General features: G+C 39.5%; 4 protein-coding genes across 4 annotated transcripts; 2 read left to right on the top strand and 2 right to left on the bottom strand.

Annotated features, from left to right (window-relative positions):
* The first annotated feature begins 14,362 nt into the window (after positions 1-14,362).
* LOC109400335 (lutropin-choriogonadotropic hormone receptor) lies at positions 14,363-52,859 on the top strand. Its single transcript, XM_062850974.1, has 11 exons — positions 14,363-14,424; positions 14,487-14,558; positions 15,379-15,447; positions 31,205-31,342; positions 31,406-31,546; positions 31,641-31,706; positions 31,800-31,943; positions 32,136-32,207; positions 39,033-39,331; positions 40,092-41,777; positions 49,396-52,859. Exons 3-11 carry the CDS (start codon positions 15,434-15,436, stop codon positions 49,785-49,787), a joined length of 2,952 nt encoding a protein of 983 aa, XP_062706958.1. The 5' UTR covers positions 14,363-14,424; positions 14,487-14,558; positions 15,379-15,433; the 3' UTR covers positions 49,788-52,859.
* A 12,914-nt stretch (positions 52,860-65,773) lies between these two features.
* On the bottom strand, positions 65,774-82,258 carry LOC109400279 (uncharacterized). The gene is made up of 7 exons (XM_019672764.3): positions 82,250-82,258; positions 81,797-82,161; positions 81,048-81,737; positions 80,902-80,991; positions 67,991-68,080; positions 66,175-67,932; positions 65,774-66,043 (listed from the first exon to the last, which is right to left on the bottom strand). The coding sequence occupies exons 1-7, from the start codon at positions 82,256-82,258 to the stop codon at positions 65,854-65,856; spliced, it is 3,192 nt and encodes a 1,063-aa protein (XP_019528309.3). The 3' UTR covers positions 65,774-65,853.
* Positions 82,259-98,178: 15,920 nt separating this feature from the next.
* On the bottom strand, positions 98,179-422,472 carry LOC109400308 (metallo-beta-lactamase domain-containing protein 1). Its single transcript, XM_019672803.3, has 3 exons — positions 421,450-422,472; positions 338,243-338,407; positions 98,179-99,586 (listed from the first exon to the last, which is right to left on the bottom strand). The coding sequence occupies exons 1-3, from the start codon at positions 421,625-421,627 to the stop codon at positions 99,195-99,197; spliced, it is 735 nt and encodes a 244-aa protein (XP_019528348.3). The 5' UTR covers positions 421,628-422,472; the 3' UTR covers positions 98,179-99,194.
* Positions 422,473-466,113: 43,641 nt separating this feature from the next.
* Positions 466,114-474,201, top strand: LOC109400327 (very long-chain specific acyl-CoA dehydrogenase, mitochondrial). Its single transcript, XM_062850973.1, has 5 exons — positions 466,114-466,400; positions 471,479-471,683; positions 471,756-471,974; positions 472,093-473,142; positions 473,457-474,201. The coding sequence occupies exons 1-5, from the start codon at positions 466,336-466,338 to the stop codon at positions 473,808-473,810; spliced, it is 1,893 nt and encodes a 630-aa protein (XP_062706957.1). The 5' UTR covers positions 466,114-466,335; the 3' UTR covers positions 473,811-474,201.
* Positions 474,202-491,452: the final 17,251 nt, after the last annotated feature.

The following is a 491,452-nucleotide window of genomic DNA, read 5'->3' as shown; positions in this document are numbered from 1 at the left end:
TTAAAATGATTCTTTCTTAGAAAAAATCACTCCTGGAAAACTATTCCGATAAAACTTCATCATCGTAGAAGGGTTCTGGAATCATTTTAGTTAGGTTCCAGATCTATCTCGTGACTTTTCCAGAAATTTTCAAAAACCAACCCGTTTTCATTGGCGAAGCTTCTGAAGGAATTCGCGACGAATTCGTAATATAATCCAAAGGAGAATTCCTGAGAGAACGGAGGAATTCCCGATAATACTCCTGAGGGGTTCTTTGAAAAAGTCTTTCAGACATTTTCGAAAGAACTTCTGAAAAAATCCCAAAGTAATTTTTGGAAAAAATCTTGAAGGAACTCATGAAGAAACTCTTGAGGGATTTTATGAATTTCTTAAGGGAATTTCCGAAATATTTTTGTGTAAGAAACTTCTGGAATGATTTTTGATGAAACTCTTGGAAGCCATTCGAAGAAAACTAAAAATGGTAGTGCAACTTACAAAAAATATTAAAATAGTTTTCAAAAGAATTCGTCGAGAAATTCTCAAGAGAACTCCTGAAAAAAAAATTCCAAAAAAATCTTCCGTAGGAATTTCACATTAATCCCCTGGAGTAATTCGTAATGGAACTCCTGGAGAAACTCCTGAAGCATCTCCCAAAAGAATTCTTGAGAAAATTCGATGGAACAATTGAAAGAATTCCCTACTAAAGAAATTCCCCACACGAACTCTTGGGAGAATCTTCGAAGAAACTCCTGTGGGTTTTTCTAAGGCATTGAGGACGCTTCTAAAGAAATACCCGAAACAAAACATGGAATCTACTGGAAGAAATTGAAATGGAACTCCTGGTTGATCGACAGATAACAGGAAACTGGAGGAATTTCCGAATAAACTGCTAAAAGAATTTCTAGTGGCAATCCTTGATAAAAAAAAATCAGACTTCAGGAGAAAATCACAAAAAATAAAACCTTGAAAAAAGTAAAAAAGAAAGAAATTTATTTGGGAACGATGAAAGAAATTCCCGAAAGAACTCTTATACATTGTCCAAGAAACTGCTGATAAAAGCCGCGAAGCAACCCATGCGGGATTTCCCAATGAAACTTCTGGAGGAATTCCTGAAGGAACACTAGTGGAAATTCCCAATGGAACAACTGGAGGAATTTCCGAAGAAGCTCTTGGAGAAATTACAGATGGACATTTTTGAGAAACTCTCGATGGAATTCCCGATTAAGCATCGGAAGAAATCCTCAATGGAATTCCTTGTAAGATTCCAAAAGAAACTCTTGAAAAATATTTAAGGGACTTCTGGAATAATTGTCGCAGGAACTCCTTCTAAAGAAAATCTTGAGGGCCCTCAAAAAATAATCCAAAAATTCACTTCTAAGAAAAACTTTTGAAGGATATACATCCCAATAAAACTGCTGGAGGTATCCCCAGATATTATAACTTCTGGGGGATTTTAAACGAAGTTTTTAAAGTAATTCTTGAGGGAACTCCTGAAGATATTTTCGAAGTAAGTGAAAAAAATAAAACGAAAGATCTCCTGGAGAAATTTTCGATGGATTTCTTGGAAGATTTCCCTATGGATCTCCTGGAAGAATCTGCGATGAAACGCTTGAGAGAATTTCTAGTGGATCTCCTGAAAAGACTACCAAAAAAAAAACTCGTTGGGTTTTTGCCTTTCTCGTATACTAAGTGTACTGGAAAGGCTATATGTTCACTCCAAAAATGACTTTTTGATAGGAGGCCCGGAGATTCGAGTCACATATACCAATCAACTCAGCTCGACGAATTGAGGTGATGTCTGTGTGTGTGTATGTGTGTGTGTGTATGTGTGTGTGTATGTGTACAAACGAACTCACGTCACTTTTCGGCAGTAAATCTCAACCGATTTTAATGACCGACGGTTCATTCGACGCGGAATCTGGTCCCATTATTTGCTATTGAAAATGGTTCGGATCGGTCCAGCCGTTCCGGAATTATGGCCATTTAGGCGTTCCGGATCGGTACCCCAGGAAGCGGCTAGGTATGAAAATGCAACAAACCCACGCATGCGACACATCAAACCACGGCATTTCCGATAATATGATGAACGGTAAGCAAGAAAATAGTCTCAGACCGTATCTGAACCGGCAATGTTCCGGAACCGGTTCCGAAGGTCCCACCAGAAGTGGCCAAATATAAAAGTGAACCAAACCCATACATGCGACTCATCAAATCGCAGCTTTTTCAATAACCTGATGAATGGTTAACAGGAAAATAGTCTCAGATAATATCTGAACCGGTAGTATTCCTGAACCGGTTTCGGGCGTCCCGCCGGAAGTGGACAAATATAAAAATGAAACAAACCCATGCAAGCGACACGTCAAATCGCGCCCTTTGCGATAACCTGATGAACGGTTAGCAAGAAAATGGTCTCAGATCACATAAGAAACTACCGGTGTTCCATAACCGGTTCCGGAGGTCCCGCCGGAAGTGGCCAAATATAACAGTGAAGCAAACCCAGGCATGCGACATATCAAGTCGCGGCTTTTTCAATAACTTGATGAATGATAAGCAAGAAAATAGTCTCAGACAACCTAAGATTCTACCGGTAGTGTTCCGGAACTGGTTCCGTATGTCCCGCCAGATGTGGCCAAATATAAAAGTGAACCGAACCCATGCATGCGACACTTAAAATCGCGGCTCCTTAGGCGACCTGATGAATGGTTAGTAAAGAATAGTTTTAGACCATATTTGAGACAACCGGTGGTGTTCCGGAACCGGTTCCGGGTTCCCTCCGGAAGTGGCCAAATATTATTTGTTTTGCCTTTATTAACGAGATGTTTATCTCGAAGCTAGTTCATCTCGGGACCCTTCCCTTCACTTCCGAAGGAAGTACCTACGTTTTGTGAATATGTCGGGAGTGGGATTCGATCCCACACACTAAGATCAGCTCGGTATTTTTCCCATCTTTTTACTGAGTTCTCTACAGCAGATTTAACTCGGTACGCTCGGTTGTTTCTTTTGCGGATATCCTATAAATGAGTTACCGAGCTCAGATAATAAACTGTCAAAAGTTACTGATACACGGTAAAAATCGTTACTGGTGAACGGTAAATACGATTACCGAGTGTACCGAGATAAATCTGCTGTTGAAAACTCAGTAAAAAGATGGAAAAAATACTGAACTCAATGAAAAAAATACTGAGCTGGAACATCTGAATCGTAGTGTGCAGGCCCTTGGCATGATAGTCTAGTGTTCTAACCATCAAACCAGGCCCGCTCCACCGCCAAATATTTAAGTGAACCAAACACATGCATGCGACACATCAAATCGCGGCTTCTTAGGTAACCTGATGAACGGTTAGCAAGAAAATAGTTTCAGACCATATTTGGGACAACCGATGGTGTTCCGAAACCGGTTCCGAGTATTCCGTGAGCCGTAAAGTGGCCAAATATAAAAGCGAACCATACCCATGCATGCGACACGTCATATCGCGGATTTTCCGATAACCTGATGAACGGTAAGCAGTTAAGCAAGAAAATAGTCTCAGACCACATAAGAAACTACCGGTAGTATTCCAAAACTAGCGTTGGGTGCTTCGTCGGAATTCAAAAATGAGAAAAATTAAAGCAAGTGATAGATATCTTGACAAAACTAAGACGATCTCATCCAATCACACCATTTCAGATTCCTGAGGTGTAATAATGCAGAAAGATGGGATAACGTTGCATGGAAAAATTAAAATTTAATCGTAATAACTCCGAACAAACTTTTTCAATTCTCTTTCGCGTCTTAAATGACTGCGTAAAATGTAATGTGGTTGAAAGTTGAATGGGATTCAGTATGAAAAATTTCAGTTACTTGCATGTTTTCGTCAAATTTTACATGCATCTTGTAGCCAATGATAATAAAATGTAGCGTGTGTAGAAGTGTGTAGAAAATACTTTGTCGAAAATCGTTAAGGTAGGGTCTGGGACCATTTGGGCAGGAGCACCTATTTTGGGCACTTGCTTCTATAACTCAGTCAATTTTGAACCGATTTACTTGATTTTTGAGACACGATCAGATACGCACAGAATCTAGCCATGTTCAAAAATTCAAGTCAATCGGTTTGAAATTGACCGAGTTATATCAGCAAGTGCCCAAAATAGGTGCTCCTGCCCAAATGGTCCCAGACCCTATCTGTGTTTGTGAAAAGGTTGTATCGTCTTGGTGCTGATCGGCCTCCAGTGATAGTGAAGGAGGTCAAGCTGTCAACTGAGAGGTCTCATATTTTTCAGCTCTGCCTATACGTTGAACATAACGTCGGAATATGTGCCATCAAAGTCAATTCAATGATGGCTCTGATAAAATTCTAAGTATTCTCATGATTCAGGAACATTTCAGCTCACGTCAACGGAAACGTCATGAGTACATATTCGACGAGAAAGGCACTATCACCACTAGGTGGATCAATCCGGTTTTTTAATAAATATCTGGGGCAAGTGCTGAAGGTACTTCACACGAAACCATTGAAAAAAATCTGGAAGAATCTTCTGAAACAGCTTTCACAAGAACTCCTGGAAGAACACCCGATGAAACTCCAAAAAAATCTCAATGGAACTTTTGCAAGACATCCCGATGAAACTACTCAGGGATTTTCAAAGATCTTCTGAAATCATTGTTGAGGAAGCTTCTAGAGAAAGAAAATTCCCGAAGAAACTTAAAACACCCTGAAAGTTTCTTGAAGAAACCTCGGAAGTAGTGACTTCAGAAGTTTTTTTTTTGCAGAATTCCCTAAGGAACGCCCTGAGTAATTTTTTAATGAATTCCATTGTGAACTACCGAAAAAATAAATATTCTGATAAACTTGCTTGTGGAAATCTTGCAGCAATTTCGAAGCTACTCCTGGAGAGGTCTTAAATGGTATCTCTGACGGAATCTACGAATACAAAACATTGAATTCCTGTTAAAAAAATCCAGAAGGGGTTCCTGTTATGAGATCCTCAGAAGAAATTTCTACTGAATGAATCTCAGAGTGAATTCATTCTTAAACTCATTGCGGAAGCGCACAATTCAATGGAATGTTTGTAGATGCATAACACCAGCACTACCAATGATCGAATTTCAGATGAAATTTCAAGCTTAACTTTACCAATCGTATGTAACATATGTACAGTGAAATTTTCACATGAGGCGCTGAATTTCGATAAGGACTACTTGTACTACTCACCTTTGGGGATGATTTGTGAAAAAATTACCGGATTTTTAACGTTTCTGAAATGCTCAATGTATGAGTTGCTATGGAAACAGCGAGCTTCCCCTTCGATTTTCTCCGTTTGTGGATTTTGTTGGATACGGTGTCTGGTAAAGTTAGGCTTGTTTTAAGTTTCTGAAAATAATTCATGAATATGTTGAATGTATCAGCGGCAACTGCAAATACTGACGGCTGCAGAAATCCGATTCCGATCCGACTCGAATAGGGATCTACTTCGTCATATGCGTTAATTCCCGTCATATAAGACTGAATATATAAAAAAATGACAGATATTTCAATTTACCTTTGATCAGAGGGAAGCAAAAAAATGTGTAGATTATCTATAACCAGCCACTATAGCACTGGAAATCGAAAAATTTTTCTCCACCTACGGGTTATTTTTTTTTTCTCGTTTTGCGACGAAGACAACTGCACCAAAGCAGCAGCTAGCCGAATTGTTTAATTTTCACTTCAATTCACACCCTACAAAAACTTCAAAGTTGGTTTTCACTGCTGCAGAATGCAAGAAGAATACCTGAAGAGCTACAGGCTGTTGAAATGGTGTCAACGCGGATTGCTCTTCTGAATCAACAGCCTATGGGACAGCTACTGGCCAGTCGTGTTCGTCTTGGACGACCATTCTTGATAACCGGTGTTGATTATTGTGGGCCATTGTATTTGAGACCATCACGTCGAAATGCAGCACCTCAAAAAGTTTACATCGCAGTATTCGTTTGTTTCACAACAAAAGCGATGGACCTTGAGATCGCGGACGACCTGTCTACCGCTCCCTTTCTCTCTGTGTTAAGAAGGTCCATTGGCTATAGAGGAGTTTCTATCGAAATATTCTAAGATAATGCCAAAATTGTAACACGTTGACTCGAACAGTCAGCCACCATTAGCAACGAGCTGGCCGAGCAAGAAAAGTTGATTCACCAACGGGCTTCTAATTTTGGAGAAATAGGGAAAGCCGACGATCGCTCTGTGAAAACCTCGCTCAAAAAGAGATCGGCCTTAATCAGTTGAGTTACGACAACTTCGCCACGCTTTTGGTTCAAATCACTGCCGTATATTTTTCAGTTAAATATACTAGAAGAAGTTCTAAGAACCACCATAAAACCAAAATAAAAGGTACAACGTTTTAGTACTGTTCTCAAAACTTCTACAAGAATCTCTCCATTGTCAGACGATCCCACTAAATTTGAAGCGTTAATCCCCGCACGTTTTTTGATTGGCTTAGTTATGAAAGCAATTTCTTAGCCCAATCTAATATCAATTCCCACAAACCGCCTTGACCACTACCAGCAAATACAGCAAATGTTCTAGTATTATTGGTAACGGTGGAGCAAACAGTATCTGACACAGCTGCTAACAACTAAGAGGCTTCCAGTGAATCTTTTTGAAATTGGCAGCATCGTCGTGCTACAGGAGGATAATATGCCTCCACCATGCTGGCCATTGGCACGAATCACTGGCTTACGCCCAAATGGAGTCGTACGTGTTGTAACTACTACTAATTACTACTGAAATGTACAAGAGGGCGGTGAATCGTATGACCTGGATCACCAAGTCACGAGATCTACAACGCCAGATGGTGGCTCCAGAGAGGAGTGACGATCAACACTCGATTACTTATATTTTTAAGTATTCCATTCAACGCTAGAATTTATTATTATTTTTAGTACGGTCTTGCTGAACACGAGCGCGTTCAACTCGGGAGCGGTCGCGTCGTGTACTGAATATACGCACCATGAAAAATGCACGCTTGTGGTACACAGCGTGAGCGCGGCGTCGCTGCAGGTAGTCAGAGACGCGACTGGTCGAGGGTTAACACTTCGACTACATGGGCTTTCAATCTAGTTTATAAAATACATTGTTTGATGGGATTCCAAAGGCAAGAAAAGTTTTCTTTGGGTGGTGTCTCCAAATATTTTGCCATACTACGAATCCTTTTTCGATCGCAATAGAGTAAGATTTATATTATTCTTTTTATTTGTTCTCTAGCCATTCTATTTTTGTAAATATACAAATGTCACGAATATATTCCGTTTTGTGTCCCTAAAACAACAACTTGTTAAAGTTGTTCGCTGAGTTTCTGAGCAGTTTTTGAATATCCAACTTCGAACCAAGGACGATAGCTTCAAGCAAAACGACGACGATGGCCGCTCCCAACAACCCAAACACCGATAACGTCCCCCATAATGACCCCACAATTTTGCCCCTTCTCTTTCCAGAATCCTTTCCCACAACAGGATAGAACACATCGACAGCGAGGCCTTCTTCGGGCTGTCAAGCTTGAAGAAGCTGGTGCTCCAAAATTGCGGCCTCGTGCGGATACCGGCGGAAGCGCTGCGTCGAGTTCGCACCATTGCCACCCTGTAAGTATGCGAGGGGGGGAGTGGGTTAGAATATCGATTACGCACCTTTTGCCACAAAACCGGGTCCCCGTCGGGTAGCACAACCGCAAATTCGATTCAATTTTGATTCGACCTCGGGTTTGTTTTGGATTTAAACTGTGTGTGCCTATCTGTCTTTCTCTGTTTCACAGGCAGCTGGACAGCAACCTGATTGCCGGGGTGGAAAACGTAACCTTTCGTGGGTTCAACTATCTGAAGAGTTTGAGACTGGAAGGCAATCTGCTGCAACGAGTCCCGACGGAGGCGTTGATCGGATTGAGATCATTAGAAGCTTTGTAAGTATCTGTTGACGTTGGACTACGATAGATTACACATTTATTTATTACAACGTCTTCAACTATGTGTTGTACAGACTGCTTAAAATTACTTATAACTATATTTTCGACACGTATAATTCTACACATTTTTACTTATCCACAGCATACAATTTACCATTACAAACTAACAATCATTATTTCACAAAACTACAACGATCAACAAAAAAGCATCTTTGCGGCAAACATAACACAACAATCTTTAGGGCTTCCAAGTGTCAATCGAGCGTTTGTGAAATTCACGGAATTTAATCTTGTCGGGCCATGTCGACACACACATTGCTAGGTCTTTCCATCTTGACTTTAAAACAACTCTAAAGGAAACATAGTCTAATAAGCTGCAGTCCATCTGTTTCGGTACTAGTTTCGTAATCGTACATCGGGGAGTGTTGGGGATTTTATTTTTAATTATCGTACAAATTGAAACAAATGAAAATCTCAGATTTTCATGAAACTTTTTCCACAGGCGAGGCTCCTGGATACATGACATGAACATAAAAAAAATGAGGCAAATTCGGGGATGTCTATTTTTCCGGAAAACTCAGGTGGATTTTTTTTTTGTTTTCCCCTGACACTACTTTGAAAAATCATAACCCAAGAACGAAGCTTCGTAGAAACATAGTTTTTTTTAGAAAATGAAAGCAACTTTTCTCAGAAACCAGAAAAAAATGAACTGGAAAAAGTTTTCCACAGTTGAGAAAATTCGTAAAAAAAAACGGAAAAACTGTGCCTGCACTCGTGAAAAATTTTCAAAAACATATTCTTGAAAAAGTTATTTTATTATTTCAGCGATTAAAATTGTTTGAATGCACTTTTTTTTTGGTTTTTAAGTTATGGCCAATTTTGTTGAAAAATGTCCAAATGTGCCATATAAGCATTTTCTTTGAAAAATCATTACTCAAGAACGAAGCATCGTAGAAACAAAGTTTTTTTTTAGAAAATAAAAACAAATTCACTTAGGAATCAAAAAAAAAATATGAGGTGGAAAAAGTTTTCCACAAAATTTTCCATTGTTGAGAAAAGTCATAAAGAAAAGCCGGGAAAACTATGCCCGAATTCGCGAAAAATTTTCAAAAAAATATTCTTGAGAAGGTGATTTCATAAGCTTTAAGCGCTGAAAGTTTTGGAATGCACTTTTTTTTCTTTTCTTAGTTATGGCCAATTTAGTGAAAAATGACCATGTAAGTAGAAATTCTTCTTAAAATTTCTGCTATTCTAAGGAATCCTCGTAAGTCTAAGGATTCTTCAAAAAAATTTCAAAAAAAAAAAAAAGTTCCACAAATTCCTCATCAGATTTATAAGAATACTTCCACGTATTTCAACAGAAATTATTATTTTAACTCCCACAGAAATTCTTTTAAGAACTTCTTCAAGATTTCTTCAGGTAATATTTCAAGGTTTCTTCTAGGGAATTACCCTCTAAACATCTCCAACAACTTTCACAAGGAATTCCTGTCAATTTTGCTGCTGTGAATATTTCTTCTTAAGGATCTCTTGAAACATTATTTAAAACAAATCTGGATTTGTTTTCGAACATCCTCCACGATTTTTCCTTCGGACTCCTCCAAGGACTTATTCAGGTATTCGTTTTACGATTCCTCTTGGCATAATTTCATGGATTCCTTTTTGGGGTTAGTCTAGTAAATCAACCATGAATTCTTCAAACAATCATTCCAGGAACTTCTGAAATAATATTTGTTTTTTTTGTTTTTATTAACAACAAGCACAACAAAAAACCTTCAGGATTCCTCCTAAGAATAATTCCACGAATTCTTCCAATAGTACAATGGTAAAAATCCTCCAAGACTTTTTTCCGAGAATTCCATGGAAAATTATTTCAAAAATCCTTCATAGAATTCTTTCAAGGGATCTTCCTGAAATTCTCCAAAGATTCTTTGGATTCGTTTTTGTTTAGAGATACTTCAACGGTTTCCTTCAGGAATTATTGTGAGGGCTCCCCTAGGAATTCTTTTAAATATTCCTTCAAGAACTCATTTTAAGATTAGTCCGGCATTATTCGAAGTATTTTTAGGCGAGTAATGCTTGCTGAACACAGCATCAGCATGGTTCTGACGGTGGTAGCCACTGTATGATGGTTAATCCAATAGTCCCTTCAAGCATTCTTTTAAAAAATTATCTACACATTTTTCAAAAGATCTTCCCAAGAATCTTTGAAGAATTTCTCCAGATTATCTTTAAACAATCTTTTGAGAATTGCTTCACATAAATCCTGAAAAAAATACTATAGATTCCTCCAGTTATTCTTGGAAGGCCTAGTTCGGAATTTTCATTGCAGGATTTCTCGAGAAATCCTCTCCACATATCTATCGCTAGTAGATCTTCCAAAAATCGCTCCATAATTCCAGTAATCATCAAAAAAAATATCTGTAAATTTTTCCAATTCTTCTTCCAAGAATTTCTCTAGGAATGCTTCTGAGAATTTGTCGAGTTCCTAGAAGCAGGAACTGGAAAGATTTGTTCATCAAGATTTTTTTTTCAAAAAAAAACTGCTGTAATTCTTGTGATGTTTTTTCAGCCATTCTTACGATTGAATGTTCGATAATTCTTTAAAGAATTTGTCCAAAAATACTTGCAAGGACTCATCCAACAATTGCCAGGATTTTTTTTTCAAGAGTTTTTTTTTGCAATTCTCCTAAAACTCTTTTAGAAATTCCTACAGAAATTCTTCTTGTGGTTTCTAAAAAAAAATAGTCCGTAGTTCTTTCAAGCATTCGTTCAGATATTTATTCAAAAATTAATTTGTAAATTATTCCAAGAATATCTTTAAAATCCTGGCAACGTTTTCTCCAGGAAATCTTTTAGGCCTTCGTCCTTGAATTTTTCTCCAGAAATTCTTCCAAAAATGTTTCCAGGAAATCGTTTAAGGGCTGGCCTAGTAATTCACCTAAGAATTCATCTCAATTACTAAAACGATTGTTCCAGAAATTTCTCTTCTAATTTTTGTAATTTATTTGAAAACTATTTTACAAATTCCTGCGAAAAAAAAATTTCAAAAATTTCTCCAAATATTCTTTTAAGGTACACTCCAAAAAAAAAGAATTCCTTTTGTTTTTCTCCATTCTCCCAAGGATTGCTCCAGAAATCCTTCTAGAATTTCCCACAGAAGTTACTAGAAAATTCTTTGTAAGTATTCCCAGAATTTTTCTTGGGTGCACTTTTGGAGGACTCTTTTGAAGTATTCCTGTACTGATTTTTGAAGTAATCCTTGAAGAAATCGTGTGCAAGAATTAGTGGAGGGTTTGCAGGGTAAATATTATTTATGTTATTAAATCTAGAATTCTAGAAGAAACTTCTGGAAGATCCCCCTGAAAAAATTCTTGAACCGATGCATAGGAGAACTTATGAAGAAAAAGCAACAATTGGAGCAATTCCTGGAGTAATTCTGATTACAGTTTTAGGAGAAATTAATGAAAATACATCTTGGAACAATTTCAAGAGAAATACTGCTAGAATTCCCAGATGAAAAAAATCCCGAAGTATATATTTGTGTAATCTTTGGAAAAGTTTCTGAAGATATTTTTATTTTTTATTATTGTATTTTTTAACTTTTAATGTTAGTCCAACACACAAAATTTCTGAAGAAGTTTCTCTTTCATTTTGAAAGAATTGTAATTCCTTGAAGAAGTGGTTAAGAACTTCTGGATGTATCTCATCAATAACACTAGGAGGAATTCTTGAAAGTCTTTCTGGAGGATTGTATGAAGGAATCCTTTAAAATACCCGGATAAACCATTCAAAGAAGTCTTGGAAGAATTACTGAAGAAGTGTTTAAAGGTTGCCCAGAAGAATTTCCTGAACGCGTCTTTGAAGTTTTCTAGAGGAATCCTGGAAGAGTTCGAAAAATTTCTAGAAGGATACTTGAGGTATTTCCAGTAATATTCTTACACCATTTGATGATATTGTAAGCAATTTATTGTGCAGTCCTTGATTAATAAATTATTGATGAATAACTAAGGTTAATCGTTGAAAAAATAATTAAGAAATACCTAAAAAAATATTGGAAAAAATGCTGAGCAAAGCCCTGTAGAAATGCATGAGTGAAACCTTGGATAAATTATTTAAAGAATTCCTGAAGATGTCATTAATGCAGAAATTCTGCACAGAATTTTTAGGAATGCTGATATTTTGGAAAAAAAATCTGATCAATCCGATTCGTTTTAAGAATTTCTGAGAAATCCTGGAATATTTTGAAAATATCCTTGAGAAATCCTTGGTAGACCGTCTAGATGATTGCATGGAGAAAACCCTAAAGGGTTTTTTGAAGAAATTCGTACAGCAGTCCTAAGAGAACTAAAAAAAATCTCGGTGGAGCTCATAGGAGAATTTCTAAAACAACTCTAAAATTAGCTCGAAAAACTCTTACAAAAAATCTGGAGGAACTCTGGCATAAATTCCTGGCAATACTGCTGAATGAGTTTTTTGAGAACGCCTGAAAAAGAATTTCTAGGCAAATCCAGGAAGACTGGAGGAATTACTGTTTGAACTGCCCAGGGAACAATTTTTGGAGAAATCTCTGGAAAGGTTTCCGTAAGAATGCCTGCGAACGTTTCCCAAACGAGCTTCTGAAAGACTTTCTAGAGCAATTCCTGTAAAAATTACTAGAGGAAAAGTCGGAAAAACTATTTTCGAAGTCCGGAAAAATTCCCAAGAAATTGATTTATAAGCTTATATTGTGTAAACCTTTCACGATGTGGTTTTTCTCCGTTTTTGAATTATGACCAATTTTGTGGATATTGTCCAGATGTTGGTTGATTTTCGACCGTCCCTCTTATTAATTTGCATAAAATGGGTCACTACTCAGGAACGGAGAAAAACTTGGAGAAAATCACATCGTGAAAATTTTATAGAATATTGCTTATAAAATTTATTTTAAAAATATTTTGTGGGGATTTTTCCGGACTTTGAAAATAGGAAATATTTCCGACTTTTCCAACAGTGGAACATTTTGTGGAAAACAATTTTTATTTTTTCTTTTTTAATTTCTGAGAAAATTTGCTTATGATTTCACAAAAAAATGTGTCTACGATGCTTCGTTCTTGAGTTATGGTTTTTTAAAGTAGTTGGTGTCTATGGAAAATGTTAGTTTTCCACTAGAGGAAAATCAGGCGATCCTCATTTTTTAAAATTTAGTTTTTGCTATATATATATAGTACGAATCCTACCTATGAAAAAAAATCTTTTAATTCTGAGATCCTTCGTTTCAATTTGTACGATAATTAAAGAAAATCTCCATTTACGAGCACCAACATTTCTTACACAAGAAAAAATTTTGTCGTATATTTTAAGAAATAAAGTGAAATCATGATCAACATATTGTGAATCGTCGCTGACATTGTTTAAGATTTAATATTAAGACAATCCACTTTAGAGGAACAAATCTGTAATATATTATACAATCAACGAAAGAACCAGCTTCCAATAACATTTCCGGTTCGATGCTTTCGATCGTGCCCGAATGTTGATAATGTTTTCGCCGAAATGGGACACATGTCACCGCCACACTTAGGCAGTATACATCAGGCCCCGGCGGAACGTTTGTTTCTTTGTGCTTTGTTTTATACACACACTTGCCTTTTGTGCCCAAAGTGTCCAACTGAATGACAAATGTAGAACGTGAGTGTCACAAATTTTTTCCTCCGGAAACTAGTCACTGAACGGAGCAGTGTATCCCGTGTGTATCGGATTTGGAGCCTGGCGAGACGCCAGCAAGGCGGCTTCTTTGTGGGTTGGCCTTTCTCGTTCGTTGGGTAAAGAATTATGAAATCGGCACGTTTCCTATTAGTGGTGGGCATCACACCCGAACAGAAGAAAATAACAAGAGAATAACATATCATGGTATTTATCTTAAATACTACCATACCTTGATATGCCCTTCATTAGGTGGTAATAAGAGGCAAAATAACAAAAACGAATACCAAAATTTTGTATAAATAATACCTAGGAAATAACAAGTCTTGTTATTTCAATAATGAATGCAGACCTAAAATTTCAAGTGCTGTATTTGTTATGCCAAAGTTATTGAATAACAAACTAATAACATTTCTTGTTATTAAATGTTCCATTTGTTCGATGATTTCATAATGTAATAGCAAATCTTGTTCTTCGGTTATTTTCACTGCTAAATCAACAAATACTTCATCAATACCAAGCTCTGCTCAAATACCTCCAACTGTTATTGTGATATTCTCATAACATTTCGTAGAATAACGCAGCAATAACAATTTTAGGTATTAGAGCACATGTTGCTCTTCGCATGGTATTTGTAAGGTATGCCCTTCTGCTCGGGCAGTTTATGGAATCGAGTGACCGGTTTGCTGACTTTTGCATTGATTTTGTTGGGTTTAAGTTTGACATGCGTTTTTTTTTGCCTTTTCAATTCAATATCATTTCGCTTTCTCTTTTCAGAAACTTAGGAAATAATTTATTAACTACAATTAAGGCAGGAGATTTTCCGCTTTTGGAAAGTTTACACATTTTGTAAGTATTGTACATTGATCTTTTCTGCCAAGTTATTACGTCAATCTTTTTTCTACTTCCAGATTAGTTAAAAGGAATCAAATAAGTGAAATTACTTCCGGTGCTTTATCAAATTTAACTCGTTTAAAAGTTTTGTAAGTATCGATCATTGTTCAGCTGTGCAATTGAGAAAACAAAGTTTCTATACTGTTTTAAAAGGTTTCACCTTTTCACACTCAGCTAGCCACACTATCTCGAGTTAACGTGTAGTTAATAATAAAAAGCATTCCACGAAGAAATAGCGGTGCTTGAATGCATGGATGTTTATCTGCGCCATGCTCAAGCATTACAACGCACAGTGGGCTAAATTAAACGAAGAATCGGATATCCTAGTACCGTCGTTTTTATTCTAAATAGCAAAAGAATTATTTTTTTTCATTGATGCACCGAAATCAAGCGTTGTTGTCTAAGGTCGTGCATGCATACATATACCTTTATTAAAAGACGAATCATTGCTACCACTTAATACTTCAATCGGTTTGAGAGTCAAGCAAAAAATAAGCAATTTGTAGTGTTGACTATTGTTTGGAAGAACAGGATAAATTTGGACAAACTCACATTCGTCCCATACTTAAGACAAACCAAGTAAATTGATTTAATTGTTACGTTTTTCTTAATAAAAGTTTTTTTTTATTTCATATACCTATCCTATAAGGTAAAAAGTCTTTTTTCATAACACAATTCGTCCACTGTGCAACCTGACGGCATGCGGTTACGCTTCCCGGTACCTAATGCGATTATAACTTTGTTTTCTCGACCTTCGGCACACGTAACTTCCTGTTGAGAGGGACGGACTTTTTTCCTTACCTTTTGGCACCTTACCATCCTAACTAAACAGCTTTTTTCTTCTTTCTCTCTGTCTCTCCCCCCGGCACGCTTTTGTTATTCATCTCGTTTCCGGTTCACCACCCGCAGAGAATTAGATGATAATGTGTTAAGTTCAGTGCCTGTTGGCTTGGAGAATCTCGTGATGCTGCAGGAACTGTGAGTATATAAGCTTATTTATGATGGGTGATTGATTTATGGTGGGTACTGCGGGATGGGATATCTTCATTCATGTATACTTATATTTGTGGTGACTCAAACAATTATGCTTTTTTGAGTTTCATAAAACAAGGACCTAAGTCGACTCAAGAAACATTGTGTTCGCAGTATATTCGATTTATTGTGTCACGTTGTTTTCATATCGCAAGTAACATACCCGGGTAGAGGTGAAGCTGGCGATGAAAACGTGATATTGGTTTGATTGATATAAGAGATAAAAGATCTGCAAATAATATCTGAAAAAAAAATGTACCTGGGTCATCTGCATAATATAAAAACTTTGATATTTCAAGATCAAACGAATAGCTGTTGGTTACAAGATCTAAATATGATCTGATGATGATGTTCCAGAGGTAATTTCAAGATATTAAATTTAGATCTTTTATCTCTTATATCAATCAAACCAATATCAAATTTTGATTTCAGTATCCAAATATGCTGTTATTGATCTCTTTTTCTCTACTCGGGAAATTGATATAGTTTAGATTGATTTAGAAGCTTTTCAATTCGTAAGAGGTGGCGCAAACAATAAGAATTTCAATAGTATCGGGGCTCTAATTTTTGTAAATGGCAAAACCGTTGATGTAGAACTAAATGACAAAAAGCTTTGTCAAAGATTACAAAGTAAAGCCTGTATCCGCAATAGATACAATAAATTTGCTCAAATTTGGCCTAATAAAATCTTAAGATGTGTTAATTTTACCTACAAAATTTCATGTGATTCGGAGCAGTACTTTTTATTATGCAATAAAAGAGTAGAATGTGTGCCATTGAATTTTGTACTGCCCCCAGTTTTGCTTGTCAGCCCTGTAACTTTTGAATTTGGTAAAGAAAATGGCTGAAATTTTGTACACAAACCTCTCAATCTACATTTATTGTATAAGCAAAATTTCAAAAAATCAATGAACTATCAGCAATTTCATAGTCGAAACATGTATTGGGACTGAACGTGATTTCAGCCCTTCAGACAACAATTGGTCAGCACCTTTATTGTTTCGATTGTACTATTCAAAGTACTATTATGATGGTGATTTTTTTTTTGTTTGTATTAATGTGTATTTTAACTTAGGAGCTAATTCTACACTTTCTGATGATGATGATGATGATGATGATTATTGATCAAGAAAGCACGTGAAAATCCATTTTATTATGGTCAATATCGTATTTTACAGATCATCGTGTTGAAGCAAATTGTGGTAATTCGCGTGCAGACAGAGTGGAACATGTGTCTCTAAGAAAAATAGTTGAAATTTCCTTATTCTTCGTAATCCTTTCCAAATCAAAATATGTTTGTTTAGTAGTTGTTGGGCGTCATATTGAAATGTACCAATGCCCGTTTCAAGAAGAAATTGATTTTACCGGTTATTTGAGAATTGTGTACTTGGTTCACTCTGTCTGAAGGAATTTTTGAAAAACGCCAGTTCTCTGAAAAAAAAATTATGAACTGTGTAACTACAATATTTCAAAAACGTACCGAACTATGAAAATACGTTCGAAAGTTGTTAGCTATCAAATGTTCAAGTTAAGAATTCTTAAATAGCTCATTAATTGACTACCTTTTATGTGATATTGAACTGTTGTACTTGGTCCACTCTGATTGAACATACAAATTGAAAATGGTAATCAACAGTGTAATAACAAAAATATCAAATTTCAAACTTCCTGCTCATATTATACATCAATCCTATTAACTGTTGTCCTATTTGTGCATTATTTTTTCATCAAATATGTACAAACATGAGTATGAACCGTAGTTGGTTGTAGATTTTCCAAAAATCGTTCAGTCAGAGTGGACTAAGTGCAATCAATTAGGGTATTGGTTCCCTTATTAAGCATGTGGCTCCCATTTTCATCGCACGAAAGACAAAGGATTGCAGCGATGTTTGTTTTGTTTCTTATTTTTGTATTTTTTGTTAGAAGTGAGCACCCATGAAAACAAAAAGAACGGAATTAATCGGTGCCGTAATCGCTTGTTTTCGAATAGGATGAATATGGGAGCGTGAGATTACTGATGGCACACATACCCTACTTAGCAATTTCTCGGTTTTAAGCTTTTTTTACGTTTTTTCGCGATCAATACAGAGCGATGCTTTGATGAATAGTTATTTTAATTTGTGGCAAAAATTCAAGAATATTTGTTGAAAAACTTAGTTGTTGAAAAAATAGATTTGCAAACTTTAAAGTCTCTCTGACTTAACGCCGACCAGTTTAAAGTAATACATCGATTTTTATTAAATTTGGCACAAATGATAAACATAAACCAAAGAGTTCTCAGTCATTTTTTGACCAAATTTTCCAATTTATTACAGAGCTACAGCCGTACTTCTATGTCCCACAGAGTTCCAATTTTGAGAAAAGCTGGCAGAAACTCAATTTTTGAACATGTCTTATGTGGGATACAGTGTATTGAGCATTCATCCATAATACCAGGAGCACAAATTGGCATTTAAAAAATTTGGAAATATTGATTTTGTATCTTGATACAGCACTGCATAGCTGCTGATGGAAAAAGTGCTGATTTTTTGATAAAGAACACAAACAAGCTCAACCACTACAAAAGTCTATTTATATAAGTAATACAATTGACTTCAAAAGTTTATTTGTAAGTTCTTGTGTATATCAGACATCTGCAATGGAGCAAGAGACCAAAATAACACTTTTGGCTTCAAAATTGACATTACATGTCATAAGTACGAGATCAACTTACAGTTCAACTTCAAAGTGTCTTACAAATCGCTCCCCGCTACTCCCCGCGGGGAGATTCCGTTCAAATGCTCGTTTATGTGTGTATAATCGGTTAAAGAAAAAGGCAACTGCCAAGATCTGCCAAAAAAATAGCGCCATGATGATATGTATATAGTAAAATTGTGTGAAAAACATAAATTTTGTTCGAAAAATCGACAAAAAATGAAAATTCCTTTAAAATCAAATTGAGCGATAAATCATGTTCCAATACATTCATATCGGCTAAAATTAGCAGACTACCATGATTTGGGAATTTTTGCCAGGTATTTTCAAATCTGGACCACTGTGTGTCCCGATTATTGCAGATACAGGCTTTAATCAGACGCTTGTATACCGTGCGCCTTGAAAAATTAAGCAAACGTGTTGAATACCACGCACTACTAGGATCGCCACCCCCTGCGACAACGGCAGCTTTTTTTTCTGTTTGATCGTTTTGATCGTGTAGAAAGCTTGATCGTTTTGATCGTGTAGAAAGCTGACTTTTAACCTCAAAATTTGGCAAGAATACCAAGATGATCAAATATTCTAACTTTTTTTCTATCTCGAATTTGATTTTCATCGATTTTTATAATGTTTTTATAAAATAATTTGAATTTTCTAGTATCAGAAATAGATTCAATGAAAAAAGTGCGCATAATCGGCTCCTTCATCTTACCATACTTAAATTACAGCGACTTTTAAAACATAAAAAATAAAATAAAAATAAGAAAAATGCTTGAGATCCTGTGAAACGTTATTCGAGATTTTTCTATTGTTTTTATCAAAAAAAGGGTCAGTTATATCTCAGATATGTGATATCCAATCCGTCTCGAATAACATATTACAAGATCATTTTTTTCTTATTTTTTGCATCTTTGCTGCTTTTTAAATATGGATGAAAATAAAAAAAAGATAATTTTTTCATTGGAATTTGTACGAGGCAAGGTTGGTAACCATTAGTGTCGTCATCGCCCAACAATGAAAAACAAAAAAAAAACATCGTCGGCAAATAAAACTTCGTTGGCAAATAAAACTTGCATTGTCATCAGCGACCGACAGAGGAACCACGACGAGGCTGAGCCGAAAATAAAACAGGGAGCAGTAATTTTCATCATCTCCTTTGTCTCCTTTTGCACTGATGAAACCCGAGCATTAGGGTGGGGCTAATTTTAAAAAATCTCTCTGGGATGGGATTTTCCAAGTGGAAAGTGATCTACTTGTCGAAATAAGTGAGCTGTACAAAAATGAGCGATTTCGGTTGATATTTATGGGTGGCGCAAAGGGTTAAAGTAGAACAAACTTTCAAAAAAACATTTCAAATTTCATTGTCAAACATTTTTTTCTAGACTAAATCGGTGATTCTAGAGCCCATTCGGTCAAACTCGTGCTCAAAATTGCGATATCCCTACTGGTTCTGAGATTTCATTTTATGTTAGTTTGTAAACTTGCATGCAACTTTTGGAGGGTGACTTGTATGAGAAATATCGTACCTAACATAAATCACTTAAAACTATCAAATTCGATTTTGCATGAGTCTTTAATTTAGTCAGTGCTTCCCAAACTTGTCGGAGGTATCGCCCCCTTGGAGCTGATGAAATAATTGTTCGCCCCCCTAGGCAAGATTTTTTTTAAGAAGACTGAAATTGCAAAATTTTATATGTAATGTGTTCATGCACATATGCATTTCTGTCTCTTTTGTTTGTTTGATTTTTAAATGCAATTACACCTGATTATTTTTTAAGCATGAGTCGTTTTTTCCTTTAACTTAGTCAATTTTGAACCGATTCTTACGAAATTTTGTCCACACAGACATTTAGTATTACCCGTGTACAAAAAACCATCAATTGGTTCGAAATTGACCAAGATATAGCAAAAAAAACGCCCCGTACAAAAATAAATCGGGTGTAATAAGTTCATTTACCAATTTCCTCTTGTTAATGAAATTTTACTACGTCCAAGAGCCAACAATTAATCACAAAAAATCAGCTCTTGCGCGTTATAAATCGGTTAACGGCTGCGGAAAAGTGACTAAAATATGACTCCCTTGGTTTCGTTTGGTAAGATGGTAAATTTCAATATCATTATGCAGATTGACCTAATCACATGAATAAAAACCCAGGTTAATCCACCTAGTGGTGCTAGTGCCTTTCTCGTCGAATATGTACTCAACATTTTTTTCCGGCCATAAGCCGAAGTGTTCCTGAATCCTGAGAATACTCTAGAACGGAATAAATCTCATTTTCTTCTTTTGTCACAGCCCAAGAAACAATTTTTGCTTTAAGAAATGTTTCTCAAAGCAACGTTATTAAACTAAAAGTCGTATTATATTTGAATAATTTTGAAATAAAACTGTTCTTCAACTCTTGTTCGCCCAAAAATGAGAATCTATTCAACGTCAACCGTTCTATAAGCACGATGAAATGAATGTTTATCCAATGAGCGTACATCGGTTGTGAAACTCTTGTTCAACGTTAGAACCATCAGCAATTTACACAAACATCATAAACATTACTTCAACGTTTATTAAACAATGCTGTATGACGCTATTTGTTTAATCATTTAAGAATAGTTTTAGAAACCGTTATTGTGCACTAGCAGCATAGCGCATAATAACAAGCTTTCTTCGATATTTATTCCACCATAATACAATCAAAACATGCTGGAGCCGTGATACAACTTACGAAAATTATTTCTATTTATAGATATGATTTTATAATTGCTACAAAAACGATTCTTAAACGTTTCTTCAACATCATGCAACAATAAAATGAGAAAATGATTTAACTTTCAACATTTCTGCATTTGTGTCTGGAATAGCTCTCTCTGATTATGTACCCCCAACATTTTTATTTTATTACATTTTATGGGACAAATCACATCAATGGAAAGACTCGAACTCTGGATCTTTGGGTTCACACTCGTCTACATCCGCTCTGCTTCAATCGAATTACATGAATCGGTAGATTTAAAGCATTATATAAATATTCAATTCTTGAGTCGAATACATTACCGTACATATGCTGCTTAAACATTGCTTACGTATTTTATTTAACTAATTGTCTTTATAAACATTGAAGTTGATCAATGATTGAATAATTGTAACCGCAACGTTTAATCATAAGGCATGCATGTTAATTATTTTGACAGTCTGTCAGTAATTCACGGTGTTGTGTTGTAAGATTGGGATCGCTTCGAACTTTTTTTTATTTGAACGTCCAAATAAGTGAACTTTATTTATTTTCACTGCTCCTGTTTTGTGTCGGGAGGAAAGTGTGTAAAACTTGTGTATATCTCCAGGCAGCTATAAGATATGGACATAAGGAAGATAAGCCCGGTTTGACCGGTGGCAACAAAGTGAATAGAGTAGATTGTCAATACCAAACAGAGGAGCCGCCCAGGAGCCGCCCGGGATCCACTTCAGCTGTTTTTTCTGGTATTTTTGTTACCGATTTTTGCTGCCGTTGGAGCGTGTAGTGTAAAAGGTAAGTCAGAATGTTTTTCAAAGTGTGAAAAGTGTGATATTTAGAGCTGCTGCAAGAAGTTTGTTTGGTCTTCAAGCTTGTAGCCGCGGTTGCTCTTTTTAGGCTCCTAATCAGCAATTGTGTTTACAAAAAGGGGCAGGGCGAACAACGATAATTAAGTGACACAGTACCACTGCTAATCAACATTGCTTGAATAAAAGTGTAAAATTTGTATTAAAGAAACATGGTAATATCTTGTTGTTAAGCTATATCAGTGTAGTTGAATAAAATGATCAAGCAAAAGTTGTTAAACTTTAAATAGGCTACTTGTTCCATTGAAGATCTTATGTGGAATAACGGCATCTAATACGTTGGAAGCAGATTGTATTCTATCATTATTAGAGCACTATTGAACAGATGATGTGAATACTTAAGCAACTGTTTTTCAACTTTTATACCATTGGTTATTCAATGAGCAGAAATATGTTTAACTAACGTGCAGTTTCCATTGCATGAAACATTTATTCGCCATTTTGTTCAACATAAACTCTTGTACAACTGTTGGCGCCTTTGTAGCACATTTAATCAACTGACATGCTTATTAATGATTTTCAATTGTTACTTGGGAGTGCCCGTTGACTCGTCAATGAGGGGTGGAGTTGATAAATAATAAATGTATTTGATGTAAAAATTCTTAAAAAATTAAGCAAAACCGCTTAAGGCGAAACTGGAAGCATTTCCTAATTTTTTTGGTTTTTGATTATTTTATAAAATAACGAAGCAATATTTTCAAAATCGGTTTTCGTGTTGAGTATGGATCAGGGTATATTCTGATTTTGTTACGCGGCATAAAATGTTTTTCGTTTTTGCAGAAACCATTTTTTGTGAAATTTTGTTCAAACATGGTTTCTGCAAAAACGAAAAACATTTTATACCGCGTAAAAAAATCAGAAGATACCCTGATCCACACTCTGCATGTGCACGAAAACCGATTTTGAAAATATTGCTTCGCTATTTAATAGTACATCAAAAACCAAAAAATGAGGAAAGGCTTCCAGTTTCGCCTTAACTCATCGGTTTTGATAAAAAACTTCTGGAAGACTCTAATTTCACTTTAAAATTGATAAATCTATTGGTTTATTTATTTGTGCACTTCTTGAAGATGTTGAATTCCGACCAAAATTTCCAAGGGGGAACTTAAGAGAAAATCAAAATTTGTGTCAGCCTTATTCAGAAAAGCAAGAATTTTATCAAAGCCATAATTGAATTTGGAAACTTATTGATGGCTCATATTCCGATGCTATGTTAAACGTATAGGCCGATTTGAAAAATATCAAATCTCTCAGTTGACTGCTTGATCACCTTCACTAGCACTGGATGCCGATCATTATCAAGACATTTCGGCAATTATTTTTTCTGCGCACTTTAGCCTATATTTTATTATCATTAGTTATAAGATTCATGTAAAATTTGACAAACAAAAAAGTGCAAGCAATCGAAATTTCCCCTATTAAAGCCCATTCAAATTTCTACCGTGTTACAGAGCGCGAGGACTCAACCAGTTGCATCAAAATTGTTCGCAGTAATTTTAGACGCAGAAGGGGATTGGTGATATAAAATTTAATTTTTTCCATACAACGTTGATCCATCCTACTGGAAAATAATGCCTCAGGAATCTAAATGATGTAATTTGACAAGATCGCTTAAATTTTTATCAAGATTTTCGCTTGCATCGATTTTGTTCACCTGCGTAATTTCTGATTCTGCAATACTGCCGGTAATCTTAAGTGTGATCAGAGACTATTTTCTGCTGCCCGTGTAACTGGTTAACGAACATTTTTGATAATTTGATGTTTCGCATGCATGGGTTTGGTTTTGTTTTTTAATTGAACACTTCCGACGGGACACCTGGAACCGGTTCCGGAACACAACCGGTTTAGATACGGTAGGAAACTGTTTTCTTGCTTACCGTTCATCTGGTTATCGAAAAACCCCGCTCTTCCATGTGTCACATGCATAGGCTTGGTTCACTTTTTTAATTGACCATTTCCAGCGGGACAGCTGGAACCGGTTCCGGAACACAACCGGTTCAGATATAGTCTGAAACTATTTTCCTGTTGAACTGTTGTGGCTTTCTCAGTCTAAGAGTCGAAAATGCCGTGGTTTGATGGGTCGCATGCATGGGTTTGTTGCATTTTCATATCTGGCCCCTTCCTGGGGTACCGGTCCGGAACACCTAAATGGCCATAACTCCGGGACGGCTGGACCGATCTGAACCATTTTCAATAGGAAACAATGGGACAATGTACCCCGTCGAATAAACCATCGGTCGCTGAAATCGATTCATATTTACTATCTAAAAATGAGGTGACCTTTTTGTACACACACACACATACACACGCACACACATACATACACACACACATACATACACACAGACATCATCTCAACTCGTCGAGCTGAGTCGATTGGTATATAACACTTGACCCCTCCGGGGGCTCTATCATATTCTCGTTTTTGGAGTGAACATATAGCCTTTCGGTACACCTTGGTGTACGAGAAAGGCAAAACGCTACTTGGTGGCGGTACTGAAAAAAAATGAAGATTCTTGCGACGAACTTGAAATATTTGAGGTTATTTTACATCAAGTTTCTGAAAATAATTAATCAAAATTTTAAAAATTCATCAAAAGGCAGATATTGTATGACGATATACATTAGTTTCAAAATTTCAAAAGTTTTCACAATTTTCTTTAGGAAACATGAATTTCACCAAAAATCCTATCAGAAACTTCATCACCAATATTACCCACAATATGTTTATAAAAATTGCCTAAAACTTCTTCATGACTGTAAATCTCTGCAGAAATCCGACAATGCATTCAAAACATTTTTTTATGGGACAACACTATCTTCTTTACATGACTTTGGTAAAACCTCTTACGAATGATTGCCAAAAAGTGTGTTACAAATTTTCTCATAGTTAGAAGCTTATGAATATGATTCCCACTGAATTCTTTCGTAAATTCTTGTAGCAGTCTGACGAGAATTAATTTGTAGGAATCCTCCTACCATTTCCCAAAAAAAAACATTAAAAAACTACTACAGTTACTTTGGAATTCTGTATAACTTAGGTCATTAGCACGTTTTGACTCAGGATTTTTTCAAAGATTTGAACTTATTTGTTCATATTATAGATGGATTTCTATTATTAAAAAATCGCCCCCCTTTTCAGTAATTTCGCCCCCCAATTTTCATTTCAGTAATTTTCGCCCCCTTGGACTTGATTTTCGCCCACCAGGGGGCGATTTCGCCCACTTTGGGAATCACTGATTTAGATGTTGATTGACCAATTTACCTTTTGATTGCGTAAAAAAATATGTCCATGCTTAATGGCTTGCAGTCAAAAAAGCTCAAAATCGCATATTTTACCCTATAAATTGGGGTATAGCTTAAAATTGTGACGTGCTACAGCAAATCTGAGCCCGGATTCGAATTCAGTGACCCAAAATCTGTTAGAGACACAGAAGTTTGCTCTAGAGACAGACCAAAAGTTAATTTTTGTTACGCTGTGATATCAACCGAAATCGCTCATTTTTGTGCAGTTCGCTTATTTCGACTAAGGACTGTTCAATTTATAAAACGGACAACTTTACAAGGCTATGAAAAGTAGAAAGTTCAAATTTAACCACCCTTGCTTCGTTGTTCAGTACATCATCTTTCATTATAGTAATCATTTTTTAATCGAATAAAAATTGTTTTATTTTATAGAAAATCGGCCAGGTGTTAAATGAGGTGAATTTTTCGATTGCTGAAAATTGGAAATATATATAAAATCACTGTTCACATATGGTATATCGTTTTTAATACCAGAAAAGTATGTGCCATGCTGCACCAGCATGAGTAATAAACATTCTGGCAAAATTTAAACTCAATTGAAAAATTAAGTTTTGAGTTATCAAAGTCTCAAGTGAGATTCGATTTGTTGAATAAAATTTAATTATATAATATTTTTTCTATGCATCCTGTCGAAAGTGGGAATGATGTGGTTTTAAATGCAGAAAACTGCTTCTTAATAGCATTGCTGCTTTGGTTACTGTGCGCCATAACAGACACAGTAATCAAAACAGTTTCATTCTTTGAAGGTCCTTCCAAATAACAATGCAACCTAATGCAAATTTTGCATAACAATGATGTTGGAAATAAAAACTTTGCATTCGATTATTATTAAATAACAACAATAACAATAACAATAACAATGTACAATAACATAGGACCAACTATGTTGAAAATAAATAATAACAAGCTTCGCTAGAGTCGAAAATCTGCATCAATGGAGCAAAAAGTATGATTTTTTTTTAATATGACCATCTTTATGGATTAATTTTTTGATGAAAAATGCAATTAAAAGTAATTTTTTCTTCTGTATTATTCAGCTAGCGATATTCTACTACTCTGGACAAGTTTTTAGCCGAATCCGTGATGCTATTGCAACACAGGACTAAAATGAACATTTTTTAATAATTTCTATGAAAACAAGGCACTAGGCAGAAGCTGGAGACTGCTTGGTGCATTATTACTGACCAACTATTGAGCTTTACATTCAGTAGGATAGTATAAAATTCCAATAAATTAAAAACTTCATGAAAATATACATGTTAAGTATGTGGAAAGTTATGTCGAATTTTGAGAAATGAGATTTTATTGATTTTTTACGAAAACCACTTTAGTTACACAATTAAGAACATTTTGCTTAATGTTATATTTTTCCTACATTTGAGAATAGCTATAGAAAATTATGCAAAAAACTGATAATGATTTTATTGAAAAATAAAAAAGATATGGCACAAGAAAGTTGTCCGTTTTATAAATTGAACAGTCCTTAGTAGAATACTTTCCACTCGGGAAATCATATCCAGGAGAATTTTTTTCAAATAAGCCCCACCCTATCGAGCATGTAATCGTCACATGGCACTTCACTGCTGACGAAACGCAAATAAGTCAAGCTTTTTTTTTGCTGTGCTGCTGATTCGAAGGTTTTTGGTTCCATTCCAAACGTAGGCATGTTTTCTTTTTGCATTTTTTTTTTCTGGATCAGTCGATTTCGTAACGCTGATCAGACGTTCGTCTGCCCTGTTTAGTGCAAGCAACTCAACGAAAATGCCGATAAAGAGAAAAAGCAAAGCTTTTTCGTCGCAACTAGCAAACTGACTGACGATGTTCGATCGGAAATATAAAAAAAAATCCAAAAATGGCTTCCTTTTGATTCTTCTGAACAAATTCTTATTTCGATTGGAAAATATCGAGTCAAAGTTGTCTTGTTTTGTGATGGAAATGCTCTCTGAAAGATGTTTAGAATGGTACTCTGCCGGGAGCCGTGGACACACGTTCGTTTCATAAGCGGATGGTCATGGGGTCGATCCCAGCTCCGGCACTTTCGTCAGGCCCGTATAATTGGATATTGGTGAAACGCAGCTCGAAATGGACTCTCAATCGGACTGGTAAAGAAACATCAACATCCTCGTACTCATTATTCTACCACGGACAGAGTAGAAAAGTTCTAGCAGCACATAGGCAACCAGTTCGATGTACCCAAACAACAATGAATGCGGAACAGTAAGAGTATTGGCTGAACATTGGCTGGTTAATGGTGTCAGCGGCTGAACACAATGACAGATGAATAGTGTTCTAAAGTATGGTTTATTCAATTGGATTTCAAGTTGAATGGAATATAATTATATAGCTTTAAAACATACACCAACATGCAGAAATAATCATTTGTTGTTCACCATTTGATCAAATATTTTTTTAAAGCTGGCCAGGGCAATGTTTTCGTAAAGTTCGCATAGCTTCTTTAGCCTCAATACAAGCTTAGTTCAACCTTTGTTTTTTGATTATTCAGACACAAGAAGTAATACTCTCTTTATCGAAGATGTGTATACAATTATCCCAAGTAACATTTTAAGTTTTGTTCGACTCTATAAAAGATCTTCATGACCAATTTTATAAAACTTGCAATAAAACTGATTTATACATCAAAACCTCTTGATAACCTAAGTGGACCACTCTCGGAGAGGTTTTGCAAACCGCATTAGGAGTAGCAATAAAACCGTTTTAAAACCTAGTTGAATTATTTTCCATTCTCGATTGTTGTTGTTTTTTTTACATAAATTATGACAGCTCAAGATGCAGAGAAGCTTCTTCGATGGCATGTAAAGTTCAGGACGATACATCATTCGTAAGTAGAAGCGAACATTTCAAAGTAATATTTTAGTAGTTATTGCGTTGGTGGGCTTATGCGCATTTAATTTTACCGTGAATATTGGGGTTGCAGGATCATAAAATTAATGCGCTTCAAAAATAGTGAATATTATCACCTTGGAATGAAATAAACCAATTTGTTTATTTAGTAAAACTATCTCGAATCACAAGAAAACTCAGCTGGGAGAATTTATTCATGTAGGCATGTTATGGAAATGGCGGCAAACTATCAATTCATTGCTTATTTGAGCAAAATAAACTATTTTCAATTCACGTCAGCTAATTATTCAATATGGCGACGACCATAATTAGCGAAAATAAAATAAAAGCAATTTTACTATTATGATGACCACAATAAACCTAGCAGTGTCGTAGTTTCTGCTTTTCCACCAACAGATGCCGTTACTAATCGAACGGATCGTCATCTGTTGAGAGTTTGGATAGTTTTATTGCGGTAATTTATTTATTTATTTATGTTTACTCTTGAAATCTGGATTTAAGGATATCTTCAAGTATACTATAAAACATTTCATCAATGGTTTTCATAAAAGTGGTCATAAAACTATGAGTTTTAACTATTGCTGTAATAAACCCCTAATAAAAATCAAACAAAACCATTCAGCAATGGAATTGTTACTTGGGATGTGTGGTGTAGGGGCTAAGATGAGTAACTCTCGCTATAAGTCAGGTAGTTCTCACTTTCCCCATAGATTAATTTATACATTCCCAAACACCTCTTCTGGAAATAGAAAGTCGTAATTGGTAAAGAACCAGCTTGCGAGAGCGTTTTATTTTTATGACTACTTTTATGAAAACCATTGATTAAATGTTTTATAGTATACTTGAAGATATCCATAAAGCCAGATTTTAAAAGTAAACAAAACTCTCCGATATGTAAACCTTCTGGCATTTATTATTACCACAATAAAACTGTTCAAACTGCGGTGATCATAAAGGTAAACTTGCTTTCGTTTTATTTTCGCTAATAATGGTCGTCGCCATATTGAAAAATTAGCTGACGTGAATGGAAAATAGTTAATTTTGCTCAAATAAGCAATGAATTGAAAGTTTGCAGCCATTTTCATAACATGCCCACATAAATAGAGTTTACTCAGCCTTTTTTGTGATTCAAGTTAGTTTTACTAAATTAGCAAATTGATTAATTTTATTTAAAGATGATAATATTAATTATTTTCGGAGCGCATTAATTTCATGTTTCTGCAACCCCAATATTCACGGTAAAATTGAATGCGCATAAGCCTACCAACACAATAACTAATAAAATATTACTTTGAAATGATCGCTTTCTACTTTCGAATGATATATCCTCCTGAACTTTACGTGCCATTGAAGAAGCTTCTCTGCATTTTTAGCTGTCATAGTTTTTGTTGAAAAAAAAACAACAACAATCATCATAACCTCTTTTCGAGAATAGAAAATTTTACAACTAGGTTTTAAAACAGTTTTATTGCTACTCTTATTGTGGTTTGCAAAACCTCTCCGAGAGTGGTCCACTTAGCCGGAAGATGCTCTTAAAGAGGTTATCAAGAGGTTTTGATTTGGTCGGCGTTCAGTCAGAGTGGACTACGCGATTTTTCGGGCACGTAAAGATAAGCTGAGGAACACGTTAAACCTGAACTTTTCGCTGTTATTTTGATGCAGATGTGTCATTGCATAAAAGAATAATATTATATCTGATTATAATGCCACAGATTTGAAAATTCAAGTGCTTGCGGGGGATTTTTTTTAAATCATTGAAGAACAGATGGTCCAGTCTGACTTAACGCCGACCATATATAACTCAGTTTTATTGCAAGTTTTATGAAATTGGTCATGAAGATCTCTTATAGAGCTGAACAAAAGTTAAAATGTTACTTGGGATGGTTCATTACAGATTAAGCGCATTGTTAGCCTTAAAGCAGCCTTTCAATGAGCCTGAAATCAGCTAAAGGTTGAATAAAATTACCAAAATTTGATGGTTAGGAGCTGTATAAAGGATTGTACCTCTTATGCTCAGCCTTTCTCAAATGGAAGCTGCTTTAAAATAGCTGGAAAAACATTTGTACGGCATCAAATTTATACCTGGATAGTAGAATAGAATACATTTAGGTGTCGTATAAAACGTAGTGCAGCTGTCACTTGAAATCGCTTTTGTAGTGCCCAAGTGGACAAAAGAGCTGTAAATTAGGCGGTTAAGAATAATAATAAAAAAAATCGTACTCTAAGAAGAAAAATGACTAAATTTCGCAAAAAAAAAACTTCCTCGTGAATACAATATGAAATTGCATCATGATTTTAGAGTAGACATTGACCACCGATAATCATATCCACTGTCATTTTGTGAACGAGGTTTGTATTGCAGAATCTGGTAGTTTTCCAAAACATCTTGCAGAAACGGGTAGTCAAATCATCTTAGATTTCCGGAAATAATCACACACTTGCATGGACAAATGCAAACGAGGTTCCACTTTCGCATTTACACAATTTTAAAGCCATTCACTTAGGCCGCAGACTCCACCGCCTCATTAAAATGGAAACATTGTTGCTTCATTTCATCTCGGCACGGGCAGCAGCAGTGCCGGTCGCCCGTAACTTGTGGCCTTCTTTTGTCTCCGCTCTGATCCCAGGAAAGAGTTGTTCTTCCAGCCAGGAAGCAACTCCTTTGTCGAAAGATGTTTCACGACGTTTTTCTCGAGACGTCGACGACGTTGTCCTTTCTCGCCATCCAGCCAACCAGCCAGCGTGGTACAATTAAACTTAATTTATGTGAAATTTATGCTGCCAACCCTATGGCAAACAGCACGGTCAGGGGTACAATTTTCCACGGCTGGCCCCATTTCCGCTCGGAGGCAAACTCCCGTTCGAATCTTAACAACGAAATCTTTTCTCTACTATTGGCCAAGAATGCGAGAGAATTTACTGCCGGAACCTGAGTTAGAGATGCTTCGTTGGCTGACCGTCCGTTCAACTGCCGTCGAATGGTCGGGTTTGGGCCGAGTGCTACCGGATAGTTTAAACGCGAAACTACTCATTCATTATTCATAAGCTTTCTTCTCCACTGGATGATTTATCTCGGGCTTGGGGCCTTTGTTGGGGTATCTCGAGGAAAATTGCTGTTTCCACAGGGAAATACAAAACTGCTTCATCAGCTATTTTGAAATCGTCCGTTGATCCTTTCATAACTTTTTTATTTGTTTCTTTCGCCACATTTAACCGAATCGACTGATATCATCACCATCATTACCGAACCAGGTCAGCATCCGGTAACCGTATCCGATGGATCTCAAAGGATGATTTCCCGAAAAGTCTAGTCACACTTGAGCTCAAATCTAATCCGCTAGTTGGCATCAAACCCGGTGCACTGCAGAACATGCCACGACTACGAAAGCTGTAAGTGAACTCCTTTTGACAAATCCGAACATCCGTGAAACTAATAAGGATTTTCCCTTTCAGAATACTTTCCGATGTTCGAGGCCTCCAAGAACTACCTCCACTAGATGGCTGCACTTCGCTGGAAGTGCTGCGGATCGACAGAGCCAACCTTACCAAACTACCTGATCATATTTGTAAGACTTCACCACGCTTAAGGAGTTTGTAAGTATTAAAGTATTTGAATATACGTCATTCAATTAAAATTACCTCACAAATTAGCTCACAATTTCCCTTCCATTCTTGTTCCCCCCCACAGAGACTTGAAATCCAATAGATTGCGAATCATTCCAAATGTGACAAACTGTCGTGATTTAAGAGTTTTGTAAGTAGAACCAGTGACAAAAGAACTCCTACGCCATATCGCACCACCCATCCGGCCGATGATAACCGTCATTTCTGTCTGTCCCACTTTCAGAGATTTAGCGGGTAATAGCATAAGCTCACTCCACGGAGCCCCCTTCTCTAGTCTCAGCCAGCTGCACGATCTGCTGCTGTCGCACAACGAAATCGAATCGATTCCGCACGATGCATTCGTTGGCCTCTTTCGATTGCAAGTCCTGTAAGTATAAGCAAATAAATCACACCCAGGAGCAAAAAGAAGGAAAACTATGGCGGGCGCGAGCGCGCTAGTGCCACAGGACCAAGCGACCAGATTAAATTGAATTTCTTCTTGTTTGTTGCTCTTTCGTTCCATGACAACCCACGCCAATTTCCGTCTTTCTCTCTGGGGACCATTGGTGGGCAACAACAGCGACATGGAAGCAAACCATATCTACTTCATCCACCAGGACGCCTTCAGGCCGCTAATCAAACTGGAAGATTTGTATGTATCTTGGTGTATGATCTCTGCTTTGTGTTGTTTTTTTTATTATCGGATAGTTTAACACCGAAGGGCCTCACTATGATTGTGCATTTTGTTTTTTTTCTTTTATTTATTTTTTAAAAAAGTTCTAGCAAATTCGAATCCTCAAGATGCAATTCCAATAAAACTCTTTCTACACAAAATGTATACGTTTCTTATTTGCTGCAGGTATCAGTGGTCAGTTCCAGAGGCACGTTCTTTGTTTGTTCAGGTTTTTTTTTTTATTATTGTACAAAATGGGCCGACGGGGTTTCAGATTTTCATGAAACTTTTTTCACAGGCAGGGCTGTGAGAAAAATTCAGGGTCGCCTATTTCCCCGGAAAATTCAGGTGGATTTTTTTTTGTTTTCCACTGACACTTTCCACCGTTGAGAAAATTTATGTAAGCCTATATTATATGGTAATGTTTCACAAAGTTTGCCATAATTCAGGAACGAAAAAAAAAGCATTCCAAAAATTTCAGCAATCAAAGCTTATGAAATTACCTTCTTAAATTTTTTTTTATTTTCCGCTAGTTCGGGCATAGTTTTTTCGGCTTTTCTCTATGAATTTTCTCAACGATGGAAAATTTTGTAGAAAACTTTTTTCACTTCATATTTTTTGGATTCCTGAGAAAATTTGCTTCCATTTTCATCAAATAACTTTGTGTCCACGATGCTTCGTACTTGAGCTATGATTTTTTCAAAGAAAAGGGTTGTGCCATGGACGTTTTTTGACAAAATTGGCCATAACTCAAAAACGAAAATAGGGCCATGAAAAGGGCATTCAAAAAATTTCAGCGATTGAAGCTTATAAAATAACCTTCTCAAAATTATGTTTTTATAAAATATTCAACGAGTTCGGGCATAGTTTTTTCCGGCTTTTCTTTACGAACTTTCTCAACTGTGGCCAGTTTTGTAAAAAACTTTCCAGTTCTTTTTTTTTTGATTTATGAGAAAATTTTCTTTTATTTTCAAAAAAAAACCTTGTTTCTACGATACTTCCTTCTTGAGTTATGATTTTTCAAAGTAAGTAGTGTCAGGAAAAAATATAAAAAAATCACCTGAATTTCCTGAAAAATAGGCAACCCTGTTTTTTTTCTCATTTTTTTTTGTTTATATATCCATGACCCCTGCCTGTGGAAAAAGTTTCATGAAAATCTGAGACCCTTCGGCCCAAACCCGTACGGTAACAAAAATAAATCCGTTCAGCAACTGTAAGGTGACCAGAGCTTCAAGGTACGGTGTGCGGGCATGTTGCAAGAATGTTGGATAAAAACTTTACAAATAATATTTGCCAAAGATCCAGTAGTCGAAAGAAGGTGGAACAGCATTGGGGCACCAAGGGAGGAGCGCGTCGATCGTCAAAACCGTACATTGTTGATGACGGAGAGTTTTGGGCTTGCTTGATAACCACAAGGTAGTGGTTAGAAGAGTCGATGTTAGCGACAGGGATGCCAATTGATTTTTTTAATCTGTTTCACACTTTTCAAAAATCTGTATCCTATACAATATTCTGAAAAAAAATCTGTACACTGGAACCTCTTTTTATGCACATGGCTGGGACTGCAGAAATTAAAAATGTGCATAAATTAAAAAAAGGCATAAAAAGAGGGAAATTCATGTATAAATGCAGCTTTGATTAGGGAATCTAGTTCGCGAGAACAGGTGTTGCTCCTGGGCAGTTGGGGGAGCTAAGGGGGTTTCCAGAAAGTTCTCAGAGAGCCCAAAAAGGGGGTTCGAAGGGGCTTCAGGGGCGTTTTAAGGGGTTGTTTCGGGGGATTTGAGCAGCCATTGAAGGGCGTTCTGTCAAGATTTTTTCGTGTTTTCATGGGATTACGGGGAATTCAGCGGTATTTCAATAGTATTAAATAGGTTTCAAGGGGCTTTAGGGTCAATTCAAGAGGTCTCAGGAGCCTTTGAAGGACGTTGCAAGAGGTTTGAGGAGCGTTTTAAGAAATTTCAGAGAGTTTCAGGGTGTTTCAGGAACATTTTAAGAGCGTTTTAAGGAAATACGATGGCATTTCAGGGGCGTTTCAAGGGGTTTTTAGGTTCGTTTCAAGGGGTTTATGGACCCTAGTAAAGGTGTCCAAAGGGGTTTTAGAAGCATATCAAATTGATTATGATGATTTCAAGGGCGTTTCAATGGGATTACGGAGGTCTCAGGGGCGTTTCAAGACATAGGTCAGGGTCGTATCAGGGGGTTTCGAGACAATCTTTAAATCAAAGGGGTTTTCAGGGGTGTTTTAAAAAATATTGTGTTGGGATCTCTAAAAATCATATGGAACTTCCTGAAATGCCTACAAAATCCCCCTGAAATCCCCACGACCCCATGGATCGCACCTAAGTTGGTCCGAAACCCGCGAAAACTCATCGTAACGCTTCCGTAACGCCTCTAAATCCCGCCGAAAATGGTCTGAAACATTCTAAAATGCTTACAAAATCTCCCTTAAACCCCCTCGGACTCCATGTAACGCACCTGAGAGGCTCCGAACCCCCCGAAAACTAATCGTAACGCTTAAATAACGCCTCTGAATCCCGCCGAAAATGCTCTGAAACGTCCGGAAATGCCTCCAAAATCCCCCTTAACCCTTCAGCGCGCGCGCTGTTGTAAAAAGTACAACACTACCAAAAAACCTCGCACTTCGTATACAGCGCGAGCGCGGTGCAGTTTCGGTTGCTTGATGGCGCGCGTCCTGAAAGGTTAAACCTCCTCGGACCCCATGTAACGAACATGAGAAGCTCCGAACCTCCCGAACACTCCTCTTTAACGCTACCGTAACGCCTCTGAACCTCGCCGAAAATGCTCAGAAACTTCCAAAAATGTCTCCAAAAATCTCCCTAAGACAAAGCCTCTACAAACGCCTCCGCATCGCTTCTGAAACCAGCCTAAAATCAAGCCTTTACAAAACACCGTATGTCGCAAATGTAAACAAATCGGCATTTCGATGATTTTGAATATAGTGGTATAGATTCTATGTGCAGAGCTTCTTTTTGTCGTCAAACAGCATTCCAGAAAAACACCGTATGTAACAGTATCAACATCGCAATCAAGGTTGCGACCATTCATTTGCAAAGATTTACATTCATTTGCTATTATCTCAGTTCAGAAGCATGCTATCGAAAAACAATGTATGGGTGAATTTAACCTTGTAGTTTTATCTAAAAGTTTGCCGAATAACATTGGGGTCGCAAACGTATACCAAAGTCGTGAGCGAGCTGTGAAGGTAACTCTCCACGCGGTGAATGTAAATTTCATTCACGCTGTGGAAAGTTGCCTTCACAGCTCGCTCACGACTTTGGTATACGTTTGCGACCCCAATGTTATTCGGCAAACTTTCAGATAAAACTACAAGGTTAAATTCATCCATATATTGTTTTTCGATAGCATGCTTCTGAACTGAGATATTAACAAATGAATGTAAATCTTTGCAAATGAATGGTTGCAACCTTGCGCAATACCCTATTTATCATTTTGATGGTATCATAGCAAACTTCGACATACGGTGTTTTGGTGTCACTTTTTTGGAGCTTGAAAAAAAAGAAACCACAGTTATAAGCGCTTTTCCGGCACGGCGTAATCCTAGCTATTGTATGATGGTTGAGTGTTTGTTCAAGTGTATGTTCAAGTGTTAGCAGCACAACGCAGAAGCGGATATCGATACAATCCTCAGAGTCAACAATGTATCCACATATACCGTATGTACAAAACGAAAGAGAAAATACCCTATCTAACATTTTCACTTAATAAAACGAATCTCTACCGATATTTAATATCTCATCCTTCATTTGAGTTTCATATCACACAATTAAGTAGTCTAGCTATCTAGAGATGGGAAAACCAATTACGATTTTTTGTAAACTCCAAAATTTTGGAGGCGATTTTCTCTGTTCAATGCAATTGTTACATATGGTGTTTTGTAGAGTTAGGCTTGAAATGCTCGTGGCTTCCTGAAATGACTCCGAAACCCCCTCAAGACCCACTTGGACCCCATGTAACGCACATGAGCATGAGACGGAGACCTTCGGAAACACCCAAAAACGTACCTGTAACCTTCTTTTGCTCTCCCCTGTAAACACCTCTTGGCCGCCGTTGCAATAATTCCCGTTATTATTGAACATTCTTATGCACAATATTGGTTCTGAGTAGCTTTCCCTCTTTTTATGCAGGGCATAAAAAAAGATGAATAAATTAAAAGTGCATAAAAATAACATGCTTATAAGAGGTTTTAGTGTATCCCATACAAAAATAAAGTAGCCCCTCTAACTTAAAAATCTGTATTTCATATAATACGAAATCTGTACGATAGTGCCGTGGTGGCTGCGCCCAGCCAAAACTTTCCATCGTCAACAATGTACGGTACCGACGACCGCCACGGTACAACCTAAAGCGACTAAAACAACCGGATATCACCTCAGCATATGCGCATTAGTATGGGACAAACATCAAATTCTCGCTCCAGTCGACTTTTTCGATTCCATTTAGGTCCCATATGAACTGTACAAAATTTCAGCGCAATCGATGAAACTATAATTTAGCGCAAGCCGTTCAAAGTTTTCATAGGATTTACTATGGGAAAAGTTACACTTTCAGATAAAAAATCCCAGAGGTCGCACTTTGTCCCCTTAATTCAAATCGATCAATGTTCCTTGTAGAAAAATCATTTTTGAAACTTTCCTTCGAAGACTGCAAAACGATTGGATGCATGTGGAAAAAGTTATTGATTTATTACCGATTAGTGATCCAACGAACGACTTTTTGTTTTGGTTTATTAGCAGCACTGTAGCTGCTGCTTTGGATGCTGCTGTTTCTGGGGGTGGTGATGCCTCCCGCCACCCCATGCAACAACATCAGCAGCAGTGCTGCTAATAAAACAAAGCAAAAAGCCGTTCGTTGGATCACTAAACGGTAATAAATCAATAACTATTTCCACAGGCATCCAATCGTTTTGCGGTCTTCGAAGAAAAGTTTCATAAATGTTATTTCTACAGGAAACGTTGATCGATTTGAATTAAGGAGACAAAGGGCGACCTCTGGGATTTTTTGTTTGGAAGTGTAACTTTTCCCATAGCAAATCCTATACAAACTTTGAACCGCTTGCGCTAAATTATAGTTTCACCGATTGCGCTGAAATTTTGTACAGTTCATATGGGACCTAAATGGGATCTAAAAAGTCGACTGGAGCGAGGATTTATTTTTTTCATACAAGCGTGTCCCATACTAATGCGCATAATCTCGAGGCCGCGTTGCTAGACGAGGGCGAGCTCGATAAGGCCCCTCTAGAGGACTGCTGGAGTACTGTGAAAGCAGCCATTGACGACGTGGCCGAGAGCACCATCGAGTACGTGGATCGGAATCAACGAATGGCTCGATGGAGAGTGCAGAACGGTTTTATATGAGAAGAACGCAGCGCGGGCGGTAATGCTGCAGCAAGGGACCCGACAGAACGGAAACAAACGTTCAAACAAAAGCAGAAACAGCAGACCCGTCTCTTTGTGCGAAAAAGCGCCGGATAGAAACAGCGGAGTGTGAAGAAATGGGACAGCTGTGTCGTTCCCAAGGAACACGGAAGTTCTACCAGAAGCTCAACGCATCCCGCAACGGCTTCGTGCCACGAGCCGAAATATGCAGGGATAAGGACAAAGGCCTCTTGACGAACGGACGTGAGGTGATCGAAAGATGGAAGCAGCACTTCGATCAGCACCTGAACGGCGTGGAGAACGTGGGCACGGGAGACCACCGCAACGGAGGAAACGATTACACCAGTGCATCGGAGGACGGAAATAAACCAACTCCCACGCTGAGGGAAGTTAAGGACGCTGAGGGAAGTTAACAGCTGGTAAGGATGGTATCGTAGCTGAACTCATCAAGATGGGCCCTGAAAAGTTAGCCACCTGTCTGCACCGGCTGATAGTCAGGATCTGGAAAACCGAACAGCTACCGAAGGAGTGGAAGGAAGGGGTTATCTGCCCCATTTAAAAGAAAGGCGACCAATTGGAATGTGAGAACTTCAGAGCGATAATTATTTTGAATGCTGCCTACAAAGTGCTATCCCAGATCATCTTCCGTCGCACAATGGGAAAAAATAGGTAAAAAAGGCGAATAAATTCAATATCTCTGCTCGGAGTGGATGGATTTGAATAAAATTTTGGCACAAACTGCAAAAACCTCTACAGTTTCAGATGAGGAGTGTGTCGTTCGCCACACGATGCTGGAAATCCACGTATCGGCCCCGTTTTGCCCCACTCTCTCTCTCTTTTTCATCTTTTTGGAAAAATCTTGAAGTGTGAAATTAATGTTTTAGTTAATTCGTGTTTGTGTAAAAAACCACCACCACAAACAGACCTAACAATAGGAAAGTTAAAAAAATGCCTCAATTGACGTTGATCAGTGTAACCGTTAAGAAGCACTGAAATCTTGTTCCATTGTGAAGTCCTCGATGTAAGGGAGGAAACCGTCAAAACATTGCTTCTGAGATAAGTAGATTTTTGGCATGATAACTGAAAGTTTCAAGTCTCTGAAATAGTAGAGAGTGTTCTCACGCGACATATACGATTTTATTAGCTTATTCAATACATTATTTGAATGCTTTTTTAGGTTTGCGTTAAAAATAGCATTTTTTGGGATTTAGATTCTAATAGGTGATATTTTACTTTTGGTTTGATCCTAATTCAGTTGACTATTTAGTGACCCTTCGGTAAAGTTCGATCGCTACTATAAACCAACCCCAACAGCAAATACTTTTATTGACCGGGGTACCACAAATCACTCGACCAATATTCTTTCTTTTCGCTATCTCCGTCACAGAAACCTGGGAAACAATATGTTTCCCAATCTTCCCACGGCAGGCCTGGCACGTCTGCTACACCTGAAAACGTTCAACAATCCAAACCTAAGGGAATTCCCACCACCGTTGTCCTTTCCCCGCATTCAAACGCTGGTGCTCTCCTACGCCTACCATTGCTGTTCGTTCCTGCCGCTGGTGGCCAGTGCCCCGAAAGTTCCTAAACATCATCCCATCAAGGAGGAGGTCCTCTTCCCGACTGACAACGAGTTCGATATGAGCTTGTGGAACAACAGCTACAACGACATCTGGCCACAACTACGTGAGTAATTTATAGTTATGGATGTGAGTTTAGCAACTGTGAGATAATGGGCCGCATAAATAAAGAGTAGTATCCTTAATTGCTTGCGTATATAAGTCTACAAAGTAATCTGCATTGCCGGTAGGAATAAATAAGTTTGAAACGTGCAGCAAGCACCCACTTACTGATATTTTCAAACATGTGCTTTTTATCTCCTTTCTGGTATTACCTTGGGTATTACATTCCAAACGTGGCAACGCCCATTTCTCAGCTTTGTGTTCTTTAGAACTCTCATATTTAGAACGGAAAGCATTCTATACTATTTGACCTTATAGTCAATTGGCGTTTTGGAGAACCATTATTCTACAACTCTTAGTGAGACAGCTCCAGATTTTAAAGACGTAGGGTAGTGGAACCATCTCGGCAGGGATCCTATTTTGGGTACTTTTCAGCTATAACTCAGCCAATTCTGAACCAATTGACACAATTTTTGGAACGCGATGAGATACGTATAGTATTAGTTAAATGTACCGTGTACAAACTTTCAAGTAAAATGGTTTTGAATTGACTGAGTTATAGCGAAGAGTGCCCAAAATACCGGCTGCTGCTCAAGTGGTTCACTACCCTAGTGTTTCAAATATGCGCCCTGATTTTTACAATCGAGACCCATTACCAATATTTTATGTTTACCGCTAAACATATATAAATAATCCCACAGCACTAAAGTTTATTAACTCTTCCAAATATCCCATTGACTTTGTGTTTCCTTTCCTCCCAACAGACAATCTGAGCAAAAAGTTCGGAACGCAGATAAACGAGCTGCTGCACGCCTACGGCCCCGAATACTACCCAGGAGGGATGCCCACTTATCCGGAGGAGTACTTTGAAGAGGAAGGCGGCGCCAGCCATCCGATTCCCACGGCCCAACCGGGTACGATCCAATGCGTACCGGAGCCGGGACCTTTCATGCCCTGTCAGGACCTCTTCGACTGGTGGACGCTTCGTTGCGGCGTATGGGTCGTGTTCCTACTGGCGATGCTTGGCAACGGAACGGTTGTGTTCGTGCTGATCTTCTCCAGATCGAAAATGGACGTGCCACGGTTCTTGGTGTGCAACTTGGCAGCTGCAGATTTCTTCATGGGGATTTACTTGGGGTTTTTGGCGGTGGTTGATGCTTCCACCCTAGGAGAATTCCGAATGTATGCTATACCGTGGCAGATGAGTGCCGGATGCAAGCTGTCCGGATTTCTGGCGGTATTATCATCGGAGCTGTCAGTTTACACTTTAGCTGTGATTACACTGGAAAGAAACTACGCCATTACCCATGCCATGCATTTGAACAAGAGACTATCATTGAGGCATGCCGGCTACATCATGACCATAGGATGGACATTCGCCATAACTATGGCAATTCTTCCCTTGTTTGGAGTTTCAGACTACCGGGTGTTTGCCGTATGTCTTCCATTCGAAGTCACCAACGGAACCGGTAGCTTAGCCTACGTCGTGTTTCTAATGTTTATCAACGGAGTAGCTTTTCTCATATTGATGGGGTGCTACTTGAAGATGTATTGCGCTATCCGAGGTTCCCAAGCATGGAACTCCAACGATTCGCGAATAGCAAAGCGAATGGCGCTGCTAGTCTTTACCGACTTTATCTGTTGGTCTCCCATAGCGTTCTTCTCGTTGACAGCCGTTTTCGGGCTGCACCTAATCTCTCTAGAGCAAGCCAAAGTATTCACAGTTTTCATTCTACCTCTCAACTCCTGTTGCAACCCGTTCCTCTATGCCATCCTTACTAAACAGTTCAAGAAAGACTGCGTCCTCATCTGCAAGGCAATTGAGGAATCTCGCGTAACGCGAGGCATCGGTCGCTGTCGGCACAGTTCCAACTTCAGCAACCGTCACACACCTGCCAACACCAATTCGCTGGTGGAAAGATCCTCTCGCGAGCTTCCGCCACTACTGCCAGGTCAGACGTGTAACTGTTCGGCGAAACTCATGGAACAAGAAAATCTGCGCCGACGCCTCCAACAGCAGAGTACATTCTCCAAAACGTGGCGCAGGTTACTGTGCAATCTCGGTCAGCGAAACGATGGTCGCCGTGGCAGACGGAACGGTGACCAGTATGCGTACCAAATCGCAGAAATCCAACAGAAGCAGCACAAACGTGCCGGATCCGTATCGTCCAGCGAAAACTTCAGTTCGTCTCGGTCGGATTCGTGGCGGCACGCTCAGCACCACTGTGGTATTCCTCTTCGACTTCTGGATCCTCGGCGGAGGCACACTTCATGGTTGATCACAAGGAAAACCTCCCAGGATTCGAATCTGTCCAGTTCGCGGAATGATTCCTCCGGGTCTACTGCCACGCAGAGTACGGGAACGTGGCGGATATCGCGGTCCAGTGCCAGCAATTCGGTGGTGCTGCCCGGGGTGAAGATTGATGGCGTTCCACATCCACATCATACAAGTGAGTATTTATGCTATTCGATTGTACATTAAAGCCTGTATCCGCAATAATCGGGACACAGAAGTACGGCTGTAGCTCTGTAATGAATCGGTATAACTGACCAAATAAATGACTGAACTCTTTGGTGTATGTTTATTGTATGTGCAAAATTTCATAAAAGTCGATGCATTACTTTTAACTGTATATGTAAAACAAACAGATGCGGTTTTAAGCATTTTGTACAATCATGACCAATTTTCATTCGCATAATAGATGGTTATTTTACGCTATAATTCAAAGTTCTATTAAGATAATTATGAAATTTTGTTAGTAGTTATGATACTTACCCAAGTAACACACTTGTCACCGAAGAGTCACGACGGCGCAGGTTTTTGTTGTGCAGAAGTCACTGTGACTTACTTCTAGCAAGTAAGTGTTTATTTGTTAGAAGTAAGTCACAGTGACTTCTGCGTAACAAAAACCTGCGCCGCCGTGACTCTTCGGTGACAAGTGTGTTACTTGGGTATAGAGACACCTTTTGCAAAATTTCATCAACTTTGATCGATTGGTTTGAAAGTTGCTGGTGTTGATAGGGCTGAGTGTTAGTAAAATTTTTTCGTGTATTTCATGTGCGCTGTTTGCCTATTTATAAAATTTTGAATTTCTCTGCCAATTTTCATGAAATTTCCACGTAAGGTAGCTGATTATGTGTTTTTTATGTCTGCAAAATTTGATGATTATTTGTATAGTACTTTCAATAGTACAATAGGAACAGTCAGCACCCTTTATGCTGACTAATTGCTGTCTGAGGGGCTAAAATCACGTTCAGTCCCAATACATGTTTCGACTATAAAATTCTTGATAGTGCATCGATTTTCTTGAAATTTTGCCTATGCAACAAATGTAAATTGAGAGGATTGTGTTCAAAATTTCAGCCATTTCCTTTGCCAAATTTAAAAGTAACAGCGCTGACAAGCAAAACTAGGGGCTGTACAAAATTCAAGCGCTCATTCTGCTCTTTAATTGCTACAACAAAAAGTACTGCACCGATTCACATGAAATTTTGTAGGTGAAATCAACACATCTTATGATGTTATTATGCCAAATTTGAACAATTTTAATGTATCTATTGCAGAGTTACAGCTGTATTTCTGTGTACCGATTATTGCGGATACAGGCTTTAGACGCACTTTTTGTGGATTGACGAAATTTCTCTGTAAATACGATACATATCGTTATCTAGGCAGTTTTATGTTTGTAAAGCATTGAGGCAGTTTTATATTTATAATGCAGTTGAATATCAATCACATTAACTTTTTTTCCTGATCAGCTTGAAAAAAGAGCTTGAGCTTGATTGACCGCCCGTAGATACTACTCCAGTATCGCCAGACCAGCTACACTCACACAAGGAACCAATGAGATTATTTGCCGGGGACAAGCAGGCATCTTCAGTGTATGAGCGTTGACGATCTTCTATTTTTAGGCGACAATGGCGTCTGCGACGTCAGGTTGCATGTTAAAGGGTGATACGGTCAAAATTTGGTCACACAATTTTTTTCATAACTTTAGACTGCGTACACCAAAACAGCTTATTTTTGGGCCAGTAATGGTACATTATATGTAGCTTATACCATAAAATTTTCATCAAAATCGATTAAGTATTGGTTGATATATAGATGAAACCAACGACCTACCTTTTTAAAATTTTGTACAAAGGCGCTCCATAGTGAATTGTCGAAAATTTAAGGTCAGTAAAGCACAATTTTGATTATAGAACAACCAATACTGCTCCGATTTATATCAAAATTTTACAGTATAATACTATTATGAAAATACGTTCGCAGTAAAATTTTGAGCTATTTTGTATGAATACTTTCAAAGTTGTAGCAGTTTGAAGATGAAAAAAACTGACCGGGTGCCACTTAAGCAAATATAACTTTGTAACGGCTCGATCAAACTGAATGAAATTTTTACACAACATTTTGATATGCATACTTCACATACAGAAAAATTTTCATTGAAATCGGTTAAGTATTTCTGGCTCTATAAATAAAACAGTAAAAATGTGTTCTTATTTGTGAAAAAAAAAATTAAAATTGCAGATCTCAGGGTTCAACAATATCTCCGCAAATACTGGACCGATTTTGATGGAAATTTTATGGTACAAGCTACATATAATGGACCATTACTGATCCAAAAATCAGCTGATTTGGTGTACGCAGTCTAAAGTTATGAAAAAAATGTGTGACCAAAATTTGGCTTGACTTGACAAAATTTGACAAAATTTGACCACCTAAACAAATATAACTTTGTAATGGCTGGATCAAATTGAATGAAATTTTTACACAACATTTTGATATGTATACTTTACATACAGAAAAATTTTCATTGAAATTGGTTCAGTATTTCTGGCTCTATAAATAAAAGAGTAAAAATGTGTTCTTATTTTTTAATCCTCCTTGTACAACATTTTAAAATTGCAGTTTTCAGGATTCACAATATCTCCGCACATACTAAACCGATTTTGATGAAAATTTTATGGTATAAGCTACATATAATGTACCATTACTGGTTCAAAAATCAGCAGTTTTGGTGTATGCAGTATCAAGTTATGAAACCAATTGTGTGACCAAATTTTGACCGTATCACCCTTTAATGTGGGGAAGGGGAATGAAATGATGACTGCAATCGTTTGTATCCACATTAGACCAATATGCCTCTGCGTCTGCACAAATTCATGCGGATGTGGGAGTGTTGGTGGGATATGGTTGGCAGAAGGCTCACACATTGGTGCGTGGATGCCAGTCGTAAGATGATAGATTAGAGAGATTATTACTATGAAGCTAAAGCGGCACAGTTCGCTTGATTGCATAACTTGTAGGTGTTATCTGAGATCAGCTATGTATAAACGGGGCTTTCATGGCTCAATCGTTGACTGGATCACTGCAGCGCTGAGAAATCGATGTATTGTCTCTAGACTGGGCGAATCAACCATTAAAGTAAGTACGTCTAAGGGCTGTCCCCAAGGAGGTGTACTTTCACCATTGCTGTGGTCTTTAGTTGTTGATGACTTGCTAAATAGTTTAGTGGCAATGGGATTCGAAGTCATTGGTTATGCAGATGATATCGTGATAGTGGTAAGAGGGAAGCATGATGAAACGCTATCAAACAGAATGCAAATAGCGTTAAACTACACTCTTGCCTGGTGTAAAGGAGAGGGATTAAACGTAAATCCCTCAAAAACTACTCTTGTAATTTTTACAAGAAAAAGAAATGTCAATATAAAGGCACCGTCCTTGGATGGGGTACAGTTGACATTCTCCTCCAGGGTGAAATATTTAGGAGTCATACTAGATAAAAAACTGAACTGGAGTGAACATCTAGAGCATGTAGTAAATAAGGCAACAACTGCTCTTTGGGCCTGTCGGAGAGTGATCGGGGGAAAGTGGGGGCTAAAACCCAGGATAGTTCATTGGATCTACCTGGCAGTTGTTAGACCCAAAGTCTCTTATGCCTCTCTAGTCTGGTGGCCTAAAACCAAAACCAAAACAGCCCAACGAGTGCTGGCTAAACTTCAACGTTTAGCAACAGTGTCAATAACAGGAGCTATTCGAAGTACTCCTGGTTCAACACTAGATGCCTTAATGCATCTGCTACCCTTGCACCAATTTGTGCAACTAGAGGCGAAGAAAAGTGCCTTGAAGTTAAAAAGATATAAGAACGTCTTAGAAGGCGATCTAACAGGACATTTGAAAATCTTAACCAATGTTACTGTAAATCCACTAGTAATACAAAATGAAGACTGGATGGAACCAAAATTCATCTTAGATACACCATACAAAGTTTCGATTGATGATCGGAGCGTATGGGAATCAGGAGGACCAACGGTTCGACCAGGATCTATTGTATTCTATACGGATGGATCGAAAATGAGTGATAGAACTGGGGCTGGAGTATATGGACCCAGGACTAAACTCGCCATACCAATGGGTAAATGGCCAACGGTGTTCCAAGCTGAAATTCAAGCTATTTTGGAATGCGCTGCCATCTGTCTTAAAAGAAAATATAGACATGCGAATATCTATATCTTTTCAGACAGTCAGGCAGCTTTAAAGGCAGTCTGCACATTTGAATGTTATTCTAAGCTAGTATGGGAGTGCATTACACTACTGAAGGAACTGGCTGGAAGGAATACTGTAAAATTATTCTGGGTACCAGGTCATTGTGGAATTGCAGGCAACGAAATTGCGGACCAGCTAGCTAGGGAGGGATCTCTGGGTGCCTTGTATGGACCGGAACCCTTCTGTGGAGTATCATCAAGTGCTCTATCGATGGAGCTAAAAAAATGGGAGAAACAGAGCGTAGGAGCAAACTGGCATACTGCACCTGGAATATCCCAGTCAAAGAGATTCATCGTGCCAAGCGTGAAAAACACGAACACACTACTGAAACTTAGTAAACGCGAATTAAGTGTGTACACAGGATTGTTAACTGGGCACTGCCCATCTCGACACTTTCTATTGAAGCTCAAGAAGATTGAATCAGAAGAATGTCGGTTCTGTGGTTTCAACTCTGAAACCTCGGAACATCTACTTTGTGAGTGTAGTTTTCTCTTTAAGAAGAGAGAACGTTATTTCGGTGGATGTATCATGCATCCCCGAGATATCTGGTGGAATATAAATCCCAAGAAGGTAGTGGCTTTCATTTTGGAAGCTATTCCAGACTGGGGTATAATGCAGGCCTAAAAAAAAAACAATCGCTAGTTCTTAATACTAGTGAGTGTACTAATGTACTGCATAAAGCAACTGGGTCTTACCACAATAGATCAATTAATGGTCGCAGTGGTTGTGTACCCCTACAGGGAAAAAAAGGTGTTATCTGATAAATTGACACTGTGCTGTGAAAGCTGGAAGGAAGGGAAACGGCTTTTCAACCGTTTCTGGTTCTAGCGATGGCTATGAACATATGAATAAACATGTATATATAGAGAGGAGAGTATAGAGAAAGTGGATAGAAAGATACAAAGTAGAAGGAAACCTTCTGCATATCAATCAGAAGCGGTAGCTTCACACATCAAGCCCGTCATTATTGATCAGAAGATAAAAAGTTAAAAAAAACTTTAGACTTGATCTAGCCTTTTTTCTAAAGTTTACCAAAGTTTACATCACATCCAAAAATATAAAAAAAAAATGTTAAGCTGAAACTTGAGTCAACATAATTTTAAGATGAGAGCGGTAGTAGGGTAATTCACCAACTGTTGATCGGTTAGTACTGAACTTTATGCTTTATCTGTTTTTTTTTTCTGTACACATGGAAACAACATCTAGATCCATTTGTTACTTATATCCAATATCATATTTTCAAGGTTTCTCTGAAAACAAATGTGATAATAACATATGTTTTCTTTAATTTTATTGGCAGCTTGTAACAAACAAGATAATCTTCCAATTGAGAATCAGACAAAATTTTAAAAATTGAGCAGGCCTTAAGACAGGCCTACTAAATAGCTTTCCTTCTTTCAAGGAAAGGATTCCACTATTTCAAGCATGTTTTGAAAAAACTATTTGATTGCAGCTTTGCTACAGAGTATATTCCCAAATCTTGGCGGGATTTTACTGTAAAGTTTAATCCGAAAGGTGGTCGTGCATCGTATGAATAAGCGATCTATCAATTTAATCTCTTTTCTTCTGACATGCTTAGAACGCATTGTGGATCATCACATTCGTGATGTTCATCTGGCCAACGTGCCTCTTCATGTGAACCAACATGCCTACCAATCTAGTAAGTCCACTGTTACTCTTTTACACAAGGTTTTACACGATATCGAGAAAGCATTCGCTGAAAGATATCTTGTTTGGGTGTTTTCTTAGATATCGAGGGTGCCTTTGACAACGTGCCTTTCGATGCCACATTGGAAACCGCACCGCAATGATTTACAGTTTGAATCACCAAATGCTCATAAACCGATATCTCTTCTCGACATTGCATCTAGCAGCCAACAGCCAATAAAAAATAGTATTCGTGTATGCCCCCGAGGAGAAGTCTTGTCACCGCTTTTGTGGAATCTTGTAGTAAAAACGCTATTGAGCCGACTCAATAAAAGCGGTTTTCCTACTTATGGTTTTGCTGACGACTACTTATTAATTGGTATGTGTATCATCACCCTGATGCAAAGCGCTCTTCAGGTGGTTCAGAGTTGGTGTCGCCAATATGGCCTTTCTGTCATTCCGAGTAAAATTAGCTATTATTCTTTTCACGGAAAGGCGAAACCGTAATGAATCTTTGCGTCTCTTTCTGAAATTAATGTGACTGAGTAGGTTAAGTACGTTGGAGTTATTCATGACTCCAAGCTATCCTGGACATCTTACATTGAGTTCAGAATCAAGAAAGCTTGTTTGGCCTTCGAGAAATGCTGGTGAACCTTTAGTACAACTAGGGGTCTAAAAATCCAAATATGTCAAATGGATTTACACAACTGTTGTTCGACCAATATTGACCTATGGATGTCTTGTGTTGTGACAGAAGGGCGAAGTGTGAACGATCCAATCAAAATTAGGCCACCTCCAAAGGGTGTGCTTAATGGCGACATCTGGAGCGTTCTCTTCAACTCCCACGGCGGCACTCGAAGTTTGCTTTGATGTTGCCCCACTACCTACACAGTCATCTCAAACAAGAAACACTTTCTCGCACTTACCGTCTACAAGTAGTCGGTTTACTAAATGAATATCCTGTGAACCGCGGATCAACACACACCTCGTTGTTTTCACTTTTGGTGAATTGGAACAAAGTGGACCTTGCTCCAAGTCCTATAACAATTGCTTCTAATTTTCCATATAGAACATTTCCACAAAATTCCTTTCCTGTGAAGAGTGGACATCTGGTAACCTGGAGAGAAGTATTTCAGACGACATCGTTTGTTACACTGATGGCTCCCTTCTCGAAAGTTGAGCCGTGGCTGGTGTCTTCTCTCGTGAGCTAAGACTTCATCGGTTTTGCTCACTCGGTAGACACTGTTCCGTTGTTCATGCCGAAATCTTTGCTCTTATGTGTGGAGTCCAATCGACACTTCAGCAGCACGTAATGGGCAAAGTATATACTTCTGATCAAATAGCCAACCTACTATTAAAGCACTTGCTTCGGCCTAATCTAGGTGGAAGATAGTTATCGCTTGTCGAACTCAAATCAAGGAGCTGGATTCACCTTGTTTGGGTGAACAACAGTTTGCAATTTGTTCAAACGTTTGGGAAAACTTTTCGAAAGTAAATTTATGTGAGTATGAGATGCAGAATTTCCTGAATACATCTCAGGAGAACACTTTTAAAGAAAATTGGAAAATTTCCAGAACATATCATTTAATAAATTTTCAGAGAATAGCGCCCAACCTCAAGTTATTCCGCATATCATTGCATACTACGTTCCCTCGAGTCGAAGATGTATCGAGTAATTTCATAATTATCAGTTTTTGGATGAAAACTCAACATAACCTGAATTCTATTTTTCATCAAGAATACATTAGTTAAAGCTAATGTTCAATTAGCGATCCATTTCGTAAATTAGCAGAGATCGATCAATCCTTGTGCCTCCAGAATATATAAATCACCTAATCAAGTATTCTTCTCCCCCATTCCTTCCCCCTTAGGTGGCGCCCGTCAATCAATCCCCGGTGGAAAGCCTCGCCTCGTGCGCCAGTCAGCCGTTCAGGACGACACACAGGAACTGTCCTGTTCGCCGCCACGGCTCGGTGTGCGTTTCCTGCCCACAATCCCGTCGGCAGCCGACAGCAGTATTCAGCTGGATGACGACACCGCCGAAGCCCATTCGAGCCCCTCGTCATGCCACAGTGAGCCCGCCATTTGCGATGCGGATGTGGAGGCGGCTGCTGGCGCGGCCGGTTCCGGTCCCAGCGGTGGTGGCCAACAACAGCAGCCACAACAGCAAAGCATGTCCCCTGCTCCTTTCTACGCCATCCTTCACGCGGGAAATCCTCAGGCAACTGTCTCTAGTCTCAAAGATAAAACAAAGCCACCGTGAGCGGCCGGGGAGCTGCTTTAGAGTTAAGGATACCGCGCTAGAACAAGTATTGATCTTCTCGCTTCCTCTCTTTCCTCTTGTTTTATGTTTCGGTTTCTAAAGTGCTTACTCAGAGATGTTTAATTAGTCAAAAAGGCCCCATTAATTGGATTTCTATCGGTGATGGGGAAGCGCTCAAAGTGAACATCATTTTCGACACGATTATCCGGCGGTCGATATGAATTTTATCTACTTACATACTATCTAGCGATAATGAAAATCCGAACCAGTGTGATACTTGAAAGAATACTTTTTACTTGTAGGATATATATTGGTAATAATTTATTGTAAAAAAATAGGTTAGATTAATCATATGACAAATCGGGCATTCATAGAAAAGGAACAAAGATGAGTGATGAAAGTTCGACAATTTAGGTATTTTTATTATTTTTCTTTATTATCGAGATTTTCAGCCCTCGGCTGGTTCATCTCAATTTAGGTAATTTTTGTAATTTGAAGGTTGAACAAAATAATAATTTTCATATGCTTTTTAACTTCAGTATTTTATAGTTCTTTATGTGACTAGTTTCAAAAAGTTGATTTTTTCAGCACGAGTCGTACATTGATCAAACAAGCTTGCCGAAGAGTGCTGCAAAAATTGAGTTTTGAAACGAATTACATTTAATATTTTTTGCGGAGACTTCACTGGATATTCACTGGAATATCATGATTTGATTCAGTATTATCGTGTTTTCCGAGGATTTAATAGGAACACCCACGTGTTGTATCATAAGCAAGCCGTGCAGATTTTTAAGCTAATACCGTGGAAACACAGGTTGTTTCCAAATCCAAACATTTACATTATGGTATGCAAATGAAATAAGTTGCATTATGAATCATAATGCAACTCATTCGAATAGTGAGGAAAAGTAGGCCGGTAAGATACCAAAACGGCAAGTGTAAAATTAAATTTAAAGTGCCTACACTGAAAGACGGCTTGCGGTAATGACCATCATAAAAATATTTTCAAATTTACCATGGCAGAACATGATAATCGACCAACAAACGCTTCTTGTGTGTATTTTGTTTGCTGCCATATCAACCGGTTCGACAGCCTAGTGGTGGCGTGCGAGCCTGGTGATCTCAAGGTTTTTGGTTCGAATCCGGTTGTCAACTAAAACTTGTTTCAATTGTTGAAATGAAACAAAAATCAGTCTGCAAAAATTTAGTGGCGTTATGTATATTAAATTGTGACCCTCAGGGCCTCAGAATAGTAATTTCAACCGCAAGTCGTCTTTCAGTCTAGTTGCAAAAACTGATTTTATTGCATTTGTTCTATAGGGGGTTTGCTTTTGAAGTTCCCTTAGGGAGTTCCGTAAGGAAGTTCCCTTAGGATTCCCTAAGTGCCCAGATAGCCATAGCGATAAGCGCACGGGTATTCAGCATGATCATGCTGAAGATGACCGATTAAAATTTCCGATTGATCTAGGAACTTTTTGTTTACTAAGTAATGGGTTTCAATGCAAACTATCCTCAAAAGAAATTTTTCTATATTGATATTTGAGAGATTCCATGAAGACGTTCTGAGGGATTTTTTTTTCATAAATTCCTGCGCCCCATTTGGATCGTTTTTGCTGATCATGACGATATATTTTAGTGATTAGGTAAAATATCAGTCCAAGGACCAGCATTATGTCCGTACCGGGAAATTTTCTAAAATTCATGATTGTAAAATAGAGTCTACCTTTAGGAGTTGCTTAGAGATTTCTTCTAAAATTTCTTAAAGAATTTCGTTATTATTGCAAGAACCCATTTCATGACTTCAGCAAAAATTCTCCAAAGCTACCTCCAGGAATTCCTTTTTTATTTTTCTAGGAGTTTCACCAAAGATTGTTGCACAAAATTCTCAAGAGGTTCCTTTGAAAATTGATCCTAAAATTTTTCCAGCGATCCCTTCAGAAATTCCAACTTTTAATTTGCAGGGATGATTTCAGAAATTGCTTGAGCTTCAAGAGATTCTTTTCTGGAATTCCATCTGAGATTCTCTCAAATATAACTTTAAAAACTTCTCCAGAAAACTATCACTTGATTCGTCTTATAAGTTCGTCATACTTTCCTCCACGAATTGCACCACAATTGGTACCTTTCCAATAGATTCTTTCAGATTTGTTGCAGGAATAACTTTAGAGATTCTTTCAGAAATTCTTCCAAAAATCAGTACCGGGTTTATTTTTTGTCGTTTCTCCAGGAATATGTCAAGAAATTAATTATGGCAGAGCATTCTCCACATTTCTAGGCCTTCCTTTGTGGATTCCTTCGAAAAATTTAATTTCCTTAGAAGCATAGTATAGTGATTTCTTCAAGAATTCTTCCAGATTTGTTTCAAATTTATACTGGGCTGCCTCCAGAAATTTCTCTAGCGATTATTTAAGAATATGTTTCATAATGTCTACAGTTCCTGCTCAGATTCCTGCAGAAATTATTTCAAGGATTTTTTAAGGCTTACTACTGAAATTCCTTAAGAATGTTCTTTTCAGAGACTTCTTCAGGATTTTTTTTCTTGAGATCCTCCAAAAGTTTTACATAAAATTGTTCTAAGAATTCCTCCAGAATCATCACAAGATGTTCCCCAGGTATTAACCAGAAATTCTTGCAGAAATTTCTTCATAAAATTTTATTTAGTAATCTCTTATGGAATTTTTCAAAAAAAAAAATCAATCTTGGAATATCCAGTGCACAGTGGTCCACGAACCATATTTACGAGGAAAGATGCATTCAACGCCTTCGAACGAGTTTTTAGACAAATATGGTCTTCTACAAAGTTGTCCCTAATAATAAGGCCCTCTTTCCAATGTGAATGAAAATTAGGGTGGTCCATGTTTTCAAAGAAACTGGGAATCAAACTTTTTTATTTGCAAGTATAACGTTGTACATTCTTCGGGAAAGTTGTAGATCTATCAATTTTGAGCAAGTTTGCTGAAGACACTATTTATGTGGCTCTAAAATTGACCGATCTAGAGGATTTTTTTCCGAATTAGCTTAGGGTGGTTCATGAAAAACCGGTTTTCTGGCGTTAACTTTTTCAGTTTCGATTTTTCATCAAAGTCGCCCAAGAAACACTTGTAGAGCAGCGTGGCGTTAACTTGGTTTTTCATCAAAGTCGCCTAAGAAACACTTGTAAAGCATTTGAAGACGCGTCGTTTCGTGCGCTGAGATGGTCGTTATCTCTTTTGGTTCAAAAGTTACAGACATTTTTGTTAAAAAATCATAGTTTTTTTTAAAAAGGTGTTATGACGGGTTAGGGCAAACATAAAAAATATCTTTTGCTCGCATTCAAAAGAAGAAATGTTGTTATAAAACATATCAAAAACTTAGAGGGGTGTTATTTTTGTAACTCAAGTGAAAAATACTTTAATAGTGCCTATTTTCTCTAGAAAATCATCAATATCTTTTGAACGGAATGACGTAGCAACATTCCCAACGCACGAAAATGTCCGTTTTTTAAAGCTCTGAAAATGGTTCTTAGACAACTTTGATGAGAAATTTGAAACAAAAAAGAAAAAGCGTTTTAACTGTTTTGACCAAATTTCGAACATTTTTCCATAGTTTTCATAGGGTGACGCTAGAAGAAATCGTTTTATTGCCTCATCTTTTTCGTTTCAAATTTCTCATTAAAGTCGCCTAAGAACCACTCTAAGAGCTTCCAAAAACGCGCATTTTCGTGCGCTGAGAATGTTGCAACGTCATTCTGTTAAAAAACTATTGATGATTTTCTAGAAAAAATAGGCACTTTTCAAGTATTTATCACTGGAGTTACTAAAATAACACCCCTCTAATTTTTTGATATGTTTTATAACTACATTTTTTCTTCTGAATTCAGGCAAAAGATGTTTTTTATGTTTGCCCCAACCCATCATAAACCCTTTTTTTTAAAAAAAAACTATGATTTTTTCAGAAAAAAAGCCTGTAACTTTTGAACCAAAAGAGATAACGACCATCTCAGCGCACGAAACGACGCGTCTTCAAATGCTTTATAAGTGTTTCTTAGGCGACTTTGATGAAAAACCAAGTTAACGCCAGAAAACCGGATTTTCTTGAACCACCCTAAGCTTATTCAGAAAAAAATACCTCTAGATCGGTCAATTTTAAAGCTACATAAAAACTGTCTTTAGCAAACTTGCTTAAAATTGATAGATCTACAACTTTCCCGAAGAATGTATACAGTTATTCTTGCAAATAAAAAAGTTTGGTTCCCAATTTCTTTGAAAATATGGACCACCCTAATTTTCATGCACATTTTAAAGAGTGCCTTATTATTAGGGACGACTTTGTAGAAAGCCATATTTGCCTAAAAACTCATTTGAAGGCGTTGAATGCATCTTTCCTCGTAAATATGGTTCGTGGACCACTGTGCACTGCGCAGTGGTATTTACAGGAATCCGTTCAGAAATTCCTTTCGGGAACCCTTGAAAAATTTCTCCAGTTTTTTAGTGTAATTTTTCAGTTTAATAGTAAAATTTTAGTGTGATTTTAGTAAAAATAACTGTAGAAATCTTTGAAGTAATCCTAGGAAATATTTCTGAAGGAACCGAAGGAGCAGAACCAAAAAAAATCCTTTTAGAAATGCCTTCAGTAATCCTTGACAAAATTTTGCAAGGGATTCCTGGAGGAGAATTTCTGAAAGAATCACTGAAGAATTTTTGAAAAAGCTCAAGATGAGTTTCTGAAAAAAAATCAATGGAAGAATTTCTAATTAAATACTTAGTGGACATTTATAAAATAATCCCCTAACTACTGAAGAAGTTCCTAGAAATATTCCTGGAGGAATTCCTGAAGAAGTTTTAGAAAGGATCCTTTAAGGATTTATTTAATGAATCTTCTGTCCAATTTATGTTGAAATCTCTGGAAATCAATTTAATACAATGAAATACAATTTTATAATATGGTAATAATCCCTCACGCTGGATTAAAAATCACTGAGCTTTACAAATCAATTATATTTGAAGTAGTGTCCCAAAGGTGCTTTCAGCCCTCTGCACCAATATGGGCGCTCAGAACTGAAAGTAAGTATTGGAAACCATTGAACTTTGCAACACCAGTATAGTGTAATGAGTGCTCCTTACGACGTCCAGTTTTAATACATTATTATTTTGTGCTCCCTTCAAGGCTCTTGAGAAATTATCATATCCCGTGACCTCTACCCGAGAGCCACTGAGCTTTGCAACACTAATTTATTGTAATATGTGATTATTGAGACGCAAACTCCAAGAGACATTTGCACCTTCTCCTAGGACTTTCGGTTCTTGCAAAATAAGCTTAGATCGCGACACCAGCTTAGGAACCACAGGGCTTTGCATCGCTTAGGTACACCGGGGCAAGTTGAAACGGGTGGGATAAGATGAAAAAGCATGCTAACATGATGTTGTTTACTTATGATAAATAATTTGACTATCATAACACATAGTTTTTGATTGAAACAAACTTGAAATAAAGGATATTTTTGTATTGTATTGCATTGAAATCTGTTTCAAAATTTCGCATTTCATCCTACCACACTCGTTTCAACTTGCCCCAGAGTATCAGAGTACTCATTGAGACGCAGAATTTTGAAGCAGAATCCTGATCGCCAAAATCCATTGTGATCTGTTAAGGATCGTTAAATATTATCGCTTTAAACTAGCACAAATCGTTAATTTCAATTAGCTTTCATGTAGAAACAAAACTATTTAAGTTTTCTTAATAGACTAGACAAATTCAAATGTTCATCTTAAGGGGAAACTTTAGAGAATACAAACATGGCTGCCACAATGGCCGACTTGGACCCCTACTCACGTTTTCAAGAGCACCAATCTTGAAAATTCGTAATCAAATACGCTCGATTTGTAAAAGCAGCTTCTTTTTGCAAGTGAGCAAAGCTAGGATAAACAAGTGCGGTTTGGTTCGATGCTTCGTTCGTTAGATTTGTGCCCCAAAAGTTTGTATGAAAAATTACAATGGGATTTGTTGATGTTTCACCTTAAAATGTTTGATTGGCTACCTCCCCAGTAGTTAGGATAAAATTCATTGATTACATCGATTGCATTTTGCTTATTTTTAGTTTGTTCTACAGCAAGCGGAACTATTTTATTGCAAGTTCATTTTATCTTCATATGGAGAAGCAGAAAAGCTTTCAAGCTATCTACCGCATAAAGTTTCCCCCTTCAGATCCTTGTGCAAGCGGTAGAATCTAGTCAAATTTATCACGAAATCCAGTATGGCTGCACGCGGTCCGTCTTGCGTGCAACCACTTGCACACAACATCTCAGGGAAAGCTTTTGGTTCGGCTTGAAAGAAAACGTTTTTCCCGCTGGGGAAATTCAGATCACCTGAATTGCCGAACTTTCCTCCGTCATTAGATTTTTTCAGCAATCCAACAAGCAACCAGTGTGCGATAAAGCTCAACATTCAGTTCAAAGTAATGGAAATAAAACGGAAAAATCTCTGAAAAAAAAAACAAATCACCGTCCACAGACAATAACTCAACAAATGATGGAACAGTGACGAATGCTTTCTCGCGTTTGTCACACAAAACATTGGAAAACTCACTACCGTATGGCATTTAGAGTGTGAAGCAGCCCCTCAACAATTGTACATTGTATTTTATATGTAAGTCTGAAGGAAAACAAGGATGCTGCCAAATACCACAAAAATAAGACAAACGGAATTAAACAACTAAAACACGGAAACCAATCTCTATGATGAACACTGCCATTCGAATCAAAATTAGCATTTTCTACTAGATAAGCAAAATATAGATTTCTTAAATAAATGATAAATAAAATGTGTTCGTGATACCAAAAGATGAACAATATTATTTTTCGGAGCGGGTTCGGAATGTATGAGGAATAAGTAAAGAACAAAGTTATAAAAGATTGTACAGCAGTATTATTTTGTCAGAGATTGAAGAAAAAAAACAAACTATATATGGTCGCAAAACTGATGGATCAACGTTGCGTAGGAAGATTTGAGCCAACAAAAATCCATGTCAAACAGAAGCAGAAATCAAACAGATTGTGTATCCTATGGTGTAAAACGACTTCTAACACAGTTTATACTCGTTGCATGTTTTTATTGTCCGAGGGAGACGGTTAAGAAAAAAAAGGGAAACCAGGTCAAGCATGTAGGACCCGATTCGAGCGCTGCTGGGAGCTCTGCGGAAAGCGTAAAGTCCAGCGCATGATGACGGTGAAGATAACGATGCATGCGAAAGAAAAGATAGATATTATATATTTATTCCAAATACTAACTTTACAGGTCTACCCCGTAACTTTGAGAAAGTTATTGGAACAAATTTACATACAAGTGAATAAAGAACCGTAACAATATTGAAACACTGTTTGTCCACAAAGTGACTTAGAAGCGCATGGCAATGATGACCTTCCTTGTTCCACTGATTAAGTGATTATAGGAACTACATGTACGATTTGTGCATTCCAATGTAGAACGCATAGAAAATCAGATATGTTTTTTTTTTGCTTATTCGTTTATTTGGAAGGCTCAGGCGCCTCATAGGCATAATTGAGTTAAAATCATTTGTTGTTTTTTTTTTACAAAAATAAAATACATTTTACAATATTAACTGCCCTAATGCTATATTAGTTTGGGAAGCCGAAGTACTTGCGGCTGTTTCGAGGTGCGGAATAAAAAAAAATAAATTGGGAAGGAGGGATTTAGGGGTCTTAAACTAAATTATTTGCTAACTTATACTAAAAACATTGATGGCACAAAATATCCTTATCTGAAACGGGACAAAAAAGAAAAGGCTTTATCCGTAGACAACAACAAGAAGAGAAGAAACGAAAGCGCGGGGGGGGGGGGGGTGGTGACAGACAGGGACGACAACAAAACGAATGGCGGACAACGAATGGGACGCAAGCTAGGGTGATGGTGTATGACCGTTTAGATTAAGCACTCAAGACCTGGCGTATTCCATTCAGGAAGTAGGCTGAGTGCAGTTTCATTGACCGAACAGCCTACAGAGAACTTAGACTGTCGGTAAAAATGAAGTAGTGCTCAGGTGGAAGAGTGCGAATGTACTCTAAGGTGTAGTATATAGCCACTAGCTCAGCTACGGTTTTTGAAGCATGAAGGTGGCGCTATGTAATTCGTTGTAGACACCGAATCCAGTCGAATCATTGGTTTTTGAACCATCTGTGAAGAACTGCCTGTCCTCGCTAACATGCCCGACTTACTTACCGATCAGGCTAAGGCCGGGGTTGCTCATGGTCCATGGCTGTTTGTCTCCAGTTCCGCACTTTGCGTAGGATCCGCAGATCGTCCTCCACTTGGTCGACCTACCTAGCTCGCTGCGCTCCACGTCGTCTTGTACCGGTCGGATGACTCTCGAGAACTGTTTTAGTCGGGTTGCTATCCGACATCCTGATGACGTAACCGCCCACCGTAGCCTCCCGGTTTTCGCGGTATGGACGATGGTTGGTTCTCTCAGCAGCTAATACAGCTCGTGGTTCATTCGCCTTCTCCAAGTCCCGTCTCCCATCTGCACTCCGCTGTAGATGGTACGCAACACCTTCCGTTCGAAAATTACTAGGGCACGTTGGTCCTCTGTACGTAGGGTCCATGTTTCGTGCCCATAGAGAACGACCGGTCTAATCAGCGTTTCGTAAATAGTTAACTTCGTGTTACGGCGAACTTTATTCGATCGTAGAGTTCTGCGGAGTCCAAAGTAAGCACGATTTCCTGCCATAATGCGCCTCTGAATTTCTCTGCTGGTGTCGTTGTCGGCGGTCACCAGTGAGCCCAAGTATACGAATTCTTCATCCGCCTCGATTTCATCACCGACGATATAAATTCGGGGTGGCGGGCGCGGTGATTCCTCCTTGGAGCTTTTTGCCATCATGTACTTTGTCTTTGAAACATTAATGACTAATCCGATTCGCCTGGCTTCACTCTTTAATCGGATGTACGTTTCCGCTATCGTCTCAAATTTACGAGCTATAATATCAATATCATCAGCGAAACCAAGCAGTTGAACGGACTTTGTGAAAATCGTTCCACTCGTGTTTATCCCCGCTCTCCTTATTACACCCTCTAACGCAATTTTGAACAGCAAGCACGAAAGACCATCACCTTGCCGTAACCCTCTGCGAGATTCGAAGGGACTCGAGAGTGTCCCTGATACTCGAACTACGCACATCACTCGATCCATCGTCGCCTTGATTAATCGTATCAGTTTATCCGGGAATCCGTATTCGTGCATAATCTGCCATAGCTGTTCTCATTCGATTGTATCATACGCCGATTTGAAATCGATGTACAAGTGATATGTGGGCACGTTGTATTCGCGGCATTTCTGCAACACCTGGCGGATGGCGAACATATGGTCCGTTGTAGCGCGTTGCAATCGGTGATAGACGGCGGCGTAAAATTTGACAGAGTATCTTGTAGGCAGTGCTCAGTAATGTGATCGTGCGATAGTTCCCGCAATCCAACTTGTCGCCCTTTTTTGTAGATGGAACACACGATACCTTCCATTCACTCCTCCGATAATACTTCCTCCTCCCAAATCTTGGTAATGACCTAGTGTAGTGCTCTCACCAGTGCTTCTCCACCGTATTTTAGTAGTTCGCTTGGTAGTTGATCTGCTCCAGCGGCTATGTTGTTTTCTCAACCGGCCAACCTCCTCTTCAATCTCTTGGAGGTTAGGGGCTGGAAATCTTTTTTCCTGCGCACGTACTCCTAGATCTGTTACCACGCCACCCTCGGTGCTTGCGTCGCCATTGAGGTGCTCATCGTAATGCTGCAGCTACCTCTCGACCACCTCACGCTCGCTCGTAAGAATATTCCCGTGATTATCTCGGCACATGTCGGCTTGTGGCACAAAGCCTCTGCGCGAGCGGTTCAGCTTCTCGTAGAACTTTCGTGTGTCCTTAGCGCGGTACAGCTCTTCCATCGCTTCGCGATCTCGTTCTTCCTGCTGGCGCTTCTTCATCCGGAAGACTGAGTTCTGCCTGTTCCGCGCCTGTTTGTAACGTGCCTCATTCGCTCTCGTACGGTGTTGCAGCATTCTCGCCCATGCTGCATTCTTCTCGTTTTTCAACTGTTCACATTCGCCGTCGTACCAGTCGTTTCTGTGATTCGGAGTCGTGAAGCCTAGTGCTGTAGCCGAGGTATTACTTATGGCGGATCAGATGTCCCTCCAGCCATCTTCAAGTGTAGCTGCGCCAAGCTGCTCTTCCGTTGGTAGGGCCACTGCTAACTGTTGCGCGTAGTCTTGAGCCACTTCTACGTTACGCAGCTGCTCGATGTTGAGTCGCGGCGTTCGACTTCGACGCGTGGTAATGACTGTCGAAAGTTTTGAGCGCATGCATACAGCGACTAAGTAGTGATCCGAATCTATATTCACATTGCGGTATGTGCGGACATTAGTTATATCCGAGAAGAATTTACCGTCGATTAGAACGTGGTCGATTTGGTTTTCTGTTTGATTGTCGGGTGATCTCCATGTGTCTTTGTGGATATCTTTGCGAGGGAAGAAGGGATACGAAGGCCGGCTCCAGAGGCACGTTATCTTCCATTTGGGACATTTGTGCCATTGCCGACAACGATTTTCATGTCACGCGGCGAGCAACCATCGTATGTTTGCTCTAACTGCGCGTAGAACGCTTCTTTCTCGTCATCGGGTCTCCCTTCGTGTGGGCAGTGGACGTTCATGATGATGTAGTTGAAGAAACGGCCCTTCACTCTCAACATGCACATCCTTGCGTTGATCGGCTGCCACCCGATCACACGTTGTCGCATCTTGCCCAACACTATAAATCCTGTTCCCAGTTCATTGGTGGTGCCACAGCTTTGGTAGAAGGTAGCCGCTCGATGCCCGCTTTTCCACACTTTCTGTCCAGTCCAACAAAGTTCCTGCAACGCCACGATGTCGAAGTTGCGGGGATGTAGTTCGTCGTAGATTGTCCAGTCACATCCTGCGAAACCAATTGACTTGCAATTCCACGTTCCAAGTTTCCAATCGTAGCCCTTATTTCGTCGCGTGGGTCTTTGCCGATTGTATCGAGTCGTATTTTCTCCTATGTTATTCGCAAAGGGGATTAGGGCTTGGTGCAGCGTTTCTTACTCAGCCGCTGGATGCCAGAACAGATGCTGTTTGAACCGCACCTCAATCTAGCTGAAGTCAGAAGGACAACAGTGCCCAGGCTGCACTACCAGCTAAGCACACAATTCTTAGCTGGCGGTCTTTGTCATCGCTTGACCCGTGGAAGCATGAGGTAGGAACTTGTGAGGACCAGAGCTATGTTGAACGCTCTCCTTATCGACTCACCGTTTTGCAGCCCAATAAAAAAAAACAAGCAGCTCCATAAACACTCGAACAACAACTACCAATATTTTATGAATCAACTATGAAAACAAAAATATCCTCCACATCGGAACAGAATAACCAAGTGCACGTTCTATGGGTTCATGTAAAGAGCAACTTGACACACATTTTCTTAAGTGTTTATACTTCCTGCACGATGTAAAACTCGAGTGGGGGGGAAACAAAACAAACTGTCGCAGTGCTGCCCAACCATTACAATCTCAAGGAAACAAAACAAATCACCATAGCTAGGAATGATTCTCTTTCTAATCTACCGCACCATATTGAGCAAATCTCCGCCGGCATCACTGCATCTGAAGAACGGTTTAAGTACCACAACGCACTCAAGCATCCAGCACTTAATTTCTCGGGGCTCATAAAATGTTTTCTGGGGCATTTTGAGACTCAGACAGAGGAAGAGACGCCCACATATCCACTCAACCATCAACATGACATTCATTATTTATTTAACAACGAGCGTGGAGCTTGCTGAAAGTGCATCCAGCACCAGAAACGGGTGCTGCTTGCGCGAAGCGCTAGCAAAAAGAAAAGGGGAAAAATAGCGAGTCCTCTTCAGATTCTAGAGGTCGCAAAAAATAACGAATCCTTGCTACACACATCCATCCATCCGGATGTCTACAAAACGTGGCGTTCACTGTGTCATATCATATGACGACGAGAGGACCTTGTGAGCACGGTGGGACGATCTGGAAAAAAAAAATTCACGGCTGGAATTTTGGAGCGATCTCAAACTTTCGTTCGATAACATCAATATTTTAGTAATCTATATATATAAAAATGAGTTTGAAGTTCCTTTGAGGCAACAAAACTCAAGAACGGGTGAACCGATCAGCATGACTCTCGCACGGTTCGGTTCGTATTCGTGGTGGCTGTGTTTATATGTACAAAAAGTTATGAATATCAACTAGAAAAGTAACAAAATTGATAAAGAACTGATTTTCCATGAGCTGGGAAGGAAATCAACACGACCGAAATGAAATCAATCTAGAGTGCGGTGCTATTTAGAACTTAACAGTTGTCAAACCACCACAACCGGGCAAGACAAAGTTTGCCGGGACAGCTAGTAGGAAATATTTCAAGCCCAACTTTACCAAACACCGTATCCAACAAAATCCACGAACGGAGAAAATCGAAGGGGAGGTTCGTTATTCCCATAGCAACTCATACATTGAGCATTTCGGAAATCTGGAAAATCCGGGTATTTTTTCATAAATCATCCCCAAATACCTAACAAATTATTTGTTTTTTTTTTTGTTTTGTTTATTTTCAAACTAGTCCGTTGGTTGAACGGCAGTTGAGAATTTTGATTTTCAATTAATCCCATTGTCCAACATGCGACCGTATCCTTTGACGTAGTTAGACATCTTTTCGCATCATTCCACAAAGAACAACGGTCGCAGCACTTCCGTTGGGTGAGTGGAACAACTTTGCCGGGGGTATTTTAAATTAATCATTGATGGTTGTGGTAAGTGTTTGTATGTGTCTGCATCTTACCGTTTTGTCTTTTCCGACACGACATAGGCATATTTTCTGGCTTCTCCCGGGGTGCCCATCTTGTTGCATTCCTGATTTTTTTCATCGGTCGAGCAAAGGTCATCGGGGAGGCAAGAAAACAATAAGCAGGATAAGCGTGATTCCGGTCCATCATGAAGCGATATTTAGTCTATATTGACTATCGTATTTTTATGGGACTTATTGGTTTTACAGAGCTGCTCTGCACTTTTTTACTTGTCAATTACCATGGGTGCCCTAATTTCGCGCGCATCCATATTTCGCTCACTGATCATATTTAGAGATTATAATCATGAAACTAATTGTGCAATTGTCCATATTTAACTTTAGTTTCACTATCTAAAGTGAAATTTGGACAATTCAACAACTAGTTCTACGGTTATGATCTTTAAATATTATTTATCAGTGAGCGAAATTTGGACCCGCGCGAAATTAAGGCACCCCACGGTAATGAAAAGTGAAACCCAAGCAGAGGAGAATATCAAAGTAATAACAACGGAATCTCAATACCTGTTATTATATCTTGGTTTGGTATTATTAACTCATTGAAGCATTACCGTTCCATAACATGTTTCGTTGGACAATCTTATTTTGTTATGATCATGATATTAGAATATTTTCTTTAAATTTCAATAACATGTTTTGTTGTAGCACAAGTCCAGTTATTATAATGGGTTATTGAGACTAAACGAATATTTAGCATTTTCGCAATTCTTAAGTTTTTCTTCGCTATTATTAAGTTGTTATTGAACTAACAAAACGTGTTATTTAACTGGTCTTCCAGGATCATTTTTTGTTATGATTTTTGTTAAATTGCCGCTTATGACAGACAAGTTTATAACATGATATGTTATGTCAATAACATGAAAATTACTTTTATGCAATCCAGTATCATAATTTACATTTTATATAACTCATTTTGGTATCATAATGGCCATTTTTTCCGAACTGGTTTATTATGCAACTGAAATGAGTTGGTTGGATGGCCTCATATGCCCAATCTACAAGAAAGGGCACAGACTGGAGTGTGCCAATTACAGAGGGATTACCCTTTTAAATTCGGCGTATAAGATACTGTCGCGTGTCCTGTTCAACAGACTGCGACCTCTTGAGGAGTCCTTCGTCGGCGAATACCAGGCTGGTTTTCGTGAGGGCCGATCAACGACGGATCAAATGTTTATCCTGCGGATGATCCTAGATAAATTTCGGGAATATAACTTGCAGACTCACCATCTGTTCATTGATTTTAAAGCAGCGTACGATTCAGTGAAAAGAAATGAGCTTTGGCAGATAATGTCAGAACATGGTTTTCCGGCGAAACTAATTAGGCTGATACGCGCAACGCTGGATGGATCAAAATCAAGTATTCGGATCGCGGACGAAGTGTCTACGTCGTTTGTGACCTTGGACGGATTGAAGCAGGGAGATGCTCTTTCAAATTTATTGTTCAACATTGCACTCGAAGGAGCGATTAGGAGGTCAGGCGTGCAGAGGAATGGCTCTATCATCACACGGTCGCACATGCTCCTCGGTTTTGCGGACGATATTGATCTCATCGGCATCGATCGTAGGGCAGTGGAGGAAGCTTATGCTCCTCTGAAGAGAGAGACAGCGAGGATAGGCTTGACGATTAACTCTACCAAGACGAAGTACATGATAGCGGGTAGAGACAGAAGCAGGCCTAGTGGTGTTAGTGCTGAGGTAGTGATTGATGGGGAAGTGTTTGAAGTTGTTGAAGAATTTGTTTATCTTGGAACACTTGTGACATGTGACAATGACGTTTCCCGTGAAGTGAAAAGGCGTATTGCAGCTGCGAATAGGGCCTTTTACGGATTGCGTAGCCAGCTTAGGCCCCGTAACTTGCAAACGCAAACAAAATTCGCTCTGTATAAGACGCTGATTCTTCCGGTTGCCCTCTACGGTCACGAAGCGTGGACGTTAAAGGAGGTAGACCGAAAAGCTTTTGGAGTTTTTGAGCGCAAAGTGCTGCGGACAATTCTCGGTGGGAAACAAGAATATGGAGTGTGGCGCAGACGCATGAATCACGAGTTGTACCAAGTGTACGAAGATGCGAATATTGTGAAACGTATAAAATACGGCAGACTTCAGTGGGCTGGACACGTAGTGCGAATGTCGGAAGAAAGAATAGCGAAAACAATATTCAGCAGAGAACCCAGTAGAGGTAGGCGACTTCGTGGGCGGCCGCGAACTCGCTGGCTGCACGCGGTTGAAGAAGATCTACGATCCCTACACGTTCGGGGAAACTGGAGGAACATCGCCCAAGACCGACGAAGATGGTGCTCTACTATACGCTCGGCATTGGAGTAAAGTTACTTTGTAGCCAACAAGGTAAGGTACCATTTTTGACAACTTTAGGCCCCTTGAGGCCTTGAGATACGGACTTCAAATTTTGTATTTATTAACAGACACTACACCGTCTTCAGCCAGAGGCTGCATTACACATACACGTGACAACGGACAACACACATGACACCCAGTGACCCTGTGACCCAATGGAGAATTTTCCGTTCGACGAAAAATTTTCCCCGACTGGAGCGGGAATCGAACCCGCACTCCGAGGATTACGAAACGCCCAGACGACTGACACCGCTAACCGCACGGCCACGGAGCCCACAACGATCATTCTCCACTAACGAAGTTATAACATTTCTAATTTTTGCAAAATAAGGGACGGCCTACTGTACATTTGCGCAGTATTTAGTCTAATAAGCTGTAAAATACACAATATTCATCAACCTAGTAAATATAAATATTCGTGACGGAATGAGTGTAATCAGTTTTGTACCTACCATTTAACTCTGCCCTATTTTGCTTATCCTTTGACAGTACGCATATTTCGACTAGCATAGCACTTGTAATCTTCCTCAGTGTCAGATATCCAGTGGAAAGCAAAGAGGGCGGAATTAAAAGTTACAAAATTGATTACACTCATTCGTATTCTGCTTAGAGTGTTCGAAAAGTCGATACAGATTCGTGACAGAGTTTCATCAATTCCAATAACGAAGAAACAAAAGACCTCATTTCCATGACAAATATTTGGCTGAATAAGTAATTTTTTTCTCAACACAAAGTGAAACATACAAGGATCGCGCAAATGTTTGTCAATGTCTTATGAGCTTTTAGTGTGTTCAATCAAATAATTTATAACGAAAAATGCAATCACAACTCAGATTAAGTGTAACAGGAATTATAACAACCAACAGGAGCGCATTGGGTTGCATAGCAAGCGTTGCTCGGCTGGTATCCGCAAACAGCGGCAACCGGTGAACAAATTTGACTGGGAGCACAAGGACCTGGTCTTCTGCAAAGTTCTTTCATAATCACAACTTGACCTCCTTCCGGACGGTGGATGTTTTGGGCCCTAAAATTTAAAAGAAGGTCATTCGTATATCAAATCAAACTGTTTCTTTGGTCTGTGTAGTTTTCTGCTATAATATATTCATAACATTTTTGTTCTAAGTAATAAAAATATACTAATTCAATAATAATCACTTGTTTCTTCCTGCGGTCCCTGCTTTTGCGCCAGCTCCAGCTTTGGAGTCAGCACCAGCTTTAGCTTTTCCTCCCGCACCCGTTTTCGAACCAGCTCCTGCACCGCCTTTTCCAAGTCCTTTACCATCCTTTCCTCCTTTGCCATCCTTCCCTTTACCATCTTTGCCACTTTTGTCCACGCCTCGTCCTCCTCGCCCTGCTTTGTTCTTGCCAACATCGTTAGGATCTTCCCGACCAGGTTTGCATTTCAACTTATCTGCTGGCACCTGAACCTTGTAGTCATCTACCGAGTATTGAGTCTCCGTACAAACGACGTCCGGTTTGCGCTGCCCCGATTTCAGCATGGCAGATGGAGGTGTGAACTCCAGGTCCAGCTCAGATTCGCTGTCAATGGGCACATCCTTGAGCTCGGTAGTCTTCGGAAGGCCCAAGCACTTGGACAACTTTCGTAGTTCTTTTTTGACCAATTTCTTTTCCTTTTCGCTTCTGTGTTCACAAGATTCGAGCTCTTGGCAACCGCACATTGTGAAACCTTTCACTTTGAGAGCGCCGCGAAGTTGGTACAGTTTACCAACGTCAGGATCCTTGGCAAGTTTGAATCGTATCGGCTCGCAATCCAAGTACGGATCCTGAGCAGTTTTTAACGAAGCCGAGTCCTTCAAAGGGTTCATGACGATGCAGTATTCGCCATTCTTCTTTACAATCTGAAGAGTTGGCTTTTGCTTCGAAGGCGATGAAGCGTCAGCGGGTATTTTGAGATTACGACCGCCTTTCTTGCTGACGGGAATATTGTCCAACGGATAGCTAACCAAAAAGTGTTGCATCAGTTCTTTGATCGGTTTCTTCACGGCACCAGGCCGCCATCCTTTTCGGACTTTGTTGATTCCTAGCGTCTTGACGTTCCACATCCATCCCATGTGAGGGGGCACTTGTCGTCCCTGTTGGATACATTCTCGATGGCCGATGACAATCCCTGGATAACGCTGCCCATAGCGGTAGGAATATTTTCCACGGTTTTGCTTCTTTATTCGTTGCAACAAACTTCGTTGATTTTTTCGAATCTGCGCATGAGTGGGGGAGTCACACTTCTCCGACGCCTTGCCATTTCGTGAGGTATCTTGCTTGGAGTTCATTTTGCGAAGTTCAACGCTATGAACGCCACCCGAGACGATTTTTCTTTTATGGGTGTCCGTCTTTTTCAATATTTCTTCAACGTTGAGCGACAGAATGGAACTTCGCGTTGTACGTCGCTGCGAAACATCAGGCTGAGTAGTATCCTTATCTCCGTAGGCTTTGAACAATTCAGACAGTCGAGTAGCTTTGTCTACTTTCTTCGGGAACACATTGAATCTATCCCGTAGGGACGGTCTAGTTTTAGGTCTCTCCATGACGCGCCGAGGAAGCATTTCAGAGTCGGAAGTGGATGATTGAGTGGTAGAGTTTTGATCGCGTGGATTTTGTGCCGTAGATGCCCGCTTTTTACAGTCCGGACAGTATCCACCACGAAGTCGGCAGATGGGGCATGGCTTCATCATTTCATTCACTGACATGGATCGAAGGGTGCCTGACGAGGGGCGCCGTGGTTGACATTCTGGCAGCTCCAGACTGCCCATCCAAGAGTTAAGGCGGTTTGGAGTGGTTTCGTGATATGTTGGGGGTGCCTCGTTAGGGAATGTTTCGGGGCCCCTGAAACCACATTTGGGGCAACCACTGTGCAGAGGTAGCCAGTCCATGTTGAGACCGCAATGGTAACAAAACCTGATGAATAGATATCAGTTAATGTACGAGCTGGACGTATAGATCACATTATACCAACCGATGACCAACGGATTTTGGACAAAAAATCCTGGGTGACTGCTGTTGAATAGGATGCAATGGGAAGCTTTCCGATCGACCATGGTTGAACCTGATACGTAAAGATTGTTATAATTTACTTTATATCTGTATTATATAAACGTCACATGATGAAATACCCACTTAATTTAGAGATTCCCACAGCCAAGTAACCAGTAAGCTAAGATTTCTGATATTTTGGAATTTTATTGCTGAGAGTTAGAAAAGGTATCTATCTATATATGGTAAGTGGGGGCAGGATGGGTCACCTAAGAAATGGATCCCTATAACTTTCTGAATATAAATCGCATTTCTCTGTATTCTACCACGACTCTCAGATACACTAGTCAGCTATGATATAAGAGTATAAAAAGGTAATTAAATTTGAAACCTGCTTCTTGACAAACAATTTTCAAAACATGACCCATCTTGCCCCACCTCATTTTAACGGGGGCAAGATGGGTCAGCTATAAGAAAACTCGATTTTCCTCCAACAAAAAATACTATATCTTCTAGTTTTTCTCTATACATCTATGCTTCATAGACGTACAGATTACATGAAGAAAGTGTTGAAACATATCGGTAGATTATTCTCAGAACTAGAAGATTTTTGTACGGGTAGCCATAAACGGACTTTGAAAACCTATATTTTTTGAAGAAAAATTTAAAAAATGTGTACTCAAATTTTCAGTGCTTTCATCGCTTCGATAATGTAGGTCACAGAATAGCCTTTCCATGAAAAATAAAACATTTTCAAAAACTATGCAAACATACCGAAAAATTAGGGTGACCCATCTTGCCCCGTCTACACAATACACGTAGTTATATGGAATGTATAGCATAAGGAGTATAACATGGGGTGGGACACTCGATCTCGCATTACAAATATTACTAATATTAGCTGATATTAATGCTGATATTAGAAATATTATCAAGTGCTCATTGGTTTGTTGGCGTTGTTTGTAAATGTCAAAACACCATTGTTAAATTTGGGCACTTGAACCGGTTCAGCATTTTTGGTTTTCTTCTGCTTTAAGATAGTCCTTTTTTATGTGGGCCAGAACCTCCAGATCATTTTCAATAATAGTTATATTCTTGTATTACAATGGTGTTCTATACGTGGTAGGCAAAGCTAGGGCCGCAGAATGGGACCAAAAACACGACTGAATTTTGTTTTACAGAGGGGTTTCAGTTTCGGTTGGACACCGAGGCCACTTCCGCTTGGGGGTTGATTGGGAGAGCCCCGTAGGGCGGAGACCTGACCTGACATGCTTCAAATCATAAGAAACTAGCTGTCCCGGCAAACTTTGTCTTGCCAAGCTGTGGTGGTTTGACAACTGTTGAGGTCATCACAGCAACGCACTCTAGATTGATTTAATTTTGATCACGCTGAATCTGTTCCCGGCTCATGGAAAATCAGTTTTTTCACAATTTTCATACTTTTTTAAATGATTTTCGTAACTTTTTCTGCATATAAACACAGCCACCATGAATACGAATCAAACCCTGCATAAATCATCCTGATCGGTTCACCCGTTCGTGATTTTTGTTGCCTCAAAGGAACTTCAAACTCATTTTTATATATATATATAGATATAGATATATAGATTAGTATTCCGGATGATGCCACTAATTTTTGGTTGTTGTGGTCCATCTATGGTCGGAAACTGCTCGGAGAATCCATACAATGAATAAACATTAAAATGAAACAAAATTAAAACTAATTAAATTATACCAAACTGTGGGATTTATTGCTGGTAGTATTGAACAAAGTTTTTATGTCCAAGTAGATCAGTCTATCCATTTAGCGGGTCAGTTTAAACTGTGTGCCGCCTGGATGTGTTCCCAGAAATAGGTTAATCTGATATTGAAAAATAATCTTAACTGAAAGTTTAATTATTAAGATAATGATAATAACTTACCGTATTGTTTACCATCATATGTCAGTAGTGTTTGAAGGACTTTGTGTATAAGAATATCACAGCCACCTTGATGTGCACCATCGATATTACTGAACTAATATAATATTAATCGATATTAATAAATATTACTACCAATATTAGTGAGTGTCCCACCCCATGGAGTATAACGAAAAAATATTTTTTGCAACTTCTCATCGTAATAGGCCATTTTACCTCACGGAAATCTGACAGGAAAAGGCCTACTTTCCCACACCAAATTAACAGTGCTGTAATGGTTCATTACAGCACTGATTTGCGTTGCGTAATGAACTTTACAGCACTGTTTTCAGTTTTGATCAATTTATTGATGCTTTCTCGACGCAGGTTTGAAAAATTGTGGCAACTGCACAGTATAACCTGCTATGATCAGACTTCCTTAATCATGACTATGAACATCAGTGTGCAGTCTGATGAAAAAGTTTTGTTAAAAACTATCCGCAAGTGGTAATTTATGAAGTTGCAAAAAACGTTGTACGCAACTCGGTGCAGAACTCGATTTTTACAGCACTCGTCGTAATTATCCAACTCGGCAAGCCTCGTTGGATAAATGTACAGCTCGTGCTGTAAAAATCATCATTCTGCACCTTGTTGCGTAAACTACTATTATTTTTTTTCTGTGCGAGGAACGTATATAATTTTCAAAACGATATACCACTTTTTTGTGTATCCCAGTCGTTCATCTGGGAAAATTATTGATAGATTCAAAACATATATTGTGCGATTGAAAACGGTACTGACCCATCTTGCCCCCTGACCCATCTTGCCCCCACATACCATATATAAAAATGCAGTGGTATACGTGGGACCGCGCATAACTTGCGAACGGATGGGCCGATTCGGGTTGTCTGAGTTTTGTTCTGTTTGTTTTCACCTGTGGTATTCGGTTAGCAGAGTTAAAGAAATACTTCTGTTTACTTCAGACACCAATTTTATTCTGACAATTCAATCTACAGATAACGCAAAGCCTACTTGTCTATTTGATAGCATCACATCACCCAAGGAAGATTTATGAGACAAAAAACATGCAAAAATTGAGAGTTTTTGAAAATCGGGTTTTCATACATTTTGAACAGGGACTTGGACTTGGCATGGGACTTGAAACGTCAAAAAATGCAGTAGGCAAGGCAAAGTTTGCCGGGTACAGCTAGTTTCTTATAGATCAGCGCTTCCCAAACTCGGTTTTTGCGGCGCCCCAACGTGTCGTAGGCTCGCCTTCTCTACTCCTTTTAGCGAGCCTGCAAGAGGCTGGTGCGCCACGAAAACGGAGTTTGGGAAGCGCGGTACTAGATTATAGTGTTGCTGAGCAAACATTTGTGTGTGTTTTTGCAGAGTCAGCAAGTCTGTTTAGAGTTTGTCAGGTACACCGAGGCAAGTTGATACGATCGGGGTAAAATGAAGCATGCTCTAACATCTCTGTTTTCGAAGAGAGCAACGCAGTGAGGGGGGGCATGCTGCAGCATGGAACTTAGCAGAACGTGAAACGATGTACATACAAGTATGCGGAAATAGCTGACCGAAATGTGCAGAGAAAAGAACGGGAGCATATTGACGGACGGGTGTGAGGTGATCCAAAGGTGAAAGCAGCACTACCTGAAACATGCTGGGAGCGTAGACATGGACCAAGGCAGCGGAAGAAACGGTTAAGTCAGTGCAGGAGGAAGCAATGAGCCAATTCCCACGATGAGGAAAATTAAGGAAGCTATCCAGCAGCTCAAGAACAATAAGTCAGATAGTAAAGATGGTATTGGAGCTGAACCCATCAAGATGGGCCCGGAAAAGTTGGCCACCTGCCTGCACCGGCTATCAGCCCGGAGGAGCGGAAAGAAGGGGTCAATTGTTCCATCTACAAGAAGTAGATAAGATGGAGTGTGAGAACTTCCGAGCGATCACAACTCGTGCTGCCTGCAAAGTGATATCCCAGATCATCTTCCATTTTCTTTCATCAATATTGCTAATTTAGAGAAAAATTTCCGTTTTACGGAAGATTGAGAAAGCTACCGCAGCTGTCAAACTACTGATTTTCACCGAGTTATCATCAATCGCGTCAAGGATGCCTTGGATACGACGCCGATGATCATTGTTTGTTGTTGCTTTCCAGAGCAATTCACATTGCAAGCATACTTTGATTAGGCCGTCTGTTTCAATGATGTGATGATTTTCATGGCTGCGGTAGGACTTTGACAGCTGCGGTAGAACTTGGCGGCTACCGCAGAGTGGAATTTTTTCAAAAAATCCGCAATAGCAAATGAGTTTGTGGTAACTTATCAAGCCGGCTTCGTTAACGATTACGCGACAACGGAACAGATCGTCACCGTGTGGCAAATCCTTCAAAATACCAGGTCCTAAAGACGAAAACGGCTTTCCTAAGAAGCTGTCCAAACTGATTAAAGCAACAATGGACGGTGTGCAAAACTGTGTAAGGGTTTCGGGTGAACTATTCCGTTCATTGGAAACTCACCGGAGACTACGACACGCAACACCTGTTCATCGAATTCAAGGCGGCGTACGACAGTATCGACCGCACATAGATATGGAAAATCATGGACGAGAACGGCTTCTCCGGGAAGCTCATTTAATTGATCAAAGCGACGATGGATGATGTAAGAAACTGCGTAAGGGTGCCATTATAGTTACGTGTGAGAGTGGGAGTGCGCGTGTGCGAAGCCGCAAAACAGAATATCAACAACAGCAAATCCACGAAAATCCTTTGGACGCGCACTCTCACTCTCACTTTGAAGCGGCACTATGTCAGCGCCGTAAAGGTTTCGGGAAAATCGTCTAGTTTGTTCGAATCTGGCCGGGAACTACGACAAGGTGATAAACTCTAATGTCTGCTATTCAATATCGCCCTAGAAATGTGTGTGCTTTACGGAAGACATGGACATTATCGTCCGAACATTTGAAACGGTGGCAGAACTGTAAACTCGCCTGAAACGTGCAGCATCGGACCAAGGGGCAGATCACTCTTTGAATATACATGCATCTAATGCATGAAAATGCATTTTTATGTTTTTTCATCAACTTAGCATTGAAATACGCGGATGTCAAACCAAGTGTTCAAAACATAAAAACCCCGTTGTGATGGATTTTTGGATCTTTATTTTGTCAATTCAAATTTGTTTACAGTTGAAATGGAGAATTTGGACCGAAATCGTGAGTGAAGTGCTATGATGTAATCATAGTTCGACAAACTCATATCATAATAATCTTTTTGCAATTTCTCATCGTAATAGGCTGTTTTACCTCACGCAAATCTGTCAGGAAAAAGCCTACTTTCCCACACCAAATTAGCAGTGCGGTAATGGTTTATTACAGCACTGATTTGCGTTGCGTAATGAACCATCACAGCACTGTTTTCAGATTTGATCAACTACTTGATGTTTTCTGGACGCAGGTTTTTTGTGACAACTGCACAGTGTAACCAGCTATGATCAGATTTTCTTAAACATGGCTATGAACATCAGTGTACAGTTTGATGAACAAGTTTTGCTAAAAACTATCCTCAATTGGTAATTTATGAAATTGCAAAAAACGTTGTACGCATCTTGGTGCAGAACTCGATTTTTACAGCACTCGTCGTAATTATCCAACTCGGCAAGCCTCGTTGGATAAATGTACGACTCGTGCTGAAAAAATCAACTTTTTGCAACTCGTTACGTAAATAACTATTATGCAATGATTTTTTCATAATGCAACCCATTTGAGTTGCATAATTTTCATAATGCAACTCAAATGAGTTGCATTATGAACATTATACAACTATTTTTCATTATGCAACTCATTTTAGTTGCATAATGAACCAGTTCGAAAAAATTGGCCACTATAATACCAAAATGAGTTATATAAAACATAAATTTTGATACTGAATTGCATAAAATATAGTAAAAACACTGATGTATTAATATTAAGTGAACGTCAGGCTAGTTCTTCACACAATAAGAAAGGACTGTTTTATTACATCGGAAAACTTAATACCACTTCGGCACTTTACTAGCCATTCGATTGCCTCTTGATAATTAGAATTCTTTATCTTAACAGGCATACTTGCCGAGCACACGATTCGACCTAAAAATGGGAATTTGTTACACCTGATGCATGAGACCTGTGATCAGAATCATCAACAAGGTCTGCGATTTGCACGAAAAATGCTGGGTAACGTCTATCTGAAAAAAATTAAATATAATACCCCGTTGAAAGCTCGTTACCCATTTCCTCATCCCTGTATTTCTTCTTTCTAGAGGAATCAGCCCAGCAACCCAAACCTGAAGGTTTTTGTTCCAATTTTCGTATCGCTTTCAGTACACAACTGCCCATATTCGCATAGGTGACGTAAACGCCACATAGGCCAAAATCCACTTTTTTGGCTTAACATATCCTACACCATGTATAGCATATGCTCCAATTATTTAAAAAAATGTGTTTGTTCTAAAACATGTGAGTATATTGAAAAGAACGTTTTGACGTAACCACCATGTGGTCGCAATACTGACGTCTGTGTACAAGAAAACTAAAATCTCCCCATAAAACGTGATTGAACATAATTAATTGAGATAATTTATTGACATAAACAAAATTTATATTTGAGATATCTTATTATTTGTTTTCAGATGCCCGAAAATCATTTTCAATATCAACAACTTTCATAGTGAATATTATCAATTATGTTGAATACTTATTATGGATGCAATGTAGATACTGAAACATTTATGATGCTTTAACAACAACATGCAAATAATTTAACATATTGATACTTGATAGCCTACAACTCGTAATGGTGAGTCTATGCCGATTGAAGTAATCGTTTCCACTGGGTCTTAGTCCTGGATCAATCGCTTCCAGTCGCCTTGAGATTTTGGAGCCCCTTAAGGCCGCAAAATGCAGTTAAAGAAGACCTAAAAGGCCAACGTACGCGCCCTACCACGAAGCCAACGGCTCCTTCCTGGTTCTCTGCTAATATGGTATAAGTTTGTCATTTCTCTGGCATACGAGCTACGTACCCAGCCCACCAGAGTATCTGTATGCACAAATCGCAATATGAGATTGATAAAAGTTGACTGTGAGCACATGAAAATTCCTTGAGCTTGAGACTCGCGATGTTGGTGCACATCACATTAGCATTGCGAGTCTCAATGAGACGTCTCAATGAGCCAAGGTACAGGACCCCGAGCAGAGGAAAACATCAAAATAATAACAACGGAATCACAAAACCTGTTTTTATATCTCGGTTTGTTATTATTAACTTATTAAGTCATCACCGTTCCATAACATGTTCTGTTGGGCAATCTTATTTTGTTATAATGGTGCTCTTGGTATATCTTCTATCTATATATATAAAAATGCAGTGGCATACGTGGGACCGCGCCTAACTTGCAAACGGATGGTCCGATTTGGGTCGTCTAAGTTTTGTTCTATTAGTTTTCACCCAAGGAAGGTTTATGAGGCAAAAAACATGGGAAAATTGAGAGTTTTTGAAAATCGGGGTTTCGTACATTTTGAGCGGGGACTTGGGCTTGGCTAGGGATTTGAAACGTCAAAAAACGCAGTAGGCAAGACAAAGTTTGCCGGGGACAGCTAGTTTTCTTTAAATTACATTTCAATAACATGTTTTGTTGTAGCACAAGTTCAGTTATTATTGTGTCTTTGAGACTGTACAAACATTTGACCATTAATATTACAACATAACTAGCTTTGCAATCAAAACTACACCATTCGAGATTTTTGTTGTTCACATCATTCCGTGAGGAACTGTAAGAGAAAATATTATTTTGTCATCAGTTCCTCTTCTTTCTGACATTACGTTTTAACTGTGACAGAGCCAACTTATCAGCCTTTTGTTTTATAAGCACTTTGAAAAGTATACCTGTTTTTTATTTGTCCCAATTTCAGTTAAGTATGAATATGAATATAGAGAGTGTAAAAGAGTGTTAGACATTTTATGAAACATTTTGGATCAACTGGTGGAATTCAAGTACGAACAACACTTTTTCGACAAAAATGAAAAAAAAAGTCATCAAGAAGAAGAACTCTATTGATTATTATTTTTAGACATTTTACTTTTATTGATTTCACTGCATTGATCCCACTTAGATTCACTTGGATAAATGTGTCAATCAATGAGGTAATAATGTAAATTAATCTTATAAACAACTAGCTGTACCCGGCAAACTTTGTCTTGCCTACTGCGTTTTTTGACGTTTAAAGTTTCTAGCCAAGACCAAGTCCCCGGTCAAAATGTATTGATGATCGATTTACAAAAACTTACAATTATTTCATGTTTTTTGCCTCATAAACCTTCCTTGGGTGAAAACTAACAGAACAAACCCAAGACGACCAAAATCCGACCTTCCGTTCGCAAGTTATGCGCGGTCCCACGTATGCCACTGCATTTTTATATATATAGATGAACCACCTAATAAAGGGCTTCTAAACGTCGGTAGTTTTTCATCTTAAGTTGTTTGGAAAATAAAAGAAAACTATTGTTTCTCTCTGTTTTCGATAATAAATCGCTTGCGACAACAATAGCGTCCCAATTATGAATGAAATATTTAACAATAGATGCTATTGTTGCGTATCCCATTGAATTCATATGGGACTTTGGAGGAGTTCCTATCTACAACAGAAAAAAAGCAAATTTTGTTTTCAGATTGTTATCAATAACTTATTCATATCAAAATTTGTTATAGAAATATTTTAAAAAATCGCTGTTATTAAGTTGTTATTGAAACTAACAAAACATGTTATTAAACAGGTCTCCAGGAACATTTTTTTGTTATAATTTTTGTTATTTTGCCGCTTATGACAGACAAGTTTAGAACAGGATATGTTATGTAAATAACATGAAAATAACTCTTTCCGTTACTCAGTTATTTTTCCAAAATAACACATTATATTATGCTGTTGCTATTCCCTTCTGCTCGGGACCGACTTAATACACTCTCGAATCCTTCACTAGGATTTCATTTACAGATAATGTTCAAGGTTAATGTTTACAGGTAATGTTGTGAGTATGTCTAACGTCCATAGTCTTTTGGGAGACTGCGTAAGCGTGTTGTTGATATTCGTTAGATCAGTTCATGTGCTTCCGATTGGTGATTTTTGGGCGTATTTTGTTTGACCAATGAAGAGCTATGAATGGTCATTTGATTTGGAGGGAAATTGATCCCCAACGTTCATCAATCAATTATTTATCGGCAAAAACGGAAATTTCTACTATTCTTTCTATTTCCACCTTACAAAAATCATCATCGGTTTGGGAAGTAGAGTCTGGAGCGACTAGATATGAGAATATTTAGTTTTTATGCGTCCTCTGTGACTAATGAAGTAATCACCACACCCAGTAGTGTCGAAAAATAGGGTTGTAAGGAGTTTTAAATAGTTGGGGTCGAGGCAAGTTGAACGCACTACACGTTCCAGAGCTGTGTACCTTTCATGGCTTCTGTAGAAGCTGAGATACGATGTGTGCTAGTGATAATGCCATCTCATTCGATACAACCAAAACCAATATTAATTTCATCACCAATACGCTCCAAGTTTATCCACTTATTATTATTAGCAACTGATTGGCACCACCTAACGATCTGCGGAAGAATGGGTACAGAGTGGTGTACAGACAGAACCGCTTCGATTTCCCCCATGAAACGTCAAAATCTGAATCGCCCGCTTATACCCACCACCGCCATTACCGCTCGTGGCTATGAATCGAGTCCCCGAATAATTATCGGTCTCGCTATATCTGCCTTAATGCTGGGGTAGGGCCAGGTTCATTAGATCTAATCTGGGTCACTAAAATAATGTGTCGCGGCTGAACGGCATCGCACGATCATGCAACAACGATAGCATTTTGTCGTCAAGCATCGTAACAAACTATGGTCCGAGCAGAATGATTCGCTCGGCGTGTGTGGGCGCGATGCGATCGCTATCATGAAGTCGAAATGATAAATTTGCGATTTCATCCACTTTTTGAGCATTCTTACTTCTTTAACTTCCAGATTTGCTTATGAATGCATTATTTCTAATAATGAATGCGTTTTACGGGTGCATAAGAGGCCTAAATTGTGATGAATAAATTTTATCACGACTTGTAACATGATCCGATAACGGGTCATCACGCGATAAAGCGTGCATCAGATGCTTTGATTGCTCTGTGATACGAGCACGGTGTGAGACGCCGACATCATGCTACTGCAAGAACAAGGCTATCTTGGATTATTCGTATCCTCGATCATTTATCGCTTGAAGTGATTTTCTTCCATCCTTGGAGACGTCTCATTGAGGTACGTACACAAGATTTTTAATGAGCATGCTATGATCTCAAATCTCACAAATTTTCTTGAGACGCATTTCAAACCAGCGCATGGCACGCTGTCTCATTCATGTATGGTCCACTGCACGAATTTATGCTGGCCTGCTTAGGCCAGTAGTACACAGGGTCAAATATTTGACAAGGAAAGAACTCAAGAAACAACATCAGTTTGACACTAATGAAAATTCGATCGAGTCAAACAAGATGTTTGAGCATTGGTTTCTTTTTGGACAAATATTTTACCCTGTGTACTAGCAGCTTTACTCTCGCAGAAAATTTGACATTTGAGCGGTGCCGACACCTCTCAAACATCAAAATTCGTGTGATAGTAAGCAGCAGACACTCTGCAGCCCACCGCAGCCTGCCGTGTTTTATCCGCTTCATTATATTAGGGGTACTCACTAAACAGATTAAATTGCTGCGTAAGCCATGATTTTCTGCTTATTTGAAATGTTTCATGATTTTGCGAATGAAATTATCATAGATTGCCTTGGTGATCGCGACGTTTAATCAGTTTAATCAGTTTACGCTGTTAGGTGAATCCCCCTTGTTGCCGCTGGGAACACTGTATTCACTCTGATGACAGTCAAATGTTACTGCGACTGACATGGGAGAATTGTGTTTAAGAGAAAAGAAGAACCGAAGCTTTGAGGCAGCAAGTGACTTGCAAATCCGTGCATCCTTAATGCATTTTCGTTAATTAGTGCGTCTCACTAACTATATCTATATCTATATCTAAACAGGTTACAGTGAGTGAAATAGTTGAATTGGTTCTGACTCTATTTACTTATATAAATTTAACTGGCTTACAGCACCCAACTGAAATGTGGGCACTATCTGGATTACGATGCCAACTGCAATTTATTAATTCCTAAAAGTAACTATTTAAATCCATGCAACATAATGCTAGCTTATCTAAACATGCATTCAATTACAGAAAGAACTAAATGTTATGTGTGGTTGGAAAGCAATTGGACATTTACGCGGTGAAAACACTGATAGTTTAAGTTTCAGTTTATATATATATATATTTATACCTAACCTAACCTATGCATTACCCTACCCAATGAAATATATTTACAGTTTAAAGCTGTACTCAACCAAAGCCAGATATTGAGCCTGCTAAAAATCCAGTGTCCGAAAACCCAATTTGCCTGCCGCCATAACACCTCTATTATAGGGCACTGCATGAAATTATCTCGGTCTCTTTCACTCCTACAGGAATTTTGTAAACAACAAGGCCAAGAAACGTCAAAATCCCATATAAAATCAAAGCAATGCAGTGCCCTATATTAGTTAACCGATTTTGTCAGCCAGTTTCGGTAACACATTTTTTGTTCTCCTTAAATACCTAAATAGATTTTCAAGCAGTAGTTTAGTGATGAACATGATTGAATTAGTTAAAGTTTGACCGTAAGTTAATGAGAGGACACAGTTTGTGGGGCTGACAAAATTGGGTTCACACTGTATCGATTTATTTACATACTTGGTACAATTCGTAGTTCATGCAACGCCGTCATATGCCGTGATCCTGGTTAGCAGCGAGTATTGTTCGCAGTTAACGTGCTTACTTTAAATTACTCTAAAATGGGTGTTTGTCAAATCTCCTAAGTAAAGAATCCAAACACCTCATGTATGAAAAGTTATATTTTTTTGCATGGATGATTATGGTAGATCTCTATCGCTTCCTCTGAATTACGACGTAAACTTCTCAAACCCCCTTTCAGCTACTTACTAAGTGCTTGAAGCAAACTCATTGAAACCCGAAACGTGAGTTTTTGTGGCACCTCATTGATTAATGAAATAGTAAACTCATGGTTAGCCACGAGTAAAATCATCCCACAGCAAAACTATTATAAGTTTTACGTTTTGTTTGAAAACCATCATTGAAACAATACTACTGAACTGTTGTGGCTTTTCAGTCTAACAAAAGTGAAACGGTCAGGAGTTTGGCATTGCCGTTTTAATCCTGTTAGACTGAGAAAACCACAACAGTTCAACATTTCTTCCCAGTCGTATATATCCTCCAAATCTTCGGCTCCTAACGGTGCCGACATAGTGCCGCTTCAAAGTGAGAGTGAGAGTGCGCGTCCAAAGGATTTTCGTGGATTTGCTGTTGTTGATATTCTTTTTTGCGGCTTCGCTCACGCGCTCTCTCACTCTCACGCGTAACTATAATGGCACCCTAAGGCTGCAAAGAGCAACCGTAACGGTTGCGGCAAATTAGAAGAAGTTTTTTTTTTATAGATAATCGTTATAGGGTCTAGTACCATTTGGGCAGATGTACCTATTTTGGGCACTTGCCGCTATAACTAAGTCAATTTCAAACCGATTGATTCGAATTTTTGTATAGAGTTGAAATCAATCGGTTTGAAATTAACTTAGTTATAGCGGCAAGTGCCCAAAATAGGTACACCTGCCCAAATGGTACAAGACCCTACTTTTACTACTTTTGAAACGTTGTTGAATTCGAGAAAATTTTGGTTTACAATTTAAAATTTTATACCAAGATCTGACTATGCTAAAAGTGTACTCTCACTGTATGTGTGGTGTCTCGCTCACTGCCCGGTCTGATAGTCCCTTCAGTATCGAATGAAAGGGACCCCGATCTTATGCACTAGTTTAACTTACCTATCTTCTGCGATCCTGGAAGATGCAAAATTAGGCTCTGAAACGGGTGCAACGCTTTCCGATATTTCTCTAGCACCGGTTGTACTGAAACTAATTCATCGGACATTAAATATCGCTCATAAATCCTAGTAAAATATTCTTCTCACCGCTTAGCAGATCCCTCCGGATACCGCAATCCAGCTTCCATCATAGGGGCATTTGGTGCTGGCATCCGCTCAGAACAGGTTGCGCCCGTTATTGAATAACCTCCACAATTGTTACAAAAACAATGATCTTCGCGTTCTTTTGGCACTTCCTGCTCCTTACCAACCGGATATAACTTAGCTTCACGTTCTATCTGCTCGATCTTCCGCTTCATGGTTTCCAAATCAGGATCTTTCTTCGGATATTCTTTATTCACCAGAATTCCGTTGACCAGCTCGTACTTGTAGCTTACTTCACTGGGGCTTTTAAGTGCGTTGCACTTCTTGCACGTCAGCAATTGTCGCATGATGTCTTCCTGGTATCCATCGGACTGACGAGGTGAAGTATCGTTAACAATATACAACATGCTGTCGTCCTCTTCCGGTTCCGATCCATCCGGATCAGCTGGTGATTTGGTGCGATCGGTTTTCAGAGCGAGTTCAATTTTTCCAATTGCTAAGGACTCTTGGACAATCGGAAAGGTATCGTTGATGATGGTTGGCTCAAATTCAGGCGGATCGAATGAGGCTAGGTTGGTTTTTGCCAGTGGAACTTCACATCGACCCAGCTCTTCCGAATCGATTCCAACTGTGATGAGCAAATCACGATTCGTTAAAAACCGCTTGAATTCTTCAGGGCTTGAAGCGGGGACGCTGAATAGCGGAGAAATTTGTTAGAAACTGTGTCCTCTAGAAAAGAAGAATTCAAGTACCTTATAGCCGTTCCCTGACGTTGATCGTTGAGAAACTCCAGATTTCCATTGAGCTTCGCCTCAGTTTCTCCCAGCACCAGGCCAATGTCCACCATCCGAGGGTCATCGTTACTAACGGTGGTTAACACTAGAGATTTGAGCACTATTACCAGAGAATAGGTTTCCTTCTCGGACGAGCTTTTTCGATCGCGTCCCTCAGGTTCGACGACATCGCTAATTTCGGTCATACTGACGACAGTCATGGTCGGAACCGGCTCCACTTCAAAAGAAAGCAGGACCACGAAACAGGAGCTTGATCGAATCGAAAGGCTACCCAAGGAATGACTTTGACGTCGCGGAATGTGATAGTTGAGGGTTGCTACGATCTAGGTCATGATTGAATGTTAGGGTGTTTAGGTTTCAAGGAGTCGTGACTAGTCGTTTTCCTGAATTTACTCCGCACTGCGTATTTACTTGATTCATAACTTAAATCTAAATAAAAGTTGTTCATTTTGTGGTTGAAAACAAATCGCTAATAATATCTAAAAATCTTATGAGCTTTATAGCGAACTTGGTTTTTGTTTACCTACTCTGTACATAGACTCCCCTGGACTTAAGAAAAAAAATCTGATTACGCCATATAAATGTTTCAAACATTCACTAAAATGTTCTCAATAACATTTTTAACTAATTTTAGCGACGCATTACCGAACTACATCCATATTTCTCTTTCAAGATTATTGCAGATACAGAAAAGATTCGGAGCTTGTTAACAAAGTATACATATGTAACTAATGGATCTGAGACCGAAGACTGTCCTTGAAAAAAGTCTTAAACATGATGCCTCAGACACACGCGTTCTAGTGATATCAAAAATTTATAGTCATATCACTACCCAAGCCATAACTGCCAAACACCATTCATGAACCAACTAATAAAAGCAGTTATCATTCGCAACATCTGATGGATGACGTCAACGGGAAGGCGAAAAACATTCAACCAACCCAATTCTCAAATTAGCCCTATATCTTAGTTCCCTATGCGCCCATAAATTTACCCTTAGGCACTGTCCATAAACTACGTAGACTCAATTTTGGCCATCTCAGAACCCCCCCTCCCCCCTCGTAGACTTTCGTTCATACAAAATTTTCGAAAATTGTATGGAGCGTAGACTTTGGCCAGACCCCCCCGTCTCCCCTAAAAGTCTACGTAGTTTATGGACAGGCCCTTATCGACTTCATTGTCTGCTAGAATCTTCTGTAGCCCTCCTACTAATGCCGGTGCTCATCTTCGGCCGCACTAATTATGTAAACAGTATATTTCCCATCAGAATTAAACCACATGTGCGTGCTTATTCAAGGATTAAGAGTTCGTTCATGCATGGACTTGAACATACCCAAGTAATTCAGAAATAAATATTAAAAAACCAGATTAATTCACCTAGTGGCGATAATGCCTTTCTCGTCGTATATGTACTCATGATGTTTCTGTCGACATCAGTCGAAGTACTCCTGAACCCTGAGAATACTTTATATAGAAAAGTAACAATTTTAGCAACGTCATCATCCAATTGGAAAACTTATTGATGGCACATACTCAGACGTTTTGTTCAACGACAAAAAAGAGCTGAAAAACGTCACTGACAGTAATTACATGCTAGGATATAACTTTATTCACAATCACAGATCTTTTTGCGGGTTTCGATAAAATCTTGGATAAAATTTATCCTGCACATTTTGGGCTATATTTTATTTTTCTTGATCACATGATTCATCTAAAATTTGACCTTTTCATGAGAAAAATGCAAAAAAGGGAAATTTTTCATTTTGTCTACAATGTTGTCTGAGCCCATTTTCTCGAAAGTCGTTCATCAGGTTATCAAAAAGCCATAATTTGATGTGTCGCTTCCATGGGTTTGATTAACTTTTCTTTTTGCGCCCTTCTTTCAGGATACCCTGAACCGATTCTGGAGCACTATCGGCAGTCTTAAATGTGGGCTGGGACAATTTTTATTATGTTATCAGCCACCATTGGTGTGCTGCATGCATTGGGCTACGTTTTAACTGGGCATCCGATAGGTGGGCTTTAGCGTGGTTCAAAAAATCGTTTTTGCTCCACACTGCTTTTTCGATTCCTAATCAGATTATATGCCTTCTCCAAAAATTTGAGCTCATTTGGTTGAAAATTGAGACTGCACAGCCCATCAAAATTTGTTAAGGAATTATTATGGGAAAAGGATGTTTTTCATTCAATCGACCGTAGCATTTCCCCAAGTGCCCTAGCGGGTTAATTAGGTAACTAATTAATGAGGCGTCCGATTTGAATGCGGTCTTCTGCAAAGTTGTAGCTGATAGAGTAGCCTAGGATTACCAAGGGTCAACTAACCCAGTAGGGCACTAAGGAAAATGTTACGGTGGATTGAATGAAAAACTTCGTTTTCCCATAGCACAGCGCAACATTTTTTGTCTCAAGAGCAAACTTATGTGTCTCCGAAGGAATTTGGGCCTCTGAATCCGAATCCGGGCTCAGATTTGCTCCAACACGTCACAATTTTGAGCTATACCTCAATTTATAGGGCAAAATATGCGATTTTGGGCTTCTTTGACTGCAAGCCATTAAGCTTGGAAATATTTTTTTAAGCAATCAAAAGGTTAATTGATCAATTAACATCTTAATTAACGACTCATGCAAAATATTTCCTTTTACCTTATCAAATTTGATAGATTTAAGCATTTTATGTTAGTATGAAAACTTGCGTGCAACTTTTGGAGGGTGACTTGTGTGAGAATTCGGCTGATGGTTCTCGGCGAGAATCGCCCAGCGCAGCGACCCAGCACACTGCAGTGCGTCCGGCGTGGTCGAACGCTGATCGAAGAAAGAGGAAGAGTCGTGGCCTGCTATGATCTCGTCAGCAGCTGTCAAGCGAAAGGAGAAGCGTTACTCCGGGTGGGAAATGTGCGTGCGTTATATATTGTCTATTGACATGTTGAGGGGCAAGACTCTAAACACACTGAGAAATGCTCATTGTCAGACTCATACCACACATTCCCCTTCTTCCCTTAACAAAAACAAGAAAAAAATGCTTTTACCGAGGGATTTAACAAGTACAGAATATTATTGCTTTCTCATTGAAAATTTTCACTACTTCGCTGATTTACATGACGTATTCTTCTAGCAAAGGCATACGTGGTACAGGAAATTTTAAAATTCCACACTAACACAGTAATAAATCTGTCAACATTAACTTACAGCACATTCATTGCCAATGAAATGCTCAATTTCCATGATAATAATCCGCTTACACAAGTAACGGGTAGCACAGCTCTCACATACGCAACCAACCAAATATGAATCAACCAGGGCTATAAATCATCCAACTTTGTGCTTAGTGGAAAAATGAAAATAGTCACTTGCACACTGTTATAGTTAACACACATGACTAAGCCACTAGGCCGTTATATCGAATAGAATCTATTATTCGTATCTTATTAATAGCTGAACGTTCCGTTCAGTCCAATTTTAATTTGGAAAACCATTACTTTGGTTCTTTTTGTCTCGTACACCGATACTTTTCCCGAAAAAAAATGCTTTCAGCTTGACCACTCGGTCTTGCAAATTGAACACGGACATCCTTAATGTGGACTAAATTTTAAGGAATGTCTACCAATTGTTCAGATTTTTCCTATACACCAATTAATTTGATGGTCTTCCTTATTTTTATTATTCCAAAATGAAGTCAACCAAAAAAACGGCCTCCGGAGTACGATGTAAACACATAACGATCTTCAAGGCATGACTTCCGGTTCTTCAAAATACGACTTTCTCCGAGACGTGTCCCTCATTCTTACTCTAATACTCTTACCGAAAGGCTCGCGTTTTGCAACTCAACCGAACCCAGAAAAAGGTTAATTTTCACGCGTTTTGAAAAATCAGACCACCCGGCCGATTATCGGATTGAGTTCTCCTCTTCCGATGTCGAAGAACAATTTAATTCAACGGTCTTCAAGACACATCTTCCATTCCTCAAATATCCACACATTCAAATGCAATGACCTTCAAGGCGCATCTTTTTGCTCCGAAAATTATACACATTTCAATACGATGGTCTTCGTGGCAGTCCCTCCTTTTCATTCTTGACGGCCTTCAAGGCGCGCCCTTTTTTCCATTCTCGACGGCCTTCGAGGCGCGCCCTTTTTTCCATTCTTGGCGGCCTTCGAGGCGCGTCCCTTTTTCTATTCTCGACGGCCTTCGAGGCGCGTCCCTCTTTTCCTTTTCGACGGCCTTCGAGGCGCGTTCCTTTTTCCTTCTCGACGGCCTTCGAGGCGCGTCCCTTTTTTTCCTTCTCGACGGCCTTCGAGGCGCGCCCTTTTTTCATTCTCGACGGCCTTCGAGGCGCGCCCTTTTTCTATTCTCGACGGCCTTCGAGGCGCGTCCCTCTTTTCCTTTTCGACGGCCTTCGAGGCGCGTCCTTCTTTTCCTTCTCGACGGCCTTCGAGGCGCGTCCCTTTTTTTCCTTCTCGACGGCCTTCGAGGCGCGCCCTTTTTTCATTCTCGACGGCCTTCGAGGCGCGCTCTTTTTTCCATTCTCGACGGCCTTCGAGGCGCGTCCCTCTTTTCCATTCACGACGGCCTTCGAGGCGCGTCCCTAATTTTCATTCCTTGACGGCCTTCGAGGCGCGTCCCTAATTTTCATTCCTTGACGGCCTTCGAGGCGCGTCTTTCGATTCCAAGAATTGAACTTCACCAATACGACGGTCTTCGAGACACGTTTCCTGTTTTTGCATTTAGGTAAAACCAGGCCATCCAGACGGTCCTCGGGACACGTATTTTACATATTCTTACCAAACCATTGAACGAGAACAAAAAACTCCTAACTTTCGCACTTTTCGCTTTTCACACAACACTGCACTCTTCAAGATTTTCACTTACCTGGCTGAGCGATTCTCACCTGTTTAAAATTTATTGCCAAAATCGCAATAAAGCCTGGCAGGAACGCCAATGTGAGAATTCGGCTGATGGTTCTCGGCGAGAATCGCCCAGCGCAGCGACCCAGCACACTGCAGTGCGTCCGGCGTGGTCGAACGCTGACCGAAGAAAGAGGAAGAGTCGTGGCCTGCTATGATCTCGTCAGCAGCTGTCAAGCGAAAGGAGAAGCGTTACTCCGGGTGGGAAATGTGCGTGCGTTATATATTGTCTATTGACATGTTGAGGGGCAAGACTCTAAACACACTGAGAAATGTTCATTGTCAGACTCATACCACACAACTTGTATGGGAAATATCGTACCTAACATAAATCGCTTAAAACTATCAAATTCGATTTGGTAAAACAACATATTTTGCATGAGTCGTTGATTTAGATGTTGATTGACCAATTAACCTTTTGATTGCTTAAAAAAAATATTTGCTTGCTTAATGGCTTGCAGTCAAAAAAGCCCAAAATCGCATATTTTGCCCTATAAATTGCGGTATAGCTCAAAATTGTGACTCGTGCAGTCTCAATTTTCAACCAAATGAGCTCAAATTTTGAGAGGAGGCATAGAATCTGGTTAGGAATCGAATAAGCGGTGTGGAGCAAAAACGATTTTTTGAACCACGCTAGTGGGCTATAGCCCCACTAAAACGAAGGTAAACGTCGCTTTTTTGACGGAAAGCACGATTTGTCGAGGTTGGTAGCCCTATATTTCTATTGTTAGGGATTATTTGACAGCTGAAAACTCAGCCCAGCTAGTGAAAGTCTTTCGCTAACTGGGCTAAGAGATTAGTGCGACGAGCGAAAGTTAACTGTAGTTCATTTTCATGTTTCATCACTTCCAGCGGGACACCCGGAATCGATTCCAATACACTACCGGTTGTCCCAAATATGAGGTCTGAGGTTATTTTCTTGTTAATTGATAAGCAAGTTATTTAAAAAGACCTGAATTTAGGTGTCGCATGCATAGGTTGACATTTATAGACCAACATTTGAAAAGGGCGTAACAACAATTTCGAAATTCTGCTTCTCCTATTTCTTCTGTATTTATTCCCTATTATTTATGTAATCTTTTACCAGTAACAGGTAGAGCTAACTCCCCTATATCTGTTAACGAAATAAATATTTCGTAAATATATTATAATGCATAGTAGACTGTCCAAAAAAAAAATCGATGTTCGAAAAGTGAAGGTTCTCAACCCTTAAATGAAAGATATGCATATTTGAAGCATTTTTGTAGAACATTTCGATTTTCTAAAAAAATCATTTAGAGGTTCCGCTAGGGCGATTTTTGAAAAATGGTCCATTTTCATGAAAAGTCTCAAAAAAATCATTTTTTTCGTAATATTTTTTCAACTTCTGATTTTTTTTTAAATATTTTTGTATTTTTCTATGGACCTCTAGGCATTCTTGAAGGAGATAAGTTTTTGAAATGTTGTATGTATTTATATTGACGGCAGAACCGTTTTTATGTTGATAAAAGGACTATTTTCTAAAAATTTTTCTTCTAAAATTTGAGAAAAAAATACATAAACGATTTTTTATTTTCAATTTTGAAAGTTTTATCTGATAGTACTATTTGTATGCGTCATTTCTCTAAAAAATATTCAAAATATCTTGTCTAAAAGCTAAGATATTTGGATTTTAGTAAATAGACAATATTTTTTTTTGCAAAACTTTGTATATTTGGAATATTGTAAGGTCTTTGTGACACTCCAATGTTTGTATATTAAAAGAAGTTAAAAAAAAAATGTTGAATGGTCAAGCTAGTTTAAACATGGATCTTTTATTTTGGGCTGGTTGGCAGTAGATTCACTAAAAGCTTTTTTCTGAATAATTACAACTATGACGGGTATCGTGGTAACTGGTAGCAACTTATTTAGTTCGAGATTACGCCGTGAAATCCCCGACTACTGCGCTCCTTTTTTTCTGAAATTGGAACGACCATTACAGAGATTATATAACATTGATAAAATCAATAAAAAAAACATAGTTAAGTTATGATTTTTACTGAAGACTTGAACTTGAAATGTAATAGACAAAATTAAGCTTTTGTAGAAAAACGCGAATTTCTGATTCTCATAAATTGCAGAAACAATATATATTTATTTTTCTTAACATCTGTATAATTTTTCAATTAAATATATTCGCAAATAATTTGGATAGAATATGTACATATGCATATATTTTACAAAAAAATGTCGCTTTCAAAAATAAAATAAAAATAGACTTGCAAATAGCAAGCATAGCGACAAAGCAAATCCAGAACTTTCCACATTTTTGTAAATTCAACTTTTTAGCTCTAGCAAAACACAAAACTACAGATGAATCACGATGAAAAATTTTGCGTATAAGAAATACAAAACATTTCTGATCACATGTGTGGGCGTAAGTGCAAAACTGATCGAACAGCAACACACGTGTAAATCAAAAGACTGCCGTTGTCCGATCACTTTGACACATTTTGGTTGCCCTATCGTGCCCAAGCTTGTAATCAGACACGATTTGTATTTCGTATATGCAAAATTCAACATATTTGCAATTTCGTGTCAAAATATTAGCTCAATTCATCAAAAAAATAAACGTTTAGGAATCATAAGATCGTGTATTTCCTCAAAAGCCTATTATTGTCTATAATTTTCAAGTTTTTTAAAATCAGTCTTGACTTAACTTAGTTATTTTTTATTAAGGTGTCATAATGCATCACGAAGCTTTCAAGCGAATCATTGACTTTTTGTTTATCAATGATTGTTTGCCTCGCGTTTTTGAAGTGATAAAAAATTGTCAATTCTGCAGTAGCGCAGCAGAAAAAGTATCATCGTAATCACTGCGAGTGAGCAAATAGAGTGATACTTTTCCATACGAATATTCGCTATGGTTGCAGAGAATCATCACTTTGAAATTTCGAGCCGCATATCCAACATGGCTGCCGATGCTGATGATGCCGTAAGAAGCCTTAATTTCATCACTATTTTGTTATCTCTGCATGGAATGGTTTTTGCTACTTCAGAAAAGGGGTGTAATAGTCGAGAATTCCACGATATAATATCGAAATTAATGCGCTTTTCATGCTCTTCAAAGCTCTTCATGAATCTACTGCCAATCAGCCCAAAATAAAAGATCCATGTTTAAACTAGCTTGACCATCCAATAAGGAAAGCTGTATTTTAAACCTAACTTCTTTTAGTATACGTACATTACTTACTTACTTTCAATATACGTCCATTGGAGTGTCACAAAGACCTTAGAATATTCCAAATAAACAAAGTTTTGTATATAAAGCGCAGTTTCGAGTTCAAAAGGAATTGCTCAAGAAACTTCTTGAGCGATTCCTGGCAGAAACTTTCTACGGTGACTGCCATTTAAATTGTCATTTCTTCGCAACTGCGTACTGCGATGGAAGAAAATCCGGTTTCTTGAGCAATTCAGGCAAGGAATTTCCCATGCATCAAGATAGGCTGAGAAATTCCTTCTGATCTGCAAACAGCGCTTAAGTTAAAAAAATATTCCGAAAAAATGTTTTTTTTTGTGACTTTTCGTAAAAAAGCGCATTTTTTTAAAAATCGCCCTAGCGGAGCCTCTAAATGATTTTTTAGAAAATCGAAATGTTCTGCAAAAATGAATGCTTCAAATATGCATATCTTTCATTTAAGGGTTGAGCACCTTGACTTTTTGAACATCGATTTTTTTGGGACAGCCTAATGCATAGGAGAGACGGAAGAAGCTGACGTTTGCAATGGTTGCTCCGTCCATTTCAAATGTTGGTTTGGATTCGACTAATTGTAGCGGGATGTTCAGAACTAGTTCCGAATCACAGTCGGTTGTTTATTATGCGATCTGAGGCTATTTTCGTGCAAACCTTTCAGCAGGTTATTGAAAAAAAAACGATTTGATGTGTCTAGTACATGAGTTAGGTTCACTTTAAGATTTGACCGCTTTCGGAGACTATTTTGTTGTTGATCGTTCATCAGACTATCAAACAACCGCTATTCAATGTGCCGCATGGTATGGTTCGCTTCTACATTTTACCACTTCTGACGGGACACCATAACCACTTCCGGAACACTACCAGATCTCCCAAGTATGGTCTGAGGCTAATTGTTCATCAGGTTACTTATGCATGGGTTCGGTGTTATATTCGACCATTTTATCAGGATAATCGGAATCGGGTCCGGAACACAACCGGTTATCCCAAATATGGTCTGAGACTTTTTTCTTGCTAACTGTTCAACGCGTTACTTAAAAAGCCGTGATTTGATGTGTCATATGCATGGGCTTGGTTCACTTTTAGGGGTCGTCCATAAATGACGTAGCTTTTTGGGGGGGAGGGGGGTGTTTGTGATTTTGTGACGAAGTGTGACGATAGGGGGGTAGGGGTTTGTGATATGCTACGTAGCTTTCTACTAGGTCTATAGAAAAAAATATTTCATAATTAATAAACTTTTTACTTGCATTAAGTATTATTATCCAGTAAATAAAAAAATGCATGTTTTTTTTTCATTCACATTATTGTTAATAACAAATAATGGAAATAAATGCCGGCTTTATTTCATAAAACATGCAGCTATCGGACGCAACAACTGTATCTGAGAAAGTGGTTTTGAAATCCTGCGTAAAGAATAATATATTGTGTTTGCAGACAAAAACCAATTTCGCTGAAATGCTTCTCAAGACCAATAGCTTGCTGCTTGATATAGAGGGCACTGCACGCCGCTAAGGTTACAAAGGAAAATTTTTCTAAACTTTTGGCGTTACGGCAAGATTCTAAGAGTTCCTTATATAGTTTCTACAGGACTTCCTCGGAGAATTCATCCAACAATTTGTTAAGGAACTCCTCTAGCAACTTTGTAAGGAATTTATCATTGTGTTCTTCATAGGTTTCCCAAACAGGAGAAGGATAACATTTCCACAGGAATTCCTACTGGGAATCCCAGAAAAAAATCTGAAAACATTTCAAAAGGGTCTGGAGGAATCTCAGAAGGAATCCTTGAAGGAACTTCCAGAAGAATTTAAAAAGGAACTCCTGAACCAATCATGAAAGGAAATAGAGAAATTTCAAAAGAAATTCCGTGAGGAGTACCTGGAGCAATTTAGATGAAGCTTTCGAAGAAACATTGAATAAACTTCTGGAAGAATCTTAGATGGAGATATTTGTAGATTGTCAGAAGGAACTCCTTGTTTAATTTCTGAAGAAAGCACGGAAGAAGTAATTGAAAGAATCCCGTAAGGAATTTCTAAAGCAATCCCGAAAATAACTTTTAAGGAATCACAAAAGATTATCTGGATATAACTCCTGGTGAAATCTAAGAAAGAAAATCCTGGAGGAATTCCAGAAGCAACTATGGGAGGAATCCGGAAAGGGATTCCTCGCCGAATTCTAAGATATCCTGTAGGAATCCTGGATGGAGTGAATGGAGGGATGCTGGAAAAAGTTACTGAAGGAGTCCCGGGAAAAAAATCTTGGATAAATCCTAGAAGGAAGTCCTCGAGGAGTCGCACAAAAATCCAGGAAGGAATTCCTGAATGAATCCAAAAAGGAACACCTGGAGGAATCACAGAAGTAACTCCTGGGAGGGTTTTGGAAGTATACCGGAGGGGCTACCTACCGAGATCTTGGAATGTATTTCTGATCGAATTTATGAAGGAAGCCAAAAAGGAACTCCTGGAGGAATCCCGAAAGGAATTTTTTTGGGAAATACAGAAAGAAGTTCTGATGGAATCTCAAAAGAAATTCCGGTAAAAATCCCTGTAGAGATGTCTAAAGAAACTGCTGGTGGAAGAGAGGAGAAAAAAAAAACCTGAAAGAACTCCTGAAGGAAAGGAAACCATGGCTAAACTTTTAGAAAAACCTTAGAAAAAAAAACTCCTGGAGAAATCACAGAAGGAGATTTTGGAGGAATCTAAGAAGGAACTCTGGAATGAATTATTTGGAGGGATCTTTGAAGGAACCCCTGAAGGAATACAATAAGGAGGAATTTTCTAATGGAAAACCAAAAAAAAATCCTTGGAGAAATCCCAGAAGGAAGTGCTGGAGGAACTAAAAAGGGAGACATTCTCAAAAATGGGAATCCCAAAATAAACTTCTCTAGGAATTCCAAAATGAACTGCTGTAAGAATTTTAGAAGAAACTCCTGCAGGGTCCTTCGAATGTCGTGGTGAATTTTATTCAAATGAAATCAATTTGATATTCTTAATAGATTCATAAGTGAACAAACTAATATCTTCGGAAGAGCTTCTAGGCTAATATGGTAGCAGAACGATGGGTGGTTTATTGAGTCATTAGCTTTGGTGATAATCTCCATTGGTTGCACCTATGGTCTTGATGTCGGCGATCTGAACCTGGCAGTCGGCAATGTTTCTTGCTATTGTTGTTTTTTCTTAATATTCTATTAGCATACAAGTTAAAATTGAAATCAGAGCTAAGTTCGAGTTTTTTTACATGAAAATTTTGTTGAGGGGGGGGGGTATTTAACAAGCTACGTCATTTATAGAGGGGGGGGGGGGTGTCTGAATTTGTGACGAAATGCTACGAGGGGGGAGGGGGGTATTGAAAATCGCTCAAAAAAAGCTACGTCATTTATGGACGCCCCCTTATAGTTATGGCCACTTCCGGCTGGACACCCGGAATCAGTTCCAGAACATCAAAGGTTCAGATATGGTATGAGACTATTTTCCTGTTTGTCGTTCATCAGGTTATCGAAAAACCCACCATTTGATGTGTCGCTTGCATGGGTTTGGTTCACTTCTATAATTTGCCACTTTTGGCGGGACACCCGGAACCGATTTCGGAACACTCAGTTCAAATATGGTCTGAGACTATTTTCGTGCTTACTTTAAATCAGGTTATCGAAAAAGTCGCTACATATTTGATGTGTCGCATGCATGCACAGAAAAAAAAATGTAATTAAAATTCAGCGAGAAATCATGCACATAAAGGGAATGCTAGAGTTAGTGCACTTTTACTTGAGATATAACGTAAAATTACATTACCATCGTGTAAATTTCCGGTTACATGACTATTAGCGGAAATTTACACGAATGAAACGTAGTTTTACATGAAAACTCATGTAAATATACACTAACTCTTGCATTCCCTTTATGTGCATGATTTCTCGCTGAATTTTACATGAATATTTTTTTCTGTGTGGGTTTGGTTCACTTTAATATTTGGCCACTTCCGGCGGGACTGAGAGCCACAGATAAAAAGTAGCTTCAGGTGCATGGAGCTCGATCATCGGACGAGGAACTGCAAGGGCCCTGATAGGTCCGCTTTGCGTTGGAAATGCGGCGGAAATGGTCAAGTTGTTCGGGATTGCACGAAGCAACCGAGGTGCACCAGATACGACTATGGCGATGGACCAGAGCTCCTTATATACATCCCCATCCACATAACTTGTTTCTTATCGTTTCAGAGAGCGATCAATGGCATTTAAGCCTAGGCTTATTAGCCAGGAAACAGGGTAAATGAATGTATCCCATCCCTGAAGCAAAAAGGCCCATGGAGTGACAACATCTCTTAGCTACGTTACTCCCATCGTTTGTGTTTAAAGATGTATACTAAAACACTAACACTCACAACAACACATCTACATCACCTACTCAAATACACAATCTGAATCTTGTCAAACAGCTCGTTTATAGAGAATCCCAAATCAACCCCTTCCAAATATTCATCTCCTTGACACCTGGAGTCGATGAGTTGATGGCTTCTCATAAAATATGTGTCATATTATCAGATCCTTTCCTATCCTCGTAACGGAGAAGATGGGCGTGGCCAGCAATTGAAGTGTTTATGTATTTTTTACTACAACCTCTGATTGGATAACTGTTCCTTCCCAAATAGCATTTCATAAGCAAATACAATGAGGGTGTTAAAGTTAAGTCTATGGTTTTAACATGAAAACTTTTAGTATCTACGAATTACTCCGTGACCACGCAATTCAAAGCAACGCATCGCATTGCGACGCAGCACAGCAACTGTAACGGCAGTCGATAACGGAGGCAGCATCGATTTTTTTTTCAACAGTGGTAATTGGGAGGCGGATTATGGAGAAACATAATAGAGTTAATAAACTATAGAGGACGAATGTCGCTGGCGTCGCTGCCGAAACATCTTTTGCTGGCAAAGATAGGCTGGGATATAAGTGTCAAAGCGAAAAAGTATGCAGTTTGACAGATAGATACCCGACATGTTTCCGGACGAGAACAAAGGGAACAGCAGCGACATTCGTCCTCTATAGTTTATTAACTCTATTAGAAACATTAGAGAATAATATGGCTGCCACCATCAGGGTGCGAGGCCGCCATTTTTAAGAATCCAACATCTTGTATGTAAGCATTTGTGTATCCACAAAGGATTCCATTGTGGATACACGATAGATGTTGGCTCCTGTCAGATGTATTAGGTGGGATTAGGGTTGCCACATACGTGGCTGCCACAATGGCCGACTTGGACCCTTACTCATCTTTTTCAAGAGCACCAAATCTTGAAAACTCGTAAACAAATGCACTCGATTTGCAAAAGCTGCTTTTTTTGCAAGTGAGTAAAGCCAGGATATACCTACGTGCGTCTTGGTTCGACGCTTCGTTCGTCAGATTTGTGCTTCTACAGGGTGTTCAATAAGTTCGGATACACCATATAACTTGAATTAATTTCACATCTGTTATTCAGATTTTCAAAGTAAATGTATTTATTGAAAGGTCATATAACACTGATCAAATGCAGCATATGGTTTTGAATAACGTTTTTATCTACTTTTTTTGATAAGCCTTAGATGTATCCAATATTTGATAGCTCCGGCACGCTAGTATAATTTTCGAAAAGTTCCTCATGCTACAGAAGTCTAAAACGATGACTTTTGAGTTTACATCCCACTATACTAAATTAAAATAACTAAATTATGAGACAAAAATTTTACACTGCTATTTCAGTGATTATTTGGCGATAAATTTGCAATTTTAGTCAAAATGTGCTTAAATCTATAAAAAAGGCATAAATACATTATATAAAGCCAATTTTGGTAAACATTTGCCATAATAGGGATAAAATCAAGTTTTGGAAAAGATAATTATGGATTAAATTGAGATATAACGCAGCCTTGCTTTTTTACAAACCAAAAATCATAAAAACAGTTACAGCGACAATTTTAGCAGTTTTATAGATCAAGATAAAATGACTCCGTACTTCACCCAATCTGAATCTTATACATTATTTCGTATGATTATAGTTGCTACCACTAATGCTGAGGACAACAACCTAATTTGATTTAACTTAACAACATTAATCAATAAAAACTAGTCAAAATGCCAAAGAAAGACGTGCGTGCCGGCTGAAAGGAACTTGAGACACATTTGCAATTATTACAAAAGGATAAAGAACAGTTTATTTCAAAACATATACTGTATTTGATCAGTATTATGTGAGCTTTCAATGAACACATTCACTTTGCAAATCTGAATTACAGATGGGAAAAAAATTCAATTTTATTGTGTATCCGGACTTATTGAACACCGTGTATAGTTTGTATGCAAAATTGCAATGAGATTTCTTGATGTTTCACCTTAAAGTGAAGTTGATCGTATCGGTGTGCATTTCGCAAGGACGGCCGGAAATCCATCATAGATGTGACGTTCTGTACCCCTTCGTTTACGAAGTAGGCGAGGAATACACACGTAGTAATTACCAGGCGATTCACTACAGCATCGGTCGTCAAATGTTCTCTCCATTCTTCATCACACCAACAAAGCCAGCCATGAAAATGTTTGACACTTCTCAGGTCATTTTGAAAGACCACACACATGCACGAAAAAGACGGTTAATATATTCTTCTTTACCGACCTTGTTGTCGTCCTTTTCATGCTCGTGTTATACTTGTCAAAATGACCTGAGAATGTGTGTAATTGACTTTCTTTCATAGAGCTATGGAAAATCATAAACGAAATCGGTTTTCCTGGAAAGCAGACGATTAAACTGATCAAAAGCAAGGGTGGACGGTGTGCACATTTTGCCTAAAAAAGAATTCAGTATCTTTAAACGATAAAACAAAGTTTAAAAATCGGCCAACTAGTTCAAAAGTTATGATTTTTATTTTTTTTATTTTTTTAAGTTTCAAAAAATTTCAATTTTTTGAACCAGCCTATCATAAAATTGGTCTAAATGAAAAAAAAAATACGACTCTAATTATTTTCCATGAACTTCAAGCGCACCAAGTAACACGATTTTCGTAGTTCCACTATATAGATTTACTGTGGAATGGCTGTATAAAGACAACGTTGTAGCAAACGAAAATTGAAAGCACCCTTCAACTGGAAAAGCTGGTCAACCCACAGCACTGTTAGGTCTCTCTCAAGGAACCACTTCAACTTAAGGACTTTTCTCAACTCTAATGAAAGAGGCGGTATTTTGTTGTTTGGTTGTTGTTCTTTTTTTTCTTATCTTCTCGGTTGTTGTTGATGATCTTCTCTTGAATTGTTTTACCCGCGGAGGCTACGATTTTGCTGAGCCTCTCACACGGTTTCGTAATTCATACAATGTTTTGTTTTGCCCTTTGTTTGATAGTTTTCTTTTAAAGATGGTTTTCGAGTTCTACAGTGAATCATTATGCGCCTCTTTTCTGCACAGAATGGTTGTCACCCTCTTGTTTTGTGATTTTATTTTTCAAGGATGATTAATTGGTTTTCGACTTGGTTTTCATTTTGTGTTTTTTTTTTAAGTTTTTCATGTGCCGTTGCGGTCCATTGGCTTGTATGCAATACAATCAAGTGGTTATAGAATATTCATATGTTTGCTTTTTATTGCATAATGATATTTTCGCCTTTTTCATATAGGTATAGCTCATATAGAGTGAAATCATGCTGCTGCTTATTTCTTTATTTAAAGCATATCAGTTTTTCAACATTCTTATCAATATGCGTTTGCTTATAGTTTATTTATAACAATTTTTTTATACCTTCAACAAGACATTTATTATTCGCGTCTTGTTTGTGATATTACTCATATTCTGTATAATATGAACAATATTATAAATGATCATGCTGCTGCTGTCTTAATTCTAAATCTTAAAGCTATGACCTTACCGTTAAACATTGTATTATTAAGGTTATACTCTGCTAGTAAAAGATACAGCTGCATGCTGCTGTAAATCTTGGTTTCTTTCGCACAGTTTATTGTATCTTTCAACTGTCCATACGAGCGGATGGGTCGGATTTTCGACGTTTGCTGTCTACTCAACCGGCTCCCTCCTAACGCTTATCAGTTTTGCATGAGGTTATTTCTAACACTAGATTTTGAATGAGCTCCTTCTAGGTGAAGAGAGTACAAGCTATAGGATGGGTTTTTTTTATATATGCTGGGTATGAATGATCATTCTGCTGCGTATAATGGATAGTGATTAATGAAAAACACTTGTCTTTTCATAACAACATTGATTAGCGTTTGTTTTTTTGTTTGTTTTGGTTTTATATAAGTGACATTAGCTTTCCTTACACTTTTCCAGATGTTTCTTCCGTTCGTTGATGTTATTCTCCGGTTTTAAATCGAATTAGATCCAAATAGTGTGAAAGTTGATGTTGATACTTTCTTTCGGCTCGCAAACGAGATGTTGTTGAATGCGAGTACCTTCTGTTGAAACGATGTATTATTATGTACCGATCCTAATTTCTCTAAACAAATAAACAATCATAATTTAGTATTTTAGTATGCGTATTTTTTGTGTTCATTGGCATTCTTGTTCTGAAGCACGGCCCGCCCAGGCTCCTACAGAACCGGGCGGGTCCAAAACATGGTTCTCTACTACTGTGTTTGTTTTTCCTTATTTCAGCACAACCTTTTTGGAAATTGGTACCGTTCAACTGCAATTGTAGAACTATTTGTTTTCCTTCGAACAAAGATTAAACATTTAAAACTACTACATTTTTGTTTGTTTTTCTTGTTTTCAGTAATACGTGTTTTTTGTTTTACCATGTCACAAATACATAATTGTTAAGAAACTTGAAACTCTAATTCCACTAACATACATGTATGATCATAAATTTGCATATTAATATCGTGCTTGTTTAATATTTCTTCTTTTCTTCAATATATTCTTTGTGGATTTTCAATCCTGCAAAATTGTTTTATTAGCTGATACAAACTATTTCAAACCAAAACGTGAGTAACAATATTCAAACAATACTCAAAAGCATTTTTTTTTTTCAACAATCATTTCATTTGAAAATTATATTTCGATAGAGCATATTTGTGAAAAATACACAACGAAAGCATTACATCGGCTTCATCATAATAACACTGATTGAAATCATTCCATTGATGATGCCCACTGTTAAGCAACCCCAAGCCGTACTTCAAACTTAAACTCATTTCAAACAACTCGTAATAAATCAGAAAAAAACTATCAAAACTGACTGCGATCGCCTCGCTATCTTCTTCTTTTCCACCCGACCTTCAGCAATCATTCCTTGGCATTCTGCATCATCTCCACCTCATCTTCTCCTCCAGCCTGTCGTTTCAGCTCCGCCCTAACCTGCTCATCCACGGCAAACATCGGTCCATGTCCCGGCACCAAATAATCGGCAATGGCCGCCATACGGGCGCGATTGCGACGTTGTGCCGTGGGATCTTCGCTCCCGGCATCCAGCCAGAGGGCACTGTCAGCAATGTCGTCACGCCGTTCGAACAGATCCCCGACGATGGCTACCGTGGTACCGGTAGCGTCCTTGTGGTCGCCGATACCGGACAGATTAGGTGCTGCTAGGTTGCTCTGGCGTATCAACACCGAAACGCAGGACAACGTGTGACCGGGCGTGGCGACGATTTCGATCGTATCCGACAAACGGTAGGGAGCTGGAAGGAGAATGACAGAAAGAATGGTTGATTGAGATTAGATGCACGGGAACGTGATGCTGTAAGAAAATATTATCAGATTAAAAAAAAAGGAACAGTAGGATTTATTAACCCTTATGTGGCCGACAGGGTATCCGGGTACCCAGCGCTCATTAAAAAAAGCACGGTGTAGAAAAAAGCAAAAAGTTTGTCGGACACATAACGGTTAACACGTAAATGTTTTAGCAATCATAAAGCAACTTAAATGATTCTGGTCATTGTTTTCAAAACCTACTTCAAAGTTTCTCAACGCCCAATGATTGGTTAAACTACAAAGTGGATCTGAAGACCGTTGAATTTATTTCATTTCAATACACTAGACTATTTGCATTTCTCGTACACCAAACAGTACTGAAAGGCTTACATGTTCACTCAAAAACGAATTTTCGATAGAAGGCTCAGAGGGTCGAATCACATATACCAATTCCCAAGTAATAATACTATTGCTGATTGGTTTTGTTTGATTTTTATTAGGGTTTTATTACAGCAATAATCAAAACTTACAGTTTTATGACTACTTTTATGAAAACCATTAATGAAATATTTTATAGTATACTTTAAGATATCCATAAATGATTTTAAGAGTAAACAAAACTTTCCGATATGTAAACCTTCTGGCATTCATTATTATCACAATAAAACTGTTCAAACTCTCAACAGATGGCGATCCGTTCGATTAGTAACGACATCTGTTGGTAGGAAAGCAAAAACTACGACACTGCAAGGTTTATTGCGGTCATCATAAAAGTAAACTTGCTTTCGTTTCATTTTCGCTAATTTTGGTTGTCGCCATATTAAAGAATCAACTGACGTGAATAGAAAATAGTTAATTTTGCACAAATAAGCAATGAATTGATAGTTTGCCACCATTTCCATGACATGCTCACATAAATAAATTGTTTCAGCTGAGTTTTCTTGTGATTCGAGATAGTTTTACTCAACTAACAAATTGATTTATTTCATTCCGAGATAATAATATTCACCATTTCCGTGGCGCATTAATTTTATGTTTCTGCAACACCAATATTCACGGTAAAATTGAATGCGCATAAGCCTACCACCTCAATAAATACTAATATATTACTTTGACATGATCGCTTCCTACTTACGAATGATGTATCCTCCTGAACTTTACGTGCCAAATCAAATCAAATAAGCTTTTCTGCATCTTGAGCTGTCATAGTTTTTGTTGAAAAAAAAAACAACAACAATCATCATAACCTCTTTTCGGTTTTAAAACAGTTTTATTGCTACTCTTATTGTGTTTTGCAAAATCTCTTCCACTTAGCCGGAAGATGCTCTTAAAAAGGTTATCAAGAGGTTTTGATGTATAAATCAGTTTTATTGCAAGTTTTATGAAATCGGTCATGAAGATCTCTTATAGAGCCGAACAAAACTAAAAATGTTACTTGGGAATAACACAGTTCGACGAATTAACATGATGCCTGTGTGTGTGTGTATGTAGGTGTGCGTGTGAATATGTGTATGTATGTCTGTCTAATCTAATCTCTAATCTAATCTCATACTAGCGCAGCCATTACTTGAATGCATCCTGGAAAATGACGGATTTTAGAATCAGTCATTTTTCTTGTCTAACGGCCAGGCCAACTGCGCAGCATGTGCCGCAGAGAAGATATCGAGGGATGGAACAATATTAACGTGATCACTATTTAATATTACTCCACACCTTGAGATCGAGGGGAAGGATGGAAGCGTGGACCTCCCGTACCAAACGCTTCCAGATTGTTGTGGTTATATTGTATAGTTATGTGTATGTATACTCGCCGAAGTCGTCTTTGCTAAAAAGGATTAGTATGAGTTTTTCGACGAGTTGGTAACCTTGATTGAACCTGGAATAGGAGATTGACGCTTTGGTGTGCTTGCTGAAAAGAAGAAAGAAAGAGGGAAGAAAAAAATAAAAGGGAAGAAAAAAAAGGGGGGGGGTGATTTGATAGATAAGTAATGTAGAGTGTAGTAAAGCATGTTTTCTAAAACAGATAGTTACTTTTTATTGTATTGAATAAACTGATACAAGAAATACGTGATTCTCTTTTTTTTTTTTCAATGAAATCTTACGTAGTTCTAATTGTTTCGACGTCTCCTGTTTGTTGATTTATGATTTGAAGTCCTCCGTTCCGAGCCCGCAGGAACATCCTGTATTGAAATACTGTGTTCTTGCTTGTGACGACAGTTTGATTGTCATTTTTCTACACGTTGCTTTTGGTTTTATGGTCTATGAAGATGGCGGTAAGACTAGAACGTAAATAAGTTAAAAATTTAAAAACGTTATATGATAGTGCTGAAAAGGAAACTATTTCTAAACATATTTTGTTTACTGCTTACCTATTCTGTGTCGTTATTATCCATATTTTCTTCGTGTCCCACCTGTGATTCTTCGCTATCCGATGATTCCGGGAGTTCATATAACTTATGTAGCTCTTTACGCATACCTTCTTTGTTGAACAGCAGTTCCTCGTAGTCTTGCCTCGTCTTTCCAAAACACTCTAGGTCTTTGTCGAGTGATTGTTGCCAGGTGTCACAGGGTCTGCATTTCCTCTTCGGACCAGGCAGTTCAAAGTTGTAGGCAACGTGTAAAAGATGATTATCTCTTCTCCTCATGATATGTGCCCAGTACATAATCCGATTAATCCTGATCTTCTTTGTGATGGTGCGGTTCAAAAGAAGTCTCCTGGTAGACAAATTGGATTTTTGACCGCAGGCAGCCGACCATTCCTTAACAATTTTCCTTTCGAATCGACGAAGCGATCTTCGGTTTTGGGAAGTCAAGGACATTGCGTTGAGGCCGAAGGAAACCGTAGGAATTATTACCGTAGCATATATCCTCCTGACAATGCTCCACGGTGGTTTATTTTTCAGAAGAAAAGGAAGGATAATCTTGCTCACACGCGTTGCCTTCAAGCACCTCTGACGAATCGTTTCGGGTCGGTTCAATGTCGCCGTCATGTAGATGCCCAAGTATCTCAAAGAAGAGCATGACTTGATTTTCATTCCTCCAACTTCAACTTCTTCAATTCTGGGTTCTTTTGTTGATAAGGGATCCCTGATCAAAAGCTCTGACTTACCAGGGTGTATTTCCAGTCCCGCTTCCGCAAGTAGCTGTTTCAAAGCCGCTGTTATTCTATTTAACTTATTCAGGTCCTCGCAAATGATTAAAATATCATCTGCATAAGCGAGAATAAGAGGTGTTTTGAGCGTTCGTCTTTGGTTGAGAGTGATCTCCGGGAAGAGTTCCTTTAGGCGGCACAAAACATAGTGCAGCACTATGGTGAAGAGCCTTGGTGACAATGGACATCCTTGCTTCACGCCTTTGCTTTTGCATACCATAGGCGTTCTCTGGTTTTGCCATCTTACGCAAGTTTTCTCATATAACCCTAAGTTTATGATCCTATTTATAATGTAGTTTGGTATCCGTAGATACTTTAGCGCGTCGATTAATACTGGCTGGCTGACTGAATCGAATGCTTGCTTTATATCTAGCGCAAAAACGAAGACCTCGGTTCCTTTGTTCCAAAACTCCTCGGTAATCCTTTTGGCAGTGAATATGTGATCCTCCACTGCTCTATTACTCAGAAAAGCAGCTTGGTAAGTCGGTAGGGCTTCCATTGATTCATCCAGCTTGTTCAGGGTATATGTCGCTATGATTTTGTATACGATGTTACATAAGGTGATTTTCCTATAGTCTGTGGTGTCCTTGGGTGCTGTTTTCTTCGGAATCGGTATCTGTATCGTCTCAGTTATTTCCTCAGGGGCCTTTTTGTCAGTCCATATCTGCTTGATTAGTTCCTCGAGTTCAACGAAGAATTCATGCGGAGCATTCTTCAGAAGCTCTGCGTTGATGCCATCAAGCCCAGGGCACGTTCCATTTCTTAAATTGTAAACGATGTCTTTAATCTCCGAGAGTGTCGGAGGTGGAACAACACTATCCTCTGCTAGCAACTTTAAAGTTTGATTTTCCACCACCGAATCAAGCAGATTTTCTAACCATTTGTGCTGGCTGATAATCTTACCACTGCCTTTGCGAGCTGCTGTTCTTTTGTGCTGCTTGAGGAATTCATACGTTTTCCTTACTCTCAAATGAGGCTCTACTTGGTGAATATCGGTGAAAAACATCTTCCATGATCGCCAAACGCTTTCCTTTTTCGCTTGCTCAAAATCTCTTCGGGCAGCAAACATTTCTTTCCTGTACAGATCTATATCCGGGAATTTCCACTGCTTAAAGCGCTTTTTCATCAGTGCCGAATATGCCTTCTTTGTCTTAGGACTTCTCGGAATTTTCCTGTTTCGCGGAATGGCTTCATTGGCTGCGTCGGCTAATACCGTCTTCAGTTTCTGCCAGTTTGGACTGGGATCTCCTTCTTTCAGACGGCGGTTTATGCAGTCTTTGTAGTTCTTCTTGTGTTTCTCGCTAGAAAGCAACTTCACGTTCCACGAATTGGTTTGTTGGGTCGTTAATGGCATTGGGCGACTGGGTTTGTAGTACGATGGTGCTCTTATGGTTATCGTTAATATTTTGTGATCCGAGTTGAACAGCTTTGGCCATTCTGCTTTGATGTGCTTTTCCTTAATCCTTATATTAGAGTGCTTTGGTTGTAGCACGTGATCGATTTGAGAAGAAGTCTTGTGATTCGACCATGTTTGTAAAACCGACTTAGATCTCGCGAATGTGTTCCTTATTGATAAATCGAACTGGGTCACAAGCTGTAACATAAAAAGCCCATTTTCATTACAAGTTTTATGCGATAGCTGCTTGCCGATCAACGATCGTTGTTCATCTCTGATGTCGTCAGTTCCAATATGACCATTGAAGTCTCCAATTATTATGAACTCGTCCTCAGGAGGGATCTTGGATATAATGCTGGAAATTTGAGCAAACGTGTCTGTTTTTCTCCCATCGGATGATACATGGACGACAATAACGATGAATCCGATTTTGCCTTTTTGCACCCAGGCAGTGCATACATCTTCTGAGTATTTTCGGAAATATCTCAGAGATGCATTGGAATGCTTATTGACCATGATGCCGGTACCCCTATGGCTGGTCGATGAAACGGTGGGGCTGCAAAACCAGTCGAAGTTCTTCGTTGAAGTCGCCTCCCATGCCATTCGCGTTTCCTGTACTGCGCAGATGTCGACATTGTTTTCCCACAGTTCAGCATCCATTGCATCCCGTTTATCACTCGTAGAGCAACCACGTGCATTGATAGACGATAACTTAAGTCTGTCTGAAGTCTCTGGTGACCCGCAGCAAACCACATTCAGCTCAAGATTGTCGGAAGAATTGCAGCTGTTCATGTTTGGATCCTGTGCCACCGACGAGTCTGCATTTATATCCATTGCAATGGTCCTAGAATATTTCAAGCCTAACTTTAACCTTAACTTTACCAAGCAACGTGAGTCGCCGTCCATACATTTCGAGATGCTCCAGGGGGGGTATGAGCACCCTTATGATCACGTTGAGTTAATTAAAAGTAACACAATTTTTCAAAGTACCTCTCTTTATGGTCAGTTCGAAACATGCTGCGGGGTGAAACGGGCACCTCTACGGGGCAAGAAGAGCACTTCGATCAAATCCAAATATTTTAACAGTAAATTAACCATACAGTGATTGATATAGTAAATCTTGTTAATATTTTCTAATGTAAGTTGAGATGCTTTGCAGTAAGGTAGTAATATCGGCTGATACCTGAAGTATGGTAAAAAAATTGAATCTAACATAAAAACCTTATTTCATTCTGATGATTTCTTTTGAGAAAAAGCTGAAATTCAATGCTATTGACTAGTTTGACGATATTTTTCAATTCGTTCGTTATGAAGTACTTTCTATTAGGTTTACAAGCAGGATGGACTTTATTCGAACGGATTATGAAGTTGTTTGGACAAAATTCATCATAAAATTAGTAAAACAGAGGGGTGCTTATCTTGCCCCGGATGGTCATCTTACCCCGTCCTACCCTACAGAAAGAGGGAGGGGGGAGTGATCAGAAGTGACGATTTCTGCGTTATGCAATATGCAATAAATTGATGCCGCCTAATGTTACAAAACCATTGGACAGAGTGAATTGATGTTAACATTCGTTATTCACATAATAAATTCTAGATTGTGGATTTCAGGAAATGAAATATTCCTGGCATTTCCACAAATCGTCTCCATTGGTGAGTGTTCACTCCTAGCGTAATGCAAACTACTTTTGAAAAGTTGTGACCGATGCTAAATGCTAATCTTACCGTACACTTTCCAGAATTGGTTGTCGTTCCTCAGATTTTCTTGGGCGGAATGATCCTCCTTCTCCCCGTTCAATAACTATTGGCTCTAGAGAAAAACCTTCTGATCCTTTGAATAACTGATGTGCCTCCTTTTCGAATATTATGATGTCCCTTTTCAGAACCTTCGCTATGGCGAGGCAAGCTTCAATGTCCACGTCATGTTCCATCGCGTCCCAATGGGTGAGAAGATCTGCCAGTTGATCCGATGCCAGACCAATTTTCATTGAATATAGGTGTAATTCGTTTCCAATTTCCTTAATGAATGCCTTCTTCAGGTTCAGAACATTCATTTCGAATTCCCAACTACTCGGGTGAGCCTTGGTCATGCAGGACACTATAGCGGAAAGCAGGGTACCTCCGTTGGGTTTTAAGGCCTCGTTTCGATCGTTGCATCTCTGGTCACTTTCGATGCCGTTTGTTCCTGCAGTGACAGTAGACATAGGTGAAATTGGATCTTCAAACGAAGATACAGCATATAATCGCAACTTTCAAAAGCACAGATCCGTACAACCAAACTAACCCCCAGAACACACTGAAAAGTTGTTTCCTTTGTGCATCCGCTGGGGCGATCAGTCAGTCCTCCAATGCAAAAACGTCGTCCGGCTCTTCAGATCCGTGCTCCCGAATATACGAAACATTTACCTTCAGATCTGCAACCAGTCAACGCAGATTTTGATTGAGTAATTTTCCTCGATTGTTCCGGTACTCTTACTACAACGTCGTAGTGATTTTTGACCGGATGGCCGCTGAAGAAAAGGTTAACATTGAAGTTTCCTCCATTTGGTGACTCAAAGACCAAAGGCCAGCCGTCCTCAGTAAAAACGATGATGTTCACGTTGTAGATTTTACCCACGGCGATGATCGTTTCCGCGCCACACCATGATCGGTTTACCAGTAAATTTGATATGTACTCGTCCACCATGGCTCGTTGTTCGTCGAGAGAAATTTCTTGTTGAGTTATATGCTTCATTTCGCAGACTTCACTCAATATAATGTGATGAAAATCTTCGTAATGTAGGCGAATGTAGTCAACGCATGTTTTCCTCAGCCTTTGTATAGCCTCCAAGTGGTCAGGCGTTCCAAACTCCGTCCCTGTTTCGCAGGTCAGAATAGGAATTGAGGTTAGTTTTGTCCCATTAATAAATATTTTTTTCTAAAATGCCTTCTATCGTATAGACTATCGACGCCGGTACACTCAAATTAATTTACTGATAGAATCTAAGTGCAGAAAGCACATAGATTACGAACGAGAAAGAAAAAAATCGTTCTATGTGCAACTAATAAAAAATAAAATTTAGTTTGTTAAATTCCATTCTTTCTGTAATAAATTTAGAGTGTAGCAACATAAAAAGCAATTCCGTTAACATTAAAACCAAACACAAACATAACAAACGAGAAACGAAAACGGCGCTCGCGCGAGACGCACATTTTGTTCCGAAAAAAATCAGCAATTTCTTTTTGATTCGTGCGGTCTTCGAAAAATTCAATTTGTCGACCTGTTTTGAAGGTAAGTAGTTGACTTATAATTCTGAATTTTAAATCCTGTTCGTACTACGTACATATCTTTTGATAATTCTATAGAATTGCACGTCGACCACTGCTCCACCATCACCAAGGACGTAGGAGCTACCCGATAGAGCTGCTACTGGGACAAGGTTTTCTGGATAACAGCCTGTCGGAAGCTAACGTGAGTTAATTTAAATATCATACTAATTGTTTTAATCTATCAAGCGTTGGTAAAAATTTCAGGGTCTGGACGAGTTGGAAGAGCGAGATTGCAGTGACAACGTAGAGGCATGATGCTTGCATTTCATCCAAATCAGAACAGCATTTCAGCTAAAAGTCTTTCTTTCCTGGCCATCATTACTGCAACTGTGACCGAGACTGTGACAACTGCATTGACCGTGGCAGCTAGTCTATGGTGGCATCGGCGGATCTCCCTGGACCATCATTTTCGACGCTCGTAGCTCTCCCTGAAGCATCATCTTCATTGGCGTGACATCGGTGGATCGGCGGATTAAGTGCACGATTACTTAAAAGTATATAAAACTTATTCTATAACAATCGTCAACGGTACTCTTTATTTATTGTTGAATAACAAATACAAGGTAATCTGTGTTCGAGTTGATTAAGTACTTCCCAAAACCTAAAATAATCCCAATCCAAAATAATTCTATTATTCTCATCAATAGAAATCATATGCCTCACGATTAAAATCCGTTAAATTACTTTTTACAAAGTAAAACGTTCGCACTTAAAATTCATCTTGACTGAATTGACAATTTTTTGATAGGGTTGCACTTATTTTTTAAGTGCAAAACCAATTGGTCACAATCTAAGTGCCGGACACTTATATTCAATATGTTAATTATTCTGAGTGTAAGCAGTTTCCATCCGGTGGAGTCCTCTTTATCCACAGTGGGCAGGATCCGTTAGAAATTTTTTGAATCACGTTTTTCTCCAACATTTTCGAAAACTGTTTTAGCACTTCTTTGTTTTCAACACTCTTGACAGACGCGACTTGATTCAACCGCATTTCGTTGACAAAAAAACGTCGTGTTCTTTCATTCCTAATATTTGAAAAGTTTGTGTACCACGGTATAGGGATTTAAGTGTATTGGTGTTATTTGTACGTGTATTTGTATTTGTGTACATATTTGTATATCGACGAACCACTGATTTTTAGAGAAAGACCTATATCTGAACGAGGGGGCCATCTCCAATAAGAAATATTCTGATTGAAAAGACCCTGCTTGAACTTGCTACACGATAGCAATATTCCCACACTTCAGTGCACGAGCGCAGCCCCACTTCCCCGTCAGATGCACACACCTATTCCTGACCCAACGGCGATAAGAAGACAGAACTACTCACAATTTCACCACGCTGATCGGTTTGTTTTCCTGATTCTATACTGCGCTAAACCTCCCACCCAATCAACGCTTTACCGACGTCACCCCCAGCGTCGTACCCTCGGCCAGCAGGAGGCCGAAAGAGAAAGAACCAACGGAACCCAATACATAACGGTACAATCGGCAGCGAAGTGTTCTCTCAGCATATGGCCTACCACATCAGTGTGTCTGTATTCGTGTTGGTATAATGAATAATACCAACTCATCTCGCTCGATCCTGGAAACTCTAACTTTTCGCCGTTTCGACTCTTTCCAGTAAGACTATGAGTAATGTGATATGTAGCATGTTCTCTGTGTATGTGTGTGTTAGTCTAGGCAGTATGATGAAGGGGATGAAGGTTTGCACACGGGGTTCAGGTTTCGGACAGTGCTGCTGGAGATTCGCAACCAAAACATAAATCTAAATCAAAACTAAAACCCAAAAAAATCACCGTTTGAACAGGATGATTGACATCATTAAAGTGGTATTGCATTTCCAATCGGAACAAACTCACCAGATGTTGTCAATTTCGGGGAGCTGCGTCTCGGCGTATGGGCCATAAAAGATGATCTCCGCTTCACCTCGGCCGACCGTTCCACTGCCTCCTTCTGCGCGGGCCGCAGGGTGCTTCTAGCCGACGCAGCGCTGATGGTGAAATCCAGTGTTTCGTCTCCGTTTTTAGGAGTTCCGTTGTGTCGAACTGTCACAATATCTCTATGCTTCACTGATTTTGCAACACTTCATTTTGGTGGCGGCGAAATCCAATTTCCACTTTATTCCAACAGGAATTTCCTCTCACATATCAAGCACATTTCTTAGCACCGCTCACAACTACACTCAATTTTCTACTGGGGCTGCCTATTTTAGCAATGGCGACCTTTCCCGTTCCCCGGGATCTTTTGGATTTGACGGTGGTTCCCTCCAGGCTATATTCCCGTGCTGACTCCATCATTTCCGGGCACTTCTATTTCAGGAGCTCTTTTGAGAACCGAAAAATCAATTTTTCTTCGCTGATATCACCCAATTTCACCGAAAAAAAAGCCCAACACTTAGAACTAACACCTGCTGGTCAGCAGTGCTGCCAAAACTCTTCAGAATATGTGTATGTATGTCTGTGTACAAAAAAGCTCACTCACTTTCATGGTCGTAAGCACCAACTCAGTTAATACGTGATTTAATCCCGATTTTCAAAAATCTAGATTAATGTTTAATACTCCATTCGGTTAGCACCAAACAGCTTCAAGAGAGGATTTAACAAAGAAAGCACGCAGCCATTTCCTCTCTCGTGATTGCCCAGCTCGCGGAAATGTCAATTCAGTTTGCTTTAGCATTCAATCAGCTGGTGTTTATTTTCCTACTCTTTTTTTGTGCAAAAAATGTTTGTTCCTATGGCCCATTATCGGTGGGCAGGAATTGCGCGATGAGCGTTGGATGCACAACGCAATCCTAAATTACCCAACGAGGATAAGTGGACACTATCAGACGCCCCACCACTGTCAGTTTTCCAGATCAAACAGAAAGGGCCGGGATTCCTTGAGCAGCTCTTTCCCAGATTGTTTTCCATTGCTTCGGCGGATCATGCCTGAAATCTCTACACAAAATTCATTCCAAAATTCCTCCTTGTTCACCGAGAAATTACATAATTTGCCATGAAACGTTTTTGTGAAATTTCAACAAAAGTGCCTCCAAGCACATATTGCCCCAGGATTTTCTTTGGAAGTGCATAGCTCCAAACGTTCATCCAGGATTATTTTCTTTAATTAGTTCAAGGATTCCTGAAATAGAAATTTCTGTAAGGTTGGAGACCCCTCTAGCAAAAACTCCTAAGGGTCAAAATTTTTGTTGAAATTACTTCAAAAAATCCTCAGGAAAGTACTAACACACATTCCTACAAGAACGCCTTCGGAGATTCATCCACGAAATCCTCCTGGCATTCATAAATGAATGTCTCAAAAATTCTCAAAAATTAATCCATAAATTTCTCCAAGAATTCTTCATAAAATTTCTCCAGAAAATCTTCTGGGAATACCTCGAGAAAGTCCTTTAGGAATTCCTAGCATTTTTTTCAGAATATTCCTCCACAAATTGCTCAGGGAGATTTTCCAGAAAATTCTACGAGAAAACTTCCATAAAATCCTCTGGGAATTTTTGGAGGAATTTCGTCGGGAAACTAAACATTGTTCCGGGAATTTCTCCAGAAGGTCCTCCGGTTATTATTGAAAAAAAAAACTCCGCGTGTTCCTTCTTAAACTTCGCCTGGAATTCCTTCACGAATTCCATAGGCAATCCTTCCAAAAAATTTTCCACGAATTCTTCCAAAAGTTCTTCTGGAAATTATTCGAGAAATTTCACTGGCAGTTTGCCCAGAAATTGCTTGGAGAACTACTCAATAAATTCCCCTGGAAATTACTCCACACATTACTCCGGGAAATCTTCGGTAAATCCTCTGGGAATTTCTTCGGGAAATCCTCTGGGAATTTCTTCGGACATACCTGAAGGAATTTCTTCGAGAATTCCTGCAGAAATATCTCCAGGAATTCCTTCGGAGATTTCTCCTGGATTTACTTTGGAAATTACTCCAGGAATTCCTTTGGGATTTCTTCCAAGAATTTCTAAGGAAATTCCTCCAAGAATTTATCCGGGATTTCCTCCAGCAACATCTTCGGGAATATTCCTCCAGGAATTCCTCCAATAATTTATTCGGGACTTCCACCAGGAATTTCTTCAGAAATACCTCCAGGAATTTCTTCGCACATTCCTTCAGGAGTTTCTTTGGAGATTCCTCCAGGATTTTCTTCGGGAATTCCTCCGGCAAATGCTTTGGAAATTTTTCCAGGAATTTCTTCGGGAATTCCTTCAGGAATATCCTTGGAAATTCCTCCAGGAATTCCTTCGGGGATCCCTCCAGAATTTTTTTTGGGGATTCCTCCAGGAATTACTTTGGGGATTCTTCCAGGAATTCCTTCGGGGATTCCTCCAGAAATTCCTTCGGAAATTCCTCCAGAAATTATTGTGGGAGTTCTTCCAGAAATTCTTCTAAAAATTCTTAGGAGGAATCCCTTCAGAAATCTATTCAGGAATTCCTCCACAATTTATTCCGGGTGTTTCCCCAGAAATTCCTCAGGAAATTCTTCCAGAAATTTGATCTCAAGAAATTTCTCTGGATATATGTACATTCAGAAATTCCTTCGATAATACCTCCAGAAAATCCTCTGGGAATTCCTTTAGAAATTTCTCTTGGAATTCACTTCAAATTTCCTCCGGGAATTTCTTCACAAATTCTGCCATGTATTCCTCAAGAAAGTCCTCGAGGAAATCACCCAAAAACTCCTCTGGAAACAGTTCCAGAACTTTTTTCAGAAATTCTTCCGGGAGTTTGTCCTAAAATTCCTCCAGAAATTCCTCAGAGAGTTTCTCCAGAAAATCATACGGGAATTCGTCCACAAAGTTCTTAGGAAATTTCTTCAGAAATTCTTCTGAGATTCCTCCGAGAATTATGGAGAATCCAGATATGCTTCCCCAGTGAAATTTCCTCAAAGAAACCTTAAGAAAGTCCTTCAGGGATTCCTATATAATTCCCCTCAAGGATGATCCAAGACATTCTCACACATAATCCTCAAGAAATTCTCTCAGGAATCACTCAAGAATTTTCCCTGGAGAATCCTCAAAAAATTCCCACAGAGATTACTCAAAAAAATTCTCAAGGAATTTCCTCAAAAATTCCTCAACGAGTTCCTTCAGTGGACTCTCAAGAAATTTTCTCGGAGAATTTATGAAGAATTCCCCAAGGAAATAATCATAAAATTTCGGCAAGGATCCTCAAAAAATTTCTTCAAAAAAACCTTAAGAAATTTCCACATGTATTACTTCAGGGACTACTCAAAAAATATCGCAGCGGTTACTTAAGAAATATCATCGCGTTTTTTTTTTTTTGAGAAATTTCCTCAGAGAGTTCTCAAGGAATTCCCTCAGTGATGGCTTCTGAAGGAATCATTAAAGGAATATTTGGAGGAACTCTCAAAGGATTCCCGGAACACTTTCTGATGGAATTCCCGAAACAAATCCTGGATCACCTCCCATTTTTCGGGTTATAGCTCGAATCGAACCGGAATTTCACCGCAATGTTTGCTACTGAAAATGGTCCGGATCGGTCAAGGCCTTCCGGAGTTAACGCAATTAGTAATTAGAATCCGGACCAGCTCCGGTAAACTGATCATGTATAAAACTGAACCAAATCCTATCATGCGGCACATCAAATTGCGCAGAATTGTGTAAACTGTAGCATGATTGACGAGTTTTATGCGGAAATTATCAATGGAAACTAGAAAATTACGATGTAGGCTGAAAATTCAAGTTGAGGACCTCAAATCCAAGATAGCGGCCCACAATTAGATAAGGCGGCTGTTTTAAAGAGTTTAAGGCTCAAAAATCATAAAATGTTGGTATATTTGGTATGGGAAAGAAGTCCGGAGAATGAAACTGCTAGAATATCCAAGATGGCGACCCAAAATTCAAGATGACAGCTGTTTAAAGGAGTTTAAGACCATGCAATGTGGTTTGGTTTGGTTTGGAGGAAAAGTCCGCAGTCCAAAAATGACTACCAGAATATCCAATATGGCAATCCAAAATGGCGGCCTTAAATCCACAATGGCGGATCTAAATGCAAGATGGTGGCTGTTTAATGAAGTTTAAGGCCCAGAAAACTCCTTAAAAAATTCGAAGAGTTTTTTTATTTTGCCCAATTGTTTGAGTATTTTTTCATCAAATGTGTTTATTATTTATCATCCCCACAGTCCCCCAACAACAACCAGCCCCCCCCCCCCCCTGGACGAGTGAACGAGCACAGTGACCAAAGAAGAAAACGAGCTTTGTTCCGGCCTAATTTTGAAAAATAATACAAAATTGGCCAAATTATCACAACGCCTCATCACAAACACCACACTAGACTACTTTCGTTCGAACACATAATACGTGACTAGCAATCCAAGCATGAAATGCTCAAATTTGAATGTATAGAACTCACAGCGGCGAATATCAAGTTTGTTCAGTTTTGCTTTAAGTGATATGAATGCTTAATTGAAAATAGAGTGCACATTGAAATCGACGCAAAAAACACCTTTTTTTTTTTTTCAAAAAATCATTCCTTGTAGTACAAATGCAATTCAACTACAGTAATCGCAAATATGACTCAGGAAAACCTAGAACACACAACGTCCGTTCCGTCGAGGTTTGCGTTTTTTTGACAGTTTTCCCATAGAGATAATCACGTTCAAATGTATGCGTGCCTTTTTTGTAGATGTAGTTGTGAAACTGCGAGGAAAATATTTACACTCTTGCCCCGGACGTTAGTTTTATCATGATTTACCCGTTTTACCCAATTCGATTGGGTAATATTTGCATATGCAATCTAAATAGCCTTTCAATCGGCGTGCATTTTTGTGTGAGGAAAACTTGCGCTAGTGTTCGTGTGTTGAAATGTCACTTATCTCTATGGGAAAGGTGTCAAACTACTGTCACTTACACGCAAACATATGCATTGTGTGGGGTACTTAAGTAGCTTAATATTATCAAGATCGTTATAGTATTACAGTGTACGGAAGGTTTAACGTTGTTTACAAGCATCTTCAGACAACTTTCAGGTGGCCAAGTTAGGTGATTTGCGTGAAAAAAACAAGGGACCAGTATGTAGGGTTAGTTTCGAAAGTTGTTCTGCGTAAAGTGAGACGTTTGCACGGATGGTTTTAAAGGAACCTTTGTCGCGTCGCGGGTGCATTGCTATAGGAGTGAGTATTGTGAAAATAAATCGTGTTTTTTTTTGTCTTGCGATTGATCGGTAAAATCGAAATCTCGCTTGTTCTACAAATATCGCGACGCGTATTTCCAGTGCTGTGAATCATATTACTTACCATAGGTGACTCTCAGATTCACACCCTACCTTACCCTACTAACAAATATTCCTTCCCGAGACAACTGTGGGGTTGCTGTGGATTCCACGGTTTCTAGTAACAACGGTTGTCAAACTAACATTCCTTCCCTCTCGCGATGACCGTAAGGACGTGGCCAGCGCCGTTATTGACTTTCAAATATTGAACTATCGAATTGTGCACAGTGATAGCAACAGTGATAGTGTGTAGCTAGTCTCAAGCACCATTTAATGGTTCTCTGTGCAACTTCGATTGTTCTGGTTAATCACGGAGTAGCAACTATGATATGTACGGTTATCTTTGCTTTGCTTTGCTTCAAACAGTGCAATATCCCTTTCGTGACGGAGCGCAAAAAAGTGAAATTTCCATACAAATTGCTCAACTTTAGCTCTCCAGAACTCTTAGATTTCCCAACAAAACAACAATTGTTACCCCTCATTTGAAAGAAACACTCTTAATCTTTCCATTTCTAGCTTTGACTACTTAGATAAATCGAAAATAACAATAATACGACAGATAAAACTTTTTCATGTTTTATGATTTTTGTCCACTTTATCTTCAACTTGTTGTGGTAAATCCCACATATAACATAAACAAAAGTTTGTTTGCACACATACAAGTGTAAGTGATAGTTCAATTACTAAAACAGTTTACATCACATAAAACAAAGACTAAACAGATGAAAAAAATATGCAAACCTGTTGTTGCTCAACAGCCCAATTGTGCTGGTTCGTCACGAAAGGGATATGAGTATATTTGGTATGAGGAAGATGTCCGGAGTCCAATAATGGCGACCAGAATATCCAAGATGGTGGTCTAAAATCCAATATAACGGCACCAAATTCAAGGTGGCAGCTATTTAATGGTGTTGAGACTCTAAAACGGGGTTTTCCGTTAGCGTAGGCTATGGATCTCCAATCCGAAAACGGTGGGTTCGATTCCCGTTCTGGTAGGGCATATTTTCTCGACACTCTGGGCATAGTGGCAAGGACAATGACTCACAATATACAAATTCATGCAATGGCAGGCAAAGAAAGCCCTTCAATCAATAACTGTGGAAATGCTCAAAGAACACTAAGTTAAAGGGAGACATGTTAAGTTCCAGTGGGAACGTAGGGCCATATTAGTGGGCTTCTTGGCCGTTAGTGGTGCTAGTCGTCCAGCCATTTCGTAAGCCTCGGAGTGTGGCTTTCGATTCCCGCTACAGTCGGTGAATTCTTTTCGTTAAACGGACCACTGGGTGTTTCGTGTGTTCTATGCTGTCTCATGTGAGTGATCGTTCAATCTGTGCAACATCTGGTTGAAGACGGTGTAGTGTCTTCAAAAGAAGAAGAAGAAAGCTCTACAACCATTCTATATGGGTATATTAAGTATGGAGAAGATGTCTGGAGTCAAAAAACGGCAACCAGAATAATCAAGATGGCGGCTTTCTATTGGTGTTTTAGGCTCTAAAACCATGGGTATGTTTTGTATGGGGAAGATGTCCTGAATCCAAAAATGACGACTGGAAATCCGAGATGGAGGTCCAAAATCCAACATGGCGGCCCAAGTTAAAGTTGGCGGCTGTTTAATGGAGTTGTACACACTTAATTTGAAATGCCGGGATCTCAGCATTTTCTCAAACTTTCGCCGAGATCCGCACAGCCGAGCGCTCGGCAAACAACAACATAACCGAGATCTCAGCAACTGTGGCATTTCATTACTGAGGTTCGGCAACTGTTTTGCTGAGAATCAGCTAACAGATGCAGTTTTAACTGAGATATCAGTTTTTGAGTTTGCTGAGTAGTCGGCTGTACGCGGAAAGCCGAGCCCGTGAATATTTTTTAAGTGTTTAGGCTATAAAACCAAAATCGGGCAGAATATTCATGATGGCGATCTAAAATGGCGTCCCAGAATTCAATATGGCGGCTGTTCAATGATGTTTTAGGCTAAAGTAGTATAAACTACTATTTTTGTTATAAAACCAGACCACGAATATAGAGAGAGTTTTCTTAGCCGATCTACGAGTGTTTTCTCTCGTAGGGTGTCAGGAGCGTCGTGCCGACTCTGAGGCTTGAAGACGGAGGTCTCATTCTTGCTAGGAGTAGCACGGATTTTGCTCAGTTACACACTATATTATGGATCTTTTTCGGTGCCGGTCACTGTATAGAAAACTTTACATTTGTGCTAGATAAGCTCAAATGAAACTTTGGTATGCTTTTGGTTTAAATATTTTTCAACCAAGTCTGCGTCACACTATTCTGCCTATGTATAAAAATCCATTTCAAATCGATTAAAATCCAGTCTTCCAGTGGTACATCACTCTCTAACATTCGCTTCAGCAATCGATATCGATATCAACTTCTCACCATTTGAAACTTTCTGCAAACTCCCACTCAACAGATAATGATACGTATTGTTGAAGTAAGGTGCTAGGGTGGTTGAAATATCGAAAGTGTAGCACATTAGATTCCACTCATAGGACCTTTTTTTGACTAAAGTCAAAACTAACGATTGGCAGAGTATCCAAATAAAGCATAGGAATGCATGTTAGATGCATTGTTAGATTGATTCTAGGTATTATCATGTGTTTCTGTCTATTGACACCAAATACTGGAGATAGGAGCTGTTGAAGGCGACATCTACTATATAATGTCCCAACTAGGATAAAGTCTGCTTCTCAACTTTGTGTTTATGAGTACTTACACAGCTATTGCACGCAGTCAAAATTAAGATTATTATTGAACCTTTATGTACCTCGAATTTTTCTTCATAGAATGTCAGAACTGTGGCTAAAAAGTATAAATGGAAAGTTTGAATTTTCACCGATGAAATATTTTCTAGTCTTCCGATTATGAATATATAGCCCAAATTCACCTCATTTTTTTAAATACGAGGTACATGAAAGTTCGATAATAATCGAGATTTTGACACCGTGTATTGACTATTTCCTCTACCAATGACCGTTTTGCAGGTGTATATCGTGTGGCAGGCAAGAAGATACTATTTGCCAAGAAAGTCAGGTATTTTCACATTAGAAGAAAGTGCGCTAAAATGCCATTTTCCAAACTTTCATCGTTTTCAATGATAATAGCCTGACTGGTAGCCTGATTTATTAGGTATTCAAAGAGGTAACAGCAACTAGACTATATTTGCTTGACACTGTTGGTTCGTTGGTTGGTTCGTAAAACAAAAGTGGTGCAAAAAAGCCATCTGCCATGGAGTAAACATTCATAAATTACGTCCATTATTTTTCGTGCTTTTCCGACTCCCTTTCCCTGCTCTGTCCCGCTTTTCTCGTATACTCAAGAAGTGTCATCCCTCTCCCGGTTGTACGATGGTCGTCATAATTGAATGACCCCTAACATGGATAGCATAGGCATCAACAACCATGCACCTCCATGTGTTTCTCAATCCCCTTGAACACAGATGGCAGGTAATAAAATCACCAGAAAACCTCAACTGGAAGCACGAAAAGCCGGAAGTTGTCAATTTGAATTGGGAAATCAAATGATTTTCCTTGTGTTTGGCGGCCTAACTTGTAGAGGAATGTTTTATGCAAACATATCTTGACACTATTCAGTTATAGTAATGATCAAATCATATTCATGAATGATTTTATGAGTAAGAACATTTTATCCCATTTAGGCATTTTGGACTTAGTTCCCCTTCTCTTGAGCTAACCACGTTGCCTATACTGCCTAGGATCGCTTAATAAACGGTACCTCAAATTGTAGTAACATATGTAGGTTTTAGAATCACCCTAGCGCCCATACTGCTCCACGATCACCCCCACCAGTAATGGACAATCCTCGTTAGACGAAAGACCCAAAACAATACACTGCCACAGCGCGGCGGCACTTCATTAAGGGAAAACACGTGCTGCTGTTCCCGCGTCGAAAACCGCAACACCGCAAACCATCTATCTATAGCAGCTTGGGGGGAGGGTGTCACTTTGACGAGGGAAAAAAGTTTCCTCCTTTCACACTGTATGTATTGTATGTACTGGCTGCTGTACTAGGTATAGATAAGCCGACGATTCATTACAGCGACTTAGCACTAATTGATTTTTGTGATGTGTGGGCATCTCTATTCATGTATTCAGTGGTCTATTCACGTTCTCGGGTTAGGGTTCGGACATTGAAATTGTCCAATCGCAGAGTCGCCGAATTGGGGCCGGTTTATTGGATGGTTTATGTCAAATGAGTGTTTGGGCATTGAATCCATGAATCAGTTTTACATCTATTGAATGAAGCGAAATAAGCGGCTTTATCACACATGATTTTGTAAACCTATTTGGCCAATATAGTATTTGCTAATCGTGTAATGCCGTCCCATTTTTTTATGTATCATACATTTTTGTACGACATCAATTTCACAATATTCAGGATGGTTAATGTTAAATGACACTCGCTCAAACCATCATTTCAAAAGACAAACGCAGTTCATCAGAACAGAATCGACTCACACCTAAACAACTCAAGCTAACTCTCGTTCGAGACAGATTTGACTACATCCATCAGCAGCGATCGTCCCTTCGCCTTGAATCAAACGATAAAACATCTCCTAGATGAATTTTTGTTGTACGCCTTATGCTGTTAGTACACAGGGTCAAATATTTGTCCAAAAAGAAACCTATGCTCATACATCTTGTTTGACTCGATCGAATTTTCATTAGTGTCAAACTGATGTTGTTTCTTGAGTTCTTTTCTTGTCAAATATTTGACCCTGTGTACTACTGACCTTACATTCATATTCATATCTCTCTGTCAGATGACAGTCATCCAGCATTGAGTGACATAGCTCTACGTCTGACCGACTGGTGACGCACCTTGGGCTGCTCAGGAGATTTACAAACGGCGAGCGTGACGAGACCTCCCACCGTATCAGTGCGCTCGTCGCAAATGTGTTTGTTAGCCTGTGCACCAATTAGTGCTACCTTCCTCACTCCTTCGTAATTTTTGAAAACGGGGACCTCAGCAAACGTCAAATTTCCTGTGGAAAAGAGCAAGACAGCATCGAAGGCTGTACAGGCTGAAATAGATGCTCGGCTGTTGCGTTGAAGGAAGAAAAAGGAAAGTGCCAAGACAACCAGGAATCGCATAAGAATGCACGCTGAACATCGTATAAAGTACTATTTTAAATTACTATAGGATATATGTACAGCGGACGGACAATATTCGTCGCATATGATGCGATTTTTTGAACTTATTACGACACATCAGATAAAGTCATATAAGAATACAAATCAACTTTTATTTGGTATGAGTACATCGTAGTAGATGCCATTCTGATGTTTTATTATGATGATCTTTACTTATTCGCAAAAACGTGCGAGTGAACCCGCAAAGCGTCAAATGAATTCGCATAATTGCGTACTGCGATGATTATACGACTTCGCTTGATACTTTTCTAATTGTGTCTGTTTAACTAGCATTAGTGTACAGATGAAATCGCATAAAAGTACATATAAACCCGTTAAAGTGTGCATATAAACTCGCATAAGCTAGAAGTGTTTATGTTGACATTATGCGATTTTATTTGTGATAACAATGAAGAGTTGCTGTTGGGCTGCGGATGCAGGGCCAAGATGCTAAAAGAAAGTGAACAGCCGTAATTATGGTTGCAAAGTCATCATTATTTGTTTCATTGGCTTGATAATACACAAAGGGAGGTGCCAGCCAGAGAGGTGTAGTGAAATCTGTGCGGGAAATGGTGCCTCGTCTTTTTAACTCCAGATAGTCTGCCAAACACGCACAGCGCAGGTGAACCAAGTGCATATTCCAAACACAGAGGTGAGTTAGAATACCATGATAATTAATCCGCTTGTTTCATAAGTAGCGTTTGGTGTTAAGTGTGAAGTGTGGCTCAACAATCCAAAGATCACTCGTTCGATATCGAGCTGAAAAGAATTGTTTTTTTTTTTTGAATATTATTAAGTCGCATAAGATGCTGAATCACGTCGCAATAGTGCTCACGGTACATCGCTTAAGATATCGCTTCAAGTCATATAGCGATATTATTGTTCTGTCAATGTATGTATAGCGCTTCCACTTTTGTACGCATAAGGCAGTTTTGCTGCATCTTATACGACGTAACTTTAACGCATAAAAGTGTACATATAACATGAACATAAACTTCATTATACGTGTAAATTGGTTGTATGGGTGTAGACTGCATATGTTGCGGCTTTTTTGTGTCAAGATGATAATGGTATACAATACTGGTCACAGCGACCTTAACAATTGACGCGTAGTGCGTCAAGGGCCCATATAGCCGAGGCGGTAAACGCACGGGTATTCAGCATGACCATGCTGAGGGTGACGGGTTCGATTCCCGGTCGGTCCAGGATCTTTTCGTAAAGGAAATTTCCTTGACTTCCTTGGGCATAGAGTATCTTCGTGCACTCAGAATATTCTTTCGTTAAACCTCAACAAATATGCTTCGTAAAACCAGTTTTCGTAAATTGGTAGCAATTTGCGTAAAATGTACGGTCCATTCGTACCACCATGCTGAAACAGTACAAATGGAGTTGTATCATGAACGAAATCACGAATCCGACAGACGCTTAACTTGCTTATTCGTAGATTTTAGCTCCCGCTTTGTAGAATGAAACAAAATATTTGTTGCGGATCGGAGGGTTTCAAGGCAGTTCAAACACTTCCGTTAGCAGTCCAACACAATGGTAGCTTAAAGCTGTAATTTATTAAGAACTTCATTATTTGAGATTATATAATTATGGATATAGATTACAAGACTTACATTCAGTATTATAATGCCTAATCGTTGAAACCACGACTCGCAACAATTCTCTCGAGCAAACGAAATGTATCCTAACAAAGGTAATAATTTATTGGTTTACTTAGGGATAGTGCATGTATAGAGATTTTAGCAATAATTAGGATTATCAAATTTTAGGTTTCAAATTTAGGGTATCAGTTCATTATTTAGTTTAATTGGACCAAGCTCAAACTTACAGTATGTGCAAATCTCAAAGGGAAGGTAATGGGCTTTGTTCCAAATCAATCCTATTCGGTACGGCTCAACCGGTAGCCTCAAGCGGTTCAGCGGCCTGACGAACTCCCTAGCGAGTGCTATATAGAATCAAATTTGCAAATATACAATTCTCGTGATATAATCCAAATCTTATTGTTCTGCTGGCATGATGGCTCACCGGTTGTCGGGATCGTAGAGATGGACTCTTTTGTATCCGGTAAACGCACTTTGCACTACACTGTAGACGATGGGTGCCTAACAATCATATGGCGAACAATGCACGGCTATGAAATCGACCACGCTCGTTGGCTTCAATTTCGTTTCTGCTCACCGTGTTGATTATCTACCGCAGCTGTCTCGATGACAGCCACAGTGGGGCGTCCGGGAATCACACCACCTTCGGCAGTGTTTGAAGATTGGCAGTTTTCAACATTCCCCCCTCCGTGTGGTTCCGGGGGACCTTGTGGCTGATTACCGCGTACATCCAGTAAAGCCAGCTTCACTACTGGCCGCTTCAACATCCCTTCAGCGGTCCTCACAACTGCACTTCTGACTTGACCGTCCTTGCCTCGTAGAACATCGACGACACGTCCTCGTATCCATCCATTGCGCTTGTTTTCGTCGACAGCAATCACTAAATCTCCAGGCTCCAAAGGTTTCACTGGTTCAAACCACTTGGTCCGTCTTGTCAGCGTGGGCAGATATTCGCGGACCCAGCGTTTCCAAAACTCATCTGCCAGATACTGTGCCAGTTTCCAACTGTCTCGTAGAACAATGCCTTCATTCACTAATGACGTTCTCGATTGCGCTACACAGCCCGATCCGTAGATCAAGAAATGGTTAGGTGTTAATGCCTCTTGCTGATCATCGTCCAATGGTACATAGGTCAGCGGTCTCGAGTTGACAATAGCTTCAGCTTCCAGCACTACAGTCTCCAGAACCTCGTCGCTAGGATGACGAGGGTATTCTGCGATGGCTTCCATTGCTTTCTTTACAGAACGCACCATCCTCTCCCAGGAGCCACCCATGTGGGGTGCAGAGGGTGGGTTGAAGTGCCAACTTGTTTTCGTATTTGTGAAAGTTGCTGCGCAATCTTCGTGAATGGCTTCGATCTGATCCGTTAACAAGCGGCTGGCTCCTCTGAAACAGGTTCCATTGTCCGAGTAGAAGTCAGTTGGAAATCCTCTGCGTGATCCAAATCTACGTATCGCCATTACGCAGGACTGCGTGGATAGACTGTGCACTATTTCTAAATGCACTGCCCTTGTTGTAAGGCACGTAAAAAGCGCCACCCAGCGTTTTGCTAAACTCCGACCTTGCTTCACTAGGAGTGGGCCAAAGTAGTCGACTCCGGTATAGCAAAACGGTCGGACGTGGGGTGTCAAACGAACTGTCGGTAATGGGGCCATCATTGGTGGTTTCGGTTTTGTTTTGCGAATCCTGCAGAACTGACAGTTTTTGGCCACACGTCTAATCAAAGAGCGTAACTGCGGTATTCGGAACTGCTGACGAATTTCATTTAGTACAGTTTCATGATTATGGTGTTTGTACCGACGGTGATAACTATCAACAAGAAGGGTTGTTACCCTATGTTGCTTTGGCAAAATGATGGGGTATTTAGTTCCAAATGATACGGTAGGGGCAGCACTAATTCTACTATTCATTCTGATTACACCCGCCTCATCCATGAAGGGTGACAGTTCATATAATGAACTACACTTTTCGATTCGCTTCTGCTTTTCCTCTGGGTTGGCTTTGTTGAAATCAAGTACACAATACTCGTCGGAGAATGTTTCATACTGTACTTGCCGCCACAATAAATTTTCCGCCTGCAGTAGCTCCTCCCTCGTTAACGGTCCAACCTCACATCCTCGTCGAAATAGCTTCACTGCTCTAAGGAAGCAAGCGGTTGCTCGTAACAGACGATTCCAGCTCGAAAACCTGTCCACGTTGATTAATGCTTGAGGCATCTCGCGATGATGATGGAACATAACACGGAGTTCCTCTTTAGTTGCTACTTCCTTCGTAGGTTGGTCTGGCCATTCGTTCTCTGACAAGTAGAGAAAGTCCGGTCCGGTGAACCATCGACTGCTTGAACTAAAACTAGGTCCAACTCCCCACTTCGTTGCGTCATCGGCCACATTTTGTTTTGACGGAACGTAGTGCCATTCATCTGCGACGGAGATGTTCAGTATTTCACCGACCCTGAATCCTATGTATGGGTGATAACGTCTACTATCCGAATGGACCCACGAGAGACATGTTCTGGAATCTGTCCACAAGTATCGTCTTTCCAATGGAAGATCTATGACTGCACATATGCTCTCCATTAATCGGCATCCTATCAGACCGGCCTGCAGCTCTAGACGTGGAATGGATAGAGGCTTGAGCGGTGCCACTTTTGACTTCGCTGCAACGAACACGCACCGCACCTGCCCAGTTTGCACAATCCGCAAATACGCGACACATGCGTATGCTAACTCACTCGCATCAACGAACACGTGAAGCTGTATTCCACTATGCAGCTGACTACTTGTATTCCCGAAGAAACAGCGTGGCACTTCTACTTCGGTCAGTTGTTTCAGGAGTTGAGTCCAGTTGTTCCACAAATCTCGTAAATCGTCCACAATACTTTCATCCCAGTCTGTACCGGATCTCCAGATGTGCTGGATGAGAATCTTTCCATGAATGATAAAGTGGGCGATGAACCCACACGGGTCGAATAGTGACATAACGATTCTCAATACCTGTCGCTTTGTAGGCATGTCTCCTTCTGCTAGCTGTTTCGCCAGATCATCATTCAGGGCTTTATCAAAGGTGAAAACGTCTTTATCGGGCTTCCAATTTACCCCCAGGATGCGTTCCGGATTGGCGATCTGGTTCAAGACCATCGATTTTACCTCCAAGTGTTCTGTTTGACCCAAACGTTGCAGTACCTCAGACGAGTTAGAGGAAAAGTTGCGGATGTCGAATCCTCCTTGGGCGTGTACGTATTTTACGTCTTCCACTAGTTGAACTGCTTCATCAACCGTGTCCACACTATCCAGGAAGTCGTCAACATAGTGCGCATTGACAATGGCTTCAGCAGCTCTAGGAAATTTGGATTCAAAGTCTTTTGCGTTCGTATTCTTGATATGTTGTGCGGAACACGGTGAGCAAGTTGCGCCAAATGTTGCCACGTCCATGATGAAGACCTGGGGAGCCTGGTCGGAATGTTCTCTGTATACAAACCTTTGAGACTGTTTGTCTTGTGGAATGATACGAACTTGGTGGAACATTTCCCGGATGTCTCCACACACGGCAACTGATCTCTGTCGAAACCTTAGTAGAACGGCAAACAGTCCCGTCAGCATATCTGGCCCTTTCAGGAGCATATCGTTAAATGAGATACCGTTTACCCGGGCCGCAGCATCCCAAATCAAGCGGATTTTTTCTGGCTTCTTAGGGTTCCGTACGATGCCGAGCGGCAGATACCACACGCGATCTGGATTAGTTGACTCGATTTCCGCTTGTGTAATTCGGTGAGCGTATCCTTTAGACTCGTACTCGGCTATAATTCCGTTCACTCGGTCTAGAAGTGCTGGTTCTTTACTTAACCGTTTCTCTAACGACTGCATCCTACGCACAGCCAGTGGATAACTATTCGGGAACGATGGCCGGTCGTACTTCCACAAAAGCCCGGTCTCGAAGCCGCCGTCGATCCTTTGAGTTGTTTTCTCCAGTATTCTGCGTGCTCGCCTGTCCTCCTCTGACTCTAGCGGAGTAGCCACTGCTGCTTGCTCGATGTCGAAATACTGTTTCATCTGCTCATGTAGCTCACGGTTTCCAATCTTGTCAGAGTGAACATGCAGCCTGGAAACTGCAGTGCCACCGTTGTCCTGTTTGCCATACACACACCAGCCTAGTCGCGTCTTCGCTGCCACCGGGTCGTTTGCACCGCCTTCTCGCACCTTCAAAGTAGTAAGCATCTGCGCGTGCTCGATTCCAATTATCATCCTTGGTACCGCATCTGTGTAGCTGCGCAACGGGAGTCCCTTCAAGTGTGGATACAGCTTCTGAAGTTCAGTATATTGGAGCGATTGACTTTGTAGCTTCAATGTCTGCACCGTACGCACGTTGCTCAGTCGAAATTGACTCTTGAGGCCTGTTCCCGAGATTGCTACCGAGATTCGCTGTGAGCCTTTCTCTTCTCGGGATATATTCCCAGTCCAGCCCAGCCAGAAAGGTTCTTCAGGGCCCCTGATGTCTAACTCCGCTGCGAGTCCGGATTCAATTAATGTGGACTCGCTTCCGTCATCCAAAAATGCGAACGTATCAACTTTCTTTCCGTTTCCTTCAAGTGTTACGGGTAGATAGCGAAACAACGACAACTTATTCACAGAATGGTAATTTTGTCGTGTGACGCTTTCGCTTGAGCTCTTATCTTCAGTTGACTCTGACCGTGAATGTAGTAGAGCATGGTGACGAAATCGACAACCGTTCACTCCACACTCCTTGCCCGATCGGCACGGCCATTTCCGATGTGGAATTAAACAGGTCCTGCAAAGTCCTTTCGATCGAACCGCCTTCCATCTTCCATCAAGATCCAATGCTTTGAACTGGGGACACCGCGCAACTTCATGATCGTCATCCGAACAGAAAGCACATAATCTTTTTGTAGTTTCGATCTCTCTTGAAGAATTTGACCCATCCGTTTCTACTGTTTGGCGTGCATCAGCTCCTGCGTGGGCATACAATTTCTGTTTGTCCCGCCCTGCGTTGCCAGGCTTGATGTGCTGGGTCGAAGCTTCTACCGGAATCGTAACCTCCGTTGCTGTCTTCACTAACTCAGACATGAAATCCCCGAATGTCGCCAGGTTGACATCGGCGATTGAGCGCTTGTACCAGGACCACTGCATCCGCATTTGTGGTGGAAGTTTTTCCACCAGTTCATGCAGCAGCATTGGATTGCGTAAGTGGTCTTCTAGATTTGCAATGAACATGTGGTCGACAAGATTGCGCACCGCCATCCCGTAGTTGATGATTGATGGCAGATTGTCCTGTTTTGGCGATGGAACACTACGCAGTGTTTGTAGCAGGGAATGAATTAGAATTTCAGGTCGCCCATAAAGCATCCGTAAGGTTTCCATTACGTGCGGTACTGACTGTGGCATCAATAAACGACTCTTAACGGACTCCAGTGCATGTCCTTTCAAACAACGTTGTAAACGAGCCAGATTTTCCACATCTGTGTATCCGCATGCAGTCGTTGAGTTGTAAAATGAACTGGAAAACAACGGCCAGTCTTGCGGATCACCGGAGAATGACGGTAAATCTCGCGGCATTACCTGTCGTGCCGCTATTTGCGCGCCTGAAGGAGTGGCTTGAAGCAACATATCAAACGGCTGTCCATATGGTGGTGCGGTACAATGCGAGCTATCGATGTGATGTGAACTTCCACTATTGTTCATTGTTGTCAACGCTGGATTCGAACCATCCCCGATTGGTGCGCCGGTTGGCTGGTGAGCTTCCGATGATGGAACTGGTGCAGCAGGTACTGCAGCTGTAGCTGGCGTAAACCAAGATTTGTTCCACTGCACAGAACTGGGCACATTCACAGGATTGGATTGAGAACTCGTTGCCACTACACTTGACAGGCACTCAGACGATGGTGCGGACACAAATTGTGAACCGGAGGGATTGACTGATACTATCTGATTCATACTTCCTCCGAATCCAAAGGTGGATATTCTTGGAGGTCCAGTAGGATGTACTGAAGATAATTGACTATCGCATGTTTTGGTTGCAAAGGTAACTTTTGGTATGGCACCCAGACTTCCAATAGAAGCAGTCGTCTGAATGGCACGAATCGAGTTTAAATGGGATTCCAATATCGTCGGAAATGCGGACGATGACTGAAATTTTACCCCAGGACGAAGCCCAGCCCACTTTGAAGACAATGGTGGTAAATTGCACAAAGGGGCCGATGGCATGGGGACAACTGAAGGTGTACTTAAGGTTTTTTGCGGTGTTGACGTCGATTTAGGAATGTTGATGTCCTTTGCAGAATTCTTCTCGAACGGGGCATCGAAACTGGACTTCGCTTCCGAAACCACTACCGTACCTGGTGGTATTATGGATTGATTAGACCGGCCAGCTGATTGTGGCTGCTCAGCTAGCGGTGTTTGCACAGTAGCACGGTTGGCGCCCAACCATGACTCGACCTTCCTCCGGCTTGACTTACTGCTCATTATGCTTCTAACACTCCCATTTCCATCCTCCAAGGATTGCAGCAGTTCGTGCTTCTGTTTCAGAAGCATTGCGTCTTCCTCTGCTCTCTTCTTCAGTATTTCTTCTTCCTTTTTGCGCAACGCATCCTCTTTTTCGCGGTTCTTCTTGATCAACTCTTGTTCCTCCTCAAGAAGCTTTAAGGCCAACTCGGCCCGTTGTGCCCGGATGCTGCTTGACGTTCTTGTAGTATGCTGGGTACGGTTACTGGCCACTTCCGTTGCCTCGTCATGAATACATCGCTCGCAACGCCAGCTCTTATTAGGATCAGGATCCTCGTTCGTAAAGCCTGCGCATTCCCTATGCAACCAGATATCACACATGTCGCATCCAATCATATGGTTCACCTCGCCATACGCATTGCATTTTCCGCAGGTCCGAGCGGAATTCATGTTACTGCTTACTTCGCAGGACTTATTACCGCTAACTTCGCAGTGACGGATTCACTAAATGAATCTTTAAGTTTGTTGCGGATCGGAGGGTTTCAAGGCAGTTCAAACACTTCCGTTAGCAGTCCAACACAATGGTAGCTTAAAGCTGTAATTTATTAAGAACTTCATTATTTGAGATTATATAATTATGGATATAGATTACAAGACTTACATTCAGTATTATAATGCCTAATCGTTGAAACCACGACTCGCAACAATTCTCTTGAGCAAACGAAATGTATCCTAACAAAGGTAATAATTTATTGGTTTACTTAGGGATAGTGCATGTATAGAGATTTTAGCAATAATTAGGATTATCAAATTTTAGGTTTCAAATTTAGGGTATCAGTTCATTATTTAGTTTAATTGGACCAAGCTCAAACTTACAGTATGTGCAAATCTCAAAGGGAAGGTAATGGGCTTTGTTCCAAATCAATCCTATTCGGTACGGCTCAACCGGTAGCCTCAAGCGGTTCAGCGGCCTGACGAACTCCCTAGCGAGTGCTATATAGAATCAAATTTGCAAATATACAATTCTCGTGATATAATCCAAATCTTATTGTTCTGCTGGCATGATGGCTCACCGGTTGTCGGGATCGTAGAGATGGACTCTTTTGTATCCGGTAAACGCACTTTGCACTACACTGTAGACGATGGGTGCCTAACAATCATATGGCGAACAATGCACGGCTATGAAATCGACCACGCTCGTTGGCTTCAATTTCGTTTCTGCTCACCGTGTTGATTATCTACCGCAGCTGTCTCGATGACAGCCACAGTGGGGCGTCCGGGAATCACACCACCTTCGGCAGTGTTTGAAGATTGGCAGTTTTCAACACAAATGTCAAACAGTTTTTACTAACCATGCGTAAAAAGAAAATTTCGCTTCGTAGAATGCAACAAAGTTTTGCAGTCATCACTGACGATTGATTGGATCGCAGAGAAAACAAAGCAACCTGTTTTTATGAGCATATGACGGTGCGTGTGCGAGAAGAGGAAAGGAAACATGCTCTCGGTTGGAAGTAAAAGTTATTTATAAACAGAACCAAAGTGGAAAGCGTTCTGGTTGTTTTCGAATGGTTTCAAAAGGCGCCCACAGATGAGTGGTTAGCACTGGTAGGTCTCAATCAGAATATACGTGATTCGAAGCCTGTGATATCCAAGTGGACGAACGTGTGGTATTTTTTTTAAACATGTTTGATGTCATTCCGACAAAAAAAAAAACAAAAAAAAATGTGTCGGAGCAATTTTGTACGAAAAGAACTTATGCACATTACGAAGCTTTTCGTTGCAGAAAACAACGAATGGCATTTGTAAAGATGACGAGCGATTTCGTACAATGAAACAAAATATATTTTCAGTGTGCCTGCCACACGATATACGCATGCAAAATGGTCATTGGCAGAGGAAGCTCTCAGTTAATAACTGTGGAAGTGCACATAGAACACTAAGCTGAGAAGCAGGCTTTGTCCCAATGAGGACGTTACGCCAAGAAGAGAGAGAGAGAGAGAGAGCGTCATCAGCATCATTGAAATCTCGCTCGAAATTTCAGAGTGATAAAACTATGTCACCAAAGCGCATATTTGTATGAAAATGTATCATCCCATGTGCTCACTCGTGGTGAGTGTAATGATACTTTTTCTGCTGCGTGGCTGCAGAACTGACCATTTTTTATTACTTTAAAACGCGAGGCAAACAGTAATTGAAAATTGAAAAGCCAATGATTCCTATGAAAATTCAGTGATGCACCTTAAACAGAATCATTTTACCTGAATGTGTGTAGCATCTCACGCACATTAATTCGTGATGTTGTGTTCTGCAGTCGTTCGTGGCGCTCGAGAACTTGAGGTTTGAAGAGTATACAGAGCAAAAGATGTGACTTGTTATTGACCGTCGTCGTTCACATTCCACTGAATGGGAGCGGATCTGGTGTGATGGTTAGAACACTTGACTATCACGCCGAGGACCTGGGATCGAATCACACTCCCGACATACTCGCAAAATGCGAGTTCTTCCTTCGGAAGGGAAGTAAAGCGTGGGTCCCGAGATGAACTAGCCCAGGGCTAAAAATCTCGTTAATACAGATAAAAAAAAAATCCAATGAATCTACTTCAACCCCCCCTATGAATATTCTCGAAACGCCATGACACGCCGTGAAACGCCTTGAAACCTTTCAGAAACCCCCCAAGGCTTGTAAACCGCGGTAAACCAAAAAAAAAATCGAGTAAAAAGTGAAACATTGTATCAATAAAAAAAATATATAGAACACCATAAACAAACAAGTTTGATCCATGAAAAATAATAAAAATACCCATAAATAATGAACATTTGCTCCATAAAAAATTGCACCATAAACAAATAGTATATTTCACCACAAAGAATGTAAAAGCTATTAAATTACCCTCAACCACCTGGGACGATACTTTCTGACTTCAAATGGCTCGTTCTCCAAAACTAGGGCACCAAATTGCATTTGTTTTGAAGTATCATCAAGGGGCAGACCTAGGTGTGGCATGATCCATAATATTACCATATCATCATAACTTCAACTAGAAAACAACATGTTATTATCGTTGTTAGTGACAGATCATTCTACACATGCAATTTCGGACCGGATTAGGTCAACCGGCCATCCGGTGACCACGGAACAGGTTCTAGGAACCTTAGAATCTCCGGTAGAAATGCCCATTTTTCGATTCCAAATAAATCCCATCATGCGACACCACAATTTTCGAAGAATGCCGCGCGTAATCCAGTAAAACAAAGAAAAATACCTCGGAACAGGTTCAGGGGTCCTTGGAATCTCCAGTTCAAATGACCATTTTTCGATTCTGAAAGAATCCCATCTGCATGAACTTCTGGAGGGATTGATGAGAAATTTCTCAAGATGTTCATAGATGAATCCATGGAGGAATTCCTGAAGAAATTCCTGAAAAAAATTCTAGAGAAATACCTGGAGGAATGCCTGGAGGAATTTCTCGAAGAATTGCAGGAGGATTTCCTGGAAGACTTCCGGGAGATTTTTTAGGGTTTTCTGGAGTAATCCGTTTGAGAAATTTTGGCAGAAATTCCTATGGGATTTTCTGGAGAATTATCTGGAGGAGTTCCTAGAAGTATTTCTAGAGGAATTCCTGAAGGATTTTTATGAGAAATTTCTGAAGGAATTTTCTGTGGGATTTTTTTTGAGGAATATCTGGAAAAAATCATGGATGAATCAATGAAGGAATTCCTGAAAAAATCCCTGTTGGAATTCCTCGAGGGATTCCTAGAAGAGTTCCGAGAGAAATTCCTCTAGGATTGTTGGAGGAATTCCGTAGAGGATATTTTGGAGGATTCAGGCAGAAATTCCTAGTAGATTTTCCGGTAGAATCCTTGAAGGAATTCCTGGAACTATCCCGGGAGAAATTCCTGGAGCAACATTTGGAGGAATATGTGGGAGAATTCCTGGAGAAAATTCGGATTATTTGATGAATTTCTGGAGAAATGTCTGGAGGAACTCCTCGAAGAATTACCGAAGCAATTCCTGGAGGAAAATCTGGAGTGTTTTGGGTAATTTCTGGAGACATTCAAGGGTGAATCCTAGGAGGAATTCCTCAAGAAATTCCTGGAAAAAATCCTGGAGGAATCCATTGAGGAAACCCTGTAGGAATTCCTGAACGAATTTCCGGAGAAAAGTCTTTAGGGTTTTCTGGAGGAATCCCTAGAGGAAATCTGGGAGGAATACTGGCAGAAATTCCTAGAGGATTTTCCGGAGAAATACCTGGAAGAATCCCTGGAGAAATTCATGGAGGAATCCCTGTAGGAGTTCGTGGAGGAATTGCGGGAGCAACTACGGGAGGAATTTCTGAAGGATGTCCTGGAGAAACTTGTGAAGGAAATGAAAATGAAAATTGATTGACCGCCCGTAGATTAGTAGATATAAGTGACGATTGCAATCGCTTGTTGCCAACAGACAGTAGAGTTCACTACATCTGCACAAGTTCATGCGGATGTCGGAGTTTTGTTGGGAAATGTTTATTTTTGGCATAGAGGTCCCCGTATTGGTGCATGGATGCCAGGCGTTAAGTGGATAGATTGTGTGAATATAAGCGGCGCAGTTCGCTTGATTGCATAACTTGTATGGGCACTTTATTGTAAGGAAGGGAAACGGTTTTTTGTTTCAATTCGTTGCTGGTTCTAGTGATGGCTATGAACTGAACATTCGTTTATGCATAAGACGTACATATAGAGAAGCGAGTATAGAGAAAGTAAAAAGGAAGATACAAAGTAGAGAGAAAAGGACGATCCAAGAATTGAATCCAGAACTTTCTGCATATGCATCAGAAGCGGTAGTCACTAGACCCCCAAGCTCGTTAGTTGTCCCTTGAAGCTCCTTTAATCTTCCCTTAAGCTCTACTGAAGCCTTGTGATACTCCCTGAAATCTATGTTCACACTGGGGAGTATACATAGAGTTTTTACCCAAACGGATTTCAAGGTTGAGGGGCAGTTTCTGGAATGTGAGTGATTTAGAAAATCAAGGAGATGCCCATGTGGGGTTTCAGATGTGCTTATAAGAGCGAACTTTTAGAAGAGTTTCGGATGGGTTTCTTTTCAGCTCGAGACTGGTTCATCTCAGCGGCTTCAGTTTACTCCTTTCGATCCAGAGGGGTCATATATGACCCTAATAATATTGGTTTCGGGGGTTTGCAGTAGAACCAATAAAAAAGACTACGGAGTTCTTAAAGGGTTTTCCGAGCTGTTACAAGAAATTTAAGCAGAGTTTAAGGGAAGACCAAAAGGTCTCAGAGTAGGAGTTTTCTGAGGGATTTCAAAGCGTTTCGAGGAGTTTCAGGGAGTCTTTGGAGGCTACAGTGCAGTTAGATGGTGGTCTTCAGGGGTCTCAGTGTGTTTTCAGAGCGATTCAAGGCTTTTCAATGTATTGCAAGTTACAGCCCATTGTAGCGTCACACATTCAATTTTGCTTACCGAGTTCGATTATTTTTGAAGACATTAGAATTGCTGAACACCGAGCTCGTTCAGGAAAAACGCGTTGTTCACTTTTACACACGGTTTGACAGTTGTTTTACTGAACTGTTGTTCTTATCTCGTCAAAAAAGTACCGAACAGACAAATCTGAAATAAGTGTTTTGAGTTACAATGAAAAAAAAGTTTTTCAATTTTCGGAAAAATGATGACACATGCAATGTATTTTTTTTTTGAATGTTTATTAAATTAATATAAAGATTTTTTATTGTTGCTTACAATCAAATCCAATGCTGTTTATTTATTTATTTAGGTCGGTTAGGGTCCACAGGCTTGCCAAATCCCAAACATATATTAAATTGGTTGGAAGTCAGCCTGGAAATTACAGTTGACGAAAAGTGAGTGGCTGCGGGGCCCGAATCTGTGTTTCAAAATATAACTCTCGTGTACATTCACCTTGCAGTTGGGAAACAGTTTCAAAAGCGCGTAGAACTCATCCTCCTGACCTACCGATTTGCCCGACGCTTCGCCGACGTGGAGATATCCCTCATCCACTTTGAACCGGCAGTGGACCAACTCGAGCCTTTCCAAATTCGGGTAGCTTTTGACGATCTGATGCAGAACTTGGATATGATCCCATACGTTTTCTAGCATTATATGAGGGCTGGATTGGAAGCTGCAAATTACTTCAAGTGTTTTCTTGCTTAAACTGATATCTCGTAGATGCAGCAGCTGAATTGTTGGAAGCTTTGTGTAAGTTGCCAGCGCTTCTTTCGCATTGTCGTCGAGAAGTCCGCTGTGGAACGAATGATTAATGATTGCGAACTTTTGCAGCTTTGGAAGGTATCCAGCTCGGGCCATTAAACTTGGAAACAATAAGAGTACTTTCAACTCTGGAAGGTGTAACTCGAATTTACAGCTCCAGTTTTCGTAAGTGGTATCCGCCAAGAGCTGCAGAACTTCCAGTTTAGTAATGCTGTTAACAGTATGCAAAGCGAGCGGATGCATTTTCATTCCCTCCACGTTCAAGTAAGTTAAATTCGTAGCTGCCGCAAACAATACATGATACACATAAGGAAACCTATTCATATTATCGAAAATGCTCAGCTTATTCAGATTTCCAAGATTTCGTTTAAAAATGTCTCCGATATCTCTTGACAGTACCTGCTCTTGTTCCAACGATGTTGCAACAGCGTTAATGCACAACTCTCGAAGCCTAGAAAAGCTTGTGATAGACATCACGTCAATAAGCTTGGTCTTATCGAAAAATCTCAAAACAAGCTGCTTTATCTTGTAAGAAACAATCCGAATAAATTCCACACAAGACTGATTGAGACAATCTATTTTCAAACGATTAAATTTCGGAGCACGGACGTTGATTTGCGGCACGAAGTCTTCATTGATCAATACTGTTGTTCCCGGTGTATAGGTCACACGCTCCAGCTTGGTGAACCAAATCGTTTCCGATTGGTTAAACACTTCACTCGCTGCTCTCGCACTCATTACCACTATCAATGTTATTACACTTTCTCGAACAATCCTCGATGCTATCAATTTTTGAAGCCGCTCGCAAAAACTGCTCCACTGGGGTCCGTATTCTACTCCGTCACTTGAAATGATCAAACTTTGGAAAGGACGCTGCATGGTTTCCAGCGCCCAGTCTGAATCCAGGGTCGATGCACATACTTTCAGAGTGGTTCGTGAGATGAAGTGATTCCCACTCAGTAGCTCGTGCCATTTCTTACTCACCAAAGCCGCTTTTTTCCGGTCCTCCAGTGGCAGGAAATCGAACACCGCTTGGATCACCTCCGGAGGAAGATCATCGATGGGAAAATAATCTGGTTCAGTCATTTTCGATAGATATGCACTGATTCACTGAATTAAAAGTAGACGGGCATGAAGGATTTATATAGTTGTCGGTAGAGACGTAAGATACTACCGATCTTTAGTAAAATGTACCTAATAGGATAAATACCCCTTCGAAGCGAAAAAATCAACATAACATCGTAGGTAGTAAATATGTATGTTAGTTGCTTTAGCAAATCCTCAGTGAGATTTTTCGAACAGAAATAGGGTGCGGGCACCGGTTTTGACTAGTCTAAGGGAAATCATTTTTATAAAAATAACCAATAATCCAATGAAAACTACAATGTGTCAAATGAAAGGTTTTGATCTATACTTTATTAGAAAAATGCAGAAATCAAGCTAATACTTGATTTTTGTATTAAAAGTGGCACTGGCCAAAATAGAAGCATTGCCGCAGTTTTGGCCATATTCTCAGCTTTGGTTTCTATTTTGGCCAATCACGTGTATTTCTTATGGGAGTGGCCAAATTAGAAACACCCTGGCCAAAATAGATATATGGGAGCTGATTTTTTAAGGAAAATTATTTTTTTCTTCCAGTTTTTAATCATAATGTATGGTTTTCACAGCTGTAATCATCATATTATATTAGAATCTACTAGTAAAAAATAAATTCATGCCTATTTGGATCGTAACAGGCTGAATACCGCACTATGGCCAAAACTGAAGCTTCTACCCTACTCTTTTGAGAATATCCTGTACCTCCGCTAGGTAGTAACGTAGTAGTACTCCAACTACATGATTTTGATGGTGAATCTCTGTTTGAACGTGAAACAAACGTGATTGTAATCTTAGTTGTACATTTTGCGTTACTTTTCAACACATTGAATTTCTTAAAAAAAAATGTTTTTTATTTTTTTTATTTTTCGTAAAGGCGCATCATATAGCAGCACTTTCTCTGAAATCGTTTAGGGGCGATTTCTTCATCCTGGCTTAAGCGTAAAGCCAGGTTTAACTGTATGGGTAAGCCTGGCTTACCGGTTAAGCCGAGGTGAAGAAATCGGCCCTTAGTTACGATGTATTATGACATCATCTGTAAATTTCATCATATCTGTTGCACCATTCGACAAAAGTATGTACCTAGTTGGGTAGAATGTAAAGTTGACAGTCTCTAGAAGTATAAAATAAAGGAATTTCAAAACTTCCTGAATTTTCATTATTAATTCATGGAGATGAACCAGCCTCGGGCTGAAAATCTCCCTAATAAAGCTAATAATAATAATTATTAATTAAATATAACCGCAACTTTTTTTAACACAGAACAGTACCCAACAACGACAGTGGTATGTGTTACGATGTAACATTTGAGGAAATTGTTAATTATTTATTTACATGTTTCAGTTCCAACATTATCATTTGGTCAAGAAAATGATACTAATGTCACAATGTTGAAACAGTATATACCCTACTCAATTATGTAAAAATCGATTGTAAATGCAAATTTTTTACACAGGTACTCTTCGATATAGCGTACAAATATGTTTTCTCTTTGTAGGTACGTTACACCAAAGCAGAAAAAAAAATCTTTTTTTTTTTATGCAAGTGATGATGGTTTCGACGTAAAATTAATCCCGAATTATGATTTCGGGGAAATTCACAAAACCAATCATGAAAAAAATGTTTTCACGAAAAAGTAATTTCGGTTTTTGTTCTTCGATATAAAGTACGTTTTGCTTAGATATATCGCACACCATTTTTTCCCAATTTGTGCTGATTCTGGGTAACAAGGCTAATGCTGCAACAAAACATTGATTTGAGTGGTTTCGCAGTTTATCTAGGGGGTTTTTGCTAGATTTTTTTTACTATTCACCCCTAATACACGAGCCTGCACTACAGTATGCGACAGGAAAAAATGTGAAAGTATTTTTCAACTTCAAATCACATTTTCATGTATTTGACGTTTATCAGTCTACAGGGATGAGATTCATTCATTTGCGAAGAGTTACATTCACTTGCTACTATTTCAGTTCATAAGCATACTATCAAAAAACAATGTATGAATGAATTTCACCATGCAGTTTTATCTAAAAGTTTTCCAAATAACATTAGGGTCGCACACGCATACAAAAGTCGTGAGCGAGCTGTGAAGGCAATTCTCCACGCCGTGAATATAAATTACATTCACACCGTGGAGAGTTGCGTTTACTGCCTTCTGTTGACTTAGTTATTGATGCTACGCAAGTACATTTTTCTACATAAAACAAAAATGAAAAAATGTTCCTTGCATTGATTTTTGCTACGATGTTTCTGAAGCGAGTTAACATCAAGTGAATGTAACTGATTGCAAATGAATGATCCCATCCCTGTCAGTCTATATTTTAACGTTCTTTGATCTCTAACAGGCCAATTTTCTTAAAGTTTTTTTTTTTTCATTTCGGTCAGTAACTTTTACAAGATAGCTCCTGATGCTAAAACTGTCAGTAATATAAAACCACAAAAAAGGTCGCTAAATATCACATCTGATGAAATAAATAATTCATTTTCTCGAAAATATCATCAAATGTATGTGCTGATTTCAACTAGTATATTAAATTACATGGCACTAGATTAGTATGGCTTGGATTTTCATCGATTTATAGGTAAACATTTTAGTATATTTTGTCTTATGACAATTGGGTGCGCAGTTTATGGATAAAGCCTGTCCCCGGACCCCTAAAAACTACAGGAAACAATGTTACAAAAATCAAATAAAATAACACTCAAATATGAACTTAAGGTCGTATAAAAATAGAAAAATATACATTACACATACCCGAGCAGGAGAAAATAGATGAAGAATACCAAACTCAGGTATGGAAAACCGAATACCTACAATCTAAACGAGGTATTAAAAAGCCACGCATAAGAGGTAAAATACCTAAAAGAAAAGCTGGTGTGTATTCTGTGCATAACACGTGAATAATGACATTAGGTATGGTAATACCTGAATAATAATCGGTGTTTTTTTATACAAATAGTGATTTTTCCATGATTGAATAATACCTCAAACAGTTCTCAACACCAAACGACTAACTCGTTAAGGTATTTTACCAATACCTGTGAAATACCAAAATAAGTTATTTACAATACCTGGATATCCGACAAATACCTTGTCAGGGTATGATACCTGACTTTGATATGTTGCAGTTATGTGTCAGTTATTCGTTCCTGCTCGGGATACAGTTAGTTTCTGGTATCAGTAGTGCCACAAAAGTTCAGCCTATTGGACGCAGTGGCTTAATTTCCCCAACAGGGGAGGAAAAAAAAATCAGTAGATACATTTTAGTGATCTGCTCTAAATCCCATACTTTAGGATCCTTTTTCCATATCTACTAGCTTATTCTCACCGCTTTTGGTTTTTGGTCGTGTTTTTCTTCCTTGAACGTTTCTCATAACATATAGGGGAACCTTTGTATTTTCGGCAGCTTTGTTCTCCTTGTAATGGATTTTATTTGGAACCTATTGAACTCAGAGTTGGTCTCAAATCCATCACAATCAAGCTGAATTATATGGCCATTTTTTCAGGCAATTTGGACGACAAACCAATGACAATGATTGCGTAAAATCGCATTTCATGTCAAATTAAATTTCAATTGCGATTTTGTTTCTTATGGTCGTCTCCGATCATAAAAGGTGCGAGATACTATCGGTAGGATCGCACAGAATCGGATAGAATCGTGAAAAAAACATACATTCTTAGTGTCAACTAGCTGCAGGTCCGCTACCATCGTATATATGATTTCTTTGAATCGTGGAAATCGCCGCTTCACATCGTATATGAATCTGCTAAATCGAGCTTGCTACCTAAAGGTATGATGAAAATCGGTGAAATTGTTTACAACTATAACAATGTTGTATATTGATCGTTTGCGTCACACTTGCGTCGTATACCAAGTGAATGAAATCGTAGAAATCGTATATTCATGTTTACAGTCGCATATGATTGTTACTGCACTTTTAATAGTCGAATCTCAATCTCGGAAATCGTAAATGGTTTTGTTTACATACTTGTATGATGGAGAAAAAGAAAAAATGGTATTCATCACAAATTTGTATTTTTGTTGTTGTTGACACATTCCAACCATGGTAGCAATAATTTCAACCAAATATATAGGTTTTCATACTAGCAGATGACTTACAATAAGTGATGTATTGATTCTCTCGATGCAATTACAGCCGCTTGTGCGTGGGGCGGCAATCTCGAGGCCCACAGGTCAAGCAACACAGCATCACCTAGCGAGGATCCAGCAACGCGCCGCATTTCATTGAACAGTTGGCTAGGCTTCATGTCTCCCAGCGGCATATCCGAGAGCATACGCTGTAGCCGTTTTTGTTGGCTGTCGGCGAAATGTTCAATGAGCTTCGTTTTTATGTACGTGTACTTGTCGTTGGCTGGCACACCGTCGATAATCACGCGCAATTCCGAAAGCTTATTCGGTGGAACTTGCGCCATCACTATGCTGAATTTGCGCGCATCGTACTGGGCACTAGCACTGATCCCCGAAGCCGTGAACCAAAATTTCAACGAGAGGAAATAGGATTCGATATTCAATTCACTCATGCTCGGCGGTTGGAGGCGCGGTGCACTAATCGATTCTAATTGCACTTTTTCACCGGCGCTGGTCTTCGTCTCATTTTCGAGAGACATTTTCAGGCGATTTCACGATTACGACCGTTTACTACTTCGAGCGCGGACAACTGGTGCACGGACTGCACAATTAATTTTCGATTGTCGGTAGGTCACCACTTTGGCGAACGGAGTATGGAAAGACTATCTGTTGTTAGAGTCAGATAAAAATTATATTTCAAAAGATCTACCTAGTGTTTATATACAGGTTTGAGGACATTGCCTCGCATAGTCAAAAATAGATTTCAATAGCGTATACAAAATTGGTACAATTGATTGAATTCAACGATGGCCAGACGGGCCGCTTTTATAAAAATATTGTACAGAACAATTTGCCGCGATCGAGCGAGAAGATTCGTCATCGACTGGAGATGTTACATCGATGATGACGATGATGATGCTACATAGGGGAACTTTTGTATTTTCGGCAGCTTTGTTCTCTTCGTCATGGGTTTTATTTGGAACCTATTGAACTCAGAGTTGGTCTCAAATCCTGTAACGATAGGAGGAGTGAGGGAGGGCAAGTGCTGTGTTACGCTTTATACAAAATTTCAAAATTTCCTATACAAAAGTTGTTACGTGGGGTAGAGAGGCATTCTTAAATTTTCAAATTTAATGTTACGTATTATTTGAATGAACCCAAAGAGACATCACAGACAAACAGATGTACAGTCGAGACTCTTATAAGATCACTGGTCGGGGGGCGCAATAGGAATCCGCTTAATAGGAGACTAAGAGCTTATGGGATTTCGGCATTTTGGGGGTGTGGCCTATTATCTCGGGTGTGTTAAGAGTTAGTAGTTTCTTCGGCAAAGTTTTAGGGCTTGATAAGATCTACCATTTAGAACTTTGGTTCATATAATTAGTTGGCAACTTGGCCGCTAGAGGGACCATCAACAGTTTGATGCTAAATTGCACTACAGGAACCATATCAGGTTGTCAAGCAAACGTTACGATATGCGACAGCTCAAGACCCTGATAATTTGGAAGGATAGTGTCTTCGGGAAAGTTGTTGGGTACGCCAATAACTTACTGACGATGAGTTGCGAAGTTCAAAATTCCTCCACTGGGCGGCGCTAGTGAGCAAGTAAATTTTCAAAATCTCATATCTTGTTTCGCAATTCTGCCACTAGGCGGCGCAAATTTTAGAAATCTCATAGCTCAGAATCCTGATAACTTAGAAAGTTGGTGTCTTCGGCAAAGTTGATCAGTATGGCATAAACTTATATAAGAATTTTGTAACAAGTGTGTATTTTTATGTAAGTTTATGTCATACTGATCAACTTTGCCAAAGGCACCAACTTTCTAAGTTATCGGGATTCTGAGATATGAACTCTCCGGAACTTTTCCGGAGATATTTTGGATTGTACTGTGGTCAGGGGGTGGGAGAGGGTTCTGTTTTTTTTTTTTTTTTTCAAATGGCTTATAGTGATTATTTCGTGTATTACACTAGTTTACAGCATTTTTGAACTCGGTAAGCTGATGATCATTTTTGGTGTAGAATCATGCCCTGAGTTCGAAAACGCGAAAGAAAAAAAATACAGTAGAGCGGAAATTTTTTCGACTTTCCATACAAGGTTGATGATTTGAAACCGATTTTTGTTCTATTTTTAAGCAAAGTCGCTCACTTCAAACATCTCATTCTTCGTAATCAATGCTCCGATTGAGCTGAAATTTTTACTGTAACCCGCCTACATATGATATGTCAAATAAACGTCGAGAAAGAATTTTTATGTTGTTTTTTTCTTATTGAAAAAAAATACATTTCTTCAAAAAATTTTGGGAATTTTGCTAAAATTTAAGAAGATTGTCCCTAAAACTCGCCAATATCTTGAATTTCATCAATCTGACGCAAAACCTGTATTCAGATGATCGAAAGGTATTGTATTCAGCTTTTAATTTATGGAAAAAGATTTAAAATTGGTTGAACAATACGTAATTTTTTTGAATTTTAGTGAATTACATATTTTGAAACGTTGCAAAACTCGATATTGACCTAAAACTCAAAAACTGTTCTACTTAAAATTTTTTGAAGGTCGGTTTAGAAATCAGCACTAAATTGTGCTTCAAAATTTTGGTCGTTGACAGAAGTTCACGACTTTCGTTTTATTTTGTAAACTTGTGTTATTGTCTTTGACAGGCCCCCGCGGAACCTGTATCAGATGTACCGGAGCGGCCACATCAGTTGATACATACAGGGGATGGCCAAAATGTTTGGGATAGGCAACTTTTTTTTCTCTCACAAAAAAGTTCAACATGCTATAACTTTTCATAGAGTGCATAAAAAAATCTCAAATTTTGTCTGTTTGTCAACCTATTATATGTGCATCACTAGCACAAATTCGGGCTCGATTGATTAATGTTTCGCAAAGTTAGAACCGTTCGTGTAAAATACTATTTTTTAGACAACTCATTTTTGAGCTGTCATATCTCGGAAACCAGTGAACCATATTGAATGAAATTTTGAACGTACACAAACAATATGTATATGCTTCACAAACTATTAAAACATAGGTACTTTTTAAACGTAGAAAGAAGTTATCATGGATTGATACTTTTTGGATTTTTCTCTTAAAAAATTATTTTTTTTTACATTAACGCCAATAAATTTAAGTGTTGTTATCCAAAGATTTTCCACTTCTGTTCTCAAGTTATCTCTAATCAGATATATTAGAGCCAATTTAGATTGCAGAAAGAACACATTTAGTAATTTTTGTGTGGTTTTGTAAATTTGACTTATTTTCCTCTATATGGGCAAAAATTTCAACTCGGTATAACTTCATTCGCCGTGAGAAAATATGACATTTCATAACGCCGTATTAAGTATTAATATATTGTTGGTAAACGATAAAAAATTCATTCAATTCAGTTAACTGGTTTCCGAGATATGACAGCTCAAAAATTAGTTGTCTAAATAATAGTGTTTTACCCGAACGGTTCTTACTTCGCGAAAAATTATTCAATCGAGCCCAAATTTGTACCAATGCTGTACATATAATAGGTTGACAAACAGTCAAAATTTGAGATTTTTTGATGCACTATATGAAAAGTTACAGCATGTTGAATTTTTTTGTGAGAGAAAAAAAGTTGCCTATCCCAAACATTTTGGCCATCCCCTGTACTTCATTTATTTTTTCTGCCCGATTCTCTTGAAATCATGAAGATTGATACGTTGCACGGCATGTTATAGTTGCAAATCAGATATGTCCCCGATGACACCCCCGTGGAACTTATGCTAGATGTTCCGGGTGGCCATACTAGCTGATACAGACTTCACTCTATCGTTTCTGACTCAGTCATTCGAAATCATGAAGATTGACAGGTCGCTGGGCATGTTTAGTTTGAAAACCAGAAGTGTCCCAATGAGGCCCCGCGGAACCTGTCACGGGGATCCGGATGGGTCAACTTGTTCAAATCTGATTATCGCAGTTGTGCTTCACTGTTCGCAACAAAAATATCGCTGAAAATTGATGGAGGCGATGGCCCTTGCAACGCATGGAATGATATTTTAATGAAATCGAATTCGATATTTTATTTTGGGGCGTAACTGGGTATATTTTGAAGATGCTCTAGCATGTATAACTTTTTGCAAAAAAGATTTGGAAATCGTATTTTACACATAGTGGGGCAAAAGGTCGAATTGTGGGGCAAAAGTTCGAGTCATGTGGCAACTTTGGGTAGAAACCTATAATTCTGCAAAATGTACATATTATCTCTAAGAGTGATGGAATTAGTGAGAAAATTCGATTAAAGTTGAAAAAAAATGTTGTTTTATCTGAATTTGGCGGAAAACTACTAATTTTTGGTGTAGTAAATTTAACCCTGATTTGGGTAAAATCCAAATCGAATTTTAAAGTGTATTCCAGTTCTAACATCAAATATCAAGTGGTTTCAGGTACTCCTATTACCAAAGTGTCAAAATAGTGTGCTACGGTTAGCGAAATTCCACAAACACTAGATTCGAACTTTTGCCCCAGTGGTGGGGCAAGATTTCGAATAAAACACACATGTACAAAAAGTGTTGTAACTCAAAATTGAAAAGACATTTGGCGTAACTTTGTTCAGCAAAATTTTAGCTCATGGATGGTAGAATCACCACACGGTATTTATTTATTTTTATCTGCTTCGATTTTTTGAAATAGGTCGAATTATCAACTAAGGTCGAACTTTTGCCCCACCTTACTCTAAATATCCTGCCTTGTCTTCTTGTATGCCGTGGTCAAAAATTAAGACCCTGTAATACGGATTTTCTGAAACCCATGGTGATTCAACCGATAGATAGGCCGGTCCAACCGATAGATGTCGATAGATAATGAGTTTCTGAGTTGAAAGAGCCAAAAGTTTAAATAAAAAATGGCAGAAAATTCAAGGCGATATGATCATTTTAATTTGGTGGGTTCCCTGCCGACATTCTACGGGTGTTTTTTTTTTTGCTGGTCACATAACGGTTATGGGTCTTCAGTTGGCCTTGTGGTTAAGGCAATGGATCGCCCATCCGGAGACGGCGGGTTCGATTCCCGTTCCGGTCGGGAAAGCTTTCTCGACTCCCTGGGCATAGTGTTCTTGCCTTACAATGTACAAATTCATGCAATGGCAGGCAAAGAAAGCCCTTCAATTAATAACTGTGGAAGTGCTCTAAGAACACTAAGTTGAAGAGAGAGGCAGGCCAAGTTCCAATGCGAACGTCGAGCCATAAAGAAGAAGAAGAAGAAGAAGAAGAAGAAGAAGAAGAAGAAGAAGAAGAAGAAGAAGAAGAAGAAGAAGAAGAAGAAGAAGAAGAAGAAGAAGAAGAAGAAGAAGAAGAAGAAGAAGAAGAAGAAGAAGAAGAAGAAGAAGAAGAAGAAGAAGAAGAAGACGGTTAAAAGTATATAAACAACAAAATGGAAAACATCACATTGAACAACAATCAATATGATGAGCCGAAGCATCATCCAGAGTGACAAGTGCATCGCCATCTCTGGCAATCCGCCAGAACTGCATATATAACTCCCATTTGCTTATCGAGCAAATCACCACCTGAACACACAACCCATTAATGCAATCTAAACGTGCCACTCAATAAACCGGATAGTGGCCGGCCTGCCACTTAGTTCATCGCTTTTTATATCATCGGCAATCCAAACGAGAGCTCTATTGCTAAATATCCTGAAATTTATTGCTAATATTGGCCATGCCATATAAAACTTTATGAGGTCCGACGCTATAAACGAATATTTATCTATTCTCGCCATTCACGAATGGGTGCAACACTTTTTTCATTCCGCTGCTGGCTCATTCCACACTCTAGTAGGATCACTTTGCCATACCCACTCATGAAGGACGACCAACGAGAGATGATATAAAAAAAATCAACCACTATACAATATAGCAGTATCTAGAGCAGCTCCCGCTCCCACGCCTCCGCATGCCGCACCCATCGTCACCCACAATGTCACAGGTCGAGTAGCCTCCCCCAAATACAGGAAAACCCTTCTGTCAGTAGTGGCCTCGAGTGGCACACCATGCTCGGTTTAATCCGGCAAGCTGGCTCTCCTCAAGCCAAGCTAAATCTTCATTTCGTTTCTCGGTCATACATATATCATTAGGGAATCCTTTTCAAAGGCTAAATCCAGCCATCGTCGTCGTTGTCGTCCTCTCGCTGCTGGTTGGCTGCTTGGTTGGTTGGTTGGTTGTTGGGTGCTGAACTGATCTTACTTTCACGTTTCTTTTTTCTGTCCCGAACTGGTTTCATGTGGGCATGCTACTCGGATAACTATTTCCGTTGCCACTGTAATAAAGTGAATCACAAAAAAAAATCTAGAGGATGTAGAACTCAAAAGAAATGGAAAACAATCGAACAAAAAACGGTGGATTCACATGGACGAGTTGGAAAATTGAGTCGAAAATAAATCCGCAAGGATGGACATTTTCGCTTCGCTTAGATTTGAGGTTATCTATCTTCGATGGTCTGTGGAACATCCTTTGCTGGCCTATCTACGTGTGTAGCTTGAAGTCAATCAATACTTAGGGTGATAATGAAATATAGGAATACTGCTTGATTTGTGATGTAACACTTAAAGTTCTTCATGAAGGACGTTATAATTTTAAGTACACGTACAATAGATTTCGTGTAAAAAATAGGAAATTGCAAAAGCACACGGTTCATCATGCACAATTCCAAACAACAACGTTTTTGCTTTTCTCGTACACTACGTGTACTGGAAAGGCTATATGTCCACTCCAAAAACGACTTTTTCATAGAAGGCCCGGAGGGTCAAGTCACATATACCAATCAACTTAGCTCGACGAATTGAGGTGATGGCTGTGTGTGTATATATGTGTGTGTGTATGTGTGTATGTGTACAAAAAAACTCACTTTTTGGCAGTAAACCTCAACCGATTCTAATGACCGACGGCTCATTCGACGTGGAATCTGGTCCCACTCCCAAGCAACACACATGTTATATTGTAGTTTCGACAGCGCAAGTTTTGGTTGTATAGAAGTTTTTTTACGTTATTCCAACACAATGTGAGAATTACGTCAAATTGACTTCTATGCAACCAAAATTTGCGCTGTCGTAACTCTTATATAACATGTGTGCTGCTTGGGTTGTTTTCTATTGAAAATTGTTCGGATCGGTCCAGCCGTTCCGGAGTTATGGCCATTTACGTGTTCCGGACCAGTACCCTTGGAAGGGGCCATACATAAAAATGTAACAAACACATACATGCGACACATCAAACTGCGGCATCCCAAGCAACACATGCAACATCATCTAGAATGTGGCTTTCTGTGCTTTGGTCTAAATGAGTTGCACTAGAAGCACATGAAACTTCCATCTTGTCAATTGAGTTGCATTTAAACTTCGAAATTCGTAAAGTTGCGGCTTTGTTTCATAGAAATCACAAATAACCACGTGTTTGACATCGATTCGGGGAGGCGGAGCTTACATATTCCTCGCAAGTGATAATACAGTTAGCTCACGTTAAAAGTGCAATGTAACATGCATGAAACATCTAACTCTGGTTTGTTTGTTCAGATTAGGTTCCAAGAGCGTTACAGAAAACTTGGGCGTCTTTTCATTTTGACAGTTCTCTAACTTGTGACAATGAAGGTGCAATAAAGTCACAAGCAACTTCAGTAGCTTTTATGATGCGTTGAGCAGCGATTCTCTCACAGAGCTCTTGGTGTAGTATGCAAGGTGTGTAGATAATACTCCTGGTGTCCATGGTTCGAGTCTGGACGTTTTTTTTTTCATTTTTTTTATCATTCTCCCTCGTTGCATAAGAATTCAGAATCTGCGCTTTTTGGATTCCAGATAAGAAGCAATTGTGTTCTGTTGTCCGTGATACGGACATTATTCACTGTCCGTTGCACTAAGGTTGCTGTTACTGGCTTAGAAACAAGTCGTGTTGCTTGGGATTTGGGATAACCTGATGAACAGTTAGCAAGAGAACAGTCTCAGACCAAATCTGAACCGGTTGTGTTCCGGAACTGGTTCCGGATGTCCCGCCGGAAGTGGCCAAATATAAAAGTGAATCAAATCCATGCATGCGACACATCAAACTGCGGCATTTTCGATAACCTGATGAGCAGTTAGCAAGAAAACAGTCTCAGACCATATCTGAACCGGTAGTGTTCCGGAACCGATTCCGGGTGTCCCGCCGGAAGTGGCCAAATATAAAAGTGAACCAAATCCATGCATTGGATGAAATTATATAAAACGACGAATGAATTCGTCAAGAACTGTATCAAAATGATATTGTCAATATGTACGTAGATGATATCCAAAGTGTGTACGGATGGAGTAAATTTGAGCATTCAAAGCAATCCTTTTCGAACGAATAAATATTCAACTCATTTTGCGACAGAGTACTTGTTGTCATTCAAAGCAGCCTTCTAAATATTTATATTTGCTTAAATTTCACCTTCTACTACACTCTGTAATTGACACATTGAAAGGGTATCTGATTAATGAGCTGCAGGTGGGAAAATCAAGGCTTGTTAATTTCTTTTTTTTATATATTTGAACATGTAAAAATGAAATTGTTATGAAAAGAATTTTTATTACATGCCAAATGAATTCGTCTGAAATTTTATAACTCATAGTGGTTTTCTGAAAATGTACGTATATGGCCTCTAAAATTGTGCGGATAGAACGTATTTGGTGCATCTTTTACAATGTGTTTTGGACGGATTAGAGTTCACTTAGCACAGTTGTTGCAGAGTTATGTGGTTGGGATCCTAAATAATATCAAAATGAAGGTGCCTGTCTACCGAATTCAACATTGATTTAGAGCTAGAATATAGTTGTTACGACCTACAAAGGGATAGACTATGGAAATTTGGTCCAATGACACCCCTCTGACGGTACTCAATATTTCCCCTATCCTTCGATTTTTTTTTTAAATTGGTATTCTGTAGCTGACTTTCAGCCTGAACATTAGCCAAGTAGCCTACGAGGGTCAAATGCTTCTTACTATTTTTCCCGATTTTTTTATCGATTTACAAAATGAGCAAAAAGAATATTTTTTGATACTAAAAAAATAATCCACGTACCTAATTTCAAATGAAAAACATAAGCATAAGTGTTTAATAACATCCAACTGTACTGAAGTTACTGAGTGATTTGACAACATTTGAGTTCACTGCTGCACCACACTCTAGATTGGTTTTATTGCGATCCTGTTAATTGATTTACCGCTTATAATCAGTATTTTTTTTTCTACTTTTCGGTCACTTTTCGTAATGTTTTCTATATATAAAATCAGCCACCATGAATACGAATCGAACCGTATTAAAATCAAGCTGATCGGTTCACCCGCCCGTGAGATGCATTGCCTCGATGAAAAGCTAAATTCATTTGTGGTCGTTTCCGGTTGAAAAACGGCAAAGTTCATCTGACTCACCGAACATCATGAAGGGTTGTGATTAACTCTTGAAATCTTGCACTTGAAATATATTAATTTTTTTATTATAAATTTGGAAGTATTTTCGTAACTCTTGAGTTTGGCTTAACTTAGACTGCTTTCGGCATGAATTTAAGGCAAATTATTATGAAGAGTTTAAGTCCGAATTTCTTAAGTTGAGAGAGAGTTGAGCACACTTGTAATAAGCTTAAAATAAGAAGATCAGGTGCGCTGTTTACGAAGATATTTGTGCTCTCAAAATTGTGAGTAGGTGCCAAAGTCGGCCATTTTGGCGGCCATTTTGGAATTCTACCCAGACAACCAGGAATCGCATAAGGATGCACGCTGTACATCGTATAAAGACTTATTTTAAGTCACTATCGCATATATGTACGGCTGAGGGACACTTTTCATCGCATATGGTGTTATTTTTTGAGCTTATTGCGATGCATCTGACAAAATCATATAAGTGTGCAAATTAACTTTAATCATGTATGACTACTTCGTTGTAGACGCTATTCTGATGTTTTATTGCGACGAACTTTGCTTATTCGCAAAAGCGTTCGAGCTAACTCGCAAAGTGTCAATCGAATTCGTATAATTGCGTACTGCGATGGTTATACGACTTCGCTTGGTAATTTCTTATTAAAGACACTACACCGTCTTCAGCCAGAGGCCGCACAGACTGAACATAACTAATATTAGACAACGGACAACACATGAAACACCCAGTGGCCCGGTGGAGAATTTTCCGTTTGACGAAAAGTTTTCCCCGACTGGAGCGGGAATCGAACCCACACTCCGAGGCTTACGAGACACCTTAACGGCTGACGCCGCTAACCGCTCGGCCACGAAGCCCACAGTCAGTGAAACTCGCATTGGTGTATAAACTAAATCGCATAAAAATAAAAATAAACTCTTTAAAATGTGCATACAAACTCGCATAAGCTAGAATCGTTAACGTTGGCATATTGCGATGTGATACGTGATAACAATGAAAGAGGTGCTCTTGGAGTGCCAAAAAGCTACAAGAAAGTAAGCAGTCATCATTATAATGACAAAACAAATAACAAAGCCATCATTTTTGGTTTGTTGACTCGAAAATTATCGATGAGATGTGCTAGCAAGAGAGGGATAGTGATAGCTGTGCGGGAAATTACGCTTTGTCATTTTGAGCTCCAGATAGTCTACCGAACACGTTCAACTCAGGGAATCCAAGTGCAATCCAACAAACACTGAGGTAAGTTAGAATGTCATGACAATTAGCCAGTGTGTTTTATAAGTGGTGTTTGGTGTTAACTGTGAAGTGTGGCTCGATAATCCAAAGGTTATTAGTTCGATACTGAGATGACAAGATTTGTTTTTTTTCGAATATTATAAAGTCGCATAACATGCTATATTACGTCACAATAGTGCTCACCGTGCACCGCATAAGATATCGCTTCAAGTCATATAGCGTTATTATATTTCCGTCAATGCACGTATAGCGCCTCCACTTTTGTACGCATAAGGCACTTTTACTGCATCTTATGCGATGTAACTTTACCGCATAAAAGTACATATAACATGAACATAAACTTCATTATACGTGCAAATTGGTTGTCTGGGTAACAAGTCTGTCCCTAAAAAGTTAAATAGGATAGGATAATTCAATCAGAAACTTAGCATAGATTCCCGCTAAAATTTCTTCAACATTTTCTATTAGAATTTCCTCTTTGATTTCAGAGTTTTGTGGAGAATTATGTTGGGAGGCCGTCAGAACCTCCCCAAGCAGTCGCGTTAGAACAAGTTTTTGTTAAGCGTTCATTCTTTATGGTGATAGACCAACAACTTTTCCAGAGATTGCATTAGGGATCATCTAGAAATTCTCTTGGGGTAACGCAAAAAAACGACAGGACAATCGGTAGGAAATTTTACTAGAATCTCCTCGATCATTTCAGTAATAAATTCTTTTTGCAGTGTCTCAATGAACTTTCTACTACATCAGGGATGTGTAATGCCGCGAGCACACTCGCGAAAAGCATTTTTTACTTTAGATTCTAGATTCAAATTCTTCCTCAACGGTATTAATAGTAACCATAATTTTAAAACATTTTTGTAAGATTTTTTAGTTTTTTTTCCATATCTTCTTCTTTTTCCTCTTCTTTACGGCTCAACGTCCCCACTGGGACTTGTCCTGCCTCGCTTCAACTTAGTGTTCTTTGAGCACTTCCACAGTTATTAATTGAAGGGCTTTCTTTGCCTGCTATTACATGAATTTGTATATTGTGAGGTAAGTACAATGATACACTATGCCCAGAGAATCGAGAAAATTTTCCCGACTGGAACGGGAATCGAACCCTCTGTCTCCGGATTGGCGATCCATAGCCTTAACCACTAGGCTAACTGGAGATCCACATCATATATCCATATCATATGAGCAAAAATGTATCCCCTGTATGAAGAACCCCCACATTTGTTAATCCAGCCCTAGTGGACAACCCCTTTTATTCCATCTTGTTTTACTGCTGAATATGCCACGATAACGTAGTGAATATCTTGCATATGGGTCATTCCACACCAAGTGTACACACCGCCTGTTATCGACCATCACGGATTTTGACCAAATTTTGTTGGAATGTTTGCTTTAATGGAGGAAGAAAAAATCCAAATTTTGGTGCCGATCAGATCACCCCTCGGCCCGTGGCAGCACCCCTCGTCTTTGCCAATACATGAAAAATCCAAGTTTTTCCTTCCTTTTCTTAATTTATAGCTATGAAACTATAACATGTACATATTTTTGACCTTCGGCTTTTTTGAAGAAAATTGTCTGAGGAATACAGGAAAAATATTATTTGTTTGATACAGTGTTGCCAAACATGTTATTTTCCAATTTTAAAATTATAAATCGATTTTTCGTCGAATGAGTATATTTTTATTTTAAAAATTTTGATTCCATCGTGTTTATCAGACATTTTCCAATCGAAAAGGCTCAACTCCCCGAGGTCTTTTTGGCCGTTCCAGAGATACAGCGTTTTTAAGCTTGGAAACCGTTGTTTATCATATATCAAATTAGTCTAACTTACAAGTTTTGTTAAGAAAACATTATTTGATGCAATTCAAAGGTGATTTTATCTAATTTAGGCCAAGATATGCAGAAAATTGTGTGAAAAAAATGTGGCAGTGTTGCCAGATTTTCAACTTTATGTAATGGATAAGTATAGATAGTTTATTTTAAAAGGGGATCTATCAAGATATTCATTTTAATTGTTATTCTATCTATTGAAACAAAATTTTTACGGAAGTGTTGCCAAATATAGCAAAGCGTTTTGCTAAAACCTGATTCCCATTTTGTATCACATCTAATCATAAAAAACGATTTTTCATACGATTTCAGGTGCATTTTTTTAACTGATTAAGTTGGTGGTACATGAGAGAAGATGAAAAAGAAAATATTACAGTGGTGCCAGCTCATAAAATATAAATATCAGTCTGTCTGTTATATAGAATCTTAAACTACTGGGCCGATTGGCGTGAAAATCAGTATGCAAGAGTTTTTGGGTACGGGGAAGGTTCTTAGCATGGTGGGAGATCCCTCCCATATCTGGAAAGGGAAGCTCCCATGACGACGTTTGCCGGGACAGCTAGTTTCTGATAAAATAAAATGAACTCTTGAATCATATATTCAAAATGAAACTAAAAAAATATTGTATCAGATATTCACACATTGCCCTCTGATTTCTTTACTTTGCTACACTGAAAGCCGTCTTACAGTAATGCCCAGCATAAAAATATTTTCAAATTTACCATGGCAAAACGTGATTATTGACCCACAAACGCTTGTTGTGTGTTTTGTTTCCATTCATATCAGCCGGTTCGATAGCAGAGGGTAGAGTGCGAGCCTGGTGATCTCAAGGTAATTTTTTAATTGTAAATCGGTTCCATGGTAAAATTAAAAATATAACTCTGTTGAATTGAAACGAAACTCAGTCTGCACAAATTTAGTGGCGTTGTGTATTTAAATTAACCCTGCAGAATCGTAATTTCAACCACAATCTTAATGTTGTTTAGGTGCCTGGAAAGATACGCTTTGTACGCATACCCGGGTTGCTAGTCTTTTAAATGTGTCATCTAATCTGTTGCTTGGTTCTTTTTCATATATGCACTGTAGCGAAGGAAATCCAAAATCCTCTTCGTGAATCTTTTACTTCAAACTCAAAACTGATTCGCTCTTTATATAGCTGTCAAAAAAGAGAGCAAAACAACTCACCTTTAATAGTTCGATGCGAGAAGCCATATATGAGTAAGTGACATAGTACCGATAGTTGAGCTCTTTGGTAATTTAGATTTTTACAATAAAAATATAATGTTTGGTACACTTTCGTCAACATTCATGTTTACAAAGGTAGAATGTCAATTGGATCGTAACATATAAATTTTAAGCTTAAACATTTTAAACTTAAACATTTTATAGTTATTCATTCCAATAAATCCAAAATTGATTAACTGGCAACACTGTCATAGATTTTTTTCCATAGTTTTCTATTTTCCTCTATCTAAAACAGCCCAAATCACCTTTAAATTGCATCAAAAAATGTTTTCTTAGCGAAACTTGTAAGTTGGACTAATTTAATACATAAGAAAATAAACGTTTTCCAAGCTTAAAAACGCTGTATCTCTGGAACGGCCAAAAAGACCTCGGGGAGTTAAACTTTTTCGATTGGAAAATGTCTGATAAACACGATGGAATCAAAATTTTTAAAATCAAAATATACTCATTCGACGAAAAATCGATTTAAAATTTTAAAATAGAAAAATAACATGTTTGGCAACACTGTATCAAAAAAATAATATTTTTCCTGAATTGCTCTGACAATTTTGTTCAAAAAATCCGAAGGTCAAGAATGTGTAGATGTTATAGTTTCAAAGCTATACATTAAGGAACGGGAGGGAAAACTTGGATTTTTCTTGTGTTGGCAAAGACGAGGGGTGCTGCCACGGGCCGAGGGGTGATCCGATCGGCACCAAAATTTGGATTTTTTCTTCCTCCATTTAAGCAAACATTCCAACAAAATTTGGTCAAAATCCGTCATGTGGAATGACCCATATTGAATTCAAAAGATAATTTTACTGAAAGTATATGCGATAAGCAAATAGAAAAACAACGTGAGATAAATATGTATGCTTAGAATGGCAGTTTTATGTTTTAAAATAAATGCACTTCGAATGTCATAACGTATTAAGCTGTCGTGGCACTCGCGGGCCCATATAGCCGAGGCGGTAAACGCACGGGTATTCAGCATGACCATGCTGAGGGTGACGGGTTCGATTCCCGGTCGGTCCAGGATCTTTTCATAAAGGAAATTTCCTTGACTTCCTTGGGCATAGAGTATCTTCGTGCCTGCCACACGATATACACATGCAAAATGGTCATTGGCAGAGGAAGCTCTCAGTTAAAACCCAGATTAATCCACCTAGTGGTGATAGTGCCTTTCTCGTCGAACATGTACTCATGATCTTTCCTTGGTTGGGATACGGCTGGGATGATTTTGGTTCAGAATGTTGGCTTCAGCCTTTTGGGGGAATCGAAAACACTAGTTTATGAATTTTTCTGACGTCTCGATCTGTATGGGGCCTTTTCAAGGGTTCAATCGGTCAAGGTTTCCTAGTCAAGATGGCCTTGTCTAACTTAAAAATGTCATACGAAAGTTTTGGTATTTATTGAGTCCGTTCGGTTTGGAACCGTCGTGATGTGGACAATCGCCTACCTATCGGGCGGTTTAGAATTCGGTCCCTGTTTTTGGAATCTTCTACTATTGTTTGTTTAGCTAGTTTCTGTGATAGGGCCATCATTCCGAAGCATGATCTTTCCATCGACGTAATGCGAACTGTTCCTGAATCCCGAGAATACCTTATTTAGAAAAGCAATAATTTTAATAAAATTGGGAAATTTATTAATTGAACATATTCCGACGTTACGTTAAACGTATAGACTGGGCTGAAAAATATCAGAATTTTCAGTTGACTGCTTGAGCACCTTCACTATCACTGAAGACCGATCAACATCAAGACGATAATTACAAGCTAGGTTATAACGTCTTTCACAATCACAGATGACTTTACGGCAGGCCTGCCCAACCTTTCGTGGCCACGGGCCACAAGTGATGCTCCATACCAGTCGACGGGCCAGACATTAAATTTCGACATCAAATTTCGAAAGCACGAATGCAACAGTGAAATTTTGTACATCCGATTACCCGTTCTCACGGCAAATCACAACACTGACATCATTTGAGTCATATAAATGTGAGCAAGAATTCTTGATTTTTTGCAAAAATCACCCTGAATACTTTTTTTCTGAATTTTGCCGAACTGCAGGTTGCAGCAAACAATTTGCTGAAATTCAGCAAACTTCCCTGATTCGTTCAGTAAACTCTGCTGTTCAGCAGCAACGTTTGTCTGAAATTCAGTAAATTTTGCTGAAATTCTGCTTCAAATTTGGCTGTACCTTTCAAGTTTAAAATTTTTAAATTTATGTATTTAAATTTTTCAATCTTTGAAAATAGGTAGTTTTCGAGTTTATTTTTAATATTAAACTTTATTGAAATATGAAATATCTTCAAATATTTTAATCCTTGGGCCAAGTTTCATTCATCGATTCCGCGGGCCGTATGTTGGACAGCCCTGCTTTACGGTCTTCGACATAGTTTTTTCTTCACACTTTAGGCTATATTTTATTATCATAGGTTACAAAATTCATGTAAAATTTGACAAAAAATGAAAGCAAATGAAATTGCCCATACTAAATCCCATAAAAAATTCCCAGTAGATTTAAACGGGAAAGAGGATTGAAAAAACTTTCTCCGGGGTTGATGCGATAATTTTCTCATATAACGTTGACCTATCCTACTGTATATTTTTACACCTCAGTGATTTGATGAGATTGCTTTAGTACAGACAAACAGACATATCATTTGTAACATATTGCTATTATATTCATCGTTACGAAAAAATAATCGCCAAATGCTAATCAGGTTGCGTTTCACTGCGGCTTGATGTTGGTAGTGAGTAGACGTCAAACGAGCAACAACGATTAATAATTGTTTCAACCGTTGAAAACAAGGACGATGGAGAGTGAGTAGAGTTAGACGTCTGTATGTATGTGGCCTTTGTTCAGTCAAGATTTTGTTTTCTTACACATATTTATCGCTTGCATTGACTTTGTTCATTTTTGAAGTTCCTGCGAAGCACCCTAGGAAGCACCCAATGCTGATTTTGCATCACTATCGGTAGCCTCTAATGTGGTCTGAGCCTATTTTCTTGCTGATCGTTCTTCATGGTTTAAAAAAAGACCGCGGTTCGATGTGTCGCATGCATAGGTTTGGTTCTTTTTGGCATTTGGCCACTTCCGGCTGGACACCCTAGATCGGTCCTGGAACACTATCGGTAGCCTTTATAAAGATCTTCGTTGTGGTCTATTTTCTGACTAATCGTTCATCACGTTATTTAAAAAGCCGCTGTATAATGTGCCGCAGGCATGGGTTTTGATATCTACTACATTTGACCACTTCCAGCGGGACACCCGGAACCGGTTCCGGAACTCTATCGGTTGATCCAAATATGATCTGGAACTATTCTCTTTTATTAACCGTTTATCAGGTTGCCTGAAGAGCTTGCGATTTGATGCGCCGCATGTAAGGGGTTGGTTAATTTTTATACTTGGCTACTTCCGGCGTGACATCTGGAACCGGTTCAGTAACACTACCGGTTCAGATATGGTCTGAGAATGTTTCCCTGCCCACTGTTCATCAGGCTATCGAAAAAGCCGCTGTTTGTTGTATCGCATGCATGGGTTTGGTTCACTTTCATATTTGGCCACTTCCGGCGGAACATCCAGAACCGGTTCCGGCACACTACCGGTTCAGATGTGGTCCGAGAATAATTTCCTGCCTACTGTTCATCAGGCTATCGAAAAAGCCGCTGTTTGATGTATCGCATGCATGGGTTTGGTTCACTTTCATCTTTAGCCAGTTCCGGCGGAACACCCAGAACCGGTTCCGGAATAATACCGGTTTAGATATGGTCTGAGAATGTTTTCCTGCCTACTGTTTATCAGGTTATCGAAAAATCCGCTGTTTGATGTGTCGCATGTATGGCTTTGGTTCACATTCATATTTGGCCACATCCGGCGGATCACCCGGAACCGGTTCCGGAACACTACCGGTTCAGATATGGTCCGAGAATATTTTCCTGCCTACTGTCCATCAGGCTATCGAAAAAGCCGCTGTTTGATGTATCGCATGCATGGGTTTGGTTCACTTTCATATTTAGCCACTTCCGGCGGAACACCCAGAACCGGTTCCGGAATACTACCGGTTCAGATATGGTCTGAGAATGTTTTCCTGCCTACTGTTTATCAGGTTATCGAAAAATCCGCTGTTTTATGTGTCGCATGAAGGGTTTGGTTCACTTTCATGTTTGGCCACTTCCGGCGGGTCACCCGGAACCGGTTCCGGAACACTACCGGGTCAGATATGGCCCGAGACTATTTTCCTGTTTACCGTTCATCATGTTTTCAAAAGTGCCGTGGTTTGATGTGTCGCATGAATGGGTTTGTAGCGTTTTCATATCTGGCCCCTTCCTGGGGTACCGATCCGGAACACCTAAATGGCCATAACTCCGGAACGGCTGGACCGATCCGAACCATTTTCAATAGGAAACAATGGGACCAGATTCCGCGTCGAATGAACCGTTGGTCATTAAAATCGGTTGAGGTTTACTGCCAAAAAGTGATGTGAGTTTTTTTTGTACACACACATACACACACACATACATACACACACACACACACATACATACACACACACAGACATCACCTCAATTCGTCGAGCTGAGTTGATTGGTATATGTGACTCGACCCTCCGGGCCTTCTATCAAAAAGTCATTTTTGGAGTGAACATATAGCCTTTCCAGTACACTTAGTGTACGAGAAAGGCAAAACTGTGGAAGTGCTCATAGAACACTAAGCTGAGAAGCAGGCTTTGTCCCAGTGAGGACGTGACGCCAAGAAGAGGAGAGAGAGAGGAGCACTCGCGTTGTGTCTGTGAGATCACGCAAAAATTTCCTGTTGAATAATTAAATTCCATTGTTTCGCTCAAACGGTTTCCAAATTGGAATCCCATCTATTTGCAGTCGAGTGGGCCACGCTCCCATCCGTCCATACATACCTAGTGGAATTGAGCCAAAATTGAATGCAATTTCATTTCTTTCATTTTCGCTTTGGTCATCTTGTTCCGTGCAATTTGAATCAATTTTCCGCAATTCGACCGAAAATAGCTAATTGATTCCGAGCCATTTCATTTTTCTGACTCCCGGGTGGGATGAAATTCCGCATACGAAGGAGAGATATCAACATCCCAGCCGGGGACGTAAGCGACCTTGACATGACAATAAATATTGGTCGCGGGAAAATGCACAGAAATGTTGTTGGTGGGTATGAAGAGCTTTAATCTGGTCAGAACCATCTTTCAATCAAAGGCGTTGTCTCATGGTCGCGAGGATCGCTCATTGGGTGTTCAAGAGTTCATTTCCCAGCCATGTCAATAAAAACTTTTCGTTAAGTCGACACATATTATCGATTAAAACTGACGCTCCTCTAAGCACATGCTCTAACGAAACAAAAAAATATGATTACGATCACGTCAATATCAGATAGGTTCCTGAAGGACTGATAAAAGGAACCATAACAACACCATCACGATTACGAGCTCTTCGTTCTACCATCGACGAAATAGAAGAAAGGAATGGTCTTCATTCTCTTTTGTCCTTCTTCTTTTTGGAGTACATAGCAGCCCAATTGGTACAAATCCTGATTCTTAGCATAGTAATTATATTGAGCACTTCAACAGTAAGGCGCCGTCCATAAATTACGTAACGCTGTAGGGGGAGGGGGGAGTATGGCCGAGCGTTACGGCCCATACAAAAATTTTAGGATTTTCATACAAAAAAGCGTTACGGAGGGGGGAGGGGGGGTCAAAAAATCTCGATTTTAGCGTTACGTAATAAATGGATGCTGCATAATTAACTCAGGGGTTTTTATCAATTGATCATTTCTACAACAAGCTTATATCGATGAATCCTGATGCTAAAGGAAGGCAAAAAGTTTTCATAACAAGATCTCAGAATGGCCGGAAATCGACAACGTATGGTCGATGTGGACTTACAATACTCTTGTAATCCTAGTAAAATGTTGGGGTTTATATGACCCAGACAGGCTCGCTGAACTTACTACGCTATCGTGGCGCGCCAAGCCTAAAAACTTAGGAGGATTAAGCATTAATTTGTCACTTCTTCCCTTTTGACCACCTCTTCTTCTTGGCGTAACATTCCCACTTTGACAAAACCTGCTTCTTAGCTATTAACAGTTATTAACTACTAAATGCTTCCTCTGCCACGCTCACGCGCTCACGCGCTCACGCTGTGTACCAAAAGTGTTCATGTAAGTCAAGAAAATTTCCTTACAAAAAGTTCTTGGGCTGACCGGAAATCGAGCCCGTCACCATCAGCATGGTCATGCTGAATAACCATGCCTTTCCAGTTGTAACTATAGGGGCCTTTTTTTCTGTTCGGATGAGCCACTGCGACCAGTATTTAGATCTTTTGTGGCAATACCCGTATCCTTAGTATTTAGTGCATGTCGTACTACTCCATTGTCATTGAGAGGCAATGAAGCATCGATTTCTGTACAGATCTTGTTTTGTTTCCTCAGAGGTTCGAGAAATCGAATGTGATGAAAAAGTACCGTTTTCACAGGGAAATAAATCCCAGCGAAAGTGCGCCCTTAATCACACATAATCGATTCTATTTGTGAGAAAAACAAAACGGTAGAACTGATATTTGTCCATGCATCGGAACTCTGGCTTCGTCCGTGTCTTACTCCTAGTTTAGTCCCAGGACAACATTGAAAAACCCGGTGCTTTAGGCTAGTTGCAAAACGCTGTCAAATTAGAGAATGTGTTCGGTAATAAGAATTCACGTGAGTCCTTGTATCACCAGTATTTATCAGTCCTTAGTAGGTTATTACGCAATTAGATACGCAAAGCATGTTTGTTTTCCTTACATCAAATGTAGTCTCGGCGAGGACAAACCGAGTCTTTAACTATCCGTAAGGCAGAATAAATGCAATTTTAGAAACTGTCACTAGTAACAAGGGCTTTGTACCATGAATTTTTATTACCAAAACGCATTACCCTAGCTTAACATGCTGGATGTCACCAGGGTTTAGTATGGTAGATCTTGCTCCGTAACGCAACCCAAAAGGGAGATCTACCCACGTTACGGGCTCCGTTAAAGATCGAGCATGTTTTAAACCCCCTCAACCATTCATCCCTCAGCACGGGTCGCCTGACACCTTGGATTGGGGTTCCCTGTTTGGTGGACTTTTACCCCCGGAACAGGGGGTCCGTAGTGCTATTCTAAGCCGGCAACTACACGGGCTATAGGGGCCTTAGTTCTATACCACCATTGCTTTTGAATACAACTTTCAGTTAATCTCGCTCTCACTGAAAAAAAAAATCGGGCTTGAACGCATTAATGAAGAATTCCGCACAGTTACGTCAAGGTCAACAAACCAAGCAACATTCTCCCATAATGACTTCAAAAATTAAACCTCCCGCACTAATTTGTGTACTGTCAACGATTGCCCATCGCGGATGGCCTAATGACCCATGGAGAAGTAAAAGTCTTCTCAGAAACTCGTGGAGTGATTTCGGACAAAACGAGGATAAACGAAAGCCCACCCACCGTGTCCGGTCATCCTCTTTGCACCAACAACGGTCATCCGTTACGCAGTGCTAGCGCGCGTGGGCGCCATCTGCCATAAAACTCCCCTTCGTCGTCGATAAGATAATATTTGATAATCCTCCTGGGAATTCCCACCATCCGGTGCTGAACTGGGCTATGCAAGATTCTTGCTAAGAAATTCAACGCAACGGAAAATAAAAGATACCAAAACGATACTAGGCACCTACCCCACCAGGAACGAAAAGTGAGCGGAACGCCAAAAAGTGGAAAAGCTCGTTTTGTGTCCACCTCGCGTAGATCCGCTGACCCGGAACGCCGTCGCCGCCACGACCCGACGAAATATATACACAGCCAGTGCTGAACAATGGAGGCAAATGAATAGAAAAAAAAACGATCCAAACTAGGAGAAAGCAAAACACTCTACACATTGCCTCCCTCTATTGGGTAGTACCGTGAAATAGGGTGTTTTCGATAATGCGATATCTTTATTCCAAGAATTTTATGACAAACTTCTCTATCAATCTCATCAGAATTTTGGTCAGGAGGTTATCAAGCTTGTATGCCGAATAGATTTCAGAAAAGCTAAGAAAATTGTATTGTAGAACTTGTTATTTATCAGCCGAGGCGTGTTATTCCAAACATTCGGGAAGGCTGACTGACCAGTTTCGAACTCCAAATCATTTGGTTAATGTGTACAAACAAAGATATTCTCATAAAGTTAATTTGCTATTCTCTTCATTGTTCCAAACGTTCGATAGGATTTTAAATATCATCGCCTAGATTTTTTTCCAAAATATTCATTACTGTATTGTATTGTTATTTAGTTTTGCTAATGTGGATGTTGTAAGAGGGCAAGTCTATGCTGTCATTGGGCTGTTAGTAGCGTCACGCAGTACCATAAATTGGTGTCAAATTGATCACTTTAAAACAACTTTTGCTGATAATGTGAGCACCAATTCATATATTGTCAAAAGAAATTCTGGAAAATCAGTACTGGATGGACCTCTACAAAACTACGGGACACAATTTTGTTTCAACAAATTTCAACATAAAGTTAAACAACTTCAAACCCTAAAGCATTGAGGTAAAATTGATCAGGATAGAAGCATCAAAACTCTTACAACTTGTAAATTTGGCTGTTAAAAAAGCAAAATTACCTTTCGAAATTGACACGTAAATGACTGAATGTTGGCAATTTCCTATGAAATAAACGAGTTCAGCCACATTAAATTACTTTTTAAACCAAATCTAACAGTTGAATAACTGATTCTTGCCGGGGACCGTGGCGTAGTGGCTGTAAGTTCACTAAGTGGATGCCCAAGTAACACCGAAAACATAATCCGAAATAGCAAAATATTTACTTTGTCCTACAGCAGTTGTTATGAAGTTTCTCGAAACATATTATGTCATGGATATGTCGTCTTCATGATACCTAAAAGTTATGCACAGTGATCTTCTATTTAGAAGTCTTATTAAAGATTATATTTTGTTTTCTCAAACAAACCTTGCAAGTTGTTTTCGATTATGTAGGGTATGTTATGGACGAGAACAGCTTTCCCGGGAAGCTGACTAGACTGATAAAAGCAACGATGGACGGTGTGCAGAACAGCGTAAGGATTTCGGGTGAACTATCCAGTTCATTTGAATCTCGACGGGGACTACGACAAGGTGATGGACTTTCCTGCCTACTATTCAACATCGCCCTGGAAGGTGTTATGCGACGAGCCGGGCTCAACAGCCGGGGTACGATCTTCACGAAATCCAGCCAATTTGTATGTTTTGCGGATGACATGGATATTATTGCTAGGACATTTGGAACGGTGGCAGAACAGTACACCCGCCTGAAACGTGAAGCAGCAAAGGTCGGACTGGTGGTGAATGCGGCTAAGACAAAGTACATGCTGGTAGGTGGGACTGAGCGAGACAGGACAAGCCTTGGCAGCAATGTTACGATAGACGGGGATACTTTCGAGGTGGTGGAGGAATTCGTCTACCTCGGTTCCTTGCTAACGGCTGACAATAACGTGAGCCGTGAAATACGAAGGCGCATCATCAGTGGAAGTCGTGCCTATTATGGGCTCCAGAAGAAACTGCGGTCAAAAAAGATTCACCCCGCACCAAATGTACCATGTACAAGACGCTAATAAGACCGGTGGTTCTCTACGGGCACGAGACGTGGACGATGCTCGAGGAGGACATGCACGCACTCGGAGTTTTCGAGCGACGGGTGCTAAGGACGATCTTCGGCGGCGTGCAGGAGAACGGTGTGTGGCGGAGAAGGATGAACCACGAGCTCGCTGCACTTTATGGCGAACCCAGCATCCAGAAGGTAGCCAAAGCCGGAAGGATACGGTGGGCAGGGCATGTTGCAAGAATGCCGGACAACAACCCTGCAAAGTTGGTGTTTGCTAACCATCCGGTTGGTACAAGAAGGCGTGGAGCGCAGAGAGCACGATGGGCGGACCAGGTGGAGCGTGATCTGGCGAGTGTTGGGCGTGACCGACGTTGGAGAGCTGCAGCTGCAAATCGAGTATTATGGCGGCAAATTGATGATTCAGTATTATCATGAATTTGATGTTAACTAAATAAATGAAATGAGGGTATGTTCTATTTAAGTACAATTTGTTTGTTTCCATACATGCTTCTGTATGTTCTATATGTCATATTAGAGTAATATTTGCAGTTTCTTGTTTAAGACTTGTTTTCAATCATGTTTAGACAAAGCATACATAGTATGTTTCGTATGTTTATAATTAGTCGAATTTTGGTTTTCTGCAGTATGATAGAAAACATGTGTAACATAATCCTAATTTTTTTTTTGGAACAGGGACATGCTACAGTACCGATCATAGAAATGTAGAATTGATTTTTACTACCTACGTAAAACAACACATTCCTAACAGAATCTTAGTTATGAATACCTATATAAAAAATGACAATGACAAAATGTAACCACAAAATATACGATTACACAGTGTAACAAAAATTAACTTTTTGTCTGTCTCAAGAGCAAACTTATGTGTCTCCGAAGGATTTTGGGCTGCTGAATCCGAATCCGAGCTCAGATTTGCTCTAACACGTCACAATTTTGAGCTATACCTTAATTTATAGGGCAAAATATGCGACTTTGGGCTTTTTTGACTGCAAGCCATTAAGCAAGGAAATATTTATTAGCAATCAAAAGGTTAATTGGTCAATTAACATCTAAATCAACGACTCATGCAAAATAATTCGTTTTACCAAATCGAATTTGATAGTTTTAAGCGATTTATGTTGGGTACGATATTTCCCATACAAGTCACCCTCCAAAAGTTGCATGCAAGTTTTCATACTAACATAACATAACACTCTTGAAGCACAAATTTAAAAAAAAAAATCGTAAACAAATGCGGTCGATTTGGAAAAGTTGCCTTTTTTGCAAGTGAGCAAAGCCAGGATAATCAAGTGCGGCTTTATTCGACGCTTCGTTCGTCAGTTTGTGCCTCTAAAGTTTGTTTGTAAAACTGCAATGGAATTTCTTGATGTTTCATCTTAAGCGTCGACGACACTCCTTGCGTTTGATTCGGAGCAGTGTGCCCAGAGGCAACTGTGGATTTTTTGTGTGACTTCCGCCGCCTGGATGAAGCGGAGTGCGAATAAATGTAACTGCTGTGACGTTCACAAGTAACACGGAAGCTCTACAAGAAGGTCAACGCATCCCGCAAAGGCATCGTGCCGCGAACCGAAATATGCAGGGATAAGGACGGGAGCATCTTGACGACAAAAGTGAGATGTTCGAAAGGTGGAAGCAGCACATCGACACGCACCTGAATGGCGTGGAGAACGTAGGCACGGGAGACCACGGCAACGGAGGAAACGACGACACCAGTGCAGCAAAGGACGGAAATAAACCACCTCCCACGCTGAGGGAAGTTAAGGATGCCATTCATCAGCTCAAAACTAACAAAACAGCTGGTAAGGTTGGTATCGCAGATGAACTCATCAAGATGGGCCCAGAAAAGTTGGCCACCTGTCTGCACAGGCTGATAGTCAGGATCTGGCAAACCCAACAGCTACTAGTGGAGTAGAAGGAAGGGGTAAACTGCCCCATTCACAAAAAAGGCAACCATTTGGAATGTGACCCGAGCAGAGTAAAATAGCTCAATAATATCATATTTTGATACGGAGATCAAAAAGTGATATTTGTTTGTTTGATATAAGAGGTAAAAGTACTGAAAATAATATCTCAATTTTACTCCTGGAACATCATCATCATAGCACATTTAGCTCTTGGTAAGATCTAACCAATAGCAGTGAGCTATTTGATTGAACTTCAAATATCAAATTTTGCTATTGGTTAGATGGTTCAAGAACTTTTTTTTTCTATTATTTGCAGTACTTAAACCTCTTATCTCAAACAAACCAATATCACATTTTGGTCGTCAGTACTTGACCTCTGCTCGGGGAGAACTTCAGGGCAATCACTATTTTGAATACTGCCTACAGAGTTCTATCCCAGATCATCTTTCGTCGTCTGTCACCTGAAACGAATAAGTTCGTGGGAAGTTATCAAGCCGGTTTCATCGACGGCCGGTCGACAACGGACCAGATCTTACCGTACGGAAAATCCTCCAGAAATGCCGTGAATACCTTCATCGACTTCAAGGTGGCATACGACAGTATCGACCGCACCGAGCTATGGAGAATCATGGACGAAAACGGACGGCTTTCCTGGGAAGCTGACTAAACTGATAAAAGCAACGATGGACGGTGTGCAAAACTGCGAAAGGGCTTCGGGTGAACTATCAAATTCATTTGAATCTCGCCGGGGACTACGACAAGGTGATGGACCCTCATGCCTATTCTTCAACATCGCTTTGGAAGGTATGATGAGACGAGCCGGGCTCAACAGCCGGGGAACGAATTTCACAAGATCCGGCCAATTTGTGTACTTCAAGGTTGCGACCATTCATTTGCAAAGATTTACATTCATTTGCTATTATCTCAGTTCAGAAGCATGCTATCGAAAAACAATGTATGGATGAATTTAACGTTGTAGTTTTATCTGAGAGTTTGCCGAATAACATTGAGGTCGCACAAGCATACCAAAGTCGTGAGCGAGCTGTGAAGGCAACTTTCCACAGCGTGAATGTAATTTACATTCACCGCGTGGAGAGTTGCCTTCATAGCTCGCTCACGACTTTGGTATACGTTTGCGACCCCAATGTTATTCGGCAAACTTTCAGATAAAATTACAAGGTTAAATTCATCCATACATTGTTGTTCGATAGCATGCTTCTGAACTGAGATAATAGCAAATGAATGTTAATCTTTGCAAATGAATGGTCGCAACCTTGGTGTACTTTACGGACGACATGGACATTATCGCAAGAACATTTGGAACGGTGGCAAAGCTGTACACCCTCCTGAAAGGCGAAGCAGCAAAGGTCGGACTGGTGGTGAATGCCTCAAACATAAAGTTAATGCTGGTAGGTGGAACGAAACACGACCGGATCCGTCTGGGTAGTAGTGTTACGATAGACGGGGATACTTTCGAGGTGGTGGAGGAATTCGTCTAACTCGGATCCTTACTGACGGCTGACAACAACGTGAGCCGTGAAATTCGAAGGCGCATCATAAGCGGAAGTCGGGCCTACTACGGGTTCCAGAAGAAGCTGCGGTCTAAAAAGATTCACCCACGCATCAAATGCACCATGTATAAAACGCTAATAAGACCAGTGGTCCTAAACGGACACGAGACATGGACAATGCTAGAGGAGGACCTGCAAGCGCTCGGAGTTTTCGAGCGACGCGTGCTAAGAACGATCTTCGGCGGTGTGCAGGAGAACGGTGTGTGGCGGAGAAGTATGAACCACGAGCTCGCTGCACTTTACGGCGAACCCATTATCCAGAGGGTGGCCAAAGCCGGAAGGATACGATGGGCAATGCATGTGGCAAGAATGCCGGACAACAACCCTGCAAAGTTGGTGTTCGCGACTGATCCGGTTGGCACAAGAAGGCGTGGGACGCAGAGAGCACGATGGACGAATCAGGTGGAGCGATACTTAGCGAGCATCGGGCGTGACAGAGGATGGAGAACGGCAGCCATAAACCGTTTATCAGTCACGAAGTTTTATCTTGAGTTTGATGTATACTAAATAAATGAAATGAAAAGAGGTTTTACTTACCTAATGTTTTACTGGTATGTATTGAATTTCTGTCAAACACATCTGCGAATGAGTGTAATCAGTTTTGTTTTGATTCCGCCCTATTTTTTTACTTAATCATTTATTTGGCTCATGCGCCAACAGGCATAACGGAGCCGAATTCAGTTTTTTTGACAATTTTATGTTTTCGACTTATAAACTACACAGATCGAAAAAAGAGTGTAAAATTCTGTGACATATGATGGACTTAATTGGAGCGTGGGATATCATAGAAGTTTACATGACATATCATGTAAAGTTCATAAAATATCATGTAAACTTCCATTATATGTCATGTAATTCAGCATGACTCTGAGAGTTTACATGACATATAACACCAATTTGCATGATATATCATGATATATCATGTAAACAATCATAACTTTAAGATTACATGAGTGAAATGAAGTTTACATGACGTGTAAATCTTATTATTTTTATCTGTGTATGTTAGTTTTGGGGAACCGTAAAACTCGCGGTTTGGTCGAGGTTAGGGATAACAATAATATCTGAAGAAAGGTTAGGGTGATGAGGGCTTTTCGTTGACACATGACAGCACGATGTGGCTTATTGCTGCTGGTCAAACGTAGAGTGGACAAACAACCTGTAACGATACAAACAGACGATTTTCGAAGGGACACGAGGTAGACAAGCGGGACTGAGGTATCAAAAGAAGGCAAGAGGGGGTCAAGTGAAAAAGCAAGACGGGGCTATCGAACGAAGACTTCAGCTTGTTTCAAGAAGTCGTACACAAGCTTCATGTGCTCAAGATCAAGTTTATCTAATTGCTTAAAATTAAAAGGTACAAAACTGAGTACACTCATTCGAAGAGGGCATTCTGCTTAGAGGGTTCGAAAATTCGGCACAAGAAAAATACATTTGCTAAAAGGTCGGGCTCATATAAAAGTTTCAGAAAATTTCGACGGCAAAACTCTTTCACGGTTCAACAAAAAATCGATTTTTTTTCTGCCCGTTTTAAATATTAGAGAAGTGTTCATAAATTACATTGAACGTGTAGAGGCACCTTTGCCTAATTATTATGATAAATAATATGATTCCCGTACAAAACGCGTGACTTCATGGGAAGATGGGATGCAAAAAACGCACAAGATTCTATCAAAGATACCCCACTCAACGGTCCCCTTCCGAAGCACCCTCTGGAGAGGTTAATGTGATAATGAAACAACCAGCGCCGACGAAAATGCTTTCGTCTCCTTCGGTGCGACGACAAACGGACTGACGACACGGTCCAATGGGTGGCGACGACAACGGTTGTATTATAATGCCAAGAGCATTGCACAACCCACCGCCACCAACACACTATCACCGCTTCTGGGGCTCTTGAAATCACCAGGACCACCAGGATGACGACGCCAGCCATCCAGCCAGCCAGCCAACGAGCAGCGATTCCACGCATTCTTTTGTCCGAGCTGTTTAGCCATGCATGTGATGATGTCCCCACTTGAGTGAGGCAGATTTTGTTGAACGGAAGCTTTGCTTTCCCCAGGAGAAAAGTACACAAGGGGCATGATTAGTGTGGTTCTGGGTTCCATATGGAACGGGATAATGCACTCTTAGAAAAAATCATGTAAATTTAAGTTCACTTGGATGCACATAAAAGGAGCGGCCCGTTTGACACAAATTTACATCTTCTATCACAAATAAAGTCAAGCTAGCAATCGCTAGAACCGAAGCGAGAGATAAAACATATGTAAGTAAAATAATGAACGGGATTCGAACTCTGGTCCGCTGATTGAGAGGCACGAACTATACCTCTCGGCTGTATCACCGAGTTGTGAGACAAACGATAAATGTAAAACTGTTTCTACCTATCTGGTCAGATAGGTTTGTTGACATCTTGTGCAACCAACTGGAACTTACATGATGGATGTAAAATTAAATCAAATTTGCCATTCAGTCATGAAATGTTTACGTACGTTGATGGTATACGTCACGTGTAAATTCCTAATTTTTTAAGAGTGGTAACCATGGTAACTATTTTTTTGATACTTTATTAATTCTTGCCGGAATTGGGGTTTGATGGTATGCCGCCAGTTGTCAAAGGTGGAATGTATCAAGGCTTGTGGTATGCGTAGAACATTCATTTGTTTTCTTTTTCGCTCACTTTAATTTGTCCGACAATTGCGTTTAAATGTATAGTGGAAAATGGACATCATTTCAAGATCAATATACTTTTTATAATATACTTGTACCGACTTTTCGAACCCTCTTAGCATAATACCCTCTTTGAATAAGTGTAATCAGTTTTGTACCTTTTAATTCCGCCCTGTTTTCTTATCCTCTCGCGTATTTCGACTACCACTTGTAATCTTCCTCAGTGTTAGTTATCCAGTCAGTGGATAACTGACACTGAGGAAGATTATAAGTGGTAGGCGAAATACGCGAAAGGATAAGAAAACAGGGCGGAATTAAAAGGTACAAAGCTGATAACACTCATTCGAAGATGCTTTTTATTTTCATTTTGTTATATTCTCTCCTCACATTATTATTTTTTCGCTTTTATGACAATTAAAATAACAAGGTACTTTTCTCAGAAATCATAGAGCTTGGTTTTCCGGTGAAAGTAATGAAACTAGTAATACATAAAACTCAGAACGGATCAAAATCAAGAAACTTTTTGAACCATTTTTTTAATGTAACTTTATCTTCAGCACCATGTATCTATACGTATTTAATGGAGAGCCCGTTAAATATGAAAAAAAAATGATTATATTATTTTCAATACTATGTCTGGTTGTTTGAATAAATAAACTTCTGAAAAATCAAGGTTTTTCTTCCTCAGAAATGTGGATGAGTTATTTGTAACAAAAATGCATCTTGAAACTTTCCACTGAACATTGAAACACATCTGTATCGCCACTCTGTACCCCACTGTCCATGCACGAGCGCGATGAAAAGTTACATGAATTAGTAATCAAACAATTTGCGTTACGCAATCAACTGTATCGCACAGTTTACCATGTGTTATTTCCGCTCGGGAAGATAGATTTCCGTCCGATACCGTAAAACAAAACAAATACTCAATTAATTGGAAATAACATCGAAAACGAGCTTGTTCTCGATTTGTGCACAAAATATTTACATTGGCATCAGCGGTGTTTTGCTTTTCCCGTTTCCTTCCCAACACTCCCACGCCACGCTAGGATATAGGATTTCAGTTGGCGATCTGGGCACCACTACTGACTGTAATCGAGCTGCATTCTGCAACGTGGTGCAACAAATGGAAACTATTCCATCGAATCGAACAACAACAGCTGGCAGTGATGTCTCCTGCTTGAGAACAATGTTTGCGTAATCGCACACCCGGTTCCATTTAATGCACCATATACATACGATTGGGGCGCTTTAGTGCTTGATTTCTGTTGGTGTTTTCAGTGGGTCACACATAATATTTCGAGGCAGAAAATTAAGCTAAAATCATTGAATTTTTTATGTTGCCAATGAAACTATGATGGAACATAAACAATTTTGAATAAAACGGGTCCTGGATATTCTAATGGATATCAGTAAACTATGTTGAAATCCTGAGACCTCAATAACTTTTTCTTGAATTAGGGTATGTCGTGCAATTCAGATTCCATGGAGATCAGCAGCAACGAATATCGATGACTCACTTTGAGGAGTCTACCATTAGGTAGCATCAAAGAATAAGAATATCAAGAATGCCCACTCCGCTGATGCTCGGGGGACACTCCCGCAGCGCTATCTGCGGATGAAAGTTCAACCTTCATGCGGTAGTGTGCGTTAATGATTGTATGCGGATACCGAAACATACGCACACCACCTTCTCTTATGACAAATCACGAACACTGTTACAGAGAGCTTCCACCTTGATACGCTTAGAGAGCGCCACTTGTCGTGTCGCTTGACGTTTACATAGAAAAAGGCAAGAGAGGGCATTCTTTCTATTTTTATTCTTTGGTAGCATGCTGGCTCTTAGCCAGTTTTCCGAGCGGTCCTTACCACTCTCTTTGTCCTTGGATGGCGGACAGGGTCAACCACCACATCCGCATCAAACTATTCTGCGAGCATCAAGAACTGATACTTGTGTGCAACGCGCTTTGATCTGCGGAAGGCTCAGGCCCTATCACCTAGCACCAAAAAGAGTTGCTGACAGTGGGGCCTGTCCCGGCTAGTACCGGGAACCCCTTTCCAACCCAGTAAACCGACGCAATGACAGCAACGCTACCACGATGATCTCCCCGTGACCATTAAATCGCTATAAGGGTCGATTTCTATCGCAGGGCCGACTCCGAACCTTTGGACCACCTCTTGTATAGCGTCTGCATTAGCCATTCTCCGAATCCACGCTCCACCTCCTCTGTAGCTCCAAAACGATGTGGATGATAGCTGTTGAAACGGCATTCCGGCCAAACTCGTCATTACACAACCTCTAGACAAGATTGTCCGGAGTTATGTCCTCCCCGCCATGTGGCAAGCATGCAGTCACGTATTGTGCGAAAACGCGAACACGCGAACAAAACGTGTTCCACCGTTTCCTCTGAACCAACAAAAACCGGAAACTCAGAAGAACCTACATGACCAAAACGGTGTAGATACATGACAGCATACTGAAGCAACATGCCCCGAAAGGAACTGAGTCAAGTTAAATGTTACTTCCCCACGGCGTCTATTATCACAACTATCTAATCTACCCTGGGAATCAAACTGTGGGTTCACCTTCCTTTGGTGGAAGTTTGCCACGCGTTCTGCCATTTGATGATGGAAGAAAGCCTGGCTTCTGGCATGCACCACAGAGCTATTGAACATCATCCAAGAATGTGTCATTTTAGCTGTGGAGGCCATGCGCGTACGTACAACCCCTCAGTTTCAATGCCTTGCGCGCTTGTTGTGCACTACATCCAGCGTGCACGACTTCGGAGCTGAGGAGTCAAATCGCTGTAGTTACACGCATGGTGAAGGCTCCATCGCTGACTTAACCAACGAGGCTACCCAAGGTAAGCTTATCGTCGATCATCACCCCAAGTGTTTGACGGAGCGCTTCGAAGTGATAGTGCAATAGTCTACAATGGTCTGGCCATCGCTTACTGTTCGGATTTTCGGTTGTTCATAACCAGCACCTCAGTTTTTGGGTGAGCCCATTCCAGTTTCCTGGAACTCATCCACTTTTCCACAACAGCGATCGAGTGGGCTGCAGTCAATTCCACTTCTTCGGTCGATTCACCGTAGACTTCCACCCTTCCACCGTAATGTCGTCAGCAAAGCCGACGCTTGCAGCTCCCACCGCTCCGGGAAATTTAACCTCAACACCTTGTCGTACATTCATTCATTTATTTAGTTAACATCAAATTCATGATAATACTGAATCAACAATTTGTCGCCATAATACTCGATTTGCAGCTGCAGCTCTCCAACGTCGGTCACGCCCAACACTCGCCAGATCACGCTCCACCTGGTCCGCCCATCGTGCTCTCTGCACTCCACGCCTTCTTGTACCAACCGGATGGTTAGCAAACACCAACTTTGCAGGGTTGTTGTCCGTCATTCTTGCAACATGCCTTGCCCACCGCATCTTTCCGGCTTTGGCCACCTTCTGGATGCTGGGTTCGCCGTAAAGTGCAGCGAGCTCGTGGTTCATCCTTCTCCGCCACACACCGTTCTCCTGCACACCACCGAAGATCGTCCTTAGCACACGTCACTCGAAAACTCCGAGTGCTTGCAGGTCCTCTTCGAGCATCGTCCATGTCTCGTGTCCGTAGAGAACCACCGGTCTTATTAACGTCTTGTACATGGTACATTTGGTGCGAGGGGTGAATCTTTTTTGACCGCAGTTTCTTCTGGAGCCCATAGTAGGCACGCCTTCCACTGATGATGCGCCTTCGTATTTCACGGCTCACGTTATTGTCAGCCGTTAGCAAGGAACCGAGGTAGACGAATTCTTCTACCACCTCGAAAGTATCCCCCAAGGCTTGTCCTGTCTCGCTCAGTCCCACCTACCAGCATGTACTTTGTCTTAGCCGCATTCACTACCAGTCCGACCTTTGCTGTTTCACGTCTCAGGCGGGTGTACTGTTCTGCCACCGTTCCAAATGTTCTAGCAATAATATCCATGTCATCCGCAAAACAGACAAATTGGCTGGATTTCGTGAAGATCGTACCCCGGCTGTTGAGCCCGGCTCGTCGCATAACACCTTCCAGGGCGATGTTGAATAGTAGGCAGGAAAGTCTATCACCTTGTCGTAGTCCCCGTCGAGATTCGAATGAACTGGATAGTTCACCCGAAATCCTGACGCTGTTCTGCACACCGTCCATCGTTGCTCTTATCAGTCTAGTCAGCTTCCCGGGAAAGCTGTTCTCGTCCATAATTTTCCATAGCTCTGTGCGGTCGATACAGTCGTATGCCGCTTTGAAGTCGATGAACAGGTGATGCGTTGGGACCTGGTATTCACGGCATTTCTGGAGGATTTGCCGTACGGTGAAGATCTGGTCTGTTGTCGACCGGCCGTCGATGAAACCGGCTTGGTCACTTCCCACGAACTCATTTACTTTAGGTGAAAGACGACGGAAGATGATCTGGGATTGCACTTTGTAGGCGGCATTCAAAATGGTGATCGCTCGAAAGTTCTCACACATTAACTTGTCGCCTTTCTTGTGGATGGGACAGATTATCCCTTCCTCTCACTCTTCCGGTAGCAGTTCGGTTTCCCAGATCTTGACTACTAACTGGTGCAGACAGGTGGCCAACTTTTCCGGGCCCATCTTCATGAGTTCTGCTGCGATACCGTCCTTACCAGCCGCTTTGTTGTACCTTGTCGTACATGAACCGTCCGAATCTAGGAACTGGCCTACTCTAAGGGATTTTGCAATCCTCGCAAGTTCCTCATCGTCAGCCCCAATCCCCAGCTACGAAAGAAAGCCAATGACTAGGAGCCATTACACCTCTTGTCTTGGCCATCACGATTCTGTAGGCATCACCCCAATGATTCGCATTGGTACTCTGGCAAAGACCATCAAAACAAGCCTTTTTGTATGCCCTTACATCGGTTTTCGGCGCGACTTTGGCAGCGGCAACACCATCCGTCGTTCATTTCGCTCTTCCTCAGTCCGTGCTTGCTAAATCCACCTCCTAGCCCGTAGGCAGGTGCGGCGCAGTTCCGACATCGCTTGGCCTGGGCCTAGGTCTAGGCATGATAGCATCCCACGCACGCGAGAGCATCGCTAACAGCTCGTCCCCGCCTAAATGGAGAAGGTTTCGCTCACGGCGGAGCGCCTCGCTAAATACCTTGTCGATAAAGTATGATGTCATCCACCTACGAGTGCTTGACCCTGGCCTAGTCACCTATTCCTCTACCCGCTGAATGCTGTTGTTTTAGTTGATACTGTAGCATAGGCGCCAATTTAAGGGGGGCAAGCATAGGTTTGCCTCCCCAATAATTGACGATTTTTTGAATTTCCTATATAGAAAATCAGAAAAAAAAACAGGCTTGCCCCCCCCCCAATAATTTGACCAAGTTGGCGCGTCTGTACTGTAGGGAACCGCCAGCACGTTAAAGGCTGGGTATGTTGCGCAATTCAGATCCCATTGTGATCCACTAGCCTCTGCCCAGCAACTCCTATCCCTACCTCCATGTGGTATCGGCTGGAAACTACGAGCAACCTTAGGGAAGCTCAGGTAACCAATCTCGGCGGGAACTTTGGTCGTAGGCTGACAGGGAAGAGGGGGTTTGCTTCTATAAACCTGAGCGTCTGTTCTCCAGGAGGAGCACCTCACAACAGCGCTTGATCCCAGGTGCCAAGGAAGGACTCAAAGCTCAACTGTGCACTATGGTCCTCTGGAAAGTAGGGGGTTGGTGTCAGGCCCAACGAGCCAGCCGTAAAAAAAGCATTGTAACGGAAAATCAGCAACATAATAATACAAACCAAGACCAATGATAACGAACACAGCGAACAAAAAGGACTTGCGATTGGAAACTCGGTACGTGGATCTGCCGATCTCTTAACTTCATTGGGAGCACCCGCAAACTCGCCGATTTACTGAAGTACCAGGTTCGGCATCGTAGCGCTGCAGGAGGTGTGTTGGACAGGACCTATGGTGCGAACGTTTAGAGGTAATTATACCATCTACTAGAATTGCGGCAACACATGTGAGCTAGGAACAGCTTTCATAGTGATAGGTGATATGGAGAGGCGCGTGATCGGTTGGTGGTCGATCGACGAACTTCAGCATGATAAACATGCACAGCCTACACTTCGGAAGCACTGATGATTACAAGGACGCATTTTACGCGCAGCTCGAACGCGAGTACGATTACTGCCCAAGCCACGACGTCAAGATCATCATAGAAGATTTAAATGCTCAGGTATCCCAGGAGAAGGAATTCAGACCAACGATTGGAAAGTTCAGTGCCCACCAGCAAACGAACGAAACGGCCTACGACTCATTGATTTCGCCGCCTCCAAAAACATGGCCATACTTACCCCCTTTTTCCAACACAGCCTCCCTTATCGATACACCAGGAGATCACCACAGCAGATGGAATCTCTAATCGACCACGTTCTGATTGACGGACGGCACTTCTCCAACATTATCGACGTCAGGACCTATCGTGACGCCAACATCGACTCCGACCACTATCTGGTGATGGTCAAACTGTGCCCAAAACTCTCCGTTATCAACAACGTACGGTACCGGCGACCGCCACGATACAACCTAGAGCGACTAAAACAACCAAATGTCGTCTCAGCATACGTGCAGAATTTCGACCAGACGAGTGCGATCTCGATGAGGCCCCTCTAGAGGACTGCTGGAGTACAGTGAAAGCAGCCATCAACGACGCAGTCGAGAGCACCATCGGGTACGTGGAACGGAATCAACGGAACGAATGGTTCGACGAAGAGTGCAGAACGATTTTGGAGGAGAAGAACGCAGTTAGGGCGATCATGGTGCAGTACGAGACCCGGCAGAACGTGAAGCGATATAAAAGAACGCGGAAACAGCAGACCCGTATCTTTCGCCATCTGGACCCGTATCTAACGCCATCTGGAAGAAGCGGAATGTAAAAAAAATGGAACAGCTGGAAGAAGCTCTACACATCCCACAAAGGCTTCGTGCCGTGAGCCAGAAAGTGCAGGAATAAGAACGGGTGCATCTTGACGGACGGAGTGAGGTGATCGAAAGGTGGAAACAGCCCTACGACGAACACCTGAATGATGCGGAGGATGCAGACAGGGAGGATCAAGCCAGCGGAAGACGTCTGTACAGCAGCGAGCAACAGCGAGCCAACTTTCACGCTGACGAACGCTAAGGAAGCTATCCAGCAGTTCAAGAACAATAATTCAGCTGGTAAGGATGGTATTGCATTTGCAGCTGTAGTCATCAAGATGGGCCTAGAAAAGCTGGCCACCTGTCTGCACTGGTTGAAAGTCAGGATCTGGGAAATCGAACAGCTACCGGAGGAGTGCAAGGAAGGGGTAATCTGTCCCATTTACAAGAAAGGCGACAATTTGGAATGTTTGAACTTCAGAGCAATCACTATTTTGAATGCTGCCTACAAAGTGCTATCCGTCGTCTGTCACCTAAAACGAATGAGTTCGTGGGAAGCTACCAAGCCGGCATCGTCGACGGCCGGTCGACAACCGACTAGATCTTCACCGTACGGTAAATCCTCCAGATACTCTGTGAATACCAGGTCCCGACGCATCACCTAATTCATCGACTTCAAAACGGCATACGACAGTATCGACCACACAGAGCTATGGAGAATAATGGACAAAAACGGTTTTCCTGCAAAGCTGACTAGATTGATAAAAGCAACATTATGGAGAAATTATTATCGAGGAATTTCTGGATGTATTTCACCCCCGAGTCTCACCCGCGTTAACATGAAATTCAATCGGAACCGTTGGTTTGTCAGAAAATTTTTGGTAGAATCTTGAACTATGATTCCAATACTGTTGTCCTTAATTTTAACCAAACAGAGTATCCTGCGTCTGTTCAATATTTTGGAAAACATCTCCTCCAGTCGGCGCGACCAACAAACCGTTTTCTAGACCACCGTGTCCTCGTCCTGTTGTATTCCCCGCAAGATGGTGGCCAGGGAGCACGTGTATTCCACTATTACAGTTGTTGAATTCGATAGCGGTTTGGCATTTTCCATCCCACTCACTTCCTGACAGGCTTACATAATATTAATTAAACAGCTCAATCCAACGACGAGGACGACGACGACGACAACGATAGTCCAAGCAGAAGCTTCGCTGCGGTACGTACGTAGGGTACGTCCTGCACTCTGCTGGATTCGATGTCGCAACAGCGCACCGCAACCGCACAATACAGATGTCCTTTGTTGGTTTGGGAAGCACCATCAGCACCGCCGCCGATTGTTCGTTCGCTCGTTTGGCCGGTTCGTAGGTGAATCAGGTACCTACCTACTACACTTTGGGAAATGAAATCCATTCACTGCGTTGCGTTCATACACGTGGTGGTGGTAGCCCGGCTCCCTAGCCATCCCCGCATCATTATCGCCATCCGCACAGGAAACCAGCAAACAGAAATGATGAAGCGGCTTTGTTTGTGCTGATGATGGTGAAAACTTCCACCAAGCCAAGCCAAGTTCTCCCTTATTCTCCGAACAAAGAACGGTCAGTTAGTACCTAGTGATGATGCGATGATGGGGTGTGGGGGCCGGTGCCGGAGAAATATGACAGAACGCGTTATCTCGGACACTTTGTGGCATGTCGTTTATTATTCGTTTTTGCATACGTAGGTTCATAATTTTGCAAACCAGAGCAATAAACTGGCCATTAAAGCCGTTAGTTTGCTGTGCTAATCGAAATTTGTGATATAATTTTGTTCCACAATGCTAGTGCAGAACAGCATACCTATTGGTAGATTTGTAGTTGAACTAATCACTAAGTAAATTTGGCAATCATCTTTAATCTACTATTAGTTTTATCTGCTGTCAGTGGTGTGCATGACAGAGTCGAATTTAAGAGGGGCACGAGAATTAAAAGTCAACCGATGACGTAGACCGCTAAAAGTTGTACGCTTGCCTGGCAGTGAAACCGGGGTGGGCACTGTTGTCCTTCTGAACTCAACTTGATTAAGCAGAAAAGCGTATGTTCTGGCATTCATCAGCTAAGTATGTACTCCTGTATACCAAAGCTAGCATCCCCATCAGTGCAATGTTAGGTATCACGACCCCAGTAAGGTAGCATGCATAACTTTTCAATTAGGTGCAACGAGAAATGAAGGAAGAAGAACAATAGTACGAATGGTACCATTTGGGCAGGTGCACCTATTTTAGGCACTTGTCGCGATAACTAAGTCAATTTTATACCAACTCAATGGTAATACCTATTTTTTGGAACCCTATGCAAAAATTCATATCAATTGGTTCTAAATTAACTTAGTTTTATCGGCAAATGCCAAAATTAGGTACACCTGCATTTTACAAGACGCTATAGAGATAAGTGACATTTCAACACACGAACACTAGCGCAGATTTTTCCTCACACAAAGTGCACGCCGATTGAAAGGCTATTCAGATTGCATATGCAAATATTACCCATTCGAATTGGGTAAAACGGGTAAATAATGATAAAACTAACGTCCGGGGCAAGAGTGCAAATATTTTCTTCGCAGTTTCACAACTACATCTACTAAAAAGGCACGCATACATTTGAACGTGATTACCTCTATACTCGAAGTGAGAACTATGACGCTATAACGAAGTAAGAACTATGATTGGAAACTCGGTACAGTCAGCTTTCGTTCGTTGCACTATGCTCGTGTATATCAAATGCCAGAACTTTAAATAAACATGGATGGTTGAGTCCTTTAGTTTGGCTCGATAATAATAAACCCGAAGATTTGAAGGTCGCATTTACCTCGATAAAACCTACGGAGAAACTAAGGGCGCTACCGTTCAGCTTGATAAAGAAGAATTTTTCTGCCGGATCATTGATGATGAGAACACTGACTCTGCTAGCAACGACAACGGTCTGAGGTTAACGACTAACTAGAGCAGTGGTGCTCAGGTTGATGTATACCGCGGGCCAAATTGAGACTTTGTGTCTAAGCCGCGTGCCGCAGGATGAAAATTATGGTGAATATTATATTGAATGTGTTCTATTTTTTTTTTTACTAAAGCAATTTTAGTATTGGAAAATCATACATTTCTTCGATAATTTCGATAAGTATCTCTTGCACTTCAATACCTTCAAAGATCTTAGTTTGATCATTGATAACATATTGAAAATCGAAAATTCTATATAATTGTGATTCATTTGTAGTAGCGAATCATTTATTGCTAGTTATGGATGGATTATCTTAACACCAATTTCAAAATTTAGCATCAAACTACAGAAGAAACTGTAGCTACTACTGTCGCATGGTAGATGATTTATATAACAAACAAAATATTTGCTTATAATTATTAAACACCCCCAATTGTATGAATGTTTGACGAAAGATTTTGTAAAGAGCATTGAATCCACTTCTTAAGGAGAAACTTCAGAGAATACAAACATGGCTGCCACAATGGCCGACTTGGTCCCCTACTCACGTTTTCAAGAGCACCAATCTTGAAAATTCGTAAACAAATGCTCTCGATTTGTAAAAGCTGCCTCTTTTTGCAAGTGAGCAAAGCCAGGAAAAACAAGTGCGGCTTGGCTCGATGCTTTGTTCGTCAGATTTGTGCCTCTAAAGTTTGTATGAAAAAATGCAATGGGATTTCTTGATGTTTCACCTTAAAAAAAGGACTTGAACTTGTAAACTTGTTTTCAATATTACCTCGGTAAGACCGAATGTTTCAAAATAATGATAAAATCTACAGTCAAGATTAACACTAACTAAAATAACTTTTTGCACAACTTTTTCAATCATGGAAAATTATGAAAAGTATTAAGTTGTCATTGTAATCATTTCATCATAAATGAAAGATAAATATATGCATAAGATTGAGTACATGTATTATAATATTGTTTCATTATTTTGAACAATCAATAACTTTTTTCAAAATTACTCTGCGGGCCGCATTCAGGAGCTTCGAGGGCCGCATGCGGCCCGCGTGCCGCAGTTTGAGCACCACTGAACTAGAGTAAAACCATCAACAATGTTGATGATGATATTGATTTTCACGTGTTAGGACGCGTGCTTCTGTCAAATTTTCATTCATAAATTCGGCTCGTAAAATGGACTATAGCATCTACTTTGCACGCTGAAATTGACGAAGAAATTCTATCGCGTAGCTGTGTTGGTCAATTCACCAAACGCCTTTGATGACTAATTTTGATGATTGGCGCTGTCAGTTCTTTGTTGCGAGTGATTTGTTCGAGTGTTAAATGCTTGGATGCATGATTATTGCACGGAAAATCAAGATTTCCCATTTTTTATTTACAGCAGGATAACTAACTCCAAAGATTTGGATGTATCCCGGATGTCATCCGCCAAGAAATCTTTCCGGTAATTCGGCCAGGAATTCTTAAGGTGGATTGATAAAAATTCCCTTTACAGACACCGCCAGGAGTTCTTCGGTTTCGGACGGATACTTCCTCTAGGGATCCCGCCGGAAATTCCGTCTGAGGATTCTGTTGGTAATCCTATCTGGGGATTCCGCCCGAATCCGTCTGTAGATCCCATCTCTGAAGATTCCGCCTGGAATTCCCTCGGAAGATTCTATCAGGAATTCCCTCTGGATACTTCAACAGGAATTCCTTCAAGAGACTCCACAGATTCCCTCAGGAGATTTGGTCAAGAATTATTTTTCTGAAGACTCCGTCTGAAATTTCCACGGAATATTCTGCCAGGGGGCTGTCCATTAATTACGTAAGGGTTTATGGGGGGAGGGGGGGTCTGAGAAATCTTACGCGCCATACAAAATTTTTTGGGTTCTCATACAAAAAATCTTACAAAGGGGGGAGGGGGTGTCGGAAAATCGCAAAAATTCCCCTACGTAATTAGTGGACAGCCCACAGGAATTCCATCTGAAGATTTGGCCAAAAATTCTCACTGAAAATTCCGCCAGCAACTTCCGGTGAAGATTCCGCTAGGAGTACCCTCAGAGGATTCCTTTAAGAGCTCTTTATGGGAAACCGGGAACTCGCTCCTGCCATTCCGCTAGTAATTTTCACTTGGGATTCCAGCGGAAATCCCTTCTGAGAATTCTGCCGGGAGTTTAGCCAAATCCTTGAGGGAACTCCTGTCAGGGGCCTTTGCTAGGAATACCCTCAAGAGTCACAGCCAGGAATTTCGTCTGAGAATTCCGCCAAGAGTTCCCTTTTGAGACTCCGTCAGAAATTCTCTCTCGTCCTGTTGGAGATTCCGTCAGGAGTTCCTTTTGGGGATTCCATAGAAGTTCCCTTTGATATTCCTCCAGGTATTCCTTATTGTGATTCCGCTGGGGATTTGCTGTGAGGTTTCCTTCAGGAATTCCTTTTGGGGGAAATTTCTTTTTGGGGATTTCCCAGAAGTTTCTTCAGAAGATTCTGCTGGGTGTTTTCCTCCATAAGTGTTTTTCTCCATAAGTTCCCCTGGAGATTCCTCCGAAAATTTATTTCGAGCATTCTTCAGGAGATTCGTTTGGGGTCTCTCCAAGACGTCCCTCTGGGGATTCCTCCAGGGGTTTTCGCTGGCGAATCCTCCAAAGATGTGCTTTTGATTGAACCTATCGTTTGTTTCGATGAGTTACATCCGTAATGCCACATTGATGTTACCTACACGATAAGTTGTTCATCTGCAACAACCATATAGCTCATCATCGTAAGGTGGGTCATGCTGAGTAGTAATCCTACATTATAGAGATATGCGGCGGCGGCCATTGTAAGTCAATCGTGCAGCAGAGAGAACTGTCAAAGTGTGAGCCAAATGATCAAGTTTATCGTTTGTAGGAAAGCGTCGCTTGAACGGTATTGCAATTGGGTTCTTTAGGGGTATCCAGATTATTTCATAATCAGATTCTCCGCCCAAAAAATAGTCGAAATCCAAAATTTCTTGATGTTTGGAGTCCTATTTTTAAAACGCATTTAAAGTTTGTATGGGGAAAATTTTTTGTTCGGGTCGAACTGTCATTTTATAGATTGAACTGTCATTCTATCCACGAAAATTAAAACTGTTTTGTTAATTGAACCATCAAAACAAAGGTATTGGAATCCAATAAAATCACGTTATACTCAGAAAAACGAGCTCTTTCGATTAGGCTATAGAAAATAGCAATTCTTGAAAAAACTTCCAGTGCTGCTTCTTGTTTCTTTTCAGCCGATACGATTAGCGTAACACTTTGCAATGAATTTCTTCGATTGCTCCGCTTCTTCTTCTTCTTCTTCTTCTTCTTCTTCTTCTTCTTCTTCTTCTTCTTCTTCTTCTTCTTCTTCTTCTTCTTCTTCTTCTTCTTCTTCTTCTTCTTCTTCTTCTTCTTCTTCTTCTTCTTCTTCTTCTTCTTCTTCTTCTTCTTCTTCTTCTCTGTGGCTCTACGTCCCCACTGGGACTTGACCTGGCTTGCTTCAACTTTGTGTTCTTTGAGCACTTCCACAGTTATTAATTGAAGGGCTTGCTTTGCCTGCCATTGCATGAATTTGTATATTGTGAGGCAAGGACAATAATACACTATGCCCAGGGAGTCGAGAAAATTTTCCCGACCGAAACGGGAATCGAACCCGCCGTCTCCGGATAGGCGATCCATAGCCTTAACCACTAGACGGTCCAGTTAGACGATTGCTCCGCTGTTCTTTTCAAAATTTGGAAAAAAAAATCTACCATAATTAGCAAATGTAAACAGAACAACTTGAACCACAACAAAGTCACGCACAAAGTTTTAACATCTAGCATTGTGGCAAGTATTGGCAGCTGTTGGACACAAAACAAACAGCATTGCCGGATCATATGTAACTTCCGCTCAACTCTATGTAGAGGATTTCTAATGCTGAGCTGATGAGCTACGAAGGAGAGCGAAAGGTAGGAAGGACAATTTTGACAGCTGACAGGTGTCAGGGCAGGCATTCATATTGCGGTAAAATACGTCTAAAGTGCTCGATTCACGCGAAAAAGCACTCACTCACTTGGTTGCCATAAAATTCAAAAATAATGCAAATTGTTCCAATTATGGTTTATGTTATCACAATTGATGGCACAATATGTAACTTATTTTTAAACTATATTTGGTGTAGTTTCAGCATGTGGCGATCCCTTGCAACACGGAACAATCATCATCACCAGTCAGGTAACTCACACTCTGCCTAAACACACTCTACAGTGCGAGAAATAAGTATAAAGACAGAGCCGTTTTTCATACAAAATAATCATGTTTAGGGATCAAAATCTCTTTTTCTAGCGATTCGATTGTTATGGAATTTTGTCTGCAACCTTAAAATATCCAGAATTTTGGCTTGAAATATAAATCATCATCCATGAAAACGTTTATATCGACTTTCAGATTCAAATAAATATAAAGTCACATTTTTATATGGAAATAAGTGTCTTTATATTTATTTGAATCTGAAAAGTCGATGTAAACGTTTCCATGGATGAGGATTTATATTTCTAGCCAAAATTCTGGATATTTTAAGGTTGCAGACAAAATTCCATAACAATTGATTCGCTAGAAAAAGAGATTTTGATCCCTAAACATGATTAATTTGTATAAAAAACAGCTCTGTCTTTATACTTATTTCTCGCACTGTATGTACCACACTCCAACCCGATCTCGAAACCACACACATAAACGACAACCGATCTAAGATCGTTAGGTACTCACTACATTACACACTAGTGAAAGCAACCGAGCAACCTTCTGTAAATAGGTGTACATATGCTTTAGTAATAAACCGGCCACAGAAGATAGAACACGCGTTAATCATCTTCTCCCGCTCAAGCGTGAATCCGAAAGGATCCCAAAAGCACTTTTGTATGCAGCTGAACGCCACTAAACAAAACAAAACAAAATTTTCAACATTTTTTTTTGTTAATAGGTTGAGTGAATACTTTTTAAAGTGTGTAGCAGTTTGACGTTTGCGGAATAGGTCTTCTTTGTTTTATTTACTCCGCCAGGTTGGATGATTTCTCTGGATAAGCAATAATTTCACTAAAAGTCTGATGAATGAAATTGATTATTGACGCTGTCATTTTATTGCAGGAGCATGATCGTTCCAACTTTGGATTTTATTTGATTTGATTTGTCCCGCTCCCAAACATTTAATTCTGATCCAATTTGCAATCACTTAGGCTTACATGAATTGGGGCCATGCTTCCTCAGAGAATACTCCAAAGATTGCTCCACAGATTCTTCCAGGAAAGGAAGAAAAAGGTGGACTTGTTTTTTCAGCAACAAAAAACTTACAGCGCAACTCATCAAAGCCGTTTTTTGAATTTAACAACACAGCTTCTATTTCGGCTTAGATGCCAAACTCCCACGTGCTCGCGGTTGTGCTTTCGAAATGATAAGCGCGAACTACCATTCGATCGATGAAGAAGCATGCGGCCGTATTGCATCAGATCTCATCGCATAAACAATTTGCTCGCGCTCATCATTCCGAAGGCAAAACCGCGAGCGTGTGAGTGATTAGAATCTAAGCCGAAAGAGAGGTAAAGTTGTGAAAAACGGACCTGGTTAGGATGGTGCTTTGAACCCAGTTTGATTTCTGTTCCGCAGAATCGTTACTTGTTCTGTGGCATAGTTGGTTAAAGCGTCAGACAAGCGACACGGAGTGATGGGTTCAAATCCTACCACAACAAGTGGTATTTTTTTACAAGTATATCTGAAACAACGGATGGAAACTTAAAAATCCGTCTTTGAGACTGAAAGCCATAACCTTCAAACTGAAGAGCTCACACATAGTAAGACTATTGCAAAGGGCAAACCCCTGGCTTTTTTTCAATATAGCAGTGAGCAGCTTTACAAAATAATTGCACCATACACTGTTGAAGAAATGGGAAGAAGGAAAACTAATCCGTAGTTTGCAAAATTTGCATTGCGTTCCGGTTGCATGGGTCTTGTACGTTGAAGAAACGACAGCATACTGCCTTGGTGGACACTCCAAAGCGAGTCATCGATGTTCGATGCTGCAGGCTACGCAGCTACGCAGATTCACCAATTAGTTTGTGATTTCGTCGCAAGGTGGCATTAGTCGTCATCTTCGACAAAATTCTTTAGGAAGTCAAGAGCATTCTGGTGATTCAACAATTAGATGGTTATTTCGCCGCTAGGTGGTGCTAGTTGTCAAGTAAAATTTTAAACTTCTCTATCTCGGGATCCAGAGCAGATAGAAAAATGTCGTCTCCGGCAAAGTTCTTCAGGAAGTCAAGAACAATCTGGTGATTCAATAATTAGTTGGTGGTTTCGCCACTAGGTGGCGCTAGTTTTCAAATAATGTTTCAAACTCCGCTCTCTCGGAATCCACAGCAGGTAGAAAAGTGTAGTCTTTAGGATAGAGACGAACCAGCCAAGGGCTGAAAGTCTCTTTAATAAAGACAAATCAAAGGACATCAAGGGAAATTCAAAATTCAAATGGCAATTCAAAAATTGGTAGGTGATTTCGTCGCTAGGTAGCCCTAGTCATAAGTTTCGAACTTCTCTATCTGGGGATCTAGAGAAGATAGAAAAGTGTCGTTGAGTATACACTCTTCTATCGGACCTGGATCCCAAGACAGAATTGTTCAAAATTATATTTGCCAAATAGGGCCACGTAGCGGAGAACTACCAACTAATTGTCGAATCAACAGGTTGTGCTAAACTTTCTGAAGAGCTTGGCCAAAGATAACACTTTATACCTGCTATGGATTCCGAGATGGAAACGATTAAAACATTGCAACTGGCATCACCTAGCAGCTAAAGCTCCAATTAATTGTTTAATCACCAGAATGCTCTTGACTTTTTTAAGAACTTTGCCGAAGACGACACTCTTCTATCTGCTCTGGATCCCGAGATATAGAAGTTTGAAACTTTACTTGATGACTAGCGCCACCTAGCGACGAAATCACAAGTTAATTGGAGAATCACCAGATTGTTCTTGACCTACTGAACAACTTTACCGAAGACAACATTGTTCCAAATAAAGTAGATCTTGAGATATCGCATGTGATAAACTATGAGTGTTACTACTGGCAAATGTACATTGCAACTACTTCTACATAGCGCATCTATCGGCCAAATTGCCAACTAATTGGATGTTAGTTGGCATTGTGAAATAGATCTATTCTAGTACTACAACATTGCCCGGGAGTTTCAGCCCTTGGCAGTGAAAGTGAATTAAATCCCAAGTGTTGTCGGAAAGAATATCCAAGAAATGATTTAACGAGCTCTTAAACCACAAGCAACTGAAAAGCACCTTTCACATCGTTTAACACTTGTAATGGCACAGTCTGGATTGCATCATTGCCATCAATTTCTCCCGAATACACACCACTGCTGACTGTCACCATTACTGTTACCAAATGAGAACCTGTAGTGTAAAGCAAGCTCCGGTCAGCACAAAAATAGTCAAAAGTTGCAGAAATATCAGCTCGAGTATGTTTTAGTGCTGGTGCTATCGCTACTGCACTGGCTGTTGTGCTTCATTGCCATTTTACCAGGATATAAACGATGCTTTTTGCCGATGGCACACAGAAGCGCTACTATACTTTGGTAGATATTTAGTTGAAAGTTTGTGTACAATCCAGTAACTTTATGGCAGCACAGCGCGCTCGGAAAAGTGCAACCCAAGTTGTCCATGAGGCATGTGGTGGACAAAGTAATGCCGGTCGGTTGGTCTGTGCTGGTTCTGGCGCTGATGGTGGTGAAGGTGCACTTTCTTGATGGGAATATTCCTAGAGTTGACGGACTTCGCGCGGGTACGGGACAACTCGGGCACAGTTCTCTATTTCTCTTTGGATATGGTTTCTTCTTGCTTCGGGGATGTGCAATGAGCCGTAATCTAATGTCACTACACCACCGGTGCAGCGCCAGCGGTAATGTGGTACACTGGGAGGTAGCCACGATTTACGGTTGTACTTTCGTGAAACTTGTTCGCTACTCGCTACATGAAAGCACTATTGGTGTCGTATGTCACGAAAATCAGTGTACCGGAGACGACGCTGCGCCGGGCTTTGAATCGTTGTTGCTACTTGCTGCTACAGAACTATAAATGGATCGGTTCAATGTGGCTGAAAATTGCCGTTTCAAGTGACCCATTTCCGGTTTGAAATCTTCGGTGATTGATTTTGCTGAACTTGCGATACGTGATTGCGGTGGATTCAAAACTTTACTTCTGGTCTTAAATTGTGCTCGTACAAGGTGAGGGGAAAGATTCCATAAAGAAAATACATTTTATATCTTATCAGAAACCGGTCAAAGCTTGAGCTTGAGCTGAGCTTGATTGACCGCCCGTGGATGCTACTCCAGTATCGCCAGACCAGCTACACACTCACACAAGGACCAATGAGATAACTGCCGGGGACTAGCAGGAATCTTCAGTGTGAGCGTTAGTGATCTTCTATTTTTAGGCGACAATGGCGCCTGCCACGTCAGGTTGCAGGTCAATGTGGGGAAGGGGTAAGGAAGTGATGATTGCAATCGTTTGTATCCACATCTGGCCGAATATACAGTCGAGTCTCTTACTAAACGAATTCCTATTAAACGGACACCTATTAAACGAACTCCTACTAGACAGGGGTAAGCGTTATAGGAGACTAAGAACTTATGGGATTTCGGCATTTTGGGGGTGTGGCCTATTATCTCGGGTGTGTTAAGAGTTAACGCAATACTTTCTTCGGCAAAGTTTTAGGGCTTGATCATATCTACCATTTAGAACTTTGGTTCATATGACAATTTGATGCTAAATTGCACTACAGGATCCATATCAGGTTGTCAAGCAAACGTTACGATATGCGACAGCTCAAGAACCTGATAATTTGGAAGGATAGTGTCTTCGGGAAAGTTGTTGGATACGCCAATAACTTACTGACGATGCATTGCGAAGTTCGAAATTCCTCCACTGGGCGGCGCTAGTGAGCAAGTAAAATTTCAAAACCTCATATCTCAGAATCCCGAAAACTTAGGAAGATGGTGTCTTCGGCAAAGTTGATCAGTATGACATATACATACATAAAAATAAACACTTGTATCGCAATTCTGCCACTAGGCGGCGCTAGTGAACATGCAAATTTTAGAAATCTCATAGCTCAGAATCCTGATAACTTAGAAAGTTGGTATCTGGAATTGCGAAACAAGTGTTTATTTTTATGTAAGTTTAGGTCATACTGATCAACTTTGCCGAAGACACCATCTTCCAAAGTTATCGGGATTCTGAGATATGAGGTTTTGAAATTTTACTTGCTCACTAGCACCGCCCAGTGGAGGAATTTCGAACTTCGCAACTCATCGTCAGTAAGTTATTGGCGTACCCAACAACTTTCCCGAAGACACTATCCTTCCAAATTATCAGGGTCTTGAGCTGTCGCATATCGTAACATTTGCTTGACAACCTGATATGGTTCCCGTAGTGCAATTTAGCATCGAATTGTTGATGGTCCCTCTAGCGGCCAAATTGCCAACTAATCATACGAACCAAAGTTCTAAATGGTAGATCTTATCAAGCCCTAAAAACTTTGCCGAAGAAAGTATTGCGTTAACTCTTAACACACCCGAGATAATAGGCCACGCCCCCAAAATGCCGAAATCCCATAAGCTCTTAGTCTCCTATTAAGCGGATTCCTATTGCGCCCCCCGATCAGTGATCTTATAAGAGTCTCGACTGTACCTCTGCGCCAGCACAAATTCATGCGGATGTTGGTGGGAATTGGTTGGCAGAAGGCTCACACATTGGTGTGTGGATACCAGGGGAAGATGATAGAATTATGTGTTTTTATTATTTTGAAGATGTGCGGCACAGTTCGCTTGATTGCATAACTTGTAGGCGTTTTCTAATAGGATTGTGACACTGTGCTGTGAAAGTTTTGGAAGGAAGGGAAACGGCTTTTCCAACCCGTTTCTGTTCTAGCGACGGCTATGAACATGTTTATATACATGAGTTGTATATGTAGAGAGCAGAGAGGAAGAATATAGACAGATACAAAGTAGGAGGAAAGAGACGGGCCAGGGATTGAACCCAGGACCTTCTGCATATAAATCAGAAGCGATAGCCACTAGACCACCAAGCCCGTCCATAAAAATGTACCCCGCAACACCAAAATCCGATACCAGGACCTTGAGATTCACGGTCTTCAGCTTTACCACTACACTACATTACAACTGATATCTTATCAGAAACCGGTCAAACTGTCAACTGTCAGGATATTATATTTTTTTAAATATATCTAAGTTTTTTTTTTTTTGACGGAAATGTCATTACAAAGTATTTACATCAGTACCTAATAAATCCCATTTAGTGTAATCAATTTACCTTTACGCTTATATCGTTTAGTACGTACCTGTGAAAGAAAAGAAAACATAACATTAGTTTGTAATAATTAATCATTATATATGATAAGCTGAAATTAGGCTGATACAAATTTAATTTTGACTTTTTGTCTACCCCCCCTTCAAAATTTGTTGGCTGGATTTTGCATTTTGAGGGGGCAGGTAAAAAATATTTATCAAAATTTCGGGTCTTGCTCAAAATTCTTTAACAAATCCAATGAGCTTTAATATTTTTCAAATTAAATGCTTTATTATTTTTTTATCACCCCCCCTCGGCCAGTCAAAGAGTGGTGGGACAAAAAGTGAAATAAATATTTGTAACGGCCTTATACAATCGTTGAGCAAATTAGGGGAGCACCTTGTATTTTCACTGTGAATTTTCAAATTTTCAAAAAAAAAATGCTTGATTGTAACCTAATTATCTCAAATCCAATGAGTTGATGACAAAACATTAGTAAAAAAACCCGAATTAATCCACCTAGCGGTGATGGTGCCTTTCTCGTGCTTTAAAATATCCTTTCGACAAAACTTAAGCGACATGTAGATGACATTGACATAAATACAAAATGAAAACTGCTTAATCTACTCAATATGGATACATTTTATAAAATGCTATAGCATGACATCCGATATTCAGACAATATAAGACAGTGGCTCCCAACTTTTTTGAGGTGGCGGCCCCCACCAAAACATCTGTGGCCCAATGAAATGTTGAATTAAATGACCCAAGTAACCACGGTGCTGAAACCTTATTGCATGCAGATATACGGTGTATTTAGTGCAATCATTACTTTACATGCAAACTTAAGGTTGATTTAAAGTGGAAGTGGGCAATTATAGAATCAAATTAAGATTATACTGGTATAATCTTGGAGCAGTTGCATAATTGCCCATTTCCACTTTAAATCAACTTGCATGTTGCAAGTTTGCATGTAAAGTAATGTTTGCTCTAAGTACACCGTATATCAGCATGCAATAAGGCTTCAGCATCGTGGTTACTTGGGGAACGAAACTGACTTTTTTTTGGATACTGTGACGTAGCCAGAAATTTACTGTGAGGGATTTTCGATGTTCAATATCTAATACGTTTTTTTATTCGACACTCATATTTCGTAAACAATAATGTCATGTACGTTCAATTTGAGTCATAGCTGAAAAATAGCGGCGCAGCATCGTTGATGGATGACAATCAATGCTGTTCAATTTTTACGTTTATTTGTCTGTGAAGCTATTTTAAACGGATTTAACACTAATCAGTTGTGCGTAAGTATCAATATAATCAATGTTTTTGATTAGCCATCAATATTTTGTGAAATTGAACAATTTTGTTTGATTTTTAATGTTTATTAGATCAATGTCACCCCCTAGAAGGGGTTAAATTGGGCCAATTTTAATTAGGCTACAACATCGTCAAAATACATTTTAGAGCATTTATATCTACACTAGTCCTGAGTTATACCTAAATGAACGAGTATACGAAATTTAATGTTAATTTAGAGCTAAAATATTGTTGTAACGACTTATAAAAGGAAGGACTATGCAATTTAGGGCCAATGACACCCCCACTGACGGTACCACATCCATGAGTTAGGTTAAAATTTACATTTTACTACCCGGATCCGGTTCCGGGTAACTACCGGTTGTACCAAATATGGTCTGACACTATTTTCTTGTTAACTGTTCATCGGGTTACCAAAAACGCTGCAAAATGATGTGTCGCATGCATGGTATGACAATTCCGGCGGGACACTCGGAACCGGTTTTGGAACACTACCAGTTGTTTCTAATGTGATCTAAGGCTACTTTCTTGCTAACCGTTCATCAGGTTATCGCAAAAGCTACGATTTGATGTGTCACATGCCCCGATTTGGATCACTTTTACATATGGCCACTTCCGGCCACTCAAAACCGATTCCGAAATATTTGCTGGCCGTTCATTAGGTAATCGAAAAAGCCGCTCTTTGATGTGACCCATGTATGGGTTTGGTTCACTTTAAGATTTGACCATTTCGGCAGGATACTTGGATCCGGTTCCGGAACATTACCGGTTCAGATATGGTCTGAAACTGTTTTGCTGCTTACCACTCATCAGATTATCGAGAATGCCGTGGTTTGATGTGTCGCATGCATGGGTTTGTTTCACTTTTATATTTGGCCACTTCCGGCGTGATGTCCGGAACCGGTTCCGGAACATACGGGGTGAGGTATGGTCTGAGACAATTTTCCTGCTTACCGGTCATCAGATTACCGAAAATTCCGTGTTTTGATGTGTCGCATGCATGGGTTTGTTCCACTTTTATATTTGGCCACTTCCGGCGGGACACCCAGAACCGGTTCCGGAACATTACCGGTTCAGATATGGTCTGAGACTATTTTCCTGCTTATCGCTCATCAGATTATTGAAAATGTCGTGGTTTGATGTGTCGCATGCATGGGTTTGTTTCACTTTTTTATCTGGCCACTTCCGGCGGAATGTCCGGAACCGGTTCCGGAACACTACCGGTTCAGATACGATCAGAGACAATTTTCCTGCTTACCGCTCATCAGGTTATCGAAAATGCCGCGGTTTGATGTGTCGCACTCATGTGTTTTTTTTCACTTTTATATTTGGCCACTTCCGGCGGGATGTCCGGAACCGGTTCCGGAACATTACCGGTTCAGATACGATCAGAGACAATTTTCCTGCTTACCGCTCATCAGGTTATCGAAAATGCTGTGGTTTGATCTGTCGCATGCATGGGTTTGTTGCATTTTCATATCTGGCCGCTTACTAGGGTACCGTTCCGGAACACCTAAATGGCCATATCTCCGGAACGGCTAGACCGATCCGAACCATTTTCAATAGGAAACAATGGGACCAGATTCCCCGTCGAATGAACCGTCGGTCATTAAAATCGGTTGAGGTTTACTGCCAAAAAGTGATGTGAGTTTTTTTGTCCACACACACACACACACACACACACACACACATACACACACACACACATACACACACACAGACATCACCTCAATTCGTCGAGCTGAGTTGATTGGTATATGTGACTTGACCCTCCGGGCCTTCTATCAAAAAGTCATTTTTGGAGTGAACATATAGCCTTTCCGGTACACTTAGTGTACGAGAAAGGCAAAAAGCCGTTTGCTATGAAAAAATAATCAAAATGAGTGAAGTGGTCATGTACTGTGGAAATATTATAAAAATCAGATGATCTAACATAAAGTTTTGGGAATCGAAACAACAACGTAGTGGGTATATATCAAGTTTCTTGGTATTTCCTGGCCCAATGAAATGTATTTGTAACACTTTTCATATATTTGTATAATTATATTTTGTTAAACAAATATATTTCAAAAAGTTGATAGTGGAGCAAAATGAGTAAATGGTGGAAAAATAATGAAAATGGTAAACATTTTTTTTTTATTCTTCATTCACTTAACCTAATCCACAGCTGTATTGTCCACTAGGGCACTGCGTGAGCGATTCCAGTTGGAAGCTGTACTTACACTTTGTACAGCGCCTAAATGTTTTTTATTCTAATTGTACTATATCGAACTGGTTGCCGTTGCGCTGCTTTCACTTTCTACCCTATCATGGTAGAATGATGAGCACGACTACGAGGATGTTGATGTGTGGCTGTTGGTTGTTCCTGTTTCCAGTCCGATTGGGAGTCCATTATGGGTTGCCGTTCGCCCCCAAGCAACACGACTTGTTGCTAATCCAGTAACAGCAACCTTAGTGCAATTTATTCACTGTCCGTATTGCGGACGACAGAGCACAATTGCTTCTTCTTTGAAACCCAAAAAGCGCAGATTCTGAATTCTTATGCAACATAAACGAGGAGGAATGATAAAAAAGATGGGAAAAGATTTTATCCAGACTCGAACCATGGACATCAGGAGTATTATCTACTCACCTTACATACTACACCAAAAGCTCTGTGAGAGAATCGATGGTCAACACACCATAAAAGCTACTGAAGTTACTTGTTACTTTATTCCTCCTTCTTTGTCACAAGTTAGAGAACTGTCAAAATGAAAAGACGCCCAAGTTTTCTGTAACGCATATGGAACCTAATCTGAACAAACAAACCAGAGTTAGATGTTTCATGCATGTTACATAACACATTTAATATAAGCTGACTGTATTATGACTTGCGAGCAATATGTAAGCTCCGCCTCCACGAATCGATGTCAAATACGTGGCAATTTGTGATTTCTATGAAACAAAGCCGCAACTTTACGAATTTTGGAGTTTAAATGCAACTTAACTGACAAGATGGAAGTTTCGTGTGCTTCTAGTGTAACTCATTTAGACCAAAGCATAGAAAGCCACAATTTGCATGATGTTGCAGGTGCTACTTGGGCCGATGTCCAAAGTATCCGTGTCCATTTGAGCCATGGGCTCAGAAGAGGGTCAGTGTCAGCTGGTCTCAGGGGGAAAGAGCAACTGACGAAAGTGCCGGGGCTGGGATCGAACCCATGACCATCTGCTTATAAAGCAAACGTGTGGACCACTGCGCCACGGGCCCCGACATGGCAAACATCTTAAACAAACGAATTTAATTTAATTTAATTTTCAATTTATTAGCTTGAAATATTCAGTACATGTATAATATCACCGTTTAAGAAATCCTTAATAGTAGAATCCTTGGAACCCCGCAGTTCCCTACAAATTAAGCCCCGTAATCCCCTCATATTCTCATTGGTTATTGCCGGTATGCATCCGGAAAAAGCTGTGGATCACAGATGATACATAGAGGAAGATAGACGAGCGAAAGAATAACGATGCCCGTGAATGACATGTCTGGACAGTTATTGACCGACCCGGCTGACTAGTTGAAATGCTGGTTCGAGCACTTTGGAAACCTTTTTCAAGTGTCGGTCATCAACACCTCAGCATGATTCACCAAGGATTCGATGCATTACCCGAGTCAACACCGAAGTTCCATCAGTACAGGAGATAGAAAAAGCCATCCATAGCATGAAATCGAACAGGGCCCCAGGTATCGATCGCATATCAGCTGAGATGCTCAAAGCTGACCCCGTAGTATCCGCAAAACTACTGCATTAATTATTCTGAAACATATGGGCAACTGCGACATTTCCGGTCGACTGGATGCAAGGCGTCTTAGTAAAGGTGTCCAAAAAGGGTGTCCTGACTGTATGCGATAATTGGCGGGGCATCGTGTCCCTGAGAAAATCATCGGCCTCATTGAAGCACAGTACAGGGCAGTGACGTGCAAAGTGCACCTGATTCTTTTTACAGGCGTTGCTGGGTGGATGGTTGGGCATCAGGTGTCACCCTTCGTTGACGGAATCGTCACGGCTCAGGACGAGACCGGAACGACCGTGCCGAGAAGGGTCCCTCCTTGGCGATTAAGGCCAATGACCAGCAGGAATCGCCCTGCAGTGGACTATGGCGTTTTTTTTTGCTATTAGGCTCTGGAGTAGGGTGGCCCACACTTATATGAAAAGCAAAAATTTCGAAAAATGCCAAGTCTTACCTCCTAAATCAGTTGTTTTGGACTCCTTACAGCGTCACCTAGCGGCAAAATTCGAAAACTTAAAATTTCTGCATACATTTGGACAAGTTTTCCCATACAAACTTCAAGCGTTTTGAGCGCCCCTTATGCTTAATTGATTTTGCTCAAATTTTGAACGTAGCTTCTGGGAGTCCAAAACAACTGATTTAGGAGGTAAGACTTAGCATTTTTCGATATTTTTGTTTTTCATATAACTGTGGGCCACCTTACTCTGGAGCCATCTTGACTCCCGAGCCGTCGTGTATGACCGTTCTATTAAAACGGATACGACGTTCTATTCAAAAGATTAGGATAGATCGAAAACAAAATATCGGACCAATTACCTGAACGGAGGCAGCATACCCGAGCAAAGTCCAACAACAAAATTACAGCAAATCGAAAACATGATTAGTATTCAGCAACAAATTGATATCACATTTTGATATCGTTTTATCTTTACTTGATTTGATTTCAAATTTTGCTTTCGGTTTACTGTCATTTTGAATTAATGTAAATATTTAGTGTTACAATAGTTTTTAAATCTTTCAGTAAACTATGTGAAGTAATTCTAGGGATATATCATTAGTGCAATTGTATTATTGCATTTAGGATTTGATATCAACCGAAAAACTATACATTTAACGGTTTTTCATTTTTCTTGTGCTGATAACAAAAACAGTTGTCAATTTGCTATCATCGATAGCAGGAATGGTTTTCAATTTGCTGTCACAGGAACATTTTTCTGCTCTCATTTTAGATGTTTTAACCGTTAAAACGACCAAAACGAAAACAACCTGAGTTATCAAAATTTGCAATATCACAACATCAAAATTAGTTTTCAATTTGCTCTCAGACTTTGCTCGGGTACCTCTAAAAGGGAGGTGGGGAGTGTATTACACAATCAGCACTGAATTTTTAACAATTCTTCACACACGGACGCCTGTTACAATTCTGACTAATCTTCTCATTTTGAAAATGGCCACGCCCATTGGTACTCATCTCATTCCCGATTTCTTCTAACCATTAGTTATCTTGCGAGCTCTCATTCTCCCTATTAACAATTTATTATCTTCAGCGGTACGGTTCTCGCTAGGGTGTTGCCTAGTGTATTATTATTTACACTTAAAACGTGAATTTTCAAATAACATATACTCATACACAACAAAAATCTAAGGATTGGAACATACTGATTACAGTGGTCGGTATGACCGTTGGGCATACATAAGCCAACGGAGGTTTTCTTCAGGTATCATGAACCGGGAAACAAGTCATGGGACTGTAAAGTCCCCGACTTTGAAGCTACTTTGAATTGGTCCATAAGAACGCCCAGAAGAAGGCGTTGACTAGGCTAAGGTCGAGCCCTCGTAGGTGAAAAACATAGGTTCCTCTGTGAGAGAAACTTACTCGGACTATACGTTGGCCAGGGTAGTTGGCTATGTAGCGGGACTTTCGCGTATATACCTAGGCTAGTCCATCCTAGGGATGGGAGACGACCTGCGTCTTAACCGGCGTAGTGCGCCACACCTCTCTACGACGCTTAGTGACGGATGCAGCGAGCACGTACTGTTGAGGAGTGCAATGAGCAATGGGTGGCACTCGCGGTTGCCAAAGTGGCGCTTAGGAACGAAATGCGGGTAAGCGAAAAGGTCTGCTACTAGAGTCTCTGACAGAGTGCCAAGTCGAACCTGCAGGGGTTGTAGGCTTGAGATTACTTTGACAAAAGGTCTAATGGCTGCTTCCGAGCAGTCTCCAGAGATGCTTGAGAGGATTATTAAGGGACTTCCCGCATAATAATCCGAGTTTTTGGCGCCCATTCGTAGGACCGCCGAGGGACTGGGGCTGGCGATGAGGAACTTGCAAGTAATGCAAAATCTGTTACCGTTGATGAGGCCTCAGGTCTGGATGGAGTTGCGAACTTGGCCTTCAAAGTAGCTATTGCAGAAGCTCCCAAAATGTTCAGATGTTCAGACTAATACGTTTGTTCGACACTACGGGGAAACTGCCCGAGTGAATCATCCTCAATAGATTTTGGAGGTACACTAAGGGTTTAGATGATCTTTTTAGTAACCAGTTCCGGCTGCCAGAAGTGGAGGTGGACTATAGACGCTATCTTGTGGGCTACAAAAAACCTCTAGATATATCTTCAGAGAGGGGGAAGGAGGAAGGGAATTCACTAGTGTGAAGCAGAAACCCCCCTTTCCCACATTGCTTAGGAAAAACAAAAAAAAAATGAACTACATAATACAAATTGCGTCAGCTATACCTAAGAAATCAATCACTTTAACGCTATGTAGGCAGTGTTGTCCCGGTAAGGTAACTTGCTGAAACCTTTTCATTACCAACTGAAACAAAAGTAGAGCAAAAGAACTGATTCAACGGACTTGGAACAAGTTAAGGACAAATGATTGAAAAATCGGATCTTGGAGCTTCAAAACTTTCAGACAAGCCACACGTGTTGAGTTTCTCAAACCCATGAAGATAGTGCGTTTCTATTCTCTCAACGGTAGAGTAAAGTATAACTGTAACCATCTAGCCAAAGAATGATAGGCTACAAGCGTTCTTCAAGAACCCAAAGATGGAGACAATACTGAGCAAGAAACTTTAGAATTTTATAATGATCAATTTTGTTCTGCAGCTCCACACAACAAGTTCGACCTGTGCTCCTTCTCCAGTTTTGTTCCATTGTATAGCAGCAGAATACGCGTTGTTACAAATTAGCATTCATCGCCTTTTGCAAAGAGCAACTTCTCAGCAAACAGTCCTCGACCAAGAATGATTCCTCTGCTTTTGAATCCCAACAACAGCCAGCCCGCAGCAGGCAGCAGCGGGAAACCCGGTTAGATACGCCTAAAGATACACCATAGCGTGAAATGAAAATAAAATCACTTTGAAGCGACTCTTTTGTGGCAGTTTCCAGTTTGTCGGTTGGCCTAGTTCCCAAAGCGTCATGTTCGGATTTTCAACAACTTTTTATCTCATGCAACTCCCCCGCCTGACTGCTACCTACTAGGTATATCTATGTACCAATACGTATTTGCCCGTAAAGGTGCCTGCCTCGCGCGAGGGTGGAACTTAGTGTAAAACTCACCGACAAACTTGCCAACTGCACTTTTCACCGGGGTTTGCGGTGTGGTGGTGGTCCCCGCCGACACGAGAAGTTGAACGTATGACGGATGAGCGAGCGAGATAGAGAGAGACAGAAAAATCCTTGCAGCATGACTAACTTTGAAACGTCTGACATTTCAAAAGAAAAGCTCTGGTTGAAGTTTTCTGATTTCAACATCCTCCCGTTGCAAGTCATGTATCGCTGACACCGCAGCAACCGCCAGCAACATCACCGCGCATCTAGATAGATGGCTAGAGTCTCACCTACCAGAGGGACACTATCTCTTAGCTATTTGAAACTAGAGGGTGAAAAAGAACAAACCTGCTAAAAAAAGCAAAACAAAAAAAAGCCGGGACTCATTGCTTTCATTCCACATTTTAACTTTTGCAGCACATAGGACCTCATATCAGCCATGGTTGTATGCACGCAGACACAACCGAGACAACGAAGACACGCCATTGTCACAGCATGTTTCGCCTATCTGTAGCTGTCACATCTCGTACGGCCGGCATAGGTACCACCATGGCTATCGTATGGGTACAAAGGCGGTACTAGCTCTGGGATGACTGTGGATAGGCTTATGATTTTTGGTTTGAAACCCTGGGATGGTCATATTTAGGAGTCTAGGAAACTTACCATAATGCAGGTAATTTTTATATTTAGGTGCGATTTCGGTTCGATTACCTAGGAGTTCTTATATTTGTAACCATAATTTAAATAGAAAAAATCATTACACCGTCTTATATTAGAGGAATAGGACAGATCGGTGAAGTACTAGATTTGTAGTAATGAGCTGAATTTTAATATGGTGAAAGGGGCAATTCTCCGTTTCTGCAATGAAATAGTGCAAAAAGCGTGGGTATTATGATTCCTTGCCCAATTTGATACTGTTGGAGCAAAATTTTGGACAACAGTGTTTTTGTTTTCTCCATTTCTTGCAACATAAAAAACATAGCTATCCAAAGTCTTGCTCAAACAGCATCAAATTAGGCAAGCTTTTACACCATTTCATTGCAGAAACGGAGAATTGACCTTCTCATCATACTAAAATTCAGCTCATTACTACAAATCTAGTACTGCACCGAACGTGGCCCATTAATGAAAGAATAAGGACGCAAAGAGAAATCCTGGGACGAATTGCTGAAGGAAGCACCCGAAATAGTTCTAAAGAAATCTTCTAATTAAGATATCCAGAACAAAATCTGAAAAGAAAAGAATGGTGAAGTCTCCAGTTAGCCTAGTGCAGTGGTGCTCATCCTGCGGCCCGCGGGCTGCATGCGGCCCTCCAAGCCTTAAGATGAGGCCCGCTGAGTACTTTAAGACGAATTGAAATTTTTGAACGATTATTTAAAATAACTCGTTAAATTCATTAAGAAATCAAACAAAAAAAAATTGCTGATCAATTTCACAGTGTTGAACACAAATTAAATGATAAATAAACAAAAAGAACAATCCGTTCTGGTAAGGTTCGAAATCGCAACTCCGAAATATTTCGGTATTTCAGCTAAGTCACGAAGCCAACTTATAGTTATTTATAAGTGGTACAAATCAAATGAAAGTTTGTTAAAAATGTAGTCTTGAATCATTTAAAAATTAGTTGCAATTTTTAAGCACAGTCAATGCAACGCTTAGCAAATAATTCACATTCCGAAGAACATACAAACACAAAGCACGAAGTTTTTGACAAAATTCTCAACAAATCTCAATTTGGCTGCCAATATTGTTTCATTTTCACTGTTTGTTTAAATTTCTATTATAAGACTCACACATTTTTCGAAACAAAACTCACGAATCCAATTTGCATTGTCCAAGCGAAACTCCTGAACGAACTGAAGAATTTTCAGGAGTAACTACAAACAAGATTCCAGAACCAACTGCATCAAGACACAAAAGATGCCTAGAACGCCTGATGAAAATTTGAACAATAAATTTGAAGCAACTTATGCAGCAACTTTTAATGTTGAAGAAACTTCCGGAAACAATTATTAAAAATCTAATTTTTGAAGAAATTTAATGATGAAGTATTGCATCAACTTTAGAAGAGACTTATGGAAAGAATTTACTAAAATCTTCAAAAAACTCCTGGAAAATTTTCGGAAAAATCCGGAAGCTATTCTAGGAGAAATTCTTGGAAACGATTAATGAGGAATTCCTGAAGTAACTTCAGGGCAGTTCCAAAGGCAAATCTAAGAGGAGTTCTTGGAGATGTTCCTAGAGAATTCTAGAAAAACTAAAAGAAACTTCAAGAAATTTCTCGAAAACCTTCCGGAGCAACTCCACTGAAATTTCAGGAGAAAATCGAGCAAACCTTTTTGGAGCGAATCAAAAGAAATTCTTGTAAAAGCTGCTTGACAAGTTCTTGAAGTGGCTTCAACGCAATTCTAGGGGCAACTTCTAAATTGTTTGTTTCAATTTCAATTTGAAGCTCAAACGTTTTTCTCAACCAAACTTATGAATCTAAATTGAACAGTTCAGATTTTTAATAAATATGCTTTGGAATTGTTCTTTTTGTTGTTTTTGTGCGCATCGATGTTTTATGCGGCCCGCAGGTCGATCACCAGTGGCCTTTGGTTAAGTCTATGGATCGCCAATCAGGAGCAGAGATGGCATGCACCTCAGAGCGCTAGGTGAGAAGATAAAAAAAAATACACATTACACACAGCCTGCAAGATGAGAAAGAGTGCGTGTAAAGAATTATCTTCTACGTGGTCCGACTACAGGCGCTCGGCATCGTTTTAGCATCGCGAATGACGGTGAGCGCAGAAAAGCAAGAAAAACTACAGTCCAACAAACTGCTCACATCGCAGCGCTGTTGAGAACTCAGTAAGAAGATGCGAAAAATACCGAGCTGATCTTGTGTGTATAGTACCTGGGAGAGCATCTGGAATGTTCTACAATATTCCCGGATGGAACACTCCAGAACATTCCACCAATCTGGCTGAACTGCTCGAACGAAGTCACTCAGGGTCACTCACTCGCAGCATGCAGGCGTTCATTCAACTGGGCGCCCACCGAGATGGCCCGCACTCGCTCGCAGTGAGTGGTCCCGCGCTGTCGCCGTGTTTACATTTGTGGGAGCTGGAGTGGCGTTGCTCAGTCTTATAGGGGAAAACAGGGCACCAAAGCGTTTATGGGAAAGCGGGCCACTTTCACCACCGGAGCGTCCGATGGGCGCGAACGGGTAGAATATGGCGTTACGTAATTTATGGAGTTTTTATTGAATAAATTGAAAAATTGGAGAAATCTCCAATGACACACTTTTTGTATGGAGCCCTGGTATTTGTGTAAGAGTTGTCACATTTTGCTGAACCTACTGAGCCTGAAATTTGTGTATGAGTTGTCACATTCCCTTCTCAAAGCGTAACGTAATTTATGAACGTTCCGTTCCGTAACTCCAAAAAAATTCTTTATAAAGTAATCCAAGAGTTGTTTCAGGAATTCCTTCTTCAAAAATTCTGTCAGGCAGTCTTCAATAATTTTCTCAAGGCTTCTCTCAAACATATCTCCAAGAATTTCTTCTGATTTTTTTTCAAGAATTTTTTTTTTCTTAAACCTATCAGAGACTCGGTCAGAGATTACTTTAGAAAATCTTTACAACTCTTCAGGATTTCCTTCAAAAAACTCTCAAAGGATGTCTTCATATATATCTCTAGGGATTCCTTCAATATTTCTTTCAGACCCAAGCAACACACATGTTACATAAGAGTTACAACAGCGCAAGTTTTGGTTGTATAGAAGTTAATTTGACGTAATTCTAACATTCTGTTGAAATAACGTCAAATAAACTCATATACAACCAAAATTTGCGTTGTAGTAACATTTACATAACATGTGTGTTGCTTGGGGAAATCCCTTCAGCTGTTTCTTCAAAAAATCTTGCAGGGATTCCTTCAATAATGCGCATAGATATTTTTTCACGAACTCCTCCAGATATTTCTTTAGGAATTTCTTCAAGAATTCTATTGAAAATTAACTCATGAATGGCTGCATAAATTCCTCAAGAAGTTTATTCATGTTTTTTTTTAGTGTTTCCAGCAGTAATTGATACAGAGATACCTTCAGGGGTTCCTCCTGGCATTTCTACATATATGTACCCAAAAATTCCTCCAGTATTTCTTCCAAGGATACCTTTTGGAATTTTTACTCCGATTCGTTAGGAAATTCCTTACTCTACGCAAACTTCACGGAAATTCCTTTGGAAATTTACCATTGGGTTTATCTAGAAGTGTTTCTTCATTTTTTTCAGGGTTTTCTTAAAAAATACGTTCACGAATTCCTCCGGTAAAGCTTGAGTCGTTTAATATCTGGACTAGCGTGGCTCAAAATAGCACATGTCAAAAAGTTCGATGGGCCCCCTTCTCATTTCTTTCTATATGACACCACGATGCTCTGGTCAAATTTTCAGCTAAATCCGTTAACATTTGGGCAGTGCTATACTCATTTGAAGTTTGTATAGGAGTTTATAGAGAAAAACAACGTTTTTAGCATTATTTTTTCAGGAGGAGCACTATTATTTTCTTAAAACACATAAACGATTATAGAGAACTATAGTTTCACATGTTCTGAAAAACTTTGCCGAAAACCGCAAAGTCATCCGAAGCTTGTAAGAAGAGATATTACATGCAGACCATCTGGTGGTGCTTAACATTTAACATGTAAAAAAATAACAATAGCAATAAAATCTCATTGAATGGGCCCGTACTGTATATTTCTATAGGATCGATTAGGTGTTTTAAGGGAAATTAGAACCCCTCAGAGGCAAACTGCAAAAAACGGTGTTTTCCCATATAAACGGCCATACAAACTTCAAACGAGTTTAGCACCGCCTAAATGTTAACGGATTTAACTGAAAATTTGACCAGAGCATCATGGCGTCATATGGAACGAAATGAGAAGGGGCCCATCGAACTTTTTGACATGTGGTTTTGCCATACAAGCTTGAGCCACCTCAATCTGGACCAAGGTTGTTAACCGATAAATTATCGACAGTTAACTCATGGCAAACTCGATAACGATAAAGGTTGCTCGATAATCTGTCGATAACGATAATCAAACGATAAATCAACGCGCAGATCAACGTACCTTCGATGTTGTTGTTTGTTTATTACCAGGGATTTTAACCTTTTATGGGTCATTCATCCCGTGTACCTTTGATAATTTTGCGATAAATCTACACACTTAGAAATTCTGAAATTTACACGAAACGGAATCACCAAAGAACGTAAACGTTTTGAAGACTGAATCATAATTTGGACTCAATTTTACGCGCATCATGTAAGTGCTGGTTGGTTGCGTTAGATGTCAACAAATTCGTTTCACCAGAAACGTAGAAGCAGTATCACGTTCATCAGCCAGTTTCTAACTCGGTGAAATAGCCGAGAGGTAAGAGATGTGGCCCACAATCAGGAGATCCGGTGTTCGAGTCCATGCATGGCATTATTTTACTTTTCTATGTTTTATCTGTCAAATCGGTTTTAGCGATTGCTAGACGCTAAGAAAAATAAGTTTTATTTTGGGGTGTCTTGAAAGACGTAAATTTACATGTTTCAACCTCTAAATTTGTGTTTTTGAAGATGCTCGTATATGTCAGGTTCAGGACACTTAAAATTACATGATTACATGAGAGTTACCCTACACACCTAGAAAATATCATGTAATTTTAAGTGTCCTGAACCTGACATATACGAGCATCTTCAAAAACACAAATTTAGAGGTTGAAACATGTAAATTTACGTCTTTCAAGACACCCCAAAATAAAACTTATTTTTCTTAGCGTCTAGCAATCGCTAAAACCGATTTGACAGATAAAACATAGAAAAGTAAAATAATGCCATGCATGGACTCGAACACCGGATCTCCTGATTGTGGGCCACATCTCTTACCTCTCGGCTATTTCACCGAGTTAGAAACTGGCTGATGAACGTGATACTGCTTCTACGTTTCTGGTGAAACGAATTTGTTGACATCTAACGCAACCAACCAGCACTTACATGATGCGCGTAAAATTGAGTCCAAATTATGATTCAGTCTTCAAAACGTTTACGTTCTTTGGTGATTCCGTTTCGTGTAAATTTCAGAATTTCTAAGTGTGTAGTGACGGCATCAACAAAGGTTCAGATCGCAAAGAAAATTTTTCGGAGACGTTATCGAGTCAATAATTTTCACAGTTAACTGTATCGCCGATGACGTTTCCGCCTGAAGACGTTATCGTTATCGATGATAAACGATAACAGACGTTAACTTTATCGCCGATAACGATAATTTATCGATTAACAACCTTGATCTGGACGCATCGTTTCATTTATGGCAGCGCTCCTAGTGGTCGGATATGAAAAATTTTGACAGCAATTTGTTTTGGGAATGCTGCCTCCTTCTTTGCTGAAAATTTCGTTAGGATTCGTTTTGTTTTGAATAAGTTACATGTGGTGGACTTCGTAAACCGAAAATTAGATTTGGACACTCACTTTGAAAATTCGACGTGATCAGGTTCAAAAAATTCTAAATCGTGGAAATTGGCCAAATCGACCGTGTGCAACATTCTCTATCGTTTCCGTCAGGGGCATACTATCCATCGGCAGGATCATAACAAGCGTCGTAGTAAAACTAAGGATCGGAAGTTGCATTTGAAGGTGTTAGGAACATTCAGGGCAAATCCTGGACAGTCGGACAATGATGTCGTCAAAAAACTAATACCAGCCAAAGTACCGTCAGGGGAATTTATCTGCGAGAAAGATTCTGGTCTTTTCGGGCCAGTAAGCAGCCCAATAACCCTGTCAACCAGTGACCGTATAAGATGTTGCATAAGATGTAACAGTGGAGGTGATATGCGTACATTTTACATGCGCCTAAATGGAGGCATGCACGCATATGGCCTCCACTTTATCATCTTATGCAACATCTTAAATATACGATTACTGGTTGTCTTGGAAGATACTAAAGCAGAACCTGTGCCCAAAAAACGTGCCCGGAAGATGCATAACAAGATTGTGACAAAGTACGAAGGATGCATTTTCAGGGAGGATGAAACGTACGCGAAAATTAACTAAGGTCAGCTTTCCGGACAAAAGATTTTTAAAGCCACTGGTCTGGGTGATGTCTCTAGCAAGTTTGAATTAGTTTTACCGATGAATTTGCAAGAAAACTGCTGAATTGGCTAGGAATTCGCAGCTGTGGACAAAAAACCGAAGTTTTCGTGACAAACAAGGCCGAGGAAGTTTTGACCTAATTTGACAAGCTACCACTACAGTGGAGAATTGCTACAGTGGTGTCGAGGCAACGGAGTGGATTTCGTGAAAAAGGACATCAATTTTCCAAATTGCCCTCAGTTCCTCCCAGTTGAGAAATTTTGGGAAATTGTCAAGCAAAAATTGAAAAGGAGTGAAGAAAAGTGAAGAAGTGGTTCGGGATGCAACGGAGATGAAGATATGGTGGAAGAAAATGGCCACCAGAGTTAATCAACGGATTTTCCAAGAGATAATTTGTGGAATTCGAAGAAAGGTTCGAGCTTTTATTAAACTCAAGTTGGAATAATTTCAACGGCATTTTTCTTTTCAAGTACCATAAAATGGAAAATTCTCCGCTGGGCCACTGGGTGTTATATGTGTTGTCCGTTGTCGAATGTTCGTACTGTTCAGTCTGTAGAGGCCGTAAGGTCAAAGACGGTGTAATTGCCTTTTAAATATCCTAATTTTGAGTGCAAAACATTTTTTTTAATTCAATAACGTATTTCCGAAACAGCTCCAGTTTCTTATTAAATGACTCAAGCTTTAATAATTTTAGAATATTCTCCATAAATCTTCATATAAATAATTCGCTCGCACTTGTAGTTAGTGGGCACAAATAGGAGTGTGTTGTGGATTGGCATCTAAGCCGAAAAGAGAGATGAGTTTGTGAAATAGGAGTGTTCACGGTGCGGCTTCGGAGTCAGTTTGGCTTTCTATTCCGCAGAACCATTACCTGTTCTGTGGCTTAGTTGGTTAAAGCGCCGGTCTAGCGAATACGGAGTCGTGGGTTCGAATCCCACCAGAACGCGATTTTTTTCACAAATTTCATCTCTCAATTTGTCAATAAGCAACATTTCGTGCTCATTAATTACAAGTTTTTCCAGTATATAATGAAAAATTATCATAAAGCATTTTGAGGACCACATTTACGAAGACCGCATGAGCACTACTGTTAAATTGTGGGTTGCCACCGTTGAATTGCATATTACATTAAATGGTAAAATGTTAATTAATGTTTATTTTTGTTGTTTCAAACCAACATCGTGAACATATATCAATGAAACATCAAATCTTAAAAATTACAGCCTGATATCCTCAAGATATGGCCGGTGTGGAGAAAGTCGCACACTGAATACACGGAAAAATTTAGTTTTGTATTTCACGAATAGCATTAGGAACCTCCAGTCTGTAGTGGTGAACAAGGCTGAGTCCGGATGGTATATGAACCATAAATGTTAAGGCAGTCATTGGCAGTCATCCTAATCTGTTGAATGTTTATGCAGAGGTTTATAGACCTGAATCCAATTTCCGAAGAGATGTAATCGACAAAGATTGATTCTACTGCCCAAATACGGAAAGCCACCTGGCGAACTTCCGGCGTAAACCAATCTGTCTGTTGAACACCGCCGGAAAGCTGTTGGAGTGGGTTATTCTGTCGAGGTTAACGGTCTATACCGAGAGGCCAGCTGACTCCGGACTTTCGGTTATCCAGTTTAGTCTTTGAAAGGGGTGGTCGACGGTGAATGACCACGATAGCGCTCCAGAAAAAAGCGATGGAAAATCCCCTACCGGGTGGATGTCACGCTAGACGCGAAGAATGAATTTAACAGTGTCAGATGGGTCGCTATTGGAATAAATGTAGAATTGTTGTTGTCTAAAGCCTTAGTCGAGCTCGTTTGTCTCGAAAGTACAACCTGTGTGACAAAGAAGCTTTGATGACCATTTGTTCTGATGAGCTACGGGCTATTGGACACCACCAGCTCTAAATACAATTAAATTACATTAAGTACTTCAATGTTGAATGCCATTTACCTTAACGAATTCCACTTAAATGGAAGTTCGAGTGTAGCCTTTTGAAGTACTTCAGATACGCTTCTGATTTAACCCCACCCCTGCAGCGATGAAGAACGGCGATGCAAACAGGAGATTTAATTTCCACCGGCAAATTTCCTTACCACCGCTGCAGCAGCACCCACTCCGCATGACATTCTGACAGATTTCACCGAACAGCATCCTCACCAAGGGTGCCTCTGCCTGTTCCAGTATGTTCTACTTCAGTGGCCCTATTTCATTCATTAGCGTTGCCAGATATGTATATGAATAAGTGCACATGTGGCTTGTTCGATGCATAGGACCTTGGCAAAACTCGGCATCTATGGCTCCCGATACCGTGTTTTATGCAACGAGCTACGCCACTACTGAAGTAGACGGACCCACGTTAGCTTAATCAACAGAATGATGTAACAAATACACAGCATCCAGCTAGAGGGCCAGGACACAGGAAGTTTTGCCACCGCCTCGAAACTTTATCAGATCTCTGGTGTGCGGCCAATAAGCGGGAACGTTGGCTTTAGTCTGTGTATATTTGAATTTGCCCTGACAACATGTAACTGACAGCGCCACAAAGTGATTTGGATTGAGTTTCCGGCATCTCGCACTGATCGAATCCTGCTCCTCCTCCTGTGGTTGTCTGTGGATGCACAACCGAAACGTATCTGAACCGAGTAACTACTGCACATTGGTGGTCTCCCGCCAGCAGCCAGGTACTAGAAATAGGGCACGCTCGGAAAATCTCATTCCAAAACCTCATTCCGAAACCAATCGAAACCGAAATACATTCATCTAGTAAATCGAAACAAATTGAAACATTCCTCATCGAGGGGAATTGTAGCATATTGAAATACCAAAATTGGAGACAAAGTTTTCTTTATCGGAAGAAGCACGAACCGAGATGGGTGTTGTACACGTCGGTACACGTGTTCTTGCGACTCTACGAAGGTATGATCCGACACACTCCCCCAACCTCAAAACCAGATAAGGATGAAAATGGAAACGCTAACACTAAGCCAAATGCAGACAATTTATGGTATACACAAAAATATGATTGCAGCTTTTGCTTGAGAAGAAAATACCGATACATTGTGGAGCGTGATTTTTCCCAAGAACTCGAGCACCGTGCTCCGAGGATAGAGAAAAATCTACGAGAGTGGTTCTGATTTGTCGTGCAATTTCGTTATAAGAACCAATAATTTATGATGCACTGCAGCCTAGTGACTGCAGCGACAGGTAACATCAGCAATGGAATCAATCACGTTCCAAGTTTGCCCCGTATTTTGCCATAATAGACAGTTTATGTGCTCGTGGAAACCGTTTCGGTGGGCGACAAACTCGTTCAGTCGTATTATTTTGTCATTTTCTTTTTTTTTTGTGCTGCATTTGACAAAGTACCTTTATCGGAATTGGAGACCTCTTCGAAAAAGAAAATATAAACTATATTTATTTGTATCGTACTTCTGTAAAATTTAATTCAATTTGCCATTTCTACATAATCCTCGGTAATGATGGGAAGTCGATTTAACGCATTTAAAGGGCGCATCTACCATTGCCAGCATCGGCTCTTGCTATTAATATCCAATGAGTAAGAGATATGGCCTCTTATGCACAATCTACAAGTAAATGCACAGTCGAAAATGGGCTAAATACACTTCCCAAATTCACTCTAAATTTTCTGATTTACAAATTTCCTCATTTCCTACTTTTTCACTCAAAATATATGAGTGATTCTCGCTGAGATCGGCCCACTATTTACACCTTGTCTTCAAAAACGTTTAAGGTGGCGGTTTTCTAAAAGTCCTACCCAAAAAAGTAAGGACAATGCATTTGGTCACTCAAACTGATGGACCCCCGTTAGTTAGAGCCATCACAATTTTTTCAGAACCCTCAATTTTGGTCAAATGGTGGCTCATTTAAACCGTTATAACTCGAAAGATTCTCCAGAAACCACCTCTATACGAGATGTTGTTGAAAAGAGGAAAGATAAAGCTACTATTAACAATTTAAAAAAAATGGATCGGCCATATTGGTTTTGGCCGCCATCTTGGATTTTTATCCAAAACTTTTTTTTCACCATGATGGGAACCACCGATTTTCAACTTTGTGCATCAATTGCAAGCTAAGACATTTATACATAACATATCTTCGATTTGTGGATCTTTTTGGAAAAAGTGCATTTTTAGTTCTAGAACATTTGCCATTCTCAATTGACCCTTAATGTATAGCCAAGGAAATGCCGAAAAACTCTGCCGATGACAGCAAAGTGATCCGACGCTTGTAGAAAAAGTTAAAAAGGTCAAAAATTAGGATTTTATTATTGATGTTATTCCTTTACATGTTAAATGTTAAGCATCATCAGACGAGCTGAGGGTAATAACTTTTGTCACAAGTGGCGGATCACTTTGCGGTCTTCGGCAAAGTTTTTCGGCATATACTAAGCTATACTTTACAGCAACTAGGTTCGGCAGCTTTTTTTTCATATTTATTCTCCTTGATAACACGAAAAAGAGCGGGATGAAGGACGGAGCCAGTCTCCATCTTCCATAATTTTCTTTCTCGTGTTTGTTTAGGTAATCGAGTTACAAAATTATTGTTATTATTATTTCTTTATTATAGAGATTTTCAGCCCTAGGCTGGTTCATCTCTTGAGTTAGAAAAGAAGCTACCAACACAAGTAAATACAACTGAAATTCTTCCAAAAAAATACTGCTGTGACTTCTTCGAGCATTTCTACGAGGATTCCTACACAAATTGTTTAAGAGTGTTCTCAGTAATTCCTGGATTTATTTTGAAATTTCTGATAGACTCCACCAGAAAGTTTTGTTGGGAAACCTCATTATATTACTGCTGCCAAAATGTTTTAATGCCTTGTATATGTGGTTGAATAAAGTGTAATGTTTGTAAAAGTTGTGAAATGAACAATGATTAAATTGTGAATGGTGCAACTAATTGCTTATCCTGACAAATCCCGAGGAAACTACTGTTAAGGTGAATAAAGGACGAAGCCAAAAACCTTGAATTTTCAAAAGCACAAATCTGAAAAACCAAATATCGCAAAGCGCTGAAAAGTTGATTGATTGATCAGCTGTTGGTGGTTATCAATCGATCGACTTTTCAGTGCAATCCGTCATTTGGTTCTTCAGATTTGTGCTTGTGATAACTCGAAGTGTGGCTCTATCATATTTTCACATTAAGACGCTAAGGAAAACCTCCAATTATCCAAGGAAACGATAGTGTCCCCATCAACCCGAATTCAGGAATCGCTATCGTAAACCCCTAGCAAATAATGAACAGTCCACATCGGAAGGCAGGTAAAGACTACCCGAGCAAAGTACAATAACTGACCAGTAACTAAGTGATAACTAGTGTTCGCTCCAGAAATCATTTTACAATTTTGTGTTATCAACTTGATAATTCATGAAACCTTATCTGTCAAACTGGGGGCATCATCGGCGACAACAACAGCGGAAGTTAGTTATCAGTGACTCGCAAATATCTTTCTGATAACAAAATTAGTTTTCAATTGGATAAAATTGATTAATTTACAGAAGTTGTTGTCAGGGTGCTTTTGATGATAACATAATGAGATATTCTAATGATATCACGAGTATACTTGGTTGATATCATGCTTGTTATGTTGCCTGCTTATTCAGCCAAAATGAGAACAAATTTAGTTATATATTTTTGATATCAGATAACACAGTATGTTATCCGGTTGTTATGAAACTTTGCTCGGGTATATATGTAGTCCCAAAAGACGACTTGTGAAACATGCCCAAGTAACCACAAGCATTATATCATAACATTAATTCAATCGTATTATAGTTTAGCTAATGCGAGATAACTTTTATTCTACACCTGTCAAGTAATAAAGCGTTTAATCTACATTATGAAAGCATTGAAGCATTATGGGATTTTGACAGTTCGATATAGTTCTATAGGGACGTTGTTTAATGCATCATTGCATTACCATGTTTAAAGCTTTATGGCAATCAATAAGGCAAGGATTTATTACTTTATATATGCCTTTACTAATGCTTTCATAGTTGTAAACAGAAAAAAACATCAGTTCGAAAAAAAATCTGTACAACCTTTTTAAAAACACAACCATTTAAAAGAAAAGAAAAACAAACCCAAATTTTCATGGATTGCTGCGTAGAACTTGGATTATCATGCTCAGATGTTGCTGAAAATTTATATTGTGCATGTTTTTTTTATTCTGGTTGGGACATAAAGACAATCAGATGCTGAGGGAAGAAACATTATGTGGGGTTGAGGTATTATTGGTTTCCTTATTTAACATATAGTGCCCCGATTTCATAAAATAAATGGTAGAAGTGAGCACGTATGAAAACAATAAGAGCAGAATCAACTCAGACTATTTAATTTATATCTTTGTATTATCTTCGTTTGTGGAATCAATTGGTTCTGCAATCGCTTGTTTTCGAATGAATTTGGGAGAGTAAGATAACTGATGGCATTCAGACCCTAGCACAACTTTTTAGAGCTGCTGAAAACACAAATCAATAAAGCACGAGCTAAGTATACGTTACTTTATGTTGCACATTTTTCCGGGTGCAAAATACATGGTAGTCGTAGCACAGCGTTAGCACGTCCGAGTTTCATCGCAGTCCAGTTTCAGCAGTCTAGGTTCAATTCCCGAATTAGAATAAAAAACACCAGAGTGAGAGTATCGGAACAGGTATGAGAGGATAAAAATAGACAGAAAAATGAAAAAAAAACTTTTTTTCTTTTGTTGACATGATGCCTTAAGTATACATTCCATACTATTTCATTGCATTAGCTATATGGTACAAGCATTTTATATGCTTTAGCAGTCACCACAATAAAGCTTGCTTTAAATCAAAAATAGTAGCGCCACTTTCGACTTTAAACCTACTTTAATGGTACCTATATGACAAAACAACTTTACATCGCATGTCATATAATACACTATTAAGCGAAATTAATGCTCTATATGCAGCGTCATGGTTACTTGGGTGCATTATACAGATACATGTGCTAATTTGTACATAAGCTCAACAAGAAGCAGAAATCAGAACTTGTTAAACTATTCTGTAAAGGAATTACTACAAGTCGAATAGAAATTTAACTCCTGAAAATTGTTTCAAATTATCATTGTTATACTGATACGAAAGGTTGAACAATGGCTACTTTTTCAACGCGAAAAGCATTTGTACAGTAATGTGTACAGCATAACTCTAGTTCAGCTATCATTACTATTATAAAGCAACAATTCAACATGCATGCTTGTTTGTGCCTTGCGATTGTTAGTTTGTAGTTGTTGGTTTCCTTAGGATTGCCTCCAGAAACGCTCGATGGGGTTCTAAGCATGAGCATTAGCATAGATGACCGTACAATTCGTAGTTGCTACTCCATGATTGACCAGAAAAATCGAAATAACAAAGGAATCAACAAACGGATATTGGGAGTAGCTACCTTTCTCGAGGTGCACATTCGAGAGTTGCAAACGACGCTGGCCACGTCCTTACGGTCATCGAGGAAGGGAAGGAACGCTAGTGTGACGTACGTTGCTACTAGATACCGAGGTTCTTCGCACTCTCTAGAAATGCCCGTGCGATTCTCTAGAAATTTCAGCTGGAAGTGCTGAAGAAACACCTGCAAAGATTCCTACAGAAATTTCTGCAAGAATTCATCCAAGAATTCTTATTGTGTTACCATTAGATCATCTACTGCTGGTAATTCTCTTGAGAATATTTTAGGAATTTCTGCTGGGATTGGTCCAGGACTGCTACTAGACAGTTTTGGCAGGAATCCTCCATGATTTTTTTTTCTGGATTTCCCATACAATACCTGCAGAGAATCCCCCAAGAAGCTGTTCCTGCAGAAAATTCTTGAGAAATTTCAACAAGAATTTGAGAATTAGAGAAATTCTAGTAGGATTTCCTGAAGGGATCCCAGCAGTAATAATTTAATTTAAAGAGCAGAAGGAATCCGTGAACACATATCTGAACGAATCATAGCAGTGAACCCCGGAGAGTTTCAAGAATCCCAGGAGGAATCCAAGTATAAATTTTCGGAGGAATCCCAGCAGGCATCCATAGAGTAATTCCAAAAGAAATTTCTGAGAAAATGTTTTGAAAAAACCTCTTCAAATTTATCCTGGAATACTTGATGGGATCCTGCTAGAAATTTCTACTGGAATTCCTCCATAGATTTCTCCAAGGATTCCTTTGTAAATTGCTCCGGTAATTCCCTTAGGGGTTTCTTCAAGGATTCCTCTCGAAATAATTCTTGCAGGGATTCTTTCATGAACTCCTGCCAGGATTTCTCTAAGCATTTTAACTGAGATTACTCAAGCATTAAAAGATGGTATTTCTGCAGTTATTTCTGTAGGAGTCCTCCAGGGTTTCCTGGAGGATTTCGCGCATAAATTGATTGAACCATCCCAGACATACTTGAAAGATTCCTTCCATGAATGTCAGCAAAAATCTTAGCAGCATTCCTAGAGCAATTTCAACAGAAATTCTCAAAGATTTCTGAAGATTTCCAGTAAAAATACAAGGAGAAATTCATATGCAGAAGATCTTCAGAGAAATTCAAAAGAAATTCAGAAGAAATCCCTTAAAAAATCTCAGGGTGAATTTCAAGAATTAATCCCATAAAAATAATTGGATGAATCCCAGCAAGAATTTTGAGAGAAGGATTCCAATAAAAAAACATAATGATGTGTATTTAAAAAAATCCTTGAGAATGTTATTATTATTACTTTTTTTATTATCGAGTTTTTTCAGCCCTCGGCTGGTTCATCTCGTACTAGAAAATGTTATAAAAAACTATGTATAAAAAAGGATGTCCACAAAAAATTGTGCAAATTAGGCACTGGTTTATTCGAAAAACTTTTCAACAGTACATTTTTCTGCAACTTTGCAGAAAACACCAATACACTATCTTCATTTTTGAAAAAAAAAGTCAATTTATATCACACTTCTAGGTGGATTAGTCACAAAAGTAAAAATTTTAAAATAATGAGTTAACCCTCTAATACCCAACCCCGCCTTTAGACGGGGTATAGTTTGAGCATTTTTGTAATTTTTGTTTGGTGGGAAATCAAAATTTTTATATTTTTGGCTGATATTTAGGACTGTTTTGTATATCTCAAAAAGGTTTTTGGTGTATTTTAAAGCGTATTTACATTTTTTTAAAATCGTTGAAAAATTGATATTTTGGTCACCTTTATGAAGTCATTGTTTATTTTGTATTGAATCGCTACAATTAACATATTTTAAAATTTTCCCAAACCATTCTATCTTTGTTTAATAGTTTAAGGGGATCGAATACACTTTAAAATTATTTTCCTTAAAATTACACGGAAAATAAAATTTTATATGAAAAAAATTTAAAATAAATATATATCAACAATAATAATAAAATCTCAAAATGTTTTCATCCCAAAAAATCCGTACCCCAAATAGGCTTCCAGGAAAAATATAAAAGTGTGGGGATGTTCAAAAATAAAAATTAGAAAAATCAGAAACTGAAATTCACGAAATCGAGAATTAAAAAGAATCATCTTCCAAAACATGTTTAAATCGATTTTAGATGACGAAAAATGATATTTAGATCAAAATCTAAAATTTGGGTATTAGAGGGTTAAGTATATAGAACAAATTCTTCTAAGACATCATACCGCTAAAGTGAATATTGAGGCTTAAAAAATTGGATTATTGACGTGAATCCGTATGTAGCAGGCTCATCCGGAGATTGTCCGGTGGCCACATCCGATTGTTCCTACGCAGTCCAATACTGTTGATAAACAATGTTCGATGGTGGAGAAGTAAGTTTTATTGGAATTAGAGTGTATTCAATTGCGAATCATAAAGGAAAACACACTGTGTACCAAAAGTCAGCCCTTTTCAAAAGAATCTGACCCAGTGACCCACCGGAAATCAAGAACTGAGAAGAACCATCTTCTAAAACATTTTCAAATCGATTTTAGATGACGAAAAATGAGATTTAGACCAAAATAAAAAAAAAAGTGGGTATTAGAGGGTTAAGGGGCGCTCCAGGGGTTCCAAGAAATGTTCCAGAGGGCTTCAGGAACGTTCCTGGAGTTTTCAAATGGTTTCACGTCTAAGTTAGAAGGGACGTTCCAGGGGTGTTCCAAAAAGATTCAGAGAGTTAAGAGAGAACCAAGGGGTTTCCAGGGCGTTCCATGGGTTAAGGAGGTCCCAAGTTTTTCCACATGTGTTCCAATGTGGGCCTTCAAAACACATTTCATAGTGTTTCAGAGGGTTTTAGGAGCTTTCTTAAGGGGTTTGAGACGATTTCAAGGGGTCCCATGGGCACTCCGTTGGTGCGCTCCATGATGCTTCAGGGGATTTTGGGGGTCCCAGGGGCATTCCAGGGGAGTTTCAGAGGGCCTCAGATTGTTTCAGGGGCATTACATGGACATAAGACGTTTTGTCTTTCGACGTTTTGTCCCTAAGCCTTTCAGGGGGTCTTAGGGGTGTCCAGGGAGTACAAGGAGGTTTCAAGGCGTTTCAGAGGTCTTCCAGGGGTTTCAGTCGATTTCAGAAGCGTTCCTGGGGATCAATCTTAACACCGGAATCCCTGAAAAAGTTCAAATCCTTCTAAAAATCCCCCGAAACTTCCTTGAAATCCCCCTATATCTCCCCTGAATTCCTTGGACTAGTGTCTCAAAAAATTTTCTCATTCATATGAACAGAGCAGTAACTAATAAATCTTTTTGGCCATTTTTGCGTCTAGTCGTGTTTAAACGATTTCAGTAAACCAGAACTCAATTCAAATGAGAAACGATTCCTTGTCATTTGAATGAATTGTCACATAAATAACTAACTGGGCACAGAACTCGAAAAAAATAGATCGGGTTATACGTCATCAATCACTATTTTTTTTCGTAACAGTTTTTTGTACGAAAATCCTAAATTGTTTGTATAAGTCATAAAGCTTGTCCATTCACGTCCTCCCCCTAAAGCGTTACGTAATTTATGGGCGGAGCCTATTTACTCTTGGAAAATGGAATTTAAGAGAACTCAATTTAAAGAGAAGTATACGAAATCGTGCACTGGATTCACTTACAGTGGAATTATGAACGGGAAAATAAATGAAAACAAAAATTTCAGTTTGAAAAAATCAGTTTAGTTCACCTCAGTTAACTTTGGTACCATTACGTTGTATGTATTCATATTCGAAAATTTGGGGTGTTCCACCCTTCTAGGCTTTAGATGTGAATCCTCCTCAACCAGCTTATTTAGCTTGATGATCTTTCATTTCCCGCGAAAATCAGGAACACGTCCAACTTAATCTTATCCCATTTAAACGCGTAACCCACATTTCGCATCTGGAAGCTAGAAAGCATTCGCTCCGACCCCAACAAATGACGTAAAATTAATTTACCTCGGAATCCGAGTCTGAATCTTTCCCCTTTTTGCTTCGACGGCGACGACTACCAAGACCGCCGCCGTGAATACAACTGCCAACGTACGTAAGCCATTTGAAGGAAATCCATCACCTGGAAAGAAAAATTCTGCTCGTTACATCACTTTGCTACAGATTTGGACCGGGAAGGCCGTGACACCCCGACAAGTCGAATCAATTATTTTAAAACCCGGGAAAGGTGGTACGTGGTAGGTAGGTATTTGCTGCATGCTCTAAAGTTTCGAACAAGAAATTCAAAGAAATCTGCCGAATCACCTCCTTACGTAAAATGGCATTCATGTTTTTGGTATGGATTTTGTGGGAAAGGGGAGAGTGTTTCCTGCTCAGATTTTCCTCAGTTCCCCCATTTGGTTGATCCTAAGTGGCTTTGCGCTAATCGGGTTCCTCTACCGCAAAGATGAGGCAGGTGGAATTTTCTCGAATCTAATGTTCCTAATGCTGGAGGCTGCCTCTGCCCTCTGTCCCTACAGTTTCTTCTGCTACTGCTATGGTCGTAGAAGAGCACACTGTTTGCTATCGCTACGGTTTCCTACGATGACGATGACGATGAATGAAATTTTGCGGTGCCTGTAGGCCGTTTTATAGAGTTGTAAAGTTTCTAGTTCTATCACGTTGCCGCAGGAGAAGTAGTTCATTATGAAACTGTAAATGATTTATATGAAGAGTCGCCATACAAAAAGCGGGCCTAAAAATAATACACCTAAATCCTGTGCCTAAGCCCTCCGGTGGGAGCCGTTTTGATGCGGCCTGTCAGAACGGCTTCCCGTCTTTCATGAAGCCTCCTTCACCAGAAAGCTGCACAAAGGACATCAAACCATCTCTAGGGCAGGGCAGACGGCACCTACTGCGGCCACAAGCGCGCCCGGATTGTAACGGGGAGCTCGTTTGAATTTATTATCGCCCGGAGGCCGTAGGGTTGGTGGTCAGGGTACTCTGGTGGAAAGAAGCGCACCAAAACGGCATTGTTTTCATTACCTACCCGCTCCAGTACCGAGCGTACTGTGAAATAAAACATCTAAATTTCTTGTCGCATTTTCCACCGCTACACAGTAGAGCGAAATATCAGATTGGGGGGGTCAAACTTCATGTTTTCATTGGCTTAGAGCAGTGGTGGTGTCATCGCGATAACCCCAGCTATTGTAAACACATAATTTTGCCTAATCTGAACGAATTTGCACTCTCACAAACATTAAAAATAGCATTTGTGAGTTTTTTTTCGTCACGTCTATGAAAAAGGCAGAAATTTTGACCAATCATAAACAATATATTGAAGCTCCATTGGTAAAATTTTGAGCGATATGGAATAAGTTTACTTTTTTTTATCTGTATCATCTCGGGACCCACGCTTTACTTCCCTTCCGAAGGGAGAACTCACATTTTGCGAGTTTGTCGGAAGTGGAATCCGATCTCAGTTCCTCGGCGTGATAGTCAAGTGTTCTAACCATCACATCAGTTCCGGTCCCCAATAAGTTTTCTGAAAGTTACAGAACTTTTAGTAAGACTTATAAGATTTTTGAACAAATTTTTAAAACAATATACCATAATATGTACTTCATGGAACCTTTTATTTTTTTTGTGTTACAGCTTATACTAGCTTTCATATGTAGCTTCGTTCGAGGTTTTATATTCACTAAAAAAAATATAAAAAAATCTGTATATATTCTGAGACTCATTTGGAAATTTATCATATTTTGATCAATAAAAATGCCATGAGTTTTCTACCTCCTAAAACTTTCATTTTTAACATTTTTATATCGGACCTACCAAACTACATATGCAGCGTAGGTCCTATGCATTTTTCCTTCAAATAATGTACTTTTATTAGTGGAAAACGTTTGGCAGATTATTTGTGCAAAATATGGTAAATTTATAAACATCGTCAACTACATTAACAAGCTTATCATATTTTTTTGTAAACAAATTAAGCCTAACAAGATTGCGTATTAAATGTTGATGTGTAAGTGTTCCGTCAAAAAAGTTTTAAAATGTTTCACCCAATATTCTTTGAGATATAGAGTATTGAAATTTTGTTTAACAAACCATCAAGCTTTATTAAAACTTCTATTACTTTAAGAAAACTTATTAAATCTCGCTCAAAGTTTTACCAATGAAGATTCAATGTATGGTTTATAATTAATTAAATTTCAGCGTTTTTCATTGACGTGTAAAAGTGTTGTGAACATTTGTATGAAAAAATATTTTGAGAAAAAAAATACTATACGGACAATTGTTCGATACACTGTACTTAAAAAATGTGCATCCGTAATTGCAGGAATATTGAGATACATATTTGAAATTTTGTTTCAGCCTTCTAAAACATTAAAAAAAAAACAATTTAAATAAAAAGTGATGATCTACAAGACTTTTTCGATGGTTTTGCGCCCACGCAAATATCTGGAAACTAACTTTTATTTAAAAAACTGCCCTCCTATGGGCGGATTCCAGAACATTGAAGAGCAGAAACTTTATTGCAGGTAAACATTGGAATTTTTGAGGAAATTGTGTGCCGAAATCAGCAGGCTTTTTAATAAAAAACAAAACATTTTTTTTATAAACAAACAAATTTTGCATCCATAAACGCATGTCAAAAGACCCTTTATGATATTGTAACTGTTTATATCGCCATATTAAAATATATAAACAGCGTGTGTGACTATTTTTAATTATGCGCTCTGTTATACTTTAAACAAATCCCTAAGATATTGGATTTTTCCGCAGTCTCAAATATAAGGAAATTGTCTTTGTGATTTTTTATAGTTTTCACTTGAACAAAATTTAGAAAAAATAATAATCTTAAAATATTAAATTTCTTCAGGGATTGCTTGAAGATTCCATAAAAAAAAGTCCACTTATTTTCTTCAGAATATTTACAAAAAAATATTTATATATTTCTTTAGAAATTTCTTCACTAATTATTCCGGAGTTTATAAAAACAAAACAAAATTCAAATTATTTCATAAAAATTCATTAGGGAATTTCTTCGTTAAGTTATCCAACGATTTCTACTGCTATTTCTGAACTTTTTCTTTTAAAAAATTGCCAAACAGGCATAAGAAAATTTTCTTCACGGATAGCTTAAGACATTCCTCCAGGAATTCTCCAGGAAAATTCATAAATGTTTTCGTTTTTAGTATCCTCGCGATCAGAGATGAGCCAGTCTAGGGCTGCAAATCTCTTAAATAAAGATAATAATAATAATAATAATAATCCTCGCTTAGTATTCTATGTATTCTGTGTAAACAAGTTTTTAACTGGGAGTTTTTATTTGTCAATGACCATTTTGCATGTGCATATCGTGTGGCAGGCACAAAGATACTGTCCCGTACGGAACAGGCCGCTAACTAGTGCGACTCAAATTGCATAGGACGCCCGACGCTGATATTGCCATACTGTGGAAAACCTGCCTTTTCATTCCAACTGTTCTCTACTTAGGTTTACCAATCGCCGCAATCATCAGAATGTAATCCTCGACACGACTCACCCTGCCTACGCCGCTGCGACCGTGAGTTCCCACCGCAACCGTAAGTGTCACCTGTGCGTCTGGACTCTGGAACACGTGTAGCGATATTGCGCGAATGTTCCAGACGAAAACCGTGCGCATTTACGTATGCGACAAGTTCAACCGCACAGTTTAGTATTGTTTCAACCGTCGCGAATATAACCCGAGTTTACAGTGATTATCAGAAAACAGTGTGTTGATTCTTTCCGTAAATCCCGAGTTACACAGTCCACCCGACCCGACCGGAGTTGGCCACGGCTAACGCGCCAACAATACTTTATGCTCAAGGAAGTCAATGAATTTTCCTTTTCCAAAAGTTCATGTGCCGACCGAGAATCAAACTCATTACACTCAGCATGTTCATGTTGGATACCTACGCTTTAACAGCGGTGCCTGTAAGGGCACTTTTTCTAGAATCAGACATGATTGGCATTATAAATACCTTAACACATTTCTTCATATTCTATCAGAAATTCGTACAGGGATTCATATAAAAAATCCTCTGGATATTTATTGAATAATTTACAAGGATTTCTTTAAAAAGCTCATCACACTATCCGTGGTTTTGAAAAAAAATCTTCCAAAAAATCCTTCAGAAATTTCTCTAAAAAATTCCAGAAGAAAATTCCAAGATTCTTTCAAAAAATCTCCTAAGGATTCATTCGATAATTCTCTTGAGATCTGCTTTAGCAGAATTTCCAACTGAAAACTCACTAGGCATTGCTTCAAAAGTTTAAAGAAATAACCTTTTTAACAAACCTTGCAAACATCATTTTAGAAATTCCTTTATGATTTTCCTCAAAAATTTCTTTATGAATTTCTTCAGAAATTCCTCCCAGGATTTTTTTCAGCATTCCATTCTTGAATTCCGGATATTTATTCTGAAATTCATTCAAATGACCCTAAAGTTTTTCCAAGGATTCTTCGAGACATTATTCCAACAGGTATGACTTCACGGAATCTTTCAAAAATCCTACCAAGATTCATGCAGACATGTTCTCTGGAAATATTCTTAATAATTTCTCCACTTTTTTTTTGAAGAACTTTTTGAGAAATTTGCTTACAGAAATTTCGCCATGGATTTCTCAAGAATTTTCTCAACATTCAGAGAATGTTCGTAGAATTATTCCAAACATTTTTTTCAGAAATCCCATGGATTCCCGAGAGGCTCTTGAAAAATTTCCCCGGGGCTGCATTGAAAATTAGTCTAAATATTTCCCTAGAAATTGCTCCAAGTATTTAACTAGAAGAACTTCCATGGCTTTCAGAATAATTTTCTGCAGGGATTATCTTAGCAAATTTACCAGGATGTCTTCAGAATCTCCCTCAGGAGTTTCTTCAGAAATTTACCTAACGATCATTTAAGAAAATGTTGCACAGCTTGCTTCAGAAATACCTCCTAGATATTGTTGAAAAGTTCTTCCAGAGTTTCCTTCCGGATTTTTTTTTTTTTTTGAGATTTTACCCGAAATTTCCTCAAAGATTCCTTAAAAAAACGAACTTTTTTCTCTATGGATTCTTTTAAAAAATGCCTTCAAATGTGCCTCCATTTTTTTTCTTTTGTAAAATCTTACACAAAAAAATCTTGAAGAATCTTTTTTTTTTAATCTTTTTAAGTTTTTTTTTCAAGTTTCTTTTTAGATCCTACATTTTTTTTTTTGAGAAAACCTTATAGTTTATATCAGAAATAATTTCTGGTAATCCTGAAGGCTTCTCCTGAAACTATTTCATCAATTCTCCAACGAACTCATTCGGATATTTATACATATGTGCAATAAATATGCTTATGCTTTTGTTTCCCAGATATTTATCCAAGGATTCCTTCAGTATTTCATTAAAGGATTGCCACAGGATTTTTTTTCCAGATAATCGTCATGGACTAACATTAAAGGATTACTCATTTAAAGATTCTTTTATTAGCACAAAAGATTGAATGGGGGTCCCCAAGGAGTTTTTTTTTGTTTTGAAAATCATTCTCTGATACCGTCAGGGATTTTCTTTGATTTTTTTTCAGATATTTCTCCATTGATTCTTCCAAAAATTTCTATAGAGCTTTAACAGGAATCCGGCCGAAGAATTTTTCGTAAATTTCTCCAGGAATTCATTTAGAGATTTCTTTATAAATCCATTAAGAAATTCCTCCAAATGATTCCTGGTCCAGTTCTTAAGCCGTTGCTTCAGAAACACCTACTCCTTTACTGTTCAAAGGATTTCTTCAGAGACGCCTTTACGGTTCCAACGGTTTCTTCAGAAATTTTATTAGGGATTTCTTTAAAAATTCTTTCATGAATTTTTTTAAATATCTATAAGTTATCCTGATCTTCCGAAAAATCCCTCAGAAATTCATTAAGATATTAAGGGTATGCGGCATTAAGATATTCCACGGAATTTGACTAGGCAAAATTTAGGATTTTGAATTTCGTTTCGTTTCGTCAAATTCTAAAAATTTCGCCTTCAAAAAATATAATTTGACGAAATTAAACGGAATTCCACGGAATGTCTAATAAATTTCGAAAACAAGTTCATCTATCGGAGATCTTGCTTATCTCAAGTTACTGAAAAGTAAATAAAAAGAAAATCGGGTTAAGTACGGTTCCTTTGAATTCCACTAAGAATTTGCATCCTTTGACAGATACGTATTTCGACCTCAACTGTAAGGTCGTCTTCAGTGTCTTGTACTTGACTCGACTGAAGAGATCCATCGCATTCAACACGTGTCATACATCTTAGGTAAACATAATAGGTAGTTTTTTTTTTCCGAGCATGCAAAAACTTATATCTATATTAACCTCCACCATAGAATAGGTAACGCGATTAGCTGTGTAAGTTATAGCAAAAACTAGACCCGCGCAAAAAAAAAGAATCGGGTGTACTTGTCACAGAAGAGTCACGGTGGCGCAGGTTATTGTTGCGCAGAAGTCACTGTGACTTACTTCTAACAAATTGAAATCAACACTTACTTGTTAGAAGTAAGTCACAGTTACTTCTGTGCAACAATAACCTGTGCCGCCATAACTTTTCTGTGGCAAGGCAAGTGGGAGGATGCTTTTAACGCGGGACCATACATAATATTTGGTTAAATTTCCTGATGGAACCAAATGTAAAAACCCAGATTAATCCACCTAGTGGTGATAGTGCCTTTCTCATCAAACATGTACTCATGATCTTCCCTTGGTTGGGATACGACTGGGATGATTTTGCTTCAGAATGTTGGCTTCAGCCTTTTGGGGGAATCGAAAACACTATAGGATATAATGTCTTTCACAATCACAGATGACTTTACGACGGTCTTCGACATAGTTTTTTCTTCACACTTTAGGCTATATTTTATTATCATAGGTTACAAAATTCATGTAAAATTTGACAAAAAATGCAAGCAAGTGAAATGAGGATTGAAAAAACTTTCTCCGGGGTTGATACGATAATTTTCTCATATAACGTTGACCTATCCTACTGTATATTTTTACACCTCAGTGATTTGATGAGATTGCTTTAGTACAGACAAACAGACATATCATTTGTAACATATTGCTATTATATTCATCGTTACGAAAAAATAATCGCCAAATGCTAATCAGTTTGCGTTTCACTGCGGCTTGATGTTGGTAGTGAGTAGACGTCAAACGAGCAACAACGATTAATATTTGATTCAACCGTTGAAAACAAGGACGATGGAGAGTGAGTAGAGTAAGACGTCTGTATGTATGTGGCCTTAATTCAGTCAAGATTTTGTTTTCTTATACATATTTATCGCTTGCATTGACTTTGTTCATTTTTGAAGTTCCTGCAAAGCACCCAATGCTGGTTCTGCATCACTATCGGTAGCCTCTAATGTGGTCTGAGCATATTTTCTTGCTAATCGTTCCTCATGGTTTAAAAAAAGACCGCGGTTCGATGTGTCGCATGCATGGGTTTGGTTCTTTTTGGCATTTGGCCACTCCCGGCTGGACACCCTTGATCGGTCCCGGAACACTATCGGTAGCCTTTATAAAGATCTTCGTTGTGGTCTGAGCCTATTTACTGACTAATCGTTCATCACGTTATTTTAAAAGGCGCTGGTTAATGTGCCACAGGCATGGGTTTTGATATCTACTACATTTGACCACTTCCAGCGGGACACCCGGAACCGGTTCCGGAATTCTATCGGTTGATCCAAATATGATCTGAAACTATTCTCTTTTATTAACCATTAATCAGGTTGCCTGAAGAGCTTGCGATTTGATGCGTCGCATGTAAGGGGTTGGTTAACTTTTATACTTGGCTATTTCCGGCGTGACATCTGGAACCGGTTCAATAACACTACCGGTTCCGATATGGTCTGAGAATGTTTCCCTGCCCACTGTTCATCAGGCTATCGAAAAAGCCGCTGTTTGTTGTATCGTATGCATGGGTATGGTTCACTTTCATATTTAGCCACTTCCGACGGAACATCCAGAGCCGGTTCTGGCACACTACCGGTTCAGATATGGTCCGAGAATAATTTCCTGCCTACTGTTCATCAGGCTATCGAAAAAGCCGCTGTTTGATGTATCGCATGCATGGGTTTTGTTCACTTTCATATTTAGCCAGTTCCGGCGGAACACCCAGAACCGGTTCCGGAATACTACCGGTTCAGATATGGTCTGAGAATGTTTTCCTGCCTACTGTTTATCAGTTTATCGAAAAACCCGCTGTTTGATGTGTCGCATGTATGGCTTTGGTTCACATTCATATTGGCCACATCCGGCGGATCACCCGGAACCGGTTCCGGAACACTACCGGTTCAGATATGGTCCGAGAATATTTTCCTGCCTACTGTTCATCAGGTTATCGAAAATCCACTGTTTGATGTGTCGCATGAAGGGTTTGGTTCACTTTTATATTTGGCCACTTCCGGCGGGTAACCCGGAACCGGTTCCGGAACACTACCGGTTCAGATATGGCCCGAGACTATTTTCCTGTTTACCGTTCATCATGTTTTCGAAAGTGCCGTGGTTTGACGTGTCGCATGAATGGGTTTGTAGCGTTTTCATATCTGGCCCCTTCCTGGGGTACCGATCCGGAACACCTAAATGGCCATAACTCCGGAATGGCTGGACCGATCCGAACCATTTTCAATAGGAAACAATGGGACCAGATTCCGCGTCGAATGAACCATTGGTCATTAAAATCGGTTGAGGTTTACTGCCAAAAAGTGATGTGAGTTTTTTTGTACACACACATACACACACGCATACATACACACACACACATACATACACACACACAGACATCACCTCAATTCGTCGAGCTGAGTTGATTGGTATATGTGATTCGACCCTCCGGGCCTTCTATCAAAAAGTCATTTTTGGAGTGAACATATAGCCTTTCCAGTACACTTAGTGTACGAGAAAGGCAAAAAAATGAAAAAAAAACTTCATTGCAGATTCTCGAGAAATTTTTTTAGCAGAGTAATGGAATAACAAGAATAGGTGATATAGGATGCAACAAAACTTTTAAGAAAACATGGAAGCTCTCTCAGGAGATATCTCTATAAAAATATTGGAAATCCCAGCAGAAATCGATTAAGACACATTCGGTAGAAGATTTGTTCCATGGAAAAGTTTCTGGTTAAACCCTTTTGAAATAATTTTGGATCCCACTGGAACTCTTGAAAGAGATTCACCATTAAGGCGAGGAATGGACCTCAAATGGAATCACTCAAGTCGTTTCCGTTCAATACATTATTTTCCCTTTTTAAAGGAATTCTAAATTATTTTTTTTAGTTCAATTCCAGAATATGTTCAGGTTCTGAAGACATTGATGAAGAAGTTTGTAGCGGTATTCTTAGAGTTTTTCAAGTGCAACTGCAGGGGTTCATAACGATATTTTATGACGAATTTCTTCAAAGACTTCCAGATATGATTTGAAAATGCCGAGCACGACAAATGATAAGTCCGCTAATGGGCCCAGCCAACTTTTACGCTAAGGGAACTCACTAAACAGTTTAAGTTACTGCGTCGGGTCCAATTTTGTGTTGAGCATTCGAGAAAGTTCTTGAGCGATTCCTGGCAGAAATATTCTGCAGAGACTGCCTTTTGAATTGTCATTCCTTCAGAACTGCGTACTGCGATCGAAGAAAACTGTTTCATGAGCGATTCAAACAAAGAATTTCTCATGCATCAAGATAGGCCGAAAAATGTCTTCTGAACTGCAAAGTCCTTAAACCGTAACTTTCTGCTATTTGAAACATTTCATGAAATTGTGAATGAAATAACCAAAGATTGCCTTGGTGATCGCGACGTTTAATCAGGATAATCTTTAAACAGCAGTTTACGCTGTTAAGGCGAAACTGGAAGTGTTTTCTCATTATTTTGGGTTTTGATTTTTTATTAAATAACGAAGCAATATTTTCAAAATCGGTTTTCGTACACATGTTGAGTATGGTATAAAGGTATCTTCTATGGTGCAAAATGTTTTCCCTTTTTGCAGAAACCATTTTTTTGTGTAATTTTGTTCAAAAATGGTTTCTGCAAAAACGAAAAACATTTTACACCACAAAAAATTCAGAAGATACCTTGATCCACACTGTACAAGTGTACGAAAACCGATTTTGAAAATATTGCTTCGTTATTTGATGAAAAAATAAAAACCAAAAAGTGAGGAAATGATTCCATTTTCGCCTTGAATGAATACCTATATTTGATTTGGTAAAAGGACGTTTATTAGCTGGATTTCATCAGGTTATACGCCAACAAACTCTGGACTAGTGAACTTTTTTTATACCTAGTTAAAGTTTAACCGTAAGATAAAGAGAGCAAAAAGTTTGTCGCAAAATGGGGCTGACAAAATCGGGTCCTTACTGTATTTCTTCTTCAATTTATCAGACGTATGCCTTTGATTTTGAAGATTCCTGCTTCGACAATTATTTCTAAAGTTTTTTGAGAATTTCCAAAAGGAAATCCTATGGAATTTCTAAGAAATTTCCGAGGAGGAATAGATAAAAATACAGGTGGGAATAAAAACGAATATTTATGTTTTGCTCGATCATATTCAGGAAAAAAAAATTGAAAATTATTTCAAAATAGCTGCTGAAAAATAAGGGGTGTCCAACGAGTTTCCTAAAGAACTGCAGAAGCAAATCAAAAATAAATTGAAGAAGGGTTTCCCAAAGGCTTCTCCTGAACGGTTTCCCAAAGAAATTGCCGCACAAAATCCTAGAGAAATTGCTGAAAAAGTTACCAAAGTCAATGGCGAAGAATTTGTGAAAGTGAGTTGCAAAATCAGTGCTTATTTTTTTTAATGCTGATATTATCTGGAAGAAATGACTAAATGCATTTCCAAAGGTATTGCCGATGGGGTTCACGACGACATTTTCGAAAATATTGCCTAAGTAATTGCTGAAAGAAACAATTATTCTTCTGAGCATCTTTTTTAAGGGCAGTACTCTTTAAATTAGTCTGTAATGCGAGATGTACAACGCATGGTCAAATTTATAACTACATATTTATAACAATAACGCCATGTACTGAAAAAAATTCGATCTTAATTGTTTTCTAGATGAAATGCTTTTGATCAACTTTGCCACAACTGCAGGCAAAATATCATGCTTTCCCAGATGTCCAATATGGTGTTCTGTGTAGCAGATTCGAGGTGGCCAATGTCCGCGGAACATCTGATTCATCATATCAACACATTGTTGACGATTTTTTCATCGATCGAAGACACAATCCATAATTCCATGGGAGTCTGAATTTCTGGTTCGACGTCAATTCATTATTCGAGCTGCCGAAAGAACCTCCAAAGATATTACGGGAGAAATATCCAAAAATTCCCAAAAAAAATTGTCAAGAAATTGATAAAGAAACTACCGAATGAATTTAAAGAAATATGAAAAAAAACAAACGAATTCCCAAAGGAAATATCGAAAATATTGCCGGATTAAACTTAGAAAACTGCCGGATTTAAAACACCTAAAAAGCTTCCAAAAGAGTTGCTAAACAAATTTTCTCAGGGACTACCAAAGTAGTTTTATTCAAAATGATTGAGAGTAATCCCAAAATAAATCCCATCAAAATTGCAAATCATAATCTAGGAAATTTGGGAATTGCCGAATGCATTTTCATAGGAAATGATGAAGCAGTTTACCAATGAATTGCAGAAGTGGGTTAGAAACAATTTCAGAGGGATTTCTCATAACCTTTGCTGAAAGATTTCCCGAAGAATTTTCCGTAGAAGAAACGAAAAAGTTGCCGAAAAAATTGTCAACGAATTATTTGAAAGAAGATGAATTTTGGAAGAGAAATTTAAGGCTCAAGCATCTGTCATCAATTTTTAGAAAACTCAAAGCAGTTTTTTCGCCGTAAATCAGAACAATGATCATGAATATATATTTACTGTATTCCATTCGTCATGTGGACTGCAGTGAATATATTTTCATGGCAATATATTTTTGAGTTGAACGAAAAAACTGCTTTCAAACTGCTGATGACGATGATTTCAATGACGAATTGTTCAACGTTAAAACAGAATTGCAAAGTCAATTTTGAAAACAAATACTGAAATAGTTTCCGAAGGGAAAAAGATAAAAATAAAGTATTCAGAATGAAATAGCTAGAGGAATTTCCTAACGAATTATCGAAGGAATTTTCAAAGAAATTATAGAAAAAAATTAAGAAATTCTTTAAAACAGTTTAAATAAAACTGCTAAAGGAGTGAAGCGGACCTGGTGTGATGGTTAGAACACTTGACTATCACGCCGAGAACCTGGAATCGAGTCCCACTCCCGTCAAACTTACAAAATGTGATTTTTTCCTTCGAAAGGGAAGCAAAACGTGGGTCCCGAGATGAACTAGCCTACAGCCACAAATCTCGTTAATACAGATAAAAAAAAAATGCTAAAGGAACTCCCGAGGAGATATACTACACTTGAATCAAACTGTACTCAGTGGTTCTAGGTTACACCGTGCCGTGATACTACGTTGTGCTTCGTGATATTCGATCGTAACGTATATGGTTAGTGATACTTCGTGATACTCCATCATGGTCCAATTCTAATCTAGATGACCTTGTTCATACACTCTCAAAAACGCCTGTTGAGTTGGCCGATATTTCTCTACCATTATCCCACCGTGTGCGCCATTTTCCGGCAATCTCTTCGCCGTTGGAGGAGCGGTTGGCGTTGTTGTTATTGTTGTTGGAAAATGTGGTCGTTGATGTACCAAAGCCTTGCCACGGAAGAAGTTCCAAATGAAAGATTCAAATCGTCGTCGTCGTTCGTTGTGTAAAATGAAACACAAGCAAAACAATAATTCACTTATGGCGACGGCTTTCTACCTACGGGTGGTGGTGGTGGTGGTGGTCTGTTAGGCGAACTGTTTCAGGACTCATTCTTCTCACCTAACTCACGTCACGTATTATTAGTATCCCTGGCCCTGCTGTGGGAGTGGGGAGGGCTTTTTATTGCTTTGTTTTGCAGAGCGGTGTAAAATTCAGCTCGGGTTGCTTTCGGTTATTATCCGTTTTGAATACAATGCGTAGGTATATTATCGGTTTTATGTTATGACGGATGTTTGCGTGGAACATATTTCGACATTTATGAAGATGTGGCTGGGTTAATTCGCAGAGATGAATATGTGATGGGATGGACAGTTTTATAGCGTAGAATGAACAACAACTATACCGGCTCACATTCAATCGAAAATTCCGGACGTATATCTATTTCATTTTGGTCATCTTATAATGCGAGTAAAATTTATTTTTGAAACAATATCCAACTTGGTACCGTAGAGGAATCAGTAGTTTTATTTGTAGTTCAGAAAGTGATGAGTATGAGCATACCTTATTTTTCGACCTTATTTTCGTTTCAGAGAATGATCAATAATCGTGCTAAAGCCAAAGCGTGTTAGCCTGGACCCAGTGAAAATGTCTGTGCCCCATCCCTGAAGTAAAAGGGCCGATGGAATTGATCTCTTAGCTACGTGACTCCCAACGATGATTTTTCAATATATACAAGATCTACATACATGATCTACTCAATTACACATATACAACTTTAAATCTTGTCGCATCCCTCGCTTATAGTAAATCCAAAAACATTCCCCTCATATTTCAATTCCTTGACACTTATGAGGACGTCGGCCTTTTAAATAGGTGTCATACCATCATTTATTAGAATCATGTGATGCGTTGATGTATTTTCTACTTAGACCTCCAGTAGGAAAGCTGTTCTTTCCAAAATAGCTTTTCATAAGTATTTGGAATAAGAGTACTAAAGCTTTCAACATGACAACTTTCAATATTCTTATTCGTCTTTATGGTTTGACGTTCGCATTGGAACTTGGTTTGCCTCTTTTCAATTTAGTGTTCTTAGAGCATTTCCACTTTAGTTAATTAAAGGGCTTTCTTTGCTTGCCATTGCATGAATTTGTACATTGTGTGGTAAGCGCAATGATACACTATGCCCAGGGAGTCACGAAAATTTTCCCGATTGGAACGGGAATCGAACCCACCGTCTCCGGATTGGCTATTAACCACTCGGCTTACTGGACACCGCTTTCAATATGGAGTCTACGAATTATTCCGATTAATTTGTTATCAAATAAACATTCACGGAGTTTTCGGTAAGAATCTCTGAGAAAAACTTCAACACTATTCCAAAAACAAAATTAAAAATGATTAAGAGAATTTCAAGTCAAGTGTATACTGAGCATATAAGATATAGACCTGATAAAATAGTTTTAGTTGAAACCCATGAAAAGACAACAAAAAAAATATCAAAAAATGGAGTTACTGATTATAAAACTGAATGATGTCATTGATTTCCGAGTAGAAATTTGTACAAATCGATTTTAAATTACTACAGCCCATAGGTAAACTGAAACAATAAAAGAAACACTGTAACAGCTTTCGCCAGTCAAGCTCAATTGCCATCGTCGAAATTGAATTTTCAAACCGGCCTGCAGCAGACAAACGCGAAAGGTACCGACAGCGCTCAACCAATCGCTTGCGATTTTTCAATTGTTACACAAACTCATTTCGGTTCAATTTTTCTTCCCCATTGGCTCATGTTTCCTCTGACCCCACCGAGCCATGATCCAACCAACCAGTGCGCTTCCCACGGTCCAACCAACTCGATGATATTTTATTGTAAACTTTTGCTCCCCCAACCCGATCCCTCTATTTATGGCCGGTGTGCATTTTACGACACACAATCCACTGCAAATCCCTGCTCCACCAGTCAGCCCAGCGGTATGAGGTCGATACCGACCAACAACACCATCAATCCACCGCACGCCGCTGTGGGATTTTACCCGGATGATTGGCTGACATCAGGACAGAGCGGCCCTCACTCCCCAAATCGGTTGGGTGTGGTCGTTAGATGAAATATATCCGGTCCGGTCCACTACTCGCCTGAATGGTTCTTCGCTGATTTCGCCGCTGCTTGTTACTTTCCACGTACCTTGCTATAGGTGGTGGGTACAGGTCACGAAAAAGCTGCTGCCCGCGACCAGTCTTTATCTCGTTGACCCGTGTAGCATTCGGCCTGTGTGTAGGTAGGTATGTATGTGTGTCACTCAGGAAGTAAAACAAAAAAAAATCGTACTATCAGGAAATGAACGTCCATTTCATGCCGTCGGAAATGAATGAGCGAAAGTTGTATATAATAACTAGCAGCACATTCGGGTGCAACTCGACTCAAGCACTGGTCAAAATTTAAGAATAAGCTTTTGTGATTTACATACAGGAATGTATGTCTATAAGAGAGTGATTCTGGTGGAATCAAAACCCATGACTCCATGTTACAAATTCATGGTATAATCAATTATGGTTATATCAAGATTACTAATCTGTAGAACGGAAAGTCAAACTAAGTCAGAAACAAACCTTAGCTCAGTCTGTTTCCTGACGAAATCTATGTAGAATTGTACTTGCGATATCTTAAGAAATTTACGTTTCTTACAAATCTTGGAAGAAGGTATTTTCATTAACCCGCAAAGCTCCGGGACAATCTTCCTTTGAAAGAAATGCAATATATATTTTTTTTAAACATTTTACCCTGGAGTCTTTTTTGTAGCCAAGGGAAATAGTTGTGCTAAGAAATGCATGGTACTTCCCTCCTTTGCACCCTCTCCCTTTAGCTGGTAGCCGAAAATAGGTGGCTTTTTTTGGTATTTCAATAAATTCTACATGTTTTTGTTCAAATTTCATCGTTACGACGAGCGAGGTTTTTTGGTCAATTAAGAGTGCGATCAATCGCGCTTAAGCCTAGGCTTGTTAGCTAGGACACATGGTCCAAATGCCGGTGCCCCATCTTAGGAACAAAGAGGCCCATTGAGTGACAAAACATCTCTTAGCTACGTCACTCCCACCGTTGGTGTTTAAAATATCTAAACACTCACACTTACACCAACACATCTATATCATCTACTCAATTATGCTTAAAAAATGTGAATCATGCCGCATCACTCGCTTATAGTGAAATTCAAATCAACCCATTCCAAATATTCAACTCCTTGACACCTATGGGGGCGTCGGTGAGTCGCCGACCTCTTGTAAAGTAGGTCATCACATCCTTTCCTATCCTCGTAACGAAGAAGATGGGCGTGGCCGGCAATGGAAGTTTTCATGTCTTTTTTGTTTTACTTCAACCACTGACTGATTGGAAAGCTGTTCCTTCCTAAATAGCATTCCATAAGCAATAAGAATAGGAGTATTGAACTTTTAACATGAAAACTTTCAGTATGCGATCTACGAATTACTCCGTTACCACGTGACGCAACGCACACAATGCGAATTTCATCGTTTTGCCAATGATCAACAGTTTTGACTGATCCTTGCAATGTATTATTACCCATCATAACCTATTGAAGTTTTCATACCTGAGCAATTCTTAGGCCTCCAAAGTACTCCAAAGTTTGTGTCACAAATCCAACTTTCTATACCAAATTTTATGCATGATGGACGATCATAGCACATACTCTACGGTACTAAAAAAGCCTCAAATCACCCCTTGAAAACTTGAAAGTTCATGAATTGGGGTATCTAGGTCATGAAAGCTGCTCCGGAATTCATTTTCTTATGATCTACTAGATCTACCATCATTTGTGTTCACTCTGTTCAAGGAATTTAGTCACGTTGATGTCCGTTAGATGTCGCAATGCTACGAGCAACTTGATATTGTGGTAGTTGTATATTCTGTGAAATACAAATGGTCTCCAATACATTTTGAAGTTTGGCTTACAATATCTACATACTGTGTCATGCTTTTATTATACAAAATATTTGTGGAATGTAGACTATTCTACTAATGGAGACTCAGTGCACAACTATAATGTTTTTGGCACATTCATGGGTTATTCCATGCTTTCCAAACTATTCTGGCATTAGGGTCTTCGAGGTCTACAGGCTCTAATCTCGTTTCTCTTCACTCTATCGGAATCATTCTTTCTCGCACCTCATAATATAACGCGTACTTTTACGTGTTAAATTCCTTCAGGAATTATCCAACGGATTCCACCTCGAATCCTTTCAGAGATGCCTCCAGAGATTCCTCCAGGATTCACCAAAGAATTCATCCAGTGATTCCACCTGGAATTAATTCAGGGATTTCGCCATGTATTCCTCCAGGGATTCCACCAGGCATTCCTCCCAGGATTCATATAGCAATTCCTCAGGGAATTCCCCGGAAATTCCTGCAATAGTTCATCCCTGATTTTTCTCAAAATTTCATCTAGAAATTCCTTCAGGGATCCCCCTCGAAGGATTCCTCCAGGAAATTCTCCAGGAACTCCTCCAGTGCTTCCTCTAGGAATTCCTCCAAAAATTCTGCCACGGATACAACCAGAAATCCTTTTAGGAATTCCATCACAAATTTATTAAAAATTTCCTTAGAGATTTCTCAAGAAATTCGTTAAAGGATTCTTCCACGGTTTCCGTTCGGGTTCTTCAAGGAACTCCTTCAGGAATACCTCAACTAATTCCTCCAAAGATTCCTCCATAAATTCTTCCCGTAACAGCCCCAAGAAATTATCTAGAGATTCCTCCAAGGATTCTTCCAGAACTCCTTAATAAATTTCTCCACGAAATCCTCCAGAAATTCTTCCAGGAATTCCATCAGTCATTCCTCCAGGATAGATTCCAGAAATTCATCCATATCGATTCTGTCACCTTGTGTATTGTTACAGGACATCATTCTATTCAATGGCCCATGTATGGCATAGTCTGTTCTGTGGTAATTAATAAAACTGTATTTTTATTTTTTAATAAACGAGTGGAGCAGAGAAATTCGAATTTTCCAACAAAATGTGGGAGAGCATATTCTATTTGATATAACACCATTTATATAAGCAATTATGACAAAATCTATTCGATTTTCCAGACTATCTAAACGAATCAACGTGCAATTACTTCAGGAATTACTCTACGAATTGCTCCAGGAATTATTATAGGAATTCCTCAAAGAACTGTTCCGTGCAATACTCCGTGAAAAATTCTTACAAGAAATATTCCAGATATTCTTCCAGGAATTCTCCCCGCAATTATTGCAGGAATTCTTCGAGGAATTATTCCAGGAATTCCTCCAGGAATGACTTCAGGAATTCCTCCAAGAATTCCATCGGGAAATCTTCCAAGAATTTCTGCAGGAATTCCTCCAAGACATCCGCCAAGAATTCCTCCAAAAATCCCTTCCAAGAATTTCTTCAGGAATACCTCCAAGACTTCTTTCAAGAATACCACCAAGAATCTATCTAGAAATTATTGGAAGAAATCTTGAAGGAATTCCTGAAATACTTTCTGGAATAATTCATGTATAATGTTGTAAGAATTTCTTGGGATTGAGAAATTTCTGAAGTATTTTCTGGAGTATTTTCTGTAAGAATTCATGAAGTAATTTCTTGAGGAATTCCTAAAATAATTCCGGGAATATTTACGTGAGGAATTCTTAAAGTATTTCCCGGAACAATTCCTAAAGTAATTCCTGGAGGAATACCTGTAGTATTCCCTAGCGTACTTCCTGGGTTTCTTGGAATAATCGTTGAAGGAATTCCTGGAAGAATTCTTGAAAAATCCCTGGAGGTATTCCAAGTTTAAGAGGAATTGTTACAAGAGTTCATGTAGAAATACTTGAAAGAACTTCTGGAGGAATTCTTTAACGAATTCTTGGAGAAATTCTTAGCAGAAGTCTTGGATAAACATCTGGAAAAATTCTTGAAAAAAACCTGGAGGAATTTTCGGAGAAATTTTTGGAAGAATTCTTGGAGAAACTACTGGTGGGATTTTTGGAGAAATTCTTAACCCTCGGGCGATCGCGCTGTTGTACTTTGTATAACACGTTGAAAAAATCTCGCTTTTTGTAGTCAGCATTAGCGTGGTGCTGACGGTGTGACCAACCGCGGAAGGTTAACAGAATTTTTGTAGACAATCAATGAGAAATTAGCAGCAGGCTTCTTGAGGAATCTTGAGTGTATTCATAAAGGAATTTGTGGAGGATTTTTGGATGAATTCTTGAAAATCCTGGAGGAATTTCTGGTAAAATCCTGGAGGTATTTCTGGTAAAATTCCTGAAGGGATTATTGAAGGAATTCTTGGCGGAGTCCCCTGCCTAGTGAAACTCTTGAGGATATTTCTGAATTTTCGAAGGAATTCCTGGAGGGATTCTTCGAGGAATTCTAGGCAGATGTCTTGGAAAAATTCCTGGATGAATTCTTGGAGGAATTCCTTGAGAGTTTTTTAGTAGAATTCCTAAAGTCATTATAAAATGAATTCATGAAGGGGTTCCAGGAGCAATTCCCCGAAGTAATTCCTGAAGGAGCTCCTGGAGTACTTTCGGGAGGAACTCTTGGCGTAATTCCTTAAAAAATTCTTGGAGCATTTTTTTGAGAAAATCCCTGAGGGATTTCTTAGAGTAATGCCAAAAGTGTTTTCTAAAGGTTTCCTGAAGGATCCTTGATTCTTAAAACAGTTTTTGAAAAATCCGGGGGAAATTCCAGGAAAAAATCTTCCAAGAGTTCCTGAAGAAGTTCCTGGAGGGATTCCTGAAGAATTCCTTGAAAAATTTCTTGTCGAATTCCTGGAAGAATTTCTGGAGAAATGTCGAAAATTTCGAAAGAATCCCTGGAGTAATGTTTGGAAGAATTTTTGAAGGATTTCCTGCAGACTTCTGGAGGAATTATTCGAGGAATACCTGGAGAAATTCCTAGAGGAATTCTTGGAGCAACGCTTGGATAATTCCTTGGCAGGAGCCTTGGAGCACTTCATGGAAAAATTCTTGTGGAGAAATGCCTGAAGGGATTCTGTAAGGATTTGGCAGATGTTTAGAAGAATATCTGGCAAAATTCTTGTAGGAATTTTTGGTAGAATTCTTGGAGGAATTCCTTGAAGGATTTTCGAGGAATTTCTTAAGAAACTCCTGCAGAATTTCTTGGAGGTGTTGGCAGAAATTATCGGAGGAATTCCTGAAGAATTTTCTGGAGGAACTTTTGGAGTAATTCCTGTAGAAATTGTTGGAGAAATTCTGGAGGAATGCTCGAAGGAATTGCTGAAGGAATCATTGCAGGAATTCCTGAAGGGATACCAGTTGGCATTTCTGGAGCATACTGATTTTTTTTTCAAGTTTTCTTTTCATTCTTGAGCTTGAGCATGAGCATCGATTACCGTACGACGTATAGTTGATGCTCCGTAATTGACCAGAATAAACGAAATTGCACAAGGGACCAACAAACGTAACTGCGTCTTCACGACTGCCAAGGGAAGGAGTTTTCGTTAGTGAGGAGAGGGAACGTCAAAAATCTGGAGTCACTTTGGTAAGTGATGTGATTTATGCAACCTCTATTTGAACCAAAGCACTTATATTAGTTTCAACTAAAACATATATGTGAAATAGCCGGGGCACGTAGCTTAGTGGCTACACGTTCACTTCATAAGTGGATGGTCATAGGTTCGATCCCAGCCCCAGCACTTGCAATTTTTCGTCAGTTGCTCTTCCCCCGAGAGCGGCTGACATCTGACCCTCTTCTGACATCTGACCCTCTTGTGGAGAAATGCCTGAAGGGATTCTGTAAGGATTTGGCAGATGTTTAGAAGAATATCTGGCAAAATTCTTGTAGGAATTTTTGGTAGAATTCTTGGAGGAATTCCTTGAAGGATTTTCGAGGAATTTCTTAAGAAACTCCTGCAGAATTTCTTGGAGGTGTTGGCAGAAATTATCGGAGGAATTCCTGAAGAATTTTCTGGAGGAACTTTTGGAGTAATTCCTGTAGAAATTGTTGGAGAAATTCTGGAGGAATGCTCGAAGGAATTGCTGAAGGAATCATTGCAGGAATTCCTGAAGGGATACCAGTTGGCATTTCTGGAGCATACTGATTTTTTTTTCAAGTTTTCTTTTCATTCTTGAGCTTGAGCATGAGCATCGATTACCGTACGACGTATAGTTGATGCTCCGTAATTGACCAGAATAAACGAAATTGCACAAGGGACCAACAAACGTAACTGCGTCTTCACGACTGCCAAGGGAAGGAGTTTTCGTTAGTGAGGAGAGGGAACGTCAAATGATCTGGAGTCACTTTGGTAAGTGATGTGATTTATGCAACCTCTATTTGAACCAAAGCACTTATATTAGTTTCAACTAAAACATATATGTGAAATAGCCGGGGCACGTAGCTTAGTGGCTACACGTTCACTTCATAAGTGGATGGTCATAGGTTCGATCCCAGCCCCAGCACTTGCAATTTTTCGTCAGTTGCTCTTCCCCCGAGAGCGGCTGACATCTGACCCTCTTCTGAGCATATCCCAAGTAACTAGCTGAATAACAGTTTCTAAAGCTGAAGTTTGCTGAAGAGTGGTTTGATCCACTCTTGCACAGACTCTTGTGCTCTAACGGACCCGGAATCTTGGATATCGGCTAACAGCAACTCATAATTGACCCCCAATCGGACTAGAGAAGAAACAAGAGCCACATATTAACATCCCCGTGCTCATCATTCTATCCATGGATAGGGTAGAAAAGTGACAGCAGCGCAACGGAAACCAGTTCGATACTGTAGAATTAGAATAGAAAACATCCAGGCGCTGTACAAAGTGTAAGTGCAGCCGCCAATTGCAATCGCTTACGCAGTTCCCTGGTGGGCAAAAGAGCTGAAAATTAGGTTAAGTGGTTAAAGAATAGAAAATAAATCACATATCTTCACCGGAGTTGACGAACCATTCAAATTATTTTGAAAAAAAAATCCAAAAATAAAGAAACATATTAATTAGGTGACTCGATGACTTATGCTGTCACGTCAAGATAACGAACATCCAATACTTGTTGGGGTTGGGTAACTGCACGAAAAATTGAGGATAATTGTTTTATTAATATGGAACGAACTCTCCGATAGCTACCCATCTCAGTGTCCAATGATTATGTACTGGAGATGAAAAAGCGGCATAACGCCGATCATCACCACCACAAATCGCACTGAACTGCTCCGGCAGGGAAACGACATCAACCTTTTTCAGATTTTATTTTAAATTATAATGTATTATATCAGGTATTGTGTATAAGTTAATGGTTAATGACGGTAGAGCTCTGCATCGGTAGCGTTTTGTATGAACAGTACGAACATCCTTACAGGATGCATTTCTTGAGTTGTTCCAAAATTTTCCAGAAAAAAAATCAACGAGAAGCTCTGAATAGATTTTCGAAAAAGTATTTTTGTAAAATTTTTTGGAAAACTTTTTAATTGCCTTTCAATTGAACTCCTAACAAAAAATGGAGATAGTGTGCATTTTCTTGGGTAATTTATTTCATGTATCATTTAGGGATTTTTACTCATAAAAATTGTTTGGTGTATTTTTTGAAATGGAACTAGGCAGATAGTTTAAAGAGAGCTGGGAATTCAAAGAATGTTTTTTTTTCTATTTTCTAAACAATTCCGAGAAGGGATCCTACAAAATTCGTAAAAGTCTACTTTCAAATACTCTCAAAATTCAAAGAATGAACGAACAAATTCAATACTATTTTTAAAATTTATTTAAAACTTTGTTTTAGAGCCAACTCAACGATGTATGTATTAAGGGAAAATTAAATTCTTCTACTCGACTGGTTAATAAGCACGACTTCGATATTCTATCTACTGCTCAGCTTATCTATCAAATTTTAGATGTCTATGTTCATGGTCGTTATAATCGTGCGCATCGCATTGTGTACATAGGTATCGGTGGAATCTAGAGCTGAGCTAAAGGGATCCGAGCCGGATCAATCACTCTAACGAATCCGATCTTTTGAACGGATCTGCAGCTCAGTCATGAATGATCGAACTGTACCGAGCGAATAGAATTGCTTTTAAGACCTCATTCTCTCAGACACAACACACGACACTCACTCTCATGATGTGTTCTGGCATCCGTATTACCCCTTTCCTCATAACAATCTACATGTAAGTGGTCTCTGATGTTGCTGATGAACCGAAAGAAAGAATTAGAATTGTGTGAGCTGCATGTTTCGTTCGTTCGACTCAGGCTGGCCAGGACAGTCACATCCGCGCTCTCCCGATAGACTATCGTGTGCGTTATTTTCGGATCGCATGCGTGAAGTCTTCGCCAAAGGACAGAACGCGGTTGGTAAGACTGTGGTGGTTAGGGTACGGAATCACCGCTGTTTAGCTGTGTTTGCTTGGGCACAGACCAGTGCGATACAAAGAGTAGCGAACGGTCTTTTTTCGAATCTTTTGTAGACAGGCATGCATTACCTGTCCGATCCGGTTCTCTCTGGAAAAGAATCACGGTTCACTCGCTCACTGCACTGATCCGGATCTTATCAACGGTTCCGGATCTGATTGCCCATCTTTAGAGGAATCGCACGTCGATGACCACAGGTGATTTTCTTATCTGTCACAATAACGTCGCGATGGGCATTCTCATCGGGATATCACCCACCAGTGAATCTGGTTAGAGTCCTGAATCCTCCTTGGAGCCACCATGCTTAATACTCTCAGGTTCACTGCTTTTTGCAAAGCCCAGTAGAATTGAGTCGCAGTCGAGTGTTCAGGAGTCGCAACAATCCCGATTCCGTGTTCTCAATTCTTATCAAAGCCAGTTTCTGATTTACTAGAAATTGGACAGAATGTTTCCAAGCTCGTACGGCAAATCCTCCAGAAATGCCGTGAATACCAGGTCCCAACGCATCACCTGTTCATCGACTTCAAAGCGGCATACGACAGTATCGACCGCGCAGAGCTATGAAAAATCATGGACGTAAACGGCTTTCCTGGGAAGCTGACTAGACTGATAAAAGCAACGATGGACGGTGTGCAAAACTGCGTAAGGGTTTCGGGTGAACTATCCAGTTCATTCGTATCTCGCCGGGGACTGCGACAAGGTGACAACTCAACAGCCGGGGAACGATTTTCACAAAATCCGGTCAATTTGTGTGCTTTGCGGACGACATGGACATTATCGCTAGAACATTTGGAACGGTGGCAGAGCTGTACACCCGCCTGAAACGCGAAGCAGCAAAGGTCGGACTGGTGGTGAATGCAAAACAGAGTACATGCTGGTAGGTGAAACCGAACACGACCGGATCCGTCTGGGTAGTAATGTTACGATAGACGGGGATACTTTCGAGGTGGTGGAGGAATTCGTCTACCTCGGATCCTTACTGACGGCTGACAACAACGTGAGCCGTGAAATTCGGAGGCGCATCATCAGCGGAAGTCGGGCCTACTACGGGCTCCAGAAGAAACCGCGGTCGAAAAAGATTCACCCACGCACCAAATGCACCATGTACAAAACGCTAATAAGACCGGTGATCCTCTACGGCCAAGAGACATGGACCATGCTCGAGGAGGACCTACAAGCACTCGGAGTTATCGAGCGACGCGTGCTAAGAACGATCTTCGGTGGTGTGCAGGAGAACGGTGTGTGGCGGAGAAGGATGAACCACGAGCTCGCTGCACTTTACGGCGAACCCAGCTTCCAGAAGGTGGCCAAAGCCGGAAGGATACGGTGGGCAGGGCATGTTGCAAGAATGCCGGACAATAACCCTGCAAAGCTGGTGTTTGCTACTGATCCGGTTGGCACAAGAAGGCATGGAGCGCAGAGAGCACGATGGGCGGACCAGGTGGAGCGTGACTTGGCGAGCATTGGGCGCGACCGAGGATGGAGAGCGGCAGCCACAAACCGAGTATTGTGGCGTACTATTGTTGATTATGTCTTGTCTTAATGATGTTGAACAAATAAATGTATGTATGTATGTATGTTTCCAAGCTCGAATCCGCCTCTTAAATGAACGAGTTTCACTTTATCATCAAAACTACATTTCCCTGTGCACTAATGCCAACTACACAACCCGGGACCTGAACTCGTTCCGCTCGAAATTACGTGTTCTCTAGAAAGTTTAATCCTTGACAGGATCATTTACGCTTAGCTGCTTTGCAACGGTATCTTTTAGCGATGTGATTCTCGAAACTTCGTCGATAAAGGCAATATCACTCTGAGTTTTTCGTGCAATATTCATAAATCTTTGAATAGCATCATAATCCGTAAACAAATCCAATAAAAAACGTTCGGTTTGAGATATGATTTGGGTATTCTTGTCTATCTAATCACAATTGTTAAACAATACAAGGACCTTATTGTGACCATGAATTTCACCCTGTCTGCCCAAGTGCAACGAAAGCCAAACCCTGCGGAAACGGATTGGCGATGAAAAACGAAGAACGTTGTTTGGACAACTTATCACACGAAATAATTAATCAAACGGGCAGCCTGGGTCGAATACGACCGAGAAACACACCCACAGCCGCCCCAAATAAAGTCAGCACCAACAACGCCATCGGGATCGGACAGAACCCGCTTGGATAGAGAATTCACAATTTTTCCGCTGTTGCATAGCTCCAAAATTAATCATCAATATACGCGCGTCAATCCCGTTCGATTACACCGAATCCGCTTTCCGTTTATCAATCACTCCTGGCGGGTGGCAGCGCCGACGGTGCTGGTGGCAGCGACGAATGCTTTTCCTCAAATATCCGCTTTTCGGGTGGCAGAATTTGGAGTAGGAAATAGCTTATCGTAGCACTGGGAGCGGGGATTTTTTTTGTCGGTCGAAAAAATATTTCCAATCGGGTCCGCAGGGTGTCTGATCCGGAATTGATGTAAATATTTATTCTACAACAACAGTAAGCGTGAACTTGCAGGATTGCTTGTCGAAGTTTTAGGAAGGGATCTGAGAGTGGGATTTTATATTTTACTATCTATTGCATTGGCGCAGTAGATCTCCCGTTTCGTTTACTTACGATGTCACTCCCATGGAACTGAGAAACCATTTATCATACTAAGTGGAAGCTGGAGAAGGAAGCTGAATATTGCTATTGAAGTACGTTTCGACTGAATTGTACATGGGTGGGTGTGGTAGGTCAAATTGCATAACCATTTGAAGTTGACATAACAAAATTTTATTTCACACAGCCGTTGCTCAACCAGATGAAAATGTTTTGTAGTTGAGCTTTGATTCCTCCCCCTACATTCAGTTAGTTATAATGTTTTTTTTATCTGTATTAACGAGATTTTTAGCCCTAGGCTAGTTCATCTCGGGATCCACGCTTTACTTTCCTTCCGAAGGAAGAAACTCACATTTTGTGAGTTTGTCGGGAGTGGGATTCGATCCCAGGTCCTCGGCGTGATAGTCACGTGTCTAACCATCACACCAGATCCGCTCCACTAGTTATAATGGTTTTCAAGGTGATAATATTACCAAATGAATTCTTTTACGCAAATTTTCCACACAGCTGTGATTGTTTACCTCTTGACAAACTTCGAAGATCTAAATTCTTACCTGAAAAGAAAAAGAGAAAAAAATCATTATTATAACATGCAACAGTAATACACCATAATGATAGAAACGATTTATCACAACGAGTAGAAGTAAAACAAAAGACCTCAAAAGAAAGAGAATTGGAGCACCACTGACTGCCACGCCACCACAACAATCGCTCATCATAAAAAGCACCGATAAGCGCCTCTGTGTACAAAAGCATTGCCACCTTCAAACTGTGTAAGATTGTAGATACCTACTTGGGCTACGCTCGGGCCTCATAGAGGAAGTAGTCCAACCGACGACGATAGATGATTGCACTTGATTGTGTATTCATCACCAGAACAAAAGAAAATCGATCGTTGATGGTTGTTTGGAACCAACCGCATCATGGTACCGTTGATACCTTACATGTATACATCATCATCGTTACGTTAGCTCTACCGCACTCCTCCTCCTCGGTGAACAAAACCACCCGAGTTGTTGGTGGATGCATTGCATTGTTTGCAGAGATTGAACAGTGGGCGTCTTTGGTGCAGAAAACAAACTACCCCTACGCAGGAAGTTGGACCCTTTCTGGTGGTAGCTACTGGTTAACCCTTTCATGGCTGAAAGCTTCCTCCAATTTATGACATTGAGGTTTTATTTCACAAAAAGATACGATATTTGAGCTTAGAAAAAAAACTGGATAGCTTTTAAATAAAAGTTTTTGTAAAACGTTCTTCTTCTTTTGTTGTTGTCGAGGGACTTTAACCCGAAGGTCATTCGTCCCTTTCAGGAAATAAAAGAAAAAAAAACGTTCACATAGATAGCCTACGCAAAAGTAACCTTGCTGGTAATAATCTAAGTTGAGTAGATCCAATGAAACGCCTTCTAGCTACAAATTGTCAGCATATCCATTTCATATGAAAGCTTCAGGTAATTCCTATTTCTCAAATCGGCTCACCACACAGGGTTAAGACATCGCTTCACAGCTATTCCCTACTGCCCAAGCGACTGGCGGTGTGTAACGAAGAGCAAAATCCTTCACCCTCCCCAGTCAGTGTATGGCTTTCATGTTGGATGATTTTCTGCAATCATGTTCCTGGAAGTAATCATTTCATTCCAGCAAGCACACTCATCATCCCAAAGGCTTCGCCGATGACGACGATAATGGAGGGTTCAAAGCGAATTCAGTATAAGTCTTTAGGGGAAGGGAATCGGTATGAAATGCGCTGTGAATGGCCAGAGGTGAAGACATTCGTGAAATGGAAATAATAACATTATATCGTCGTATGCGTAGTTTTTCCTTTTTTCTTTTTCCTTAAAACTGATATTTTGAAATCGTTGGATACTGTTACATATCAAACATTTTCAAAACTCCTGGAATTTGCCCATGGCTTCCATTAGTAGTTCTATCATTGTCATTGATTCTTCCAAAAATTCCTTCAAGAATTCCTCAAGGGATTTCACCCGATATTTCTCCGGAAATTTCTTCTGGGATATCTTTGGAGATTCCTCCAGATTGTTCCTGTGCTTTTTCTAGGATTACGTCAGGAATGTCTCCAGGGATTCCCAATGGAATATCACCAAATATCCTTTTTAGGTGTTTTTGCAGGTATTTATGGCAGTGCTGAAAATGTAATTTCAACATATCTAGATTCAATCAACTACAGCTCATTTCTGAAGCTGATCCTGAAAATATGGTATATGAAAAACTTGTGCGGCTAGACCAACTCTACAAGAAAGTCACGGAAAACCGCACTCTGGTGAAATCTCTAGAAGAATTCCTGAACGAATTTCTGAAAGGCATTTTCAACACTGATTCATGATATTCTTTCAGAGATTTCTTCATAGTATTCCTTCAAGAATGCCGCTAGACATAGCTCCAATAGTTTTGTCTGGAATCTTCGAAGTTTTTTTTTATTGTTCAATCACTTAACCTAATTTACAGCTCTTTTGTCCACTAGGGCACTGCCTGAGCGATTCCAATTGGAAGCTGTACTTACACTTTGTACAGCGCCTAAAAGTATTTTATTATAATTCTACTATATTGAACTGGTTGCCATTGCGCTGTTTCACTTTCTACTCTTCTCCTTCTTTTTCTTCTTCTTTATGGCTCGACGTTCTCACTGGAACTTGGCCTGTCTCTCTTCAACTTAGTGTTCTTTGAGCACTTCCACAGTTATTAATAACTGAAGGGATTTTTGCCTGCCATTGCATGAATTTGTATCTTATGAGGCAAGGACAATGATACACTATGCCCAGGGAGTCGAGAAAATTTTCCCGACTGGAACGGGAATCGAACCCGCCGTCTACGAATTATGGATCACCATGTATTGTCCATGTATTCGGGTCCGTTTGAGCCATGCGCTCAGAAGACGGTCAGTGTCAGCTGCTCTCAGAAGGAAAGAGCAAGTGTCGGGGCTGGGATCGAACCCATGACCATCTGCTTATGAAGCAAACGTGTGACCAATTGCGCCATGGGCCCCGGCGTGTCTTTGAAGTTGTTTTGTGGGATTTTTCGTCAGAAAATCTTTCAAAAAAGGCTACCAAGAATTATACAAAAATATAAAAAAAATGATTTAAAATGTTATACAAAAAATCCTTTAAAGTTCATCTAAGGATTTCTTCAAAAATTCGCTAACATGGATTCTTTCAAAACATTTTCAAGGAATTCCTACAGAAATTCTTCCAGGAACTCGTTTGGAAATCTCTCCTGGAATTTCCAAAGGCATCACTCATGTAACTGCTTCCGAGATTCCTCCTGGGGTTTCTTCAGGAATTCCTCCAGGGATTCCTTCAAGAAGTCCTTCTGGAATTCTTCAGGAATACAGCCAGTTATTATTTAGAGATTTTCCTAGGCATTCCTCTGGGGTTTTTTTTTTTCAAGAATTCCTGCAGAGATTCCTTCAGGAACTGCTACACCCGAACCTCCATTTAGGTAACGAGTCGGGACTGCCTAAATAGAATTTTTACCCAAATGGATTCAGTTCATTACCTTAATGGTAGCTTGCAAATGCAAAGGGGAGGGCGTCATGACTTTCAGATGTAAAGGGAGGAGGGTCAGAGGGGTTTCAAAGGAGTTTTAAGGGGTGGGGTCAGAGGCGTTTCCAGGCGTTTCAGTGTATTTCAGAAGGTTTCCGGTAAGTTTGAGGAGATTTAAGACACTCGTAGGTGAATTTCACGGAGGTTTCTTGAGGGTTTCAGAGGCATTTCAAAGTGTTTCAAGGTGTTTCAGGGCATTTCAGGGAATTCAGGAGGTTTCACAGGGGTTTAAGGAGTTTCTAGAGGCTCTCAGGTGAATTTCACGGAGGTTTTATAGGGGATTAATAGGCGTTTTTAAGCGTTTCAAGGCGTTGCAGACGTTTTAATGCATTTCGGGGCGGTTCATGAGGTTTAGAAGTTGCTTGAGGGGGCTTCAGAGGATATCAGGAAAATTTCACGGAGGTTTTATAGAGATTTCAGAGGCGGTTCAAAGCGTTTAAATGCGTTTCAAGGCGTTTCAGGGGGTTTTACATGGGCTTTAGGGGACTTCAGAGGCTCTCAGGTGACTTTTACGGAGGTTTCAAAGGGGTTTTAGAGGCGTTTTAAAGCTTTTCAAGGCGTTTCAAGTCGTTTTAAATTCCATTTAGGTTACGTTACCTAAATGGATGGACCTAAATAGATTTTACCTAAATGGATCCTACTTAAATGGAGGTTCCAGTGTACAGGGATTCCTCCAAAAGTTCCTCCACGAAATCTTCTTGGTATTCCTTCAGGATTTTTTCATGAGCTTCTTCTGCGATTTCTTCAGTTCTTTTTCATAGGATTTATACAGGAATTTCTCAAGGGATTAAATCGGTTATTCCTTCTAGATTCCTCCAGGGAATCCTCAAAGAATGCCTTCAAGAATACCTTCAAGCATTCCTTCATTTCATTCAGGGATTCGGAAACTCTTTCTGGTGTTTTTTTTTTTCAAAAACAGCTCCAGAAATTATTTAAAAATCCCTACACGGGTTCCTCCAGGAAATCTTCTTGGAATTCCTTCAAAAAATCCTCTTGAGGTTTTATCCGGGATGCTTCCAGGAATTTCTTCAAGACCTGCTGCAGGGATTCCCCCAGAAGTTTCTCCAGGAACTCTTCTTGGGATTCCTTCAGAATTTTTTCAACCATTCTGCGATTTCTTCTGGGATTTCAGCAGCAATTCTTCCTGGGATTCCTCCAAGTATCCCTCCAGGTTTTTCTTACAGATATTCTCCAGGGATTTTTCCAGGATTTTTTCCATGAATTGCTTTGCAGGAGCTGAACCAGAGATTTCAACAGCGATTCCTCCAGGAGTTTCTCCAAGGATTCTCCAGGAATTTCTTCAGACATTCCCCCAAGAATTCCTCCACGGATTCCTCCATGGATTGTTCCAGGTATTCCGCCAAGGTTGCTTCGGGAATATCTCTAGCAATTGCTCCAGGAATAACTTTTGTGATTAAAAAAAACCTCTCGGGATCTCTTCAAATGTTTATTCAAAGGTCCCTTCAGAAGTTTCAGAAAATATTCTATCGTAGTTCTGCATTTTTGCAGGGATGACTCTAGGATTACTTGAAAACCTTTTTGTTTAATTTCATTGGAGTAAATTTACAGGGATGATTGAAGAGCCAGGGAATTCTTCAAGAAGTCATCCAGGAACTCTTTCACAATTCGGAATTCAACCACGAATTTGTTTACGCATTCATCCATGAATTCTTTAAAGAATAACACCAGCAGCTCCTGCAAAGTAATTTCTCTCCTATAGATTCATGTTTTTGAAGTCAGTTTCACTTAATAAGTGTTTTCCGAGTACTCGGAAACGCAGTTGCGCAATAACTGGACAGTTACACATTAAATGATACGAAGTTCCATAATCGGATTCACAGCTATCACAGGCAAATGAATCAGCTTGCTGAATATTCGCCATGTGATAACTGAGTCGGCAGTGGCCAGTCAATGCTTTGACCAGCATGCTGCAATTCTGCTTTGACAGATTTGTAAGATACTTCGTCACCCTTGGAGTTGGCTCAGTACAATACAATTTGATTTGACGACATGACTCCAAATTATTCCAATATTGTCTGTGTTGAGTAGCAGCCCATGTGTTAATCTGAAGCTTTACCCAACACTTCGATATCGGAATAGCTGGCTCAGGGCCAATGAAGTCATGTGATGCTCCCGTGCGAGCTAACCCACTAGCCAATTCATTTCCTGCGATGGAAGAATGGCCAGGTACCCATAGAAGGTGAACAGCGTTTGCTGAATTCAGCTCCTCGATTTGAGTTCGACAAGCTATAACTATCTTCGACCTGGAGTTGGCCGAAGCAAGTGCTTTAATAGCAGCCTGGCTATCTGAACAGAAGTATATTACTTTGCCCATTACGTGCTGCTGAAGTGCTGATTGCACTCCGCACATAAGAGCAAAGATTTTGGCCTGAAAAACGGTGCAGTGTCCACCAAGTGAGTAAGACTGATACAGCCTTAGCTCACGAGAATAAACACCAGCACCTGCTCGACCTTCGAGAAGGGAGCCATCAGTGTAACATACGATGCCGTCTGGAATACTTCTTTCCAGATAACCAGATGTCCACTCTTCCCGGGAAGGGAATTTCGTGGAAAATGTCCTATATGGAAAAATACAAGCAATTATAAGATCACTTGGAGCAAGGACAATTTTGTCCCAATTTACCATCGAGGTGTGTGTTGATGTGCGGTTTGCAGGAGTTTCCTCTAGTAAACCGAGTACCCGTAGTCGGTAAGTGCAAGAAAGTGCTTCTTGTTTGAGATAAATGTGTAGAAGAACAACGTCAAAGAGAACTTCGAGCGCAGCCGTGGGAGTTTAAGAGAACGCTCCAAACATCGCCATTAAGCACATCCTTTGGAGATGGTCTTACTTTGATTGGATCGTTCTCATTTCGCCCTTTTGCCACCACACAAGACATCCATAGGCCAATATTGGCCGAACAACAGTTGTGTAGATCCATTTGATATACTTGGGTTTTAGACCCCAAGTTGTACCAAAGGTGCGCCGGCATTGCCCGAAGGTCATACAAGCTTTCTTGATTCTGAGCTCAATGTGAGGTGTCCAGGAAAGCTTGGAAACAAGAATGACTCCAACGTACTTGACTTGTTCAGTCACATCGATTTCAGAATCAAAGAGACGCAGAGGTTGAACGCCATTACGATTTCGCCATTCCGTAAAAAGAACAATAGATGTTTTACTCGGATTAACCAAAATGCCACATTGGCGACACCAACCCTCAAGTACCGAAGGGCGCTTTGCATCAGGTCGAAAAGGGTGGTGATGCACATACCAACTAACAATGCTAGGTGGTCGTCGGCAAAACCATAAGTAGGAAAACCTTCTATTATTGAGTTGCCTCAATAGCGTATCTGCTACGAGATTCCACATAAGTGGTGATAAGACTCTCCCTTTGGGGCATCCACAAACACTCAATTTCCTAATCGCCGCTTGACGCAATGTCGAGAAGAGATGTCGGTTTTTGAGCATTTAATGAATCCAATTGAAAATCATTAGAGATATTCCAGCACCCCTTGCGGCTTCCAATATGGTATCGAAAGGCACGTTGTCAAAGGCACCCTCGATATCTAAGAAAACACGCAAGCAGGATTGATTTTGAGCGAATGCTCAATATCATATCATTAACAACCTTGTGTAAAAGAGTCACAGTGAACTTACCAGATTGGTAGGCATGTTGGTTCACATGAAGAGGCACGTTGGCCAGATGAACATCACAGATGAGATGATCCACACACAATGCGTTCCAAGCGCTTCAAAAAAAAAAGAGGTCAAACTGATAGGTCTGAAACTCTTTGCTTCTTCATACGACGCACGACCCACTTTCGGAATAAATTTCACAGTAATATCCCGCCAAGATTTTGGAATATACCCTGTAGCAAGTACGTTTTTCAAAATAAGTTTGAAATAATCACTTCTGAAGCAAAATAGGATAAATCCCATCTGCCCCAGGAGATTTGAAAGGAGCAAAGCTATTAAGTGCCCACTCAATCGATTCTATAGTTACAATACTCAGAGCCGACGCCAGGGAATCCTAACTACAAGAAAAAACATCAGGTTCATCCGAAAATGTTAAAATATCACGTACTGATCGTGACTAACCGTAAGGCGATCGCGACGATCAGATTAGATCAAAACAATAACAATCCGGCATTGACGGATCGATGACGTACAACATGACATTTCCAATAATGCTCAACGTGATCCAATGGGAGCTTGCATGCAATGTTGTACGTGAAAGCCTGCAAATGATCTGTTACATATTAGTTACTCCTATTTGAATTCAGTGTTGCGAGTAATTATATTAGATTAGCATATTAATCATATTGAACCACAAAATTGAATTAGACATATCGAATAGAACATTGACCACTTGTAATGACCTGACAAATGAAACACAGAATCATTACTACAAACCAAACCAAAACTGTGTTTAAGTTTTAACAGATAGGGAAGTGTGTGCTGAATAAGCATTCCGGAACTTCCTCATCAGAGGAAGTCAGATCACCGTTTGGCAAACGAAGTTCGCTTACTCGGAAGTCCTTAAATTTCGCAAGGATTTTGTTTAACCGACTGACTTTACTCAAACTGGGAACATTTGTACAAAGGTTTTTCCAGCCGGATCGTTTAGCACACCGGAGAGCTTTCCTGTAGGCCTTGCGAGCCGACCTGAGAGCCTCCGATCCAACCGAACGTCGTCTGTTCCAACTCTTTCTACGTTGTTCCTGAGTTTCGTCAGATCAGAGTTCCACCAAGGGGTTCCTCTTGTGATCTTCACAGACCGTAGAGGGCATGCTTCTTTAAAAGCTTCCATGATGAAGGTCGTTGTAGTATCAACGACATCATCTAAATCACTTGGAGTTTTAATTGATGGTGAGTATCCATGACATTTGGCTGCAACCAAATCGGTAAAGAGATTCCAGTTTGTTGATCGGGGATTCCTGAAGCGCAATGTTTGCGAAGTAACATTTAAATATTCACAAAAGATGTAGCGATGGTCAGATAAAGATTATTCATCTGACACATGCCAATCGGTCAACTCGTGGCTAATTCTATTAGAGCAAAGCGTTATGTCTAACACTTCCTCTCAAGCAGATTCCATGAAGGTTGGGCGGTTGCCTATGTTAAGTAATGCAAGATCTATACTACTTAAGTACTCCTTCCAACTGGAGCCTCTCAAGTACTAGGCTTACAACTCCGAATCACAGAAACGACTGATACGACGGCGAATGTAAACAGGTGAAAAACGAGAAGAATGCAGCATGGGCGAGAATGTTGCAAAACCGTGCGAGGGCGAAAGAGACACGTTATAGACAGGCGCGGAACAGGCAGAACTCAGTCTTCCGGAGAAAGAAGTGTCAGCACGAAGAACGTGATCACGAAGCGATGGAAGAGCTGTACCACGCTAAGGACACACGGAAATTCTACGAGAAGCTTATCCGCTCGCGCAGAGGCTTCGTGCCATAAACCGACATGTGCCGAGACAATCACCGAAGGAGCACCGAAGGAGGCGTGGTAACAGATCTAGGAGTAGGGGGGGTGGGGTAAGACGGACATGTTTAGCAAACATTCTATTTTGACAGTGTAAACCAAGCGAATATTAAAATTTTATCTCCATACTATTTACTTCAACTAAGGTACTTTACAGTCTGCAAGCCGATTTTGCAATGAAATTTGATTTTCCATGACTTTTGAGATAATTAAAAAGTGATCTCCAAATGTACGTTTTTCAACAGTGTGGGTAAGACGGACCAGTAGGGTGGGTAAGATGGACATGTTTGGAAAAATAGCTAATAAGCCATTAATTGTGTTAAATAATATTTATGGCCGTTTATATTCGGTAGATCAATCATAGTAGAATCGAAATTTGGCTTTAAATCTCTTAGCGAAGCGCGTTTTTGCAAATTTAAATCTATTTTGTAAATTGGAAACCTCCATACACTGATAAACGCCTAACAGTATGCAATGCCCTGGTAAGTTAACGAAGTTCAAACTAATCCAACAACAAAAATTCTAATATAATGAATTTTTAAACAAAAAATCAATATTAAATCCTGTACACGGCTTCCACAATCATTTTTGTACTCCATAGATTTCAATCTGTGAACAATGTGTGGGTGTTAATGTGTTTCTCATGGCAAATCAAAGTATCCCCAACACTGTCCGTCTTACCCACCCACAAGGCGGGCCGTCTTACCCCCACACAACGCAAAATATTCATTGCACCACCGTTATCCATAATCCATGAAATTTACATGAATTTCGTTGTGTATTGGACGGAACAGTTTAGAACAACTGAGAAACTCGAAATAAAATGCGAAAACTTAGCATTTTGATGTTAAAAAAGCTTATTTATTGACGTCTCAAAATTAGATCCCATCACAAAAGCGTGTAGCCTGGTAAATGATTGATTATTTTTTGCACTTTTGACATATGTATTCTCTCATGGAGTGGTTCAATAATCATCAACTGATAAGAAGACAGAGTTAATCGAGAAAGAAAAACCAATTTCAGTTCTTAAGTGGCAGATCTAGTCAGTGGACCGTCTTACCCACCCGGTCCGTCTTACCCCCACCCCCCCCTACGTGCGTAGGATGAAAGATTTCCAACCTCCAAGAGATTGAGGAGGAGGGTGGCCGCTTGAAAAACAACAAAGCCGCTGGAGCAGATCAACTACCAAGCGTGCTTCTAAAATACGGTGAAGAGGCACTGGTGTGAGCACTACCGTGGGTCATTACCAAGATTTGAGAGGAGGAAGTATTTTCGGAGGAATTGATGGAAGGTAGGTATCGTGCGTCCCATCTACAAAAAGGGCGACAAGTTAGATTGCGGGAACTATCGCGCGATCACAATACTGAGCGCTGCCTCTCTCAAATGTTATGTCGCCGTCTATCACCGATTGCAAGAGAGCTCGTGGGGCAATATCAGGCTGGATTCATGGGTGAACGCGCTACAACGGACCAGATGTTCGCCATCCGCTAGGTGTTGCAGAAATGCCGCGTATACAACGTGCCCTCACATCACGGCGTATGATACAATCGATCGAGAACAGCTATGGCAGATTATGCACGAATACGGATTCCCGGATAAACTGATACGATTGATCAAGGCGACGATGGACCGAGTGATGTGCGTAGTTCGAGTATCAGGGACACTCTCGAGTCCCTTCGAATCTCGCAGACGGTTACGGCAAAGTGATGGTCTTTCATGCTTGTTGTTTAACATCGCCTTAGAAGGTGTAATCGTGTTTATCCCCGAGTGGGACGATTTTCACAAAGTTCGTCCAGCTGCTTGGTTTCGTTGATGATATTGATATTATAACTCGTTATTTGAGACGATGACGAAAACATACATCTGACTAGAGAGTGTAGCCAGGTGAATCGGATTAGTCATTAAAGTGTCGAAGACAAAGTACATGATGGCAAAGGGCTTCAGGGAGGAATCACCGCGCCCGCCACCCCGAATTCATATCGACGGTAATCGAGGTAAATCGAGGCGGTTGAAGAATTCGTGTACTTGGACTCACTGGTGACCGCCGACAACGACACCAGCAAAGAAATTCAGAGACGCATTGTGGCAGGAAATCGAGCTTACTTTGAACTCCGCAGAACTCGACGATCGGACAAAGTTCGCCGTCACACGAAGTTAACTATCTACAAAACGCTGATTACACCGGTATTCCCCTAGGGGCACGAAGCATGGACCCTTCATGCAGAGGACCAACGCTCCCTTGGAGTTTTCGAACGGAAGGTGTTGCGTACCATCTACGGCGAAGTGCAGATGGAAGACGGAACTTGGAGAAGGCGAATGAACCACGAGCTGCATCAGCTGCTGAGAGAACCAACCATCGTCCATACCGCGAAAATCGGGAGGCTACGGTGGGCGGGTCATGTCATCAGCATGTCGGATAGCAACCCGATTAAAATGGTGCGCAGCGAGCTAGGTAGGTCTATCAAGTGGGGGACGATTTGCAGACCCTTCGCAGAGTGCGAAACTTGAGACGCACAGCCATGGACCGATTAGGATGGAGACGACTCCTATGTACAGCAGAGGACACTCAGACTTTAGGCTGAATGGTATGGTAAGCATGCCTTGTTTGATATTTGAGGTCGACCAAGTCTACAAGGGGAGAGAGAGGGGTTTGAGATTGCCAAAATTTGGTCTACATGGTTTATGAAAGGCCCCCATGTAGTGACAATTTCTCTAGAGGCAGCATTTTACCCCGATGTCCCTCACATACATTTGTCTATTAGTTTTCACGCTACATCTTGCACAAAATCACAAACTTCTGAGTCGCCGTAAGGCGCCGTGTGCCATCAAGGCGATGAAGCATTTCTGAGGAATCAATTCATGAGCACGGCGGCGGCGGCGCTTCGCTTCTTGTGCCACATTATTAGCAGGTGGTTTGGGTCTAGTGTTGGCGGATCGACTGATGACGGTTGTGTATAACTCTTGTTAATTATTTTCAAGACAGCCTTACACACCACCACCCACTCATGGGGACAGCGGAGCTTCACCTTATCGATGTGATGTGATGTGAAACGACGACGAACGGTGATTGTGGTGTGCGCGCGGGTGCAACAGGATGCTCGAGGTGAAGTCATTTCAATTACGAAATGCTTCGAATCTTCCGTCGAATAGTTAGTTGCTTCTTGTTTGCTCCGATGCTTCGGGATCATTCTCGGAACCGGCACAGTCAGTGCTAGTTTGACTTTGATCAAAAAGATACGACGAACACCGGATGTATACATATCTGGAACAGCAATGGCTGAGCGAACGAGCTACGAGTAAACCAAGTGGAAGAGTTCTCGTTTTTCTTTTATATTTTGATTGATTCATTTCGGTTCGTTTCTTTGAAAGCTGCTGGTATGGAGAGAAGGTTTTGTTAAAGTTTCTTGGAAAAAAATGTATTTCTCTTTGTAGTCGGTGAGTTAAAAGGGTTGAGTGCCTTTGTTTTATTAGTCGTTCTGTAATGCATATTCCAGTAACTGGACTAGTTTTACTTTTATACTTGACTTCACTTTAGAACTAACATTCCTGCAATTGACAGGTCTATATGATGATGATGATGATGATGATGATGATGATGATGGTTTCCATTCATTGTAGCACGGTACTAAGCCCGATAGCAATGGGCTGTCCATCCAATGTGATTTGATCAAGCAAAACAATATAATTATACAACCAAGATCATACAATTATATATAGTGCAAGCAATCGCATTAGAGGATGCCCCAATGAATGTGAAAAAGAAGAATCTGTCATTCTCCACATAAAAGTTATAATAAGAAGTTGGCATCTCCACTCTTCCCAACCATTATGTTTCGACTGACAGCTCTTATTTTCCTCCCCTTCCAAAAATAGTTGTTTTATACCAAATGTTTTATAATATCAAAAAAGTATCATATCATAGTTTTCCCTTATAACATACCTATTTTTCTCGTTTATTCTTGCTAGCAACGAATCTTACCAAGTATCCACAAACTCCCAGGTCAAACCAAATGTGATGATGATGATCCTTTAATGTAACTTTCTCCAGTGAATATTTCCCGTTCGTTCCTCAGACTTCGCTGCGTTGACATTCTTCCGACATCAGCTTTTAGGACTTGAAAAAAAAAACAGGAACTCCTCATATAGGGAATCGCGCTATTGGGCGGTGGCTTCTATATTCGTCTGTTTCCACTATAACTCAGTCAAATTTGAACCAAATGACACAACTTTTGGAATGTGGTGAGATAGGTATAGTACCTACCCGTGTACAACATTTCATGTCAATTGATTCAAAATTGACTGAGTTATAGTGAAAAACAGACGAATATAGAAGCCACCGCCCAAGTGGCGCGATACCCTAGATGATCAACAAATCCGGAAAACCTGTAGGAGGCGTCCTGACAAAAGAAAATCAGCAAAACTCTTTTCTTGATATTCAGTATGTTCACTTGAAGATTTGACTTGGAAAAAATGGAGGAGCACAAAAATTTGACGTCTGCTTTGCGTCATGGCACACTACCGGCTCCTGCAATTGACAGGTCTATATACCCTGAAATCTTATTTTACGCCTGAAACGGGGAAACGTAAATTAAATCAGAACGTAAAACTAAGCCGTGTTATTCGGGGTTTAGTGCGTAAATGGAGCTCAGTCTCCACAGGCTCAACTGTAAGTCGTAGCTGTATGCAGTGAATCAAAAATAGTTGGCCTACATTTACCATTCCTAATGTAGTGTAGCACCAAATCCGCTCTCATAATGCTACCGGCATCTTTTGTATAACCCTTTATTCAGAACTTTTGCTACCTCATACCTATGAGCCCATTTTTCGCCAAACAATATGAATGTTTGATAATGTTTAGAGCTTTCATTTCTCCCACAGCACCTCCTTTGCTGGCCATGATCTCATTTCCCAGGCAACGCTTTTCATCGGCCATTTTCTGAACCTTTCGTCCGTCCCACACCGGCCGGCAGCATTCCTGCAGCACACCGTGAACCCTGCTCTCTCGGTGTGGTGACGATTCCAGTCACTGGCACCGACGACGACGACGACGACCAACAACGTTGTCGCGCGCGCAGTTGGTTAGTTGCGGTGGCGTGGCGTGGTGGCGGCGCTGCAATTTGGGAAAACATCGTAATGAATATTGCAGTGCGCTCTTTAGGCTGGAGGGCTTTTGAATTACGGGCTCTTTTTTGAACGGGCACGAGGACCACTATATAGTGCTGCCCACCTGCGGCAGTCCATCCGCCTCCATGACCTGACCTGACGACGATGATGATGGCGACCTGGGCCGGAAGATGGCATCCCAGCACAATTGCGTTAATGGCTTCGTTGTTAATGTAAAATGGAGCGGTTTTTTTTTTTTGAATAAATGAAATCTGAGAATGAGGCAGAATAAAGCTCTCGGCAAACAAACCACAATCAAGTGCCTTTGGTAGGATAGTTTTCAAATGAACTTTTTATCTAAGGAGAGGGGACGAGATTGAGGGAAGGATTTCAATTTAAGCCTGAATGGTATCTATCAACGGGAATGATGGTTTGAGGGGTCGACCACTATGGAGAGCAATCAAATGCAAGCCATAGGACATTGTAGCACATACTCGTAATTTGCTTTTATCGTTGCACTTTGATCGAATGGAACTGAATTAAGCCCTGCTGTTTTATATCTAGATGGATGGATGGCACTATAATTGACAGCAATAAACGATTTGCTTTTAATAGTCCATCAATCGAGGGTTTTCATCTGTTTATTGACTGACAATATTATATAAGTGGTACCTTTGAACCACAGCATTAATTTTACTGTATCAGATGGTGAAACATTGAAACTGCCGCCTTAAAATAATGTCGAAAGCCATTATTTCAATGGAAAAAATAATGTAGGTATGAAGCATTTCCAGCTCAATGTACGAATAGCGTAAACGCTATTGGTTTCTCGATTTTTCAGGTAATTTGTTTTGTTATATTCTTCACCTATAAATGAACCTATATAACTTTTGGAAATAGAATTTTTGTTTTGTTTTTATGTATATGTATTGTCGTCGCGGTTGAAACCCAAAGTTTCCCCATACGCGACAATCGATTTTTCTCCAAATCAATACGTGAAACCTAACGTCGGACATAGTGCGCTGGGCAGCGGATCTGGTCCTCTATCCAGCGCACTTTGCCCGACATACGTCCGACGCACGGTTTAAAAGAAAAATCGATTTTCGAGTGTCAAAAATTCCTATTTTCAACTGCACGAACAATATTTTATTTTCAGCTAATTCTACAATCGGAAATAGCAAATGAATAAAAAGCATTTCCAACGAATTTTATGCTAGCTCATCTAGTAATGGTTGGCAGCACCCTCTCAAAATCCAATGAAACTATGTGGATATGATTAGCTTTGAAATGTGAAGCAACTTTGCATATTTTCTTTTTTGTTATTTTTTACTTCAGTAATAGGGTAATTCATGTATTTTGGACAGGCTGACAACGTTGGAAAAACCGTCCCCTAGCTTCCTTAAAAAGCAATTGATTATTTTGCAAAGCTACTAATACGCCTATAATATGATTGTACTTTGCGTTCCAGGTGACAAAAACCTTAACGAAAGTAGTTTAAGCTGAGAAAATCACAATTTCCAATCGCCTGTTAGAATGGCATTTTGGACACCGAATATATGTTTTGGACACCCTCAGGTATATATAATTTGGACAGGGCAATTATCTCAATGTTTAGCCATGAATACTGCTAAACCATGGAAGTAGCATAAATTTACAAATATTTTCTTACAAATAATCCAAATTTTCCTCTTAACAGGCATCTATTTTGATAACTATTACAGTTTTTGTTAAAATCGACGAAATATCGCCAGACTCACAGAATACGCCTCCAAGTATACAATTGCACAGCATCCCCATGTAGTTCGTCAGATGACCAAAATATATTTACAGTAGACAACTTGAAATGTATTTTAGACACCACCTATTTTAATTGATTTAGAAGAAAGTTAAGAGATTGGATGCCTAATGCTTCTTTATTGAACCTTTTTCATTGCAATAAGGCTTTCAAATTTCTTACAATTATTAATTCAACGATTTTGGAGTGAATATTGTTTGTGGCTGTGAAGTGTATGTCGTCTTGCATACCTGTGCATTTGAGGGGTTTTAGTGAAATAATTTACATTTTCGATAATTTTGAAGTAAATTCTCAATTGTTAAGCGTATTTTCAACGTTAGTGATCAGAATAAGGTCTATTTGATCCAAGAATCGATAATAAGAAGTATCTACTTTTATTAGCTCTCCAGAACAAGACTTACATCACCGTGCATGTCTAAATTACATACATGTCCAAATTATATTTTTTTACCCTAATAAAGATTTATTTTAAGATTCCTAAAATCTTCATAAAATTATACGATCTTGGTACCAGAATCTTCAAAAAAATATATATATATTAGCATTTCATCGGAAATTACTCCAGAAATTTCCATGGAATTTTATTTTGGAATTCTTCCGGCTAATTATTTAGCGAATACCTTAGTATGTAAGGTACACCGGGGCAAGTTGAAACGGGTGGGGCAAGATGAAACACGAAGTTTTGAAATAGATTTCAATACAATTTCGAAATTTTTCCTTCGCTATAAGATTGTTTGAATCAAAAACTATGTGTTATGGCGATCAAACTTTTTATCATCATTAGAAAACATCATGTTAAGGTTGAAGGATTTGTCATTAATTGAGTCAATGACGATGACTGTCTGCTTCTTATTCTTCTTCGTTCACTGGAAAAGCTAATTCACGCTTTTTATGAAACATACGTGAACTTACCTTCATCTGAATATATTCAGTAGATAGCAGGAAAAACCACCAATAATTTTTCATGACATTTTCCCTCAAAAATGCCTTTAAATCACAGAAAACTGCTAAAATTCATAAACATTTTTTTTTCGCTGCTATCACCACTACCAACTTGACACTGGCTAATAGCACGCACACATTCTCATAAAATCCTCAAAAACCCGAAACTCAAATCTTTTTCAATGAAAAATTCACTATTATACACCTTTCTGTAGTTTTAAAATGCATTCATTGCACCCAGCAGTAATTTTCACACAATACAACACTCACTTTTTGCCCCCCGAGCACCATGTTTCTTTAGAAACTGCTTTTAAAATATCAATACCGGCAGTGAAACTAAAACAGTGCATCGGCATTTCAATTAAATCGCGCGATTGAGAAAATCGTTAAAAAACAGCCGCGCACTAAGCAATAACATCAAGATATACGCGATCGATTCAAACTTTGGGAATCAGAACAATAATATTCGTCCTGCAAACAGCACACTCACTACGGCAGCACAGCCACACTCCAGACGGTGCATGCACTACGACCGAACCAGGGAAGCATCATCAATGTGAAGTTGCCAGTTCCATGTTTTGATTTATTTAAACCAGTTTTCTAAAGTTATTTCAAAAACGGTGAAAAGTTGTCTTAATAATTAAACGTGTCATCTAATTTAGTTTTATATTATATATCAATTGAAGTTGAGCATTACAATTGGTTGAAATGCTTCGAAAAAATTCCTACAAAAAGGGACACATTTTTATTTGCTTCATTATTTGCCCTGATTTGGCAACAATGCTCATCAGCTGATATTTTCATTCCACCACATTTTGTTCGATTATTTTGTAAACAAACTTTGTGCAGCTTGAGCGTGACTTTCAGTTTGAGATGAAACGGTTCTAGCCGAGGAAGTTATATGCCCCAAAAATGAACAACCGTAAAAGTTGGCAAGGGAGCTGATGATGTTGTATTTGTTAACCGTGTGGCATGTTCGAACATACCAATGATCTGAGAAGGCAGAGAATGAATCTGGATATCCATCAAACGCGTCTGATGAAAAATTTTGTTTTTTGCTTACTCGCAGTAAATATTAAATTGAGTAGTCGAACTGAAGCTGCTGTTGGATTTTCAGATTTGGGCTCGTGAAAAGATTATGCAAATTGCATTATTTGGAGTGTTATTGTTTTCTTTAAGTTTAATTTCATTGTCATAAGATTACTGAGCCGAGTATAACTAAACGGACAACACATTCAATGTTAATTATCTTGCAGTCATTAACGCCGCCAATAAAATTGATTTTTGCTTTCCCTCACTTTTTTAAAAGTAAAAACACAGAGAAAAAATTATAACGGGGATTTCAGAAAACGTCCAACTTCCTGTGGGAGGGAGCAAGACAGCATCAAAGGGCGCACATCGAGTTTTTCACCGTTTTTGGAAGTTATTAAAGAAATATAGTTTAAATGTTTGCTCCGACATCGCTTGTTACAGTAACTAGTTGTCTCCGGTTAACTTTGTCGTTCCCTAGTTCAAGTCCCCGTTCAAAATATATGGAAAACTGATGTTCAAACAATCACAATTTCTTCAAGTTTTTGCCTCAACTAAGCAAAGACAAACAAAATCGGACATTCCGTTCGTAAGTTATGCGCAATCGCATGCATGCCACTGAATTTTATAAAATTTCAGAACATACGATTACAATACTTCGCAAAAATAAAAACGTATCCTGAACCGAAGCACGTGTTATTGTGTCACACATACTATAAAGCAAATTTAAAATTCAAAAGCCGTTCAATGATTGTTTTGAAAAATAATATGAAGAAGAACTGAAGATCATACTGCCAACTTCTTCAACCTTAACCCGCTGGCTGTTTCAACTTGCCCCGGTGTATCTTAACGCCTTTGCAAATTTAAGGGGCAATTGCTGTGGGCATTTCTTCGCAAATTACTTTGCGGGCAAACTTAAGACATTGCGTTTGAACCGCAGGTCGCAGAGTAAAAATCATCGTTGGAATAGAAAGTTCGGTTGTGAAAATGTGAAAAGTGTGAAAAGTGTGAAAAAATAGGCATAAAACGCGAATAAATGCAATTTCTCTGCTCGGAGTGGATGGATTCGAATGAAGTTTTGACACAAACTGCAAAAACCCATATAGTTTCAGATAGAGAGGGCATGATACTGGAATTCAGTGTATTGAGCTCGTTTTACCCCGCGCTCTTTCTCTTACACCTTTTTGAGAAAATTCTTATCTATTCTCAACTGTCGTGCATAATGACTTATTTGACTCGTATTTGTGTAAAAACATGCATAGTATCAGCAATTTTACATAAGACTAGTCCTGCTCTTATCGATTGCGTTCCACTCCGGGCGGAGATGCATGTGAAAGTTTAAAGAAATAGAGGACATCGGGGTTTTTTGAAAATTTTGCAGATCCAAACCAGCTTCATTGGATACTACTGAAGTTTTTATACAAACACGAACTAAATAAACCGTTTATTATGCACTCCACGATTTTTCCAAAAAAGGTGAAAGCAAAGGAGTGTGGCAAAACGGATCCGATACACCTCCTTATCTGAAACTATATGAATATATAGCAGTTTGTGTCTAAATTTCATTCGAATACATTTATTCCGAGCAGAGATATTGAATTTATTCGCGTTTTATACCCATTTTTTCACATTGTACACTGCTTTAGGAGTTAACTTGGCATTCTTTTAGCCATGTCTTCCTAAAACCATAAATCCACAAAATTTGTAACAGAAGTTTTATGCTAATCATTTCAAAAGTTTTTTTGAATTATTAAAGCTTTTTTTTTTGGTAATTTTTTATGTCTGTAATTTCTATTAAATGAATAGGCAATTTCTTCAGAGAAGCTTGATTGATTGATTTGTCTTTATTAAAGAGACTTTCAGCCCTTGGCTGGTTCGTTTCTTTCAGAGAAGCTTTTGAAAATCCCCACGCAAGTTTTTTTTTCTAGAATATCTACGATAACTCCCTTAGATTTATTTTCTTTGGAAATGTCATCGAAAATTTCGTTTAACATCTCTCAGGCAAATATCTTGGAGCTTTTTTTCCAGAATTTCTTCGGAAATGGATTTCTTCAGTATTTTTTTTTTTCGAGGAGGCTTTCAGCAATTCCTTAAGGAATATCTCTGGAACTTTCTTTGGAAAACCATTCGCTTATTCCGTTGCTAACTCCTGAAGCAATCATTTTATTCCTTCCGAAATTCCTTCAGCATATTCTTTGAGAGTTCCCTCATAAATTACTTCGACAACTTCATTGAAATTCTTCAAGTTCTTTAGTAATTTTTATGGGAATTCCTTCAGAAATTTCTTTGAACATTCAGATTCGATATCATGTTCTGATGCACGAGATTTTCGTGAGAAGACTCGCTCTCACGAGCGCCGAAAGTTCGTTTGCTTGTAAAAAGAATCTACATCGGTATCCACTGTTGTTGTTCGCAAAATTTGGTCTTGTTTTATCATACAATCCTAAAAACATTGATGTAAATAATAAGAACTCTTAAATCTAAAGAAAGTAAAACCACAATTCAACTTATTCATGATTTTCTCGACGGTGTGTTTGGCAGTGTGTCAAGAATCGCGTGTGAAATAACTTAAACATAAAATTTTAAAATTCTAGTATTTACTATGACTGGAAGGATTCCCAAAGGCCTAGCTGAATAATTTTTATGAAAGTTTTTTGAGAAGTTCATAAACACATTTTTTGAGAAACTTTCACAGAAATTTCCAAAGCAAACGACGAAGGAATTGCGGAGGTAGTTTTTGGACGAATAAACAAACAAAAAAACACTGAAAAGAGGAATTAAAGAAACATTGCATTTTAACCCGCTAATACCCAACCACATCGCCACAAAACGGGGTATAGTTTAAGTATTTTTTGTTTTTTTCTGTCCTGAGCATATAATATCAGCCAAAAATATTTAGGATTTTTTGCATATCTCAAAACGGTTTTCGGTTTCTTTTAAGTCGGATAAAATCCGCAAGAGCCTTGAGTTTTAAGTTATTTATTGTAACGTTTTGGAAACCATGAAAAGGTTTTGTGCCTCTATTAGACAGATTTCAAAAATGGAAATCACTCAAAGGAGTTTTTCCATTTTCCAAATTTTTAGTTAAAAAAAATGAATAAAATAAGTAGTATTAACATTCGTTTAACCATTGGAACATTGGTGTTTTGGTTAACATATAGGTCTCATTATTTATTTTGTACTAGCCTTGGTACTAGCTGTCCCGGCAAACTTTGTCTTGCCTTTGGTCTTGGTCTTTGTGGTTTGACAGCTGTTGTGGGCTCATTTTGACACCGCACTCTAGATTGGTTCCATTTCGGTCGTGTTGATTTTCTTCTCAGGCGATAAAAAACAGTATTTTATCATTTGTCTTACTCTTTCAGTTGGTTTTCCTAACTTTTTTCACTTATAAACACAGCCACCATGAATACAAATCGAACCGTGTAAGAGTCATGCTGATCGGTTCATCCGTTCGTGAGTTTTGTTGCCTCAAAGGAACTTCAAATTTATTTTATATATACAGGGGATGGCCAAAATGTTTGGGATAGGCAACTTTTTTTCTCTCACAAAAAAATTCAACATGCTATAACTTTTCGTACAGTGCATCAAAAAATCTCAAATTTTGACTGTTTATCAACCTGTTTTATGTGCATCACTGGTACAAATTTGTGCTCGATTGATTAAACTTTCGCAAAGTTATAACCGTTCGGGTGAAACACTATTTTTTAGACAACTCATTTTTGAGCTGTCATATCTCGGAAACCAGTGAACCGAATTGAATGAAATTTTGAACGTACTCTAACAATATACAGATGCTTCACAAACTATTAAATCATAGATAGTTTTTGAACGTTGAAAAAAGTTATCATGGATTGACACTTTTTGGATTTTTCTCGAAAAAGGGTAATTTTTTTACGTCAATGTCAATAAATTTTAGTGTTGATGTCCAAAGATTTTCCACTTCTGTTCTCAAGTTATCTCTAATCAGATATATTAGAGCCTATCTAGATTGAAGAAAGAACACATTTAGCCATTTTTGTATGGTATTGTAAATTTGACTTATTTTCCTCTATATGGGTAAAAATGTCAACCCGGTATAACTTAATTCGTCGTGAGAAAATATTACATTTTATAACGTTGTATTATGTATCAATATATTGTTCATAAACGTCAAAAAAATCATTCAATTTGGTTCACTGGTTTCAGAGATATGACAGCTCAAAAATGAGTTGTCTAAAAAATAGTGTTTTACCCGAACGGTTCTAACTTCGCGAAAAATTATTCAATCGAGCCCAATTTTGTACCAATCATGCACATATAACAGGTTAGAAACAGTCAAAATTTTAGATTTTTTGATGCACTCTATGAAAAGTTACAGCATGTTGAATTTTTTTGTGGGAGAAAAAAAGTTGCCTATCCCAAACATTTTGGCCACCCCCTGTATATACTAGCTGTCCCGGCAAACGTTGTGTTGCCATTTGTGGCTGTGGTGGTTTGACAACCTTTAGGTTCATTACAGCACAGCACTCTAGATCGGTTTTATTACGATCGTGTTGGTTTTCTTCTCAACTCCTGCAAATTTCGGCTGTTTCACATTTTCTCTCTATTTAAATTGATTTTCATAACTTTTTATATATATAAACACAGCCACCATGAATACGAATCAAACCCTGCAAGAGTCATCCCGATCGGATCAGCCGTTCGTGAGTTTTGTTGCCTCAAAGTGACTTCAAACTCATTTTTATATATATAGAAAGATATAGATTGTATCCCCAATCATTCTATCATAGTAACATAGTTCAGTAGAGTCGAATGCACTGTAAAATTTTCCTACAATATTTCATAAGAAAATAATTTGGGATAAAAGTATTTCAACAATAATCATAAAAATGCATAATGTTTTTGTTTTAGGAAATCGATATCATCCTAATAGGCTTCTAGAAAAAATACAAAAGTGAAAAACTGTTCAAAACTAAAAAAAGTAGAAAAATTCAAAACCAAAATTTACAAAAAAAAAGAATCGGCGTCCAAAACATGTTTAAGTCGTTTATAGCAAACGAAACATTATATTTGGATCAATACCAATACACAATTTGGTAGTGCAAAGTTATTTTCTTTTTTTTAGTTTTTTTACTTTTCAGGGTCAATCTAAAAGGCTGAGAAAGTTAACTAATTCCTTTTTTTCCAAATAAGGTGAAAAATGGTCGAGTTACAGCAAGTTAAAATTACCGTATCCATTTGACCCGTCTTTCATCTCTTTCTCGTGTTTCTGAAGGACAATAAATGAAAAAAAAAAGAAAAAGCTGGCTACGCCAATGCTTTAGAGCCTATAACTACATAAAATAGTTGCCGTCTTGTACTGTGAGCCGCCATCTTGTATTTCAAGCCGCCATTTTGGATAATTTGGTCATCATTCATTGACTCTAGACATATTTCCCATACCAAATATACAGGGAACAGACAAAACGATCGGGACAGGCAAACTTTTCACTTAAAAACCCAAATTAATCCACCTAGTGGTGGTAAGGACTGTTCATTTTATAAAGAGGACACCTTATTTGTGTGATATCTTTTTTATTTTTCAATAAAATCATTATCGGTTTTTTGCATAAATTTCCATAGCTATTCTACAGTGTAGGAAAAATATAACATTATACAAATTGCCCTTAGTTATGGAACTGAAGCGGTTTTCATTAAAACTCAATAAAAATCCATTTCTCAAAATTCTTCACAACTTTCGACATACATAACTTGAAAATTTCATGAACTTTTCAATGTGTTGGGATCTAATACTATTCTTCTAAAGGTAGAGTGTAATAGTTGGTCAGTAATAATGCATCAAGCATTATACAGCTTTATATAGTGAGTTGCCTTGTTATCAATGAAATTGATAAAAAATAATTATTTAAGTCCAGTGATGCAATAACACTACGGAATTAGTTCAAAATTTGTTCAGTATAAAGGAGAATCGCATTCTAAATGATACCGAAGAAAAATATGCTTTAAAGTACATTCTTCATCATAAATTTAATACTTAATGATGGCCATAATGAAAAATTGCATACTTTTTGCTTCATAAATGCAAGTTTTTGATTCTAGAGAAGCTTATTATTATTGATTTTCAGCAAGGTCTGACCCTATGTGATTATATATCTTATTTGAAAATAACTACATGTTAATTTTTATTTTCGACATCATTGTTAAGTTGTATTTGCAATAGAGTACATCGTTATTTAGAAGAACCTTCAAAGAACGAAGCGGTTTTATCTCCGGTAACTGCCATGAAGCACAGTAACCAAGCCAACAATGCTATCAAGAAGCGGTTTTCTGCATTTGAAATTGCATTATTAGTACTTTCGACTAGGTCCATTGAAAACATTCAAAATTCAATATTTTTATACATTTTTAATTAACAAATAAATTTTATTCTGAAAATCGAGTCCAACTTGTAACTTTAATATCTCAACAACCATTATTCCGATTAGGTTTATATTTTGCCAGAATATGTATCACTCAAACTGCTGCAGCATGGCAAACACTTTTATGCAATTAAAAACGATACACCGATGTTTTACAGAAATTTTGTGTTTATCTTTAGTTTTTGGGAATTGAAAAATTGATCTCTCGAAACACTTTGCCACATTTCTATGAAGTTCAATAGTTTTAACCCAATTTATTTATGGTTATTATCTGCTAATATAATGTACTGAACAACTAACCAAGGCTGCTCAAATTTGAACTACGCGTTTTCTTTTTATAGCCTTGCAAAGTTGTCCTCTTTATAAAATGAACAGTCCTTAGTGCCTTTCTCGTCGTATCCTTTCTCATGATCTTTCCGTTCGTGTTCCTAAATCCTGCTATTTTTAAAGAAAAGCAAGAATTTAATCAAAGCCATCATTGAATTGACTTAAAACTTATTGATGGCACATAGTCCGACGTTATGTTCAAGGTACAAGCAGAGCTGAATAATATCAGATTTCTCAGTTGACTGCTTGAGCACCTTCACTAACACTGTAGGCTGATCAATATCAAGACCATATTAACAAGCTAAGATATAACTTTTTACACAATCACAGATCACTTTGCGGTCTTCGACAAAGTTTTTTTCTGCACATTTTAGGTTATATTTTATTGACCATTGAAAATAAGAACGAAGTGAAGAAGAAATATTAAAGAAGCTGTTATTTGATGTACTGTCAAACCCCGCGTATTCATCACTCTTTAATACGACACTTTTTAATTCGTACCCCGCTCATTCGACATTTATCGAATTCAAAAATGATCAAATGTCACAGTGTTATACACTGTAAATACGAATGATCCGATATTGTGATGTTACTCACAACCACAGCGGCTCCTCGTGCAGCTGCTACTTCCGGAAGTTCAAATTTGGTGTTTTATGACACCTGATCCGTTTGGTGATCAACCGCAGTGAACTTCGGAAGCCAACAATCGTAAAATGAACAAGCTATCAATTCATACCACCTCAATATCTGTAAGATTTGTGTTCAAAAACAAATCCTACAATCTAAATAAAACTAAAGTAGAGTTAGTTCATCGAATTTAAAGTTTACCCAGGTAATTTGACAGCAATCATTGTCGAATCAGCGTCGTTTTATGGTACCACACGCATGGGTTTGGTTCAATTCAACATCTTACCACTTTCGGTTCACATTTTACTACTTACTGATTGTCCCTGATGTGGCCTTAGACTAGTTTCATCAATTTTCCTAAAAAGTCGCAAATTGATGTAATACATGCATGGGTTTGGTTCATTTGTGCATTTCATCAGTTCCGGCGAGGCACTTGAAACTGGTTCCGTAACGCTACCAGCAAATGTGGCCTGTGACTATTTTCTTGCTGACCGTTCTTTGCCGTTATTGAACGTGCTGCGTGTATGCGGGCGCCGGAAATGGTGGCCATTTTATTAAACGGAAATGGTTGCTTTCGACTGTGGGAACTTTAGCTGGGAAACGTGATATTCTCGGCCTTTGCAGTCTTAAAGAGCAGCGAGAAACGATATTCTCTCTACTTCCGACGGTTTCGGTAATATATTTTACCTTTTTCAAGGATTCTAAAATTTAGAAAAATTAATTTGAAGTTCATGATTTCTGACTCACCCTATTGCTTACAGAGGTTACGTTCTCTTGTACATGTATGTAATGCTCTACATCGGATAGTCTAGGTACACGGTTTTCGAGATGGCGCCCGTTGCGGCTGTGGACATTATAACATCTTAAATATAGTTTTGTCTGGTTTTAGTTATTTCCTACTTACTGCATGTGTCGCGAAATTTTTGCGAGCTACTGTATCGTGGGAGGCTTTTTGCTATAAAAATCTAGCTTTTTGGCTCACGTTTTATGCTATAATCGCACTATTTTATCGCCTACGCTTTTGACCTAAACAGTTTGTGGCTGTTTTCGCTAACTTTTGCTTGAGTATGTGTTAGTGTTGGATCATCTGGAATTTTGTGTTGTGGTGTGGGTGTGTTCTTGTGTATCATGCCTATTTCGTATTTTGTTTATATTTCCTATTTCGTAAATTATTCCAGTGTAAATCGCATGTTGGCCTTCAGTGTCTGTTCTTTTGTTTACACAATTTTTGTTACTTGCTATGTGGCCCATCTCGAGAAACTGTAGTGTGTGTGCGTTTACATTTTTGTCTAATATCTTCACTTTTTTCAGATCAAATCGATGTTGTTTGTTGATGCTGTGGTTCATCAGTGCAGTTTTCTCCCCTAGAGCAACAATTTGTGGGTCGTTTGCATCGCTTCCTTGTTCCAGCAGTTTTTCCAGAGTGTTGTAATGTGTTTGGTGTCCGTATATTCTAGTTTTTAGGCGGTTGGTTGTCATTCCAACGTACGTAGCTTCACAGTTGCTGCATGGAATGATGTAGACGACATTACTTTGTTGCTCTGGTGGGACTGGATCTTTCACCATGGTGAAGAGCTCTCTGGTTGACCGGATGTTGTATTTTGCGAGTCGTATGCTGCCGTAATCTCGCTGTAGAACCCTGTCGATTCTGTTCGACAGGTGTGTTATGTATGGAATGCGACGGTAGGTATATTCCAGGTTTTGTGGCTGCTGTTGGTGTTCATCGACGTGCTCATTCATCCTGTTTGCGATCCTATGTCGTAGCGGTTTTGGATAATCGTTTAGTTGCAGCTGTGCATCGATTATTTTTGCTTTTTCACGGTCGTCTAAATCCGTGGATAGCTGATAGACACGTCTAGCGAAATTTTTTGCCATGTTCAGCTTTTGGCTGAGGGGATGGTATGACCTGAAGTTCAGAAATCTTCCACTTGCAATGGGTTTCTGGTACCATTGTGTGGTTGGTTACCTTCTGGTTGCTGTGTCTGGTTAGAAGCATGTCCAGGAAGGGTAGTTTGTTATCCACTTCCAGTTCGTAAGTGAACTGGATGTGGACGTCATAGCTATTAAAAGTGTCTAGAACATGTTGCAATTCGCTGATAGGGATTGCTGTTATCAGGTCATCGACAAATTTTCGCAGGAAGGGCAATGGGATATTGAGCATTCGGACGACAGTATCCAGCAAGGTTTCCATCACCCAATCTGCTACCGCTGGCGACAGCGGATTTCCCATTGCGGTGCCGAAGATCTGTTGGTAGTGCTGCCCGTCGAATTTGAAATAGCTAGCATCTATGCAAAATTCAACTATTTCAAGGAATAGATCCAAACAAATGCCAGTATTTGGTCTAATTTCGTCCCACCTCGAGATGATGCTACTTATTGCCAGCGATTTTGGAATGAATGTGAATAGCGATTTCACATCAAGCGAGATTAGCACATAGTTTTCGGGTAGGGTAACGTTGTTGATAAACTGGCAGAACGAGAACGAGTCCTTGATATTGTATGTGCTTACCAGTGATTGCTGGAAAATTTTGCCAATGAATTTCGACAGGTTGTACGACGGAGCAGTGATGTTCGGTACGACGGGTCTCAGCGGCAGGCCCGGTTTATGTGCTTTGGGCTGCCCGTAGATCCTTGGGCACACCGCATTGTACCTGGTTAGCTGCTTGGCCGTTCTATCGTCGATGATGTCCAGGTTTCTGATCCTTCGAACTATGTTGTTGTTCAGTCTTTCGTACCTGGAAGTTGGATCGCGTGGGATTGGGGCGTAGGTTGTTCGATCCTGTAGTAGTTCAAGCATCTTCTTCTTGTAATCCTCGGATTCCATCAGGACCGTCTTGTTGCCCTTGTCCGATCTGACAACGTAGACGTTCGGATTGTCCTTCAGAAAGCTACGTGTGACTGCTTGGGCATTTTCGCAGAATTTTTCTACTGGATCTACCGGAACTGACCTGTTTCTGCTGCCATGGATGTAGTTCGTGATGATGTTCGCTACAGCGCATCGGTTACGATCCTGTATGCGTTTCGTTCCGTTCTACATCTGACCACTTCCGGCGGGGCACCTGGAACCGGTTTCGGCACACTATTGCACAGTGGTTCCATTTGTTCGGGGAAGCGGTCATAAATCATTTTCTTCGTTTTTTGAAGGGCAGAATCATTATTAATGACCAGGAATAGAATGTTATAACTAAAAAGGATATTCCAGTACGTTTTCATGAATATCACTTGAAAAATATTGACTTTGGACATTTTTATTTATGATAATGAAAATATCATTAAAAAAGCTTTATTTTGCACAAAAATCAGTTATCAAATATGTTTCATTATTATGAAGAGTGGGTCGAATTATATAAGTTTCTGTCAAGTATAACAAGTTAAAACATGTATCACACGACAGTATCATAATAATTTTTTGTTAATAGTATCAATATTAGCATCATATTTGTAATTTTATTAGTAGGTTTTATTTCTGATGTAATAAAACATTATATAAAACTGAATCCTCAGATAGAAGGTAGTTTTCATTGTCAAAATACAGAAAAATCATCACATATCGAATTAGTTCGTATAACTACACCATCAAATAACCAAGGCTAATAATTTTGAAACAATAGAATAATAGTGCAATAACAGAATCAATTACTACTTCAATGGTAAAATTTTATTTATTTATTTCCCAAACAAATATTCAAGATTATTTCATAATTCATACGTAGAAGAAAATTATAACACCGAAAATTTAATGCTTTACATAGTTATATGTCATACGATTCATGGGCTTGCGTTTCGAAGAAAACAATCCAGTATTCCCAGTCGTTTTTGTTTCTAGCAATTGCATTGGAAATGCTATCCAGTTATGAAGTACGTAGAATTATAGCTCCAGTGATAGCTCCAACCCAATAAAAGAATCATATACGAATATCGCTCGGCATTGCTACATATTCGGCAGAGTGCCTGCAATAGTATCAAAGAAATCAATTTGAATACTATGATATAATGTAAATAAATTGACTAAATATTTAGTTTTGGGAAAGGATAATGAAATAAGATGTCCAGTAAATATTTCTCTAAGAACGTTTTTACTCCTTCTTCTTCCAGCACTACAGTTTTAGGTACTGGATGGATTTTGAGGAAATTTTGTCAATATTGGAAGTAAATGCAAAATTTCATATCAAATTTGACAATTACAAAGGTAAGTTTTGACGATGCCAAATGAGAATGGTCGTTATTCAATTTTTTATTGAGGTATGAGAATTTCCAGAACTGCATTTTTTTAATAATTAAAAAGTTTGTTACCAAAGTTTGCAAAGTGACCAAACAAAATATCCCTCAATCATTGTAAAAAGCATTGAAATATCTCCTGTAAAAATTTCAGCAATTTTGGTGCGCATTTCAGACAGTTACAGAAAGACTAGTATATATATAATTTTGTAGTTATTTTAATACATATTTTTATAAAAATAACGGGTAACTTCCAATACATCCTGCAATCTTATATGCACATATTTGCAGCTACAACCTTTGCAGATTGATTCTTCTACTCAAATCTGATCATTTGATGGCTGACGATTGATTAAATGTGGTTAAGAACATGTTTGAAATGTTACTTGAATTTTTATTATGTATATATTCTATGGGTAAAATAAGGTGCCTATTAGTCACATCAACATTGGTCCAAAAACATCTAGTTCCACTTTTTGGTGCTTTGAATTTGGCAGATAAACATCTATTCTGATTCTCTGCGTTCAAAACCATTTGAAAATCCACTTGGTTTTGTTATATGAAGGCGCTGTGTACAACTTAAAAGTCATGCAATTTTTCGACAAATTTTGAGAATGTCAACTTGCATAACAGTACCCACGCTCTCAAGCAAAATATGCAACAGAAAATTACATAAAAATGACTTTTCTGCATTCTTGGTAACATCATTGACTTGTAAAAATTATACAAACTCATGGATTAGAAAATCAATTTTTCGATTTTTGGCCTATGACGGTACCACTGTGTATTGGTTTTCCAAAGTATGGTCTATGATTTTTTTCTTGTTAATCGTTAATCAGGTTACCTAAAAAGTCATTTAATGTGTCGAATTTATGGGTTTGATTCTCCTTTACATTTGACCACTTCCGATGGAGCAACCGTAATCGGTTGTGGAACACTACCGGTTGTCCCCAATATGACCGGAATTTTTTTTTGCCAAATCAAGATACGTAAAAATCCGCGATTTAATGATGCGACACATGGGTTTGGTTCACTTTTATATTTGGCTGTTTCCGGCGGGACACCCGGAACCGGTTCCGGATCACTACCGATTTAGATATGTTCTGAGAATATTTTTCTGCTTACTGTTCATCAGGATATCAAAAAAGCCACTATTTGATATGTCGCATACATGGGTTTGGTTAACTTTTATACTTGGCCACCTTCGGCGGGACATTTGGTACCGGTTCCGGAACACAACTGGTTCCGATATGGCCTGAGAATGCTTTCTGCTTACTGTTCATTAAGTTATCGAAAAATCCGTGGTTTGATATGTCGCATACATGGTTTTAGATCAATTTTATATTTAACCACTTCCGACGGGACACCCGGAACCGGTTCCGTAACACAACTGGTTCAGATATAGTCTGAAAATATTTTCCTGCCTACTGTTCATCAGGATATCAAAAAAGCCACTAGTTTGATGTGCCGCATGGATGGGTTTGTAACGTTTTCATATCTGGCCCCTTCCTGGGGTACCGGTCCGGAACACTTAAATGATCATAACTGCGGAACGGCTGCACAGTGGGATCATTCTGAAAAAAGACGATCAAAACCTCTAAGAGCCGTTAGATGACATTTTAGCATATAGGTGTCTTTGGAAGATAGGTTCAGAAAAATCTTCTCTATTTTTATGCAGATTCACTGTATGGTAAAACTGTAGGGTGAACCCGAGCAAAAAAATATTTTTTCAAAATATTTGTTTAGAAGGTAGATGTCTTCAGCAAAGTTGTAGAACAAGTAATTTCAAGTAACTTTGCTGAAGACACCATATAGCTTGGACTTCATTTTTAGGGGGAAAGTATGAAAGTTTAAAAAACAACCTCAAAATCAGTTTTTTGAACTTTTCCATGATTATATCGTAAAATTTCAACATGATATGTTCTACACGTTTGTAGGTACTACTGGAATACACTATCTTGCCGAAGACACCAACTCTGTAAAATTGAAAATTACTCCAGTAAACCAATTTTTTTGAAATTTTTTCACTATTTTCACTATTGAATATTTTTTGAATAGGCACTTTTTGGCAGCCGTGCTATCAAAATTTCAATGCTTTATCATGTCCAGAACAGACCAAAAGTGACTTAACAATCGGGTCTGATAAGGCACTTTAATTTCTGATGCTATTTTAATAGTCATTTTTCAAAGAAAATATTCACAAATTTCATACAAATCATTTAATACAAACTGAAAACTCACGAAAACTTTTCGACATTAATATTTGTTAATCAAAATAGTATTCTTGTTGAAATAGTCTACATTTCTAACACTGTGGTTGACTTTACATTGAATATCCGACAAAAAATATCGCTTTTTAAATTTTTAGATGAGTTAAAAACTCACTATTGAATATTTTTGAGTAGGCACTTTTTGGCAGCCGTGCTGTCAAAATTTCTTTGGTTCATTATGTCCAGAATAGACCAAAATTGACTTAACAATCGGGTCTGATAAGGCACTTTGATATCTAAAGCTATTTTAATAGTAATTTTCAAAGAAAATATTCACAAATCTCATACAAGCTTTCGATATTATTTTAAGCTCATCCAAGTAGTAATTCTGAATAAAATAAACAAGTTGAATAAATGTAGACTATTTCAACTGTTAGTGTCATTTACTTTGAACTACAAATTTTGAAAGAGGGAAAAGCCTCTTTGAGTGATTTCCTCATCTACGAAATCTTTCTCAAAAAGGCATAAAACCTTTTTATCTTTAAAAAAAATTGTTATAATATAAACTTACAACTAAAGGCTCCTCCGGAAAAGAATCAAGGGATGAACCAAGATAATATGTCTACGACGAAGGAATTTTGAAAATTATGGACAGGAATCGACCTAACGGACGTAGTTCTTGAAAACTGAAAAAAAAAAAATTTTAAAGAGTATCAAACAGCATAACCAATTTCAATAAAATATCTGTGAAGAATTTTCATCATGACGTAAGATTTACAACCTAGAATATCTTAACATATACTGGCGATTTCAATGTGATGTAACAATGTTTCACTCGTTTTATTTTATTTATTTATTATTTTCAACACAAAACTTGTAGAGGCATTCATTATTTTTTTTGGCCTTTTTAGTTTTTTAACCGAAGTTATAATGTTAACATAGAAAATAAAAAAAATTATCATTGTTTTAGTTGTTTGATTAATATATGTATTTTAACACAAACAAATGCATTGGAAATTACAATAAAAAATTAGATAAAAAACACAGTTTTTAATTGGTGTTAAAAACTCATCTAAAAATTTAATAAGCGATATTTTTTGTCGTATATTCAATGTAAAGTCAACCACAGTGTTAGAAATGTAGACGATTTCAACAAGAATACTGTTTGGATTAACAAATATTAATGTCGAAAAGTTTTCGTGAGTTTTCAGTTTGTATTAATTGATTTGTATGAAATTTGTGAATATTTTCTTTGAAAAATGGCCATTAAAATAGCATAAGAAATCGAAGTGCCTTATCAGACCCGATTGTTAAGTCATTTTTGGTCTATTCTGGACATGATAAAGCATTGAAATTTTGATAGCACAGCTGCCAAAAAGTGCCTATTCAAAAAATATTCAATAGTGAAAATAGTGAAAAAATTTCAAAAAAATTGGTTTACTGGAGCAATTTTCAATTTTACAGAGTTGGTGTCTTCGGCAATATAGTGTATTCCAGTAGTATCTACAAACTTGTAGAACATATCACGTTGAAATTTTACGATATAATCATGGAAAAGTTCAAAAAACTGATTTTGAGGTTGTTTTTTAAACTTTTATATTTTCTCCCAAAAAATGAAGTCCAAACTATATGGTGTCTTCAGCAAAGATACTAGAAATTACTTGTTCTACAACTTTGCTGAATACATCTACCCTCTAAAAAAATATTTTAAAAAAATATTTTTTTGCTCGGGTTCACCCTACAGTTTTACCATACAGTGAATATGTATAAAAATAGAGACGATATTTCTGAACACATCTTCCAAAAGCACCTATATGCTAAAATGTCATCTAACGGCTCTTAGAGGTTTTGATCGTCTTTTTTCAGAATGATCCCACTGTGGGCTGGACCGATCCGAACCATTTTCAATAGGAAACAATGGAACCAGATTCCGCGTCGAATGAACCATCGGTCATCAAAATCGGTTGAGGTTTAGTTCAAAAAAGTGCTGTGAGTTTATTTTGACCACACACATGCACACATACATACACACACACACACAGACATCACTTCAACTCGTCGAGCTGAGTTGATTGGTATATGTGACTCAACCCTCCGAGCCTCCTATCGAAAAGTCATTTTTGGAGTGAACATATAGCCTTTCCAGTACACTAAGTGTACGAGAAAGGCAAAAATATGACCCACTAGCTGTAACTTTACAAAAAGTACATCAAATCGCATTTTTTTACTGAAGGTTGATCAACTAGTTCTCTAACAGTGGTCCAAATTAAGAAAATATCGGATTCTTCTACATGAAGTTTGAAAAATTCTATCAAATAAAAGGCATTATTATCCGATATCCAACAGTTCAATTATATTTCCAGATTTAAAGTTCCCAATGAAATGTTATTTTGAGCATTCGTGACTTATATAATGAGCTTCAAAAATGTATGACTTACTTTAAAATTGTTTAAAAAAAATCAAAATAATTAATTTCTTTCTTAGTTTTAAGTAAGTTGTTCTACTGTTAACAGGTATCCCATAACTTCATTTCAATTCATTTTTAGTTATTTGGTTAGTTCCTTTCAGAACACATTTATATTTTATGTCAATTAGTGGGATTTTAAATTATCAATAATTTCCCTCTTGAATTTTGAAACGATGTTAAAGTTTTAACTAAATCGGTGATAGGGAATCGCGCCACTTGGGCGGTGGCTTCTATATTCGTCTGTTTTCCACTATAACTCAGTCAAATTTGAACCAATTGACACAACTTTTGGAATGTGGTGAGATAGGTATAGTATCTACCCGTGAACAACATTTCAAGTCAATTGGTTCAAAATTAACTGAGTTATAGTGGAAAACAGACGAATATAGAAGCCACCGCCCAAGTCAATTGGTTCAAATTTGACTGAGTTATAGTGGAAAACAGACGAATATAGAAGCCACCGCCCAAGTGGCGCGATACCCTATATCAGAAAAAATATCTAATCGCTATAAACTTTTTCCGTGTTAACCATTTTTAGTCAAATAGAAAAAAAATGCAAAGTTTATTATATAAGTCTTAAACGTTCGAAATATCATTGCATTCGCTTCATTAACTCCGGAGATATGACAGTTCAAGGGGTCTCTAGTTAGCCTAGTGGTTAAGGCTATGGATCGTCAATCCGGAGACGGTGGGTTCGATTCTCGTTCCGGTCGGTAAAATTTTCTCGACTCCCTGGGCATTCATGCTTTGGCAGACAATGAAAGCCCTTCAATTAATAACTGTGGAAGTGCTCAAAGAACACTAAGTTAAAGCGAGGCAGGCCAAGTCCCAGTGGGGACGTAGAGCCTTAAAGAAGAAGAAGAAGAAAAAGATATGACAGTTCAAAGTTGGCTAATTTGGACCATTAATAAACAACTAGTTGATCATCTTACAGTAAATATTTGAGATTTTTTAATGCACTTAACTTTTCGTTAACCATTTTTCGAAAGTGGAAAAATTCCCTGTCCCGATCATTTTGTCTGTCTAATGTACCCTTTAGCACAGAGGTTCCCAAATTTTTGGCTAATGTCGCGGCGCACCAATGTTTTTAACAAAGTTTTTTTTATTAATTTTAAACAACTTTCACTTTAAAATGTCAAAGGCAAAATCACGAAACACTTCTTCCATCATGGTTTTTCAGAATTCAGAGAAAATTTGGAAAACTATTTTTTTAATAATATTGTCAAAGATAATTGAAATATTTGTAAGATTTCAAAAATCATGTTGATTTCATTATAGAAGCTATAAAAAAACTCAGATAAACAGGTAAAACGAGCTGCTGTTTTTATTTAAATAATTCAGCCAAATATTCTGAAGCGTCTGCAATAATTAATGAATTTTAATTGAATTAAAATGACATCGCAGAACCTGACCTGTTTCAATCTTTTGCGGAAATTGCAAAGCAACACTTTCAAACACTTTTATTTATTTTCAAAAATTTCGGCAAACTAAGACACATGAAGAGATTGTAACGAACCTGCCAGGTGGGTTTTCATTCAACTGTTTATTTTCATAAATTTTAACTTAACCCTTTAGGGCTGGAGTGGCCATATTAAACCCCGGTGACCGAGCATAACAAACTTGTTCGACTTTAGCGAGGTGGCGACAGTACTGATGAAACAATCCGGTTGTAAAAGGTTAAAGATAGCTCTTCACACTGTTAGAACGACAAACCTACATGCCGCTGAGCTGTTCCAAAGACCTTGTAATTATTCTGAAAAGAATTGAAATAAAATCTTTGGACAAGTTATAGTAAAATCAATAGCTACCCGAGCAGAGGAAAAAAGCTCACGCATGTTTTGATATAGAGAACAAACAAATATCACGTTTGTTTGAGATAAGAGGTAAAAGTACTGAAAATAAAAACTCAATTTTACTCCTGGAACATCATCATCATAGCACATTTAGCTCGTGGTAAGATCTAACCAATAGCAGTGAGCTATTTGATTGATCTTCAAATATCATATTTTGCTATTGGTTACATGGTTCAGGAACAATTTTTTGCTATTATATTCAGTACTTTTACCTTTATCTCAAACACACCAATATCACATTTTGATCGTCAGTACTTGAACTCTGCCCGGGTAAGCTGAGCTTAAGATTCCCAATAACAATTTCATGAATCTAAATTTAAAAATTAGGTTTCCATTTATATGTTTAAAAGGATCAATTATGACAATCAGACACGCTGGTTTTGTTCGCTTTTTCGTCATTCTGGAGAAAAGTGCTTTTCCAGTTTTGGATAATATGCGATTCTCATTTGAGCCTTAAAAATATGTGAAGCGACACTAGTTTTACTACACAAAAAAATGAAGGTGCTCCACAATACAAATAAAGAGTTTGTTCTTTTCGTTTCGTCACAACACAAAAGCCTGCGGCGCACCTGGGAAAAGTTCACGACGTACCAGGGCACCGCGGCGCACAGTTTGGGAAGCACTGCTGTAGCAGAATGTTAAATGGCGGATTGCCATCTTAAATTTTTGTCCACCATTTTATATTTTCTGTCACCATTGAAGATCACAGCAAGCTGTGCGCGCGGAGTGACGTTCAAAATTTTCGGTCGCGGTTTTCCTCATGTTTACGAAATTTCAATCCGGCCGATGGTTTTTATTCCTTCTGGTGTAGTGAAGCTGAATTTTTAAAGCATTTATAGTGAAGTGAACATGAAAATAAACCTCCGTAAACGTGTGGTAACCGTGAAAATTTACGATCAGGAACAGTCGGTCATATGATGGGTTTGAAACCGCTTGAGGGCCCAAAACGCCATGCGTTCAAGATTTTTTATAATTTACTTTTGTGTAACTATGCGGAATGTGAAATGTGCTAGCAAGATTATTTGATGAACCAAATAGTCGAGTTTCAGCTCTCGAAGACCGGTTATCATCTGAGAAGCAAAAACACGCCGATTTAAAGGATTTGATTAAAGCTATCAGAAGAAATGTTTTAATTTGGTGAGATCTACCCATTTTGCTCATACTTGAATAATTTTTCTTTTCAGGTTAATTAAAGTAAATGAAAGTTTTAATATCCTAGAATATTTCCAAATGTGCCACATATCTGTTTTGATTCCATATTTATTGAAAATTCGCCATTATCATACTGAATTCCTGACCATTCCTGTACCAAAATCCTATTTCCTTTCTATTTTCGAGGGCGTCGGTGAGTCGCTGGCATCTCGATAAATAGTTATCCCTTCCCTACTATCCCTTCCCATCCACATAACATGTTTCTTATCGTTTCAGAGAGCGAGCAATGGCGCTTAAGCCTAGGCTTATTAGCCAGGACACAGTGTAAATGCCTGTGCCCCATCCCGGAATCAAAAAGGCCCATGGAGTGACAAAATTTCTTAGCTATGTCACTCCCAACGTTTCACTAAAACACTTTCACTCCAACACATCTGCATGAATTACTCAAATTCACTTACACAATCTGAATCTTGTCGCATCACTCGCTTATAGTGATTCCCAAATCACCCCATTCCAAATATCCAACTCCTCGACACCTACACGGTCAGAAAATTCACTCATTTTGGAGCTAAAGTGGGACAACTCAAAAATGAGTAAATTTTATTTCCAGCGATAGCGCTGGCCCAAGTGCGAAAATCTCATCAGTTTAAGTTGTATAATATTCTTGCTGATGTGAAAAATATTATACGGCCTAAACTGTTTGGATTTTTGCACTTGGGCCAGCGCTATCGCTGGAAATGCAATTTACTCATTTTTTGAGCTGTTCCAGTTTAGCTCAGTTTTGTGTGAATCTTACTCATTTTAGAGTAACTTTTTCTTAGCGTGTATGGAAGTGTCGGTGAGTCGCTGACCTCTTGTAAAGTAGGTGTCATATCATCACATCCTTTCCTATCCTCGTAACGGAGAAGATGGGCGTGGCCGGCAATGGAAGTTCTCATGTCTTTTTTACTTCAACTTCTGGTTGGATAGCTGTTCCTTCCCAAATAGCATTCCATAAGTTATTAGAATAGGAGTATTATAGTTTTAACATGACAGCTTTCAGTATGCAATCTACGAATTACTCCGTTACCACGTAACGCAACGCAACGCAACGCATTTTATATTTTCTGTCACCATTTTTAGACTACTGACAAAAGTCGCCAACCATAAGCAAATCGGTGTAGTAAGATGTGTCGTATGACAGGATTTTTTTTATAATCATATTTGGCCACTTCAGACGGAGCCTCCGGAACACTGAAATGACCATAACTCCGGAACACTTTAACCGATTCGAACAATTTTAAATAGAAAATTAGTCAATGAATTCCCCTTTCGACCCGTGCTAAACTTACGAACATACAAAGTGCTTTTAATGTGAGTATCCTTTTTTACGCAGATAAACAATACATGCACAAACAAAAGGTTCAAACATAAGAGATAAGACATATTTTTGATTCGTCGAACTGCGTTGATTGTATAGGTCGTGACTTGAACCTTCGAGTCTTCTCTCGAAAATGTGTTTTTCTTTTGTGAACATACAGCCTTTCGGTACACGGTGTACGTGAAAGGCAAAAACGAGAAGAATATCCGTCAACGGCGTAGCATGTTTCAGTTTCCACCAATTTCTCAATGAACAGAGTCACCCCGACGAATACATTCAACCTTCCCGACATAAATAATTCAAACCTATTCGTTCAAGCCTAACCTTTTATCGCACGACACCGGAATTTCACCTCACATGTGACCAACCAAAAGCACATTGATAACACTCAATCCCTGCACAATTTGTTTGCCATCCAGCACTGGACTGGTCGACAGCAAAGTGTTATCCTTATTACCATAAGTGCGTAAAAATTGATCAAAAGTCTTTCCCTCGGGTCGATGGCAGTCTCCTGCAGTTCACGGCTGGCTATGTACGGCGTGGGGATCAACGCGACAGCCACAGACAACAAAATCCAACCGTGTATTTTCATATCACACTAATGGATCTTTTAGACCCCAACATGGGCGGGCGACATCGCATCGTATCGTCGTCGTCGTCGTCGTCGTCGTCGGGGTGAGTCCCTCGGTGAATAATTTAGAAGGTGTTAAGCAAAACATTCTATCATACCTGTTTTCACCGAACATTCGCCGCTCCTCATTCACACCCGTCCGTGTGGTTCTGGGTCTTTTCCAGTTTGTAACTGATGACTGGGTCGGCTGCGTTGGATGTATGCCAAAAGAGCATCGCACCCTGTGAGAGAGGTGGAGTGGTGGGTTAACCTCCCCACCCACGCATGCATGGGGCGGGCTCCACGTGTGAACAACATACAATACACGCTCATGAGAAATCGGCTGTCACGTGTCACTTGACTGAAAAGGGGAATCAGTTCTTTTATTTGGTGGATTCTCGGAGGAATCGACGAACACGAAACGACAATTCCGTGGAAATTTGTTTCTTTTTCGGATTGATATTGATATTGACGTCAGAAAGTTTTGGCGAGGTCGGCGATGGATGGTCCTCCAAGAGATACTCTCGAAATGTTTCGTGAGAGCGCTGGGATGTGTCTGAACCAATCTGAACTATTGATTGACAGATGCAAGTAATATCATGCTTTCCTAGCTGTGTTGATAGAGGTACCAGAAACTTTGATAACTTGGGCTGATAGCACAACTCAGTAGTTGCACCGCCGTGAATATTAATTTTATAATTGAATGTTAATTCCATAATGCACTGTAATCTGCACTTAGGTAGAGTTCATTTAGATGAAATCTATTCAAGTATCTCCATTTAGGTTCCGTTATCTAAATGGAATTCGTTTGTGTTCATAACAGTTGGAATACCTAACATTAGGAAGTTGATTAGGTTTCAGGTTTCAGATCTGATTCACATCATGTTCAAGTGATTCAGATCTGAGTCATTTTAATCCAAGAGATTCAGGTTTGATTTATTTAATGTTCAAGTGATGCAGGTCTGAACCACTTCCTATCCAATAGGATCAGGTCTGATTCACTTCATGGTCAAGTACTTCAGAACTGATTCACTTCTTAATCAAGTAATTCAGGTCTGGATCACTTCATCTTCAAGTGATTCAGGTCTAATAAATAAAATAATAAACAAAAAAATATAAAATTCAATAGATTTAGGTATGATTTTCTTCAAGTGATTCAGGTCTGAGTAATTTTAATTCAAGTGATTCAGGTCTGATTCACTTGATATTCAGGTCTAATTCACTTCATATTAAAGGGATTCAAGTCTGATTCACTTCATAATCAAGTAATTTAGGTCTGAATCACTTCATGTTCAAGAAGTTCAGGTCTGATTAACTCCATATTCAAGTGATTCAGGTGTGATTTACTTCATAATCAAGTGATTCAGGTCTGAGTCATTCTTATCCAAGTGAGCCAGGTCTGAATCACTTTATGCACGGTCAGAAAACCGTTCTGATAAACGGGAACAAACAAACGCAAATATGAGAACAAGCAAATATACACCGTGAACTAGAACTAGTTCCAGCTGTCAATATGAACGTTCTAGAAAACGTCAAATCTAGTTCACGGTGTACATTTCTTATAGGATACTGCAAGATGACGTCACGAAGCCGTGCACTGACAGTTCAGCGAGCTTGTTTACATGGGCTCAATCTCTGGTGGAGATCCGGCAAAACTGTTTTTCGATTCAATTTCAGTAAAACGGTAACTAGACGATTGATTTTGTATTAGTAGAGTTGAATATAATCGATATTTCCGTATCATAATGGTTTCGGGACGGAAAACGTAAATTTAATTTTCGCCGCTCGTTTAAAATTCTAACGCTGAACTGTCAGACAAATTGAGGTTAGGTCAGGTGCTTGCAGTACCCTATTGTTGTTATCGTTGCTATTCATAGTTCCCGTTTGTTCCCGTTGCCGTAATTGGGAGTGCACGTATATCGGAACGGATTTTTTTTGCGTGTGTTCAAGTGATCCAGGTCTGATTCACTCTATATTCAAGAGGTTTAGGTCTGATTCACTTCATGTGCAAGTGATTCAACGCTCATTCACTTCATAACCAAGTGATACAGGTCTGAATCACTTCCTATCCAATGGGATCTGGTCTGATTTACTTGATATTCAAGTGATTTAGGTCTGATTCATTTTATAATGAAGTGATTCAAGTTTGAGTCATTTTAATCCAAGTGATTCAGGTCTGATTTACTTCATGTTCAAGTGATTCGGGACTGATTCACTCCATATTCAAGTGATTCAGGTGTGATTTACTTCATAACCAAGTGATTTAGGTCTGATTCACTACATGTTCAAGTGATTCAGATCTCATTCACTTCATATTGAAGTGATTCAGGTCTGATTCACTTCATATTCAAGAAACTGCTCGTCATTATGATGTCCATGACCTTCCGAACAACTTTGCTGATGACTTGAACTTTCCATCTGATCAGGATCACGAGATAGAACTAGTTAGAAATGCTCATTTTCCCATGCTCACTAGCGTCACCTAGTGGCAGAATTGTGAACCAAACTGCCTATCACTATGATGTCTTAAACTTGAACTTACTAACTCCGGAACGTCTTAAATTCTTTCTAAAACGTCTAAACCGAAACGTATATGAAACGCATCTAAAATCCCTCTAAAGCTCACCTCAGAGCAGTGAACCAAAATGTATTTTCAAAAACTGAGTATGGGCTGAACGTGGACATTTTTTTTTATGGAGCAGAGACGTAGACTTAGAATCCTGATCTCCCCCTGAAAGTCCTACAGCCCTGATCCTTTGTTTATTTCCAACACTCCTAAAACTGTGCAAAAGTTCATACCGGTCATTTCTATAAATAAAATGTCTTCTCAATTTCGCTGTACCGTGTTAATAATGAGTAGAAGGATGTCTGAGCTCTTAAATTGCTTTTTATGTCAAAATATTAAGAATTTGAATGAATGTTGAACTATTCAGTTTCATTTATTTTCATGATTGAAGTAAGCTATTTTATCATTTCTGTAAAATTACTTTTTTTCAAAATTTGGTATAATTGTGAAGTATTGCGTGGAACCTAACGATTTGAGTTGGAATGAGTGAAATCATGATTACACTCATTCGAAGAGGGTATTCTGCTTAGAGGGTTCGAAATGTCGGTACAAGATTTGAGTTTGATTAAAAAAAAAATACGAAAATTTAAACGTTTAAAACCTTGACAGATCTAAAACTATTATTAATATTGGCTCTTCTTACCCCATGTAGACCTTCTTTAAAAAAAAAAAATGCTTTGCAAATGCACTTGATAAAAAAACGAGTTCTTGATGCTTCATTCATAACTCTTCAAACAGTGTTCTTTGACAAGATTAGATACACTTTTCTGATTTTTTTTATGAAAATACATTATGGTGGGTCGCCAATTTCGACTTCAAATATAAGTGGGTCGCGATCTGGAAAAGTATGAGAGCCCCTGTCATAGGCACTTGTCTCTTCATCTTAAACTTCCTTGCCTTCTTGAAAACCATTTGGATAATGTACTGAACCCATTTAGGTGATGAATCAATTTCGGCATTTAGGCAATCCTGACTCATTACCTAAATGGAGGCATGGGTGTACTGGAGGAATCCCAGAACATAAACCAGTAGGAAGCCCAAAACGATTTCCTTGAGGATTAAATTCCTTCCGAAAGAAGTAATGTCTGGTTGAATCTCAGACGAATGAATTACAGAAGGTTCTCCTTGAGAAATCCAAGCGATAACTTATTGATAAATATATTAACTATTGGATTAATCCCAGAATAAATATGCTCAAGAAACTTAGAAGGAATTTCTAAAAAAAAAAAAACAGAAAAAAAAACATTGTAGAAGAATCTTCTCGAGCACTCACAGAAAGAATATCTGAAGAAATCCCAGAAGGAATTCTATAAACAAATTCACTGAATTAGCTGCTGAATCCTAGACAAAAATTTTGAAAGTGCCGGAGAGAACTTGAGGATTCTCAGAAGAATCTTCTGGAGGAAGTTTTTGAACAAAAAAGGAGGAATACCAGGATAAGATTCTGGAGCAGTTCCTTTTTCGAAACATTCTTCAACCGCTTTACTTCGTAAAGTCATGAAATTTGAAAAACCACAAGAAACTAGGTAACCGAATAACCTAAGAATGTGGCCAATGCATGAGTCCAAAAATGCTCCAAATGACCTCACGTGTTCTGGAAATTCATTAAGTTTGATATATTGTGCATAGGTAGGTGTCAAAATAGACCAACAAACTAAACACGCGGGAACGGGATGAGATCAATGTACCAGAACAATAATACCCCGGAATAAATCTGGTACCATACGGTCAATGACATGTTTGGTCCAGGTATAGAAACTGATACAGCATTTCCACCAAGAATTACGATTTTTTCAAATTCAATTTTTGGATTTTTTTAGTTCAAATTTTGCATAAGCTCATCATTAAAAATGATCAAAAAGACCATTTGCATTATCAGTTCGCCATTTTGACTATAGCCTCACTTTGAAAAAGGGTCAAAACAAAAAATCCTTGAGAGTTAAAAATATACATATAAGAAATGGTTTGCCTGATTGATGGGTTGTCTTCGGTAATATTTTGGACAATTATTGGGGTTAAGTGGAAGACGTATACACTTGAAAAATGTTGTGTTTTTATATTTCACTAGCTTCACTAAAATTTCTGGAATTTCTGAAGGAATGCCTGGAAGGAACTTCTTAAGCAATACAGGAAATCACTTCTGGAGAAAACCTAGAAAAAATCCAAAGTAAAATTCCTGAAGGAATTCCACAAGGAAATTCTGGCGTAATCTTCGGAGTAAATACTGAGGTAATCCCAGAAAAAAAAGTATGGGAGACATTTATGAAGAAATTCCAGAAGGAGATCTTGGAACAGTTAATGAAAAAACCCCGCAAGAAATTATTGGAGGAATCCAGCAACGATTTCTTGGATCAATCCCAGAAAGAACTCCTGGCGACATCTTGGATTTTGTGTGTAATCCTAGAAGAAACTCCTAGAGGAACTTCTGGAGGAATTCACGGTTGAAATTCCCAGAAGGAGGAATATTTGTAGGATCTTCGGATAAATCCAAGTAGCAACTCCTGGCCAATCTTTAAAAATCTTGGAGAAATTCCTTAAGGAACTCCGAAAAGTATCCGTAAAGGAACTCCTGGGGGATTCCTTGAAGGAGCTTTTGAAGGAATCAAAGAAAGATACAATAAACTCCTTGTTGAATCTCATAAAGAGCTCTTTGAAAAAAAAATCAGAAAAAAACCTTTGAAGAATTCCCAACTGCTGAAGTAATTCTCAAAAATGGAAATCCTTAAAGAAACTTTTTGACTAATCCAAGAAGAAACTTTTTGAGGAGTCTTAGAATTAATTCTTGGAGTAACACCAGAAGAAACTGTTGGAGTAATTGCATTAGGAACATCTGGGGATCCCTCGAAGGAATCTCTGGAGAAATCTTAGAAAGTACTCTTGGATCAATCTTCGTAGACACTCCTGGAGGAATTCCAGATGTAGCTTCTGAATGAATCTAAGAAAGAACTTTAGGAGATATCTCAGAAGAAACTTCCGTGCAAATCAGAAGGAGCTCCACATTGAAAATATTCAACTTACATACATTTTCGAATGGTCGACAAAGCAAGAAGAGTTTTTTTTCACATCAGAATAACCTAGCATATGGAAAATTTATTCAAAAATTTCTTTGAGTTTGATTCGGCCAAACGACATTCGCCCAAATGACATTTATCCAAACGGCAGTCGATCAAAGGCCGGACACCGAAAAACGATTTCGAAGATATTCAAATCAGTCCTATTCATGTTTTGCGAAAATGAACCTAACTCTTGGTGGCTGCCAGGGCGCAAAATTTTCGAGCAGACGAGTTGAAGTTCACCGCGAGGCAATTTTCATTCACTTGCCTGCATATTCATATTCAGCTGCTCGATACTCGTTTGTCAACTGAATGAAAGTCAATTAATATTTGTAAACATCTTACAAAGTGTTAAAATGCTGATAAAATATTAACGTTTCGATTTCATTTAACGGTGCTTTACACAGATATTTTCCCATTTGATTGTTGTGGAGTGTTTTTGGAAGGAATCGTAGCTTTAAACTTAGGTAATTATGAAGATGTTTCTCGATCGGCTTCATATTCAATGACTACGAACTGACTGATTGTGTGAAGAGGGAGAGCGAAAATGAATTTATTTGTTTTGAATATTCAGTGCAGAATCATTGAATTTCGTGCTGTTTTCAGTCAATGACTATGAAAATGTTGCACCCTGGTGGCTGCCTTCAATAGTGCATTTACTGATTTGTTTTCAGTAAATGCAGTTAAATACTTATAGAAAAATATGATAGGCAAACAGAACCCATCTTAACCGTAGTGTGGCCGGCAGGGCACCCGTGTTTTTTATTTGATTTCAATTCTCGATATTTCAATGGTTTTTGATAGTAGGAAGTTGAAACTCTGTTAGATCTAAGAACTTGTGAATATATGTCATTGGTGGGGTTGACCGAATTTTTAAGTGAGGAGGGTCGGGGGAAGAGACTGCTGATTTTTTTATATTACATGCCGGCAGGGTACCCGGGTGCCCACGAAATTGAAATGATTATATCTGCGTCAATTTTTTACCGTTTTTAATTTTTTTTTGCTCATTTAAGGACAAATGTCTTGAAATTCCGTTTCAACAGTACATCAGAACCTCAGACGCACAAATCTCAAGAACCAAGCCTCAAACATCAGAGTATATTATTATTTTGTTCTTGCTCACTTGTAATAAACTTAAAATGAGAAACTCAGGTGTGCTTTTATTGTTTACGAAGAAATTCGTGCTCTCAAAATCGTGAGTAGGTGCCTAAGTCGGCCATTGTTGCGGCCATTTCGGGATTCTAACAAGTCTGTCCTTAAACCTGAGACGAGACCGGACAACTGGCTTCTTATTGATGTTCTTTTCTTCCAAAATGTTTGTTGTTTATTTACGTTTCGCTTCGATCGTCGTTCGGGCTAGTGTTGCCAAACATTTTATGTTGCTTCAAGATCATTTTTTTACGTGTGAAACATAAATGAACTTCCATAAATTTTGTCATGAGTTTAGGGGGACGGGCAAAGGGAGTTAATTTCCATAATTGATTGTCCATAGCGTGCTCGTAAATCAAAACTAATGAAGGATTAGTTCTAAATAATCTATGTAAACATAATTCTTTGAAAAAATAAATAAATAAATACCTTAACCTAGCTTAAAGATTTTCTTCAAAACTGATTTTCAAACAAAATAGTCACCGTTGAGATGCTGTAATTTTGCTTCCCGATGAAAGATTAGGCCTACATTTTGACTAGAAGAAACGTCTCCAGTTTTGATTTAAGCTAAATATTTTTGGTAGCATCAGCTTCAAAACAAACAAGGTCATATTGTTCAAAATAGGACCACTCCCAAATTCATCATCGAAAGCAAGCGAGAAGGCACCAATTCATTTCCTTCTTTTGGTGTTATAAGTGCACAATTCTAACAAAAATACAAAAAAAAAAATGAACAAAACAAACCATGCATCAATACTTCATTCTGAGTAGGATTGAATTGGTAAAGCACCCTCCCGAGCAGTTGAAACAATCTCCATAATCACAGTTCTTGAATGTTGATTTTTTTTTTTTTGTACATTTAATTAATTATTTCTCTTTCATTATTATAATGCACTTTTATTATAATAAAAATGTATGCGAACCGTATTAACAATCGCTTTTGACAACACTGCCCACAAGCGGTTGGGAATGGTCAGATGGTTTTTGCTTTTTTTTTTTCTAATAGCATGAAATCAACCAATCAGCAGCCTGTTCCTTTTTGGCCCCATATCGAGCTACGTATTGAATGGTCTCGTTTCAGATTTAAACCAGAAACTCTTCATCTATCGGGAGAATATTTGGTTGGACCTGTCCGATCACCGTAGGTTTAGGAACATCTGAATTTTTTAGGATGGTGTTCTTATTCAATACTGATATCCACATTATTGGGGTAAGGATACCTTAAACTGTTTATTGCCAGCCATTATCCCACGGGAATCCTGTTCCTAAGTGACAATATCAGAGTAAACACCTTTTGTAATCTTAAGCTACTAGTACACAGTGTCAAATATTTGTCGAAAAAGAAACCAATGCTCAAACATCTTGTTTGACTCGATCAAATTTTCAGTAGTGTCAAACTATTGTTGTTTATTGAGTTTTTTCCTTGTCAAATATTTGACCCTGTGTCCCTGTGTACTACAGGCCTTAGACTGGTCTGATACTTTCTGCTGGGCAGGTTTAGGATGATTGATGCCCATATTGCTGCTGACTCACTTAAAATGCTGCTTTCTATTGCATAAAAACATGTGCCCGGAAATCCGGATTTTCCGGAACCCATGGTCATCGAATCCAACCGAATAGTCTTCTGATATATTATGAGTGTTTGAGTTGAATGAGCCAAAAACAATTAAAATCAATGGATAATAGACGAAGAAACTATCATTTCAATTTCGTGGGTACCCGGGTACCCTGCCGGAATTCTACGGGTTTTATTTTTGCTGGCCACAGTACGGTTAATAATTGGGTTGCATTGGCTTTTCTCGGTGACACCGAGAAAAGCCAATGTAACCCAATTATTATAATATATTATATATTATATTATATATATATATATTATATTATATATTATATATTATATATTATATATTATATATTATATATTATATATTATATATTATATATTATATATTATATATTATATATTATATATTATATATTATATATTATATATTATATATTATATATTATATATTATATATTATATTGCACGGTGATTACTCAAGTTTATTAGAGTACGGTTAAGCAAAGTGCTCCCATTTCCATCCTATCTGAAACAAAGCCAGGGTGGCCACTCAATTTCAGTTTTGCAATTCCCGTCTTTTTCCCGGTTTTCCCGGTACGATTTTTCAACTTTTCCCGGTTTTTCAAAATGGACATTTTTGAAGTATGTAACACCCAACTCTCCTTTGACGTAAAAATTGGAACAATGTAAACAAATCTACTCAAAATTTTGCATTTAACTAGTAAATACTAATACTTTTCCTCAATAAACCATATTTAAGAACGATTTACAGTTGAAAATAATCAAACTGCTTTTGAACTGTCTTGCAACAACGTTCTAAATGATGATAAGAATAAAGATTTTTCAAGCTATTCTTCTACGTGAACTCTAACTTAAGGTGAAACTGGAAGCATTTTCTCATTTTTTTGGTTTTCGATTTTTTATAAAATAACGAAGCAATATTTTCAAAATCGGTTTTCGTGCACGTGCAGAGTATGGATGAAGGTATCTTCTGAATTTTTTTGTGGTGGAAAAAGTTTTCCATTTTTGTAGAAGCCATTTTTTGGTGAAATTTTATTCAAAAATGGTTTCTGCGAAAACGAAAAACAATTTCCAAAACGAAAAAAAAATCAGGAGATACCTTGATCCATACTCTACATGAAACCAATTTTGAGAATATTGCTTCGTTATTTTATAAAAAATCAAAAATCAAAAAGTGAGGAAATAGATCCAGTTTCGCCTTAAAGCTTGTTTTCACACTGCAATGAAGAAGTATTCTACCCTCTCCGTCTTTTAAGAATGATCACCAACCAATGATTACAAATATTCTCAGTCAATGTTAGGTCACGCCACAAAAGCTCAGATTATTAAACGCAGCTTAATTTCCTCTAATTCCTCCCTAATGCGGGGATAAAGAAAAGAAAGTTCAGTTGAAACCAAGTGTAATTCTGAACAAATATGTTTTATTCTTATAACAAATTTTACACCAGTCATTTTACATCAGATTTGGAGTAATTCGAGTAATATGCAACCAAACGAATCGACTTTAGGATCACTGTGTGTAGCTCCTGATACTAATATTTTTTTTCTGTTGGAAGTATATAAAAAAAAGTTTTTGGGAATACGGTCCTTTTGAAGATTAGGTGATTTTTTTCGTGGCATCATAAAGTGCACGTTGAACAGAAAAACCTGGCTGGTACTTCCGCTGCTTCTGAATACTTAAATTTTAGGGTGCCTGTACCAATTATGGCACTACCTAAGGAAAGCTATTAGTACAAAAATAACGAGAAGACCAACGAATGCCACCAATATGTTAAAAGATAGTTTGGTTTCCATACTTTAAAGGAAAAATATAAAAACGGAGCCAAAACTATTTTAGTATTTATTACAGCGTGTGCCAATGATAGGAACCCTGTCCCAGTTATGGCTACATTTTATAATTTCGGTTCCTTTTCGCACTATTTGCATGCATTTATTATGGGATTAGCCATAATTGGTACACTATGGCGAAAAAGGGTGCAAGGAAGCCAAAATTTTAAGGAAAATGATTTATTTCTACCATAATTTGAGCAAAATGTGGACTTTAAATGAATGCAATCATCTTTTGTGAACGCGATCTGTTGTTGGCATTTTTTTTATTGTTGATATATATCGTTAAAGGGTGAAAATCAACTATAGCGAATAAATGGTACTATAGCCATAATTGGTACACTTACCCTACTTGAACAGCTGTCTGGATATTCAAGTCTTTAAACGAGCCGAAATAAATTTGTCAAATTTTAAATATCGTTTCTAATCACAGAAGTCTGAAAACAATTTTGGACTAAGCGCGTAGTCACGTGTTTGCTTCCAGAAATATATATAGTATTAATTATCTATTTCTTACGACTTTGAACAGCCAAAAAAGTCTACCCAAAAAATACATGAACAACATTTTCTGCAGATTGGCTAACTTTGAAATAGTTGTAAATCAATAGTGTTTTGGATGTTTTGATAATGGTTCCACTATTTAAACAAGTAGTAAGTAGTTAATTCAAAACTAATGGGGTTACAATAATATTCTGAAAACTATTACATCATCTAATTCCGTTTTTCTCAAGTTCGTCAAAAATGTTAAATATATTTAGCACAATATATTCTGATCGAAAGACACAATTCTTTCTCTTCAAATTCACTTTCAGTATTTAGCCCTCTTTCCCGGGTCTGTGTCATTTGGTATAAAGTCATTTAGCATAAGGCCGTTTGGCATAAGGTCACTTGGCATAAAGTCATTTGGCATAACGGTCATTTGGCATAATGGACACTTGGCATAATAAAGAAGGGTGCATTTCGATTATGCCAAATGTACATTATGCCAAATGACCGTTATGCCAAATGACTTTATGCCAAGTGACCTTATGCCAAACGACCTTATGCCAAGTGACCTTATGCCAAACGACCTTATGCTAAATGACTTTATGCCAAATGTCCCGCTCCCCTCTTTCTCATGGTTGCTCTAGAGCATCATCGAGTTTTTACAATACAATTGTATGTTATCTCATTAGGTAAACCCAACTACCAACACACGTTTCAAAAGTAAAACTATTAATAAACAATCAACTGTAAAACTTTTTCGTTGATTTCGAAAATGTTGACCAATTCAGAATAAGTTTTGTTCGATCACTATTTTCGGAAACGCTTTCTTGACATAGAAATAGTCGTTCAAAATAGTGGGATGGAAAGAGTTGATCCTTTATGGAATTTTTTATGTTTGAAATGATGCTGAAGTTCTATTTTTTTCACAAATTCGATATTTATTAAAATTTCGAGTAAAACAAAATTGCACAGGATCTTAACCGATAATTTAAATTCAGCTTGCTTATACAGACTATCGATGAGTTGAATAAAACTCAAATATGTTCACCAAATTTCTCTCAACAATAATTTTCCCGGTAATCATCTCAAGTTCCCGGCTTTTTCCCGCTTTCTTCCCGGTCGTTCTGAATTCCCGTCTTTTTCCCGGTTTTCCCGTTTTTTCCCGGTTCGGTGGCCACCCTGCAAAGCAAATAAGCACCTTTTTAGTATTTTTGTTACAAGTGAGCATTAGCGTGGTTCAAAAAATCGTTTTTGCTCCACACCGCTTATTCGATTCCTAACCAGATTTTATGCCTTCTCACAAAATTTGAGTTCATTTGGTTGAAAATTGAGACTGCACAAGCGCGTAAAAGTTTGTATGGGAATTACTATGGGAAAACGGTGTTTTTTATTCAATCAACCGTAGCATTTCACCAAGTGCCCTAGTGGGTTAGTCGACCCTTGGCAATCCTAGGCTACTCTATCAGCTACAACCTTGCCGAAGACCGCATTCAAATCGGACGCCTCATTAATTAGTTACCGATTTTTATCCAGAATCGAAATCTTTACTCATGATGGTTAAACTATTCGGTGGGCATCACTGCATTCTGCAGTGGAACATAGTAGCCATGATTTCAGTCTGCTATCTTTGGCGTGATATGCAGCAATGTTGCCTGCTGGGAAGCTGGAGGATCATAGCTAAAGTTTGACCAGTTGGATACAAATAGATAACTAATTAATGAGGCGTCCGATTTGAATGCGGTCTTCGGCAAAGTTGTAGCATATAGAGTAGCCTAGTATTACCAAGGGTCGACTAACCCAATAGGGCACCTGTGAAAATGCTACGGTCGATTGAATGAAAAACATCGTTTTCCCATAGTAATTCCCATACAAACTTTGACGGGCTTGTGCAGTCTCAATTTTCATCCAAATGAGCTCAAATTTTGTGAGAAGGCATATAATCTGGTTAGGAATCGAATAAGCGGTGTGGAGCAAAAACGATTTTTTGAACCACGCTAGTGAGCATGCTTGATAACAATAAGAACGGGGGAAAATCGGTGCTTAGATCGTCTGTTTTTAAATAGAATGAACATAGGGGAATAAGATGAAAAAAGGAACTCATACCCTAGATGATCCCCCAATTGTTGAATATAGCCCAAATATTGAATAGTTTCTGATAATCGTATTATAAATTTGTATTTTTTTTTCTTTTTCTCTTCTGACAAATCAAAATTTTTAAATCGTATTTACATTTTAAAAAGTAATTCTAAAAACTCTAAGCAGGCTTCGAAATTTCCTGAATGTTTTCCTTTCAAAGGTTTCCCATTCAATAAGCGTGAATAATCATTAAACGTTTACATTTCTCATACATTATCCAAAAATATCCATAACATTAGGTATATGCAAATGCAGAAGAATGTTCTCTGAGTAGCTCTGGGAATGCTCTCTGCTCAAATTGGGATGCTACCTAGAAACGCTTAAACCCTAGAAAAAACGTTTTATTCCTTGAAACTTCCGAGAGGGTTTCTTAAAAAAATAAAAAAAAAAGCAGGAGGAGACCGTGGAGGGATTCAAGAAGGAAATACTGCGGAAATTCCAGATTAAGCCGCAGTTATAACACCGGGGATAAATGCGGGAAATATTCATATAAATTGCGAGAGAAATCCTAGGGGACTATTTTCCCAGAATCTTGAGAAATATTTTGAGAAAATTCCCGAAGGATTTTTTGGTAGATGACTCAGCAGCAAAGGCTTACAGGCGGTTTCAGGGGGTTTTCGGAGGTATTTCAAAAAGTTTCAGACGACTTCTTTTTAGTGAGTTTCGGAGCCGTTACAAGGGGCGTTTTCAAGGGTTGGGAGGGTCTTAGGTACGTTATAGGTGGTCCGAGAAGATTTCAGGGGCGTTTTGGTGTCATTTCAGGAAGTTCCAGAGATTATTTCAGGACTTCATAGAGTTCAGGACTGTTTTCGGATGTTTCAGAGAGTCTCAAAGGTACATTGCAGGGGATTCGAGGGGATTTCAGGAGGTTTTTGGTGGCATTTCAGGAAATTTCCATAGGATTTTCAGGACGTTTCGGAGGCGCGTTACAGGAGTGTTTTCGGGTGTTTAGAGGTTCTCAGATGCGTTACATGGGGCTTCTGCTCTCAGATGAGCTTTAAGGGAATTGCAGAGGCTTTTTAAAGCTTTTCATAAGTACAAAGCCCATTGTTGTGTAATGATAACAAACTTATCACGAAATTTTTAATTTTTTTAATTTCTTTGTATTTGTGAATTTTAACTTAATGCTATTTCTTCACAAAATCACGAAATTCTGAGTGTCTTCCATTTACGTTTTACGGGTTTTTACGCCTTTTGGAGACAGGCAATCACTTTTTATGGCCAACTCCAGGAGGCTTTTCCACACCACCTTCATTAAGACACAAGTCAGATGAAGCGAATAAAGAATAAATAAATAAATTAATAAATCTATATCTATATATAAAAATGCAGTGGCATACGTGGGACTGCGCATAACTTGCGAGCGGATGGTCCGATTTGGGTCGTCTGAGTGTTGTTCTGTTAGTTTTCACCCAAGGAAGGTTTATGAGGTAAAAAACATTGAAAAATGAAAGTTTTTGAAAATCGGGGTTTCATACATTTTGAACGGGGCTTGGACTTGACTAGGGACTTGAAACGTCAAAACACGCAGCAGGCAAGACAAAGTTTGCCGGGGACAGCTAGTATAAATATATAAATGCAGTGGCATACGTGGGACCGCGCATAACTTTCGGACGGAAGATCCGATTTTGGTCGTCTTAGTTTTGTTCTGTTAGTTTTCACCCAAGGAAGGTTTATGAGGCAAAAAACATGGACAAATTGAGAATTTTTTAAAATTGATCTTCCATACATTTTGTGACGGGGGACTTGGTCTTGAAACGTCAAAAAACGCAGTAGGCAAGACAAAGTTTGCCGGGGTCAGCTAGTAAATAAATAAAAACTCCGTATAGGGTATGTGTGCCATCAGTAATCTCACGCTCCAATATTCATCCTATCCGGAAACAAGCGATGGCGGAACCGATTCATTGTTCTTTTTGTTTTAATGGGTGCTCACTTCTTACAAAAAATACAAAAATAAGAAACAAAACAAACGGCGCTTCAATTCTCTATTTTTCGTAGGATGAAAATGGGAGCCACATGCTTAAGAAGGGAACCAATACCCTACATACACATTAAAATTGCACGAAGATTCGGGAGTTAAACAAGAGATTTACTTTGCAGTACAACCAGGTATATCTCCAAATCCTTCTAGGGGCTGTCCATAAACCACGTGGTCATTAGGGGGGGGGGTTCGGCCAATGACCATTTTGTATGGACTAATAAAAAAAAATTGTATGGGCTAATGACCACGCGGGGGGGGGGGGTGGGGTTTTGAAAAGTCCCAAAAAAAATGACCACGTGGTTTATGGACAGGCCCCTACTGTGATACAATCTCCTTATATTTGTATCAAAGCACAACTAATCCTCGTGATAGTTATGTTTATAATTGAAAATTAGAGCACTGGATCAAAATACATGTGAAGATCCACATCCTTCAAGGGTTAAGTAAATTCACCCTTCAAGCGCTTAAAAGCAAATCACTCATTGCATTTCCAGACCCACCGTGGTGTTATGTAATGAAAGGAAATCCAATTTAATAAATATGTGATGTGAACCATAAATCGTTCAATTTCCACACCGATGAGTGAACGAACACCCATCATCATGGCCGATAGCGAGCCGGCTAAAAGGTTAACGTGGCGGCGATGCGATGGATGATGGTGTCCACGATAACACCCCCCACCAATTCCGAGAGCCCTCATACCGCGGGTGGGTATACTTTCCATTTGATGATTTTAACTTTTAATCAAATTGCGAACCAACCGAAACGGATGAATAACTCATCACGAGCAAAAGTGTTTACGACGACTGCAGCAGCGACGAATATGAACTTTCCCCCGGTATACATCAAAGAAAACCTGGAAACAAACAAACATACCCAACGTCCAAACCACAGTGCTTTTACAGCTTTGATGTTGATGGATGCACACACAACCCTGGCTAAAAAAAATAAAATAAAATAAAACAGGGAAGCGATGAGCACGAGGTGTCACAAGCACACATCCACGGACGGACGAGCGGGCGCGTACGGGCCAAGTATGTAGTTTACTGTGTTGCAGTATCAAAAGGAATATTAAATGAGTTTTATCGGAATTTTACCGCCTGAAAACCATCAGAGTGATTTACTTTCAGGTTTTGGATGGAGCGGAAGTCTGACATTTTCCATTACATGTTTTGCCGGCACGTGGAAGTGATAACATCGTTCAACTTATTTGAATAAATTTGAACTTTCAATGTATGCAGCACTTTGACTTTGTTGATGAAGTGTGGACGAGCGATTAGAGACTAAAATTACACAAGTTTACAAAATAAAACGAAAGTCGTGAACTTCTGTCAACGACCAAAATTTTTGAAGCACAATTTAGTGCTGATTTCGAAACCGACCTTCAAAAAATTTTAAGTAGAACAGTTTTTGAGTTTTAGCTCAATATCGAGTTTTGCAACTTTTCAAATATCTAATTTACTAAAATTCAAATATATTGCGTTTTTTAAAACCAATTTTAAATCTTTTTCCATAAATTAAAAGCTGAATACAATACCATTCGATCATCTGAATACAGGTTTTGCGTCAGATTGATGAAATTCAAGATATTGGCGAGTTTTAGGGACGATCTTCTTCAATTTTAGCAAAATTTCCAAATTTTTTTGAAGAAATGTATTTTTTTCAATAAGAAAAAACTAACTTAAAAATTCTTTCTCGACGTTTATTTGACATATCATATGTAGGCGAGTTACAGTAAAAATTTCAGCTCAATCAGAGCATTGATTACGGAGAATGAGATGTTTGAAGTGAGCGACTTTGCTTAAAAATAGAACAAAAATCGATTTCAAATCATCAACCTTGTATGGAAAGTCGAAAAAATTTCCGCTCTACTGTGATTTTTTTCTTTCGCGTTTTCGAACTCAGGGCATGATTCTACACCAAAAATGATCATCAGCTTACCGAGTTCGAAAATGCTGTAAACTAGTGTTATTAACAGTTTTATGCAAATGGAAACGGCTTATAAATGGTTGTAAAGCTTACATCCTCGGTCAAAAGTTTGGGATCAGTCATCGAAAGCATAGTACCGTAATCCGGGGTCAAATTGATCATTTTAAATCAACTTTTGCGGATATCATTGGTGGCAATTCAATGATTACCAAAAGAAGATTTCTGTTAAATCAGTACCCATTCGAACTCCATGGAACCATGTGACATAATTTTGTTCAACTAGTTCAAACTTTAAGTTAAATAACTCCTAAAATCAAAAGATTGAAAATGCCACTTTTGGGCAAAATGGATCAGCATACACACGCTTAAAAATCCGTTCCGAAATTCGTCTACAACTAGTCACGATTTCTGTAACAAGCAGAACTATCGCTTACGAATATACACCATGATTAAAACTCACGCGCTCGTGAACTATGTTCTGCTACTTATTCGTAACGCATGAGAAACGGGCGCATGAAAGATCAAAAATCACGTAAATATGAACTGTGTTCTGTTATCGACAGTTCACTTCACAGAAGTGGGAACCAAGTTCACGGAAAATAGTTTTTGGTTCACGGGAACTGGATCTTGAATCACGGGATGTGGAACTTGGTCTGCTATAGGAACAAATGCAAATACCATAAAACCGTGAACCTACGATTCCCTCTATAGAAACTGCATCATTGATAAATTTATGTTTTGAAACGATATAGATATAATCTGACAACTGCAACACAGTTTTCGTGGTCTAAATTTTGCAGAATATGAATATTTTTATCTCATTTTCACGAACTTACGTGTTTTGAATGCCTCAACGGGGTCTTTTTTTTGGGGAAACCGCAGCATTCGGGGAACGACGACGAGTTAACGGCGACAGCCTCACCAACTTTTGAGCACACAAATCGCTAAAATCCGAAAAGCACTTACAAGCTGCCTTCACTTTAACAGTAAGAAGCACTTAATTACTTAATCGCCACTTGCCGAAATTGATTATTCTATTTTTCACAACATCAATCACAAATGATAGTTATCAACAGAAGACAGAAGGAATACATTTTGAAAAAAGTCTCACTCTCGCGGCACTTTTAAAGAGTGTCGTGTGGATGACAGCGCGCGTGAACGGAGTTCTCGCATTTAGGAACAAAGTCCCAAAATTGATTTTAAGGTTTCTTGTATCGCGATTTATGTTCACAGTTTTCGATGCGTTACTAAACTAATATTGAAATTGAGCTGGCCGGAACTGAGTTCTTGAATTTACGATTGGTGTTCGTGTAATGTGGCTATAGGAGTCACGTTTACGAGAACTAAATCACGATTGTGATCGTGTTGCACGTTCCTTCATTCGTGATATTTTGTTCAGGAATATCGGAACGGATTTTTTTGCAATTAAGCATCGGTTAGAAAGGAAAATTTTTCTTCTCCGCTTAATTTTGCTCCTCTTAAACCGAATAACTCTTACAGCTAGTGAATTTAACACTTAAAATGCAAAATTATATTTTGAAATTTCCTCCTAAATGCCTAAAGGTAGGCAGTTTCCTTTGAAATGTGCGTTTTCTATCACAGTAAATGATTATTTCATCGTAAAATGGACTTTTTTTTTTAACTTTTTCATGTTCAGAATAGTTACATAAGGTTTGAGTGCTAGTAGTGGACCCCCTAAGCCATCGAAATTTACTTCTGCGACTTTTTAGCTATGTTACGTTGGTGGATTGTTCCAAAGTGAAATTTTATAACAAGTTGCATGCCCCTCTTTATGTTAAGACCGTCAAACATACAACATTAATAAATTATGCCAGTGAAATACGCATTTGAAAATATGCATCAATGTTGCCTATAATGGACCCCACCGGGGTCCACTATAGGATTATTTACAAATTTCTCGGCGCCTATAGTGGACCCCCCATTTGATTTCCATGTTATTTGTCACGCTGCCGACGGAGCCTATAGTGGACCCTCCTGAATGTGCCTATAGCGAACCCTTTTGAGTGTTTACATTCATTAAATAGTTAAAATAACCGATTTTTGTGACCACTGGGCAATTCGTGTGCCAGGCACTCCTGTGTAGCAATGTAATCGATGTTCCCCCGGTGGAAGTTGTCTGGAAATAGTTGGTTTGGGCATTTATATTCGATTTTTTCTGTGGGGGTCCACTATAGGCGCAGGGTCCACTACTAGCACATAACCCCTAACTTACCGACCAAGGCTCCACAAAAATGTTAAAACAGAAAATTTACGGGAAGTCCTAAATATTTTACAAACATTTCAGTGCATTTCAGCTTCGCTTCTTGAAATGATTTGGAGATTCTATATATTTCTAAATTTCAGAGTAAATTTAGCATTTTCTTTGTAATAAAATATTCAGGGTCGCTTAGTTCTTTTCAGGACTGTTGACAATTCGACGAATATTTTGCGTACGCTAGTGGGCAACATATATAAACTTGTTATTCTTGCTTGAAGATTGTTAAATATAAAGAAAGAATTTTTGAATGCATTTGGGGGTTGTTTTATATTTGTATGGGGTACAGATTTTTGACCAACATTTTGTATGAGATACAGATTTTTGAAAAGAGTTATACAGATTTTTCAAAAAAATCGTCTGGCATCCCTGGTTGGGACGAATCTAAAACTGCCTTCCCAACACTGCATTAGCACTAGCATTAAGCGAGTCGCACAAATTCGTAGGTTGCACAGTCCTAGACCGCTGTTATGAAGGTTGCCTCCTTCCCATCCAAACCAAAGCACAAAGATTTGGGACTAATCTATGACTCTTAGACAAGATGCAATCCTCCAATTATCGAGAGCTGTCCTGGTCACGTCCTTGTGACGGCTGAGGGATGGGAAAGGATGGTTAGTTTTGGACACCTTTGAAATATGCTCTACAATCTCTCAGGCCTAGGTGTCATGGGAATTTGGATGTTGTTAGTGGAAAAATAAGCTCCAAAGGATACGTTTGGTCAACGTTCAGGAACACCATTGTTAGACTGCTTTGAATCAGTTGTCTGTCCAATTAATCCTGATTTCCTCGTCATCTTGGTGGCATCAAACTCTTCGGTTGAAAATCTGAATCCTGCATGTTGCTTTCTGTCTTCACAAGACTGCTATTTCGATAAAATAGCTCTAATTTTACATATAAGTCTTTCGAGCCGTAATCTTTAAGAATTTCTCCATTGAAAAATTACGAATGATCGTTATTTTTGCCATGTGTTCCTTTAAAATTTCATTCGTTCCGATGAGGTAGAATTTCGTATTGTTGACAATTCTCCAGAAGTTTATTTGGTCATATCTCCAGTTGTGTCATCGGAAAATCCTCCCGGAATTTCTTCAAGTTTTTATTCAGGAGTACTTTTGGAAAACCCTAAGCTAGTTATGTGGGGGTTTCGACTGGATGTTTAATTGATGTTTCGATGACTTGCTCATTCTTTCTCATAGAGCATAGTTTCCCAAACTGTTGGTCGCGACCCCCTTGGGGGGTCGCCGGCCTTCATCCAGGGGGTCGCGAGGGACAGTTGAATATTTTACTGTAACAGACAACAAATGAGGGAATTTCTATGGTGGGTCGCGAAAAGTAGTCTGCTGGCAAAGGGGGGTCGCGCACCCGAAAAGTTTGGGAACCTATGCTCTAGAGCAATTGTATTGTATTCTTTCGAGGTTCCGACCAAGAATTTTCTCCAAGAGCTTCTTCAGGGACTCCGTCTGTAGTTTCTTTGAGATTTTTTTGACGAGAATTTCTCCACTGCTTGGTTCAGGAATTACTCCAGGAATTCCACCATTGATCTTTGAGAGTTCCACAAGAGGTTTATTCGAATTTTTCTCCAGGAGTTCCATAAGGATTTTTTTAAGGAGTTCTTTTAGAAATTTCTCCACAAGATTTCTTAGGGTTTCAGCTTGCAGTCTAAAATAATTTGCGAAGACTGACTTCAGATCATCGCCGACGTTTCGGCCCAGGAATGGAACCTTCTTCAGGGCTCGATACAACAATCAACCTGTCACGGAACTTTTTTCGAAGCAAAAAAAAAATGTCGTGTCGTTATGGGTCACGTTGTCTGCTTCTGGGCCATCCGTTGTAATTCGTCTCAGGGAATCCCCTTCTGGCACGGGGAAATACCTGCCGAGAATGACCACTTCTTCAACCTTCAGAAGTTCATTTGGAAATGTCTCCATGAGTTTTATATATATGTCGACAATATATGCCTTTGGAAATTCTTCCAGGTGTTTTATTGAGAGTAATTCTAGAAGTATGGAGGTAACCAGTGCTGTGAAGGCGTGGATATTTAACATAATCATGCTGAGGATGACGGGTTCGATTCCCGGTTGATCTAGGCACTTTTAGTTAAGGACATTTCCTTGACTTCCTTGAGCATAGGGTATCTTCGTACCTACCACACGATATACACTGTGGTGCATAATTGATCGGACAAACGTCGATTTTCATACAAAATGGCCAAGTTTGGGATGCTGTAACTTTGGTTTGCGTTGATGGATTGAGCTCAATTTTTGACACGGTACTACCCATATGCTGAATTTTACGTATACAAAGTACAAACATTTTTCGTTCACAGGTTTGGGCGTGGCAAGGCGTTCAAAATGTGCAAAAGTGATCGGTCAGCGGCACGCGTGTAAATCAAATGGGTACCGCTGTCCGATCATTTTTGCACATTTTGAACGCCTTGCCACGCCCAAACCTGTGGACGAAAACTTTTTGTACTTTGTATACGTAAAATTCAGCATATGGGTAGTTCCGTGTCAAAAATTGAGCTCAATCTATCAACGCAAACCATAGTTACAGCATCCCAAACTTGGCCATTTTGTATGAAAATCGACGTTTGTCCGATCAATTATGCACCACAGTGTATGTACATGCAGGAATATTTATTGGTAGAGGAAACTATCAGTTAATAACTGTGGAAGTGTTCATATAATACTGCTGAGTAGCAATATTTGTCCCAGTGGGGACGTTACGCCTGTCAAACGGCAATTCCGAATCGTACTTGAACTACAGAGAAAATGACGGGCCGATCAACAGCAAGCTGAGTTGCCCCCCTTTCCAATCCGGGAGCTTGAAGCCAACGGGTAGTTTACAGTACTAGCCAGAACTCAAGCTTCCAGGAGAACGAGGACAGCTTAAGGCGGTAGCAGGTGGAACGCTTACCAATAGAGAGTACTCTTGTACGCCCCCCCCCCCCCTCCACCAAGTAATCCCTAACGGGCGTATCGCGAATAATAGGAAAAAAAGAATGTTTTTTTTATTGGGTCGATCCCCACATATTCCGAGGAACTACCTTTTGAGTATCTCATCAGTAGATTTTCTCATTCTATATAAACGGCAATCCACGCACCAGCACGAACTTATGGTTAAACAGCCGTTTTGAAAACACACCGATAGCTGTATGAGCTTGCGTAAACGCAGAGGTATATAAGGTTCAATAACCAGAAATCTGTCGCGACAAGCGCCATTTTCGCCTAACGTTAGATCACCAATATCAACACATTTTAAATTTCTGTTATTCCTCTCCAATATTTCATTAATTTCCCATATGGGTCTGAAGCGGATCTAGCGATACTTGAGTACCAACTACGAGAAGTCAATCAAATTCAAGCTCAAGCTAACTAGGTTATTCAATTTGAAATGTATACTGTTATAAAATCTAGTGCCGAATCTCACGCTGCTTTCATATTCATTTGAAAAACAAAGTCAAATTCATGATTGAATAAATGATTGATTACTGAAGATCATGTTAAGAAAACTTCCAAAGTTTCAAAAACTAGTTTCTTTTGGACATAAGGTCCGTTTATCTGTGCCCAAAGCATCGAAAAGTAAAACTCCACGGATCCCATCTCGAAAAGCAGTCGACAGTGAGCTGAGCAGCTTGCCGTTTCGAATGCGCGATTTGATCATCTTGGGTCTTCTCTGAATTCCAACGAATTAAATCGAAGATGGAAGCTTTCCTCCATCCATTCTCAGAGGAAAAATTTAATACGGAACCCTAGATCTACCCACGTGTGTATGTGTGTGTGTGGGACGCGGTAAGGTATGGTAGGCATATCGCATCGACGACCGGCAAATGCGGACGTGACTGCAGAAGAAAAAGGGAAAACCACGTCGGATTTGCAACGAGGGTGTAGGATTTTCTTGCTTAGGGTTTGATTTAATTGTGGCTACGACGACCCCGGTCCAAGAGAAATCAAGACGACCAAGAGAAAAAGGTTTTTCTTGCTTTACTTTTTCCACTTGGGCTTCGCTTTGTGTTCGCTTTCCACTTTTGAACGTGTGTGTGCAGAGGTCGGCTTCAATCATGCTTTGTGCCAGTTTTTCTGAAAATTTTCAGTTTCTGACTTAACGAATGGTTGAACTGAATAAATTGAGAGCGATTTTTTTAAAGTTGTTTGCAGGAAAAAGGGATTAATGCTCGCGTTAATACGCGAGAAGATTTACCGTCTTCTTATGTTCAGTAGATTATGATCATTTTTCATCCCCACCAACCTTTACCGGAAGTACTGCGAGTTGTTTAGTTGAACTTGAAGCTGATAAATTTCGTAGACAAAGGTTGGGTCGACTTACTTTTCCGGGGCACTTTATCGCAGCCTTCTGAGCATTTATCTCTCTTAACATCTAATGAATTAGGTTGGTTTTCTGCAAGGATTTTTTTTATTGTGCCATTACAAATCTACTGTTCCTAGTTTTGATTGATCTAAGTTCCAGTTTGTGCAAAATATGCTAAAATTTCGCTATAAGGCTATAATTCGACTCAGAATCAAAGTACCCTACAATTATTATTGCATTTTCAAATTCCAAATTAATGCATCCTCAAATTGTCTATGTACACATCGTTAAAACTTGAATGGCTCTGTTTACCGCCATTATCGTTCGCTCTGTTCCATCCCACAAGGAATCAGTTGTCCAAAAAGGATTACTCACAAACACGTTCGTGCTGCCCACTTTGCTCACTGGTCCTTACCATTATTCCCTGATTCAATTCCGCCAGCACACAGCAAATCAGGGGAAAATTAATTTTAAATTCTCGTCTCCGTCCAGTTGGATCGGCTGCGCCGGTGGCGCTCGCTCAGCTGCACTGGTGCCTCCCATATTTTCTCTATCGGGAAGTTTTTCGCATGACCAGACCGCAGCAGGACGGAAATTGCCAGCCCGAGCAGCACTCCTGCAGCTTGGAAAGTGTTTGGACATCGAACCCGATCCAAGTGGCGGAGAGGAAGAGACAGATACGGACAGAAGCATGTGGCAAAGCTTACTTGCCCTCTTGCCTGCTTCTGCATGCCACTTGCTCATATTCGCCACCGCAAATGCGGAATTGGACCATCATTGCTTTCTCTAAATTGATGTTGATCAAATAAACGCTCATTCGTTCTCGTTTCAGTGGGTCCGGTTTGCTTTTCTCTAGCAGACTAGCAGAGATACCCTCACCCTTCCTGGATCATCAGTTTCTGGGGGCTAAAGGTTTTTACAACAACTGAAAAGCAACTGAGAAAAACTTGAAAATTAGAAAATACAAAATGTTGATTGATTTGCAAATAGAGAGATGAAATTGTGAAAAAAAATCGCGTCCAGGTGGGATTTGAACCCACGACTCCATATTCGCTAGACCGGTGCTTTAACCAACTAAGCCACATAACAGGTAACGATTCTAGCGTCGTTATAGCGAATATGGAGTCGTGGGTTCGAATCCCACCAGGACGCATTTTTTCACAATTTCATCTCTCAACTTGCCGATTAATCAACATTCTGTGTCGTCTAATTTTCAAGTTTTTCCCAATACGTTAAGGCGTACCAGCAAATTGGTACAAGCCTGTAAAGGGCAACATAGACATGTGAATAGCAACTTTGAATAATTCCAGATTCGTATGCAGAATACCCTGGGTTAACTCCTAGTTTAAATGCCGAACGACAAGCCTGCAAAGTTGGTGTTTGGTAACCATCCAGATGCACAAGATAGCGTGGAGCACAGGAGATCACGATGTGGACTAAGTGAAGCGTGAAAAGGTGAGCTTTGGGCTTGATCGTTGTCGTTGAACAGCTGCAGCTGCAAACCGAGTATTATGGCGGCATATTGTTAACTCAGTGTAATCATGAATTCTATGTTGAACTAAAAACAAGAATAAAACGAACATTTCTACTGTATTTTACAGCTGCACTTCCCAGGCTACCACATCCACAATTGACCTTCGCTTGCCCGAACCACTGAGTCCATAGCTCTGCCCATCACCATTCGCCACTGGTACAGCAGAGCAGGTGCGCGACCCTCGGAGAATCCATAATGGGCAACAGTATCTCTGCCAAATGGCAGCGCTAGAAGGTTATTATCCGGCGCTCCTTGGTGACTCTTCTAGCTGGTAATATCACACCTGGCACAGCACCATCGCATCGAACACCCGCCCGCCCGGAGGCAATCGTTGTGGTGCCGCGCCGGTGGAGCGTAAATGAGCGGCTCAGATTAGAAAATATTCGCCTCAGTCGGGCGATGGGGGACGAAGCTTTCCGTGGCATCCATCGCATCGGTACAGGGTCAGCTGAGGTTTTGTGCCCGCACAGAAATTTATAATTTATTTACGGACAACTTAATGAACGAGTGCCTCTGCAGCTGTAGCGGCGTAATTGGATAAAATTCTAATTTGGATGTGAATTGGATCAGTGCGATGAAGTGGCAAATAGAGTACGAAGCTCTAGTTAGATACATTTCACTGGCGGAGTCCATGGTAAGAGGACTCTGCTTTGCTGGATTATATTTCAGCACACATGTTATCCACATCCTACCCGAATGACGGTGAATTACATATTACAGTTGAGAATAAGATTTAACAGGATTAAAAGCTATCTACATATAATCAGCCCCGGTGGGAACTTTGGTCGTAGTGAACGGGGAGTTTCTGCCAACCTGAGCATCTGATATCAACGTAAGGAGTGGCTGATCAATGTTCGACTATTGATATCGAGCGCCGTTGAGCTAGGAGAACAATATCATCAGACTGTTCGAAGTTATGTAGGTGCTCCATGGTAATGAGCTGCCACAGCAATCCACAATTTGGTTCTAGATCAATCGCACCTACCAAGATCTCGTCGATTACGATGATGAACAGTAGCGGTGATAGGACCCTTGCCTCACTCCAGCAACGACCCGGGCAGGATCGGACAAGACACCGTTGTGCAGTGCTCTGCACGAAAATGCACTGTAGTGAGATTCAATGTGGCTGATGATTTTTTCAGGGATACCCTTGCGCCGTGGGAAGCCCCCCCACATGTTTTCGTTATTGAGACGGTCGATAGCTTTTTCGTAATCAATGAACACCAAAAAGAGACTCTTGGAATTCAGTGATTTACTCCAGAATGATATAAAGCGTGATAATATGGTCCACACAGGATCGTTCGGCACGGAATCTTGCTTGCTGCCGTCGGAGAGTTGCGCCAATCTTCTCCTGTATCCATTGAAGGATCACTTTGCAGAGAACTTTGAGAACGACAAACAGTAGCACGATGCCACGCCAATTATAGCATATGTACAGCCAGGTCAATCTTTTTGGGTACCTTTACTACCTTGCATCCAGTCGGCTGAAACAACACCTCAATGTTGCATAATAATTGATACAGCAGTTGTGCAGGTACTATGGGGTCAGCTATGAGAATCTCAGCTGATATGCAATCGATCCCGGGCCTCTGTTCGATTTCATTTCGGTGTTGACACCAGCGTTTCAACTAGTCAGTCGGGTCGGTCAATAACTGTCCAGATATGTCTTTCACGGGCATCGTAACATTCATCGTAGTCCCACTAAGGCGACGTAAAACATCGTAGACGGGAATGTCTCGCTTTCGCCGGCTAGGAAGTTCGCCCACGCTCGTTTGTCCCGTCTACATGAGCGTTTCACTTCCTTCTCGAGAGCCGAATAGTGCTGACGAGCTACGGCTTTGGCTCCTCGTGCTTTCGCTAGCTCTGTCGCGGCTTTGACGTTCCTTCGCTCTTCTATCTTCCTCCGGGTATCATCTGTGATCCATTCCTTTCTCCTGGTGCGCTCCATTTATCTTCTACGCTTGCACCTGCTGAAACATCCGCAGCACGGTTCTCTAGCTCCGCGACAAAGGACTTTTTCACCGCAGCGTCTTCCAGTCGGCGTGAGTTGAAGTGCAGCCAGATCTCACCTATTAGGATATGATGGTCGGATGCAATATCGGCGCTATGTTTGTTCCGCACATCAAGAAGGTTCCGTCTCCATTTTCGGCTGGTGCAGATGTGGTCCATTTCATTTTCCGTGACGCCATCACGGAAAACCTATGTCACTTTGGTTGATGAGGAAAGAGCGATCCCCTAATCACCATGTTGCCTTCGCGTTGAAGGCGCTAATGAGGATCTTGACATCACCTTTCGGAATCTTGGCCACGACAGTATTCAGTTGACTGTAAAAGTTGTCTTTCTCTTGCATTTCGACAGCATCGGTTCACGCGTAACATTGGGTCATGGTAAGGTTTTGAATTCGTGTTCTCAATCTGGCCACAAATATCCTCTTATTATTAGGGTCCCACTTTATGAGCGCAACGTGGACGTGAGCGCTGAGCTAAGCAGAAATTAACTCCAAGGTGACGAGAAGCGTGTTTAACTCGGAGGCCAGAGTATAGCAGAAGCTGACCCGTTGCCAGTCTGTGTTCTCCAAAGTTCGGCCAACGGACTTCGCTCAGTCTTAGGATCTTAATCTTCATACGGCATGCCTCATTGGTTAGTAGTATCAGTTTACAATGCTGAGCTAGGGTTGATACATTCCAAGTTCCAAGTAATGTAAGTTGTTCGCGCTGAAAGTTGTTTCCGTCAGTTCGTAATCTTTCATTTCCGGTTTCTGTAACAATTTTTGGGTTTGGGAAACAGTAAGTAAGTATGGTCTCCTATTCACCGTGGTGGGGCTTTCACCTTAGGTATAGCCTCCGATGGAGGAGCATTTCATACTCAGCCGCTGGATGCCAGAACAGACGCTATTTGAGATGCACCTCCTTGGCGAACAGACGCCCGAGACGTACCTCCTCAATCTAGCTGACAACAGTGCCCAGGCTGCACTACCAGCTAAACACACAATTCTTACAGTGTATCAAACAATTGTACAGTAATTTTTTGGTGAAAATAATTTTTCATTTAAATGTTTATAACATTTTCAAACGTGAATCAAAAACGCTGAAATTTTGACCAATTATAACCCATATATTAAAGCTCCATTGGTAAAATTTTAAGCGAGATCGAATAAGTTTTCTGAAAGTTATAGAACTTTCAGTAAAACATATAAGATTTTTGAACACATTTTCAAAACATTATATCTCAATATGTACTTGATGAAACTTTTTCATTTTTTTTTGTGTTACAGCTTATACCTAAGGCTTTCATCAAGGTTGCAACCATTCATTTGCAAAAATTTATATTCATTTGCTATTATCTCAGTTCAGAAGCATGCTATCGAAAAACAATGTATTGATGAATTGAACCTTGTAGTTTTATCTGAAAGTTCGCCGAATAGCATTAGGGTCGCACACGCATGCCAAAGTCGTGAGAGAGCTGTGAAGGCAACTCTCCACGCGGTGAATATAAATTTCATTCACGCTGTGGAAAGTTGCCTTCACAGCTCTCTCACGACTTTGGTATGCGTGTGCGACCCTAATGCTATTCGGCGAACTTTCAGATAAAATTACAAGGTTCAATTCATCCATACATTGTTTTTCGATAGCATGCTTCTGAACTGAGATAATAACAAATGAATGTAATTTTTTGAAAATGAATGGTTGCAACCTTGGCTTTCATATGCAGCTTCGTTTGAGGTTTTATATTCACTACAAAAAATATGAAAAATCTGTATTTGTTCAGAGTGTCATTTGGAAATTTATCATATTTTAATCAAGTACCAAGTGTTTTCAACTTTTTTTAAACTCTCTTAATGTAATATTTTTATACAGGACCTACTAAACTACATATGAAGAGTAGGTCCTATGGATTTTTCGTTCAGTCAATGCACTTTTATTGGTGGAGAACGTTTGGCAGATTATATGTGCAAAATATAGTAAATTTTTAAACATCGTCAGCTACATAAGCACATTTTTCATATTTTTTGTAGTGAACCGTCATTGGGAGTGAGGATGGGTCAAAAAAGGATACTCAAAGATTGTTTGTTAAATAACAAATGCAATTGAAGTCGGAATAACTTTTTATTTGGTATGTATAATTTTCTATGTGGTAATGATAGTATAGCAAGAAAGTATCACGTTATATGAATTGCTTAATAAACTACAAATGATTTAATATTGACCCAATCTCACCCCTTAGAGGGGGTGAGAATGGGTCAAAGTATTTGAAATCGCCTATCTAAGAAAATAAGTAAATTTTATTGATCATATCTAGTAAAGTCTGTATCCGCAATAATCGGGACACTGAAATACAGCTGTAACTCTGCAATAGATACATTAAAATTGCTCAAATTTGGCCCAATAATATTTCAAGTTGTGTTCATTTCACCTACAAAATTTCAAGTGAATCGGTGTAGTACTTTATGTTGTAGCAATGAAAGAGTAGAATGTGCGCCATTGAATTTTGTACAGCCCCTCGTTTTGCTTATCAGCGCTGTAACTTTTGAATTTGGCAAAGGAAATGGCTAAAACTTTGAACACAAACCATTCAATCTATATTTGTTGCATAGGCAAAATTTCAAAAAAAAAATCAATGCGCTATCAACAATTTTATAGCCGAAACATGTATTGGGACTGAACGTGATTTTAGCCTTTCAGACAGCAATTAGTCAGCACTCTTTATTAATAATCATCAAATTTTGCAGGCATAATATACACATAATTAACTACATTCTGAGAAAATTTCATGAAAATTGGCAGAGAAATTTAAAAGTTATGAATAGGCAAATATTGCACATGAAAAACACGAAAAAAAAATCACTAATACTCATCCCTTTCCACACCAGTAGCTTTCGAACCAAATGATCGAAGTTGATGAAATTTTGCAAGAAAGTGTCTCTATAAGTATCATAACTGCTAACAAAATTTTATTACTATTATCACAAAACTTTGAACTGTAGCGAAAAAGAACCATCTATTTTGCGAATGAAAATTGGTTATGATTGTACAAAATGTTTAAAACCACGTCTGATTGTTTTTTATCCACAGTTAAAAGTAATGCATCGATTTTTATGAAATTTGGCACAAATAATAAACATAGGGTAAGGGCCCATATAGCCGAGGCGGTAAACGCACGGGTATTCAGCATGACCATGCTGAGGGTGACGGGTTCGATTCCCGGTCGGTCCAGGATCTTTTCGTAGGGGAAATTTCCTTGACTTCCTTGGGCATAGAGTATTTTCGTGCCTGCCACACGATATACGCATGCGAAATGGTCATTGGCAGAGGAAGCTCTCAGTTAATAACTGTGGAAGTGCTTACAGAACACTAAGCTGAGAAGCAGGCTTTGTCCACATGAGGACGTTACGCCAAGAAGAGAGAGAGAGAGAGAATAAACATAGGGTAAATCGGGGTAATTTGGCCACCTTAAGCAAAAGTCGATTGAAGATGCAGAAAACAACGTTGAATTTCTCGTACACCGTATGGTCAGAATGTTTCAGATAATACTGCACTAGTTGCATAAAAATATCATAGTCTAATCGTGTTTAAATGCCAAAAAATGATTTTTAAAAAATGTGTTGTTTTTGGGTCGATTTTGAACCGTCGGGGTAATAAGAGCACCCTATTTTTAATAAAGAATTTATATCACCTAATGCAATACAAACTTAATATGCTTCGCTTGATGTTGAATCATATAGTATCAACTTAAAGTATACAGAAAACAAACTAATTTGAAAGATATTTAAGGTATTTAAACAAGAAAAGTCTTATGAGATGTTTTTGTTCAGCCCTCGTCGGGGTAATGTGGCCAACAGTTTAAAATTTTATTTTTCTAATTTACTATGAGACTAAATTACTTCGTTCTGATGTTTCAATCGCTTCAATATCAGGCCAGTATTGGAGCTCCTAGGTGGATTTTCAAAAATTACTAGATTTTAGGTGATTTTCCAGTGGTGCTCAAATTGCCCCATTGGCCAAATTACACCGACTACCCCTACACCAAAGAGTTCTCAGTCAAGTTTTTGGCCATTTTTATTGATTTATTACAGAGTTACAGCCGTACTTCTGTGTCCCGATTATTGCAGATACAGGCTTTAAACCTACTTAAAACACAATGTTATCATGACGAACAAAAACTTAGGTCATTTAAAAAGATGATTAATCCACCTAAAAGGGCTTTTACTACCGAAAAAATTGTTGAAATTTGATATAATAACGTTTGTATGCTGTATCGCTATTTTTAGCCACCATTATCATCCTCATTTAGAGTTTCAACCTCCATGAGAGAAGGGGCGCATTGAAAGATTGATTGTAAAAAAAAACATGATAGTTTTAGTATACTGCATAAGGCGCCGTCTACAAATTACGTAACACTATACATAGGGAGAGGGGGGGAATATAGCCGAGCGTTACGGTCCATACAAAAATTTTCGGGGTTTCATACAAAAAAGCGTTACGGAGGGGGAGGGGGGGTCTCTATATTGCTAAAGCAAATCACTCCATCTCAAGATAGAGGATCGTTCAAATATTATGTTACACAATATTTCACATTATTAGACCCTCTCCCGCAATAACATTTAAATGGATTTTTTTAATAAATTTTGTATGAGTTCTAGCACAACGGTAGAGTTATTCTTCTTTCTTTAGTATGCTACTACCCAGGAAATATTTTTTCATAAAATATTACTTTGAGTAAAGTTTTGTTTTGAATATAGTGTGAATGGACAATAAGGCTATAAGTCTATTATGGTCTTGTGAACCATATTTGTCAAGAGTTTAATGTCGTAACTTGTTTTGAGCATATCTATGATGAAAATAATTTTGTTTCTTGTGGAAATATCAGCCCGTAAGATGGGAAATTTGCAAATGTTGATGAGCATTGGTTTGTGCAGAATAAAATGGCATGAATTCCACAATCAGGTCAAAATTTTATCTTGAAGAAATAAAATCTGAATTTTTCATATTTTTCCTACAAATTACAACGAATAAGCTTCATTTGCTTCTTACAACATTTTTTTTTCTAGGTTAAACCGTTTTTGATCTGCAGCCGGTTGAAAGTGTACCGATTCTAAGCTGCGCAGGCTTTACCATAGCGTACCTAACGGGATTTTGAACGTACTTGACGAATTCTTAGAAAACAGGTGCCCTGCTAGATAGATGACGAATTTCGCACCAACTCGTCTTCGGGGTTGGCAGCACCCCCTCAGAATGTTATGAAATTTTGTAGGTTTCAAGACTTTACCTTTTCAAGCAACTTTGCGTATTTTGTTTTTTCAAAATTAACCTAGACTAACATTTAAAAAGAGTCAAAGTTCTTTAACCGTTTTTTTTTCACAAAAAATAACTCGAATATGATAAGATGTACAAAAAAGTGATGTATGGGTGACATTTAGAGAATTGTCCAAGCTTTCATGAAAAAATATTTTAAAAATTCTAAATACATTTTTACACGCTAAAAAATATATTTTTAAAATTAAAAGTCAATTTACAGAAAATGCCCACTTTTTTATGTTTTGAATTTTTTTTTCCAAGAAAGTCAATATTGTTGCCTAACTTTCCTCCATACATCACAAGATGGGCACTTTTAAGGAAAAAAAGTTTTTCTAACAAAAACTTTTTCATGTTAGTTTTTTTAGCGTGTTGCGCATTAGCCGTTTTTTTCACAAAAAATATAACTCGAATATGATAAGTTGTACAAAAAAGTGATGTATGGGGGACTTTTAGGGAATTGTCCAAGCTTTCAAGAAAACATATTTAAAAAATATAAAAAAATGTTTTACACGCTAAAAAATATCTTTTCAAAATTAAAAGTCAATTTACAGAAAAATCCCACTTTTTTATGTTTTGAATTTATTTTCCCAAGAAAGACAATATAGTTGCCTAACTTTCCTCCTTACATCACAAGATGGGCACTTTTAAGGAAAAAATTTTTTTCTAAAAAAAACTTTTTCATTTTATTTTTTTTGCGTGTTGTGCATTAACTCGTACAGTAATGTATCCAGAATCCTAATGACAATCCATTAAAACTTAATGGGCTCAACTACTTTTTTAATATCTTAACGTGCTTGACATTGAAAACGTGCTTGATATTGGAAAGGGCTCAAGACAAATTTGCTTTTAGGGTTTTATATCAATGAAAACACTTGTGTATTGATGAAATATTTACATATGTACACTGGAACCTCCATTTAAGTCGATGCATGGCTGATAGAAAATAATTTTTACCGTGCCGGCAATTACTAAACTATACAGTTTTATATTTTTTGACAAATCTCCTTTGTCATGCGAAGTGTTAAAAAATATAAAAGTCTATAGTTTTGTCATTGCCTGCACGGTAAAAATTATTTTCGATCAGCCATGCATCGACTTAAATGGAGGTTTCAGTGTATATGTGTATTCAATTATTTTCTTTTCTACAATATATACATCCTTCTTTTATACATTCTATTGTAACGTTTTTTGAATATTTGATCTTTAGTCTATCTGAAACAAAGTAAACTTTTTTGGATTATCTTTTGAATTCGAAAACTTCTTCGCTTCAATTTGATTTTCAGAAATTGGCACAAATGCATGAAATTTTTGTGTACCAGGTGTTGTTTTTACGTGACTGTATGTGTATACACACCAAATGTTTAGTGCTGGAAATCAGCAAAATTTTGCTGATTTTTTTTGTGCTGTAAGTTCAGCAACCCATTCAGCAACAAAAACGTTGCTGATCATCCAGCAAAGCCCATCTTCAACAAAGTGACAGTTCTTTTGCTGAACTTTCAGCAATATTACCAATTTGTTTTGCTGATTCATCAGCAATCGGGGATGTAAATAAATGTTGCAGCTTTACAGAAAGTTGTGTAGAAAAAAAGTAAAATTAATGTTCCTTAGTTGAAAACAAGTGTAGTTTCGTTACATTAAAAATCATTTATTATTTAATCTTGATGATTCAGTCAAAACATATATGAAGAAGGCTTTTCACGCCGGTTTGACCAACCACGATTCCTCTTCCCATGAGCCTTTTCATCACATGCCTGGAAATCGAAGGTTTTGTTAAGATCTAACATTTACATAAGAAAATATACTTACAGAATCATCCATTGGACATTATTTAACAAGGTTTGGTTGACACGTATCAAATAATTATTATTATTCAACTGCTTTGTATAATTTTCTCACAAAGTTCAGATTCAGACTGAAAATGATTGTGTTTGACGGGTGACAGCTCAAATAATTTGCTGGTTTTCAGTAATTTTTTATTTTGCTGATACGCATTCAGTAATTGCCTTTGCTGGTTTTCGGCAGCTGTTTAAAGTGACGGCTGATTTTGAACGTTCTGTCAAACAAAATGCTGAAAACCAGCAAAAATGGAATTGCTGATTAGTAATCAGTAAATTTTATAGCTGAAAATCAGTGAAAAGCTGCTTTGACTGCTGAACAACAGCAAAATAATGTGTTGCTGAAGCAGTTTCAGCAAATTATATTGCTGGAACGGAAGACAAAAATTTGGTGTGTAGTTCTTCAAGTTCATCCGTCATTTTTGCATATTGTTCATTTGAAATAAAGCAGAAATTCAATTTTGTTATATGTATATCTGACGGCTCCACCCCATCACCCCGAACGCCATTACCCCGAACGCCACTACCCCGAATGCCATTACCCCGAATAGGCCACTACCCCGAAATCCATTACCCCGAATGGGTCATTACCCCGAAAGCCATTTCCCCGAAAGCCATTACCCCGAAAGCCACTACCCCGAAAGGGCCATTACCCCGAATCGTTCAGGAGATCACCAATAAAGTGGTGACTGATTAGAAGTTGATGAAGGCGGTTATAAGTTAGAAAAGGGTAATCAGTAACTAGTGTAGGTATGAATACTAGGGGCATAGGATGGGCCCCTATGTTAATTCTATTCCTTAACAGACAATTTAGGTACCGATTTTTTTCCGTTTTCTTTTTGTAACGAGTAAAAAAATATAAAAACAAAACACATAGCTCCTATTTACTTCGTTTTAGATAGCATGACAATGGGAGCACATTGTTTAAGATAGGTTCCGTTTCCCTTAGATTTCCGTATGCTGTGCTTCATGCAAAAGTAAGGTTCGTGAAAACGAAAGCAGCAAACGCAATGAAATTAAGAAGACAAGCATAGGCGAAACTACCGGGGGTGCCGGGGTTGTCAGACTCCCCCTAGAATTTGAACACATTGCTGTGAAATATGGGGCGATGAATAATGTATGGATGAACTAATGAATATTTGTTTGTAGTGCACCCTCTCGCAAACATAGGTAGTTTCGCCAATGAAGACAAGTAAATACAAGTTAAAGACAAAGCTGCTCTTTTGAACTTATAGCTATGGCTATAAAAACTACAAGTATTTCAAACTGACATTTTCCCTTCTTTTAAAAGTTGGTTGGCCTCAAGCACGATTGTAAACTGGTGGCAAACGGTTGTGCTGGTTATCAAACTACACTTCTTCAAATATTTGCCTTCTTTTAAAAATAGGCTGTTCTTTTGAGTTTGCAGTTTCCAACCGTGTACTATTGCAGAGTTGTTTGGTGGCCAAGCTGAAAATTTCTTTATAGAAATGTTTTCTTCTTTTCATCAGAAGCTGTTCTTTCGAGTTTGAGTGTTACGTAGTTTATTTGCAGACGAATAACTAACTCCATAGCGGATTTGTTCTTCTTTGAATAATAGGCTGTTCTTTCAAGTTAAATTTTTCAGAATTGATTTGCGGCCAAACTGGCAACTAGATTTCTTTCGATTTTCTTTTGATTTTGATGGTCAGTTTCCAGAACATCAAGCCCTAAAATTGTTTTCTAAATATTTTTTTTCAAGATTGTAGTACTGGACTGGATTTCAGATATTCAGTTCAGTTCACTTAGCAAGGTAGATCCAGCATCGTTGGACCAAATTAGCTATTTTTTTTTCTGGCGACTAAACTGTTTTTTTTTTCCTTGACCTGATTTATAGTTTAATAACTGCCGGGCTTTCGTATAATTAATAAATTACAATTACAATTACAACTGTAGCTTTTCTTTTCATGAAAGGCTGTTCTTCTAGCTGCACTTATTAAGTTTACTGGGAATGAAAGTTACTTACTGTATATGAGATTTGCCCTTCTTCAATTTATAGGCTGTTCTTTCTAGTTACGTCGTTACCGGGTTGATTGGCGACATATCTCTATTCATTCCATCTGGTGTTTTCCTTCTTTTAAACTTGGGCTGTTCTTTCGACTTATATTGTTACAGAGTTGTTTGGTAGCCATGTTGCCCTTTGAAGATTTATGTATAGGGGCCGTGCATAAACTATGTAAGTAGGAGAGGGTCTATCCAAATTTTAAGCTGTATACAAATTGACAAATTTTTGTATAAACAAATCGTGGACTTCGTGGCCGAGCGGTTAGCGGTGTTAGTCGTTTAGGTATCTCGCATGCCTCGGAAGGTGGGTTCGATTCCCGCTCCGGTCGAGGAAAACTTTTCGTCAAAACAGAAAATACTCCACTGGGCCACTGAGTGTTATAGGGTATCGCGCCACTTGGGCGGTGGCTTCTATATTCGCCCAAGTGGCGCGATTCCCTACGTGTTGTCCATTGTCTAATGTTAGTAATGTACAGTCTGTGCGGCCTCTGGCCGAAGACGGTGTAATTGTCTTTTAAAAATCTACGATGAGGAGGGGGAGAGGACCGAGGTGACCAAAATTCGGTCTACGTAGTTTATGAATGGTCCCATAGGAGATTTGCCCTTCTTTAATTTATATGCTGTTCTTTCTAGTTTTATCCTTGCAGACCTTATTGGCTTCCAACCTATCAATCACATTTTTTCACATTTAAGGAATGTTTTTTTTAAGTTACACTGTTATAGAGTTTTATTACCAAATCGTCTATTCCTCCTTAAAAGATTTTTTCTTTTTCAAACTATAAAATTTTTTTCGGGCCAATTTTGCAATTTGTATTATTTGATCTCGCTAATGATCATTAGACTTATTAGTGATAGTTTGGCCAAATGCCTTTTCGGCCTAATGAGCCAGTATCGATAGCCAGTATTTGAAGGACCTTTGCTAACAGCTCTATCTCATACAAGATAATCTCTAATACGTATTATTCCATTATTTTGTTTTAAGGTTATTCTTTACAATGATATCTTCTGGTATTAAAGCTGTCAGTAATGTTATTAAATTAACAAAAATATAAAATACCCATCATCAGAATAACCCATCTAAAATATGCTTTCGGGGTAATGGCGTTCGGGGGTAGTGGCCCATTCGGGGTAGTGGCGTTCGGGGTAATGGCCCATTCGGGGTAACGGCTTTCGGGGTAATGGCCTTTTCGGGGTAATGGCTTTCGGGGTAGTGGCGTTCGGGGTAATGGCATTCGGGGTAGTGGCATTCGGGGTAATGGGGTAGAACCATATCTGACTGTTTAACTGCCCAGTCATACAGTTCTCGAGGAGTTGTGATTGTGTTTCCATAATCTCGAGCAAGACTTGCTCGTTTTGCCATTCGCTTGAGAGTACCTCCAACAGCGTCACATGGACCTTTGCCATGTGAAGTTGCGAAGAAGTGCCATTCTGCTTCCAATCCATAATTGGACCGGAAACTGCACAAACTGGCAAATTTTTTTTTGTTCTTATAATGAGCTGCTGCTCCATCTGACATGAAAGTAATTTTTGAGAAATCAATCGATTGTTTAATGAAATCCAGCAGTTTTGATATAAATAACTGAACTGCTGTTGTATCGTGTGTAAGTACTTCAGATCTATATATATAAAAATGAGTTTGAAGTCCCTTTGAGGCAACAAAACTCAAGAACGGATGAACCGATTAGCATGACTCTTGCACGGTTCGGTTCGTATTCGTGGTGGCTGTGTTTATATGTACAAAAAGTTATAAAATTCAATTATAAAAGTAAGAAAATTGATATATTACTGATTTTTCATGAGCTGGGAAGGAAATCAACACGATCGAAATGAAACCAATCTAGAGTGCGGTGATATTTCGAGCGCAACAGTTGTCAAACCACCACAACCGGGCAAAACAAAGTTTGCCGGGCCAGCTAGTATTATTATAAAGCTCAAGTTTTCCAACTTATTTTCTTTTCTGTAGTACACTTCATAGGGGTGAATGGTAGCTTGAGAATTATTCCAATGGTAACCTTGAGCTGAATTTTGAATGATAAATGAATAATTTTCTGAAAAGTCACAAATTGTTAATACTTCACCCTGTTTAAGAGATTCTTTTTTATCCCGCAAAAATGAGGATTGTTCTTTATAAATGAAATCATGAGTTATAAGCTTATCAACTTTTTCTACAAAATACGGAACAAACTCGTCTATAGTCTTAGTAATAGTTTCCAAATTGCATCGATCAGTGGTTAGCCATTGTTGAAATAAAACCGATTCTTTATCATTCGCTTCTAATAATGATGTTAGTTCACTGGTTCTAGGCACACAATAATACAATTTCAGCAAACAGAATGCTGTTTTAAGCATTCAGATATCAAAACAAGCTGAGAAACAGGTTCTATCCCAGTTGGGATGTAACGCCAAGAAAAAGAAGGCACCCAATCAAACAAAGTTGTAATGCCCATTGAGTGTTATTAAATGGGTATAAGGATTCTTGATACATCCTGTACGAGTTAATGCGCAACACGCTAAAAAAATAACATGAAAAAGTTTTTGTTAGAAAAACTTTTTTTCCTTAAAAGTGCCCATCTTGTGATGTATGGAGGAAAGTTAGGCAACAATATTGACTTTCTTGGAAAAAAAATTTCAAAACATAAAAAAGTGGGCATTTTCTGTAAATTGACTTTTAATTTTAAAAATATATTTTTTAGCGTGTAAAAATGTATTTAGAATTTTTAAAATATTTTTTCATGAAAGCTTGGACAATTCTCTAAAAGTCCCCCATACAACACTTTTCTATAGGTCTTGTCATTTTTGAGTTACATCGATTTTTAAAAAATCTTCGAAAAAAAGTTAGGCCCTCTTCAAATGTTACTCTTGAAAATTTTCGAAAATTTAAGTATGCAAAGTTGCTTATAAAAACCTAGTCTTTATGCCCACCAAGTTTTATTCGATTCTGAGAGGGTGTTGCCAACCACTGGTCGAGTTGGCGCGAAATTCGTCAGATGGTGTTTTTTTCGCAAAATCTTCGTGAATCTTTCCGAAATTAAGGTTTTCTGCATATACCAACAACAGCCCTTCCAAATGAGGTGTAGAAAAAAGATCGCAGCAAGCCATACGTGCCGGTGGCTGCTTCTTGAATTCGTTGTCATATTTTCGATCGATTCCGCGTATTTGGACGGCCGAATAGTAAATCGGTTGTTGGTGCTACGCCATTCGGCAGTGAATGCGAGTGAAAGTGATTCCGTCTTTAACGGCAATTTTCGTGTGAAGATCAAGTTAAGATGAAAAGTTTCTTTCGCGATTCTTTAACAGATCTGTGCGGTACCCTGACAGTTGTTCCACGAGTCAGTTCCCTGCCACGTTTTTATTGCGATGTGAACTGGCACTCCGTTAACTGCACCCGGTTAAAAAAAAATGCTGGATTCAAAGCTGAGATTGTGTGAAGGATCTGCAGTGATACATGGAATAAATGCTGCGCGTTTTGAAATCGGAATTGAACTGGAAGAAAAAAGGGTGTTTTCATCGTTCATCGTTGATGGGCCTTTTGGTACTACATCACCCAAACGACGCCTTTGAAAGGAAGACGCAACAAATGGGTTATCAACATCAAGCCACCGAACGGACGTCAGAAATGCCATTTCTCTATAAACGGGTCCAAGGATAAACAAACCACAAAAACCGCACAACAATTGGTGAGATCTTTCCAATATTATTTATTTATGAATAATTCTACTTCATTTGTGATATAACTATTTGTATAAGTTGAAAATTCGCTATTTTCAACATCCTTTCATCTATTGGAAGCTGCTTCAGTTCTGGGCTCTTTCTAAGTTGATGAAAGGATTTATAAATGCTTGCAAGGACTTGGCCAGGTGTGTGGAGCTGAGTGGGTCTATGACATTGTAGATAGTAGCGACATCAGCAATGTTAGTGGATATATTCAACTTTGCAACTCCATCCAAGATTTGTGCAAGTATTCATGCTATGCTATGCTATGCTATGCTATACCAACAACAGCCCTTCCAAATCTGACCTCCTTTTGTGAGGAACGTTATTTCCCATACTTTCTTACATAGAACTTTTTAAATTACATTATATGTTCGATTAAACAGAGTCATTGCAATCCTTGTAAAATTCTAGGCTTGTTTGACCTAAAAAAGTTTATACTTAAGTTGAAATTTGACTAATTTATGGCAAAAACGTATTTTTAAAATAGGTTTAAGCAATATACTTATAAACTCCTGAAAGTATGCAAACCATGTATCATTGTAAATAAAAGACTAAATGTATGCAGCAGAAAAAAACACAAAAACAGAACTGACCGAATATAACACAACAAAATGATTAGTTATAATCATATAAGAACATATTTCAAAATCATTAGTTTCGTAGAAAATTTCAAGTAATAAAAAAAACTCACTTAATTATCAATGTCTCAAATAGTTATTATCATCGGATGGACAAAACGTGTTTTACGAGTATTCATATTGAACGTACCTCGATAATGTTAGCCTTAGTTGAACTATTTGGTGTTATATAAGAGAATAAATGAAAATTATGCGTGTTCAGAGAAATTGTATAAACTTTTTTAGGTCAAACAAGCCTAGAATTTTACAAGGAATGCAATGAGGCTTTTTTATTAAACACATAATGTAATTTAAAATGTTTTATGTAAGAAAGTATGGGAAATTTTGAGCTACGTTTAAAATGGAGGTCAGATTCACAAGGTTGGTACATGCAGAAAACCTTAACTTCGGAAAGATTCACGAATATTTTCGAAAAAACCTCCATCTATCCAGCAGGACACCTGTTTTCTAAGAATTCGTCGGGTACATTCAAAACCCCGTTAGGTACGCTATGGTACGCACTTGGTAAACTCATATTTTCAATTTCATGAAAAGTTTCCTGAGATCGGTGGTCCTCTACGGGCACGAGACTTGGACCATGCTCGAGGAGGACCTCTCGGAGTTTTCGAGCAACGCGTGCTAAGGACGATCTTCGGCGGTGTGCAGGAGAACGGTGTTTTGTGGAGAAGGATGAACCACGAGCTCGCTGCACTTTACGGCGAACCCAGCATCCAGAAGGTGGCCAAAGCCGGAAGGATACGGTGGGCAGGGCATGTTGCAAAAATGCCGGACAACAACCCTGCAAAGCTGGTGTTTGCAACTGATCCGGTTGGCACAAGAAGGCGTGGCGCGCAGAGAGCACGATGGGCGGATCAGGTGGAGCGTGACCTGGCGAGCATTGGGCGCGACCGAGGATAGAGAGCGGCAGGCACAAACCGAGTATTGTGCTATTACTACTTACGTACTATTGTTGATTATGTCTTGTCTTAATGATGTTGAACAAATAAATGTATGTATATGTATGAAAAGTGTCCTGCCAGCTAAATGGACATCACCCACACAGGTCTTTCTATTTTGTTTGAAATAACGAATCTTTTTATAGAAGGGTAAAGTTCAAAATTGAAGTGTACAATTAAAATGGACCTGAAACGCTAGGCTGAGCAGAGGGTGATATCCAATTGGATGGATGTCAAAAATTGCAATCAGTCAAAACGATTTATAACACCAAATGCTTGTAAAACCAAAAAACTCTTAGGGCTCAACAAGAGAGCTCTATGTTCATACACTGGCCTAGTAACTGGACACTGCCCGAGCAGGTATCACTTGAAAAATATTGGCCAGATTCAGAGTGATATCTGTCGTTTCTGTAATACGGAACGTGAAACCTCGGAACATCTGCTTTGCAGTTGTGGTGCTTTATACATGCGCAGGCAAAGATTTATAAATAGTGGTTGCTTGCTACCCAGTGAGATCTGGTCTGCAAAACCTGGGAAGGTCTTGCAGTTTATCAATTTCATTGCACCTGACTGGGAGACGACGCGTCGTGGCAGTAGCTGGTTACTTGACACATGGTAATTAGCTGGCTAGATGCGAATATCAAAACGGAACATGCCACAAAAGTTCAGCCTATTGGACGCAGTGGTTCTATTTTCGATATAGGGTGACGAAGGGAATTGTCGCAAAGGTTTGTTTTTTTCATCATGGGGGGCATTTGTAGGCCAAACTATCTGAAATTTGGGAATATAACTCAGCTTGGCTGGAAAGGATTTGAGACTCTGAGTTCAACATGTTTCAAAAAACCCCCCTTGACGAAGAGAACAAAACTGCCGAAAATACGTAAGTTTCCCTAGGTAGGTACCATGTTTAAATTTATGTAAGAGTTGCCAAAACCTATTTAGTGTTATGGTATTTGAAAATATCTTTTTCTTCTTTTTTCTTTTTCTTCTCTTCTTCTTCTTCTTCTTCGGTATGGCTTAGTGTTCTTTGAGCACTTCCACAGTTATTAATTGGAGGGCCTTCTTTGCCAGCTATTGCATGAACTAGTATATTGTGAGGCAAGCACAATGATTTTTTTATTATCTTTATTAACGAGATTTTCAGCCCAGGGCTGGTTCATCTCGGTAGACAGCACAATGATACACTATGCCCAGGGAGTCGAGAAAAATATTTCTGACTGGAACGGGAATCGAACTCGCCATCTTCGGATTGGCGATCCATAGCCAATACCACTAAGCTAACTGGAGTTGAAAATATATAAACTGTCAAAAGAGGTTCTGCACGATGAAACTTAATTATTATATCTCAAATGTTGATTGTTATTAACCGATATGCCAAACAGCGATAATAAATTATCATTCACCGTTCTATCCGAAATGGCTAACCATCCGTATCGCGAAAACTTTTCAGAAAATTTTCCGACACTCACAGCTCAATAAACTCCTTCGGGAAATTTGCCAACGATATTCCTCTACTCGTTATCAAATTTATAAAAAATGACTCTCTGGCGGGTGACCCCCTTACCTATTGCCCCTCTTCCACCACGACAGTATCTACAGCAAAAACTCCCAAACAACTTTCAGCAAACTAATTAGCCGTGGTCGCGTTGTCCGGTTCTATGTTCTCGACATCCTGCGAGACTCATTGTCACCTTTCTCCTGATGGCGGTCCTGGGCACAGAAAATCGTTCATCTGTTTTTTCTTCTTTCTCGTGAACAAGCTCATGCAGCACACAATACGTGAAACGATCTGCTGTTCTTTGTGTACTGGCTAATATCTACCATAGAGAACAGAACGAGGGCTAATATCTACTACTATGGGGTGCGAGGGATGTGCACCACCGAGAATGATGTGTTTTCAGGCAATTCAGATTTGTGCCGCATGGACATAAGGAGCAAACTTAGTCAGTAGCGAGCAAGCAAGCCAAGGATCCACCTCCAACCGAGTAAGTAGGCAACGACGGCGGCACCAAAAGAAAGTGGATGCGGAACTACGGTATACACAGGATAATGAAAATCACGAACAAAATTAAAATTATCGATTTTTTCATTCGAAGCGTTTTGTTCGCTCGACGAAGGAAACCCGGGCGGGTTTTCGCGTACTTTCTCGGGGAGCGATGCCCTCGGTGTGTGCGTGACTGTGCTCGCGTAAGTAAGGAAATTGGTACTGATAGTGGATTGAGTGGTAATCTGTTCCGGACAACTTCAAGGTCTTCAAGATACGAGCATCGCGAAAGTTGCGGAAATTGGCGAATAAGCTTCTCATTTCCAAAGTTTTGATGGCAATTACCTGTGCTTAAGAGGTAAACCTCCTGAAGCATACAGCAATGAAATGCTAATTTTCTGAACTTTTACTAAAGTTTGGAAAGATAACGTAGCAAATACTGTCTTTTGAAGATTATAAGAACAATCCTGTAAGATCGGAAAGTATTTTTATCTAAAAGAAAATGTTTTTTATTAGTGTTAAAACTATTCAGTATTTAGGATCAATCAAAGATAATTAGAATGCTTATAGGGTGCGTGTACCAAATATGGCACTACCTAAGGAAAGCTATTTATACAAAAATAACCAGAAGACCAACGAGTGTCATCAATAAGTTAAAAGACAGCTTAGTTTCCATATTTTACAGGAAAAATATAGAAACGGAGCCAAAACTACTTTTAGTATTGATTACAGCGTGTGCCAATGATAGGAACCCTGTACCAGTAATGGTTACATTTTTTAGCTTCGGTTCCTTTTCGCACTATTTGCATGCATTCCTTATGGGGTTACTGGTACACTATGGCGAAAAAGGGTGCAAGGAAGCCGAAATTTTAAGAAAAATGATTTATTTCTACCATGATTTGAGGAAAATGTGGAGTTTTAATGAGTGCGACTGTCTTTTGTGAACGTGATCTGTTGTTCACAAAATTTTTCTTGTTGATTTTTACATCGTTAAATGCTGAAAATGAACTATGACGAATAATTGGTACTATAGCCATAATTGGTACACTTACCCTAGTAAGACAAAGATTGGTCTGGAGCAGCATCGATTTTCCGTATTTTTTTTTCTTTTTTTATTCAAAGATTTTCTGCCGTAGGCAAGTTCATCTCAGGTCGTGAAAATCAGGACGAACCAGAAGGGTTCACCTGGAGAGACTACAGAGGTGGTTCTTAAAACTACTTCACATGACGTTTTTCGAACAGAGTATCATTAACAGAGTATGGTTATGGACTTTACAGAAACAGCTTAAAAAGAAACTAAGAGACAAAAAGGTTAGCATATAGTGACGGTGGTGGAACTACAAAAAAAAAACTCATTACTCGAAATCCCGAACGGCTGTCTGGGGCCCTCGTATGCAGTACAGACGCAAAAAAAATGCTCCACCGAGTTGTCTATACCGCAGATCTTACAGGTCCGGTGAAAACGAGCTCCTCCGAAATCATGGGACATCCTAGTGTGCCCGGTCCGTAGCAATTTTCCGTAAGGCAAGACCGGGATACGATGGTTTTCCCACAAATTCCATCAGGGATCCAATCTTTTTTTTCCTCAGGATCTTCTTGTTTTCCAGCTGCATTGGATAGGAATTTCACAAAGAATTTCATCAAGGACTCCTAAATGGATGTCTCCAGGATTTCCTCCCAGGACTTCTGAGAGATTTTTTATCTACGAGGATTTTCCCCGGGTTTCTTTCAGAAATTAATAAATACAGGGATTTTTTCAGTAAGTCTTCCAAATCTTCTCCAGGCGTTTTTCTAGTATATCCACATGGAGTTCATCCGTAAATTTGTCCAGGAATTACCCCAAAGAATACTTCAGGAGTTCCACAAACGATTCAACTAGGAATTCGTATGGAAATTCTTCCAGAAATTTTTCCCCAGGGTGCCTGCAGGAATTCCTCCCGGGGTTCCTCCAGTAATTCCTCTCGGGATTTTTCCAGAAGTTCTTCCCAGAATGCCTACGGGCACTCCTCCCCAGAAGCTCAGGAAACAATGTAGAAAGAGTTGGAACAGACGACGTTCGGCTGGATCGGAGGCTTTCAGGTCGGCTCGCAAGGCCTACCAGAAAGCTATTCGGTCTGCTGAACGATCCGGCTGGAAAACCCTTTGCACAAATGTTTCCAGTCTGAGTGAAGCCAGTCGATTGAACAAAATCCTTGCAAAATCTAAGGATTTTCAAGTGAACGAACTTCGTTTGCCAAATGGTGATTTCACTTCCTCTGATGAGGAAGTTTTAGAATGTTTATTCAGTACACACTTCCCCGGATGTGTGGATATTACATCTTCGGATGAACCTGATGTCTTTTCTTGTAGTTATGATTCTTTAGCTTCGGCTCGGAGTATCATAACTTTAGAATCGATTGAATGGGCACTCAATAGCTTTGCTTCTTTCAAATCTCCTGGGGCAGATGGGATTTATCCTATTTTGCTTCAGAAGGGATTTGATCATTTCAAACATGTTTTGAAACAACTACTTGTTTGCAGTTTTGCTACAGGGTATATTCCCAAATCCTCGCGGGATATTATTGTGAAGTTTATTCCAAAAATGGCATTCGAGAAGGCATTCGCTCAAAAGCAATCATGCTTGGGTGTTTTCTTAGATATCGAGGGTGCCTTTGACAACGTGCCTTTCGATGCCATATTGGAAGCCGCACGGGGTCATGGTATATCTCCAATGATTTCCAATTGGATTCACCAAATGCTCAAAAACCGACATCTCTACTCGACATTGCGTCAAGCGGCGATTAGGAAATTGAGTGTTTGTGGATGCCCCCAAGGGGGAGTCTTATCACCACTTTTATGGAATCTCGTAGCAGATACGCTATTGAGGCAACTCAATAAAAGCGGTTTTCCTACTTATGGTTTTGCCGACGACTACCTAACATTGTTAGTCGGTATGTGCATCAGCACTCTTTTCGACCTGATGCAAAACGCTCTTCAGGTAGTTGAGGGTTGGTGTCGCCAATATGGCCTTTCGGTAAATCCGAGTAAAACATCTATTGTTCTTTTCACGGAAAAGCGAAACCGTAATGGTGTTCGAACTTTACGTCTCTTTGATTCTGATATCAATGTGACTGAACAGGTAAAGTACGTTGGAGTCATTCTTGATTCCAAGCTTTCCTGGACACCTCATGTTGAGTTCAGAATCAAGAAACTTGTATGGCCTTCGGGCAATGCCGGCGAACCTTTGGTACAACTTGGGGTCTAAAACCCAAGTATATCAAATGGATCTACACAACTGTTGTTCGGTCAATATTGGCCTATGGATGTCTTGTGTGGTGGCAAAAGGGCGAAGTGAGAACGGTCCAATCAAAGTTAGGCCATCTCCAAAGGATGTGCTTAATGGCGATGTCTGGAGCGTTCTCTTCAACTCCCACGGCAGCGCTCGAAGTTCTCTTTGACGTTGCCCCACTACACATTCATCTCTAACAAGAAGCACTTTCTTGCACTTACCGCCTATGGGTACTCGGTTTACTAGAGGAAACTCCTGTGAACCGCAGTTCAACACACACCTCGTTGTTTCCACTTTTGGTGAATTGGGACAAAGTTGTCCTTGCTCCAAGTGATCTTACAATTGCTTGTAATTTTCCATATAGGACATTTTCCACGAAATTCCCTTCCCGGGAAGAGTGGACATCTGGTTATCTGGAGAGAAGTATTTCAGACGGCATCGTATGTTACACTGATGACTCCCTTCTCGAAGGTCGAGCAGGTGCTGCTGTATCAGTCTTATTCACTTGGCAGACACTGCACCGTTTTTCAGGCCGAAATCTTTGCTCTTATGTGCGGAGTACAATCAGCACTTCAGCAGCACGTAATGGGCAAAGTAATATACTTCTGTTCAGATAGCCAGGCTGCTATTAAAGCACTTGCTTCGGCCAACTCCAGGTCGAAGATAGTTATCGCTTGTCGAACTCAAATTGAGGAGCTGAATTCAGCAAACGCTGTTCACCTTCTATGGGTACCTGGCCATTCTTCCATCGCTGGAAATGAATTGGCTGATGAGTTAGCTCGCACTGGAGCATCACATGACTTCATTGGCCCTGAGCCAGCTATTCCGGTATCCAAGTGTTGGGTGAAGCTTCAGATTGACACCTGGGCTGCCACTCAGCACAAACAATACTGGAATAGTTTGGAGTCATGTCGTCAAACAAAATTGTATTGTACTGAGCCATCTCTAGGGGTGGCAAAGTATCTAACTAATCTGTCTAAGCAGAATTGCAGCATGCTGGTCAAAGCATTGACTGGCCACTGCCGACTCAGTTATCACATGGCGAATATTCAGCAAGCTGATTCATTTGCATGTGATAGCTGTGAATCCGATTATGGAACTTCGTATCATTTAATATGTAACTGTCCAGTTTTTGCGCAATTGCGTTTCCGAGTACTCGGGAAACACTTATTAAGTGAAAATGACTTCAGAAACCTGAATCTTCAGGACGTTCTGTTGTTCTTGACCCGCTGTGGTAAAGAGCTATAGGCTCTCTTTACGCTTTATGCATTATCACAGTGTCCTTCTCAGGGCGCTGTTCGAACCCATTGTGGCACGCTTATGCGTTATTACAGTGTCCTTTTCAGGACGCTATGTGAACCCATTGTGGTACGCTTTTGCGAGTATGACGATCCTATTCCCTTACCTGTCCTTCCCCATGTCCTATCATTTTTCCTTCCTTTCTCCGTCAGGTAAATGATGAATAGGCTCGTGTTCATGGCGATGGCACAAATTTCCCGAATGGAGGAGAACGTGCCTCTAGAGCCGACCTACTGATACCTGATAAGTCTTCCAAATCTTCTCCAGGCGTTTTTCTAGTATATCCACATGGAGTTCATCCGTAAATTTGTCCAGGAATTACCCCAAAGAATACTTCAGGAGTTCCACAAACGATTCAACTAGGAATTCGTATGGAAATTCTTCCAGAAATTTTTCCCCAGGGTGCCTGCAGGAATTCCTCCCGGGGTTCCTCCAGTAATTCCTCTCGGGATTTTTCCAGAAGTTCTTCCCAGAATGCCTACGGGCACTCCTCCCCAGATTCCCCCTGGGATTCCTTCCAGAAATTCCCTCAGAACTCCTCCAGGAACTCCTTCTGAGATTCTTCCAGGAATTTCTCCCGGGATTCCCCCATGAATTCATCCTAGGCTTCCTCTAGGAATTTCTCTCGGGATTCTTCCAGAAATTCTTACCGGTATTCCTAAAAATACCCTCAGAATTCTTCCAGGATTTCCTTTCGCGATCCTTCTAAAAATTTCTCCAAGGATTCCTCTAGAAATTCCTCGAGATTTCTCCAGGATTTCCTCTCGGGATTTTTCCAGAAGTTCCTCCCAGAATGCCTACAGGCACTCCTCTCCAGATTCCTCCTGGGATTCCTTCAAGAAATTCCCTCAGAAGTCCTCCACGAATTCCTTCTGGAATTCTTCCAGGAATTTCCATCGGGATTCCCGCTCTAGAATTTCCTCTCAGGATTCCTCCAGGAATTCCTCTCAGAATGCCCAGGGCTGTTCCAGGAATTCCTTCGGAGGTTCCTCCCTCCAGGAATCCTTCCAGTGTTCTTCGAGGAATTCTTCCCGGAATTATTTCAAGAGTTTCTCCCAGAATGCCTCCAGAAAATTCTCTCAGGTTCCTCCAGGGATTCCTTCCAGAAATCCCCTCAGAACTCCTCCAGGAATTCCTTCTGAGATGCTTCCAGGAATTTCTTTCGGGACTTCCTCAAGAATTCATCCTGGGTTTCCTCCAGGAATCCCTCTTGGGATGCCTCCAGGAATTCTTTCCGGTATTCCCAAAAATACCCTCATAATTCCTCCAGGGTTTCCTTCCGCGATCCTTCCAAAAATTTCTCCAAGGATTCCTCCAGGAATTCCTCTCGAGATTCCTCCAGGAATTCCTCTTGGGATTTGTGGTAGTTTAGGGTTCATCCCTGTCTTTAGCCTACTAGATGAATCCTAAACTATCACAGGATTCTTCCAGGAGTTCCTCTCAGAATGCCTCCAGGAATTCCTCCCGGGATTCTAAAAGGGATTCCTTCCACAAAGCCCCTCAGGACTCCTTAAGGAATTCCTTCTGGCATTCCTTTGGGATTTCTCCAGGAATTCATTCACAGTTTCCTGCTGGAACTCCTACCGGGATTACTCTAGCAATCAGGGATTACTCCTGGAATTCCTTCCGGGATTTCTCGAGGAATTCCTCCCGGGATTCTCCAGGAATTCCTTCTGGCATTCCACCAAGAATTCCTCTCGGGGTTCTTTCAGGAATTCTTCTCAAAATTCTTCCAGAAATTCCTCCAGAAATTCCTCCTGGGATTCTTCCAGAAATTTCTCCCGGGATTCTTTCAGGAACTCTTCCAGGGATTCCTCCAGAGATTCTTTCAGGCATATCTAGGGAAACATCTGCAGTAATGTTTCTTGTATGACTGATTTTGGTGTTACCTCCGTACAAACACGGCACTTCACAAGTTGGTTAACTTCGAGCCCTGAAGAAGGTCTAAACCCGAGGATCGAAACGTCGGCGATGAAGTAAAATAACCAATGCTTATTTCCGTGACTGCAAGCCGAAACCATTAGAAGTCTCATATCTGCTGTAATTCTTCAAAGAATTTGTAGGCAATTCTAAAAGGCAGCTCTGAAGTATTTATGAAGGGTTTGTTAAAGAGTTCGTAGGGGTATTCTAAGCATGCCGGATGAGTTCCAAGAAGAATTTCTGGAGGAATTCTTGAAAGCAAATCCGAAGCTTCAGAAAAACTGCTGGACACTTCGTGGTGGAATTCCTAGACAGATTCAAAGGAAAAAAACTGGAGGAGTTTCTAGAGAAAAACTTTGTAAAAAAGTATGGCAAAACCTTTGATATAAGTCCAAGCAGAATAAAACTCCTAGACTATTAGAAAAAAGTTCAAAAACTTGATTGATGAATCACGTTAATAATTCCTGGTTGAATTATTGTAAGGGATTCTAATGAAATATGTGAAAAAATGTAAAAATCTGTAAAAAAAACCCCAAATGCAACCTTTTTATTCCATTTTATTCTAGCGCTTGCGCAGCCAATATTGAAAAGCATCCTGGAAATATCAAAATTTCTTCCGATATTTGTGAAGACAGTGAAGATAGCTCGACTTAGTCTAGTGTCTTCAGCAGCGCTGCGGTCAGTCAGCAATCTATCACAGAGGAGGATTCAGTTCAAATCTGCATGCGAGAGTGACGTGTGTGAAAATTTTATTATCAGACATAAATGCAATACCAACAAGGTTGTGATATACAGTGGTACAAATTCGTTTAAACGCACTTGATTTTTGAACCGCAAACTTTACTTGAAGGCCAACTGCGTTTAGTTAGTATATATTTCGATAGCCACTCACGAATAATACAATCTACTAAAGTTGCCAAAAATTCTCATCAATTCGATGTATTTTTATTAAGGAATAATTATCTAATTTTTGCAGGAAAATTCGTTTAAACGCACTTTTTTTGATTTTAGCGCAATTGTTTTTGGCAACGTATTGCTAATTTATTAATATCAATACGCATTTCTGTTATTGCTATTATTAGTGATACTCACTGAACTATTATCATAAATTTTATTATGCAACAACTTGGAGAGAATTTCATAAGAAGTAGGGAATCGCGCTACTTGGGCGGTGGCTTCTATATTCGTCTGTTTTTCACTATAACTCAGTCAATCTTGAACCAATTGACACAATTCTTGGAATGCGGTGAGATAGGTATAGTATCTACCCGTGTACAAAATTTCAAGTCAATCGGTTCAAAATTGACCGAGTAACAGTGGAAAACAGAAGAAAATAACAGACGAAGAAAACCACCGCCCATGTAGCGCGATACCCTATGTGCGTTTATACGAATTTGTACCACTGTATGTGAAAAATGAATTTTTTTTATGCATGAATTTTGGCAAAGTTTCGTCAGAAGCTGCTCAGAAGGCTAACAAACATTCTTATGGTTACTTGGAATCGATGTTGAAGCATCCTTCTGAATTGAACACCCAAAGTACCCCACAAAAACTTTGGTTTTAAATCATAAAGATGTAATGAGTAATTCTCGCTGAAACCAGGCCGCCATTTACATAAAGTCTGGGATTTCAAATTTTTCTTGCAAATTCGCTAGAATATGATAATAAAGGATGAAAACCACTTTGGTTGGGTTAAATTGATGGACCTCTCGCTTGGCAAGGGGCTGACAAGGTGACAAAAATGACGATTTTTCATCAAATTGCACCTAATTTATCGCATAATATCACAAAATTTTATGTTGTAACATATACAAAACTTCACGTTTCTATCAAGGGAAAGTATAGACCTTTCATTTGAAGTTGAAAAATTTTTGGCAGCCATCTTGGATTTGGTCGCCATTTTGAATTTTATCATTAAATCGCGATTTTCGCTGAGTTCGCAACCACCAATTTCAAATTCGAACTCACCATTAGAAACCTGAGAGCCTAAGCATTTCAAAACACTAAAATATATTAGGTGTGCATTGACCGCAACAATCGACGAAATAATGTGCAGGTTGAGGATCAAGGGCCGATTCTTCAACATCAGCATAATAAACGTGCATAGCCCTCACTCCGGAAGCACTGATGATAACAAAGACGCATTTTACGCATGGCCATTCGTAGCACCTTCTGCAAGCACAGCCTCCCGTATCGTTACACCTGGAGATCACCACAACAAACGGAATCGCAAATCGACCACGTTCTGATTGATGGACGACACTTCTCTGACATTATCGATGTCAGGACCTATCGTGGCGCCAATATCGACTCTGATCACTACCTGGTGATGGTTAAACAGCGCCCAAAACTCTCCGTTATTAACAACTGGCGGCCACCCCGGTACGATCTAGAGCGACTGAAGCAACCGGATGTCACCACCGCATACGAGCAGAATCTCGAGGCAGCGTTGCCGGACAAGGGTGTGCTCGATGTGGCCCCTCTAGAGGACTGCTGGAGTACAGTCAAAGCAGCCATCAACAACGCAGCCGAGAGCACAATGGGGTAAGTAGAACGGAGTTGACGAAACGATTGGTTCGACGAGGAGTGCAGAGCGGTTCTGGAGGAGAAGGATGCAGCGCGGGCGGTAATGCTGCAGCATGTAACCCGACAGAATGTGGAGCGATACAGACAGAAACGGAAGCAGCAAACCCGTCTCTTCCGGGAGAAAAAGCGCCGCCTGGAAGAAGCGGAGTGCGAGGAAATGGAACTGCTGTGCCGTTCACAGGAAACACGCAAGTTCTACCAGAAGCTCAACGCATCCCGCAATAGCTACGTGCCGCAAGCCGAAATCTGCAGGGATAAGGACGGGAGCCTCCTGACGGACATACGTGAGGTGATCGAAAGGTGGAAGCAGCACTTCGACGAGCACCTCAATGGTGAAGAGAATGTAGGCATTGAGGACCAAGGCAGCGGAGGAAATGACTATGTTGGTGCAGCAGAGGACGGGAACGAACCAACTCCCACGCTGAGGGAAGTTAAGGATGCCATCCACCAGCTCAAAAACAATAAAGCGGCTGGTAAGGACGGTATCGCAGCAGAACTCATCAAGATGGGCCCAGAAAAGTTGGCCACCTGTCTGCACCAGTTAGTAGTCTAGATCTGGGAAACCGAAAAGCTACCGGAGGAGTGGAAGGAAGGGATAATCTGTCCCATCCACAAGAAAGGCGACAAGTTAATGTGTGAGAACTTTCGAGCGATCACCATTTTGAATGTCGCCTACAAAGTCCTATCCCAGATCATCTTCCGTCGTCTTTCACCTAAAGTAAATGTGTTCGTGGGAAGTTACCAAGCCGGTTTCATCGACGGCCGGTCGACAACGGACCAGATCTTTACCGTACGCAAATCCTCCAGAAATGCCGTGAATACCAGGTCCCAACGCACTACCATGGACGAGAACAGCTTTCCCGGGAAGCTTACCAGACTTATAAGAGCAACGATGGACGGTGTGCAGAACAGCGTAACGATTTCGGGTGAACTATCCAGTTCATTCGAATCTCGACGGGGACTACGACAAGGTGATGGACTTTCCTGCCTACTATTCAACATCGCCCTGGAAGGTATTATGCAACGAGCCGGACTCGACAGCCGGGGTACGATCTTCACGAAATCCGGCCAATTTGTCTGTTTTGCGGATGACATAGATATTATTGCTAGAACATTTGGAACGGTGGCAGAACTCTACACCCGCCTGAAACATGAAGCAGCAAATGTCGGACTGATGGTGAATGCGGCTAAGACAAAGTTCATGCTGGTAGGTGGTACTGAGCGAGACAGGACAAGCCTTGGCAGCAATGTTACGATAGACGGGGTAGAAGAATTCGTCTATCTCGGTTCCTTGCTAACGGCTGACAATAACGTGAGCCGTGAAATACGAAGGCGCATCATCAGTGGAAGTCGTGCCTACTATGGGCTCCAGAAGAAACTGCGGTCAAAAAAGATTCACCCCCGCACCAAATGTACCATGTACAAGACGTTAATAAGACCGGTGGTTCTCTGCGGACACGAGACATGGACGATGCTCGAGGAGGACCTTCAAGCACTCGGAGTTTTTGAGCGACGCGTGCTAAGGACGATCTTTGGCGGCGTGCAGGAGAACGGTGTGTGGCGGAGAAGGATGAACCACGAGCTCGCTGCACTCTACGGTGAACCCAACATCCTGAAAGTGGCTAAAGCTGGACGGATACGGTGGGCAGGGCATGTTGCAAGAATGCCGGACAACAGCCCTGCAAAGTTAGTGTTTGTTAACCATCCGGTTGGTACAAGAAGGCGTGGAGCGCAGAGAGCACGATGGGCGGACCAGGTTGAGCGTGATCTGGCGAGTGTTGGGCGTGACCGATGTTGGAGAGCTGCAGCTGCAAATCGAGTATTATGGCGGCAAATTGTTGATTCAGTATTATCATGAGTTTGATGTTAACTAAATAAATGAATAACTTTTCACAGAGTACATCAATAATTCTTCAATTTTGAATGTTTGTCATCCTATTATATGTGCACTATTGGTACAAATTTCAGCCCGATTTATAAATCTTTCGCAAACCGAGAACAGTTCTCGTAAAACACTATTTTTAGACAACTTATTTTTGAACTGTCATATCTCCGAAACCAGTGATCCGAATTGAATGAAATTTTGAACGTTTATCAACATTATATTGATGCTTCACAACTTTTCAAAACACAGGTACCTTTTGAACGTTGATAAAAGTTATCATAGATTGACACTTTTTGAGTCTTTCTCGAAAAAGTTTATTTTTTACATCAATGTCATTAAATTTAAGTTTTGATATCCAAAGATTTTCTATATCTCTTCTCAAAATATCTACATCTACAATAAGATATATTAGAGCCTATTTGGATTAACGGAAAAACACATTCAACAATTTTTGTGTGGTATTGTTAATTTCACTCATTTTCCTCATTTTCTCGTTTACTTATTTTACTCCCATATAGGGCGAAAATATCAAACCGGTATAACTTTATTCGTCGTGAAAAAACATTATATTTTATAACGTCGTTTCAATTATCAATATATTTTGTTGATATTCGTTCCAAATTTCATTCAATTCGGTTCAACGGCTTCCGGGATATGACAGATCAAACATTAGTTGTCTAAAAAATAGTCTTTTACTAGAACTAACTTCAGTTCTAACTTCGTGAAAAGTTAACCAATCGAGCTCAAACCAATAATACACATAAAGGGTGAGTCGTTATTTTTTGTGCCACCCTACCTTCTACTGATTCGCAAATTGTCTACAGTTATCGAAATTGAACCAAATTTTAACAACAGTTTAGTACATTTATTTATTACAACTTCTTGGTATCGGTTCAAATTTAGGATGCGTTTTGATAAAATTTACGACATTTTCGATTGACGCCCTCCATGTGGGCATGTTCGCATCCTGCTTGAAACAAATAATTAGCGCTCTCTGGTTTGTTTACGCGCATCGTGCCTGGTTTTCACCCAGCTCCAGGCTTATGTTTCACTGACAACCATTCTTGAAACCTATTGATGAACATTAAGATGATCCGATAATGTATAATCATTAATTTTTCCAAGGCGCGATACCATAATTTTAGATTTTAACATGTGATTGTACAACATCTTTTTGCGAACTGTTAACTAAATTTATTCCATATCGACATGAATCTCACTGACAACTGCCCAATTACATTGATGCGAACAATAAACTATAAGGAGAAACTGTGCAAAATCTGGTTGATGTCGGTGAAGTAGGAAAAAAGTTACGTTAGTTTGAAAGTGGCACAATAATTATCGACTCACCCTTTAGAATAGGTTGACAAACAGTCAAAATTTGATAAACTCTATGAAAAGTTACAGCATGTTGAACGTTTTCGTGAGAAAAAAAGCTGCCTATCCTCAATATTTTGGCCACCCCCTGTATGCCATCGTGGTGCGAAAATCCAAACATCCTAGGAGGGTTAAATGACTAAGGTAGCCCATTTTCAATGTGTTCGAAAACTTAGAAAAATATTATCTTTTCTTGTATTTTCTCCCGAATATTATTTTTTTCTAAGTCGACATGAAAATTACACGAACAGTGGTAGAATTTGAATGGAATTTACGCGTGGGTATTTTTTTTTTTCTGTACATATGCTGGAGGATTTTGCTTTTCACATCCCTTAACCTACTCGGAATACGGCATTCGCTCGCCGCAAATGGGTACCGGTCAGGTAAGCGATGATTTCATAGAATTTGAAGCATTTCCTTTTGCTGGTATGCGGCCGGTGCGCCCCGGTCGGTATGAAATGGATTTCCATCGAAAAATCTTGAAATTTGATATCGTGAGAATTTGAGCAATGTACCGACCGAGGCAGAGGGGAAAATGGGAAATCTATTTTTTTTTCGGCATTCGGCATTCGTCTCGATCGCCTTAGGCTCGTGCCAATTTTCTATTTATTTGGGCAAATAAATTTTGCTGCCTGTCTGCTGCGGTCCCACTTGGGTTCCCGTCTCCCGGTCCATTTCTGCGGAAACACGAGCACAGGAATCATGAGAGCTAAGTGGCAACAATACCCCAGCCGGCATCTGCTCGGCGCGGTAATATTTGTTTGGAATGAAGTCTACAGATTGAAATGTTGACAGACAGGCCAGAAATTGTTGCCGTGCCTGGAATTGAGATTCGAATTTGCCGGATATGATATTCGATGGGGTGGGAAATGGATTTCACTTGTAAGCACATTAATTATGTACGGTTTCATCTGACCTGCAGTTCATATTACCATAAAATGGAACAAGGAAAGATTCGAACAAATGTAAAGAGGATGTATGAAACATGAATACAATATCCTCACGCCTACATGTTCCAAAAGATTTCAAACTTCTGAATACTCATAATTTAAAGCATGTAGACATAGGATCCAAAAGGGATTTATTTACAAATCTGAAATTTACTCAATGAAACATCACAGTTTATGTTAACAAAATGCTTTTGTAGACTTTCATTAAGGTTTTGTCATACATCAATTTGAATTCAAACTTCCATTAGTTCACAATTTCCCACGAATCCATCTGTAAAATGATCCTTGTCATCGAGATGGACTTTATTTCAGCAGCAGAATATTGCTCCTACCAACGAACCATTCATCTGTCAATCAATTGAAATCGAGCTTTCATCGGAATGTTTTTCTGTTCAATTTTCTCAGCATCATCAGGACGAAAGCAACTGTAATCCTAGCATCCAGGCGGAGATAGATTCCACATCTTCTCCGTATTTTGCCTCATCAAAGTGTGATAGGTATCAATTTTCCTCATAACGGGCACACCAATCAAGAAACCCTGTTCCAATGCATATTTTGCCATGGTTTATAATAGTAAGTTAGCACATGTATTATCCAAATCATATTTCCGTCACACGTGTGGAAATGGAAAACACAAGATCGAATGAGCACAATAACACACTACTAGGTACTCACCACTTGTGAAATCATGGATGAAGTAACGATTCCGCTGGGAGATATTAGTTCCCACAATGTGCTTTGCCTTCGGGAACAGGTTATTATTCCCCAGATGGTCGGAGTGTCCATGTGTGCTCACCACCCAGTGGATGTCATCCGGTGTTAGGCGATTTTCCTGCAACTCTGTGGAAGGGGTTGAGAGAAAGGGGAATAACATTGAATAACATTGTTTGAAAAATATATGTCTTGCAAAAACATTATGGCCAATGGATATTATACAATAGAAAATATGTTTTTTTAATAGGACAGATCGGTGAAGTACTAGATTTGTAGTAATGAGCTGAATTTTAGTATGATGAGAAGGTCAATTCTCCGTTTCTGCAATGAAATGGCGCAAAAAGCGTGGGTATTATGATTCCTTGCCTAATTTGATGCTGTTTGAGTAAAACTTTGGGAAACAGTGTTGTTGTTTTCTCCATTTCTTGCAACATAAAGAACATAGTTATCCAAAGTTTTGCTCAAACAGCATCAAATTAGGCAAGAAATCATAATACCCACGCGTTTTGAACCATTTCTTTGCAGAAACAGAGAATTGATCTTCTCACCATACTAAAATTCAGCTCATTACTACAAATCTAGTACTACACCGAACGTGCCCCATTGAGAATGTAATGCATTATCAAATCAGTAAATATTGACACGATAAATGCTGAGTAACGCGAAATACAGACCCAAGTTTTAAACAACTCATATCCCCAGTAGTGATATAATCGAGGTTACTCCAAGTTATTCACTTAGTGACCATCTTCAGATTAAAAAAAAATACGTAAGTGACCCGATTTTGTCAGCCCCTTTCCGAAAGACATATTTTGCTCTCCTCAAAAATCTAAACAGTTTTTCAAACTTCTAATCCCTCCATGATTTGCCTTTCAGTAGTAGTTTTATGATTATCGTGAATGAATTGAAGTTTGACGCTAAGATGAGAGAAAAAAAAAACCTCGCTAAATGAGGCTGACAAAATCCGGTCCTCACTCTATTATAAAAATATGCTTCCTTGAAAAGGCGCTTTTATACACATAAGAAATAATCTTTATGAATGTTTCAACTTTTTGCGCCCTTCGGGAATAAGAAAAATGTCCATATATTGTCTTCAAAAACCAATCAATTAGGGTTTTTTTCCAATTATTGCACGGCTAAAAATTCGTCAATTATTGCACACCTCATAATAATAACATGGAATGTGCAACAATAGGCGAGTTTTTAGCTGTGCAACAATTGGAAAATTACCCTACCCCAAATACCGCAAAATAGCACTTCTGATTTTTGGAATTGTTTTGCACCTTCATACATCTCATAAAATTTTAAATTGAGATACGCAATCAAAAATTAAATGGCTAATGTATTTTATATGTAAAAAAAACACCTAGGGTGCCTGTACCAGTTATCGCACTACCTAAGGAAAACTATTTCTACGAAAATAAGAAGAAGACCGACGAATGTTTCCAGTATGTCAAATGATTGTGTAGTTTCCATACTTTACAGGAAAAACAAACAAACTGAGCCAAAACTAATTTTAGTATTTATTACGGCGTGTGCCAATGATAGGAACCCTGTACCAGTTATGGACACATTTTCTTACTTCAGTTCCACTTCGCACTATTTGCATGCATTCCTTATGAGATTAACCATAACTGGTACACTATGGCGAAATAGGGTACAAGGAAGCCGGAATTATAAGGAAAATGATTTATTTCTATAACAATTTAAGCAAATTGTGAACTTTGAATGATTGCAATCATCTTTTGTGAGTGTGATCTTGTATTCACACAATATTTCATGTTGTTTTTCATCGTTAAAGGTTGAAAATCAACTATAGTCAATTTGAGGTACTATAGCCGTAACTGGTACACTGAGCCTATATAGCTTATAGAAATATTTTATCGAGCCTCAAAAATGTTGAGCCTAAAGTTTAATAAGTAAGGAGATAGGAATGTTTAATTTGTTATATTGAAAATTGTGCTTTCGTTCTATTAAATGTAAATTGTTCATAATATTTTTGTTTTTCTTGTACACTAAGTGTACTGGAAAGGCTATATGGAGGATCAAGTCGCATATACCATTTCGCCTCAGTTCGACGATTTCAGATGATGTCTGTATGTGTGTATGCATGTGTGTATGTATGTATTAGAGTGGGTCATCGTTTATATGGAAAAGTGAAAAATTCAATGGTATCCCTTCAGATCAAAGCTTTTTTAATCCCATTTCAGGACCCAAATAAGTGTGCAAAATTTGGGCACGATCGGTTATGTCTACGTATTGCGCATCGCGTTTTTTTTTTTTTTATAAAAAGTTTGTATGGGGTTTTACATGGAAAAACACACTTTTTTGCATTTCTCTCATAACAAGCTCGAATTTTTCTGAAACCGTGTAACCGTTAAAGTGAAAACATAGCCTAGGGTGTCCTGAAAAACTTTGTCGAAGACCGCGAAGTGATCTGATGCTTATGAAAAAAGTTATAGCGTTGGCATTGCTTGGCGAAACATCATGATTTTGTTGCTATTGTTATTCCTTTACATGTTAAAACATAAACACATGCATGCGGTTCGTTGGTTATATAACTATTTTCATAAGCATCGGATCGCTTTGTGGTCTTCAACAAAGTTCTTCAGAACATCCTAGGCTATCATTTTACAGTATCGGTTGAAGTTTCAGACAAAAATTTTCAAATTTTGGCTAAAATGCAAAAAAAAGTATGTTTTCCCATACAAAATCCCATACAAATTTCAATTGCAATGCGCAAAGTGTAGACGCAACCGATCGTGCTCAAATTTTGCACAGATACTCAGGACCCGTAACGGAACCAAAAAAGCTTTGATCTGAGAAAACGCTTCCGATGACCAACACTAGTATGTATGTCTGTGCGCAAAATAAGTTCACTCACTTTAAAGGCACTTCCCATTGGCCGATTTTTCGGATTTTAGCTCGAATTGAACCGGAATTGTACCGCAAAGAACAAAACCGGATGTTTTACATTAACGAAAGGGAGTTCTACAACTGCATCCGAAACGACAAGCCTGATTATGGGCAAGGCCTTCCAGAGATTGGCGACGTCACACAGTTCTAGGCCAATCTAAATATGGGAGAATCCTGTCCAAGACAGCGACGATGGGATGTGGTTAGCAGAAAAAGAGCGACAGTGTAATGCAGTTGGAGACATTACCGCGGTTAAAGTATCCGCCCAGGTTATACGTGAGGCTACACGGTATACCAGAAATTGGGCTGCACCAGTACCCGATTTCGTGCACAATTTCTGGTATACAAAACTCACAATGATTCACGGGCGGAGGCGGAATGGCGCTAGAAGACCCCACGCAGCTACCAGAGCTTATTACCAGGGGTATCACTTATCTTCTGCCGAAGGACCAAAAAACAGCTGACCCAGCAAAGTACAGACCAATAACGTGCCTTTCAAGTCTGTACAAAGTGCTGTCGTCGGTAATAGCAAGCAGGATACAAGCCTAGATACAAGCCCACTGTGATGCCAACAACGTGATGACCGAGGAACAAAAAGGGTGTGTGTGTGTGTGTGTGTAATACAACTAACCCCAACTGTCCGGCAGTGGTATTATGGAAGAAAGTTTTCTGCAATATCATTTTGATGCTTTTGCAAAAAGCTTTAGTCCGGGAGTTAGAAGGTGATAGCTCTATTGCAGATTCAGAGACCCATTTCAGAAGTCACTTTCACTTACAATAAGCCCCGCATGTGTACATTACCGTTATCATTTGGATATGATAATGCAAACACACTTCCTGATTCAAAGAAAATCTTTGAAACTGGCGCGTATTTAGTTCATTTTGTTGTAGTAAAAGTAATCGGAACATTCTCACCGGAATCCATCCAATTCAAGGTAGCGCTGCCATCACCAAGGCAACGTCTTCATTGTGCAGTCAGGCTTCCTCTTCGTCTCGCCACCGTTGCGCTTGCAGTCAGTCATCATTTGAACACACGTCACTTTAGCTCCCACGAAATTATGAATGTTGAGCCACACGGGATGATTCTCTAATCCCTCGCGAATCACTAATGGCATGGCGGTAGTTTAATAGCCACATACGTAAAAAAAACACGGAACAAAACTGCTGTCATAGGGACTTCACAATGAAAAACTACTGGAAGGCGTAGCGCCATTGACCGTTCTACGTGAAAACGCGAAAAAGACGGCACATTCCTACACTCTCGAAACGAATTTCAGCACCGTTTCCGAACCCGAACTACTTTAGCAGCGGTATTCAAACACACACAATCTTTGAAACCCCCGCTATCGCACGAGTCATTTGATTCTTTTCGAAATCAATACCTAAATCCACTATTGAAATTCTCACAGAACAAGCACTCTTCCACACGCGGAAGCTATCCGGATGGCGTAGCACCGACCAAACCGTCAGCAGAATCACAAAAAAAAACAATTGGCGAACGCGAAAGAAACGCGACGAGCAAAACAAAACACGTCTGCACGCGGCTACGCCTACTCAGATTCTCCATGACCGAGGAACAAAAAGGGTGTCGCAAAAACACGCAAGGCTGCAAAGACCAGGTCATCATAGACGCAGTCATTGTAGGTCAAGCCACCGAAAAGCTTCGTGGTGGGCTTCGTGGCCGAGTGGTTGCGGCGTCAGTCGTTTAGGTGTCTCATAAGCATCGGAGTGTGGGTTCGATTCCCGCTCCAGTCGGGGAAAACTTTTCGTCAAACGGAAAGTTCTCCTCTGGGCTACTGGGTGTTATATGTGTTGTCCGTTGTCTAATGTAAGTAATGTTCAGTCTGTAGAGGCCGCAAGGTCGAAGACGGTGTAATTGTCTTTTAAAAAGCAGAGGAATCTGAGCATGGCGTACATCGACTACAAGAAGGCGTACGACTCAGTACCGCAGTTGTACAAGGTAGACGGAAACGCCATCAGGCTGATGCAACCCGCTATGGGGATGTGGAACACGTCCCTACGAATTACCGACGGAACAGCTGTGTTGCGGTCCAGAACTCTTAGCATCAGGAGGGGGATATTTCAAGGCGATACCTTTAGTCCGCTATGGTTCTGCCTTGCGATGAACCCCCTCAGCAGAGCACTCAACCAATGCAACTATGGCTACCAACTGAAAAGTGGGGGAAGGAATACAAGAAATACCCACACCTTCTTTATGGACGACCTGAAGCTGTTTGCGGAATCACTACAGAGGCTGCATCAACTGTTGCAGCTTGCGATGGTGTTCAGAAACGACATCCGGATGGAGTTTGGAATTAACAAATGTCGGAACACGAACGAACAGGAGGAGATTCGGAATATGGTCAAAGGCGAAGCGTACAAATACCTCGGCTCCTACAACTGAGAGGTATTCGCCACACAGCGATCAAGAAGGAACTGCAGGACAAGCTCTTGCATCGTTACAACTGTGTTCTGAGGAGCTTTCTGTCAGCCGACAACAAGGTGAAGCAAACGTGCCCCTGTTGACCTACGGCTTTGGGGTGGTAAAGTGGACCAAGAGTAATCTCGAGGCGTTTGAACGAGCAGTACGAGTGGCGTTCACCAAGCACCGCATGTGCCATCCGAAGTCGTCCATCGAGAGAGTCACCCTGCCATCAGTGTTAGGAATACTCACTTGCGAAAAGTTATATGTACTCACTTGCTTCTATCTCAGTCCAGAAGCATGCTACCAAAAAAATGAGGTTTGAGGGTTTTTAGATTGAAGTTTAATCTAAAAGTTTGCCGAATAAAGTAAAGGTCGCAGACGCATGCCAAAGCCGTGAGAGTGCTGTGAGCACAAGGTGAGTATATATTGCACGAATTTCACGCACCTCGTACTCACAGTTCTCTCACAACTTTGGTATGCGTCTGCGACCTTTAGTTTTTGCGGCGAACTTTTATCTAAAAGCCCTATAAACATCATTTTTTGATAGCATGCTTCTGGACTGAGATAGAAGCAAGTGAGTATCAATCTTGTAAATGAGTATTCCCAACACTGCCTGCCATGCGCAGTAGGAGGAAGAGGCGTCACCAATATCCAGGCACAGTGTGTTTCCAAGATCCAGCAGTTGCGGGCATATTCCATAGAAAACCAGAACCGTCATGAAATGTATCACATTGCATGTGAAGCTGACCATGGTTACGCAGCGGCCTGCATCTGGCGCAGGAGGATTACCAGCTGAGCTGCGACATCAAGACCGTTGACGAGATGATAGCGTGGAAGCAGAAAAAGTTGCATGGGACGCACCCCCATCAACTGGAGCTCAAGCACATCGATAAGGCGGCGTCGAACGCGTGGCTGGTGCGGGGTGACCTCTTCTCGGAAACAGAAGGTTTCACGGTAGCCATCCAGGACCGGGTAAAAAACGATCGATCATGTCGTTGCAGGTTGTTCAGTGTTAGCTGGATCTGCCTAACTCGATCGTCACAACCCACTATAATAATAAATAGTCACTGAAACAGGTGTCCGCTGATGACATTGCATGATAGCTTGATGTATGTATTTGTATATGCATCGCTAATAAAGCCAGTAATTCTCACAGACATGACATTCAGAAGCTAAATGTGAATACGTTAAACAAAGTATGTGTTGAGAATATCAGACAACAGTTGAATACGGCGTTCACAACAAATCCAGTTGTTACAAGAAGGTGTGACGAACTACTGAAGCCTAAAGCAGACAAAAGATAAATATCGTAAATTAGGCTAAGTGTAAGTTCTGTATCTACCACAAAAACTATATGCCACATCACTGTAGCAGCGCAAATCATAAAAACAACTCCCAAACTACATCTAAGACAATATGCGACTATGACGTTCTTTCATTGCCTTTCACAATAGCACCGACGCCATAATAGCTGCGAAAGCGAAGAAAAACATTTCCTAAGGGTCCAGATGTCAAGATTAGTCTTGTGCGTATCAATATCATTATCCACCAGCTTTATAAATCATAAAGGAAAAGAAACTTCTGACAGCATCTTCTTCCCATGCTTCCTGATTGTACTGATTCGATTGTCTTTGTGTGGCGCTTGCTATCCTTTTCGGAGAAACACCCCATCCTTGTTCACAATACCTTTGTTCGCGACGTGTGGGTGTTTGGATTTTCCCATTATCCGAAACTCTATGAGGACACAATTTGGAAGATAAAAAAAAACTCCATGACTCAAGTGGTAGAACGACGTTCGGCGCCGCCACAACCAACGCACAGGCGAAAATGGGAGGATGGGAGCCCCGATGAGAATGGAGACGATAAAGTGCGAAAAAGGCAATCCCCGTCCAACGACGACGCCACCGGCCGCGACGGGATCCCGTTTCGTTTCCTGGTGCAAAGCTTCGGGCTGAGCCGTGAGCTTTGGTTGGGACGACGACGCCGAGCTTCTCCACTCCTCCACCATGGGCAATGTAATGGCACGGTGGGAAAAGACGTAATATGAGAAGCCATTTGGACGGCGTGCAATCGATTTTCCTTACAGGATGCCCAATTTTCTCATTTTTTTTTTGCTGCGCTTGGTTGTCTCACCGATGGCGTTGGGGTTTTGCTGCTGCTGCTGCGATAAATGCCGTTACTATGAAGGTATAGAGTTTGTTTTTTTTCTCCTTTGATTGCAACTCTTAAGTATAGAGTTAAACAGTTGTGGACGGTTCTATTTACCTTTTAAGTGCCACATGATTGAAATCAACTTACGCTTGCTAGTTCAACTAGGGTAGCGAACCACTTGGGCAGCGGCTAGTATTTTGGGCACTCTTCGCTATAACTCAGTCAATTCCAAACTAATTGACTTGAAATTTTGTACACGGCTAGATACTATACGTATCCCATCGCGTTTCAAAAATTGTGTCAATTGGTTCAAAATTGGCTGAGTTATAGCAGAAAAGTGCCCAAAATAGGACCCCTGCCGAGATGGTTCCACTTCCCTATGGGTCCTATTTTTTCAATATCCTCGGAACAGATTAACATGCCGAGTGAAGCTTCAATTCCTAGCATTGGGCAAAGACCGTTAGTGAGCGTAGTTCGCTAACCAGCCTACAAGATTAAGTCGTTTCTAGTGACCGTATAGGGTAGTGGAGGTATTTTGGCCTACCTAGGGAGTTTTTATGAATTTATCATATAATCCCTACAAAATCTTGGTAATTTTCTTTTTGAACACGAAAACTATTCAATTACGTAGTACAGGGGTTCTCAAACTTTTCGAGCTTGCGACCCACTTTGGATTTTAGGAAAATTTAGCGACCCACCAGTAAATTTTTCCACAAGAAAAAGTCAAATTGGGATAGTTTTTTAAATACATTTTATCGCTATCGTTGTGGGATAAACTCTTTTGTGCCAAAAGTGTCGAAGACATTCCAAGCTTTTTTAATTTACAATATTGTTTTCGTTTTCTGAAAACAGTCAAAATAAGGTTAAAATGCCAAATGAATTTGCTTCTGTAAACCTTGTGTCTTAACAAATTGAGATAAGTAGGTATGTTTCTAATAAAATTTGAACCATTCCGGGTTCATGTAACATACGGAACTCCACAGGTTTTTAAGAATTTTGTCACAAATTTTAAGAATAAAAAAAAACCTTAAATTTCCCAGTCTTTGAATTTTCTTTCAAATTGAAATTTAATTTCGTTGCCACTTAAAATCGCGTGTTTTTAGCGTGTTCTCTCGTGTATAACTTTTGAATACATTGAACAGTTTGGGCAGCAAATGCGACGCTATATTTATGGTGAGAATTTCTAGAATTATAGTACTGCTGGATGATCAGATAATTCCTTCTAAACATTTTAATCTTCAATTTTAATCTTTCATACACACTTATTTTACTCATTTACAGGAGCCACTTAGGTTCGGATTGAAAAAAAGCTTATATTCAGTAATATTTTATTCAAAGTTAAATTCGAAGTTCTTAAAAATATACATATGTTTCGGTAGACATAACCGTTCGATAGTTTGTTATCGAAATTCAGTAATTTTCTGTTTGATATTTGATACCCCTATTCAAGCACTAATCAAACTTAAACTAAAATTTCTGAACAGGCAATTTGAAGAGTTTACTAGAATCCTAATTATACTGATAATAAATTTCATCATTCCAGAATCGATTCTAAAATGAAGAATAGCTCCAATGTTCTGTATGCTTCGGACTATGACTCATAATACAGAAGTTTGGGAAAATTAAGGGAAAACTAAAAGTTTTTGTCAATTTCTCTGACACAAGCTAAGGAAGTTAGGGTAGATATTTGTTACAATAACGCCTAAACCTTCGCGACTCACTAAAATTCAGCCCGCGACCCACCAGTGGGTCGCGACCCATAGTTTGAGAAACGCTGACGTAGTATGCTTCATTTTGCTTTTCAGTTAAATTGCTTTTGGGGCTCAGCTGCTAGCACACAACTAAACGTATTACGCGTTCTCCAAAATAAAGCCGTCAAGTCCATCAGAGGACTACCTCCATTATGTCCAACAAATGCACTATATTGCCATAAATACTTATCCTTGGGTGATCTATACAGATTTAGTTTGATGTACACAATATATAAAATAAAATATGGAATTATCAAAAGCAACATTGAAATAACGTCAGCAACCAATATTCATTCACATGGAACCAGAAATAGACACAGATTTTATACCACCAGACCTCGTACTGAATTGGCATCGAGACACATTTTATATACAGGAATTGTGAATTTTAACTTGTTACCAAACAACATCAAACACGAAACAATTGTTATGAATTTTAAACGAAAATTAAAAATATTCATTTTTGAGAATTAGTTGTAGATTTAAGTTTAGTTAAGTTGTTTTAGTTTGATAAGAGATTCTTGCACTACTAATTAAACCTCTAAGCAAAGTAGCTGCGCACAGTTTGTACAAACTTTTCGGCTATGTATTTAAATAAAGAAAAAAAAAAAATATGTTGTGTTGATTAATATCAATAAATAAAGAAAAGGTTTTCACTCTTAATAAAAAGCACCAAAATAAAGGGAGGTGACAAAATTTCAGTAAGAATCGAAGTGGTATTATTTTTACAAATGAACATTTAAACCATTTGAATGTAGTTAGAGCCTAGTTAGAACTCAAAATAAACTGTTCTCAAGCTCGGGTAATCGATAACATCTATTGCAATGGAGATTTGAGGCATGGCCAAAATATATTCAAGATAATTAGATAAGAATATATTATGGACCACCTGTAAGATTCACCTTTACAGTTCTTTCGAAAGGATAAAAACGTTTACGACAACCTAATGTATATTTAAAACAGATAAAAAGAGAACGTTCGGGCCTTCTGTGACCTGGGTTGTTTTACAGGGGATAGACAAAATGATCGGGACAGGCAAAATTTTCACTTTTCAAAAAATGTTCAACTAGCTGTAACTTTCCGAAAAGTGCATCAAATATTCTCAGATTTTTACTGCAAGTGCATCAGTTAGTTGTATATTAATGGTCCAATTTTGGAAAAGATCGGGCTATTCTCCACGAAGTTATAAAGATTTTTGAAAAAGGTAAGATTATCCGATGGCCAACTTTGAGCTGTTATATCTCCGGATTCAATGAATCGATTGTAATGAAATTTTGATCATTCATGACTTATATAGTGAGCTCTGGAAAACATTTGACTTAACTTGAAATTTTTAGCAAGAGAAAAAGTTATAGCGATTTTATTTTTTTCACGGTTTTTTAGTTAATTCCATTACTTTTTAAATATATTGGCGACTATGTCGTTACTTTCCCTCAAAACACATTTCTATAGAAGTCAATTAGAGAGAAATTAAATGAACTATTATTTGCATCTTGAATTTTGAAACGATGTTGAAGTTTTGGATAATTTGGCGTTTTATTAGAAAAATAATCTTATTGTCATAATTTTCTTCCGTGTTAAGAATTTTAAGTTAAGTCAAAGGTTTTTCATAGCTCATTATACAAGTCATAAATGGTCAAAATTTCATTGCATTCAGTTCATTGAATCCGGAGATATAACAGCTCAAAATTGGCTATCGGATAATTTTACCTTTTTCAAGAATCTGTACAACTCCGTGGAGAATGGCCCGATCTTTTCCAAAATTGGACCACTGCTACACAACTACTTGATGCACTTGCAGTAAAAATTTGAGAATATGTTATGCACTTTTCGAAAAGTTACAGCTAGTTGAACATTTTTTGAAATGTGAAAATTTTGCCTGTCCCGATCATTTTGTCTATCCCCTGTACGTTCATCTTATAATGTGATTGTTATGGGTTCGATTTGCGATCTAATAACTTTTTGCCGAAGTGGAAGTTTCAGGGGGTTCAGTCATTGCTATCCATCCCAGCGATTCTATGATGGATGAGATTATTTGTTAATAATGTAGGTTATACAAATTACGTATTATAGAATCTATTATATTTTTGACTACCTTCCAATTCGTTACAATATGTGTGTGTAAAGTCCTTATATTTTGCAAAATGTCATTAGACTTTCAATTTACCTTAAATTGTTACGTAATTTATACATGGTGCCTTACGTCATGCAATAATTAATAATTTCGTGTTATGCGTAACACTTTTCATCCAACATTTTACACTTCAATGTGTAAAAACTGGCGAACTTAACAAAACTTCCTTATTGTTGGAACGTTACGTAATTTTTAAACGTTCCCTACCTCAAAAAGTTAAAAAAGTTGTCGCATCGTTTGAACTTTGCATGAGCTTTCGCGAAAACATCTGCATTTTGTCAAATAAAAATTTTTTTATTGAGGTGGTTTAAAATAAAATCAAGTGGTCCAAAATAGAAGCCATACACCTTCAGGAGTTTTGTAATTTCTTGTATTTACTACCAACCTTTTAAGTTCTGTTCGACTCTATTTGACAGAAAACATGTTGCTCTTCGTAATGCCACCCGCTGTTCACCCACTTCCTTAAGAGGTCCACAATACCTCCTTCACCCTAGTAGAAGCAACCAACGGATTTGGAAGTGTAGGTTACTGTCATAGCCTATCATGGGTTTTGAATGGCGAAGACAAGATTTAGCAACAACAGTTATTTATGCTACGAATTGCAAAAACATGATTTTTTCAGCACGAGTCGTATATGTACGGATAAATACCAAGAGTGCTGAAAAAAATCAAGTTTTGCAACGAATTGGATACAAAATTGTTAACAATTATTTTATACAACTCATTTGGGTTGCATAATGTTCATGATGCAACTCATTTCAATTGCATAATGAAGCACTGCGTAAAAGTAGTTTGTGGCTCATTTGTGATACCGAAATGAGTTATATAAAATAGAAATTATGATGCAGAATTGCATAAAGTAAGTATGTATTTACTTCTGGCGCTGCCTTGTGATCATGAAAGTATCGATGCCCGGAGCGGGAATCAAACCCTCACTCCATAGCATGGTGCGATTAGAAGCTTGGTGGCCATAAACGCACGGCTACGAGGCTCCACAATTTGATGGCATAAATGATTACGTTTGGATAGTCACTGCGACCAGTTATTGCACCTTTGGTGGCATTATCTGTATCCTTAGTGTAGTGCATGTCGCATTACACTAAAATAGCATTGAAGGGCAATAGAGTATCGATTTTGATACCGTTTTTGTTTTGTTTTCTAAGAAGCTTCAGAAGCTATCAGGTTGATAAGAAGGTCACACTATTTAGACTTAAGAGTCGCCGAAGGATTTCCTGGAGCAACCTTGTAGGAACTACATGAAGAATCACTGAAAGAATTCATGGAGGCACACCTGAAGGAACAACTGGATTAATCCCTGTAGGAAATGCTTTACAAAACCCTAAAGGAACTACTGCGGGAAGCACTGGTGGTCTCGCTTAGAAAGATCCCCTCAGAAAGTTCTAAATAAATCCCTGATTGGAATTTAAGAGGAATTTTAGAAGAAATTCCAGGAAGGATCCCCGAAAGAATTCCAGGAGGTGTCCTTGAAGGCATCTCCAAGGAAATCCATGAGTAAACCCCGAAAAAATTACAGCAGGAACCTCAAAAGGGTTCCAACGGGAATATTCAAATGAATTCGAGGAGGAATCTCCAAAAGATTTCTAGGAGGAACCATGAAAACACATCCAGGAGGAATCCTTGAAATAGTTTCAGAAGGAATCCCTGAAGGAATACCACGAGGAATCTCTGAAGGTATTTCTGGATGAATCCCTTAAGGATTTGCGAGAGGAATCTCCGAGAGAATTTCAGAAGGAATTTCCAAAATAAAATATAGGAGGAATCAAGGAATGATATCCAGAAGAAATTCTCGAAAGATGTTCAAAAGGAATCCCCGAAAAAGTGCCACGATGAATCCCTGAAAGAATTCCTGGAGGAGTCCCTGAAGGACTTTCTGACGGAATTCCCTTAATGATTTTCAAGAGGAATCTCCTAAGGAATTTTAGAAGGCATCCCTAAAGGAAGTCCAGAAAGAATCCCTAGACGAATTCCAGGAGGAATTCCCGAATGATTTCCTGGCGGAATCTCTTGAGGATTTTCAAGAGGAATCTCCGAACGAATTTAAGAAGTAGGGTATTGGTTCCCTTATTATGCATGTGGCTCCCATTTTAATCCTACGAAAAACGAAGGATTGAAGCGTTGTTTGTTTTGTTTCTTATTTTTGTTATTTTTGTTAGAAGTGAGCAAGCTTGAAAACAAAAAGAACGGAATCAATCGGTGCCGTAATCGCTTGTTTTCGAAAAGAATGAATATGGGAGCGTGAGATTACTGATGGCACACATACCTTAATACCCTTAGAAATCTTCGATAGAATTCCAGGCGGAATTCCCGAAGGAAGTCCAGAAAGAATTCTTGAAGATTCCAGAAGGAATCTTTCCAGTAATGGAGAAGGCTTTCCATCCGGAATCCCCGAAAAGTTTTCAAAAGGAATCCCCGAAAGAATTTCAGAAGGAATCTCCTAAACAATCCCGCGAGGAATCTCCGAAGGATTTCTAGGAGGAATCTTGGAAGGATATCCACAAGGAATCCTCGAAAGGTTTTCAGAAGGAATCCCCGAAAGATTTCCACAAAAGAATATTGAAGGAATCCCAGAAAGATTTCATGGCGGAATCCCCGAAGGAATTTCAGAAGAAGTCCCCTAAGGAACTTCACGAGGAATCTCCGAAGGAATTACAGGAGGAATTCTCAAAGGAAGTCCAGGAAGAATCCCTGAAGGAATTCCAGGAGGAATCCCCAAATGGTTTTCTGGTGGAATCCCTTAAGGATTTTCAAGAGGACCTCCCGAAGGAATTCCAGGAGGAATCCTTGACAGTTTTCCAGGAGGAATCTTTCCAAAAAGAAGAAAGCAGGAGGAACCCCCAGAGGGTTTTCAGAAGTAATCTTCGAAAGATCTCCTGAAGAAATTCCAGAAGTAAATCTTGAAGTTTCCCTGAAGAAAACCCTGGAGGAATTGTTGTAGCAACTCCTTGAGAAACCTTAAAGGAAATCCTGATTATAATGCCTGATTATAGTCCTAGGAAAATTATTGAAGAAACTCCTATAAGAGTCCCTAAAGGAACTCCTGTAGGAATTTCTAAAAAAAAAACTTCTAGAGGAATCTGTGATGTAACTCCTGGACCTGGACGGGTTCGCGAATCCTTCTGAAAAATCTGAAAGAACTCCAGAAGCATCTCTGGAACTTCTCGAGAAATCCTCTAAAATCCTGGAGAGATCCCCGAAAGAACTCCTGGAGAGAAATCTAAAGGAACTTCTGGGAGAATACCTTGAAATAGCTGAGGGAACTTTTGTAGGATTCGCTGATGATACACCTGGAGGCTTGAATTCTCCTGCAACTACTGGGGAGATCCTTAAAGGAGAACTATTATATTGCAGGAATACTCGCTGGAACTCCTGGATTAATCCCTGGAGGATCATTTTTAAGAATACCCGAAGGAAGAAATTCCAGGAGAGATCCCAGTAGGCTCCCGTAGAAAATTCTGAAAAAAATCCTGGACTGTGATTCGAAGACGAGCCAGCCTCGGGCTGAAAATCCCCATAATCAATAGTCAATTCCAGGAATTTCAGGTGAAATCCCTGACGAAATTGCAGGAGGGATCCTTAAATAAATTCCAGGAGGGATATGTGGAAATTTGGCTGATGGTTCTCGATGAGAATCGGCCGAAGAAAGAGAAAGAGTATTGTCCTGTTATGATCTTTTCAGCAGCTGTCAGTCGATAGAGTAAGCGCTACCCCGAGTGGGAAATGTGCACACATTATCGATTGCCTGTTGACATGTTTAGGGCCAAGACTATAAACCAGTGATTCCCAAAGTGGGCGAAATCGCCTCCCTGGGGGCGAAAATCAGGCTCAAGAGGGCGAAAATGTGAAAAATCAAAATTGGGGGGCGAAAATACTTAAAAGGGGGGCGATTTGTCAATGATTGGAAAACATCAATAGAATTACAAGTCGAGAATGTCAACTGAATAATAAAAACTCCCTGACATTCAAGTTGACAGTTCAAGTTTTGTATAGGATTATAGAAAAAAATCTGTTACTATTAAACTTAAACATCGACTTAATTTTACTGAATTATTGCTATTTATCTGGACTCTTTGACAAAATTACTAGAAAAAAAGACTGCTACACGTATTTCTGAAGGGTCTCTGTGAATCTAGATATCTTTAAAAAGTTATTTGGAAACTCCTATAACGAACATTCGTGAATTCTGATTAGTTTTTGTCAAAATTATGGAAAGAACAGTTTTTTTCCGCGATTCGATAAGTAAAATTGGGTTTAAACTCGTAGGCGGATTTCTTCGTGGAATTTCCAATAAAAAACATGAGGTCCAAACGCATATCAAAAGACTTTTCTGATAAAATTCGTAACACAGTGTTCACAAACAACTTCACAAACGTGATTGAAAATATATCAGAGAAGCTTCTCGGAAGAATTGCAAACTTTGCTGGAAGTTAATTTGAAAACATTCCTAAAATTCCGTTCAAATCCAGTCATGAATCCTGCATATTTGCTTATATTTGTCAATTTATTTAAAATACAGGAAGTATTCAAATTTTTATGAAACTCGTTGATTTTGATATGTATTTGGATTTGGAGAAAATTAACTACATTTATTACATTTGAAAATACATCGACATTCTTCTGAGCTGCACTTTTACGTATACCAAAATTTTGTTATTGTTTTCAAATCCTCCATCAGTCTTATTTGACTACTTATGAACAAACATCGACTCAGGGTTGTTGGAAAACTCCCTTTAAAGCTATGTTCACTTAGAATCCGGAATCATGTCACATTTTCTAGTGGCGCTCTCAATGAACATAATCATCATTCTTTTGCAGCACTCTGATCATACACTAATCCTCTTTAAATGGTGAAAATTTCATCGATTTTCTTGCAACGAGTGAAAAGTTATTTCAGATTAAAGACAAGAGGAGGAAAAAAATCTTGCACAAACACGTTGAAAATTTAGCGTGGTCAGGTACGACCAGTCTTGTTAGAGATCACAGTCATTTGAATCTTTTCGTCGATATTCGGTTTCCTTTGTCTCCGACATTCGTCACACAAGCAATCAAACTACTGTACGAAGCAAAAATGTCAAACGAATGCACTTCACCACGATAGCGTCTTCGGAAGACGGCTCGGCTTTTGCTATTCCTGTCTTCTTCTATAATGAGAGTTGTATTAGCCAAATGTGTGTCGTATTCAATGCAACAAGCAAGAATAAACTAAAAATAACATTCATAATCGGAATTGACGGAAAATCTATGCGAAAAGCTAGAATTAGACAAATGTCATCGTGTCAGACGACATTGATTTGACGTTTTCTTGTGTTTATTGAACTTCGTTCTACCGCTCGTATTGTGTGTAAGAGATAACGGTAGCGCACGAATGTAACTGCGGCGACGAAATGAAGGTAGTGAAAAGTGTCGAATGTTTACAAGACTGGGTACGACAGTCGCGAAAAATGTTAATATCGTCAAAACCATTATGTGTTATGTGCACAGATGTTGTTAACCATGGCATAAGGAAGTGTCCTCGGAAGAAAAAAGTTTGGGTTCATTGATAAATCTGCTTTGAATTTGAAGATTTGGCAAGAAGTTCGAACTCTGGGCATGGTTTTTTCGCAACAAGATGATGAGAACCAATTCATACAAGGATGACAGCCTCAAGAATCGCGTGCTGCTTTTCAAAAACGCACACAAGGGATATGTAGAAGTTTTACCTATTTTGATGAGCTGCCATGACAGCCGGAGACGTTCAGTGGTATCGTCACAGATGGGTAGTGTTTATCAACGAAAAAAAAAACACTCAAATTTCGCGTTTTCCCAATTCACTGAATTGCCCCTCATTTCGCAATAAAAAAAAATTTGGCAATTTTTCTTCGGAATCCTAGTCAGACTAGTCAAGGCACTCAGGACACTGCATAGATGACCTGATTGTTGAACAAACGTGTAGAAGGGGTTGTTGCTAAAATTTACCACCGTTATGCAGATTTTTAGAGAGGTCAACACTGAAAAAGTGAGAAATTGTGTGAAAAAAAAATTAATAAATTCCAATGATATTTTTTCCATGAAAGTACAATAAATAACCTTTGTTTTGAGGGCTTCACCTTTAATGTTTGTTATTCCATCCCTAAGATATACGTGATTTTGTCATTCCTGATTCTTAATGAACATAGCTTTAAGAACAATAAAATAAATAGATAAAACATCTGGTTGGGAATATCGAGTGTTCATAGACGTTCACAGTCCGTTCTATTTCGATTAATTAATTCTCAATCAACAACGGTTTGAGAAGTAGACACTAACACTATTTCAATATTTATGTAAGCACGATTAAAATTTAGTATATTTTTTTCAAATGCGGAACATAAACGCATTTACAAAATAATTTAATAAGTGACACAGATTTAGATACATTAAATGGCACTACTAGCTGTGACACAGTAGCGCTTTCAAAGGTTTTAGCTAAGCACAGTTTCAGTCTTCTATTATAGAAAAATAAAATCTCACCTAGGGGGGCGAAAATATGTTTTGGGAGCTCTAAGGGGGCGACACCTCCTAAAAGTTTGGGAAACATTGCTATAAACACACTGCAAGATGCTCATTGTCAGTCATATACCACACAGGATCCCAGGAGGAACTCCTGTATGAATTCTGTTGTGATCCCTCAAGAAACTTCTAGAGAGATCCGTAGAGGCACGTCAGGCAAACCCCCTGATTGGAATTTTAGAGGAATTCCTGAAGTAGCTCCTGTAATATTTCCTAAAAGAACTCGTGAGGAATTCCTGAAGGAGCTTCGGCAGAATTCCCTGAAGGAACTCCTGAGCTGAATCGCTGGAGGACGGCGTGATAAGTAGCGGTGGGAATGAAACTACAGTCAAACCTCCATGTGTCGATATCGAAGGGACCATCGACTCATGGAAATATCGACTCATAGAACATTTTTCAAAAAATATATTTTTTTTTGAATCAGCATAAATATTAGTATAGTTGGGTCGGGTTACGTGCCAAAATGATAGATATGACTTTTTCAATTTTAAATTATTATTTTCAGCAGCGACTTCTTGTAATCACAGCACTTTCTACATTTTCAGGGAAAAATAGAATAGATGCGTCCAATCGAATAGGGTAGCGAGCCACTTGGGCGTTGGTGTAGCGCCTCCCGGTCGCAGTCTGCAAATCTCAACGTAAATCAGGAACATCTCCAGGCTATCCAGGCCAGTTACGACATTGTAATGTTCCAAGGCGCCTCCCAGCACCAATTTCAATGCCGTCACCGGCCTCACGGTACCAAATCCGTAACACCCGTAAGGCCATGAAATGTCCACCCTGCTCTCGGATCACTCCACGGTCGATGGAATCTCAATACCACCCGCCACTAACGACGCCATCTGGAATTGTTGGCGACTATCTTGGTTGGATCTCCATTTAACAGCTTGTGACTGTACTTCGCCGTTCTCAAGAAACACAGAAGTTATATCAGAAGCTCAACATAGCCCGCAAAGGCTTCGTGCCGCGAGCCGAAACGTGCAGGGATAAGGACGGGAGCCTCCTGACGGACGGACGTGAGGTAATCGAAAGGTGGAAGAAGCACTACGATGAACACCTGCATGATGCGGGAGCGCAGACATGGAAGACAAAGGCAGTGGAAGAAATGACTACGTCAGTACAGCAGGAACAATAACGAGCTAACTCCCACGTTGAGGGATGTTATAAATGCAGTCCAGCAGCTCGAGAATAATAAGTCAGTTGGAAGGATGGCATCGGAAGGATGGCATCGGAAGGATTCATCTTTTTGAAATTCCCTATTACGTAATATTTTAGTGACCCCTTTTAGTGATGAGGAACATGATGATTGCTGCGTTGCATGTTGCTACTTTTATCTAATTTTGGGCCGTCTCGTCATCATGTGAAGATGACCACGATCGCATTCGCAGTTGAAGAGGAAAGCTTGATGTTTGTGCTGAACACGCCAGTGAAACCTAGTATGTATCATTTGAAAACACATTGATTGATTTATCTTTATTTGAGAGACTTTCAGCTTTGAAAACACAGGCTTAAGCGGAGTTTCACGTCTCAAATACCAAAAGTCGGTAGCGAACAATGGATGAAAAATCCAAATAAACAGAATTATCGCCAAAATTTTGACCTAACAGAATATCAAGATGACGATTTTAAATCTCTCAGGATAGAGATCAATCAAGTCAGCTCTAGACACACGGAGGTCTTAAAAGTAGGTACACATTGAAAAACTCACTGAGCTGAAATGGAAAATTGATAGCGCTCATCTACAGATCGAAAAACAAATTCCGAAAAAAGTTTTAAAACTTTCGTAATGTTCTAGAAAATGCTACCCGTTCGTAGTTTGTATGCTAAAACAAACCGAAGGGATGAACATTTCCCACCCGAGGATGGAAAACAACGGAGCAAATCTCTATACTGAATATATGTACATATATGCTTGCAAGTTTGCAAAAAGCCGTTCTCCCACGCTAACTCTCGAGGAGAAATACAGAGTGCACACAAAGAGCCGCATTTTCAGCACACGAATTCCGAGACGAGAGCACACATGTTCTTCACAACTACATTCATCCGGCGGCAATGGCAACAGCAGTCAGTGGCTTGCTTGCTACCGAACCGACGACGAGGACACTAACTGTGGTTTGTCTTACTAGGTATCGACCTAGTGCTAGTACCTACATAGTAGACGACAGAGATAGAGCAGGCGAATTAAAAGTGAACCGAGTGAGTCAGACCAAAATCAATAACCACGCATTTTCATAACTCGTCTGCCTTCTCGACGACTGACTGTAGGTCAATCCGAGATCCGGAGATGTAGAGTTTCCATGGTTTTGTACAGTGTAGCCGGAATTGTTGGTCGGTTTGGTTAGTTTTTACTGAAGAATTTCAACTCCCAGGTAATGCGTCTGTGTAAATCGAGTTTACAATGTAACGTATTTAGGTTTCGTGGCAACTAGGAAAATTAGATACTGCCAACTCACCCTGAACACCCTGTACGCACAGCACCGACTAAACCGACGTGCCACTCGATTCCGGAACATGACCGAAGATATTACACGATAAATTGATTGATGCACCAAGCGGTAAGAAGAAGAATTTTGACATCCAAGCGGTGTGCCGTTTACATCCATCGACCAATCAGCGACGAGGATCTAATCGACGGCACACCGCTTGGATGTCAAAACTTCTTCTTCTTTTCGCTTGGTGCATCAATCAATAGCAGTGATCGCAAATGTCAAATTAAAAGTGACGTTTGGCCCGCCATTACATCTAATGCAGCCAACGTCGCGGCGTCTTGATCAAACGCTTTGTAAACAAAAACACGTGATGGCCATTATTATCAATATGTGGCTTCGCGTTGCTTCTGAATGAAACATTATGGGTTAGCATTTTAGGAAGTATTGAGGATCGAGTTAAGAATGTCTCAACCTGAAAATGAATAAATCCGAACATTGGTGGCTGTTAGCATCTGCACACTACATTCCCATCGGATTGAGCAAGCGTCGTGACCACGTATGTGGCAGCCCTAATCCCACCTAATGCATCTGACAGGAGCCAACATCTATCGTGTATCCACAATGGAATCCTTTGTGGATACACAAATGTTTACATACAACATGTTGGCTTCTTAAAGATGGCGTCCTCGCACCCTGGTGGTCGTGACGATGTTGCTGCTCCTGTTATGTTGGCTGCAGCACGGCGAAGGCATGACCACCGACGACGGCGACGCCACGGAACACAAACATGCACTCTACATTTAAACCAATCAAAGCATGAAATTCTATGAGATTATTGAGTCTTTTATGCTCCCAAAATGTTTTGTTTTGAACAGAATTCGTGAATTTAACTTTTTTTAGTGAATCATGAGGAATTTTGGTAATGTCTATAAAATAAACAGCATTATCCAATGCTTCAAAAAATCTGTTCATTCCAACAATAGAGTTAATAAACTATAGAGGACGAATGTCGCTGCTGTTCCCTTTGTTCTCGCTCGCAAACATGTCGGGTATCTATCTGTCAAACTGCATACTTTTTCGCTTTGACACTTATAGCCCGGCCTATCTCCGCCAGCAAGAGATGTTTCGGCAGCGACGCCAGCGACATTCTTCCTCTATAGTTTATTAACTCTATTATTCCAACACAACTATGCGTAGCATTATTTGAGAGTGCTCAAATTATTTCGGCCAAAATAGTTCTGAACCAAAACCAACAGATGGCGCTAGTTTTCAACGGTTTTAATTTTAAATCTTTGGACGAGAATCTCATGAACCTTTGCACTAGCCAGCACGTCGGTTCGTCGGTGCGCACAGTGCTCATGTGTTTATCCGATGGCAATGATGATATGATGCTGCACTGTGAGTTAGGTAGAGCTCTGCTCCTGCCGGACAGGAATCACAAATCATCACTCGGTTGCTGTGGTCATAAATCATTTCAGCAAAATTGCTCCAATTGCACTTGCTTTACAACTCCAGCAGCTGGGTTGGGTAGCTCTAGCTAGCAGCGGCAACTCAGTTAGATGTTTCAGTCATCTGCCTGCCATTCGGGAGCTTCATTTGCATTATTCAAAAGGTGTTGAGCGATCATCGTTGCCGTCGTTGTCGTCTCTATGGTTTGACGTTGTTAGGTATGGCAATGCCTCTGACATGATGTCGAATTGGAAGAAATGGCTTCTGTCGCTCCACCACACCGCCGCTGCTGCTGCTGCTGCTCTTGAGGACTATACGCATGCATATTTTAGAAACGGAATTCCTGCCCCGGAATGAGGGTTATGGCTTTGCCAACTGTGTGGTAAGGATATTGAAAAATTCAATTGCACATTCCTTTCCGGGGACTCTGCCTGCGAGGAGGAACTGCTCGCTTACCGTATAATTTGAGGAGCAATATAACTGTAACTTCTAGCGGCAGCAAATTCACGTGAATTTATTACCATTCTGTTCAGTACAAGAGGCGAACGACAATATATACAACCACCTTGTACAAAACACCAAAATGTATGATCAATTATTACCATTATATACTTTATCTGCTGAGGCCTTCCTCAGCTTAGTTGGGTAACGAGGAGCTACACATCACATTCTTAAGGTTTATCAGCTACGATTGTTGGTACAGCCCAGTATCCCTTTTTGGAATGAAATGATTTGAAATCTTCCCATCATACCCACTGCGCTCTAGTTTTTTCTTGGACAAACACGTCATATGTCTAGGTGAACACCTGCTTTGCAAGGTTGTTGTCCGGTATTCTCAGTACACCATGCCCTGCGTTGCTTGCTCGGCTTCAGAGTGTCCTAGAACACCGTTAGCTTCTTTACCATCACGCACCGTTCTCCTGCACTCCAACAAAGACTAACCTTGGTACGCATCGCATGAATACTTAAATTGCTGGCAGGTTCTTCTTTAAAACGGTCTAGGTCTCATACTCCTGGACAACAACCGGGCTTATTAGTGATGTTGACAGCAGTTGGCAAGAATCAAAAGAAAGCTAAACCATCAATCACTTTCGAAGTATCCTCAGATATCTTTCTAAAGGTAGCCCTTTTTTCCTTCTTAACCATGGAGGGAAATCTGCTCAACAGACACCCAAACAGGGAGGTCCAGGTAGTGTGGGGTTTATAACCGCCTTCTACAACAAAAATGAAAGCCAGGACTATTTCGTCCTCTACCCACTAGACAACATTCCCATGGTCGCTAAACCCTTCGTCTCTCCGGAACCACCAATAAGGCATTGCTTCGCACCCTCGAGCTTAGCTGCGTATTATGCAGCAACGAACATCGATGACTCGCTTTAGGGAGTCCACCACAGTAGCATGCTGGTGTCTAGCCAATTTTCTGGTGGTTCTCATCACTCCATTTGTCCTCGAAAGGCGGGCAGGGTCACCACGCCCGTGCCTAACTGTTCTGTAAGCTTAAAGAACTCATACTTTCGTGCAGCGCGATTTGACCTGCTTAAGGCTCAGGCCCTATCAGCTAGCACCAGAAGGAGTTGCCTACAGTGAGAGGTCTACCAGCCTCGGTCCTTATCGGTGACCCGGATCCAATCCAGTAGACTGATGCCAGGACAGCAACACAACCAGGATGTTCTCTCCGCGGCCACTTAAACGCTGTAAGGGTCAATTTCGACCGCAGGGCACCGGTATGACCTTCAAAGCCTTCTGAACTAGCCATTCTCCGAGCCCACGTGCCATCTCTTCTGTAGTTCCAAGACGATATGGGTGATAGCCGTTTAAAAGGCATTACTGCCTAACTGATCCTTACACATCCTCTAGACAAGATAGTCCGGAATTGTGTTTTCTCCGCATGAGGCAAGCACGCGATCACGCATTTTGCGAAAACGCGGGCACACGAACAAAATGTGTTCCGCCGTTTTCTCTAAACCAGCACAAACCGGACACTCGGGAGACCCCGCATGACTGAAACGGTGTAAACACTGTCGGAAGCAGCCACGGTCTGAAAAGACCCGAGTCGGGTGGAATGTTACCTCCCCACGGTGCCTGTTAACTCATCAATCTTTCCTCGAGTTCATCCCATGGGTACATCTTCCTTTGGTGGAAATGTCCCACGCGCGCTGCAATTTGACCATAGAAGCCATACTGGCAGTCCTGCGTATGTCTCTTGTGCCGCGCATTTCGAAGCACTCTATGCCCTCCAGGCTTTTGCAGGCGTAATCAACACGGCTACTGAATTGATCATCACGCCCAAGTGCTTAACGGAGCGCTTCGATATGATAGTGCAATCGCCTGTAAACTGATCGCCGCTTGCTGCTCCGACTCCCGTTTGTCACAACCATCACCTCAGTTTTGTGGTGGGCTAACTCCAGTTTCTTGGACCTCATCTACGCCTCCACAACTTTGATCGAGTGGGTGGTAGTCAACTCCACTTCTCCACGAAGCCGTCGTACATGGCATTCCATAACATCGGACCCAGGATGGAACCTTTCGGGACTCTTGAGGTTATGTGAAAGCACTTCCGACTCACCTCCGTGTCGTAAACTAGTACTCGATTCTGGAAGTAACCTCCGAGAATCTTGTACAGGTACCTGGGTATCTACAGACGCAGAAGCGCATCGGCAAAAGTCGGCCAACTGGCGCTACTGAACGCGTTCCTAACATCCAGCGTTACAACTTCACTGTATCGAATTCCCCTCCTCTTACGCTGGAGCGCTATCTCGGCGGTCTTTGTAACCGACAAGATAGCGTCTACGGTCGACCTTCCCTTCCGGAAGCTTAACTGGTTTACATCCTCGGTGTGCCTCAACATTCTGCAGAGGATGATCTTTTCGAACACCTTTTTCACCATGTCGATCAAGCATATTGGTCTATATGCCGATGGGTATCTGGGTGGTTTCCCTGCCTTTGGACTCTGCCACTTCCAATCTTCTGAGAAAACTCCCACGGCCTAACATTTCTGCACAGCAGAACTAAACATCCCGGAAGCTTCTGTGGTAGCTTCTTTTAAAGTCAAGTTCAAAACTGCGTCCGGACCTGCGGCCTTACTTACGCTAAGAGACTTTGCTATCCCCGCAAATTCCTCATCGATGACCGTCTTCTCATCGTCAGCCTTAGCCTCCAGCTGTGCTGCGAAAGGAGACCAAAGACTAGAATCATGACGCGAAAAAAGCTCCTCCATGACCAAAAAGTAAACGTCAAAAATCGACTTCGCTTCGTTCCGGCTAAAAATATTTTTGGTACCGACATAAGCCAGATCGACATCTAGCATTATCCAGTGACTCTAGCACGATCTGACCATGCTGGTCCATAAACGGCTTTCCCATTACACGCCCCAGGCATTGAAGTCAGCCGCTATTACCGCCGACTTTCGCCCCGACAGCACGGTCTTCATACAATCCAGCATCTGCGTAAACTGCACGGTCGACCACTGCGGAGGCGCATAACAGCTACAGAAGAAGACCCCGTTTACGAAACCCTCATAGGTGGCAGACACCAACTATTGGACGGGGTATTTACCCGTCATCCATATCGCCGCCATTTTCTGGACCCATCCGCGACCCAATGACCGTTGCCGACGGGTACTCGGTATGGGTCCGCCATGATGGCGATATCCGTCCCCCACTCAGAAACCGCCTGACAAAGCAGTTGCTGAGCCACGTCACAGTGGTTCAGGTTTAGCTGCGTTACCTGCACTGTGATTTGTTTACTGCGGCTTTCTAGAAGGCCGGGCTCCTTGGACCACCCGTTGGATGTCTGTTGTTCACGGATTTCCCGGTACAGATCATACAGATGGGTGGACTCGTGCAGCCTTGTGCCTTATGACCTTCAGTGCCGCATTTCCTACATAGTTTGCGCCTGTCAGGTCCTTTGCAGTCCCACGACTTGTGTCCTGGTTCCAGACACCTAAAGCAAACCTCCCTCCGGTGGCTCGTGGAATGTCAGGTGACATACACACTAGCCTACCTTTATCCTTCCTACTTCAACGGACTTTTTGACGTCCGCCACAGGTAGCTGAACCAAAGCTATCTGTGTCCCTGCTGGTCCCTTCCGTAGTCTAACGGCTGCGGTTGCCACCTGCACATCGCACTGTTGCGCAGTGCCGTGACGAGCTCTTCCACTTCGGTGACCTCGTCTAGGTCTTTGACCTTCAGAGTCGCCTTATGTGTGAGAGCCCTCCCCTCTACTCCATCGCCAAGGATCTAATCTGCCAGCCTATTTTGGGCGGCACCCAGTATTCTACTGGCCTTGCGGGCACTGCCAGACAGCCCTTCACCCGCCTCACCCGCATCTGCGGGTGCTTATCATGAGCAGTCGTATTCACAATATCTTTTAGACTACCTGCGAGTGCGAAGGCCTCCGTCTGGGTAAACTTCGTGACCTTTATTTTCAGCGGTTCGATGATCTTGCTAACCTGGAAGCTGCTGCTTCCGGGGAATGGATCGGAGCTCCCACCCTGGAGCTGCGTGCACAGCTTCCTGCTCCTACCTCCTCGCTTCTCCTTAACGGAGACCTCTCCGACCAATAGGCTGAACTTTTGTGGCATGTCCCGTTTTGATATTCGCATCTAGCCAGCTACTGCCACGACGCGTCGTCTCCCAGTCAGGTGCAATGGAATTGATAAACTCCAAGACCTTCCCAGGTTCTGCAGACCAGATCTCACTGGGTTGCAAGCAACCACTATTTAGAAATCTTTGCCTGCGCGTGTATAAAGCACCACAACTGCAAAGCAGATGTTCCGAGGTTTCACGTTCCGTATTACAGAAACGACAGATATCACTCTGAATATGCCCAATATTTTTCAAGTGATACCTGCTCGGGCAGTGTCCAGTTACTAAGACAGTGTATGTTCATAGAGCTCTCTTGTTGAGCTCTAAGAGATTTTTGGTTTTATAAGCATTTGGTGTTATAAATCGTTTTGACTGATTGCAATTTTTGTCATCCATCCAATTGGATATCACCCTCTGCTCAGCCCAGCATTTCAGGTCCATTTTTATTGTACAGTTTGATATACCGCAGAATGGTTCTGGGCCAGCAAACTGTAAATTGGAACCATTTTTAGCAAGCTCGTCTGCTATTTCATTCCCTTCAATGCCACAGTGACCTGGAACCCAGTATAAGTTTACTGAATTCCCTTGGCACAGCCTGCGCAGTGGAAGAATGCATTCCCAGACAAGCTTTGAAGTACATTTGGTCGGCGTTAAGTCAGAGAGGACCATGTGTCTTTTACCTAATTTCTGGAGAAACGGCTTTAAAGTTTGCAGCTCTATAAGTTTTGAGTTTTTCAACAAATGTTCTTGAATTTTTGCCACAAATTTTAATAACTATTCATCAAAGCATCGCTCTGTATTGATCGCGAAAAACGTAAAAAAAAAGCTTGAAATCGAGAAATTGCTAAGTAATTGATTTTACTTAGTCCACTCTGACTGAACAATTTTTGGAAAATCCACAACCAAATACAGTTCGCACTCAAGTTTGTACATATTTGATGAAAAAATAATGCACAAGCACGACAACAGACGACGATTGATGTATAATGTGAGCAGGAAGTTTGAAATTTGATATTTCTGTTATTACGCTGTTGATTACTGTTTTCAATGTGTATGTTCAGTCAGAATGGACCAAGTACAACAGATCAATATCACGTAAAAGGTAGTCAATTAATGAGCTATTTAAGAATTATTAACTTGAACAGTTAATAGCTAACAACTTTTGAACGTATTTTCATATTTCGGTACGTTTTTGAAATATTCTAGTTACACAGTTCATAATAATTTATTCATAGGACTGGCGTTTTTCAAAAATTCGTTCAGACAGAGTGAACCAAGTACACAATTCTTAAATAATCGGTAAAATCATTTTATTCATTAAACGGGTATTGGTACATTTCAATAGGATGCCCAGCAGCTACTAAACAAACATATTTTGATTTGGAAAGGATTACGAAGAATAAGGTAATTTTAACTATTTTTCTTAGAGACACATGGTCCACTCTGTCTGCACGCGAATTGCCACAATTTGCTTCAACACGATGATCTGTAAAATACGATATTGACCATAATAAAATGGATTTTCACGTGCTTTCTTGATCAATAATCATCAGAAATACGTTAGGGAGCCATACGATTTGGAAACGTATTATATTTTGATGATAAACTATTTGGATTATTGGATTTTAACCAAAACATATTGTTTCAATTCTCTTGACATCAAGCATTTGGTCCACTTTGACTGCACACTATTATCGATTTTCGCAGTTCAATCAAAAGAAAATGGTGCTATAATTCTCGTTAATTGTAACATTAAGAAAATCGGGTGAATGTTCCAAGTAGCTAAAGTAATTCCTAATCAAATGCCTTAAAAATCTCATTTTCGTCAATTTTGTTAGTTGGTCCCCTCTGACTTAACGCCGACCATTTGTAAGCGCACAATGCTTTTAGTGCAGCTTGACTATCTGAGAAAATACAAATATTTGCATATCTGTATTTTCTCTCAAGGCAGATATTTGCGCATTTCAAAATAGCAAGAATCTCTGCTTGAAACACCGTAGGATAGTGTTCCATAGCCACTGAAATTTGTATTCCAGGGCCGTAGATTCCTGCTCCCGTTTTTATTCCAAATTTTAAGCCATCTGTATAGAATTTGATTGATCCTTGACGAACAGTGGGACCTCCGACTTCCCAATCCGCACGAGTTGTGCAACTTGTAAGGAACATCATGGTTCTCCACCTTTTTCATCCAGTCTTTAATAATTTTCATTACTGGCCTATTTTGGAAGTATTGTGAAATGTTCAGGTGACCTACAAGATCACCTGGCATAAACTTTTCAACTCGTTCAAGTCTCAGCAATTCCTTTTCTGCTTCTAATTGCACGTACTCGTTCAAAGGTAGCAGATTGAGAATCGCATCTAAAGCTTTTGATGGAGTGCTTCGCATACCTCCTGTAACAGCAATGGACGCAAGACGTTGAATTTTCGCAAGCTTTGATTGCGTGGTAGCCTCTTTTGTTTTTGGCCACCAGACAAACGAAGCATACGCCACTTTTGGGCGGATTATGGCAGTATAAATCCACATTATCATTTTTGTTTTCAAGCCCCACTTCCTGCCAATAGTTTTGGAGCATAACCAGGACGCACTTGTTGCCTTACCGATCACGGACTCAATTTGAGCATTCCAGTTTAGTTTAGCATCCAGTATCAAACCTAAGTATTTGACTCGATCACTAGGATAAATTCGTATCCTTCCAAGCCGAAAAGCTTTTAGGTTGATCTTCCTTCTCCTAGTGAAAGGGACAATTACGACTTTTGACGGGTTGATGCTAAGGCCCTCCTTAATACACCATGAATGTGTATAGTTTAGGGCCATTTGCATTCTCACCGAAACAGTTTCGTCATACTTTCCTCTCACTATTATGACTATATCGTCTGCAAAGCTCACAACTTCGAAACCTTTTTCCTTCAAGCTTCTTAGAAGATCGTCTACAACTAAGGACCACATTAGTAGTGAGAAGACTCTTCCTTTGCCCTTACTGTTATAGAAGAATTTCCCAGCTCAGAGGTGATTTCTCTTTTTGCAAGCACAGTATAAATCCAATGTATGATACATAGGTCGAAGTTTTTGTTCTCCATGGCACGCTTTATACAGGGGATACTCAAAATAACTGGGACAGGTAAATTTTTTACCTTTCAAAAAATGTTCAACTCGCTGTAACTTTTCGAAAACGGCATCAAATATTCTCAAATTTTTACTGTAAGCTCATCAATTAGTTGTGTATCAGTGGAACTGGAAAAGATCGATAGCCAGCTTCGAGCTGTTATGTCTCCGGATTCAATGAACCGAATGCAATGAAATTTTGATCGTTTATGACTAATATAATGAACTTTGAAAAACAGCCCAACTAACATTTTCAGCGCTATAAGCTTCAGACATTTGCTTTCTGTTGTGTAACAATCGAGTAAAAGCAGTCAACGCTGAATAAAAGGAAAGCTAGTCAAATATAAATCATAAGCTAATACACGACTGCAAAACAAGCACCATACAGCTACCAAACTCGGTTTTCAGAAATCCATTGCTTGTCAATGGGGCTGCCTTTACTCCACCCTATTCCAACTCTGGGAGATTTCCCGGGAGATGTGAAAACTTGAACACATCGAATAGGAGTCCCCACTAACAAAACAGCTGCTACTATACAGTACAATTCATTATACTGACAAATCCCCAAACCAGCAGCGCTTTAAACGCCGTTATGCGATTTCATTACGGCTAGAAGCTGTAATAAAGAAACTGTTGGTTTACCAACACGGCTTGTCGGATGTAAACATTATTGTCAAAACAAACTTTAAGCGGGATATATAGCTACTACACAAATTCTTTACAGCTATTCATGTATGTGCTGTGAATTTATTTGGGTTGCTTTTATTGCACTTTAATTCAATGTCGGAAGATTTGCCGGAAGATGTGCAAATCGAGTAAAAGTCCCAGCCACTACAACAGCTGCTTTTATACAGTACGTTTTGTAATGTTGCCAAAACACAAAACAGAAGCGCTTCGTAGCCGTTTAAAGAACACTCTTTCTCAGCTAGAAGCTGTGAAGAAGAATCTGTTGGCGCAACCACACAGCTTGTTCAATGTAAACATTATTGCGTTTGACGTTTCACAAGCTTTTACAGCAAGATGAAGTTGGGTAAGGTTTATTGTGGCACAATTATGAAGCCTTGTCTGGAGTAAAACAAAACGGGCTATTTTCTATGTTATTTATATATAGCAGTGTGGCAGCGAGGACATCATCGGGACCAGTGGATACGGTGATCGAGAGTTCGATTCCAAGTAGCGGCAAGTACTTTAATTATTCAATTTTAAAAGTGATAATTCCAGTTCCACATGTATTGCGTCACGGTATCCATAACCTAATTATATTTATTCGTTTAATTTGGGGATGCCGTATAACTATTATTTAACAACTGCGAAAAGGCTGAAAAAGCGCCTTCTCAAGATGTTATTCAGTTAGTGGTTACATAGGAGCCGAGAAAAGAGCTATGACTTGGTGGCATAGAAGCTTCTCGCACAGCATATACATGCTGATTAAGTTCGCCAGATTCATTGGTATAGGGCTTGCATAGAAGCTTCCATCTATATGTACAACACAGTAACTCAGCATCAAGCCGTATTGAGGACGCTTTGTTGACGTTTACATTCACAATAAATGTTAGTTGGGAGTTGACTTAATTTAAAATTATTAATGAGAAAAAAAGTTATGGCGATTTAATTTATTCCATTTTTTTTTCAGTAAATTTATATATTTTTCATATGCTTCCCAATACTTTTTCAGTTTAATGAAGGCTATTTGGTTGCTTTCCTTTGAAACATAAATATATTCAATTCAATTAGAGGGAATTTAAATGAACTATAATTACTATCTCGATTTTTGAAACGATGATGAAGTTTTGGATAAATTGGTGTTATATTAGAAAAATAATCTAATCGAAATAATTTTCTTTCGTGTGAAGAATTTCTAATTTAGTCAAATGTTTTTAATAGCTCATTATATAAGTCATAAATGATCAAAATTTTATTGCATTTGGATCATTGAATCCGGAGATATAACAGCTCAAAATTGGCTATCGGATAATTATACCTTTTTCTAGAACCTTCATAACTTTGTGTAAAATGGCCCGATCTTTTCCAAATTTTGACCACTGATACACAACTAGTTAATGGACTTACAGTAAAAATTTTAGAATATTTTATGCCCTTTTCGAAAAGTTACAGCGATTTGAACATTTTTTTGAAAAGTGAAAATTTTACCTGTCCCGGATATTTTGAGTATCCCCTGTAGATGAATAGGAGGCATTATCAAATGCTTATTCTATGTCTAAAAAGGCACATAGAGCTATTTCTTTGGCTGACAACGTTTTTTCCACCTTTGTTACTAGCGAATGAAGTGCCGTAACCGTTGACTTACCAGATTGATAAGCAAACTGGAAGTCAGATAGGGGATGCTCTTTTATGTAAGAAGAATTGATAAAATCCTTCAAAACCTTTTCCATAGTCTTCAACAAAACTGAAGAAAGACTAATTGGCCTGTATGCTTTGGGATGCGTCTTGTATCGCTTCCCTTTTTTTGGTATAAAAATAACTTTTACAAGTCTCCATTTTGATGGAACGTAATTCAATCTTCAACTAGCCTTGAGCATCTCAATTAGTGATGGAACCAACACCGCTTCTCCATTTTGAATCAGTGCTGGAAATATTCCATCAACTCCTGCAGATTTAAAAGGCTGAAAAGATCTAATTGCATTTTCCACTCTGGCCTTCGTGAAGATTTCATAAGCTAAATCTGAGGCGGTGTTTATTGTACTAGTTGACTCCGAAGAGTTTACACTAGGACATCCTTCACCTTCCAGAGATATAGTATCTTTGGAATGGTACCCCACATGCTCCGGTACGATCGAGCACTCATTCTTACGCATGGGTGTCAAACCTTGAATTGGGGTTAGTAGTCCTATTCTTAGCCGGCAACAACACGGCTGACTCGGGGAAAAAGGGTGAGGGGTCGCCGAGCCCCTGGACTACCGTCCCTGCTGCCCCAGAATGGACTTTTCTCCCTGAACTGAAAAGAAGTAGGTACCCAGTTAACATTTTGGTATGTATAATTTGAGTTATACATCACCATATGCAAACCAGTTCAATCGTATAAAGTGCACAAAACAGCAATATACAAACCAAAGTGGAGGCCATATACACACCTCTGACGACTTTTCTCGATTTCATCTGATTGATAATACGATGTCCGAAATTATCGATAAGAAGACAAAAAACGACTTCTGATGTATAGTAATATGATGCTCCGTTATCAATGAAACTAAAAAAAAGTTAGGTTCAGCCTCGAACACAGCACCTCGAGATCGCCAGTCCGATGTCCTACCACTGAGCCATCTAAACTTTGTTGTGAAGATCGTAAATTTTAACCAATAAAAATAAAAGTCTCGAAATCTGTGAAACATGGCTTGGTTGCGCTTCCTTGTCAGCTCTGATGCTTTAATTGAGTCACAATTCTCACTAAGTCCTTGCGATTCTGTTCAATACGTTTGCAACCTGATATACATTACATCCATGTGACGCGCATTTTACTGCCTGTCAACTTATACAACCTGTCGCGAGTTTGATTAGCTAAACAACAAAGACGTCGTCGTCGTCGTCGTGGTAGAAACAATTAGTTGAATTTCCGTTCTTAGCCGTAACTTTGGTGGTGCTTTTTAAATTATTGGATAGGCAGTGCGTGTTTAATAGCTACAGGGAAAAACAACGAATTCGTGCACTGGAATAATAGTTCCCCGAGGAGCGCGATGCAGATCTGGAATTCATAAAGGTAAATATCAGGTTCCCACCGGTCCGATTCCTAAGATTGTGGAAGGCGCAGCGCACTAATCCAAAGCATCCAAAGCACCCTGCCAAGACGTTCACCATCGCGGTGCGGTGCACCAACCTGGGTTTGAAAAAACGGGACTGTGTATCTCGAACCAACGATTTGTACCACCCACATCAATCGGAGGGATGATTATTTCGAAGGTTTTTAGCATCCTTACGGCTCGGTTTATTGGGGAGTGTTCTTTGGGAATATGTATTACCAGTGAAATGAAGCAAGGCGATTGAAGTTGTGGCATACGGTTGAGTGGCAAAACTAGGGCAAACAATAAATGTGTGAGAAATTTTGATCAACATACTTTTTGTTTTCGTAAAAGTGCTCAATGCTCATCGCCAGATACGGGCATGGAAAGTATATCCTAAGTCTTTGCGACTACGTCCAATGATTCTCTGACACGATATAAGATCTGTCAGTTAGTACAACTGGGGGGGTGAATCTAAATATCTTTATTTACAACTTGTAATAATAACAATGCAAGTCGTCGTAAGTCAATCGCACTGATGATTTACATACAATTTATTTTGTCAATTGAGCAACAAGATGGGTCATTTTATGTGATTTAGATTTCTGATGAATGGATTTGCGATATCGTGTGCACATCCTTATGCGATATGTGGTTAACTGGGTACTCAGTATGCGTCATGTTCAACGCATTAGCACGTTGAGCTAAACATCATCGCATGGTCAACGAGGCAATCAAGCTAAGTCGATTGCCAGAATTCAGTTCACCCCATTTTCAAGTTTTAATTAACTCTCGCAAAATAGAGATTCCTTCCCGGTTTCACGAATATTTCCGTACCTAATTGCATCAGTGCGAAACTTTTTTCTCGGTTCAGTTCATGCTTTGGCGCTAGAAACGCCGGAAACTGTATTAATTAAAATTATATTCGTCAGAAAACTGGTGGAGAGCTCACTCGGTTTTCCCGGCAGTTTTCTACAAGACAAAACCAAGCCAATTGCATCTCCGTCTATAGTAGCCCCCAAGTTCCGGAAGATTGTTCAACCCGACAGCCCGTAGAACCGTCGTCGAAAGATGATGATACGTATGGTGGAGCACCGAAAACTGAACGAAAGCATAACCGAGCGAGAGCGTTTGTGCAAATTTTGCTAATAGATAGGATGACTCAGTGTAAGCGCATCACAACTCAACACAGCCAACGTTACATGCAGTTGCCTCTGGCGATGAAAATATTACTCATATAGGGAAACGTATGGTTTTTGCCTGTAATTGGGTCGGTGGGATGCAAGTGGGTTTTTGCATACAGGGTGCGCCATTATAATTTTGAGTTGAATGTTTTCATCGTTTTTTTTTTTAATTCTTAACCACTTAGCCTAATTTACAGCTCTTTTGACCACTAGGGCACTACGTGAGCGATTCCAATTGGAAGCTGCACTTACATTTTTGTGCAGCGCCTAAATGTATTCTATTCTATATCGAACTGGTTGCCTATGTACTGCTGTCACTTTCCTACCCTGTCCATGGTAGAATGATGAGCACGAATGTTGATTTGTGGCTGCTGTTCCTTTTTCCAGTCCGATTGAGGGGCCATTATGAGTTGCAATTTCACTTATATCCAATTATCCGGGTCCATTAGAGCTATGAGAGCTCAGGAGAGGGTCAAGAGCCAGCTGCTCTCGGGGGGAAGAGCAACTGACAAAGTACCGGGGCTGGGAACGAACACATGACCATCCGCTTATGAAGCGAGCGTGTGGACCACTGCGCCACGGGCCCCGGCCTTTTCATCGTTGACCAGTTATTTTAGCTGTTACCTAGCAAAGCTATCAAGATCAGATTCCGTTCCTTGCCTTGTTGGATATAGAGTATCTTCGTACGTGTCATACGATATACACTTGCAAAATAGTCATTGGGGGCAATCCACAAATTACATAATGCTCTACGAGGAGGAGGGGGAGTTCCGCCGAGCGTTGCGTCCCATACAAAAAAGGGGGTCGAGGGGGGGGGATTAAACATTGTCGATTTTAGCGTTACGTAATAAAAGAATGCTGCTTTGGAAGAGGAAACTCTCAGTTAACCTTGCAGGACGCGCGCCTGTGTGATCCTGAAAGTGAACTGTGCTTGCGCTGTATACGACCATGATGGTGATGTACTTTTTTACAACGGCACGTGTTGTGAAGGGTTAATAATCTGTGGAAATGCTCATAGAACACTAAGCTGAGAAGCATGCTTTGTCCCAGCTCGAACGGTACGCTAAGAAAAGTAAGAAGAATCTTAAAAATAAGCGGAAGAAAGCTTCCTCGTTGCGACTATGAAATCAGCTAGCAAAATGAGCTTTGTTCTTAACTGGATATGATACCCCAAAAGACAAAAACATGTCATAATGCAATCCCCGGAACGCTCCATATCAATTATTCCGATACGTACTGTAAAAACCAGCCCGGAGTGTGCCACTGGCTGGCATGGTTTTTGCTGGTAATTGGTGCGAGTTTCGGAACATCATGCAGGGCGAGTTTACTCGAGCTGCTCTCGGCAGCTGGACAGATGGCACATACATAGCTAGCAAACTTGTTCGAAAGCTTCCCACCGTGCCATCCACCGCCGCCGGTGGTCCTGCATAACTACATTCCGAGCATGCAATTATTTTCGCCAAATATTATGCTTTAATCACCGTGCGGAATGTTATTTCGCCAAAGTTGTTCGGTTGTTACAGTTACACATCAAAAGTACCTACCAACCATGTTCCTGGTTCGTGGGGTGGTGGTTCGATAATTGGAAGCTCTCGCTGCTGCATGGATGCATTTTGTCTGTACAGATATTTCACGCTTTCTCGAGCTATAAACTATGCACAGTTGAAAGTTTGTCACAAGCTGTAATTATTCGACAACGTGCGCTGTAGAGCGAAAATAAGGAATTAGTAGAACGTTGTGCTTCGACGGTGTTCTTAGCTTTAAATATCATTAAACTAATAATAACAATTGAATCATTTGCTTGAAAAACCGCCAGAGCATTTGACATAGTTTCAAGAGAAAAACACAAATGCATTTAAGGTGAAGGTTGCTCGAGATCATAATAATAAGCTTGGCTCCCGCTCTAATAACCCTCTCAACCACCCACTCAAAACAAACAAATCAGACGGCGCACAGTGTAGTGTGACTTGGTCAAATAAACTAACAAAAACGTTCCAAAATGAGCTGTATTAAAATAGCAGTTGTACCTTTGAATTTTGGCACACATATGATTTATTGCATATGCCCACCAACACAATTTGTTCTTGTAAAATATTTTTAAATTTATTTAAATCCCTACTCTGCCCAATATTTTCACCAATTATCCCATTGTGCACCACTTTATTTACGTTTTTGTTGACAACTCTCTCCTCTCTTCTCTCGTACTTTTTCTCTCTGACCGTAGAAAACTACCGTGTTATGGGGTGACCTTAATTGATGTAATTTCAACTCATAAACGGCGAACGATTGTTCTGTTATCTATTGAAATCACATTGGTAGTATGATATTTAAAATAGTTAAAAAGATTAACAAAAAAACAGCCTTGTTTCGTGATAAACATGAACCTGCGGTTTAATCAATTTCACCGTACGTTGAACATTACCACTCAGTTTAACGGTACGCTTTTCCGCTTTAGCGAACCGCGATGTAAATTGATCCAGGTTTTCGGCCACAAAAGTGGAACACGCGTAAGTTTTTCGCGATAAACGGTAGGTCAGGCGAAAGTGCGGACAATTTCACGTAATCGATCAACTTATTACAGTGCTGTTTTGTGTATAAGGCTGTTAAAAAGTGATTTGAAAATAAGGGTGACGCGCTTGTCGAAGAAAAAAAAGTGCAGTGTGTGCTACATTTTGGCACGAAATTGTGAAAATATTGTGAAAATTGCAAAGCAGTACTTCCTAACGGATAAAAAATATAGTTGTCTACCACAAGTAGCAACCTGAGAACAATTTGAGAAGGTAAGCAAGTATAATTTTGAGAAATTGTTCGCTAACTTCCGCGCTTCTCAAAGACTATGGTGAGGGGAGGGAGGTGTAAGGGAGAGAGTGGCGGCCATACTCAGGTATCAGGTATCAGAAGGCCGGCTCCAGAGGCACGTTATCCTCCATTTGGGACATTTGTGCCATCGCCAAAATAACAGCCTATTTCATCATCTACCTGAGGGAAAAGAAAGGAAAAAGGATTTGGATGGGGATAGGGACAGGTAGGGAAATAGGAAAAATACCCTGGAAGAGGGTACTAACGCACAAGCGTACCACAATGGGTTCGAACAGCGCCCTGAAAAGGGCACTGTAATAACGCATAAAGCGAAAGAGAGCCTATAGCTCTTTACCACAGCGGGTTAAAAACAACAGAATATCCTGAAGATTCAGGTTTCTGAAGTCAGTTTTACTTAATAAGTGTTTACCGAATACTCGGAAACGCAGTTGCGCGAAAACTGGACAGTTACATATCAAATGATACGAAGTTCCATAATCGGATTCACAGCTATCACAGGCAAATGAATCAGCTTGCTGAATATTCGCCATGTGATAGCTGAGTCGGCAGTGGCCAGTCAATGCTTTGACCAGCATGCTGCAATTCTGCTTAGACAGATTAGTTAGATACTTCGCCACCCGTAGAGATGGCTCAGCACTATACAATTTGGTTTGACGACATGACTCCAAGCTATTCCAGTATTGTTTGTGCTGAGTGGCAGCCCAGATGTCAATCTGAAGCTTTACCCAACACTTGGATACCGGAATAGCTGGCTCAGGGCCAATGAAGTCATGTGATGCTCCAGAGCGAGCTAACTCATCAGCCAATTCATTTCCAGCGATGGAAGAATGACCAGGTACCCATAGAAGGTGAACAGCGTTTGCTGAATTCAGCTCCTCGATTTGAGTTCGACAAGCGATAACTATCTTCGACCTGGAGTTGGCCGAAGCAAGTGCTTTAATAGCAGCCTGGCTATCTGAACAGAAGTATATTACTTTGCCCATTACGTGCTGCTGAAGTGCTGATTGCACTCCACACATAAGAGCAAAGATTTCGGCCTGAAAAACGGTGCAGTGCAGACGCGCCAACTTGATCAAATTATTGGGGGGGCAAAGCCTCGTTTTTTTGATTTTTTGTATGGGAAAATCGAAAAATCGTCAAATATTGGGGGGGCAAAACCATGCTTGCCCCCCCTAAGTTGGCGCCTATGGTGCAGTGTCTACCAAGTGAATAAGACTGATACAGCCTTAGCTCACGAGAATAAACACCAGCACCTGCTCGACCTTCGAGAAGGGAGCCATCAGTGTAACATACGATGCCGTCTGAAATACTTCTTTCCAGATAACCAGATGTCCACTCTTCCCGGGAAGGGAATTTCGTGGAAAATGTCCTATATGGAAAATTACAAGCAATTGTAAGATCACTTGGAGCAAGGACAATTTTGTCCCAATTCACTAAAAGTGGAAACAACGAGGTGTGTGTTGATGTGCGGTTCACAGGAGTTTCCTCTAGTAGACCGAGTACCCGTAACCGGTAAGTGCAAGAAAGGGCTTCTTGTTTGAGATGAATGTGTAGTGGGGCAACGTCAAAGAGAACTTCGAGCGCTGCCGTAGGAGTTGAAGAGAACGCTCCAGACATCGCCATTAAGCACATCCTTTGGAGATGGCCTAATTTTGATTGGACCGTTCTCACTTCACCCTTTTGCCACCACACAAGACATCCATAAGCCAATATTGGCCGAACCACAGTTGTGTAAATCCATTTGATATACTTGGGTTTTAGACCCCAAGTTGTACCAAAAGTACGCCGGCATTGCCCGAAGGCCATACAAGCTTTCTTGATTCTGAACTCAATGTGAGGTGTCCAGGAAAGCTTGGAATCAAGAATGACTCCAACGTACTTTACCTGTTCAGTCACATCGATTTCAGAATCAAAGAGACGCAAAGGTCGAACGCCATTACGGTTTCGCCTTTCCGTGAAAAGAACAATAGATGTTTTACTCGGATTAACCGAAAGGCCATATTGGTGACACCAATCCTCAACTACCTGAAGGGCGCTTTGCATCAGATCGAAAAGGGTGGTGATACATATACCAACTAACAATGCTATGTAGTCGTCGGCAAAACCATAAGTAGGAAAACCGCTATTATTGAGTTGCCTCAGTAGCGTATCTGCTACGAGATTCCACAAAAGCGGTGATAAGACTCCCCCTTGGGGGCATCCACAAACACTCAATTTCCTAATCCCTGCTAGACGCAATGTCGAGAAGAGATATCGGTTTTTGAGCATTTGGTGAATCCAATTGGAAATCATTGGAGATATACCATGACTCCGTGCGGCTTCCAAGATGGCATCGAAAGGCACGTTGTCAAAGGCACCCCCGATATCTAAGAAAACACCCAAACAAGATTGCTTTTGAGCGAATGCTTTCTCGATATCGTAAACAACCTTGTGTAAAAGAGTCACAGTGGACTTACCAGATTGGTAGGCATGTTGGTTCACATGAAGAGGCACGTTGGCCAGATGAACATCACGGATGTGATGATCCACAATGCGTTCTAAGCATTTCAGAAGAAAAGAGGTCAAACTGATAGGTCTGAAACTCTTTGCTTCTTCATACGACGCACGACCCACTTTCGGAATAAACTTTACAGTAATATCCCTCCAGGATTTGGGAATATACCCTGTAGCAAAACTGCAAACAAGTAGTTTTTTCAAAACATGTTTGAAATAATCAAATCCCTTCTGAAGCAAAATAGGATAAATCCCATCTGCCCCAGGAGATTTGAAAGGAGCAAAGCTATTGAGAGCCCACTCAATCGATTCTATAGTTACAATACTCCGAGCCGAAGCTAAAGAATCATAACTACAAGAAAAGACATCAGGATCATCCGAAGATGTAATATCTACACATCCAGGGAAGTGTGTGCTGAATAAGCATTCCAGAACTTCCTCATCAGAGGAAGTCAGATCGCCATTTGGCAAACGAAGTTCGTTCACCCGGAAATCCTTAGATTTCGCAAGGATTTTGTTTAACCGACTGACTTCACTCAAGCTTGAAACATTTGTACAAAGGTTTTTCCAGCCGGATCGTTCAGCAGACCGGAGAGCTTTCCTGTAGGCTTTGCGAGCCGACCTGAAAGCCTCCGAACCAGCCGAACGTCGTCTGTTCCAACTCTTTCTACATTGTTTCCTGAGTTTCGCCAGATCAGAGTTCCACCAAGGGGTTCCTCTTGTGATCTTCACAGACCGTAGAGGGCATGCTTCTTCAAAAGCTTCCATGATGAAGGTCGTTGTAGTATCAACGGCATCATCTAAATCACTTGGAGTGTCAATGGATGGTGAATATCCATGAAATTTGGCTGCAACCAAATCAGTATAAAGATCCCAGTTTGTTGACCGAGGATTCCTGAAACGCAATGTTTGCGAAGTAACATTTAAATGTTCAAAAAAGATGTAGCGATGGTCAGATAAAGATTCTTCATCTGACACATGCCAGTTGGTCAGCTCGTGACTAATTCTGCTAGAGCAAAGCGTTATATCTAACACTTCCTCTCTAGCAGATACCATGAAGGTTGGGCGGTTGCCTATGTTAAGTAATGCAAGATCTGTACTACTTAAGTACTCCATCAAACTGGAGCCTCTCAAGTTAATGTCTGAGCTGCCCCAGATGATATGGTGAGCATTAGCATCACTGCCAACAATTAGCGGAAGGCCTTTTGAAGTGCAGTATGCGATGACTTGTTTGAAAGCATCCGTAGGGGATGGTTCATCATGCGGTAAATACACAGAACAATAGACGTATTTCCTGTTGAGGTTTCCAACAGATACATCAATTGTGATAGCACATACATCTCTGGTGGTTAGTTCAGAGATGAGTGTAGCAACTATTGCGTTGTTGACAAGCACACAGGCTCGAGGCATGACACGCGAGTTTGCCATTTCATGTTTACTGAAAGTGGCAAACACCGGGTTCACAGGGTTTCCTAGATAGAAATTTCCCTTACGAAAGTAAGGTTCTTGTACCAAGGCCACTTGGGCTGTACCATTTTGCATAAGTCTGCAAAGATTGATCGTTGCAGTTCTTTTATGCTGAAGATTGATCTGAGCTATCTTAACCGTAGCCACTACCCAAACTAGGTAAGATTAAACTCTTCGCAACAACAGCACAACAAAGAACAGCAACAATAAAACCAAATCGGTATCGATTGGAAAACGCCAAAGGCGAGGATACACAGAATACACTGTGTAAATCGCATAATGCGAAACCATATAGGTGAAAATTTAAACTAATTAACAACATCTTCATAATCCCGCCCTTATTTAGCCTCAAGTGAGACTAAAGAAGGGCAGCTGATTGTCTCGGAGAAACACAAGGTCCACTGCACCATTGCTCCGGTTAGCGCAGTAAGGGCTACATACTGTGGAGGGCGCCCTGGTACTCCACAGGCTCCGTTAGCGGTTAGGTTTTTATTAGACCCCCCTAGCCATTCATTCCTAGGCACGGTAAGCATAAAGCCGCATCACACCATGAATTAGGGGTCACCTGTTGGTGGATTCTTACCACCGGAACAGGCGGTCCGTAGTGTTATTCTTAGCCAATTGAGACAATCGCTACCGACACTACACAGCTATCTAGGCTGATCGAGAAAAGAAGTTAATATTGATGATCAACTTCATACGGACTCGAACAGCCAGAAAAATATTGTGAAAATTGCAAAGCAGTACTTCCTAACGGATAAAAAATATAGTTGTCTACCACAAGTAGCAACCTGAGAACAATTTGAGAAGGTAAGCAAGTATAATTTTGAGAAATTGTTCGCTAACTTCCGCGCTTCTCAAAGACTATGGTGAGGGGAGGGAGGTGTAAGGGAGAGAGTGGCGGCCATACTCGCTGCCATTTTGTAACCCCTGCAACTATGTCCTTAAGAGATTCTACTTATTATTAAAACAACACTAATTCAGGTGGGAGCCTAGGATTCTTTCCTAAGCAAACCATATCCACACACCAATACTTACCAACTTTGGTGATCGAGCACCAGGGTGTACGGATTGCTCAAGAAGAGTAAGCCTATGCATGGGGGGGGGGCAGCAGTGGACTCAGCTGGGCCTCTTCAGAAATTCCACACATCCGGAAGCAACTTTGTCAGTGCTGTCTTCCGTTCCATAAAACCGTGGCATGGCATTAAAGTACGTTCCTGGCCTGTGCCCAGCTTAGGCAATAACTGGGTGGAAGTTGGTTCAGATGAACACTCCTGATTAGCGCTGATCCGGCTATGAGCTCAGTCCCCATATAGGCCTGGGCCAACCCTCGGTTGGCCTGAATAGACAACCAAGGTACACCGGGGCAAGTTGAAACGCGGGGTAAGTTGAAACGGAAGCATTAACTTTCACAGGAAATGATTATTAATTCTTATTATTTTTTGTAATGAAGAGTTCCGCTTAACGCACCTCCTGACTGTGATAACCGGAAATTTTATACACCTAAACGCACTCCACTTCATTGTTTACTTTTTGCCGTACGCGAAATTGAATCGCACATTTTATCGGGTCATCCAAAACGGTCAAAAACACTGATTTCGTTCATAATTTTTCGGTAACTGCACAACAGGTAAGGGTTTAGGGTTAACTATGTGCACTGGCGGTGGAAAAGTGGAACAAGAATTGTTTTTTCATCGAATACTGTGGACATGTCACCATGCCTCTGGTTTTCCACCTCATGGGGCAAATAGAAACGCGTATGTCGGGGCAAGTTGAAACAACTGTTTCACCCATGTGTTTTGTCCTAGATTACATCATGGTTCGACGATACATCAGAAAAACAACCTCCAAGTACTCGAAGGAAGCACTGGACATTGCAGCGAACGCAGTACGGAACAAACGGATGACTCTATCGGACGCTTCGCGGTTTTACGGTGTATCTAAGCCAACTTTGTACCGACGCGTTAACGGTTCGAGCGGTGTCAAAAGCTGCTCGCGAGGAAGATCTATTGCCATTCCCTTCGATGTGGAATCTCGAATGGCATCTAATATCAAGGTCATGGAGAAGTGGGGCTATGGACTGAGTGAAAAGGAGATTATCTCTTCCATGGGACAATATTTGAAGGAAAACTCGATCAAGACGCCGTTCAAGGATAACATCCCCGGAGACGATTATTTCTTGAACTTCAAACGGCGACACCATCTCTCTCAAAAGAAACCACAAGCCGTTGAAGTTGCCAGAAAACGAGCTGCAGATCCCTTCATAATTTCCCGCTACTTTGAGCTGCTCCTCGATGTTATCCGCTGCGTTCCACCGGAGAGAATCTACAATATCGACGAAACAAGCTTCTGTTTGGACCCGAGTCGTGTTAAAGTTGTTGGCGAAAGAGGAAAGGCTGCGCACAGAGTAACCGCTGGTCCAGGCAGAGAAAACGTTACGGTACTCATGGGCGGCAGTGCCTCTGGACAGAAGCTTCCTCCTCTCATCATATTCAAAGGGAAAAATTTCTGGAACACCTGGATGGCCGATGAAGGAAAGGGGTTTCCCGATACAACGTATGCTGCCACGGAAAACGGTTGGATGAATAGCGACACTTTTGCCAACTATTTTGAGAAAAGCTTCCTAACTGCAATCGGAAAATACCGTCCAGCAGTTTTGATTTATGATGGACATGTCTCACATGTCTCACTGGATATCATTGAGAAAGCTGTGAAGGAAAACGTCATCATTTTGAAGCTGCCGCCACACACCAGCCACTTGCTCCAGCCTATGGATCTGGCTGTGTTCAAGCCACTCAAACAAGATTATGACGATGCGGTTATCAAATGGCAACGACGAAACTATGGAACAAAGATGTCGAAAAATGCATTTTCCAATATGATTTCTCGGATTTGGACGGATTGCAATCCACAATTGATCAAAAGTGGGTTTAAAAAGGGTGGCATTTACCCCTTCGACAACGACGTAATTTCGGAGAAGGATTACGATCCAGCTGCGCTGAAAAGATTCAAGAAAGCAAAGCAAGGCTCAATGCTACCACAAGAATCGAGTTCTACGGCAGATCTGAGGGCAGACCTACCAAATATCCCGGCCACGATGCCTCCCGACAACGCTGAACAGAGCACGAGTTCTGACACTTCGTTCGAGGCTATGTTGTTGGCGCACGTAAAGCAGGATCCAGTTCGCGATAAAACCAAAAGACGTCGAGTCTGTAATGGAGCCGAGGTGATCACTTCATCGCAAGCTGTGGAAAAACTGACAAAAATCGAGGACGACCGAAAAATGAAGAAAAAGAAAGTTCTCAAATAGCTTTCGATAAATCGCCGGCCAAGCAGATGAAATATCTTTTTTTTTGTATTTGAACATGACTTGGTCATCTTTTCAACTTTTAGTTAAAAGTGAAAGTCGTTTTGTATTTCTATATTCCCGATAGATTCCATTGCTTGAATTATCTAGTGGAGTTTCCCATCATTTGTATTTGAATGACTATACGATACAAGTTGTATTTTATCGAATGAAATAACATTTGCTTTTTGAAAAAAATAAATAAATCAAAGACTTTTTTTGTAAGGAAAACTCGCAAGTTCTTCTAATTTATTATTCATATGTTATTTTTTAACGTTCTTTCCCTGTAACTACGTTATGCCAATTTGAGTTGAATCACCTGTCACATTCGCAATCATGGAAAGTGTGGAAAATACACAGACTACTATAATTGGTGAGTGAGATTAACATACCTTTCTTGATTCATACATAGGGTAAGTGTACCAATTATGGCTATAGTACCAATTATTCGCCATAGTTGATTTTCACCCTTTAACGATATATATCAACAATGAAAAAAATTGTGAACAACAGATCACGTTCACAAAAGATGGTTGCACTCATTTAAAGTCCATATTTTGCTCAAATTATGGTAGAAATAAATCATTTTCCTTAAAATTTCGGCTTCCTTGCGCCCTTTTTCGCCATAGTGTACCAATTATGGCTAATCCCATAAGAAATGCATGTAAATAGTGCGAAAAGGAACCGAAGTTAAAAAATGTAGCCATAACTGGTACAGGGTTCCTATCATTGGCACACGCTGTAATAAATACTAAAAGTAGTTTTGGCTCCGTTTTTATATTTTTCATGTAAAGTATGGAAACAAAACTATCTTTTAACATATTGGTGACATTTGTTGGTCTTCTCGTTATTTTTGTACAAATAGTTGTTCTTAAGTATTGCCATAATTGGTACAGCCACCCTAATGAAATGTTATCGAAACGTGTAATTTCGTCAAATCTAGGTAGTTCAACCATATCAATCAAAGCAGTGAAAGGATGTCCACAAGGAGGCGTTCTATCGCCACTTCTCTGGTCTCTTGTGGTGGATGAACTACTAACAAGTTTAGAATCACAAGGATTTGAAGTAATTGGGTTTGCCGACGACATTGTCATTATAGTCAGGGGAAAATATGACAGTGTGATTGCTAGCAGAATGCAAACAGCTTTGAACCACACGATTCAATGGTGTATGTCTGAAGGTTTGGACATCAACCCTCATAAAACAAACATCGTTCCGTTTACTAAACGAAAAAAAATCAACATTTCCAATATTCATATGAAAGGGACTTTAATGACACTTTCATCATAAGTAAAATATTTGGGAGTTATTTTGGATAGTAAATTAAACTGGAATTCACACTTAAATTATGCCATAGACAAAGCAACAAATGCACTGTGGATAAGTAAAAGAACCTTTGGTAATAAATGGGGACTGCGACCAGCTATGATCCATTGGATTTACACGGCTATCGTAAGACCCAGAATTACATATGCTTCATTGGTGTGGTGGCCAAAAACTAAAGAAAAATGTGCGATTAAAAAACTGGGAAAAATTCAAAGACTCGCTGCTGTATCAACAACAGGTGCAATGCGTAGCACTCCTACAAATGCATTAGATGCTATGCTAAATATTCTCCCGTTACATCAATATGTCCAGCTGGAAGCCGAAAAAGCCGCAATACGGCTTAAGCGTACCAAGGTCTTATATGATGGTAACATCAAAGGACATTTGAGTGTTCTAAAAGAAATTCAAGTCAATCCATTAGTTACAGTCAATAATGACTGGATGGAAACACAATTCAATTTCAAACGCATGTATAATGTTATAGAACCGGATCGTACAGTTTGGGACGAAGGAGGACCACTAATTCGTCCAGGATCAATCGTATTTTATACTGATGGATCGAAACAAAGCGATCAAGTTGGAGCTGGAGTTACTAGCCCTGGTGTTAGTTTGTCAGTATCTATGGGTAGATGGCCAACCGTCTTCCAAGCTGAAATACAAGCAATACTAGAATGCGCTACTATTTGCTTAAAAAGAAAATACAAACATTCAAACATATGCATTTTCTCGGATAGTTAGGCAGCTTTAGCAGCTTTGAAATCATACACATGTACTTCGAAGTTGGTATGGGAATGTGTCCTCTTGCTGCAACAATTGTCTGCTAACAATTCCATTAATATTTACTGGGTGCCTGGTCACCATGGAATAGATGGGAATGAAAAAGCAGATGAACTTGCAAGAATGGGATCATCTAAACCTCTACTAGGGCCAGAGCCTTTTTGTGGAACCTCTCCATGTTCCATAAAAATGGAGCTCAGGAACTGGGAAAAGGTCATGATGATAACCAACTGGAATAACACCCAAGGTGCACGACAATCCAAAAAGTTTATTACTCCAAATATTTCTGTTACACAAAAACTTCTTGCTCTGTCAAAGAAAGACCTGTGTACATACACAGGACTAATAACAGGCCACTGTTTAGTTAAATATCACCTAAGGCTTATCAAAATAGTCGAAGAGGATGTTTGTCGTTTTTGCAATGAGGAAACTGAGACCTCTGAACATTTGCTATGTGACTGTATTGTGCTTTATAGCACAAGGCTAAAGTATTTTGACAAGGGATTTTTACAGCCCTCTGATATATGGTCGTTATCCCCTTGTAAGGTAATTCATTTTATACGATATATTATTCCCAGCTGGGAAAATACCGATAATCATGTGCAGAGGGTCTCTACTCATAGTGACCTATCGCCTTGAGATACGGTTAAACATTAAAGTGGGTGGTGTATCACAATAGATCAGAGAAATGGTCGCAGTGATAAGTAACCCTACAAAAAAAAAATCATCGTTCCCGTGATTTGGTGCACCGCTGTAGCTACAGTGGATAAGTAAAACTTTCGGTGGCTGGCAATTACAGCTCCACGCTCGAAGTCCTTAAAATCCACAAGAATAACTTGATGTGTTTTCCCCATACATAACAGCATTGCATAATCTACTGGGATCCATGAAGCCCTTGAAATCTCAAATTTCATTTAGAGACACTACAAGTATAATCTAGGTCAACCACGGTTACTGGACCAACCTAAAGTATACTATATAATATTTTGATCCTTTGGGACATTCAGGGTCGTCCAAACTATGCTTAAGTTTAGCTCTTGACCGCCTCCTCTATAACGGCTCGTGTTGTTTTGATAGCTTGACTCCAAACCTCCGTGTATTCATATAGGAAAAGGTTCGCGTCTACGCTGATTTGACATAAGCGTTCGCTCGCTTCGCTGATTGACCGTTAAATTTAGGGGGGACAGTTTTGAAACACCAGTGTCACGTCGGTTCGTCAGTGATTACACATCCAACTATAATCTGTAATCCCCCTGGAATTTTCTGAATCATTCCAAGATAGTTTTGAGATATTTCACTTCAACCAAACTACTTCACAGACCATAGCTTCAGGTCTACACTTGTGATAATAGCTTTTGCCACTAAGATAAGTAGTGTTACATAATTCATTTTATTTACCAAAGTAGTTCGAGCAACAATAATCGTTGTTATATATTTTGAGATATTATGGGCCATCCTTACTGTTAAAGAGCTTAGTTGATAAAAACAACCACTGCAACATGAGGTGCTGTCGTTTTAGATAGTAACGTTACACAACCAAATAGGACCCATAAACCTCTTAACTCTCAAGGTTCACTTCATTTTTTACTTAAACGTTTATTTTAGGCAAACTTTTTACAATTTCATGTTTTTGACTTATGTTAGTTTGGTGGAACCGTAAAACTTACGGTTTGGTCGAGGTCAGGAGGAACAAATATATTTTAGGAAGGGATAGAGTGATGGGAGCTTTTCGTTGACACGTGACATGGTGTGGCGTATTGCGTATTGTGCTCTACAAACGTAGAGTGGGCAAACAACCTGTATTGATATAAACAGACGATTTTCGAAGGGACACGAGGTGAACAAGTGGAACTACAAGACGGGGATATCCAACTAAGACTTCATCTTGTTTCAAGAAATCGTACACAAGCTTTATGTACTCAAGATCAAGTTTACCCAACATATCTCTAATATCTTCCTTTTCTGATTTCCCTCGTGCCCTGAGGGATGCACGAGACTCACTTTGGCGAGCGAGTTCACTTTCTCATTACCCGAGATCGAGCAATGCGAAGGGACTCAAACCGAGGTGATATTATATGCTTGATTCGATAGAGCACTCAGAAATGAACGTATTTCGCTCAGGAAATACGGGGAGTGCTTCACCAGCCTCGTTGAGCGTATAGCCTCAATTGAACTGAGACTACCCGTAAAATGAAACATTGATCAGAGGGAAGAGAGGCGATTCGCTCTAATGCGTAGTGTATAGCTGCCAATTCTGCGACATATATTAAACAAGTCCTTTGAAGTTTATGCATGGCTCTATGAAGCTCACTAAACACACCAAATCCAGTGGAATCATTTGTTTCTGACCCGTCAGTAAGGGCCACTTCATGATAGTTTTGTGATAATGTAAATCATCCAATCTTTCATGGACTACACAACTTTATATCTGCACTTTCTATGCTAGCCCGCTACACTGAATAATGATACGTAATGAACCATATTTAGGGTCTGCTCCAATTGGCGTAATAAAATTATTTTTTACTTAAATTTGACAGTTCGACACTTAAACTTGACAATTCTCTTAAGGAAATAATTATCGAACTGTCAGGTTTGAGTAAAAAATTATTTTAATTCTCCAATTGGTACAGACCTTTAGTAAAAATTTTCAGAGACTAGTAGGCATTGTTCGGCACCTTTGAAACATATAAGGTTGTTCAAACATTTATGGAACTCATTTTTTTTGGAATCTGCATTCGTTATAGTCATTATTTGTACTATAAAAAGTTACGTTACCTAGTCTAACCTACCCAGATCCGCGAACTTCTGTAAAACTATTATAAACTAAGAGCTATTACTAATTGACACATTCTACGGGCCCCGTATCATCAATACTCAATTTTCAAAGTTGAAATTTGGCATATTTCACATTCTTATAACATTCTACACTACTCTTGTCGTCCAAAAATGTATTCAACATGATATTAATGTAACAATAAATATTTATTGAACGATGGTTAATATTAACAATAAAATCGTGATTTTAAGGCATTTAGACACACTATTCATCAAAGCTGCGGTATTGTAAACACCAATGCACTGATTTTTCAAAAGTCTTCCATGATTATCAGATAAATGTATGTAGATTTTTTAGCATACAAAGAATTTTAATTGAAATACTTTACAACTATGAGGTATGGTTGGTCAAAGTATAGGTTTTTAAAACGTTGTAACGTCACGGAAAATCAACCTTTATGAAATTTATTCAAATTCGGAACAAGTTTCAAATTTGAAATTTTGTATGGTCTTTGTACTCCAGAATATCCTTCAAATGAGATTAAAACAAAGGAAATCGGTTCACTGACGCCTGAGTTTCACCTGGTTGAAGTTTGCGTTGTAACGTCACGAAAAAAAGTTCTGTGGAAAAGTTTAAATTTCTCCGGCTTGGACGGCTTCTGCAGTGGACAAAGGTAGTTCTATATTCCAAACCAATTCCTTTCTCGTTGTGTATGAGCCCTTTTTCAAGGTATCTTTCATAAATTGCGTGCAATTAATTCCCTTTCATAAACTACGTAGACTCTTGAAGGATAGAGAGGGAGGTGATGTTTGGCCAAAGTCTACGCTCTATACAAATTCCAAAAATGGTTTAAATTGTAACTGTATTGCGATCTTGTAAAAATACCACTCAAACCAATCATTTTTATGATATCAGAGCCAGACGAAACACTGACTAAATAACCGTCTCGTATATCTCAGGGTATTGATAACTTCGAGAGTTGGTGTTTTCAGCAAAGTTGTTAGGTTGGTCAAAGACTTACAGTTAATGGATAGTATGGTTTAAAGTTTCACAAAAAAGCGGCGCTATAGAACTTACAAATTTCAAATTTCATATATCTCAGGACCCCAATAACTTGGAAAGATGGTGTTGCCTCGCCCACTGTGCGCTAGATATGATTAAGAAATGGGTGAAGCAACTGGTCATTCCCTCGCAATAAATACACATGCAGATATTTGTAGACAATATGTATTGGCAAACAATTACTACATCCATCCAACTAGCTCTGTCAAATGGAACAGTGTCCAATTGGTATGGAACTAGAGTAGTTTGCCGATTTGTTGTGCTATTATAGATAAAATATAATTCATCCAGAACAAAGCCGATAGTTTGTCGGTCTGTTGGAGCCAGTTGTTCAGTCACACAACTCCTGGACTCTGTCACTCGAACTCTCCTAATACTTCAACAGATGGTTTCTTCGGCAAAACTTGGTGAGTCAAGGACTTGCAGTGGATTTACCAGGCCCCTGGCATGAATGAAATTTATCGTAGCCAACATCTAACTGCCTTATACTCATATTCGTGCAAATTGGAACAAGCGTGTAATCAACAAACGCAGCTTTTGTTTGATGTTGTGAGCCACACACGAAATCACATTCACAATGCGTGTTTGTTGGGTTGCTTTATTCAACTAATCGCATGCTCCTCTTACCGTACATTAATATTAAAGCGAGTTTGAAGTGTTTTGTGATCATAAGCTGTGGGAAAAATGATTCCAAAAACTGATCAACAAACCAAAATAAACGCTAAACAAAAAATTGTTGATGTTTTCGCATTTGACAGTGGGCGCTATTTATTAGCGCCCAGGACATCCTGTCTACCATGATTCCAATGCATTGATATAGGCCGTGTCAGGGGCCTGGGATTTACCATTTGATGCGAGATTGCGTCACTAGAAGACGCTAGTTTCCATTTTGCAAAAGCTGGTAAATGATTAGAATTTCTCAAAAAGTATTCTACAAGCTGGAACTTTTTTCATTTTGGACATATTGTATTCGAATCAAATTGTAATTAAAGACCAACATATTGCTCATAAATGTTCAAAAATTGATTTGATTTGTTTCTCTTGGTCCCAAGATACAAGAGTTAATAAAACGACAGTCAAAAAGATGTATTCTGCTTGAAGCACTCCATCTTCGTGTAGAGCTAACCAATTAAGTTCAAATTTGTAGCATTAACAGATAACAAGATGAGGAACTATCAGTCAAAATTAGAAAATTCTTGGTATTTTTTTTTTAAGTTACGGCTTGTTGAATGTTTTCAAGATAATTAATAAAATTGGTATGCTTTTGTAAATTTGCAACTAGCGCCACGGTGCGGCAGAAATCAAAACCAAACGGCTATCAAACTGAAAGTTCTTGATCTACGAAACAACTTTACCCAAGCAACAATTTTTCTAATTATTCAGGATCCTGAGATAAACAAAACTAAAAATGTGTATACCCTCTACCGCCTCCTAGTAGAAGGATTTGAAATCATACGGCCCATCAATTGAAAGTTCTTGACCAGCCAAACAACTTTGTCGAGGACACCAACTGTCGAAATAATAGGGATCTTGAAATACAGGGGAGACTGAGGAGACTTGATCCCTGGGGAGACTTGTTCTCCCATGTTTTCTTAGAATCAAAAACAGTTTTCTTCTAACATATTTTTTTCCGAAACTACGTCTGGACAAAAGATTATGTTTTAGCTACAAATGATTTAAATTGTTCATTCCACTATTTTTTAACGATTGACAGTTTGTTTTCAGTCCTTCAGAAATCTTTTAAAAGATTCCTAAAAGTCTCAATAACTTTGTAAAAAATGAACCAAATCGTGTCAAAGTTCCACAGCACATAGCTGACATAAAATACTATCAAACTTATTTATCCAACTAAGATTTTTATAAACATGCTTTAGGTAATTTAGCTTGGTATATACAATATTGATATGGGGAGACTTGATCCTTCGAGGATTACACACACATTATATGTATGTGAAAAATAAAAATTCTATTTGCAACCCTCGATTTACTTGGAAATCTAGTATATTCAATAATAAAATGTGTCAGATAATTATTATTTTAACACACATCATGAAGATCAAGTCTCCCCATTTTGAAAATACGGCATATTCTTGAAAATTTAGGGAAATCGTTCAATTTGAAACACACTTTCATAGAAAATACAAGAAAACTTCAAGTGTCACCCATTTTTGTAAAATGCATCATAAGACATGTCCCAAAAACATAGTTTTAAAAACTTCAACTATAAATTTAAGCCTCTCTGTTGTGTATAAACTAACAATAGATGCTTACCTGTCATTCTGTACGAAAATCGGGTTTAGTTTTTGTTTTAATTAAAGTTACAGGCAAATCAAGTTAAAGGGATCAAGTCTACTTAGTCTCCCCTATGGAATGGAAATTATGTCAGTGTTGCGTCTGTCTTTGATATCACAAGAATCACCGACTCATGTATCTCAGGACCCTGATTACTTAGAGAGTTATTTAACTTTTTAAGTATCTTCAGTTTAAAAGTCGTTTGGTTTAAGGTTGTACTTGCCTAGTGGTAGTTGAAATTTTGAAAAACCATGCACATTATATTTATTTATGAAAGAAAAGTTGGAACTTTTTAAAAAGTGCCCAAAAATTTACAAATTTTGACTGCTAGTTTCTCAATTAGTCAAAACTTTTAGGAAACTTTTTGAGAAATCATTTGTAAACTATTACAAACTTTTAATTAGCATCACCCAGTGGCGAAATCTCACGTCAAATGGTAAATTAGCTGTAAGTTTTTGATTTATCACACAACTTTTCCAAAGACACCAACTCTCTAAGTAATTAAGATTTTTTATCACTGTTAGGTCTATTTGTCTCTGAGATCACAGAAGTTGATCTTAGGGTCCTAAGTGGTATGCAGATCCTCTGGTATACTTTTGATTCAATAAATTCTCGCAAACAAATTAAAGCATTTTCACTTGAATAGATGACATTGCATAGATTATTTAAGAAATGTTTATCTCGACGGCGTGATGAGTTATATGCTGAAAAATCTAAACATCTGGCAGTGTGAAGTAATGGATCTCAGCGCGCTAGTCTTTGAGACAAAACTAGAAGAATATGGGTGGTACTAAACCGAAGATGGGTGTCGTTGTCATTAACCTTTATGAAGGAATATTCATACTACTGATAGCAATAACTTGGCCTACCGAGCCATTTATCACAAAACGGATTTTCAATAGTGTTAAAGTTTCCCTTGAAGCAGTGAAGATAATGCAATAACATAATCACAAATTCGGGCAGATTTGGCTGATTATTCTGATTATAACATGATGTGCATTTTCGTGACGTTACAACGCAAGCAGAACCCTGTTTAAAACTGAACGGGCGTTGTAACGTCACGAAATGTAAAAGTCGATTATCCAAAAACAAATCCGAAATTTATATGTTTTATTTCATTGAATTGAAGAACCAACCAATAAATTTCAATGGTAGAAAAAAAATTAGAATATCATAAAAATCCGAGCAGATTTTTTAAGATGTTGGTACCGCGGTAGAGATGGTCGGATTCAAGCGCGTTGTAACGTCACGCTACAAATACGCATTTTAAACACGTTTTTATAATGCAAACTAAATGTTCAATAGGTCAAATATATCAGAAATATTACAAGGAATCCGAATATGAAAAAATATTTTGAGGTTTGCAATCGTTTTCATGAGTTATAGTGGAAAATCTGTCTACGAATGCGTCAAAACGTTGTAACGTCACGGTAGAATGTGTCAATTGTATTCTGCCCAAGCAGCACACAAGGAACAAAAGAGTGTCCACAAGTTTTTGGTTGTACAGGAGTTATATTTATGTAATTCTAACCCAAAAGCAAAATAACTTGAAAATGACTTGTGTCCAACCAAAAACCTGCACTGTCGACACTCCTTTGTAACATGTGAAGCACTTTTCCAACAAAGATGCACATTTTTTGATAAAGGTTTTATAAAACCATCAGATGTATGGATGACTTCTCCTAGCATGGTAATACATTTCATTCGATCTGTTATACAGAACTGGTATAATGCCTACAGTCAGCAAGTGGAAATCACTCAAACTCATATTGATATGACACATTGATATGGGCAAAAACTTTAAAACGGGGCCGTCAACAATAGATCAAAATACTGGTCGCAGTGGAAAATGTACCCAACAGGAAAAAAAATATGTGTGCTGCTTGGGTGTGAGTTAAAGTAAGTATAGTCGATTATACAACAGAACTCTTTATAGCCAAAACAGAAACTTTAATTGCTGTATAAGTTAGATTTTGAACAGCATAATAGTTTGGATGATGGTTTGGTGATGTCCATTGATCATTCAGAAGATTTACTGGACACAATACATTGATTACATAGCTTTATAGAACGTAAAAAGTTACCGTTATATCCGTCAGCTTTAGGATGTAATCTCAAGAACGGTTTGGAAGACCTAGGATATCCCAACAGATCTGATACTGTCTATTGAACTTTCAGAAGACTTACTGGACATGATATAACACAAATTGTAGCTTTGTATAATGATTGAAGTTACCGTTACACCCGCAGCCTTTACTATCTAAACTCAAGAACAGTTGGGATTACCAGGATATCCAGAAAAAATATTCTGCATAATATTCTACCCTTTTTATGCTGTTGAGCACCAAAACCACAGAAATACGTAGGAAAAAAACACTATAATAACGCTTGGAAAAATTCGGCTTCAAAGGGTTAAATTCCCGACACACTTTCACAACGACGACCCCTTTGTCTAACGTCCTGGTTTTGAACGGCTAAGTACTAGTAGTTTGATGATGACTACTAGCCCTAGACAGGCAAAAATATCGTGGTTGTGATCTGTTAAATGTTGTTCGGCTTTGCTTTCGGTTCTGTCGATCGGTGACACTTGTTCAGAGATTCATATCGAGCGAACGTTACTTATTTGCATTTCCCCAAGTGCCCTAGAGTGTTAGTTGACCCTTGGTAGTCCTAGGCTACTCTATCAGCTACGGCTTTGCCGAAGACCACATTCAAATCGAACGGCTCAATATTTAGTTATCGATTTTTATCCAGAATGGAAATCTTTGATCATGATGGTTACATGGTTGCCTTGAAACATAGTAGCCATGATTTCTGTATGCTATCTTTGGCGCCATGTACAGCAATATTGCCTGCTGGGAAGCCGAACGAGCACTGTTAAAGTTTCTCCAGTTGGATAAAAAACGATAACTGAGGCATCCGATTTGAATGTGATCTTCGGCAAAGTTGTAGCTGATAGAGTAGCCTAGGACTACCAAGGGTCAACTAACACTCTAGGGCACTTGGGGAAATGCTACGGTTAATTGAATGAAAAGCGTCCTTTTCCCATAATTATTCCCATACAAACTTTGAAGGGCTTGTGCACTCTCAGTTTTCAACCAAATCAGCTCAATTTTTGGGAGAAGGCTCAGAATCTGGTTACGAATCGAATAAGCGGTGTGGAGCAAAAACGATTTTTTGAACCACCTTAATACTTAGCTTCGTGCGACCAATTTATTGGAGTTCCCCTCATAGTAACAACATGTCTACTTGAGGGTTTCAAATAAAGAACTCTCGACTTATGTGGAAATATGATACGTTGAGTTTTGGAAGCATTTGGAGAAATCTTCTTTTGCAAATAAGAAGAAAAAAAATGTCTAAACTTTTTGCAATTTACTACAGACACGCAAACTTCGCTTCTTGGCTGAGACACCCGCGTAATATGCAAATAACGATTTTTGACATCCCTGAGGCAAAGCAGGTAAGTCAGAGGTAGAAATATTGTATAATATTGGTTCCAGTCAGTGCTGAAAATTTTATTTCGCCATATCTGAATCCAACGATATCCAGCTCATTTTAGAAGCTCAACCTGAGAATATGGTATATGAAAAATTTGTGCGGCTAGACTAGCTCTACAAGAAAGTCATGGAAATACCGATCTTTTCCGAATATTTAAGATAAATGTCACTAACTACCTTCGAAAAATACGAATGATATTCATGGTGAATATCAATTGGCATTTTTCGAAGGTAGTCCGGGACATTTGTTATTCTCTGCGCAGGAATGAGGCTTCTCAAAATTTTTGTCAATTTCAAAAAAGGCTTAGAGACGGAAACTAATTGAGAAACTTTATTTGCAAAATTTTTGTTTCTCAATTCTGTGAAACATTTTTTTTTAATTTTCTTTTAAAGATCCTGCCAAATAACTTACAACAAAGGATCTCGAGTTCGTTGGTATTGTCTTCTTCTCTTGTTTTTAAGGTGAATATATAACGAAGCCACACCTCAAATTTTCAAGAGCACAAATCTGAAGAACCGAAAGTTGGTTTGCGGTGAAAAGTTAATCGATTGGTAGCCTGCTGGTGGTGACCAATCGATCAACTTTTCAGGGCAAACTTACATTCGGTTCTTCAGATTTGTGCTCCTGAAAATTTGAGGTGTGGCTTCGTTATATATTCACCTTAAGACGGATCAGAAGTTTCAGATCGTCGTCAAAAATAACTGAGTCGAGTTTGACTCCACACTGTAGAATTGACTGTCTTTTGCTTCGACTAAAATATAAGTCAAAGTTGCGAGGGCATTGTCAATGTGTTTCCAATGAAACATTATCATCTAAATAACTATCGATGGAAGTTGGTTAGAATCGAAGTCAGCATGAGTAATCAATTGGTTACAATGCTGACTTGAATCAGTTAAGACCAAATCAATTGTTGAGGAATTTTTAGCAGAAGATATTGAATAGAAAAATATCATGAGGAGCACTCATCAAATGAAATCTTGCTGGAGACAAAGTTCGACACCTGATCGTCCTCAGATTTTTAAAGCTTTAGAATTGGATTTGATCTGGTAGGGTGGTTAAAGCATCCGTTCAACGAATCCACTTCCAATCTTTCGTGAGTTCTACTTTTTCAAAAAGTCGGTAGGGTAATTGTTCCCATCGTTGTGGTAGTACCTATTGTTGCGGTAATGGCAATTGAGCACTTTTTGACTGAAATGTTACCAAAAGGTATTTTTAATAGATGTATGGTGCTTAAATTATGAGACTGCACCATTTGTTTGCTTAAGATTTGCCCAAAAACCTATTTTAAAAAAATATTTTCCTAAATGTGTTTGCTGCTGTGTTTCTATTGTTGCGGTAGTGTTCCTAATGTTGCGGTATCCCATATGATTTCAATGGGATACCGCAACAATAGGAACAAAATACCGCAACATTAGGAACACAATGTTCTTTCAGATAAAAACGAATAAAATGCTCATAACAACATCAAAGTGACAATATTTCGTTATTTTCCCGTAGATTAAGGATGGATTTTATTATTTTCAATTCAATCCATGTAAAAAGTTTGCTTGGGGCGATACAATTGTGGTTTAAACATGAACCCAGCGCTTAACTCCTCCATGATCGGATCAATTACCCTACAAGAACTTATTGTTTTGGTTTCTCCTCTTTTCATGTAGGTATTCCAAAAGCAATGTGTTAGTTCATTCCATATGCGTTTTCCAACTTCACTGTTGTATTTGTTGCCCAACATTATTAAATTCTCATGTCATTCCAAGCAACAAATTGCCATGCTTTTAAAGTTTCAGACGTTTAATTCCTACACGATGTTGCATCCATCCGATCCATGTAGTACTTCTTGAGATTTCGCCAACAATGGCATATCAAATGCACATAAGCCTTCGAAAGGGAATGCCAGGCACTCCGTACAATTCTTCACTTCATTTCACTTTTCTTTCACCAACCATCCAACGATACTGGACCGTAGTCCCACACATACAGGCCCTTCCAGCAGCAGGCAGACTCTGTTGCTCTGCATCTCGTTATGATAAATTTGTGCCAAAAGATTGCAATCATTTTATAATGATACCCTTCCTGGCTCAAAAGCAGTCAACAGGCGGCACTACAGAGAATGAACAGCCAAAAATTGATAGCCAAAGCTTTGTTTAGAGGTGACAAAATAAATTACATGCAGAGTTGGCTCTCAGTTCGGGTGCACATAGCACTTCTTTGTTGTACCTGTAATGCCATAAACCCGTTTCGAAAATGTAGTTACATTAACACGGTATAGTCGGTGCACTCATTACCCTTGATCGCTATCCATCACGGGATATTGAAGATAATCACTCATCTAATTAGTAAAGCACTAACGTGTGAGTGGCATCTGTCTCCCATGGCAGCAATCAATTACATGGCGCGCCGAGACGCGAATCTCACACTTTGAGATTGTGGTTTCGGCACGTGCTGTGACTTTAGATGAAACATCCCACAGCAGCTACATAGATAGCTAGGTAATTAATTTGATGGCAATCATGACCACAAATGAGCAGATGAATATTTGGCTCATCCAGAAGTGTTTCCTTCAACTTCTTAGCTTTGCTTATATTGGTTTAGGCTGAGGGATGCCAGTTGTTTCTTATCCGTGATTAACTTGAACTGATATAAATTGTAACTAGTTTCAAATAAAAAAATGGAAGAGAGCTTTATTGCACAGTTATTGTAGCTCAAAAAATCCAAACACTCACTTAAAAAGAAAAAAAAATGATAAGGTGAAATGATTGTTGCTACTAGACTCCAAGCAACTTTGCATTTCCACAACCACATCTGAAACGCTGTTTTATGAGTGCATGGAATGGAGATCTTGGGGTAAACTTTGGTCGGTGATGTGATCCGTAAATAAGGAATATTCCCATGCGCTGAATGTTATTCCTAAAATCGACATACACTGAGTCCGTGTTGTTGAGAAAAGATCTAAACAGATAAAATCTGAACAGATAAAATCCAGAGATTGCTAAGCTAATATGCGTTTCTGCTTTCCACCCATACGGGAAAATTCGCAAAGCTATTTAGCTTGGGTAGCTTGGGAGCTCTTTTATGATCAATCTCATCCCGTCCGTTTATTCTTTTTCGGTTTCCCTCCCCCAATACATTCCCACCCATAATCGATCCCTGGCTGAGATTATTCCTCATAACCATGCATGATGCGTGCTAAACCAGGATTACCGGATGCTGTGGCCATACCATACGGCTCCAGTGAGTAAGCGTATTCTTCAAACTTCTTGATCCACTGATCCGTGATAAGAAGAAAAACAAAATCGAATGAACCCATCGCTCCGTCTTTGTTTTCGGATCTAGCCACTGAAGATACACAACTTTTCACCGCGCAACCCGCCACCGTACCTATGCTCCTACCCTGCCATCCCGAGGTCGTTATCCCACATTATATGGCATCAACTCATGACGGGTTCTTCTGGTTGGTCGGAATGGGTCGTTATCTTCCCATTTTTGGACGTGAGCGAAAATTTCGATGTACTTTTTTTCGGGCTGGAGCTTACCAATGGGCGACCGCCCATCAAGTGGTTTATTTACTGGGTGGTAAAAGACCCAAATATCCTTCTGGAAAAGTCAGACTCCGCTGCCACTCATTTTGCGGTGGTGGTGACGGAAAACTTTGATGCAAAGGATTTAGTGCAAACAATGGGACATTCTTGGAATCCATCGCCGAGAAACAATTAGGAACCGGCAGCACAGCTATGTAAACATAGATGGGATGGGAGCGAAAACTTTTTGTTTCACTTTTTTGGTAATGAAGATTTCATGGGTCCCTTTCCGGAAAGTTTATTACAGTCTCCCAAGTGATTGAAATTCAAATCGAAAAGGGATTTTGGCAAAACTGTGCGGATAGACGTGGTGACTAAATTATGATAAATGGAAAAGGGATCTTTAATTCGGTGTTGAAATCATTTACATAATAACAATTTTTAAGAGCCCACTTATCAAAAGTGGTACCAAGGCCATTGGCGTAGCGACTTTTTTTTTATTAATCGCTCATTCTCCTTGATAAACACGAGATAGAACGTGATGAAAGAGGAAGCAAGTGCTTCTCTTCCATCCTTATTTAAGAAAAAGCAAAAGCTTGCTACGCCAATGACCAAGACCATCCTAAGAATACCAGGTTCGACTCCCGATTAATCCAAAAACTTTTCGTATGGGAAGCTTCCTCGATTTTCTTGAGCATATGAGCTTTGCTTGTTCTCATATTTGCGTTTGTTTGTTCACGTTTATCAGAACGGTTTCCTAAGCGTGTAAGATTCCGTGCCAGACGATCCTGTGTGGACCATATTGTAACGCTCCGTATCATCTTGAAGCAAATTAATGAATTCCAAGAGTCTCTCTATCAGGTGTTTATTGATTACGAAAAAGCTTTCGCCCGTCTCAATCACGAAAACACTTGTTTCACAATTCTGCCACTAGGCGGCGCTAGTGAACATGCAAATTTTAGAAATCTCATAACTCAGAATCCTGATAACTTAAAAAGTTGGTGTCTTCGGCAAAGTTGATCAGTATGACATAAACTTACATAAAAATAAACACTTGTTTCAAAATTCTGCCACTAGGTGACGTTTACCGGTTTTTTTTCGTATTTTTTTCGACTTTTTTCGGGGGTTTTCGGCTTGGCAAAACTAGTGTCGCTCCCCTCGATAACTGAGAAAGTTGGTATATTTGGAAAAGTTGATAAGAATGACATAAACTTACATAAAAATTAACACTTGTTTCGCAATTTTGCCACTACCCAAGCAACACACATGTTATAATAGAGTTACGACAGCGCAAGTTTTGGTTGTATAGAAGTTTATTTTACGTAATTCCAACATTGTGTTAAAATAACGTAAAATAAACTTCTATACAACCAAAACTTGCGCTGTCGTAACTTTTATATAACATGTGTGTTACTTGGGTAGGCGGCGCTTGTGAACATGCAAATTTTAGAAATCTCATAGCTCAGAATCATGATAACTTAGAAAGTTGGTATTGTCGCGCTTATCTTAGATTCTCAGCAAGCTGCGTTCGAAACGCGCAGCCTCAGATCGCGCCAGACCGCGCACGTATGATTTGTACACGGTGTGCACCTTGGCTAAAACTGTTTTGTAGCCGCCGGGTGGAGCTGCCAGCCGCCGTGTACAAATCAAACGGGCGCAATCTTATGGCGGCTGACTCAGATCAGCAGGATCTGAGTGATTAAGCTAGGATGCATAATATCTTCGGCAAAGTTGATCAGTATGAGATAAACTTACAGAAAAATATACACTTGTTTCGCAGTTCTGCCACTAGGCGGCACTAGTGAACATGCAAATTTTAGAAATCTCATAGCTTAGAATCCTGATAACTTAGAAAGTTGGTGTCTTCGGCAAAGTTGATTAGTATGACATAAACTTACATAAAAAAACACTTGTTTCAAAATTCTGCCACCAGGCGGCGTTCGCCGGTTTTTTTTTCGACTTTTCTGGGGTTTTTGGCTCAGCAAAAGTAGTGTCACTCCCCCCGATAACTTAGAAAGTTGGTGTCTTTGGCAAAGTTGATCCGAATGACATAAACTTACATAAAAATAAACACTTGTTTCGCAATTCTGCCACTAGGCGGCGCTAGTGAACATGCAAATTTTAAAAATTTTATAGCTCAGAATCCTGATAACTTAGGAAGAAGGTGTCTTCGGCAAGTTGATCAGTATACTGGCAAAGTTGTCAAGCCGAAAAACCCCAAAAAAAGTCGAAAAAAGACGAAAAAAAAGGTAAACGCCACCTAGTGGCAGAATTTTGAAACAAGTGTTTATTTTTCGGTAAGTTTATGTCATACTGATCAACTTTGCCGAAGACACCAACTTTCTAAGTTATCAGGATTCTGAGCTATGAGATTTCTAAAATTTGCATTTAAAGTAAGCTATCAATTTTTATGTCATTCCCTACCTTTAGGCGTTATTCGCAATTTGATGGATTTTAATCCTAAAATAACACAAAAAGTACATAATTTGTAAGAACTTGGACAACATATTCGAATTCAGTGAACCCGAATTTAGTAAGTAAGGGTATTTTCACGATCACAAACATGAGACAACGGGACAACACACGAAACACCCAGTCAGTGGTCCAGTGGAGAATTTTCCGTTTGACGAAAAGTTTTCACCGATTGAAGTGGGAATCGAACCCACACTCCGAAGCTTACGAAACGCCTAGACGGCTGTCGCCGCTAACCGCACGGCCACGAAGCCTATTTAAACAAAATTTAAAGTTTTACAATGCTTTTCCGAGTAGCTTAACAAATACTCAGAGGGCCAGTACTTGTTTTAAACAATGATGCAAAATATCACCTCACGAATGCTCAATCAACTTATCAATTGTATTTTTTTCGCTTGCGATTGAGCTGAACACTGCTCAGCGATGACCAGAGGCAAAGAGGTGGCAAAACCAACATGATGTAACTCACACACGATTTTGCACGCATCTGTCAGTGCCGCCACATGCTCACCCGAACATCCGAACAACACCGAATGGGTTGCTTTTAGAAGCTACGGCACGAACGCTCGACACACACACAGTAGCAACATTCGCATGTACCGACACCACACTAATAATGTTCTCAGCCTTCGATGCTTCGTGAAAAGGTGATCGAAAAGCATCGAAAGCGATGAAAAGACAGGCTTGGCTGGAACGCAACAGCTCAACGGCGAAAAGGAGCAGCCAACAATGCTGATCAGCATCGAGTCTCTTCGTGTGCTATTCGTACAGGAGGTTGGTTTGATATAGGGAGGTAGGGTGAAAACGTATTCGGTCGTTGCAAATAGCAAGCTTGGTTTTAAAAATATGAAACATGTAACGTTTGCTTTAACAAGAGAATTATTCAAGATAGATCGAAAATTGTGATCAATGTTACCCCGGATTACGGTACTGTGTTGGTTTTTTTTTACGTTTCATTCTGTTTACCAAACCCAAGCCCCACCCCCCCCCCTAATATTGGACATAAAAATATGGTTGGAGTTTACATTATTTTTGATTTTATAAGCGCATGTATCATGCTGTTGCAGTATAATTGATAAACATTGTGACAGAATGAAACGGATGGGAATACTAGTTGTTGATATTTTGAATGAGTGTAATCAGTTTCGTACCTTTTAATTCCGCCCTATGTTGCTTATCCTTTGACAGATACCTACGCGTATTTCGACTACCACATGTAATCTTCCTCAGTGTCAGTTATCCACAGTGGATAACTGACACTGAGGAAGATTACAAGTGGTAGTCGAAATACGCGTATCTGTCAAAGGATAAGCAACATAGGGCGGAATTAAAAGGTACGAAACTGATTACACTCATTCGAAGAGGGTATTCTGCTTAGAGCACCTTTAACGGTGGCTTTTATACCCCGTTTGGCAGCCCTCCATCATTGCAGCAAACTTTACCGGTCGCTGCTGGATGCGCTCGCAAAATAGTAGCGCTATGGGTGGGTGACCAAATATAGTAGCGGGACAGTTGCGCTGCTAAAAATTCTATGCGAATATGACAGCCCTCCCGATACGAATCAGGGTGATTAATTTGATTGCTACCGGTGTGGAAAAGGGTGGTTAAGTCAAAATGGTAGCGCTGCGCGGGTTGCTCGAATAGTAGCCGCCGTTAATGTTGCTCTTAGAGGGTTCGAAAAGTCGGTTCAAGATATTTTGAAGTCATACACACACTTTTCTGGAAGAGAGAGGTCTTGCCAAAACTGAGCCGTGCTAGTCCTTGCACAATCACAATAAGGTATATAATCCAAAAACTCATTGGAATGTACATTATTATTACATTATTTCTCCACTCGTTGAAGCCACAAATTATAAATTCATAAACTTGCAAGTTCAGAGGGCATTGGAATTTCAAATTTACATCACATGCACAGTTTCGCAAAATATTCACTTCGAAAGCGGCAATAAAACTTTCCAAGGAAACAGCAGAGTGACAGTGGCAATCCCACCTTTCCTTTAAACTATAGCATCCTTCCTCGCGCGGCATCACTCCAACATCCAAACAGCCGTCACCGTCCTCATCTTCTTGGTGGTGGCCACCGGAATAAACTCCGGTAGCAGGAACTCGGCAAATAGCCCCAAGTTTGCATTTTGCCGCAGATGTTTCAATAAAGTCAACAATGCTCAGCCGCTCAGAAAGTCCCGGAGGAAAGTTATGCTTTCTTTCTTTATTTGACATGTCCCTCGTTCTGTATCACTCGCCGCCGAGGTTGTCGTTCAGTTCAGAAGTTTCCACAGTGGACTTTCCACGCCGTCTTTGAAAGAACTTATCCAATTTTGTTTCGCTGGTGGCGAAGGCGCAGCAATCGCAAACGACGCAAGTCCAGCAGCAAGGTCCAATTATGGATGCTAGGTAAGTCGCATCAACGTGTATAATTGAGAAAGTATGTAACAACTTTCTGTGAAATATTTCTTCTTGTAGCAATAATTTATCCTGAAACGTTCGACTTTGAGAAATGTTGCACAATAAACCATTATTAACATCGCTTTGATCCTCGAAAATAGCTTTTGTTTCGCGAAAATAACGACAGCTGTACGCTCAATTCAACATTTTCCTGGAAACCGAAAGCCAGCTGTCTTCGTTCCTATCTTAAGCCTTTTCTTAGCGGAGCGCCAAATGTATCAAAATTTGCTCCTACTGCCACCCAGAACACGTTCCCTTCACCTCCATCGGTCGATTCAAAGTCGTATTCAGAGCGGGCCGCAGAAGGTTTCTCGTCACCTCTGGTAAATTACTGTCGAAACTGATTTAAAAAGTTGGGCCATTTCGAACTCGTCTGCTGATAAATTCGCTTCGAGGATCTGCCTTGCACAGAAACCGACAGCCCAGCCCTCAGCACAGGCAGTGGCGGTGTCGGCTCAGCATTTGTTCGGGAGCACACAATGCGGCAAAAGAAAAGGGAGAAAATGGCCTAACATTGAAAATAGGCTCCTGTCTTTTGCGAATCGTGAAGCGAATGTGTAGTGTACAGAAATCCTTCCAATTGGGATATACATCTCGTGAATGGGTTTCCTTCTGCTAAATTCTTGTAATATCCGTGACATTATTTTTATACACATTGCAGTACACAGATCTTTCTTCGATATTTTTCAATTTAAATGAGTTTTTGTTAATTTCCTTGATTCCATGAATCATTTACTTTTGTATCAACACGTAACCAGTTTTTCTCATCAAATTTTTGAAAAAAGGGCATATGAAAAAAAACCTAATTTTCTTTTCCAAAAAATATAACCATTTTCAGATAAAAGTTCATACATGAGCAAAATTCCATTTGAATTGAAAAGGTTTGCGTCTACCCAATTCGTGCGTTGAGTGCTCATAGGTGTAGCCAGAGGGGGGCAAAGGGGGGGGGGGGCTGCCAGATTTTTTTTTCGAATCAACTCAAATATTATCAATAATTGAGAGTTCCAGAAAAAATATTTCAAAAAATAAACCATTCTAATAATTAAGGTTTATCCACACTTTCCAAACCTGTTTTGCTCGAAAATCATAGGAAATTTCGCCAAGTATTTCTCCAAGAGAACCACTTCAATCTTATCATAGAATTTTAACAAATAACAAGCTTGGCTGAATGGCTAAATTTTGTGATGTTTATTCATGGAATACAAAAACAGCATGCCAAATTTTCTAGATATGCCGGAACCAGTTCAGATAGGGAAAAAAGGACTTTGTAGAACCCTTGGTAGAACCATATGCTGCTATGCTATATGCTCTATATATAGAGTGCAGTTATGTGCTACTACTACACGAATTTCACTAGTATTCAATCCAAACAAATAGCATGCTAAGGGCAAAAAATCTGGGATTTCTTTACGAATTCTTTCAAGGACACCTTCAGAAATTTCTTTAGGCATTTATTCAAGAATTTCTCCAGGGATTGTTTCAGAAATTCCTCAAGGCACTTCTCCAGAGTTTTCTTTTTCGTAAATTGTTCAATGATTATCTTGCAGGTTGCAGGGTTCCGATAGTGATTGTTTTAGGCTTTGTTCAAAGAAATGCTTCAAGAATCCCTCCTCCACGATTCCTTCAGAAATTTTTACAGATGCTTCTGCAAGAATGCATCGACGAATTCCTCAAGGATTTTTTTCATAGTTCCCTTCAGTGATTCTATCATGAATTGCTCCAGAGAAGTTTCCAAGAATTCCTCTATGCCATAGAGCCTATGGGTTTCACCAGACGTTCCTCCGGGAATTTTTCCTGGGATATCTTTAGAGATTCCTCCAGTGATTGTTCCAGTGCTTTTTTCGAGGATTCCTCCAGGAATTTCTCCAGGGATTTCCTAAGGAATGTAAACAACATAAATTCTTTTTATTCTCCATATATTCCTTCCAGAATTCCCCTAGAGATTGCTTCAATAATTCAATCTGGAATAATTCGAAGTATTTCAGTTGCAATATCTTCCAGAAACTCTTACAGGAAATTTTTCCATGAAACATTGTATAAAACATTGTTTTAGGAGTCCATCCCAAGATTCCAACAATAATTCGTCCAAATATTATTGCAGACCTTGATTTTTTCATATTTTTACTTCCTACAGAAATTCTTCCAGGAATTTGTTAAGTAAGCTTTCCTGGGATTTCCGAAGGAATTTCTCATGGGACTGCTTCCGGGATTCAGGAACTCATGCAGGGATTCCTTCAGAAAATGCTACAGGGATTCCCCAAGAAGTTCTTCCGCGAACTCTTCTTTGAATTCCTTCAGGATTTCTCTAAGGATTCCATCTGCAATTTCTTCAGAAATTCTTTCTGGGATTTCTCCAGGGATTTCTTCCGAGAAATTTGCCAGGAATTCTTCCAGGGATTCCTCCTTGGATTCTTGCAGAGATTTCTCTAGGAGTTTTTTCAGCGATTGCTCCAGGAATTCCACCAGATTGGGGATTCTTCAGTAATTCTTTTTGGAACTCCTTGAGATATTCATGCAGACATTCCCCCAGGAATGAATCGAGGAATTCACTAGTATGTTAGCAGTTCATCCAGGAATTTCTCCAGAAATCCTTCAATGATTCCTTCAGAAATTCTTCCAGGATTTTCTCAAGGAATACCTTTTGGAATTTTTCCAGGAATTCCTCCAAGAATTCTTCCAGATCTTCCTCCAGGAATTACTGCACGGATTCCTCCATGAATTGCGCTAAAAAATCCTCCAGGAACTTCCTTAGGGATTTCCCTTGGGATTTCTCCATGAATTTCTCCTATGAATCCCCAGGGACTCCTTCAGAAAATCCTTCGAGGATTTCTCCAGAAATTCTTCCAGAAATTTCTCTAAAAATTCTTCCAGGAATTTCTCAGGAATTTTTTTTCAGAAATTTCTCTTAGGGTTCCTCTAGAGATTCCCCCAGAAATTTATTCAGTAATTGTTGTAAGAATTTCTCCAGGAATTCCTTCAAGGATTCCTACAGAAATTCCCAAAGGCATTCTCCTAAGATTTCATTGAGGAATTTCTCCAGGAACTCCTCTGGTGAATTCTCGAGGCATGACCCCAAGAATTTCTGCAGAAATTCCTCCAGGATTTTTTCTAGGAATTTATCCAGGAATTGCTCCTGGACATCCTTCAGAAAATATGGCAGCCACTCCAGGACTTACTTCAGAATATTTTCTGAGGTTTTTTTTCACAAATTCTTCCAGGAAATTCTCCAAGAATATCCTCAGAATTTTTTCAGGGATTCCTCCTGGCATTTCTCCAGGAATTTCTCCTGAGATTCCTTCATTAATTGCTTCTAGTATTCATCCAGGGATTTCTTCACGGATTTTTTCAGGGATTTTCCCTGCGATTCTTCCAGGAAATCCTTCGAAGATTCCTCCAGGAAATCCTCTTGGGATTTCTTCAGAAAATATTTCAGGCAATTCTCCAGGAATACCTTCAGGAATGTTTTAGGAAATTTCCCTGGAAATTCCTCTAGAAATTCATCCAGTAATTCTTCCAAACATTCCTCTAGAGAATCCACCAGGAATTACCTCATGCATTCCTCCAGCAATTCCCACAGCAATTCCTCCAGAATTTTATCAAGGAATTTCTTCAGATACTCCTCTAGGAATTACCCCAGGAATTCCTTCAAATATTTCTCCTGGAATTGCTCATGGACATCCTTCAGAAATTATGTCAGCAATTCCTCTAGGGGTTCCTTCAGGAGTTTCTCAGGAATTTCTCCTGAGATTCCATCAGGAATAGCTTCAGGGATTCCTCCAGAAATTTCTCCAAGGATTTTCCTAAGGATTACTCCAGGAAATCCCTCGAAGATTCCTCCAGGAAATTCCCCAGAAGTTATTCAGAAAGTTCTTCCAGGAAATTCTCCAGAAATACTTCCAAGATTTTTTCAGGGATTTCTCCAGGTATTCCTCAAGGAATTTCTCCAGAGATTCCTCCACGGATTTCTCCACAAATTTCTTCAAGGATTACCCCAGGGATTCTTTCAGGAATTCCTTTGGGGATTTCTCAAGGAATTTTTTTTTTCAGAAATAGATAAATAGCAATCTCCCAGAATTCCTCTGGAAATTTCTTCAAAAATTCATCCAGTAATTCTTCCAAGATTTCCTCTACAGATTCCTAAAGCAATTCCCACAGGAATACCTCTAGGAATTCCTTTAGGCATTCCTCCAGGATTTTATTCAGGAATTTCTCAAGGAACTTCTCCAGGAATTCCTCTAGCGATTTCTTCAGAGATTCTTCCAGGAAATTCTTCACGAAAACTTTCAGGATTTTTTCAGGGATTCCTCCAGGGATAGCTCCAAAAAATCATCAAGAAATTTCTCCAGGAATTCCGGCTGGGTCTTATCCAAGTATTCCTCCAGGAATTACGCCCGGAATTTGTTCAGAAGTTTCTTCAGGCATTCTTCCAGGATTCTCGATAGAAATTTTTCAGTAATTGCTACAAGGATTCCTCCAGGTATCTCTTCTGGGATTTCTCCAATAATTCCCCCAAGGAATCCTCCAGAAATTTATGTTGGATTTCTTCCAAGATTTTCTCATGAGATCTCTTCATAAATTTCTCTGGGTATTCCTGCCATAATTAATACAGGAATTTCTCCAGGTATACTTTCAAAAACTCTGCCAGGGATTCCTCCGGGAATTTCGCCGGGAATTCCTCCAGGGATTCTACAGGACTTCCTTCAGGCATTCCTGTAGGAATTGCAACAGGCATTCATCCAGGATTTTCATCAGGGATTTATCCAGAAAGTCTTCCAGGGATTTCTCCTGGCATTCCTCAAGTGTTTTCTTCAGAAATTCCTCTCAGGTTCTCTTCAAAAATTCGTTCGAGAGTTCCTTCAAAAAATTCAGAAATCATTCAAACATCTTTTAAAGGATGTACCCAAGAGCTTTTTCAGGATTACGTGATGTTTTTCTTATTTTTTTTCAAGAATTTGTGGAGGAATTCCTCTAGCGAATAATATTGGAAGACAAATTAAATGAGATGCATACAGGAACCAGGAAATTCTAGTTTAGTCTTCGAAAAAGTTTGTTATTTTCAAAAGATTTCAGCTGTAATTTCTTATGAATATTTTGTATACTATTTTGATAATAAATCAGAGCCGCCGAGGACCTGGGATCGAATCCCACTCCCGACAAACTCGCAAAATGTGAGTTCTTCCTTCAGAAGGGAAGTAAAGCGTGGGTCCCGAGATGCACTAGCCTAGGGCTAAAAATCTCGTTAATACAGATAATAATAATAATAATAAATCAGAGCAAAATAATGCACGAGTGAATAAAAATCCTTAATCTTCCAGAAATTGGTCACCGCTACCAGCATCACGTTGATTTGTGTAGATCAGGCGAGCTTTTTTTAACATATTGAACAAAATACAACAGCGTGAGAGCTGAAAGGATTAAATAATGCTTTAAGAATATAATGTCAATATTGCGCATTTTCCACTCCACTGGACCCCTTTCGCAGTTAGTATAAGTGCGGGATCGTGAATAAAACTGCGATTTTGTATAGAATCGTTTCGGTGTCTTCTGCGCACTTATTCAGCACCTTGTAATGCATAAGTGCGCAGAAGACACCGACACGATTCGATGCAAAATCGCAGTTTTATTCACAATCCCGTTCTTACACTAACTGCGAAAGGGGTCCAGTGGGGTGGGAAATGCGCAATATACTCAATTTCATCGTGCTGTGTTTAGATATAAGAACTAATAGGTACAAATTTGCTAAGGGAGCACCCCCCCCCCCCCCTGACCACAAAGCTGGCTACGCCCTTGGAAATGCTCTTTGTTGTCTTAATTTTACTTAATAGTTGGAAATATTGACTTAATATTTTTAAATAGTTCTCGCATAACAAGGTGGAATTAAAAGGTATATAACTGATTGCACTCATTCGTAGAGGGTATTATTCTTAGAGGGTTCAAAAAGACGGTACAAGATTATTATGAGAGTTTAATTAGCATAGGTGTGTGAATAAAGTCGCATAAACGTTAACACAAGCTCGTTAAACGATACGTACCAACTCACATAAAGTGAACAGCAATCATTGTAGACGTTACTAGATCATCCTTTTTGTTCTCGTGGCCGTTCGAGGCATAATGTACACCCCTGTTTTTTCGCAACCGTTGCATAAAAGTGTGAAGGGACAAACCACGGTTCTATTTTGCAATGGCTATTTTTGTATTCCATCATAATAACCGAATTATCTTAAAGATTCAAATTTGTTCTTCACTCATTCATCATTCTTATAATTTTAAAACAGCGTAAACAAAGTAAAGCGTTTAAGTGTCTTCGCCATGAAAAATAGCAACGCATTACCTTATCTGCATACATACTCAGGGTTGGTAATGGATGAAGTATTTAATTTTGGTCGGAATTTACTGGTATTGAGTGTAACGTGCTGTCCGTTAATCCAAAGGTTGTTTTTTGTGCATATTATAAAGTTGCATAAGACGCATCGCATCGCATCGCAAAAGTGCATATTGTAAATCGATGAAAATATCGCTACAAATCATGAAGGGCTATCATTGGTCATTAATGAACTTCATTACATGTGCAATTTTTTGATTCAGTTTTCAACAAAAGCTTGGCGTAATGCCACACAAATGAAAAAAAGGTAAGGTTACCTGAAAAGAACGTTCGCGCAGAAATTTTCAAAAAAGTAGTGGGGGTATTCACTAAACAGATTAAATTGCTGCGTAAACCATGATTTTCTGCTTATTTGAAATGTTTCATGATTTTGCGAATGAAATAATCCAAGATTGCCTTGGTGGTCGTGACGTTTAATCAGTTTAACCAGTTTACGATTCACTAAAAGTGCAAATTTTCGGTAGGGTAATTCGCTAATTGTTGAACACTACCCAAATGTTGAACAGTTTCTGAATATTTTATTATAAATCTTACTTAAGTAATTTTCATCCAACGTAAACGTATTATGTAGATGCATATACATGTGTGTCACGATATTGCTCTAATTAAGTTACAAAATTATAAATATTTTACATCAAAAAAATTTATTGAAAAATTTGTACCGCTGATGACACGAAAACTGCACAATTCTTGAGATTTATTTTAAGAAATTGCTGTTACGAAATAAGCTTTGCGGGCAAATCGACCACAAATATCAAAGGCACACCATGGTTACAAGAACTGGAAGGATGTCATTAGCAGTTTAACATTGTTTAAAAACACATTTTCATTGTAATTTAATTTGAAAAAAATATTTTCCTTATCACACTGTCATTATGCATCCATGATCCAATTGTTGAACACTGGCATAACCTACGATGTTAGCATGACTGCTAGATTTTTTTTTTTTTCATTTTACCTAACCGTGCATTTCATGGGATTCCAAGGGCGTTTCAGGGATGTTCGAGGGGTGTTCCAGTGGGCTTCAGAAAGATTAAAGTGGTTTTCAATGGGTTTCAAGGGCGTTCCAGAGGTGTTCAAGAGGAATTCAGAGTGTTAACGGGGTCCCAGGAGTATTTCAAGGCGTTCCAGGAGGCTCAGGAGCAACCCACGTGTTTTCAAGGGATTTAAGGTTCGTTCCATGGGTGTCCTTGGGAGTTGAGTGGGTCCCATGGGTTTCCAGGAGAGTTTCAGGGGCTTTTAAAGCGTACTTTTCTTCTGTCGTTTTCGCTTCTAATCAAATCTTTTCAGCCATTTTTACATCTAGTCATGCTTAAAACGATTTCATTCCACTAGAGATCTCTTCAAATGTGCGATTCCTTGCCATTCAAATGAATTGTCACTAGCTCGGACTAGCTGGGCACAAAACACGAAAAACCCGGAAAAAAAAATCCGCCAGAGTGAAAAAATATCGGATGTCGGGTCAAAGTCGGGTCAATTATTATCAAATGTTGGACCACTGTTGGACCCACATCGGGTAACTGTCGTGTCTGTGTCGGGTTTGGTGGCCAAAATAAAAACAGGTGAATGATAGGTTGATGTCGGGTTATACGTCATCAATTACGAACAAAGCTTCAACCGTTCAACAATTGGCGAGAACCGTCCAACATTAGGATGAGCTAGCTTAAGGAAGCGTTCAACATTTGGGTTACAGACTTCCCATACAAATGTTCTATTTTCTCTTAGAAAATGGAATTTAAGGGAATACAAATTCATTGGGCAGTATAAGGGATAAGTAGATCTAGACGTTCACTGGATATGTTTCAACTAAAGTGGAATTATGCACGGAAAAACAAACGAAAACCAAAATGCCGGTACTAACCGTTCAACAATTGGCGAATTACCCTAATACCAATCCGTGTGGTCAATTATGAATTTCAAATAACTCCACGTACATATTTACAGATGGGTAAATTATTGGTTAAATTGGGAAAAAATCCACAGCTCAGGTGAGATTTGAACTCACGACCCTTATTCGCTAGACAAGTGCTTTACCTACTAAGCTACCGAGCCAATTAATGACCCGGCAACCTAGTTGTCATAAGTTGTCATAATATTTTCCTTAAATTTTCGGCTTCCTTGCATCCTATTTCGCCATAGTGTACCAGCTATGGCAAATCCCATAAGGAATGCATGTAAATAGTGCGAAGTGGAACCCAAATTAACAAATGTATCCATAACTGGTACAGGGTTCCTATCATTGGCACACGCCGTAATAAATACTAAAAGTAGTTTTGGCTTCGTTTCTATATTTTTCCTGTAAAGTATGAAAACTAATCATTCATTTGACATATCGATGACATTCGTCGGTCTTCTCGTTATATTTCTACAAATAGTTTCTCTTCACATTTGATGCAACAACGGTCAGAGACGCTATTTCGAACTTGTGTATTTGTTTTCAACGAATAATAGTTATTTATGTGACGGCAAGCCTCGTTGGATAAATGTACGACTCGTGCTGAAAAAATCAACTTTTTGCAACGAGTCCCATACAAAATTTTATGCAATGATTTTTTCATAATGCAACTCATTTGAGTTGCATAATGTTCATAATGCAACTCAAATGAGTTGCATTATGAACATTAAGCAACTATTTTCTATTATGCAACTCATTTCAGTTGCATTATGAACCGGTACGGAAAAGTTGGTCATTATGATACTGAAATGAGTAGTATAAAATAGAAATTATGACCCTGAATTGCATAAAAACTATTTTACAAATTAAATGTGAAAGAACGAACAGAAGAAAGGTTTTGTGACTGTAAAAATATAACACAATAATTGGGCTGCGATGTTTTCCTTACTAAATTAAGAAATAACTGTATTTTATGTTATTTATTCATAGTTTTACGAAAATTTAACTCCGAAAATGTAATTTGAAAGTAAGACTCTATCACTGTTTGATAATACTTCATTCATACGGAATTTACGTTCTGAAAGGAGAGATTACTGTACAATACGTATGTATAAGACAACGGGGATCGCCGGGCTCGCAGAAAACCATTTTACAGCATTAACATAAGTTTGTGTTTTCCAACACGTTGAGCTTTGCTGCTTGTGTTTTTCGTACTGTTCGTCTTCGACAGGGCTCCCCAAAGTATGTATCTTTCGTGACTGGTGTCAGCGCTAAGGGTTCCATACAGTGAGATGGGAGAGAATGAGAATAAGGGTTTTCCTCTGTTTGGTGTTAACCAGAACCCGATGTACATAGTACAACGCAGTTGCGGATCTAATTGTGCTGAATGCTTTCCAACTTTTTATCGCAACCTGAATCTGAATGCAGTAGCTAATGGTATTGACTGTATAAATCAGACTTATTTTTCTTAGCACATAAAGACGTATCCTGGGGTATTATGCACCCTCGGTGCAATGTGATTTTTGAGATAGTTCTCAAACATTTGCTGGAAGTTTTAATTGTTAGAGTAGTAAACGGTGATCCTAACTAGCTAGTTTGTGAGAAAGGTGTATCATAACGCCTGAAAAATCATCGAAAGTAATTTTTCTCACATGTTACATATTACCCAGAATCTCTTATTTACTTTAAGTAATTGAAATTTCAGTTCGCAAAGAAAATCTGTGAATTAAAACTTTTGTTCAACGTCATTCTAGACCCCAGGGTGACCTTCACATTTGAACAAGGGTTTTAACGGTGAAGCCGCAACCACTTACTGTGCTCTTGGTCAGAAGTGGAAAACTTCAAACAGGGATACATATTCACAAAAAATCGATATCTAACTAGGTAAATAACGCCAAAATTCACGCACATGTGTAACAAAAAAATCTTTCTCTGTTCCAATGAACATGAATACGATTTTTCAAAGCAGACGGTAGTGAACGAATTCTGGCCATTCCACCTGGGGCCCCAAAAATCAGAAGCAATGTGTGTCATCATATGAGGCAGACACTCGGCCAATTGCTCTAGTCCGATTGATAGGCTTTTTAGACTACACAGGTGAGTGGTCGCGCAAATGCCGGACTCTAGCCGTTTTATACCAGCGATGCCAGCACCCTTGAACCTTTTTTTTACGACAAGGTAATGGAACTTTTGCTAACATGTTTCTTCTTCTTCTTTATGGCTCTACGTCCCCACTGGGACTTGGCCTACCTCGCTTCAACTTAGTGTTCTTTGAGCACTTCCACAGTTATTAATTAAAGGGCTTTCTTTACCTGCCATTGCATGAATGTGTATGTATATTGTGAGGCAAGTACAATGATACACTATGGCCAGGGAGTCGAGAAAATTTCCCCGACCGGAACGGGAATCGAACCCGCCGTCTCCGGATAGGCGATCCATAGCCTTAATCACTAGGCTAACTGGAGACTGCGAACATTAAAGTATGTATAAAGCACATATTTTGACTTGTTCTTGCTGTAATTTTAAAAAATGACGAGAAAATGGCTACAGTTTCGGCACAGCAACAGATGGGAGATGAAGACAGACTGTTTTCCGGTCGCGATGTACACGAAAATCTGGCACCACTGACCCCCGTGTCCGATTGAATGGAAGAAGCGCATTATTCAGCATTTGAACCGTAATAGCGATAAAATGCCTTTGGCAGAATGCGCCGTGGCACGTATTCCGATATCGGCTTTACAACAAATGTGGTGGCAGCGGGCGGCAATGTACCCAGTCGAAAACCAACGTCATACCTACCTAGGTTATAACCGTGAAAGTAAGCGTCGAACCGTTCGTTGACGGGGTCAGAGAGCAACGACTACGGTGTGATGCGGAAAATTGAAGCGTGCCTGTTAGAGACTGGTATGCACACTGCCAGCAGCTACCTCTGGTAGTCGGCTACAAATTGGAAACTGAGTTCTTTGTGATGGTGGTTTTATGGAATCAAACGTGCGGCCTGACCTTTGAAATCTACCGTGATTCTACCTACCTACCGGTCGGTGCGCAGGAGTAATGGTTCTGCCAGGAAAAGGCATTTTATTTTCAAAACGAGGTGACACAATCAGGTATTCTAACGCAAGCAAAAGATGAGAGTTCGTGGTAGGAAAAAAGCAAGGCAATGAAGTTACTCGTTCTGAGAAATCTATAGCACGTGACTTCATTGAATCAAATTTACAGCATAGGACATGCATTCAGGAATACTACGATGTGATAACAAGATAAACTTTATTCCATATCGCATTTAAGCAGGGATTATCAATAATTTTCTATTAAAGACGAAATTAGTTAAAAAAAAGGTTTCAGTTCTATTAAAGTCAACAAATTTTATTAGCGTGACATATCAACTGGGCTTGAGCCTGCTTTTAGCTTAACCGACCAGACTTAAAGCAAACACATGTTTAGCATGTTGCTACACTCTATGGGATGATATCCTGAAAGAATCTCTGGAGGTATTCTTGAAGAATTCCTGGATAAATACCTGGAGGAATCCGTGGAGAAAACCTTGAAGAAAACCTTAGAGAAATCCCAGGAAGAATCCATGAAGGAATTTATAGTGGAAATCCCTGAATCCCTCAAGAAATTCTTGGAGGAATCTCTGGAGAGATCCTTGGAGGAAAACTCGAAATTATTTCAGGAAGAATTCAAAGCGGAATCCTTGGGGGAAATTTCTGATGCAGCCCTTAGAGGAATTTCTGGAGGGATCCCTGAAAGAATCTCGGGAAGAATTCCTTGAGGAATCCCTGGAGGAATTCTTGAATGAATCCCTGAATAAATTCGTGGAGGAATTCATAAAAAAATCATGGAGGAATTTATAACATAACCTTTAGAGGAATACCTGGAGAATTTTCAAAAGGAATCCCTGGAGGGATTTCTATATGGTTTCGCTTTGTGTAATTCACACAGTGTATTCTGTGTATCCACGCCTTTGACGTTTTCCAATCAAGACCGATCTGGTGTTATTGCTGCTGTTCTTTGTTGTGCTGGGATTGTTAAGAGCTTAATCTTGCTTAGTTTGGGAATCGGCTATGTATAGGATAGCTCAGATCAACCTTCAGTATATAAGAACAGCAACTTTCAATCTTCACAGACATAGGCAAAATGGTACAGACCAAGTAGCTTTATAGTCTAAGAACCTTACTTTCGTAAGGGGAATTTCTATCTAGGAAACCTTGTGAACCTGGTGTTTACTATTTTCAGTAAAAATGAAATGGCAAGCTCGCGTGTCATGCCTCGAACATGTGTGCTTGTCAACAATGCAATCTTTGCTACACTCATCTAAGAACTAACCACTAGAGATGTGCTATTTCGATTGATGTATCTGTTGGAAACCCTCAACAGGAAATACGTATATTGTACAGTTTATTTAGCGCATGAAGAACCATCCGCAACGGATACTTTCAAGCAAGTCATCGCATACTGTACTTCTAAAGGCCTTCCGCAGTAATGTTAATGCTCACCATATCATCTGGGGCAGCTCAGACATTTACTTGAGAGGCCACAGTTTGATGGAATTCTTAAGTAGTACAGAACTTGGATTATTTTACATAGGCAAACGCCCAACCTTCATGGTATCTGCTAGAGAGGAAATGTTAGTTATAACGCTTTGCTCTAGTAGAGCTGACCAATTGGCATGTGTCAGATGAAGAAGCTTCATCTATTCATCGCCACAGTGAAAAAAAAACGACCTAAAAAGCCACAATTATTGTGGATGATTGCGATCTTTGAAGCCAATCTTTTCTGAATGGAAACAAGTTAAAAAATCAAATGGTGATTGTTTCATTCGCCTGAATTGCGTGTAAGCGTCCATTTTGTCCCATTTTCCCATGAAAACAGTATTTTACTGAATTAAAATATAGGTTTAACTCATTGCGGATAACCAATGTTATTTTTCTGATGGAGAATTGACAGGTACATACTATGAGGTACACCTCATTCTGTGTCATTGACTGGAAATGGTCATTTTGCCCCGTTTTCTCCTAAAATACTGTTGTTTTAGATACGCAATTCCGGTGAATGAAAAAATCATTATTCGATTCCTTGATTTTTTTATTCGGAAAAGATGGTCTACAAATACCGCAATCATCCGCAATCATTAGGTTCCTTTATGGGTCCGTTTTCCCCCACTGTGATGGCTACGTCTTTTTTGAACACTTGAATCGCAGACAAACAGACGAAACACTTAGAACAATTACGTGAAAATCCATCGTCCGGTTCACACTACCATCACTTGGTGGAAATGGTTAACAAAACACTGCCATGTTCAATATCGGCAACAGAAGGCACTAGTGTGAACATACATGTATACATACATTTATGCGTTCAATATCACATTTAAGACAAGACATAATCAACAATAGTACGCCACAATACTCGGTTTGTGGCTGCCGTTCTCTATCCTCGGTCGCGCCCAATACTCGCCAGGTCACGCTCCACCTGATCCGCCCATCGTGCTCTCTGTGCTTCAGTAGCAAACACCAGCTTTGCAGGGTTGTTGTCCGTCATTCTTGCAACATTCCCTGCCCACCGTATCTTTCCGGCTTTGACCACCTTCTGGATGCTGGGTTCGCCGTAAAGTGCAGCGAGCGTGGTTCATCCTTCTCCGCCACACATCGTTCTCCTGCACACCGCCGAAGATCGTCCCTAGCACGCGCCACTCGAAAACTCCGAGTGCTTGCAGGTCCTCCTCGAGCATGGTCCAAGTCTCGCGTCCATAGAGGACCGCCGGTCTTATTAACGTTTTGTACATGGTGCATTTGGTGTGTGGGTGCCAGTGCTGAAAAATTCATTTCGGCAAATCTTAATTCAATCACCTACAGCTCATTTTAGAATCTGAACCTGAGAATATGGTATATGAAAAACATGTGCGGCTACACCGGTTCTGCTAGAAAGTCACGGAAATACGCTATTTTTTAAATATTTAAGGTAAATGTCACGGACTACCTTTGAAAAATACCAAATGATATTCACCGTGAATATCATTGGCATTTTTCGAAGGTAGTCCGTTACATTTACTATAATTATTCGAAAAATAGCGATTTTTCCGTGACTTTCTAGCAGAACTGGTCTAGCCGCACAAGTTTTTCATATACCATATTCTCAGGTTCAGATTCTAAAATGAGCTGTAGGTGATTGAATTAAGATTTGCCGAAATGAATTTTTCAGCACTGGTGGGTGCGCCTCCGAATTTCACGACTCACGTCGTTGTCAGCCGACAGTAAGGATCCGAGGTAGACGAATTCCTCCACCACCTCGAGAGAATCCCCATCTATCGTAATATTACTACACAGGCGGATCCGGTCGTGTTCGGTTCTGCCTATCAGCATGTACTTTGGTTTTGAGGCATTCACCACCAGTCCGACCTTTGCTGCTTCGCGTTTCAGGCGGGTGTACAGTTCTGCCACTGTTCCAAATGTTATGACGATAATGTCCATGTCGTCCGCAAAGCACACAAATTGACCGGATTTTGTCAAAATCGTTCCCCGACTGTTGCCCGGAAGCAAGCCCGGAAGCAAGCGGGAGCTACCCAACAAAAACATCGATTCTATCAACTCAAAATTGGCTTGACGTACGCAACCCCGAAGTTGAGTGGAAAGAACTCACTTTTGGGTTATTTCGTCTTTGCGTGTACGTTCTCCACGCCATTCAGGTGCTGATCGAAGTGCTGCTTCCACCTTTCGATCACCTCACGTTCGTCCGTCAAGAGGCCTTCGTCCTTATCCCTGTATATTTCGGCTCGCGGCACGAAACCGTTGCGGGATGCGTTAAGCTTCTGATAGAACTTCCGTGTTTCTTGGGAACGGCACTGCAGTTCCATTTCTACGCCCTCCGCTTTTTCCAGGCGTCGCTTTTTCTCCCGAAAGAGGCGGGTCTGCTGTTTCCGCTTCTGTTTGTAACGTTCCACGTTCTGTCGGGCCCCTTGCTGCAGCATTACCGCCATCGCTGCATTCTTCTCCTCCAAAAACGTTCTGCACTCTACGTCGAACCATTCGTTCCGTCGATTCCGTTCCACGTACCCGATGATGCTCTTGGCTGCGTCGTTGATGGTTGCTTTCACTGTACTCCAGCAGTCCTCTAGAGGGGCCTCATCGAGCTCGCCCTCGTCTGGCACCGCAGCCTCGAGATTCTGCGCGTATGCTGAGGTGACATCCAGTTGTTTCAGTCGCTCGACATAGGTTGTAACGTGGCGGTCGCCGGTACCGTACATTGTTCATGTCGTGGCTTGGGCAGCGGTCGTACTCGCGTTCGAGCTGCGCATAAAATGCGTCCTTGTCATCATCAGTGCTTCCGGAGTGTGGGCTGTGCACGTTTATTATGCTGAAGTTGAAGAACCTGCAGATTATTTCGTCGATCGGTCGGTCACCAACCGATCACGCGCCTCTGTATTCCGTCCATCACAATAAAAGCTGTTCCCAGCTCACGTGTGTTGCCGCAACTCTGGTAGATGGTATGATTACCTCTAAACATTCGCACGATGGATCCTGTCCAACACACCTCCTGCAGCGCCACGATGCCGTACCCGCGGTCCTTCAGTAGATCGGCGAGTATGCGGGGCGGGTGCTCCCAATGAAGTTAAGAGATCGGCAGTTCCACGTACCGAGTTTCCAATCAGAAGTCCTTTTTGTCAGCTGGGGTCGTTGCCGTTGGTCTTGGTTCGTATTATTCTGTTGCTGATTTTGCGTTACAATAATGGTTTTTACGAATGTCCATTTCTTGATTTTGCTTTGGCTGACCAAGGCATGTGGGAAATTACACTGTTGAAAATGCTTTGACATCCATGTGCACAACAGAACATGTGCTCGATGAACAAATAGAGATTTGAATTATGAAAAGAAATCCACGTTCTCCGGTGAGACTCGAACTCACGACTACCAATTCGCTAGACGGGCGCTTCAATTTCTACAAGCTACTATGTCTGTCACCAGTAGAACTGAACTCGATTCAACAGTCGCACATGATTATCTTCTTTTCACAATCCAAACCTCCTTCGGATGGGATTAGATGAGCATCTACACATACACTGTTGTGCACATGTGTGTCAAAGCGGGAGAGGAAATTATTTTTAATTTCAAGAGCTTCGTGCACCGTCTCTCAATCACTTATTGGTATTATTACGGCTGGCTCGTAGGGAGTGACACCAATCCGCTACTTTTCGGAGGACTATAGTGCTCAGATGAGCTTAGAGTCCTCAGACGCTGTTGTGAGCCGCTCCTCCCAGAGAACAGACGAACAGGTTTGCAGAAGCAAACCCCCTCCCTTCCCTGTCAACCTACGATCAAAGTTCTCACCGGTGAAACGTCCAAAAAGCAATTCCAGCTCAGCTTAAACAAGAGCTTTTCCACGGTTAGGCTTACACCGACACCTTCCGTTTTGGCGAGGGAAAACTCTGAACCGACATTTACATGTTCCACAGAACCACACTGGACGAAAAATCTGTAAAATTCGAGTCCCAGAAGAAGGTCCCAAACGGACCGAAACGTCGGACAAGATAAAATAGCAGTATTTTTATTTTTGTCAAGGCTGGAAAGCCATCCTCCTAGAGTAAAAATTCAACAGTCAAAAATAGTCAACAGGTATGTGCATCAGCACCCGTTTCGACATTCTGCAAAGCGCTCTTCAGGTAGTATATGTTAGAATTTACTGAAAGGCCATAAATAAAAGAAAATCGGGTTAAGTACGGTTCCTTTGAATTCCACTAAGAATTTGCATCCTTTGACAGATACGTATTTCGACCTCAACTGTAAGGTCGTCTTCAGTGTCTTGTACTTGACTTGGTTAATCATCATCATCATGAAAGGCCATATTGGAGACACCATCTCCAATATGGCCTCTCAGTAAATCTGAGCAAAACATCTATAATTCTTTTCACGGAAGGCGAAACCGTAATGGCGTTCGACATTTGCGTCTCTGATTCCGAAATCAATGTGACCGGACAGGCAAAATATGTTGAAGTCATTATTGATTCAAAGCTTTCCTGGACATCTCTTGTTAAGTTCAGATTATTATTATTATTGGCTCTTTATTATGGGGATTTTCAGCCCGAGGCTGGTTCATCCCCGTATTGAGTTCAGAATCAAGAGAGCTTGTATGGCCTTCGGGCAATGCGGGCGAACCTTTGGTAAAACTTGGGATCTAATACCCAAGTATAACAAGTGGATTTACACAACTGTTTGTTTGACCAACATATTTCTCTTTGCTATAGTTCATACATACGTTAGAAAAAATAAAAGCGTTGTATTTTGAGCCACACTAAACTCTCATAGAAGTTCCGTGACAATATAGTAGAATTTGGGAAGCAGTTCAGTTGCTAGGGTAAGTGTACCAGTTAAGGCCATAGTGGTTCCCTATTTGGCCATAGTGGAAATTCAGAAAGTTTTCAAGCTTTCACCTATTATGAAAGTTTTAGTAGCAAGCATTTAAATGCTTCTTGTAATTAAAACGTTTGAAATGACGCAACATTTGGAATTATATCAAATAACCACTATAGCCAAATAGGGAACCACTATGGTGATAACTGGCACACTCAGCCTAATTTAAGACAGCTAATACTTGAAATTGATATGCTAGAGCAGTATGCAGGTGGAATGCAGTTATAACATTGCAATACTACTTATGTAAATGCTTTTAGGTTTCTTAGGTGGGTATTGCTTTTGTCAGGGAATAGTAACCAATAATTCTGGTGGCACAAAAAAAAAAAACAATGTTGTCATGAAACAAGCGGATATTTCAAAAAAGTTTTCGAGTTATGCTATCATTTGACATCCATGTTTCAGTAAAATATGTTTGCATCAAAACTCGACTGCAAAAAGCACAGAACATGTTATGTTGCCATATTGTCCAGCAAAACCAATTAATCTGCTAATATTATTAGGGCAAATCGATTCGGCAGGAAGCAAATAATGACAATCCAGATAGAGTATTCAAAACGTAATTAGCAGACTAGTTTCATGTTGCACATCTGCCCTCCCAGCATGCATCAATCCATCCACTTTGCGTTCCGACAAATTCGATTACCATGGTTGAGCGAACGGAGAATACATATGGTACCGCCGCCGTCGCTCACATTGTTCCAGAGATGTGATTATGCGCGTTAAAGAGAACAAATCCCAATTTACACTAGGCTACACCGTCAGACATTTGTTTTTGTACTCACTTTGCAAAAGTAGATCGCCGTCCCAAGGGGTCATAGTGTCGACTATGATGTTGCAATCGTGGCTTTTGATCAGGGTGCAGGTGCAATTCGCAATCATCACCGAATCGTCACCACTCTCCATGTAGGAGTAACCCTCGTTCAACACGATGATTTCGTTCTGCTTCTTCTCCAGCGCCATCCTTGCAAACTATATATGTTTAACTTTCACAACACGGCGGTGATGATGACGGCGGCGACGACGACACAGTCAACTAATGTTGTTGCTTTTGTTTTCAACAGTGTTGGTGCTTTTGCACACTAAATACGTAGATGACGCACCTCAATGCAGTGTGAGAGAGGGTGGCTCCCCCAGCATGGGAAAATTCCTTCACACAAAGTCTGCAGGGCGCTGGCAAAAACGGCTTCGACAAAGGATTCCGCAGCGAATCCAAACTTCCCAAACTGGCCAGTTCCAAATAGCGGCTTTGAAAAGGAAGGGCCAGTAATAGTACGCGTAGCTTGTCCCGGGGACTTCCGGCTCAACGCAAACCGAACATTCCAGACTGCATTCCGTGCCAGCTGTTATACTTCCCACGAGAAAATTTGCTTCCTTCTATTGCTTTTCACAGCACTTCACAGCATTCCATTCCTTCTTCGATGAGAAAAAAAAATCTGCACACACTTTTCACGGTCCACATACAACAGTTCACTATGCACTTAAAACATTAACATCTTCTGGAACCGTAGTCCACCTATTGCAATCAACGGTGGGGACAAGCTACGCGCACTTTTACTTCAGCATTCGCTCACGCCGAGCGACCAACCTTGACTGAGTTCGAATTGAACTTGCCGATTCTCGAGAACACCGAAGGAGAAGGATTAAAATCGCGACGTCACACTCGCGAAATAAGGATATCGCACCCGACCTCACCAACACAGTACCGAGTGCAGCACGCTATAGCATCATCGTCATCAGGATAGCCGACGAAGAAAATTTATGCGCCCTACGCAAGGCATAAACTCTCTCGCTCTGGTGGTGGCGGCGGGCGGTTCGCGAACCCCCCTTTTTCCCGAACGATACAGCAGCGATAAAACTACCGTAAGATATGGTCTCACGCGCGCGATCACTCTCTCTCTCCCTCTGGCCAACACAAATCTGGTAGTCCTGCACTACAGTTGCGCAAAATTTCGCAGCAATCGTCACTCCAAAATACACAACAAACTCTCAGCTAATGCTCTCTCCCGATCTCTCGGAAAATGCAAACCACCCAAACCACCCACCTCGCCGCGTGCGCTCGCGAGAAGGATTTTCCGGCCGAAAGAAACGTCAAGTAGCGTTTTCCTGCTGCGATTGTGTTCGTGTGCCGCTATGCGCTCAATGTGGACAATAACACTTACCACCCTCGCTCTGAATTATGGTGGATTCTGGGACGACGACGACAGCTGCTAACTCGAACGAAAAACGACACAACACCGCGTTGAGATGTTTGTTATCAACTGGGTGAATACGATTCATTCATTTTAGGGGTATGCGATATTGTTGTTTTCTTTCCTACTCGGTGCGCGAGCGGATGCTTTAAATTTTTGTGTTGTCATTTTTTTCTCGACTAAAAATGTTCATTTTCAGTTTTCTGGTTTGTCATTACCAGCTAAAGCTAATAGTACACAGGGTCAAATATTTGTTCAAAAAGAAGCCAATGCTCAAACATCTTGTCTGATTTGATTGAATTTTTATTAGTGTCAAACTGATTTTGTTCCTTGAGTTCTTTCCTTGTGAAATATCCAGGATCATTATCAAATTCCCGTCTTCCTAAGCACCGACCAATAATGATCGTATAATGTTTATTCTTGCACCTCGCCTTATGCGTCATAGCCAATTTGATATCATGTACACTGGAACCCCTTTTTATGCACATGGCTGGGGGTGCATAAATTAAAAATGTGCAAAAACAAAAAAAAAAGTCATAATAAGAGGAAAATGTGTGCATAAATTAAGTTTGGACTACAATGAGGTTGTAATCTAGTTCTCGACAGCTGGTCTTGCTCATAGGCATTTGAGGTGGGACTAAGGGGGTTTCTATAAAGTTCCCAGAGAGCCCAAAAAAGGGGGTTCTAAGGGGCTTCATGGGCGTTTCAGGGAGTTGATTTGGAGATTTTTGGAGCCTTTTAAGGACGTTCTGTCAGGTTTTGTCGGCGTTTCATTGGGATAACGGGAAATTCATGGGCATTTTAATAGTATTAAGGGGGTTTCAGGTTGGACAGGGGTCCCCGATAAGGCCTGGGGCAGGTGGAGACCCTGCTGTCTGCAACCTTCTGGTGCATATGATAGGGCCTGAAGGGTTGTGATACCCTTTCTTTCCGGGCAGGTCAGATCGGGTTGCACGTAGGCATCAGTTCTTGATGTCTGCTAAGCAGTTGGGCGCCGACGGGGTTGACCCTGCCCACCTTCCGAGAACAAAGGGAGTGGTGAGAACCAGTCGGGAAACTGGCTAAACGCCAGCATGCTACCGAGATGACACTTATAACACGCGACGCGAGACAGACACAACACTTATTATTCTTACAACACGTTAAAAAGGAAGACGATGTCCTGTCGATGGGCAACAACGAGCCCAAAACCGGTCGACTCAAAAAGGTAATTATACCTCCTTTTTAACGTGTTGTAAGAATAATAAGTGTTGTGTCTGTCTCGCGTCGCGTGTTATAAGTGTTGTCGAGGTTCTTACGTTAGCGCAAACCCAAGAAGTGAAGTGAAATGAAGGCTACCGAGATAGGCTCTCCAAAGCGAATCATCGATGTTCGTTGCTGCAGGCTACGCAGCTAACCTTGAGGGTGCGATGTGCACTAGCCCCTCTCTGAAGCAATACCTTCTTAGTGATTCCGGAGAGGCGTAGGGTTTGGCGACCATAAGAATGTGTTTAGTGGGTCGAGGAGAGAGTAGTTCTGGCTTTTACTATTGGAATAGAAGACGGCCCCAGCCCTCTAGCGTGCGCAGCTCTTTCTTGTGTTTATCGATGAGAATTTTGTATTTGTATTTATTAGATTTGACGTAAGCCTGGCAGTTATAACCTATTTTTTCAGGTCAAGGAAAAGAGAATGAGCGAGAAGAAAGAAAAAGCTGCTCACGCTAGTGCCTCCGCCCACACTACCCTAACCTTGTTATTAGGGTGTCTGTTTGCAGATTATCCCTATGGTATTTCGGAGTCATTTCAGGGAGTTTCAAGGAGTTTTAGGAACTTTTTAAGGACGTTCTTAACCCGTATCGGCCTGAGTCAGCGCATATGAACTAAAAATGTCGCCGTTTAGCGAATACACAACGGATTTAAATAATTTTTTGACAGTACACTCGTACATATGTCTAGTTTGTAAAAGTGGACAGAGAACGTCGGAATGGTCCCTATGGCCGGAGTTATTCAGGTGGGTCACTGGGTCAGAATCGTATAAAAAGAGCTGTTTTTCGGTACACAGAGTGTTTTCCATTATGATTCGCTATTAAACTCACTCTATTTTCACTAAAATTTATACCTCTGCAACCAAACATTGTTGCCACACAGTTTTTGACCATTTATGAACTACCGGATGTGGCCACCGGACATAATCTCCGGAGGAACCTGCCACATACTGTATACTGGGTTATACAACCATAACCCATTTTTTGCAGCTCTATGTATTGACTTTAGCGGTATAGTGTCTTAGAAGATTCTGTTCTATATAATGAACTCTTTATTTTGGGATTTTTATTTTTGTGATTAATCCACCTAAAAGTGCGACAGAAATTCACTTTTTTTCAAAAATGAAGATAGAGTGTTGGAGTCTTCTGCAAAGTTGTAGAAAAGTGTATTGTTGGAAAGTTTGCTGAACAAACTATTGCCTTATTTGCTTAATTAAAAGAGATATGTGTCGTTTTTTGTGAACGACCCCTCAAAATAGTTTTTTCGTTATATCTTTTTCTGGGGATTTTTGGCAATTTTCGTGTGTTCTACAAAGTTGTTCTTTGTTATGAAATACACCTCCTTCTGCTTTTTTATCATTGGAATAACGCTCCAGGTGGAACAGAGCCTGCATCTCAACTGAGAAAACGTAAATAGATTTTCTTAATGAGTCCTTGAAGAAATCACTGGTGGAATCATGGAACAAATATTATAGAAATACCTGGAATGATAATAGGTCTCCTCCAGAATTTATTGAAGGAATTCCCCTTGCAATAACAACCACTAGCGTAGGCAGCCTTTTCTTTTTTTCATTAATTCTTTTTGATGAATACTAAGAAAAGCGGGATGAAGGAGAGGGATAATTTTCCTCTTCCATCTGTCTCTGTCTTGTGCTTATTTAGGAGAGTGAGAATGTCAACGCTTATATTTACAGCTGAGATTCCTTCGAAATTTACTGCTGTGATTCCTTCAAGGATTTCCACGAGGATTATTACAAAAATATTCTAAGAATGTTCCCAGTAACTAATATGGGAAATCACCTTGACATTCTTTTAGAAGTTCTTACTGGTATTACTTCAGGAATATTGCTGGGATTTATTTATAAATTTCTGGTAGAGACCATCAGGAACTTTTGCTGAGATTTCGCAGGTATCTCTCGCTGCAGATCATCCTGGAGTACTTTCAGCTGAAAATGCTTGAGAAACCCCAGCAGTAATTTCTAGAGAAGTCCTAGTAGTAATATCTGTTGCTATTCTAAGACATAGTCCTGAAGGAATTCTTGAAGAAATCTCTGGAGACATAGCAAGAGGATTTTCTATAGGACCCCTAAGATAAATCTCTGGAGGAATGCTTGTAAGGATATGTAAAGGAACTATTGCAGACCCCTTTGAAGCAATCCCAATCAGGCATTTGTTGAAGAATTCCAAGATTATGTTTTCATAAATTTCTCTTGGATCCAGGATTCTTCCAGGCAGTCCACTTGAAGTTCCTCCAGGAATTCCTCCTATGATTTGTCAAGACTCAAGTGATTTCTCCAAGAATTTTTTCATGAAATATTGCAGGATTTTTCTAAAAAATCCTGCAATAGTTCTTCCAGTGATTTCTCTTTAGATACTTTCAGAAATTGCTCTTGAAATTCCTTCATAAATTCTGCCTGTAGTTCCAATGATTCCTTTATAAATTATTCTAAAGATTGCTCCTGCAATTTTTGCATGGATACTTCCAAAAACTCTTCTGGCATTTTCACTAAAAATTCTTGCTGGGATTTCTCCAGGGATACCAGTATGGATTTCTTTACAAACTAAGTACTCCTACTAGGAATACTTAGTTTGTTATTTTGGTTACTACTGCTGGGATTGCTGCTGGGATTCTTCTATAAATTTCAGACTAGAATCCTCCAGGATTTTTTCTGAGTTTCCCACCTGCAGGAAATCATCCAGGAATTCCTGGAAGATTCTCAACAGGTATAATTTGAAATGCTGAAAATGCATGAAATTTCTCAACAATTCGAGAAAAAAAACAGTGGGAGTTCCTGAAGGAATCTCAGCAGTAACGACTGGAATACAATAAGAAAATCCAAGAGTTATCTTTCACAAATTCTCTGAAGGATTCATAGCAGAAATTTCTGGAAGAATTACAAGAGATTCCCTTGAGAAATCCCAGGAAGAGTTTTCAGAGACACCCCAGCAGGCTTCTCAACTCTTTTGAGAAATCCTCTTGGAATTCCTGTAGAAATGTCTGATGAATTCTCCTGGAAATTTCTGGAATTTCTCCATGAATTTCTCCAAGGATTCCTCCGCAAATTGCTCCGGTCATCCTTTTAGGGATTTTCCCAAGGATTCCCCTAATAATTTCTCTCGGAATAATCTTAGAAATTCCTGCACGGATTTATTCATGAACTTCTACCAGGATTTCTCCAAGTATTCTTGCTGAGAATTCTCAAGCACTTCTAGATGGTATTTCTGCAGTTTTTGCTCTTGGGAATCCTCTTGAAGTATTTCTACTAAGAATTGCTTGAAGAACTCCAGCAACACTTCTTGTAGGATTCCCACCATGAAAGCCTGGAAAAACCACAGTACCATTTCAGGACCACTTTCAACATAAATTCTCAAAGAAATTTGAAGAGGATTTCCAGAATACGAAGAGAAATTCAGAGAAAAATCACTAGAGGAATTCGGCAAAAAAAGCCTGGGTGAGTTTGTGAAGAAATTATTTGATAATTTCGAAAGAAATTCCTGTAGGAATCATAGTGTATATGTACCATTCCTTGGCCTAATTTGCAAGCCGCCTTGACAATTTTGACCATAACTCATGAATTAATTGCACTAGAAATAATATGTTGACCCTATTACACACTCTAGGCAATGCATATTTCACCAATTGAAAGTAAACTAACGTAAATAATCAAGAATTCACTTAATTAAGTTGAAAAGATTCGATGCGATGGTGTGCAACGTTGGTCTATGGTACAAAAATTGGCCTATCAGTGGATATAACGTTGGCCTATTGCTTTCCATGCACTAGAACCACTAAAGTAACGAAAACAACGCAACCCTATTATTGTGTTATATTTTTACAGTCACCGCACACAAAATCTTTCTTCCTGTTCGTTCTTTCTGGTTCTTACGCAAGAAATGTTGTTAACGTCTTTTAATCGGTGTTTTGACGTCACTTTACGGATGGGCCAAGATTTGGGTACATAGTGAAAAAAATGTCCTCAATATGCGGCCCACATTCAATTTGTAAAATAGTTATTATTCGTTGAAAACAAATACACAAGTACAAAATAGCGTCTTTGACTGTCGCATTAATTGTTCAGTTATGTGAAGTCATTTCGAAATGTTCAAGAATCATGCCATTTATGATAATGTGTATATACTGTCTATTAAGCCGAGGAATTATGGCGTCTACAAAAGCTAAACAAAGTGACATTTTCATTAAATTTTAATTTTCCAAAGTGCTAAAATTGAAACGAAATGTTACAGTTGTTTGGCGCATAGCTATTCCGATATCCAGTTATGCGTGTTTGTTTGAGTTTTTGGTTTACGTTGAGATAGGCCGAACGAGGGGACTATGCCAACGAAGCATCCCGATACCCTATGAAGTAATCTTGGCGGAAACTCACGCATTCTTGAGTAATCTCCATGGTGAATTTTTGGAGGTACTTTTTAAACATCCCTGTAGCAATCACAGAAGGAACTTCTGCAGGAATCACTCACTCACTCATGTATTTTGAGCACCTCTGGGGGTACATAGGGTCAACAGGGGTCAACGTAAAATATCTCCATCCTAGGCTGCTGCTGGCTTCAGCCTTGACCCAGGTCAGGTTCGCCTTCTTTGATTTCCTTGTTGAGGCTTCGTCGCCAAGGGGCCCTGCTGTCTGTCCACGGGCCCACGGGTCTGTCTCGCGATGTCCTGCTGGATTCCAATCCAACGCTTGCTTGCAGATTTCGTCTCCGTTCTTCCGTGGTGTGTGGTCGACTTCCTCCATTTACGTTCTCGAATTTCTGATGATATCGTTCAAATGACATTGTCGATGGAGCTCAGTACTCGAAATCCAGTTGTGAGGCCACCAGGCCCGAATTATAGACCGCAGACATCGGTTGTTGAAAATCTGTAGCTTTTGTATGGTCTCTGCTGACACGCACCACGTTTCGCTGGCGTACAACAAAATAGATTTCACGTTGGAATTGAAAATTCGAGTTTTGATGCGTTGACTGATCTGATTGGATCTCCACATATTTCGTAGATTCGGAAAAGCAGCCCCAGCCGTCTTGATCCGTGTTGATAGCCAACGATTTGGTCTTGCTGACGTTGATGGTAGACCCGCCGTAGAGGAGCGTTCGGTCTGGTCGTCGAGCTTATTCTGCATGTTAGAGCGTCGTTGGTCTAGTATGCTCCATTGCAATGGACTGCCAAACTAGCCTACGATTTGGTACACGGTTAATTGCCCCCACCATGATCTTGTCGATTACGATGAGAAACAGTAGCGGTGATGGTACCAAACTACCCGGATGGGGTCCGACAAAGCTCCGTTATGCAGGACTCTGCATGTAAAAGCGTCGTACTGAGCTTCCATGAGGTTGACGATTTTATTCGAAACTCCTTTGCGTCTCAGGGCGCCCCACAGATTTTCATGGCTCAGACGGTCGAAAGCTTTTTTGTACTCAATGATCACCAAAATGAGGGACTCTTGGAATTCACTAACCTGCTCCAGTATAATACGGAGCGTGACAATATAATTAACACAAGGTCTTCCGACACGGAACCCTCTTGCTTGCCGGAGAGCCGCGTCTACTTTCTCCTGTATCCGATTCAGGCACAGAACTTTGGAAACAACAAACAATGGTTCAATGCAGAAATCACGGTCGGTATCCTAGAAGATTTCCTAGAGGAATTCCTGAAGGAGCTCTTGGAGAAATCCGCCGAAAATGTCAAGAGGAACTCTTGGAAAAATGAAGATATCTTTGGATAAAGGGCGAACACAATGAAATTGCCAAACAGAAAATATTGTATAACTTTTGATTGCGTTCGTCAAAATAGCTAATTTTTTGACCATGAATAGTATATTATGTGTAGCTATACCTTAAAATGTTCATTAAAATCGGTTGAGTATTGGCGCATATATTGTCGATATCATAAAATGAGATTTTAGCAAATTTGCGCACCCGTTTCAAAAAATTACTTAGGCAATAATTTTTTTGTTACCTCATCAAAACGTTTGAAAATTTCACTCGATATTCTTAACATAGTATCAATTAAGTGGTAAAAATTTGATCGAAATCGAAATCGGTAAATTTTAGGTACTTTTTGACCGCGGAAGCACTATTTTGACTGTAGAACTGGTAACACTGTCCCGATTTTTTTAAAACTTTGACAGTGTAAAATTGTTGTGTTAAACTGTTTACAGTGAAAATTTCAGCCATTTTTGTTAAGTACTTTTAAAGTAAGAGGAGTTTGAATTTCACTATACCAAAAACCATATCTGCTTATTGTGACATAGTGCGACATATATGGCTATAACTTTTTAACGATATGATCAAATTGAATGAAATTTTGACAAACTACTTCTACATACATACTTTACGTACATAAAAATTTTCATTGAAATCGGTTCAGTATATTTTACGCCAGCGTTGAAACGGCAAAAAAGTGATATTTTCCAAAATGTTTGTTTGCACAAGATTCTCAAGTGGCAATTTCCTTGTTTCAACGATATCTCCGCCAATACTCAACCGGTTTTAATGAAAATTGTATGGTATTAGCTACGCATAATACCGTATGCGTGAAAATGATTGCACCATCGTTAAATAAAATTCCAGTTTTACTTGTGAAGACAGTGTATTGGTTTTATTTGCAGGCATTTAAGCTATAACTCATATCATAGTAGGCTGTGAATAAAAAGTGTTGATTTTCTTAGTTTAACACTTGCATAATGACTAAGTGGCAACCTAGCTCGTGATTTGTCCACGCGCAAATGTCGAAAAGTATCCGTGGTAGTGTCAAAGTCAAGATTAACAGTTTTTGAATTTATTTTTTTGTTTTGACATTACCTAATGGTGTAGACATTGACACACAAACAAAAGTTATAATAACTATTGATTCTGGAATTTGGTATGGATCGATAGTTTTTCTGAAATCGAACTTTCTTATATGGCGCTACTCGTAGCTCCTGGATGCCATTGGTAACAATGTAATTTTTTTTCCTATTGTGACAACCGACTAGCTCAGGCAGCTCTTCTTATTACTCAGGGTCGGCACTTCACTTGTGGGAGGACCCCCGACCCAAAACCAAGCCGAAGTGGACGAATAACACAGTCAAACAACAAACAGGATTCAGATGTAGAAAGCAAGCAAAAGAAGTCTTAAATTTCATTTCAAACTTTTATTGAGGACAACACATAGGCAGGCTTATTCTGCGCGGCGTGTGAGGTGAGACGAGTCGAATGAGGTGACAAAAGTCGACTCGCCCCATTTGATTTACATTAGCCGTCTCACGTCACGTGAGACGAAACCGTCCGTCTCACCTCACACGCCGCGCAGAATAAGCCTTAGGGAAAGAAAAGGAAAACGTTGCGGCCATTACGATGTCGGACATACCTGACGTCATGCATGGGTGGCAGGGGCGAGCTGTAGAACGGCTTAGTGGGCCACGGGTGGCATGCCGTGGGCTGTCGACGATCGCCGGTGGCTACCGGCCGTGGGATCTTGAAAGATGAACACTGTCCGCTCGACCCACACCACACCGGGGGAGGTTCTCCGGGCGGAGATTCGCCGGTGGGTACCGGCCGTGGTGTTCTGAACGGTGGATACCGTCCGCTCGACCCACGCCGGGGGAGGTTCTTCGTAGGTTAGGTTCGCCGATGGGTACCGGCCGTGGTGTTCTGAACGGTGGAAACCGCCCGCTCGACCCACGCCGGGGGTGGTTCTTTGTGGGTTTAGGTTTGCCGGTGGACACTGGCCGTGATCTTCCGAACGATGGACAATGGTCGCTCGAGACACGTGGCGCACAAGATAGAAGCCGTGGAAACCCGTGATCGCGGAAGTTGTGGTCAATTTCACGTGTTCTGGTTCACTTTGCACTAGACCGGGCTATCTATTCCGAACGTCCTATTGGCCGAGAAACTAGTCGGTCTCTCACATCACTTGCACTCGCGGAATCGATCCCGGAAGGCTTCTTTTTTTGTTTCAATGTCTCGAGGATTTTCTCCACTGATGCCTCAGAAACACTCAGCCTTGGCTGAAGAAGGGTTACGGCGGCTACCGACACGTCTAACTTCAAGCGTGTTCTGGCATCAACTGCCGAACATCGGTTTCGTTGTTTCCCTCGTACCGACGATTCTCCTCCGAACATTTCGCTCTCTCCGTTTGCGTTCGTCATATAGAGCGGATATTGGGTTGCCTGATCGCTCCAACCAACGGGGTGAACGTAGAGATGCCAGCCGTTTTGGGATGTTAGAAGGTACGAGGGGATTAGCCTCACATTAAAATTTCAAATGAAATCCACTTGCAAAAAAGTATCCTTCATTGGTGGATAACTGTACTACTCTCCACTTGGATGGGCTTGTTACGGTTTCAACTGGTAACACTATGGTCGAAGGATCATAAAGGCCACCGTAATTTTCCTTTTCGATATGCCATGCTGTTAAGTCGCTGATTTCGGGTTTCTTGGCCATTTTTCTCATTAAGCGCATATAATTCACCCAAATCTTATTTTTGGTGGCAGCGATAGCTTTCTTAATCCATGTTAACCTTGGACGACCAGTGGACACCTTCGGGAATAGTTGCCCTTGTTTTTTTCGGTCTAAGACTGTTTTACGGTTCTCCTGGACACTCCTGAAATGTCTTTTTTTAACATTTGCGCGTGGACAAGTCCCGACTACCGCTGCTACCCCTTCATGGTGCAAATTTTAAACTTAAGAAATCGGATTTTTTACTCTCAACCCACTGTGATATGAGTTAGAGCTTACGTGCATGCAATAAAAACCAAGACATTGTGTGTACAGGTGATATGGGTACCTTATTTGTACGATGGTGCAAACATTATCACGCATACGGTATACTATTAATGGTAAAAATAATTAGCTATTTTGGCGAACGCAATCAAAAGTTATACAATATTTTCTGTGTGGCAATTTCATCGTGTTCGCCCTTTAAGGCCTAAGGAATTCCTGCTGAAATGCTGAAATTCTTGCTGAGATTGCTCCAGAAGTATGTCCACGTTATCATATACATGTGATTTCTCCAAGGATTTCTATAGATATTTCCAATGATTTTTCCAGATTTCTCTCTTTAGGAATTTCGCTTGAAATACTACTGGAAATCCCTGAAGGAATCACAGCAAGACATTTTAAAGAAATATCTGGAGGATTCACAGCAGCACTTTTGTAGGAATCTCAGTTGTAAATACACAAGATAAGGGACTTGCCCTCTCCTTCACCCCGCTTTTCTTAGTATTCATCAAAAAGAATTAATTAAAAAAAGAAAAGGCTGTAGTTATTGCAAGGGGATTTTTTTTTTCAATAAATTCTGGAGGAGACCTATTATCATTCCAGGTATTTCTATAATATTTGTTCCATGATTCCACCAGTGATTTCTTCAAGGACTCATTAAGAAAATCTATTTACGTTTTCTCAGTTGAGATGCAGGCTCTGTTCCACCTGGAGCGTTATTCCAATGATAAAAAAAGCAGAAGGAGGTGTATTTCATAACAAAGAACAACTTTGTAGAACACACGAAAATTGCCAAAAATCCCCAGAAAAAGATATAACGAAAAAACTATTTTGAGGGGTCGTTCACAAAAAACGACACATATCTCTTTTAATTAAGCAAATAAGGTAATAGTTTGTTCGGCAAACTTTCCAACAATACATTTTTCTACAACTTTACAGAAGACTCTAACACTCTATCTTCATTTTTGAAAAAATGTGAATTTCTGTCGCACTATTAAGTGGATTAATCACAAAAGTGAAAGCCCCAAAATAAAGAGTTCAGTATATAGAACAGAATCTTCTAAGACACTATACCGCTAAAGTCAATACATAGAGCTGCAAAAAATGGGTTATGGTTGTGTACCCCAGTATACAGTATGTGGCAGGTTCCTCCGGAGATTTTGTCCGGTGACCACATCCGGTAGTTCCTAAACGGTCAAAAACCGTCTGGAAACAATGTTTGGTTGCAGAGGTATAAGTTTTAGTGAAAAGAGAGTGAGTTTTATAGCGAATCATAATGGAAAACACTCTGTGTACCGAAAAACAGCCCTTTTTATACGAATCGGACCCAGTGACCCACCGGAATAACTCCGGCCATAGGGACCATTCCGACGTTCTCTGTCCACTTTTACAAACTAGACATATGTGCGAGTGTACTGTCAAAAAATTATTCAAATCCGTTGTGTATTCGCTGAACGGCGACATTTTTAGTTCATATGCGCTGACTCAGGCCGATACGGGTTAACGCTTTAAGGGCATTTAATATCATTTCAGAGACGTTTCAAGGGGTTTTCAGGTATGTTTCAGGGGACTTCTGGAACCTAATAAAAGCAAAGGGGTTTCAAAGGCATTGATTATGATGAGTTCAAGGGCGTTTCAATGGGATAACGGAGGTTTCAGGGACGTTTCAAGGCATTTCAGATCAGGGTAATATAAGGGGGTTTCAAGACGCCCTTAAATAAAAGGGCATTTCAGGGGCGTTTCAAAAGATATTGTGATGGGGTCACTGAAAATTCTCTGAAACTTCCTGAAATGCCTCCGAAATCTCCCTAAATCCACATGAACTCCATAGAACGCACCTGAGACCAAGGAAAATGACATCCTTTTCTAACCGGAAAATCCACATTTATCTGTTCATAATCGTTGCTAATTGCTGTTAACTGAGCAGCATAGTTAGACGCGGTTAACGACGGTTAGCAACGAATAAATGCAGATTTTTCCGGTTATCAAAGGAAGTGTCATTCCCCCTGCCTGAGACACTCCGTAACGCCTCTGAATCCCGCCAAAAATGCTATGCAACTTCCTAAAATGTCTCCTAAATCCCTTCGGACCCTATGAAACGCACCTGAGAAACTCCGAAACGCCTGCATAACGCCTCTAAATCCCGTCGAAGATGTTCTGAAACTTCCTGAAATGCTTCAAAGATCACACTAAAACCTCCTCGGACTCATGTAACGCACCTCATAAACGCTTCAAAACCCCTTAAAACTCATCCGTGATGCTTTTCAAACTTTAAACACAAGATAAAAACAAATCCAACTTCGAAAAAGCCCATCACACCGTCACACACGAATCCCACCTGCCCGAATTTCTTCTTCGTACTCTGTGGAGAATATAAGATATTACCTTATTTTAAGTAGCTACATTGACAACAAAACTGAGAGTTTATAATAGCGCTTTAATCGATGGAGCCTGTATAGCACATACCCTCGATAAAGTTGTATTTCTTATAAGGTACACCGGGTGCACAAGTTGAAACAGCTGGGCAAGATAAAATGCAAGGTTTTGAAAAATATTTCACTATAAATTGGACCATTGTCCTTTAACAACAGATTGTTTGATTCAAAAATCTTGGGGTATTATATTTTAATTATTTATTATGGTTAGATAACATTACGTTATTTCGCTGTTTCAACTTACTCCGACCGTTTCAACTCGCCCCGATCTACCTATCCTATAATGCTGTCACATGCGCATCAGCACACACTAAACACGTGCTCTGTATGCGGGTGAACGTATAGAAAGCTTCGAATGAATTGAAATAGATGCCCATATGGTAAATTTCACTGTGAACGAAATGAATCAACAAGCTCAAATATGCACGGTAACCGCACTAAAGTAGCCAGTACTTTGATGATAAAGTTATATTCGCTTCATCACTAATGTTGTGGCAATGATTAATCTTGGGCAGGAGGCTTCAGATCATGCACCGAGAGGCTTTACTTTGATTTAATGCACCGCGAAGCTTTACTAAGTGCACTGCGAGACCAATAAATATCCCTTTCGTGACGGAGCTCAAAAAAGTGAAATTTCCATACAAATTGCTCAAATTTGGCTCTCCAGAACTCTTAGACTGTTTAACATATCAACATTTTTTCTTTGGCATTCGCTAGAACTACTCCTTGTCTTTCGATTCCTAGCTTTGTCCACCTAGATAAATCGAAAATAGAAAATTTGCGACAGATAAAACTTTTTCATGTTTTACAATTTTTGCCCACTTTTTGTTAAACTTGTTGTAGTCAATTTCACACACAACATAAACAAAAGTTTGTTTGCACACATGCAAGTATAAGTAATGGCTCAATTATCAAAACAATTTACATCAGGTAAACTAAAAACTAAACAGTTGAAAAAATAACACAAAACTGTTATTGCTCAACAGCACAATTGTGCTGGTTCGTCACGAAAGGGCTATAATGCCTTCACAATAATTAATATAGTCTGTTTTTTAATTAAACCACACAAGATAGGGTAGCGCATCCAGAAATCGCCCAGTTTATGCGTGAATTTGTCTTCCACAGCATAAAAATCATACTTCTAGGGCAAGTCAATCTCATATTTTTCCGATAATATGTAAAAACGCATGTATTCTTTATATTACGGAACAAAAAAAATACAAACAATGTCGTGTAATCTTAATTAAATGGTTTAATTAAAACGATCTCAAGGTCCCTAATTTCGACCCCCTTGATCCTATTTTCGCCCACCATTGGAACCAGTTTTCGCCCACTTTGATTTTTTTTGTTTAAGCATACATTATATGTTTTGTTGCGTAAGATAATGGCATTTCTATGCAGGAAAACCAAAATATGAATGTATGACGTCAAAATTATTTATCTATTATGTTGCCTGATGAAAAATGCACCATAAATAGTCGGCAAGGTACCCACATGACAAAAATGCTCATATTTTCGTCAATTTTCCATTTTTTAAATCAAATTTCACCTTATTTGCTATTGCTACAGACATTTTTCTTCCATTGAACAGTTACCAAAATGAAGGGGGCACAATCGATGGTTTACAAGATCAGAAGTAGTGAGCTGAATTTTGTTTTATTGTATTCTCCATGTCTTGCCTCTTACACCACACAGTGGCCCGGTTTCATATTAATTTGGTCGAATGCTATTTAGCCGAACGGGTCATTTGGCCGATTGCCATTTGGCCGAATGCCGTTTGGCCGAAAAAGAAATTACGAGCTTGAGTGATAATGTCACTGTTTTCACTATCAGTAAAATTCGAAAGAACAGAAAAGACGGAAAAAACTCAGGCGAAATTATTTACGATTTCAACGCCTTAAACGGTAAAACTAAAAAGAATAGCGAATGATTCGAAGAAGGAAATATTTCTGATTATCATATTGGACACATCCCACGCGTTACATTTTGCGCGAGAATCAAACATTTGCTTAAAAAATTGTTATGATGTTAACAACAGCTAACCAGCGCATCAAGCGATCAGATTTGACTAGAAGATTTAATTTATACTTTGGGAATTGTATCTTTTAACTTCGGAAAAAAATAAGAAATACGGCGTAGCGGAATACCATTGCACAAATAAAATACAAATTTTGGCTGAACGGCAATAAATTTGCCACTTTCTCGAAACAGTTTCTTAAGTTTCGAATACTAGAAAAATAGAAGTAATTTTGATGCAAAAAGAAACAAAATCGACAGCAGGAGCCCGGAAATATCGTTTAATGAAATTGAAAAACCGCGGTGTTTAAGTGCGTGGGATGTGTCATTATTGCTAACTAGATCTAGAATGTTATTCAAAGTTTTTCTGCGTCTCTAAAATCTGTTGATCATAACTCGTTCAAACGGCATTCGGCTAAACGATCCTTTTGGCCAGATGACTTTCCGCAAAATTCGGTCAAACTCCTTGTCCTGTGTCGAGAAGCATTGTTATACGTATGCAACACCGACATAGGTATTAAACTTCAGAATAACAAACTATTGTGACTCGGAACCAACACAAATAATCTATACGGACGTTTTCTACCTACAGATGTTGCTTAGGTTGCATTAATAAAAGCTGTTATAGCCCCCAGGAGAACTTAATTCTTCATTGCATTAATTTAATAACAGAATGTATCTCCAGAATAAACTTCAAGATGTTTGATATCAATACTTCTGATGATTTACAAAGCCTGTTTCTTAGCTTGTTGAATGCCAATGCTTTTATTTAACGCTTTGACTAGACTCCTCCTCTTCTTGGCGTAACGTCCTCACTGGGACAAAGCCTGCTTCTCAGCTTAGTGTTCTATGAGCACTTCCACAGTTATTAACTGAGAGCTTCCTCTGCCAATGACCATTTTGCATGTGTATATCGTGTGGCAGGCACGAAGATACTCTATGCCCAAGGAAGTCAAGGAAATTTCCTTTACGAAAAGATCCTGGACCGACCGGGAATCGAACCCGTCACCCTCAGCATGGTCATGCTGAATACCCGTGCGTTTACCGCCTCGGCTATATGGGCCCTAGACTAGACTCTGTCTGCCTTTTACGGCGGAGTGTATAATGAGGAATCCGTCCTCCTGTTTTTAAATTCTAAATTGTGTAAATCAATCCAAAATATTTGATTACACGTTTTCTTGAATCTGACAGAGTTTTAACTTCCTTCAATTTCATTATTCTTTAAAACAAAAACATCGTGGCTTTATTATTAAGAAGATAAAAATCACATGCGCCTTGGCCTAAGTTGCTATAGCTACGAGATATATAAACCATTTTGAACTAGAAATAAAGCTATTTTAGGTATTCTCACTGCTTTTATAAAAATAACAGCTTTTCGATAATGTTCGCCCAAGTGGGTCGAAAACTGGCTCAGCAGGTATGAGAAGTACAGTATATAAAGATTCGCCCAGGGCGAATTATGGATCAGCAACTTAATTCGAGTACCAGTTTTCGCCTTCTGATTTAAACGGAATTTCGCGAAGTAAATCACAATGTTTCCACTTAAAAAAGCTTTTAAAACAAAATTTAATTGATATTCAACGTTATATGCGAAAATATATCAAGAAACACTTTTAATATATACATTTATGCCTATTTTCATTTATGGCCTTTCTAGTGATTCAACATATGGTGAGGGCTTGGTTATGCATGGTTTGTTTAAACATACGATTTACAAATCAATTTCAGAATATAATGCTACAATTAAAGGTTTTTGATGAGTAATAATGTAAAACTATTGATTGTCATTGAAATTGATCTTTTAAAAACAGATTTAATGTGTTTAAAATAAAAAAGATCCAGTGGGTGGGCGAAAACTGGGGTGTGGGCGATTTCTGGGTGCGCTACCCTATATAATTTCAGTCACACAGAATAGAGGAGGCCTGGTTTGATCATTATCAAACCATATAAAAAGATTGAGGTTCTATCGTAGTTCTAAGCATCCCTCGAAAACTTGTATGACTAGAAATTGTTGCTTGTTTACTGAATTTTCAATGCAAGATACTAATCAGTTTTTATCGAATTTAGAAAACTTAAAATAAACTCAGAACAAGGCGGTCCCACGGTACAATCATTGAAAAGTTTCTGATAAGATCATAGAAAAATTCTCAATTTCAGAGATCTTTAGCTATCTCAATAGCCACGAAGAAAATCTACAAAAACGCGAGATGGGATCTATGTACACTCCCGATCATCACCCGTTTCTTCAACTAATTACCTTTTGAATAATTATTTTAATCATGATTTTAATTTAGTTCGGTTTCAGCTAAAGGGAATGATATTTTATGCCTGCAAATTGCGCGAAAAAAATAGAATTTCTCCTGTCTCCACCACGTCTAGCAAAGGCGTGCAATGGTTAACGAATTGCCTCGCACTTTGATGAGTGTTACAGGTCAATAAAGCTCCAACATCCGTAATATTATATAAAAGCTAATTTAATCCTTGAGTTTATCATAAATATACGGCTTTTAATGACTTCAAAAATGAAAAAAAGAACAACATTTGAACTATTCTCAGTGTATGCTTAAACCAACCATCTGATAAAGTTAGTTCAACCCTCAAGTTGAGGGTCAAGTTAAGCATAAACAAACATGCTTGAATCCACCATGATAATAAGTGAGCTGTCAAACCATGAACCATAAATATTGTTGATGAAGCATAATATGGTTGTATGAACCATATTCCTTGTTCTGATCAAATCTTCAATTCTGGTTAATTGAACCTTCCTTGTTATATCAGCAAAGGATTATATAAAAGCCAGTGCACAAATATGCTTGTTCGGGACCGTAATATGATTGACATCACTTTATATTTTTCTCCGTGTAAACATTCAAATTTATTCATAAAATGCTACTTTTCTGAAGCACAGTAGTTTAATTACATATTTAGTATGCATATTTTCAGACATTTTCTTTGGATTTATTAAACTTTTAACTGAAATACTTTAAAATTTAGTAAAGTTATAAATGTTTTACATTGCATTTCAAATACTGGGGTGGTTAATTTAGGTGGAAAAAATATTTTCAGGACTTACAAAGGCATTTCACTAACTGATCAATTTCACCCCGAAAGTAAAATTTTTGATTTTTGATTTCAAACTAGCTGTACCCGGCAAACTCTGTCTTGCCTACTGCGTTTTTGACGTTTCAAGTTTCTAGCCAAGACCAAGTCCCCGGTCAAAATGTATGGAAGATCGATTTTCAAAAACTCTCAATTTATCCATGTTTTTTGCCTCATAAACTTTCCTTGCGTGAAAACTAACAGCACAAAACATAGACGACCCAAATCGGACCATCCGTTCGCAAGTTATGCGCGGTCCCACGTATGCCACTGCATTTTTATATCTAGGGGAGACTGGGAAGACTTGATCCCTTTTCCTTAATTTACCTGAAACTTTAGGCAAAAAACACAAAACTAGATCCGATTTCCATACAAAATGGCAGGTAAACATCTATTGCAAGTTAATACACAACAGAAGGCCTTTAAATTATTGTTAATGTTTTCAAAACTGTGTTTTTATGGAGGCATGTCTTATGATGTGTTTTTCAAAAATGGGTGACACTTGATCCCCATTTGAGCATATGGTTTATTTACAGGGAAAATAATTCCAGAGTCTTCTTATTCATTTTCTTTTCGAGTTTTCTTGTATTTTTGATGAATATGAAGTGTTTGAAATTGTAAGATTTCCTTAAATTTTTAAGGATTTGCCGTATTTTCAAAATGGGGAGACTTGTTCTCCCTTTTCTTGGTTTGTACTAAAGTTATAATTATCTGACACATTTTATCGTTGAATAGACTAGAATTCCAAGTAAATAGAGGCTTCCGAATAGAATTTTATTTTTCACATGTATAATGTGTGTGTAATCCTCGAGGGATCAAGTCTCCCCATGTCACTGTTGTATATACTGAGCTGAATTAATTAAAATATGTTAACAACAGCCTTATTTGGATAAATAAGTTTTATTTAAACTATGTGCTGTGAAATTTTGACACGATTTGGTTCAATTTTTACAAAGTTATTGAGATTTTTCGGAATCGCCTAAAAGATTTCTGAAGGACTGAAAACAAACCATCAGCCGTTAAAAAATAATGCAATGTACAATCGAAATCACTTGTAGTTAAAACATAGTCGTTTGTCCAGGAGAAGTTTTGGAAAAATTATGCTAGAAGAAAAATGTTTTTGATTCCGAGCAAATATAGAGGGAACAAGTCTCCCCAGGGATCAAGTCTCCTCAGTCTCCCCTATACATATAAAAATGCAGTGGCATACGTGGGACCGCGCATAACTCGCGAACGAAGCGGCGGATTTGGGTCGTCTTGGTTTTGTTCTGTTAGTTTTCACCCAAGGAAGGTTTAAGAAACAAAAAAACATGGAAATATGTAGAGTTTTTGAAAATCGATCTTCCATACATTTTGGTCTTGCTTAGAAATTTGAAACGTAAAAAAACGCAGTAGGCAAGACAGCTAGTATGTATATATAGATAAGATAAGTTGACATTTATTGTAATAGGGTATCGGGATGCTTCGTTGGCATAGTCCCCTCGTTCGGCCTATCTTAACGTAAACCAAAAAATCAAACAAACACACATAACTGGATATCGGAAAAGCTATGCGCCAAACAACTGTAACATTTCGTTTCAATTTTAGCACTTTGGAGCATTAAAATTGAATGAAAACGTCACTTTGTTTAACTTTTGTAGACGCCATGATTCTTCGGCTTAGTGGGTGGTCTTATACGTGATTATTAATGGCATGATTCTGGAACATTTCGAATTGACTTTTCAATAACTGAACATTTGATGCGACGGTCATAGACGCTATTTTGAACTTGTATATTTGTTTTCAACGAATAATAACTATTTTACAAATTAAATGTGGGCCGAATCTTGAGGACATTTTTTTCACTATGTACCCAAATCTTGGCCCATCAGTAAAGTGACGTCAAAAACACCGATAAAATGACATCAACAACATTGCTTACGTAAGAACCAGAAAGAACGAACAGGAAGAAAGATTTTGTGTGCGTTGACTGTAAAAATATAACGCAATAATAGGGTTGCGTTGTTTTCGTTACTAAATTAAGAAGGAACTTTAGGTTAAGTGATTTATTTTTAGTTTCATGGAAGTTTGGCTCCAAAAATGTAATTCGACAGTAAGATTGGTGAACCAACAGTGATAATACTCCAGCAGAAATTTTAAAAAATGAGATAATAAGTGGTTCTAGCGCTTGGAAAGCAATAGGCCAACGTTGTATCCACTAATAGGCCAATTTGTGTACCATAGACCAACGTTGCATACCATCACATCGAATCTTTTCAACGTAATTAAGTAAATTCTTGAATATTTACGTTAGTTTACTTCCAATTGGTGAAACATGCATTGCCTAGAGTGCGTAATATGGTCAACATATTACTTCTAGTGCTATTAATTCATGAGTTATGGTCGAAATGGTCAAGGCGGCTTGCAAATTAGGCCAAGGAATGGTACATATACCCTACATTGTAATATTATTTGTAGTAAAAGTTTCAACCTCGTTGACTGATAAAAACCATGGTCGTAGGTAGGTACTTGTTTTAAAGCATTGAGTTCAACCATATCGTTAAATATTCAAAAAATAGGCAACGAAAACTGCGAAAAGTGATCAATTTCACCCGAAATCACGGTAGCTAGAGTCCATAAGGTTAAATCTCGAGTTTATATCCCATATATTGTACTAAATGGATATGCTAAGACTAAAACAATACAATTTTTGTGATTATATGGTAAGAAATTTGCAAGTAAGCTTATCTTGAACTGAGTTCTTTGAAAATGATCGTTATACTAAAGATAAACATCATAAAACGTAAATTTTGGACAAAATTTAACACAATAGGTATACAAGTACGTTTAAGAAGTGAGAATATTTTGATTCAATAAGATAAGATACAGCCATGCTTCTTTAACACAACAAATCTAATTAAAACAGGTAAATGGACATTTTTTTATTCACGTTTTATTTTGTACATAATCAAATGGCTTCGTACTCCACCAATACAGAGTCTCATATTTTTTCTCTTCTGGTCATAGTTACAACTAGCAATGGTGAAGACAGGAACCTAATTTGTTTCAACTTTAAACCATTACTCGTTAAAATGTGATGAAATACCAAAGAAATGGCGTGTATGCCAGCTGAAATGGCCTTACGACACATAAGCGATCAGCAGGGAAGGATAAAGGACAGTTAATTCCAAAACATATGCTGCATTTGGTCAGTGTTAATTGGCCTTTCAATTAATAAAATTACTTTGAAAATGTTAATTGCAGATGTGAAATGAATTCAATTTGATTTTGTATGAGAACTTATTGGACACGGTGTATATTCCGTTATTGGAATATTAATTCAACCATCTTTGAATACTCACGTAACAAACATGCAGTTGACATTTTTTTCAAATCAAATAGTGTCCTTGCTTTTGGAGGCAATGTGTCACCCTGATACCGTTGGTTCTACCTTTGCAAGTTTCTTATCAAAGGTAATGATCTAACCTATGTCCGTCCGAGTTGGTTATATAGACATGAATCGCATTCCAAATGACTAAACCACGCATTACTAACATCAGTCGGCTTCGTTAACGTCATCAGGACCCATTCGCAACACATGCGATGAAAGGAAGACAAACTCCACAATGCAAACTACCAACTCGTTCCGGAATGCGAACGGACTGACCGGCCTGGCATTGATCTGTCCATTGCGTTGTAGTACCCGATATAGAGATTATATGTGTGTATTTGCCGAGGTTGATTCAGGCGATTCTCGGGAGTCTTTTACATTTCCCTTTGCTATCATGACAGCGACGACGAAAACTACGACGACGACGTCGATACGTGATACCGCAGCTGATGGGCTAATCCGCCTTTATTATACCCTTCACTGGCTGGCTGCTGCCCTACCGGCCGGCTGGCTTCGTTTTGAATACGAGTGGAACACGGATGCCGTTGCCAGCCATCTCTCGCTTCATGGTCACGGTATAATAGGAGTCCATCGATTCGAATCCTGTGGCGTCAGCTCAACGAGTGCTGAAGGAATATGGATTAAATGAGAAATTCGTTTCTCGTTACTACCATTTCTGTATGACTACTCTGGCGAGCACGCACATTACATTGATGTCATGCTAAGTCGTTAATAGCACTCTTGTGGACGCTGGAAAAATAAAAGCAATAAACTACATATTTGAAAATTTGCAATGTAAAAATAAAATCAGCCGTGTTGACGCTTACGTCAAATAAGCAATTAAGAGCAGTTTGTGGCAGCTCCACCGTTGCAAATTGATCATTGACGGAAGAAACTCTCAGTCAATAACTGTGAAAGTGTTCAAAGAACACTAAGCTGAGTAGCAGGCTTTGCCAAGAATGTAAAAAAGAAAAACAAAAAGAATGAAAAGAAGGGCATAAAAAGCGTTTCAGTGGATTTCTAGCAGTTTACGGGCAGGGGACTCCAGCAGAATAAGGGAAGTCTAGCTAGGGGGATTCAGGTGAGTTTTCCGAAGAATTTTCGGAATTTTGAGAGGATTCTAGAGGTTCCAGTGCGTTTAGGGGGGTTTCAGTAGAGCTTGAAGGACGTTTACAGGGATCTCAGGACGTTTCACGGCTAAGGAATTTCAAGAGATTTTTAGATGCTTCAGTAGATTATGAAGAGTCTCTGGGAGCTTCAGTAGAAAAGTGTGTTTGAGTAACAATTGTGTTTGAGTAACAATTCATTCAAATGACAAGGAATAACTTCCCATTATTGGAAAGTGCTCTAGTTGAGTAAAATCGTTTTGATCATAACTAAAAGCCAACATGACTGAAAAGACTAGTTGGTTGTTGTCTTGGTTTTTGTCCAATTGAATAAGATGAATTTTCGTAACACTGCTCCAGGGGAGTTTAAAAAAGTCCCAGGGACGTTTCAGGGGCGTTGCTGGGGTTTAAGGAGATACTCGGAGATCTCAGAGGCCTTTCAGGAGGATTACAGGGGGTTCCACGGGGTCTCAGGAGTGCTTCAGGAGCGTTCTAGGGGGTCTTTTTTTTTCCTCCCCTGTTGGGGAAATTAAGCCACTGCGTCCAATAGGCTGAACTTTTGTGGCATGAATTTATTCTTCCTGTAATCCCTTTGCAATCTTCCAACTTGATTCGAAATTTACGGAAGGTGGCAGAGTAGAAGATCTATGGAGCGCTATCAAAGACGCCTTCATATAACCACCGGCAAGACAAATTTGGATAAACAATGTACCCAGAGAAAACAGAGGGTCACAAATGTCTCCTGGTGGAGGATTGAAAGAATCCCTAAGTCGCAATTGAGTGAGCAATAACACAAGGAGCCAAAGTTGTAGCTTGTCAGTAGGGGGTCTTAGGGGCCTTCCAAGAGATCTCAGGGGCATTTAAGGGGGTCTCACGGAGTTTCAGTTAGTTCCTGGACGTGTCAGGCATTTCAAAGGGTCACATGAGCATTTGAAGGAATCTTAAGGGATTTCAGGAGCCTTTCATGGGGTCTCAGAGGCGCTTCAGGGTTAAACAACGAACGAAAACGATCTCCGCTGTACATAGACAAAAATAAATCTACAAGAGGATGGAGAAGTTTCAAATCATTATTTTTGGGAGGTTTTGGAAATAAGTTTCTCAAAATTCTCTCATAACAAACTCGAATTTATCTAAAACCATGTAACCGATAAAATGAAAACATAGCCTGATGCTTATGAAAAAAAGTTATAGCGTTGGCATTGCTTGGCGAAACAGCACGATTTTGTTGCTATTGTTATTCCTTTACATGTTAAAACATAAACACATGCTTGCGTTTCGTTGGTTATAGCTATTTTCACAAGCATCGGATCGCTTTGCGGTCTTCAACAAAGTTTTTCAGAACATCCTAGGCTATCATTTTATAGTATCGGATAAAAAGTTTCAGACGAACTTTTTCAACTTATGACAAAAATGCAAAAAAGTATGTTTTCCCATACAAAATCCCATACAAATTTCAATTGCAATGTGCAAAGTGTAGACGCAACCGATCGTGCTCAAATTTTGCACAGATACTCAGGACCCGAAACGGAACCAAAAAAACTTTGATCTGAGAAAACGGTTCCGATGACCCACGCCAATATACATGAGTTGCATATGTAGAGAGGAGAGAGAAAGTATATAGAAGATACAAAGTAGGAGGAAAGGGACGGGCCAAGGATTGAACCATAGGAAACATAAGCGGTAACCACTAGACCACCAAGCCCGACTTCATCTAGAAGTTGGCCAATCTAACAAAAATGCATTTGTTTAATTTTGAGAAACTTATTTCCAAAACCTCCCAAAGTCGGGGCCCGTGGTGTAGTGGTCCACACGTTCGCTTCATAAGCGGATGGTCATGGGTTCGATCCCAGCCCCGGCACATGCAATTTTTCGTCGGTTGCTCTTTCCCCCGAGAGCAGCTGACACCTGACCCCATTTTCGGAGCATATAGCTCTAACGGACCCGGAATATGGATAACGGCGAACCGCAACTCATAATGGACGACCCCCAATTGGACTGGAAAAGGAACAGCAGCCATACATCAGCACCATCATGATGCTCATCATTCTACCGTGGACAGGGTAGAAAAGTTGAAGCAGCTCAAGGCACCAGTTCGATATAGTTGAATTAGAATAGAATACATGTAGGCGCTGTACAAAACTGTAAGTGCAGCGTCCAATTGAAATCGCTCACGTAGTACCCTAGTGGACAAAAGAGCTGTAAATTAGGTTAAGTGATTAAGAATAAAAAAAAAACCTCCCAAAAAATAATGATTTGCAACTTCTCCATCCTCTTGTAGATTTATTTTTGTCTATGTACAGCGGAGATCGTTTTCGTTCGTTGTTTAACAAAAAGCATTAAACCAGCCGCCCTTCAAACAATTCGAAACTAATGATTGATAGGTTTGCTCCTAAAGGCGTTCTGCAATCATTATCGTTTTCAGTCGATTTTTTTCCTACACTAGAAGACTGTAAAACAGTTTCATAGCTATTCGTCAGCAGTTTCCATTGATTGATTAGATTAAGATTGGTTCTTCCACTTGATTCCCATTCTACTCCATTTCTGACATTTTAAACTGCCCATAACCTCACGTTCACCCGGAAAAACATCAGTGCTTAAGGGTGAAGAAAAAAGTCATTTTTCAAACAGTGTCGACTGCACCCCCCGCAGTCCAATTCCCAAACGACCATAATACGCAGCTACCGGAACACATCCAATTGACTCCCACTATTCCGGTAAAAGTTCCATTCAAGCCGCCAGACATCTTCCAACAACTGGCAGAAGAAATTAAATTGCATGTTCCACTAGAAGGAACACTTGGTAAGAAATACCAGGAAAGCAATAAAAGAGTTTTACATCCCGGTTGCTCATATTGCTGCAATCGTCCGGAGAATCCTTTAATCCATATCGACTGACTAGGTATATGTGTGTGATGTCGGGAGGAAAGCTTCTCTCTGTGCGATTATTCCCCGTTGGTTGCACTGAACTGGTTGGTGGAACGCTGGAATGCTTCGTTCTCATGATTTGCCTTCAACAACCGCATCCGAACGCTTTATATCTACCTACTTGTGGAGAACGACCTTGCAGAAGATGTATACGTATGTTTTGCCCTAATGTCTTCCATTCAGATCAGGCCAACTCATATCTTGTCGTTTTTCCGAGTCAATGCCCCGAACCAAACCAAACCGATACCTATGCTTACACCTTCGACATGCGGTCTTCCGTCAAACATAATTTGCAGGGCTGGATTCTTGGGGCCCTACGAGAACATAATTGCAGGATGCGTGCGATGTCAATCTCAGGATGCAAGTTTTGTCCACGTTGAATAGGAACAAATAAACACTGGACACTTTGATGGATATTTATCGGTGAGCTCATTCCATTATAATAAAAAAAATCAAATAAACTCTTTGAACGCCACTGAAACTACATGTAATGCACAAGGAAATCTGAGACCTTAAAGTATGTAAACACACTGAATCTTCCTGAGACCTGAATAAGATGGATTCAGAGTGTGTCCCAAAACGGCTCTGAATACACTCAAAATCAAAAAAGATCCTCCGAAAAGCACCTGAAACCTCTGAGACCCCGTGAAACTCTGAGATATTCCTATTCTTAATCTCCTTGCCTGCATGCCAATCAGGCTAAGGCCGGGGTGGCCTCTGCTGTACATAGTAGCCTCCTCCATTCCACTCGGTCCATGGCAGTTTGTCTCCAGTTCCGCACTCTGCGCAGGGTCCACAGATCGTCCTCCACTTGGTCGACCCACCTAGCTCGCTGCGCTCCACGTCTTCTTGTACCGGGCGGATGACTCTCGAGAACCATTTTAGTCGGGTTGCTATCCGACATCCTGATGACGTGACCCGCCCACCGTAGCCTCCCGATTTTCGCGGTATGGACGATGGTTTGTTCTCTCAGCAGCTGATGCAGCTCGTGGTTCATTCGCCTTCTCCATTCTCGGCTTCCATCTGCACTCCGCCGTAGATGGTACGCAACACCTTCCGTTCGAAAACTCCAAGGGCGCGTTGGTCTTCTGCACGTAGGGTCCATGTTTCGTGCCCATAGAGGACGACCGGTCTAATCAGCGTTTTGTAGATGGTTAACTTCGTGTTACGGCGAACTTTATTCGATTCTTAATCTCCACGAGACCGTTTGAAATGACATAAAACACCTGAGACCCCGGAAACGTCCCTGGAACCCCTACAACATTCTATCTGGAATGATTTAAGTATAACGCCCCAGAAACTCCTTCTAAAACCTACAAAACACTTATAAAGCCCAAATAAACACCACTGAAAACTATTTGAAACGTCCTAAACCTTTTTAATCCAACAGAACAGACACCCCATGATTCTCTCTGAGAAACCCCCCACCCCCCGAAAATCCTTTGAAATCTTTTGAAGCGCTTCCGTTAATCTTCCTGTAACCCCTTTGAAATCTTCCAACTTGCTTCGAAATTTACGGAGAGTGGCTGAGTAGAAGATCTATGGAGCGCTATCAAAGACGCATTCATATAGCCACCGGCAAGAAAAATTTGGCAAAACAATGTGCCCAGAGAAAACAGAGGGTCACAAATGCCTCCTGGTGGAGGAGTGAAAGAATCCCTAAGCCGCAATTGAGTGAGCAATAACACAAAGAGCCAAAGTTGTAGGTTGTCAGCAAATATACTATATTAACAATATAGGTCACTTCACGTTTTTACATGCATATGGATACACCGTTAGCGAATGATTTCAGCACCACCTGTTGTCAGAAAAGATCAATAATTGTATTTTGATCAACAGAAACGTCCACAGAATCATCTAGGTATTCATTATGCATGATGCATTGTCTTTAAATCAACTAGAAATCTAATGTATCATACTGATATGCACCATCAAAGCTTTCCAAGCACCATTTATTATATCATCTTGGCATCTGATGCACCAATATGTTGTGAGCATCACATAAAATACTTTTATATTATATTCTATGCATGATTTTTGCTATTCGTACACCTAACCATGATGCATGTTGATAATCTTTGAATAACGGTGACAACTAAGTAATGCAGCACAGTAGCATCATGTGCCTTCTTCAAAGCTTCCCATGCACCATTTTGGCATTCACTATATCATCTAGGCAACTTATGCACCATTATGATGTGGTTTACATTTGAATTTGATGCACCATTTTGAGCTTTCGTTTACGATATAACATTCCACGTACCTGAACCCTGTTGATTTCCGTGCCACATTGAGATTCCTGCATCATTGCACGAATTGCAAGTACACCTTAATATGAAACATGTTAAATATAACAGAATCATGATGATACTAATGCACCATACTGACATCATGCAGCTTATTTGCATTTCATGCACCACCATGATGTTCACAGAATTATCTAGACAGCATCTCACTATCTTTGAATCAAATATGGGTCTAATTGCGAAACCATGCATCATCGTTAAATTCTATGTACTACTAAAAATTCAAGCGTAATCGTGGCGTTCATTGTATCATCCAGGCATTCATTGCCCCATTATTATTATTATATGGAGTTTCGTACATCACAATAGCATTCCATGTACCATGTCAACTCGAATGCATCATACTGACATCATGCACCATCTTTCCCGGGAAAGAGGAGGAAAAGAGCTCAATAATAGCATATTTTGATATTGAGATCAAAATGTGATATTGGTTTGATTGATATAAGATTTTTTTGTCTGTATTAACGAGACCCTAGGCTAGTTCATCTCGGGACCCACTTTTCACTTCCCTTCCGAAGGAAGAACCCACATTTTGTGAGTTTGTCGGGAGTGGGATTCGATCCCAGGTCCTCGGCGTGATAGTCAAGTGTTCTAACCACCACACCAGGTCCGCTCCATTGATATAAGAGATAAAAGATCAAAAAATAAAATCTAAAATTTACTCCTGGAACATCTTCATCAGATCATATTTAGATCTTGTAAGATCTAACCAATAGCAGCAAGCTATTCGTTTGATCTTGAAATATCAAATTTTGATATTGTTCAGATGTTCCAGGAACATTTTTCAGATATTATTTCCAGATCTTTTATCTCATATATCAATCAAACCAATATCACGTTTTGATCGTCAGTACTTCACCTCTACCCGGGTTGAAGGCCATGCACCATATCAGCACTCCATGCACCATCCCAATGATCTCAGTGTTATCTAGGGTTCCTATACACCACGGTGACATCATGTACCTTTATTGCCGCACGCAATTTGATTTTTATGCAGCCCCTGATGTTAACATCGGCGCAGTATCATAACGTCCGAGGCCATAAAGTCCCAGGACTTTATGGCGCATTTTTCCGGGGCATAACGTCCGAACTTGCAGATACGCCACGAAGTCCAAGGAAAGAAGGCACATAGGATATTATGACGCATCCAAACTTTTGAACGCTATTTCGCAAAAAAAAAAACGCGACTTAATGTCCGGGACTGTTTGGCCTCGGACGTTGTGACCCGGCCCCATTAACATCATCTCTTAATCTCATGCTCCATCTTAGCATTCCATATATGAAATTGCAATTACTTGCCACGCATGCACTATCTTGACGTTCCCTTGATCATAAAGGTACATAATGTACCAAACTCAATCCATGAATCCTTGCAGAATTTCCTGGAGGAATCCGTAGAGGAATTCCTGGAAGAATTCATCGAGCAATTTTTGGAGGAATATTCCGTGCAATTCCTGAACAAATTTCTGGAGGAATTCCTGGAGTGTACTTTGGAGGAATCCCTGGAAGCAACCCTGCAGAAACTTCTGAATGAACCCCTGGCGAAATACCTGGAAGAATTTCTGAAGAAATCTCTGGAGGCTTTCCTGAAGGAATCCTTGGAAGAATGCCTGAAGGTTTTCGTGAAGAAATTCCTGGAGGAAATTCTTGAAGAATGCCTGAAGGAATTTTTCGAGGAATCCCTGAGAAAATTTCTGGAGGGACATTTGGAGGAGTTTCAAGAAGAATTCCTGGAGGATTTCATTGACGAATCTTTTCAAGAATTCCTGGAGAAATCTCTGGAGAAATCTCTGGAGAAATCCTTGGAGGAATTATGAGAAAAATTCTTGCAGGAATTTCGCTGTGGAATTTCTGGTAGAATTCATGGAGAAATTCCAGGAGGAATTCCCGGAGAAATCTGTGAAGGAATCTCTGGAGGTATTCATAAAGAAATGCTGGAGGAAGCTCTGAAAAATTCCAGGAGATATCCCTGATGTAACCCCTGGAGGAATTCCTGAAGGAATCCGTGAGGGAATTACAGGATAAATCCCTGGAGGGAATTCCTGGATGAATTGCTGCAAGAATTCCTAAAGGAGAATTTGAAAGACTTTTTGCATGAATTTCTCTAAGAATTACTCGAGGAATTCATCGACGAATCCTTACAGGAATACTTGGAGGAATCTACGGAGGAATTCCTAGCGGAATCCCTGAGAGAATTTAAAGAGGAAACCCTGATGGAATTTGTAGAGAAATCCCTGGAGGCATTCTTGAAAGAATCATTGGAAGAATTTCTAGAGGAGTCCTTCGAGCTTTGGAAAATTCCTGGAGATATCCATGCTGGAATTCCTGAAGGAATCTGTGAAGGCATTCCACACGATAAAACTGCTCAGCACTATTATGTGTAAGACCTACTCATAAATGCATAATTTCCATACCACACATAAAATGTGTAAGAGTAACACATTCACAAAGTCTGCTCCTACACTATTCTAGATGCGAAATGGCTATATTTTTTGATTCGCCAAGGTCACTAGTAAACCTAGTTAGATTGCCATACAAAAAAAATCAACTTTAACGATTTTGTGGACGCAGGAGAAGATTTTGTAAATGTGTGTAACTCTTACACACTTTATGAGTGGTATGGAAATTATGCATTTATGAGTAGGTCTTACACATTTTAGTGCTTAGCGGTTTTACTGTGCAGGATGAATCCCTAGAGAAATTTCAGGAGAAATCCCTGAAGAATTCCTAGAGGAATTTCTGGAAGAGTCCCTGGAGGAACGCTCTCCTTATCGACTCACCGTTTTGCAGCCCAGAATTAATCCATGGAGGAATCTCTGGAGGATCCCCAGGAGAAATCTCTAGAAGAAACCCTCTTGAGTTTCATAGAGGCTTTTCTAGAGAAATTCTTGTAACAAATATGCAAGAATTTCTGGTAGAACTTCTGAAGGAATTCTTGGAAGAATTCTTTGATAAATTTCTGGGAGAATATTTTCGGCTTTCTGGAGAAATTATTGAAGCAACTCCTCGAGGAATTTCTGAAAGAATTTCTGAAGGAATTTCTGACGGGATTTTTGAGGAATATGTGAAGAAATTCATTGATGAATCCCTGGATTTCCTGAAGAAATTCTTGTAGAAATTCCTGGCGGAATCCATGGAGAAATTTCTCGAAGAATTTCTGGAAGAGAACCGGGAGATTTTTTTTTTCTGAAAAAAATCCGTGGAGGAATTCTTGGAGGAATACCTAGTTGAATTACTGGAGTTATCTCACGATTTTTAGGATTTTTTCTAGAGATTTTCGATGAAGAATTCCTTGAGGAATCCCTGCAGAGATTCTGAAGTAAATTTTGGATGAATTTGGAATTATTTGCAAAAATATTTTAGGCTTCCTGCAGAAATTCCTACAGGAATTCCTGGAGAAAGTTCTGGAGGATTTTCTTTAGGAAGAATTGCTGAAGAATTCTTTTGAAAATCCCTGGAGAAATTCTTGAGGAAGTCCTGTTTGCATTCCGGGAGGTATTTTGGGAGAAATTCCTGAAGATATTTTTCGATGAATTCGTGGAGGAATTCATTGGTGAATTCTTGGAGAAATAACTAGAGGAATTCTTCAAGGAATTTCTGGAAAAATATTTAAAGCTTCCGAGAGGTATTTTGGCAGAAATTTCTAGAGAATTTTCTGGAGGAATTCCTACAGCAATCCCTGGAGGAGTTCCTGGAGGTATTTCTGGAGGCTTCCATGGAGGTATTCCTGGAGGAATTCCTAGAAGAGTTCCGTGAGGAATCCATGGAGGTATTCCTGGAGGAATTCTTTCCTAGCAGGTTCTCTGGAGGAATGTCTGGAGGATTTATGGACGAATTCCTGAAGGAATTTTGGAGGAATTTATGGAGGAATTCCAGGAGGAATTTCAGGAGCAATTTTGGAGGAATTTCTGAAGATATTCATGAATGAATCCCTGAAAGAATTCCTGAAGAAATTCCTTGAGAATTTCCTGGTAGAATCCATGGAGGAATCTCTGGAAGAACTTCTCGAGAAATTGCAGGAGGAATTCCTGGAAGAGTTCCGGGACGAATTCCTTTAGAATTTTCAGAAGGAATCCGTGCAGCAATTCCTGGTGGAATCCCTAGAGAAAATTTTGGAGAAATTCTGATAGACATTCCTAGAGGATTTTTTTCTAGAAGAAATTTCAGGAGGAATCTCTGGAAGAATTTCTGGAGGTAATTCTCGAGGAACTCCTGGAGGAATTCCTGGAGTAATTCCTGTAAAAATTATTTGAGGAATTTCTGGATAAATATATGAGCCTTCCAGGAATAATTTCTGGAGGAATGTCTGAAGGAACTCCTCGAGGAATTCTGAAGGAATTTCTGGTGGATTTTTTTAAAGAAATTTCTGAAGAAATTTAGTAATGAATACATGGAGGACTTCCTGAAGAAATTCCTGAAAAAATACTGGATAAATTCCTTGAGGATTGCATGGAGGATACCCTGGACGAATTTCTCGTAGAGTTCCTGGAGGAATTCTTAGAAGAGTTCAGGAAGACATTCTTTTGGGATTTTCTGGAAAAATTCTGGCAGAAATTTCTGGAGGATTTTCTGGAGGAATCCCGGATGGAATTCCTGGAGGAATTTCAGACGTTCTTCCTCTTAAAATTTCTGAAAGAATTCATGCAGAAATTTCTGGAGTAATTTTTGAGGAATTTCCGAAGAAATTCGTGGATTAATCCCTGGAGGAAATCCTGAAGTAATTCCTTGAGAATTTACTGGAGGAATCCGTGGAGGAATCCTTGGAGTAATTTCTCGAGGAATTCTGGAAGAGTTTCCTGAGAAATTCCTTTAGGATTTTCTGGAGGAATCCATGGAGCAATTCATAGAGTAGTCCCTGGAGGAACTATTGTAGGAATTCTGGCAGACATTTCTAAAAGATTTTTCCTAGAAGTAATTTCAGAGGAACTCTCTGGAGGAATTCTTGGAGTATTTACTGGAGGAATTATTTGAGGAATTTCTGAAGTAATATATGAGGCTAACAGAAAAAAATTCTGGAGAATATCTAAAGGAACTCCTGTATGAAAATCTGGAGGAATTTCAAGAGGAAATTCTGGAAGATTTCTGAAGAAATGTATTATTGAATCCCTGGAGGAATTCCTGAAGAAATTTCTGGAGAAAAAAACCTAGAGAAATTCCGGAAGGATTACGTGGATTCCCTGGAGGAATTTCTCGAGGAATTCCTGGAAGAGTTCCAGGAGAAATTCCTCTACGATTTTCTGGTGGAATCCGTGGAGGAATTCCTGTAGGCATCTTGGAGGAAATTCTGGAGGAATGTCTGAAGGAACTCCTCGAGGAATTGCTGAAAGAATATCGTGAGAAATTTTTTGAGGAATTTCTGAGGAAATACATTAATGAATCCCTGGAGGATTCTCTGGAATTCCTAGAAAAAATCCTGGAGAAATTCCCCAAGGAATCCGTAGAGGACTCCCTGGATAAAGTATTCACGGAATTTATCGAGGAACTCTTGAAAGAATTCCGAAAGACATTCCCGGGGAATTCTGGCAGAAATTCCTAAAGGATTTTCTGGAAGAATTTTTGAGGAATTTCTGAAGAATTCATGAATGAATCCCTGAAAGAATTGCTGAAGAAATCCCTTAAGATTTTCGAGTAATCTTCGGTATGGCCACACACGGGGTGTCAAGAAGAGAAGGAAAAGGACGCTTATCGGTGTGTGGTATTGTAGTGTCACATATGGTTGCAATTGAATAATATTCTCTTTTGGTTACTATGCATTTTTGAGGCGGTTTGCCTTTATGCAGGTTCGTTTTTGTTTTATGTGGATTGATATGGATTGATGAATTAAATATTACTATAGATCCTTTTGTCATCATGTACTTTGCCTTCGATCCGATTCGCCTGGCTTCAGAGGCTTACAACCCGCGATATCTTATAATCGTAATGAAATAAATTAATAAATACGAATGTATACATGCTATCTTAAAAACTACATCTTCTTTCTATTGATTCGACCCTGCTTTTCCCCCACGTCAGAAACACAACCAGATGCATGCAATGGTTACTGACTGCGGCTCATTTACACGAGAAACAATAAATTTTCTCAATTATTGATCGTCATGTCAGGAGCAAACATCCCTGTTTGGCTCTAATCTCGCTATTTCAGCTCAACGATGGATGCTGTCCTTCTTCCGCTTAGAGAGCGGGGGACATCCTTTGACGGTGAACTGGAAAAGCGTGGACAAGTTTTGCGAGTCTTCTTAAATCTACAATGTTCATGTTAAACGTCGTTTTGGATAATATTATATATATACACTAGCTGTCCCGGCAAACTTTGTCTTGCCAAGCTGTGGTGGTTTGACAACTATTAAGGTCATCGAAGCAACGCACTCTAGATTGATTTAATTTTGATCACGCTGAATTTCTTCCCGGCTCATGGGTAGTACGCAGATCGCGAGAAATTTCTTGGCCTATCTCGATGCGTGGGAAATTCAGGCAAGGAATCGCTCAAGAAATAAGAACGCGTCGCTTTATTCCGGATCCTAGTACGGAGCTGAAACAAAACGTCAAATCAAATGGGGCTTGCTGTGTTAAATTTCTTGACCGTTCCGGTCACGGAAAAATAATGCACTGAACGGAAATTACTTGAGCGATTCCGTTTGAAGTGCATACCTCGCATCATGAGAAATCCGTACTTTATTATTTTTCTTTACTTTCCAGTGGATTTTCGTAACTTTTTGTACATATAAACACACCCACCACGAATACGAATCGAACCATGCAAGAGTCATGCCGATCGGTCCACCCGTTCTTGAGTTTTGTTGCCTCAAAGGAACTTCAAACTCATTTTTATATATATAGATATATATACCATATATGGTGCGTCATTCATCGCTTTCCCCCCGTTTTTACGTGTGCTGACTTGAGAAGATGAGAACTGAATCGATGCTGACGGGATGACGATGTTCATGATTTTGGCTATTTACGTTAAGTCATTCATCCGTACATCCTCACCGCTGCTGCGTCGCGGTGGAACGGTGATGTTATGACCTAGAGCAGCCTTCGAAGTCTGACGCCCACACAAACGAGTTGCTTCCGGTGGCCTGACGGTGGACGTGACACGTGATTTGATTTCCACATTCGCCACAGTTAATCGATACGACGATGATGCGGAGGTTGGGGAGAATACTCCAATATGGACTAATCTAGCTCTTTGAATAAATTTTCATGTTTATGATAGGATACCCATGTTTTAAAAGCAATATTTGACCAACCAACATTTCAAAAGGGCGGAACTGTTTTCTGAAACAAAATATTCTTCCAAATCTGTAAATCGTATTTCATTCTTCACTCGCAATCCACCATCACTATCAGAAAGCAGAGAGTAACGAGAGTAATGCAACTTTCATGAGCCATCATTTTGCATGTGCTCTCTAAAATAAAAACTCTCATTTTTTAGTAACACCCATGCCGCACAGGGACTGTGTTGGAAACACACATTTTTTTAAAATTGCTCATACGCTCACATTTTTGCAAAATATCAATATTTTTCGGTATTTGAAGCTTGAAGGTGGTTTATAAACCCAGTGAGGTTGCCATGTCGAAATTATTGCAAAGTACATGCTCATGTGAGCGTACGAGCAATTTAAAAAAAAAAAATGTGTGTCTCCAACACAGTCATGTGCGGCATGGATGTTTACTAAAAATGTGCAGGTCGAACACATTTTTGAGCGTAGCCGTTTTTGCGTGTGTACATTGTGTGGCAAACACGAAGATAATCCAAACTTGAGGAAGTCAAGAAAAATTCACATTACGAAAAGTTCCTGGACCGACCGAGAATCGAACCCGTCACCTTCAGCATCCTCTCCTCTTCTTGGCGTAACGTCCTCACTGGGACAAAGCCTGCTTCTCAGCTTAGTGTTCAATGAGCACTTCCACAGTTTTTAACTGAGAGCTTCCTCTGCCAATGACCATTTTGCATGTGTATATCGTGTGGCAGGCACGAAGATACTCTATGCCCAAGGAAGTCAAGGAAATTTCCTTTACGAAAAGATCCTGGACCGACCGGGAATCGAACCCGTCACCCTCAGCATGGTCATGCTGAATTCCCGTGCGCTTACCGTATGGGCTATATAAGTGTTTTTTTTTATGCATGACAATATCAATGAACTTTATGCAGGTATACAAATATCATGAAAAAAAAAAAATTCCTATTCATATAACAAGAAAATCAACACTGAAATCGCTATATCATATACCATTGTTCTTGCATCGATTCATTTTGAAGGTTTTACCCCTGAACCGGTGACTGGAAGAAACATTATTTTGAGTGGTGAGATGGGTTTGAAAATAGGTTACTTGTCTTAAGATTGTTATTACATTGATGATTCTTTTTTGTTTGTTTTACAATGTTTGGACTTAATTTAATCCTAAAGTTAATGCTATAGGGTAAACCTACCAATCGTAGTGCTATTGGTAGCTCTTTGAAGTGAAATAATTTAATAAAGTTGATAATACCTACCACATTAAAAAGTGTGAAAACGTTAGTTGGTAGTTTTTCATTATAATTTTCTAGGAAAATAAGAAAAACATCGTCCATTTCAGATTATTGTAATAACTCACTTGCATTAACTAAAGATATACAGTGTTTGGTGGGAAGATTTTACACGGGTTTCTATAATGATTCATTCCATTGAATATTTATGGAGCTTACCACAATAGGACCACTACCACCATTATAGGTGCAAAGGAGCAAAAATTAAAGCAAAATAATTGTTTAGAATATTTTTTAACATTTAAGAGTACGTTATCCAAGTCAATTATTAAAAAAAAACTACCTAAATGGTAATCTATTTTAAGAAAATAGTTAGAACAGTACAGTCTTCACCGCGTAAAAATACGTATGTATTTCACCATATGTCACATTTTTCGGGCTTTACAGAAAATGACCCGTGAATAAGGAAATCAGGCAGGTAGAACGTTTGCTTTGGTTGAAAAAATCATTCCTATCTTATCTAATCAAACACAGATGTACCCTGCACAAGAAATAATTATGAAAAATATTCAAGATAGGGCTTGTCCTACGTAGACTAGACTCTCATGGGGAGAGGGGGTTGTTCAGGCCAAAGTTTACGGTCTATACACACTTCGAAAATAAAAGGCTTCGAGAGTGGAGCGGGATGTCTGAGATGACCAATAACGATTCTACACAGTAAGATAAATGCAACTCCCACGGATGTAATATCTGACAAACGAAATTTCACTTGTTTACATCATTCCCACACAATTATTACAAATACCATGCATTACACTGAAAGACAGCTTGCGGTAATGAGCAGCATAAAAATCTTTTCAAATTCACCATAGCAAACCGTGATTATTGACCCACAAACGCTTCTTGTGTACGTTCGGTTTCCTCAATCGGTTCGACAGCCGAGTGGTAACGTGCCAGCCTGGTGATCTCAAAGTTCTTGGTTTCAATCCGGTTGCCAACAAAAAAAAATGTTAATGAGTCCATGTTAGAATTGAAAACATTAATCTGTTGAATTGATACGAAACTCAGCCTGCACAAATTTAGTGGCGTTCAGAGGTTCCCAAACTTTTTGCTACCTCGGCGTCTATTGAAATTTTCAAAAATGTCGCGGCGCACTAACTAATTTTTACAAAGAATTTTGATGATTTTAACACTTTCAGTTCTTTTAAAAGCAAATCGTAAAAAAGCTTTCAATGTTATGTTTCCTAATAATCAAAAAAATAAGTTCATAAATTGCTTCCAAAATAAAGATTGCTAAGGAGGAACTTTATAAAAACTTTAAGTTTCCGGAATATTGCAAAGCAAAATTTTTAAATTACGCTAAATAAAGTATCTACCGTCTACCCATGACTGAATCTTATCTTGTTGATTCACAGCATTCTCATTTCTTAAACGTACTGTGGTAATTTTGTCCAAAATTTACGTTTTATGATGTTTATCTGTAATATAACCACAGAGAACAGACATTCAAGTCCAGCTCCGAAACTGTGTAAGGAATTTAACGGCCATTTGAAATCGGCAACACAAGTGGCAATAGCGTGGCGCTGCAATCGGTTAATTTCCCATACTAATTTAATTCACCACTTGAAATATTTCAATTCACCACTGACTGTGGCAATATGGTGTTTGGTGGCATTAGTGTTGTCACCGTGTATTGGTTTGCAACCTTACTCAAGTGAAGATTCAAATCCTTACACAACTTTCCGAATGAAATTTGTTCTAGCCTCGATGTCTGTTCTCTGTATAACGTTAATTTTCTAGGAAATCAGCTCAAGTTTAGCTTACTTGCAAATTTCTTACCATATCATTAGTATATCCATTTGGTACAATACTTGTGATAAAAACTCAAAATTTAACTCTATGGACGTTATTTAGCTACCATAGAATAAACAACTTTTCGAACATTTTTCTTGCGTACCAAAGCAAACGGATTTCAGAAAACAGAAGTGTACTGTTAGCCCGGGCAAAGTCCAACAACAAAATTATAGCAAATCGAAAACATGTTTTGTATTCAGCAACAAATTGATATCATCTTTTGATATCAGTTTATCTTTACTTAATTTGATTTCAAATTTTGTTTTCAGTTTGCTGTCATTTTAAATTATTACAAATGTTTAGTTTTAGAACAGTTTCACCTTTTTTAAGTAAACTATGTGAAGTAATTCTAGGGATATATCATTAGTGTAATTGTACTATTGTATTTATGATTTGATATCAACCGAAAAACTCTATATTTTACGATTTTTCATTTTTCTTGCGCTGATAACACTAGTTTACAAAATAAAACGAAAGTCGTGAACTCCTGTCAACGACCAACATTTTTGAAGTACAATTTAGTACTGCTTTCGAAACCGTGCTTCAAAAAATTTTAAGTAGAGCAGTTTTTGAGTTTTAGCTCAATTTCGAGTTTTACAACTTTTAAAAATATGGAATTTACTAAAATTCAAATATCTTGCGTTTTGTTCAACCAATTTTAAATCTCTTTCCATAAATTAAAAGCTGAATACAATACCATTCGATCATCTGAATGCAGGTTTTGCGCCAGATTGATGAAATTCAAAATATTGGCGAGTTTTAGGGACCATCTCCTTAAATTTTAGCCAAGTTTCCAAAAATATATGAAGAAATGTATTTTTTTTTTCAATAAGAAAAAAACAATATAAAAATTCTTTCTCAACGTTTATTTGACATATTATATGTATGCGAATTACAGTAAAAAATTTAGCTCTATCGAAGCATTGATTACGGAGAATAAGATGTGTGAAGTGAGCGACGTTGCTTAAAAATAGAACAAAAATCAATTTCAAATCATCAGCCTTGTATGGAAAGTCGAAAAAATTTGCGCTCTACTGTATTTTTTTTCCTTCACGTTTTCGAACTCAGGGCATGATTCTACACCAAAAATGATCATCAGCTTACCGAGTTCAAAAATGCTGTAAACTAGTGTAACAAAAACAGTTATCAATTTGCTATCATCGATAGCAGGAATTGTTTTCAATTTGCTATCGCAGGAACATTTTTCTGCTCTCATTTTTGATGTTTTAACCGTTAAAACGGCCATAAGGACAACAACCTGAGTTATCAAATTTTGCAAAATCACAACATCAAAATTAGTTTTAAATTTGCTATCAGACTTTGCTCGGGAGGCTCATAAAGACAAATAGAAAATAACGTTATTATAAACCGTATGCTTTATTTAAACGGTATTATGTAGCCCTTCAATAAATGCATTCATTTTGAAAGTAGGGTCTTGTACCACTTGGGCAGGTGTACCTATTTTGGGCACTTGCCTCGATAACTAAGTCAATTTCATACCAATTGTTGATATCATTTTTGGTATAGGGTTAGATACTGTGCGTATCTCATTGTGTGCCAAAAATTAAGTTATTAGGTATAAAATTGACTTAGTTATAGCGGAAAGTGCCCAAAATAGGTACACCTGCCCAAATGGTACAAGACCCTATGAATCACAGATATGAAATAAAATTATTTTTCTAAATTTGTATTTTGTATGAGAACTTATTGGACACGGTGTAGTTCCCACATAGTGAAATACAATTTGCAGCTACACCCAAGCAACCAAAAATTCGGATAAAATAGGGTAGTGGAGGTATTTTGGACCGGGCAGGTATTTTGGCCCACCTAGGGAGTTTTATGATATTTATCACATAATCTCTACTAAATCTTGGTAAATTTTTATTGGAACACGAAAAGTATTCAACTGTGTGATGACCTTTATTTTGGATGTCAGTTAAATATGCTGTTCAGTATCAAAAATAGAGAAAATGTTTTCACTTCCAATAAAACGCACGGAAAAGCATCAAAAACAAAAGAGGTGACAAATTTGTAGTCGGCTTCGAAGAGGTATTAAATTTTACAAATAAATATTTATTTCATGTGATTGTAGTTAGGGCCATGTAAGAACTCAAAATAAACTGTTCCTAACCTCGGTGGAGCGATAATATTCAATAAAATGGTGGTTTGAGGTATGGCCAAAATATGTTCAACATAATCAGATGTGGACATATTTTGGACCACCTGCCAGATCCATCTCTCCAGCTCCTTCTAAAGGGAGAAAACATTCATGCCAATGTAATGTACTCTGAAAACAGATGAATAGAATAAGTTGGGACCTCCCGTGATCTGAGTTGTTACACGTTTATTTCACAATGAGATTGTTGTGGGTTCGATTTGTTCTAACAAATTTTCGCCAAGTTGTTTCGTTTCGATTCGATTTGTGCCCTAACAACTTTTCGATAAGTTGAAGTTTTCAGGTGTTCAGTCATCCAGTTTAGAAAAGTTGTCCTTCTCGGCAATTAGTTGATGACTGAGACACTGTGTTATCTAATGTATGTTTGACAAATTACGTATCATTCAAATTACTTTATTTTTGATGGCCTTTCCACTCATTACAATATGTGTGGAACGCCTTTATATTTAGCAAAATCACTAAACTTTCACACTTCCTATGAAGAGTTACGTAATTTATACATGGTGACTTACGTCATGCAATAGTTAATAAATACACGTTTTGCGTAACATTTTTTATGAAGCATCATACTACAATGCGTAAAAACTGGCAATAGCAACAAAATTTTATCTTTTTTTACTGTTACGTAATTTTTAAACGTTCCCTGCCTCAAAAAATGAATAGAAAAGATGTAATCTTGACGTAGTTTTAACTATGTTTAAATTTTTGCTGCGGTGGCTTTCATTTCATCAATCAATTGAAGTTTAATTTGGTGGGCCAAAATATGTGCACTTGGTGGTCCAAAATAAAGTCAGGTGGTCCAAAATAGAAGCCCGAGATCCTTCAGGAGTTTTGATATTTCTTGTATTTACTTCAACAATTTTGAGTTCTGTTTGGCCTTTTTCGACAGAAAACATGTTGCTCTACGTAATGCCTACTGAAATTATCCATGTTCAGAAGTGGGGACCTTCTTTTTTCGCTGAATTGTTCATCCACTTCCTAAAGCGGTCCAAAATACCTCCCTTACCCTAGCATGTTTGGGCTTAATCAGCTATTCGAAGGAAGATGAAAAGCATTCTATTCAGCTCACTTTTTAAGTAATTGACCGAACTTGAGTTCACAAAAAGTACACTTGTGTCGCTGAAAGGAACGCTATTCAGCTTAAAAATAAACTTAAAAATGAAAAAAAAAATGTGTTTAGTCCACAAAAGTAATTTATTATTAAGGAACATTAGTTCATGTGGAATCCAAATTGACTAATACCTTGAAATAATGTTTGATGTTTTTTACTTACTGAGATTTGAACTCGGATTCTCCTCGTTGAAAGTCGGTGCCTAACCACTACTCCATGTATGTGTTGTTAGGCACTGTGGGATTTTACTCAATGTGCTGATATCATATAGTAGAGCTCAATCAGGTTCGCGTGTGAACTTTCACTGAACTTGGGATACTTTTTGAAGTCGAAAGTTCGAAAAAAGTTCCACGTGTGAACTTACATAGTTTGACATTTTCAATTTGTTGAGGTTCGTAGTGCAAATCAATAAATTAGGGCCAGTGTATCGACTTTAAGAAAAGATTATGAGTTTTCAGCTTGATTTCCAGTGACTACGATTGCGTCGATTACCGGCGCGTTGCAGCGACAAGTGGGACGGGTGTGAAAACGTCTAGCAAAGCTGGAAAATTTTTGAGCGCAGCCGAAAAACCCCCGGCGGAATCCTGGGGGAACAGTTGTCCGCTACGGGGGCAGCCGTTGAGCCACACAATACGGATCCTTTGCGTTGTTTACAAGTAAGTACGTTGAAATATTATAGTGGAACAAAGTGTACTTGTGAAATAAACACAAGCTGTGGCTGCTGGGCTCGATTTTAGAGTGATTTAATTGGATGAGAACTTCTCCTCGGCCCCGCTGTCGCCGAAGTTCAAGTGAAGTTCACTTTTGGTACGGTTAATATTTATCCGAACTTTGAGTAGTAAGTTCAAAACAAGTTTGAACTAAGTTCGGAACGGATGATTTCAAGTTGTTGGAATATGTCCAAATGAACTATATTTGAGTTTTAAAGGCACGCAAAAGTTCAACATGAGTTCGGTTAATATTTGATTGAACTCTGTTTTAAAGTTCAATATAAGCTCTTTTTGAACCTTTTTTTCGACTTTAATGTCGTTTTGAAGAGAAGTCAAAAGCTTGTACATGTACAGTTTATAAACAATACAAGAGTAACTTTTTGGAGAATTAAGTTCAATGAAACCGGAATTGAACCAAACTTGAACTTCTGAGTTCGTTCTTCAAGTGGAATCCGAACTTTTGGTTGCTTGGGATATATCATAATTTTAAAATACCATGACAGACCATAAATCAATAATAACCCATACAGTGCACGGATTTCTTTCAGATTTAATGTTTTACCGTTCTCCTACCATTTGCCATGCAGTGAATTGTCTGAAAACTGGATAATAAATTGACCATATTCTTTACTGTTTTGCGATAAAATTTGTTCGGGAAAACGAGCGATTTTTTATGGTAACCTATCTTAATCGCCTATTGCACATACTGTAATTTGGCGGATTACCATTTGTCAGACTGGGAAATCTGCACGTGGTGTTGTTAGCTTACTGTTGTCTCGGACAGTTTGAAAAATCGTTAAACGACAATTGTTAATGGTCATGTACAGAATGAGAAACGCAACATTTACAGTTCGTCATTATGTGGGTTTATGGCACAAATTTCCCAAATGGAGGAGAACGTACCTCTGAAGCCAACATACTGATCCCTGAACTAACATAGTTTGTTGTTGTGTTTCTGAGCTTGCGGGTAAAAAGAACAAAACATTTGGTTGAAATAACAAACGTGATGGTTGTTTCGTACGACAGCTTCAGAAACAACCGCCACGATCAGTTGTTTCAAATTAAAAATATGCGTTTGAATATACCGTAAACTGGTTTGTTCTGAACCAACGTGTCGTTTAAATTTACTAATAAATTAATTGTTTTTTGTTGTTCATTGCTCCTATCCAGTCCAACAAAGTTCCTGCAACGCCACGATGTCGAAGTTGCGGGGATGTAGTTCGTCGTAGATTATCCTGTCACATCCAGCGAAGCCTAGTGACTTGCAATTCCATGTTCCAAGTTTCCAATCGTAGTCCTTATTTCGTCGCGTGGGTCTTTGCCGAGATTGTATCGAGTCGTATTTTCTCCTATGTTATTCGCAATGGGGATTTTTACCAGTTCTGTTTAACGTTTATTAAATTAAAACCCCTCCCAAATAGCTGTTCTAATAAGATTTGGAAACCATCTTACATGGCAGTAACATGCCTAACTGAAAATTGCCCAATTGGATTTACTCAACAGTTCAATCAAATCATCGAGTTCACTTCACACAACGATAACGCAAAACAAATGAACGAAACGTCTCTACTCCGAGGGGACCACAGATGCAACATGGCTAGCGTACTCGATTGCGCATTCCCCTATACGAGAAAAAGCTTCAGCTTCCATAAAACCTTCATTACTACAAACAGATCTATCTGTCATTAATTGTCAACGAGCTCCTACAGTATAGTAACCACGTAGGTTGTACGAGCTTGGTCAATCAGTTCGTTTCTGAACCTTTAGCAATACTCACCGCTTAGATTGGTGGTCTTCGTCCACACTATTAGGAAGCTAGAAGCGCATATTAACTAGTTGTTTGTGCATTGACTGTCGAGCATTTGTGATTTATTTTTAATTTTAATTTGTGCATATTGATAATTTGGTTTTGCAACGATACTCAACCACATCGGCTCTGCAAAGATGTTTCGATTGGGACAGGTTGTGATCCGCAATGGCCAGAAGGTGAAAGCCATCGAGCTTCGAAGGTAGGTTCCACGTATTTGAAGGGGACAGGCAGTAGAATAAAAGATGAGTGTCTCTTTGTTACGTTGACCAGCAGTCGAGGTCAGGGATGTTACATGATTGGTTTCCCGAACTATGGGTGTTATCAAAATAGGTCATGATCAGCACGTTATCTATGCGTAGGGTTGCTCTATATATGTACGGGGGGTTTAGTTCGGTAGGAAATCATGTGCCAAATATAAATATTTCTCGATGGGTTGTGGGTAAATAAACATTAGACTTTGGACTTTCGTCTAGATTGCTTCAATTTGCGTAAACAACCAACTCACTGGTATGTGTGAATGCGCTAAGCACAGTAGTGACGTATCAAGTACCTAGTGGCAGATCCTCCTCGCATGGCAATGTATAGAAAATACTCTCTACAGCTGTGAACTTACATCCTATAAGCCATTTCTGCACAGCTGAGCTTATCGGCCTTTATGGGTGTGTAGACTGGCAGAAACTGGTGAAACATTGTTTGAAGCGCACCGCGCTCTGGCTTGAACGGCTGTGCAAAGGTCATTTTTACTATAAGTAGCGATTAAAAAACACGTTTGCGGAAAGAGCATGAGTAATCTGCGATGAGTTTTCGATTGCATAGGCCCAGTTGAGACTATCAACGGACGATAAACACGATTTTATCAGACACAATATCTACAATCTATCATTGAACTATCATATCTTATCATTTTGGGGTACTTGCTAATGTTTTATCTTGAAGTCGCATTTTTTTTTCGACTGTTATCTTCTAAAATACTCAATACCATTCAAAGGTACATTTACACCTTATCAGTCAAGTTTTAGACACAAATTATGAAAATAAGAAAACTGTGTCATTTAACATGCAGGGATCGACAATATCTCATTTAAGCTAATGAAGAAAAAGAATTATCTACCAAATCGCCCAGTTCACAAATAATAATTCAAAGCCAAAATAAAGCCTGCTAGTTTAACAAGAGTTTAACAGAAGCAGTTGATTAAGAATATTGCATATTACATATTGCGGGATAGAATATAGATCACCTTTACGTGGTGCGTTACGAAGTATAGGGAAATCGTTCCCTTCGATGCGGTAGTACCTAGTGTTGCTATAACGACAATTAAGTACTTTTTCGACTACAGTTCAGCCATCGGCTACAATTCAGCCAAAGGTATTTAGGGTGCGTAGTCAGAGGGGGACAGGGGAGGTATACCCTCCAGGCGTTCCTCCAAGAATTTCTCCAAAGCTTCACTTGGGAATCCCTTCTGTGATTCTTTCTGGAATGACATATTTTAAAAATTCCTCCAATGATTCCCCCACGAACTCTTCTTAGGATTCCTTCATTAATTCCTCCTTCTATTCTTTAAGGAACTCCTCCAGGAATTATTTCAATACTTCTTCCAGGAACTGTTTAGGGATTCCCTGAGGAATTCCTCGCGAAAATGCTACCGGGATTCCTTCAGGAGTTTCTTCAGGAATTCCTCTAGGGATTTCTTCAGGAACTGCTATGGGGATTTCCAATAAACTTTTCTAAGGATTTCTTCAGAATTTCTCCAAGAATTCTATTTGCGATTTCTTCAAGATTCAAGATTCCTGGTATTCCCCTACGAATTCTTTATGAGATTCCTCCAAAAATTTCCTCAGGAATTGCTCTGGGAATTCCTGCAGGAATTTCTCTAAAAATTCCTCCAGGAGTTCCTCCAAAGATTCCTCCAGAAATTCCGCCTGAAATTTCTCCAGTAATTCCTCTAGAGATTTCTCCAGGAGTTTCACTAGAGATTATTTCAGGAATTCTTATAGGCATTTCTCTAGCAATACATTCTAGAATTTTCCACAGCTTCCTCCAGGATTTTTTTCCAGATTTTTCTCACAAAATTACTGCAGGGATTCTTTCAGGAATTTCGCTAAGAATTTATACAAGAATTTCTTCAAGGATTCCCCAGGGATTCATTCAGAAATTCCTTCGAGGATTTCTCCAAGAAATCCTTCAGAAATTCCTCCAGGGATTCCCCCTGCAATTCCCACAGAAATACCTCCGGGAATTCCTCCAGGATTTTATTCAGGAACTCATCCATGATATTCTCCAGGAGCTGATCCAAAAATTGCTCCTGAACATTCTTCAGAAATTATGTCAGCAATTTTTCCAGGAATTTCTTCTGGAAATCCTTCAGGGATTTCTTAAAAAAAAACTCTTCCAGGAAATTCTCCAGTAATACCTCCAGGATTTCTTCAGGGATTCCCGAGAGACGTACCAGCAAAGGGCTTAAAGTATCTATAATAAACACAAATCAGGGATTCCTTCAGGAATTACTCAAGTCTTTTTTCAGAAATTTAAAAATAATCGAAATAGAAATCTTCCAAAATTTCTCTAGAGATTAATCCAAAAATTCCCTAAGAATTCATCCAGGCATTGCTCCAGGATTTTATCCAGGAATTTCTCTAGGAACTCCTCCAGAAATTTCTCCAGGAAATTCTCCTGGATATCCTTCAGAAATCATGTTAGTAATTTCTCCAGGAAGGAAATCCTCTAGGAATTACTTCAGAGATTCTTCAGGATTTTTTCAGAGATTCCTCCAGATTTTCCTCCAGGATTTGCTTCAAGAATTCCTCTAGCGATTTCTCCAGGAATTTTCCCAGAGATTTCTCCAGGAAATCCTTCCAAGATTCATCCAAAGATTTCTCCAGGAAATCCTCCTGGAAATTCTCAAGTTTTTTTTTTTCAGAAATTTTCTTACCCGACGTCTCTACTAGATAGAATTGTCTTGCCATTTTGCTGGACAGATGTGTCATGACAGAAATGTTCTCTCGCTGTTTGCATGGAAAGCAGCAGTGTTGATCATTTTTGTTACGTTTTCTCTTTCTGGCAGCAATATGGCAAGAAGTTTCTGTCAAGTGGAGACGTGGGGTTAGGAATTGCTTTAGGGATTCCCCCAGGAATTTCTTCAGAGATTTCTTCAAGGAATTTCTCCAATGATTCCTTCAGAAATTACTTTAAGGCTTCTCTAGGAATTCCGCAGGAAATATCTTCAGAATTTTTTTCTAAGAATTTCTCCAGGAATTTCTCTAGAAATTTATCTAGGAATTCCTTAAGAGATTTCTTCAGAAATTTCTCTAGGGATTCCTCCCGGAATTTATCCAAGAAATCCTCCCTCCGGGTATACTTTCAGAAGTTTCTTCACGGATTGCTCCGGGAATTCTTCCATGGATTGCTCCAGGAATTCCTGAAGTGATTTCTTCAGAAATTGCTCTAATTTTCGGGCAGTTTCGGCAAGGATGTACTTAAAACAATTCAACTGAAGGTTTACTCTTAGAAGAACAGAGATCCAGGGCCCATATAGCTGAGGCGGTAAACGCACGGGTATTCAGCATGACCATGCTGAGGGTGACGGGTTCGATTCCCGGTCGGTCCAGGATCTTTTCGTAAAGGAAATTTCCTTGACTTCCTTGGGCATAGAGTATCTTCGTGCCTGCCACACGATATACACATGCAAAATGGTCATTGGCAAAGGAAGCTATCAGTTAAAAACTGTGGAAGTGCTCATTGAACACTAAGCTGAGAAGCAGGCTTTGTCCCAGTGAGGACGTTACGCCAAGAAGAGAGAGAGAGAGAGAACAGAGATCCAGGACATTTCAAGATTGCTAATAAGCCTAGACAAACTGGATTATTAATAAAGAAAGAAGAAGTTAATCATGAAGAACATTATGTAGACATTTTGAAAATATCTTCGGACGGGTTTCCATTATGTGTTATGAATCCTTGAAAAAGGTGTTAAATACATCGAAACGTCTGGCATTGTGACAAACTAGCTTTTGATTTCCAAAAGAGACTGCTACGCCGATAGAATATTGCTGCCAGCTTCCCTTAGTCGACAGAATTCCTCCCAGTTCTAGAACTAACATCGAACTACCTGATGCATCTGAAAACTGTTCTGCAGGAAATATAGCGCTCTGTAGCTTGGTGGGGACAGGACATACAATACGAAGAATGGCATGCAGGCTACAACATCACTTGGTTCAAAAAACGGAAGTTCAAGTGCATGTTTTTTGTCTTGGAATCGTCGAAAAGCTGGGACTGGAAATGTGTTGCTTCCAAACTCAACGTGACGAACGACGGAACCAAGTGGCAGCAGCTATCGAATCTGACTTCAATCAGCAGATGGGTCAGAGGTCCAGAACATCTGTGGAAGCCTAAACAATTATGACCTGAAATTATACATAAGGGTGACGACACCGAGGAGGTACTCCGACCCAGCTTTCTACTACACTACTGTAATACATCAGACCCTTGTAACTTTTCGAGCTGGAAACATCTTATGCGTTTAACAGGATACGTAAAACGGGTTCATTGACAAGCGAAAACTTACAGCAAGCTGAACTATTACTAGTAGTAATTTACTACTACTACTTTCACACCACGTGGAAACATGACGTAAGAATTCATGAACAGTAGAGCTATTTTGAAAGCTACTACCAAGTTGTGGACTCACAAATTGTCAAATTCAAATTGTTTTTCTTTTGGAGTACTTTTTGGTATTGAATTCATTCCTTAATCATTTTCGAGTGTATCATGTGGTACTTGATTGATTCTACGCCTGATGATAAAAAAAGACACGGACAACGTCTTCAGCTTTCGGCTGTAAACTTAACATTAGACAACGGGACAACGGAGCATGCACCAGTGGAAATGGGGAAGAAACTATTCTCACGAAAAGTTTCAACGCCCGAAGCGGGAATCGAACCCTCACCCCATAGCATGGTGCGATTATAAGCTTGGTGACCCTAACCGCACGGCTACGAGGCTCCACGTAATGATAACATGGAATTTTCGTTTTGACGAATTTTTGAGAAGATAATCAACAGTATTAGAAAATTTCTGAGATTTCCAAGTGATTGAAAAGAATAAAACAAAATTTAACGATTTCTGCAAAATCAGAATATTGATAATGTAATAGAAATCTCGATTAAATTTCATTTTTTTCTCAAATTATGAATCCTTAGCAATATTTTCTTCTGAAGCAAAAGCAAGTTCATAAAAATTGATAATATCCTAAATCCTGCAACATTGTATGTCCTTTTCTCCAGATGCCTTTCGGCGGCACCGCAAACGCAGAAGCGCGCCGAAAATCGTGCCGTGGCCGACGACAAGAAACCCAACATGTCCTTCCTGACCAACATCTTCCGCGGTGAAGTACAACCGGCTCAGGTGTTCCCGTACCCGGAAGTGCTCGATGCCGAACAGAAGGAATACATTGCCGCTTTCGTCGATCCCGTGACTAGATTTTTTGAGGTTTGTCTTTGCGACCGAGTTTTACTGCCATGTAATGAAATGACGATCACTAACTGATACGAAAATCAACAGGAAGTCAACGATCCGGTGAAAAACGACACCACTGCAAGCATCGATGAAGCCACTTCGGATGCCCTTTGGGAGTTGGGCGCCTTCTCGCTGCAGGTTCCTCCGGAGTACGGTGGTCTCGGTTTGAACAACACACAGTACTCCCGAATGTGCGACATCATCGGTGGACAGGATTTAGGGCTGGGAATCTTCATCGGTGCACATCAGAGTATTGGTTTCAAAGTAAGTTTCAATCGAGGCACGTGATTTGTTCGTTTGTACACAAACTGATTTGCCGAACCGATAAGAATCATGTTTATTCAGACATCTTTCAAACGCCCTCTATCGCTTATCTCTCTAGGGAATTCTGCTGTACGGAACTAAGGAGCAAAAGGAAAAATACCTGCCTAAGGTTTCTACCGGACGGACCTATGCAGCGTTTGCGCTGACTGAGCCGAGTTCCGGATCGGACGCCGGATCAATCCGGTGCCGGGCGGTGAAGACCCCAGACGGCAAGCACTATGTTTTGAATGGATCCAAGATCTGGATTTCTAACGGTGGAATTGCGGACATAATGACCGTTTTCGCTCAAACTGAGATTGAGGATCCCCGTACCGGACAGAAGAAGGACAAGGTAACAGCGTTTATCGTCGAACGCGGATTCGGAGGAGTCACCAGTGGACCTCCGGAGAACAAAATGGGTATCAAGTGCTCCAACACGGCTGAGGTCTATTTCGAGGATTGTAAGATTCCTATTGAAAATGTCCTGGGAGGAGAAGGCAATGGGTTCAAGGTTGCCATGAACATCCTGAACAATGGTCGATTCGGCATGGCCGCTACTTTGTCCGGTACAATGCGAGCTTGTATTCAGAAGGCCACCGAACATGCCACGAATCGAGTCCAATTCGGACGCAAGTTGGAGACGTACGGTGGAATCCAGGAGAAGCTAGCCCGTATGGCGATGCATCACTACGCGACACAATCGATGGCTTACATGATCTCTGGAAACATGGACTCCGGTTCCACTGACTACCATCTGGAGGCGGCCATTTCCAAGGTGTTTGCCTCGGAGTCGGCGTGGTACGTGTGCGATGAAGCGATTCAGATTCTCGGAGGAATGGGATTCATGAAAGACGCCGGATTGGAGCGTATTATGCGTGATTTGAGGATTTTCAGAATTTTTGAGGGAACCAACGATATTCTGAGGCTGTTTGTCGCCTTGACCGGCATCCAGTACGCTGGATCGCATCTGAAAGAACTGCAGAAGGCGTTCAAAAACCCGGCTGCTAACTTGGGGTTGATTCTGCAGGAGGGATCCCGACGAGCAATTCGTAGCATCGGATACGGTGGAACCGACCTGGCACCATTCGTTGCCGGTCCACTCAAGGAATCGGCCAAGCAGTGCTCTGAGGTAAATGCATTTAAATAACATCATTTTTAATTTCATTGCAATTTTTTCTGTATGTATGGCATCTGAGCCCGGAAGTACAATGACCCATTCGAAATCGCATTCGGAAGGTCTAACAACTGAAATACTGAGATAATCTAGGTTTCAAATGACGTATGGATAGTTCTTGTACATTCCGAGCTCAGAATCGCTCAATCTCCTTTGCTGATACATAGTATGTAGGCACCAACGAAATTAAATTCGTTTCTGATTGGACGATCCCCATAGAACAAATCATCTCGCAGTCCATCTAATGTCTCCCAATCTTACTCTTCCAGAGCATCGACATCTTCGGTCAAGCGGTGGAATCCCTGTTGATCAAACATGGCAAGGGCATCGTAGAGGAGCAGTTCATGCTGAACCGGTTGGCCGATGCTGCCATCGACACCTACGCCATGGCCGTGGTTCTCTCCCGGGCGTCTCGAGCCGTTCAGAAGAATCTTCCATCGGCCGAGCATGAAGTCCTGATGGCGCAAGCCTGGTGCCACGAAGCGGCCGACCGAGTGCGCGTCAATATCCGTAAGATCAATACCGATTCGTTCGCGAAGAACTACGGCAAGATGTCGCAGATTTCCAAGAACATTTGTGCACACAATGGCATCGCGCATAATAACCCGCTGGATATTGATTAATCAAAGGAGTAAGTTAGGTCTTAGGATAAACGAGGTGGTTCATATTGGTTTTCTAGCGAAAATGCAATTAGGGAATCCTGCAGCACGACAGTGTCAAATATTCACCAAAACCCCCAAAATCGATTATACTAAATGAAAGAACGCTTGCGACGGCTGCAAGAGTTGGACTTTGCTCCAATTGACTATGTATGCAAGTTGATTGTTATTTGGGATGAACGATAGATGGAAAAATTAGATAGACAATTTCACCGACATCCACTAACTTATGTTACGATTTTGAGTTTTAGGCATAATAACCAGACTTTACGTTTTGTTCGATGTACATACCGTTATTTTAAGAATGCAGTGTTTGATTTATTTTCAGAAATATATTAGGTTTTACTATAACACAAATGGATTTTATTTTGATGACAACCTTATTGGTTGCAACGACTTTTGCACCAGGCGTGTGTAAAGTTTAAGACAATTCTTTCGTTTTAGTGAAATCGTGCCCAGGGTTGAAATATAATTTCTATTTATCCTCAGCGACTGTCGATAATACGGTAAACCTTGTGTTTCTATTTTTGTTATTCAAACCTTCGCCGGACAATATTTCGCAATATATTCCAAATTCTTAGTTTCTTAACTTCAGACCGTTGCTTGTCGTAGTTTATGGACAAAGTCTAAGTATCTGCCAAGCATTTGCTGGAAAGAAGAAAGTTTGGAATGAAAGACAATGTTTGTAGAGTTCAGGTCGGAAGAGAGAACTTTTTTCGTCCTACAAGGATCGGTATATTCGCCTCACTCCGTTCATATTTTCTCCTTTTTGCTGAAGCGAATCGAGAAAGATGCAGCAAACGGATTGTCGTGATCAAACACGCAACCCCATCACCAGTGGGAAGCGATGTGCAAGTTGCTTGCGAATATCCATGGTTGCCGTTCGTCGCAGTTTGGATCGCAAGCGAATGAATGAATGGCGAATGGTGAAGAATGCTGGTGAGCGATCGAAGCGGCTGTTATCATAACTAGAAGAGAATTTATGCATGTAATGCATACATTTTTAGTGCATTGTTGTTGAAATGCTAGATTAGCAAAGAAAATAATTCGAAAACATCAAAAAATCGTATGCACAATATCAATCGTATCACTCACGAATCGCATCACCGCTCGATCGCTTGCGATGCTAATGTGGACGAATGAGTAATTTCCAAGTGTGGCTTCCCACCGTTCGCCGGAGTTTACTGTCGTCGCTGACAAGCAAACACGCAAACTAAAGCGACAACCGTTCGCTGCTGACTGTCTTCGAATGTGGAAGAAGATGAAAAGTGGAAATCAGGAACCCTGTGTCCTATAAAGAGTAATGCTGCTACTAATTACAACGGTTCAAGATTGCAACTAGAGAGATTGCAGATTGCACACCGAGATGCATCCATATGGCGAAACTTACAACCAATTAGACCACGTCCTAGTGGATGGTCGCCACTTCTCGGATGTCATTGATGTGAGGACCTTCAGGGGACCAAACATCGATTCTGATAATTATCGTTTTTTTTTTCAGTAAGATTCGAGCACGATTATCAACCGTGTTAATCATGAGCTCAACGATCGTTGAGTTTCAATATCCAGACGAGTGTTTTTTTTTTATAGAATGAGAAAATCTGCAACAGACACCCAAGAGGTGGTTCCTCGGGTGATGTGGGGATCGACCCACTAAAAACTCATTCTCTCTCTTCCTTACCTTCGCGGTACGCCCGTTAGGGATGACTTCGAGAAAGGGGGACCGTACATGAGTACACTCTAATAGTAAGCGTTCCACCACTTACCGCCTTAAGTTGTTCACTCTCCCCTGGAGGCTCGGGTCCTGACTAGTACTTAAACTACCCGTTGAACTCAAGCTCCTGGATGGGGAAGGGGGGCCAACTCAACTAGCTGCTGTTCGGCTCGCCATTTACTCTGTAGTTCAAGTACGATTCGAGAAACCGTGGAAGTAACGGAGTCCCACTTGTCCGCCCCCATACACATCCTTTCAACAATGTTGTCAGGCGTGATATCTCTACCGCATACCTCCTACATACTCGACCTTTGCTCCACGAAACGTGGACATTCGAAGAGCACATGCTCCGCGGTCTCGTCGCAGTCTGCACACTCCGGACATGCGGGGGAGCCTGCATGTCCGAATCTGTGCAGATACCACCTAAAGCACCCATGGCCTGACAGAAATTTAGCCAAGTGAAAATTCACCTCGCCATGGGGCCTGCTCGTCCACTTGGACACGCTCGGTATGAGCCTGTGTGTCCACCTACCCTTGCTGGAGGAATCCCATTCCCTCTGCCACTTCAGCATAGACGTGGTTCTGGCGATACGCCTCGCGCCTCTTATGCCGCGTCGCTCGAAAAATTCTTCATCCTCTGCCACCACTAAAGCTATGGGCATCATGCCCGCTAGCACACATACCGCGTCAGTCTAGCCATAGTTTCGAGGAAGGCCCAACCTCTCGCGTTAGTCAAGCGGCTACCCCACTCAATCGCCCAGGCGTTGAAATCTCCACCGATGACCACGGGACTCAATCCCACTATTGCGCTTGTTAACGATTCCAGCATAGATGAGAACTGGTCTATAGTCCACCTGGGAGGGGCATAACAACTGCAGTAGTATACCCCGTTGATCTTCGCTATTGCGAAGCCCTCGTGCGACGTGGAAACTATTTCCTGGATCGGAAAACGACCGGTTGTACAGATCGCCGCTAGCTTGGCCTTATCCGCTACCCAGTTTCCGTTATCGGGAGGGATGCGGTATGGGTCCGATAGTAGTGCGATGTCTGTACTTGACTCCGAGACTGACTGCCACAGCAACTGTTGTGCGGCTTCACAGTAGTTCAGGTTTAATTGTGTAACCTGCATTATCGTTTGGAACTTCGACCTCCTCGCGTGCCTGGACATTTAGACCCGCCCGTCGTGTGGCCCTTGTTGACCGTGCAAATCAGGCATTTTGGTGCAGAGTTGCACTCCCTGGCGATATGGCCTTCTACTCCGCACTTCCTGCAGAGCTTACTCCGGTCTGGGCTTATGCCAAGACTTATGCCCTTGCTCAAAGCACTGGAAGCACGCCACTGGCGGCTCGTATATGCTGAGCGGGCACACTGACCAAGCTACCTTGATCTTGCCGACTGCAATCGCCTTGTTCGCATCCCCTACAGGGAGTTTGAACGCGGCATTCTGCGTGCCAGCCGGACCCTTACGCAGGCGGATCGATGCACTTGATACATCTATCTCACACTGCTGTTTGAGTGCGGCTGAGAGTTCCTCTGCGTCGGTAATTTCGTCCAGGTTTTTACACTGTAAAGTTGCCTCCGCCGTTAGGGCTCTTACCTGCACCTTATCTCCAAGTACCTCTTGGGCTAGTGCTTTGTAGGAAGTACCTTTATTAGCTGCTTCCTTCTTCAGCACTAGCATCATCTCTCCAGTCCTGGTGCGCCGGATGCTTTTTACATCCGCGCCCAACGGTGAGAGACGATTCTCGCCTCGCATGGCCTTCAGCACCTCGGCGTATGTGTCTGCCTCGGTTTTGAAGACCAACGCGTCACTTCTCGCTCGTTTTCGGGCTGGTTTCGTAGTTCTCGTCTTCTTCTTTTTTCCTACCGTAATCCAAGGGTTCTCCTTCCCTTGGTCCGGTTGACCTCCGTTCTTCCTCTGGTTGGCTTGCTGGGGCTTGGTTTTCCTGACCCTTGCGCGCTTCGCAACCGGCTTAGCAGCCTGGTTACCTACGCTGGTCTTCACCTTCTCTTTCTTCGGCTTTGCACCCGACTCTGCCGGACGCTACTTGGGCCGCGTCTCCTCAGCAGGTTCAGAAGGCTCAGCAAAGAGGAAGCTGTCCGTTTGACAGCTGTGCGGTGTGGCAAATTATTACCGCAAGATGCTTGATAAGCGGATAAGGTTATTTAACTTAAAAGACAAGCTCTACAATATCTGGGTATCCATCCACAGAATAGTGAGCACAGCTGCGCAGGAAATGATAGGTTTTGCTCAATGAAGACTCAGAAACGGTTGACTCGATGAGAAGTACCTAGAGGTGACGGATAAGAAGAACGTTTCTAGACGCCGGATGTTATTATTTAGTAGGCAGCAGAATAGAGTGGTACATCATGGTCCTGCTTGGCCGTCATCATCGACTTACTAAATCTCAGCAATCCCTGCTCAAGTCCTTGCTGATATTTGACTTCGAGGACTCAAAGCCAATGAAAGTATCAAGCTGCTGTCTGTCGTTCTACGCATAATTGTCCCATATTATATGGGATTGCTATATGATATGGGACAATTGGGTGTAGAACGATAGTGTGTAGCCATCTCCATGGTAGGAAGTCCATCCCTGTTTTTATTCATAGCTATGATCAACCACGCTCCAGCCATGATTCTCCCAGCGTCGGGGAGGAAATAAAGTTCCGTAGTCAGACATTTTATGGATTTCGGGTCATTTGGCCGAACGACATTTGACAGAAAAGGTCATTTGGCCGAACGCCTTGGCCGAAAAATAAATGATGAACCCAAGTGATCATGATCACCCATTGAGATCTGGTCTGCAGAACCTGGTAAGGTCTTGGGGTTTATCAATTCCATTGCACCTGACTGGGACACGACGGGTCGTGGCAGAAGCTGATTACTTGACATAGCTAGGTAGTTAGCTAGCTATGCATAGGCATAGGTAATTAGCTCAACCGGCTGCGATTCGGCCATGTTTTTGAAGTCAGCATCTGTTTCAGGTCAAACATTTGATTTAGGCGTAGTTTACGAGTGATATTTTTTCTTTAACAAAAAAGTTCTCTGCATTCCCCAAAAACGACCTAATTCGAACACGTTTTTATTTATTATACTTATCTCAGCTAACAGAATTACATTTTTCATAATTCTCCTAGTATTTTCAAAAAATTTATTTTTTGTTGTGGAAAATATTTCGCGCTTTTCAAGTGTTGGTCCTGGAAAGTATACTGTTTACAAACTTTTTGCTGTCAAAATGGGGTTCAACGCACAATGGGGGTCAGAGATGTTGGCTCGCTTTTTTACTGTGGGGTAGTATTCGGATGACAAGTGGCTGAATTAGCTAGCTTGATGCGAATATCAAAACGGGACATGCCACAATAGTTCAACTTATTGGACGCAGTGGCCTAATTTCCCCGACAGGGGAGAAGAAAAAGTGATCATGTCATTGCCCGACTAGAAAATTGTAACAAAAATATAACATAATCCCAACAAATCATGATATTTATAACTCATTGTGAAAAAATCATGTTCAACATCCTTGGTATTTTCAAAATACTATAACTCAATTATATTACATTCTGTTATAAATGTTGTTTCATAACTCATTGCATTATAATTTAGTTTTGAATCTACGACATTTGGGAAATAATGTAACAAAATTATAACAAATTATTATAGAAACCAGTAATCTAGAGGTTAAAATTTATATCACTTTTTGTTATAATTTTGATATGATTATAACAGAATAGGTTATAATCTTGATTAGACCAGTGTGCTTTTTGTTACAATTTTAGTTATTTTAACATCATCCTGCAGCTAGTTTATAACATAATAAGTTACAGAAAAACATTATAACATCATAACAAAACATCATACAAAATTGATATAATTTTCTAGTCGGGTGTTCTCCACATCAGTATAACTCGACAGAACATCCTATGATATAAAGAAGAAAAATTTCTGATAAAATATTGACAGCTTCAACGCCAACTTCTCCATGAATGGTAAAACTAGAAAGACTTTGCTAGTTTAGTCTAGAAGGAAATATTTCTGATGATTATATTGTCAGCTAGAATGTCAAAGTTCCTCTTATTTCTTTTGATAATAATTCGGCCAAACGACCCATTCAGCCAGCTGGCATTCGGCCAAATAGCTGGACACCCCCTGCATTAACGAAGTAAGGGACAAATCACAGTGAGGGAGGGCTGCCCGCCCAGGGACCTCATTGGCTCCGTTAGCAATCGTGAATTATTTTCATTCGATCATTCATTCCTCGACACGGACGTTTAACGCATTGAGTTGAGGTTGCTCTGTTTGGTGGATTCTTACCACCGAAACAGGTGATCCGTAGTATGATATTCTAAGCCGGTAACTACACGGAAAATTAGATGAACTCTCATTAACTACTATCTATACTACGAGCATCGACGTCGTGCACTCCTCTACTGCCAACACATTCTCTTCCCGATCCGGAGTTGACTTTGCCCAATAGATTGCAATATAATTCGATGTTGTCGCGCGTATCGCTTCAGCAACAGGCTGAGTCCTACGTTACCCATTTACAGCAGCTGTAGAATCTGTAGGCAATGTGGGGGCACTTCCTGCAGAAATTGTCTGCCAATCAAGTAGTGCCGGACGGGCTTCCAATATATAACGGGAGTCTCGAAAAATGGTCACTTCTAATAAATAGCTTCCACAACTTGATCGCCATGTGTGGGTACTCGCACTCAGAACATCTGATGAGACTACAGAGATTCCTCAAGGGCAAAACGCTGGAAGCTGTTAGGAGTAATCTGCTGCTATCTTTATCGGTCCCGGAGATTGTGGAGTCTCTGTAAACGTTGTCTCGGAAGCCCACAGCGACTAGTACAATCGTTGCTCAACAAGGTGAGCAGCGTCCCTACTACAAAAGCTGAAAAGCTGGAAATGCTGATAAATGTTGGTCTCATTGACCAGAATCTTGTTGGCCATCTGAAGGCCGCTAACCAGCACGCCCACTTAACTAATTCCTACTGCAAGGGCTGGTGGAATAAAGGCCGCCATAACTTCGACTAGACTGGGTGCTGTTCAGGAAGAACGCTGATCTTGTCGATCTCGAACCATTTCGCAACTACATGAGTGTTATCACGTCGGCCGCGAGAGGTGTAGCGCACCTCAGTGATTTCGACAGTACACGCCCGGTAGTGAGCAGAAAACAGAGGACGTAAAAAAGCTTTCGTGAATGTTCACGTGTCTACTGCGCAGAGCGTTCATGATTAACAAAAATTTTAATCATGATTAATCATTGATGATTAAAATTTTTATTTCAGTGATTATTGATTATGATTAATGATTAATTTGATTTTGAGGATGATTAAAGATTATGATTAATGATTAAATTTGGTTTTATCTGTGATTATTGATTATGATTAATGATTAAAATTGGCTCATTGATTAAAAATCATGATTAATCATGATTAATCAATCACAAAAACTGGAAGTGATTAAAATATATTAGTAGTTAAAAATATTTTTGAGGTTCAAAAATAAAAAGTAACTTTGTCTGGAAGATTTTTGAAAGAAAAATCATAAATTATAATATTAAGAACAGCATTTAAACTAACTTTAATTGAATAATATTTGTTATATGATGAATCATTTTTGGTGATGAATGATTAACGATTGATTAACTTTTTTTCTTATGATTATGATTACTGATTAATGATTAAATTGGGAAATCAGTGTGATTAAGATTAATGATTAATGATTAAATGAGAAATTTGTGTGATTATGATTAATGATTTTTGATTAATCTTAATCATTAATCATTAATCATGATTAAATTTATGAATAATCATTAACGCTCTGCTACTGCGCCACGGAAGTTCGAACAGCACGGAAAGATGACAGAAATCTAGAAGAGATCTTGCTATATTTGCCAGAGACTGAAGCACTTAAAAAAAATGAAGCACTGAAACAAGAAATGACACATGACAACCACTTAAAAGCAGTTGAAACGCATCAGCTTTCCTACGACTCAAATTGAATGTACATTATTGTTTACGAAATGTGAGTGTCGAATAAAAAACACGTATTATTGATCGTCGAAAATCCCTCCCACAGTAAATTTCTGGCTGGGTCACTGCACCCAAAAAACTCGGATTCGTTCATTTAATTCATATTTTTTCTAAAAATTTTCATTGGGCCCCAGATGTTTTGACAATTCTTAAAGGGGCCGCCACCTCAAAAAGGTTGGGAACCCCTGTGCAAGAGCGTGAAGGACAGCAAGCTACACGACCGGTAAAGGGATACTTCACGGAGGAAAACTTGGCTGTAACCGCAGCTCGTGGGCCAGAAGACTACGGAGTACGACCACTACGAAACCGAGTTGACGTAGTGAAACTGCCTTTCAGTTACTACATGGCAATAGGCCGTATAAATAACGTTGAGTAAATACTCTTCACTAAATCTATGTGAAGCCGTGGAGCAAATCTCTGTAAGACTCCACAGAGATCTGAGTAAAGAGTATTTACTCAGCTTTATTCATATGGCCTAATGCGTCGTCTAATCTGCCTTGGACTCCAAACCATTGGAGAAGGCAAAGGGGGGCAAGAGGGGGCACTTGACCCCCCTAACTCTAAATTTCCGTTTAAATTTCACTAGATACGCCAAAAAATGTTTCAGAAAATTAACAAAATAAATAGAATCATTTTGGCGTCAGCAAATTTCACTAGATACGCCAACAAATGTTTCAGGAAATTAATAAAATATATAGAATCAATTTGGCGCCAGCAAATTTCACTAGATACGCCAAAAAATGTTTCAGAAAATTAACAAAATAAATAGAATCATTTTGGCGTCAGCAAATTTCACTAGATACGCCAAAAAATGTTTCAGAAAATTAACAAAATAAATAGAATCATTTTGGCGTCAGCAAATTTCACTAGATACGCCAAAAAATGTTTCAGAAAATTAATAAAATATATAGAATCAATTTGGCGCCAGCAAATTTCACTAGATACGCCAAAAAATGTTTCAGAAAATTAACAAAATAAATAGAATCATTTTGGCGTCAGCAAATTTTACTAGATACGCCAAAAAATGTTTCAGGAAATTATAAAATATATAGAATCAATTTGGCGCCAACAAATTTCACTAGATACGCCAAAAAATGTTTCAGAAAATTAACAAAATAAATAGAATCATTTTGGCGTCAGCAAATTTCACTAGATACGCCAAAAAATGTTTCAAAAAAAGAAAATTAATAAAATATATAGAATCAATTTGGCGCCAGCAAATTTCACTAGATACGCCAAAAAATGTTTCAGAAAAATTAACAAAATAAATAGAATCATTTTGGCGTCAGCAAATTTCACTAGATACGCCAAAAAATGTTTCAGAAAATTAATAAAATATATAGAATCAATTTGGCGCCAGCAAATTTCACTAGATACGCCAAAAAATGTTTCAGAAAAATTAACAAAATAAATAGAATCATTTTGGCGTCAGCAAATTTCACTAGATACGCCAAAAAATGTTTCAGAAAATTAATAAAATATATAGAATCACTTGGGCGTCTGGAAGTTGAACTAGATTTGCCAAAGTAGTTTTTTCCAACTTAAAGAAAATATTTGCTTTTTGGTCGGCTGCATTGGCGAAGGCAAAGGGGGGCAAGAGGGGGCACTTGACCCCCCTAATTCTAAATTTCCGTTTAAATTTCACTGGATACGCCAAAAAATGTTTCAGAAAATTTACAAAATAAAAAAAATCATTTTGGCGTCAGCAAATTTCACTAGATACGCCAAAAAATGTTTCAGAAAATTAATAAAATATATAGAATCAATTTGGCGCCAGCAAATTTCACTAGATACGCCAAAAAATGTTTCAGAAAATTAACAAAATAAATAGAATCATTTTGGCGTCAGCGAATTTCACTAGATACGCCAAAAAATGTTTCAGAAAATAATAAAATATATAGAATCAATTTGGCGCCAGCAAATTTCACTAGATACGCCAAAAAATGTTTCAGAAAATTAACAAAATAAATAGAATCATTTTGGCGTCAGCGAATTTCACTAGATACGCCAAAAAATGTTTCAGAAAATTAATAAAATATATAGAATCAATTTGGCGCCAGCAAATTTCACTAGATACGCCAAAAAATGTTTCAGAAAATTAACAAAATAAATAGAATCATTTTGGCGTCAGCAAATTTCACTAGATACGCCAAAAAATGTTTCAGGAAATTAATAAAATATATAGAATCAATTTGGCGCCAGTAAATTTCACTAGATACGCCAAAAAATGTTTCAGAAAAATTAATAAAATAGATAGAATCACTTGGGCGTCTGGAAGTTGAACTAGATTTGCCAAAGTAGTTTTTCCAACTTAAAGAAAATATTTGCTTTTTGGTCGGCTGCATTGGCGAAGGCAAAGGGGGGCAAGAGGGGGCACTTGACCCCCCTAACTCTAAATTTCCGATTAAATTTCACTAGATACGCCAAAAAATGTTTCAGAAAATTAACAAAATAAATAGAATTATTTTGGCGTCAGCAAATTTCACTAGATACGCCAAAAAATGTTTCAGAAAAATTCACTTCACTTCACTGAACTGAACTGAAGATATTTATATATAGGGACTCAGACGTTCTTTGAACTTATTCTGGTAAGGCATGTTTCTCTAGCGATAGCATGATCGCTTTTGCATAGGGTAATAGCAGTTTCACTCTTTCGCGTTGGCATTTGATTGAGAACACTATAACAGACGTTTTAAGGTTGGAGTATGATTTCTTTTGAGTTGAACTTTGCCTACTATTTGGCGTTTTTTCATCAGGTTTATGCTGCACTCTAGGACATGCTGCATTTCAGATGAAGCATACACCAACATTGTGCAAAAAATAAAAACGATTTTTTGCTCAAAATCATAAAACCGATCATGCTACTGTATTTCTTTCACTATTCAATGCACTGTTAATACCATATTACTTGAATAATAAGAGAAGAAAAATTCCAGTTGTGAATTAGGAAATTTCTTTCAATTGGTTAACAATTACTTCGCCGATAGTTCAACATTAAAAACAAATCGATGTCCAAAATCATGTAACTTGCATCTAACATTTGGTTACCGTAAAACAGGATACCTTTGATAATGCGGAAAACGTTGCTTGTGCGGCAGGTATTGTATTTCGAATCTTATAACATAGATTATGTCAATCAGTTAAGCAAAAAGCATACGTAGCTCAAAATAATACATATGAAGAGCCGTCTCAGAGGTATTTTGATGCAAATCTAGTTTATATGAAACTTTTTAGACAAAAAAATTGTAGATATTTTTGTCATTTATCAATGCCTTTAAACAATCTGCACTAAAACTGCTTTTTGAGTATTTTTTCAAAGAATGGCCACTTATTCTCGGTAGATCAAGCATTGTAAAATCCAAATACGTCCCTGAATCTCTTAGCGAAGCGAGTTTTACCAATTTTGTGAATTGGAACAGAAACCCCCATACACCGATAAATGCCTAAAAGTATGCAATGCCCTTGGATTTTCATCTAGTTTAAACAGTTGTGTTCAAAATGTGTTACAAAATCCAATCAATCAGAACTTACTATGCGTAGCATGATCAAATGTTTATGAACTGTAAACATTATATTGTTTCTCAGATAATGGTTCTTGATAGCTAAATTCACCGAGTTTTAATCAGTACTTCGCAAACGTACATAAGTATACAGCGAAAAATGAAATTATCTGGACAGGCAACATTTTCTCATTTAAAAAAAAACTGGTCAACTATATGTAACTTTTCATTAAGTGCATCAAAAAATCACAAATTTGTACTGTAAGTTGATCATCTAGTCCACGGGTTCCCAACCGGTGGACCGCGGCCCCCTGGGGGGCCGTGAAGCCAGTCTAGGGGGGCCGCGATGTTACCAAAAAACTGTTAAATTTTTATTCTATTTTGTGTAAATTATACCAATTTTTAATTTTGTATACCGCCATCCCCAAAAGCCACAACTTGAACAACAAATGTTCAGTATACTATATAAACGCCTACAGAAGAAAAAATTTTCGGCTGTGCCGCTATTTTTCAGCTTCAACTCAAATTGAATATTCATGACATAATTTTTACGAAATGTGAGTGTCGAATAAAAAAAAGCATCATTGGTCGTCGAAAATCCCTTAATCCCTAAATTTCTGGCTACGTCACTGTACGAAAAAAAACTCGGTTTCGTTCATTTAAATCATATTGTTTTACTTAAAAAAAATTTGATTGGGCAATTCTTGGGCAATTTTGGCAATTCTTTTCAGCTTCAACTCAAATTGAATATTCATGACATAATTTTTACGAAATGTGAGTGTCGAATAAAAAAAAGCATCATTGGTCGTCGAAAATCCCTTAATCCCTAAATTTCTGGCTACGTCACTGTACGAAAAAAAACTCGGTTTCGTTCATTTAAATCATATTGTTTTACTTAAAAAAAATTTGATTGGGCAATTCTTGGGCAATTTTGACAATTCTTAAAGGGTCGCAACCTCAAAAAGGTTGGGAAGATTTTGAAGTAAATTCTTAATATTAAATCGTGTCTTCAACTTAAATCAATAGAAAGGATCTGATTGATCCAATTATCGATATTTAGAAGAATGTGTTCTTTTTAGTTCTTCGGAACAAGACATAAAGCACAGTGCCTGTCCAAATTACATACATGTCCAGTCCATTGTCAAAATTATATTTTTTACCCTATTCCTCCAAGAATTCCTCCTGGAATTTTTAAGAAATTCTTTCAAAGATTGCTTCAGAAATTAGTACAGAAATTTCTGAAGAAATTCTTTCAGGGATTCTATTAAACTATCCTCCAGCAATTTTTCTCCAGGATTATTTCGATTAATTCTTGTTGGTGTTCCTCAAGGAATTCCTTCAGTTATTCCTCCAGAGATTTCTCAAAAATGCCGTTCCGGCAGACATTTCTTTACAGTTTCTTGTAGGATTACACCTAGAAATTCCATCAGAACTATCTCTAGAGATTTCTGCAGGAGACCGTTCACAGATTCTTTCAGCGATTCCTATATGAATTTTTCTATGGAGATTTTTTTTTTCTCCAGAGATTCTTTCAGGTATTCGGGTGGGTCGGGATGGTTGGGGGGTGGATTGATACCATCAAGAATTGCTCCAGAGATTCCCTCAGGCATTTCTTCCAAAATTCCTCTACGAGTTATTTTTCTAGCAGTTCCTCGAGGGATTTCTCCAAAGTTTCTTTAGGTATTCATACAAAGACTGCTTCATAAAATCATTTTAGAATTTATTCAGACCTTTCTTCAGGAAATCTTCAGGAGTTTTTACAGGGCTTTATTCCTTGGCATTTGTTCAAGGAATATTTCTAGGAGTAGCTGCAGAGGGTTCTTCAGTTCTTCCAGGCATTTTTTAGAGTTTCCTTCAAAATATTCTTTACCTTCAGAAATTTTCATAGCGATTCCTTGAAGAATTCCACTAGAGCTTTTGTGTTCAAAAATTTCAGCAGGATTTTCACTCAAGAAATTCCTTAAGAAATATCTTCAGAAATGTCTTCATAAACTCCACCAAGAGTGTTTCCTTGGGATTATTTCCAGAATCCCTCCAGAAGTTTATCATGACTTTTTTTAGGAATTCCTTTAAAGATATTTCAGGGAATTCCTTCAGGTCCCCCAATGATTACTTCAGGAATTTTTGTCCTTTCATATTTTCTTCTAAAACTTCTTCTAGGAATCTCCACAGGTATCTTCTGGAGTTCTTTCATGGATTTAGAAAATCCTTAAGCGGGATTCCTTAAGAAATTCTAGAACTCCTCCAGTATTTTTTTGTGAAATTTCTGGATGAACTGCTGAAAAAACATCTCTGGAGGAATCTTTGTATGAGTCACAGGAGATATTTCTGATGGAATCGCAGGAACAATTTTAGAAAGAACCATTGTAGGGGTTTCTACAAGAATCCCTGAAGGAATTTCTCAAGGATATGCTAAAGGAACTCTTGGAGGAATTTCCGCAGGATTTTTGAAGGTATTTCTCGGAGGTATTTCTAGGAGAATTTTACGAAGAAAAATCCAAGGAACAACTTTTACTGATATTCCTAAGGAAATCCTTAAAAAACTGAAAGAGTCTCTGGAGATATTTCCGAAAAAATCCCTGAAGAAATTTCAAAAGGAATCCATGGAGGAATTACTAAGAGAATGCATGAAGTAATTTTTGAAAAAATGTCCAGTCTAATTCAAGTAAAAATCCCTGAAGGTATTTTTGAAGGAATTCCAGTAAAAGTCCTGAATGAATCTCAGGAGGAATATCTTAAGGAAATTTCTGAAGGAATAACAAGGAAAACGCTTGGTGGAACTCCAAGAAGAATTTATTGAGAAACTCTAGAAGAGTTCGTGAAGAAATCCTTCAATAGAGTACCAGGAGGATTTTTTTTATATTCCTGGAGAAAGCCGAAAAATCACATGAAAAATTTCCAATTGAATTTCTGTTGAAATGGCAAGTAAATATTTCTGGAAATTTTCTGAATCCGTGGAAAATTTTCTGAAGGTATCCTTGGAGGAAACGCTGGAAGAATTTCAGAAGAAATATACAGAGGAATACTGGAACCAGTGCTGCAATTTTTCGACAGGCCTTTATGATAGCGATATTTTGCTTTTTTTCATTTTCTCCGTTTTGGTTTTCCTGTCAATGTTGCACTGAAAGGCGGCTTGCAGTAATGACAAGCATAAAAAAGTTTTCAAATTTACCATGGCAAAACATGATCATCGACCCACCAACGCTTCTTGTGTGCGTTTTGTTTCTTCTCACATCAACCGGTTCGATAGCCGAGTGGTAGCGTGCGAGCCTGGTGATGTCAAGGTTCTTGGTTCGAATCCGGTTGCCAACAGAATTTTTTTTTAATTGAAAATCGAGTCCATGGTAAAATTGAAAACATAATTCTGTTGAATTGAAACGAAACTCAGTCTGCACAAATTTAGTGGCGTTGTGTATTTAAATTGACCCTCAGAATAGTAATTTTCACCGCAAGCCGCCGTTCAGTGTGCTTTCCGATCAGCAACGCGGGAGCGAAATGAAATAGGTACTCACACTCGCACGCAGCGTGCTGAAAGCGAGAGCTGACACGGCTAAATTTCCATTCAATTTTCTGTAGTTGAGTGTTTTCACCCGTAGTAACGTATAGGGCACTCACTTTCACAAGCCACCGCTTGAGACTAATGGCCTTTCATCATGAGTATTTTGTGGATGATTGGGAATTGATCTTGTTGGGTCGCTCACGAATGGAGCTCTCGGACTCTCATCGAGGAACTGAAAACGACCGCCGCTGTCATTCATTTTCGGCTGAAAAACAGGCACTGAGACAGATATTTTGCAGGACTGACTGGAACGCAAGAATCTCTGTATGAATTTCTGCAGGAATCCCTGGATCAATTCCCGCTAGAATCACTGGAGTTAATAATGCAAGAATCTCTGCGGGAATTCTTGTTCGCTTTTCTGGATGAACCCCTGAAGTAATTTCTGGAGACTTTACTGCGGATGTTTCCAATGGAATCCTTGGGGAAATTCCCGAGGAAATCGCAGGAGGTGTTCGTGAAGAAATCCTGTATGAGTTCCTGTAGGAATCACCGGAATATTTTCTAAAAAAATCGCTAGCTTACAGAATTTCTGTAACAATCTTTGAAAGAACGTCAGAATGCGAAAATAAACCAGCCTAGGGCTGGAAATCTCAATAAAGAAATTTAAAACTTATGGTTTCCCTGGACAAACCTCTGATTTCTTCAGAGGGATTTTCTAAAAGACACTCTAGAAGACTTTCTGAAGTAATCCCTGGCGAAGTTTCAGAAAGAATCCATGGAAAATTTCCTAAACGAATTCTTGGATAAATTTCTGAAGAAATTTTTAAGGGCTTTTCTGAAAAATTTCTTAAAGATTTCTCTCAGCTGGAAGAATATCTGGAAGGATCCATTGATTTTTTATTGATGAAAACTGGAGTAATTTCTGAAGATATCCATAGCGCAATTTTGAAGGAATTCATAGAAGGTTTTCTAAAGAATCCCTGCAAGAATTTCTGAAGAAATCTTTGGCGAAGCTTTATTATGAATCTTGGAAAAAAAATGAAGGGAACTCAGAAGGATGTTCTAAAGAAATTCTTCGTGAAATTTCTGGAGGAATTCTGAACTTTATAATTTCTGAAAGAAATTACTTGAAATATGTTTGAAGTAATCCGTGGGTGATTGTCTGAAAGAATCTCATGAGAGATTTTTGAAAGAATCCATTGAGCATTTCTTTCAGAAGCTTATGGAGCTCTGGAGGAATTTCTGTACAAGTCCATGGATGAATTTTTAAAAGAATCCCCGAAGAATTTTATAAAGGAATCAATGCAAGATTTTTTGAACGAAATCATTGGAGGATTTTTTAAAGCAATCCAAGGAAAGATTTCGAATGGAAGCCATTCTTTATAGAAGAGCTCTTTTTTTAGTTCTTAATTTCTGGATAAATCTTTAGGGTATTTCAGAGAAATTTCTGAATGAATCTATGGATTCACTTAAAGAATCCCTGAAACAGTTCTTAAAGAAATTCTCAGAAAAATGATTTCATGGAAAACTTTCTAAAGGAATCACTAGAGGAATTTTTGTAGGAATCCGTGAATGGTTTTCTAAATGAATTATTCGAGAAATTTCTGGAGAAAGCTCTCGAAGAGTTTCGGAAAAAATCTGATGAAGTTCATGGACGAATGTTTGAAACAATCCTGCAAGATTTTCTAAAATAAACCGTTAAGATTTTTTTTTTGCAGTTTCTAATTGAATTTCCAAATAAATTTCCGAATGATTGCTTGATAGATTTCTTGGAAGAATTATTAAAGGAATCCCTTGAGGAATCCCTGAAGACGTTTTCGAAGGAATCCCTGAAAGAATTTCCAAAGAAATATCTAGAAGAATTTCTGAAGACATCGGGGGAAGAATTTTTGAATTAAACCCAGGGAGTGGTTCCAATATCACAGAGGTTTTTTTTTTGTAAATATGAGTGCGCAAAAATAATCAATAATCAATTCGGCGGTTTTCTTATATTCAGGAGAAGCAATGTCTAAAATCATAGAGGATATTTTTTAACGTATGGAGGCATTGTAATATTCACAGACGCAGAATATTTCGAAAAATCATTTTATTAAATTTAAGAAGGCGGAATAAAAATTTTCTTCATACTGGAAACAAGATTTGACTTACAGTATGGGAAGCAAAATATTTTAAAAAATGACACAGGTAACTTTTCCTAAATTTATGAGGAAGCTCAAAATTTCGAGAAAATTACGTGAACATTCTTACATACAGGAGGCTCCTCAGCTCTTCCAAAATCACAAAGGATTTTTTTCTTCCTTCAATGGGGGCGCAAAAAAAATATCAAAAGGGAAATTTTTCCATGTGGACGCAGAAATATAAATCAAATAGGCGATTTTCTTGCAGCAACAAGAAGGGAAGAAAAATTCTTAAAAAAAGTATAGGCGACTTTTCAACAATAAATAAGTAGGTAAGGTATAGTGATAATAATGATAATGATAAATGGAGAAATTTCTCCATAAAGGCTTTTTATGTTTTTAAGACAACAAAAAATCTTAAAGTTTGAGTAAAATTATGTTTGGACGAAAACAGGATTGGTTATCATTTTACAAGAAGCGTATTCTCATTCTTGACTATTTTTTTAATTTCTTGAAGAGCTGGTTACTCAGTGATTGACTTGGTGTAAACTTGATGACACGTGGTGCCACTGGTAATGCAAATCATATTTGTTTCTTATAAACTAAAAAGTCAGTTGCATATTGATATATAAAATCTCCTGGATGCACTGATATGAAACATTATTGAATATAACAAAAAAAAAATTTTAGTGACGCGATCGAAAATAACATTAATTTGTAAAGTTTCGAAACTTGGA

Source organism: Aedes albopictus, chromosome 2 (assembly GCF_035046485.1).
Source record: "Aedes albopictus strain Foshan chromosome 2, AalbF5, whole genome shotgun sequence".
NCBI lineage: Eukaryota > Metazoa > Arthropoda > Insecta > Diptera > Culicidae > Aedes > Aedes albopictus.
Note: the sequence above shows the minus strand (reverse complement) of the source record. Positions and strands in the feature narration are given on the sequence as shown.

What these genes read in the sequence shown, in the direction of transcription:
- LOC109400335 (XM_062850974.1), top strand. An exon ending in TCACCACGCTTAAGGAGTTT is followed by an intron (nt 31,547 to 31,640) that starts GTAAGTATTAAA and finishes TCCCCCCCACAG; the next exon opens with AGACTTGAAATCCAATAGAT. An exon ending in CTAATCAAACTGGAAGATTT is followed by an intron (nt 32,208 to 39,032) that starts GTATGTATCTTG and finishes TCTCCGTCACAG; the next exon opens with AAACCTGGGAAACAATATGT.
- LOC109400279 (XM_019672764.3), bottom strand. An exon ending in CCGGAGGGATCTGCTAAGCG is followed by an intron (nt 80,992 to 81,047) that starts GTGAGAAGAATA and finishes CCGATGAATTAG; the next exon opens with TTTCAGTACAACCGGTGCTA. An exon ending in GGGACCGCAGGAAGAAACAA is followed by an intron (nt 66,044 to 66,174) that starts GTGATTATTATT and finishes TTTAAATTTTAG; the next exon opens with GGCCCAAAACATCCACCGTC.
- LOC109400308 (XM_019672803.3), bottom strand. Translation starts at nt 421,627, where the DNA reads ATGGCGCTGGAGAAGAAGCAGAACGAAATCATCGTGTTGAACGAGGGT. An exon ending in CGGCGATCTACTTTTGCAAA is followed by an intron (nt 338,408 to 421,449) that starts GTGAGTACAAAA and finishes CCCCTTCCACAG; the next exon opens with AGTTGCAGGAAAATCGCCTA. An exon ending in CATCCATGATTTCACAAGTG is followed by an intron (nt 99,587 to 338,242) that starts GTGAGTACCTAG and finishes TTCTCCTTCCAG; the next exon opens with CTCCCTACCGTTTGTCGGAT.
- LOC109400327 (XM_062850973.1), top strand. Translation starts at nt 466,336, where the DNA reads ATGTTTCGATTGGGACAGGTTGTGATCCGCAATGGCCAGAAGGTGAAA. An exon ending in AAAGCCATCGAGCTTCGAAG is followed by an intron (nt 466,401 to 471,478) that starts GTAGGTTCCACG and finishes CCTTTTCTCCAG; the next exon opens with ATGCCTTTCGGCGGCACCGC. An exon ending in ATCAGAGTATTGGTTTCAAA is followed by an intron (nt 471,975 to 472,092) that starts GTAAGTTTCAAT and finishes TTATCTCTCTAG; the next exon opens with GGAATTCTGCTGTACGGAAC.